General features: G+C 54.6%; 28 protein-coding genes and 5 long non-coding RNA genes across 76 annotated transcripts in view; 16 read left to right on the top strand and 17 right to left on the bottom strand.

Moving 5' to 3' along the window:
- The window catches only part of HGS (hepatocyte growth factor-regulated tyrosine kinase substrate), an 8755-nt gene extending 1747 nt beyond the window's left edge, over window positions 1–7008 (top strand). Inside the window, exons 5-21 of one of the 5 annotated variants that reach the window (XM_059731907.1) lie at window positions 1266–1383; window positions 1848–1900; window positions 2444–2512; window positions 2735–2859; window positions 3092–3170; window positions 3262–3360; window positions 3806–3901; window positions 4279–4317; window positions 4438–4581; window positions 4749–4962; window positions 5122–5294; window positions 5502–5642; window positions 5733–5901; window positions 5981–6114; window positions 6293–6382; window positions 6534–6629; window positions 6719–7008. In XM_059731907.1, the coding sequence (XP_059587890.1) occupies window positions 1266–1383; window positions 1848–1900; window positions 2444–2512; window positions 2735–2859; window positions 3092–3170; window positions 3262–3360; window positions 3806–3901; window positions 4279–4317; window positions 4438–4581; window positions 4749–4962; window positions 5122–5294; window positions 5502–5642; window positions 5733–5901; window positions 5981–6114; window positions 6293–6382; window positions 6534–6629; window positions 6719–6826 (1947 nt within the window). In that variant the 3' untranslated portion in view covers window positions 6827–7008. Of the gene's footprint in view, window positions 1–1259; window positions 1384–1847; window positions 1901–2443; window positions 2513–2734; window positions 2860–3091; window positions 3171–3261; window positions 3361–3805; window positions 3902–4278; window positions 4318–4437; window positions 4582–4748; window positions 4963–5121; window positions 5295–5501; window positions 5643–5732; window positions 5902–5980; window positions 6115–6292; window positions 6383–6533; window positions 6630–6718 lie in introns of all 5 variants that reach the window. The other 4 variants (XM_059731908.1, XM_059731906.1, XM_059731905.1 and 1 more) reach the window with 4 other exon arrangements.
- Window positions 7009–7208: 200 nt separating this feature from the next.
- MRPL12 (mitochondrial ribosomal protein L12) lies at window positions 7209–12668 on the top strand. Its single transcript, XM_006270699.4, has 5 exons — window positions 7209–7314; window positions 7414–7621; window positions 7713–7778; window positions 8615–8752; window positions 12309–12668. The coding sequence occupies exons 1-5, from the start codon at window positions 7289–7291 to the stop codon at window positions 12423–12425; spliced, it is 555 nt and encodes a 184-aa protein (XP_006270761.1). The 5' UTR covers window positions 7209–7288; the 3' UTR covers window positions 12426–12668.
- A 1488-nt stretch (window positions 12669–14156) lies between these two features.
- On the top strand, window positions 14157–18881 carry SLC25A10 (solute carrier family 25 member 10). The gene is made up of 11 exons (XM_006270650.4): window positions 14157–14289; window positions 15590–15709; window positions 15929–16043; window positions 16133–16181; window positions 16487–16528; window positions 16789–16832; window positions 17024–17094; window positions 17176–17268; window positions 17426–17503; window positions 17623–17679; window positions 17832–18881. Exons 1-11 carry the CDS (start codon window positions 14200–14202, stop codon window positions 17931–17933), a joined length of 861 nt encoding a protein of 286 aa, XP_006270712.1. The 5' UTR covers window positions 14157–14199; the 3' UTR covers window positions 17934–18881.
- A 1214-nt stretch (window positions 18882–20095) lies between these two features.
- GCGR (glucagon receptor) lies at window positions 20096–26184 on the top strand. Its single transcript, XM_059731904.1, has 14 exons — window positions 20096–20239; window positions 21231–21368; window positions 21471–21567; window positions 21798–21905; window positions 23030–23151; window positions 23333–23439; window positions 23545–23698; window positions 23768–23927; window positions 24048–24108; window positions 24476–24545; window positions 24641–24729; window positions 25010–25148; window positions 25261–25302; window positions 25390–26184. The coding sequence occupies exons 2-14, from the start codon at window positions 21315–21317 to the stop codon at window positions 25684–25686; spliced, it is 1500 nt and encodes a 499-aa protein (XP_059587887.1). The 5' UTR covers window positions 20096–20239; window positions 21231–21314; the 3' UTR covers window positions 25687–26184.
- Window positions 26185–31256: 5072 nt separating this feature from the next.
- MCRIP1 (MAPK regulated corepressor interacting protein 1) lies at window positions 31257–33720 on the bottom strand. Its single transcript, XM_059731903.1, has 4 exons — window positions 33625–33720; window positions 33432–33547; window positions 32918–33013; window positions 31257–32609 (listed from the first exon to the last, which is right to left on the bottom strand). The coding sequence occupies exons 1-4, from the start codon at window positions 33630–33632 to the stop codon at window positions 32545–32547; spliced, it is 285 nt and encodes a 94-aa protein (XP_059587886.1). The 5' UTR covers window positions 33633–33720; the 3' UTR covers window positions 31257–32544.
- Window positions 33721–33826: 106 nt separating this feature from the next.
- On the bottom strand, window positions 33827–35020 carry PPP1R27 (protein phosphatase 1 regulatory subunit 27). Its single transcript, XM_059731902.1, has 3 exons — window positions 34711–35020; window positions 34491–34641; window positions 33827–34390 (listed from the first exon to the last, which is right to left on the bottom strand). The coding sequence occupies exons 1-3, from the start codon at window positions 34880–34882 to the stop codon at window positions 34267–34269; spliced, it is 447 nt and encodes a 148-aa protein (XP_059587885.1). The 5' UTR covers window positions 34883–35020; the 3' UTR covers window positions 33827–34266.
- A 2840-nt stretch (window positions 35021–37860) lies between these two features.
- Window positions 37861–46561, bottom strand: P4HB (prolyl 4-hydroxylase subunit beta). Its single transcript, XM_059731901.1, has 11 exons — window positions 46339–46561; window positions 46043–46249; window positions 45290–45423; window positions 44938–45075; window positions 42104–42208; window positions 41760–41885; window positions 41163–41363; window positions 40342–40462; window positions 39964–40145; window positions 39507–39590; window positions 37861–38872 (listed from the first exon to the last, which is right to left on the bottom strand). Exons 1-11 carry the CDS (start codon window positions 46517–46519, stop codon window positions 38786–38788), a joined length of 1566 nt encoding a protein of 521 aa, XP_059587884.1. The 5' UTR covers window positions 46520–46561; the 3' UTR covers window positions 37861–38785.
- A 6548-nt stretch (window positions 46562–53109) lies between these two features.
- Window positions 53110–62156, bottom strand: ARHGDIA (Rho GDP dissociation inhibitor alpha). Its single transcript, XM_059731900.1, has 6 exons — window positions 62049–62156; window positions 56482–56695; window positions 55953–56036; window positions 55398–55474; window positions 55222–55285; window positions 53110–54780 (listed from the first exon to the last, which is right to left on the bottom strand). The coding sequence occupies exons 2-6, from the start codon at window positions 56672–56674 to the stop codon at window positions 54581–54583; spliced, it is 618 nt and encodes a 205-aa protein (XP_059587883.1). The 5' UTR covers window positions 56675–56695; window positions 62049–62156; the 3' UTR covers window positions 53110–54580.
- A 678-nt stretch (window positions 62157–62834) lies between these two features.
- On the bottom strand, window positions 62835–72345 carry ALYREF (Aly/REF export factor). The gene is made up of 7 exons (XM_059731899.1): window positions 72199–72345; window positions 69501–69922; window positions 69254–69385; window positions 66861–67008; window positions 66691–66754; window positions 66326–66500; window positions 62835–63123 (listed from the first exon to the last, which is right to left on the bottom strand). The coding sequence occupies exons 1-7, from the start codon at window positions 72308–72310 to the stop codon at window positions 63109–63111; spliced, it is 1068 nt and encodes a 355-aa protein (XP_059587882.1). The 5' UTR covers window positions 72311–72345; the 3' UTR covers window positions 62835–63108.
- Window positions 72346–74812: 2467 nt separating this feature from the next.
- Window positions 74813–75407, top strand: NPB (neuropeptide B). Its single transcript, XM_059733103.1, has 2 exons — window positions 74813–75126; window positions 75195–75407. The coding sequence occupies exons 1-2, from the start codon at window positions 74839–74841 to the stop codon at window positions 75315–75317; spliced, it is 411 nt and encodes a 136-aa protein (XP_059589086.1). The 5' UTR covers window positions 74813–74838; the 3' UTR covers window positions 75318–75407.
- Window positions 75408–79192: 3785 nt separating this feature from the next.
- Window positions 79193–87036, bottom strand: PCYT2 (phosphate cytidylyltransferase 2, ethanolamine). Its single transcript, XM_059731890.1, has 13 exons — window positions 86817–87036; window positions 86619–86707; window positions 86254–86415; window positions 85794–85860; window positions 85320–85404; window positions 84698–84742; window positions 83310–83448; window positions 82920–83002; window positions 82651–82728; window positions 81741–81806; window positions 81341–81406; window positions 80853–80941; window positions 79193–80373 (listed from the first exon to the last, which is right to left on the bottom strand). The coding sequence occupies exons 1-13, from the start codon at window positions 86867–86869 to the stop codon at window positions 80265–80267; spliced, it is 1131 nt and encodes a 376-aa protein (XP_059587873.1). The 5' UTR covers window positions 86870–87036; the 3' UTR covers window positions 79193–80264.
- Window positions 87037–87088: 52 nt separating this feature from the next.
- SIRT7 (sirtuin 7) lies at window positions 87089–94091 on the bottom strand. Of its 2 annotated transcripts, none has more exons than XM_019480744.2 (10): window positions 93927–94091; window positions 93705–93842; window positions 92696–92800; window positions 89728–89798; window positions 89501–89573; window positions 88963–89061; window positions 88351–88587; window positions 88014–88094; window positions 87672–87778; window positions 87089–87346 (listed from the first exon to the last, which is right to left on the bottom strand). In XM_019480744.2, the coding sequence occupies exons 1-10, from the start codon at window positions 94020–94022 to the stop codon at window positions 87139–87141; spliced, it is 1215 nt and encodes a 404-aa protein (XP_019336289.1). In that variant the 5' UTR covers window positions 94023–94091; the 3' UTR covers window positions 87089–87138. The 2 variants fall into 2 exon arrangements, with proteins under 2 accessions (XP_019336289.1, XP_006270765.1); XM_006270703.3 differs by having other exon boundaries at window positions 87089–87343; window positions 93927–94089.
- A 170-nt stretch (window positions 94092–94261) lies between these two features.
- Window positions 94262–100752, bottom strand: MAFG (MAF bZIP transcription factor G). 2 transcript variants are annotated; one of them, XM_059731896.1, is made up of 3 exons: window positions 100526–100752; window positions 99022–99083; window positions 94262–98930 (listed from the first exon to the last, which is right to left on the bottom strand). In XM_059731896.1, the coding sequence occupies exons 2-3, from the start codon at window positions 99055–99057 to the stop codon at window positions 98478–98480; spliced, it is 489 nt and encodes a 162-aa protein (XP_059587879.1). In that variant the 5' UTR covers window positions 99058–99083; window positions 100526–100752; the 3' UTR covers window positions 94262–98477. The 2 variants fall into 2 exon arrangements, with proteins under 2 accessions (XP_059587879.1, XP_006270717.1); XM_006270655.4 differs by lacking the exon at window positions 100526–100752 and adding an exon at window positions 99242–99408.
- A 74-nt stretch (window positions 100753–100826) lies between these two features.
- On the bottom strand, window positions 100827–105021 carry PYCR1 (pyrroline-5-carboxylate reductase 1). The gene is made up of 7 exons (XM_006270656.4): window positions 104876–105021; window positions 104722–104792; window positions 104309–104488; window positions 103271–103492; window positions 102594–102686; window positions 102075–102238; window positions 100827–101978 (listed from the first exon to the last, which is right to left on the bottom strand). The coding sequence occupies exons 1-7, from the start codon at window positions 104940–104942 to the stop codon at window positions 101819–101821; spliced, it is 957 nt and encodes a 318-aa protein (XP_006270718.3). The 5' UTR covers window positions 104943–105021; the 3' UTR covers window positions 100827–101818.
- Window positions 105022–111584: 6563 nt separating this feature from the next.
- Window positions 111585–113895, bottom strand: MYADML2 (myeloid associated differentiation marker like 2). The gene has a single exon (XM_019480746.2). The coding sequence runs from the start codon at window positions 113305–113307 to the stop codon at window positions 112396–112398; it is 912 nt and encodes a 303-aa protein (XP_019336291.1). The 5' UTR covers window positions 113308–113895; the 3' UTR covers window positions 111585–112395.
- A 6280-nt stretch (window positions 113896–120175) lies between these two features.
- NOTUM (notum, palmitoleoyl-protein carboxylesterase) lies at window positions 120176–131904 on the bottom strand. Its single transcript, XM_059731886.1, has 11 exons — window positions 131227–131904; window positions 130431–130483; window positions 129888–129983; window positions 126357–126417; window positions 125329–125387; window positions 123836–123938; window positions 123137–123328; window positions 122365–122465; window positions 122104–122251; window positions 121420–121467; window positions 120176–121302 (listed from the first exon to the last, which is right to left on the bottom strand). The coding sequence occupies exons 1-11, from the start codon at window positions 131577–131579 to the stop codon at window positions 120996–120998; spliced, it is 1521 nt and encodes a 506-aa protein (XP_059587869.1). The 5' UTR covers window positions 131580–131904; the 3' UTR covers window positions 120176–120995.
- Window positions 131905–132052: 148 nt separating this feature from the next.
- Window positions 132053–182236, top strand: ASPSCR1 (ASPSCR1 tether for SLC2A4, UBX domain containing). 3 transcript variants are annotated; one of them, XM_059731884.1, is made up of 17 exons: window positions 132053–133385; window positions 134932–135170; window positions 136233–136288; window positions 136556–136670; window positions 141500–141600; window positions 152409–152466; window positions 153147–153220; window positions 153939–154362; window positions 159704–159843; window positions 162141–162222; window positions 162902–162968; window positions 163863–163925; window positions 164254–164306; window positions 179759–179810; window positions 180524–180593; window positions 180861–181051; window positions 182069–182236. In XM_059731884.1, exons 4-17 carry the CDS (start codon window positions 136629–136631, stop codon window positions 182080–182082), a joined length of 1431 nt encoding a protein of 476 aa, XP_059587867.1. In that variant the 5' UTR covers window positions 132053–133385; window positions 134932–135170; window positions 136233–136288; window positions 136556–136628; the 3' UTR covers window positions 182083–182236. The 3 variants fall into 3 exon arrangements, 2 of the variants coding, with proteins under 2 accessions (XP_059587867.1, XP_014451087.3); XM_014595601.3 differs by lacking the exons at window positions 132053–133385; window positions 134932–135170 and adding an exon at window positions 136023–136146; XR_009463766.1 differs by lacking the exons at window positions 132053–133385; window positions 134932–135170; window positions 180524–180593; window positions 180861–181051; window positions 182069–182236 and adding exons at window positions 136019–136146; window positions 175083–175254 and having other exon boundaries at window positions 179759–179809.
- A 3065-nt stretch (window positions 182237–185301) lies between these two features.
- Window positions 185302–186695, bottom strand: CENPX (centromere protein X). 2 transcript variants are annotated; one of them, XM_059731898.1, is made up of 5 exons: window positions 186499–186595; window positions 186356–186407; window positions 186194–186247; window positions 185966–186054; window positions 185302–185879 (listed from the first exon to the last, which is right to left on the bottom strand). In XM_059731898.1, exons 1-5 carry the CDS (start codon window positions 186535–186537, stop codon window positions 185865–185867), a joined length of 249 nt encoding a protein of 82 aa, XP_059587881.1. In that variant the 5' UTR covers window positions 186538–186595; the 3' UTR covers window positions 185302–185864. The 2 variants fall into 2 exon arrangements, with proteins under 2 accessions (XP_059587881.1, XP_059587880.1); XM_059731897.1 differs by lacking the exon at window positions 186356–186407 and having other exon boundaries at window positions 186499–186695.
- Window positions 186696–186859: 164 nt separating this feature from the next.
- Window positions 186860–195388, top strand: LRRC45 (leucine rich repeat containing 45). 2 transcript variants are annotated; one of them, XM_059731882.1, is made up of 17 exons: window positions 186860–187198; window positions 187566–187627; window positions 188132–188202; window positions 188452–188630; window positions 188919–189047; window positions 189301–189413; window positions 189933–189991; window positions 190104–190181; window positions 190832–190967; window positions 191172–191249; window positions 191391–191502; window positions 191648–191718; window positions 192047–192139; window positions 192824–192920; window positions 193653–193826; window positions 193908–194055; window positions 194415–195388. In XM_059731882.1, the coding sequence occupies exons 1-17, from the start codon at window positions 186973–186975 to the stop codon at window positions 194656–194658; spliced, it is 2070 nt and encodes a 689-aa protein (XP_059587865.1). In that variant the 5' UTR covers window positions 186860–186972; the 3' UTR covers window positions 194659–195388. The 2 variants fall into 2 exon arrangements, with proteins under 2 accessions (XP_059587865.1, XP_059587866.1); XM_059731883.1 differs by having other exon boundaries at window positions 186865–187198; window positions 192828–192920.
- A 262-nt stretch (window positions 195389–195650) lies between these two features.
- Window positions 195651–198243, top strand: RAC3 (Rac family small GTPase 3). Of its 3 annotated transcripts, none has more exons than XM_059731895.1 (6): window positions 195651–195795; window positions 196119–196190; window positions 196283–196400; window positions 196698–196760; window positions 197110–197273; window positions 197362–198243. In XM_059731895.1, exons 1-6 carry the CDS (start codon window positions 195761–195763, stop codon window positions 197513–197515), a joined length of 606 nt encoding a protein of 201 aa, XP_059587878.1. In that variant the 5' UTR covers window positions 195651–195760; the 3' UTR covers window positions 197516–198243. The 3 variants fall into 3 exon arrangements, with proteins under 3 accessions (XP_059587878.1, XP_059587877.1, XP_059587875.1); XM_059731894.1 differs by having other exon boundaries at window positions 195656–195774; window positions 197110–197269; XM_059731892.1 differs by having other exon boundaries at window positions 195656–195795; window positions 197110–197269.
- DCXR (dicarbonyl and L-xylulose reductase) lies at window positions 197903–200794 on the bottom strand. Its single transcript, XM_059731891.1, has 7 exons — window positions 200618–200794; window positions 200378–200532; window positions 199693–199735; window positions 199388–199487; window positions 199207–199271; window positions 199001–199118; window positions 197903–198525 (listed from the first exon to the last, which is right to left on the bottom strand). Exons 1-7 carry the CDS (start codon window positions 200777–200779, stop codon window positions 198422–198424), a joined length of 747 nt encoding a protein of 248 aa, XP_059587874.1. The 5' UTR covers window positions 200780–200794; the 3' UTR covers window positions 197903–198421.
- Window positions 200795–200887: 93 nt separating this feature from the next.
- RFNG (RFNG O-fucosylpeptide 3-beta-N-acetylglucosaminyltransferase) lies at window positions 200888–205111 on the bottom strand. Its single transcript, XM_014598348.3, has 8 exons — window positions 204704–205111; window positions 204580–204628; window positions 204243–204345; window positions 203967–204120; window positions 203144–203229; window positions 202887–203052; window positions 202194–202279; window positions 200888–202028 (listed from the first exon to the last, which is right to left on the bottom strand). The coding sequence occupies exons 1-8, from the start codon at window positions 205034–205036 to the stop codon at window positions 201962–201964; spliced, it is 1044 nt and encodes a 347-aa protein (XP_014453834.2). The 5' UTR covers window positions 205037–205111; the 3' UTR covers window positions 200888–201961.
- Window positions 205112–205158: 47 nt separating this feature from the next.
- GPS1 (G protein pathway suppressor 1) lies at window positions 205159–217356 on the top strand. Of its 2 annotated transcripts, XM_059731888.1 has the most exons (15): window positions 205159–205266; window positions 206187–206279; window positions 208025–208206; window positions 210465–210503; window positions 210751–210915; window positions 211062–211197; window positions 211400–211477; window positions 211981–212041; window positions 212439–212524; window positions 212918–213012; window positions 213880–213985; window positions 214293–214373; window positions 214943–215080; window positions 215431–215565; window positions 216224–217356. In XM_059731888.1, exons 1-15 carry the CDS (start codon window positions 205234–205236, stop codon window positions 216296–216298), a joined length of 1503 nt encoding a protein of 500 aa, XP_059587871.1. In that variant the 5' UTR covers window positions 205159–205233; the 3' UTR covers window positions 216299–217356. The 2 variants fall into 2 exon arrangements, with proteins under 2 accessions (XP_059587871.1, XP_059587872.1); XM_059731889.1 differs by lacking the exon at window positions 210465–210503.
- Window positions 217357–223049: 5693 nt separating this feature from the next.
- DUS1L (dihydrouridine synthase 1 like) lies at window positions 223050–239226 on the bottom strand. Its single transcript, XM_059731885.1, has 13 exons — window positions 238804–239226; window positions 236978–237086; window positions 235988–236038; window positions 234190–234302; window positions 233110–233192; window positions 232776–232879; window positions 228175–228319; window positions 227612–227708; window positions 227185–227273; window positions 226309–226472; window positions 225731–225768; window positions 223981–224056; window positions 223050–223565 (listed from the first exon to the last, which is right to left on the bottom strand). Exons 1-13 carry the CDS (start codon window positions 239209–239211, stop codon window positions 223423–223425), a joined length of 1620 nt encoding a protein of 539 aa, XP_059587868.1. The 5' UTR covers window positions 239212–239226; the 3' UTR covers window positions 223050–223422.
- On the top strand, window positions 237768–240691 carry LOC132252073 (uncharacterized). Of its 2 annotated transcripts, none has more exons than XR_009463768.1 (2): window positions 237768–238217; window positions 239676–240691. It is a non-coding gene; the product is annotated as an uncharacterized LOC132252073 (long non-coding RNA). The 2 variants fall into 2 exon arrangements; XR_009463769.1 differs by lacking the exon at window positions 237768–238217 and adding an exon at window positions 239071–239456.
- Window positions 239640–356787, bottom strand: FASN (fatty acid synthase). 6 transcript variants are annotated; one of them, XM_019478273.2, is made up of 60 exons: window positions 356504–356761; window positions 355913–356057; window positions 352851–353259; window positions 351627–351735; window positions 347669–347770; window positions 345507–345664; window positions 345290–345364; window positions 343797–343997; window positions 337476–337634; window positions 333799–333961; window positions 331176–331310; window positions 328167–328392; window positions 326659–326841; window positions 325229–325314; window positions 322097–322322; window positions 321266–321402; window positions 302228–302365; window positions 301620–301845; window positions 279646–279786; window positions 278642–278794; window positions 275926–276099; window positions 274954–275154; window positions 274424–274546; window positions 273763–273878; window positions 273359–273493; window positions 271685–272147; window positions 271147–271334; window positions 270270–270459; window positions 267620–267714; window positions 266906–267040; window positions 266432–266635; window positions 263839–263954; window positions 262399–262574; window positions 261890–262081; window positions 261511–261591; window positions 261237–261422; window positions 260733–260912; window positions 260290–260493; window positions 258711–259021; window positions 258206–258595; window positions 257505–257669; window positions 257200–257318; window positions 256934–257088; window positions 256259–256450; window positions 255322–255472; window positions 254585–254763; window positions 253145–253264; window positions 252858–252980; window positions 251333–251556; window positions 250619–250820; window positions 248486–248637; window positions 247782–247873; window positions 247469–247620; window positions 246936–247178; window positions 244756–244944; window positions 243682–243906; window positions 243030–243253; window positions 242444–242542; window positions 242075–242326; window positions 239640–241159 (listed from the first exon to the last, which is right to left on the bottom strand). In XM_019478273.2, exons 3-60 carry the CDS (start codon window positions 353249–353251, stop codon window positions 241022–241024), a joined length of 10275 nt encoding a protein of 3424 aa, XP_019333818.2. In that variant the 5' UTR covers window positions 353252–353259; window positions 355913–356057; window positions 356504–356761; the 3' UTR covers window positions 239640–241021. The 6 variants fall into 6 exon arrangements, with proteins under 6 accessions (XP_019333818.2, XP_019333817.2, XP_019333819.2 ...); XM_019478272.2 differs by lacking the exon at window positions 355913–356057 and having other exon boundaries at window positions 356504–356787; XM_019478274.2 differs by lacking the exons at window positions 326659–326841; window positions 355913–356057.
- An 85-nt stretch (window positions 356788–356872) lies between these two features.
- SLC16A3 (solute carrier family 16 member 3) lies at window positions 356873–375780 on the top strand. 2 transcript variants are annotated; one of them, XM_006270663.4, is made up of 5 exons: window positions 356873–357775; window positions 368736–368978; window positions 369361–369504; window positions 369921–370688; window positions 373105–375780. In XM_006270663.4, the coding sequence occupies exons 2-5, from the start codon at window positions 368756–368758 to the stop codon at window positions 373389–373391; spliced, it is 1422 nt and encodes a 473-aa protein (XP_006270725.1). In that variant the 5' UTR covers window positions 356873–357775; window positions 368736–368755; the 3' UTR covers window positions 373392–375780. The 2 variants fall into 2 exon arrangements, with proteins under 2 accessions (XP_006270725.1, XP_059587870.1); XM_059731887.1 differs by lacking the exon at window positions 356873–357775 and adding an exon at window positions 363600–363725.
- A 10319-nt stretch (window positions 375781–386099) lies between these two features.
- Window positions 386100–430515, bottom strand: CSNK1D (casein kinase 1 delta). 3 transcript variants are annotated; one of them, XM_019478278.2, is made up of 10 exons: window positions 429949–430105; window positions 421219–421329; window positions 419435–419583; window positions 414497–414725; window positions 412824–412994; window positions 407545–407693; window positions 404322–404493; window positions 401106–401245; window positions 390187–390251; window positions 386100–388337 (listed from the first exon to the last, which is right to left on the bottom strand). In XM_019478278.2, exons 1-9 carry the CDS (start codon window positions 430088–430090, stop codon window positions 390219–390221), a joined length of 1296 nt encoding a protein of 431 aa, XP_019333823.1. In that variant the 5' UTR covers window positions 430091–430105; the 3' UTR covers window positions 386100–388337; window positions 390187–390218. The 3 variants fall into 3 exon arrangements, with proteins under 3 accessions (XP_019333823.1, XP_014453840.1, XP_019333822.1); XM_014598354.3 differs by lacking the exons at window positions 390187–390251; window positions 429949–430105 and adding an exon at window positions 430269–430515; XM_019478277.2 differs by lacking the exon at window positions 390187–390251.
- A 10775-nt stretch (window positions 430516–441290) lies between these two features.
- Window positions 441291–443256, top strand: LOC132252195 (uncharacterized). 2 transcript variants are annotated; one of them, XR_009464091.1, is made up of 3 exons: window positions 441291–441763; window positions 441842–441912; window positions 442235–443256. It is a non-coding gene; the product is annotated as an uncharacterized LOC132252195 (long non-coding RNA). The 2 variants fall into 2 exon arrangements; XR_009464090.1 differs by having other exon boundaries at window positions 441291–441912.
- A 6846-nt stretch (window positions 443257–450102) lies between these two features.
- Window positions 450103–451144, top strand: LOC132252071 (pre-rRNA-processing protein TSR1 homolog). 2 transcript variants are annotated; one of them, XM_059731880.1, is made up of 3 exons: window positions 450103–450256; window positions 450632–450706; window positions 450835–451144. In XM_059731880.1, the coding sequence occupies exons 1-3, from the start codon at window positions 450118–450120 to the stop codon at window positions 451011–451013; spliced, it is 393 nt and encodes a 130-aa protein (XP_059587863.1). In that variant the 5' UTR covers window positions 450103–450117; the 3' UTR covers window positions 451014–451144. The 2 variants fall into 2 exon arrangements, with proteins under 2 accessions (XP_059587863.1, XP_059587864.1); XM_059731881.1 differs by having other exon boundaries at window positions 450107–450236.
- Window positions 451145–454265: 3121 nt separating this feature from the next.
- Window positions 454266–466064, top strand: LOC132252070 (uncharacterized). Its single transcript, XR_009463765.1, has 7 exons — window positions 454266–455559; window positions 455878–458206; window positions 458292–458367; window positions 459224–461525; window positions 461611–461686; window positions 462543–464845; window positions 465210–466064. It is a non-coding gene; the product is annotated as an uncharacterized LOC132252070 (long non-coding RNA).
- A 29165-nt stretch (window positions 466065–495229) lies between these two features.
- On the top strand, window positions 495230–507127 carry LOC132252069 (uncharacterized). Of its 2 annotated transcripts, none has more exons than XR_009463764.1 (3): window positions 495230–498722; window positions 499141–499796; window positions 503907–507127. It is a non-coding gene; the product is annotated as an uncharacterized LOC132252069 (long non-coding RNA). The 2 variants fall into 2 exon arrangements; XR_009463763.1 differs by having other exon boundaries at window positions 495230–498746.
- A 4254-nt stretch (window positions 507128–511381) lies between these two features.
- Window positions 511382–535560, top strand: LOC132252068 (uncharacterized). 19 transcript variants are annotated; one of them, XR_009463755.1, is made up of 16 exons: window positions 511382–512965; window positions 513070–513159; window positions 513539–513701; window positions 513788–513881; window positions 514128–514209; window positions 514910–515067; window positions 515172–515332; window positions 515435–515566; window positions 526579–526667; window positions 526870–526938; window positions 527573–527679; window positions 527785–527873; window positions 528156–528219; window positions 528348–529120; window positions 530027–530106; window positions 530312–535560. It is a non-coding gene; the product is annotated as an uncharacterized LOC132252068 (long non-coding RNA). The 19 variants fall into 19 exon arrangements; XR_009463748.1 differs by having other exon boundaries at window positions 511383–511577; window positions 512077–512965; window positions 514128–515067; XR_009463750.1 differs by having other exon boundaries at window positions 511385–512180; window positions 512792–512965; window positions 514128–515067.
- Window positions 535561–546695: the final 11135 nt, after the last annotated feature.

Genomic DNA, 546695 nt, shown 5'->3' with positions numbered 1-546695 from the left:
AGATGTCCTGCATGGAAACATACAGGAAACAGAGCGGTCCAAGCTGCACGGCTGGTGTCTGCGTGAGTGGGGGCCTCTTAGACAGATCCAAGTGTCACTGGCAGCTCAGGTGCACGTCAGGAGGCAGAGCTGATGTCAGGCTGCACTGAGTGGGGGCAAAGGAGACTCCTGTAGTGGAGTGGGCCGGCTGAAGGCAGGTTGGTGTCCTGGATGCTGGTCAGGCTTGGCTAGAGTCAGCAGCAGAATGGAAATAACACTTCCTCATGCTGCAGGAGCAGGTAGCTCTGTGTAGGTAGCCAAGGCCATAAACCTGCTTCTGTTTGGCCAGAGCCCTAGTGGGATGGACCTGGGCCCCATGGGATGCTGATCCAGAGCCGTCGCTGCCTCTGGTGCCTGAATGCAGATGCAGACGTGCACAGGAGTGAGGGCACTGGGGGATTGAGCTCCCTGACTAGGAACCAGCTCCAGACTCCCTGGGTCTGTGCTCTGGGGGGTCTGCGGGTGGCTTTGACAGCTTTCCCCATACCCAAGGTTGTTCTTACTTGTATGCAGGGGCTCCCCTTCCTGAACCCCAGACTGCTTTCATGGGGCCCCAGGATGTGCCAGCCTCTTGGTGGGGCTGGCATTTGGATGCCCAAGTTGGGAGCCACAGGTCCAACCCTGCATTAAGTGCCTGGACTTTTGTTCTAATGCAGCTTGGACAGGCTTGGAGGTGGCTGCTCTGCTTCTTGGGAGTGGCCTGTCAGGTGCTTTGATGATGACAGGATCAGCTGATAGTCAGGCCTCTTGGAGACTGGCTCTGGCTGACATGGTCCCTGCCAAGCTGCCTGTAGCTCTTTGAACTGCAGCTCGGGCATTCCTGTCCCCTGAAGGTGAATTGCCAGGCACTGCCCCCCACTGCTGGGGCTGAGGCTGGGATATCCCTGGACAGAAAACACTGCGCTAGAATTGCTGTCCATCAGGCAGCAACTGGGGGTGGTTGGCTGTCAGCTCGTGCTCTGCCCTTGCAGCTGCAGGGTATGATCAAAAGTTCCTGTTCCCTGGCACCCTTCCCCTGCCTGAGAGATGGGGCCTGTGTAGGAGGGAGCTCCCTGTTTACAGCACAAGTGATGGACTGGCTGAGCACTGCTGTGCTGAGGACCCCCAGGTCTGAAGCATGCCATTCCCTTAATGGGAGGAGCTGCAGGCTAAAGGAACAAGCAGCCCCTGCTCCACAGATTCGGGGCTCTCCGCTCAGACACAGCTTCCCTTTTGTGCAGAGACAGGTGGAAGCAAGTGTCCGCAACAAGATCCTGTACCTGATTCAGGCCTGGGCTCACGCCTTCCGCAACGAGCCAAAGTACAAGGTGGTGCAGGACACCTACCAGATCATGAAGGTGGAAGGTAGGAAAGAGCTGGTGGGTCAAAGTGGGTGCTGAGTCTCCTGCACTGACAGCCAGGTCTGTGTAGGGGAGGAGAGATCATGGGGGGGCCCAGGACAGGCAGCAGGGCCAGGAGGTGCTGGGAGAAGGGCCCATATAGCTGGGCTTTTATTCAGTGTCCTCCACCATCTGATGGTCCTGGTGGGGCAGCAGAGGGACTGCCTCACTCGGGGCCTGCACCCCACCAGGCCCCATGGGGTTGAGCAGCTGGACATGGGGACATTGTCCTGGAAACTCCCTGCCAGTGGGTGCAAGGGCATCTCCCCAGCAGAGCAGTTCTACCCCTGGGGATCAGAAACCAAGTGATGGAAGTGAGCTGGAACCCACAAGCTCCAGCTTGCAGCCCCCCACCTTCAGCACCTGGCTCTGCCACTCCATTGGGGGACCCCCTCAGCTAGAACAGGGTCTCGTTCCAACTTTCTGCAGGTCACGTCTTTCCGGAATTCAAGGAGAGCGACGCCATGTTCGCAGCAGAGCGGGTGAGCCCTGTGGGAAGTCGGCAGCGCTGGCATCACATCCCTTGCTGCACAGCAGAGTTGCTGGGCTCTGCACTTCCTGCTGACATGCAGTCATCTGGAGGGGATGCGCCAGAAAGAAAGAAAGAAAGAAAAACATCCTTTGGAGAGGGCAGGGGCGCTTCCCTGGTGGACCCACGCCCTGAGTCTGGCAGGCAGGACTAGAGGCACTCGAATCCCACAAGCAACAGCGCCTGATACATGCTGTTCGGAAGGCTCTTCCAACACCATGGCAGCTGTGGGGGTCGGAGCCCAGTACCTTCCCCCAGCCAGTCAGTTGGAGGATCCCTGGTCAGCACCGAGCTGGTGTCTGGGCCGAGAGCAATTTACTTTGCAGGGAATTGCACTTCCCGCTGAGTGCTGGCCCCTTGTGCACGATCCCCTGCCACATGAAGGCCTGGCATGGGCCCTGGGCAGGAGCCCAGCAGACGATGAGAGGGGAAGTGTCTTGTCAGTGGCATCTTGGTGCTGGGCCCTTCCTCATGCAGGGCTCTGTTCTCTCTGCAGGCTCCTGACTGGGTGGATGCTGAGGAGTGTCACCGATGCCGAGTGCAGTTTGGGGTCATGACACGGAAGGTGGGTGCTGCTCCCTGTCCCTCCTAGGGTCCTCCCCTTGGTGCTGGCAAAGTGCCATAGCCATGTGCTTGGGCTGGGCACATGCAGGGAGTGGCTGAAGGGGTAGTGAACACCCCACACTGCTCAGATGCAGGCAAGGGGCTGGGGTGTTGGGTGGTGCCCCCCACTGGTTGGGGGGGGTCCAACCACCAAGCTGACCCTTCCTGCCATACCCATCTGCAGCATCACTGCCGGGCGTGCGGGCAGATTTTCTGTGGGAAGTGCTCCTCCAAGTACTCCACCATCCCCAAGTTTGGCATCGAGAAGGAGGTGCGGGTGTGCGAGCCCTGCTACGAGCACCTCAACAAGTCAGTGCTGGGGGTGGGCTGCAGGGTGGATCTTGGCACAGGGCTGTGGCTGCTTCCATGATCCTGGCCCCCCAGAGCTGGGCAAGCTGGCACAAGGCAGCTTGGGCACCCCCAGAGCCCAGGCTGCGCTGCCATCCTCCCTTAATGGGAAGGTAGAAGCGTGGTGGTGCCAGGCCAGGCCCAGGAGGCTGCCCGCCAGCTCCACTCTGCATTGTCACCTCTCTGATGGCAGGAAAGCCGAGGGCAAAGCTGCTGCCACCTCTGACCTGCCCCCTGAGTACCTGACCAGCCCCCTTTCGCAGCAGTCCCAGGTAGGTGGGCTGGCCCTCGCTGGCCGGTGGGCTGGCCCCAGCAGCTCCCCTTGTCCCAACTTCGTTAAGTGGGTCCTCTGTCCATCTGCAGCTGCCCCCAAAGCGTGATGAGACAGCCTTGCAGGAGGAGGAGGAGCTCCAGCTGGCCATTGCCCTCTCCCAGTCGGAGGCTGAGGAAAAGGAAAGGATGGTTCGTGCCTTATGTGGTGGTGAGGGAGGGTTCGCTGTCCTTAGACGTCGGCTCTGGGCATGGCTAGATATAAACATAGCCTTTGTTGTGGCCATGGCAGGCTTCATGCCAGGAGGTGCCCATGCCCCTGCCCCAGCCCCCGAGCAGGAATGACTCCATCCTGGGCAGGGTGGGAGTGGGGCAGGGGATGTGCCATGCCACAGGTCAGGCTGCCTGGGCTTGGGTAGCAGCCAAGTCTCCTTCACCAGGACAGCAATGGCCAGGCCCTGCCCCTTATGCTGGAGCTGGCTCTGATCCTGCTGGGAGCTTGCAGAGCCTACCTTGGACGCAGTGCAGGAGATGTCCCTGGCCCCTGTGCGGTGCCTCACCCCCGGGCTTCTCTCTGCCCCGAGCAGGCAGAGGAGCCAGACAGTCCCTTGGTCCTCATCTGCACCTTCCTCCACAGAGGCAGAAAACCACCTACTCCATGTACCCGAAGGCGGAGCCCACGCCGATCACCTCGTCAGCCCCCCCAGTCAGCACCCTCTACTCCTCCCCTGTGGTGAGTGCCTGCCTGCCTGCCCTGGCGTACAGTGCAGTGGGGATCTGTCAGATGAGTCCCCAGGCCCAGGCCTGTCCTGCCTGGTTTTGGTGACCAAGATTAATCACTGCTCTGAGATGAGTGGAGCCTGGCTCTGTTCAGCCCCTGGCTTGGGGAAGCTGTAGGTGGCACCTGGGAGACCAGCCCCAGAAAGCAGAGCCTGAGTGCTGCCCCTGCTGCTGCCGGGTGGGAGGGAAATCACTGCCGTGAGCCCTGGCTATGTTATCTGGCTGCACCGGGCTGGCCCTGGCCCAGCCCAGCTCTAGGGCTCAGCCATGCAGGGATTATGGATTGTCCAAGTGCCTCGGAGACCTGACCCCTTCCTCTCTCTATCCCAGAACTCCTCTGCTCCGTTGGCTGAGGACATTGACCCCGAGGTAAGCACACTGTCCTGTCCTGTCCCATTTCCACCCCTCACCTGTCCCCCCCAACTCGCAGCGGAGACCAGCTTGCACCAGGCCCGTGGTGCTGAGCTTTCCTCCCTCCTTCCTTGGCAGCTGGCTCGGTACCTAAACCGCAACTACTGGGAGAAAAAGCAGGAGGAGGCCCGCAAGAGCCCCACCCCATCTGCGCCGCTGTCCCTCACGGAGCTGAGCAGCCAGCCTGGAGAAGTCCACACTGCCCCACTCAGCCTGGTGGAGGTAGGAGAAGGGCCTGGCCCACAGCAGCCCTGCTAGGCCTGTGGATCCAGTGCTTCTCACAAGCCACAGCCGTCAGCCTGACCTGCTCCCTCCTGGGTCTGGGTGGTGGGTCCCAGCCCTGTGCAGCGGGCAGGGCCAGAGCTCATGGTGCCACCCTGTGTCTCCAGCAGCAGTACCAGAACGGGGAGTCAGAGGAGAACCATGAGCAGTTCCTGAAGGCGCTGCAGAACGCCGTCACTACCTTTGTCAACCGCATGAAAAGCAACCACATGCGAGGCCGCAGCATCACCAATGACTCGGCTGTGCTCTCCCTCTTCCAGTCCATCAACAACATGCACCCACAGCTTCTGGAGCTGCTCAACCAGCTGGATGAGCGCAGGCGTAGGTGCCAGGGCCCCAGGAAAGAGTGGGGAGCATAGGGACCACGGGCAGGCCTGCTCTGCCTGCGAGATGCATTGGGGCTCACGGCGCTCAGGTACCAGGCATGCCTGGCAGGGAGCTGGCCCTGGGAAGGGCCTGATGCCGTGTCTGCCTCCCCAGTGTACTACGAGGGCCTGCAGGACAAGCTGGCGCAGATCCGGGATGCCCGTGGGGCCCTGAACGCGCTGCGTGAGGAGCACCGCGAGAAGCTGCGCCGGGCGGCTGAGGAGGCAGAGCGCCAGCGCCAGATCCAGCTGGCCCAGAAGCTGGAGATCATGAGACAGAAGAAGCAGGTGAGGCAGGGAGGCTGCTCTGGAGCTCCCGGGACCCGCCTGTGGCTGAGGGCTGTCAGCTGTTCATGCTCTAGCAAACCTGGCTGCACTGTCCTTGGGGAGATGGGCTGGCAGGTGCCCATGGCTGGGTGGCTAGGAGCCATGGTGGCAGGGCAGACGGAGGGCCTGCTGCCCATGCCTGATGGCTGTGGTGGTGCTGCCCTGCAGGAGTACCTGGAGATGCAGCGGCAGCTGGCCATCCAGCGGCTGCAGGAGCAGGAGAAGGAGCGGCAGATGCGCCTGGAGCAGCAGAAGCAGACGATCCAGATGCGGGCCCAGATGCCAGCCTTCTCCCTGCCCTATGCCCAGGTACAGCCCTCGCGTCCAGAAGCCCCCTCCTGGCATCCCTCGGCCTGTCCCTTGGGCCCACCCTTGAAGCCTCTCCCTTTCTTCGTGCAGCTCCAGGCTATGCCGCCTGCGGGAGGGGTGATCTACCAGCCCTCTGGCCCCACCAGCTTCCCTGGCACCTTCAGCCCAGCAGGCTCCGTGGAGGGCTCCCCCATGCACAGTGTGTACATGAACCAGGGGGGCACCGGGCCCTACACTGCGATGCCTGTCGCAGGGACAGGTAACGAGCATGGGCTGAGTGGGGCAGGGTGGAGCTGAGCTGGGCCCTCCCCTCAATTGGTGCCGTCTGTCCGCTCTAGATCCTGGCATGGTGAGTGCCTACATGTACCAGGCCGGTGCTGGAGGCGGGCAGGCCACGCAGCAGGGACAGGCAGTGCCCACCACAACCCCCGCCTACTCCTCCTACCAGCCCACTCCCACGCAGGGCTACCAGGCAAGTGCGGCCGGGAAGGGGGCGGCAGTGTCTGGAGGGGGGGGGGACCTCTCACAGCACCTGGGCTGTGTGCTGTGGGGGCAGGGTGCGGGGAGGCCCCTGGCTAGGGGGGTGGCGTGGGGGGGGGCAGCTGTGAGGGGTTTCCAGCTGTGCCCGCTCACCTCCCCCCCCCCCGCAGAACGCGGTCTCGCAGGCCCCGCAGTCGGGCACCATGGGCTACATGGGCAGCCAGTCAGTGTCCATGGGCTACCAGCCCTACGGCATGCAGGTGAGCGAGTGCCTGTGCGGGGTGGGGGGCGGGCGAGGGGCTCGAGTCCCCCTCCCTGCTCGCCCACGGTCCCTCGCGGGACACGCAGTGGGAGGGCGCCGGCACGAGGGCTCATCTCATCTCATTGCTGCGTGTCCCCTCGCCCCGCCAGGGCCTCATGTCGACCCTTCCCGGCCAGGACGGGCAGCTGAGCAGCCTGCCCCCGCAGCAGCCCTACCTGCCCGGGCAGCAGCCCCTGTACCAGCAGGTGAGGGCGGGGCCTGGGGCGGGGGCGGGGCCGGCGGGGGGCGGGGCCGGGGCCGGGCTCCCGCGCTCACCCCCTCCCCTCTGTTGCAGATGGCCCCGGCCGGAGCGCCGCCCCCGCAGCCGCCCCCGCAGGCCCCGGCCCAGGTGCAGGCGGCGGCGCAGGGCGGGGGCGAGGCCCAGCTCATCTCCTTCGACTGAGGGCGGCGGGCGATGACACTACGGTCCCGGCACCCCTGCACCCCCCGCCCCCAAGGGCACGGGACTCCGCCCGCCCGCCGCTGCCCCCGGCCCGGGGCTCGGTCCTGCGGGGAGACCCGGCCCTGGAGCCGCCGCCCCGCCTCTCGCGTTGGCCGCCACAATAAACGTATTTAAAGACCCGCCGCCCCGGCCTCTTCCTGTCGCCGGGGGAAGGGGGGTGAAGGTCACTGTGCGGAACGGCTCCCCGCTTCCGGTCGCGGAGCACGCCGGGTAGTGTGGGGGCGGGGCGGGAGGACTGACGGCTGGGGGGGGACCGGCGCCACCATTGAAGCGAGCGGGGCGCGAGGGTAGAGCGTCGCCTTTCCACCAGCGAGACGTGGCTAGCGCGCCCGCGGCACCATCGAGACGACGTGGCTAGAGCGCCACCGCGCCCTCCTTGTCCCTGCCGCCGCGTGTGCCGCCATGCTGCCCGCCCGCCTGCTGCTCCGGTACCGGGGCGGGGTGGGTAGCTGGGCCGGACCTTGGGGGGGGGGGCGGAGGCTCGGGCCGGACCCTGACCCTGACCTTGGCCGCGCCCGTGCCCGCAGGCAGCGGCTGCCGGTCCGCCTGGTGCGGGCGCTGAGCCTGGAGCGGCCGCAGCCGTCCGAGGCGCTGGGCCCGGAGCCGGGGGAGGCGCTGCCCGCCGCCCCGCGGGACACAGCGCCCAAGCAGTACTCGGCCAAGGTGCGGCAGCTGGTGCAGGACATCGCGGGGCTCACGCTGCTCGAGGTGGCCGAGCTCAACGAGCTGCTCAAGGTGGGCCCGCCCCCGCCCCCTCCCCCCCCACCGCGGGGGCAGCCCCCCCCCCGCCCCGCCCCGCCCCGCACTGACCTCCCGCCCTTCGCAGCAAATACTGAAGATCCCGGACGTGGGGATGATGCCGATGGTGCCGGCCGCGGCGCCCAGCGGCCAGGTAACGGGCGGGGCTGGGGCGCGCGGGGGGGTGGGGGTGCAGAGCTGGCCCCTCGTGCGACCAGCACGCGCTTGTCTGCTGGCCCGTCCCACGGCCAGGCGGGCCTTGCCCACGGTGCATTAGCAGCTCCTGTTTGCGGGGCTGGCGGGCGAAGGGAACAGCTACGTTCTCGGGACAACTAATGAAAACGGCGGGACGGGAGCATCGCGTCGCGTGGGCCGAAGGGTCGGAGCGTGAAGGTGAGCACGCCTGAGGGGGACGCAGCAGAGCCCCCCACCCGGGCCGGCTGCACCTGCCGGTCCTCCAAGGCGCCGGCGGACGGCGCCCGGAAATGCACACGGACGAGCGAGAGGAAAGCGGCTCCACCGTCTTCGGCCACCTTCCCGGCCAGAGTCTCCTTCCTGGTCGAGTGCAGCGCCGGCTCGGCCGGGGCCCGGAGGAGGTTGACCGCGAGGGCCTGGGACTTGGTGGGGCCACGGATGGGGTGACCAGGCACAAAAAGGTGGGAGGTGAAATTCAACCAGAGCCTCAGGAGGAGGATCTGAGACGGACCAGCGGAGACCTGGCGCCTCGGACTGACGCAGCCCCGGCGGGCCCTGGCTGCAGCTGTGACCCCGCGTTTGAGCCGAGCGGACGCGGCCGGTCTCCCCTGGGGCTCCGACTCGACAAGGGGCCGGAGCAGCGGCAGACACTCGGCTTGCTGCCTGGCGCGCCCTGCCCTGGCACGGGATGAGGGGCTGCAGCAAGTCTGTGCGACCCCTGGCTGGGATGGGAGGGCAGGGGGTCCTGGGTCCTGGCTGCTGCATGTGGCCTCACCGGGTGCGTCTTGCTTCCAGGTGGCTGAGGACGAAGAGGTGGCCAGCAAACCGGAGAAGCTGAACTTCACAGTCAAGCTGGTGAGCTTAAAAGTGGAGAGCAAGGTGAAGCTGATCAAGGAGGTGAAGAACCTCAAGGAGGGGCTGAACCTCGTCCAGGTGAGGAGCAGGCTCTGCCCAACGCCCGCACGTCCTGCATCACTGCTCGAGCCCGTGGAAGCAGCGAGCTGGTCCGAGCAGGAATTGGAGCAGTGGGGCTGGGCGGGCGCCAGGTTGCATCCAGCCAGCCCTCCACCCCAGGCAGGATCAACCCTGTCCGAACCTCCCACTCAAGGGTTTTTTCACCTGCTTTTAAACACTTGGAGGTGTGGGGATCCCACAGCCTCCCTGGGCAGCCTGCCCCAGTGCTGAGCCACCCTCGGTGAGCGAGCTCGTCCTGCCTTGCCACCCACATGTCTTGGCTGCAGCTTCTTGTCCTGTCACCCGTGCCTACAGAGGGGTTTGTCCCTGTCTGCTCGCTAACCACTCCAGGAATTTGAGGACTGATCAAATCCCTGCTCAGTGTCCTGTTCTCTGGATTAAGTAACTAGTTCTTTCAGCTCATTCTCCTCAGTCCTGCATCCTAGGCCTTGAAGCGGTGTGTTGCTCTGCACTGGACTCTATCCAGTCTGCCCATGTCTCCTTGAATTGCGGGTCCTAAATCTGGGCCCAGGACACCAAGGGAGGCCTCGCCAGCACTAAATAGAGCGTAAGGAGAACTTCCCCTGCTGTGCGAGTTGATGCAGCCCAAGAGGCTGTTGCCTTTTTTGTAAAAAGAGCACGTTTTTGGCTTGTATTCGGCTAACAGTCCACTATAGCCCCCAGGTCCTTTCCTGTGGTCCTACAGACAAGGCAGTCGTTCTCCTGCCTGTGTTTGTGCACACAATTGTTCCATGTCAGGTGCAGGACTTTGTCATTGTCCTTATCGAATTTCATTCGATTGATTTTTGGGCAGTTTGTCCTGTTCATCAAGGTTGCTTTAAATCCTAACCCTGGTTTCCAGGGTGTCTGTATCTCCACCCAGCTTAGTGTCATGGGCGGGTGCACTGGGTGTGCCTTCAGTCCCATCCTGAATCCCCTAGGAAGCTGCTTCCATAAGCACGTCTTGCAGCAAAATTCTTAGTTCTGCTTCAGAATGGCAGCCTGGATTCCCTGGCATCCTTGAGGCCACAGTCTGTCCTCCACTCCCTTTTGCTGGGTGTACCTTTGTGCTGAGTGCCCGGTGCCTTGGAGCCAAGCAGTAGGCTTCTGCTGGGAGCATGCGGTTGCTTTGGCTGCTGCTTTCAGAACAGGCCGTGCGTTTCCCAGCTGGCTGTGGCTGCAGTCTCGCACCCCTGACTTTTGAGCCCCACTTGGAGCCTAGGGAAGAAAGAGGGGAGAGCAAGCTTGGCTATAACCTTTGAGCCCCCCGTGCCTGTGGCTGTAGTAAATCGGGCAATGGTGACCTCCCAGTATCACGCCTAGCCACAGGGGCCGGAGCCAGGGTCTGGCAATTGTCATCTTGGTCCCCAGTCTTGCCACCTGCACTGACTCTTAGCAAAGGAGCTCCATTCTCCGGGGCTAGGGCCTAACTGCACCCTAAGGTGCCTTGCATATCTCTGGATTGGCTGGGAGTTCTCCTTGCACTTGGATTCACTTCAGGAATAGTTCACCTGTCACCGAGAGCTTCATTCATTTAAAGTTAATATTTAAGCAGTGAAGTCAGGGCAGTGCCCCTCCAATTCCCCAGCCTTATGTAGGCTATGGTTCTTTCCAGCTCCTCCTCCCCCCACACCTGCAGTAAGGCAGGGGCGCTCTGCATGTCCTTAGCAGACTGTTTGAACTGAGGCTTCTCATGCTCTCAGGAGCCCCGGGGGTTGGGGGGGAGAGGGACGGGGCCTTCTGTCCCGGATACCACCCTCCAGCACCTTGAGTAGCAAAGGTCAGGATCTGACGTGAGACGGGGTGATTGGCTCATTCGCAGCAATGCAGAAGAGGCAGAGGCACGCCTGCATTTCTGTTCCGTGTGGGGAATGCAGCAGGCTGGTGTTTCTACAGCTCAGGGTGACTAAATACATTCTGTTTCAGCAGAAACCAGGGAGGGTTTTAAACATCCTAAATTCTTCTTCACCGGTTGTTATTTTAACACGTGCCTGGGCGTGTGGAAAGGGGGAAAAGGAAGTTCTCTGGGCTGGCCATAGGGATCTTGGCACGATGGGGACATTTAAGAGGGCTAGGCAATAAAAGCATCCTGTACCAGCATTTTGGAAGGATAAATCAGCAGCTAGCTACTGGCAGTCCTGGCCGGATGCCCAGGAAAGCTGATGCATAGCAGAGTTCGTTAACATCTTTAAAACTTGCATAATTAATAGTGGTGGGCTTGGCTTTATGGTACATGAATGTTGTCAGACTGGATGCTGCTGTGATGCAACTGCGGGTTTGGGTGGTAAAGGTGGCCGGTGGCAGGGTGAACTTCCCTGAGGCCTGGCTTAGTCCTACCTGGCCGGTAAAGAATAGCTAGCACTAAGCCAGTGGTTTTCAGCCTCCTTAGACTCGAGGCCCCCTCAGAAAATGTCAGCTCTTTGCTTTCACCCATTTCTTGACTGGGAAATATTATTATTCCATATTCTTCTGGTGCAAGAACCTCAGGCAGGTGGCGGCAGGGTAGTTTTGGGACAGTGGATTCCTCTGTGAAACCTCTGGGTTGGTCTTGTGAGTCACGTCTAGGTGCTTACATTTCCAGCCATGCTAATACTGTGCAGACCCCTAAAAGGATCTCATGGAGCCCTAGGACAGCTCCCCAATTGAGAATCATGGGCCTGCCTAGGCAAAGTCAGGCCAGGCTGTGCAAAAGGCACTTAAGCACTGGTCCCCGGGTATTGGCAGACAAGGAATCGTCTCTGGGGGGTTCTTGTGGGGTCCTACTTGCCTCTACTGGCCAGTGATCCAGAATTGCAGCCAGAGTTGTTGTGGGCAGTTGGCTGAGGACAGACATGTCGGAGACATGGGCAGGTCAGCTCTTCCAGCCTGGCCCGTTTCCTCTCCCCTTTAGCAGCTGCTCCCACTGTGTGCACTGAGCTGCTCACTTCAGACCGATGCTCCAGCCAAGTCAATGGCAGCGGTTACAGCAGCTTGAAGCATGCCCACCTTGCCACTGCGCCAGCTGGGCAGGGGGTGCACCGTTACCCCCTTTCTGAGTAGGAGAGCACAGGCCTCCCATGGCCCCATCCTGCCTGGGGATGGACTGTTCCAGCTCTCCTGTTTGCGCGCTGGGTCAGGCTACCACTCGCGTCTGCAGCCCTAGCCCTATGGCTCCATCTGGAATTCAGCCCCTCGGAGAGCCTCTAGCCAGTGCTGCGTGGGGAGCAGCAACATTTGGAAAGCAGAGGGTATTTTGTATATGTATATATGTGTCCAGTCTGCCACTACCTAATGTGGCCCTCCCAGAACAGCAGCTGGTGTCCACCTCGCTGCCCTTCCCTGGCTGCTGCAGGCTCCTGGGCTGGCCGAGCCCCTGGTGGGGCTGTGGCGGATGCCCACGGGGGGGACAATCCTCCACAGATGACACGCTGCCTCCTCTGGAGCAAGGCCCTGCACGCTCGCTGGGGCGCGCTGGCAGCACTCCCTGGGTCTGGGTCCCTGTGGGGCAGTAAGAAAGCGGCTCCTGGCTCTGACCCACCCTCTGTCTCTCTGGCAGGCCAAGAAGCTGGTTGAGTCCCTTCCGCAGGAAATCAAAGCCAACATCTCCAAGGACGAGGCAGAGAAGATCAAAGCAACACTGGAGGCAGTGGGAGGCAGCGTGGTTCTGGAGTAGATGGGCATCCTTGTTGCAAGGGACTAGCACCAGGGGATTTCTTCCTGCACTCGCCTGACGCCTGCCCCCTGACTGCACCAGGGCCTGTACATTTCCGGGGGCAAGGACTGCCCCGTGGCTCGACAAAGGGTTGCTCTCAGGCCGGGCCTTCCTGAGATGGATGCGTGCAGCCTGGGGAGGGAGCTGTCATCTGTATGAGCACCACCATAAACTCTGGTTTATAAAGTATAAATGGGGAAACTACCACTGGTGATCTGTTTCTGGCCAAGCTCCCTGCACCGTGGGCCAAGTGCTGCATATAGCAGCCCACAGCAGGAGCTGTGCAGTGCTCGGACCTGCCCCGGCCCCCTCAGCAGCCCAGGGAGGAGGGGGTTACGCCTGCATCCTGTGAGGCTGGTTGGGGGGGGTATGCGTGCACCAGCCCACGTGTTTCTTGCTGCTAAATGCCAGCGCTCTCCTGGGCTGCAGTCACGGTCCTTTTCCGCCTGCTTCCGCTCTGCTTTCCTGGCCCCAGCCCCAGGTTATCTTCGCTCGAGTGCAGCGTGTCTGTGCAGGCTGGCAAATGCAGGTGGGGTGCCCTGGGCTGTGCTGGGCTCAGGATCATGGCAGGCTGGGCCCTGGTTAATGATTGGTGTCTGAAAGGCGGCAGCAGGGGGGCGGTGCCTGGCCCTCCCCTTGCAGGGTGACCTTTGTGTGTAGCGGGTCAGTGACTTGCCCAGGGGAGGAGCTGGCAAAGCCTGGCGGGGGGTGAGGGTTGGACTCTGCACAGGTCCCTGGGCCTCAGTGCTGGGGGGAGGGACTGAGGCTTTCCCTGTTGGGCTGTATGGGCAGAGGCTTGGTGCCCTCACCCCATTGCGCTAGCGGCCTCTTGTCAGCTTGTGGCTGGCTGCTGCCACACCGCTGGCGCTGGTGCTGGGCACTTGCAGCCCCGTGGCAGGAGGGGTATTGGACAGTGCAGCACAGCCAGGCGCAACACTCCTGGCAGCGGGCGGTGCCACCCTGCGCGGTGTCCGTGCTGGCACCAGGCCACAGCTTTGTGTTGGCCGAGGGCTCGTTCTGAGCTGGGCTCTGGGCAGGCATGCGGGCGCCCACAGCAACAACAGTCGCTGGCAGCAGCCCACGGGGCAGGCGAGGCCCCAGCTTGAGCCACTGGCGCGGGGGTGCAGGATTCCTGCTGCTTCTCCGGCCCAGCCAAGGGGGCCGCAGGCAGAGCAGCGGGTGCTTGCAGCCACCTGCTCCTGGCACTGCCCTGCGTTGCACAGCAGGAACCAGAGCCCGTGGGAAAGTCTCACTAGGCCCCTGGCCAGCACCGGGTTTCCAGCACGATCGCTAATCCTGGCGGCTGGGCTGAGCCCGGCTCCTGCCCTGCTCCAGGGACTCGCAGCACCCAGCGTGCGGGGCCCTGGGCCCGGGCAAAGGGCCCGCCTGGAATTGCTTTATGGAGGGGGCAAGGGCCAGGAGCTGCGCGGAGCCTGGGCTGGGCTGGCCCTGCGGGCCTGACGGGAGCTGGGGCAGGCTGCCTCCCCGACCCTTCGCCGCTCCTGCCTGGACGCGACGGGCTCCGTCCCGGGCAGAAGCTGCTCCTCGTGTGGAGCCCTTGGTCCGGCCGCGCAGCCCCGGCCCCGGGGCCTCGACCCTGCGCGCGGCCGGGCCGCTGTCGCCGCTTTAAGGCCCCGGTGGCGTGGCCCGTTTAAGCGCGGGGGCGGGGGCCGGGAGCGCCGGGCGGGCCCGCGGCCCGGGAAGCCCCCCCGGCGGGGCGCGCGCAGACCGGGCCATGGCGGAGACGCGCGTGTCGCGCTGGTACTTCGGGGGGCTGGCGTCGTGCGGGGCCGCCTGCTGCACCCACCCGCTCGACCTGCTCAAGGTGGGCGCCGGCTCCGGCTCCGGCACGATCGCGGCCGTGCCCCCGGGCCGCCGGCAGGGACGGTGCCCGGGCGGGCGGGGGGACGGGAGCCGGCGCCGCTCCTCCCCGGGCAGCTCCCGGGCCGGCAGGCTGGGGGGAGGGCGGCGGGCACGTGGGGAGGAGCGGGACCGCGGGGCTCGCGTGGCCGCCGTGCGCGGGGCCGGGCTGGCGGGCGTGGGGCAGTGCCCCGCTGGCTCCCGCCGGCTGCCCCCGGGCAGCGCTGTGGGGCTCGGCCGCCGGAGCACGAGCCCGCCACGGCTCGCACCAGCCTTCCCGTTGGCCGGGGCCGCGAGCGGGGGGCGGCCGGCGGCTCCGCGGGGCCACGGCCGTGGGTGACGCCTGGCTGGCGGGGGGGCTCCCACGTGGAGCTGTGCGCCAGGCCCTGCAGGCTGCGGGCACCAGGCCGGCTGCACCTGCCCACTCCTGCCCTGCTGTGGCCCTGGCCCGGGTTGCAGGCTCGGTGCCTCTCGCCCTCCCCGTGCCAAGCTGGTCCGGTCCCAGCGCCGCGCCCCTGGGGCCCGCGTCCTGCAGGACGTCTCTGCCCAAGCCCCGCTGGCAGAGCTGCTGGCACCGCGCTGTGCCTGGCTGCCCGCTGGGCTGGTCTGCCCAGTGCTGCCTGGCTGGGTGCCCCCCTCCTCCCCAGCCTGCTGGCAGCAGCCGCCGCAGCCCTTTGCTCTGGGCAGGCGGCTGCCACGGGGCCCCTTCCTGCAGGTGGGGGCAGACCAGAGCACTTTGCTCTGGTCCCGCTGCTGGAGCCATTGCCCGCCCTCCCCTCTGTGCAGTGGTGCTTTGCTGAGCACTTCCCCGAGTCCTGCCCGGCCCCACGCCAGCCCATGCAGGGAGTGGAAGCCCCATCCCCACGGCCTGCCCCTTGCCCGGTCCCGCACCCCTGTGCTGCTGCTCCCCCGTCCTTGCTCTGTAACTCGAGCCCAGGCTGGGCTCCTGCCGGTGGCCCTTTGACTCACTTCCGGGCGGTGTGGAGTGACAAGGGCTGCAGCCCCTGTGCTACCTCCACCCCACGCCCCCCAGCTCCTGCTAGGACGAGCTAGCACCAGGGACCCCAGAGCAGGGGAGCGGGGGCCTGGGAGCTAGGTGCTGGGCCTGGGGGGCAGGAGCCACGTGCTGGCACTTTTCATGCACCTGCTCTTTGGAGAGGCTGTGACCCTGGGCAGGGTGGGGGAGTTTAGGCTCATCCATGCAGCCTGGGCCTCGTGGAAGGGGGATGGGGCTGGCTGCCACTGACCCCGGCTCCCGCACCCAGGTGCACCTGCAGACACAGCAGGAGGTGAAGATCCGCATGACAGGCATGGCGCTGCGCGTGGTACGCTCCGACGGTGTCCTGGCACTCTACAATGGGCTCAGTGCCTCGCTGTGCCGGCAGGTGAGTGCCAGGGCCACGTCCGCCCCAGTCCCACAGCAGCCCCTGCCCCGGGGGCACCTCCGCCCAGCACTGGGAGTATCTGCGTGCAGGCTGGCCCCTTCCTGCCTTGGCCTTGCCAGAGCACAAGAGCCACATGCAGGCTCGGGGCTCAGCAGATGCCTGGAGCAGGGATCTCGCTGGGTCCGTGCCCTGGCCTGGCCCTGACTTCCCTCCCCACAGATGACGTACTCCCTGACCCGCTTTGCCATCTATGAGACGGTGCGGGACCACCTGGGCCGTGGCAGCCAGGGCCCTCTGCCCTTCTACCAGAAGGTGCTGCTGGGCGCCGTGGGAGGTGAGCCAGGACGGGCGGGGGGTGGCCCAGCCTCGGTGCAGCTGCCCTGGCTGGTGCAGCCCCCTGACCCCGTTTCTGCTGGTTGGCAGGTTTCACGGGTGGGTTTGTGGGGACGCCGGCGGACATGGTGAATGTCAGGTGAGTCCATTGCAGGTGTGCGGGGGGGCAGGCTGGCTGGCGCTGGGTTGGAAATCCCTTGCTCTAGCTGCAGGAGGGGCTGGGACATGCCCTGTCTGCAGGGCTGGCCCAGGGCCCTGGCGCCAGTGTGCCCTGCGTGACCCCAGTGCCAGGGAGCAGCACCGGACAGGCCGGGATCAGGCCCTGGACCGGGGCTCTGCAGGAGGGGAGGGGAGGGGAGGCTCCGGCTGGCTGCCCGCCTGCCAGTGTGTGCCCGTCTCTTGTGGCCTTGGCTTCCCCCTGCCCTCCTGCTTCTCTGTTTGCAGGATGCAGAACGACATGAAGCAGCCGGCGCACCTGAGGCGCAAGTGAGTGCGGGTTGGGGCCTGGGGGGGCCGTGGGACTCCCACTGGGGTCACACCTGGCGTGGGGCCGGCCTTGACCCCCCCACGTGCGGGGCCCTGGCCGGAGCTGCAGTAAATGCTCACAGCCACCAGGGGGCAGGCTCCTGCCGAGCAGGGCGGGGGGGGCGGGTCCGCCCGGCTCCTCCTCGGCCCCACACCCGGGATCCCCGCAGCCGGGGCAGCTGGACCGGCTCTGACTTCATCCCGCTCCCCTTCTCCCCCAGCTACGCCCACGCGCTGGACGGGCTGCACCGGGTGCTCCGGGAGGGTAAGATCCACCCCGCAGGGCAGCGCCATGCAGGGAGCCTGTCCACATCCCGGGCGCAAGTGCCAGGCAGAGGGGCTGGGGATGGGCACGGCCACAGGTGCCCACTGCCCCGGGCAGGGTGCTGAGCCAGCCGGGCCGAGTGCCATGGCCGGCACTGCAGGTCCCAGCCGCCAACCCCATCCCCTCCACAGAGGGCCTGAGGAAGCTGTTTTCCGGGGCTTCGATGGCTTCGAGTCGAGGGGCCCTGGTGACCGTCGGACAGGTAGGGACCCCGGCGCCTTGCCCATGGGGAGGGGTGGTGGCAGCCCAGCAGGAGCACCGCGCTGACCCTCCCTCTCCGCAGCTCTCCTGCTACGACCAGGCCAAGCAGCTGGTCCTCACCACGGGGCTCCTGTCTGACAACATCTTCACCCACTTCCTGGCCAGCTTCATCGCTGTGAGTGGGGCGGGGGCCAACGCTCCTGATGTCCTGCCTGACACGAGGCGGTCGCGCGGGAGCTGGGGGGGCTGGCGCATGGGCCAGGACGCGAGGGGCCAGTGGTGCCAGCACTGAGCAGCACCCGGTGGTAACCTGTTCCCTCTCGCTGCCGCAGGGCGGATGCGCCACATTCCTGTGCCAGCCCTTGGACGTGCTCAAGACCCGCCTGATGAACTCCCAGGGCGAGTACCGGGTGAGCAGCCCCCTCCCCCTGTCTGCCACGGCTGCTTCTCCCCCCGGTGCCCAGATCTGGGCTCCTGTGCACAAGGCCAGGGCACCCAGCACCCACATCACCCCCCTCCTCCATTGCAGGGCGTCCTGCACTGCGCCGTGGAGACGGCCAAGCTGGGACCACTGGCTTTTTACAAGGTACTGGGCAGAGGAGGTCTGGGGGGCAGAGGCTGCAGAGCACTGGTGGGGGCACCGGGGGTGGCAAGGACCATTGGGGCAGGGGCCAGGGGGTGCTCAGGTGGGCTGGGGGCTGGGCCAGCACTGAGCCCCGCTTCCCATCCCTGCTCCAGGGCTTTGTGCCTGCTGCCATCCGGCTGGTCCCGCACACCGTCCTCACCTTTGTCTTCTTGGAGCAGCTGCGCAAGTACTTCGGGATCAAAGTGCTGGCCTGAGGCAGGCGAGCAGGAGCAGGGGCCCAGCTGCCATGCCCGGGGCAAGCCACCTCACCCCCTCCCAGTGCAGCTCACTCTGCCTCCGGCTTCACCCCTGCCCCTCGCTTACCTGCTGGGCCGGCGCCTACACCTCCAGCCGACCAGCAGCCTCAGCTGCCACCTGCACCAGTTGCCACAGGGACAGTGTGGCCCCCACCCCTCCCAGAAGCTCACAGCGCCCTGAGGGCCACGGTCCTGGTGGGGGCCTCAGTCTTACCTGTCGGCCACTCTCTTGCGCCCCGGCACCATGGCCCCTGGGCAGGGAGAAGGAGAGGAAGAGGGGCCCGTTGGCTCCCCAGCACCTGGCCCCCCAGGGGGGAGGGAAGCCAGGGAGTTCCCAGCTCCACAGTTGTCCCTTCCCTACTGCTCCCTCCAGCTTTAAGGACCCAGTCTGCTCGGCCAAAACCTCCCGGCACCCAGAAGCTGTCGGGCTCTTCAGGGACTTCTGCCTCATACCAATGATGATGTGGAACAGCCTCGCTCCTCGCCACCAGCCACGCCTGGCTGCCCCCCATGTCCCGGCTGCAGCTGGCCAGAGCCGGGGCAAGCCAGAGGTCTTTCTCCCAAGTGCACAGCTCTGCCTGGCCCCACCACCCGGCCCCTGCCATGCCCGGCGGTGCAGGGACCACCCCGGAGCAGGGGATGCGCCGTGGCACCGGTGGGGGTGGGGGCAGGGGCAGGCACGCAGGACTTAGCCCGGAGCAGCAGAGCAGGGTCCTTGAGCCAGCCCCGACCTCCTGCCCTTGGGCAAGGCCAGCCCTGCACTGCATCCCCGGCAGCTGGCCGTGCTGGGGGCCCCCCACTCCCGCCGCCCTTTGAGCTTCTGCTGCATCGTGTCTATTTAAGTGTGGACCCGTGGGATCAAGGAACTGGAGCGTGTGTAACTGTGACAATAAATCTATGACCGTGTGCCCCGTGTGGCTGTGCCTCCTTTTGGGGGGAGGTGGGTGGGAAGAGACATCCCTGCGGCCAGGGCTGGCCTGAGCCCCAGGCTCTCGCTCGCTTACCCCTGGGGTCATCTCCACACCGTGCCATTGCCCTGCCCCCCCAAAGGTGCCAGGAGCTGGAGCTCTGCCGTGGGGCCCTGTTGCCGCTTTGTGGAGCTCCCTGCTCCGCAGCAGGAGCCGGGCCTCTGGCCTGGCCTGGCCTGGCCGCCAGGGACATTCCGGGGCCGCGGCGGTGCCAAGGTGCCCGGAGCTGCCAGCGCCGCCTGCAGCGTGCTCGGCCTTTCCCAGCGCCGTAGCCGGGATGTGACGCTAATTGGATCCCAGTGCCGCAGCCTGGATGTGTCACCTTAACGAAGCCTAATGACGCTGCCTGGCACCAGCTGTCGTGGCGGGCTGCGGGGGCAGGAGAGGCCCGGGCAGCTGCAGGTGGGGCTCAGGGGGCCCTGCCGGCCCGACGGGGCTCCCGTCCCTCCGCTCCCAGCCCGCAAGGCCCTAGCCAGGCCGAGTGCCCGGTGCCGCCAGGCTCTGCCCCAGCCCCGGCCTCGGGCCAGGAGCCGGCGGGGTCGTGCTAGACTCAGCCCCATCCGGCCCGGCCCGCGGGGCTGGTGTCAGGGGCTGCTCCCAGGCTCTTACCTCCAGCACCGGGAGCCCGGGCCGCCTGCCTGGGGTCGCGGGGCCGGGAACGGGACCTGGCGGGCTCCTGCCGCGCCCGGCGCCCTGGGCTGCGAGGCCCGGGCTGGGACGTCCGGAGGGCCCGGGCCGACGGGTGCTGTTGCTCCGACCCCGGCGGCGTCCGCCCGGGACCCAGCGCCGCTGCCCGCTCCGGCCGGGCCGCGGGAGGATGTTGCCAGGAGCCCCGCGCCCGCACCCCGTGAACGCGCCGGGCCGCGCGGTAAACACCGACCTGCCGCCGCCGGCGGGGACCGGAGCGCGGGGCGGCACGGACCTGCCGGCCTCCAGCCCCAGCCGGAGCGCGGGGCAGCTCCGGGCACGGGCGGGGGCGGAGGTGGCGCCAGGGCCGCCCCGCCCCGCCCCGGGCATCCCCCGCGGGCGCGGGGCAGCGCAGGCAGCCTAGTCTGGGGGTCCTGCCCGCGCCCTGCCGCCGCCGTCGGTGCCCGCTCGGCCGGCGGGGGTCGCTGCGCCGGGGAGGGGCGGAGGCTGCGGGAGACCCCCCGCCCCCCGCGCCCGGTCCCTCCCCCCGAGCGGCACCGGCTGCGGTCGCGGCTCCGGCAAAGTTTGCAGGCGCGCGGCGGAGACGGCGGGATCGCGGCCCTGCCCGCACCATGCGCCCGGGAGCCGCCGGCCGCCGAGCTCCGCAAGGTACCGGGCGGCAGCGGGGCGCGGGGGACACTGCGCCGCCTCCGTCCCCGGCGGCTCCCGGCGCTTCCCGCGCCCCGCACCCGCGGCGGCGCCTCCCGGGCGGACCGACGGCGAGAGCTGCCCCGCGCAGCGGCTCCCGCCCGGGTGGGGCTCTGCCGGGGACCCGCGCCGTCGGGCCGGGCGGGGAGCACCCTCCGGTTCGGGCCCGCGGCCTCGTGTCGGGGCGCGGCGGGGCGGCGCGGGAGGCTGCGGGGCCGGGGCAGCGCGGGCGGTCGGGCCGGGAGGCCGGGGCTGCCGCCGCCCCCCGCGGGCGCCCTTTGCTTCGGCCGCGCTGTGTCAACACGGGCCCGGCCGCGCTGTTTGCTCAGGTCGCGCCGCGCTGCGGCCTTGGGAGCATCCCCCGCGGCCGCTCTGCCTTTGCCCCCGCGCCGGACACGTCACCCCCGGCCGGGCCGGGCCGGGCCGGGCCGGGCCGAGGCTCCGGGCGACCTCGCGCTCCGCGGCGGCCGGTTCGGCCGAGCCGCGGGTCGGCGCTGCCCCCCGCCACGCGCCGCCGCCGAGGGGCGAAGCCCGGGTCCGCCCGGTGCTCGGAGCAGCCCTGGCCCGTGTCGTCCCGGCTCCGGGCTGCCGTGCCTGGGGGGAGGCGGCGCCGCGGGACTCGCCATGACCTTGGCCCCGGGGGTGCGGGACGGCCGGGCTGGGGCGGCGGCGGGCGAGGCCCCGGGCGCCGCTCCCCGACGTGGGCACGTCGCCCTCTCCGCGCCGCCCCCGGAGCCGGTGTTGCGGCCCGCAAGAATGGCCCGTTTGTCCGCGGCCGCAATCCCGCTCAGCCGCCCCGTAACCAGCTTAGGGGATCGAGGGGATTAGGGCCCGCGTGAGCCCGGCCCCGGCCCCGTGCCCGCCTGCCCGGCGCGGGGCTCCCGGCTGGGAGCGGCTGTCCCGGGGCTGCCAGGCCGAGCCCAACCCCAGCCCCCGCTCCGTGTCGTGGCAGGGCGGCCCGTGAGCCCAGCCGCCGGCGCCCCGCACCTTCCCTAGGCGGCAGCGAGGCCCCGATGCGCGGGTGCCCGGCAGAGACATGTCCCGGCGGCGCCTGCTCGCCCTCCTGCTGGCCCTGCTTTCCCACTGCCAGGTAGGCCCGGGAGGGAGGGGCGGGCAGCACGGCTGGAGGGACCCCTCGGGGGGCGGCGCAGGCTCCGCCCGGCCGGGCGCTGACACCCCTGTGCCCCCCCAGGGACCCTCGGCCCAGGTCACGGACTTCCTCTTCGAGAGGTGGCAGGCCTACAGGGAGGAGTGTCACCACAACATGAGCCTGCAGCCGCCGCCCACGGGTCAGGCCCCCTGGCTCTGCGGGGTCCGGGAGGAGCCGGGGCGCCCTGGCGCTTGGCCCTCTGTGCCCCGGCAGGGCTTGCAGCGGGAGAGAGGGATTTCCCTGCAGAGGGAGGAGCTGGGCGGGGGGGCAGGGGCATTAGGCTTATGCCGGGGCCCAAAGGCATGAGCCCAGACGCTGCCCCAGGGCCCAGAGAGGCGCTGCAGCTTCTCAGGGTCGGTCTCGCTGCAGAGCTGGTCTGTAACCGCACCTTCGACAACTTCTCCTGCTGGCCTGACACACTGCCCAACGCCACCATCAACGCCTCCTGCCCCTGGTTCCTGCCCTGGCACCGGAAAGGTAAGAGCACAGGCAGGCCCTGCTCTGCCCTCCTGATGGCTGTGGGGCTGGTTGAGAAGCAGGGACCGGCCACATGGAGGCTGGGAAACTGGGGCAGCCCCTGGGCAACGCACAGCTCTGTGGGGACATGCTCCCAGGAGACACGGGCCCAGGCAGTGAGGGGCTCTGTGCCAGCCAGGCCAGAGGCAGGGGGCTCCACGGTGGCTGGTGCCTCCACGTCCTGTGCTTGCAGCGTGTAGATCTCTGTGTTAAGTTGGAATCCTTCCAGCTTGCGCGACGGTCGCTTGAGGCAGTCCATAGCTGCGCTAGCTTGAACTCCGGCCCTGTAAGCATGAGTGAGGCCAAGGGATGCGGAGTAAAAGGAACTGAGTTGCAGGCAGGAGACACTCGTGGATGAGGCGAGCCAGTCTGAGGGCAGCAGAGCAGGGTCAGGGTGGTGCGTTCAGGCTGAGCACCAGGAGACGCGGGAGTGTCTCTGTTCTGGCCGGACGTGTCCGAGTTTCTACCAAGTCGTGTCAGCCTGCATTCAAGGAGGGGCTGAGCGGGGGCTCTGCTCTGAGATGGGTCCCTCTGGCATCCTCTGCTGAGGTTCTCATCTGCTGATGTCAGGAGGATCTTAGAGCTTAGCACCCAAGCATGGGTAGGTTTCCCTGGCAGGGCGGGCGGCCATCCTGGGGTGGTAAGCTGCAGCGATTCTGAGCTTAAGCCGCTCACTGCTGCTGGGCCAACGGCCGTGGCTGTAGCTGTGCGTGGCCCCTGGCACTTGCAGCTGGAGAATCTAGTGTTTCCTTCTGCGGCCGCTCCCCCGAAGGCCTCGTTCTGCACAGGAGCAGGGGCAGCTGTGAGAAACCCTCCACCCCCAGTCTGCTCTAGGGCCCAACAGTGGCAGGGACCTTGTGGCCCTGCTTCACGTGGGGCCAGTCGGAGGTGACGGAGGATGTTCTGGGTCTTGCGGCCACCACTGCACGTGAGGGCTGTTCCCAGAGCAGTCAGGAGCAGGGAGGGCGCACACTGGGCTGGCTCAGATGGAGCGCATGGTGCCTGGAGCAGGGGCTGGGCTGGCCGTGAGCCCCACCAGGGCCCAGCCAGCCCAGCTGCCCTCTGACGATATGCCATCCCCACAGTGAAGCACAGATATGTCTTCAAGACGTGCGGGCCGGATGGGCAGTGGCTGAAGGGCCCCAAAGGGCAGTCCCTGCGCGACGCCACCCAGTGTGAGATGGACCCCGAGGACCTCAAAGCCCAGGTCAGACTGCACAGTTCGGGATGTATCCTCAGCTTCCAGAGGTGTAGCAAATTTGTTGGGGCTCAGCTACAGCGCAGTCTGTCTGGCTCCCTCTTTTCTGTTGGTTTTGCACCCCACAGAGGCACAAGCTGGCCTCCATGCCCCAGCCCCGCCCAGCGTCTCTCTCCCTCTTTCCCTCCAGGATAAATTCGCCAAGACCTATGGCAGCTTCAAGATCATGTACACGGTGGGCTACTCTGTGTCGCTGGGCACGCTGCTCCTCGCCCTCACCATCCTGTTGGGCTTCAGGTACCAGGCAGGGGGAGCTGGGGCCTGGAAGCAGGGTGCTGGGGCAGGACTAGCCCCTGCCCCTGCCCCTGCCCGAGGCTGACGGGTAGCTCCCACTCTTGGCAGCAAGCTGCACTGCATGCGAAACTACATCCACATGAACCTCTTCGCCTCCTTCGTCCTGAAGGGCATCTCAGTGCTGGTGATCGACGCCCTGCTCAAGACTCGCTACAGCGAGGAAATCGATGGCTACAATGTTGGCACCTGGTTCAGCGATGAGGTGACCCCCCCTGCCCCCCGCACCTCGGCTGTGCTCCGAGTGCCCCACTGATGTCTTCTCCTCCCCCAGGCTGCCGCTGGCTGCCGGGCAGCCACTGTCTTCATGCAATATGGCATCGTGGCTAACTACTGCTGGCTCCTTGTGGAGGGCATCTACCTGCACAACCTGCTGGTGCTGGCCGTCTTCTCCGAGCGGAGCTACTTCACCCTCTACCTGTGCATCGGCTGGGGTGAGTGGGCACCGGGCCACGGTGGGGTGGGGCCCAGGAACCTGCTTCCACCCTGGGCTGGGAGCTGCTGCCCCTGCCCTGGGGGTGTCTCACTGGCCGCTGCCTCTCCTGCCATTCCAGGGGCCCCCATCTTGTTCCTCGTGCCCTGGGTGGTCGTGAAGTTTCTGTACGAGAACATTCAGTAAGTGCGGGCGCTCGCATGCGGGGCACAGCGCGTGGCTGGGGAGCCTGGCACTGGGGTGGGGGCACCTCTGGCCTGGACACTGTCAGCTAATGGAGATCACGGGCTGCACGTCTGAGCCTTTCTGCGGTTGGGTCACTGGGGAATGAGGTCCGCAGTGCCCCTGCCTGGCACTGCGGTGTGTGCACGTGGGGCACACTGCATGCATGTACCCCAGGGCAGCATGTGGCATGGCAGGAGCCCATGGGAGGCGTGGCTGGGTGGGGGATGAGCTGTCCATGTCCACCGTGGCGCCCGGAGCTGCCTGGCACCACCGCAGGACAGGGCAGGGGCTCCCCGCCAAGCACAGCTCTGCCCCCACCCACAGGTGCTGGAGCACCAACAACAACATGGGCTTCTGGTGGATCCTCCGCTTCCCCGTGTTCCTGGCCATCCTGGTAAGTCACCTGCCCACCCCGTCTGCCCCCGACTGGGTCTGGCTGCCCCTGGCCTGCCCCACCCTTCACCCTGCTCACGGCTTTTCCCCTCACAGATCAACTTCTTCATCTTCATCCGGATCATCCAGATCCTGGTCTCCAAGCTCCGCGCACACCAGATGCGCTACACGGACTACAAGTTTCGGTGCGTTCCTGCCCCCCAGCCCTGTGCCCCCTCCCCAGGCCAGGGCCTGGGCACTGCAGAGACCTGGGCTCTGCCGCAGCTGGGAGGGGGGTGCTGGGGCCAGGGCAGTGAGGGGGAACTGGAGGTCTGGGAAATCTGCCCTGGACTCTGTGTCCTGAGTGCCCGCATACGTGTGCATGCATATACCCGGCAGCCTGCGCCCAGGGCCCTGCCCTCCTGCAGCAGAGGGGTCAGGGAGCAGGGCCCAGCTGGCGCTGAGGCTGGGCTCGGTCTCTGGCAGGCTGGCCAAGTCCACGCTGACGCTGATCCCATTGCTGGGCATCCATGAGGTGGTGTTTGCCTTCGTCACGGACGAGCACGCCCAGGGTACCCTGCGCTATGTCAAGCTCTTCTTCGACCTCTTCCTGAGCTCCTTCCAGGTGAGCCCCACGCCTGGTGCCCGGGCAGGGAGAGGGAGCTCCCTCCTTGCCAGTGCCGTGGCGGAGGCGTAGCCGGGCCTTGCCTTCAGGTGCTGTCTTCTCTGTGCTCCAGGGGATGCTGGTGGCCATCCTCTACTGCTTTGTGAACAAGGAGGTGAGAGCCGGGGCAGAGGCTGCAGGGTCATGGCCAGGCGGGGGTACCTGCCCCAGGGCCATGCTGAGGGTGCTGGGCCATTGGCAGGTGCAGGCGGAGCTGCTGAAGCGGTGGCAGCGCTGGAAGCTTGGGAAGGACCTGGCCGAGGAGTACAAGCACACGTACAGCCACACGCCGCAGCCCCGCGGGGGCGGCAGCACCTGCGAGAAGCACCGGCTGGTGAGCTACATCAACGGGGGCCGCGGGCTGCCCACCGCCCACACCAGCTCCCACTACCTCGAGCGCACGGGTGCCAGCCCCAGCCCCAGCCCCAGTGAAAGCCTCACCCCTGGCCAGCGCCAGCTGGCCTATGACTTCCCGGGGGTGGCTGAGAGCACCTTCTGAGCCCCCCCATGGCACGCCAGCACCGGGCCCCACATGAGCCCCCACCCTGCCCTGGGCAGGCAGCAGGGACATGGGCAGGCCCCAGGCTCGGACATCGCGCCTGGAGAGACTGAGCGGGGCTGGAGGCAGGCGTGAAGGCCCTGAGCCTGTGCCTGCAGCAAGGCCTGGAACTGATGCCCAAGCCACGTGGGCGGACTTGTGCAGGTGCTGCAGGAGACCCTGTTACCTGTGGGGAGAGGGAGCCTTGGCGAGCCCAGCCAGGTGGGGGGCAGCGGGCAGGGGGAGGTGCTCCTGCCCCAGAGGGCACTGCACCCGCAGGCACAGGGGTGGGGAGGAGGGGTGTCGGGGTGTCAGGTCCTTGCTTTGTCCCGGCCAGAGATCCTGTCTCTGGGCAGCAACTCTGGGCAAGCAGCCCCGGCTGCCCGTCTCCCCATGTCTGTGTCTGTCTGTGTTGGGGGGCGGGGGGGCACTGGCACCAATAAACTGTGGTACCTTTCACGACTTGGACACAGGCTGCTGCCTGCGGGGGCCAGGGTCTGAGCAAAGTTGGGGGGGGCACGGCAGGGGTCCGGGAGCCTGGACAGATGGGGTGGCCTGCGCAGCACGGCACAGCACTGCAGGGAGGCCATCACTTCCATGCACGCTCCCCATGGCTCCTGCCTGGGAGCCATTCACGTGCTGGGGGCGGAGGTGATGAACCGGGTCCCTTTTCCCCTCCCCGCCCCAGCCCTGCCTGCTGCCAGCCCTGCCCCCTCCCAGTCCCTGGCAGCCAGCTGGGCCTTGTCTGTGCCCCAGGCTCCCTTCCCTCCTTGTGCAGGTGTTAATCAGGCATCTCTCAGCACCAGGGTCCCTTAATTCAATCATCTGCAGCCTCGTGCACTCCTCCCTCCTGCAGCCGGACCCAGCCTGCGGGGCCCAGTCAGCACCGCTGCAGTGTGGGGATGGGCGGGGGGGCAGAGGGGCTGACACCCCCCCACCCCCATGCCCTGCACCCACCCCTCTCCCACAGCCCTGGCACCTGCCTAGCTGGGGTGCATGTGGCCCAGGCACAGCGGTGCCCCTCGCAGGCCCCCTACACCCCTGTCCCCAAATGGCCTTCCCTGCCTTCCCAGCTCCAGGCTGCAGCCCTGGTCTCCGGCCCCAGGCCCCCCTCCTCCTCTGCCCGCGTCATGCTGGGGTGCCCTGAGCCGCCAGCCCGGTGCGCGCCCCTCGTCACCCTGATGCTGAGCTGCCCTGACAGCCTGGCCGTGCCCCATGCTGGGCCCAGGGCTGCTGCCAGCACCAGGCCGGCAGTGCCCAGCCGCCAGGGACCGCATGCACGTGGGGCCCTGTGGCTAGCACCACTGCAGCCCACGTGAGCCATGCGGCACGGAGCAGGGGTCCCAGCCAGCGCTGCAGCAGCAGAGACCCCTGTGGCATGTGCCCACCAAGGGAGGGACTGCACCAGCTTCAGCCCCCGTCATGCACATGCCCAGCACCCCCCTACACCCAGAGTGCCCCATCCCCCACCCCAACACAGCCCCCACCTACACCCACCCCGCCGTCCCCAGACACCCGTAACCTCCACCACACAAAGCACTCCTATACACAACCCCCCCATTCACATCCAGAGCAGTGTCCCCCAACCCCCCATGCAAACAGTCCCCCAATACACCTGAAGCATCCCCCTCACACATAGAGCTGCACCATGCATACTGCCCCCCACCCCAAAGCCCCACATACATACCACCCTCCCAATATACACCAGGGCCCTCCCCCATACAGACAGCCCCCCCATGCATACCACGCCCCCTAAAACACCCAGGGCACCCCCCCAAGCTCCTTATATACCCAAAGCACCCCCTCCACACACAGTCCTCCACCCCCCATACACATAGCCTTGCATATATAGTAGGAGCAACCCCACACACACACACACAACCCCACAAACACCCAAAGCACCCCACACAGCCCCCCAATACACAGCCCCACATATACCCAAAGCACCCCCCAACATACACACACACACACACAAAACACCCCCAATACACATAGCCTCTCCATATGCCCAGAGGGCCCCCACCCCAACACGCATACAAGGGCCCATAGGTACCCCCCATACACCCAGGGCACCTCCACCCAAAGCTCCCTTTACACATATACACCCAGAGCTCCCTGAGACACACACACATACACACACCCCCAGCAGACCTCCCCACACACACACACACACACACACACACACACACACACACACAAAGCCCCCCATACACCCAACACCACATATACCCAAGGCACGCCCGACCCAACACAAAACCCTCCCAAACACACAGAGCAACACCTGCCCCCGCATACGCACGCAAAGCCCCCGTCGATGCAGAGAGCCCCCCCAACACACACACACACACGCCTGCACGACGCCTGGGGCACGTCCCAGCCTGCCTTGCACACTGCTGCTCCCACCCGCCCCACTCCTCCCACCCGCAGCACCACGGCTTGCTGCCCCCTGCCCCCCGCTCAGCCCTGCCAGGACGGCCCCGGGCCCCCAGCCCGCGCCGGGCACAGCCGGCTCCCGCGACTCCGCGGCGCGGCGCGGCGCGGGGCGCTGCAGGCTGGGGCCAGGCCTCGCCCTGGGACGGGCCAAGCGGCCACGTGCGCCCGGGGCACGGGCAGGCCGCGTTGGCGCGGGGATACGAGCCCCCTGCACGACTCGGGCCACGCGGCTGCCCAGGACAGCACCCAGGGCCCCGCATCGGGGCGCGGCGCGCGGGGCTGCAGTGCCGGGGTCACCTCCCGGCGGGGTGCCGCGCCCGAGCGCCGGGCCGGCCCAGCACAGGGATTTCCCGCTGTTGACTCGACAAGCGGAGACCCCGCGCCCGCGCCCACCCCGCAAGGGCCACGGGGCAGCCCCCACGGGGCGCGGCGCGGCGCTGGCGCTGGCGCGGGGCGCGGGGAACAGGAGCCGCCTGGAGCGGCCGGCCCTGGCGACCGGCTGCCGTCACTGGGGGCCTCTTGACGCGCTAACGAGGCTAATTGGAGCAAATTGCCGGAGCACGCGGCGCTTTCCGAGAAGGTAAATACGGTCACGGCGAGGCACCGGGCCCCGCGCGTGTGGCTGCCGGCGTCGCCATGGAGACCGCCCACCCCGTGCCCGGGCCCCCGCGCCACGTGCGGCCAGGGCCACGCACGCGGCCCCGCACCCGCCCTCGGGGCTGCCCGCGCCTGGGAGAGCCGGCCAGGCCAGGCCCGGCGCGGGAGGGCTCCCCCCCGCACCCCCGGGGCCGCTGGGGCAGGGCTGGCCCGCGCCGCCCCCGCGCGTGGGAGCGCTGAGCCCGGCAGCGGCCAGCGCCTCAGCAGCATCGTGCCCGGGGCCGGGGCCGGGGCCGGGGCCGGGGCCGGGACGGGCCACCGCAGCGCAGCCTTGTGCAAGAGCCTGCCCCATGGCCCAGCTGGCCGCGGCCCGGCCGGAGGCGCACGCCGCCGGCGCCTGGTCACGCGCGGGCAGGGGCGGGGGCGGGGGCCGCCCCGCCCGGGCACACAGCAGCCGGCCGGAGCGGGGCCGGGGCTCGTGCTCGGGGCCCCAGGACGCAGGGCAGCCCCGGGCCCGGCTGCAAGAGCCACGCACCTGCTCGGGCCCCGCGCGGGGACAGGCGCGTTCAGCCCAGAACAAAGGCGCCAGGATCCCCGTCCTGCGCCGCAGGTTCCCATGGCAACCGGCCCCGCGCGGCGACACGGGCCCAGCCCCCAGCCCCGGCGCCGCTCGGCCGTGGCGGAGTCGTGCCCCGCGAGGCCTGGTGCCTGCACGGCTGCGGCTCGCCATCCCCGCCCTGCGCTGCAGCGGCAATGCCGAGCCCGGCGGGAGCGGGAGCGGCCCGACTTAAAATGCTTTCCATGTACCGGCTGCGCAGCACATCAGCCAGGGCTCCCAGGCCGCCCCGAGCGTGAGCCGCCGGCGTAGGCCAGCCCGGCTGAGCACGGGGAGCCGCGCGTGAGCAGGGGCACAGACCCACAGAGGCTGGCACACGCACGCACACCTACAGCCCCGCAGGCCCCTGCCCTGCCACCCTGCGTTCACAGACCCGGACCAGACCCTGCCCGGCAGAGCCTCGCCACCCTGGCTGGGCACCAGGCACCTGGAGAAGGCCTGGACCCTGCTCCCACTCCCATGCCTGAGGCTTACACCCGAGGACCCCGGGGAGCAGAGGCCCCAAGCAGCAGGTAGAGGGGAGCTGCTGGGTGGTGCCAGCTCCTCCTGCCTGTCTCGCCGGAGGGGACAGGTGGGAACACGCAGGGCCAGGGCCTGCTGGACGCTAGAAGGAGGCCGAAGAAGCGCACAGAGGTAGCCGGCGCCCGTGCTGGGGCTGAGACCGCAGCAGGTCAAGGACCGTGGGACAGAACGGGCCCTGGGGCAGGGCAGCTGAGCAAAGGGACCTCTGAGGAGAGGGGACCGGGTTCAAGGTCTGTGCAAAGCAAGGCGCGAGGCCAGGAATCCCGCCCGCACTAAGTTTAGGCCACTGGCATTAGTGCAGAGGAGGGAAGAGGATCTGGGCGTATTAATAACCACAGCATTTAAACCCCAGGCTGAGTGGCCACATCAGGGACGCCTCTGCCCTGAGCCCCACAGGCTACCTCAGCACAGCCCCGGGGCTCCCAGCACCTGCTCCAGGGCCCAGGCGCCAGCCACTTCCCCTCCCTGCCACCCCAAGAGTTCATCATCTTGGGCCAGGGGCCTGGGCCCTTCTACACAGGAGCAGCCTCAGGGCCGGCAATCCAGCAGCCAGCTCATCTGAGGGGTTAATGAGCAACACTGCTCCCAAGCCTGCCAGCTGGGAATGCTCTCCCGAGCCGGGCCCTAAGCCTCCCAGGCTCTGGGGAAGCCGGGTCAGAGCAAAGTGGTAGCTACAACCAGAAGCCAGGGCGGGCGAGGGGAGCCCGGGGCAAAGGCCACATCCATCCCATGAGCATGAGCACGTCAGTGCTGCGGGGCCACGATCCCAGGAAGCCGTACGACCGGAGGGCTTTCAACCCAGAGCAACTCCCTGCAGGGGAGAAGCCAAGGGGACTGCCAGCACTGGGATAGGCTCTGGGACTGGAGCAAGGGTTGCAGCCCAGAGCCAGTGGGCACCCAGACAAGGGCAGACTGTCACGGGGAAGGGGCCGGCGAGGCGGATGCCCACAGCCCCCATGCAGGGGCTCTGCCCCCTGCAGCAGTGGCCACCCACAGCCCCGGAGCCCGGGCCTGGCCTCGCAGCACGGACATACAGAGCAAGGCGGGGAAGCGAGGGCCTCCCCCACGCAGCAGAGCAGCGCTGCTGGCGCCTGCACAGGCAGGGCTGAGGGAGCTGGGCACAGGCAGGGTCGGGGGAGGCAGGCAGAGCCCTTGGGGCTGGGGTAGAGCATCAGGCACAGCGCAGTGACGACAAGGGCATGAAGCTGCCCTTGCTCCTGGCACCGCACAGGGAAGGGAGTCGGGGGCCCTGCTACCCCAGCCCCACGCAGCGCACTCCCCAGCTCCTCGCCTCCCCCCACCCGCAGAGCGCCTAGCGCAAGCCAGGGAGAGGGAGCGGCCTGGGAGCCACGGAGAAACCAAGTTGGGCTCAAAAGGAGGAACCAGCTTTTATTTACAAGACTCCTCAAGTGACAGACAACAAAACGAAGGGATCGGCACGGCTCAGACCTGCGCAACCAGGGTAGGCGACAGCCACCGCCACTCCTGCCTGCACCCGTGCCCGGCAGAGCACTTGGCCCTGCCAGGCCCAGAGCTGCCAGCCCAGGCCGCAGCAGCCACAGCCCCCTTGCTTCACCATGGATGACAGCAGAGACCTTCCGCCTGGCTGCGAGCGGGGCCATGCTGAGAGCACCCAGCCTGGCACTTCCCAGACCCCGGGGAGAATGAGCCACAGGCTGCTGCCTCCCGAGCTGCCCGGTGCCTGACGCAGCGGTGTCTCGGCACTGAGCTGCCTCTGCGCCAGGGCAGGCAGAGACAGGGGAGTGGGGGCCGCTCTGGTACGAAGCCAGGAGATGGCACGCAGACAAGCAGGTGGAAGGAAGCAGCCTCCCGCAGCGGAGCCAGCCCCCCTGCCGCAGAGCTGCCAGGGCTGCTGGGCAGAGATGGGCCTGAAGCCGCTGCTGGAATGGCCCCTGGGGCTCGGCACAGGTGCCGACGCTGACATCCCATCTCACGTGGGGCCTGGCAGGGAGCAGCTCCACCTCAGTACTCCAGGTCGCACCTGGCCCAGCTCTAGCACTGGGGACAAACCCGATCCTTACTGCCGGCTCCTCTGCCTGGGCAGCGCCGAGCCAGGCAGCAGGGGCTGTGGGGAGGGCAAGGCGGCCCCTGCCAGCAGCCAGGCCGCAAGGAGGTCTCCAAGCCTCCTGGTGCCGAATCGGGGCAGCTTGCCCCTGCCTCTGCACCAGGCAGAGCTCAGCACCTTCCCCGCAGCTCTCCGGGCCTCCCTGCCCTCTCCCCAGCCAGACCTGGTCCGTGGAAGCTGGGGGAGCGAGGAGCTAGACCCAGCCCTGCTGCCACAGCAAGGCCACCTCACTCTGACCTCCCAAGCTGGAGAGGCCGGGGCACTCCACGACCAACAGAGCAGCGCCGGGGCCGGGAGAGAGAGGGGGCGACCTCACGGCCAACGCAAGGGGGAGAAAGGCAGCAGGAGGCTGGGGGGAGCTACAGGGAAGATGCCCAGATCCATCACGACAGGCTCCGGGCAGCCTCAGAGTAGTTCCTCCTCGGGCAGCGCCAGAGCCTGGCCGAAGCCGCCCGCCTCTCCCGGGGAAGCACAGACCAGGAGGAAACCAACACAAAGCAGCCAAGGTAAATCTGCTGGAGGACCTCAGGAGACCAGCACCCGCCGGCCGCGCCGCGCCTCTGCCTTAGGACTTCTTGGCATCCTGCGCGTTCCTCCTCTTCAGGTCGCTCAGGTCGAAGGGTTTGAACGCTGCGAGGAGGGAGGGAGCGCAGTCGGGGCGGCCGGGCTCAGCTCCGCCAGCGCCAGATCCTGCCCTCGCCCAGGACCGACCCCGGCACCGGCCGCCCTCGGGGCTCCGCACCGCAACGTGCTCCGGCCCTGCTCGCGCAAGGGCCCCGGCTCCACGGCACAGGTCTCTCCCCCATAGCGTGCCGCGAGTCCCGCCGGCCCCCCAGCCCTCGCCCGCCCCCAGGAGCGGGCTCCCCTGCCCCGCGGCCTGGCAGGGGAGCGGCAGGGCAGGCAGAGCGGGCGGGCGGGAGCCCTGGAGGGGAGCTCACCCTTCAGGCTGGGGTTCGGCATCTTCTCCACGTACTCCTCCACCAGGCCCCGCTCGCTGCCCGACATGCGGAGGTCTCGCTCCACGCACTGCCAGGCTGCAAGGCAAGCGCGGTGAGGGGAGGGGTGGCTGCCCGCCCGCCCGCCCCGGGGGCCCAGGACACGGGCACGCGCCCGGCCCAGATGGGGTGTCCAGCCCCGCCTCGCCCCCACGCCACTCGGCCGGCCTGGCGCAGCCCCGCCGCAGCGTCCTGGGGCCCTGGCCCGTCCCGCGCAGCGAGCGCAACGGTGGCACGGCACGGCACGGCCACCTGCGCCCTCCCGGCGTGGCGCGGCGTGGCTCCTCTGCCCGCGCGGCCCACGCCCTCAGGCAGGCGCGCGGGGCTGCGGGGTGCTGCGCCCGGCCGCAGGGCAGGGCAGCAGCAGCGCCCCGGAGGCGGGGGGCGGCCAGGGGCGGGGCCGGGGTGAAGGGGTGCCGCGGCCGGGGGGTGGGGGGCGTCGGGCGCGCGCACGTACCCTCGTGGATGAAGCGCACGTTCTCCTCGTGCGCGGGCGTGAAGAGGTCGCTGGAGCTGGGCGAGCGCGCGCCCCCGCTGCGCTTCCCGCCGTACACCACGCGCGGCACCGGCGAGCTGCGGGCACAGCGCGTGAGCGGGGAGCGGGGGGGCGGCGGGGGGGGCGGGGCGGCGGGGGCGCGCGCGGGGCTCACCTGGCCATGGCGGCGGCGGCGCGTGCTCGCGGGCGGGCTGCGACGGGGCCGCGCGCGGGGCCGGGCCGGGATCGGGGCCGCGCCCCCCTCACCTGAGCGCGCGTCCCCGAGCTGTCGCCGCCGCCGGGCCGGGCCGGAAGTGAGCGCGCGGCGCGCGCAGGCGCGGGGGCGGGGCCGGGCGGAAGCTCCACCCCCTCCGCCACTGAGCGAGTCGGGCCGGCCGGGGGCGGGGCCTGCCGGTAGCCCCGCCCCTAGTGAGTGAGTCGTGCCGGAGGGGCGGGCCTGCCGGTAGCCCCGCCCCCAGTGAGCGAGTCGAGCCGGAGTGGGCGGGGCCTCCTTGACTTTTATTGCCAACAAGGTACAACCCGGCCGGAGCGCGCGGCCCGGCCCCGCCGAGTCCCTCCGCGTCCCGCGTCCCGGGTGCAGCGCCGGCCGGGCACCGGCACCGCTCCTGTCCCGTCCCGTCCCGTCCCGTCCCGTCCTGTCCGCGGTGCGCAGCACCGGGCACCGGGCACGTCCCTCGTGCGCAGCGCCGGCCCGGCCCGGCCCGGCCCGCGCTGTCCGCTGCGCGCCTTGCCGGGCCCGGGCGCCGCTCCTGGCCCGCGTGCGCCGGGCCCCGCCGCCCTCCGTGCGGCCCGGCCGTCACTGCCCGCGGGCGGCGCCGAAGAGCTGCACCAGGTCGGCGCAGGCCGGGTCGATGAGGTCCGCCGGCTTCTCGCCCTCGTCGTTCGTGGCCTCGCGCTCCGCCCCGAGCGACAGCAGGTACCTGGGGGCAGAGGCGAGCTCAGCGCCGGCCCGACCCCTGCCCCGGCCCCGGCCCCGACCCCGACCCCGGCCCCGGCCCCGACCGGCGGAGGCCCGCAGACCTGGCGATGTGCGCGTGCCCGTCGCTGCAGGCCATGTGCAGGGCCGTCCAGCCGTTCTCGTCGCGCTGGTGCACGTCGGCGCCGTACTTCACCAGCAGCTTCACGCAGTCCAGGCTCCCGGTGAGCACGGCCTCGTGCAGCGCCGCCATGCCTGCGGGAGCCGCGAGTCACCGCCGCGCCGCTCCCTTGCCGCCCGCCCCCCGCCGCGCCCGGGACTCACCCGACGGGTAGATGGTGTCCAAGGAGACCTTCCCGGCGCGGATGAAGCGGCCCACCTGCTCCAGGTCTCCCTGCCGCACGTGGTCCTGGAAGACGATGTCGTTGGGGAAGTGCACGGTGCGCCGCGCGTAGCGGCTGTAGCGGGGCCGTGCCACCGCGCAGTAGTACTTCATGGCGGGGCGGGCGCGGGGGAGGGCCAGCAGGCCGGGCGCGGGCGGGCGGAGCGGCCCCGGCGGGGTCCTGTCCTGGGGAGCCGGGCGGTGGCGGCCGAGCGCGTCCACGGCCCCGGCGCGGTCCCGGGGGCGCGCGCTCGCTTGCAGGACGCGGCTGTGCACACTCCGCGGGGCGGCAGGCTCCCTGCTCCGGATGGGGGCTCTCCAAGGACAGGGCTGCTTATATACCCCGCCCCGGCTATTTTGGGCATTTACAGCTCATGCTGTTTGCCGTGAGGTTTTGTAACCGAGCTGCCCTGCCCTCCAGCCTCCTGCTTTTGGGCACAAGCTGGCGGCTCAGCTTTCATCCCACCTGTCGATGTGCCCGTCCAAGGGCCGGCTCTGCTGTGGCTGCGGCTGCTGCACCCCCGGCCGCTGGGCCACGGGGCCGGCCTCGCTCGCAGACAGTTCCCTGACCGCGAGAGAAGGCCGGAGGCGGTTGCCGTCGGGTCTGGGGACTCGGCCGCCGCGCGCAGAGCTGTCACCCTCTGCCTGCCCCAGCTCCCACCCGGAAGAGGCAGGAGGAGCTGCCCCGGGGCAGTCACGGCCCTGCCTTGGCCAGTGACCTGCAGCCGAGGCAGGAGGGCCTCAGCCCCCCAAGCCAGCGGCAGCACAGAGCGCCCGGGGCCTACAGCCCAGCTGCCACCGCAGGGCTCCTGGCACCTCGCGGAGCCCAGCCCGGCAGGGGGCTCCTACCAGCACCGTGTCCCACTGCAGGTTTGACACTGAAGCGACAACAGGTCGCTCAGGGCCCGTCTTCACATGCAGCCACTCACAGCCTTCACCCCAGGTGCACGGCGCCCAGCAGCGCCAGTCTGGTGCGACTGCAGCCAGCCCGGGATGACCCAAGGTAAGCACCTCCCCTCCCAGCCCCCCGGAGACAGCAGCACCTCCTACCCGCGGCGCAAAGCCGGGGAGGCCCAGCCAGTCCCTGTTCAGGAGGTCCGGCGGCCAGCAGGCCAAAGCAGCTGGGCAGCAACTCCGTCGCCGGTGCCGCGTGGGGTCACTGCTGCGCCCCGCTCCCCCACCCAGCCCCATCAGCTGGAGCAGCGACTCTCACTCCTCAGAGACTCAAGGCACCGCTCCCCAGAGCAAGGCGCATGCAGATGCCGCCTGCCCCTGGGTTGAACTCATTTCCTGAGCGCAGGGGAAATCACTGAGCAATTCTGCTGTGGTAAACAAGACAGCAAGACCAGGGCAGGGCCGAGCGTGCAGGACACTGTGGCCTCCCCAGTGAAAGCCGAGCTCATCTCGTGAGCCATGTGAAGGTGTTTGCCCAGCTTGCATCATGTGGCCGTCCACCAAGCCCCCTAAGAGGATCTCAGCACTAGGTTGAGAAATCACCGTGCTGGAGCACAAGCAGGACAGCGGGATCCTGGGGCGGCCTTGGCTGCCACCTAGGACCAGCTGCCTGCTCCCTGCGGAGCTGTAGCCGGCCAGGATTCCTTATGCCCAAGTGAGAAGCTGCTCATCCGACACCGACCTGCCTTGGCTACCTCCTGCTTTGCACCTTGCGCCACGGAGCCCCCGCTCCCACGCCCCAGCGGCCCCTTGGCACGGCCCTGCCACTCTCCAAGCCAGTCTCGGGCGGTCCTCGGAGGCAGCCACTCTGGGCCCAGCTGAGCCGTGTTTACGTGCGGTGTCAGATGAACCCAGCGGTGAGCGAGTGGCGTAGGCCGGTTGCTCCCTCCCCCGTGGGGCTGGCAGCCAGCCGCCTGGGCCCGGAGAAGGGCTGACTTGAAAACACCTCCCAGCAGGAATGTGCCAGGCAGCCGCTTGGAGGGAGGGGGCAGCAACCCGCTCTGCCCGGGAGCCAGGCAGGTGCTGCCTCGTAAACAGCGAGCCACAGACCCGGTGCCCTGCGCCTGGAGGTTTCTGCGCCAACTGCGGAACCAGGGTCAGTGGCGCCTACTCCAGCGCAGCAGAGAGCTTGGTCTCCATGGCTACCCAGCCAGCTGCCTGCCCGAGCTGCCCCCAAGGCCTGGGGGTATCAGCGCAGTCAGCCGCACCGCAGCCACCTGCCTCCAGCTGGAACAGCATCAGGGCAGCAGGGTTGCCAACACCGGTGGATGGCAGAAGGGTGCCTGTCCCATTGCCCAATGCACACACGCAGCCCTACGTAGAAACAGGGGCCTTGTGCTCAGCCTGTGACATTTGGAGCCTATTTGCTTACAAAACTATTTCCCATGGTAAGTGGCCAGCTTAGAAATAGCTGGAGCTGCAGTGGGGTCATGTGAGCCCCAGCAGCAGGGCTCCAAACAGCACAAGGTTCCCTGGAGGAGTTCCTGGAAATAAGGCCTAAGGGCGGGTGGCCCTTGCCTTCAAAGCAAGGCTGATACACACCTGTATAGACCAAGGAACTGAGGCATGGAGGGAGCACACAAATCCTGGCAGTTTCTCCAAGTCCTCCCCCCATCCACGTCATCAATGGATGTGCCCAAGGTGAGACCAGGGGACAAGGGGGCAGCTGCAACTTCCAGCTCTTCTGGCAGTGCCCGTTGCTCCCAGCCAGCTCATCCCAGAGCCCAGCCTGAGGCTAGCAGGAGCTTACCACCTTGCTCCGGTCTGGGGCAGTGCAGCCACAGTAGCCTTTCTGCTGTTTGTGCCATCACCTGCAGGAAGCCAGGGTCCTGCTGCTCCCTGGGAGGGAGGCAGCACCACCCCCAGCCCGCTCTGCAAGGAACAGGGCAGAGGTGCTGGTTGTTGTTAGGGAAGCACCAGCAGCAACTTAACAGCAGACCTAGAAGGCAGTTCATAGTCACTTGCCTCCAGGAGCCTGTACTAGGGGTAGGGCCAGCACCCAGCAGGGGTCAAGTGCCTTCAGGGTAGAGCAGAGGGAAGCAAGGCAAAGGGACTTGAACCCTGACCTCTCCCCCCAGTTGGGAGCGCACAGCCCATGGCCACATCCACAGTAGACTCAGACAAAGGCAGATACAGGCTAGTATTAAAATCTCAATTTTATTTGGCCAAGTTCAGCTCAATGCTCCTGTGGTGGAATGCTCAGAATGAGCCCAGCTCTGCAGGGGCCTTCGCAACACCCCCTAGCCCCTGGTCCCCGCCCTGCCCCCTACCCACCCCCTTGCCAAGTGTCCTGGTTGCATTCCATCAGGCCCCAAGCCCCCCGCCTGCCTCGTCACCCCACAAAATAATGCACAGAAAGTGATTGAGCAGCAAGGAGATGACTCTGCTGAGTCTCATCTAAGCAAGCGAGCCTGCAGTGGGGTCTTCCCTCCCCAGGGCTTGCCCCAGCCCATGCCTGCCCTTACCACGCTGGGACTAGTCCTTTGGGTCTTGGAAAGCAAGTGGGGCTGCCTCGCTAGCCCCAACAGTGAGGAAACTCCCCCCACATTAGGAGGCCTGCTAGCTTGGTGGTCCCACACACACACACACAAAACAAGTGACAAAGCCCAGCTGTGACAGTGGTCAGGGCCCTGCTGGGTTGACAACTATGAACTTCAGGTTTGAAGGAGAAAAGCTTAAGCTTCCCTGGGGGAGGTTACTGGCAAGGCTCCAAATGAGGGGATGAGACAGTACTGCCACTCCCACAACCCGCTTCTACCCAGAGCAACAACATATGTGGAACAAAACCCATGTACAGGAAGTACATTACAATGAGAGACGAAAGAGGCCCAGGCGCCTGGGCTGCTACCTAAGGACAAATCCCTTTCCAGAACCAGAGAGGGAGGGGGGGCGACAGTAAAGAGCGAGCAGACAAGGGAAGGGCAAAGGGTATGTTAAACCAATTCCTGTGTTTCCAGTCACTCGCCTTCCATTTTTAAATCTTGATGGGTTTCTGGACTGGCCTGGCCACTGGCAGAGCAGCCAGCATAGTGTCTGCTGGGGTTAGGCAGGTTACTCTCCTCGTTACAGCTCGTCCTTGTGGGGTTTCTGGTCCTCTTCCTCATCTTCTTCAATATCTGCCTCGTCATCAGCCTCTACATCCTCCAGATCCTGCATTTAAAGACAAGGGGTTATACCCAGTTGTGGGCTCTGGTCAGGCAATATAGACAGACTTCAGCTTGGCAGAGTCATCTGGAGCAGCCCCTCCAGCCAGCCTGCATGAGACAAGCGAAGCCCAGGGGCTTACTGCTACAGAGCTCAGCAAGCTCCCAGCTGCCAGTGGCTGCACTGATGACCACGCTGAAGGCAGGAGCTGCACCCAGCGACTGCAACTAACAGTGCCACTCATGTTCCCACGTATTGCAAACAGGATCTTAATGCAGCCACTAAACAGCCAAGGCCCCCACCCTGATTGCAGGAGACTCTGCACAGCTCATTTTTCCAGTACCAGTGTTCAATCTCAGCAGTTCCCACTTGCTTGTGTTTCCATCACCCACAGATGGGGGTTTACCCAGCCCCTGCCCAACAGCCTGCTGCAGCCCCAAAGCTCCGAGCAGCAGGGCACCCTGGCCATTCAAACACCCCCCGCCCCCCTACTCAGGCCGGCTGCCCCAGCAGGGGTGGTTTACACTACAGCCACAGCCCCACAGCATTTGCTATGCTATGATGACAGCCAGAGGCATCTTCAGCAGTCAGGACCTCCCCAAAGGAAGGGAATCCGACACAGGCCCAAGTGATCACTCACATCATCTGCAGCACCATCCTGGCCTCCGCTCTCCAGGAACTTCTGGAAGCCTTCCAACGTCCGTTCCCCGTTGTAGTCTATCACCTGCAGGCAAAGCCAGAGAGGTCCGTCACGCCCGGCTGGAGCGCTGGGGCCTGGGAGCAGGGAGTTCCCTTTCTGAGCAGCAGTTGGACATGCCAAGCAAGAGGGAGTTTAAACATTCACCTTCGCCCATAGGAGACCAAGAGAGAGCCCAGCTCAGCCACTAGACTCCTGTGATCGCTGCGAGAAGAGAACAGCCCACCAGTGAGTGCACCGTCCTGCTATGCGCCTGAGTCCCCCACTCCTTCCAGCCTTCACACCGACCCATCTTAGGTGCTCAGCGCCCTCCCACCAAGTCACCACGAGGCTCCCGAAGCGCCTTGCTCGCCTAGTTAGGAGCCACATGCTGTGCACTGTAGCTCAGTAGCTTGCTTACGTTTCTGCCAGAGCCTGCAGGGAAGAACTTGAGCGTGGGGAAGCTGTGGATTTTCACTGCTTCCACTTCGTTGGCTGTTGAGTCCATCTTGGCAATGACAACATTCTCATGGTCTTTGTAGGTCTCACCCAGCTTGTCCCAGATGGGAGCCAGCTGCTTGCAGTGACCACACCAGGGAGCATCTGCACATCAGAAACAGGCATGAGCCTGGAGAACACTGAGCAGACATGTCAGGGGTTAAGCCCTCCTGCACATGCTGGTCGGGCTGGTCTGAGCCAAGCCCTAGAGAAGGTTCTTCCTCCCTAGTCACCTGGCATCTGTGGTAAGGTGCCTCCTCCCTCTCCCACTTGTCCCTGTGGGGGCACTCAAGATACTCACAGAACTCCACAAACACATTCTTCTTCTCATCAAAAGCAACTTCTTCAAAGTTCTTCCCAACCAAGACCTTGACAGGCTGCTTGTCCCAGTCATCAGAGAGGTCCTGACTCATCAGGTGGGGCTGGAACCAGAGAGGCAAGTGAAAAGCTGGCACGTACAGTGGTGAGAAATCTGCTGGCTAAGTCACATCCCTAGGAAAACCCCATTTCTCCAAAGCTGCTGAACAGCTGAGCCACACACTATGAGCTGTCAGATGACGCCATCATTTCCTCCTCCTCTTAGGGGAAGTTCCCCGCCTACCACCCTGGACAAGTCTAGGCTGAAGGCTCCCTGCATGGGAAGCCTAGTGCTTGACTCTGTAGAAAAACATGCTACGTGCTGAGCAAGCCGTTCCCATGCAAGCGGAGCCTGCAGTTCACACAGCTGCAGTCAGTGCAGCTCAGCTACGCACGGCTGCCACCATCTTCAGATGGGCTGTGCGCAGCCCAAAAGAGCTGGCGGCCCTCCTCTGCCTGCCGAGACAGAAGCTGCAGTTGGACGCACCCCACCAAGCTCACATGACCTGCAGAAAGAGCAGCCACCAGCTTCATTGTGGAAATGCTCAGCATATTAAGGTGGCTATTTGCGTGCTGGCACCCTGCCCCCAGGTTTGCCCTTTGAGTCTCAGCTTGAGGCTCAGGCAAAGCTATACCGTTAGACAAGCTGCGCAGCTTGTCTGAATGATTCCTTCCTTCTCCGTGTGACTAGCATAACATTTCACCCACGTTCCACATCAGGAAATCAATTGCTCCCTGTCGCTGCCTGCAAAGTGGCCCCATTACCTTGATTTTGCCCTCCAGGAACTTGCTGCAAAACTCTTTGATCTTTTCAGCCGTCAACTCATCAGAGTCTGGCTTGTACTTGGTCATCTCTTCCTCCAGAGTGATGAGGCGCACAGCTGGGCACTCCTCTTTCTTCAGGCCAAAGAATTCCAAGATCCTCTGGTTGTCGCTGTGGTCGCTGTCTATGAAGATGAACAGGATCTTTGGAAGGAAGTCAAACGGAGATGGTGAAGACAAGGCATCCCTTTAGGGAAAGGGCACTGCTGCCAAGTCTCTCGTGCTGCCAATCAGCTGCCATCCCCGCCACCCTGGAGCCCCCTTCACCGCATGCCAGCGCTGATTCTGGGGCTGCAGGAACTGAGGTTGTGCACAAATGCCCTACACCTGGTTGAGTCTCTGAGACTAGCCAGCTGCTGCATGGCCAAGTGCACTGCAAGTGAGACAGCAGTGAAGGCGGGCAGATGGCACCTGCAACTGAAAGCCAGGCCCAGGAGCAACTGCTGGTTGAGGGAGGCTGGAAGCATGGCAGCTGCAGTCAGAGCTGCCTCAAAGACCAGGTGAGCAGCCAGGCCCACCACCAGCCCCTGCCCATCTCACCTTTCCCTTGAAGTTCCCAGCAGCTGCCTTAAAGTTGTCCAGCTTCTCCTGGTAGTCAGCAACGCTCTTGGGCAGGAACAGCAGGATGTGAGTCTTGATCTCTCCTCCAAAGATCTTTGGAGCGGTCTGGAAGGAACACAAGAGCTCTGTCAGAGGAGGTACCTACCACGCCAGCACCAAGGCTTCTCGGAGCTGCTGGCCACAGGAGACAGCCGGACTAGAGCTCTACTTAGGCTTCCCGCTCCACTGAGCTGCAACAGGGCAGGCTCCAAGTCAGAACACAGCCCCCAGCTTCAGTTCAGACTTCCACCCAGGCCTGCTACTTTCAAGGAGCAAGGCCATACCTGCTCAGTGAACTCGATCACTAGAGGCAGCTGGTTGGACTTGATGAAGTTCAGCAGATTCTCCTTTGTGATCTCGCCCTCAAAATTGTTGCGACCTTCATCAAACTGGGGAAACAAAGGAGATTGTCTTAAGAGTAGGGAGACACAAATGCCTGCCTTGAGGGAAGAGAGGCAATGAGAGTAGTTGCAGGAAGGGCACCAAACCCTGCTCCTGACACAGTTCTGCATGACCACACAAGGACTTGTGAAGAATGCCACTGACAGGCTCCAAATTTGACAGCTGGTTTCACAACATTCTGGGAGGCATTGGGCGAGCCAGCAAGAAGGCACCACAAATCCCAAAGACGTGGTCACTGGGCTGCGGGGACAGTTTCCCGCTGCAGCTGGTCAGTGCATGGGGCTGACCAGAAGCCTATCAGCATCAGCTGGCAAACTGGGCTGTTCATGAGTCCATGTCCCCACCAGCAGGGCCCACCATGCAGCCGCCGACACGGGGCCCTGAGGGAATGCATCACCCTCTATTGTTAGAGACAAGAGCAGATGTTGGAGCACAGGTGCCAAGTCCCCTTCATACCAGGACACTCATTTCCAGTTCTCAGAACCTTTCTGGGCAGCCGGCAGACGGGCACCAAGGGTGGAGAGCCGCACAGGGTCAGAGGGTCAGCCGCTGGCCCACTCTGATCTGCTGGGCCGACAAAAGCCTTGGGGCAGGGGGTGCTTGCACATTCCTGGCAGCAGCAAGGCGGTGGAATGCTATTCCCAGGGTGACCAAAATGTTCCCACAGCAGGAAGCCTCAACCTGGCCAGCTGAGCAGGACGGCCAGAGTAATTTTAGCAGCAGCCGTCAGCCCCTTTCCAGGAGTCATTTCTCCATCCCCTCATGCCTTCAAAAATGCCATCACCACTCAGTGCTCAGACCCACGTGGACGCCACAAACAATGGAGGAGAGCAGCTCGGCCCCGTTTCCAGCCTGGGTCTGACTCCAGATGGACAGTGGCTAGGGGGTCTCACTGGTAACCAAGCAAGGCTTGCTGCCGTTTGCTTTGCTGGGAAAGCAGGCATATTTATAGTGCGATTGTGGCATTGCCACTGCATAAGGGCAGACACGCGACAAGAATGTTCAGAGGCTGAAGGGCACCCGCTTGGTTTCACCCCCTCCGCCGGCCAGCTCGTGCCATGGACATTCTGGTGCAGCTTGACCAACTGGGTCTGTCATCCCCTCCCCCAAACACAGGGACAACCAAGCCCAGGTCCCCCAAACCCCTGCCCCCCTCAAGGTCACCCAGAGAAGTGGAGAAGCCTTGAGACCTAGCTGTCCCCAGCACCGCCCAGCTGGCCCCTCGCACCTCTGACAGCAGAGAGAGAACAAGCTGCAACTCTGGGAACGAGTATAATTAGGGGTTGGATCCCTCAACAGATCTAGCCAGTCAAGCTGGTCCACACCATGGTGGAAGGAGTCCCTGACAAGGGGATGGTGGGAAACCAGCATTGAGGAGAACACGTGGGGCAGGGATTAGTCAAACCCACTCGTATTTGTGAGCACTTGAGGCAGCAGAATGTCTTGCAGATACCTCTGGAAGCCCCAGACAGCCAGGGCAACTGTTCTTACCACGGCTATGAGTTGCCCCCCCTCTAATAGGAGGATCCAGTCCTCCCAGCATAGGCCTGTTCCATCCCATCAAATAACTGGGTGTGAAATCTGCTTGCAGGGGTTACATGCCAGCCTTACCCAATGCCAGGCTGGGGTGTGGAAGTGCCACAAGTAGCCACCCACACAAAACACAGCCAGTGCTGCAGGTCCCAAAAGCAAGATGCAACAGGGACCAGCCTCAGAGCAGGGCCAGAGGGAAGGCACAAGCATCTAAAAAGCAACAGCTGCAGCAAGTTACGTTCTGCAGATGCGCTACTCCCACAGTCTCTCACTAGATGGGCTCAAGCACATTACTCCAGTTTAGAAGGGGCAGCCCCCCACGCTGCTGCCCCTCGGCCTTCTCCAGGGATGGCTAGAGAAGGATGAAATAAGAATGCAAGAAGCAGCTGCCCTGGGACAGATTGGATGCTTGCAAAATAACACTTTCAGGTCTAATATGGGAGTTTAAAGCAGCTTTTGCCCAGTCTCACTGCCTGACGGGTACCAGCCCCAGCCGCTCCCCCAGGGAGCTTGTGTCCAGCCTCTCAGACTTCACCAGCACAGCCCAGAGAGGAGGCTGCTGTTCTAAACAGCACCAGCCAGCTCCTTCCTCCCAGCACACAGAACACGCCAGACTCACCCCCCACCAGGCAGTAGCTAGGCAGCTGATGCTGCATGCAGATCATGGCTGTTTCCAACTCACTGGCCAGCTGACCGCCAGGGCAGGCCAAGGCCATTAAAGGCAACCTCAGCTAAAGAGCAAGGCAGGGGAGTGATGCAGGGCTGTAGGAAGCTTGCTAGGCTACAGACTGCCAAGCCCAGCAGTTTATGGCAGAGCACCCAGACACGCTGCTGCGATCACCCAGGCCAACTGCTTTACAGAAGCCAGAGACCCAAGACAAGAAGCAGGCTGAAGCTAGAGCCAAGGGGGACCCACAACCGCAGAGGCCTGGGGACATGAGCACAACGCTAGGCCCGAAGGACCGACTGTGCTGCCCTCTGCTGAACAGACCTGCTCCAGACTGAAGCAGCAGGGCGCTCCAGTGCCTGCGCACAGCGGCCCGACAGCTAGTGCTTTCGCTTCCCCCCACTTGTTAAGGGTTCACGCTTCAGCTTGCCTTCTCATCCCTGCCCATGCAGTCTTTCCTCTGAACAGGGAGAGATTCAGAACTGAGTCCAGGGTGCAATTCTAGCCACCCCTCACCTTCTTGAACAGGACCACCCCATCCTTGCTGAGCTGGTACTTGGAGAAGACGTCCCCGTTTGAGGAGATCCCGAAAGGAATGTCATCAACGGTCTCAGCAGCCAGCAAGAACTGCTTGGCAGGTTCCGACTCCGCGTCCTGGGAACAGACGGAAGGGTTAGCCTTGCGCCCGGGGTCCTGCTCTCCCACCCCCCAGCGGGGAAGGCTAGACGCCCCGGTGCTCGTGTGGCAGGGGAACAACCTCCTCACGACCACGACCGGCCTCCTGCAAGGCTGCCAGCTCCCAGCAGCGTGGCCTGCAGGAGGGTGCTGCAGACACCCCCCGCCCCCGCGGCCCACGCCCGCACTCTACCTTGAAGAACCCAATCACAGCAACTTCGCTGGCCTCCACCAGCGCCTCCGCTGCAGCGACGTCGGCTAGGGTGCTGGCCGCTGGACCGGTGCGCTTCTTCAGCCAGTTCACAATGTCGTCGGCTTCTCTGCCAGCTACCGAAAGGGAGAAGAGAAGTTCGTTGCTGCCCCATATCCCAAGAGCCACCCTGGCAGGAGACTGAGGTGTCACCGGCCACCTCCTGCCACCTGCCACCGTCCCTGCTCCCCTTTCAGGTCCCCAAGCCCATCCCTGGCACGCTCTGCCCCAGCAGCACACCGGCGCTCAAGGATCTTTCCCCTAGGCGCTGCCTGGGGCGCCGGCCCGCCCCAGGGTTTAGACTTTGCTCCCTCCCTCCGCGCTATCAGCAGAGCAAAGCTCCCCTGGGATTCCGCGCGGAGACGCAGAGCCTCCTCCCGAGGGAGCCCAGGCGCGGCGGGTCACGCTCCCCCGCGCGCCTGCAGCAGCGAGGCTTCGCCTCCGCCAAGGCCCTCGCGCTCGCCCGGGCAGGCAGGCAGGGAGGCTGCTCCAGCAGCGCCGGCCCCAGGAGGACGTTTCCAGCCCCGGGCACGTCCGACCGGCCCCGCCACCACGGCCGGGGCAGGGCGCGCGGAGGAGCCGGGCCGGTGCAGCCGGACCGACCGCCTCCTGCTCCCGCTCCCACGGGCGGTTTCCCACCGCGCCCCCAGCGGGCTCCTCCCCGCGTGGGCCGACGCGCCTCGCTCGCTCGCTCACCCGTGTACTCGCGCGGCGCGGCGCGGTCGCCGTTGCGGAAGAACTTGATGGTGGGGTAGCCGCGCACGCCGAACTGCTGCGCCAGGTCCGCCTCCTCCGTGGCGTCCACCTTGGCCAGGCGGATGGCGGAGCCCGCGGCCTTCAGCTGCGCCGCGGCCTTGACGTACTCGGGCGCCAGCGCCTTGCAGTGCCCGCACCAGGGCGCGTCTGCGGGGGAGCGCGGTCAGTGCCCGGGCCCGCTGCCCCGCGCCCCCGGCCCGGCCCGGCCCGCCCCGCACCCCCGGCCCGGCACTCACAGAACTCGACGAGCAGATGCGGGTGCGCCGCGAGCGCGCGGTCGAAGGAGGCGGCGCGCAGCACGAGCACCCCGTCCTCCTCCTCCAACTCCTCCGCCGGGCCCTCGTCCGCGGCCACGCGCAGGCCCAGGCCGAGGAGCAGCAGCAGCGGCGGGAGCGGCAACAGGATCGGGGCCCTCATGGCGGCGGAGCGTAGCAGAACGGGACGGGGCTGGTCGCACCCGCCTCCCCCTTATACTGCCGCCTGCCAGCCACCGCCCATTGGCTACCCCCCGCCGCCGCCCATTGGCCCGTGCGCTCGGCCCGCCCCCCCCCCGCCTCGGATTGGACGCGCCCCTTCGGGGAGGTCGTGTGGGCTCTACTCATTGGCCGCTCGCCCCGGTGCCGCGCCTCGGATTGGCCGGCTCGGAGGGGCCCCGGCTCTCGAACGTGGCACTCCGCAGGGCGGGGCCGGCGCATGCGCGGGCGGAGCCGGCGAAGTCGTTCGTGGTGGATTCTGACTGGGCCGTGCGGCGACCTGCCCCGGAAGCGGAAGTCGTAGCGGCGCTGCCTCTTCCGGTGCGGCTGCAGCGAGCACGTGCGGGGCCGCCTCGCGACGCTCATGGCCCCCGCCCGGCCGGAGCCGAGCCCGGTCGCCCGCGGGGGAGGCGTTGAGGCGCTCCCGGGCCGGAGGGGACTCGGTCCCTTGGGCCAAGCCAGGTCTTTTATGAGCCCAGTAACACCCAGCGCCTCGCCTGTGGCACGGAGCCCCTGAGCCCTCGGCCGCGTCATAGACGTTCGGGCTGGAAGGGACCTCGGGAGATCATGGGGTCCACCCCCCCCACCCCCCTCAGGGGCAGGAAGTCAGCTGGGGTCGCAGAATCCCAGCAAGATAAACGTCCAAATGTCTCTTAAAAGAGGTCCAGAGTAGGTGCTTGCACCACGTCCAGCAGCAGTCTGTTCCAGGCCTTGGGGGCTCGCGCTGTAAAGAAGTTCTTCCTTATGTCCAGCCTGAAACGGTCTTGGAGGAGTTTGTGACCGTTTGACCTTGTCATCCCTTGGGGCGCTCTGGTGAACAGGCGTTCCCCCAGATCCTGATCCACACCCCTTATGTACTTATAGGCAGCCACCAGGTCCCCCCAAGCCGACAGTTTTCCAGGTTGACGAGTCCCAGGGCTCTCACCCTCCTTTCATAAGCCCTATTCTCTTGCCCTCTGATCATGCACGTGGCTCTCCTCTGGACTCTCTCAAGCTTCTCGACATCCTTCTAGAATTGTGGAGTCCAGAATGGGATGCAGTACTCCAGCTGCGGCCTCGCCAAGGCTGAGTAAAGCAGGAGGATGACATCCTGGGATTTGCTTGAGAAGCATCTATGGATGCAAGCCAGGGTTTTGCTCGCTTTACTAGCTGCGACATTGCATTGGTGGCTTATATTCATCTTGTGGTCAAACATGACCCACAAGTCCCTTTTGGCCGTGGTGCCAGCAAGCGTAGCATTGCCGAGCCTATAAGCGTGTTGCGGGTTTTTTTCACCAAGGTGGAGTACCTTGCATTTCTCAGTGTTGAATGCCATCAGGTTTTCATCTGCCCATTTCCTGAGCCTGTCCAGGTCAGCCTGGATCACCCTCCTGTCCTCAGGTGTGGACGCTTTACCCCAAAGTTTGGTGTCATCGGTGAACTTGGCCAGTCCGCTTCTGACTCCAATGTCCACATCGTTAATGAAGATGTTAAAAAGTATGGGCCCAAGGACGGAGCCTTGGGGGACCCCACTGGTCACGGTGCACCACAATGATTTACTTCCATTGACTACCACTCTCTGGGTCCAACCTTGGAGCCAATCCCCCAGCCATCGGACTGTGATGCAGCCGAGGCCGCAGCTGTCAATTTTTCCATGAGATGGTCATGGGACACCAGATCAAAGCCTTTTTTAAAGTCCAGGTATAGGACATCAATCTCTTCTTCCTTGTCCAGGTGATAGGTCACCTGGTCATAGAAGGAGATGAGATTGGTCAGGTAAGACCTACCTGCAACAAATGCATGCTAGCTATCCCTCAGGATGATGCCATCAGCCAGTTTGTCAAGAATGGTCTCTTTGATAATTTTTTCCAAGATCTTCCCCGGGATAGAGGTCAGGCTGATGGGCCTGTAGTTCCCTGGATCTACTTTCCTTCCTTTCTTGAAGATAGGCACCACATTGCCCTTCTTCCAATATTTGGGCACTTCACCTGAGCGCCAGGAGTTCTCGAAGATCTGCGCCAGTGGCCAAGCTACGATGCTTGCCAGCTCCTTAAGTACCCTGGGGTGTAAACTGTCTGGACAAGCTGACTTGAAGCTGTCCAGCCTCTCAAGGTGTTCCTTCACATGGTCTACGTTGATCTGGGGTAATAGTTCTCCCTCACCGTACCCGTCCTATACGGGCACGGGCCCAGACCTGGGCTTAGGGCCCTGCCCACGGCCTAATGAGGGTCCTCTAGCGCAGGCTTCGACGGGCACTTCCACATGTGCGCTCTGCCAGCAGCAGCGCTGGGCTCCCTGCCCCCAGGGAGTGTCCTGCCAGCAGCATCTCACGCTCGGACCCGTGGCCCTCATGCCCAGGGCCCGGCCCTCGGCTGCAGGCAGTGCCCGCGGGGCCAGAGGAGCCGGGGCCCATCGCCCGTGGCGCTTTGTGCTGCACCCGCCCAGGCGCAGCCAGAAACAAATGGCCCAGAGCCGAGGGGGGAGCATGCTCCAGCCTGCGCCCTTGTGCAGCATCCAGCGGAGCTACAAGCCAGTCGCTATCAGCAAATGCAGCCGTCGGCCGTTGCACTTCAGGTCTCAGGGGCACGTTCACTTTCTTCCTGCGGTATCTCAGTCTGAGCAGCCCCAGGCCGGGGATTCCCCCTCTGCCTTTCCTGAGCGTGGCGGGGCGAGCATGTCCTGTGCACGGGCGTCCTGGGGCAAGGAGCTCCCCAGCGCACCCGTGTCCTGCAAGGGGACTCGCTGCCTCTGCCCCAAGCTCACCTGCTCGACTGGCCTGGTGTCCCCCTGGGCTCCGGGCTCCTGTGATGGGACAGGAGAGCAGCAGCTCCTCAGCCCTCCTCCTTCACCTTCCTCGAACGCAGCAGGTGCAGCCCTGGCCACGTTTTCATCCCAGCTCCCCCCATTGCCCTCCCTGCCCTGCTCGGTAGCCCTTGCTCCTGCAGGTCCTTGCACCCTGGACCCCTGTGCGGGCAGGGACAGCCGCTCCCCTCGGGACACCACGCTGCAAGGCTCAGCCTTGCACCCAGGCTGTCGGGAACGGGCGAGTGCTAGGGCAAGGCAAGAGGTCACTGGCACCTCGGCAGCAGCCCCCAGCCCGAGGCCCAGGGTGGCCCTGGGCTTTCAGTGGGTTCCTGCAGGTCTGTGCCTCAGCTGCCTCCAGGAAGCCCACCTGGCCCCAAGCCTCCCCGCCCTGCTCTGCTTCGTGCCCGTGTTGGCCCCCCCGGCAGCCCTGGGGTGCAAGGGGCCCCACTCGACTCTGCTGTGCCCGGAGCCTGCCTGTGCCGGGCTGGCTGGCTCCTGCTGGCTGCTGCCTTCTGACTTGCGGGTTGCTCAAGCAGCGAGCGCCCAGACCACAGCTGGATTTCCCCACACGGTGCCGTTAGGTGCAATAACAGACGGGCCGTTGGAAGCTGCAGCAACCCAGGCAGCCCCCCTGGAGGGCGGTGGGTGGGGGAGCTGGCCAGCGGCAGGGCCAGGCTGCAGCCCCTCCAGCGCGGCAGCACAGAGCGGGCAGTGGCCAGTCCCTTCCAGGGCCCTGGGACGAGCGGCTCCGGGCAGGACAAGGATGCGCTGCAGAGGGGCTGACACAGACCCTACTGCCAGAGCCGTTGAACAGATGCCCGGGCCCGGAAGTGGCCTGAGCAGGAGCGTTGGCCGCAGGCTGGGCTGCTCCCTGCCAAGAACCGCAGCGGGGCCTGCGCTGCCTGGGGAGGGGCCCTGCCAGCCCACCCCTGCCAGGGGCCCAGCACTGCAGCATCTCTCCAGCCAGCCCCTTCCCTGCGCTGGGCTGTCCAGGCAGAAATGGCCCGTTTAAATGGCCATGCTCTGTGCAGGGGTCCCTGGGGCAGAGGCAGGAGCTGAGCCAGAGCCCGGGAGGCAGCGGGAGCAGGGTGCCTGCAGGGCAGGGGAGCTGGGCCTGGGCTGTGCCCGGCTCTGGAGCTTCCCCGCCACTGACTGCACCTCCCTTGCCCAGAAGCAGCTCCACGCTCCGGGCTGTGCAAACAGGGCCCTCTTTGTGCACAGGATGGAGGGCGCCTCAGACATGGCCCCAGGGACACGTCACCGCAGGCTCCAGTGCCACCTCAGCGCTGCGGGCAGGGGGCAAAGTCCTGCCCAGCTGTGCTGGCCACAAGCCAGCAGTGCCAGAGCCACCTGGCCCTGGCCCGTGCCCTGCAACCCAGGTGCTCACAGGCCGAGGGTCAGGTAGGGCTGGGACGTGCCCTTAGGAGCAACCCTGCGTGCCAGGCGGCCAGGGCCTCGCTCGGCTCGGTGGCAGGAGTGCAGCAGCAGAAGGCAGAGGGGCTGGGGCATGGTTCTCTGGGCCCGGCGCCCCTCACCTGCAGGGACAGCCTGAGGCTCTGGGCCGGGGGAAGGGCCGGGCACTCGCTCCCCGGCTGTGGGACCCGAGCCCCCACCACCCCGTTGTTCCCTGGCTGCCAGTGGCTTTATGGTGCACGTGGCTGGGGCTTGCGGCACAGCGGGGTTTGCCAGACGGAGCCCGGGGCAGGTCACGGTGCTACCTCTGCAGCACTGCCAGCCCCCGGGGGAAGCAGCATGAACCCTGTGGAGGCCCAGCAGCAGCCCTGGCCTCACTGCCCAATGCCCCAAGCGCCCTCCTCCGCTCCCCACGGAGACGCTGGGCCCCAGCAGCGCCTTGCGGCAAGGCCTGAGGCCCGTGGGGAGCATGAGCAGGGCAGGGTCCAGGAGCCGGGAGGGTCAAGAGACATCGCGCAGGCACCGGGATGGCAAACACAGCCACGCACCCCCAGAGCCCGCGGGCAGGGCCCAGGGGAGCCGGAGCAGCCGCCCTCAGCGCAGACCAGGCCGTCACGCAGCCCCTGCCTGGGGCTGGGAGCGCACAGCAAAGGGGCCCTGCCCGGCCGGCCAGAGCCCATGGGTCTGCCAGGACGCGGATTCGGGATTAACCCCGAGCCCCTGGGCCAGGCTCTGTGCAGCAGGCAGGTGGGTCACACACTCTCCCTCTGTGCAACAGGGCCCCAGGCAGGTGCCATGACCAGACAGTGCAAGCCTCTGCCAAAGGCACAGCAGAGGGGCCCTGCCCAGAGGAGCTCCTGCCACGGCCTCCCGTGCAGCCTCGCTGGAGCTGCCCAGGCAGGACAGCGGACGCGGGTCCCAGGCCTGGGCATCCTGTGCCTTCCCCTGTGCCCCACGGCTCTGCTGCTCCACCACATCCTGGGCCCATCCCAGGTGGATCCCTGCCCCACTCAGATCTTCACCCCATGCTGCCTCTGTTGGCTCCTACCCTTCCCAACGCCAGCCCCTGCAGGGGAAGGGCACAGACCTGCGTCCGGTCCAGGCCCCCCGGCCCGTGTTGAGGTCACAGCCCGCATGACCTGCCCTGCCTGTGCCCGACGCCCCCGCGGCCCCTGCTTACGCCTCTGCCCTACATCAGCCTCCCCCACCTACTCCCACCCAGACAATGGCCAAGCCTCAACAAACCCAGCTGCACACCAGCTCCTGCATTTCCTGGGCCAGTCGCTGCCATTGTCACTTCAAGGCCCTTTACAACCACCCCCCCCTCCCTCAACAGCAGCCCCAGACACTTCTCCAGGCACTGGAGCATCTCCCATTGCCCCATGCCCCCAGGCAGCCCCGCAGCAACCTGCACAAGCAGAGCAGAGCTGGCACCATGGGGTGACCATGACCCCGCACTCCTGCCTCCAGCCAGCTGCTGCTCTGGTCTCAGGTGTGCAGGGTGAGGGTGCTGGGGCAGAAGCACTCCTTGCCCGTGGGGGTGGGGAGAGCACAGCCCACAATTAGGCCTCCCGTGCACTGCTGCAAGAGCTGGCCCCAGCCCGTCCAGCCAGCTGTGCACAGGGCCCAGCTCCGCTACGCACCAGAGCCCACAGTTCTTTTTCAAGCCGGCAGCTGCTCTGGTGCAGGGGCTCATTGTGATGCAAAGCAGAGGGGTGCTGCGCACTGTTATGCAAATCCCAGTGCCGCGCTGCCCCAGGGGACAAGACCTTTGCACGCACACCAAGAGCAGTGGGAATGGTGCAGGGCTCTGAGCCCCTCGGGAAGCCCCAGGGCCACGGGTGGGACCTGCTCTCCAGCAGCCCCTGGCCCCCACGCAGGGAGCAGCAAGACAACCCACTCGGAGCACCCGCCGCCTCATGGAAGGCTGGGCCCAAGCCAAGGCAGGGAGTCCAGCTGGCCAGGCCCAAGGCGGACAGCTGCAGCCACAGGGAGAGCGCCCTAGCTCTGGTGCACAGCCTCCCTCAGGCCCCCATGCAGCCCGTGGCCTTGAGGCTTCATTCAGCTAGTGAGGCCCAGGGCAGCACAGAGCTCCCCAGAACCATCCAGGCAGAGGCAGGAACAAAGCCCCAGCCAGGATGCAGCCACCGCAGGCAACAGCAGCACCCACTCAGCACCGTAAAGGACGCGCCCGGGCAGAGCAGCACCAGCACCTGGGGGGGTAACGCCTCTGCACCAGGCAGAGCACCACCCAGCACTTACAGCAGGGCTCCCCCCAGCCAGGGGCAGGGTTGCTGCTCGCCCTCAGCAGGAAAGAGCAGAGGGACACAGGCGTGGTCAGTTTGAAGGCTTTATTTAACTGTCATAAAAGGGGAAGCCGATGACGATTCCAACCTGTTAATCCGGGTCAGGGATTTACAGACAAGATGCACCAGACCCAATGAACAAAACCTAGCTCTAGAGGGAGGGGGAGGAGCTAGAGGCAGGAGACTGTAGCTACGAGAAAACCACACGTACTTGGTCCCAGTTCTGGTACAACCTCTGTGTTAAAGCACCCGGCGAGAGATGCGAGCTGGAACGCGCCTGTCCAGTAGCCGGGGGGCACGAGCCCCCTGGCCCCAGGCCCTGGGGGTGGTCGGGATGGAGACAGTGCTGCAAGGGGCCGGGGGGAGCTGCTCTGGGACACAGAGGGGAGCGGGGAAAGGAGTCTACTTGTCAAGGCAATAAATACTGACAGGCCAGGCACGAGTCTCAAAGGCAGAACAGATACGTAAGGCATTCACCACTCTGGAACCTGTGTCCATTGCAAGCTGGGGGCTCTCATGAGTTATGGAAGCAGCTGCAGAAGGGGATGAGTCCGTCTTCCAGCCTGGAACTGAACCAAGAGGGGCAGAGGCTGCTGGAGCATCTGAGCTCTGCAGCCCTTCCTGGCTGGAGTGGAAGGAGGAGGTGACAGCAGCACCAGCGCCTGTCCAGCTGCCCCTTCAGGCCCACCGAGGGGCTGGGGCTGCACCAGGCAGGGCAGGGCTGAGCAGAGCGCTGTGCTAGCAGGCCTGGGAGCCTCTGCCGGGCAATGCTCTGGACAACGTGGGGCAGCTGGCTGGGAGCATCTGGGACCTCCAACAGCCTCCCCCTCTTGGAGGGGCTCTTAGGAGGAGAATGGGTCCAAGCCAGGAGCCACCTGAAGAGGGACTCGGGGCATGACGGGCAAGGGCATCATGCAGACAGACACTGGGGCAGGCGTTTAAAAAGTGTAACAAGAGCAGGACCCCCTCCCTTGAGGATGCACGTTACACATTAAGGCATCATGGTTGCAGGGGACAGCCACAGATGGAGCCACCAGCGTCCTCAGGACGCAGCAGCGCGGGACGGGCAGGCCACAGACATGATTTTAGCTCACAGAGGGGTCAACGGCTGCTTGGCATCATGATTTCCTTGGCCACTGGGGAGGCACCAACAACCCTGGCCCATGAGCAGAAGCACTTGGAAAAGCCTCTTGCCCATGGGACGCAGGGGCCCTCCCTCCCCATCCGCACCTGCCTGGGGTTTGTCAGGAGCAGCAGCAGGGCGACGGGAGGGTGGGGAGCTCCCACCTCCGGCCTGGGGCAGACAGACATGGGGACTGGTGGGTTCTGTTCAGCGGTTCTCTGGGGAGAGATCGGGACGGGGTAGGGCGGAGCAGAGTGCTCTGGGCAACTTAAAAGGAGGGAGGGAGGGAGGGAGGGAGGGGCTCCGATGTCAGCACTTTGGTACAGGGGGGTTCTACCGTAGCCACGGTCTGATTGGCTCTGGGGTTGGCACGGAAGGCCTAGTCCTTCCAGTCCTTCTTGATGGTCAGGTTCCACTCCCAGGACAGGTGGTCAGTCTTGTCGTCGTCTGTGAACTTGGACTTGATGTTGTAGTTGCCCCGGGCCAGCATGCCCTTAGGCGCCTCCTCCATGGGGGTGAGGAACTCGTACTCCTCCCCACGGGGACCGTAGCTGCCCACCATGTACTCAGTCTTGTCAACTGGAAGGAGAGTGAATGGGAGGGGAAGGGAGGGGAGGGGTAAGAGCCTTCCCAGAGCCGACAAGGCAGCACCAAGTGGGCTCGACACCCCCGCTCCATGCTCACAGCAGCCCCGGCCCTCCCCCAGGAGCTGGCGGGACTCAGCAGAGCAAGGACAGCCCCACCGCATGCAGATGCCACCTCGTTCACCGCCACTCCACCCCCCGCGGCTGCTGGCCCCCATCAAGAGCCCACCATCTCCCGCCAGGCCCAGGCCAGTGACAGGCTCCCTCACCACCTGGTTCCACACCACGGCTCCATCTGCTCCAGGACAAGAGGATGGAGCACAACTAGGGCTGGGAACACGCCCAAGACCCTTTCACAGCCCCTGGCTGTAGGCTGCCCTCAGCAGCTACCTCTCTTCACTATTTAAGGCTGGGGGAAGCTGGAGAGGACACTTACTTTTCACCCCTTTCCTGAACGTGTGCTGGATGTACTTCAGTCCCGACACAATCTCCTTGTTCACCTGGAGATAGAGACATGGACAGTGCAGCAGCAGCAGCAGCAGGGCCTGGCCCTCCCCACCCTATGGGCACAGCAAGCTGCCCAGGCACAGGCCCTGCCCAGCAGTTCCTTACCCGGAAGGAGATTTTTATCCGGTACTCCACACCCTCCTTCAGCACAAATGACTGCTTCTTGTAGCTCTCCAGGTCAGCTGTGGGGTGGACAAAGCAGCTCAGACCCTTTCACACTGCCTACAGGTCAGCTAGGAGCTGGGCTCCGTGCAGACTGAGCTACCGGCAGCCAGGAAGTAGTGGCAGAGCCTGGACTCCTGGCCCATAAGGACCCCATGAGGCTCTCATCAGGGTGAGGGTGCCTGGGCACAGCTGGGAGATCCTGCAGGGCTCTTCTTCCTCTAGACCTGCCTGCAGGGCTCAGGGGTGGAGTGGGCACTTGCAGAGTGGCTCAGCAGCTCCCCCGGCTGGTAACAAAGCCTCTGCAAGCCAGAGCCCTGCCCACCCCAGCAGGAGCCAGGCGGCTGGGAGTGCTCCAGAGCCCAGCCTTATGCTTCCCACCCACTACAGCAGCCCAGACGGGCAGGCAGGTAACAGCCAGGACTCCTGCAGACACATGCGTGGAGCCAGCCTGGCAACTCTCCCTGGGAGGAACCTGAAGCACCACCCTTCACTCACCTGTCAGGTCCAACTCAAGAGGGCCAGGGGCACTGGCACAGACCAGTGTCAGTTTGGTCACCACCACGTTGGGGACAGTGGGATCTAGGACAAAGGAGAAGCAATGAGCAGCTTCCTTGAGATGCCCGGGACACTGGGCCCCAGGAGCCGGTCCACCCATGCCCTCCCCACCAGGCCCTGGGAAAGCAGCTGCCACAAAATGGTCCATCTGCCGCAGAGTCCCCAGCACCCAGCCATCCTCTAACGCTGCCCCAGAGCCTCCCACCTCAGCAGCCTCAGGGTCTCCCACACAGCAGCAGTCCAAAAAAAGAGACCGATGTGGAAGTTTTGGTGACCGATTCCAGCCAGCCACCCAGCAGCACCCAATCCTGTGGCCCAGGACACACCCAGGCTGTAGCAACATGCTCAAGCGCAGGACAGGGGTGGGGTGGGGTGGTGCTGCGCTGCGCTGTGCAGCACTGCCTGCTTGGCAGCTCTGATGGGGCCAGGGTGGGGCGCATGCATCCCACGGACCCACCCCAAGTCTCACCCATAGTGATGGTGACAGCAGAGCCCAGCAGGGCCTCCTTGTACTTGCGCAGGCTCTCGTCATCCTTGTCCAGCTCCTGGATCTCCTGGATGCTCTTCTGAGCAGGTGGCTTGTAGTTAACAGAGTGCTCGTCCTCCTCGTTCTCCGCCGCGATCTGGGCTAGCTGCTCCGCTGTTGGCTCCTGCTCCGCCATCTTTGCGCACGTGAGATACACCTGGGGGAGGGCAGGAGCTCAGTGGTGCCACCTCCCAGCTGCTCCGGGCCATGGGAGGCTGGGGGGCTCTTCCCAGCACAGCCCATTTCCTCTTCCAGTGCCCAGCCTTTGGAGGGGGCTGTGGGATGGCTCCCTGGGACAACACCCTGGCCCCCAGCAGCTGCATGGGACCCTCCTTCAGCGCCGGGAACCAGTTGCAGGCAGCAGAGAGGACTGAGCTCTGCTGGCTCAGTTACCAGGACACTGGACCCAGGCAGGGTGAACACCCCTCCCCATCACTACCACCACCGCTCCCCAAAATGGCTCAGCCGAGCCCCCAGGTCACTGCCTAGAACAGATGCCTGCACACGGGGCCATCCTGGGGGTGGGCACGCATGCGAATAGGGGCGACCACCCAGGGCCTGCACTTTGGGGAGCCCCGCAGAACCAGGCAGAGCGGCCGCAGTGACTCCGCGCCACTGCCGGCTGTGTGTGCAGCCACTCACTACTCCCCGCCACCGCCGGCAGCTTCTTCAGGTGCGGGGCGTGTGGGATGGGAGCAGGGGCAGCGCCCCGCATGGGCTGATTTGCCTCAGGCCCCACACCCTGCTTGGGTTGGCTCTGCCTGCGCAGCACAGGCCCTGGGCTCACAGCCTCAGCCACCGCTGGTCCTTTGCCCCATCGGGCTGTCCCGAGCTGGGCACTGGCTGTCCCCCCAGCAGAGCGCGGCACATGGCTCATCTGAGCTCACGCTGGCCTGTTCCAAAGGTCAAGCCAGGCCACCAACTGGCTGCAGCTCCTAGATTAGCAGCCCTGGCGTTGGCCTGCTCTGCACCGGGATTGGGAGGCTTCGCACACGACTCTGGTCAAACCGGTTTGCTGCTATACGCCCAGCCATGAGCTGCTGCCTCCCCACACCCCTGACCTTTCAGAGGCCCTGGAGAGACAGCAAGGGCAGCTTGGGCCAAGCCTGGCGCTACAGAAAAATGTGAAGCCCTGGAACTGCCAAAGGCCTCCCCGCTACTGACATCAGCTTCCTGCGACCAACTCCCCAGCTCAGACCCAGCCACTCCCCTCAGCGCTCCGGCCTCGCACCCGGCGCCACCTTCCAAAGCTCTGCGTAAACAGAGTCCAAGACATGATGGGATCTTGCTCACAGCGCTCAGGCCCCTGTCTGGAGAGCAAGGAGCATCGCGGCACTGCAATGGGAATGCCAGCCAGGCACGTTCCCCCCGCAGCCGGACAGTGCAATGGATGTGGGCACAGACCCACTCCAATGCCAAGGTGCAGCCAGGGTGGGGGAGCAAGCAGGGAAACAGCCAGGGCACGCAGCAGCAAGGGGAGCCTGGTGCCAAGCCCGGCTGGGGTGCAGAGGCCTGCCTGGCACTGGTGGGACACTCTTCAAGCCCCGCCCCGCAAGCTCACACCTGGGCTCCACAGGCCACAGGATCCGCCCAGGCCCCAGAGCTGCTCGTGCCTTGTTCCTGGCTGGCCCGTCTGGCTCCCGCTCCCAGCTCCAGGCACTTGCACGCTAGTCACCAGCCTCGGCCTCTCGGCTAAATTGGACTGACTGGGCTCAGTCAAGCCTTTGCCAAGTCTCCACACCTCTCCCCATGCTCAACACCCCTGACACCAGGCCTGGGGGTGGCTGCTCCAGGTCTCTCCCCACCACTGTGCACAAGGACCAGTCACCCTTTCTCCCCCTTCCTACAGCCACATCAGCCCTTTCTGGCCCAACGCTGGGGGCTTGCATGGAGCTGCTTCTCTGTAGGACCCTTCCCCGGGTCCTCGCTGTCCAACATACCGTGCCCCTGCAGGCTCAGCTGCGCTCCCGGCCCCAGCACCAGATCTCGCATCTAGGCTCTGCCAGCGCTCGAAGGTGCCGGGCAGGCCGAGCCATCGTGATTGCTCTGCACAGCAGCTTGCTGTTCACCAGGCAGCCCTCCCGCCCACAGCTCCTGGCAGCAGAGATTACACGTGTGCTTCCAGAGAGCTGGTGCAGTTAATCACAGTGGGAACAGACCTCAGCTCTTATCCCTGCTAATGTGCATGGGAAACGTGCCCAGCTGCCAGGGCTTCCCCATGGACAAGCACTCCCAGCCCCCAGCCAAGCTCTGGCCAGGCCAGCTGGGCTGCTGGAGGCAGACGGTGCCTCCCTTACTGGGGTGACATCTGCTCTGCAACCTCCTCCACCTGACTGCAATTCCAGGCCCTAGGGTAGGCCAAGGACCCCTCCCAGCTGCCGCCCTGCTGCCCCTGCACAGACACGGCTGCCACTCGCCTCCAGGCGAAGCACTCTCCACACCAGAGATGAGCTCCAAGGGGCAGGAGGAGCCTTAACCAGGGCAGAAAGGGATGTATGGCTCCCAGCAGCCCCGGGCTCCAGCCAGTGCAGAGCGCCTGGCAAGCCATCAGCCCCGTGGGCCAAGCCAGCGCAGGCTGCAGCACTGGGCGCAGGGAGCTGGCGGGACACAGCCTGGGTGTGGCCACGTTTCGGACGTTACTGGGGAGCAGCTTCCTATGAAGGGCCAAGCCCTTACGTCCAGCATCAGGTAACCACCAGCCCAGCACTGCCCCCTCCAAAGCAAGCCTGGTGGCCCCCAGCACCACGCTCCACATGGCTGGGACTCCTGTGGGTACCACGGGCCCCAGCAGCCCCCTGCCAGCACTGACAGTGAGGACAACTCCAGGCCCAGCAAGTTGTAGCTCAGGGAAGGACACCTCAGTGCCGGGTCCTGGGGGCTGCCCACCCCCCGGCGAGGCACTGGAAGCAGAGTGCTACCACGCAGGCGGAGGGCAAGGAACTCACTCGGGCCTGGGCTGGCGGTGCCGGGAGGGGCCACGTGTGCCCAGCCGGATAGAGGGGCCCAAGGCTCGGCACAGCCCGCCCACCCACCCACCCACCCCAGAGGCTCCCGCTGCCACCTCCTGCCCTGCCCTGCCCACGCCCAGCAGCTCGTCCCAGCGCGCCGCCCCCCCCCGCCCCAGTCACAGCTCCTTGGCAGCTTCCCCAGGGAAGGCGCCAAACCAGGCAGGAAGGAGACTGTCACGAAGCCTCCCCGAGGCCGGGGCTCTTCCTCCAGCCGCTGAGGGGAAGCGCCTGTACAGCCCAGGTCAGTTGGACAGAGAGGGCTGGTGGCAACATGCTCTTGGCCTCTGCTTCCTGGTGCTCAGAGCTGGGCAGACCACACTGCCAGGCCACCCAGACTGACCGCGCCAGCTACCAGGGGCCCCGAGGCCCATGCTCAGGCGTCCCAGCTGCAGCGGGGCACCGGTGCAACCTCCAGCAAAGTGGCGCCTGCAGCAGCTGACGCACCAGGACCTGGGCATAGACAACCACAGCTCCTCCCTAGCTGCTGACCTCCGCACACAGGTCCTGCTAATGGCCGCCATGCGGGCAAGGGGCACCAATGCATGGAGACGCCCCCCTCAAAGAGCCTGGGCTCCTCACCGCTTTGCAGGCTCCCACCCCGATCAATAGCTCCCACACCGCACGGCCTTGCGGCCCCAAGTTGTGCTACTGCCTGCCAGCGCGGGTGACCGCAGGCTGCTCCGCTCCTGCAGCACCAGGCAGCACCCACCTCCGCCGCACAGGAGACCCTCCTCCAGGATCTCCCCAGACCAGTGGGTCACAGGCCGCAGGCACCTGCTGCTGCCCTGGGTTCTCCCTTCCCAGCCCGGGAAGGCAGAGCAGCGCAAGGGAAGCCCTGCCAACGCAAACAGCTGCAGGCGCCAGCACAAGAGACTCGGGGGCATCTCGCACCACGTGCAGCTGCAGGGATTCTCCCCGCTCCAGACCTCCCCCAGCCTGCACACGCCCTCCTTAACCTGTCACCATGACAACCCACAGCTAGCAGTGCTGCAAGGAAAAGCCCCCAGGAAACCCTACATGCACCCAGAGCGGCCTTTCGCAGGCAAACCCACGGAGCTGCTCAGCACCCTCCTTGCAATGCAAGCCTGGCGAGGGAGCCCAAGGGCAAGGGGGCAATGCCTTTCCCCGCAGCAAGCCTCGGCCCTCGCCATCGCAGCACCAACAAGGAAGCCAGCCCTCGAGCAGAGGGGAAAAATGACTCACCGGCACTTCCCCGCAGCCTCAGCAGGGGGCAGGACAGGACTCTCACCCTGCGCCCGAGGCAGAACGCAGCTCCTGAGCCTCCCAGCACGAAACCGCTCCCGCCCGTGGCTCTCAGGAGCACGAAGAGACTGCAGCAGCAGTGCCGTCGGACTCCCCTGGGGTCTCTGTGCCCACCCACGCTCGGGCACCCTGCAGCCGGGATCCCCAGGCTCCTGGCAGACAGCCCCTGGGGACTGCAGCCGGCGCACGCGTGCTCTCAGCGGGGAGGTGGGAAGCCGAGGCCCCTCCGGCCAAGCGCTCAGGGACAGACGACTCGAGCCAGCCCCAGGACACCTTGCTAAAGGGCCACGCTGTCCTGGGCCCGGCGCGGGGACGAGCCAGACCAGCCAAGCGGGCTGCAGGCCAGCTCCGACATCGAGCCCATCGGCCAGCCACGGGCACGAAAGGAAGTATCCGAGCGTCCCAACCCACGCCTGCCCTGGAAACAGCGCCCGGGCTCTGCTCAAGTCCTAGGCCCGGCGGCACGGGCAGCGAGGGGGTGGGGGCACCGGGGCAACCCCCAGGAGCCCACGGACGGACGGACGGACGACAGAGGCAGCCGGGCCCCGCGGTCTTGCTGGTCGGCCCCGGGGCGCCCGCGAGCCTGGCACCGGGGAGGGGCAGCAAGCAGGCGCCGGCGCCTGCATCGTGTGCGTCCGTGACCCGGTTGTGACGGAGGGAGCCTGCCGCCTCCAGAGCCTTTCTGCCGGGCTCCTTGCACCGAGCAGAGGCAGCCCCGCCGCCAGGGCCGCCCGACCCCGCTCGGGTCTGCCAGCCAGCCAGACAGCCAGCGAGGGAGGGAGGGAGGGAGGACAACGGCCTGCGAGCCCATCCCGTCTCCTCGGGCTCCGCTCTGGCGCAAGCGGCTGCGAGGCCGGCCCGGGGACGCCGCTGCCTCCGCGGGGGCAGGGGGAGCGGGAGCACGCGGCTGCGAGCGGGGCCCGAGGGGCGAGCGCGGCCGGGCCGGGGGCTCCCAGGCACCCGCGGGCCGACAGCGGCGCACGGACCCGCCGACGCCGGGCCCGGCTTTTGTGGGGGGCCGCGCCCGGGGGCAGGCCCGGCGAGACCTCGGCACAGACGCGCCCCCGCGGCGGAGCGGGACCGGGAGCCGCCGTGACCCCGGAGACGCCCCCAGGCCCCGCGCGCGGAGGCCGCAGCACTGGCGGGAGCAGGACCCGGGCGCCCCGCCCCGCCCGTGGCCCCGGGCCTGGGCCTGGGCCTGGGCACGAGAGGTCGCAGCCCCGCCCCGCCCCGCCCTACCCGGCCCGTTCGCTGCTCCGAGCTGCACTGACACCGCCGCCCGGATCCGCCCCACCGCCGCTGCGTGCCCTCGCACTTCCGGGACACGCCCGTCACTTCCTGTTATATGAGGCCGACCCCAAGTGCCTCACTTCCGGCCCGGCTCGCGACGCTGATTGGCCAGACGGGACTGGGCATGCGACCGCTGGGGGAGGGACCATAGAGTTCGGGCGCCGGAGGGAGCGCCCCTGCGAGAAGCATGGCGGGCTGTCCGCAACCGGAAGCGCCTGTGGCAATAAAGTGGAGGCGGCAGCCCGAGCCCCGCCCCTGCCGTGACGTCACCGGGCGGGAAATAGGCGGGGGGGGGGGGGGACGGATCGCGGCAGCACGTGGAGCAGCCCCACCCGGCAGGGCTCCGGGGGGCGGAAAGGGGCACACGAGGCCCCCCCGAGAAACGAGCAGGGGGCGGGGGGTCACTGAAAGACCAAGTCTTTCCTGGGCCCCTCGCAGCCAGGCTTGGTGCAGCAGCGGGGTCCGGGCCCTCCCGCCACACGCTGCACTCTCGTGTCCCTGCAGCTAGGGCAGGGCGGCTCCCCCCGCAGCTGCACGCACACAGCTCGCACTGACGCTGGGGAGGGGAAAAGAGCCAAGGCAGAACAGTAGCCTCCTCCGGAGGGCAAGGGACTCGGCCCTCAGCACGGGATGCGACAGAGGCCTGCCCACCACCTCCCACCCGCTCACGCTCCTGCCGCCCGCTGACTCCGCTCCTCGGCTCCAGCTGCAACAGGAAGCAAACATTTACAGATCTAGACACATTTCTATTTTATTACGGCAAAGGTGAAAAAGCCACCTCCGCCCAACAGGCAACCAGTAAAATTTTTCCCAAAAATAACTCGGTACAAAACAGGTCTGTTTCAGAATTAAAAAAAACCTTTACATGAGTTTAAAACCTATTCCAAAACATAAAAGTAAAACAAATTCCGTCCTTGATAGTAGTAGCCACAGTCGTACACCCCTCCCTCCGGAGAGCATGGAATGAGATGTCTGGAGTCCTTTCCATGCAGGGGACGTGCTCGCTGCTTTAGCTGGTGTCCATCTAGAACAAGAGTGAAGTGCAGTTACTCGGCTGTGCCATGGGCAAGGCAAAGAGGACCTATGGAGCGTGCTCGCACAAAGCTTTCCGGTTCAACCCGAGCTTAGCCAGAGCCTCAGTCCCGTTCATGATCAGTTTAGAGCCAGCTGCTTCCACTGGAACATACCAATATGGGAAGAAAGGGTCAAACTGGCTGAAATGCATTAGGTGTGAACCCGCCTAACTGGGCACACTTTAAAAATGAACTGACTGGTGCACTTCTCCAAGGTGGGCAAGACCCTGCTCTCCCTTCCCCTCTTTCCCAGCACCCCTGTCTAGTTTTAAGAGACCCCATTTCATTTCCACCACCTGAGAGGGAAGCCCAGCACATCTCAGAGGTTGTACTATTCCCCCTCCCCCCCGAAATCCAGCTCCAGCTCTCCTCCTCCGTCACCCTCTTATTTTCATCCTGTTCTTCCCAGTAATGTTTAAAAGGCAAGGCACACCCCACCCTTCTCAGATACAGGAAGTGCGTAGTGAGAGCAGCCCTCCTGAATTATGAAGCACGCAGGCAGTCCGGGGCATGCTGCATTACTTGTTTTTAGTATTAGCTTCACGTTAACAGGTGCCCATCTTAGTTTTCTGTGTCCTGCAGGTGTGTGTCCACAGTACAAACAACTGCAGAAACTGCCCTGGAGAATCTGGCTGCCGTGTTGCGCAGTTCAGCCCCTACCACGACCGGTACCTGCAGCTCTACTCGTGGCATGGCCCCCCAGAGCACATGGGGGGGGCAGCAGACAGAAGCCAGGCTCCAGCACTCCAGGTTGGGGCTGTCATAAGGCTGGTAAGCAGTTTTTCAGGGCAAGGTTGCCATGGCAATGGGAGAACAGGTCTCAGCAAGCAGTAGCAAGGGGTGAACAGCCTGAGCAATGTAGAGGAAACGGCTCAGGACAGGGGTCAAAGAAACAGGCCTGTGCCACATGCACCTGCTGGCGCAAGAGGCAGTTGAGCTGGGTAGTGCAGGTGGGATTCTTGGCTGCCAAGGATGCAGAAGGAGGCGTTAAGGATGAGGTGTTACAGGTGGGGGGGCACTTCTACCACCACGGACAGTAGCAACATACTGACATTAAACCAGTTAGGTTTCAGACATTCATAACACCGCCTGGGAGAGAGCACTCCGCAGCACTGCTGCTCAAGCCTGGCGGCAGCCACAAGCATTCAGCGCACGCACGATTTAGTAGTTTTCTTTGCTAGTGAAGCACTGGTAAAATAAGCCTTTGTCAGCCAGTCACGCTGCTGGTGTAGATTCAGCACGTGACCTGCAATAACACCAGGCCCTTGCTACTTCCTCCTTGCTTTGCAGATGCAAACCAACGTCACACTGACCATACAGTGACAGTCCTGTGTGCTGACTCCTGCATTTCTGGCAGCTGGTCTCCTCAGGCCTAGGGCCCCGTGTCACTCACCCCGCCAGCCCTTTTAAAACATCCCTAGGAACAACTCAAGTGCTCTGTTCACTCCTCTCGAACACTGGTCCCAACATAGATCAAGCCTAGGGGTCCTCACTGGAAGTGTTTTCACAGCAGCTAGCTCTGCTACAATATAGTTTAAGCCTGTTCCATGCTAAGCTTCCAGCTTGTGAATTAAGTCGCATGAGGTCTGGCCAACTCCATTTCCCCCCGCTATCACTGTAGTTCTGCAAGAGAGCCATCGAGCTGCCCATCAAGATGTCCTGTACAAACCCATCATGCTACTTGCTGCTCATGTCTTCGTTATCTGTTAAATGCCTAGAAGTGGTTTAATAAAAGTTTTTCCAGCATGTACTAGACAAAACCTGCCCAGGTCACTCTTATTCTGATAAATGGGCACATTTGCTCTGCTTCGTTCTTCACATACCTCCCAATGTGTCTCTTAGCAAGGACTAGAGTCTGAAATGGCAGTCAGTTTGCCGATCACTTCCCCTTATCTAGGAGACTTTCACATAGCACATGCCCACATGCTCGTTAACAGGAGCCTGAAAGCCTCACAGTCTAAGCCAGGGGTGGGCAAATAATTGGGCTAGGAAGTTTTGGCGAGCTCTTGCAAGCTAGGTCAGCACCCCCTAGCCCACAACAGCTCACCAAGAGTCCTCAAGTGATAGATTACTAAACTGGTCTGGGGGGGCACCAGACAGAGTGGGCAGGGTCTCCCCCACAGTCAGCTGAGTGAATAGGATGGGGCTGTGGGCAGGAAGAGAGCAGGAGGCCGGGGGTAAAGCCGCGATCCGCCCCCAGTAAGGCCCCATGATCCTGGGCCTGACCTCACCCATCCTGCTTCCAGACACTGCCCCCTGCACCCCCATCCCATTGTCCAGCAGAGTGCACCCTGCCTACAGGGTCCTGGGTCTGTCTCCCTGGAGACCCTTCCCACCTGCTCCGTCTTGCTCCTCGGGGGGCGGGGGGGCGCAGCACAGATCATGGTACCTAGATTTAGTGGCAGCAGCAGCTCCTCTGGCTGGCAAGCAGAGTCCAGCCACTGTACTGCCCCAGCCCTGCTGCATGCCCGGGGGTGGCAGGACTGACCACATGCACTGCAGTCCAGGCTGCCCACCACATCTGGGCTAGGTGGGGCCGAGGGACCCCCTGCAGACTGAATAAAATCCCTTGGCAGGCCAGATTCAGTCCACGGGCTGCATTTTGCCCACCCCTGATCTAAGCTGTTGTTAACAGACTAGCTGCAGGCACCCAATTCTTTAGATCCATTACCTACATTTCCCAGTCTAATCATAGGCCTGCTTTCTCCTTTAGGACAGCTCCACTGCATGCATTCATTCAGTCAGTGGAGGCTGCCCTGCTGAGTGCGGTTGCTGGCCCCTTTATTTGAAGGGGCAGGGGGACAACACCAGATGTGCCTCCAATGATGCAGCCCTTCTCTGCTAGCCTTCAGCATCAGGTCACACTAGGTCAAGCTCTTTGCCCCAGCTCTTCCCCTCACCCACAAAGAGTGGACCCAGATCTTCACAGACAGTAATGTGCAGCACTGACAGGAGAGTCTGGCCCAAACAGGCCTCTGCCTGTTGAAAAGCTGGTCCCCGAGGGCCACTTCTTACTTCTGAATAAGACAATTCAGGAACCAGGTACTGACCAGTCTCGAGGAGACACATTTGGCCCATCATTCTGGCAAACAGCTGTAGACTGTTGAGGACTGATGTACACATACAAACTCCACCCAGGGAACCTGTACTTACCCTGGCATTGTAAGCATCCAACTGTGCATCTAATTCTTCTGCAGAGAGTTGCTGCTTTGAACTTCTTCCTGTTCCTCTGCCTCTCCCTCTGTTCCCACCACGGCTACCTCGCCTGTTACTGCCTCCACCACCAAATCCTGACCCACGGGTTCTGGTCATGCCACCTCTGTTTACACTGTGAAGCAGAGAAAGCAGTTTTGTTAGTCATGGCACAGTCCCACCACAAGGAAACCCAACCACCAGGAAAGTGCTGCAAGGACAGACCTGAAGCCCAAAGCCATCTTCCTACAGAAGCAGGCTACACAAATTCACTGCCCACATGAAGAGAACGAGTCACCCAGGCCCCATGAGACAAAACATCTCACCTTTGTATTGGTCTCCTCTGTGTGTCTATCTGTGATGTGACCAGTTGGATGTTCATGGGGCGCCCTGGGAGAGGGGAAAACGGAATACAAATTTCTGCCAGTGGCACTGGCAACTAAAATCCTTCCCCTACTGAATCAAGTGTCCCCTGGAAAGAGCCAGGCACACTCACCATCCAAGGGGACACCATTGTACTGCTTCATCGCCTTCAGAGCATCTGCCTTTCTTTCAAAGTGTACATCTGCCGTCCCTAAACTGCGTCCAGACCGGTCATAATGTACTGCCGCCTTCTTCAAGGTCCCAAACTCTGCAAAGAGTTCCTGAAAAACAGAGAGAGGGGAGCTGTTGGCACTTGCTGAGATGCAGAGAAGCTATTCCACACCAGAGACAAGAACCCGGAGAAGGGGAGGGGAAGGCGGCATCTCTAGCTGTGGCACCAGTTTAGGGGTTCAGTTGCCTTTCAGAAAACATTAAGTGACAGCCCAGGAGATAGTGTGTGTGAAAGGACAGAACTCAAAGCCACAGGGGCAGCAGCTCCAGAAGATGGAGTGAAAAGCAGATCTACGTGCTCAGGTTCAATTAGACTTTGCTCGCTGGATCATTTACACATACCCACTGAAACCACTTCTGGGACACTGAGCCGATTCTTCCTCAAGGGGAACTTTGTACATCTGATACCAAGATCAAACCGATAATCCTGAGCTCAGTGACACAAGTCTGCCACTCGCCTCACCAAGGAGCCGGTCACTGCTATAGAGCTGCACTAATTCCTAAGCATGCCCAGGGGTTCTGTGCGGCAGTTTTCAGTGGAAACTTGTCTGGCAATCACGTGAGAAAAGATTTAGTCATTCTGAAACCTAAGGCGATGCTCTAGGCTCTCTTGCTTTCTGCCCCCAGCAGACAGAGGGGAGGACAAGCAGCCGCAAGCTTTGTACAGCAAGTTTTATATCTGAGTAAAGCAACTGGCAGTAGCTTGCTGCCTGCTCCAAAGTCTGTTTCTAATGCACCTAGCTCCCACTGAAGCCCGAGCACGCCAGCAAGCAGCTCACTCAGAGGGAGATTGTGTGCCCACGGACAGAACAGGAGCAAGATCTCAGACCTGCTTTGAGGCTGCCACCAGGAGTGACCCAGGCTGTCATTTGAATGCTGTGGCCTAAATTCCTGAGCAGCAAGATGGGGACACCTACCTTCTTTTCAAAAGGGCTGCGAGGCCCTTAGATGGGCAGCACTACACCCAGAGGGCCAATCGCTCCAAGGCCAGCAGCACTACCAGCAGGCTCCAAGGCCTGTTTCTAGCTTTCATCCGTCTCATACTACATCTGTGCTGAAGCCGTGCCTGCCCTTTACCCCAAGGGAGGCTGCGCAAACACCCACGACAAGCTGCTTGCATCAGTTACTTCCACAGGAAGTTCTCACTGCACTGCAGACTTCAGTAAGAGCCAAGGACAGAGCGCGCTAGCTCTCCGTGGGCAGCAACGAGAGCTCAGTTACTGCCCAAGTCACCTGTGTGACCAAGACGTAAGCAAGCATCCTCCTCACCACTGTCGGCATGGTGGAATCGCTCACGCAGACTGCAGCTCTGCACTGACGATGTGTGTAGGAGTGTCAAACCCAATCCCACCCGGCTGCTCAGCACCTGTCGGCCCAACACAGCCAAAACACTATAAAGTCAGCAGGACTACAAAATGCCACTCTCTGTCCATGCAAAGAGCCAGCACTGGCCAAACTCCGTTGCAAGGAGGATTCTCAGCTGAACAGCTGTTCGTTTCATTTTGGTGCCTCAAGCAAACTTTAGGATTTGCTGCAACAGGCAAAAATACAGTCGGTTGTTCTCATTCAAGTTAGCTGGAAGCGACTGAAAAGACGCTGGCTAGGGAAGTCTTTGACCTTACACTTTAAATCACAATAAATTCTCTCAAGTGACCTGGAAATTAAAAGATGCTTTCGTTTTCCCTGGAAAGACCCAGCCTAAGGGCTACTCGGTGCTAAAGCTTTTACCAAGATGGCTAACCCGGCAAAGCCCCTTCTGGGGAGGCAGCTTATACCAGCAAGACAAGGCACCCGCTGCAGAGCGACCCCTCGCTCCCAGAGGACGCCACGGCGCCGGCAGGGCCTTGCGCAGCGAGTCTCTGCACGGACCCTCGACCGCGACTAGGAACGCGCAAGACTGCTGCGTTTCGGCTAGGATTGCTTGGCTCCTCCCCACCAAAGAGGAGAGCGCTGCAGACACCGGAGGAGGACGGCGCCCCGTGCTTTTCTGAAGGCGGTTAAGTCCTTCCCACACAAAGCACGTCCCCAGCTGGGCGCGCCGAGGATGCCCCGTTCAAGTGCAAACGAGCTGTGGCCGAGGCAACGACTTCAGAGCAGGGAGGAGGACGGCGGGAAGGGGCCCGAGGGGACCCCGGAGAACAGCTGCAAACGTGGCGTCTGTAGGCACCTGCCAGCCGCCGCAGAGAGGGGAGCACCCGCCGCGGGGGCACAGACCGGGCGCGGCCCCCGCGAGCGCCAGGAGCCGGGAGGCGCGAGGAGGGGCCGGGCCGCGTCACGACGTGCCGTGCCGCCTACCTGGATGTCCGCGTCCGAGACGCCAAAGTCCAGGTTGGAGACGAGGAGCTTGCCCCCGGTCTCCACGCCCGCGCCCGCGCCGAAGCCGCTGTCGAACAGGTCGTGCTGCCACTTCTCGGGGAGCTGCTTGGGCTGCAAGGGGACAGGCGGGCTCAGCGCCCGCGGCCGCGGGGACCCGAGCACCGCCCGGCCCGGCCAGCCAGGCGGCCCCCGCGGCCCGGCCGCCCCCCGCCCCGCCCCCGCGTACCCGGCTGTAGGGCGCGGGCCGGTTCCTGCCGCCGCCGCGGGCCATGAGCGGCCGGTTCCGCAGGGGGCCGCCGCCGGCCCGCCCGGCCCCCAGGCCGCCCCGGCCGGGGCCCCCCCCGCGGGCCGCGCCGCCCCGGCCCCGGCCCCCGCGGCCGCCGGCGCGCCCGGCCCCGCGCTGGCTGCGGTTCAGCTTGATGATGTCGTCCAGGGACATGTCCATCTTGTCGGCCATGATGGCGGCTCCGCTCCGGGCCTGCACTTCCGGCCGCGCTGCGCCCACGCCGGAAGCGGAAGGGGCGGGGCGAGGGCGAAGGCCGCCCGCGCGGGGCTTTATGGGGCCGCCACTTCCGGGGACGGTGCGCGCGCGGGGGAGAGCACGTGAGCGGGGCGGGGCCGCCACCGCCCGTCTCCTCCGCCCCGCGGGTACTGGGGGCAGGTGTAGCCCCAGGGGGGGCTGTGGGGGGCAGATGTGACCACGGGGGGGGGCAGCACGTGGTCGCGGGGGGTGTTGAGGGGGCAGATGTGACCGGGGGGGGCAGCACATGGTCGCGGGGGGTGTTGAGGGGGCAGATGTGACGGGGGGGGCAGCATGTGGTCGCGGGGGTGTTGAGGGGGGCAGATAAAGTCCGGGGGGGGGGCAGCACGTGGTTGAGGGGGGCAGATGTGATGGGGGCAGCACGTGGTTGCGGGGGGGTGTTGAGGGGGCAGATAAAGTCCGGGGGGGGGGGGGGGCAGCATGTGGTTGAGGGGGGCAGATGTGACGGGGGGGGGCAGATAAAGTCCCGGAGGGGGGGCAGCACATGGTTGAGGGGGGCAGATGTGACGGGGGGGGGGGGCAGCACGTGGTCGCGGGGGGTGTTGGGGGCAGATGTGACGGGGGGGCAGCATGTGGTCACGGGGGGTGTTGGGGGGCAGATGTGACTGGGGGGGCAGCACATGGTCGCGGGGGGTGTTGAGGGGGCAGATGTGACCGGGGGGGGGGGGGGGCAGCACGTGGTCGCGGGGGGGTGTTGAGGGGGCAGATGTGACGGGGGGGGGCAGCACATGATCACGGGGGTGTTGAGGGGGCAGATGTGACGGGGGGGCAGCATGTGGTCGCGGGGGTGTTGAGGGGGGCAGATAAAGTCCGGGGGGGGGGGCAGCATGTGGTTGAGGGGGGCAGATGTGACGGGGGGGGGGGCAGATAAAGTCCCGGGGGGGGGCAGCACATGGTTGAGGGGGGCAGATGTGACGGGGGGGGCAGCACGTGGTCGCGGGGGGTGTTGGGGGCAGATGTGACGGGGGGGCAGCATGTGGTCACGGGGGGTGTTGAGGGGGGCAGATAAAGTCGGGGGGCAGCACGTGGTTGAGGGGGGCAGATGTGATGGGGGGGCAGCACGTGGTTGCAGGGGGTGTTGGGGCAGATAAAGTCGGGGGGGGCAGCATGTGGTGGGGGGGGGGCAGATAAAGTCCCGGGGGGGGCAGCACGTGGTTGAGGGGGGCAGATGTGATGGGGGGGCAGCACGTGGTTGCAGGGGGTGTTGGGGCAGATAAAGTCGGGGGGGGCAGCATGTGGTGGGGGGGCAGATAAAGTCCCGGGGGGGGGGGGCAGCACATGGTTGAGGGGGGCAGATGTGACGGGGGGGGGCAGCACGTGGTCGCGGGGGGTGTTGGGGGCAGATGTGACGGGGGGGGCAGCATGTGGTCACGGGGGGTGTTGGGGGGCAGATGTGACTGGGGGGGCAGCACATGGTCGCGGGGGGTGTTGAGGGGGCAGATGTGACCGGGGGGGGGGGGGGGCAGCACGTGGTCGCGGGGGGTGTTGGGGCAGATGTGACGGGGGGGGGCAGCACATGATCACGGGGGGTGTTGAGGGGGCAGATGTGACGGGGGGGGCAGCATGTGGTCACGGGGGTGTTGAGGGGGGCAGATAAAGTCCGGGGGGGGGGCAGCACGTGGTTGAGGGGGGCAGATGTGATGGGGGGGGCAGCACGTGGTTGCGGGGGGGTGTTGAGGGGGCAGATAAAGTCCGGGGGGGGGGCAGCATGTGGTTGAGGGGGGCAGATGTGACGGGGGGGGGGCAGATAAAGTCCCGGGGGGGGGGCAGCACATGGTTGAGGGGGGCAGATGTGACGGGGGGGGCAGCACGTGGTCGCGGGGGGTGTTGGGGGCAGATGTGACGGGGAGGCAGCATGTGGTCACGGGGGGTGTTGAGGGGGGCAGATAAAGTCGGGGGGCAGCACGTGGTTGAGGGGGGCAGATGTGATGGGGGGGCAGCACGTGGTTGCAGGGGGTGTTGGGGCAGATAAAGTCGGGGGGGGCAGCATGTGGTGGGGGGGGGCAGATAAAGTCCCGGGGGGGGCAGCACGTGGTTGAGGGGGGCAGATGTGATGGGGGGGCAGCACGTGGTTGCAGGGGGTGTTGGGGCAGATAAAGTCGGGGGGGGCAGCATGTGGTGGGGGGGCAGATAAAGTCCCGGGGGGGGGGGCAGCACATGGTTGAGGGGGGCAGATGTGACGGGGGGGGGCAGCACGTGGTCGCGGGGGGTGTTGAGGGGGCAGATATGACAGGGGGGGCAGCACATGGTCGCGGGGGGTGTTGGGGGCAGATAAAGTCCGGGGGGGGGGGCAGCACGTGGTTGAGGGGGGCAGATGTGACCGGGGGGCAGCACGTGGTGGCGGTGCCTGAGCTGGGCCCTGACCCCGTGCCGCCCCTGCCAGGCGCCCGGGAGCCGGCCGTGCACGGCGCCATGAAGGTGAAGATCAAGAGCTGGAACGGGGTGGCGTCCTGGCTGTGGGTGGCCAATGACGAGAACTGCGGCATCTGCCGCATGGCCTTCAACGGCTGCTGCCCGGACTGTGAGTCGCCGCTCCCCGGCCCCTGCCCCCAAGCGCTCGCTCCCTGCTGACCGCTGTCCTTGCCTCCTAGGTAAGGTGCCCGGCGATGACTGCCCCTTGGTGTGGGGCCAGTGCTCGCACTGCTTCCACATGCACTGCATCCTCAAGTGGCTGAACTCGCAGCAGGTGCAGCAGCACTGCCCCATGTGCCGGCAGGAGTGGAAGTTCAAGGAGTGACGGCGCCCTGGGCTGCAGTTCGGCCTCCGGGTTCCCTCTCCCTGCGGCCTGGAGCAGCAAAGCGTTGGTGTGGCATCGCGCGTGTGCCAGGCACTCGCAGGGACACCAAGCAGGCGCAGGCCAGGCCCCAACACACTCTGACTTCCCGCAGACGCAGAGCAGCTCCCGGCTGCCGTGAGCAGTGCGGATGTGGCTACATGTCTAACATGTTCCCAACGTTCGTGCGAGGACCCCAACCGTGGCAGTCGCATCCACACAGCACCTCTTCCCTCCGTGCAGCCCGAGCTGGTCGGCTTTTCCTCTGCCCTGTGCCTTGTGCCTACAGGGTCTGTGCAGCCCCCATTCACCTGGGTGAAAGGGCAGCAGGACAAGGTGGATCCCATATTGCCCTTCCCGTGGCAGCCATCAGTGTCTCCACGAATATGTGAGTCCTTGTTTGGGCACTGAACATGGACACCCCTGTGCCTGACGTTTTAGGCGCTGCTACTGCTGGCTCAGCTCTGCCCGGACCCAGACAGAAACATCTTGTTCAAACGTGCCAGGAGGCCGAGTGAGTTTAGCTGAACCTGTCCCCTGCCTGTGCCCTGAAAAGCCCTCTAAGGCCTGGCCTGACTCCACCTTTCTCTGGCCTCTGGGAGGGCTCTAGTAGCTGCCTCAGGCTGTTCCTCCTGTGCCTCCATGTGTGGGCATCCCATGTCCTGTTCCCTTGATCAAATGCTCTTGCGTCCTCTCAGCTGCTGAAGGTTTGCTGGTGCTGCTTGTCACTCTGCATCCAAGCAGGCTGCTCCCACATGTTAGCAGCCGTGGGAGGCTGTTGGCTCTGAGCGTTAGCAAGAGCGCCAATGCTGCCATGACCTGGAGGGTCAGGGGCTGCAGGCCGGGCACGCTCCTCAGCAGCAGCATCCTGCGCTCTCTGAGTCTCGGCCGCCGGCCTGATGAGACCTGCTCCTTTCAGGCAGCCTCCAAGCAGCAGCAGCATCGGCTAATTTCCAGCTGCGACGTGTTGGTACGTGGATTGGTTTCAATAAACCCTGGGCTGTGATTCATGGTTCTTGCTGCTCCTTACTGTTGTGGGCCCAGGGGAGCTCTTGTGAAGGCGGCTGCCCACCCACAGACACCGAGGGGGCGACTGAGTCCATGCTGTTGACAAGGACTCTTCCTGGATGTGCAGCCAGGTGGCAGGATGCGACCTGTGGCCCTGCCTTGGCAGTGATGCCCGTCCCCACGCTAGCTGAGCTGACTGCCCACGTCCCGCGAACCACCTGTGCTCCCTGCTTCATCCTTGGCAGTGCCCCAGCTATCCCTGCCAGGCAGACCACCTCCAGCTGCATGATGGAGCCTTGGGGGGGCAGGAGAATAGCGCAGCAGGGACCCCTGTCCTGGGCTGTGGGGCTGACGAGGGGTCCTGTCGCCCAGGGGAGCGATGCTCTTCCATGGGTCCAGCCCCTGGGAGCAGTGAGTACAGGACATTTCAGGGACGAAGGGAGGGGAGGTGAACCAAGGAGCAGGTCTGTGATGAGCCCTAGGGGTGGGGCTCTTCCTGGGTTTGCTGGGAGGGGGCGCTGGGGGCAGGCAGCAGGATGCAGCTACAGAGAATCCTAGAGCCTGGCGCCTAGTCCGGCCCCTGCCTGAGGCAGGATCAGCCCTGTCCAAACCAGGCCAGGCAAACGATCACCTAAACTGCCCTGACACCATCGCACCTGAGCCCCCTCAGAGGAAGCAGGGGGGTGCAGCAGCCATGGTCCTGCTGTCAAAGGGGCTTCATAGATGCTCCAGGGACCCGGGCAGAGACTGTGCCCCGACTGCAGAGGAAGGCAAACCACAGCTGGTAGGGCGGGGAGTCCCGTTGCAAGCCCCTCTAGCCAGGACCTTGCGGGGTTGGTCCCAGCAGGAGCAATGGCACGGGCCAGCCCCGGCTGCAGCAGGACCCAGCGCCTCGGGGAGGCTTGAAGGTGCCCTGACGCCCTATCAAAGCCCGCGAAGTCCGGCCCAGGCCCGTGCACCCCTCCGCGGGCCGGTAACCGGCGGGAGGTGCCCCGTCCCGTCCGGGCCCTGCTCCGCCCGTGCCGGGAGCGGGGCTGCCCGCGGGGGCGGGCGCCGCAGCCGGCAGCAGCCCCGGCACGGAGCCGGGCGGGGGGCGGCGGGAGCGGCTCGAGCTGCCCCGTCCCCTCGGGCGCCCCAGCTCCTCCCGAGCGGGCGGGGGGCGGAGGCTGCGGGCCCGCCCCCCGCGCCCGCTATAAGGAGCCGAGACGGGGCGGGAGCCGCCGCTGCTGCCGCCGCTGCACGATGCGCGGAGCCCGGGCGCTGGCGCTGAGCCTGGCGCTGGCCGCGCTGCTGGCCGGCCCGGCCGGCGCGTGGTACAAGCAGGCGGCCGGCCCAAACTACTACTCCGTGGGCCGCGCCTCGGGGCTGCTGTCCGGCATCCGCCGCTCGCCCTACAGCCGCCGCGCCGAGCCCGAGCCCGAGCCGGAGGCGGAGGCTGGGCCGGGGCCGGGGCCGGAGGGCGGCCCCGCGCTGCTGCTGCCCGACCTGCCGGGCGCCGCGCCCCGCCCGCCCGCCGCGCTGCGCGCCATGGTGAGTGCCCGGACGGGGCGGGCGGCGGCGGGCGGGCGGCTCCGCGCTCACGGCGGCTCTCCCCGCAGGCGCTGTGCGTGAAGGACGTGGCCCCCGAGCTGCGGAGCTGCCAGCTGCTGCCCGGCGCCCCCGGCACGCTGCACTGCAAGGCGGACGTCACCGTGGCGCTGGACCCCGCGGCCTGCGCCTGAGCCCCGCGCCGGACCGCCCGCCCCGCCCGCCGCCGCCGCCCGCCGCACCTCAATAAACGCGCTTGAACCTCCCGTGTGCTCGCGCCGTCGCTCGGGCGGGGAGCGGGCTGGGAGGGGGGCCGGGCCGGGCCGGGCCGGGCCAGGACGGGGAGCTGGGGAAGCCCCCCCAACCCCGCCGGCGGCCCCGGTGCGCTCCGCCGGGAGGCCCCAGCCCCGTGCCCGCTCCGGGTGCGGTGAGCGGCGGCAGAGCCCCGCCAGACCCGTCGTCCCGCAGAGCCCGGCCGCTGCGCGCTCCCCCGCCGGCCGCCCGGGCCCGGACAGCGCCCACCCGGGCGGAGGCGGCGCGCCGAGACCCGGGCCGAGCCCACCGGCTCGGGGTCGGTGCCCCCGGCTGCCGCACGGACGCGGAGCCCGGACGGGCCGCACCGGGCAGCGGCGGAAGAGCCCAGAGCGGCAACGGGCGGCCCCGAGCCGCGGGTCGCCGGCTGAGCCGGGAGCGGGGAGTCCCCCCCCGGGCCCCGGAGCGCCAGGCGGCCCAGCGCGGGAGGCAGGGACCAGCTCGCAGCCGCAGCCCCGCGTTAGTGCCGGGTGCCGGCGGCGCCGGGGATGGAGCCGAGCCCGGGCAGGCGGCCGCCGCCCCGCCCCGGCCAGCACCCGCGGGCCACTGCCCCTGCCCCCGCCCCGGGCCGCTGGGCGGGAGGGCGGGCGGCTCCGGGCGTCCTGGGCCCGCTCCGCGGGACGCCCCGTCGGGCCGCGCTGCCGGCTGGGCGGGGCCGCACCGGGGGAGCCCGGCGAAGCGGGGCGAGGGGCCCGGGCCGTGGCGGGAGAGGCAGCACCGGGAACTTACCCGCAGGCGCGGCTGCAACTCGGGGCCCGCGGCTCCCCCGCCGGCCGTCCTGCCCGCTGGCCCCGCTCCTGCTGCACCCGCCGGCGGGGCCCGGGCTGCTGGCGCGAGGTCCTCGGGGCCGGGCCTGGGGAGGGGCAGGACTCCCGAGCGCGCCGCCGGCCAGCCGCCCCGAGCCTGCGAGTCGTCCTCCCGCCTGCCCGGGCTGGCAGAGCGCCCAGCGCTCCCCCCACGGGCTCCGTGCCAGGCGGACCAGCACGCCGCCCGGCCCGGCCCGGCCCGGCCCGGCCCGGCCCCGCAGCAGCCTGGATCCCGGGGAAAGGGGCGTCAGGCCCAGCTCCTGGACCACTGCTCCCAGCGCTGAAAGGCTCCAGTGGGCAGGAGGGCAGCACTCACCTGCAGCCCGTGCCAGGCACAGGCAGCAATCTCTTCCACCCCCGCCTGGAGGGGACCCAGCACAGCTCCAGGGCTCCAGCTGCCCGAGTCCTGGGCCCCAGGGAGACGTGGCACGGACCCCCCTGGGGCCCTGGCCCTGGTGCCCAAGCCCTTGTTCGTACACAGCTCAGGGCACCCCCACAGCCCCCCTGACTGACCGCGTGCAGCCCTACAGATGAGCTGCAACTGCAGCTGGGACGTCCAGGCAGGGCTGGTGGCTGCTGCCTCAGGCTCTGCCACCCCTCCTACCCAGGGCATGATGGACCCTGCAAACATGGCCCTTCACCCCATCTCCAGTCCAGCTGCACAGCAAACTCCCCCTGACCCAGCCAGACCTGGCAAGACATGTGCGCTCCAACGTCCTCACAGCACAGCCCAGCTGCACCCCAGCCCCAGCTGCCTCTGCTGAAGGCACTGGGTGGAGTGGGTTGCAAGCAGGGCCTGCCCAGGTGGGTGAGGAGGGAGGGTGGGTCTGAGCTCTCAGCAGGCACTGGGGGAGAGCAAGGCTACTGTAGGCAGAGCTGTGCCCCCCCCTAGCAGTACACGGTCGCTCTCGTGGCCTGTGTAGGAGCTGCCGCATGCACAGTGGACAAGGCCTATGCTGGAGCCACAGGCTGCGCCATCTTCCCTGAAAGAGTAAACAAGAGAAGCCCCAACTTGGAATTCATGAGCCCCCGCCTGTCGCCCGCCCCAGGGACGTGCGGGCGGAGATGGGCCCAGAGGCCTTGCGAGTGCGGAGAACATCAGATGCAAAAGACTGCAGATCCAGCATGGCAATGAGGAGCCGCGAGGAACGGCGGCGCCGCCGGGCGTGGCTCCTCCCGGCTGCCGCAGCGCAGCAGAAGCTCCCAAACCACGGAGCGGCGGTGGCAGGCTGGTGCCGAGGCGCTGGGAGAGCAAGAATTAAAGAGCTCTGACGGTTTTAATAACCTCCGTGATTGCTGGGCCCGGGGGCGGCCACTCTGCATGGAAATGCTGTGCCTGGGGCAGCTCTGCCACGGCGCCTGGGCTGTTTGCATTTAATGGAGCAGGGACCCACCAGGTCTCACACTGCAGAGGAATTAATTGGGAAGCACGCACACTCTCAACAGCCAGCCAGAAGATTTACCAGCGCCCGGGCGACAGGTAGGAGGCGGCTGCTCTTGGGCTCAGGCCAGGGCTTGTGCCCTGCCCAGCATTGCCCACAGGCCGGCTCCACTCAGGCAAGGGCTGGACAAGCGGAACCCATGTGGGAATGGGGGAGTCATGGGCCACGCTGGGACCTGCAGGGACCTCCCGGGCTGGAGCCAAGCGCTCTGGGGAAGGGACCAGGGCACTGCTGCGGGAAGGGGGGGCTGGCGTCACAGAGCTTTCTCGAGGGCCTGACTGGCTGGGCATGCGGGGACAGCGTGGGGGGCACGAAGCTGCTGTTCTCTCCAGAGTGCCAGGTCTCCTGGCTCCAGATGAGGGCTGTGTCATCAATGACAGATTTGTTCCTGAAATGCCAACAAGTGACAAACACTGAGCCTGGAGACTGCCATCCTACGGCCTTGCCCAGGGGAGCCAGGGAACATGCAGCCTCCTCCACCCATGGCAGGAGACAGGTCCATGCGCAGCCCCTAGTAAAGGGAGAGGAGAGGTCCCAGCCCCGTGCAACGCAGACCTCTCCTGCTGGGGAAGAGGGATCCGCCAGGCCTGGACACCTGGGTCCTCCCCACACCGACAGGCCAGGGCCGCACTGTCCTGGGACACGGGGAACTCAGAACAGTGCATCTGGCCTCACATTGCACCACGGGCCCTGGGCACAGGGTGCTGGTGGATCTGACAAAAGCCCACGCGAGCGGAGGTCCCCCAGGCTGCACCGCATCCCCATGCACTGGCTGACCCCAGGATAGCCCCCAGCTCTGAGATGGGCATCCACCCACAGCCAGCCCCCATGCCTGGTCCCCAGGTGGGGGACAGAGCAGGGAAGACTCCAGCGCCCCCCGTAACAGACTGCCAGGCAGTGCCTCTGCCCACCTCTGGCACCCAGGGCTGGCGTGGGCACAAGGACTGCACCGAGGGTGGGGCTCACCTCAAAGGCGGCGGTTGGCTCCTGTGCCAGGCCCAGCTGCTCGGCTCAGCGCTGCGGCCAAGGAAGGGGCTGGTATGACCAAGCCAGCCCTGGGAGCGGCGCTGGAGTACCAGCAGCTGGAGATGGGCACCCTCACAGGACCAGACACCAGGAACGTCACCAAGGGGCAGGGAGAAGGGCACAGGGAGACCTGCAAAGGGGAGCCCGGGGCCCTGGCCACCTCCTGGAGCAGTCTGCATAGTGCCCGGCTCCGGCTCCGGCTCCCACAGCGCCACCCCTGCTCCAGCCCCTCTAGGAAACCACCAGCTTCTCCAAACTGCCCGGCCCAACCAGGACTCCACGGGCCAAGAACTAGAAGCTGCCTGCACAAAGCTTTGGGCGTGGACGGGCCAGGGCAGCAGCAGTCCTGGGAAGCTCTTCCCTCCTCCGGTCCCATAATCAAGCATCTTGCTGGCCCTGCCAGAGCCAAGAGGAAGGGGCCTAGCTCTGCAGTGACCTCTGAGCAGGGAGGCTGCCCCCGACAGGTCACCACCATGCAAACGATTCCTCCACGCCATTTTATTAATTTGCAGCAGCAAAAGTTTACAGGAGACTGATAGAAAACACCCACCTGCAAGGACCAAGCCACCAGCTTAGGGGCAGCCCCCCGCCCACCCGGCACCCCGGAAACGAGGCAGAAAGGGCCCCGGCCTGGAGTCCCCCGGCTCTGCAGAGCTCCCTCAGGAGCAGGAGAGGGGACAAGTGCATCAACCCTCCATGGCTCACTGCCAGTACCATGGCCAGACACCAGCGTCATAGAGGCCCACGAGCAACAGGCTTCTGTGGCAAGCAGAGTACACCCAGCATGTAGTGGAGTCCCTGCGGCTGGTGAGGGCACAGCCACGCCACCCACAGCTCAACCCTAGTTCAGTGGATGGTCTCCTGGGTTGGCTGCGAGAGCCCTTGGTGCTGACCCGCCCTGACAGCTGCTGCACGCACCCCACCAGAGCAGCGCCTTTGGGTGCAGGTGGGGACTGGGCTGCTCTCAGGGAAGCCAGTTTGCTAGCACAGGCTGGCTGGCTCCAGGCGAGCTCCCCCCAAACTGAGCAGCGCAGAAGCCCCCAGGATCAGGGCTTTCTAAGCCAGGGAAGCAGCTGGCAGATCAGGCCCAGGGCTTCATTCACAAAGGCCCTCAGAAACGGCAGGGACGGGACGAGAGCTCCCCTATCAATGAGGAAGGGGCTTTTGCTGCGTGTAAAGTTGTCTACACCAGGGGCCAATCCAAACCAGACTGCAGACAGGACAAGGGAAGGGAAGGGCAGGGCTGGGTGCTGAGAGCCCAAAACGAGATGCCGGATGTGCCAGCAGATCAAACACCACAGCACGTTAAAACATTCTTTAGGATTAGAACCGATTCCCCCGTCTCTCCAGGAAGTGTTAATGAGAGAAGTCAGAAGCAGCATCCCAGCGTCAGCCCTGTGCCTCAGGCAGCAGAGCAGAGCCAGAGGAGGCAGGACCAGCGCTGTGGGGCCAACAGCAGCCCCAGCTGGGTGCAGGGCCCTGGGCCAGCTCACTCCATTTCTCTGGGGAAGAGCCCTGCCTTGCTCGGTGGCCCACCCACAAAGTTATGGCCAGCCTAGCTCTGCGGGCTCCCTGGCTGCTTCTCCTCTTCCAGCTTCTTCATGGCCTCCAGCACTGCCAGCTCCTTGGCTTCCTTCTTCTGGTTCCTGGCTTCAAACTCCAACCTGCAACATGCACAAGGGCCCACGAGGTCACCACAGGCCTCTGCTCCAGCCAGGCTTCCCCATAGCCACGCTATGCTGACCCCAGCCCCTGGGGGGAACAGACACTTTGACCGCAGCTTTGCAGGGCCTCCACTGCCAAAGCCCTGGGAGGTGAAGTCCTCCAATTTCAAAGGGGAAATGGTGACTGTTGGGCAGGAACGGGAGCACAGGGGTGCACCTGGGCCAGAGCAGGGCTGGTTCAGGTGACCTCAGAGTAAGCGAGTAGAGGCAGGAGCAGCACTCAAGGCAGTGATGGGCATGAGGCGCACAATGGGATGTGCAGGGACCCTGCTGCCACCCGCTGCATGGCCATGCGTGCAAACCCATTCTGGAAGCCAGGGTTGAGGGACTCGCCCGGGGCTGCAAATTGACTCTAGCAGAGCTGGGCGTGCAGCCGGGCCCACCACCTCCCCCCGCCCAGCCAAGGGAGGAAAGCCCACCTGTTCTTAATGATCCTCTGCACAATGAGGTCTGTGGTGAGGTTGCTGCCGCTGTCGACCAGCTGGAAAATGCCGCGTCTCTTGGGCTCCTAAAACAAACACAGCAGCTGAGCCGGGGAGAGTGCACCAGCCTCCAGATTTATGACTTCGTGAGCGAGGCTGAGCAGGAGCTGGGGCAGGTCCCCAGGCACTGCGCTGGGCACGTGACACAGAGCCATCTCCTAGGAAGCGGAGCAAACCTGTCTGCCAAGCAAGCAAAGCAAAGGGGAGGGAGCAGCTCCTCCTGGCTGGCAGAGAGGATTGTTCGCACTGCCACAAGGGCATGGGAAGCCAAAGCAAAGCAGTGGCTAACAGGAGGAACGGTCTCGAGGGTGCTGTAGGTTCAGTTGCTGCTGCAGAGCCCGCTGCCACAACCCACCTGGGTGACAGCTCGGTACAAACACCCCCCGCGGGGGCTGAAAGACAGATGGGGATGGGACAGAACTCACCATGTATGGATCGGAGCCATCCTTGTCTGGCACCACCTCCGTCATCCCATGACACACGAGCTCCACCTGGTAAGAGGAGCCCAGTCACTGCCTTGGTCGCCCCCCTCTCCAGGCCCACCCTCCATCACAGCCAGCCACTGGAACCAAGTGCAGATGCCCCCGCGCTCACCACAGCAGCAGCAGCCAGGGAACCAAAGCTAACGGTTCCCCTTGCCACAGCCTGGAGGGGGCTGCCGCCCCACGGTCACGAAGCAGTCGCAACTGTGAGGCAATACACACGTGCTTCCCCGTGTCACGCCACCACGCACCGCCTCCTCCTGGCCTTTGCACAGGGACAGGCCCCCTTGGCACCCCGACTCGCTCGTGTGCACAGGGTCTGGATGGGGGACACCCGACTCACCCGGAAGTGATCCAGCAGGTCAGCCGTGACTGCGTACGGGGCACCAATCACCACCTCCGACACGTACTGGAAGCAAGCAGCCAGGGATGACTGGAGAAGCAGGGTCCCTCCCCACTGCTCCCTCACCTCCATGTCAGCTCAGCTGCTCAGTCCTGTGAATTCTGGCACTGACTAGGGAGCTGGGAAGTGGGTTCTAGCAGTCAGTGTCCATCACTAGTGCCCGCCTCCCCTCTAAGGAGTGCGGACCCCATCATGGCACCTCCAGGTAGCCACTGGCCAGCACGGGAATCTACCTGCCGTGCCAGAGCTGACGCCAGGGGCCTCTGCCTGCACAGGCTCCTGCTGCTGGAGAACTGCAGCAGTGTTTGCTCAAGAGGCAGAAGGTGCGAAAGGACCTGAGCTCCAAGTGCTGGTGGCACATGCACCGTCCACCCAGCCAGAATGGAAGACCTGGGGCAGGTGCTTGTGGAGTGCCAGCCATCAGCTGCCCAGCGCACTGCAGGAACCCTTACACCCGCTGCTCCATTAAAGCGCAGCAGCCTCTCACAGGCACAATACACCACACCGCTGCACTGCAGCACCTGCCTCTGGCTCCTTCTGTAGCTGGATCCTGGGGCAGGAGGCAACGCATTGCCCCCCAGAGCCTTGCCAGGAGCGCCCCAGCATCTCTAGTGACCCAGGCTGTCCCCTTCAGGCTGAGACACTGAGCCCTGGCGCCCTGCCAGGATGTGTCAGGTTCCACACTGCCAACGCCAGCATCCCCGCACCCAGGAGCTCCCGTGGTTCCCCAGGCAAGCCCAGACCAGGCTAACCCTGGTTCCCTGGCATCTGAGGACGTGACCCAGGGTTTCCAGGCCAGGGGCCAGAAGGCAGCAGCTGATTCACGCCAGAGCTCTGGCCAGACACTCACCCTGCAGGCCAGGACACTGAGCGTTCGCTCATGGATGTTCATGATGGGGTAGTTCTTCCCCTTGTAACGATTCACTTCCTGCAGACAAAGCACCAGTCATTGTCAGGGGAAGGACCAAACCCACTCCCTCCCGGCATGACCCTGCATTCAGGCTCCACAGGAGAGGACTCTGCCCTCTCCCCTGACTACCCCAAGGAGGAAGGGGGCCCTGAGCTCAGATGGGGCGTAGGGCAGCCCTCTGAGCCCGGGCCAGGCACTGCCCTGCTGACCTGGTCAAAGTGCAGCCCAGCAATGATGTAGGGTCTCTCTGCCAGCTGGTGCACTTTCTCCAGGAAGTCAACGTGGCCAATGTCTGAGCTCCTGTTAAGGACGTGAGGCTGTGGCGTGCCAGAGCCGCTGAGAACAGCAGGGACAGAGAGCCCGAGGCGTGTTCATCACTGGCTGCACATGTGCTGGGGTGGCTGCTCCTTGCCATGTCCCATCCCAGGGAACCAGGGCCCTCCAGCCATACATCCAGTGTGTGATGGACCTGGGGGTCTTTTCTCCAGGGTCAGACCTTGCCCCACCCCCTCCAGTGCACAGCACTAACCCTTGCTACAGGACATGAGACACCCATCCCACCCCTCCCTGCCCGTCTCAGCAGCTCAGTCAAAGGATACGGAACAGGTCAAAGGCTCCAGCCACGTAGATGATGGTGTCTCCCGGTTGTGGCTCCTTCCCAGATGCAAACTGGATGATCTTCTGGGACGTCTGCAAGAACTGAGACACTCCAGTCCAGGGGCTGTGACCCTTGGGGCCCTAAAGAAAGGAGCACAAGTTTGGTTCCGCCTGCAGCCTAGGGCAGGGTGGAGCGAGTGGGGGACACGCCCCTGGAGGAGTCTCTCCCAGCAGCGTGTCTCGCTGCTGACCTGCCCTCCTGGCACCAAGCAGGCAGGCGCACCCAAAGTCGCACACTCCCCACCCAGGCCCCTGTGCTGCATGGATGGAGGAGCGCCCCCAAGAGCTGTGGAAGCAGATGCTGGGGAGAGAGTGGTACGGGTCAGGCCTCGTACTGACAGACGGCTGGGCTGGGCTGGTGCGACTCCCCTCTCCAGACAAGCCCATGGGGCAGGGTCTGGCCAAAGTGCTGGAGACCGAGCTGGGAAAGCTCACCAGCCCCACCGTGTGGCAGGTCCGGGACACCGGTCCTCGCTCTGCAAACCCAAGCCCACAGCTCCGAGGCCTGGCCCAGTCAGGAATCGGAGCCAGACGCCGCAACCCCTCGCCCCGGACTGCAGCCCACAGAGGACGGGGCAGCAGGAGGCTCCAAGGCAGACCATGCAGGACCCGAATGCCTTAGCAAGCCTGCAGGGAGCCTGGAGCCAGTCAGCACCACAGTAACCTCCCCACGTGGAGCTGAACGGGGGGTGCTGGGCAGAGCACCAAGGAGCTCAGACCAGGGCACAACCAAACTGGCCACCGTCCCACCCGCCCAGCTGATGTGCACCATCCAGCAAGCAACCGAGGTCTGTGGGGCTGGAGACCTGGGAGCACAGAGCCAGGTGCCAGCCCCCATTCTCGCCGGCTCAGGGGTTATAGGGCAGCTTGATTCAGCTGGAGAAGCAGCAGAAGGGTCTATGGACTACAGCTGCAGGAACCCCCAGGCTCTGGCTGGCAGCACGGTACTGGTTAGTGTGGGTTCGAGCTCTTGGGAAAGCATACTCGCTTGCTGCGATTGTGCAGATAAGGCTTGGAATTTAACCCCTCTTACCCCCAGGGCTGGCTGCCCTGGCTCAGCCTAGCTGCTGAGGAAGCCTAAGTAGGACCCCACCCCCAAGGAAAGTGGACTCTATGGCCAAGACAGAGACACAGTGTGTCCTCAGGGGTTCCCCCGGCCCAGTGCTGTAGCTGGGCTGCCAGTCAACAGCAGCCTCCCAGCCCTCTCCACGTTCGCCTGTGCACATCAGGAGCTACGGCAATGGCTCAGAGCCCTGGAGGGCAAACTGCAAGGCAAGTCTGCAGCTCTGCTCAACAGGGCACGGATGTCCCGGCCACAACCCCCACGCACCTTCCCAAAGTTATCTGTGTGCTTCCGGTAGTCCAGGTCTTCGTCCTGCAAAGAGGCAGGGAGTCAGAGCGCAGGTGCATTCCCGAGGCTGCCAGCCCCTAACAAGCTGGCCAGCACAGGGCAGAACCCGGGCTCCCGTGGGGTCCCGCTGCCACCCTGTGGGAACAGGTTCCTCCACACCGATGCTCCGGGGCAGGGAGCACTGCAGGCCAAGCCAGTGGGCTGAAGGGGACAGCCTGTCTCAGCCCCACACCGGCACCCCACATGGCAGCCAAGGAGGATTTGGCTCTCTGGAGATTGCTCCATGTTCCTTCATGGAGGTCACTGGCAAAAGGCCGTGACTTCCCATGATGCCTCCTGGAGCCAGACTAGAAGCCTTGAGACCCTGCCAAGCAGGGCAAAGTATCAGGCACTAAACCCCTGGCTCCCCGCAGGTCCAAGCAGAGACTAGCAGTGGATTCTGCAAGCCCTGCCCACCTGTGGCTTGCAAAATCCTGTGTCCCTGGAGGCAAGAGATCAAGGAGCTCAGCTCCATCGCCCTGGCGCAAGGCGGCAGCAGCGCCCAGGAGGGAGCAGCAGAGTGGAGGAGCGTGGGAGGGGCCGCCCCAGCTGCCTGACTTACTATGTTGCTGTGGTGCGCCTTCGTCATGAGCAGCATGCGGCCCACGAGGTCGGTGGTGGACACGCCTTGGGTGCGTTTGCATTCCCTGCAGGAGAACAGGCAGACGCTGGAGGCGACGCAGCCCACCAAGCCCACACCTGGCCCCTCTCCCCTAGCACCGCGAAAGGGAAGGATGCTTGGATCCGTGTCTCAGCACCTTGCCGTTCCCCCTGCCCTCGTGGCACAGGAGCTGCGCCCCGGCAGCGCAGCCACCTCGTTTCTCACAGCTGCGGGAGCAAAGCTCAGCACCTCCCATAGATGCTGGCTGGTAGCCCACAGCACCTTCCAGAAGGCAAAGCAGCGAAGGCAGGGACCCGACCGGGACCCTCGCAGCGCGGCGAAGGCGTCACACTGACGCTTGCATCTGCCCCGTGCTCCTGCTAGAGCAGCAGGTCAGAGCGGAAGAGGGCCCAGACCTGGGCGGCAGCGAGTTACCTGTATCTCCCAGCTGCCTTCACCTCCTCATAGGTGTCCTTGCCATCTACAGTAAGAGTAATGTCATCTAGAGAGAGACAGAAGCGTCTGAGCGCTGTCCCCCCTGCTCCCTGCAAAGCCGAGCGAGCGGCCGGGCGGGGGGAGGCGAGGGCCGGGCAGGGGCAGGGGCGACGGCTGCCTGGCCCGCGTCCCAGACACCCGTGAGCTCGGGGCTGGAGGTTCAATGTCCGGCCCTTCCCCAGGGCGGGGCAGCCCCACCCCCGCACGCGGCGAGAACCGACCCTGTGCCAGGGCAGGGGGCACCGGAGCCGCTGCTTTCCTGTCGCCTCTCCAGCTCGTCACGCGCCCGGCCTGGGGAAGCTACGCGGGCGGCACAGGGCTCCAGAGCAGCCCCGAAGGGTCTGGCGGAGGCGGGAGGGAACAGGACGGGCCTGACCGCCCTCGGCCCCCGGGCACTCACTGCCGTGCACGCAGAAGTCGCAGTTGTACTTGTCCAGCGTCTGCAGCGTGGTGACGTAGGGGGCCCCCGGCACAATCTCGTCCACCCACTTGATGGCTTGCACCATCTTGTACCGCTCCGCCTGCGTGAAGACCGGGGGGCCCTTGTGCTTCGCAATCTCCTCTGGCGGGACAAGAAAGTGGCTACAGCCGGGTGCGGGGCTGCGCCGCGGCACGATGCCCCGCGTCTGCGTGACCGCCGGCCCCGAGGACGGCAGCCGGGGGGGGGGGCAGCTCCAAGCACGACCCCCAGCGCCCCCGGGTGTCAGCGTGTGACCGTGGGAGGCCGGCAGCCGGGGGGACACGACAGCTGCGGGCGGCCCTTACCGTCCGTGTGCACTCCGACGACGAGGCGGTCGCCCAGGGCGCGCGCCTGGCGCAGCTGGTTGGAGTGCCCGTAGTGCACCATGTCGTAGCTGCGGAGGGAGCGGCGGTGAGGCCGGCGGGCGGCGCGGGGCGCACGGACGGGCAGAGGCGGGTGCGGGTCGCGCGGCCTTTATTGCCCCCCCGCCCCCCCGCACTCACCACCCGTCGCACCAGACGCGCACGGGCCGCGGCCCCGCTCCGTCCCGCAGCATCGCGCCGACTGCGCGCCCCGCCCCGCCCCGCCCACCTGACCGCCGCCATCTTGCCGTCACGTGACCGCCGCCCCGCCCCGCCCCGCCCCGCCGCGCGGGGCAGAGTCCAGGCCCCGGGGCGGGGGAAGAAGGTCCGGGCCCCGCTGGGCGCGGGGGGGGGCAGAGTCCAGGCCCCACGGGGGCACGGGGGGGGGGGGGGGGGGGGGGGGGGGCAGAGTCCAGGCCCCACGGGGGGGGGGGGGGGGCAGAGTCCAGGGTGCTGGGGTGCCTCAGTTGGCCTTCCTCCTCTTGCAGCCCTTGGCGCAGCCGCGGCCAAACCAGCCGCCGGGCAGGGGTGCGGGAGGCAGCAGGGAGTCCGGGTCCACCTGGCGCCCTCCCTCCAGGCCCCACGGCGGGGCCACCGGCTTGCGGGAGTGGCTGCCCTCTTCCTCGGGCCGCAGCGCCACGGCCAGCGCGAAGATGGGGTCCTGGGTCCTGCTGGGCGGAGAGGAGATGGGTCAGGACACAGTGCCCAGCAGCCACGCTCCGCCCGCCCGGCCCCCGCTCACCGCCTCGGGTGCCGCTTCCCCGCTGCCCTGCCCTGCCCCGCCCCCGCGCGCGCTCCGCTGTGGGCAGGCCGTGCAGAGCGCACGTGGCTGCGCAGGGAGCCCGTGGCCACTGGCTTTCCCGCTGCCGCTCGCGCTCCTAACCCAGCCCGGGGCAGCAGGGATCTGCCGTTTGCAGGCAGGAAAGGGCTGGTTGCCCGGCCCCCCAGGGCGACACACCAGCATGAGGGGGCGCGCCCGCCAGGCCCTGCGCCAACCTGTCGTAGCAGGGGATTTCCAGACCGAGCTCCTCCATCAGCAGCCTCATCACGTCGTCACATTTCCCATGCAGTTTCAAGGCAGCCAGCTCATCCTTTGGAGTCCACTGCAGGGAACCAAGGAGGGACACGTGAGAACCCAGATGGGGGCCGCACCGGGCTCGCTCACATCCGTCCGTCTGGACCCAGCAGCCTCCGGCAGCCGCGGGGGAGCCCTCCCTGCAGTCTGTCCTGCTCAGATTCAGGCGGTCTTGCTCCCAGACTCCTCCCTGTGAGGGTGACTGCAGGCTCTCCCACAGGGTGCGATGGAGCGGAGCTGCCCCTCTGGAGCACGGCTCTCACCTGGAGGTTCACGATGTACAGCTTTGGACGGCGGCTGGGGGGCTTGCTCATGCACCAGAGACGTGGGTACTTTTTCAAAACCTGCCACAAGAGAGAGGCGGTCAGCATGGCCAGGGGCATCCAGCTGCACAGGCTGGACCAGACGAGCAAGGAGAGGAGGAACGTTACCGGAAGAGGAAGAGGGAGGGAGGTCTCTCTGGGACCAGGGTTTATCCCAGGGGTGGGCGAGTCCTGACATCAGGGGTTAGAGCTGTCTGCGTGGGAGGAGACTGCTCAGCACCAGGGCAGATCACCATGGGAGAAAGCTGCTAAGTCTTCACCAAGTCTCTAGTGTTACCTTTAAGCTGGAACCCAGACAGAGAATCACGTCCGCTTTGGTCGCAGCCTCTGTTGCTGCTTCCCAGTTCAGAGGCTGCCTCAGGGTGCCCTTCTCCCCAAAGTGGACGATGGTGTCTCTCAGCAATGTCCCACACTTGTGGCACGTCCTGCCTGTGTCGTGCCTGTGCAGAGCAGTGCGCTCCGTGACATCAAACACACGCACATACTCCCTGTTGGGTGTGCAGGACGTGCAGACCTAGCACGGGAAGGAACCGAAGAGACGCAGTTATGGAACAGGACGGCCTGCCCCCGGGAACCATGCTAGTGCCTGAAAGAGCAGGGGGCTGGGCCTAGGCCTAGCAGGACTCCGAACCAGCAGGGAAAGGGAGCAGGCACCTGCCTGATGTGCACCCAGTGCAGAGGGAGCTATAGAAAGCAGGCTGGCTCCTACAGGACAGGACCTCTGGGTCAAGAGAAGGGCTCAGCTGGGTGCATGTTGCATTGATTTAACTTGGGGTTTGCTAAGGCTTGAGTGCAATTGATATGTGGTGTCCTGACCAAGAGCCTCGCACCAACTGCTGTTAGCGCCCAGGCCCTGCAGCCACAGACCACCCCTGCTCTGGCTGCTCACCTCTATGTACATGTTTCCATGCAGCTCCGATATTGCTGCTCGGGGCAGCCCGCTCCGCAAGTGCAGCCCATCGCAGTTCTGAGACACCACATGCTGCACCTGTGGGCGAGGGACAGAGCTGACAACATGCGGGGGGACTGCAGACATGCTCCCAACACAGCCCAGAGCTCTGCAGAGCACAGCAGCTGAGGGAAGGACCCAGATGAGCCAAGACACAAATCAGCATGTGCTCAGAACTCGGGTTAAAAGGCTCCCACTGCTCAGCGCAGCTCTATGAAGGGCTCATTAATGAGCAAGTCCCCCCACCCCCAGTGGGAGCTTATAACTAAGGTACTGGAAGAAAGGCAGCCACAGAGGAGTGACAGGGAGTGGGGAAGCTACGCTGATAAGACACCGGGCTTCCAAAGAAGCTCCGATGCTGCTCCCTTGCGGACACCAGGCTGGCATCACTGAGTAGCCAACCGCTGGAGCGTTCCCAGTGGCAGGCCCCAGAAAGTTCTCCACCCCTCAGTAGAATGCCGAGGAGCCAGGGCCTTACCAGCTTGTGCTTGTGTAGGCAGGCAATGCTCATGTGCGTGAGTGTGGGCTCTGCCTCACTCAGGTCTGCAGCCCTGGCAAAGAGAACGAAAGAGGAAATGAGAAAGCCACTAATGCCACATTCAGCTTTAGCCCCTGTGCCCAGCTCTGGACTTCCCTTCTGGGAGGCTACAGACTGTCACTTCAGGAGAGGGAAAGGGAAAGAGCCTGGTAACGTCACCTGCTTACCTGATGCTCTGGCCTTTCTGCAATAACGTCCACACTCCATTAGGGCCCCTATAGTCTGGGATCGAAGCTGCCTGTTATCAGGGAAGAGACAGAGACCTGCTGGGAAGGCTCACGGCTCCATCCACCCTCCCTCACTCACCCTTCATTCAGCAAATTCAGCAGCTGCCTGCAAAGAAGTACACATCTCCATCTTCACCCACCAATTCACACAAGATCTTTTCCCTTCTTCGCTGGGCAACCTTCTGCCTACCTCCCCTGCTCAGTACCCCCATTTTTAAGCTACAGCTCTCCTGTTGTCACCATCCAGACCACATCTCATCTAAATGCCTTATTAGTATGAAGCACTCCCAGGTCCTCCCTTCTGTAACAGGGAACACAGTTTTGAACCTCTCTCTAGTTTCTCCAAACTGGGTGGCATTTTGGTTAGTCTCTGTGGGACACTGTTCATCACAAATATTTATAGTAGAGGAGCAGTATTTCATAATTCATAGATGTCATAGACATTAGGGATGGAAGGGATCTTGGAAGATCATCCAGTCCAGCCCCTGCCCCGGGGGCAGGAAGTCAGCTGGGGTCACAGGATACCAGCAAGATAAATGTCCAATTGACTCTTAAAGGAATCCAGAGTAGGTGCTTGCACCACATCCGACGGCAGTCTGTTCCAGGCCTTGGGGGCTCACACCGTAAATAAGTTCTTCCTTACGTCCAGCCTGAAACGGTCTTGCAGGAGTTTGTGATAGTTTGACCTTGTCATCCCTTGGGGTGCTCTGGTGAACAGATGTTCCCCCAGATCCTGATGCACACCCCTTATGTACTTACAGGCAGCCACTAGATCCCCCCGAGCCTGTGTTTTCCAGGCTGAAGAGTCCCATAGCTCTCAGCCTTTCATCATAAGGTCTGTTTTCCTAACCTCTGATCACACGCGTGGCTCTTCTCTGAACTCTCTCAAGCTTCTCCACATCTTTTTTAAATTGTGGAGCCCAGAACTGGATACAGTACTCCCGAATTTCATAGATTTTATAGACATTCAGGCTAGAACGGACCCTGGAGGATCACTGAGTCCAGCGCCCTGCCCCAGGGGCAGGAAGTCAGCAGGGATCATAGGATCCCAACAAGTTAAACATCCAAATGTGTCTTGAAGGCATTCAAAGTGAGTGCTTGAACCACCTCCGGCAGCAGTCTATTTGAAACCTTGGGGGCTTGGACAGTGAAGAAGTTCTTCCTTATGTCCAACCTGAATTGGTCGTGGAGGAGTTTGTGACCATTTGATCTGGTCATCCCTTGGTGAACAGACGTTCCCCCAGATCCTGGTGAACACCCCTGATAAACTTATAGGTTGCCACCAGATCACCCCTGAGCCTGCGCTTTTCCAGGCTGAAGAGTCCCATGGCTCTCAGCCTGTCATCATGGTTCACTTCCAACAAGAGCTGCAGCAACACGAAGGAAAAAAAGGCTTCCTGCCTCAGAGTTCACAATTAAGGGTGATGCTAGGGGAATAAGTACCACATTTTAGAGGTGTACCAGGGACATCAGTCCCATCTCGTACCAGCACCAATAAAAAGAAAATTGATGTTAATTGGCAATCACCTTGTTTTGGCTGATGTAGCCAATAATGCTGCCGATAAATGCCAGGTACATGCGCACAGCTGCAGCACAGCACGCAGGCAGCCAAGAACGCAGTGTGGAAGTGTGGAGAGCAGTGTCCAGCTGGTAGGTCTGTTCTGGGGGAAAGGAAGGGGCATGGAGGGGTGGGGGGAGCATGGCAGACTGAGGCCCCTGCAGCGAGGGAGGGAGTGGGGCTGGGGCAGGGCACAGGACAGAGTCACGAGAGGCTTGTCCAGGGGATGCTGGGGGCAGCACCTGCCGCTGCACGCACACTGGGAAGGCATGGGGAGCGTGTGCCCCCCCCAGTCTGTTTACAAGTTGCAGGTGGGCTGCTGCTGCAGGCTAGTGCAGGGGGCAGTGCCAGGTTCTTTCCAGCACAAGGTGGGGAGAAGGGGGACAATGGCGCTCGGCCAGGGTTGTACTCAAGGCAAACAACAGCAGTCCTGGAAGGAGTCTACAGAGTGGGCTACAGCCACCGCAAAGTTAGCCATATCACCTTCCTTCCCCCCAACACCACCGTTACTGCCACCTGCCCCGAGCGCCACCTGGCCCAGCCCCACCCCTCCTCCCCCTCTCCTAGGAAGAGCCTGGCCCCGGCCTACAGCAGCAGCCCGCCCTTGCCCCACAGCCAGCGGGGTGCACAGTGGCAGGAGCAGTCCTCCCTACCCCCAATACGAGCCACAATTCTGCCCCACATCCTGCCCCAGCCCCATTCCCTTGCTCACCACGGGAGCATCGATCTGTACAACAAACTTACCAGCCAGACATTGCTCTCCATGCTGCTGGGCCACATATCGGCAATTAGATCAGTATCGGCCGATATGGCTTGTTAAAAGTCGACTATCAGTATGCACCCAAAAAATCTCTATTGGTGCACCCCTACCAGATTTCAACCCTCACTTGTCCCAGCAAAGACCATGGAGGAACTGGTCACATGCATGTGCCAGCTGTTCCCACCTCTCCTTCAATGAAGCCATCACTAACTGGCTTTTTTTTTTTTGTTTGCTTTTTTAACAGGCTTGCCAGGAAAAGCGGGTCCTGAAGAGATCCAAAAGGGATGAGAAGGCCAGCCTCACACAGATCGGTTTGAGCAGCTCCTTCTTTGTACAGTGACCTCGGATGCTGCAGCTATGAACTCGCCTGAACCACATGCACCTTTTTGACAGAGACAAGTTTCCTGCCCAGTCTGCAGCAAGCAGCAGGCCAGTCTCTGACTACGGGATCTTAAGTCTCCCAATTCTGAGCTCATAACACACTGCTTGCAATCCTGTTGCTACTCAAGAGGCTCCCTGTAAGGCCTCTGGCAGAACCACGCAGCTGCAGGCACTGCAGAAGTCGTCCGTGCTGGCTCCAGGAACCCTACCGTGCTGATCCCAGCTCCTGTGTAGACAACCATGTGCCTGGCTCTTCGCACAGCTGCAGCCAACTCGCTGACTTTCCTCTTTAACTCCTGGGGCTCATCACAGACCTAGAGAAAATAGGTGAAAAACGCAGCATTGTTGCTCTGAGCTGTGGTGAGCCACTGCCTACACACCGCTTCTGCTCAGCCTCCCCCAAGGCAGGGGCAGGGCCCAGTTCAAGGAGGAGGCTACTGGACCGGACCAAGCTGAGACTCAAACACTCAGGGAGGACGAGGAGCCCCAATAGCAATGCCCCTCGGCGAGGGCCATCGCACGGCTGCTGCTTTCCTAATGGGCACACCCTGAAGCACCACCGCTAGAGATGCGGAGCCCAGGGCTGTGAAGGGTCCAGCCCGGTCACTGCACAGGGCTGCGGCCGTGCCCCTCAGGCCCCAGCCCCTTGAGTAGGGTTGCCATACATCGGGTTTTCCTGGACACACCCTCTTTTTGAGTCCTCCGATCTCTGTCCTGGCAGGTTTTTCAAATCTTACCGAATGTCTGTGTTTTTGCTGTACTTTGCCAGCGGGAGCAGGGAGAGGTGCAAGTCTATGCAGTGAGCAGCACTGTGTGCAGGGAGCTGCAAGCAGGTAAGTCTGGGTTGCGGGGCTGCAGCAGGACTGGGGGATGAGGGGGCTGTCTGCCCCTCCAGAGGCGGTGGGGGCACCTTTGGGGGCCAGCTGGGAGCCCCGGGGCCGGGCTGGCAGCACAAGGGCCGGTGCCATGCTTGCAGGGCGGAGCGGTCAGGAGACGCTGCGGAGGGGGGAGGGGGAAAGGGTCAGGAGCCATGGGCAGGAGGCCTGGGGGGAGGGGGCACAAGCTGGGGCCGGGCTCGCTCGGAGCCGCCGTGCTCTGGCAGGGCCGGGGCCTGGACCGGGGCAGCTGCAGCTCGGAGCCAGGGGCAGCAGCACGTCACTGCCCCGCCCAGGCATCCGTGCCGGAGCTGAAGGAGCGGCCTCGCCGCCCAGGACCCACCTCCTCCTGCCGCCTGCGCTGCCCCTCGCGCTTCTTCCGCCGCCGCTCCAGGTCGCGCACGACGTCCTCGCACTCGCCCAGCAGCAGCGTGTCCTCGGCGCTCCGCTCCGCCGCCGCCGTCTGCAGCACCCGCGACACCTGCGCGGGCACGGGGGCGCGGTCACGGGGGCACGGGCACTGGCACAGGGGCGGGGCGGGGCGGGGGGCCGGGGCGCGCGGTACCTGTCTGCGCCGCTCGCGCAGCTCCTCCTGCCTCAGCATCTCGGCGCGCGCCGCCGCCTTCCGCTCCGAGCGGCTCAGGCTCCCGCCGGCCGCCATCGTCCCCGGAAGCCGGGCACTTCCGGGTGCCGCAGCACCACCTCCGCTTCCGGAACGCGCCGGAGCCGGTCCAGCACAGCCGCTTCCGGGCAGCGAGCAGGGGTTCCGGGCCAGAGCGGCTGCTTCCGCCGAGCGCAGGGGAGGGAGGGAGGGAGGGAGGGGCGGGCCGGGCCGGTGCGCAGCAGCGCCGCCGCGCGGGGAGGAGCGCTGCGGGGCCCCCAAGGAAGCGCCAGGGCGGGTCTCTTTAAAAGAAGTTTATTGGTCATATACAAAATAAAGAAAGCCTCATATCAACAAACGTACACTATATACAGAAATAAATTAACAACACCTCCGCGGGGCAGCGCCCCTCACCCACAGATACCACCTACAGAGCGGGGAGGACAATAATTTATAATAAATACTGCTCGGCTGCACGGGGCCGCGGCACAGGGACGGCCGGCACCGCTGTATTACACCCTGGCACGAGTCCGGGCCCAGCCGTGGCCGCCCACCGGGCCGTGGCGCCGGCTCCGATTCCGTCTCCTAAAAGACTTGCCCGTCTCGGAGACTTCTTGGACCTGAAAAGAAGCGAGTTCGAGGCGGAGCAGAGCCCGCGGCCCCTCACCCCCGGGCAGCCCTGGGCCTGTGGCACGTGCTCCCGCTATTACATCTCTGGTCACGGTCCGGTTTGACAGCGGGTGTAATAAGCTCCAGGCAGACTGCAGCGAGGTCAGACAAGGGCGGGCGGGTGGGCGGCTGCCCTGGGAGCACCTTGCTGCGCCCCGCGGGGGCTGGAGGCCCCTTCCAGCCCTCAGCGCAAGGGCCGTGCGTGGCCAAAGCGCCCCAGACACCAGCCTGACCGCTGCCCGCCTCCCCTGGCAGAGGGGCCTGCTCTGCCCCTCTCCCTGTCTCGAGTCCCAGCTCCCTGCCTGCGGTAGGGAGCAGCTGCCTGCTCTGGCAGGAAGGGGACGGGGACCTTCCTCTGAGGGGAGAGCGTTAATCTTTGTTCCTGCCAGAAAGCCACAGCTGGGGCCGTGGGAGCACCGAGGGTCTCACCAGAGCGGGTCAGACCCCCGGGAAGAGCGCACGGCCCTGGCTCCTGCCTGCACGCTGCAGTCTGCTTCGCGCCCTCCCGAGAGCAGAACCATCAAGGCTGCACAACCCACAAGATCACTGAACACGATTCACCACAACACACACAAGTCCCCTGCACGCCTGGCAGGCCCAGGCTACAGCACGTGCTTGCTTGGCAGCTGGGCTGGGAGCAGACCCTGCCCGCCAGGCGCACAGGTACTGGGGAAGGAGAAAGAAAACACGACACCCTTCACAGCAGGAACCAAACGGACGAGCACCTCAAACAAGAACCGTCACACTGCGGACGCGTACACGAGAGCGAGCGTGAGGAGTCAGCGTGGTGGCAGGCTCCAGCAGGGACCAACCCGCGGGCACGGCTGGGGCGCAGGGGCTGCCCGGGACACAGAAGCCACCGAGCCCAGGCAGCGTGCAGCGCAGAGCCCCCAGCACAGAGACAGCACTGCCTGCGGGGGTGGCAGGCGCTCTGGGAGTCAGCAGCAGAGGGACAAGGGCGCCCCAGCTCCCTGCTCCCAGCACCACTACCCCAGGTGCCCCGCTCGGTGTCCCCTCCCCTAGGCAAGGCAGGGACATCCACCCGATCAGGGAGCAGTGCAGGAGCAGGCTCTGACCAGCACAGGGAAGAGCAACACTGGCCCTGTCCCCCAAGGCATGCCTCAGGCCCCCAGTTGCAGCCAGCAGGCTGGAGCGTGGCAAGCTGTGCATCAGGGCTGCAGCAGCATGGAAGTGGGTTTGCACTGGTGGCCTGGGGGCCGTGCCCTGTTAGAGTACAGTGCCAGTACCACCGAGGTCGCAGGTTCGATCCCTGGTTGGACTAGATGATCTCGAGGTCCCTTCCAGCCTTACTTCTCTACAGTAACAAAGGGCTACCTGCTCTGGGCACTATGCAATGACTGACAAGGCCTCCCCCAGCCAAACCCTCCTGGACCCAGAGCCCGGCATCCCACAGGCAACAGGAGCAAATGCCAGTGCCTGGGCTGCAGGGGTGCGGAGACCTGCTCTATCCTCTTTGCTTCCACAGGGGGGGTCGCCCCCCTGTACCCAGCCTGGCTCTGAAGGGAGTTGGGAGCACCCAAGAAAGTTTTGCTGGCACCTTCTGGGCAGCTGGAAGACAACACCTCAGAGGCAGATAAAAGCCTGCGGAGCAGCACTGAACACTGTATGACCAGCCAGGGCCAGGAGGCCCCACGTCCCTACACGGAGACCAGAGACGGAAGCACAAGACACCCAGATCCCCCCTGCACCATGCCCTCCAGACCCACAATCAAGGCAGAGCAGCACATGCTCACCCCAAGCTCTAGAGCAAGGAGGGTCCCCCTCTCTCTTCCCCCACCAGCCATCCCTCTGCCCTGGACCCTTCCCAGACTGCCCAGGACCAGGACATGTGTGCAACTGGTCGCACAGGGCTACCTGTGCAGCCTGCATTGCTTTGCACAGCGACCTCTGGGCTCACAACGTCCCTCGTCCAGCAGTTCTAACGCCCTAGTCCAGCCTCACGAGAACAACCCGCACCAGCAGGCAGAGGGGAAGTGTCCGTGGAAGCAGAACTAGGCCTGGGCATGGCCAGAAGCTGCAGCAGGAAGGGGAGACACCACCAGTGCCAGGACTTCCCTCCCTGCCACACAGACCCCTGGCAGCAAGGGAGTGGCTCTCCCCTGCCCTGCACAAGACTCAAGGAGCTTGTGTCATGGTCTGCTGAGTCCTGGGCATGGGACTGAAGTCCTGCCCATCAGATCTCAGGGAAATCAGAGCCCAGAGCTGGTCCCAGCTGCACATGCCTGGGAAAGCTCCCAGGGCTTCGCTTCCTGCGCAAGCCCTGGGGGAAGTGGCCCATCACGTTCAGCGACACCTGCTGGGAAGCTGGAGCCCTAGGCAGCAAGTGTCCCATGCCACCAGCTAGGGAGGAGCCCTTCTGCACACAGACCACGCAGGGAGACTCCAGCCACAGCAACACCCACCAAGCGGCTTTGTCTTTGCTTCAGAAAGGTCAGCAGCTGCCCACGGGCCCTGAAGGAAGGGGGAGGGTGGCCTGTCACTCCCCACGTCACCCAGGGAAAGCAATGGAAGCACAAAGACAGGACACCCACACAGCAGCAGCAGCTACTGGCACCATCACATCACAGCGCCACGTGCGAGCTCGGACAACGCGACACAGCGGGACACGGGGGAAGCCAGCGAGCAAGCGAGCACGGGAATAAGTCACTTTCGGTACAATTGCAAAAAGGTATCAAACAGGACTGGCCTCTTTTTTGTCTTTTCTAAGTTTTATAAATAAAGTCCGACAACTCCTTATAAAAACCAAACCGGAGCCACCATCGCCTTGCAGGAGGTTCGTGAGAAACTCCCAAGTCCTTGCATCCATGTACACTTTCACTAGCAAAGCCTCCAGGAACATTTCCCCACTGACGTGGTCAAATACTCCCATCCTCTCCAGTAAAAAAGCCAACTATAAATACATTCTCCTCTGCCCAGTTTCAACTTCCAATTTAGATAATTTAATAACTCTTAAAGTGAGGTTTCTCTTTAAATAAAGGGCTGTTTAACCACATGAACTGGCCGTGTAAAACATCACACTAGAGACACTTGATACCTCCGCACATAGGAACAACGAGTGAGTTTGGTCTTGTTCAGTGCAATGCGTTAGGCACAAAACCGGCCCTCAGTCACCGGGGAGCCTTCCCCCACCCCGGGTACTGCCCCCCCTCCCCTAGCCCCAAACATGCCCAGTCCTGGATTCCTCCCCAGCTTTACAGCAGAGGAACCGGGGAGCTGCAGCACCCCTGTCCACTGCCGTGGGGTCATGCGACTGACACAGTGGAAGCCAAGACAACCCCCTTCAGGGTGAGGAGGGGACGCACCTAGGAGGTGAGCACAGAATCAGCCCCCCGGACCAATCCCCACTGCAGCCACCGGCACCACACGAGATAGAAGCAGCAGATTTGGGCACATGGCAGACGGGTGCCGTGACGCACCCCTGGGAAGCGCAATGGAATAAAGCTGTCGGGAGCAACTGACTTCAGTGTTCCCAGCCCCCTGCGGCAGAGCCCCCCCTCCCCAAGACGGGTGGCGCCGCAGGCCTCCGCCATCACACCTTCCTCCTCGCTGCACGGACGGTCTGTGCCGAGGATGCCAAGGCCAAGCACCATCTCTGCCCTGCCGGCCCGGGCAGGAGGCTCTGCTCGCACAGCACAGGGGACACATCACCACTGGTCACATCTATCTGAACAAAACAACACACAACACCGGAGTGAGCCGCGGGCTGGTCCTGGGCCATGTGGATGGAGCCCTGGCCCGGCTAGGAAGGGGGTTGTGCTTCGGGGGTCCAGGCCGGCCGCGTGCCTAACGGCCCTGCACAGACCAGCGCCGGGAGCGCGCGCTTTACTACGACCGGGCGTCCGTTTTGGATTTCACTATCGTGATGACGCTGGTGGTGGCCACTTTTCCCGGAACGAGCGGCCCCATGCCAGAGGCCAGGGGCCCGCGGGCAGGGGTCACGGGGCTCCGCGCCACGGTCCGGGCGAAGTTCTGCAGGGCCTCGTACTTGGAGCGCAGGGCGTCAAGTTCCAGTTTCATGCTGGCGTTCTCCGAGGCCAGCTTCTCCACCTCCTGCTGCAGCTCTGCCTTCTGTTTCTCCAGTTCCTCCTTCTGCGTGACGCGCTTGACACGGCAGCTGGCCGCGTAGCCGCGGTTCTTGAGTGTGCGCCGGCGCTGCTTCAGCTGGATGATCTCCTCCTTGGACAGGCCCCGCAGATGCTGGTTCAGCTCCCGCACAGACATGGTCACCAGCTCCTCGTCCGTCAGGCTGGTCCCATTCTCGCCTGGCTCCCGCTTCACCTGGAAGAGGGGACACGAATGGTGCTGAGCCTGTTGCCCCCAGCCCCCTGGACCCAGCCCCAGCCCCCACCCCCGCCCCCAGCCTCTTTACCTTCAAGGCCTTGTTTCCTTTGTTGGGGGTCGTCATAACACGACAGCCTCGTCAGTCAGGATCTGAGGAGAGAGCAGAGGGGGTCAGAGGTCGCTCGCGCGCTCCAGGCCCCAGGGGCGTCTGACCCTCTCCGCACCCGGCGGAGCCCGGGGAGAGGGCAAGGGCACGGCCGAGGGAGCACCAAGCACCTGCCCCCACCCCACGCTGCAGCCAGACTCACGAGGAGCTGCTGCCGCTCATCTCCCTCCTGTCACCCTCCTGTGAGGACTGGAGGCAAATGCTGACGGGAAGGGGGAGACCGGGAGCGCTGGGAGGAGTCAGCGTACGAGGAAGCCACATCTTTAAAAATAGCCGAGCAGCCGCGGGCTGGGTCCAGAGCAGCCAGTCACGCTGACTCAGCACGCTGGCAATCTCCCGCCTCCCGCTCCCACCCCCTCCGTCCTCCTAATCCCCAGCACAACAAGCCAGCCAGGCGCAGCCAGTGTCCTCTGCCAGAGGGCTCCCGCCCCCAGGACCCTTTTAGGACGGGGTCAAAGGTCACAGCAAGTTCTAGATGCTGCAGGAGACGGGGCCGGCGGCCCTGCAGCTTCGCCCCCTCCCCCCGCCGTGACCGCGGTGCACGGGCTCCCCGCACCCTGGGAGCGACCTGCAGAGCAGCGCCCGCGCCCAACGCGCCGGACCGCGCAGCCCAGACCACCGCGGGCCCCGGCCAGGCTGCACAGCGCCCTGCCTCGCCGCTCCCCTGGCACGGCCCCCCCAGAGCCAGCATCCAGGTCTGCTTCCACAGCGCCCAGGCCCCAGCAGCGCTCTGCCCCGGGCAGCCTCGTCCCCTCGGGCTCCAGCCCTCGACGCGCCAGGCCCCGGGCCCCAGCCAGGCCAGCGACTCCCCCGGAGCCCTCCGCCCCGCGCAGCGCAGCGCAGCGCAGCGCCAGGGCGCGGTGCTGCCAGCCCCGCCGGCGCCGGCCACCCGCCCGGGACAGAAGCGCCTGCGGGAGCAGGCTCCGACGGGGGCGCTCCCCCCGGGCACCCCGCGAGGTCCAGCGCGCGGCACCGCGCAGCGCGGCACCGCACCACAGGCCCGCTGAGAGCCGTGGGGCCAAGCGGGGACCCGAGGGCCGCGCCCCGCCGGGACCGGGCCGCGCAGCCGCCTCCAGCCCCGCGCCGCTGGGAGGCAGGGCAGCGCGGGAAGGAGCGGGCAGGCACCGGCCCGCAGCCGCGGGGGGCGGGTGGGCCGGCCGGGGGCTCTGCGGCCCCGCGCGCGACGGAGAAGCCACCACCGCACACTCGGCCCGGCGGGGACGGGGACGGGCGCGGGCAGGTGCCTCGCCGGTGTCCCGGGCCGCGCCCACCGCCCACCCCGGCCCCGGCCGCCGCCCCCGGGACCCAGCTCGGCGGGGAGGCGCAAGCCCCACCCGGGCCGCGCTCGGGGCGGAGAGCGGGCAGCGCAGCCCCGCGTGCCTCGGCGGGGCGGGGCGGGGCGGGGTGGCGGGCCGGGGGCGCTCACCGTGCGGCGGGGGGGCGGGGGGCGCGGGCCGGGCCGGGCCGGGGCGCTGGGAGGTGCCGGGACTCCGGGGCCGCCGCCGCCGCTCACGGACGCGTCACGTGATGTTTGGGTCACGTGGCTCCATTCATGAGCCCCGGCGCAACCGCCCCGAGCCTTAAGGGGGAGGCCGCTCGCGTCGGCGGGCACAAACCGTGGGGCCACCGCCTTAAAGGGGAGGCGCGTGAACTGCCTCCCCCTCCCACGCGGGACACCCCCCCCCCGGCGCGGGGGCAGCGAGAGGCGAGACCGCAGCAGCCTGGGGCCGAGAAGCAAGAGGTTGTTTATTGCACGAAGGACAGCAGCCCGCGCGCCCGCCCCGCCCCGGCCCCTTCCTCCCCGAGCGGCGAAGGGGCAGCAGCTCGTGGCGCCCCTCGGGGCCGTGCCAGGACCCGCCCGAACCGCGGGGGTGCGCGGAGCAGGCCCCCCCCCCGACAACGCTCATGATGGCGCCCACGAGCGCGGCCGGACGGTGCGACGTGGCGGGAAAGCCTACCCTGCCACAGGCCAAGGGGGTGGCCCCAGCCCTGCTCCTCCTTCCCCAGGCAGCGGGTGGGGGGCAGCTCTTGGCCCTCGCCCCCCCAGACCTGGCCACGCAGCCCGCCACGGCATGCAAGCTGCTCAGCTGCTGCAGCCCGTGGGGCTGGCGTGGCCCCGCACCCGCTCCAGCAGCCGGCACGCAGCAGTGACCGGCGGTGCCTGCCCGGCTCCATGCCCCCGGCACAAGCAACCAGGAGCCGCTGGCAGCGGGGTGGAGGGAGCAGCCTGGGCTAGGGGCACCTGAGGCCCCTTCCACCCCCTGTTTTCCATGGTCCCTTGCTTCCTTTGGGCCTTATAAAACCATGAAGCAAAGTGAGCAGAGGCCTGGCGCCTGTCCCCACAGCTCGTGTTCCTCCTCACGCCCTCACAGCGCTTCCTCCACCCACGAAGCTGCAGGGACCTAGACAAGAGCCAGTGCCCAGAGAAAAGGCAGAAGACACAGGTGCAGAGCTGGGCCAGGGAAGGGGGACCAGAGGCCACTCTGCAACCGCCCAGCCACGCAGCCCAGGGGCTCCAGCAGCAGGGCTGGGGGGGGTGCTGCTGCCCAGAGGACACAAGGCTGGGCAAGGTCTGGTCCCTGACCGTAGGAGAGGAAGTGCCACTGCCGATGCCCTCAGCCCCGCTCCCAGCTGAGGAGCCACAAGCGCTTAGAGCTAGAGCTTTTCCTGAAAGAGAGAAGGGAGCGCCTGCAGGAGGGGCAGCAGCAGCCGGGGCCCCTCAGTTCTTCTTGCTGCCGGGGTGCCTGTTGCTGAACAGGCTGACTTTGCTGGCAGAGGCCGTGGAGACGGACGGAGACTCCAGCTTCACCTTATCCAGCAGGGTCTTCTTGATGGCTGCTGGGGAGATCTTCTCCTGATCTGCCAGGTACTGCAGCTCCCTGCGGGAGACAGCACCCATCACGTCACTCATGGGAGGAAAGGAGTGAGGAATGGCAGCGCTGAGCAGGGCCCAGGCTGGGGGCACCCATGCTCACCGTGTCCGGATGCAGGAGGCCTCCACAGCGTTGATGAGGAGCGAGCGGAAGCCCCCGCTTTCCAGGAAGTGCAGAGCATGGATGGTGGCCCCCCCCGGCGAGCACACGTTGTCCTTCAGCTGCCCAGGGTGCTGCTCCGACTCCAGCAGCATTTTGGCTGCGCCCTTTGGGGTCAGAGGGGAAACACAGTCAGCATCCGACTGAGGGACCTGCTGCCCACCCTGCACGAGCAATGCCTGGACAGCTGCTCTGAGCCAGCCTGGGCCCTCTCCTCATGGGCACTGGCCAGGCCATCACAAACCCAGTTCAGAGGTAAACCTCCCCTGCTCACCCAACCTGCCACAGAGCCAACAGCCCCAGCAGGAACCTCAGGGACCCTCCACACACCAGGTGTCCCCAAGCCAACTCTGACCAGGCAGCCTCCTGCAGTGAGACGTGCTGGGTGTGAGTTCAGTCAACCCCGGCTTTGCTCGGTGCAGGCGAGCATGAACTGAGCAATTTCGAGGGGCAGCTACTGACCAGCAGGGCCTGGGCTCCGAGCCGGACAGCCAGCCGGCGGGGAAGTCCCATCTTCACGCCTCCATCTGCCAGAGCGTCCAGAGCTGTGAATGCCTGGGACCGGGAACAGCAGGAAGACGAACTTCAGGTTGGAAGAATGGCCGGTCCCCCAAAGGCTCCGTCACCCCCAGGAGAAGGGATGGAGCCCAAGTCCCAGGGCCACTCTGGACTCCCTAACACCTATGGGGACTTGGGAACCTGCTCCCTGCTCAGTGCCCCTCAAGCAGATGATGCCCCCAGAATAGACAGCTCTGGGAGCTTCCTCCTCCCCCATGAGGTGGGCACCAAGCCACGCTTCCCTGCCACAAGGATGCTTCTATCCGGGGGCAGAGGAGTTGAGCCCCGTGGCCACTCCAGTCTCAGCACGAGACCCGACCACGAGGTTAACTGGGCTGCTTGTCAATGATCTTGAGCCACTTTGGCGATGCAGACGCTCCTGCACCAGGAACTGGGAAGAGACCTCAGCCTCTTCCTGAACCGGAACCCCGTCACAAGGGTGGACAGTCAGAAATTCAGGCCTTTGCTCCGTCAGCTTTGCAGCCTTGTTGGACACTTTCTTATTGCTGTAGGCATGTTCCCTGCATCGAACATTCGTTACTCCCCTCTTGACTTCTACAAACCACAGGAGTGGCACCTACGTAAGCAGGGCCACTGCCGCTGAGCCCCGTGACAGCATCGATCAGGTCCTCTTCCACCTCCGTGCAGAAGCCCACGCTGGCCATCAACTGTTCCAAGAGCTTCCCGTCCTCCACCTCAGCATGGGTCCCAGTGGCATAGACTGTGGCGCCCTCCCGCACGATCACAGGGGTATTGGTCATGCACCTGATCACTTTTGGGGTGGGACAGAAGGTAGAGAGTTTCTTGGGGTGGGAAGGGTTGGACACAGAGGGGAGGAGAGAGAGACATGGACAGATTGAACATACACTCTGCATGTGAAGTTTCCCCCAGAAACTCCCGGGGGGCAGAGGGAGTCCAAGGGGGCAGTGGAAGGGAATTCCCCACCCACCTCCCCCAACTGCCATGCGTGCAAACCCCTGCAGGAGGGCTGTCAGGGAACCCTTGCTGCAGAGGACGTGCCCCTCTGGCAGCGTCCCCGGGGAGGCAGCTGGGCAGAGCCTGCCTGATCCGCAATCCCGGCAGCATTCTGCAGTGCCCCCAATCCCCCGGGAGGCAGTTCCCGTGACCCTCACACCTAGGCTGCTTCCCAGAGGCAGCACAAGACTCCAGGAGACCAGAGGGTCTGACCACCCGCTGGCATAGGGGCGCACCCGACATGATGCTGGAGGGCTCTGATCTCGGGCTAGTCTAAGCTTCCAGGTGGTCCCGCATGGACCACAGGACCAGAGCCCGCAGCAGGGACAGCTTTAGCCCATCCAGGAGGTGCAAGTCTGGCTCTGAACACGCTTTGTCCTGTAGAAGTTGGCTGCAGCCGAGGCTTGGACTAACAGGGACGCGCGGCTGCTGCTAATGCTGGTAACGGAAATGGGTCCCAGCACCTGGAGGGCAAGCCCGGCCCAAGGCCAGCGCCCCCACAGTTCGAGCCCTCCAGGAAAAGCGTTCCAAGGCTGTGGCGCCCCAAGCTGGAGCAGTGCGAGGCAGCGGTAAGCACGGGTCAGGGGACAGGCTCTCCCTACCCCTCCTGCCGCGTGGCGGAGCTGGGAGCACGCCGCACCCACCTTCTCGATGGAGCTGATCGTGACTCCGGCCGCGCAGGAGACCACGATGTGGCGGTGCTCTATGTCCGGGCCGATCTCGTCCAGGATGAAGGGGATGATGGGGGGTTTCACTGCCAGGAAGAGAACGTCGCTGCTCCTAACCGTCTCCTTGTTACTCGGCGTGAAGTTCACCCCCATTTTCTGGAATATTTGGAAAGGAAACAGCACCTGCGTTTGCTTTACTCGCTGCGTGGGTGGGGCAAGTGACCCCCGGCCCCTGGCCCGCAGCGTCCGAGCGAGCGCTGACCCCGCGCGCCGCACTTCGCCCCGGGGACACGAGCCACTCGGCTCCGCTAGCTCCGGCCGTGCCTGCGCGGCTGCGGCAGCGATGCGAGCCACTGGCGAGGGCGGGCTGCAAGCGGCCCGGGACTTACCCTGAGGCCGGAGATCGTGGGCAGGTCCGTGTCCGGGGAGCTCGCCGTGATCTTGTGCGCGGCCAGGACCCCTGCGGACGGCACGGAGCGCGCTCAGCCCAGCCCCGCCCCGCCCCGCATCCCCAACCCTGCCCCCGCCGCGCCCCGCACCCACCTGCGGCGGTGAAGCCCCGCGCCAGGGCGAAGGCGAGCTGCCCCGCGCCGATGAAGCCGACGCTCATGGTTGCGCTGCCGAGCCCACCTGCGCCCACGTGGCCGCTGCGCTGGGGGACCGCGTCCGCGACGCGTGGCGGCCACAGCGCGCTGAGCGCGGCCAATCCCGGGCCCGGGGAGGCGGGGCCGCGCCGCCAGCGCAGCCACTTAGGGCCAGGGGGCGGGGCCTGCCTCCCGGGCCTCGCTCGCTATTGGGGCAACTCTTGTTGGCGATTGCATCATGCCGTGCCTACGCGAGCCGGCCGGGCCCCCCGGACTCTACTTCCCAGCAGGCGGCGCGGCGAGCGGGCGGGCGGACGCCGGCGGCGCGCTGCCTGCTGGGAGTTGTAGTCCCGCGGGGCGCCCGACGTAATGGCGGCGCCAGGTTCTGGAATCTTCCGCGGGGCCTGGCCCAGGCCGCAGGCGGAGGCCGGGCCCGCGCTCGACGCCGAGCCTCGCCCCGGGGTGCGGGATGGTCCCTGTGGCCTCTCAGGGGCCTCCTGCGCCGTGGTGCTCCCACAGACCTGCTCTCCTGGGAGCTGGGCGCCGCGCAGCGCCGGTCTGTGCCGCGCGTCTGCTCCCTGCTTGGCTGGATCCGGGGCGCGGGGTGGCGTCGCGCCCGGAGCCCGTCAGCTCGCCCTCGCCGCGCTGGGAAGCAGCCCGCAGCCGCGGTTGTGCTGAACCGTGACGACCGCGCGGAAGAAGCCGCCGAGGCTGCGCCCCGACACGGGACGGTCCTGAACGTGGGCGGACTGGGGCTCTTCTCCGCCCCGCTGCCCGCGGCGGTCAGCGCGGAGCGGCCCAGGCCTGATCCCGGGTTGCCGAGCGCCTCTGCGCCGCGCGCGCTTTGTGGCCTGGTGCTGCGGGCAGCTCCGCCCCGCTCCGCTCCGCTCGCCTGCGGGCCCGCAGCACCCACCCAGGAGGAGGGGGCTCGCCGCAGCTCCCGGGGCCGCCCGCGCCGGGCCGGGGGTGCCGCGCCGTGAAGGACGCCCTGCGCGGGCGATGCCGGGGCTCCGAGGAGAGGGGGCGGGCGCGGCTGCGGAGCACCGACCGGGCCTGCCGCGAGGGCTCGGGCTCGGGAGCTGAAGCCGACGCGCGCCACGGCCCTGGGGAGCAGGACTGCTGGCGCCAGGCCGGCGCTGGGAAGAGCGGCAGGATAGCGTCCCGTTCGGAGGAAAGGCTCTTCACGAGACGAGTCCCGCCACACGCGAGGCTTCAGCCCACGCTCCGGTGTCAGCGTACCGATCTCCAGGGCATCACGCGAGGGGGATCCTGTGCCCGGAGCCTGGCGCAGAGCGGCGGCGGCGCCTTGCGTGCTGCAGCAGTTGCGATCGAGACCATGTGGCTTTTAGCAGCAGCTGCCTTTTTTTGCTCCCCCTGCACAAGTCGGTACCCGCGGCAGTTGCCCCGTCCCTCCCTACTTATGCCACTGGGCCCAAGACTCGAGGCAGGAGGTGGAGAGACTTGGGGCAGGGCCGGGCTCTTCCTCTGCAGGAGCAGGAGATCTGCGTGGGTTTGCGGTACTTCCTGCTCGCATGGGAGGAGGTCGGCGCCCAGCTGTTGGCTCCTGGGCCTCGCTGCTTTTGCATCCATGGCTCTGCCGTAGCCCCTGTTGGGGTTTCGTGACTTGTGACCCCCCGCTGGAAAACTTGAGCTGCCTGATTGGGAGCAGGCGAGGATCAAGGTGACAAGGGCTGCTCCTTTTACTCAAACCATGTGGGGGGGCGACAGGTGTTCATGCAGTAAGTGACTGTCTGCGTTGATGTCGCCGTATATGCGGTGCGCACGGCATGAAGGTCTCCGAAGAACGACCGGGGGTGCTGCAGTTTGGATTGCTGCACTGGAATTTCTGGGTTTGGGGGGTGGGGGAGAGGTGGGTACGCCCAGGCCTCTCAGGAGATTGCACTGGAGAGAGAGAGAAAGCAACCACTGAAATAGCTTTGTTCCCCAAGACAGCCGGGTTCCGGGAAAGCAGGGCTGGAATTTATCAGAAATTGCGAGGGAACGAGCAGAGAGGTGGTGGGTATGACTTTTGTCCTTTCACAAAGCAGAGCTGGGGCCATTGTTGAGGCAGAACTGACTCCAAAGTGGCCTTTCCCATCTGTCGATTCCAAGCATTCCCCGGATGCTTCTGTGTCCTTTTGTGAGACGCTGCCGTGGAATCCTGCTGCTGCAGCATCTTCTGTGACAGGAATGTGTGCGGCATACTCGGGGAATCGCTGAGCTTGTCAAATGGGGAAGAGGATGTAAGAGCCTCAGCAGATGGGGGAAAGGGCTGTGCTAAATAATCCTCGTGTATTTCCTTACTCCTTTCCCCCCATCTAGGTCCTTTCTTTTTGTCCTTTGTGTTGAGTAACTTCTGCTCTTGCTCCTTCCATCTCTCTGCAGGAGGAAAAAGAGGTTGGATCAGGCTCTCTTAGGTGTTAGGGGGGTTCTTTTTTCCGCCCACTTAGGTTTTTGCCTGCAGCACAGTGACTCTCATGTCATCTACTGATGCTTTGAATTAAAGCTGTTTTCTCTTCTTTGGAAGAAGAAGCTCCCCTGAACCAAGAGAGTTCACCTACCTGTTGTTACCTAACTGGGAGATTTCACAGCCCAGGAAACAGGGGTTGGTTGCTGTCTACCAAGGTTATAGGTGCCTATGGGAAATCTTCCCAAGCCCCAGATTTATGAGGCTGAAACAAAGGTAAGGAAACCATGCAGGAGGAGCACAGGCATAGGAACAGGAACTTGTCAGACTTCTTTGAGTAAAAGGTCATCCTGTTGCATGTTCTTGCTGTGGCAGCAGCAGTGCTCACTCAGTGCCTAGGAGGCATGTACCTTCCCACTGCTTTGAACGTCCTCAAAGGACATGTCTGCAGAAATAGAGTATAACGTTTTTCTTCAGGAGCCCAAGAACTTTGGAAGTAACCTGTGAGGAGGCAGTGTTCCCATCCTGCTCCTAGTTGTAACACATGCACGCGCACGAACGCAAACAGAGCGCAGCCTGAAAGCTTGTGCCTTTCTGAATGAGTTAGTCTATAAGGTGTCATACTATACTGTCCTGTCTTCTGCCTAACTTCCAGGTAATGCAGCTAACTACCTGTCTTCACTGGAGCCAATAAGGTACCGCTCCATCTCTTCAAGACTTTAAAGGAAGGCTGGGTAGTTTTCTGGAGGTTGTGTAGTAGGCCAGTCGGGAGTTGCACGCTCCATGTAGGAATCACTGCAATTTTGGAGGTTCAGGCTGTCCTGGAAGTCAGACTAGGTTATCCAGGTTGTTACCTCTGGGTTTAAGGCTATATGATGACAGGCTGCAGCCTCTGAACCAGATTTGGCCCCTACTGTATTTTAGCTCGTGTGGGGTTGCAGCCCATTTGGTCCACTGGCCCATCTCGGTGAGTGGCCAGCAAAAGATGTCTCTCAGTAAGGTGAGGCACGTGGTCATAATTTGCCTCACATTAGGTATTCTCATAATCTCCAGTGTTTAGAGATGGTCTTAATCCCTGAAATATAAGGTTTAATATTGCTTCCAAAAAATTGTTGTCTGCAGCCATCCATCTTCTCTTCTGCCACCCTGATATCTCTCTCCGTTTTGTTCCCCTTCACAAGCTGGCATAGAAAACAGCTAAATATGAATGTATTTTCCTCAGTAAAGACTTGCCTTCATTAATCTAGAGTCATGGTTTCCACCTTAGTCTCTTTCTCTGTCACTGTTAAGGTGCTGCCTGTACCTCAGTCCCCTTTCTGGTCTCTGAGTGCGGCCTTCGGGAGCTAGGTCTCCTGCTCTTGCCCGGCTTGGGCCGGAATTCTGCAGTTCTCTCATTATTAAACTGAGGTCTTGGTAAAACACCCCTGTCTGTGCCGGCTCCCTACTACCCTATAGTATAGACAGAACTGCTCACCCGTGATGAGTGCCATACGGTGACAAACAGCCTTCTTAAACAAGCAGGTTTACTTAGCAAAGGAAACAGAGTATTTGAGAAAAGGATTGTAAACCAAACAACATTCACGCGTGTCTGAATTCATCTAATTCATCTACAAAGGAATTTACATGAGAGTCCCTCTGGATCATAAGTCCTGTAGCTGTTGGGATGCAGCCTGGTTTCTCCTGCCCTCCAAGAGAGTCTGTCCTCTTGTCTTTTCCTGCCCTGAAGGACACTCCTTTTTTGTAAAGTCCCATTGTGAGGGCAAGACCAGTGACCATGTTGTTTGATGTCTTGTGTTACAGGCAATCGGTGTGAGTCTATTTTTCCTGAGTCCAGCTTTTTCCAGTCAGTCACCTGTGCCAGGTAAGGAAACACTCCTCCTATGTTCCTCATATTTAATGACTCTCACACACCACATAACTTTGGAGCATATGCTGAAATGGGCTTATCTCCCTTCCAATCAACCCTATGCAGAAAGACCACTGTGGCATTCAGATCCATATTCATCACCCTTGCATCCACCAGACTGTTTTATTTTCTGTTTGGGTGGCTGGGCACAGCGCCCACACTCTTCCTGAGACATGACCTGATTCAGGCCCTAGCTCTTGTCCCAGGTGAAATGGTTTCTGTGTCCAGTTGGTACCAGCTGTCACCTGCCTTCATGCTTACCAGTACCACATGCTGTTCTGCTCTTCTCTGCTTCCATACGGTCCTCCCCAGCTCATGCAATCTGCATCACTTTATATCATGGTCAGATTTTCCCATTCTCACAGTGAAAAGGCTAACAGCAAAAACAGCCAAGCAGAGAGAATGGCCCTGGCTGGGAGCCTCAAGGCTCACTGCATGAAGTGCTGGGTAATGTCATCTCCAGCAACAAACAGTTCCTGCCTGCTGGACACCTGTCACTGATGACTGGTTCCCTGGGCTTCAGCCAGGCCTTTTATAGCCACTGCAGATTCTTCACAGACGCATTCTTAAAGAGAGAGTCCTAGGTGCATGTGCCCTTTTCTGCAAGGCAAACCAGTGATTCCTTCCTAGACAACTTCCCCCTTTTCATGGCTTCTGGGTCAAATGCATCCACAAACAATTAAAGCAAAGGAAAAAGCTTAATAAAAACTATAGTGAACCCCAGCCAGATGGGGCATAGGCAGTGGTTTTATGGGCAGAGGAGGGAACTGTATTTTTAAAAGTGCAAGTTAATGGCTGTTAATATTGCTTTAATAAATATTGTTTGTACCATGACTAATAGCCCTTTTATTGAAAGTGCAATAAGTAAGCTGCTCTTGCAGACACAGTGTTTGTTTATTAATGCAGTGCTTGGGAGGGTGCGGGTTGGGGGTGTGGAGGTAGGAGCTAGAGCCCGTTCAGCGTGTGCAGTAGGAAGCTTTTGGGAAGATTTTTTTATTTTTTTTAACTGGTTCATGTAATTCCCAACTCATTCGGTTACTTAGGATGTGAAGAGAAAGCAACAGAGCTCCTCATCATCGCCTCTTGCCCTCAAGTAGCTTTTCCTCTGCTACCCAGGCTCATCCTACACCGAGTCACCCTGAGTTTCTACCTCCCTCCCTTCCTTCTGTTTTCAGTATCTTGTGAGATCTTCCTCAAGCCGTAATGGTCAGGGTCTTCACTCCTGCCGTGCGCAATCCAACACAGCTCAGCTTACATATTAAAAAGAAAGCCAGTCACTGTTTTCTGGGAATGGGGAAGATGCGTGTGTGGTGGTCTTTTGATGGGGCAGGGAAAGTTGTAAAGAGAGGAAGGTGGGAGTGAATGGGAGGTGAGGGAGGTGTAAGGCCACTGTTTGGCTCTATTCAAACTAGATAAAAGCATGGTTATTTATGACAATTTGCCTTTTTTATTTCTGGATTCTGACCAAACATCCTATCCAACCTACACATGAATCTGAATAAATACACTGCTTTGTCTCTTACTGGATTGGGAAATCCCCTGACTGAGGAATAGTTTCAGCTGGAAATAAACCTGAATTCCTGATTCAGAGAGGCGTTTCCTCAGGGTTGTGTGGTTAGCAGGATAGAGAGTTAGGGGGTCCTGGGGTCTGATTTGGTTTGAGGCACTCCACTGGATCCTTTTAAATTTTGCTCACATTGGTTTAATGAGGCTGATGTTCTACATAGTCAATGCGCCTGCAGCCATCAAGGCCCCAAAGCAGCTGAGTAGGACTAGCCCATCTCTGTGTCCTCTCTTTTTTTTTAACAGAACACTGCTTTACTTTGCTGAAGTGCATAAGCTCTTAACATCAGTTTACACAGACAGTGACCTATAAAGCACCCATTTACATCCATGCATAACTGTCCTACGGCTCTGTGGGAGGAAATAATGAGTTCAAATTAGAAGTGCTATTTGGAGGCCTTGGATCACCACACCCCAGAATTACAGAGCTGTGACAGTGACTTTCACTTCAGTCCTGGCCCAGTCTGTTCTGAACTGAAATATATCCACCCTACCCAACCCTTGTCTACCAGGCACCTCCACAAAAGTGTTCGTATTCCATGCTCCAAACCAGTGACATTTAGCCCTGACCAGCTCCAGACTCACATGAGCAGTCAGCATTAACTGCACCCCCAGCTGAGCAGCAAACACATTTCTCCGGGATAGCTGAGTGTATTAGTTGAAAGTGCATATGAGAATCTAAGCTTAAACTTTTGTTTGTTGAATCTGCTAATTCATAGTTTTAATTCATGTTCAAAACATATTCAGCACTGGTCAGCATGGCAGCACTTGTACCCACATCGGTGGCTTGAGTCATTTTATTTCTTTCTGCACTTCAACAAATACAACCATTTCAGTTAAAGGAAAAAATGCAACATGTAACCTGTGAGTAGCTGCAGATTTTGCATTATTCATGATTGCAGGAAAAAACATATTCAGTGCATGCAGAAAAAAACCTAATATTTTCTGTGAAGAACCGCAGGTGATAAGTTGGAGAGCTGTGGTCACTCCACTGAACTCGGGAAATGACATCCTGGTCTTCCAATCCCGTGGCACGCTTCTTCCTTAAACATTCTGGCAAGGATCTCTCTCACTTACAAACAATAACAGAAATATTACAAGATGTCCAGGACACAGAACAACGGTCCATCTCTCCTGGAGCTGGTGCTGTCCAGGCTGCATCTTAGAACTCGCTGTTCCCTGGGCACAGTCACTTAAAGAGTTTTGTGTTGGTAGCATTCCCTCGATCCCACTAACTTTCCCGTAGCATTTGACCTGATAGTTCAGCAGCCTATGGGTCCACTTTTGTGGCAAGCTTTTCATGCCCAGTGGAGATGAAAGGCTGCTTTGCACAGTGGGAGCTGTATTATTGCTTGCTGTGGTGCCAAGTGGATGAGGCAGATGCTGAAGGATGGGGGAGATTGTCTTCTTTTCACAGTCATCTGCGGCCCACCCATTACATGTTGTTCACTTGTTGGTCCAGTCTTAGCCTTGAAGTTTGGTTCATGTTTTGCTTACTGGCACGCCTTGATCAGCAGGTCCCTCCTGCATCATGTCTCCATCTGGGGCTCAAGTCTGTGTAGCTGTTGGAGCTGTGATGATTTTACAGGAGCAGTGCTGGACTTTAAGGATGTGAAACAAAACGGATGCGCTGAGAGTACGCTAGGTCCACCGTGTAAAGTACCAGGTTCACATAAGTAAATATGGCAATCACCAGCTGGCTGTCCCAGGGACACTGGCCCTTGGAGCACTGGTCAGGCCTCCCAGGAGACCCGTACTTACTGTCAAAGCAGAACACTGGCCAGATGACGGCTGCACTGACGTACATCAGGATGGCCATGAACGTGTAGATGACCACAAAGCGCTCAAAGGGGCACCACAGTGTCGCTGTTTTCCCTGTGACATTGAAGGCCACTACTACCACTGTCACCACAAAGCAGAAGCTGTAGACAGCCACACACCACTGGGTTGCCACGTAGTTGCTGTACTGACTGTCATTTACCAGTGCCCCAAAAATGATGCAAGCCACAAAGGCCTGGACAATTTTCAGGAGGCCAGAGACTGTGGCCATGTAGCTGGTCACCTGTCCTGGTCTGGCCCTGGTTAGAAATACCTCTACAGCATAAGTCACAAACAGGAGCCCTGCAAAGACACTGGCTGCTACTCGGAAATCTCTCACCTTACAGCTGATAGGGTAACACCTGAGTTGGGCAAAATAAAGTGGGTAGATGACTGCGGCCGTGACAGACATGAGTGTGGCCAGCATGGCAAAAGCAGCGGTGAAATTCCCCCAGGAGATGTTCAGGCAGCTGTGGAGACGGGTGAACTCGCAGGTTATTATAAACATGGTGACAGCAAAACAGAAGCACCAGACAAACATGCAGAAGGTGCCATAGGCTGCACTGAATCCTCCCTGATGGATTACCAGACTGAAAGTTGTACATCCAAACACTACCTGCAGTACGCGGGCTATTCCCACCGGGGATGCCATTGCCGCTGTGTTCAGATACGTCCCTCCTGAGGTCTCCATCATCATCTTTCCAAATGTGGGAGCAACGTTCCCAGACGCCTCAGAGCTTCCTTTCGGGTTCCCTTTTGGCTTCCTCTCCTGAACCGTCACCTGGCACTGGATGACTAAGCGGTCTGAATCTGCTCTCTATGTCTTTGCCAGCATCTTCACTAGGTGCAGCACATGACGCTGAAAGTGCATGTTCGACAGCCTTTCAGAGTGGACTTGCCTTTTGCAGGAAGGTTACTGACTGGTTCTGTCTGCTGCCTGCAGCTCCAAGGGTGCTGCGGAGATCAGCTTGCTCTGTGCTGCCAGGCTCTGTGAACACTCTTATTCTGTCCTTTCCCTGTCCCTTCTCCCACGCCGTCTCCAGAGTGAGTACTTTCTCCTTGGTGGTTGATATTTATTCCACTTTAGCTCTGCAGCTGTAGCTCTTCTGCCTTGGCATTGCAGGAACCCAGGAATATAAATAGGAGGCTATATTAATAGTCCTGGAATGGAATGAATTCTGACCCCTGGAACTGTGGCGAGGTGGTGTTAGTTACAATATCTGGACTCCATCGGGGCTGCTGATTAACAGCCTGCATTTCTTCTGCAGTTCTTTATGTCCCTGAAAGCACAGTCCTTCTGTCAGTACTCACAGCACCCTGCAGAGGCCATCTGGGGGAAAGGGGCCAGGCCCAGATTCATGACAGGAACTCAGGCTGGTGTGTTGCAAACCCAGCGCCACTTAATGGGTTCTTGGATCCAGTGGCATCGCAGAAGCTGTGGGAAGCAGGGGTGTGCTCCGGTGGCAAACACGATTCGTCTTCCTGTGTTTGATCCTGGGTACGAATGCATTCACCAGCAGAGGCCGGCAGCAAACACATATGCGAAATCTTTCCCATGTCATTCTGATCTGTGCTGGTCCTGGTTTCCTCTGCCTGCCCACTGATCCCGGGGATACTGACTGCACTGGTGCCCATCACTACCGCTCTTGGCCCCTGGTTCTGTGATCTGTGGGACAGGATTTTCTCATCACTGAATATCACTGCCAATTCTTACTGTAGTCTAATATGCACATTGGACTCTTGTAACGCAAAGGGGTAAGGATAAATCTCTAATTTTCCTCTTTTTAGGGCAGCTGAGGCAGGGGTGGGGAAGAAGTTAATCCTACAGTGACATGGCAGAATTTGGCAGCACAGGGCACTGCTGTCACTCTGCCCTGGACACCAGTGAAATGCGCTGGCTGTTAAGATCTCACACAACAGCTTTGCTGTTCTCTTACTCCCTCCATATTCTTACTGTAGCAGCTTTGGATAGCAGCAAGCACAGCAGTTATCAAAACAGGGTAAACTTCTGTTCTCATCTCTCTACTTAATCCTCTTTGGAGGAAGGGTTTCAGCTGTTGGCCAGGATCCTGCAGGTAAATCTCAATAGAGTCTCTTCTAATCACCCATTTTCCCAGGCTCAGAACTCTCCCCTAATAATTTTTGGTACATTTGGCATGTAGAGATTTAAAAGTAGATTATTTGAATGTTAATTTTTGGAAGTCTGAGTATTAGTAAATCCCTGAAGCAACAGAGTGATGGAAGAGAGGGAGAGCGCACAGAAACCCTTATCTGATGTTTCAGATAGTGCCACAGCCAGGCAATGAATGGGCAGGGGGCGAGGCTTGGTGTGGATACCCTCGTCAGGAAGAGCTAGTGCAGTATGCTTTTGTGTACTGCACAAGCACGGGGTGTGCACGGAGCTAGGCCCTGACTCTGGATCTGTGCGAGTGGGACTGTGCAAAGAACCAAGCGTACGAAGAAGCTCTGCTTGGATGCCTGAGTCCATGTCACTGAAGATCTGAGCTACAGGATCAGGGCCCTCTTCAGTAAAAGCATATTGGTTGCATCAAAGCATTTACCACTTGTGCTGGTGAAGCCCGTGTGAGCTCCTGAGGCAGAACTCATGTAGAACAGGGGTTTCCAGACTTCATCACATGACAGCGTCTTAGGATCATCTCCCATGCCTCTGGCAAACAACTCCCTGAGGTGACAGGAGCAACTGCTTATACTGGTTACTTGTAATGTGTATTATTGTAGAATGCAGAAATGCCCGTAAGGAAGCAGGCTCCTTTTGGATCAGGAGCTGTACAAATATTAACTGGAAAGAAAGCCCTTGATCCAAAGAGCCAGATGGATGCAGACAGAGAGGGGAGCACATAAAAACAGTGATACAGTCCTGGTCTGCCAGACAAGCAGAGATCTCAGCATGCGAGCAACCTAGCCCTTGTCAAAGATTCTGTAGGCAAAGAACGGAAGGATTTGAAGCAGAGCAATGAAGTAGCTTTGGAGATTTTAAATGGGGGCTCTTCCTTTCTGCTTTTAAGTCCACCTTTGAACTTTCTCTTTCTAACTCCACCCTTCCCAATTTCAAAACCACTGCCTTAGGACATTAAGTGTAATCAGTGTCCGTTTAGCATTACATCCTAATAGTTACCATTACAACAACTCAGGGAATGCAGATGTTTAGGTTCTGACAGGTCCAGGTGAATATGCTGCTGGGACCCAGGCGTTTGCATCTCCTGACCTTTTGTGGTGCAGTCTCAACACCAAAGACACCAGGAGCCTTTCTGCCATAATGGGTATTGCTATCTGTATTGCAGCATATCCTGTAAAGTACAGGCTGTGCTACAAGGCAGAGCGAATTTCACTCGGAGCCGTAACCTTGGCTGGTGTTTCTTTGTGATTGCACCTGTACAGGTTTAGCGGCGCATCGATGTAACTGTTCTGTAGGTTAATTGCACTTGAAACCAGACTCACGGCAAAAACTCAACATAAACCCTTTTTAGGAGCCCCCTGCCCCAATATCCTTCTATTGCAGAGTGCTCAGCTACAATATTTACCACCTGCATCTGTAGTAACAGACAGGGAGCACTTTCTCACACGTTTAGGAAACAAATACCAAGTCTCAAGCATCCTATGAAAAAGGGTTGGACTGTTGTTATAGCTATGATGGTCCAGGAAAGACATGAAGAGCAAGCCTTTTCTGATGGTATCTTTTACAGGAGCAACTGTCTAGTTGGGAGAGGTGTTGTTAGGCTTTCAGGTACCTGCAGAAGAGCACTTTCATGTCTCCCATGAAAAAGGGCATATTTCATCGTTTTTAGTACACTGCATTATTCCTGAAGCAGTGAAGTGCTAGAACATGTCTTCCAATCTTATGCTGACACATCTCTGATTCATTTAGTCTACAAGGCATGTGTCTAGCCTGCCTTCTACCTAACTCCAGACTGACACAGCTAAGTACCTCTTTCCCTCTGTTTTGTACAAGTGCCTGGACTTGTCTCAGCCTTGAAATAGGCCAAGGCAGCACCATTTGGTTATCAGTCTCACCGAAGACCAGGCCAGTCATTAAGCTTGTACTGAAAAACTGTTTGAAGGGACTTAACAAACACTGCTAATAATCACGAATAGTCATCATTTCCATTGTGCTTTATTGACATGCATCTGCTTGTTCAGAACTGAACTCTAGATTACCCAGAGTTGGGTCTGGGTAAAAGCTGCACCTGTATTTACCCTATCAAATCTGGTAATCCTTCAGAAAAGGGAGTCAGTGAAGAGGTTTTGTCAGTAGAGGGCGATAGCATCACTGATCGGACAGTTGGGGAACAAGAGGTGAGGGAGCCTGGGAACAAATACAGTAAGTCCATCCTGCTTACCACCCGACAGCTTCCAGGTAAACAGACTAGTCCAACTTTCCTCTGAGTCTGATCTGCATAGAAGATGAACTGGTGCAAACAGGAGATTTTACCACACTTTCAGCTCTCCTATGAAATATGAACTTTCATTTCTACCCAAGAGAACTTTTACAATCTTTTCTCCTATGCCTGCAGAGGGTGGTTGTGCCTGAAAGCTTGCACTTAAATAAATTTGTTTTTGCAAAAATCTAGTTGGTCTAATAAAAGATATCACCTCTACCATGAGTTCTGATTCCTTTTGACCAACGCGGCTACAACTTAGATACAAGGGGAAGAGGCTCCTAGCCTGCAGCTCAGGAGGGGTGGAATTCACTGCTTTTTGGTGGGACTCACACCCCATTTGGATGTTGGTAAATGGTCTATTGCTGTGCCTCCCACAGGTAGATTAGAAGAGCAATTTATTTTTCTTTTGCATGTAGAATGTAGCAGATTGCACCACTTGGCAGGTCAAAATGTCCTGAGGTGGAAATCCCCAGCCTTCCCTGCAAGTCTGCCTCCTCAACAAAGTACTCATTTTAACTTCTCTACAGAGGACAAGACTATAGCCTGGCAGACCTGGTGCATATAGATCTTGAAGGGAAATGCAGAGCCACTGGCTTTTGTCTTTGGAGCAAACAGCAGTTTTGTAGCTCAAATACATATTATAGGTGGCAAGTACACCTATCTATGCATCTTCTCAGGCTCTGTGAAGTCTGATACTGGGGCATTTAGGGGCTGAGCTTCCCAGAAAGAGTTGGGCCATGGCATTGTGAAGCTCTTGTTATGCTCAGCAGCTTGGAACCAGATAGGGAGTGAAACAGATCTGTTACAAGGACCATTAGCAGCAAATGATCACCGAATACCACAGGGAACCAAGAATAAATAGGATGTGAGAAAGTGTGGAAGAATGGAACTGTTAAAAGCCCCTCCAGACCTGACACTTACTGGAAAGAAGAGGGGAAGATTTAAGCAGCAGTTTGTTCTCCATCTGTAAACAGCAGGTGCTAGCAAAAAGAAAGGGATCTGTTAACAAGCAGTGATAATCATCAGTACTCCTCATTTACATTCTGTTTTACAGAGATTAACTTGTAATGTTACTGGTAAGTGATAATGTTGGTCCGGTAAAAGTCCTTACCAAACAAACCTTGCTCCTTACATATTCCCTGGACTAGCAAGGCTACAACAGTACTCCAGTCCGGCTAGCAGAAGGACAGTCAGTCAGAAATGGCCCAGTTTCTGACAGGAGTTGGTACTCGATTTTTCTGAACATTTTTAGTCAAGAGGAGTGAGAGACATGAAGGGTTTGAGATACCTCTTACTTTACTCTTTCTTTTCCTGTGTCCCTTCTCTGACTTGTTCTGCACCATACAATTCAGACACTTTAGCTTTTATTACAGCAATTTCTCATTCCATGTGACTCTTCACATTCATTTTTTTATTCCTTTCAGTCTACTGGACTCTGCCTCGTTAGATCCGGGGCTGACTGCGTTCCAGGTTCCAGCCGTGTGTGAAGCCTAACTGTGGCTCTTCCTCTTTCCTGTGCTAATTACTCACTTTCCTCTTATGCTGGTGCCAAAGAGCTGTTTCACTCAAGGTTTCTGTATCTTGAGTCCAGAGAAGGTATTCTGTTCCATCTTTCCTTCTTTAAAAAAATGCTTTGCTTGGATAGAGCTGCGGCTTAGTCCAGATCAAGTTGAACTTGTTCTAACTGGTTGTAAACGTACATTGTCATTGAGCCTGTCTTTGCACAGGAGTCCAGGCTGGTAGGTGGCAAGTGCAGTCCCTAAAACTATTCTGATTTGTGGCAGCTCTGCATGGTCCGCACCACAGTCTCTCTCTAGCATCCAGCACTTTGGAGACTCCCCCTCCAGGCGCAGGTCTCCTGTGCTAGAGGGGCAGGGAGGGTGGCTGCGTTCTGTCCGAGAGGAATCTCCCTTTGGCCCATTTGTCTGCGTGCTGTCAGCGTGGGGGATGTGACCAGAATTGGCCTTTAGGGTCCTACACTAAACTTAAATGGATGTAGTCGTGAACTGTAACCATCTATTAATGAATAAGGTCCACTAAGAGGAAGAAAGGAATGGATAATATCATCTTTATGTTTGATGTTTTAATTTACTTTTCTTATTCTTAGCGTTTCCTCTAAATTGCAAGGCCTAATCACATGATATTTGGAGATGCGTTTCTAGCAGCCACTCTCTACACTGGTTCTAATTTGAATTCATTGATGCATCTTAAATGTGCGACCAGAACTGTTCACACTATTTCAGAGGTCTTACTAATTCTTGCACAATGGTATCAGTAATCTCTGCTGGAAATACTTTGCATATTCTGTCCTAGGATTGCAGTTTTCCTTTTTCATGGCCACGTCACATTAGTGTCTCACTCATTTTGTGGTCGTTTAATACATCTAGATTGTTCTCTTGTTGTTTCCAAGTGATCTTCTAAACTGCAGCAGCAAGTCTCATCATTAGCCCTTCAGCGCAGTGTTACAGTTTGTACCATGACACTGTATCAAGTCGATTACGTCCGTCCTCACTCATCCGTTTCTTCTTGCGCGATACTCCAGTCTTCTGTGGTAATGAAGCCTCCTAACTGTGTGTGATCAGCAGATCTCACTAGAACACTCTTGATTTTTTTCTACCACGTTCACTGTTGAAAATGAGTCCCACATTGGTCCTAGAGGAACTCCACTAGTGGCCTCCATTCAGCTGAGTTGTTCGAATTTCAGCACAACTTTGCCAGTGTTTTGCTTGCCTTTTGTGTGAATTTAAGAAGGAACTGGACTGGCCATCAATTGTTCTCCAGTTTCCATTACGTAGCTAACTTCTACTTACTGTACAGAGACACACGCTCCTTTCCGTTTTTATAGAAGGAACAGATATTCTATTTCCTGCTATGGATGCATCTCCAAAAGATGAGAAAGGAAGGTGGGGGGTTTCCCCCCTCATTTCCCCTCCCTTTATTCAGACTATCCACCCACATGGAACGTCTTCCCCTCTCTCCTGCTAGGACAGTGACCCGGGTGGAGAAGCAGTAACTGGAGTTCATTGCACACCGTGCCCCTCCAGGTGCGGGCGCTGTGTAGGGAGGCAGGGAAGGACTGAGTCCGAGCAGAAGGCCCTGTGCTTGGACCGTGCTACAGCCTTTCCGTTCCAAAAGCAACAATAACAACATACAGCAAGGAAAACATGGGAGTCTAGTAATTATAATAATGTCAATACTGCCCTCGGCCCTCTCCCAAACACAAGCAATCACAAGGAAAACCCATCCAACAGAGCAGCATTTACAACTTTACAAAGACATGTGAGCAGTTCTCCATTCAGCTCTTATAAATATCATTTACATACTAAAATAAATATGTCCACATTGCCAAAGTAGCAAGAGGTTTTTCATTATTTAAAAAAAATATGTTACAAAACAATATCATTAATTTTATATTTCTTGCTTATTTTTAAAAAAATTAAGTAATAAAAAAGTCATCTTATAAAATAATAAAGAAGTAAATTGAGTATAAGTGTCCATTCCTAGCACGTGTCCTTGGTTGTACATTGCATTACATTATGATTTGCAGACCTCCAGGAAGTCATGTGATCTTTCCTTCATTTCTAATTGGACAAAGAAATCCAGTGCTTTTTTTCACCACGCGTAGTAAGTCTGTGATGTGAAAAATTCATGGCAAGGGTAAAAGCCTCTTAGCTCTGAGGAAGGTTCTCACCACTGGGGTTTATGGCTTTGCTGCTATCTGCACCAGACCACCTTGTGTAACGTGGAAGGAGCTTCTGGCTGGCCAAGACGGGGCCACGGAGTGTAGAGGTAACGAGTTATTTAGTCCAATAGCGTAAGCAAGAATCCATTCATTTTTTCTTGACACATCCTAAGTGTGCAAGTGAGTGCGCATGTGTGTATGTAAGCATGTCTGTGTGAGATTGAGAGGGGGCTAGCGGGGCTGGGAGAGGGACTTAGAGGCTCCTCCTGATCTGGTCAGTCCACCTCTTCACGCTGGACCCTCCTAGCTACCACTGCTCAGCATCCCCAGGAGTTTACTGGGCTCCAGGCCCTGCTGCTGTGCCATCTTCTGGACATCAAAGCCCATGTGCATAAGGAACTGTATCACGTTCATCTCCTGCCCTGTGAACTGGTCCCGGATGGTAGGGCAGGAGGGGTTACAGTGGGGCCACGGGCAGCTGTCAATCAGATGGATTGGGCACCCTTTCAGAGGGGCTTTCCCATTTTTGTTGCTCTCATGGAGGCTGCGGTCCCAGCAGTGCAGGGCGCGAGGTAAGGAGGTCCCTTTCACCTGGATGTCTGTCCAGTGACTGCAAAAAAAAAAAATCAAACCATACAGATGGTATCAGTGGGGTCAGGACGTCAGGACTACCAGTTCCTTTGCATGTTAGCTCCTAGCCCTTTGGACTCCACAAAGCAATACTTACTTGCGTGTAATGATCTCGTGGGACAAACAGGCTGGAGCAAAGCTAGCACTGAAGAGAAAGAACAAGGATGAGGCCTGTTGTAAAGACAGCAGCACGATACTCTCACAGATCCACCCCTTACTAGCTAGCGACTGGCATGTGCTGTTCCTGGTAGACTGCTCAGATGCCGCTGTTGATGGGGATCAACAAGAACCTGAAGACTTGAGCAGGGTGAGGGTTTCAGACTGTCTGGAACACCACCACCCAATTACCTGAGTGCATCTCATAGCTGCTCTGGGGACTGAAAAATTACTGTTCTGGTATCTAAGGTAGGCTAGAGGGTTTGCTTTATGCTTTCACTTGTTGTCTGGATGTTGTGTGATCTGTGTTTCTTAAAACATCCCTAACAGGGTGATGGTGGGCAACAGTGATGAGAGATGAATCTCTGGCCTCACTTGGAAATGGGAAGTAGAAAAGTGGTATCCTTAAAATTAGCACAGGGAGTTTGGAGCCTGAAGTCTGCTGCTGAACTCCACTTACTCATTCTTTTCAGAAGTCATAAGAACAAGATTCCTGAAGTAAATTGGGCAGATACCAGATTTATCACACTGGGATCTGCAGAGCACCTGAGAGCCTTCCAGGAACCGTTAATGCAAGACGTGTCTTAGAAAAATAACATCCAGCTTTTTGCACTGCAGTACTCACACTACATCCTTCAGGGTATTCCTCAGCTCCCGACCCAGGTTCTGGATGTAGAGCCACTGGCCCTCCTGGACCGGCTGTCCAGTTAGATGCACGTTGTCTACAGTGAGCTGGGCTTCATCAAAGAGCCACTGTACCACAAAGACTGGACCTGGTAAGAAAACAACGGAGAGAGTGTTTGTCAAGTTAGCAGCACTGAAGGAAGACCCTTCCAAGGGGACATTTTAGATTCTTGGGCAGTGAGATCTTTCTTCACACACTTACATCGAAGAGTGGGATAAATTTTATAGCCAAAGAAGCAATTCCACTCCTCTCCTTCCTTAAATTGCACTCTGCAGCGTTCAGGAACAATGCCATTCCAGTACCTGAAAGAGCAACGTGGGGAGGGAGGATTTATCATGATGCCATCTCATCAGGCCTCCCCCCTGCACCCAGCAGTTCTGTTCTCTGATATTGCGTTCTGTACACGAGAACGTTGGGGCTCTTGCTGGCTGCAGCTGGAAGGTCCTCTGTGCAGAGTCAAACATTTAACTTGCAGAGCCCTTCAGAGAACAGAACAAGCCTTTCCTGATGCAGCCAAAAATGCAAGCAGGTGTGAACTGTGGTTCTGAACAAAAACATGACCACTGGCAGGCAAGGAGGAGAGATGCATCTCCGTTATGTTCTGGAGATGGACTGGTTGCCTTTTCCATAACGTGCTTATGATCCTTGGCTACAGCAGGCGCCCTTGTGTAACAACTACATGCTGTAGGGATGCAATACTAGAGAGAGAGCAGTTTCCATTTTTTAACAACCTGTGTCTGTCGGGTCCCATCAGTGTATTGTGTATGTCTGCAGTATCACACAATCTCTGGAATGCATCTTAAATGTGCTCGTGCCTTCCTTTAGAAATTCATCAGCAAAGGATGAGGCAGTAGACAGATACCTGATAACTATCAGAATTGGAGGAGTACTGGAAAGGTGTCTGAGGCCTGCCTCAGGAGCTCTCCTCACCCAAAGCTCTTGGGAAAGGGTAGTTTAGCATATTTTCTTGTACCTGATTCCTCTCCTGATGGCTTCTGTGGGGGCACAGGTTATGGTATCAATACAGTCAGTTCTACGATACTGTTTATTGTCCAGGAACCAGCCAGAGTCTGCCAACCCTCGAACCTGAATTCCTTGATAACCCATCTCCTCCAGCTGTTCTGCTACTCGATCCACATTCAGAAGCACTCCAGTCCCCCCAGCACTGCAAGGATAAGGTCCACAATTCAGTCATAGAGAAGACACAGCTGCAAGCCCGCTTGTTCCCATACCACATGCTTTCACTATTCTAATGCACTGAGCAATCAACCCCATCAGAAATGGAATAGACAAGTCACAGCCAGCAAGTTATTTCTTCACGTCATCAAAGACGTTGCATTAAAAATTATGCTAGATAATAGGCACTCAGCTGCTCAAAACTGAAAAAGCCTTGAAATCTGGGGACATTTTCCTTCTCTTCTCTTGCTGTGCAAGTTTCTTTCTCCTTAAATAAATTCCTCTGGGTTTCCTACACCATCCCCTTGTGTGCAGCTTATTAGAAAAAGAGATGGAGAGTGGATGCTTATGCGAGCTCCTGCATTGCTTGTGGCAGCACGACCTGCCCCCAGAGGCTTGGAGCCAAGCACTGTGAGCTCCCCTAACAATAGTGCTCTGCCCCTGTTCTTGCTCCTTGTTTGTTTGCTGTAGGATGGTCGCATATACAAGCACATACCTGCTTCCTGCCAGCAGCAGCACCTTTGCATTGCTAAGGCCTTTTCCCACCAGCTCCTTTATAACCTCTTGTATGATGAGAGCTCCCATGAAGGCATATTCACCTGGAAAAGAGAGCTCACCATCAACAGCACTGTCTGACATCCAACCCAAGAAGTCTGTCTGTATCCCATGTATGCTCATGAGCTTAAAGGCAGGTAGATTGCAATGAGAGTATTCTATCACAAGGAGCCTTCCTACAGTAATATTTACAAATTGGTAAATATGGAAGATTTTAGTTTCAATGGAAATAAAAGCAAGTCGGGCAAGTCCTGGGACCCTTCCTTAGCACAGGTTGACCAGTGCACCTGTGTCCCGATTTACTGCATCCCCTGCCATTCCAGTCCTGAATACCAGGCAGAAAGTTTCATCTTCCAAGGCTGCAAAGTACATTACAGATGTCTTCCACCCCATTACTGAAATACAGCCACCACTGGCATGAGAGACAGCAGCAGCTGCTTACCTGTTGCACAGCAAGGCCAAGTGAAAAAGAAAACATCCAGTTGAAACAACAGGAGCGATTTAGAAAGGCAAAATATCTCCTAATTTAAATCAGAATCTGATCCCTGTTCTTGCAAAAAGTATCATAGGCGTCCATAAGTGTTCGGGCTCTCAGATGTACGCCTCAGTTGAATGATGGTGCATCCACCAGCCCAGGCCCTGTCCCCAGGGCAGAGAGAGGTATTCAGCCTGCAGAAACTCCAGTACTGCTTGTAGCACAGGGGTCAGATTCTTCTGTTATACTGGTATGCCTCTGCAGTAACTCCAGTAAGGTCAGTGGAAATGCAGCAGAGGAAGCGAGTGGTTTTCTGCAGAGGACTCGCATCCAAGAATCAATCCTGTTTAGCTTATAAGGCTGAAGAACGCACTGTCCTGGGTTAGCATGGCTCACGTGCTGGCAGCTAAAAACCTTTACTTTAATCTGCATATGGAATCCCTCCTCAAGGTGTGCCAGGGCGATGTCACAATGTTGACATAGGGATACAGTAGTGTGGGGATGAAAAATAAGCATTATCTTATTACGATGCACCATTTTTTGTCTTGCAGGCCAAACTGCAAAAGCAGGTCTTGCCCAGTGTGTGCTGACTTTCTGAAAGGGCCACGTGTCCATTGGGTGCAGCCTCCCATGTCAGAGTGAGAAGATGTGTGTCATAAGTCATGGTGCTTTAGCCCCTCTTTCTAACTTGCAGTATGTACGAGGAGTGGGAAGTTAATCTAAAAGGAAAGGCCACTGCAGGAACTCTGGATACACCCAGTTGCCACAGCCTGTCTGTCTCTCTGTACAGTCACGACATGGAGTACTAAAGAGTCTGGGTCGTGTTGTCTGGAAGCTACTTTTTATTTTCCTTAGTAGGAAAAAACCCTTCCCTCATTCACGTAATTTCAGACAAATCTGGCTGTATCACTTCATACGTTATGTCTGTTTGGCAGCAACAGCCCATCAGCAGCACTTACTTTTTTCCGACTTGGAAGAGGCACCACTCCAAACGTCGCTTGAGCAATAGGGGATGAAACTGCAAGAGATGAAAAGTATGTGAGCCCTGATGTTCCCTGGGGAGGGAGGAGATGACACTGGGGTCAAGGAACTGGAAGGAACCTTAGTGCCAGAGGGAGGGGAAGGGACCATTTTATTGTCCAGTGAAATGGACACTTGGGTACTCACAGGAATGATCAACACAAGTAACAGTTAGAGCTGCATTTTACCCTTTTGGCTCTTAGTAAATTTACTGTCCTAAATCAGCAAAATGCAAATCAATCATATTGTCTCATGGTGACATGCCCTAGGCTGGGGGACCAAACACAAGCCTTTATTCTGATCCTGTTCTTCCACAGACTGCCTGTGGGGTCAAGGCAAGACACTTTCTTTCTCCCTCTGTGCTTCAATTTCCCCATCTGTAAAATTAAGAAAATCACCTGCCATGTGCATGCGCTAAACTTGTCGTGGTCTCTGCTTAGACTGCCCTTATTTGCCTTCTCAGACAGCAGTTATCATCCATCTCTACTACTTTCCCCCCTTGCAGTATAATTGCAGGGGGTCTTTGTACATGCACACATGACTAACCTTCCTCTCTATCCCATGTCCATTTAGAATTAGCTAGCAACAGGCTTTGAAATGTTATTTTCCAATTTCTTTCTTGGGGGATGGCTCCTAAGGCCTCCTAATATCCCCAGTTTTTCCTGAGCCTCATAATTAGGTGGGCCCATCCCTCCAGCTGGGCTGGACACAAGCACCTCTGGGCCCATTTGCAGGGAAGCCGGAGCAGGATACTGTAGAAGAATGCCCCTTGGCAATGGCGAGTCATGTTACCCGCCTCTATAGCACTCTGTGCCTTCACTGGCCTAGAAAGCAGGCAACTACATTTGCACAGTCTGTTTTTCATCTGTACATCCTGTCTGGGGTGTAATCCCCTCCCCTCCTCTCCTCTCCTCTCCCACAGCCTGCCAGACATCATTTCTAGAGTAAAGTTTGTTTCCCTCCTTACACCATGTTTGCATTCCACCAGTGCGGGTTTTCTTCTGGCTGTGATGACAGGATCCCAGTTCCTGTAGATGGAGGGAAAGAAAATGTACAGTTGATCCAATTTTAAAGCAATACAATCCGATTTTAAATACAGTCAGATTTTAAAGCAACAGGAACAAGCCTGATGTGGGGCTCTGGCCAGACAGAAAAGGAACATACACTGGGAAAGCCATTAGTGCAGTGGGAGGAAGAGAGAGGAGCTCTTTTAAGCCTGCATTTGGATGGATGCAATTTTCAGCCCTTGCTTCATGCCAGAGGTGAAGGCCAACACTTTGAGAAGCATTTTTATCTCAGGCCGGAGGAGAAAAGCTAAAGCTCTCATACAAAATGTCTGTTTTCCCTAAACCCAAAGTTCTGGCAAGTGAAGTCCAGCACTAATAACCACTGTGACAGAGAGACACCTAGATTTATAGCTAATCCTAACTCATAAATAATGCAAGAGAAGACAGAGGCTCCTAGTCCTATGCTGATTGAGTAATCTTGTGGTTCATGGAGGTGTGGGATTCATGATGTTGACTCCATCTCCTAAAGCACAATAAAAGATGCTGAAAGTACAATAAACTCTTCCCTCATGTTATGTTTTCAGACAGATAATTCCTGTGGTTTCCCAAGGGGTGTTATGCAGTGGTGGATGGGGGGACGAGGGGGAGGAAGGTGGAGCCTGTGTAATGCCAGATAGGAGGGCATGGGAGGCCCAGAAACTTGCAGCTTGGCCTCCTCTCCACAGCAGTTTCAAGTCCCCAGTGATAGAACCCATCCCTTCGTAGACAAATAAGCAGACCTGAACACACTGCATGAGGGAGTGCATGTGTCTTGCAAGTCATTCACTGACAGACCAGGAATACTGTACAAAAACCATTATGAGGCAAGCACCCTTTACACTGAGACTGGTTTTAAGAGGGGCTCTGACTCCAAAAGCTCCAGAAAGGCTGACACTGGACACAGAGGTACACTGGGGGAGAGCTAGGGGATAGCATACAGAGGGCTGAACACAAAGCGGCCCCAGCGCAACATCCGTCAGTGTGCAGAGAAGCCCATTCTCAGTTGTGCGGGCTGCCCAAACACTGTTCAGACATGCCAGGAGCTAAGTTGTCCCCCAAAGCAGCCCAGAATTAGAGAAGTACAACGCGATGTATAACCTCCCTCACTCCCCACACCTTGTGCTTTATCTTTTGTGCTGAACTTCCTGAAAAACACTGCCCGGAAGCTGGCTCACAGACAGAGCAAAGGGTTGGAAGCCTGGAGACACAGAAGGAAAGAGTCATGGGGAGATTTGAAAAGACAGTGATGTCCACACTCTGAGAAGATAGAATAAAATTAAAGAACCCAAAGAAGAAAACAAGTGCTAGGAGGAAAGAGGCACAGAGGAGAAAGACACGCACACACACATGCATAAAGGAGAGAGGAGAGTGCTAATCCTAACTCTGCACTTAGATGACATCTGTCTTTTGTTCAAGGACCTACAGGATGGGTAATCTGTTTTTCTAGAAATCTATCTAGAGCTCCAAACATCAAGGATCATTCACCCCATTTTGCAAAAGGGGAGCGATGAAATAAAGATGTGGATACATGAGACGTCAGACAACAAGAAAAGAAAACTGCAGGAATTGCTTCCAATGCTATGGGGAGCTGAGCGCAAGAGCCGACGGCCCCAGGAACGATCTACTCCGTGCCAGGCAGGCAGTGCAAAGCGGATACGTTCTGATTGAAAAGGGCCAACGGAAAGTTCTGTGTGGAGAGAGATTACTGCTGGCATGGAGCAGGCAGAAGCAAATCCACTTGCCTGATCCAGCGCAGCTATACTTCTCCTGGGCCAGTGGCACAATTTAGAACAGCACATCAGCTGGTGGTAAAGAATCAAAGCCACAGTGCCACCTGGGCTGCCTTTGCCTCTCCCCTGCACTCAACACAGCTCAGGCACAGGAGGCAATGAAGGCCAGATTCGCTAAGTGACAGTGGGTGTGTCTACACGAGACACTAAGTGAGCAGTAGCCTGCAGGGCAGAAACCATGCTAATACGCTACTGTGTAGTAGTATTAGGCTATTGCGCTGTTGGGGTCATTAAAATGCCGTGGGCTGGCACTGCCTTGCAGTAGTGCCGCAGTAGTGCCAGTTACTGCGCATTGATTCAGTACATGGTTATATAAGCACTAAACTTAATGCACAGTAACTATGGCACATTAATGAATGTGTAGACACTTCCGGTGCGTACCACTAAATACGCACTGTCTTAACAGATCCTGCTGTTTGCTTAGAAGTGCATGTTAGATGGAAATGCCAACAAAGGCTCAGCTCTTCCTGACCCTTTGAAGGGGTCTCTGGGAGGAAATCAGTGTGAGGATCCCACTCTGGAGACCCCCAGCATCCTACTGGGGACCAGGACGGAGGGCAATATGTCAATACACTGGGCAGACATCTGACAACTGTACTAATCCCAAGAAGTCAAGGCCAGTGGGGACAGCACTGTGCCTCTGCACCAGCTCTGGCTCCTTGGCATAATTGCCATGGTCTCCTCCAAGCCATAGCTGCTTCGGGTGGGGAGGAGCCCCCTTTCCTCAAGTTCTTCTCATTGAATATGTACCCTGGACCACATTTTGGAAGTTACTTGTACATTCAGAACTGATCAAGCCACTTATTCGTGTGTTCTCGTCACACATAATTACACCATGGAACTCATTGCCACAGGTGCTGTTGAGGGCATGAATTTAGCAAGTTTTAAACAAGGATTTGACATTTATCTAAACAGTAAGGACATCCAGAGTTATGAACTAATATTAAAGAAGTATGAAAGGGGACATAAAACCTTTGGTTTCAAGCCTTAGCCCAATCTTTAGCTATTAGGAATTAGAAGAAGACATTCAAAGGGGCAGATTTTCCACATCTGCCAACTACGGAGTTTCTGGCACCTTCTTATGCAGCAGCCGATGCCTGTCATTGCTGGGGAGAGGATATGGGGCGAGGAGACCACGGGTCTGGCAAAAGCTGTAATTAGGTGATATTCCTCCTCTATTTCAAGGATGCAAAGGTCTGCAGTGGCCTGAGTCGTTACCGTCCTGTAGTTAACGTATATTTCCCAGAAGCAAGAATCTCAATCCTGGGGGCAGCAAACGGAAGTGACAGCTGGCCGGGACAGAAGGCTTGTAAGCAAGGCCTGCCACTTTGGCCGGGGTAAGAGGTAAACTTTCTTAGAGAAAGGGGAACATTGGAGCTTGCACTGTACTGTGCTGGGGCAGGCGTGGAAACACGCTTTAGTAATTTGCCTGGTAAAGGTACAGTTAATTCATGTGCAAATAAGTGCCTATTACACATGTTAACTTCTGAGCAGGAGCAGTTATGAGCAAGTGCCTTGTACTTTGGGAGGGACCCACGTATGCTACACTACGAAGTCCAGTGAAACCCTCCTTCCCCTCCCGCTCAGTCTTTTTGTAGTTGTCTGCAGAGTTGGTGCAAGGGATAACAGTGTTCCCACCCCGATCAAAGAAAGAATACTTACCAGTTTTGGTGAGAGGCCACTCGTTGGAGCTCATCAGCCTCCTCATTGTATCATAGCGGGTATTGCAGTTCTCTCTGTTGAAGCAGTACCATCCACCTGTGCCACGAGAAAAAATAATTGTCACCAGTACTTGCTGTCGTTTTGCTTGAGGAAAGAGTGGCAAAGCAGGGCGCACAGACGTGAACCTGCGCAGTGGCACCGGGCACTCCCAGGCTGAGATGAATGGTGCAAGCAGCAGGCAGAATAAGTGGCCGAAAGCAGCCGCTGGGCCAAGTCGCTTTGACTAGTCAGGTGGGTAGTTAGGGCCCTAGCAGGTTCACCAAGTCCCTGGGCAGCAGAGGCACGAAAAGCGTGTGGTGGAAAGGATGGAGATGTTGGTTATACAGAGACAGCTGGGGCGCGGGCCCCTGCACACAGGCACACGCAGGCTCTGCTCAGCCTTTGAAGAAAGCAGCTGGGTAGCTTCCCCCACCCCACCTCTTCCTTCACAAGGGAGGCTAACATGCTGGCACTGTCCTGAAGCGAAAAAGAACCGCGGCTTACCTTCCAGGAACAGCAGCCACCGTCTACTGCCTTTTGATTCTTTGAGGTAGTAGCTAAAGCAAAAATAAACAGAAGGCAGCGGGAAATTAATTAGGGAGGCTGGCTTGCTTAACCACAAGCTCTTTGATACACCAACTCATTATAATATCAAGAGGGTTACATAAAATATTTGGTTAAAGAACAAGAGAAAGAGGATGGCTGTCAGAAGAGTTCCAAGCAGCCTGATCAAAGGGCTTTCCCGGGGACCCTGAGCCAGGCACAGTGACTTTTATCTCTCTCCAAAATAAATGCATTAAATAAATTCTTAGCATTCCTAAGACTTTCCAGGCAGGAAAGAGTTATTCCACCTGTTGCCGGCTGCGGTCTCGGCGGCGGCCGCGCGGTGGGAGCAGAGAGTGGGCGCGGGCCGGGCCGGGGCGGCAGGACTTTGTTTCGAGGCGGCCGAGCGGGAAGAGGAGCAGGAGCGCGGCGCGGCGCGGCGCGAACAGCCCGTGCTAGCTCCCCGGCATCTCGGCTCCCACGGGCGGATCTTAGGGCCCTTTGCGGACGTGGATAAGCATTCTCCTCCCCACCCCGCCCGCCCGCCCGCCCGCAGCCACGAGCCGAGGCCCGGCGCCCGGCGACAGGCGTCTCGTCCTCCCGACAGCGGGTCGCGGCCGCACGCACGCCTGCCTCCCCAGGGTGCTGGAGCGGGGGCCGGGCTGGGGCGGGCAGCGACGCCCTGGCCGCGGGGGGCCCGCTGCGCCGGGGCCGGGGCCGGGGCCGGGGCCGGGGTCGCGGAGGGCAGGGCACTCACCCGGCCGGGCTGCCGTCGTTGCAGGTGACCGAGCTGTTGTGCAGGAGGTGGAGCCGCAGCTCGTGCTGCAGGTTCTGTGCCGAGCAGGGGTAGAGCGACTGCGCCAGGCTCTTGATCTGAGCCATGAAGCTGTCCATGTTGCCCTCCACGGCGGTGAAGTCCAGCGGGAAGCTCTCCACGGGCTGCCCGGCCGCCTCGCTCCGTTCCCGCGCCGCCGCCCCGGGCTGCTGCTGCTGCTGCCCCTGCCCCTGCCCCTGCCCCTGCCCCCGCCGCCGCCAGCTCTTCCTGCCCGCGCCGCCCGGCAGCAGCCCCAGCAGCAGCAGCAGCAGCACCGGCACGGCGCCCGTGCCCATCGCGGCGGCGGACACCTGCGGGCGGAGCGCAGGGAGCGCGAGCGGAGCGGAGCGGAGCGGGGCGGCCGCCCCGCCGGGGCCGGGGCTGGGGGCTGGCCGGCGCCTGCTGCCGCCTGGCCGAGGGAGGCGAGGCAGGGCAGGGCAGGGCAGGGCAAGGCAGGGCAGGGCAGGGCAGGGCGGTGTGGCCGGTCCGCCCCGCTGCAGTGGGCGGCGAGCGGCGCGGGGCGTAGTTAGCGGCCGGCGGCGGGTCCCGGCTCGGCTCGGCGCGGACCCGCCAACCTGCCGCAGGGGCACGGAGTGCGCGGGCAGCCCGCCCCGCCGGGGGCGCCGCCAGCCCGGCCGCCGCGTGGGGCAGCCGCCGGCCGGCCCGGCCCGGCCCGGCCCGGCCCGGCCTCCTCCCCCTCCATGGCGGCGGGGGGGCGCGGAGCAGCCCCGGTTCCGGGCCCCGCACTGCTCCGACCGCCCCGGGACCCGCGGGGCGCCCGGCCCGGCCAGACAAAGCGCGGGGCGCCGTGGCCCACGTGGCGGACACCTGCCCCGGGGAGCCCCGACTCACCTGCCTGGCCTGGACGAAGCTGCCTGGTTCCCCGGTGCTGGCGCCGAGCAGCCCAGAGCGCCGGCCGGCCGGGCCTGGGGATCGACCGACGCCCGCAGCCGGGGCCTGAGCCGCTGGGCTGGAGCCGGAGGAGGAATGAGTGCTGTGCCTGCGACGGGACCCAGGACAGGTGCTCCCGGATTTAAGGGAGGACACAGCTCCCGCTGGTCAGCTGGGAGTCTGCCCCTCCCGTGTTCTCACTGAAGGCCTGTTACACTGCCAGGGTCGAGGTGTCCCTTCAGCAATGCAGCATCTGTGACAGCCCTTTCTTTGTCACCGCCATGGCGCAGGCGCCTCGCAACTTCCACATAGTTGGAGCGTGCTGAATATTGCGCATAGCCTACGTTCGATGACTTTGGTACATTGATTACGCTGGTTGTGTCTGTCAGGCCAGGGTTAGGTCAAAAGAGCAGGCATCTCTTACGTGGGGCCAGTGAGCTCCCCCAGGCCACTTGCCCGCTACACCCAGTTTGTGTTCGGCAGTTGTGCTGGTTGGAAGGAGTTGGCGACATGCGGGAGACTGGACTCAGGTCGCTGCCGGACGACTTGCTCCAGCTGTCGGGTTCTGTGGCTGCGTGCTAGCACTCAGGACTTCCTCTGGTGCTGGCGCCTGGGCTCAGCTGCATGGCTTGGGGGACCGAGACGTGAGCCAGGGGCAGACACAGTGGGACTTCCTGCTCAGCTCTGGCTGTTGCGTGGCACCAGCCTTGGCAAGAGCCTTCTGAGTCAAGAAATCAATCCCACGGCAGCACCCAATGGACTACTACATCCTTGGCCACCAGGAAAGCTAATGCCCTCCTGGGACGTATCCAGGGAGGTAGTCGGCACTGTGCAAGGCACAGCAATTCTTGTGTGGAGCGCTGCGTGCAGTTCTGGTCGCCTGCGTGCCCACGTTAAGAAAAAAAGAATCCCGTCTGGAACAGGTGCAGAGAAGGGCTGCGCGGAGGATGAGGGGACTCATGACCCTGTCTCACAAGAGGGGCCTGAATAAAGTCTGGCTTGTTAAACCTAGGAAAACAGAGCTTGTGTTTGCCCCCCAAAAAGAGAAGGGTGCAACACCAGGGAGGGAGAAGACAGGACAACCCTGCCCACAAGAATATAAACTGGCAGCAGGGCTGGAAATGAGGAGAAGGTTTCCAACCCTCAGGAGTGGGGGTCTAGAAGAGCTTTCCAGGAAGAGCAGCCAAGGGAAAACCCTAACTAGCTTCAAGGTGAAGCTTCATAAGTGTACAGAAGGAGTTATTTGACATGGTTTTCTGTGATTGCAAAGGGACTGGAGTCCATGACCCTGGAGGTCCCTCACTGCCTGTGTCCTGCCGTGGGGGTGCAAAGCAGCTGTGCCCCAGGCTAGATGGCCAGCGTGCACAGGGTGCTTTGGGCTGCTCTGGTATAGCCAGGGTTCGAATTACACTGACTCTTGGTGGGGGGCAAAAAACCCCAAACCGCTTCATTGATTAGCAAGTCCACCCAAGTGAAGGAGCATTGGGATCGGAGACCCCTCCCCCCGCTCCCAGTTATGATTTTCAAATCTTCTAGGGGGCCCCTTGTCTCCTATGGGGGGGCTCAGCACCTTGGGGCCCCTTGTCTCTTATGGGGGGCTCCCCCCCCCGTGTTTCCCCTTGATTCGCACCCTGACTACAGCACTCTTAAGGGAAATCCTTCCCAGCACTGGGGAGCGGGCACCCTCTCCCAGCCACCGAGACCTGGCGTTTGTCTGAGTAGGAGCGAGAGGCGTAGGAAGCCAGCAAGTCCTTCTGGTACCGGGGGGTGACGGGCTGTCTTGGAGAAGGAACCTGGGGGTGAGCGAGCCCTCGTCTGTCACCAACCGCTGCTCATTCCACTCTGGGTGGCTTGCGAGGGCTGGGGGTCTCCAGGGCCTGTCGATAACCTGGCTCTGGTGGGTAAGCGCTACAAGTGGCATTACTACAAGCTGCTTTCCAGGTCTCTGGACCCGAGGGGCTGGCACTGTAAGCGTAGGCAGGCACGCTGCATTTTCTCCACCAGTTTCCTGTCCGTTCTAACCAAACAGAACTTCCTCCTCCGGTCAAGCACCGGTTTACAGCCTTCTCTGTGCCCATGAGCACACCGGGGTGGACAGGGAGTGGGGTGTGATGAGAAGTGTTTCCAGGCACCTTCAGGGCGTTTCTAGGCCAAGGTCATAGTTTCATAGATGCTCGGGTCAGAAGGGACCTGAGCAGATCATCCAGTCCGACCCCCTGCCTGGGCAGGAAAGAGCACTGGGGTCAAACGACCCCGGCCAGGTGATTATCTAGCCTTCTTTTGAAAACCCCCAGGGCAGGGGCGAGCACCACTTCCCTTGCAAGTTGGCTCCAGATCCTAGCTGCCCTGACTGAAGTAAAACAGAGGGGCCCCCAGATTTGAACCTCTTGATCTGCAGTCAAATGCTGTAGCACTGAGCTATACCCCCAGGCACTGAAGTCTCTTGCCTGGAGTCTTCATGGGAATGTGACAAGGCTGAGCTGTTTGAAGAAGCAGTGTTTTGGGGGATAGGAGACCTGTGAGTATGCATGGGGTGGTTGGATTTGTCACATTGATCCTGTTGGGGACATGCATGTGAATTGCTAAGGGTATTTTCAGCTGTTGCTTGATGAATTCATCCTTTTCTGTAGCAGTTTAATGAGCTCCAGGTTGTAATGCCCTCCCCTTTGCATCTGCCCCTATGCTTTTAATTTCATAGAAGTATTTGAAATTAGAAGTGGCTCTGGATATGAAACATGACCTTTAACCTCCTTGCAGCTCTTCTGATTACAACATGCCTTTAGAAACTAGTGGCATCTCTCCGATCCTGCAACCTGGAAATGTTCAGCTTAAGTTACTTCAAAGAGTGTCCTTTGACCAGGAGTCACGCGTTGCTTTAGGGGATATGCTACTTGCAGATGCGACCTCGGAAACAGCTGCACGCTTCAGACGGAGGGAGAACGGGAGCCATCCAGCGCAGAGAGGAAGAGGAAACAAGCCCACCTTTCTGAGGCCTAGTGAGAAAGGAGACCGTCTTCTTGAATTGGGTCCCTGCCTGGTTTCCACAGCTGAATAATCACTAGCCTTAACATGGCCACCTCACTGGAAAAAGCAGCTGTTTGCTTGCTCAGGAGCTTCCAGTGCACTGTTAATTATGGGAAGACAGGTCCTCCCGGTGCTCCAGACATCTGCTGTCTTTCAGCCTTCAGCCTCCCGCCTGCCCCATCCCGGACTGCGGGGCGCCCGCGCCGCGCAGAGACTTGTCCTGCCTCGCGCCGAGGGAGGCTTAATCCCTCCTCGCACCCGCAAGGGCTTGCACGACCTGCGTGACACGGGCGCGGGCCCAGTCCTTGCGCGCACGGGCGGGCGAGCGCTCCCCGCTTTGCTGGCTGCACGGGGCAGCTGTCACCGCGCCGCGCCGCGCCGTGGCGTGTCACGCCGACCCCGAGCCGCCTGGCCACGCAGGCGGCAGCACCGGCCTGGCGCGGCCCTCGCTGCCCGGAGCTCGCGTGGCGCACCTGCGCCTCGTGCCGCCACGCCTCAGACGGTGCCGGCCCCGCGGCGTGGGGCAGCGGGCGATGCGAGCGGGCGCCACGACTGAGACGCCCCGGCTTGGCCGCGAGGCCGGGTGGTCGCGCGTGGCGCACCGGGACACGAGCGTCGCTGCCGCGGGCACCGCTTCCCACGGCCGCGGGGTGCGCTAGGCACACGCGTGATGGCGGCGTGCCCGCGGGGCGGGGTAGGGTAGGGGGGCCCGGCCCGCGTGTGGCCGCGGGAGCGCGAGGGGAGCGGGAGCGGGAGCGGGGGCCGAGGCGGCGGTGCGGCGCGGTGCGGTGCGGGCGCGGGGCGGGGCGGAGCCCGGCGGCCCGGCCCGGCCCATCCCGCGCGAAGATGGCGGCGAGCGGCGGGGGGGCGGCGGTGTCGGTGTCGGTGCTGGCCCCCAACGGGCGGCGCGTCCCGGTGCGGCTGGGGCCCAGCACCACGCTGCTGCAGGTGGGCCGGCCGGGCCGGGCCGGGAGAGGCGGGCGGGCGCGGGGCGCGGGGCTCGGGCCTCCCTCTCCCGGCTCTCTCTCCCGCAGGTGCTGGAGGAGGCGTGCGGCAAGCAGGGCTTCAGCGCCCGCGACTACGGCCTCAAGTGAGTGCGGGGGGCGGGCGCGCCCTCACCCTCACCCTCACCCTTCCCCTTCCCCCGCCGCGCTGGAGCAGGCCCCGGCCCTGTCCCCGCCGCGCTGTGGCCAGGGGGCCTGGCAGGCCCGCGTGGGCCGCGGCACTGGGAGCTGCGTGGGGGGGCCCGGCCCCAGGCCCGGGCTGCGCGTCGAGCGGGCCTGGCCGGCCAGGAGCCTGCCTCGCTGGGCAGCCCCGCGGGTGGCACGTGCTCTTACGCGGGGTCGCCTCTGTGCAGGTTTCAGAGGACGGTGCTGGACCTGTCCGTGCAGTGGAGGTTTGCCAAGCTGCCCAACAATGCCAAGCTGGAGATGGTGCCGGTGTCTTGTCAGCGAGCAGACACGGAAGACACGGTACGGCCGTTCCTGCCCGGGGCCCGGGCGCAGCAGCGAGCGGTGGCGCGGCGCGGCGCGGCGCTCGGCCCTTCCCGCGTGGCGGGATCCCGGCCTCGCGCCCGTCCGGGTGCGGTTGTTGCGGGGGCTCCTTTGCGGCGAGATGAAAAGCTAAGGTCCCGACCGCTTGTGGTCGTGCCGGCGCCTCGCCACCTCGCTCAGGAGCGGGTTCATCTGACAGGTGGACATGTTTCAGCAGCCGGTCAAGTGGCTCGTGTTGGTATAACGTAAGGTGCCAGGGATGCTTTGCTTTACCGAGTACCTGTCTTTGTCACTTGATCTCACAACGTCTGGTTTTCTTTAAAAGCTTTTAGAATATTTTTCCCGGTAGCGGGTAGGTGTGTATTTACAGAAAACATTAGACATGATACATAGCTGTTTATGGGAATAAACCCATAAGATATGTGAGATCTTGCTTAAGTAGAGTCTGGAAATGCTAATCTGTCTGTCACGGTGACGGGTGGCTGACGTTCTCATATCTACTTTTCTCAGACTTTGTGGGGGCAAGCAGATAACGCAGCACTAGCTCCCTGTTTCCGCTTGCTAACCGTTGCTGGAAGACGTTCTCCCATACGTCACACCGCCATACTGCCCTGACGTCCAGACCTCTGCCGCGTGGCTCTGTTGTGTTTTGTGCAGCTTTTAGTACTGCGATCTCATGCCGTACGGTGTCATAGAAGCTGTTCTGGCTCAGTATTGCCAGCTCTCATGACTGTTGGTGGTGTTCTTAAAGTCTGCGCTTTGGGAATGTGAAAAACTTAGCTCTTTCTTAGGCATATAAACATAAATATATATAAAGGAAAAACCTAAGTTTTTCACATTCCTGAAGCGTAGACTTTAAGAGCAATGCTAAAAATCATGAGCATTGGCAATACTGCCTGGCATCACCTGCAGTCATTTTTAACTCAACAAGGGACCCAGCTCGCTCTCATGGGGTAGTGGAGCTGCCAGGACTCTGCAGTGAGGACCCGACCTGGAGCAAGCATCTGGGTCAGGTTGTCCCATCTTAAAGAGTAAGATGAGGTTGGAAAAGACGAGGGCTGAGAAGCAGGAGGGTCTCCTGGGCAGCGTGTAGCCTGTGAGCGATGGGCGACGAGCGCTCCTTGGGCTGAGCAGTGCACAGAGGTGTGGTGCAAGAAAAGGGCTGGTGCTACTCTAAAGAGGTGTTAGGACACAGTGTAAACTGAACTCCGTAGCATAGCAAGAGGATGAGGGGAAGGCATCAGCCATTAAATTCTGCTGCACATAGAAACTAAAAGAACTCGCTGCCACCGGCAATCAGTGTCAAGTACAGTAAGCATTTTGTAAAACTGCTGGGTAACTTCATAAGCAAGCTCATCATTAATAGTTGTGTGCTAAGAGGAGCTGGTCAAGCTTGGTCCTTAAGAGCGGAGGCTCGTTGTGGCAGAGCTGGAATGAACTCTCAGAGTGCGGCATAGGACGGGGGCCAAGGTCCAGGATGGGGCTGTGTGATGGGAGGAGATGCAATTTCCTGAGGTGCATCCCAGCTCAGCAGACCTGTTGTCTCTGCAGGGGAATGGTAATTGCCCTTGGATTTGCCATCTGCAGTTTGTAAAGACCTTTGACCTCTCCAAAACATGTCTAGTGCAGTGCCCAAGAGATTCTCGTACGTGGGGTGTGGAGAAAGGGGTGGCACCATGACAAGGTATGAACCTAGGGATACAGTCATCAGCCTTTTACTCACATGTTTGTAAACTTAGCAGCTAATTGGCACTGCTCTCTCTAATACTTTATGTTCAGCCTGGGATTTTTAAGACTGTTTAATTGACTGAATATGACTTTCGTGACATGCTTGGCTTTGAACTGCTGCCCAAAATCTGATGCAATTGGCAGACTGACTGTCTGGGCAAGAGTCTTGTAGCATGGTGATGTCAGCTGTCATCACTCTTCTGTAGCTGAGGATAATCTAAGGCTGGTCGTGGGCAAGGAAGAAAACAGGAGGTCGTGTTAGTGATGGGATGAAACTACTTAGCTCCTCTGTTAGTGGCTGCGGATGCTCGCTGTTCTCCGCGCAGAAGTGTCCGTGGCGCCCAGCATTCTCTGCAGTAGTCTGAGGGTGGGACCTGAGGCAGATGGCACCAGCCCCACCAAGGAAGAAATCCCTGTAGATTGTTTGAAGTCTTGTCTGGTGTCTGCTTCTTTTTTAAGCATGTTTTCCTTTCAAGAAGAGGCTTAAGGTTTTCAGTTTGATTTTTGTCTGCCTTCCTCCAGTAGCTCAAGCACAGCAGAGGCAAGGCCTACAGAATGATCCCTGTAGGAAGAAAGCAGTTGTTCCTGCCAGAAGTGCTTGGCCTAATTGGGCTCTTTGGTCACAGTCAGTTCTGTCAGGCTAATGAAAGCTGTGGGTCTCTAGAAACTGTGAGATGCTGCTGTTACAGGAGATTCTGCCTACCTGGAGAGCTGTTTTGCTGCATATGCTACCAAACGGCATCATCAAAACGGTATCTCTGTTAAATTAGAAGGCTTCTTCCCTGCCAGGACCTGGTGATCTCAACCAGCGCGCTCACCCTCTCTTCACACCGCAGTCAATGACTGACTTACCCGTAAGGAGCAATCAGTTGAGAACGAAAGAGAAGCTTGGCAGCGGTGAATGTGAGCTGCTAGAATTCAGCAGTTAGGTCCCTAAAACGGGATGTTCTGAGGATGTCTGATCTTGAGAAGTCAACTAAGGAAAACCCAGCGGGAAGAAATGTTAAGAATGAAAATAGCTTTGCCTGGTCTATGATGGAAAAACTATTTTCTTTTGGAACTACCAGGAATCTCAAAGTCTTCCAAGCGGTCTCTACTTATTCGCACTTTGGGAAGTTCCCATGAAGTGTGAAAACTATCTGGAGGGCAGTGTCTGCTACAGCTGCATGAGCACCCCCTCATGGTACTGACATTTGAGAGCAGGGTTATAAAAAGTCCACGTGCTCCTTCTCTCCACAGCTCCCTGCAGGTGTTAAGGATGGTTCAGTTCTGAGCACAGAGCACTTGATGAGGTTTTGATCAAACAACTTTAATCTTTGGTGTGTTGAAATCTGGTAGTTGGAAGTATTACATAATTCCATGTTATGGGCAGTCTTAAGATTTAAGATCCTCTGTCCTGTTGATAATAGCTGATCAGGTCTCCACCTGGTTGATTGAGGGAGCTGGGTTGGAGCTGTCAATTGCTCCTCATGTCCCTTGGGGTACATTAAAGCCAAAAGGCTTTTCTTAGCGACTTCTGCAAGTCCCTTCCTGCCCCTGCCCACCCAGACCCACACTGCATAGACCCTGTGCTGCACAGAGAGCCCTCCACAGGGTCCAGGGAGAGGACAAGTTTCACAGAAGCACCCAAGTGTTTCTTGTCTGTTATGCAGCATGTGAGGGACGCACAAGATTAAGCTTGTCGCATGGCAAAGGTCAGGGGAAGCCATGGCTAGGAGTCATCCTTGCTAGCATGGAGCCATGCTGTCAAGAAACCAGGAATCTCTTGAGGGCCAGAACTTTGCTGGAGTGCAGAGCGCCTCTGCAAGTAGCACAGGATCAGCCAGGCTTGGGGGCACTGTTTCATGTGAAGGGGAGGACGGCTGGCTTCCTCTTCCTCTCCCTCTCCCATGGGAGGATACAGGGGATTCTCCATAAGGTTTCCCTAATGGAGTTTCTTTGCAGGCAGTCTCCTCCCAAGGCTTCGTTGCAGAGGGAAGGCTTTGGGCCCCTGTGCTCAGACGAGTCTTGCTGTATCTGACAGTGGAGAAACTCGACTCTTGTGCCCTGGGTGAAATCTGAGGGCTTGGGGATGCTGCACGGCTGGTGTGAGGGTGTGGATGGAAGGCATGGCTCCACCAGAGATGGTTCTAAGTGCAGCGTTTCACAGTGTTGGATGTATGCTGGGGGGCAGCCACTGAAGGAAGCGCTGTTGATTTGGCTTTGTGGGTCTCTAACTAGATGCAGCGGTAGACTGAAATCCTGACAACTCTCAGCAGAAGTTATTTACGTTGTATTACAAAGTAAACCCTTCAGTCCATGTTAGAGCTTCAAAAATCCAGCCTGAAAACTGCTCTCATCTTTGCATCTCCTCCAGCTGCTTTCCCCTCCTCTTTCAGAGGTGGGGGTGTTGCAGCCAGTGAGAGGAGAAGTGCATGCTTACAGTCACTGCTTTGTAAGGCTTGCCTCTTCATGGGAGAGTTGCCTGAGGGATATTTGTTCCCTGTATCATATCTGGGACCTGGAATTAGGAGTACCCTTACAGCCTTGTATCTGGTGAGACCATCTGGAACAGAGAACAAACTCGGAGAGTAGTGTCAGGAGACTACTTTGTGATCCCAGTCTGTGAGGTTTAGAATGACGCTGGCTGCTAGTCAGGAACTTAAAGCCTCAACTGGAGGCCAGGGGTGCAAGTGAGAGCCCTGCCGGTGAGGGTGTGTCTGTATGGGGTGAGGCTGTGCTCTGCCGAGACACTGCACCTGCTCTGCATGTGCTGGCTCCCGAGGTAGAAGCAGCGTAGCACCAGGGGCATGTCAGTGAGCCCTGCTCTTTGGAGAGCTGGGTACATGCACAGTGCCTGCTTGTACCGTGGCATAACTCAGTGTGGTGTGCTGCCTTTGCTTCCACCCACATGACTTGGGAATGATGGTACCCATGTGCACCTCACTGGGCTGGCCTGGTTTCTGTCCTTCAAGGATGAAAAATGCCAGGTTTGTTCAGGATTGGGAGGGTCTCGAGGTGGGTGCAATGTGGACACGTCTTACTGTGAAGATGCTGAGTCTGTTGCAGCTCTGGTCTAATTGGGTGGATCTTCCTTACAGGTGCGGATTGCACTGCAGCTGGATGACGGCTCCCGTTTGCAGGACACCTTTCACTCTAGTCAGACCCTGTGGGCCCTCCTCCAGCACTTTACACAAAGCAGGTAAACGACGAGTGTGCAGGGGAAAGTGCTTGTCCTCAGGCAGACTCCTGACTCGGCAAAGGGGCTAGAGTTACTGCTGTTCAACGGACACAGTCCGAGTTCTCAGACCTGCAGCACTAGCACTATTTAGTTGTATTCCTCACCACCTGCACTGCGTTCGTGTCTTTTTAGCTTAGTCAGTGTTCCCTTGTTGTTGGTCTTTCAGTCCCTGATGGCCTGAATGCTGGATGATGTTTCCCCTTGGACATGTTACTGTAGGCATCCCTTGTAGGGATTTTTGTTGAAATGCTGGCTGCCATCAGAGACAGGACTTCCGAGGGTCTGCTTGGCTGTCTCAGATGTCCTTACTTAAGGCTCTTTGTTGGACAAGCTGCTGGTTTTCTATAGGTGATTCAGGGAAGCCCGGAGCCCTTGTAGCCTGAAGTGGCATTTTCAAACCATTGATTAGGTCCTGTTTAAACTTCCTGCCTGTTCCTGCTCCTACTTTGTCTGTACCTAAATACACTGGCTAAATGTTTTTGTAAGGCTTACAAAGTTTGGTTTGTTTGCCTCCACTTTGCTACAATCGATATTTGGTGCTTCCTTCTGGCTTTCCTTGACTTAAAAATGCTGCTGTTGTTTGGAAATGTCAAACTAATAAACCGTGCTCCAAGGTCAGTTCTTCTCTTTGGTTTTCTTCTTTTGTGGCTTTGGAAAGCTTGAGGTTCTTGAGGCAACAGCAAAAAGGGGACGTCAGCTTCCTTGTTTTAGTAGGATTTTACCTACCCTGATGATGCAATGTCCATGTCTGTTTAGCTCATTCTCTCTCTTCTCCAGTCCTCACCTCCTGCTTTTTGCTGTTGGCTGTTTCTAAGACAAGTGGAGAACTTTTGTAGCTCTTACTCTGTGGTGCAGATGTTGTGGTGCAGTGTTTGTCACTAGCAGGTAATACTGGTGGGGTTGGGGGGTTGGTACCAAATCACTTAAATACCCATTCAGAAATCAGTACCCATTGTCATGCCAAAGGCTCCTGGAACTCTGGCACTAGGCGGAGGAGGTGTGGAGAGGAACAGGCAGAGAAGGCACTCAGTCTGGCTGCCTGTGGATGAGGAGGAAAGACTGAGGAGTCCAAGGATATGATGGAAGAAATTGAGACAGGCCCTGGCAGGGGCTGGATTTTCCTGATTCTTGTGTTGCTATGTTTGCTGTAGCTGCAGCTGGAGGAGGAAGTGGCCCCTGCTAGCTGCTGTGCTTGCAGACTTGCAGCAGCACATGCACTGGGCCTTAGAGTGGCAGAGAGCATCTGTTTACAGCATCATGGCCTTTGGAGTGGAAGGCTGTGTCCCACCTGGACAGTCAGAGTGCAGGATCGTTCCTTTGATCCAGTGGCCAGGAGCACTGAGAGTTTGCTTGTGTCTTTTCTGTCTGCTTTGTTAAGGCCTGAGAGATTGCATGACATGCACAGCTGTGGAGAGCTAGCCTTTAGTGTCAGCTCCCAGCTGCACTGGTTCCAAGGAGAAGCAGGCGTTGCTCCTCAGGCATCTCCTTGTGTATCTGGACTGGCTGGGACCTCCTCGCCTAAGTATTTCATGAAGGTATGGTCCCATTGTGCAGGGCCCGCAGTGATCCTGCCATCCCATGGTTGTCGGTGGCAGCAAAGCCCGTTCCTGTATCTTCTGTCACGTGGTCCCAGGGTCCTCTTTGGAACAGCCTGTTTGCCATTGACTTGTTTGGCAGTGCTGCCGCTGAAAGCTGTGTCTCTGTGGGGTGGCTGATTGCCCTTCATAGTGCTGTCATCTGAATGGCTTGCACCTGAACAGCCGTGGCAGGTCTCACCTTCCCGGCAGAGCAGCCACCCCTGCTCGTCCCCAGTGTGCATCTGACTCTTGTGCACGACTGGTGACCAGCCTCCTCCTCAGACTTACCAAGCTGTTGCTGCTCGCATCGTCTGCTGGCGGAGCTGTGTTCTGGCCCTGCTCCAATCTCTGCCAACCCCTCAAACTTGGGTGCCTTGTGTAAAAGGTGGCCAGCTGAATGTGCTTGTTTCCCCTCATTACTGATTGCTTTTTAGTCTTGAATGTTGAGTCTTATAATCAAGAGGTAGCCTTAGTGCTCTTGGACATAAAATCCTAAACTGCCTGAGCCCTCTCTATCTTTGCTCATGGCACTGGTCTTATCACTGTCACTCGTTGCAGCTTTGCGTGATTTTTCCCCGGATATATGGAAGGTGTCTTTAGACAAGAAAATGTCTTGTCTCAGAGAGAATCCCTTTGAAGAGCCTGTGCTCCTCTTCATGACTGCCCCAAAAGAGTTTGGAGCTGTTGCTGTGATAGGTGCTCATTTGGGTGGTGCCTATTATGAGGATGAGGATGATGATGAATTTTTCTTTTCCTCCTCTCTTGACTGACTCAGTGCCCTGAGATTTGTATCCCCTGTGCAGTCAGTTGAATAGGGTGCAGCTCCAGGACAGCCAGGCGGGGTCTGATCTGACCCATACCCTACTACTGTTGTCTTCCAGGTGTGTGACCCCCTCCCAGAGGGGGTTCAGTCTTGTGCTGAGGAGCTGAGACCCAGAGGTGAAATGCTGCTATCATTAATTTCCTCTTTCAGACGAGGAAATACTTGCTGGATGGTGGGGTGCCACCTGTGAGCAGTGACAAATAGTCTTTCTGTGGCTTGCTTACACACTGACTGGTATTTCCTCAGTGAAAAGGAGTGAGCTTTCTTGTGCAGTTGGTTCCTTTGAAGCAGTTTTATTTGCTGTAGGTTATTGTGATGCTACTAGTGACTGTACGTACAGCTCTTTGAAGACACAAAGTGCGACTGAAGTGCAAACTATGATTAACTTCGTAAGATGCAGCTGGCATTTCCTGCCCTCTGGGAGGTGAGCTCAGCCGTTTGGACTGCTCGTTAGATTTGAGCAGCAGCAAAGCAGCCATGTATGACTTGGTCACATAGCGGTCAGGGTTAGTGTTCCCCTGCTTGAAGTTGCAGGCCCAGCGGGTTTCCTTGGTTAGCATACAGCAACTTGCAGTGACTTCAGAATGGATGCCCTGGTAGTTGTGGGTTACTTCCCTGGTCACTGGCATTTGCAGAATCCTCCTTGGTCTTTCCATTTGGAGGCATTTTCCTGGAGAGCGGTGTTGCTGGAAGTGCGTGAGGCGAAGTCTTCTAAATCCACTGGAATTTCCCCTGGGTCTCCGGTGTCCATCTCGCCTAATTGGGTCTGAAGAAGGTCTGGAAGCTATTGCAGGCAGCTCCTCCTCCTCGGCGTGCTGCAGTCCTTGCACAAGATGTTTACAGGCCCTGTCAGATCACTACATGAGGGAATCTAATCTGTCTGCCGCTCCCCTTCTGAAGAACAGCACATCAAAGACATGACAGTGTGTTTGATGTGTCTGCTTGCCTCACTGAGTGCATGTAATGGATTAGCAGCAGCTGGAGGAGGAGTCTCCTGGCTCCCAACAGTTACACAAAAACAAGTCTCTTGGGGATCTTCCGTTTGCGTCTGCCACGCAGAAGACTGGGTTCGGGCACAGCAGAGCCTGAGCACCCCTCCTGTGACAGCGAGACGGGGCTCTGTCCTCTCTCTCTCACCGCTGCCCATCTGGCAGCTTCAGAGAGCACTCTGGTCCTGCCCCTCTTCATCCCCTGCTCAAAGGCCATAGAAGGCCGGGGTCACTTCTTAATCCTCAGTTCCTCCCTGTTGCTGCGTTTAGCAAAGGAGCACCCTTGTCAGGTTGAGCAGACAGGGAGCCTTCTCCTGCTTTTCTCTGTGAAGGGCTGCTTCTCATCTTCCGATAGCGGTGGTCATTCTTTCTCTCTCTCTGAGAACACTTCCTTGCTGGCAGTCGTCGTCTCTTGGTGGGGCTTATGTGCCTTTTGGGCCTTCCCTCCCACTCTGATTTCTCTGGCCATGCTGGCTCAGGGCTCCTCCCCGCCTTGCAGGCTCTCACACCTGCTTTCCTCCTTGGATAGGGAAGGTAGGAACCTCGTTGGAGCTTTGGAACGTCCCTATCATGGGTTCTGCCTGGGTTTCAGACGTGCTGGTCTTACCATGATGCTATCCCTGCAGCAGATGGGCTCACCAGGTCACTGCATTGCTTAGTAGGATCCTGTGTTCCTGCAAGAGGCCTCCTACACAGGTCTTACATGCAGGCTTGGAAACCCAGCTCTGGCTAGCTGTTGCAGAAGTTCATGCAGCCTGCCTCTAACCCAGGTTCTAGGGGCTCCAGCAGACACCATCCACGTGTCCTCAAGCACCAGCAATTCATGACGATCTTCTGAAGAGATTAGGTGGTAGCTCCAAGAGTGGCTTGTGAGGATTGCCCCTTGTCCAAAGCTCCTAAAGGAAACTTCTTACCACCATCGCATTCACAGAAGCTCCTTGCAACCTCTGCCTCTGTCAGTGTACACAGAGCATAGCTAAGAAGGCCAGAGACAGGACGCCCAGACACTTCTCTGAATGTCCTCAGCAGAGCAGCTTGGTGGTTCCAGCTTCCATCCCAGTGCTGAAGTCCCCAGCCCAGCTATGCCTGGGTGGGTTGTGAAAGGGCTACTTTGCTTACTTGGTCCTGCGCCCTGGCACTGTCCCCTCCTTGGCAGCCTGCCCCTTCTCCCACCGCACAGAGTTGTCTGCATGGCTCTCAGAAGTGATGAGAAGTTTCATAGTTTCTAGGGTCAGAAGGGATCTGAACAGATCATCAAGTCCGACCCCCTGACTTGGTGGGGGTGAAGTGGGAATGTATTGCTAGAGTTCCTGCACAACTCGTGGCTGATTGAGCTGTGGACTCTGTTATAGGTACTGTTTGTGACTGTCACGTGACTTCCTCCATTCCCACTGTGCAGGCTTTGCTTCTGGCTGGGACAGCATCTGATGAAGTGAGCTTCAGTGTGTTTGGTTTCTGTAAGGTGCAAATCTACCTTGCCTTCCACTGGGTGCTATGAGCAATCAAGGGAATTACAAGTCCTCAAATGCCTGTCAGGACTGTAACAGTGCCACAAATACAAGCTCCCTGTTAGATTTTGGTGCGCTTAAATGTGGACTGCCCAGAGGGACACGTGGATGAGCTTGGAAGTTGTGTGTGGAGGAGCCTAGGTGAGAATCTGGTGCACGGGTGGCAGCGGCCAAGAGTGGTAGGAGCTGCATGGAACTGGACAAGGGCGAACAGGAGAGCAGAGCAGATTTGGAGTTGTGAAGACAGACAAGGAGCCTGGGCTGGATGTAGTCTCAGGTGGGCAGTGTACCTATCTGCCCATGTAAGGATCTCTGACAGTTCCCCCCCACCTCCCCAGGGGCCTGGGCTGGGTGTTAGCGAGTCCCACCTACCATTCAAATGCAGATCTTGCTTTCTTGCTTCCTAGCTTCCTGATGGCCATTCCCTGAAAGGTCAGAGGAGAAGTAGTGCACACCAGCCTTCTGGAAGGGTCCTCAGGGCTTCCACATGCAGGGGCTGGGGAGCAGGCCAGCTGAAGGGCATTGCATCCTCCTGAGCTCAGCAGCAGAATGGAGGTTTATGAAGCGAGCTTATCTTTGCCCCTGGTCCTTTGATCATGCTCATTTGAGTGGATGAGCAGGTGGCAGGATTTACCGGCACAGCTGCGAGCGGTGCTTGGGGCTTTCCAACATGATGTGGGAGAACAGGTGGAATCCTGGGGCCTGGTTTGCACCTCTGCTTGGGGTGTGTGTGTGCCGCTCCAGGGTCCAGCTAGCCACACCCATAGTGATTGTGGTCACCTCGGGACTGCTGTCCTGGCTCAGAGCGACAGGCTGGCTAGTCCAGCATCTCTGGCAGTGGCCAGGACTAGACGCTGTGGACAGTGCAGAAGCCCTAGCCCTAGATAGCTGTATGATACCTTGTCTCTAATGGGCAGAGGTTGACTTAACCCCTGAAGCCCAAGGTTTGCCATCCTGGGCAGAACTGCTGGTTGATCATTATGATCTGAAGGGTCTCAACATCTCTACAAGTCAGATCATGCTTTGGTTCATAAGCTCTGGGCCTTGATGGCTCCTCTCACAGTTCAGTCATTTCCCCTGCTTTTCATCAGCCATTCTCACTTCTCCAGCAGAGTCCTTGTCTGCGCCATCTGTTCTTCCTTTCTTCTGTCATCTCACTTTCTGAAGTGTCCTTCCATCTGTGAGCATGTCTGTCAGTGCCTCCTGCTCACCTGGCCTCTTTGGGAGCTATGCTAGACAGCAGCAGTGCATTACCCTCTGTTCTGAGCAAGGGTCTGAACCCTGGGTTCGTCCCAATCTCCGTGTTGGGCTCCCAGGTCCCTGTGTCTGAGTTGGCCCCGTGGCAGAATTATGTGGGATTGTCTGTTGTTTCTTGGTGATGAATAAAGAAGATCCCTCATCTTTGGAGATGTGAGGTCTGAGCACAGGTATTTAAAGGCCTAGTTTCTGTGGGTATACATGTAATGCCAGAGGGTACACATGTAATTGCTGTGTCAGCAGGACCCTCGGGGGCCCTGTTCTGAGAACCTGACATGCTTTCTAGCAAGCCTCCGAGCTCTGAGATGAATGGGTACTTCCAGGACAGCTGAAGTATTTGACTGTGCTTTGCCCTATTGCTATTAATGTCTGATAAACACACAGTGGGGTTTTCTTCCCTGCTGGTCACTTGTGTGCAGAGGTGAAAATCTCAGTGCCCAGTCCACCTACCCCAGTGTTGTGCTCCAGGAGACTGGTGCACAACCCCAGCAATTGCTGGTCAGCCCATTGCTTCCTGGCACAGTTATCCACAAAGCAATGGGAGCCAAGTTCCAGCAGCCTCCATCTGCAGTGTCAGGCTTGGTTTCAGACCAGGCTGCAAATCAGGAAGTCTGGATGTTTGCAGTGGAGGCCTGCATCCCGCCCTGCAACCTCTGTGCATAGTGCTGCGTCATGCTGCAGCCTCAGTGCCAAGTGGAGTCTGCTACTAGAGAAGGAGAATTTGCACAACCCCAGTCGGGGAAAGACGCATGGCAGTGGCTGGAAAGGAGAAGCACAAGACATCTGTCGGCTTGTTAGCTTTCGCTTAGGATTGGGTTCAGTTCGCATGCTGAAAGTGGCAGTCTCCCGTGGCTCTGCTGCCCACTTCTACTATTAACGAGGTCGATGGCCACAGTGGTATGGGCTGGCTTGTTTCACGTCTGCATGGGCAGAAACCAGTGCCCCCTTCTCTTTCCCTCACGGCTCATGCTGCTTTCCCAGCACAAATTAATGATGGGAGCTGGACAAAGGAGGCAGCAGGACCCTTCCTCCTAGATGCAGACAAGTTGCACCTGCCCTGCACACAGGAGAGGGAACACCTGCTCCTCCTTACTCCTGCATTTCTGTTTAGTACTTAGACGCCACACTGGTAAGTGCTTTGGAGGCTGTGGTTGCATGGACCCTCCTGCAGGTACAGTGCAGGTAACTGTTACTGTGGAAGGTGTCTTTTTATTATAAAGTTTTTCCAAAACATTTAATTCACAAACACACAGACTGAAACTATTTCAGGCTGACGGTGTCCTGAGGGATTTGTTATCGTCTCGTTTGGGGTCAGTAAGTGAAGACACAGATATGCATGAATGTTTGTACAACCCTTTAATTAAGTCAACTGCAAAGCCCTGCTGGAGTTAATAGCTAGCACTGGGGTATCGGCTGGAGTCAGCAGCATGCGGAGCACAGAGTGACAAGTTGGCTTCAGAGGCTGGCTGCTACCTCCCTTCTCAGAGGCCTCCGGAGCCGCGCTGTGAAGGATCCCTTTACTCGGCTGTCAGGTGGATTTCATTAGTGGACTTGCAGAAAGGCATTTTTTGTAAAAGTAGCAGGTGACGCATGATTGTTTCCTGCTGGGGTGAGGCTGCAGAGAGCCAGCCCTCATGGAGACCAGAGCTTGGAGGGTACTGGGATCAATGCAGTCTACATGATGAGGAATTTCAGCTGTTTCGCTTTTGCCAGTGGAGCAGCTGTTGGAGTGCAGATGGCATGTCTCCACTGGAGGGGCAGGCTGCTGGGTTTTACCCAGTGTCCTCTGTTAAATAACGAGATAAACTGCAGTGGCACGTAGGGCTCCAAAGGTGAAAGTTGTTAGCAATAAATGGTGAAAGCTTCAGTATCAGTGGCCATTTACAAATTCACCGGGGGGCGGGGGGCAGCAAGAACTTGGAGATGCTGTGTTTACCAGGGCACCCCTAGGAATAACCAGGAGCAGTGGCCACAAACTGACAGAGAGCAGATTTAGGTTGGACAGGAAGAACTTCTTCACAGTAAGGCTTGCCAGAATCTGGAACGGGCTCCCTAGGGAGGTGGTAGTGCTCTCCCCTACCCTGGGGGTCTTTAAGAGGAGACTGGACAAGCACCTGGCTGGGGTCTCATCTGACCCCAGCACTCTTTCCTGCCCAGAGCAGAGGATCAGACTCGATGATCTGTTGAGGTCCCTTCTAACCCTAACAACTGTGAAACGAAGTGGTATTGGCCTGATCCCTACCCAGTGTGTTGAAACCCGAGGAGCAGCTTTCTGACCTCTGCTCCCAGTGTCACAACTTGTTACCTGCTGGGTTGTACTGAACGTTCAGAATCTTCCAAAAACTCTAAACTGAGCAAAAGCTTCTGGCCATCTAGTTGTCGCTGTTTCTAGCCAGCGCCTTCTCCAGGCCTGGGCTTGAGGGGAGTCAGCTTTGTCTGTGGACGTTGGGACATGGGCACTGAAGTCGGGTACCACTTCAGAGCAGGTGGAAGCACTGTATCGAGGTGACATATAGCACCCAGCCACCTCCTCGGACTAGAGGAAAGAATTGTGAACTAATTCTGTGTCCCAAACCTGGATCACTTAGCCCAGGTCAGTGTGGCACAGACTCCCTCAGTGAGGACTGAGGCTGAGTCACCTCCGTTACCAGTAGTCAACACCAGCAATACTTCTCTCTTGGCATGACACTGAGACTCATGGGACTGGACCCAGTATTGGTACCGGAGCCTAATGGTGCTTGCAGATCTGTTGCTGTCTTCCTGACACCAGCATGCACCCTTCTTACCAGGGGCAGCACAGCACTGCCTACAGCTCCCCTGCTTTTTCCCCCTCTGCGGGCGTGCACCACTGCCCCCTGATTCCCACCCAGGGATTCTCTAGGTAAGGAAATGCCACGTCCTGTAGTGTTCACTGGTCCCCAGGGATCCCCAAAGTTCTTACTACCGGTGATTTTCCTCTTGAAGGACCAGACCTTCTCAGGTCTTGTATGGATGAGTCTTTACACAGCTGATTGGGCTCTAGGGCCATATTCAGGCCTCTGAACATCTGTACACCTGTCATCAGGAGGAAGAACGTTTAGGTTTTCGGCCAGTTCAAGTGGGAAATGTTCACCTGTCAGCAGCAGAGACTGTTGACTACAGTACAAACTTAGTGTTGCTGTTCACATGCGTTTTCCTTCCTCCTCCGTGTCTATTGTCAACCCAGCATCATGTCCCAAGCAGCAGGCACGACAGCCAGGCTGATCCCACCAGGGCTTTCCTCTCTTCCCCAGTTGTGATTGGTGCCCGTACTGTTTTTCTCAAGCCTGAACTGAGATTACTTCACCATTCAAAATGGAATTCTCTCAGGCTCCTGTGGTTGTTATCCTTATATATCATGACCATGGGAGCTTGATATAAATCCAGTCCTTGCCCCTCTTCCACCCCTTTCCCTATCCGTCTTTGGAGACTGATCTCATGAGAAGCATCTGACCAGCCAGGAGTCCCAGGCATCCCTCGGCTGTATCTGTTCCACTGCTTCCTTCTTCCCGTGGGGAGAGTAGGGAACGTTCTCTGCGGGGTCTAGGATGACTAAGCAAATTAATCAGCTCAAATTCAGAAGTGTGACACTATCTTCCACCACCCCTCTTCTCAGCTCCAGCCTGGTTTGTGACCCAGGGCCTCCAGACACTTATTTTTGCACTGACCTCTGGAGCCCTCAGACAACATTTACTGTTCGGGAGTGCCTAGGCATTCCTGCTGACAAGGATCACGCTTCAGCCTACCTGCAGCCCTGCAGCATTTATGAGATGCTTGGCAACAGTGGCTGTTGTGCCTGGGCCAGGGAGACTTGAAGTTAAATTTCCATTTCTGAGATATTTAGACTGAAAGTTTTTGTTTCTTGAGAGGGAGAGAGCAGCATCTTCACTCGACTTCCTCCTCCACCACCAAACACCTGTTCCGTCCTTGAGTCTGCACTCTCCTTTTCTGCATCTCCTCTGCTGGCAGCTCTCCCTGTGTGTGCCCTGTCTCACTGGACTTCTAGCCCTGCTTGTCTTCATCTCATGCCTTGCAGCTGCCTTTTATGTGGCCTGGTTTGGTCTTTGCTCTCTCAAATGCAAAAGCTGCTGCCACATCCATTCTGCATGACTCTGCATCATCACCATTGTGCTCAGATTAGTAGTGTAGCTGAATCAGAGTAACATCTAGCACGGGACTCTGTTCCACCAGATGCTAGAAGAAACAGCCCCTGCCCCAGACACAATCCAGTCTACATTGTAACAGAGAAGTGAAGCTAGATGGTGGGTGGAATAAAGAAAGTATTACCCCATCTTTAAAGGTGGGGCGTTGAGGCACAGGGCATGAGTTGTCCGAGTGATCTAGGAAACTCATGTCAGAATCCAGCTGAACCATTAGCTCTCGTCCGCCTCTGAAGGGATAATTGGCATGTTTAGCCAAGGGTTTACCTCTGCACAGTGCTGTCACTTGGGCTTGTGAAGCTGCTCTGGATTTACACTGGTGCGCCTGAGAATGGAGAGTGGCCTGCTCAGCTTACTTGGCGCTGTCCTTCTCCACGGGATGGGCTGTGGGGCGGTGGCTGGAGTGATGGCTGCACTTTCTTTCCCTTTCCTTGCAGGGAGTTTGTGGAACAGCCCCGTGACTCTTCCCCAGTCTGTATTTACATGCGAGATGAGGTAAGTCACCAGCTCCCTCCCTCTGTCCTTGAAAATAAGGAAAGCCCAGCGCTACTTTCCAACCTGGAAAATGTTTTCTCCCAGACCTTTCTTGAAAGGGGAAGTCGAAGAGCTTTGGTCTTTTCAAAGCCTGACGTGTTTGTATGGAAAAAAAGCTCTGTTGGAACATAACCCAGGGCTGCTCAGACCTCTGAGCCCATAAAATGCTCTCAATGACCTGCTTGTGTTTTTCTCGGCTTCTTCTGAAACCCAAGAGTCAAAACAGTGGTTTCATTTTAATAAATATTTGCTTTCCGCCAAGTTTTGATCTCCTTGCATTAGCGTTTCTGTTTAATATGTTGTGTGTGAGCAGAGTGGGGCCTGCTCTCCTGAGATGGCCCCAGTGTCTCCTGCTGACCTCTGGGAGCGGGTCAAGGACGGGGTAGAGGCTGGGGACCTGCAGTCTCTGTGTGGGATTGCTGCCTCTGGTGTTCCCTCTGGGGTGGAAGCGTCCCCGGCTGGGCAGTTCTGAGACGCTCCTGTCCCATGTGCAGCTGTCTCGGAAGTGGCAGCACCCTGAGCTCTGCCGTCGGCATGGGCGCCACGTGCTGACCTGAGGCTGCCGGCTTGGGCCCTGCTGGTTGACTTTTTGGCTGGCAGGCAGGTGCCTTAAACCTGTGCCCCTCTCTCTCCCTTTGCAGATAGCAGGGAGGGATGCCCTGGAGAAGACAACACTGAAACTGCTTGGCCTGACTGGAGGCAGCGCCATTATCAGGTTGGGAGGAGTGAGATGCATTTCCAGCTTGAGCACTTCCCTTTTCTTCCCTCTATTTTTCACTCCAGTGGTAAATTTGTTTTGTTTCAAGGATGAAAAAAATGCATTAAAAGTTCAAAGAGAAAAACATCGCGGCACTCAGTAATTATTGTATTTCCCTGTTTATCTGAAACTGCTTCCCAGATGTGCTTCCCGCAGCTGCAGATGCTGGCACTGACCAGTTGTGTTGTGCAGATTAAAGGGGCTTGCATAGATTGGCTTTTTTTTCCCTTGAGTGAATCGGATAATTCCAAGCTAAAGTCCCTCTGAGGATAGGACAAATCCTGCCATTGTACCTTTCCTGCTTTGTATGGCACGCATGTTCAACTCCCAGGCCCTGCAGTGCCTCCTCCTGGCTGGGGTGAGGGGTGTCCGTCTGTCTGGTTTACTAGCCCTGCTCAGTCTGTGGGAGGTTGGGTGCCTTCCAGGGCTGACTGCTGTCCTTTTCCCCAAAAGGGAGACTTCTTCCGTGGAGTGGGGGCTGTTCACAGGCCTTTCAGACTTCAGAGTAACTAGGACTGGTTTTCTTTGACTGTCCTTAAGAAGCAGCTTGTGAGTGCCGGGGTTCTTTGTGCTCTGCAGTCCCTCTGTGTGGGGCACGGTGGGAACAGGGCTGGCTGGCCAGGCTCTCAGCGTCAGTGATAGTGCTTTCATTCCTTCCTTTGGCATCTCCTTACAGGGTTGTCATGAAGAAGCACAGTTCATCTGGCCAGGAGGAGGCTGTGGACGCTGCAGCCCAAGCAAATGAGCCTCCACGGAGGTCAGTCTGCACTGAAGGAGCTGTGGATCTGCCTCTACTTCAAACAAACACGTTCCCAAAGGACTTGGACCACAGAGATGTGTCTGCCTCCTTAAAGAGCTGTACAGATGAGCAGCCCAATGCCTTGGCCAGCTCAGGGGGGCTGCAGGCTGCCGCAGCACCTGTCCCCTTCGTCCCTTTCTCTGGAGGTGGGCAGTGTCTTGGAGAGTCTCCTGCAGCTGCAGCAGTTCCAGTGTCAGACATGCCATCTTCAAAGCTGCCAACATCTCTCTGTAGTCCTGGAGGCCCTTCTAAGCCAAAAAAGACCAAGACTAGCCAGGGACAGCCAAAGGAACATGAGCAGGTAAGGGGAGCTTTGTTTGTGTGTGGTGTCAGGTCTTGGTTAGGGAGTGCATTTCTCTCATTGTGCTTTGCAGAAAACAGGTCGTCTGCAAAGAGAGACTTGCCAGTGCCTAGTGTTGTCTGTCCTATAACATGAGCATTGAGCTGTGGCCTTTGAAGAGGAGGAAATTGTGTTAGCTAGGAGTGCTGCCCTCTGGGATGAGTGACTGATACTGCAGAAGGAGGTGAGCAGTGGGGATTTAGACTTTGCTTCCAGCCCTGAGCTGGTCTGGGCTTTGACAGGTGTGGTGTCTGTTGAGCTGCGTGCTTGGAGGGAAGGACACGGCCTGGTGGGGAGTGCAGCCTACGAGAACCGGATGTTGTGGCAGGTTCCATATAAGCCACAGCCCAAATGCCTGACAGGGCCAGGTGCCGTCATCAAATGCCTCTTATCCCTATGGACAAAGAGCTGAGACTTCGTTTGCTGCTTGCTTTGTGGTTCTACAAGGGTGAGGCAGGATTTCAGGGTCCAGGTTTGCATGTTCTAATCTGCTGTGGGTGCGCATGTGGCTCAGTTACCTTTGGTATAGTCAGGTTTGTTCCACTGTCGCAAGGTTTGAGAAGAAGTTCTTGGGCTCTGTTCAGCCTGACAGGAGCCCCGTCCATGGGAGGTGTTTTGCTTGCAGTCTGTGCTGGGATAGTGTCCTGTCCTGAAGCATTGCAGCCTGACCCACGGGCACCTGTCTGTGTGGGAACCCAGATGCCTTTGCACCACCCAGATCTTGGTGGAGTCCGGTGGCTGTTTCTAGCCCTAAGACTCTCAGATGTGCTCCTCTGGCCGCAGTCTTTCCCAAGCCTTGCTTTGGGACCTGGAGCTCTGCAATCCAGCTTCCTGTCCCCAGACCAGCACCTGCCCCCTTCCCTTCCTCACCCCCCCCCACTTCTCCCCCAGCTCCGTACTTGCACATACACCATCCCTCAGAGCTCCCTTTGGCTCTGGATCTGGCTTCTGGGTGCCCAGTGGGCAGTAGGGCAGAATGCAGGAATGGTAGCGTTTGCCTTGCAGAGGAGTTCCTGACCCACCAGCCTGTGTTATGAAGAATAAAAGCAGAGTCCTCAGACATAGGTCAAGCCAGGGCGCACCTGTGTCTGTGTGTTCAGGCCAGGCAGGGCCCCTCTGGGTTCTCCCTCTGCCCAATCTACTACCAGGAAAGACAGCTGTCTCTTCTGTGCCCCTCTTTAGCCATCTGCCTGGGCTGATGAACTGCAGGTCCCTCCCTTGTCCATTGTTTTTTGGGTTGGGCCAGCAGTTGGGACCATTGCAGCCTGGTGGGGCCCATCTGAATGCAACAGTGGCACGCCTGGGGCAGGGGCAGATCTGCTCTGTACATAGGGGGACTTGGAGGTTCCTATGCCAACAAGGAGCAGACAAAAGGTTTAGACATGTCCCCACCCTGCCCATTGTCACAGAGACCCTGTCTGCACTAGCCTGGCTCTGTGGCATGCAGCAGCTGCCAAAGCACAAGCACACCTGCGTGTCTTGAAGCAGCTTTCATGCAGCCAGTGAGCTGCCAGAGCAGAAGGCAGCATCAGCTGCAGGAGGAACCATTACAACTGGCTGCAGGCAAGGGGTGTCTGCATGTAGGTTTACATCTGGGCTGTCCCCGTTTCTGCTGATTCCTACAGCTCGGAAGCAGAGGCTAGACCTGGAGGTCCCGAGAAGCAGCAGATCAGTGCTTTTCCAGCTCAGTCATGAATATTCATGTACATTCCAGAGTGGCTGCTCCCTTCTGAACTTTGGCATCAGACCCCTTGGAGAAGGGGCTCAGCCGCAGGGCTGACAGCACGCTTTCTGCTTACCCAGGAACAATCGCTTGCTCTGGCTGCTGCCCGATCTGCAAGGAGGTGGGTGTGAAGGGGACTCTGCTCTTATGCTGTAGGCCTGCACCAGCTCATCTCCATAGGCATGGCCTGTTCTCTTGCCTGTGGTGGGGTTGCCGTTCTCCTGCCCAGCAGAGCTGGGGGGGGCACCCTCGGACTCTGTGCATGGGAGCTGTGGCCTACCCTGAGGTTCCTTACCACTCCAACAGGACTTCAGTGTGGTGCAGCCCTGTGCCTCTGGAATTAGTATCCCCTCCCAGCTCTTGAGAGCTGCCTCGGCTTCTGCGGGCTCCATCCTGTCCGAGGGTCTCTGCCCTTGTGTGAAACGTGGGTGATCCTGACTGCCACTTTGATCTCTGCTTTTGCTGCTGATTGATGGCATGGCACTCCCTCCTGTTCCTGCCACTCCCTGCTCCCCTACTCCCGCAGCAGCGCCAGAGCCAGGCTGGCCACATGGCATCTGCTTTTTGTCCCTCTTCAGTCCTGAGGAAAAAACCCAAAACAAAACAAAGTATTTTTAAACATCAAAGGTCCATTTTCAAGTGAAGGAATCTTCCCATTAACATTGTGCCTGTGTGTGGTTTTTGGATTTGAAGAAAGGCTGGATAAAATCTGTGCTGCGTCCCTTCATTTCTGTGCTGAGCGTGGCTCGCAGACCCGCTGCATGCTGATTTGGATGTCAGAACATTTGTTACTGGAAGGTGCCTTTGCTCTGAATTGCCCTAGAGAGTGGTGCTAGCTGCCTCGGAGAGGAGCAGGGTTTGGCCACCCTGCTTTGAAGTCAGCGGCAGCTTTTCAAGCCTCCCATCTCCTCCAGTTTTCAGGACTGGAGCAGTGATTTCCAGTAGAACTGGGCTGCTGCTGATGTTGGGTTGTCTTGTATGGGTGAGAGTGGCCAGATGCACTGCAGGCCTGAGAAGGGGCTCTGGCATCCTGACCTACGGGGTACCTGAGCAGCAAAAATAGAGAACTTGAAAGAGCCGGTGTTCTTGGGGCATGAAGATCCCTAGTTAGCAGGGCTGTGCCTTTTGCCCTCAGCTGCCCAGCGGTTGTTGGCAGGGGCAGGTGATTGGGAAAGGTACAATTCCTCCCCCCTTAAATTATCTGACTGGAGGTAGGAACCGCCTGGCAATGACCACCGGATGTTGATGGAGACTGTCCCTCGCCCTGACTTCCTGTGCAGAGCGCCCTGGACCGGAAGTGGAGGGATAGCATGGCTGGGCATAGCCGACTGCCACCTCTTTCTGAGCAGGCCTGGGGAGTCCCTTGCAGCCTGTGAGGATGGAGCCGGCCTGCTTCTGGGTATGAGGTGCCTGGCGAGGAGGTTCTGTCCAGAGCACAAGCTTTTAGAGGATGGGCCTTCAGGCCTCCTAATGAGAGACTCATTTATGCTATTTAAGACACCCCCTGGGTAAGTGGGTGATGTGCGTATGGGAAGAGGAGCCTGGCTGAGGCACTCAGGCCATGCAGTAGGGGAATTAGTCTCCCCCTGAGATGATCCCAGATGTAGACCAGGGTGCTGGGTATGAGGGTGGCAGGCAGCTGCTCTGCTCTGCTCTGCTCTGCTCTGCTCTGCTCTGCTCTGCTGTGGGTCAAGGGACACAAGTAAAAATCCAGGGGGGCAGTGCAGCTGCTGGAATGGGAGGCACTGTCATGCCATGGCCTCAGTGCCCCCTCGGTGATGTGCTGCGTGGTGCCTGCAGGTGCGAGCGCATCCCCCGTAGGCAGCCAGGATCCAGCTGCTGTACGCCCTTCCAGGCACTAGCTCAGCAGTGCAGGTCTAGCTACATGTGTCTGCAATTCAGGGCAGACTCACTGCTATCAAGATGCGGTAATGCTCTCAGCTGTACTCATGCCTGACCAGCGCAGAGGCACAGGCTGTGCTGGGGCTGCTGCCATCATGGGTGCCCGGAAGGTGTCAGGGCAGGTGTGTGGTGGGACGAGGGATATAACAGTGTGAGGATTTGCCCCATGGAGAATGAGGGGTTTGCTATTCTGACTGGCTGGTGGAGGCCTTTGGGGTGAGAAGGGCATTGGCCTTGTGAACAGGGGGACGGGGGGCTGGGGCTGCCTTCTGGAAGGTGCAGCTCCCTGTGGGGGCATGGAAGAGCAGTGCTGCCGAGCTGTGCTGACTGCTGGCTTGTGGCTACAGGCTCCTAGCTGGTTCTGGGGGGATCCACCTGCCTCTGCTGCTAGCCTGGGTGCTTGATCTGGCAGCCTCAGTGGCATGTGAGGAGCTGCCAGCAAGAGGGCCTGGAGTTCTTGTTCATATCCAGAGCTGTCAGCTGCAGGGCCTGTCTGTCCCCTCAGCTTTCTTCTGAGGGGTGACTGTCCTTGCATGGTTGGGTCTGCAGGGTGTGCTTGGAGAGGGTTGTTCAGGGCAGCGAAGTGTAACTCTGAGACATCCCACTGCATGGGGGAGCATGTCTAAGTGCAAGGGAGCCCTGAATGTGGAGGAGAGGCCTGACTCGGAGGAGGTCCAAGCCAGACCCTCTCTGACCCTGCGGCATCACCTGCCTCTGTGTGGCTGGCCCAGGGGGCCAATGTGCAAAAGACTCATGGCCGAGGGCTGTTGGCAGCTCGGGGGCACTCCTTATGCTCCCAGCCCAGGGACACTGCTGCTCTGGGCACTCCTCCTCCCCCTGCCCAGGGAAAGCTGCAATCAGGCGCCTTCACCCTCTAGTTAGAGCCGACTCCACTCAACTTTCTAAAAGTAGCCGAGGGTCCCACCCACACAACCTCGCTCTTTTAATTTCTCAAATTACCCTTTGGTGCCCACAAATAGAGCCAACCTTGCCTTGTAATTTGTGTTGTCTTTGCTGACAATTGAGAGCGACTCGCTCTGTTCCCAGGGGGCCTGTGCATGGGGGGAGGGCAGAGCGGAGGGGGCCAGAAGCAGGGGAGCCCTTGTAGGGATGTGCAGGAGTATGTCTGGCTGGGAGGCAGATGGGAGGCTGGGAAGGTGAGAGGGAGACGCTGGGGGACATTCATCACTAGGATGCTTGGTCCATGGGGCCTTGGGTTAGGCCAGGCAGGCAGCTGGCTGTGAAGGGCTCCAGGCTGCAGAGCTGCATGTTAACAGGGAAGTTCATGTTCTGCCAATCCCTGCCCATTGTATGCTGGGGCTCATTGCACCTTCTTTGGCCTAGTCTCAAATTCACATGTCCTCCAGGGCTTCTAGGTCTTAGCAGGCTGCACGTGTGGGTGAGGAGAAGTCTGCTCTGCACTCTGGGCAGCTGAAAGCAGGGCAAAGTCTGCACATGGGCCTAGGAAGAGGGTGTAGCATGAATTCCTGGGCAGGAGGAGAGTTCTTGCTGATTGGATGGATGGGCAAGGCTGGGACTTAAATGTGCAGTGCAGGAAAAGGCAGGTGAATAGGCAGTCAGCACCAGAAGCTCTGACCAGACCGTGCTACATGGGCTTCAGGGTCCCACTGTGTTTGCTTCACGTTCGAGACTAACCTGTGCTTGTCTGCTCTGCAGCTGCTGGAGCGGGAGCCGGTCGTGTGCCACCTAGACCTGCAGCCAGCACTGCCTCCTGGCCCAAAGGACTTTCCTGACGAGTTCTTCGAAGTCACGGTGGACGACGTGCGGAAGCGCTTGTCCCAGCTGCAGAGCGAGAGGCAAGTGCCTTTCCCACGAGCAGTCCCAGTGCTCGTGTCTCATCTCACACTCACAGAGGAGAGCACGTGGCTGTGCCGTTGAGTGCTGGCATCCGGAAGCCAGTCGGGCTGGTTGGGTCCGTGGTTTGGGCTTGGTGTGTTCTGGAGTCCTGGCTCCCACTGCCCACTTTAAGGCTTTTTAGATCACTTGGCCCAGAACGGGAGCTGTGGGGTGCAGGCCTGGAAGGAGTGAAATCCAGAGAACTGGGCAGCAGCCAGAACATGGAGCACTCTGGGGCGACCTTAGGAGATGCTGGTCTTGCTGCAGATTTGACCTGTGTCCTTGGAAGAAAACCCTAACTGTTCCCAGCTGTAGGCTGGCCCTGGCATGCTTTTGAAGTAGCATCAGGCTGCTCCACAGCCTTCTAGCTGCACATAGCCCCTCTTCCTTCCCTGGGCTGCAGGTGGCCTGTGGAGTGGGGTGGGAGCACTGCCAGGGGAGGTCTGGCTGCCTTAGGGCCTTTGTGCTGCCAGAGCAGTCCATAAAGCTGGTTGTGTCTCGGGCCTGTCACTGAGGTGAAGTGTCTCCTTCACAGAGGTGTGGAGGACTTAACCCCATAATGCTTGTGAAGCGTTTAGCATGCTCCTCTCTGCCACGTCTGGGGGAAATGATGTGAAGGCCTTGGTGTTCGTGTGGTGAAGGTGCAAAACTCTGCGTTCGGGTGGGCTGCCCAAGACACGGTGCCCTCTTCCCCCACCCCTGCCCCACACGCGTTCATGTGCACGCAGAGCTGCTGCTCCTGAAGCCGGGTGCTTCGCAACCCAGAGCCAGCCTGAGCGCTGGAAGGCCGAGGCATCTCGTGCTGCTCCTGCCACGTGTGCCTTGGCCTGACCTGACGTCAGGGTGATGGCTGATAACTCGGCGGGCGTGGCTGCTCCCCCTGTGACTAATGAGTGACATGCTGTGACACATGGCTTGATCCTGCTACCAGCAGAATGACTCCCATCAACTTCAAAGGGAGCTAGCTCTGGCCCGCAGCCAGCCAGCAAATCCCCATCGCTTTGATGGCAGAACGGCTGCGTTCCACTGCCGCTCGCTGGAATAAGCCAGCGCTGAGACATTGTCCCAAGGTGACCAGTAAGCCAAAAAACGTGGGGATGCATAGTTGCCCCAGGGCTGCGTCTGTCAGGAACTGGGCGCTCGTGTCGGGAAGGTTCTGGATTCTCGGCTGAGTTTGGGACGAGGTGGGCCAGGTAAGGGGAGCTGCCTCCCTGGGGCGAGTGCTGTACGCGTTCAGTCCGAATCTTCTATAAATCCTTCCTGCACGCCGCCCATGGCGCTGTCTGCTTGAGACCATTCTTCCAAGTGCTCCAAAATCCACACGAACCCACATTGGCCTGGAAACTGCTGTGCTCCTTGTGGGCATAGTTAGTGGTGCGGATTTGGGATCATTTGGGCAAGGGGTTCCTGGAACGCAGCCCCTCAGAAGGACTTCGTTTTGAAATCTGCTGATTCTTACAACTCTTTTTGCCCGCAGACAGGGATAAAAATAAAGGCAAGATGCACATGCCATTGACTCAGTGCGATGGCTGCATGATGCAGCATTTCAGAGGCTGTCAGACTATTATTCTGGTAACATGAGTCGGTGCGTGAGGCTGAAGTAAGCCAGCAGCCTGGCCTACAAAGCACAGTACCTGTGGTGAAAGTGCCTCTACTTGGTAGCTGAGGGGCTGTGAATAGTGCTGGGCTGGGAGAGACTCCCCAAGTACCTTTTCTCTCCACAGTTGTCCTGTGCCTGGGCCCGGGCCCTGCCCCTGCCCCTCTTTTCCAAAGGCTAAAGGGATTGCATGTGGAAAGGGTTCATGTGGAGTGAAGGCTGCTGTAGCTCAGCACTGCCCTGAGTGCCTTGTGCCCTTCCAGAATGGGAGAGCCGGTGTGCAGGGCCTGCTTGGGACAGAAGCTGTAGGGAATAAACAGTGGTGTTTTCGTGTCTCCGAGACAGGAAAACCTACGGAGGAGAAGGAAGTCCAAGGCCTGTGTTGGCTGGTATTGGTCACACAAAGAGGCTGGGTGCTGTGGGTGAAGAGAGCACCTTGAGGGACTTGGGCCTGGGCTCTGAGGTGGCTACGGTGGCGGTGGGATGGGATGGGGCTGGGGGCTGGCGTCATGGGGGGAGGGCAGAAGGACTTGGGGCAGGGGGCAGTGGTGGGAGTGGGGGCTGCCCAGAGCTGCACTTGACCTGCTTGGGCTGTTTATCTTGTAAACGGGCCATAAAGTGGCAGATCTGACAGGTAATCTGTCTTGTCCCCTTCTGTAGGAAACGCCTGGAAGAGACTCCCTTAATGACAAAGTCCATGAGGGAAGCTCAGATGAAGGAGAAGCTGGAGCGTTACCCAAAGGTAGCCTGTTCTTCATCTCCACTCCTGTGCTCATTGGTCACTGTGAATTCAAGGGGTCGGATCTCTGTAGGGACCAACAGGGCCATGGCGGGCGGGTGCTCCGGCTTGCCTCTCTGGTGATGTCTCTGGGAAATCAGGAGGTGCATGCTGCTGGAGCGAGCCACGGACAGGATGGTGCTCAGAACCAGCAAGCATGCCCACAGCAGCTGGCCTGTTGCCAGGCCCCCTGCACCCTCCTGCTGCTGGCTGCTTGCCTCTTGGGGGGAAAGATAGTGCCGTTGGGAGGCTCCCCTATGTGCTGCGGGGGCGGGGGGGTGCTCAGAAGTGGTGATTCACTGAGACCACGAGCTTGTCAGAGCACAGACTGTGCGTCCTATTTATGCAGCCTCTGGCACAGCGGTTCTGTCTCAATGCTGCTGTAGTACAAACAGCATCATTACCCTCCCTGGAGACCAGATCTGATGGTCACAGATTCTTGGAGACCCAACCAGCTCAGGGGCCCTGAATGGCCGCCTGGCAGTGGAAAGGTGCAGCCCCTGAGGGAAGAATGTGTCCATCTGGTGTGACCTCCATGCAGAGCAAAGACTGCCTGGCTTCAGCTCTGCTCCAGGTTTATCTCATGTGAGCAGGGCAGTGACTTTGAGGGCAACTGCTGGAGCTGATGCAGCTGTCTGTCTAGGTGGTGCTGCGGGTTCACTTCCCAGACCGCTATGTTCTGCAAGGTTTCTTCCGCCCCAGTGAAACAGGTAAGTGCATATCTGCTCCCGTCTTACAGGCAGCACCCAGCCTGCAAAGCCGTGTGGCATGGGGATATGGCAATGCACAGGACGGTTCTGGATGGGTCTGCATCATGGGTGAGGGAGGGCTACACTGCCCTGAAGAAGTTGCATGGTTACACCTGCAGTCACCTGAGCTGCATGCTCTTTCACATGGAACTAGTGCAGCTTGTTCCTGTTGCTCCAGGGAGTGGGGGAAGCAAGGCTCCGAGGTGTTGGCCTCATCCAGATTCAGTATGAGGAAGGGCTTTTTCTCCAGACTGTTGGGAGGGATGGTGCCAGGCACCCTGGAGTTGCAGTATTCCTGCTCAGAAGAGTCACAGTGATGTCCTGGCTGATGGCACACTCATTCCCAAACAATGCAGTGTTGTCCCTGTACAGGACAAAGCCTTCTTCCAGCCAGAGTCCTGAAGAGAAGGGCTGGGAGTACATGAAAACAGGCTGAATTCAGCTAGTGTTTTTAAAACCACCAAAGGCCAAGCTGAAAATCAGGCCCTCTCCAATGGAGCTGAAGCAGCAGAGGGATTACAGGTTTCTGCATCTCCCGGGCCACACAAGGGAGCATGTCAGGGCACACACCTGGCTGCTCTTCCGGCCATTCACTGACATCCTCTGCCCTCTGGGGAGTCAGGTACCCCGTGCCCATTAGATTTCTGGACTTGCCCTCAGAAACAGGTGCTGTCCGTTAGGTCTGAGACCTGGGGACCAGAGCCTCAGTGGGTTGGGGCCCCCTGCATGTGCTGCAGCTGCTTCTGGACATCTGACTACCAAGGGTAGCATTTGAAAGCTGCTGCTGGCAGGTGTGCTGTGGATCTTGTGCTTGGGCCCAGCAGACCCCTTTCCTCTGCTTTCTTTCCTCCACAGTTGGTGACCTGAGAGGCTTTGTGAGAAGCCACCTTGCAGATGCAGAGCTGCCATTCTACCTGTGTGAGTGTAGTGGGTGTTTGTGCCTACCCCTGCCCTTGAGCCCTTCCCTGGAGTGACACCTGGCATGAGGCCTGTGCAAGAGCTTCCCCCTTCTCCTCCCCTGGGGCAGCACCCTGAAACGGGACCTTTTCCACTGTGCCTTGCCCAGAGCATGAGGAGTGTCACTGCTGTCTTCACCCTGCCAGGGTCCTGCCTGCAGCAGAGCAGGCAGCACTGCCTGGGTGCACAGCAAGGACACACCTTGCAAAAGGGTGCTGTAAACCTCCCCCAGAGCAGTGGCACGGTCGTGAAGCTGCTGTCCTAATGTGCAACTTGTTCTTCTCTGCAGTTATTACACCTCCTAGGACCATCCTGAGTGATGAGAGCTTGACCCTGTTTGAGGTAAGGGCTGGTTCTCTTCCTTGGCTTGCTGTCCTCCTCTCCCAGCTGCCTGTCCTTGCTCTGGAATGGGAGCAGATAATGTGAGGGTCCCTGGCACTCCAGGCTAAGTTGCAGCTAATGGGATTGGGTGTTTTGGAGCAAAAGCACGTCAGTGGGGAGGTCTTCCGTGTGGAGCAAGATGTGTTGCCTACACGAGGGGGGGGCCTGGCACCGACTCAGCTGCTGTGCGGGTGGGTGGCAGCTGCTGTTCCACGCAGCTTTCCTCTGAGGAACTATGTGCAGGTGAGTGCAGGAAGCAGGTCAGTGGGGCTCTGTGGACCTGTGCTCTGGCCCAGTGATATGGGGCTAGCAGACCATTGCTCCTGTCTGCTATGGTGGGCAGTGGTCTGTGGAACGAGAGGGTACAATGGTCTAGTGCTGCAGGATACCTCTGGGCTCAGTGTAGCCTCCAGCCCTGGGCATGATTGGGCTTAGGGGGCTGGAGGGCTGTGGAGGACGCATCTGCCGTGCAGCACAATCTCCCACGGGCTTTGGTGGAAGAGACCCCAGTGCAACAGCTCATGGCCAATTGAATCTGCAGGGGCCCAGATCTCATGGGTGTCATGTTCCCACCCAGAGGCCTGGCCCCTGCCTCATGCCCAGGCTCTGGTGAAACTACTGTGCCAAAAGCTGGAGTTAGCCCTGGACACAGCTTATCTGCATGACTTCAGTGAGCTGAGCTGCTGTCCTTGCTGCCCAGCACCCGGGCCTGGGGAGTGTGTGGCAGTGCCAGTCTTCCCATCTCTGCTGGTGCTGAGCGCAGCTCGGTTTGCGTTGTGCTCCAGGAATCACAGTGTGGGAGCCCATGGGCTGCACCTGGCCAAGCAGCCTACGTGGGGCTCTGTCCATCTAGGCCTTCCCGCACGCCACCTGTGCCTGATCCCTCCCTGAGCATGCCAGAATGTCTGGCAGCCCTCCCCCGGGCGGGAGCCGGACGCCGTGTGTGTCTGCAAGACACAATGTCTTCTTGGTGGAGAAGAGCCAACTGAGTGTTGTTTCTCTTCAAAGCCACTTCAGATATTTTAATTAATAACAGAGATGCCAGTGGAAAGCTCCTCGTGCCTTTGAATGGGAGATTTTCCCACTCCCTGTGAGGGCAACTCCTCCTAGCTCCCCGCGTTTGTGCTGCCTCACCCGCAGCCGCCACCCAGACTGGTCCCTGGTTCCCACACGGCTCCGTGGGGGCGGTGGGGAAAGCAGGTTTTGTCTGCATAGTCCGGGGAAGTTCCAGGGAAAGGAAACGTGATGCTCTAATGGCACGTGTGGAGGAGCCGCCATGCAGGGAAGGTAGCGGGAAGTGTGCTGCCCTCCTGGAGTGCAGGGCACCAGGGTACTGTTCTGCCCCCATCCCTGGCAAGCCGCTCCCAGCCCTGCCTGTCCCTAACTCCCACTCTGTGCTCTCTGCTTTGCTCCTAAGCTGCTTCTGTGAGCAGGTCACACCCGTCAGCTGCAGTTTCCTTTCTTCCAGTTCCGTTTTCCCCACTTTACTGCTCCAACAGCTGTCAGTGATAGGCACTCCCTGGGGAGGACTCAGATGACTTCTGCTGCTGTCTTTCCCTATACTGGACTGGCAGGAGTGTTTGCTGCCACCTTCCCATCTGGGCTTCCTTACCTTCTCTTCTTTGTCCCTGCTAACCCTGTTGACTCCCCTGCGTGCCTCTGATTCTGCTCCCCTCTCACTCCTGTCTGCCAGAGTGCCGTGGACTTCCCCTCTCCACTGTCTCTTCTCCCTCTAGAATGGTCTCCCGGATTAGGTTTGGGTGTTAACTGACGCTGCACACCTCAAACCTACCTGTTCCCATGCTTGCCACACTGGCGTCGTCCCTGACTGTGCCCCACCTCGCTCTGCTTCTAGATCCTCTCCCTTGTTGCCCTCCTCTTTCCTCCACACCACGTTCTGCCTTTTTGCAGTCCTGAAAGCTGTGGTTTTCTGGCTCTGGCTAGTCCTTCCTCCAGACCGTCCAGAACCTTCCTTGTCCCCAGCTGCCAGTGCTAGCGACCCTTCCTCTTCTGCAGGGAGTTCCAGCTGCTCCGCCTCAGCGCTCCCTTCCTCTGGGTCGTTCTCAGACTCTACCAGATCTGCTCCTCTTGTGTGTCCCATCCCTGTTCCTGAAACACTGCCTGCTGTGGGAAGCTCTGGGCAGCACTCACCATTTCTGCTTGGGGCAGAGACTTTGTTCCCTTCTCTTCGTATATCTGTTGCCCAGGGCGCTGCGTGTTACCGGTTCCCATGGATGGGCAGTTCACCAGCTGTGGCATATATCATGGAATTCACCCCTTGATGCATAGGCTGAGCCTGTTGGAAAGCACTTAGAGGTATTGCAGTTGGGTATATTTGGACCCCACCAAAGTCTCCCTTAGGCTGCTCTGAGATCCCAGGATAGTTAATTGAGCCTGATCTCTTATTGTGCTAGGCACATTCCCTTTTTAATGGCTTCACTGGGAAGCAAATACTTGTTTCCGCTCAGAATCTGACGTTAAATGCAGAGCCCTAAGGCCAGGACATTTGGCTTGTGAAAGGTTTCAGTAGGGTAACTTGCCTAGAGAAGGGGCCTATGTTTTTCCCGTCTTAGAAGACGAGACCGGGAGGCCATTTGCTGAAACCAAGGGGTGGCAAATCTAGAAACGATAAAAGGAAATGCTTTATTCACCCACCGCATAACTAAACCTCAGGACTCACTGCCATGGGCTGTTACTGAAGCCAAGAATTTAGCAAGATCATGGAGGGATTGGATGGGTAACATGACTACCCAGAATTGTCAACCAAATGTGGGAGGGGTCTAGGATGTCATGCTTCAGCATTTGTGACAGTCTCTATCTGTTAAAGATTGCACTTGAAACCCTTGGAAAACAGGATTTTGTGCACTTTCCTATGAAGTTGCTAGCACTAGCTACTATTGGAGATGCAATACTGGACTGGATGGACCACTGGCATGATCCAGTAAAGTGATTTCCATGCTCATCCAGTCACTCTGTAAATTGTATGGTAATGTGCTAATAATAAAAGCAATAATATGTGGAATTTCATGTGTAACAAGGAAAGTGGGAATATAAATTGTCTGGTATGTGTGACTCGAGTAAGTGAACATTTTGTTGAGAATTGAACCGTTGGAATTTCCTGGCTTCTCAGTGCCCAATTTTCTGTGGCTTTAAGGTTTCATTTAATGCCATTATTTTTTTTAATCTAATTTCCCTGGTTTGGGGGGGCAGCAGGAAGAAGAAATCCAGCATGCTTGGCCTTCTCGGCTTTGAAGCAAGCTGCAGATAGTAGTGGAATTTATTAGCTAATGGGCCTGACTCTCCCCGGCTGGGACCCTGTGCAGCACGTCAGACCTGTGCGGAGTGGGTGTACAGTGCTAGCAGCCACAGCACTCCACCCATGGGGAGTGTCCTCTGCCCACTCGGTAGAGGTGTGGTGCAGAGTTTGTGATAAGCCTGGTGAGTATGTGGAGTGGCAAGGGAGCTGTGAGCCTTTGGCGTGGCATGAGGGCCCAATCTGCAGTCATGTTACTTGGGGGATGACGAGTGTTACCGTGTCTTGGGATGTTTCAGTCGTGGCGAAAGCCTCGATGCTGACATGGTTCACCTGGCGTAGGAATGCTTCTGCCCGTGTAGCTTGTGTTGCTGGCAGAGGCTCCATAAGGTACATTGCTGAAGTGCTTTTTGGAGCAGTTGGCACCTACACACGGGAAGGGGTTGCAGCTGTAGTGGTGATAGTTGACCTCCCTGTGCTGTCCGCTGTATTTGCAAGCTGCCAGGCCTGCAAAGTAGTTGCTTCCCAGATTACTACTGCAGTCCTGAGCTGGGTGCCTGGGATGGAGCTGGGTGCCCGTGCACAGTTCCCTCCTGCGCCTGGCCCGCTGTCGTTATTTTTATCCACCTTGGCAATGACTAGCGCAGAAACCTCAGACGGTGGGGAAGTGGGTCCGAGACGAGCTGACAGCTTCCCGGTCTCTGCCACAGCACCCGCTTGGCGTGACGGTTCAAAGGGCCCCAGACTGTTGTTTTCCACCCTGTTTACCCCCAGACTTGGCAGAGCCTGCCTGGCTCCACACAGCCTGTTTGCAGCATTAGTTTGGGGCGGAGAGGAGGGGACTACAGTTCTCTTAGATCAGTGGCTGTCAACCCTTTTAGATCAAGGTCCCCTAGGAAAATGCCAGCTCTGAGTTTTCACTGGTTACTTGACTACAGAAAAATAATAGAGCAGTTCTTCTGTTACAGAGAGCTCAGAAAGTCCAAGCAGAGCAGTGTGTTGTTTGCATGCCTTGCAGCACTGACACTGCTTGGCATCCTGCAGCACCCTTGAAAGGATCTCAGAGCACCCCAGGGTGCCACCACCGTGGTTGACAATCACAGTCGCATAGATTCATAGATGTTAGGGTCGGAAGGGAACTCAATAGATCGTCGAGTCCGACCCAATCCCTCCCTCAGAGCAAGGGATTTTTCCACGGGCTTTTAACTTCCCCACACGTGAAGGGGCTTTGCACAGCTTTGCCCACATCCTTCCCAGGGAAGCCCCTGCATCCTCCACAGAGCAGGGAGAGGTTTGGAAAAGACCCCATGAGTCGAGCTGCTGGGGCTGGGCCTAGTGACAGTGCTGCAGTGATGGGGCAGAGGCTTGGGGCCAAGGCAAGCAGCAGCAGGATTTGTTTGTTTGAAGGGGAATAAGTTGGTAGGTACAGTCTGGGGATGGGAAGCGGAGGGGGCGAGGGCCAGGGAGCCTGTGGCTGTGATGGGGTGGAGTGAGTCAAGTAAGGTGCAGGGAGAGGGCAGAGGAAGGTGTGGGCCCAGGCAGGGATGGGGTCCCTCCCTCTTAGTGCTGGAAAGTGCTTTGGTGGCGGCAGAGCCTCCGCGCCGGGAATGCGAGCAGGGGGAGGGGTTCCTCAGCTGCAGGCGCCAGCCATGAAGCTGTTTCGAGGCGGCTGGGTGTAAAATGGCCCCGGTGCTGGGTGGGGCGGAGGGGCTGCGTGCGATGCCAGCGGCCGTGTCGCCGGTGTCCCGGCCTGGGCCCCTCGGCCCTGCCGGGTCATGGTCTGGTTGGGGCAGGAATGAATCCGTGTGTTTATAAACATTTGATTTGGAAGGAGCATCAAACGGGAGGGAGCGATCCCTGCCCAGAACGCCTCATACCATTCCAATTACCCGCGCTGCCTGCCGGAGACCGCGGCGCTCCAACCTGCGAGCCTGGTGCCTTGTCCCAATTTAGGTTGGCTGATTCTGGGTGACACTTTGCTCCCCGCTACCAGCATAAATCTTCTTTCATCTGTGATTTTCGCCTTGAGTCAGCGGAGGCTCCATGCTGAAAGTCTTCTGCTTGGATAGACTTTCCCTGCCGCCGCAGATCTGAGCGCTTGGCAGGGGCTGAAGGGGGCTTTCTTCTCCGGAGAGAAATGGGCGCGGAAGCTGCTCTGCCTTTCATGTCCCTGGCAGCTCTGTTATTGTTGGACGCCCCTTTTATGGGCTGCTGTTACTAATCGGGCTGCTCCGCGGAGCCACAGTGCTCTCAGCAGAAGTGACACGGGCACAAAGCAAGCGGAGAAGTCGTGTCTGTGGTGCCGGCTCCGGCGGGGCGCTGGCGCGGGGCCAGCCCTGGCCCCGGGGCTGTGCTTGCACCTCTGTGAAGGTTCCTCTTCGTCAGCATTGTTTACCAAGTGGTTCAGTCCTGAGTCTAGGGGCAAGTTTGCGGAGTTGGGGCTTCCAGAGGATTCTGCTGCCCCGGGCTCGTTACTGGGCAGGGCTTAGCTCTGTATGGAGGCTTCCCCAAGGCCTCTCCCTCTGCGAGAGAGGGCCTGGGGATGAGCCTTTCTGCTCTGCCTCCCCTGTGCACATGGGGGCTGGGAGAGAGACCTCTGTGCTGGAGTTAGCATTGGATGGGGGGGTCAGTAGGTGGGACTGGGTGAGCTGCCGTGTGTCTCTTGCTTTAGCACTGGAGAAGATGCACCCTTGGCTTGGGTGCTCTACCATGAGATGCTGCACCAAGAGCATCACTGTCTTTTTTCCATGTGCCCCACTCCTTCCTCCGGGGTCCAGTGGCCATGCAGCTAGTAGCAGGCATGAACAGTCCTCTGCACGCAGTACACTCACCGGCAGAGACTGGGTGACACTCGCTGCCCCAGGTGCAAACAACCTCTGCACTGGAATGGATCCTGGGTCTGTCTAAAGACCCTAATGCGTGTGGCCTTGCCCTAGCTGAGTGCTGCCAGCAGACTGTAGGAGCAGCAGTGCTGCTGGGAAGGAGGGGCAGCCAGTCCTCAGCTTCCACTGGGCCCCCGATTTCCTTTTGATTTGGCTCCTCCGGGATGCACTGGTGCAGAGGGGAGGCAGACGCAGGGCCCTGGGCAAGGACGTGGGACCCTGCCCCTTGGCCCTGGGCTCCTTGCGATCAGTTGTGAGAGCGGTGTCTAGAGTCTTGGGGGAGCTGCAGTGGCTCTGCCTGTCGCCCGTGGGATTGCGTGAATGTGCCTGTGTGCATTGGCCAGACGCTGCTGCCGGCCTGCCTGCCTGCCCACCATGTCTGAGCCCCTCGCAGCTGGTACCATGCTAATGCTCGCAGCCTCTGTGCTGCAGAGCAGTCCTGTTCTTCCCAGAGGGACCTTGTCTGAGGTCACGTGGGGAGTTGGGAGTGTGCTGCAATTAGGCCTTGGCCCCAGCCTTCCCAGCTCTTGGCTGCCTGCCTCTTGCCAGGCTGCCCTGGGGTCCCTCAGAGGAGGGTGCTCTGAGGCCTGCCCCACCGAGGGCTCCATAAATCTGAGCCCGCGCTCTGCTGTGGATCCAGCATCAAGCAGGGGGCCGCTGGGCAGTGAAGTAAAGTCTTGCTGAAGCTCCTTGCCTGTGTGCTCCCTGCTTGATGGAACCATGGCTCCAGCAGCCTGTAGGTTTGACGGCTTCAGTGAGAGGGGACCTTTAAACTGAGGAGTCAAAAACCAGCAAAGTAAATGTTGCCAGCTTGTTTGCCAAGAAGCCCAGGCTGAAAGAACCGCCTCTGAAGCGAGTGTCCCAAAATGTGTGTGTATTTACAGTATGGTGAGCACACAGATTGGCAGCAGCATGGAGTTTTTGGAGCCCATTAAGACTTCAAGGCATTGCTTTGATATTTGTTATTGCTGTTTTTGCTGGCCGCATTATCCCCGTGTCCCTCGAATGATTTTATAGCGTTCTGGAGAGCAGAACTGATCAACTGCAGGCTTCCCTGCTGCAGCGCTGGGCCAAGGGGTCCCTGCAGCTCCAGCTGCTTGTTTATGCTTCTCTGGGTCCACTGAACTTCACAGAGATGCTGTTTCCCATCTCCCCCTCCCTCCTTCTCCCAGGAACATGTGCTGGAATGACTCCAGTTGGGGCCTTAGCACTGACCAGAGCGCTGATCTCTGAACTCAGAGCTGGGAAACGGCGAGCAGAGGGTGAGAACTCCGGATGCTGGGGAAGCCAAGGGGGCAGAAGGCCGTCGTCCCATCTTCAGAGCAGCTGGTGGAGCCAACGTGCTTCCACGTACCTGCTTAGTTGTTTTTTTCTAATCCAGTCTTAGACTCTTTGGCTCATCGGGAAAGGCTCTGGGACTCTGCACAGGGGTGGGTGTCCAGAGGAGGTGTTCGTTTCTCCTGGGTCTTCTGGTCGGGTCCGTTGTTGGAACTCTTTGGGGCTCCCTGCTTGGCCACGCTGTTCTTCAGCAACACTCCTCGTGTCCTCAGGCAGTGCCAGTGGAAAGAGTCTGAGCAAAGTGCAGAAAAAACCCTGCCCCTCCAGGGTCAGCCCATCGGGGACCTCTCCAGTGGCGGGTCAGGGGAGGTGGAACAACTGTGAGTGAAAGAGGAATAGCAGGGGACGCTGGAATCCATCCGTCTTCACACAGCCTGGGGCCAAGCATGCACCTACACTGTGTGAGGTCTCGGTCTGTGCCTTGTCTGTTCCGGATAGTCTCAGTTCAGGTGTTTGGGGAGGCATCTTGCCTACTGTTTGTCCTGCCGAATGTGGTTTATCACCACCATGTGCAGGAAGCTTCGCACCTGCCTGTGCCATCCATAGATTGTGGGCAATTGCTGGGAGAGAGCAGAGAAGTGGGCACGGTGGGCAGTGCTGCAGGCTTTCTCCAACTTGAAACCCTGCCACAGACTTGCTCTCCTGGCCTGTTAATTTTCAGGGGCTGCGCCTTCCCAGTCCCAGCCAAGGGGCCACTGCGTGCTCTTTCCACTGGGTCTCAAGAGGGCCCTTGCAAAGCTTATCTTAAAGTTAGACAGTCCTTGGGGCATTCTGTAACCTGGACCAGGATCTCCCAGTATGCATCTCAGAGGCTGTCTCTCCTTCTGCGGCTGGGGGCTCTGGGTTGGGGTGCTTTGTTCTCGGGTATTAAACAAGAGCCGTGGGGGCAGTGTCCCTTTGACCATGGCACTAGTGTTTATTTCTGCTCCAGAGATGCTCTTCGCAATCTTGTCAGAAAAGCTTTTGATCCGTTGGCTTCCTGAGCGATTTTCCGAGTGCGGTTCTGTGTGTCTGGGGGGGAGGGCGTGCTGGGCAGCACTGTGTGCTGGTAGCTTGGGTTTCTGCATCCTCGTGCGTGTCCCTTTGAAGTGCTCATTTTTTCACTAATCTTTTAACATCAAACTAACAGCAGACCTGTGGCACTCTAATCATTTCAGATCATGTAACGGAAAGAATGCTTCCCGCGCTGGCAGCTGCACGTTCCCTTTAGCCGGCAATCCCCGCCTGATCCCAGAGCTCCGTGCAGTCAGTAAACAGAACGACGACACGGCGAGAATGTGCATGTTTCTGTGGCGTTCTGTTTCAGGGCGCTGTGGACGTGGATGTCTGAGGCCTGGGATGGGGAAGGGCTGCACTGGGCAGAGGGCACTTGTGCAAGCCACTGAAACGTGCCGTAAAGAGCAGGGCAGAACTACGTCCCTTGGGGATCCTTGCTGCCGGCCTTGCTGGGACGCGTCACTTTCTGGTCTGGTTATGCTGCGGTGGGCGAGACCCTGCAGACCCAGTCTGCCCCGTGGCCCCCGGTGTCCTGCTGCTCTAAACCACGCTCACCACTGTGGTGTCTGAAGGCTTCACTTTAAGCCTGTACAGCAGAACTGCAGATCACAGTTATGCAGTCGCAAGCCCCGTGGTGGTGGCCTGTGGGGTAAGTCTTTGGACAGGCGGCCAAAGGAGAGCTGTCCAGGGGGAAAGCTTGGTGAGCGTCTCCAAGGAATCCACAAAGCCTTGTCTCTTGAGGCCTTTCGAAAGCTTGGAGAATGGGCTTCTAGGGCTAGCCTGGCTGAAGGGGGCAGTGATGGGCATGGCCATGAAGTCTTGCGTGAGTCATTGAGACACCCATGTACCGAATTTCTGTTGATAGGAAGGAATTTGCTGAGTCTTCTCAAAAAACAGATGAACTGCAGAGTTTAGGGAAAATGGCATGTGCTGTTGTGCACGAGGAGAGCGCGCACACCTGATCTACTGAGCTGCCAGTCAAAGCCAGTCCTTGTCAGTGCCAGCCACAGAGCTTCCTCTGGCTGGGCTCCTGTCAGCCGTTGCCTGTTCTCACAGTAGTGACAGGCTTAAGGATCCAGAGAGTTGCCTATATTTGCCTGTCCTTTGTCTGGCTGTGAAGCTGCAGCTGCCCCAGTGGCCTGGTTGAGAGCAGAGGCTTGTGGATATGAGCTAGGGACTTGTAGGTTTGTCTGGACTGGACGGGAAGGGGAAGGCTGGGGCTCTGGCTCTGCCACAGTTGTTCGGTGCATCCTCGGGAGAATCACTTCATCCCTCTCCATCTCAGTCCCTCCTCAACGAGCTTGGCTCATGCTCTTTCTTACAGTGGTCTGTCACTTCCGATTGTGTTGTAAGTCAGCTCTTACTGTGTGTGTGCAGTGCTTCACAAAGTGGCGGCCCCTTGTGTTCCTGCGTGCAGGACCTAATGCAGCGTGGCCCATAGCTCTGTACGCGTGTGATGCGTAACACTTCATGGAGCGGGTCCCATTCAGGCTGGGCCCTTATGTGTTTTTGCAACGCAAAGGAGGCTGCATCTCCATCCCGGAGATCTGGCCTATCTGAGGAATTTGTGACAGGACTGGTCTGTGGGCTGAGAGCATCCATTCCTTGGTCTGAATGGCTCCGCGCTGCTGGATGGAAATCAAAGCAGGGCGATGTGGCTGCTGGAGAGCAATGCGTGAGCATGGCAAGCAGCACATGACTCATCCCGTAGTAAGGCCTTGCTGCTGACTGACTGACTGATGGTTTCCAAAATCCTGTTTCAAATGGCTCCCGGTTCTATGACGGAGAGTGCTCCTTCCTTGTGATCCTTTGGGGGATGAGTATGATGCAGAAATTACAGGAGAGTGTGGTCCCCTCAGGTCTGGAGAATACCTGGTCTTTTAATGCCTTGTCCCAGGAAAGGAAGCGGAGCCAGGCATGTGAGTGCTGTGGAATCTGCTTCTGAGGCAGTGACTCAGGCCCTGGAGACGACCGCTGTGGCTTTTCAACCAGAGTATGGCAGTGGCCCCAGGAATACAAGTATTCAAAGAACGCTGTGCCCATAGCTGTGGGACTCCAGCGCGCCACCGCCTCTCCCTAAGTGTTGTGAGGGCCGTGCGGAGAAGCTCCGCGCCTCCACGGCTATAAGCTCGAGACCAGTGGTTTGCGACCTGTGGTCTGCAGACCCCTGGGGGTCTGCAGGTTGTGTCTGGGGGGTCTGTAAAAGATGACTATGATCAATCAAAAGTATGTGGATACCCACATGTACCTGCATTCGAAACTTTTTAGGGGTCTGCAGATGAGAAAAGGTTGCAAACCACTGCTCAAGTAGATACTGCATCACAGAGAAGTCGGGCTGGAAAGCATCTCGAGACGTCACCTAGTCCCACCTCCAACTGAAAGACCCCCCGTGTTTTTGCTGAGCCGTGCTGTGGCTTGGGATCCTGCTGCTGCCCACAGGGTACGGTGGGTACCACTGTCTCCCTTGAGACTTCTTTGTGTTGTTGATTTCGATGCTTGTACATGAATGAGGAGCCCTGCCAGCTGGCTGTGCCCTGGCTGTGGAGATGGGCCAGTGCCTGAGAACCGGGCCAGTGCCGTCGGCATAGGATCATGTGAAGAGCTAATGCTGTGTGTGGACTGAAGGGGAAGGGGGTGCATTGGACACCAGTTTGAGAGAGAGGAATCTGCCAGGGCTGAGTGCTAGGGAGGAGTGGGGTGGAGGGAAATAAGCCACGGGGAGGAGGCTACACTTTATACCCTTGTGAACTGCCGTCTACTTCCTTTGAGTCTCTTCCAATTAAGAGGGTTTGGGACTGATGTTTTGCCAGTGGTGGGAAGTGGTTGGGGAGGTGGAGCCTGAGATCTAGAGCTGGGGTTATTTGTCAACTTGTGAGTAAATTGGGTAGAGGTTTGTATAGGGGCGCGCTGTGTCTGTGTGTGTGGTTGAGTGCGTCTGTCTCGCTCTGGCTCTCTGCGTTTCTCCCTCTCTCTCTTTGTGCCTCACTCGCAGGCCCTGCCATGAATTTTCTCTGACCCCTTGGGGCCATTCCCACATGAAGCTTTGATGTGTGTGCCCAGAGCTTGATTGACAAGGAAGTTTTAGTGGCGGCAACAGGGGAAACGAAGAGAAAAGGGCAGGGCTTTGAACTAAAAGGGCTTTGAGCTCTGAGATGCTGTGCTTAGTTATCTCCTTCAGAATGTTAATTATTCACCACGATAATTGGGCGGGAGGGGAAAAAGAGAGAGGGGAGGTTATTAAAAAATTCCAACACTAACACGCTACAAAAACCTCATTTTCCAACTCGCAGCTGGCATGAAAAGGATGTTATGTGTAAAGGGGCTTGTAGGGGGGGAGGCGAGGGGCTCTTTTCTAAGCTACCCATTTCCTAAATAGTGGGATCCCTTCAGACGAATGCAGCGGAGACATCAAAGCTCTCACAAGAGTTTTCTCTGGGGTTTCTTAACCGTGTCTGGTACTTTTTAATTAAAAAGTTTACGGAGAGCCGCCTTTGTGACGGGAGCAGGCAACCTTAGGCCTTGCTGATTGGGGAAGGAAATGCTAAAAGGCCTAATAAATAATGGGTCCTGCTGCTAGGATGTCAGCTCCAGGGTGTGCGAGTTCCTGGCCGTGAGGCAGGAAGGGAGGCTTGGCACTGCCAAGGGATGGGAGTCCCTCCGTCCGTCCCGGGTGCCACCTGCTCCCTGGATGGGTGCGGGCAGCTGTGACCTCTCGTTCTCTTGATGTTGTGGATGGGTGGTGGTGACTCGTTCCCTCGAGTTAATATTGTTGGGTTTAACGTGGGCGCTGGGTACTACTCGCGGGCCTCATCAGGATAGGCCCCCTGTGCTGAGGGCTGCATGTGCACGGGACCCATGCGGTCCGGCATCCCGTCTGCAGGGATGGCGGCAGAGGCTCTGGGGAAGGCTCAGGAAACCCCACAGCAGGCAGCTACAAGAGCCTGAGCTGCTCAGCCCCCGTCCCCATTATGAGTAAAATCTTGGGGTCTCTAGTCCCAGACGAGAACCCCAGGGCCCTGCTGGTAACCCCCGAGTGCTGAGCGTTGAGTGCGGCTCCTTGCGTCCCGTCTGCAGCCAGCTTTCATCTGGAACAGTGTTTTGCCTCTCACACCATGATAACGTCCTGCGCCCCAGCAGTATTTCTGTCAGCCCTCGTAATGGACTTTGTTCGAGGGCAGACGGCCCTCCAGTCCAGCGCCTGCTCGAGGCAGCATTGTCCCTGTCTGTAGCCCCCTGTGTGGTGTCTGTCTAACCTCTCCTTAAAAACCATGCAGACCAGCCTCTTGCACGGCTGCCAGGCGTGTTGCCCACAGACATGAAGAATGCCCTGGCTTGCTCCAGGTAAAGCAGGGGGCCAAAGGCACTGCTGCTGCCAGGACAGGCAGTAGTATGTGGGAAGCTGATGTGAATTGTGTCAGCGAGTTCTCCTTTGGGTCCCGGTGCATCAATGTGTTCAGCGAATTCCCGTCGCTAGTGAGACGTTACTTCCTTTGCAGAATCCTTTCTGTTTGGACAAGATCATGTGGTCTTCCAGCTGTTTTCTGTTTGTTCTTTTAATGGTGCTTCTGACCAGTTTGCCAGATACGGAGGGGTCTGTAATTGTGCAGATCACCTTCAGAGTCTGTTGAAAATAGAAGCACAACCTGGCAGCAGGAGCTGGGTTTAATGATACAGTCAGTGTTTCTGATAGCTGTTCAAGAGCTCAGGGAGGTCCCCTCGGGGCTGGCAACAACTGCTTTTCCATTTGGCACTGGATTCTCGCACCACTTCTCCAGGGACTGCCAGAAGAGATCAGGTACAGGGTAGATGCTGCTTCCATGTGCTTGGTAGTGAAGACTGATGTGAAGGAAGCATTTAGCTCCTTGCCCAATGTCCCCATCTTCCTTCTGTGCTCCCTCTCACAGCTGGGGATCTGGGGGCCACCAGCTCTCGGGGCAGTTTTGACATCTGATGTTTATCACAGAGCTTTCTGCTCCTGTTTTTGTGCCTTGAGCTGCTTGCCCTTCAGAATCCATCGCCATTCCCTGGATTTCCGCCTTGCGCCCCACCGTTGTAGTGTGTGCCCTGTGCTAAGAGCTTCCATAGGATCAAGTTTCCAAATACTGCTGGATCTGTTTGGCTTGAATAACTCTTCAAGCCCTTCCTTCTTCCCTTTATCTCCTGTGGTGCATGTGACTTAAGGCTTCAGGACAGAGGTGGACAGGATAGCAGCCAGGCCCTGCCCCTGGCCAGCTGTGGGGTGGCAGTGCCTGCCTTTCTACAGTAATGATGCTCTGTGGGGGCTGATAAAGACAACTGTTGATGAGTTGCAGATCTCATTTGACTTGTGCCGCGTCACATGCTCATTACACAATATCCACAAATCGTGTACCATGTGGGTAAGACCTGGCTGGCAGACTGCACCAGGTAGCCACTGTGGGGAGTCCTCATCGAGTCAGGGTGCTGCATGGATTGGTTCTGGGTCAAGCATTAGTCATTATCCTTTTACCAGGGTTTTGGACGCTAATATAAAATAGCTGCTGAGACAAAGGCTGGAGAGAGGCAAATGCAGCTGGGTGCTGAGCAGTCCTGCGGTGACTGGGGCCCATTCAACCAAGATACGTTCCAGTACAGCCCAGTGCAAGGTCAGGCATCTAGGAGCAAGGCAACCAGGCCAGACCTACAGGACAAGGGCTCTGACAAGGGGTAGTGGTCATGGCAGACGGACGAGTCAGTGCGAGCTGCAGATGTGATCTCTGAACGTGTGACCAGGGCAGCGGTGAGAGCAAGAGCAAGGGGTGGTTTCACCTCTTTATCCAGTGCTGGCCAGACTGATGCTGGACTTCGGCAGCCATGCCTGGGCCCACATTTCTGAAAGGCTGTTGATCAATGCAAGAAGATGTAGGGAGGAGCTACGAGGATGATTCAAGGGCTGGAGAAGGTGCCTGACAGGGAGAGACTGGAAGAGCTTGTTCTGTTCAGCAGCACTAAGAAAACAGAGGTGACTTGATGTCTGTGCATAAAAACCTTCATGGGGGAAGACTCCAGGTCCTAACGGACCTAGAACCTACCAGCCAAAGGCAGAGCAAGAACCAGCGACTGGAGTTAAAGCCAGATCGTTCAAATGAGAAACAAGGCGCAGATTTTTCACCATGCAGGTGACTGAGTGGAACAAGCTGCCGAGGAGGGGGGCAGCTTCACTGTCCCCTGGCTTCTCTAAAGCAGGACTGGAAGATGTTTTAGCCCCAGCCACAGTATTGGGGTAACCAGGTGGAACGTCAGAGCCTGGGAGATGACGCCACATGGTCCCGTGGCCCCTTCTGGTTTCCAGCTCTGCCAGAACTCTGCTGCCTGGCTGTGGGCTCTGCTGCACCAGCGTTACTGGCTCCCTGCAGCTTGGTGTGGATGGACATCTTGTTCCCACATCCCTTCCAGCCCCTGGTAAAAACACCCAGGTCTTCCCTGCTTGTGGCAGGTGGAAAACATGAAGAGGAGGCTGACCCTGGCATGACTGGCAGCCTCCGTTACTGAGGTGTGAAATGAATATCGAAGGAGGGGTAGGCGAGGTTGGAGGTCAGGCTGGGTTGCAGGGTGGTGGATGGCAGCACTCTGCCCCTCGCTGCGTAGCTCGCTGGGCTCCTGAGGCATGTCTGAGTAGGTGCTGTCCTCCAGTGCTGGAAGCAGCCTCCCCACCCTGGGCACTTGTGTGCATTGGCTTTGAACCTCTCTGGGAGGAAGAGTTGAGCAGCCCCCCAGCTTGATTTCATCTCATCTGCTCCTCGTGCTGCTGCCTGTGCTGTAGGGGCTCAGCTGCCCACAGCAGCAAACCTCTGTGTGTGTTCATGGTGGTAGAGCCTGTGCCCTGGGCTATGGTGGGGACTGGGCTGCCCTTTGCAAGGCGCCAGGGATGAAGCACTCGAGGCTGGCTCTGGTGGCACTTCTAATCTCCTTTCCCTTTCCTGCAGGCAAACCTCTTCCCAGCTGCTCTCGTTCACTTTGGATCTGAGGAGCGCAAAGGTGAGTGATCCCTTCTCCCCTTAGGCTGTTGTGCATCCAGGTAAATCATGTCACTCCAACGAGAGCCTGAGCTGAGCCAAGGTTTTGTCGTTGCCCACCCCAAACTCCCCCTTGTCCTCTGGTCTCCTCCTGTCACTCAGGTTGCTTATCAGTTAATAGAAGTGCACTAACGCACGTGTGTGAACATAAACCATGAGTCTTTCCTACAAGCTGTTCAGGCTCTGACATTGGCACTGAGTGCTATGGAGGTAGGAACGCTGGAAGAACCTAGCGTGATAGTCTCCAAAAAGAAGTTTGTGAATCTCGTCGCTTTAAAAGAAAGCTGGACAGATGATGGTGATATGCACTGCAAGAACCAAGCCTGGCTGGCTTCCTGTGGGAATGAGTGAGGCAGGAGGAGCAGGTCTGGTGCACAGCAATGCTTTCAGTGTGCCAGAGGTGCTGGGCCTCATTGAACAAAGTGCTGCCAGGTTCAGGGGGCTGGGGCTGGGGTAGAGGTGGCAAAGAAATAGCCATGCTTTGGTTTGAAGACAGTCACCAGGTGGCCAGCAGCATTGGTTATAATCCTGGGAGAGGGTAGGGACTCCCTGAAGTGCGCTGGGGACGTTAGCTGGTCTGGAGCCGCTCTGAGGACAAGTGTCTGCATGTTGGCGACTGTTGCCGTCCTCCGGCAGGGGGTGTATGTATGGATTGTGTGGGGTTTTGTTTTACAGACTGTTTCTTGAGACCAGACCTGCTGGAATCTGCTGTATCCCCTTCTGCAGCTGACTTGTTAGTAGCCAGGTAGGTGGGGACTGTGAGGGAGGTTGGGGGGGGAGTGGTGCTTGGGGGAAGAAGGATGCAATTAACCCTGTGTTGGAGAGGGATGAATGCCCAGGCACTAGGACAAAGCTGTCACCTGCACTCAGGCTCATGCAGCCTGGCAGGATGGCTACATGCCTTTTTCTGTCGGGGGGGCCCTGGGCTTGAGGAGCTGTAGGCTGGGAGCACACGAGAAGGGACCGGTTTGAAAGCCCTGTCTAAGCACTGCTCACTCCATTCTCCTCTCAGATGTCTGTCCAAATCTCTCGTTCCTTCTGCGCCATCAGCTTCAGTAGCAGCTGCTCCCCTGCCAGCCGGGCCGGAGGAGACCACGGATGAGAGAGGGGCTGCAGAGCATCCAGAGCCAGCAGGAGCCTCTGTAGCCCCACAGCCAGTGAGAAGGGCCCCTGGGAAAGTGCCAAAGTGGTTGAAACTGCCAGGTATTTATTGTCTGAGGTTAGGGGAAGCTTTCCTTCTGCAGAGCCGCCCCAGGGGCCGGCCCTGATGGGCCCAGCTCGGCACGTCCTGAGACTGGTTCACCAGTGACAGGGCACACGAGGCAGCTGGAATTGCTCCTGCACCCTTGAAATGCATCCCATGCTGGGGAAAGCACCTGGACACTTGCAGCTCTGCTCTCCTGACCTGTGCTCCAAGGCATCCTGCCAGAGTCTAGCTTCCATGTTGCATGAGCTCAGCCTGGCTTGGCATGCTTTGGGGCTGTTCAGCTATGATGAGAGGGCCTCTGTCTCATGAGCTCCTCTAGGTTCCTTTTCTCTGCTGGCACTGGCTGGTGGAAAACATCGCCTTTTCCTGGGAGTGCAGGTACTCTGGTTAAGATACTTGCCATTCATATCTTGTAAGGCTGTTTCCGTGGTAGCTGCTCTGTGGTTAAGATTACAGGTGACTTCTGTTCAAAAAATCCCTATCCTTGTTCTTGGTCTTGGAGCAGTAGCTCACACCTGGGGCTCAGGCGGGATTTCTCTCCAGAAGCAGCTCCGGACTTAGGGTGTGCTCATGAGGTCATCAGCATTCACAGTCATGAGGCTTTGCCATTACATGGCAAGAAACAGAACCACAACTTCTGCGTGGTCCTGTGCACATGGGATTCTGCAGAAGCTACATGCTGGAAGCACCCTAGTGCCAGGGGAGTGTCCTCCCCCAGAGGGGTGGGGGGTTCATGTGTGCAATGTTGGTGGCTGAGAGGTTCCCCATGTATGGCCATGAGAGGCCAAGTGGGAGTGGCTGCCCTGCGTCTGCCCAAAGGCCAGTGGTCATCTCTGCCAGGGTGCAGCTTGGACCTGGGACCCAGCGGGTGCAGAGTCCAGCTCAGAGGTCACCTCGCTGGGGAGTGTCTGCACCTGGCAAGGCCTGGAGAAGTAGCTTCCTGCCGGCCCCCCCAACACAGATGTAACAAAGACCCTGACGGCACCATAATGTGCTCCTTGTTTGTGCTGCAGGTGGGAAGAGATGAAGGACTTGGGCCCCTTGACTGGACTGAAGCAGCAGAAGGTGTTGTGCTTCTTTCTACGGGAGCTGCTTCAGTCTCGGTGAGAAGTGGTTGTTGGATCTGGAGAGACTGGACCTACCCATGTTGTTTCTGAATAAAGCAGTGCTATTTCCTGTGACCAGTTCTGCATTGCTGGGATTGGAGGAAGGCCCATGTGAGACTGTCAGCCTGACAGTGGAACTGGGGTCAGGTAATCCAAATGGAGCAGGCAGAGAAAGCACCCCCTTCTCCCCTGCCCTGTCCCTCTCTGTCTCTTGCCTTTGCTTTTCTGGGTGTTTTTGAAATTCAAGCCTTTTCTCAGCTGTCTTCTGAGACAGTCTTGCGGCCTGGAACAAGGTCTGGGTGCTGGAATCGAGTGCCCAGTTCCATCCACCGTTGTAAAATGCTACCCAGAGCCAGGCTGGTCTCTGCTCTGTGTGGTCTGGCAGTAGATACCTCTGCTGGGGCAGAGGGAGTGGAGGGAGCAGTCTAGATTGCTCATGGCAACTCAGGAGGCTTTTGCAGGGAAACTCCTGGTTCATTGCACTTGTGTGTTTTCAGTCACTGGAGTCTTGCTAATGAAAGGCACAGGTATCTGTTAACAGCAAGCACTCGGAGCTGGCCTCTGCTCCAAGCTCTGGGGTTGATTTTTATACATGTAATTAACAGCATTAATTACTGTTTTAATGAGAGCAGGTCCCTTCACTTGGCTTCTGTTGCCTGCGCGGTCTTGCAGTGGAGCTGCAGTTTGCAATGAGCGCAGGAAGGAGGGGCGCCGTGCTCGGAGCCCGGGCCTCCGGCATGCGCCGTGCAGAGAGGCAGGCTATTGTTAGAATGTGCCAGCCTTGGGGATGAGCGTTCGGGGCCACAATAGCTGCGCGGCTGTGTTGTATTTGAAGCCTCTTTCATGGCTCAGTGACTCCAGCCGGGCCGTCGGGGTTGTTCCACGTATGGTAATAAGCCTTGCCATTTGTTTTCTGTTTTCTCCGTACAGAGCTTGTTCCCTGAACTACGTGGGCGTCTGCACAATTTGTAGATGTAATAAAGCAGAGTGGCCATAGGAGGCCTTTCTGTCGGCCCCTTTGATACTGTGCATTTCTTCCCCACTGCTCTCTTTCTCTATCGGTTCACAGGAACCTGCTCCCTATTCATTGGGCCTGACATGCCCCATTCTCCCCCCATTTTTTTCTACAAAGCAAAACGGAGCTTTGTACCATCTGAATGAACTTCAAAGTGGCTGGAAGGGGCACCCAGGGTTCCTGGCACTTGTCATTGTCTCCCAGCCTGGCCAGCATTTCCCTTCAGGTCTAATTACTTCCAAATGCTCCGAAATGCTTTGAAGAAAATCGGAGGGGAGGGGGAGGCATGAGGGCAAGGTAGAGGAGGGAAAAGGAAACTGAGGGGAGGGAGCAAAACGCAGGCTCTGAGGGAGAGGTTCCTTGAGGCACCCAAACACGACTGGCCTGGGAACGTGGATGCCAGTGGCGGTGGAACCTCAAATGCCCTGCGGGCTGCTCTCAGCAATGCCTTTCTGTCGAAAGCAGCCTCTGGCCCTAGGGCTGGACCAAACCAGAAGGGGAAATGCTGCAGCAAGGGTCTGCAGGGGCAGGAGAGATGCAGGTGAATAGCGTAGCTCAAGGTCAGAGCTGCAGTTCTTGCTGCCGCTCCTCTGAACTCTGCTGCTGCTGGGGGAGTCTCTGTTCTGTGCAAGTCGGTATCAGTACGGCAGCTTAGCGCTGCAATGCCCCACCTGCTCTACCAGGTGCTGCCGTGCTGTGCGTAGCAGGCTGTTGAGGGGGTACCATGAAGTCAGGCAGACGCAGGGTAGCTTATGTATCTACCTGCCTTCTGACATGCAGTTGAGCCAGTAAGGGCAGCGACTGCTAACCTGACTGCTCTGGCCCCGCAGCTCACGTGCAGCGCCTGAGGCACAGGGCTGACACTGGCTACTCCACTGACTCTTTCCTTTATCTCCGCTAGAGGGCACGGGCAGTGTCTTCTGCTGCTGTTCAGCTTGCAGATGGTAGTTCTCTAGCCTGTGCTTGAAAGCTAATTGCATGCTGCTGGGCCAGGCCATGGCCAGGGCATGAGCACTGCAAGCACCTGGCACAGCCCACGAGAAGCAGACAAAAGCCTCAGCACCAGTAAGGAGCAGTGCCCAGCTGCTGGGCTCACGGCACGTGGGCAAGGGCTGCTGCCAATTCTTTGTCCTGCACCAGGGAAGTATGGCTGTGACTTCACACCATGCAGGGATCCCTGGCAAGGGTGCTGCATACCTGCAGTGGGGACAGGCAGCAGGCATGGGCTGGGAGTTTGGTTTGGCTGGATTCCCCGAGCAGACTTTCTTAGCAGGTTCAGTGACTTGCTGCCCGTTGCATAGTGGCTCATGAAGTGATCACTGGTAGGCATGCACCGTTCTGCCTCAGGCTCCCAGCAGCAAGTTGCGTGCATAACCCTGGCTGATCGTCCCAGCACCGTGCTCCTGCTGCAGGGTGGATGCAAGGCTGCAGTTTTCAGAGAGGAAGCAGCCAGCCACAGCCTGCAGTTGCTACAAGGTGGTCTTACTGCTGGCACTGGCACCCATGCTCCTCTGCCACAGCCTCATCTTACTCACACAAGTGGCCTTAGGGAGGCCACATCACTCGAGTTGGAGGTGGCAGTGTTGGTTTCCTTGAAACATGGTTGTGGCAGTAGGGAAAGGAGAAACCAAGGAGACAAGGGTAGGATGCAGGAAAATGCCCTGTGGGAGGAGACGGCAAGACCCAACACCCGTTCCTGGGTCTTCCACACAAGGATGAGCTCCTTATGTGCCTGGGTACCAGGCCTGCCCTTCCTGCTGCCAGGGCAGAAGCAGCCGTGCCTGTGGGAAGGCCCTAGGGGGGCCAGGAGCACCAGCAGTACTCCACGTGGGGAGGGAGCTCGGTGGCCCCTCTGTCTTCCCGAAGACCCCCGAGGGCAGAGCACAGCTGGAGAGCTGCTCCCAGGCCAGCCGCCCGGTTCTGCCCATGTGTCAGGTTTCTTGTTTCAGCTTCCCCCTCCCCTGCCGGCAGAGGGGCCGGGCTGTCCCGTGATGTGGGATTCTCACACATGCTGTTTGTTATTCTGTCCCTTTTTAAGAGTTTTCCTTTCGTCCTACAAAGATTTAAAGGAGAGGGTGGGAGAAGCAGAGCGAGGCTTTGAAGCAACTTGACTTTCGATGATTAATTGCAGCAAGGAGCCTGCGCCAGGGCAGGAGACTTATTTTTGATTTATTGATGTTTCTTTGTGAGAACAAATTTATAGCAGAGGGGAAGCAGCTTCTGAGAGGAATATCAAATGGTTAAAAGGTTCCAAGCGCTCTTTGATGTCGGGCGGAGGAATGCTGGAAGGGCTCAGGGAGGCACTGTTTATTTATAAAACAAAGATCGGGTACCTGCTCTTGGCAGCCTGCGGCCCAGCTCAGGCAGCAGGAAGGCCTGGACCAGGCTTTCAACCTCGACCGCAGCAGCCCGCGGAGGTGACGAGCCCGCAGCCCGGGGAAGGTTTCCAGCTGCTCACTCTTTCCACGCGCCCGCCGAGGCGGCAGCACCTGTTTCTCACATTGGACGACGGCGGGAAGGCCTTGGCTGAGCCACGAGGGAAGCTGCCAGGACAGGCGGGACCGCTGCCGGCGGCAAGATGCCCCGCTCCAGGTCCTGGTCAAGCGGCATCTCCTCCTTCGTAGCTGCCGCCCTGCTCGAGGCGGGGAAGAGGCAGCGCTGACGCCGCCCGGACGCCCCGCGCCCCCTCTAGAAGTCCAGGAGCTGGGGGAGCAGCGATGCCTCAGCGCCTCGCTCGGCGGCCGAGCGTCCCGGGGAGGGGGGTCCGCGCCCCGGCCCAGCCCACCTACCAGCTGCGGCAGCACTTTCTCCAGGTGCTCGACCTCCACCCGGGCCAGGTCCTCGGCCCGAGCCTGGCGGGCAGCTCGCACGGCAGCCTCTGCAACGGGGAAGGTGGTGGGCGGCCAGGCGGGCGGGGGCCGCGCGAGGGCTCCCGCGGGCCCGGCCCGAGCACCCGCTCCCCCCGGGCCGGGCCGGGCCGGGCCGCGCAAGGCAGGGCGCCCCCCACCCCATCTCACCTCGCACGAAGACCTTCAGCATCTCGGCCAGCAGCGCCAGCGCCTCCCCGCCCGCTGCGGGAGAGCGGCGTGAGCGGCGCGGCCGGGCCGGGGGGCTCCCGCCACGGCCCGGCCCGGCCCCGCACCCCCGCCCGCCCCTCACTGCCCCCCCCGCCCCGGTACCGCGCGTCCTGTCGTCCCGGAAGTGCCGGCGCAACAACTTGTTCACCGTCTCCTGCGGGGGGGAGGGGCCGTCAGCGGCGTCGGGTGGGGGAGGAGGGGACGGGGCCCGAGAGGAGACAAGACAAGACCCCCCCCCCGCGCACCTTCTTGAATCCGGCCCCATGCTCTTCCCGCTCCTCCATCCCGCGCTGGACTGGCCCCGCCCCCCACCCTTCCTATAGGCGGGACGTCCCCCAAAGGGGCGGGACTTCCGGCGCCGCGCTGTTCCCTGGGAGCCGTAGTTGCCGGCGCCGCCCGGACCGAGAAGAGCGCTTCCGGGGTCATGAGGGGCTTCCGCTGGCGGGGCATGCCGGGAGGCGTAGGCTGCGTAGGAGCGGGGTGGCCGCGGGTCTTGTTACCCCGCTGCCGCGAGGCGTCTCCTGACCCCCTTTCCTCCCCCCGCAGTGAGTCCCGGGGCCTCTGCAGAGGTGGGGCCGCGCTAGGCCTCCGCGCCACACTTCCCGGCACGCCCCGCGGCGCCGGGCGCACTACAGCTCCCGGCATGCCCCGCTCTTCCTGGTTACCGGCGCGTGCCGCCGCCCGGGAGCCGCGTCCCTGGGAGCGGGGCCGGGGCGGCGATGGAGGCGGGCGGCTGGGCCGCGGCCTACGCGCGGCTGTGTCGGGAGGGCGGCGCGGAGCCGCAGCAGAGCGTGGTGCAGCAGCTGCGCGCGCGGGCGGGCGCCGGCCTGGACCTGGCGGCGCGGAGCCTGTCGCGGGACACGTGCGGCGCCCTGGGCCGGCTGCTGCGCGACGCCGCGCCCTTCCCCGCGCTGGCGCTGGCCGACTGCATGCTGGGCGACGACGGTGCGCGCTGCCGCCGGCCGGCCGGGCCCGGTGCCGCCCGGGCGAGGGGGCAGCGCGGGGGGCGAGGTCCCGGGGCCGGGCCGCAGCGAGCGGTCGTAGCCGGGGTGTGCCCCAGCCCGTCGCAAGCTTGCCCCGGGAGCGCGAGCCGGGGCGGGTCCCTGGGGGCAGCACAGCCGGGGGCGACGCCGGAGCCTCGGGGGTCTCTAGCCGTCGTCGCCCCCCGGGCTGCGGCAGCCCAGCAGCTCGGTGCGAAGCGAGGCCGGTCGTCGCCGACGCCTCGCGGACTCGCCGGGCGAGCGGGCTGCGTCTGTGCTGCTCGCGGCGCGGGGGCGCTCGCTGGCGGGATACAACATCTTCTCTATCGCAGGTGCCAAGCTTTTGCTGCACGGACTTTGCTCTAACACCACCGTAAAATCCTTGGACTTGAAGGCGAGTTTGCTGGACTTGGCTTGAGCCGCCGTGAGCACAAGCCCTGGCTGCCGCGCCGCGGGGTGGGTGGGGGCAGAGGCTGGGGGAGCAGCCGGTGGGACTTTGGAGGAAGAGCCCCGACGGCCCCGGCCCCCCGCGGGGAGCCCGTGCTGGGTCTGTCCCTGGGGCTCCGGCTGCGCGGAGCTTAGTGCTCAGCACGCTTCCTAGCAGAAATCGTGGATTTGGTCGTGTTGGCTCACGCTTTGCGGTGTGAGCAGCTTGGGGTGTTAAGAGGAAGGCTGTGGCTCGGCGGGAGGGGGCTCCAGCCCCGTGTGGACAGTGCTCCGGGCACAGGGAGGCCGGGCAGGTGGGGCAGTCTCTGCACGGCTGCCGGCGGGAGCGGGTGCCCAGGGGTGGGACAGGCGTTGCCCAGGGGCCCCAGCCAGCCTGGTGTCACGTGGGATGTCCGTGTGGGGGGAGGGCACGTGGGCTTGTCAGGCCACTCACTGGGGGCGCCTGTTCCAGGGGAACAACCTGCAAGCCGTGGGTGCCGAGGCCTTGGGGAAACTCCTCCAGCAGAACAAATCCATCCAGAGGTGAGAGGCATAGTGCCCCCTCCCCATGCTCCAGTGGAAAGATGGGGGGTGTGCTGGGGAGAGCGTGGGCAGGGCTGCTCCTCTTCGGGGCGTGCTCTCTCGGCTGGGCTGGGCCGGGCCGGGCCTGTGAGTGTGGATGGTGGATCCTGCACGGGGCTGGACTGCCCCTTCCCTGTGGCAGCAGGAGGCCAAGGGGGCTGCCCCTTGGGGCACAGACTGAGCCCAGCCTGGGGTGTCCTTTCCCCTTAGCCTGGTCCTGGAGTGGAACAGCCTGGGCGTGTGGGAGGAAGGCTTCTCACTCTTCTGCCAGGGGCTGAGCGCCAACCGCTCCCTGCAGCGCCTGGACCTGCGCAACAACCAGATCAACCACGAGGGAGCAGGGGAGCTGGCTGCTGCGCTGAAGGGCAACTCCAGCCTGCAGGAGCTGGGTAAGAGCCATTCTCGTCCCTGCTGCGTGGGGCGCAGCACGCATCTTGGCCTGGCTGAGCGCGCTGGGTGTGTTTGGCTGGCTCTTGGGAGAGAGAAGGGCTTCCTATAGGCTCTGCCTCTGCTTCTCTCCCTGCTGGGGTAGGCCATGGGCTGGGGTTTTGGACTGCAGCCCCTGGGTGGGTCTGGCCCTGCAGGCCGGAGTGGCACAGCACGGTGCCTGGGTCCAGCTGTAGGTGCCTGGGGCCAGCAGTGACTCTGTAGTGATGCTTTGCTCTGCTCCACCCTAGATCTGCGCTGGAACAACGTGGGACTCCTGGGGGGCCGAGCGCTGCTGAACTGCCTGCACAGCAACAGGACCCTGCGGCGCCTCGAGCTGGCAGGAAACAACGTCCCCAGCGACATCCTGAAGGCCGTGGGTAAGCAGCGCTGGGCTTGCAGCAGGGTGGGATGGCTGCTGGGCTCTGTGCATAGTCTGCCCTACTCCCCATAAGCAGCACCCTGGCAATGAGGGAGGATGTTTCCCAAACTTGGGTGCTGCGAGGTTTCACCCTCAGCCACACAAGGGTCCCTGCAACCGCTTCGTGCCCTAGTCATTGCCCCCCTGCAGATGCTCTGGCTGCTCTTTTGGCACGGAAACGTTCACGCTCACTCCTGCCCTGTCTGCCTCAGAGCAAGCCATGGACCACAACCAGGACCGCCAGAGCATCCTCGCTGAGAACCAGAGCCGGACCCATGTGCTCAGCAAGGAGGTCCTGAGCCTGAAGGAGGAGAAGGCCAAGCAGGTAAACATCTTCCTGTACCTGGGCTGGGGCACTAGGGAGCCCGGATGTCCTACCAGCATCTCCATGCAGTTGTCTGGTGACATGAACTGTCACGTGAGGCCTGAGCTCTGGTTATGTGGGTGTGCTGCATTCACCTTTGCAGCAAGCACACAGCATGGGGGGAGGGATCAGCACCCCTGGGCAGGTCTGCGACAGTGCAGTTAGACACCTGGCCCTAGCTCCTCCCGGGGGCTGTCTGCATCCCTCTGGGTCTCCCTCCCACTGGGAGGTCATGAAGCAGTTAACCCAACTTTCACTCCCTCTCCCCAACTGCACTCCTGAGCACCTGAGGCACTGCTGTGGCTGGGTGCCCTGGCTGGAGCTGGTGGTGCGGCCCTTGCCTATCTGGATCCCAGCTTGGCTTCTTGTGAGAGGCCATCTGGGACCCCTCCCTGCCCCTGGGGTAGGGAAAAGAGGCAGGTTTAAGTGCCCTGAGCCCACACTTGCCTCAGTGTCAGCAGTGCATGTCTCCGGTTACAGTTTCTGAATTTGATGGACACCATAGACAGACAGAGAGAAGAAATAACCAGGAGCAGCAGGTCAGTGAGCCCCTGACTTCTCTCTTCCCTAGGGGCTGGACCAGCCCTCAGTGGAGGCTGGGATGCCTGGCTGCCTCCCAAACACCAGCTCTCTCCTCTCGCCCCAACTCAGGCAGTCATCAGCGCGGGTTGGGCAGCTCCAGGAGGCCCTGGCAGAGCGGCACTCCATCGTAAATTCACTGAAGGCCAAGTATGAGGAGAGCGTCTGTGCAGCCTTTCCATTGGCGGAGCTGTTGGCAGCTCAGGCAGGACTGCCAGGAGCGGGAGACCGCGTGTGACCCCTTGGGTTTCTGAAGCAGCATGGCTGCATGGTGGAGGGGACAAGCAGCTCAGCAGCTCCCTCAGGCTTTCTAGAAACCTTGTGTGAGACCTAGCACGGGCTAGAGACTGCTGTGGAAACCGTGTCACAGTGCCATCTCCTCTGTCGGAGGCTGGGCAAAAATTCTTGGGTGCGGCTGGGGGTGTCAGCTGCAGGAGTGCCGGCCCTGTGCACACCTTCCGGCTTGACCGTGGGAGTAGCTTATTGGTTGGTCTCACCGCTGGTCTAATGGAAGTCTGTCAGCAAGAGGGTGGATCTGTGGGGATGCTCTTTCATTCGCTGAGGCCTCAGCCTGGATGCCAGCGCATGGGGGCCTTGTGCAAGTGTTGAGCCCCACAGCATAAGGGTGTTCACGATTGTCCTGGGAGTATCATGAGATAAGGCTGGCCTGGGGAGGCTCTGGACAGCCCTGCCTGGGCTGTTCCTGTGTTGCTGTTGTGTTATCCTGGCTCATGTTGAGCTCTGACTGTATCTGGGAGATGGGTTGAGGTCAGACCTCAGCCTTGCTCTCCACTGTGCAGGTTGCAGATGGCAGAAGCTGCCTTGGCACTGTCCGAGCAGAAGGTGCATGACCTGGGGGAGCTGCTGAGCACTGCCAAGCAGGAACAGGCCACCATGGCCGAGCGCCAGGCAAAGGATCTCCAGCAGCAGAAGCAGGTGGGCAGGAGGGGCTGGGTGTCTGGACAGGTGGGCCATGCCTGGGCTTTGCAGGACAGAGGTGTGGGCAGAGCATGAGGGCAGCAGTGGCCAGAGCAGGCCTGTGGGGGCTGTGAGATCTGATGTGACCAGAGGAGGGTACAGGATTTGGACTGGGCATCCTGGGCATCAGGAAGCAGGGACTGGCACATCTTGCACTGGTAGGAAGCTGCTGATCGGGAAATGAAGCTTCTCCGGGACCTGTCTGCTGCCAATGAGAAGAACCTGCTTCTGAGGAACCAGGTAGGCGAGTGTGCCTGGGCCAGTGTCGGCAGCGGGGTTGTCCCCGGGGCTCCAGCTTGGGCTCCAGACCCCCTCCCGCATCTCCAGCTACTAGGCCTGCATGGCCATGTTCAGGAGCTCTTGTGGGTGTCCTCCTTGCAGGTGGATGAGCTGGAGCGGCGGGGCAAGGCCCAGCAGGACCAGCTCTTCCAGCTGAAGCAGGACTTGACCACTACAGTAGCAGATCTGAGGCTGCGGGCTGTGCAGGCCGAGGGTGTGTGTGGGGCCATGTAGCCTGGCCCAGGGGCCTCAGAGTCTAGGACCAGTGCTCCAGGGCTTGTGAGGAGATGTGCAGGCTTGGGTCAGGGGGAACTAGGGAGCCTGTACTGTGGTTGGTGATGGGCACCTTGAACCCGCAGAACGCCTGGACATGGAGAAGAGGAGGTTCAAGCAGGGCCTTGATGATGTGGAGTCCCTTCGGCAGAAGGAGGTGAGATCGTAGCGCTGGCCATGTTGGGGAAGCTTGCCCCATCCCAGCTGTGCAATAGGCCCTTGCTTGTGCCTGATTTCACTGAGACTCACTCCCCATAGGGGCAGGCTGAGCTCCCCAACAGCATGTGCCCCCTGCTCCTCCCCTGCCTCATCTCGTGTGTGCATAGGTAGTTGGCTCTCAGCCATGCTGTGGTGCCCTGTCTTGGGGAATGAAGGGGCCTGTTTGCTCCTGTCAGTAGTTGGTGGGGAGGCATGTGCCCCTCCCTGTGCATGTGTGGGCAAGGCTGCGGTCTCACTGGAGGCCTGGGGCGGCCCCTGCTTTACAGGTGGACCACATGACGCAGCACATGGAGGCGAGCGAGCGCTCCATGCAGGAGCGCATGCAGCGGCTGGAGGCTGTCCGCATTGGGCTGGAAGAGGTGAGCCGGCACTCTGGGCACAGGTCTTGGGAAGCAGTGGCAGCGCCATGGCCAGTATAGTCGCAAGGGGCCCCAGCAGCTTCCCAGCACTGTCCCTGGGGGAAGCTGGAGGCAGGGGGGGAGGGGAGGGGTAGTGGCAGCCTTGGTCAACCTTCCTGTTGGCATCGCAGCACATTCCCACGCACTGGCTAAGGAAAGGGGCATTACGAAAACATCTGTGCTGGGTCCGTGTGTCCAGAGAGTGCAGCAGAGGGCTGCGGTGTGTGGTTGACCCCAGGAAGGTGTGTGCGCACAGCTGCTGGAGATCTGCTCCAAGGCTGCCAGCTCCTCTGAGCCCTGGTTCTTTGGCCTTGGAGCTGTTGGGGAGTGTCTAGGTGGCAGGGCCCTGATCTGCAAGGGGTCAATTGCCCAGCCTATCCTCATGGGTGAGGGGAAGGTGGGTGATGCAGAGTGGCCAGCCTGGCAGCCCCTGCTCTCTGCCTCCTTTCCCCCCACCCCCCGCACACACCTTGGAACTGCTCTGTGAAATAGATGCCAGTGACCCAGGCAGGGGAAGCCTTTTGTTCCCTGCCCCAGTATCACTCGCCCCATGCACCTGTAGCTGAGACTGCTCAGGCCAGTGCTGCCCGGCGTGGCAGAGCTGTGGCTCCTGCTGGCTGGAACGATGCGTCTTCTGCACTTGAGACAGGAGCTGAGTCGGGTCAAAGCTGCAGCGCTTGTGGAACGAGGCCAGGCGGAGGAGGAGTTAATCAGAGCCCGGAGCCAGGCCAGGCTGGAGGAGGTGAGGCCGTGACCTCTTGCCGTCAGGGAGCTGGTGGGAGCCCTGCCCAGCTCAGGCTGTTGAGCTTGCAGTGGGAAAAGGGGAAGGGGAAGCCCTGGGGCATTTGCACAAAGCTGTCTCGTGACCCTGTCCCCACTGGCCCAGCACCTTCTGGCCTGTTCTGCGCAGAGGTGGCTCCGGTTGGTCTTGCAGGTGCTCTTCAGCCAGGCGTGTCCAGCCTGGATGCGCTGCTGCATGTAGCATGCATGTCCTGCTGTCCGGCTTGGGCCTTCATGAGGTGGCAGCAAGACCAGTTCCCAGTACAGGCTGTGAGGAGACTTGCTCATGGCCCAAGCTTCTTCCAGCACCTCTCCTTCCATGATGGGAAAGCTTAACAGGTTTGCCCATGCTGGCACACATGCTTATCCCGTGAGGCATGGCTGCATCTGGGGGAGTGCAGTGCTGGTTGTTCGTGCCCAGCACTGCTGTACAGCCCTGCGGGCCAGGAAGGGAAGGAGAATGCGTCCCACAGAAGCAGACCCTGAGGCAGAGTGTAAATGCTGGGGCAGGCATTAGTGCCCTCGCCCATGGGTGTTCCCACGTGCCCCCAGGGCCCTGCTTTCACATCTCCGGTGGAAGGCTACCCCTCTACCAGAGCACAGTCCCCTGGCGAGGCCGGGGGCAGGCAGGGGAGGGCCATCTCATGGGGCCCAAGGAAGACTCGCTCATCTTCTCTGACCTGGTGCTCCACAGCAACAGCGGCTGGAGCACCTGGAGGAGAAGCTACGGCTGATGATGCAGTCACGCGAGGAGGCCCAGGGCCGCTGCTTGCAGCAGAAGCAGGCAGTCGGGGAGGCGCAGGCCAGGGCCAGCCAGCTGAGCCTGCAGGTGGAGAGTCTTCAGCGGCGGGTGGAGGAGCTGCAGCAGGTACTGGGGCGGGGGTGCTGGCCTGGGCGTAGAGCGGAGGCCAGCATGTGCTGCCATCTCACTGTCTGTCCCATGCACCAGGACCTGAGCAGCAAGGAGCAGGAGAAGGTGGCAGAGGTGAACAGGGTACGCGTGGAGCTGCAGGAGCAGGTTGGGCGCCTGCAGGCCGAGCAGACAGCTCAGGAAGGGCTGCGGGAGAAAATTGCAGCCCTGGAGCGGCAGATGAAAGGTGATGGGGGTGCGGGGCAGTGTGATGAGTGTACCCTCTCCCAGGGCTGATGGCTTCCCTTGTCCTTGCTTGCTTGCTTGCTTGCTTGCTTGCTCCCTCCTGCTCTGCAAACCTCAGGGACCTGGACCCCACTGGAGCTCCCAGAGGTGCCTGGGCCCCTGCTCCAGAGGCTGAGGCTCAGATCAGCCTCGTGTCAGCCATTCTGGCCCTGGTCCTGGCCTGCAGGGCTCAGACTCCTTCCAGCAGCAGCCTGGGTCTGCTGGCAGCCCGTCCAGCAGGGATGTGCGCTGTGCTCTGCCTCCACCGCCCTGCAGCGGGCAGCCCCCTCCCCGAACTGATGGGTCCTTCTCCCTGCACAGTGCTGTCCAGCAACCACCGCGAGGCCCTGCTGGACAAGGAGGGGGAGATGGCCGCTCTCCTGGAGAGGCTACGGACCAAGGAAGCAGAGATCTCCCGGATGAGGGAGGAGGAGGCACAGCGCGCCAGCTTCCTTCAGAACGCCATTCTGGCCTACGTGCAGGGGTCCCCGCTGGGCACCCTCAGCCCCAGGAAGTGACCAGGCCAAGGCACCTGAGCCTGCGGCGCTGCTATCGGACGGGGTGATGAGCACCCCCCATCCCGAGGGGGCTGACTCCTCTAGGGCACAAGAGGTGACCCTGGCTCCCCTCAGCCATGCCCAAATTCTGCTGCTGGCCTGAGTGCTGCCCCCTTTGCCCCCCACTGGAGCTGGCTGGACCTTCAGCACGATGAATGGTGCCACTTCCCCTGGATGTGCTGCACTGCCCCAGGCCAGGGCGTTGCACAGAAAGGCTTGGCCCTGTGCTCCCTGGGCTGCCCCCCCACGGGTGCAGGGCTGGGCGCAGGCCCCAAGGGCAGGGGCGGCAGGTGCCAGTCACGGGGAACCGGGACCCCTGGCCCCTGCTCCGGGCGACATGGAGGGTTGTGCTGCCCCTTCCCAATGACAAGCTGTAGGGAACGAAGTGCCAACGTGGACATGTCTTGTGCCTTGAGCTGGGTGCCCAGCCCCGTGCCATGGAGCCGGAGGATGCTGGCTTCTTGCAGGCCGGTGCCAGGGCGGAAGGGAGAGTCTTGCCTCCCTCTGGCAGTGGGACTTGGGGGAGGGCTGGGCAGCGCTCCGAGCACCCCGCACGCTGGCTCCCAGCCCAGGCTGCAGGTGCGGGGTGGAGGTGAGCGGGTTTGTGCAAATGCACGGTGTGAGGCAGTTGTGAACAAAGCATCTGTCCCTACACCCGGGTCGGGTCGGGTCGGGTGGCGTGGGGCTGGAGGCTTGTGCTACAGGCTGGGCTTTGAAATAAAGAGCTTTTGCAGCGTGCCCGTCTCTCACCATGCCTTTGGCTGGGGCCGGGCTGCGGGTAGCCGAGCCCCGCTGGGGCCGTGGAGGCTCTGAGCGCGGCGGCGGCGGCACCCCGCGTGGGCCGGCTCCCTGCTGCGGCGGGGGTGGGGGGAGTGCCGGGCGGTGCGGCCCCGCGGGCCCTGCCAGCGGCGGGGAGGCTGCGGGCGGTGGAGCCGCGCGGGGCGGGGCGGGTGCCGGCCGGGGGCGCGGGGCGGGGCGGGGCGGGGGCTGCCGCGGCCGCCGCCGGTGTCTGGCTCCCCCCGCAGGCGCTCGGCTGCGCGCGGCTCGGCCCCGCCCGGCGCCCGGGCTGTCACTGCGGCGGATTCGCGGCGGCGCCGCCACCCGGGGCAGATGCAGGCGATCAAGTGTGTGGTGGTGGGCGACGGGTGCGTGACTGCGGACGGGCTGCGGGGCGGTGCGGGGCCGGGCGGGCGGGCGGGGATGAGCCGGGGCCGCGGGAACAGCCCGGGGGGCGTCCGGCTCGTGCGGCTGCGAGCGCCGGCGGCGCGGGGGCGGGGGCGGGCGGCGCGGGGCTCCCGCCGGGGCCGGGGCCGGGGCCGGGCCCTGCCCGCGGCGGCCTCCCTCCCCGCACGTGCGTCCGGCCGGTCCCCGCCACAAAGGCCGTCGGGCAGCGCCCCCTGCCGCCGCCCCGGCGGGCCCCGGGGCCGAGCCCCGCTCCGGCCGCCTCCACCGCCTCCTCCGTCCGCAGGGCCGTGGGCAAGACCTGCCTGCTCATCAGCTACACGACCAACGCCTTCCCCGGGGAGTACATCCCCACCGTGTGAGTGCGGGGCGGGGCGGGGCGGGGTGCGCGGTGCGGGGCGGCCCCCCCCGGCCCCCGCCCGGCCCGACCGCACCGCTCTGTGCCCGCAGGTTCGATAATTACTCCGCCAACGTGATGGTGGACGGGAAGCCGGTGAACCTGGGGCTCTGGGACACGGCCGGGCAGGAGGACTACGACCGGCTGCGGCCCCTCTCCTACCCCCAGACCGTGAGTGCGCGGCTTGCTCCCGATTCCTGCGCAGGGGCCGTGGCCGTGGCCGTGGCCGTGGCCAGGCTGCGCTGGGTGCTCCCTGGCTCCGGCCTGGGCTGCGGGGCGGGGAGCTGCCCGGCACCTGGTGCTCGGGGCAGGCGGCGCAGCGCGGTGCCCTCGGATCCACGCCCGGGCAGTGGCACCCGCCCACGGCTGCTCCCTCTGAGTTATTCTGAGCCCTTTACTGGGCGAGGGGTGTCTCGCCACCTGCACTCCTGGCGGCGGCTGCCTGACTCCTGCCTGCCCCCTCCGCAGGACGTGTTCTTGATCTGCTTCTCCCTGGTGAGCCCGGCCTCCTTCGAGAACGTCCGCGCCAAGGTAACGCGCTGCCCGCCGGGGACGGGGACGAGTCCCACGGACCCCTGGCCCGGGAGGCAGGGGTGGACCCAGGGCTCGCGGGCGTACGTGGGCCATGATCGGCGCCGCCAGTACAAGCTTGTCCCTCCTCACCTTCGCAAAAGCCAGCAGCTGGGGAGGTGCCTGGCCTGGCCTGCCCCCCGAGCTCTGCCTGCCGGGGGGCTTTGCATGCAGGCAGGTGCCCCAGTTGTCGCCAGTGCCCTGTGCGGGCTCCCCCTGCATGCCTGCGTCTCCCGTGCCCTGGCCAGCTGTGCCTCGCAGCGTCCTCGTGGCTGCTTCTGCCGTATCTCACTGGGCCCTTCTGTTTCAGTGGTACCCAGAGGTCCGGCACCACTGCCCCAACACGCCCATCATCCTGGTGGGCACCAAGCTGGACTTGCGGGATGACAAGGACACCATCGAGCGGCTGCGGGATAAGAAGCTGGCCCCCATCACCTACCCTCAGGGCTTGGCCATGGCGCGGGAGATCGGTATGTCAGGGGCACCTGGTGCAGAGGTGGGGGCAGCGGTGGCACGGGGCCCTGGCTGGGTGTGCGGTTTTGCTGGAGCTCTCTGTTCGCAGGGTCCGTGAAGTACCTGGAGTGCTCGGCCCTGACGCAGCGGGGCCTGAAGACGGTGTTCGACGAGGCCATTCGTGCCGTGCTCTGCCCGCCGCCCGTCAAGAAGCCCGGCAAGAAGTGCACGGTGTTCTGAGGGCGCGGCGCGGCGTGGCCTAGCCTGGCCCAGCCGCGGGGGCTGCGATGTGCGGGGCCCTTCATCATGTACGAAGTCAGTGTTTTTTAATGTCTCTTGAGTTAACGTCAGTGTTGATGTGAAGGGGCAGTGGGGGCGGGAAGTGAACAGGGGGGCGGCGCAGCCCCTGGCAGGCGGGCAGGGCAGGGCAGCTCCCTGGGCTGCGGGGCTCTCTGACTCCATGCCTGGGAGGGGCTGAGACACCCGCTCCCCAGGAGAAGCACCACCTGGGGAGCGGGGCTTCTCCCCCAGCCCCCCGCGGCTGGTCCTTGCCAGGCTGGTGCAAGAGCTGAGATGTGCCAACCGTGGTGGTGGGAACCCAGCGACGGCCCTGGGCAGGGCGAGGACAGATGGGAGCCCAGAGGCTGGAGAACGAGCTATGAGGTGCTTTATTGGGTGCTACACGCTAGCGGGACTAAGCGAAACAGCCCCGCACCATCCACCGGGCACGGGCGCCACAGGGTGCTCCACAAGGCCTGCCTCCCGCGCCCACCCAGTCTCTGCAGGGCAGGGCTGAGGTTGGAGCCTCTGTCTTTCCTATCCAAAGCCCAGCGGGAGGCAGCGAGTCTGGGAGCATCTCCCCGTCCCCGCGGCGGAGGGTGTGGGGCGCAGTGGGGTGGGGTGGGGGGGCGAGCGGACGGGTCCCATTTCTGATTATCATGTAGAGTGACAAGACGACGCCTTATTTGGTACAATAAACATTCTCCATGAAGGAGTGCGGCTGCTTCGTTCCCGCGTGCGGGGAGAAGCCAGATGTGGCATCAGCCTGCAGGTCCCTGCCCTGCTGGTGCCCACCCCATCTCTCCTGAGGCTCGCGTGCTCGTGCTCCTACGCTGTGAAAGCTGGGGGTGGGGCAGGGGCCTGGCCCAGGGGCGCCAGCAGCACCTGGCCTAGGAGGCGAGGAACCCCCCGTCCACGGGCAGGAGGGCGCCTGTAGTCATGGCGCTCTGGTCGCTCAGCAGGAAGAGGATGCTGTTCACCACCTCGTCGACCTCTGGCGGGAGGAGGCACCGGCTGGAGCAGGGGAGGGCCTGGAGACCCTGGGCTGCTCCAGGGACCGGCCTGGGGTGGGGAACGCTGCACCCTGCTCCTCGGGGACAGTGAACCGGCTGGGCCTGGGGCTCCAGCCCCCTGGCACTGGGTGGCCCCTGGGCAGACACAGGCCAAGGACGTGGCTTGCCGTTGCCTCCTAGCGCTGGCTCACGCGGGCGAAGAGACGGAGAGTGCTGCCCAGTCTCGCACCGCCCTTGGGGAGAGCTTCAGAGGAGGGGACTCCGTCCGGCCTTGCTCTCCCAGGTGAGCTGCTCCCAGGGCTCTGGGACCTCTGGGGTAGACCAGCACTTGGCTCTCCCCCGCGTGGTGCTGGGGCTGCGAGCCCGGGGCCGGAGGCGGGCAACAGGGGCTGAGAAGCTAACCAGGAGGAAGCGGGGGGTGCAGCTGAGCGGGACAGGAGCCCCCTCCCCACCCACCTGCAAACCTCCCCAGTGGGATGCGGCTGAGCATGGCACCAGCCTTCTGGGGCTCCGACCAGTTGACGCGGCCCATGTCGGTCATCACCACGGTGGGGTTCACGGCGTTGACGCGGATCTGGGGCCGAGCACAGGGCGCAGCGTGACGGTGCGGCCCCAGGGGCTGCCCTTGCTCCCTCCCCACCCCCTGCCTCAGGAGCCTCTACCTTGTGCGGCCCCAGCTCCAGCGCCATCATCTTGGTCAGCATGTCCAGGGCACTCTTCGTACAGCCTGCAACCGGTCGCAGCAGCCGGGGCTGAGGGTGACCCGGCCCCCGCGCCTGGCCGGGGGACCCACGTGCTCCCCTCCCCCAGCCTCTGGAGGGGCCCCGGCGGCGCGATGCTCACAGTAGACGGTGTGGCCCTGCAGAGCCCGCTGCGAGGCCTGGCTGGAGACGTTCACAATGGCTCCAGGCGCCCCCCGTGCGATCAGCTGCCGGGCCACGATCTGCGGCGCGGAGCACGAGAACGTGAGGCACCTGGGCCTGGCTGGCATCAAGCGCGGCGGTAGCCCCAGCCCGCGACCTGAGCCCAAGGGGCAGCCGGATGAGCAGCACCGTCCCGCGGATGCCCGCGGGGACGCAGCAGCCCCTGGCGTAGCGCCTATCGCCCGTGCCCAACACAACGCGCTCCCTGGCGCGGCCCGTCCTCACCTGGGACACTTGGAGCGCGGCGCGCAGGTTCACGTCAAATGACCTAAAGAGCACCGGGGCAGACCGGAGGAGAGTTGCAGGCGAGGGGAGCAGCAGCCCGGGCAGTGCCGGCGCCAGGATGCGCGTGCGAAGCTCCGGCCGGCCGGCTGCCGAGCTCTGCCCGGGCACGAGCCCCGCGGGCCGGCTGCGACTGGGGGCCCGGCCCGGCCCGGCCCAGGGGAGCTGCCGCTGCTCCGGGTGCCGCCATCCGAGCGGCCGCTCCGCTCCGCGACGGACCGGGCCCGGCCAGGCCGCACGTGCCGCGTAACGGGCCTTCCCGCCGCCTGGCTGAGCTGCCCCGCCCGCCGCCCCCCCGCGAGAGGACGGCCGGGCCCGCGGGCCCTTCCCGCTTCCCCAGCAGGACTCGGCCGCCCCCGCCCGCCCGCCCGGCCCCACGCAGCGAGAGGCGGCGTTCCGCTGGCGGGTGTCCGGGGCAAGAGCCCGGCCCGGCCCCGGGGCCTCTGCCCGCGGAGCAGCGGGAGCTCCGCGTGCTGGGCCAGCGCGGAGCCCGCCGCCCGGCCCGGGCCCCCACTCCCCCGCGGGCGGGCACCGGGACGCGGCCCGGCTACAGCGCGCGCCGCCCGGGCCGGAGCGAGAGCCCCGCGGGGGCAGGGCCGGGCGGGCCCCTGGCTGCGGCGCGGCCCACCTGTCGAAGGCGTCGCGGGTGACGTCCAGGAAGGGCTGGAGGAGCGCCACGGCCGCGTTGTTCACCAGCAGGTCCACGGGCCCCGCGCGGGCCAGCGCCGCCGCCGTCGCGTCCCAGTCGGCCAGGTCCACGCACAGCGGCTCCAGGCCGGGGCACTGCGGGCAGGGAGGAGGGAGGCGGCGGGCAGCGGGCGGCGGGGCCGGGCGGGGCGGGGCGGCTCGGGGCCGGGGCGGCGCTCACCTCCCGCGCCAGGCTCTCCAGGTCCGCCGCGCTCCGGCTCAGCGCCACCACCTCGGCCCCGGCCCGCCGCAGCGCCGCCGCCGCCGCCCGCCCGATGCCCCGGCCCGCCCCGGTCACCAGCGCGCGGCGCCCGCGGAACCTGCGCTCCGGCTCCGGCTCCATGTCGGCGCGGCCGCCTCCCCGGGGCGGGGGCGGAGCCCGAGCCCGAGCCCGAGCCCGGCCCCGCCTCGTCCCGCCCCCCGGCCCGCGGGCCCAGGCAGCGCACGCACCGGCTCTTAAATACGTTTATTGAGGGGCAGGGAGGGGGCCACACCGCTTCCCGACAAGGGCACCAGGCCTGTGCCTGGCCCTGCTCCCCTCCGCCCCCACTGCAGCCAGGCCCCCGCTTGCCCGTGCCGCACGTCCAGCCCCAAACAAGGCGGAGCCCATGCCCAGGGCTGAGTCCAGCCACGGGGCGACGCAGAGCTGGGCCGCTTCGCTGCAGGAAGCCAAGGCTCAGCCCTCGAACCCGGTGGGAAGCCAAGGGCCGTGGGGCAGCTGGGCCCGCCGCGTTCCTGCCCCACGCCCACAGGGGGGCAAGCGCGGACGGCAGGGGGAGGCAGCTCTGGGCACCTACCCGCCCCTCTGCTGCTCCCAGGGCTGGAAGCCAGGGGAGGTCTGTCAGGCCCCAGAAGCCTCTTACAAGTGTATGGGCAACATGGAGAAAATGAACCGCGGGCAGGCCCTGGGCCTGGGGAGCGCAGCAGCCGGCGTTTCCCCGCCACCCAGGCACAACTGAGCAGAGACCAAACAGCTCAGGCCCGGCAGCTTGCCACAGGACCCACCAATACAGCAGGCAGCCTCCACGGGCCAGGCTCAAACTTCAGAGCCGAGGGGCCGAGCGGAGAGCTCGCGCCAAGTACTTCCGATGCCGAGCCGTGCCTGCACCAGGGCTGGCGTTGGGCTTTGAGAGGTCTCTGGCTCTTCCTGCTAGGGCGCAGACCCTGGGCCTAAATGAAAACCCCGCCCTTCCCTCCTGCATGGGAGCCCTCCCACGCTGGCAGTGCCACTGCTGCGCTTCCTGGTACTGCGTTCCCCTCCACTGCCTTTCTGGAGGGTGGACGGGACTGGTGCCCCCCAGCCTGGCACAACATGAAGAGCTGAGACCACGGGGCCAGGAGCGGGAGAGCTTTGCGTCCGAATGGCTCCAGGTGACATCTCCCCCCACGTGGCTTGAGGGGAAGGCGGCGCTGCTGCAGACTGCTTTGTGCACCTGCCCAGGAAGCGATGTACTGATCTCAGCCTGGGCCTGCCCGGTTTCGTGCAGGGCAGGTAAGGCACCAGCTGTCAGAGACAAGCCAGAAGTCACAGAGTCTTCTTAGACGGGCACCAGGTAGTGTCAGGGTAGAGGAGACAGTGAACAGATCTGAATCTGTGAAGAGGGAGATGGAAGGACGTGAGCCGGGAGCAGGCATCCCAGCACAAGCGTGGTGGCAACACCCGAGCCGGTGGGAGACCCTGGTTTAGCACACGCCTGACCTCAGCGTGTCCAGGCAGCCCGGACGAGGCAGGAGAGCTTGTTCAGAGGCAGACTCACCGCGTTGGATCCTGCTGCAGGCCGAACGCTCCTCCCACGCTCACAACATTGTGCTTGTTCTCGGGGCCTCCGTAACTCAGGGTGACCTGGAAGCGCAGGCAAGTTGGCTCAGGACATGCAGGACAGCAGTGACGGGGGGGCCGGCGGCAAAGGGGCCTGATGGGGGAGCAGGGCAAAGGCTACAGCGAGCATCTTCTCGCTTCACAGCCGGAGAGTTCAGGTCTGCAACCATCTTTAGAGCAGCAAGATGAAGGGATTGGCTCTTGCAGCTAGACTCGGGGGCAAGGCCGGATGTATCGCTGGCATCCCAGCAATGCCGGAGAGATTCTGCCAGGCATGGACGCGGCCCTGGCAGCGCACTGGCACTGCCCACCCAGGCTGTAGGGATGATCTCAGCTAGCACTGCGCTGGGGAGCCAGGAGCTTGGCCCCACCTCAGCTCCACCTGTCGCCTGCACACCACGGGACCGCAACAGCGGTTTTAAGCCAGCACGGGCGTTTGGATTCCCCCGACAGAGGCTGCTCTGCGTCGACCTGCGACAACCAGCAGGTGCTGGGACCCAGGAGCAGACCGCAGAAAGGATAACGAAGGGCCTGGGGGCACGAAGCCTGAAGAGCAGCGTTTCCCTGCTCAGGCGGGAAGCAGTGCTCTGGCCGGGGACGGCACTGAGCAAAGCCCGAGGCTTGTCCCTACCTGCTGCAGCACTGCCTCGCCTTGCAGCCTCTGCAGATTCTCCAGGTGGGAGTGGAACAGGGGGCTGTGCAGCAGCCTCACGTCCAGCAGCCCCTCAATGATGTAGCCGATGGTGCAGTCGTCGGGCAGACGGACCCTCTCCGCAGTGCTGATGAAGTTGCCCAAGCTATCGAACAGAGCAGGGAGACTGAGACCTAACGCACCCTGCACCCTCCCAAGCCCACAGGGGCAAGGGCCCGCTGCTGAACCACATTTACCTGGCCCAGGGGCTCATCTTCAGGGCCAGGCCCCGGCTGATGCAGAACCCTGCCCCGCCGGTGGCAAACCAGAACTTCACGGTGGTCTGGCAAGCAGCAAGAGCAACAAGAGACACTTGTAAGCGATGCCCGACATCTCCCACCTGCCTGGGCCGGGAGGGGGATCTGCTGCTCTGCAGCACGAGGGGGCTCGGGCCGGCTCTGATCCTTCCAGCTTTCTGTGGACACTCTCCCTTGGACAAACACCACTTCCCCGGACCAGGACCTGCAAAGTCCAAGTGAAACTGGGAGCAGTGGGGAGAGAGCGGGAGCCCTGGTGCAGGGCAGGGCAGGCCCTGCTCCGCCTGCCCACGTCTCTGTTCGGGATGCGGCTCTGGGGAGCCTGGCAGAGCCGAGCAGGCAGGAGCCTTGGTTTGCGCAGGGCAGCCTGGGCCCTGGCGTGCAGGATGCTCCTTCGGCATGGCAGCGTGCAAGCAGGGCAGCTGTCCTCTACGAGGGGAAGTCTCCAGGGAGGGGAGTGCACTAGGACAGGCAACCCCTGCACGGGTGCCAGAACACGGCGCGCACGGCTCGGGGCTGGCAGAGCGGAAGGGGCTGGGGCTCCGCTGCCACGAGGACCGGTGCCCTCGCAGCTCCCCTGCCACCTGCTCTGCCACGCGAACATCTTGCCCGTCGCGGCTGCGGGTGTTTTTGGCGCTTGGCGCAGACACGCTGCTGACCCCTGCGCTAGGAGGCAGCCGACCCATTTGGAGGGCTTGTGCACGGGAGCGCACGAGCTGCCCCGGGTCTCGGCCAGGGCGCAGGGGCGCAGCCACGCGCTTACTGATCCGTCGCTCCGCGCGTGGTCCGCCGCCTCCATGGGGTGGTCCAGGCTTGGCCTTCCCACGTAGACGTCCTGGCTGTGCGAGAAGGCAGACAGGAGGCGCAGGAGCGCCCGGGGGTTCACGTAGTTGTCGTCGTCGACGTGGCAAAACCACCTGGCAAGCGGCAGGGGAAGCGGCAGTCAGCCCGGGCGGCGAGGAGGGCGCGCGGGGCTCCAGGGCCCCGAGGCGGTCCCGCGGCGGGACGGGGGGACGCCGCCGCGGCCGCCCGCACGTACTTCTGCCCGGACTCCAGGAACTTGTCGTACTCCACGGACATCTTGCAGCACAGGGCCTGGCGCGTGTGCACGGCGGAGCAGTTGGTGTTGATCACGCGGTCGCCTGGCGCAGAGGGAGGAAGGCTCGCGATCGGGGCCGCTGCGCTGGCGCGCGCTCGCCCCACAGCTCGAGCGCGGGGACGGCGCCCCCCGGACCCCGCAGAGCGCCCCGGGCACGCGGCCGCACAGCGCAGCGCAGCGGGGAGCCGCCAGAGCCGGAGCGGGCAGGACAGGACAGGACAGGACAGGGCAGCGCGGCCCCGAGGGGCTGCCCGGCGGGCCCTGCCCAGCCGCTCACCTGCTCGCAGGCGCAGCTCGCGGTCCTCCCAGTCCGTGAAGATGAAGGTCTGCGGGAGACAAAGACAGCGGGCTCGAGCTGCTGCCCTGCCCGGGGGGGGCCGGCGGGGGGGGGGGGGGCGGACCTGGGCGCGCGCGCGGGAGATCCAGGTGCGCAGCAGCAGGTCGAGGCGGGAGCGGTGGAACTGGCGCGTGGTCTTGACGGCGATGAAGATGTCGGCGAGCGCCAGGCGCTCCCCGCGGCCCGCGCCCGCGCCGCTCTCGGCCGCCGCCTGGCCTGGGCGCGCCGTGGGGCCGGGGCCGGGGCCGGGGCCGGGGTGGCGGCGGGCGGGGGCGGGCCCGGGGCGGGGGCCGGGCGGCGGCGGCGGGGCGGCGCGGGGCAGCAGCAGCAGGAGGCAGGCGCACGACGTGACGCCGAGCGCGAGGCCCGCGCGGCCCAGCCCCGCGCAGCGGCTCATGCTGCGGCCACCGGCCGGGCCCGCACCCGGCGGCGCGGCCGCATCGCCCCGGGGGGCGCGGGCCCTTTAAGGCGTCACCTGCGGCCGGGCCGGCGTCACCGCCGCGCGGCCCCGGAAGTGCGCGCTGCTGCCCCGGAAGTGCGCGCTGCTGCCCCGGAAGTACACGCGCGGGTCACCGGAAGCGGCGCGTCGGGAGGATGCCGCTGCCCGTCCAGGTCTTCAACCTGCAGGTAGCGGCCTCGCCCCCCCTCGGGCCCTGCTCCTCGACCGGCTGGTGTCGCCGCCGCAACGGGAGCCCGCCGGGGCGGGGCCGGGTCACGGGAGCGGCCCCGCTCTGCGCGTCGTGCCGCGCCCGCGGACTAGGAGCGCGTTGCAGGAGGCCGTGACGCGGGTCGCGGTCGCCGCGTCCTGGTGCCCCGCGGGCCGGACGGCGCGTCTGCCTGCGCCGCTTGTGGCGAGGGCGTGGGAGGCGCGGAGCGCACGGGCGGGACAGCACAAACAGCCCGAGCTAGCGCGGCCCGGGCGGGGCGGGGCGGGGCCGGACCTGGCGGCTGAGCGCTGCCCGAGCCGAGGGCCCGGCCCGGTCGCGGCACGCGGGGGGGAGGGCTCCGGCGCTGAGCGGCGAGTGGCCCCGGCGCGGGTCCCGAGAGGACGTGGCTGCCGGCAGGGCGGGCGTGCCGGCCCGAGCCAGGGGTCGGGGCAGGGGGCCGTAGCGGAGCGTCGATGCCGCGTGGCGGGGGGCTGGCCCTGGCTGTCTCTTGAGGCTGCCTCCGGCCTCGCGATCCGCGCTCCCTTCCCTGGCGTGCTCGCGGCCACCCCGCCGCACACGGGGTCACGTCTGTCCCCGGCCCCCGTCGCACCTGTTGCTTTGCCGGCGCGTCGTGTGCTGCGCTGGACGGGGCGGGCAGGGCCGTGGAGGGCGCTGCTGGGGTGAACGGGCTGGCGGTCCAGCCTGGCTCGCGTGTCCCTGGGCCGGCGTCCCGGTGCTGCTCGGGGAAGGCAGCGGGGCTGGCACGGGACAGTCCTCCGAGCAGCGTCTCCTCTGCTGCAGCGACGCGGCGTCTCTGCGGGTCGAGCCCCGGGGGTGCAGGGCACGTTCCCTGCAGGGCTGCGAGCGAGCTGCAGCTGACGCCGCGCTTTGTTGCCGCAGGGTGCAGTGGAGCCCATGCAGATTGATGTGGATCCCCAGGAGGACCAGCAGAATGCGCCCGACATCAACTACGTGGTGGAGAACCCCACTCTGGTAGGCGTGGGGGGCAGAGGGATGGCACCGCTTGTCCAGGGCCACCTCCTCGGCAGTGTCTTTAAAGGACTCTTTCCTCGTTCGCTGCTTGTAAATCTCGAAGCCGCAGATCGGCAGCACGCGTCCTGTGGAAGGTGGTGGGTGGGAGCGACCAGCGAGCTGGCCCAGAGCCTCTTCTCCTGCACCAGCCTTGGCCGAGGGTGGGCAGCATGTTGTGAGCACCTTCTCCGGTGGGTCAGTGGACCCTCTGATACCCAGACGTGGGTTTTTTTGGGGGAGGGTGCTCTCTCTTAATATGGATTGTTACATTGAATTTCACTAAGGATCCCATTCACTGGGATCCTTAATTGTGGGTCTGAAGCTTCCGGGATGAGATTGGCTAGAACTTCCAAAGAGCAGAGCTTTGGAGGGCAGCCGTCCCCACCCGTTAGTAGGCAGGATGCTGCGATCTGGCCGTATGAATGGTACCGGTGCCTTTAGCAACCGTTTCCTTTGTGAGCCCCTGACCACTGACCAGCTTCACGAGAATGAAGAATGGTCGCCCGAGCCCCGTCTTTGGAGAAATTAACAATGAGTGACAACAAGCACAGCTGCTTTCTTAACAGAGCACCACTGTAAACCACTCAAAGGGGAGGAAAAGCTAGAAGTAAGCTTGTATGTGCAACCTTAATTTGCACTCCCCATTCATGTGCAATTGCACGATCATGGACTGTTGTTTTCACAGAGCCCCTGCCTCTGACTGCACAGCATGGGAGTTGCTCACGTTGTGAGTTTCCGTACAGTATTCTGTCTCTGGTCCTGTACCTTATTTGTTTTGTAACGTTCAAACGCTGTTCTGAAGACAACAGTGTTAATTTCTCCACGGGCTTTACCTGTGGGCTCATCACTTTAGAATCTGCTTCACACAACACCCCTGTAAGATGAGGGGTGTTGTCTCCCTTTAATGGACAGGGAGCGAGGCACGGCTGGGCAAGTAAGTTCAAAAGTGCCTGCTAATTTTGAGTGCCCGTTTTGAGATACTTAGCACCTGATTTGTCAGAGCTCTTCACGTTCAAAACAGCTCTCGGGTTTCAGTTGCAACTGTGAGCTTGTGGCTTTTCTGCAGATCAGATCCCTGGGTCTCAAGTCAGGCATCCGGAAAATGATCTCACTAGCCAAAAAATTATACTTTTAAGTGATTTGCCTAGCACCACCCAGGAACTTGGCACAAAAACCTCCTTTTCCTTTCTGCAGTACCCCTGCCTACTTTCCTACATCCCTTGTAGCCTCTGCAGGACGTGAAGCAGGAATTCTTCAGACAGATTGCCACTAAACACAATCCCATTCGTCCCCAGAGTGAGTCCATCCGGTGTGCTGGATCAGGCAAGGCCCCTGCTGGAATAGTAGCATGTGTTCGTGGATTTTTGCTTCCTCTTATTCTTGGAAAAGGCTGACATTTGCCAAAAATCTGAGCCTGAGACAGTCCTCCCTGGACTGTTTGAGTCTGAATGGTTACAGTCAGGTAAAGTTACTAACAACTGGCAGCAGACTCTTAACATGAGAAGCATCAGGCACCCTTAGCAATAGGTGGGGCCAGTAGCTGGGCCTGTGGTAAACCCTGAGTTATGGTGAGGCACGTGGCACCCTAGCGACTGGACTCGAATGGTGAGGGAGGCAGGAATGAGAGTTCCTGTCCTCAGTTCTTGACAAGGTGTGGCTGTGGGGTACCGACACCATTCCTTCCCATGGGCTGGGTTTGTTCACAGGATCTGGAGCAGTACGCCTCCAGTTACAGTGGCCTGATGCGGATTGAGCGCCTGCAGTTCATCGCTGACCACTGCCCCCAGCTCCGGGTGGAAGCCCTCAAGATGGCACTGTCCTTCGTCCAAAGAACTTTCAATGTTGATGTTTATGAAGAAATCCATCGAAAACTGTCGGAGGCCACCAGGTAGGCGGCAGGGGCAGGTGCTTTGACCAGACAAGCATGTGTGGACAGGGAAACCTCTGTGCAGGCTGTCAGCATGCTCCTGTGTCAGTCAGACAGGAGTCTGTCCTGGGGCTCTGCTAAACTGACTTGCCCCTAGCAGGGATTCAGACATGCAGAAGGGTCTGTTTTCTTAGCCTGTGACCATTACTTGGGGCTAGTGGTGGTTATGCGTGGGTGCTGCTCTCAAGTTCCTGTTGTGCACAGAGTGGTCTCCGTCCTAGGGAACCCAATCCAGTTTCTTCCAGGGGCTCACACTTCCTGTTGGCCTAAAAACCTGCTAAATGTTTGCTTCTCTGCTTAGCCAAGGCCCCATAGCAAGACTCCATTTGCATGTGGCTGTCGTCTGTCTCATATTTGATCCACAGTTTCTGTCTCAGTCTCTAGTTAAAATGCATGTTTGCTGGGTTCTTGACTAATCTTCACTGAGAGCCTTTTGTCCTGGGCTGGGATGGTTGTGCCCTGCATGGCAATGTGTTGAGGCTTACTGGTTTTGCATGTGCTTGGAAGGAAATGGCTGGATCAGGTGTGGTTTCTTGGCACTGGTTAAACCACAGTAGACATAGTTCATCTGAAATGAAATGTCAGCAGAAGGCATTACCAAAAACTTGGGACTGTTCAGCCTTTAGAGAAACAGGATTGCAGCCCATCTGTGATTAGAGCCTCTTTTGGAAGCTTAGTTACACAACTAAGGTACAGCTCCATTTTCCTTGAGGGCCCTTTAGGCACAAATTAAGGTACAGTTACAGTTCCTTTAATTATCACCACTCAGTTACAAAAGAGGCAAAAGACAAGGTGCTACAGCCTGACCTTTTACTGTTACACCCCAAAAGCACAAGAACAAACATTTATTCCAATGCCCGTCTAGTGACCCAAAACAGCACAAGAGAGACTCTCACCCATACCAGCTGGGAAGACCTCAGGACAGAAGAGATGCACAAACTGTCTAGTGTGTCTTGAATTTTCAGAGTTCTTTTTCTTTTTTTTTTCTTTTGGTCTATATCCTACATGACATAGGTGGCTTGTTCTGACATTTTAATGAACAATCTCTAATGGGTTTTATTCAGAATCTGTGAATTTTAGTGAAACTGTGGAACTAGCCTAGCCCGGTTCTCACGGACTTTGAAAGTGTTGGGCAGTTGGAATTCATATTCTACGGCCAGCTCCTTTTCTGGAGAGGGAGAACCGTGCTTCCTTCGTGGAACGTTGCCACCGTTCTGTTTCCTTCTTATCCTGGTTTATGGTCTTCTGACAAGGCTGCTTTGTTCTGTCTGTTACAGAAAAACTGTGTCTGGTACATTGGTTTACATCAGTCACTATTACCAGTATATATGGATTTTCTAATGTAGGGCTTTCTTTTATAACGTCTTCTTTCAGCCTTTTTTTTCATTTAATTGGATCTGGTTGAGCTGGACATGTGAATTGCTTTCGGTACTTTAATGACTGGGCCAGGTGTCAGGTCTGTGAAGAGTCACTCTGCAGTTTCTCAGAAATGGGCTTGGGAGCCTCCTGCTTGAGTGTAGCTTGGCAGAGGCCTCTTGCAAATGGTTAAGGCTGGCAGTAAGTGCTCCCACATCTCTGCCCTGCCACATTCAGCTGACAGACGCATTCTTGCAGCAGGTTTCTGGCTGACTCCATACAATTCAGCCTTTCTTATCAGAAGCCAAAGTATCAGGTGTTACTTTTAACTGTACCAAGCACTGTAAAACCAAGTATTCACACTTGGCCTAGCCTAATATTAGTGGTCTGGATTAACAAATGCTTCCTCTGTTTTCCCAGGCTCTTACTTACAGCTAAATGCAAGCTTAAATACGTGCTGTCATAATTCAGGTTTATGTGAGGTCCAGAGTCTACCCTTGCCATTGTGTTCCAGTTACTGACCATGCCTGTGGCCTAGACAAGGGATTCAGCTCAAGCACGAAATTCTGAGCTGAATCGTGTGTTGTCCCTTTCATGGCTGTGCTGTGTGCCCTTTGTTAGAGCTTAGGGTACTGTGGATTCCCTTCTTCAGCCTTGGCATCAAGTCCTGGCAGTGTAGCTGGTCAGAATGACTTGGGAAGGGAGCAGGGCACTGGACCGTGTGCCTGCTGTGAGCCACATGGAGAAGCTTGCAAGGGGGTTTATTGACTGCTCCATGGTTGATGCAATGGGATAGTTGCTCCCAGCACTATTAGTGACCCTCTGTCCCTTGAGCCCCACGGAGTGAGCTGCTTGTTTTCCAGCCCACCAGGAGCCTGGTCATTCATCGGAGTCCTGCGAAGGTGAGGAAGAGGGTTTGTAGCCAGTTGCAACAGCAAACCAGGCAGTGTTCGAGCTGCTCAGGAGGCAGAACTTGCACAGCTGATCATACCCCTTTCTTTTCCCCTTGCGTGGGGGGGGGGGCGGGGGCGTGGGCATGGGCGTGGGCGTGGGGCTGTGTGCCTGGGCAGCTGTGTCACGCAAGCAGCAGCCCTGTCTGGAGGAGCTTGCAGCTGACCTGCTTGGCTCAGGCTGTCCCCTCCCCTTCAGAGAACTGCAGAACACCCCTGACGCGGTCCCGGATGGTGGGATTGAGCCCCCTCCGCTTGATACTGCCTGGGTTGAGGCCACGCGCAAGAAAGCTCTTCTCAAACTGGAAAAGCTGGACACTGACCTGAAGAACTACAAGGGAAACTCGATCAAGGAGAGCATCAGGTGAGGAAAAGAGCGGGTTCCTCTGACCCAGGCTCATGGGTGGCTGAGATGGGTCAGGTGGTATGAGCTCTTGTCTCAGGGAGCCCTGCCCTTATCAGAGTTTCCCTGCCCAAGCATACGGTTCTGCTCTTAATCCTCTTCTCCAGGAGAGGCCACGATGACCTGGGTGATCACTACCTCGACTGTGGAGACCTCAGCAATGCCCTTAAGTGCTATTCGAGAGCCCGTGACTATTGCACCAGTGCAAAGCATGTGATTAACATGTGCCTCAATGTTATCAAGGTAGGGAGTCCTGCAGTCCCTGACCTGAGGGAGGGAGAGGCCCATGGGGAGCGTGCCCTGCGGTCACTGACCTGGGGGAGGGAGCGTGTCCAGCGCGGAGCTGTGCAGGCTGCAGTCCCGTGTGCCCTGCCTGCCACGGCCCAGTGTGGCCAGCAGGTGGCATCACTGGCTCGCAACCCTACTGCTCCGTGTGCTCGGGCAGGTCAGCGTTTACCTCCAGAACTGGTCGCACGTCCTGAGCTATGTGAGCAAGGCGGAGTCCACGCCGGAGATCGCGGAGGTAAGAGCATCTGTCTCGGCCTGTCCTTGGCACGTTCCCTCTGCTCCCCACCCTGGGCAGGGCCCTCCTGCCTTGACCACCCCTTTCTCTGTACTGCATCTGCTCGCTCCCCCTACCCTTTCCTTCCCAGAGCAGGGCCCATCTGACTAGGAGCTTGGTGCTGCCCCGCAGCCTGGTGCCTGCTCCCTCTGGCCCTCCTGCCTCTGTAGCAACACAGGTCTGGGACCTTTTGGCCCTCACTGAGTGGTGCAGGAGCCCACTGTACTACTTGCTAAGGGTGGACACCAGGTGGAAGCCATAAAGGACATTCAGTGAGCATGGTCCTACCAGGGGGTCAGCAAAGCTGGTTCCCTTGTGAGACTGTCCCCTGCCTTCCTGCACTCATGACTGCACTTGAACATCACCATGGCAGCCCTCAGAGCTGTTTGTTGTCCTCCCCCCAAAGGAAGGTGCTGGGTTGGGGCCTGAGCTGGGCACTTACTGATGCTCTTTTCACCCAACAGCAACGAGGAGAAAGAGACAGCCAGACGCAGGCAATCCTGACCAAACTGAAGTGTGCGGCAGGTGAGGGAGTGCCACAGCCCCTGGGATGCCCTGGGCTGCTGCCTGTCCCACTAGACAGGTCCAGGGTAGGGACGTCGGGGAGTACTCGGTGTCCCCACTGACTCCTTGCACTGCACACTCTCCTAGCAGTAACTGGGAGCCAGGGCAGTGATGGAACTCCCTTGTGCTGGCTCCAGCCCTTTCTTCTCCCACCCAGAGGCCCCCCCTCCCCCATAAGGGGCCATGCTGTGATTCTTCCATCTCTGGTTGCTGCATGCTGACCTGGCACAGGCTGTGCTTCCTTGAAGCTATGCGGGCCCTAGCGGCCCCATGCCCCCTCTGTTTCCCTACACTTGTTGCTTGTGCCACAGCTAGCATGTGTTCTTGGGAACAGAGACCTGACTCTGTCTGTTCTTAGGCTTGGCTGAACTAGCAGCTCGGAAATACAAACAGGCAGCGAAGTGCTTCTTGTTGGCCTCGTTTGACCACTGTGACTTTCCAGAGGTAAGGACTTTGGAGAGGTGGGTGCAAGGTTCCCAGGGCTGCTGTGTCTTTTCAGAGAGATGTATGGGCCTCTCAGTCCTCAGTGTGTGTCTCTTTGTGGTGCTGCCCCGCTGTCTGGGGTGATGGTAGTTATCCCTGTGCACAGAGGAAGCTGAGGCCCAGGAAGGCTAATGCTAATGACTTGTCCAAAGCTGCATGGGACATCTTCCGGGGCAGGGAACTGACCTAGGGCATGTCCATATTGGTACTTGGTCTCTCTGCATTTGGCAAGCCAGCCCTGTAGACAAGGAGTTTGGGAGGCAGACCCCAGCGTGCCCACACCTTCCTCCCCAGCCCCTGCCTGGAGCCAGGTAGCAGTGCCCTGATGACTTATTAGTTTGGCTCTCTCTTCAGCTGTTGTCTCCTAGCAATGTAGCTGTGTATGGTGGCCTCTGCGCACTGGCCACCTTTGACCGTCAGGAGCTTCAGCGCAACGTCATCTCCAGCAGGTGGGCAGTGTCCTCGGTAGAGTTTGGGGGGTGGGCAGATCTGAACACTGGGGCTTGGCTCTGCAGGACAGGAGCAAGCTGAGGTGCCCATTACTTGACCCATTAGGCACCCAAACCTTTGATGTTAGCTGGGTTCTCTGTTAAAAGGGCAAGAGTTTAGGTGGGAACAGCCAGAGCAGATCAGAGCCTTGGTCTGTGTGGACTGGTCTCCTCTCTGCAGCAGTAGCAGGTAGGCTCTTTGCTATCAGGTGTGAGGATTTTGAGATTGAGCCGCAGGATAGAGCCAAACTCTTAATGCCTCTCCAAAGCTTATCTTAATTGTAGATACTCTCCCCGGTTGCAGAAGCACCTGCTGTCCTACTCCTGACTCTCTTTGCCCCCTCTGTGCTATGGGTGCATTCATCTGGCTCAGGGATGGGGGAACTGCGTCACTCTTGCCCCTCCTGTCTTCGTTGTCAGCGGTGCAGGGAGAGGCTTGGCATGTGCAGAGATTAGTGATAGGGATTCCTGAGGCTAGACTTCCAGTGAGGTCAGGCACCATCAGCAGTTTCCCCTGCGGGTCCTGGGATCTGTCCTCCTGGACAGCTGTATGCTGAGCCTGCCTGCTCAGCCAAGGGTGCTCCTGAAAAGGAGGTTGAATGTAGCTAGCAGGCAGTGCAGACGGAGGCATCTCAACCATAACTGGCCCCATGCTGCTTTCTGGGAGCTATGCCCCCCAGCCCAGGTGCCTAGTGCTAACGCTTGCTGCATCGCAGTATGGTGAGAACATTCGCAGCCCAGGCCTTGCGGGGGAGGAAGGGGTGTGGCAGTGGGGCAGGACATCTCAGTGAGGCCTCCAGGTCTGAGTACTGCCGTGTGTATCTGCAGCTCCTTTAAACTATTCCTGGAGCTGGAGCCTCAAGTGCGTGACATCATCTTCAAGTTTTACGAATCCAAGTATGCCTCTTGCCTGAAGATGCTGGACGAGATGAAGGTGCGTCTGAAGGAGCGGGGAGCAGGGGCTGGCAGCCCCACGCCAGCTGGGAGGGAATCGCTGGGTGTTCAGAGTGGTGGGTGTGTCCCAGTTGGCTCTTCCACTCTGTCTCTTGCTTGCAGGCAGGAGTGAAAATCACAGTCAGAAAAGGCCATAACCAGCTGATCCTTCCAGCCACGTTCCTGGTCCCACTGGCATGTTGCTAGTCCTCCGGTTCCCATTTCATAGTCTTCACGTGGCTTGGTAGTCAGTTTTTTTCCCTTCTACTGGCTTCCCCCATTCATAAGGCTCTGCTCCTTCTGCACAGGATAACCTTCTGCTGGACATGTACCTGGCACCTCACGTCCGGACGCTGTACACACAGATCCGAAATCGTGCCCTTATCCAGGTAACTGCTCCCTGCCTCTGAGCTGGACAAAGGTCAGAAGTGAAATCCAGGGAGACCCTCCAGAGTCAGCTGGTCCAGACCCTGGCAGGAGATTTGCTGTTCTTCAGCTGTCCCAGACAAATACCTGCCGAGCCTTAGCCTCAGCATCTCCAAGAAAGGAGGTTCCACCACTTCCTTGGGCACTGGCCTGCCGAGAGGACTTGCTCCCACAGATTTGTATCTAAATTTGCCGTGTGCAGCAGGTGCCTGTGGCGTGCTGTCCTGCCCTCTGCAGCAAAGTGGACCAGCCTGCTCCCTTTTCTCTATTAGAAAACTGCTGTCATGTCTCTTCTCTCCAAGCTGCACATCCTACTCCCTTCATCCTTGCCGCTGTGACTTCTGTATTCCCACCCTCATCTCATCTTTGTTGCTCCTGTTTCTCTACATCCATTTTAAGATGTGGTGCCCCAAGCTGACAGTCCTTAGTGTCCCTCTGGTCCAGGACTGGTTCCTTCCTCCCCAGTGTTAGAGGGCTGGGGGTGGAGGCAAGGGCATGTCCACTTGGAAACTGAGTGTTTTCTTGCCCCTAGTATTTCAGCCCCTACGTGTCTGCAGACATGCGCAAGATGGCCACTGCATTCAACACCACTGTGGCTGCTTTGGAGGATGAGCTGACCCAGCTGATCCTGGAGGGGCTGATCAATGCCAGAATAGACTCACACAGCAAGGTGAGTGTCCCGTAGGCTACGTTTGTCTGCAGCAGGGCTGGAGTGCCAGTTATGGTCTCAGGCGAGCAGCTGGCTTGGGACACAGGGTTACAAGTCTTTGGTCGCCTCTGCTGAAATGCCATCCTGGTTTTAAAAAAAGGGGGCTTTGCTCTTCACTGAAGAGGCCCTGGGGCAACAGTCTGCATCCCCCTGTCCATTTCTGTTCCTGGGAGACTGGAGCTGCATTTGTTGTAGAGAGCGGCAATTAGCCTGGCTGCTTTCGAGTGGGCCTGATCCTGAGAGGTGGTTCAGCCTTAGATCTGCAGCGTAGAAGAGGCTCCCGCTGAGTCGAGCCTCCTTGTGGGTTCCAGATACTCTACGCTCGGGATGTCGACCAGCGCAGCACCACCTTTGAGAAGTCCTTGCTAATGGGCAAGGAGTTCCAGCGCCGTGCCAAAGCCATGATCCTGCGGGCAGCTGTTCTGCGCAACCAGATCCATGTCAAGGTGAGCAGAGGGCTCTGACTGGCACAGAACAGTAACTGCTGCTGAACTGCACCCTTGGGGGAATAGGGGCCACTGGGTTCACATGAGTGCAGGCTCATATTGGCATCTTGTGCAGAGAGCAGGGACATCCACTGAGCCTACTAGGCTGACCAGAGGCTGTGGCGCATAACTGGGGTGGGTGCTGATTGCTCATTCCAGGCAGCTGGGCCAGGTCTGGTTCAGTTTTTGTGCTGAATTCCCTCTGCATTGGGATGTCCCCACCAGCGTGGCCCTGGGGAGTTTACAGGTTCTCTCTGCATGTGGGTAGCATGTGTCACCCGGATGTCCAGGGCTAGCCACCATTCACGGCTGGGTTGGGCGTCTGAGGCTCTCTAGCTGTAGTTTGCCGTAGCCCCTTAAGCTACATACGAGATGCTGCAAGTGATCAGTGGCCAGAAAATTGGCTCAGGTTTCCTGTATGTTTGCAGGTGACAAAAGGAGCTGTGTTCTGAGATCTTGGGCAGCATGAGCTGCCTTCCTCTTAGGGAGGGATGAGCCCTGGGCATCCTCACCCCATTGCACTCTGCCTCCTTGCTGGGAGCGCTCTGTGCTGGGTGCCGTGCTGCAGGGCTGTTGGGATTCCACCCTGACCAGGGTGTTCTGTTTGTTCTGATTGCAGTCTCCTCCAAGGGAAGGCAGCCAAGGGGAGCTCACGCCAGCTAACAGCCAGTCGCGAATGAGCACCAACATGTGAAGCCTTTGTGGGCTGTCCCAGGAGCCGATCCCCACCCAGGACTGCATGTCCTACAGCCTGACCACAGACTGCTGAGGTTCACAGACTATCCCTGACTCACTCCCTCCCCCGGGTGGGGTGGGGCCAGGGCTGGTGGTGGCTAACATTGATACCCCGATTAACTTAATTCCTTTAGAAGAGAAGCTCCCACTAAATGCAGCACCCCTGGAACTGGTTCTCATGTCAGTGCTGGTAGCACATCTGCCCCATTCCCCTACACCCACAACCCCAGAAAGTGCAGGTTATTCAGACAAGTGCTGATTTTTTTTCGGTCCCTTCAGTTGCTGTGGGAGCTTTCCTGAATCAGGGTGCACAGGCAGGCTACAGAGGGGTTTCTCTACCCTGGAGCTTTGCCTTGTTTCCTGAGCTGTGCAGTGCTTCCCCTTTACTTCAGAGAAGCCCTCAGAGTGCTGCGTTTTCACTGGGTGACCCAGAGGGCAGCTGGATGGGAGCTTTCTGCAGGAGGTACACGCTAGGGCTTCGCACCGCCCTTGAAAGATGGTCACCGTGCCCAGACCCTCAGAGGCACTGGGTGCAGGCTGTCTCCCTTACCCCTGGGCCCAGCCTCTTTCAGTTTAGCCTGTCTTTTTTCAAAGATCTGCTTCCTTTGTCCCCCCTCCTTGCTACCTGCCACTGCTGGTGAAGATTCTGCTGCATGGCAGTGTCTGCATCTTGGGCAATTGCTGTTGCTTGGCCAGTTTTACTGCCCCCTGTACAGTGGTTTCCTGCTCCTGTGTGCCAGGGAAAGCTGGCAGCGTGGCTAAATGGCATAGAAATGGCACAGCCTCCCTGGGCAGAAGCTGAAAGGAGTCAGCCATATGTCTGCACTTCAGATGCATCGTGTCCCCTTGTGCGTGGATGTTCTGCAGTTAGTTCTGCCTTGCGTTGGTGCAGCCCCATAGAACGAAGCTGATAACGTGGTTCCAGACTCTGCACGTCCCTCAGCTTCCTGCAGATGTCCCTGTTCATGCTGGTTTGGGTTTAAACAAGTTCTCTAGTGCATTAAACAGCAGAACCGAGCTGCTCGCAGCCCTGTGTGATGTGTTGTGGTGCAGTTGTTCTTTAGATATCGGTCTGAATTGTCTGTCATTCCACTGGCCTTGGTGCTGCTGAGGCTGCAGCTGGCACCTCTCATCTGCCTGGAGATGCTTGGGGCCGTGGGGAGTATCGCCCTCTCCAAGGGAAGTGGTCTTTGTCCCTACCTTGGGAAAATTCAAGAGGAGGTTGGAGGATCACCTGGCTGGGGTCTTGTGAACCCAACATTCATTCCTGCCTGTGGCAGGGGGTCAGGCTAGATGATCTGATCAGGTCCCTCCTGACCCTGGCTACTGTGAAACTACTATGATGCTGCATTGGCCTGGGTGAGGGCTCTGGGAGGCTGCTGAGCTGAGGGGCTCCCTCTGCTTCAGATGCCTGCAGGCAAAGCAGTGGTTGTGTAAAGAGCAGGCTGGGACAAGAGCACCTGCCAGGCCTTTTGTGATGTACTTCCCATTTCCCTCTGGGAGGATTCTTCCTTTCAGCTGTCTCTCGCTCAAGGGCCGCTCCTTCCTTCTTGAGACCGCATGTAGCAAGTGTAACGTCTGCTGGACAGGCCAGGACAGGATGCTGCCCCCCCCCTCCCGGTGCTGTGTGGGAGTTGGCACTAGTATGAGGGTCTTCTGGGCATTAGTCGAGACTTCCCCAGTGTTGCTGCTTGATTTGTCCAGCTAGTGGTGGGCGGCAGTGTCTTGCTGCATAGCTTGCTCCCTTTGGCCGTGGTCTTTGGAGCAGAGGCTTCAGTGAGTGAGGGAGAGGGTGGCTTGATCCTCTCTTGCCCTAGCCTGTGCCCATGGGCTGTGCTGGTCCTGAGGCTTCCTGCACCCTCTGTAGCACCTCAACGCTGCTGTCGCCATCCAAGCTTCTCTATCCTCTGGGCAGCTGCAGCCAACTAGCGGTGCCTTGTACGTTCCGTGTCAAGGTGAGCAGAGGCCCCTGCAGCTGGTGTCTGACGTCAGACAAGTAGTGTGGGAAGTCCCTTGAAGAACAGTGTAGCTGCTCCTAGGGATGGCAGGAGCCAGCTCTGCCCAGGGAGCTCTAGGACCTTGACCCCTTCTGGGGAAGGTTCCTACTGGTCCATGCCCCCTGCAAAGCAGAGGGTGAGACTATAGGAGTGATGTGGGGTCATGCTGCTGTCTCATTCCCTGTAGTTTGTCCCTGCACCTGGCTGTGGCTGGCTTAGTGGGACACGGGGTGCACCATCCTTTGACAGTGACTGGGGAAGGAGAAGTGGGCACTCATTATGGATGCGCCATTTATTTCTGTTCTCAGACCTGGTCCAGGTACTCTCTGGTCTGGGAGTTAAGGGGCCACCAGCTGCCTGCTGTGACTTCAGTTCAGTGTTCTGCAGCTTCTGGTTAGATCAGCCTTGAATGAGGAGAAAACTGCAGTACTCGGGGTTCAGTGGCTGTAGGGAAGAGAGTGGTTGACCTCAGTCAGGGCTGTGCCAAAGGTAAGATGGGGCCAAGGCTTGCTGTGTCCTCATGCAGTGTTGTGACCAAAGGCAAAAGTGATAATTAAGGTGTTACCCTGGAGTGAAAGCTAGCCTCAGTGAAAGCAGGTACAGGTGTGCCCAGGACAAGTGGCAAATGGCTTGGCGTGTACCTATGGCATAACAGCTTGTTGTGTCACAGCTGGTGGTTGTGAAGAAATGGAGGTAATGGCCCCTTCATGTAATTACCTGGCAGGACATAATGATTTGGATGCTGGCACAGAAAGCTTCTTGAGCAAGCTTGTAGATAATGTGAAACTGGAAAGGATTGTGAACACGTTGGAGGATGTGAGTGCATTTCAGAAGGATCATGACAGATTGGAAAGCTGGCCTGGAACTAACAGGATGCAGTCCACTATGGACAAGTGCAAGGTGGTGTGCTGCAAGAGGAATAATCCAAAACCCAACTATAAAGTGGGTGCACCTGGCTGCATGGCAGCTCTATGGAAAAGATCTTGGGTGTCTTGGTAGATCAGACTGGCTAGGAGTCTGCAGTGTGGTGCAGCTGCACAGAAGGTGAATGTGATTCTGGGCTGCATCAACAAGAAGCATGAGGGGCCAGACTGGGAGGGGATCGTGGTCAGGGCTCATCTGGATACTGGGCTCCGCATCTGGATGCAGTTCTGGGCTCCACATTTTGAAAAGAACGTGAAGAAGTTAGAGAGGGTCCAGAGGCAGTAACAAAGATGCTCGAGGGTTGGAAGGCAAGTCATATAAGGAGAGACTGCTGCTTCTCATGTCCTTGCGCATGGTTCTGGAAAAACATCTCGTTTATGACCAGCACTGGCTCGTTCCGTTGCTGTAACGAGGACGCCCTTTGTACAGATCTCACCAAGGAGCTGGCAAAAGAGCAGCGTCTTTGTAGTCTGCACTTCACCGTACTCACACATTTGTATCATGAGAGCAGCCCCATTTGATCATACTTGTTTGTTATCTTCCCATTTGCATGTGCAGTGTTTTGGGCATTGCCATGTTTGCCCATCTAGATCAGCCCCTTGGGGAAGGCTCTCCTGGGGCTCCAGGTCCATTTCAGAGCATCTGACTGGACAGTCTTTCCTTCCATAACCTCAGTCACTCTGTCAGTCCCCGTGTCCAGCAGCGCAGCCCTGGTCTTCTGTGTGTTAAGCCATTTAGTTACTTCAGTGTGATCAGAGAGTGGATGCCTGGGGTCTTCCATCTGCCGTGATCTTTCTTTCTGACTTCCTGCCTTTCTGATATCAGGTGGTGCAATGCCAGCCAGCAAGTACAGGCGATCATTGGTGTTGGCTTTAGACATGCTTCCTGACAGCTGTCGTTTAGAACTGGGTCTAGTTTCTGATCGTTTCCATACTGGCTGTGCATAGGAGAGGCTGGCGGAGCTGGGCATATTCAGCTTGCAGAAAAGATGCTTAAGATGGGACATACCAGCAGTCTTCAAATGCTTGCAGGGCTGCCATAGAGAAGAGGGAAAGCACCTTTTTCTCTTGCTGCAGAGAGAAGGACATGGACCAATGACTTGAAGTTACAGCAACATAAATTTGGAGTGGATAGCTGGAAAAAATTCTTTGCTGTTAGCGCGGTGAGGTAGTGGAACAGATGCCAGGGAAGGTGCGGACTCTCTGTTACTGGAGGTCTTCAGGAAGTGGTTAAACAACCAGTGTTCAGGGAGGGGTTAGGCATAGCAGTGCTTGTTCTATTACGGGTATTTCCCATGCTTGTGGGCTTGCTGGTTGCCCTTACCCCGGCCCCTACCCTGGCTTTCTACTACATGCATCAGGGTGTTTTTAAGACTCCCTCAGAGGCACTGGGTGCTGGCTGCAGCTCAGGCTGGGCATGGGGCTGTGCCAGTGCTCCTGCTGGGACCAAAGCCGGATGTTCCTGGCGAGAGGGCCTTGCCCCTCCGCTCAGTCATTCATCTTTGGGGCCAGGAAGGAATGTTACCCCGTGGTCAGATTGGTATGGACGGGGGGGGGGTTGTGCCTTCCTCAGTAGCACATGACATGGCCCTGTGCCGTGGGTTTCCTGCATGTATATTGACAGCGTTTCACAGAAGCAGGACACTGGCTGCCGTGGTCCTCTGCTTTACCTGCAGCAGGTCAGGGTTTTCAGTGTGTGTTGTGTCAGGGTTGACAGTGTCAGGGGGTGCTGAGACGATGGATTGTCTGGGATGGTTTGGACAAGGCTGATCCCGCCTGAGGCAGGGGTTGGACTAGGTGTGACCTCTGCAGGTCCCTGCCAGCCCCTCTTCTCTGTGATTCTGGTTCCTCGGCTCCCTGCCCTGCTACTGGCACCCCAGCTTTGGGTTTCATCACAGGGCTCGGGTGTTGTCACCTGATCCCTTTATGCAGCCACCAGGCCCTGAAGCCACAGCCCACCCCTCCCACCCCACAGCAGCTGACATGCTCAGGCCAGTGTAGGAGCTGCCTCAGTGCCGGTGCACTGTTTGCATCTGTGACGCAAACTGAAGCCTTCACCTTTCCTCAAGCCCTGCCAGCTGCGTCATGCCCTTACCACTGCTCGGCCAGAGGGTGGCACTGAGAGAAAGTAGGGCTGAAGACCCAGCAGCAAGTGCCAGGTGTTTACTCCACTGAGACAGTCATACTGCATGTGGCTGGACTCTGTACTGAGCCCTCCCCCCTCCAGCTGCTTGCAGACCGCGCTGTTGAATTGCTGAGCAGCTTGGGTAGGGCACAACTGCCATACACTACCCAGGTGGTGGGGGGCACACCAGAGATTGCAGAAGGATGAGGGGTGCAGGGCATGTGGGCCACACCAGAGCGAGAGCCAGGCACCCTTCCACTGCCCTGCACGTGTGATGCAGGCACCCCACCCCACCCCCTTCCCCAACCTTCCCAAAGTGCTCCAGTTGCTGGCTCCTCCCCATATAGCTGCCCCAATCCCATTCTCAGGCCCTGCTACACCTGACTGCTGCCGCAGGCTGAAGGTGTGGAAGGAGAGCCTAGAGCATGCCCCACCCCATGCTGCAGCAGCATGGGTGATGCAGGGGAAGGGGGGTGCGCGTGTCCATCCCTCCCCCTGCCCACCAGCTGGCAGGCTAGACACTGTATGCATGCGGGTACTTGGTGGCACTGTCTGCGCAGTCTGCTTGGCCAGGCCAGGGGGGCAGGAACCCTAAACCAGTGCATTGAACCGGTGGCACGATGGCTCCGTGCCGTGGCGGGGGGAGGGCTAGTACTGGCCATTTTGCAACCACTGCATGAAGCCTCCAGGCATCGGGAAAGGGATTTGGTGTCAGAGCTGTGCTAGCTGGTTCTGTGGGTGACTGCAGCCTGCTCGTGAGCCCAGCACCACCTGCTTCACCCACAGCCCAGGTCCTGGCATGTCTCCCACCCATCACAGCATCTTTCCTGCAACAGCCCAGTAGGTCTAGGAGGCTTTGGGACACAGCGTTGTCACTGTAAAAGGATGTGGTGATGGCGCCTCGCTCTTTCTGCCACATACATTGCAATAATGCTGAAGCCCTAATGCCACCACTCCCTGTGCCCGTGGGCAGGCTGGCATGGCAACTGGGCAGCAGCCCCAGCTTTGAGGAAACATCTTAATCTGGTTTAAGTCTAGTCAGGAGGCAACTGAGTGGTGCAAGTCCCTGTGCATGTAACTCCTGGGCCAGCCATGCTGTGCAGTACACCAGAGGCAGCCGGGGCACCTTTCCCTCCCTGGAGTATTGGTGCTGCAGGATGCACACATGGGGAGGGGGGTTCCTACTGTGTGCAGCAAGCCCTGAGCACCTACCTCTGCCAGTGCAGAAGAGCCTCCCCCTGTGAATGCCCCCACCCGTCCTTCCACAGCGTTCCCTGGGACAGACAGTGGGAGGGTGGTCGTGCAGGCAAGTACTGGACTTGGAGTGAGGAAATAAGGGGGTCGGGTTTTGGCTCTGCCCCAGGGTCAGTATGTGACCACGGACCTGCCACTGGCTCTGCTTCTTCCGAGTAAGACTAGGTCTTACTGCCTACTGCACGTCCTCTGCCTCTTCGGCCTTTGAGGCCCAGGGTCGTGTACAGACCCGCACACAGGGACCCTGATCAATACGGTGCACTCCTGCCCAAGGCAGGCAGCCATGTGCAGGCCGCAGCACCACGGGGCCCAAAACTGACGTTTAGATGTAGCTGCTTTCTTGCCCCCTCCCCCAGACGCTGCCACCTGCGTCTGTCCAGCGCCTCGCATTTCCATCAGCACAGGAGGCTGTTCTAATTGAAAAAGATTTATTTCCTCATTTTAAAATGTCACAAGAGGGCTAATAAAGGTATGACAGGCAGGTCATGACCTTGGCACGCATTCCCTCCTCCCCCAACCGCAACCCCAACTGCAGCATTTTCAGGCCATCACATTTGGCTCAGTCTCTTGAAGTCTCAAACACATCATGAGAACTTTACGTGCATCCTTTTATTTCAAAGGCAGGACATTTCCCTGAGTAAGCATCTCCATTAACTACAGCGCATCCAGAATGAAGAACAAAGCCGTGGAGCTCGTCCAGCAGCTGGTCGTGCTCTGGACGGTGGGTTCTTTGGCCCAGGGAGGCAGGTCTGCAAACAGATCGAGTAGACTCGTTTCCAAGGTCTCACACTGCCCTGTCGATCACCTCCTTGAGTGCGGCAGACTCCACCACATCGGCAGTTGTCCTTTCGAGCCTCTGTGGCTGTGTTTGGCCACTTTTCCACACAAGGGACTTTTCATATTTGGTTCTAAAAAGTAATCCATGACCTGAAGCAAGTAGGGGGACAAAAGTCAAGTGACACTGAAGAGCCTGGGGGTGGGGGAGAGCAGAGCAGGTTGGGGAGGCTACAGCCTGCTGGGAACATGGACACTGCCGCGCTAGGCTGGCACTGGTGCACCCTGAGGCTGAACTACTGCTGCTGCTCTTCCCGCAGCATCCCCGCAGCCGCCAGTGCCAAGCACAGGCCTGCTCTGAAAGGCAGAACACACGGCTGCTTATATTAATGAAACAGCTTGAAGGCTGTTTAATTTGTGTGGCTTAAAAGGGAAAAACCATAGGCATGAGGAAGCAGAGCTGTCCCCTCCCTCCCCGCTGTGTTCATTGTTCTCGTTCAGCCGGTTGGTTTTTATACAGTAGCTCAGTGCCCTTTGGCTGAGGGTCGAATGGGAGAGCAGCACTTGCCTGGACAATCTGCTGTCTCCTTAAAGGCTCTCTTCTTGCAGCACCCTCGGCACAGGTTAAACACACATTTGTTCCCCTGGAACAAACACACAGACGCATTAGCTCAGTGAAGAAAAAAGTTCTTCAAGAAAGAGTTTCCAGGCAGCACAAGTCCAGCCCTGCACGCCTGCAATGGCTGAAGCAAGCTCTCTCTCACGGGTTCTTGCACCCAACAATGGGGCAGTCAGGCTTTAGTGTGCTGCAGTGAATGGCGGTGGCGAGCGTGTAAAAATGAAATGCAAGCCTGTGTGGTAAGGACTGCTTTGTGCTGTTGGGAAACCATTCCAGGGTTAGCACCTCAATGCCCATTGCCAGGGAAACCACCCCGCCTGACAGAAAATCCCACCACCCTTCACCAGAAAGGCAGACAGGCTGGAGAGGGCCTCGGAAGGCCGTGTTCAGTCCAGCCCTCTGCTCAGGGAAGGATCAGCTAAAAATCCTTGAACTCATTTTGGAGACGTGTTTAACTGTGTTAGTTTTTGCTATTTCTCCTCAGAAGCGTTATCTGAAAAAGTGCCACCCAGCATAAGCATGTAATCTGACCACGGAAACCACCCCCATATTGTCAGCCTAACGTGTGTCCATGTGTTTGAGAACAATGAGCTAGGCTGTGAGGCAGCATCCAGGAATACGAGCTGAAAGGACTCCGGGCTGTTTGGCAGCTGAAGAAGAAGGGCATAAAACCTCATCTATTTTATTCAACTGATTTGCCGCACTTTTCTGCCTTTCATTTCTGGCAAAAACCTGTGCAACATGATCCCTGCACATGGAGCGTGTTGGGAGCGCTGTGCAACACACACAGAGTGCTAGCAGCAAAAAGCTTCAAAGCCCTAAAGATGCCTCTTACTTTCTGTGCTACATCTGTTAAAGAGTCACGGTTGTGGCTTTCTGTTCCAATAGGAATGGAAAGCTCTGTAATAAAAGCACGGCCCACCTCTATTTGCTATGAGGGGCTGTACGCCTTTTACAGGGAACAGCTGGACTCTTCAAATACTTGCATTTGTTTGCACCCTGGAGTCCAAATGTTCCTGCTATCCATGGGCTGGGATGAGCTTGATTAGCAAACCTTTCCAGTGGCGAAGGCTGGATGAGCCCTGATAACCCAGGTGAATGCCTCCTTACTAATGGAAGCCCCAGGGCTGACAGGGTCATTCTCCTCCCCGTCCGCCTGGCCGTGCAGCGCCAAACGTGTGTGCGCACGAGATGCAGACTGGACTGTGCCTCGGCTTCATTTCTTGGTCTGCCTTTCGATTTCCTGCTGTCATAGCTGCCCAGCTGCTACCCAGGACCTGGGCCTGGCACTTCTCAGCAACAGGCTCACTCACATTGTTAATCCTTTCAGAAAGCTGGAGAGACAAATGCAGCACAAGCCTTGTCTACCCAGCAGCCAGCTGACTCCCCATGCTATGATTACTGGGAGTTCTTCTGTTTAGGGATTTGCATCTAAGCATGCGGGCGAGGCTAATATTTAATAATGCGACTCTCTCCAAGTCCTAACCAGCAGCAGCTCAGCGCACAAGCCAGACTGCTCGTTCCACGAATGGGCGAGGCAGACGGGCTCCAGCGAGCTGTTCGGATCAGCAGCTTCACCTCAGCCTCTGCTGAAGTCCTTTGTCAAATTAGAAAAAGACCTTTGCCAGAGCAGCAGCTGTGCTAGGCATGGTTCGCTGGGCTCCACAAGGCACTGGCAAGGGGGGAGGGGTCAACCTACCTTGGGGTTTCCACACTGGTCGCATTTTGCATATTTGGCTGGAAAAGATGGAGAGAGGAGGTTATGCACGATCCCAGACCGCCAAGGGTGTCCAAGACCACACGGCTGAAGCTCTGGGGTTACACAGCCTTGCAGCTTGCAAGGGGACTTTTTGGGGAAACAGTTTCCACATGGGAAGACTGAAAAGGCCTTGATAACTTTCTTTTAAAGAGAGAAAACCCTGTGGGTAAACCCAGCCTGGAGAAATCCCAGTCCCAAGGAATTTGAACAAGTGGAGGAAGCTGCTTAAAATGGACGTGCATTTTGGCTTTCAACAACAGCGGCCGCTGCTGCTTCCAACAGGGTACTCAATGCGCCTTGAAATTAAACCGCGCAGTCTGAGGGGTCGACTGCCTGCCCGCCCCGGGATCAAGGGTCCGGTACCCAAAGGGTTCGACCCCACCTTTTGCTTCGCTTGCAGAAAACCTTTCCGCAGCTAAGGAGAGCGAGGGGAGAAACAAGGCGGTGGTGGCTGCTGCTGGGAGATGATGCAAGCCGCTTTCCCACACCCCACGTAGGAAGAGGACAGGTTGCCTTACGTTTCAGAGATGGATCAAAGCTCTTGTTTGGATTTCTCAACTTTTTCTTTTGCTTGTTCTTTGACAGATCAGAGTGTCCATCCTCCTCGTCCTCCAAGGACCGCTTCCCTCGCACGCTCTTTTCAGTCCCACTGCTTCCGTTTTCCTTGCACATCTCCTTTGGCCTGAAAGGGCTGGAATCATTGTAGGGTCACACAAGGGGACAATTAGGTGTTTTAGCTAAACTTTCACAGGAGCTTAGGTACAATGCACCAGCTGGCACAGCCATGCCAGCAGGAGCATAACTGAAGTTTGAATGTGGCTTTGTAACACAGCATGGAGTTCAAGGGCTGCTACCTGTGAACGGCAGATCTGCTCTCCCAAGCGGGTGGCTAGGGAGGGGCACTAGCAAACTTAGTTAATGACATATAATGTTTTGTTCCCAGAGAGAGAATTAACTCTGATCCTTGCAGGGCATGACAACTCCTAGTTGGCCATTGTTTTCTGCAACCCCAGTCTTCGCTCTAGAGCCTGCCAGTACTCTAAGGCAGTCACTCGCGCACAAAACCATTCCTCATGTAAAAGGCACTTGGACAAATGCCGCTTGCATCTGCCAAAGGAGCAGAGAGGGGTCTGTCACCTGTGCTGACAGCACGTGGTCAAGGAACTGCAGCTGTAGCATATGCAGGCCTTCTTTTAAGCTCCAGTGGATCTGCTTTTTTTGTTTTTCATTTTCTTCCCGGACATGCCATTTTAGAGGCACCCAGGTGTTTGCTTGTTTGTTTTAATTGACTCTTTTTTGGGAGGAGAATTGGAAGCTCATGCGTGGAGACAGGGTCACACCTGCCTCCTGTCCCATAAGTTCTCTTGGGACCAATGCCAACGTGGACAACTTACCCTGGCCTGATGTAAGGCTGGCAGATCCAGTGGAAGAAAGGCAATCCCCCCCTTGGCTTTTCTCCTTCTTTCTGATTGGTGATCTCTTCCTGCAGGATACAATTAAATCCATGACACCTTTGGTCTCATGGTCCATAGTCTGCAGCCTCACATGCCAGGACGGGCATAACATGAATTTTAAACAACTGGCTACTGACAGATACATGTGGGGACACCCCCCCCCCCAACTGAACACATCTTAACCCTGAAGGCAGTATTACACCCTGTACAGGAACCAGTGTGTGCAGTCAGGATGGTATTTAGGGAGCTGGGCTGTTCTGCCAGGTCCCAGGGCAGCGGATGAGCGGGGCAGATCAGGTGCATGGGGCAGCCCGCAGGCTGTCTCGGTCAGGCCAGTGTTCTGGGAGTTCGGGGCCCACAGTGGCACCTGGCAACGTAGCTTCAGCTCCCTGCTCACATCCGTGATGCCCTCCAGAGTCTTCGCTTTTGCCAATTCATCACGCAGCTGCTGGTAAACTTGCAGCCTGAGACAAATGCCAAACACCCAATTACTTTCATTCCTTGTCTCCAGGCCGGGAAGACAACAGTACCCTCTTTACAGGAGCTGCAGATTTCTCTCGGCACGTCTGCCAATTTCCAGGAGTCTGGCCCCTCCTCGCTGCCATTCTCCCTAGTTCAGCATGCAGTGCAGTACCAGAGCGAATATGCTGAACAAGCTCACTTACCCCCCAAATGACTGAGCTGTTTAATGCGAAGCTAACCATAAGTGGAGGTTTTATATGGCTAATTATCTGACACCATTCAAAGCAAAGGAGTAGACAGCCATTGCTTCGGCTTCAGACAAAAAGCGCTGCTTCTCAGAGATGCCTGTGAAAGTTAAAGGCTTTATCCAAAAGTCTCCTCCCCCGGCAAACACGAGACCCTGGCCAGAATTCTCCGGAAGATCCCCAAACTTGCTCGGCAGGGTGAGCACGCTCCGCAGATACTCACGGGTGATGCCACAGCTTGAAGAGGTGGGCTCTGACGTAGGACAGTGGGCAGGGGTACTGCTGCACTATCTCCAGGTACTCCTCAGCCATCTCCCACACCAGAGGGTTTTGTCCTTCGAACAGAGCTGGGTTATGAAGGTTACCCTCTGGGGAACAAAACAGAAATTCTCAAGTGTGGGTGGGTGGGTGGGTGGCGGGGGCGGCAGGGGAGGCCGGGCATGGAAAGCTGGTGCTTCCTGGAGCTAGACCAGGTATTCCCTGGCCTTTTCTGCCAGCCACAAATAAGCTAGGTGTTTAGTAACAGAGATTAAGGACAGAAGGGATCATGTAGTTGGACCTCCTCTGTGTCACAGCCCATTACATTTCACCCATTACCACAGTAGTGAGCCCTGTGGCAAAAGAACATGTACGAAGGTGTGGAGTCTGGCCTGGGCGATATCAAGAGCCACGGACTCTACTGCCTCCATAGGCAGGTTGTTCTGGTTGTTAGGCTGCACACTGCCATAACCAGAGGTCTGAATCTGCTTCTGAACCTGTCTGGCTGCAGCTTCCAGCCACTGGCCCTTGTCTTGCCTTTCCTCATAAACAGCATCCTTCACAGCATCTGATGACGTGAGCTTCAGCTCACAAAAGCTTGCATATACATGCGCACATATGTATACATATATGTATTGACATTTTCAGCAGTCAGCTTTTTTTGGCCGGTGTAGCCAAAAATGTCACTGATAAATGCCACGTGCAGTAACAGCATGCAAGCAGAAAGGAATGCAGTTGGGCAGCTTGGAGAGCAGTGTCTGACCTGCAAGTCTGTGGGGGGAAGGGACATGGGGGGCAGATTGAGGCCCCCATGGTGAGGAGGGGAGTGCGGCTGGGGCAGGTGTTGCCCACGGGGTGTGGGATGGAGCTGTGAGCAGCTCGTCTGGGGGGCATGCGGGGGTGTGCAGTGAGGGGCAGCTCCCCATTGCTGTGCGCATCCCTGGGGGAGGCATGGGGGGCATGTGCCTCCTGGATTTGGATGTGTGTGTGGTGGGAAGGGCAGGGCAGGGCGGGCCGTGCCCTGCAGGCTTGGGGCCAGGGGTTGTGCTAACCTCCTTCTGGCAGGGGAGGACGGGGGGAAGGGGTGGCTGTGCCACCGCCGCCCACCCCAAGCGCAGCCCCAGCCTAGCCCCCCAGCTCATCTAGTTGGGAAGAAGCCAGCACAGCCCCTGGCCCCAAGCCCACAGCCTGCCCTTGCCCCAGACACAAATCCGGGGGGCACATGCCCCCCCCCTTCTCCCCCAAGTGTGCAGTGGCAGAAGCCGCTCCCCCCTCCCTGCCCCTCTGTGGCTCCCCAGATGAGCTGCCTGCAGCTCCATCCCACACCCCACCCCGGCTGGGCAGTGCCCACCCCTGCCCCTGCCTCAACCCCACTCCCTCCCTCACTGTGGGGCTCTCGATCTGGCCCCCCATGTCTCTTCCCTTCCCCCAACAGACTTACTGGCTGGACGCTGCTCTCCAAGCTGCTGGGCTGCATAGAGGCTATCGGATCGGTTTCGGTCGATATGGCTGGTTAATAATCAGCCATTGGTATCAGCCCAAAAAATCTTTATCAGTGCACCCCTAATGTATATACTTTGGTTAGCCTATAAAGCTCAAATCTACCCTGCTTCCATTGTCTTTGTAATACAAGAGCCCGCTAGTCCCCAGCACCTTCTCCTCCTGATGGGTTCTGTCCCCGGAGATGAAACCACTTCAGTCTCCTTTGCAATTAGCTGAACAAACTGAGCTCTTTATACCCTGCAGTGCTGGAAGGCATCGGTAATCTCTGTCCCTCTTCCTTGCACGTCCTTCCCATTTCATGACCTGTATAAAGCATCTTCATCTCCAACCCAGGAACAGATCCCTAGAGCAGTCTAATTGCAACTCCATGTAACAGCATGCTCCAAAAGCTAACCAAATAGCTGTGGCTCTCCCAGGGGACGAGGATATTATACTACTTTCAAAACCTTTGGTGGTAACCTCTGTTTTTGTTCTGGCTTGCCATCTAGCTTGACATACAGGCTTCAAAAAGTGCCCAAGAATATCCCACAGACCAAGACTGTAGCTTTGAGGCCCCTCTCCTGTTCCTTCCTCCTCACAGACACTTCCTATAGGCCGAGAAACATGCGGCAAGAGACCCCAGATCAAAACGTTCCCTTTCCACCTGTCTCAACAAGCTGAGAAACAATCATTTGTATTCAAGTGGAGAAAAACCCACCTCTTACACACAACTGCGTGAGCGTGTGATGTCAGCTACCACCCCGCCCCTCCTCCCTCGCCTTGTGATCCGACTGCAATCTCCCACAGGTAGGAACAGACACAGCACATGCAAAGGACCCTTACAAAGCCATCTCAGTCCATCTGCCTGCCCCAAAGCAGGAGAAGTACACCTAGGCCACTCCTGATGGGTTTATTCTTGAGAACTGTCTGTGGAGATGCATGTCCTGTCGCCTGGCTGCACCCATAATTACAAGCGTTTTCCTGCTATCGACTCTAAACCTTTTTGTAGCAAATCAAATTATCCTGCACCCAGTTACTTTCTGTCCTATATAATTGCTTACAATCCTTTTATACCCATCTCTGACATGGTGGAAGGCTTCCTGGTTATCAGGCCACTCTCCAGTCTCCGCTCAGCACTACGATGCCTACATCTGCTCATGGATTTAATCTGCTGTTCTGAACACCTGCCTGTCATGTCCTAGGGGACCTTATGGAAGCACTCCCCCAGGAAGACCCTTGCACTGGGTAACAACCCTTCAGTGTGCTGTTCAGAAACACTCAGAGAAGCATGGCTGGAAGGGACCCCCAGTAGGGGTGCACCGGTAGAAATTTTTGGGGTCGATACCAAGAGTCAATTTTTAAGGAAGCAAATTGGCCGATACCAATCTGATTTCCAATAAACAGCTCAACAGCTTGACGAGCGGTGTCTGGCGGGTAAGTCTGTCGTGGTGGAAGGGGAGGGGAAGACAGAAGCCCCTGCGGCGCAGAAGCAGGTGGGGCTGGGGCAGGTGCTGCCCAGCTGGGGCGGGGCGGGGTGGGGCGTGGGACAGAGCTGCAGCTTGTCCGGGGGGCACAGGGAGGGGGGTGTGGCTCCCGCCGCTGCGCGCACCCCGGGAGTGTACCGGGGCAGGGCAGGTACCCGCAGATCTGTGCAGGGCAGGGCGGGCTGGGCCAAGGTTGCGGAGGGCTCTTTCCAGTGGGGGTGGGGCTGGGCTGGGCTTGGGGTGGAGGGGGGCAGCAGTGGCTCTGGGAGTGGGCTATGGGGGGCTGCAGCCACCCCAAAATTCACCGTAGCCCCCCATCCCCATTCCCAGTGCTGCCCCTGCCCGCTCCGAGCACAGCATGGCCTAGCTCCCACGGGAAGAACCCTGCGCAGCCCTGGCCTCCACCCACCCCGATCCGGGGGCTTATGCCCTCCTCTCCCCCGTGCCCTCCTGGGGTGTGCGCGGCGGGGAGAGCTGCAGGCCCCACCAGGTGAGCTGCAGCTCTGTCCTGTGCCCTGCCCCACCCCACCCCACCCCACCTGGGCAGCACCTGCCCCAGCCCCACTCCCTCCCTCACCACGGGGGCCTTGGTCTGCCCTCCCCACACCCTTCCCCTTCCCCTTCCCTCCTCCCCTTCCACCACAACAGCCTTACCCACTGCATGCAGCTCTCCAAGCCGCCGGGCTGTGCTTCTCGCCGCCTATGTGCTGCGCTGCAGCTGCGTGCATGCGCGAGGCATTCATCGGCCCCATCAGGCCAATTTCTGATGCACTCAATTTGCTTGATATCAATGCCAATCCAATATCAGACCAATGTATTGGTGCACCTCTAACCCGCAGAGGTTGTCTAGTCCAACCCCCTGCCTGAGACAGGATCATCCCTATTCAAACCATCCCATACAACCGTAATCTAAGCTCTACATAAGACTACCCTCAGCCCTGATGCAATGTAGATCTAATACACTCATCTGCCACAGGTGAAGCAGAGGAACCACAGCAGCCAATGTCAAAATATGCTCAAGAGGTTCTGGGTAGAGGGTTACGCTCCCCCCACAGAGGAAGACAACCCCTCCGCCATGGTCCATACCAGTCTGAGCACGGGGTAACGTTCCTTCCTGACCCCAACTACAGCGACCAGTGTGACCTGGGGCAACACACTCTAGCCAGGAGCCTCTGGCTTTGCTCCTAGCAGGAGACTCAGCACATCCCTATCACTATCCCCAGCCTTAGCTGTAGCCAACACCCAACGGCTCTGGAGAGGCTTAAAATAGCTGGACACGTATTCGTTTGCTTATAGCTGTTCTTAAATATGCTAAGGCAACAAAGACCCAAAAGCGTGTGTCAACTAACTAGACTGTGTAACTTTTGAGTCAGCCAATCAATGCCATTTGAAACTCGCTACACCAATATAAATAGCAAAGGATTCCTGTTCTGGCTAAAGAAGGGGGCAGGGGCAGGAAGAGGAGAGAAGGGAGCAGTCAGCTGTAGATGAAAGCCATTTCTTGAGTCCGGCTGGAGGGGCTGTCTGACAGAGCAATGACATGGGGCCGCCAGCAACAATCGGTAGCCACAGCCGAGCTGGAAGAGCTCCCCGTCCTTACCGGCACTCATGACGCCCTGCACTCCTGTCTTCTGCAGACACTCCTCCACATCCCGGAGGGACTGGATGTTTCCATTTGCAAACACAGGGATGCTCACAGCCTTCCTGCCCCACGGAAGAGAACAGGAATCAGGGAACAGAATGCAACCTGTCCACTGTCTGCTTGATCCAGCTACAGCTTCTTATGCTACCACACGCGCCTGCTTCCCCTGCAATGCTACCGCACGGAAACAAAGCTCGACTCAGCTCTTGGCATGGGGTAGAGGGCACGGGGCACACCCGCGTGCACACTTCCCTGGGCACTCTCCCTCTCCGCACTGGAACAAGTCACTCACCTCACAGCCTTGATGTGTTCCCAGGAAGCCACGCCAGCAAGGGGCCCCTTCTGTTCCTTGGTGCGGCCATGGACGGTGAGCAGCTAAAAACCAAGGTTTCGCTTAGATTTTCAGCTCACGAGGCGGAAGAACCGCCCGGCGAGAACTCCCTGAACCAGCCGCACGTCGGGAGTCTGCTCCCCAGAAGGGCACATACGGCAGCTGTTTAGGGCTCCTCTCAGAAGCCCACCTCCACGCAGGACGGGCATTTCCTGGGGAAGCCGACAACCCCTCCGACACCGACTGCGATCTGACATGCTCTTTAGGACACGTACGCTACTGAGGACAAGGCCAGACTGACAGAAGTAAAGTTGTTCTCCTCCACCAGTGATGGACCCTTCCAATTCCGTGAACGTAAACCCTAGCGACCCTTCCACTGCGTGGCCGTCTCCGTGCACGGGGCCTTTCACAGCCGGGGACGCCATGGCTTCAGGTCGCCTCCTGTAGCGTCCTGCCTCAGCTACGCTCTGCCATTTTGCTGCCATTACCCAACCCCTTCTGCGGCCTCGCCCCAAGTCCCCCTCCCGCCGCAGAACCCCTTTCTTCCGCTGGCAGAGCAACACCAGCTCTGCAAGCGACAGGGGGTTTCTGCTGCCACTAGGAAGCCAACGCAGAGTGCAGGGCACCCTTTCTGCCACCACCGTGAGCCCTGCCGCAGCTGGCAACACCCGGGGTGCACCGGGAGCCCTGCCAGCACAGCTGCCATAAAGAAGCCGGGCACAGCTGGCCAGGTGGGCATGTACACGCTCTGGCAACTTCCCTGCGGCAGCCGCGTGCCAGCAGAAGGCACGTCATTCAGGCAAGCCCCTGGACTCTTGCTCCCAGTGAAGGAGGCAGCATGGTGCAATGGTTAGAGCAGTGGCCTGAACTTGACAAAGCTCATGACTGTGTACAACTGTGACTAACTCACAACGGCTCTGTGTCTTACTTTTTCCACCTGTAGAATAGTATCACCTAGCCACCTCCCCGAAGCAGGCAGAATTTGGGCTAGAAGGTGGGGACGCCCTGGTGACACAGGAGCAGGCAGAGCTGCCCCCTTACCTGGCAGCCAGCCTTCTCCAGCATCTGTGCGTACTTCACCGTCTTGTCAATGTCTGGGAAAACACGGATTTTGCATGTGATGGGAACAGAGAGCTTCTCGTTAGCCAGCCAAACTGGGAAAGGATTGAAAAGACAGGTGAGTGGCTTGCACAATGCTATAAAAAGACTCCAGCCTCCACAAAGCCAGCCATCAGCTGTGGAAAAGCATGGCCAAAGCCAGTTGCCTGCCCCCCTGCAGCGTTTCTCCTGGCCTGCCCACTCCATGGGTTAAGGCAGGGGTAGCACAGCATAAGGCCAACTGCCCTCTGGTGAGGACGGCGTCCAATAGCCCAGGGGCAGGCAGTTATTTTGGGCAGCGGGCCGCTTACTGAGTTTTGGCAAGCCATCGAGGGCCGCATGCCAGGCAGCCCGGGGCAGATTAATATCCATTTTCTAAACGTTTCAGGGGCCCCGCAGGCCGGCTAGAATGGGCTGGCGGGCCGCATCCAGCCCCCGGGCCGCATTTTGCCCACCCCTGTAATAGCCCCATGCACTGGCCGCACCGTTTCCAGTACCAAGACTTCACCTTTAAGGACCTTCCCGGCTCCCTTCGTCCTTATCCAGTCTCAGCTCTGACCACAGCACCCCTGCTCCTCCTGCTCTGCAGCCACGACAGCCTTGACTTCCCACTCACTGTCTGCCAACCATCTTCCAGGCTAACGGCTACCTCGCTGTGGCTAGGCAGAGGCCCTGTGCTGGACAGCTGATGGAGACTGGGCCGAGACCCTCGTGCCCCTGCCGTGTGACCCAGGACCCGTGTCAGGCACCTGGGGTCCCTCAGCAGTGCTCTGCCAGGACAGGTGCCTCGCAGCCAGCATGTCTGGACCCCTAGAGCCAGCCAGCCAGAAAGCATGGGCTGTGCCTGCAGTCCTGCCCCGCCTGACTGCAGGCCCTCTTCCCTCGGGACGCAGAGCCCAGACCTCTCCTGAGGAGTCCTCTCCATTCTTTCAAAGGAGGGCGTCTTGCTTATGCCTGCATTTCAGGGTACGGCTGAAGGTGTCTGCCTGCTAGAGAACATCCTGGTAGCTGGCATAGTTGGTGAAGCCTGGGTTCAATTGCTTCCTCCTGCATCTCCCACCTCCCAGGAAACTGCTCCAGCCCCAAGTGCATCCATTCTTCCGGGTGGCACCCTGCTTGCCTCTCCTCGGAAAGCTGAGCCGTGGGGTAGCAAAGAGGCCAGGTCAGCTGGGTCCGAGAGGAGCCTAAGAATAAACACCTCGACAGCGCCCTGGCCAGGGGAGGCACAGGATACGGGCCCTGCTCCACTCTGCTGTCCCGTGGACAACCCAAAAGCAGGGAAATGGGAAGCCATGTTCTACAGGAAAGTGTCACAACAGCTTTTTGTGGGGAGCCCAGGCCTGGTGGTGCCTTTGGGCGATGCTCCAGGAACACCTCCCAGCCCCGGCCCCAGGGTGCACTGCCGAGTGCTGGGTCCTGACTCAACTTTGGCAGGAGACGGAGCGTGCCTGGGGCAGCTCTGGGCATGCAGCCGGGTGCGACTAGCAGCATTTGGGGACCTTTAAAACCCAAAGCAAGTGCCTATTTGTTCAGCAACTCAGAGTGGATTGTAAATCCGGACTTAGGCACTGTAAGCAGGACTTCAGACACTGAAGTCTGTTTGTGCTTCCAGTCACATGTCTTCTAAATGTGGACCTGCCAGTGTGCTCTGGTGCCAAGAGCACGCACATACCGCAGGAGCGGGACAAGCCCCTTCCCTGCATGCCCTCCCAAAGTCAGAGAGACCCTTTTGGAGACTTACTCATTCTCTGGAGAAGATCCCACTCCTCCTGCAGGAACGCGCCGTAGTGCCCTACAACAAAACAGCATCGTACGGGCTGGCACAGACAGACAAGCGGTGACCCTGACGCTTTGTGCTTTCTACACACGCAGGTTCCAGCTGTGTTCAGTTTCCTCACTGATGAACCCTCGCCCCTGCCCAAACCCGAGCAGCTAAACCATGCTGCCTCCCAGTCCACAGCAGTTTTACAGAATAAGCAAAGCCCCGACCCTGCTTGCATTGCTGCTCCCTGGGGCTGGCTCACCAAAGAGGATTCTGACACGGCCAGCTCATGTCCTATTGCCAGGACTCGCGGAAATAGCCAGGGTCTACCAGCCCGTAAGGCACTGTGAGGCTCAGAAATTAGAATTTTTCGTTTCCCCATCCTTCCTCCAGCTCAAGTGACCTGACCCCACCCAGAACGGCCCTCCCGCAGGCATCCACGCAACCTCCTGCAGCCTTGATTTCCTAAGAGTTATGACAAAGGAGCTCTGTGCAAGCACCGCGGTAGGGCACTCTGGAGAACCCCGAAGAGCAGGCATAGTAACATCTATTCTAAGTGCAAATTTAGGAAATATTTTGACCATTTGAACAATCAGAAAAACATGTTCTAGTTCTGTGGTACTTAATCATTCTGGGAAGAAAATTCTGGGTACACGAGTTGATCCAGGAGTGCTTTACAAAGCTCTAGTTCAAGCAGCTATGCTACAGCACGTGCTAAAGCATCTGGTTTTGCCTTCAGTTAGTTACAGGACACGAGCCCAGTACTGGCGAAAGTGGTATAAACACGCCTGATTTCAAAGAGCTGCAGCCACTCATACAAAGGCTGAACATAAGTTAATTGATTGTAATAGGGTAGAGATTAGCCCCTGGTTTGTTCATTAGGAGCTTAGGTTTGTACATCAAGTGCTTTTCTTTATTTGCAACAGTTCTGCTTGGTTCATTAAGCATTCAGGTTTGTACATACAGTACCTCTCTTTGCAATCATCTGAGGACAGCCCAAATTCAGGTCTATGGCATCACAATAATCCTGAGCCAGCACTGCAGCCTGGACAAACACTTCAGGGTCATTGGCACAGAACTGAAAAAGACATTCATGTGTAAGAAGGCAGGCCACGGTCAGCTCCGTGCACTGGCACAATACTACGGTTACATGCCGTCATGGAGGAGCCCATGACAAGAGTATGTGGACACCCGCTGTGCAGGGGTCAGATTGAAGGCAAACAGCACTTCTCAAGCGAAGGGAGCATGTAACCTGTGCCACCTGCCCAGCTGCAGAGCCACAGTTCGAAATGACGGCACCCCAAAAGCTCAGCAGTCCAGATTCCCAACTCCAAGGGCGTGGAAACATGGAGAAATACACAGATTAACAGCCCAGTTCACACGTGCCAAGGCCAGATGGGGGCAAACACCGGGCGGGAAGACGCACGGTTCAGACCCACTTGGGCAGAGCGGCGGCAGTCTGAATGTGCACAGGTGTGGGGAGAGAAGGGACCGGAGAGACAACTGGCTCTTCAGTCAGCTCTTGACTCCTAGATCCCAATTAACCCCATTAGTTGTCAGAAGTGGATACTGAGCCCACACACAGCTAGCGTATGCCACTAGCAGCTGCGCAGCGTCTCAGGCCAAACGAACACTTCAGCTAACGTACTGGACACAACAATCTGTTAAGAGCAAATGAGGCCTGTTGCGCGCCGTCTTGGCCAGGAGGGCGCGGTCAGGCCAGGCTCCAAAGTCAGGCTTTTTTACAGGTTCTGCAAAACCCACCAGGAACCAAACTTGCTCCGTACTGACACTGAAACAAAAGCCTGCTTGGATTCGGACTTCCCCCAACGGGGCGAGGAACGAGCACTGAGCGCTGCCTGTTCACAGCCAGTTTCTCCACCAAAAGTGACCACCACATAAGCAACCACACCAGCTAGGATCTCTGCAGGGAAAACGAGCCCCATAACGAGCTTGGGCTCAGTCTCAGCTGCGCCCAATTTGCTCCCTCCACCTGGCCAGCACCTGACTGGCCCCAGGCCTGCTGGGGGATATAGGGCAGTTTGCCGGCAGCGTGCCTCATGGCTGCGGGGCTCGCAGGCGTCAGGCCCCAGCTCCCTGCAGGGAGGATAGCACCTTGCTGTGGAGGCTCCCACGTAACCGGCGCTGGTTCCCTGAACTACAGAGGCTAAAGAACGGGCCCGTGCCGGGCTCGGACACCGAGGAGGAGGTGAGTGCAAGCTTGAGAGAGCAACTAAAGCCGACCCACGCAGCGGCGAGCGAGCACAAGTGATGGGAAGGCCTCAGCAGCTCGCTGCGGCGCGTGGAGAGCTGGGGCCTGGGAAAACAGAGGCCGGCGCTTGCTACAGCTCAGGGCCGCTCTGCGGCGGTGGGCCAGACCCCCGCGCGGGAGGAAGCTGGGCCCTGTCAGGTCTGATAAACCCCTGCCAAAACCACGAGGGGAAGCTGCCCCCGCGGGGTGCTGGCCGGCCCGGGCCGGACGTGCGGGAGCCAGCGGCGCTCCGCTCCGCGGGGCCAGGCGCAGTCCTGCCGCTACGCGCGAGCTCTGGGCTGAAAACCCCAAAGGTGCGGTTGGCACGGCCCCGGGCGCGGCTGGACGGGCGGGCGGCGGCGCGAGCGCCTCAGCTCGACGCGGCGTCGCGGCCGGCGCAGCTTGTGCCGCCTGCACGCGCCTCGCGCCCTGTCCGGCAGCACGCGCGGCTTCCGGCCTGCGCGGCCGGGGCGATGGCTGCTGAGCGCGCCGCGCCGCGCCGCGCCGGGGTGCCGCGAGCGCGGGCCGGCCGCGCGGGGCCCACCTGCACGATGAGCGGCCGGTCCTCGGGGCAGACGTCGCAGTACAGGTTCTCCTTGCGGTAGTTGGCGTCCCGCACGAAGACCTGGGCGTGCAGCATGGGCGTGTAGCAGAGCTGGGCCCCGTGGCGCCGGCTCAGCAGCCGCCAGGCCAGCTCGCTCTGGTCCACCATGGGCGCCACCACGTAGCGCGCGCCGCGCAGCGCCGTGCGCCAGAACTCCTCGCCCCGCGCCTTCGCCTTCGCCATGGCCGCCGCGCTGCGCGGGCCACACGGCCGCAGCGACAGCGCCCGCGGGGCCGCGCCGCGCCGGGCCCAGGGGCCGGGGGCGGGCCGGTACCTGCGGGCCCGGGGCGCGGCCGGGCCGGGCCGGGCCTGGCTGGGCGCTGCGGCAGCCGGACGTGCCCCCGCCATCCCGCTCCGGCGGCGCGCGCGGCCCCGGCCCGGCCCCCGGAAACAGCGCCCGGCTCCGGCGTTCCGCCCGGCACGGCCCGGCCCGCCTCCCTCCCGCCCGCCGTCGGGGCTGTGCGGCCCGGCCGGCTGTTCCGGTGCCGCCCCGCCCGCCCGCCCGCCCGCCCGGCGCTGGGGGTGTCCGGGCCCGTTCCCGTTCCCGTGCCCCTGCCGCGGCGCTGCCGGGACCGCCCCCCGCCCCCCCGACGGTGGGTGTTGGCCGGGCTGGATCCGGGCTGGATCCGGGCGGGGCGTCGGGCCCCTTGTGCCGGGCGGGCGGGCGCGGGCCGCGATGGGCGGCGGGAGCGACCCCGGGGGCCCGTGTTTAACCTGCACCCCCCCCCCCCGGCGAGCGCGCGCGCACCCGTGCAAGAGAGGACGCAGGACAGGGGTTAATCGTTTCAGCTGACACTGTATTTGCATTTCAGGTTTCACACACGTTTCGTTCGACTAAGACCAGTTCCCGAGCCGTGATCCACAGAGGCTGGGGCCCCGGCTCGGCCCCGCGGGGCCAGAGCCGTCCCGTCACGTCGCGTCGCGTCCAGGTCCCAGCGGGAGCCGGGCGCAGCCTCTCCGGGCTGGTGCGGCGGCGCCCGGGTGCCTGTCCTCTGCATCATAGGTGCGGCCAGGGCTCGCCCGCTTCCTGACAGACAGAGCCAGCGTAGCAGAGACCAGAGAGAGAGTTTCCTGGGCACTAAGGTTTTTGCCACTTTGAAGAAGGTATCGAATCTTTTGCCAAACGGGTGACGCCACGTGGGACTCGCTGCCTCGCGGAGCCGTGCGCGGGGCTGGCTCCGCGCGGGCACCTGCAGCCAGGCCCGAGCTCTGGTTTGGGAGGAGCAGGAGGCCGGGGCTGGGGCAGAGCCGCGATCACCGAGGACCAGGCCAGGCTGACGGTCCCTGGGGCGCTTTAAACGAAGGGACCGGTGGCGGCTGGGCAAGGACGGGGAGAAGGGGTGGCGGGCACTGGGCGGGAGCCCGAGCGCGGGGCCTGCGCAGCCACGTGCGTGGGACGGCTGCGGGGGCACGCCTGCTTGCGCCTCATCAGCCCACGTTCAAGGCGCCGCGCGCAGGAGGAAGGGAAACTATTCCAAAGATGCACTTTGGTTTAACAAAGGCAGCTTCGCCTGGGAGATGGAATATAAGACCCCCCCGGGTGGGTTGTTTTTGTTCCCTTGAAACCCCTGGTAACTTAAAACTGAGATGGTTCTAGGTTGATGCAATAAATAGGTAGACCGATTTGAAATTGAGAGAGAGAGAGAGAGAAATAGTAAAAGAAAAAAAAGCCTCAGTGAAATTCTCTTTCCAGCTTGACTACAGCCTGATTCTTCACAGATCAACAGGAGTCTCCAAAATCAGCTGCAGCAGCCCTCTGCTCACTGGGCTTGGTTAATAAAGCACTAAATCACTTAGCCTTTGGCATACGGTTAAGACAACAAAACAATACAGAGCACAAAGAGACGTCTACTCCTAACATTGTTTTTCATACTGCCAAAAAAAGTGTAGAAAGTAGCCATCAGTGTGGGTCCACAGAGCAGTGCAGTGAGACGTTGTCACAGCACTGGAGAGACGGAGAGAGAGAGACAGAGACAGGGAGGGAGACGGGGAGACAGAGACAGACAGCGAGCGACCTCCCACAATCCAACATCGTCTCATCTGCTCTGCAGACGGGTCTGGGAAGTCCTGCTGACGGATGAGTTTCTTGGGATCTGTCGTAACTGGGGATGACGGTGGATCTCTCTCTCGGCCAGTGACACCGGGTGAACAGGAGGGTCTAACCCTCTCGGACGCTGACCCGGGGCTCTGCCAGTGAGCTGTGGATGATCCCGACAACAGTCTCAATGCTGTCTGCCTCCAGGAAGGTGCGGTGATCTCCTTCGATGACATGGACTGAGATTTTCCCATCACAGACCTACACGTGGCAAAGGTAAAAGAAAGAGCACGGTCCACCCAGAACTGCAGTGTATTTTAGTTCCCTGCTTGTTGCCTCTTAGCCAGAAAACACAAGAGTCTCCCAGCTGGAAAAGGAACAAGCGCGAAGCTTTCTTGCTCCTATAAACATCTGTTTCCGCTCTAGGTCCCTTTAGTTCCGAGCGAAAATCAGCAGCAGGCTCGAGGGCGTGCAGGAGCCGGGCCGTAAGGCTTCCTGCCTTCAGCTCTGGTGCTGACAGCCGCTTTCCTCACCACTGCCCCAAGGAATGAGCTGATGCCGTTAGGCACTGGGGTCCTCAACACTCACGAAGCTGTGGCTGCCCCCTCCCCGCCCACACGCCCCTCTACTTCCTTACGTGCCTAGCACCATTCCAGTGTGTGCAAGTCAGGCTGCGGGGGCGGCAGTGAAAAAGTCCTAAAGGGGCAGGACACCTGCATCGTGGTATCAGGGAAGAAAGGAGGTTACTTCTAAAAAAAAACCAGTTTTCTCCTATATGCTATAGAGCAAGTAAGTGGGCAAAAGGCAGAAAGCCATTTTGCTTGTTTCAACTGACCCCTTCTCATCTCCAGGCTGTGCGCTGATCTCTCCTCTTACCTGCCTGTAAACAAGCGCATTTTGGGGAGCTATTAGCAGTCACAGTGGAAATGGCTGCAGGCTGTTAGGAATCACCTAGACCTGGGGCAGACCGCCTAAGCCTCTGTGTCCTGTGGGACCAAGAGCAGCCTCCTGTTCGTGGTTTGGAGGTGCTTTTCAGCTCTCGGCAAGACAGAGCTGCACAAGCATTTCCGTCTCTGAAAGATTTGTTCCCTTGTACAAGGAATGCAGCTTCTGGCTTCTTCTACCTGTTCTCCCTCCCCGTCCTCCGCAGCAGCCAGAGCTGCTCGTTAGACTGACCTCCGAGAGTTTGTAATCTCCACCCAGGCTGTCTCCGTAGTCATCGTTCATCTTGGTTCTCAGCAGCGTCACGTTGCCATGGTACTTGAACTCTGGTACATACTTGTCGGCAGCCTTCAGTTTGTGGTAGAAGGAGGCAGCAGCAAAGCTGAGGGCCTCACGATTGAGGTCTCTGTGAATCTGAGTTATTAGGTCCACAGAAGCACTGACACGAGCATCGAAGTCTTGCAGGGGCAGCAGAGTCTCCAGCACCTGCAGAGAGCAAAGCAGCGTTTGGTGGTAAAACAGTGAGCGGCATACAGCTGCTGAACAGAACTCGGATTTAAGAAGCATCTCCCTGAAGCAACAGGAAGTCTGGAGGAACGTTACCTTATTGTGTTCGGTGCCTGTGAACTGCTGAACAAAGGCACGCATTGCTGCAGCCTCTGCCTCAGCCTCACTTCCCGGGGTCATCTTGGCTTTGTAGATCTGGAACAGAAAAAAGGGCCACAAGTGCCAGAGGGGAGCTCTGCCCTGCTCCCGAATCCATGACTCGGTATTAAAAGCAACTGGCTGAGGAGCCAGAGACACATCGGAGAGGACAGTCCAGAAGGGTGGAGAAAGAGGAGGTGGGGAGGGGAGCTGCTCTCCATGGAGACTTGGGATACATGTGGCCATCAGCTAGAAAGCACTGTCAGCAAAAGGGAGATCCTGGGGGAGCTGGGAGGCTCAGCCTGCTCCCACACTATAGTACAAGGCATCCACATTAGTGCTTTTGCCCCAACCCACATCAGCTAAATGTGAAACGAAGTCACATAGCAACCTCCAGCTCTCATCAGCTGTTCCCTCAACCCAAGGGGTGGGGGTCTACTGTGGTTTTTAAATGTGGCACGAGCATCTTGAGCAATGGGCTCCTTAAATGAAAGGCTGCCTAGACAGCTTGGTCGCCAGGTGGAAGCCCCCCAGAATGGCTCACCTGAGTGTGCGCAGCCACGTAGGAGTGGGAGCCGTCGAACAGGAGGAGGCTGTTGGACCCCAGGGAGGGGTTCTGCTGCTGGGCTTGCAGCTGGGAGCACATCTCGAAGGCGACGCAGGCTCCAAAGGAGTATCCAGCAACGCGGTAGGGTCCCTCCGGCTGCACCTGCTTCATGCAGTCAATGTAGTAGGCTGCCAGGCTCTTTATGCTGTCCAAGGGAGCAGCTGAGAGAAAGGAGGAAGAAAAGCCGTGGGTCAGGAACAGGCTGGACACTGGATGCCAGGGGGATAAAGCTTCAGCAGAAGCGCACAGCTTCTCCTGGGCAGAGGAAGAAAGCTGCGGGGCAGCCTGCACTTCTGGCCCCAAGCGACTAGCCACGAGGCAACGAGAACAGCAGACCTGCCCTCTCACAGGCCTGTCCCTCTGGACCAGGGCCTCTCTGCCCATGGACCCACCTCCACTCCCCTTGCATTCCCACTGGTGCAAGAACCTGCTCTTCACTCCCTAAGCATCTTGTCCCCCACTCAGGGAAGAATGGTTTCTGAAGCTCTCTGGTGGCCTTGGCTGGGGCACCGATGAGGCAGAGCTCAGAAACAAAGTCCCACGGCTATGAAAGCCAGCCACACAGGGCCAAGGATTGAACCGCAGATACCTCGTGTGCACTGGAGCCCGTAGCTGGGGATTCTGAGCCTGGAGGCCAGGGCCTGGAACACGGCAGCGGATCCCTCGATGGGGTGGATGAGGAATAGCGGGCGCTCCGTGCTTTGCACCTCGTTGAGTCGGGTGATGGTCGGCCCCTCGGGATTCAGCACCAGGTTGTTCAGGTTCAGTTCTGGGTGCTTGGCCTGGCCAGCTGTAGTCTTAAATGGCATCAGCTCTTCAGAGGGAAAGCATAAGGGAAGCAACTGCTTAGTCAGGCTCCAATTAGGGAGGCAGGCAGGAGGCCAGCTCCTGTAGGCAGCTACGTTTGGTGCCCCAGAAAGGACATGCCTACCAGTTCCTAGAGGAAAGTGGGCACTTCCCAACAAGCCTGGCTTTGGATTCTGCCATGCCCCCTGCTTCCACTTTTCCCCCCCTTCTCTTAACCAGGCTGATGCTACTAACGGTGAGCTCGTGGATCACTGCACTTGTGTGGTTCAGAGAACTGGGGATCTGCCAAGGCTGCTGTGGTGAACAGGCAGCAGAAACATTAGGCTACTTCCACATAGCTTCCCTCCTCAACCCTTCCTGTGGCTGGCTGGGCCATTGCTGAGGGGGCAGCATGCCTTCCTCGGGCACAGTGCTCGATGCCACTTCCCACCCAGAGGCCCTGCTTCACACCAGGCCGTGCTGCATCCCCTGGCTGTCAGGCTACTATAGTTGCATGGTCTGTTGCAGCCTGGGAGCCTGCTCATGATGCCCTGTACAGCAGTGGTTCTTGGCCTCATTAGACTCAAGGTCCCCTTCAGAAAATGCCAGCTCCCCTTCACTCTGTCTCAGAGAGCAGAAAGACAGAGCAATTCTTCTGTTGCAAAGAACCCATAGAGATTACAGTAGGGCAGAACCTTATTAACAATATGAATTCTTATCTTGCAAGTCACATGCGGGTGTTTTCTACACCCGGTGTGTTGCACTCTTAGAAAGGTCTCGCAGGCCCCCAGCTGTGAATCCTTGGTGCACAGGGTCAGGAGGAGGCAGTCCGCAGTCTGCCTCATGCCCAAAGTGCGGCTGGAAGCGGCTCGCCTACCCTCTGCTGTTCCAGATTTGGTGGAAAGCTCCCGCAGTTTGTTAATGGTAAGCCCTCGAATCTCTCGCATCGGCATGATGATGTCATAGTCCCTCTCCAGGGTCTGGCGGATCTCCACGCCCATGAGGGAGTCCAAGCCCAGATCGGCCAGGGTGCTCTCAGCGTTCAGACTGTTCAAGTCACGGACACCTGAGGAAAGAAGCAGGAGTTTAGCACACCAGACAGAGGTCCTTCTACCTTCGGGGCTTTCCCGGCAACATCCTCCCCCAGTAGCTTCTCTTCCATTCCTCCTCTTCCCTTCCCTGCTTCGCATCCCCTGGGGTCCCATGTCTGCGCCTCCACTTTCTGCCTCAACCATTCTTTTTCCAGCCAGCCTGACCTGCTTCCTTAAGTGAAGCCCCCTCTGCCTTTGGGCAGGCTTCTGGCTTGCCTCGGTGGATCTGGTGACCAATCCAAATGTGGTACTCTTAGCAATTCATTGATAGCAGCACTCGATGTGCTGGATGTCTCCACTGGGACATCTTTGTTGGAATTCATGAAAATTCAGTGACAGGAAACAGATTTTACACCCAATTGCTGCCAGAAACATGAAGAATTTATCAGGGATCTCACCAATACCTTACCAGCAATGGCAGTGCAATATCCCAGGTCATGCTGGAGTATTCAGTTTGCACAATCAGGCAGTCAAGGCTACCAGTGCTAACTTCCCTGATCTTGTTGGGGCTTTGCACAACCTGCCTCTAACCCAGGCCACATATCTGGTCCTACCCTGGACCAGATAGTCAGATGAGATATCAATAGGAAGTGTGTCAGACAGCAAAGAGGCCCTCCAGTTCTAGCTAAACCTGTATCCCATATCACCCAACTGTTCCCGAGACCGCCTTTGGGTAGCTTCCCTGCCCTGTGAGCCGTTCCGAGACTTGGAAGAATCGGGATGCAGGCTCAGACGTGGGACAGGCTGCTGCAGAGCACCGAGATGGTAGTCCAGTCCAGATGGCAGCAGGTGGAGGCATTAAGCCACCAGTGTAACAGGACAAGCAGTCATGTTCACTACTATCTTCACTTTTCCCTTGTACACTCCTCCCCACACCACCCTCAGTGTCTGCGTTTATCAGTGGTTCCTTATACTTGATTGTGAGCATTCTGGGGAGAGACTGTGTTCTGTGTTTGTACAACGATGTGTTTGACCAAGCTGAACACCAAAGTATAAACAGGTGGCTGGAAGATGGGACAGAAGAGGATGATACAGGAACAAGGAAGCCCCCCAAAAGGTAGCTGTGTTGGCATGTAGCTAGAAGGCACAGCCAAGCAAGTACAGGATCCATCAGCTCAGCCCATGTACAGAGCACAGGGAAATACTGAACTCAAACCCCATCTTCCACGGCCAAAACAGCCACCTCCTCCTCAGATCCTGTGTAATTGCAGCCTTGGTGCTACCGTTTCCCTTTGCATCAAGCCCCAAGTCCTCTTGTCCCCCTCCATGGTTGGATGAAAAGCCTTCCCCTTCAGTAACCTTTGATAAGACTCTCCTATGACCTCTTCTCTCTCTGACCAAGCCCCAGTGGTTTCCCTTTTGGCTTCCCCAAGTTCTTCCTCTTGGACCTTGTTTCCAATCTGGGATCTACATTCAGTCCAGGCCTTTCGCATCCTGGCCTCCAAGACTTTTCATAAGGACTCTTCCACCTACATCTGACCCAATTTCTTCCTACACCCAATCCCAATCCCCACGTTCCGCCCAAGCTTCTCTTCTAGCCATTCTTGGCATTGCCTTGGCTCACTTCGTTCTTCCATGCCAACCCCCACACATCTGGGAGGCTGAGCTGTATTCCCTCCTCCACCTCCGTATCCCTAACCACCCCCTGCTCTGCCGGATCAGCGCAATTGCACTGGCCCGTTGTGCTGGGGTGTCTCAGTGCAGACCAATATAGCAATGCGTCTACTGGCCAGGGTGTCTCAATGCAGAGCCCTGGGGGAGGGCAACCCCCCTCCCCCGAGCTATGCCACTTGTGGTGCCAGCAGCACTCCCACTGCTGCGTGGGCAGGAGGTGCTTCTGGAGAATCAACAGCTGGCTCTTGGGCCAGGGCCTGCCTTCGGTGACCCACTGGCAGCTGCTGGCACCACTGTTTCCTGCAGCACATTCGGATGCTGATTCTAGAACGCAGAGCACAGGTTTACGTACCCAGGATGCGGGCCACGGCCTCCACGAGGTCACAAGGGCCACTTCCTTCACTCCTTGTAGAAATCTTTTCTGCCAGGACAAAGCTGGACAGAACGGGATGTGGCCGATTCAGGAACTGGTCCAGAACCTCCAGGCACGAGGCAATTCGCTGTGGGATGGTCCCGCCAATCACAGTGTCGTCATTGCCCCGTGTCTTCACAATGGCACCTACATCGCCAATGGCACCCCACTGCACACACAATGCTGGAAGAGAAGGCAGAGACAAGGACCCATGAAATGGCAAATGGGACGATAACTGTAGGGAGAGGGAAACCAAAAGCAGAGAGCTAGTGTATTCACCCCCATGCTGCCATGCTCTGGCAACTAGTGAAAGAGGACGTGCATATGTCCACTCATCGGCATATGCAGGGAGACAAAAGACAAGGAAGGAAAAGTGCTCCAAGCAGACACAGGCACGAGCTATTTGGAAGCCCTCTCTGCCTGTGGCAAGGCTTGGGGAGGGGGGGAAGCTGAGGAACAACCCAGCCCCTTACCTGGAAGCCCATCATGCTTCCGCTGCTCACAGACGCGCTCCATGGTGGAGTTGGCAAAGCCATAGTTAGTCTGTCCGGCATTCCCTCTTCCAGAGCTTACAGATGAGAAAGCAACAAAGTAGTCCAGGTCCGGACACTTCTTACGACTCACTCTGAGAAGGGGACAGGATAACAGGAGTCTTTCAATACTTTTTTTTTTTAGGAGGGTCCTGTCCTACTCCGCAACACAACCTCAAGGAGTAGAAACATCTGTACGACAAGCAGCCCCCAGGCCTAGGCCAGTACCACTGAGTTCCTCCCCCTGACCACCTACCGGTCCAGATGAATGATGCCTGCAGACTTGGGTTTGCAGACCTCTTGGAAGGATTCTGGTGTCTGGTTCTCCATCATGGCATCTCTAAGAACCTGCGGGAGACAGGAAAGGCCACCTGAACATCTCTCCAGTTTATCTTCAAATTGGCATCTAACCTACTCCCGGTAGTTTTGGAGGTTGCAACTGCAGTAACAGGTTCTCCGTTAGGCCTAGAACTAGAAAGCCAGCTACGAGATTCACGTGCTGATCCATGCCAAGATGCTGAAAATGCACAGAAAGAGCACACCCATTCTTTCCTCATGTTTTCCACATAGAAATTATAAGCAATATCACAGAGACCAAAAATCTCTCAGCTGATGATGACTGATAAAAAAAAAAAAAAAAGTCATCTCTTTATTGGATTTTTCTAATCCACTCTTTCCCTCATCATCCAGTGGCCTTCCTCATCCCAGAAGTGCTGAAAGGGGCTTTCCGTGGCCAAGGGTCGCTATAAGGCCTGGCTTATGCCAGGGGTGGGCTGCTCAGTTCTAAAGGATGCAAGCTGGGAGAAGAGGTCTGCCCCAGAAATGGCAGAAGGTCACAGTACCAGGTATTCCCAAGCTAAGTATTTCCAAATTAGGGAAGACAAAAAACAAAGTTGATTCGACTCCATGAGCTCAGTGCTGAAAACACTTGCACAGCTACTGACAATTTCTGTCACTCACCATAGCCAAGTTAAAGATTCCCCCAACTGGTCCAAGCTGTATCGCTTCATCTAGTAACTTCTGTGTTCCCTCTAAAGTGCCAACATCGCTGGTTGACACCAAGACCTGGACTCCCATCTCCTTCCACAGACGGACTTGTTTAGCTTGGTAGCCTACAAAACAGAAGTCTAGTTTGAGCATCGTTGTTCTGGGCAGTCAGTGTCCCAGCGAAACTACTTCCTGCCCGTTTTCTGGTCACTAAGGGCTCCTGGAAAGATTTTTCCTGCTTTTATTAAGATTAACAGGAAATATAGACCTCTTGGGGATGGAGACAACACTTGCTGTTGTAAGTGGTGAAGCCCTGAATGGAAGTTCCTACTTGAGACGCAGTGTGCCCTGTGGGACAGTGCAGCCATTGCATGCAGCTTTGAGGTGAAACGGAGCGATTTTCATTGCAGTTCTTCACGTGTCATATCCCCCACAGTCTTTTGCTTCTCCTCTGGACAAAAGCAGAGATGGTACTTATTTATCTAGAGCTGAAAATATGGCTGGAGCTTTGCCAACATACGACAATCCCCCATAAATGCAGGGGGCGGAGGAGGGCGAGGTAGGTTTACAGCAGCAATTCTCAGCCAGGGGGCCACAGAACCTTGGGGGCCTTGAGATTTTCAAGGGTGCCACAGAGTGCCATGCAAACAGCTCACAAGGATAAGCCCAGAGACTTCAAATAGGAATCCACAGTGCCAAAAACATTTCTGACCTGTTGTGGTCTTTCCAGGCAATTTGCAACAGAAGAATTGCACTATTACTTTTCTGTAGTCAAAAAGAACAAGAAACTAAATCCAGCATTTTCCAAGGACTGCCTTGAGCCTAATGAGGGATGCCTCAAGTCTAAAAAAGGTTGAGAATCACCGGTCTAGTGCAAGCTGGAAAAAGGAATCGGGAAGGAAGTTCTGTTGGGTAGATGGATGGGGCTGCATTTAAAAAGAAAGGAGAGAAGGATTGCTCATTTGTTTTTAAATATATACAGAGTTGCACAGGACTGACAGCAAACCCAGAATTCAAAGTAGCTGCAGAAGGTAAGAGGGAAACCAGGACTAGGTTAGAAGATGGACCTTGTCCAATCAGGCAAGGTAGCCAACACTTATCTGCCAGAGCAAGATCTTGGCCAGATTGAAGAGGAAAAGGCATAAGTCATGGAGATGGAAGAGACAGAATGCAGCAACTGGGGTGGAAGAGGAAGAATAGGACAAGGGCCTGGAGACTGGGATGGGGAGGGGGGGAAGAGACACAAAAAAGGACTTGAAAAGCAGAAGTGGAAGTTAGTGCCAAAGAAAAGAAAAGTCAGGGTTGGAAGAGAGGAAGTCAAAATGCTACCAAGACCTGCATGCTGGCAAGGCAGGCATAACACTGGAATTTCCTACTGGAGATGGAAAAAAGTATGAATAAGGATTGGCTTAATTTTTACCAGGCAAAGCTTGAGTTGTGTCAAGACCACTATCGGCAGGGTCACAGAGACAGCAAGGTAGTTCCAAGTCATCTGTTTAATTATGGGTAATCTCACTTAGGGATGGGAGCAGGAGGAAGGCTGGGGTCTGATCTTGGGGGAGGAAGTAACCAGAGTAGGAGTGGCTGTGCCCAAAAGAGAGAGAGAGAGAGAAGAAGAACAAGCATGGCATCTGTGGTGCCAACAGGACAAGGGTCTGTAGGAAGCTGGAGGGGAGTTTGGTCAACAGGCAGAGCGAGGGCTGATGCAAGGTGGCTTTGTAAAGGAAGGCACTTACCAGGGACCTGGGTAAAGGCAGGTTCACTCATATGGGAGAGCAGGTGTCAGTTTAGAGGAAAGAGGGAGAATAGAATAAAAAAAAAAGTAGACAGAAGGGAGTTAGAAGGTGACAAGAGTGAGCAGGGAAAAGATGGAAGTGGTCCAGGAAAAGGAGCTCAGATTGAGAGGTCTATTTTGGGATAAGCAAAACTGTGGCTTGACGGAGGAGTGAAAGGACCAAGGGAGAAAATAAAAGTGTTCAGAGGAGATAGTGAGGGGATCTGCAGGCAGCTCAGCTCCGTGCCTCTGCTCCCACCTGCAGACTCCAATCAGCGGTCAACCACAGGCACAACCGTGCCCATGGCACCTGCTCTCACTTGTCCACTCACCAGTTCTTACGCCGGAACGAGATGTCAGCACGAGTTTCTGAGCTCCTCTCTCAGTAAGCCACTGTGCCAATTCGAGCCCAAATCCGCCAAGGCCCCCTGTGATGATGTAGGATTTGGTAGGTGGGCAAAGAGTGCGGGAGATGACAGGGAGTTGGGTTAGCACAGAATCACTTGCAGGCAAGTCCTTCTCTTCTTCCCGGACCTTCCAACAAAATCACAGGTAACAAAATCAGGCAGGTGTACATACCCTACTTCTCCTCCCACAGAAGTTGTGCTCCCATTGCACATCAAACCTCTTTGGACCCGGAGTCACAGAGCTATAGCACCTTACGTGTCACCTGGCCGAGGTGGCAATAGCGGTGGCTATGTGGTTAATTAACCCCGCTAATTACAAAGATCCCTCCTCTCCTACACCACAGATACAGAATTCTCATTAGGGAACCTCACCCTCTGTGCGTGGCTGGTAGGTGCAGAACAGTGGGGCCTGTCTCCTTTGGCAGACATGCCACAGATTATCCATGCACCCTCCACAGCTACCACTCAGCCCTTTCCCTTGGTCTGCTGCTCTGCTGTCTGCTCCTTTCATCATCTGCCATCATGCGCCTTTCCCCTCCCCAGTCTGCTGTGCGCTCCACACACAAATTGCCTATACCGTTAGTGGCAGTTTGGCCACTCCTGTAGTAGAAAACCCAAAGCCTACAGTTTTCTTGTTACCTTAACCATAATTTTGCCAATGTGTTTTCCTTGTGCCATGAACCTAAAGGCAGCTTCTAACTCCTCTTTGCCAAAGACAGTGTGCTTCAAGGGTTTCACTATGCCATCTCTTATCCCCTTCTTCACCAACTCTTCCACTTCCGCCCATGCAGGCGTTCCCTTTATCAAAACAGCATCTAGCAGGATCCCATGGAACGTCACATTCTTCAGGAAGAGAGCCATTCCTGTAAGAGGCACATGATTAGCCAGACCATATTGCTGTTCTCTCAGATTAAATCTTTTGGGCCTCCAAAAGCATGCAGACATTTCCATTCAAGTCAATGGTTTAAGAGTGAGAGGAGCAATTGCTAGGCTTCAGGATTAAAAACTGGGAGGGCGGCGGCAGGGGGGACACGGGACGGACAGACCAACCAAAAAAAAAAATAATTAGCCAACCTTAATTAAAAGTGAGAAACATGAGCAAGGTTGTTCCCCGAGGAACAAACTAGTGCAACAAACTTCACCCATGCAAAAAATCAGCTACTCCGATATTAGTTATTAACATTAAATATAGTCAGGATGAATTCATAAATGGCCAGTGATCTGAGGAGCAGGATATTTAGCAAGTAATGAGATACGACTCAGAAGCAAAACTTGAATTAACTCATTCTATCGCCACAAGATAAACGCCCCCGTAGGACACACACGTGCTTTATCCCAACTGGTTTAAACGCACAAACACAACAAGCAGTCAAGTCCCAGGGCTGGCACCACCTCCCACAAGCAGCAATTCCATAGCTGGATTAAACCCGCTGACATTTCACTGCCATGTCTTATTGCAAAGTCGTATGGAGTTAGTCAACATTATTGTTTCATAGGAATCATCCCTCCCATGGAAGGATCTGTACGAGTCCCCTGCCCTTGACAGATTAGCTTCCCTCTTCCTCTTGGAACTGCATTGTTTGCTTCTGCCAAGTTTCCAGTATCTACTGGTCCCTTTAAGCCCTCCATCTTCCTACGCATTTGCAGCACTTCGTAACATCTGTACGTTTCACAAACGCATTATTTACAGCTTACCAGGATCTTCAGATTGTTACACACAAGGTCTGTCCCAAGACATCTGCACAACTATTTGCTCTTACAATTGCGCGCTGTATCAACATATTACAAAGGCCCTGCCCTAGACAATCTTAGCAATTTTGTATGTGGTTACCAGGAGCTCCCTCCTCCACTGCTCCTTTTTCTGGGAGTTTGCAGAAAGGTGCTTGCTGAGAAAAGCTTGATAAGCAATCATTGATTAAATGTCTTGTTGCAAACTTCATTTTGCTTGATAATCATATAATGTTCACAATGGTAAATGTTCAGATTTTGGAACGTGATATTCTAGCTAAGGACTTGTCTCCACTTGCAAACTAATGTAGGTTAAGGCAAGGCATAAATCTACATCCAAGGGACTATTCCTAAATAGTCGCCAGGGGTAGATAACCTTCAAGGAGAACAGGGACTGGGCCATGTCTTCCACACATTCCCCAATACCACATCTTACCTAGATGGCTGTTTTTGGACAGATCAAATTTGCCGATTTCCAAAAAGCGTCCATGTTGAGCAAGGCAACGTAGACTGGCTTGCAGCTTCTCTTCTGCCAAGGAGTTTAGCACGAGGTCAACACCTGCAAGGGAGGAGGAGTAAGATTATCCAGGCATGCACACCCCTGGCCTAGTCTAACCCCATCTCCTGGTAACCTGGTCTAAGCTATAAACAGTACATCCTTGTTGTGTTCCTTCTAGTCCCTAGAGACATTTTCTTCTGCCATCAGATATGCCTTGGACCCACCTTTCCCTTTGGTAGCCCGCAGAATATGTTGCTCAAAGGTGGTACTTCTGGAGTTGGCAAAGCTGCTTGCATCCAGCTGGGGGAACCGTGCTTGGAGATACTTGCGTTTCTCAGTAGAACCTGACAACAGGAGAAGGAATGCTTTTTATTTTTCCCCTGAGACACCAGCAGCACTCCTCAACTCACAAGCAAGATTCCCCTTCCCTCTCGAGGCCTCTGCCGAAGGGATAAAGCTAGAACGCGGGCTTGAGGAGCTGCTGGACACCTGCTGCGGAAGCACTGGGGTTTGACACCTAGAAAGCTTCAGGATGAGGCTAGTGTGTAGCTGCTGCCCCCCTCAAGCTGACAGGGCAATCGTGACTATTTCTACCTGGAACAAACCCAGTTATGCACTGGAGGGAAGCTGCCTTTGATCAACAATCAATTGCTCTGCTTTATTCTTTGTAGTTCCCTGAAACCATTGTCTTGATCCCGAGATGGGGAAAAGCATGATGTCAGCAAAACTAGGATGCTAGATTTCAAAAAAGGTGGATTTCAACCATGTCGAGGAGAAGGTTAACATGGTGCCATGGGAAGACAGGCTAAAGGTTAAAAGTGCATTAGGAGGGCTGAAAGCTAAAAGGGCTGGAAGTCCAACAAGAAAAAAAAAAACTGTTCCGACATGAGAGACCCACAAGAATGGTACGTGGCTGTACAAGGAGCTTCTAGGATGCCTCAAATGAAAAACAAAAGCATACAGGCAACGAAGATGGGCAGGTCACTAAGGAAGCATAATTAAAACAAAACAAAACAAAAAAATAGTACAAACCTGCAGGGACAAAAATGGGGAAGGCAAAGAAAGAACGAGCTGCACCTGGCAGCAATGTTAAGGGCAATGAGAATAGGTCCTATAAGTTCTTTGGGCAGATGTGATATCGTTTATTAGACCAATTATGTGCAAGCTTTTGGGCACAAACACCCTTCTTTAAGCATTGAGAAAAGAAAGACTAAGGAAGCTGTGGGTCCACTGTTTAGCAGCCAGGACCAACTCTTAACAGAAGATGCAAAGACGGCAGAGCTACTCAACAGGTACTTACCTGGGGCATGTTAGGGTGTTACATCTTGTGGCTGTGCTAGGGTTTACTGTGTCGTTTTACTAATAGGTTAGATAATAGATTTCTGTAGGATTTGGATAGGGTAGGTCCTGTCTTTAGTGAGGGAGGGGTTGAACTCGATGACCTCTGGAAGTTACTTCCTGCCCTACTTTTGTTTTTTTATGATTCTAAGTTACTCGGAGTCACTCGTGGCATGCCCTAGGAGCACGGCAGAGATTTCCTAAGGTGGCCAGCAGCTGGGTGTACCCCATTTCCAGGTGCTCTCTTACTGGAAGCCTGGGGTCAAGAGCTGAATGGGAGAATGTGCAAGTCAGGAAAAAGACAGAATGGGGACCTTGGCACTCACCCACAGTTGTGAAGACACGGCAGCCCATGCTCAGGGCTATGGTGATAGATGCCTGGCCCACACCCCCAGAGCCTGAGTGAATGAGCACACTCTCCCCCTGCTTCAGGCCACCACGAGTGATCAAAGCATAATAAGCTGTGGCATAGACCACGGGCACGGTGGCTGCCTCCTCCAGGGTCCTGGAAAGGTGACACACACCAAAACCAGCATGAGACAGGATAAAGCACTCATGGTCACATACCTTCAACTGCAAGGCAGTCTGTCAGAGCAGCCCAGACCAAGCCCAGATCAGCTGTTTTCAGAGCTTACTGCAAGTCTCACCATTATGGAAGCTTCTCCCTCCAGTAACCAACTGATCAATGCTATTCCACCCCCAGCATACACAGACATAGCAACCAAACCCAAGAGGGGTGAAGTGCAAACTCCACTGAGGACTGCTATGCACACAGTGGTGCTCAACTCCTGCAGTGACAGCAACTCCAGTATTTGCAAGCTACAGAGCAGGTTTATCACAACCTGGGAGACCAGTTCTGGATCAATGCAGGATGGAGTCAGACCCTCAAAACGCCAGCTGCGATATTAAACAGTAGTTCTGCTCACTTTGAGCAGTATCAGACGTTTTCTCTCACATTAGAGTTCCTTGCACTGACCCATTAATTGTCCCCTACTGAGACTTTGCTCCATGCAGACAGCTGAGGGGTACACCCTGTAGTAAGAGAGAAGGGAAATGGACCCACCAGTTCTCTGGCACATCCCACAGGAAACACTCGTCAATGTCCACCACTGTAGCCAGTCCGTTTGCCTGCAGCAATCCCATAACCCGTTTTCCAGTAGGGTCCCGCCCCGAGAACTCCATTCCCAGCAAGTTGTCCTTTGTACTCCAGTTACCTAAGACGACAAAAATCACCACTGTGAAACTCTTCCTGAAAAACCCTCCCGCTCAAAAGGTCATCACCATGAACACTCTTCTGCAAGCAGAGGAGTCCCCTCACTTCAGGGCAGCATCTCCAAAGCCTGCTGCTTTCTAGCTCAGTAACCAGCAGAGCAGGAAATAAAATAAAAATAAATCAGGGAGTCCAAGAACCAGAAGTCAGAGGTTAGAAGATACTAAAAAGTCTATGGGAGGGGGAAAAAGGAGCACTTCACCCCAAGACTCCATATTAAAAAGGAGTAAGGAACAGTCATACCTGAGCTGGGTTGAAAAAAGAAGGGGAAGATCCCTTTTGGTGAAATCACTGAACACAGCAGATCTCCACCAGCACACCTGTGAGTTTTTGGCAGCAGCAAAGCACCTTTGACAGACTTGTAATCCCCCAAATTCCCGGTGAAGCAAGGTGTTACCACCACCCTCCTGTACACAGGGAAGCCACAGCAGTGTGCCATGTCACTTCGCTGCCAGCTCTGCTGCTGTGACAGTGAATACTCACCTGACAGGCATATTGCAGACATGTTAAAACTGCACTGGTGATAAATGGTGCTGGCAATGAGAGCAGAACCTGGGAGATCCTGACAATATACTGGGCTTAGGTAATGCCTTTGCTTGCCCTGGATCAGCTTGGTGCAAGAAAGCTAATTTATGGCTGGATCAGTGCAGGGCTGAGCTGATCTCACTACAGAACTTGTTCATATGCCACAGGGTGGGTGGAAGTGTTTTAAATGCCACCAGCAACTCACCTGGTATAGCATCTGCGGGGAGCTTCCCCGAGGCCAACATGATGTCACGGAAATTGAGAGAGGCATAATAAACCTTGCAGAGCTTAGTGCTGGGATAGTGGCAGAGCGGAGAGGCAATCCAGCGAAGGGAAGACAGGTCTCCACGTATCAGTGTGTTTGCACAGGCATGTTCCGTCAAAGTCTGGGGCTGGGCTGCAGGAAAACATGGCAGAGCCTTAGACACTTCAGCTTGATGGCAACGCTTCACCTGACGGAGCAGATTATTTGTGCAGGAGTACCAAAAAACCCCCCCAAAAACAACAACAACAACAACACACACACACACACACACACACACACACCAACTCGCCCCCCCCTCACCCCCCCAAAAAACCCAAACCACATGTGACAAAGCCTGGGATCCAGTCATGGGAGCAGGGATGTTTGCCATTCACCATTAGCCAGCTCTTCTATTTACCCCCAGCAAAGGCCTTCTTCATGCTGCAAGCCTGCCTGGGCACTGAGCTAGCTCGTACTGCCTGCAGACATTAAGACATGCCATTGTCCTGCTGAATCTGATCCAAATGCACCCATGCATAATTCTTGGCACCAGGAGGAAAAGCATCTCCTCACACCAGTTTTCCAGACCCTGCGAGAGGAGACAGTGGCCACCAGACCCCCAACTAAAAGAGTCACCTTGCTCCAACAGGAGGTGCCGGAAGGAGCCCCACTTCCCATCACGATACACATTCATCACCAGGTCTCTCTGCAGGATCTTTTGCATCTCCGAGTCTGATGGGCTGGTTGGAGGCACAGGGGAGGAGGACTCCAGATTGGAAACAAACAGGGACCTGGGGAGCAGATGGAACACGTGATCCACATTGGTCACTTTGCCTGCCAGGAAGCAGGAGGAGGAAGAAGATGGCCTCTGCTCCCAAAGAGCCTCTAGTGTGGCTTTGTACCTGATCCTGTGGCCTCCAGGCTCCTGGCGCAGGCAGGTCATCAGTCCCACAATGCCGGAGGTTGGATACTTGGTTGCAGTCAGCCACAAAGGCTGCTCAGATGAATCAGCCATGAGGTTCTGCAAAAAAGTCCAGCCAGGTGGATGGATTAAGCTGTGCTGAAAGGGAGCTGCTGCCCCTACTTCATGGCCTCTTTGGGCCTAGGGAAAGGGCTCTGGAAAACCTGAAATGCTGTTGAAGACAAGCTGCCTCTTCCCAAGCCATTCCCAAGGCAGGAAAACATCCAGCTCCACCCAGAGACTCACCTTTAGGAAATCCACCCACTTGCAATGGGTCTCATCCACAGGCAGGAAAATAGGTGGCTTGACAGGAGCCTGCCGGCGGCACAAGAAGATGACAGAGCCAAAAAAGGATCTTTTCACAGCCACGAGATTCAGCGAGGTCTTGCTGAACAAATCCTCCCAGGCTGCCTGTGAAATAGAGCAAGATGGGAATGACTGGCAGAGCCAGGAGGTGCTGGAATCCCATTCAACACCTCCCTGGGGAAGCCAGGAACCAGCACTGCCCCCTTCTCCCTACACAGGGTCTTTGGCAGAAGCTTGCCCCATGCATCCACCTTCCCCTCCCCGGCCCCTGGCCTTTTGCTAAGCCATTGCATGCAGGACTCCCAGCATTCAAAGAATCAGCACCAAGGATCCCAACAGCTCCTCGAAGAGCCAGAGATGCTGTTACGTGCACTGTAGGGGCCCCTACAGCGAGTGTGGGTTGCATTCACAGCTTTGTGCCACAGTCACAGTCCTCCTGTTTCTGGTTGTCTTGGGGTGTCATCTCCACGTTTGCTATCGGGCACCAGACACCAGGGCAGGAAGATGCCTTTGTTTTTCCCCGAATGGGACAGATCAGCTGTTCAGGAGTATGAACCACCAGAGAGTCTACGAGCAGCATCCTAGACTCTAGGACCAACCGGAGAGATAATAGCCAAGGGCCTAGGAGAGCAGACACTTACCTGAGTCAGGAAGCCTGGTCTCTGCTGCACATCTAGTGCTGTAAGGAAATGGACCGTTTCTCCAAGAGTTTCTCCTCCCAGAAGAGTATGCAGTAGCACAAACCCTCCTTCCTTCACGGAGGCCACCAGGTTGGAGAGTATCTCTGCTGGCTTCTCCAAGACTTTCATGGAGCAGTTGAGCACCAGCAGGTCAGCATTGGTCAGGTTTCCAGGCGGAGGACAGACAGGGTCCCACTGGCCAGGGGAAACATCTGTTTCCTGAAACTGCTTCTCATGGGCAGAAAGGACCTCCTGGGCTCTATCAGTAGCAGTGTAGTTAACTTCTAGCAAGGGATGAGTTCCTAGAAGAGGAGTGATACGAGGGAACAGGCATCCATCTCCTGCCAGTGCCTATACAGGAAGAGAAGATAAATAGCTCAGCTGTTGGCAGCACATGAAAGCAAGAGGTAAGTCTTGGGATTTCAAGACCTCTCCCACCCAGTCTCATCCCCAGGTCCCAACTAACCTCCACAATCTTCATCTTGATATTGGACATGTTCTCCACGGTTAAGTCCAGACAAACCTTCAGCTCTGGGGAATCCAGCAAGCCATTGAGAAGGGGATCCTCCTGGAGATGCATCTTCTCTTGGGTCACAATCTCATCCAGCTCAGAATACAGGTTTCCATTTAGCTCCAGGTGGCAGATTTTATCAAGGATGTACAGGAGGCCCTTCTGTGCAGGCACGGTCTCTGCCCTGGTGCCTGTAGTCTCTAGCCCAGGGATGGCCAGTCTAACCCCATGCAGCGCTACCTTGTTCTGCAGGTTCTGGATCAGACCTAGAGCACAGCAGGAGAGAGAGTCACACATCCTTCCCTGCTGCTGCCTCATTACACAAGCCCTGTAAAAACAACAGCTTGGCATACCTTGTGACTTCCTGATGATATTAGTGGTGGGTCTTGGGTTGTTGTGTACCCAGAGCAACCAACTCACACACAGAACAACACACTAGTCTCCATTATTGCTGGCAGCATCCCGAGGCCTCATCCTAGACAGGTCCTCTTTGCTGGTTCTCCACAAACACATGGCAAGAAAAGTGCAAAGGACAACCCTCCCCACAAAGGGAAGGCTTTGACTGGGGCAGGAAGGGGTCCTGGGTGACTGCAAGTGGCCACTCACGGTGGATAGGGAAAAAGAATTAAGTTGCTGAAGGAAAAACAAGTAAAAAAGGAAAGAGGTGGGGAAAAAAGGTCCGCTAGGGCAGCCCCTTGGAGAGGACTTTAAACAGACACTGCTGTTAAGTTTCACCAGGGAGTGGAAGGAAAAGAGCATCAGGCCAGTTTCGCTGCCTAGAAGACCGAACCGGTATCTTGATACAGCTGATTCAGTCATGCCAGAAGCACCTCACCCAAGGCTCAAAATTCCCAAAGAGCCACTTCTGTTCTGCCTTCAGTCGAGTTGCTCCTAAAGAACAGCAGGAGACCTGCCAAGGACTGCAGTTTGCCTCTGCTCCCGCACAGCTTTGGCACCCAGGGCTGGGGTCAGTGCCTCCAGCCCCGTTCTACAGGCACACAAGGGACCGGACTCAAAAGGGCCTGGGGGAGGGGCAGGGATTTAAATTTTCCTGCCAGTATTAACAGAGGTAGATTCCTGCAGATCTAGGACACCAATAAATAAATAAATAAATAAATAAATCTGTGCATCAGCACAGATGCTGCACCAGCAGCACATCTGCCGAGGAGGGCATCTGTCAAAAGCCAGCCGAGTGCCACAGAAGTCCTGCCCGGGGAGGATGTCTCAGTGGAGTGCCTACAGAGCCCTTCAGCCCGGCCTGCCCAGGGCTGGGTCAGCCAGCTCTACGTCCTCTAGCAGCTGGCTCCACTGTGCTGCCTTGGGCCATAGTATGTTTTGTGACAGTACGACTAAAATCAGAGCCACAGCATGGCCTTCTGGGCTACAGCAGCCTGGGCTAGCGCCTGCTCAAGGAGACTGCTGGAAGAAGAGCATGCACCAATGATTTCAGAAGATGGCACAGGCATGACATTCACCCCAAAGAACCTGCTTCCTGGTGCCATGGACAGTTATAGTGGCACTGAACTCCCTTTACCTTTGCAATGCTCCAGAACGGTGTGAAGCTGTGCATTGGAAGACAGACAATCCATCTCAACATAAGGCACAAAGCAGAACTTCTCTAGGAGTGGAGAACCCTGTTCCTGCTGCCTGCGGGGCGCTGTAGAGCTGTGGAGCCCAGCAACCTGCACACCTCCTGACCTGATGCTGCCAAGGTAGTGGTCATAGAACACATCAAAAGCTGCAAGACACAAAGAGAACGTGCAGATGATGCTGGAAGCTTCACAAGAAGAGGCTCTGCTGTGCTGCAGGTGGCCAGACAGCCAGTGCGGTGTCAGTGGGCAAAGCAGGAGCACAATGACCTGCCAGCCCGGAGGCCCCTGGGTCTGCCTTACGTCAGGAAGATGTAGCCGCTTTTCAGCATCTGGAACTTCACAAAAAAGAAGCCAGGAGAATCCTGACCGTGGGAGAGACTGTTACCTTGTTTGTCATCCTTGTACGTCTGCACTTGCTTCAGGTGCAGCACAGGGTCAACGCACACTGAGCGGATGCGCGTGGGTAGGCGCAGGTTGCGCCCAGGATAGCCCAGGACAGTCACGTGCAGCATGGTGTCGAGGAACGTCACCCAGTTCCCATTCCACAGGAGCTTGCCATGGCTCCCTAGGAAAGAAGCAGCCCCGTCAGTGTGTGCACCCCACAGAGGGAGGGAGGGAGGGGAAAAGGCTGGCTCCACTGCCAGAGGGCCGACAGCACAAGTAGCATTGTCCAGTTGTGCTCTACCCAATGCCACCACAGGGATCTTCTGCATCCGTCCTGTGCACAGGACCTCTGTAGCTTCCTGCTGCCACGCCTCAAGGCAGGTAGGCCTCAGCCATGCAGCCTGGGTGGATGCTTCACAGTGGCTATGTGCACCTGACTAGCATATCATGCACAAGTCAGCAGGCATAATGACCAACCCCTTCATCATCTTCAGAAGAGACGCACCTGAACTGCTGCATTCGAGGAGCCCCTGGAACGTTGGCCCATAGTTGTACCCACGGAGATGCAGCTCGGTGTAAATGTCTGTCTTGGAGAGGGGGTGGCTGGAGCTTGCTTCTGGCTGGGCATCAAAATCAGCTTGCTCGTTATGAAAGTTATTCAGAGCAGTGTCTTCCAGAAGGTAAATTTTCCCTAGCAGGCACAAGAGAGAACATGAGCCATCAGCACTCAGAGGCATGGCACTGGATTCCCAGGAGGCCAGGCAGAGTCATCTACTTACCACTTACACTCAGGTTTCCATTTCCTGACACTTCAAAGCTGTGGGAAGCAGGCATGAGTCTCACCTCCAGCTGCACAGAACCTGCAACACAGGCAGAGATCGCTGCATGGAGGACAGGTGGGGCAGGATCTTCCTGGGACCAGGGGGCATCCACTCCCTTTCACTCCAAATCCCCGGCACCTCCCATCTTTCACACCCTCTCCTGCCCAACTCTGCCCACCATAGGACAAAGCAGGACATGTCATGCTCCTTGTCTCATAACTCATCTACAAGTAGGATGGGACATCTTCACCCCCTTTCCTGCTGCCTTGCGCTCTCTCCTTCCACCAGTCTTTCCCAACTTCACTATGTGGACCAAGGCTCCCTACCACCCTCTCACCTTTCTTGGGTAGGATGGTTGCCTGGTGGATCTCCACATCCTCAAACTTGACAGGCATTTGTTCCATGACAGCTCCCAGAGACCGTGCCAGGGTTCGCCAGGCTAGCACCAGGTACCCAGTGGCTGGGTAGAGGACTCTGCCATCAACGCAGTGACCAATCAAGTAATGGTCAGGAGACTCGGGGTTCACATCTACCCATTACACAGGAAAGAACAAAAAGCTTTTGTAACTTCTTAGGCAAAATGCTCTGGAATAAGATGTTTCTCCTATCACCACCATTCCCCCTCCCAAGGCAGGGATGGGAGGGGAAAAAGAGAGGAAAAAATTCTCAATGCTGCTACCACTTTCTCTTTCATGCAAAGCCTTTCAGCCCAGCCCCCAGAGCTGCTCCAACCACATGAAGCTTCATAGCTGCTCCTCAGAACAGGATTTGCAGGTTCTACTTAGGAGACTTTGGGCTCCTGCTTTATGTATGAGAGGAAGCAAACCAGAAGCAGCAGGTACACACCAATATTGTAGACCGAAGCAGATGAAGAGCCTGCAGCGCCAGATGGAAATTCTTCGGCTTTTGGGTAGTACCAGGTCTCACTGTGATCCCACAGGATGTGGGGAGAGATGAGTGGGGTTCCTACTGGCACAGGATATTCAACAGGTGGGAACAGCTTATTTGACTGAACATTTATTCTGGAAAAAAAAAAAAGTTAGGATAGTTGAGATTTTGGTCCTGATCCTCAGTGCCAAAAGCCACAATAGTCCAGGCACTCATGGGTTGCCAGGCTGGTCTCCTGTTCCAGGATTCATAGATGTTAGGGTCGGAGGGGACCTCAATAGATCATCGAGTCCGACCCCCTGCATAAGCAGGAAAGAGTGCTGGGTCTAGATGACCCCAGCTAGATACTCATCTAACCTCCTCTTGAAGACCCCCAGGGTAGGGGAGAGCACCACCTCCCTTGGGAGCCCGTTCCACACCTTGGCCACTCGAACGGTGAAGAAGTTCTTCCTAATGTCCAGTCTAAATCTGCTCTCTGCTAGCTTGTGGCCATTGTTTCTTGTAACCCCCGGGGGCGCCTTGGTGAATAAATCCTCACCAATTCCCTTCTGTGCCCCCGTGATGAACTTATAGGCAGCCACAAGGTCGCCTCTCAACCTTCTCTTGCGGAGGCTGAAAAGGTCCAGTTTCTCTAGTCTCTCCTCATAGGGCTTGGTCTGCAGGCCCTTGACCATACGAGTTGCCCTTCGCTGTACCCTCTCCAGGTTATCCGCATCCCTCTTGAACTGCGGCGCCCAGAATTGCACTCAGTACTCCAACTGCGGTCTGACCAACGTCCTATAGAGGGGAAGTATCACCTCCCTGGACCTATTCGTCATGCATCTGCTGATGCACGATAAAGTGCCATTGGCTTTTCTGATGGCTTCGTCACACTGCCGGCTCATGTTCATCTTGGAGTCCACTAGGACTCCAAGGTCCCTTTCCACCTCTGTGCCACCCAGCAGGTCATTCCCTAGGCTGTAGGTGTGCTGGACATTTTTCCTCCCTAGGTGCAGCACTTTGCATTTCTCCTTGTTGAACTGCATCCTGTTGTTTTCTGCCCACTTGTCCAACCTGTCCAGGTCTGCTTGCAGCTGTTCCCTGCCCTCCGGCGTGTCCACTTCTCCCCACAGGTTTGTCATCCGCAAACTTGGACAGAGTACACTTCACTCCCTCGTCCAAGTCGCTGATGAGTTTGTGACACAACTTTGTCACAAGGAGTTTGTGACAAACCCCGCTCTCTCCCACCCAAGGGATTCCACTAGCTTTGGGTCAGACACAGAGCCTCCTGTCTGTGGCAAAAACTTGTTGCTGTGCAGAAGAGAAGCCAAGAGGCAGACTCAGTCAAGAGCATCACTTGAGATGGATCTCGTTGTTCTCCACACTAACCACCCTCTTTCCTGTCCCCAGACACCATACCCAGTCAAGTAGATCTTTCCAATGTGCGTCAGGAAGAACTCCAAGTTGTTTTTGTGCTCTCTCTTCATCAAAGGCAGGATGGTGCAGGTTGGTTTCAAGCTTCTCTTCAGGATAGCCTAGCCAAGCAAATACAAAAAGGTCACAGTCAAAGAAACCTGATTTCTCGTTCGAGATTTGGCCTGGTTTTGGGGAAGACAACTTGTGCTGCCATGACGCTGAGCCTTGTGCCCACAGAGCACGCGTGAGCACTGAGGGTGCAAGCAAGCAGGAGGAAGGAGGGATCCACTTAATAGCTGCAGGGCTCTACCAATCAGGACCCCTTGCTGCTCAGAGGATTAAATGAGATTCAGATTACACTGCAAGAATGGCAAGATCATCCTCTTGAGCCTCCCACACAGGCGCACACCCGTCAGCCTCTCCCCCAGCAGCAGTGACTCCACATCATGAGCCTCTGTCAGCCAGAAACATCCCCGAGACCTTTGTGAGCCTCAGGTATTAAAACCAACACCAAGCCCCACTTTCCTCTCAGCTCATCTTGAATTAAACACAATTATTTAAAAGGCTGCAGAGTTTGAAACAAGCAGCAAGGACTCCCTGGAAAGTCTGGCTGGCTAGTTTCAAGTATCTGCATGACCTACATCTAGTGGAATTAAAGAGAAATATCATAGCACACAAATATTTCTTTCTGCAATTAAAAAAAAGAGCACATCCATATTAACTACAGCAGCCTCACCATCCTGCCATCCTCACATTCCTACCTCCCCTTTGTTATAAATACTTTTAATGACTTCAGACTACAGGGTCCTTGGAACAGCATTCATTCAAAAATGACCATGCACAAGTACGAAATGAAAAATTCTAGCACTGGTTTTTAACTACAACTTTTTGGCTTGTGGCTATACAGATTTTACTTGAAACAAATGTTACCAACTTTGGGCAGAAAACAGGCAGTCGTAGAGCTGCAGTTTTAAGAATGCGGGGCGGGGGGAGGCTTCTTGCAGAACGCGTGCAGTTACTGGAAAGCAGGTGACGGACGAGTCAACTTTCCTAGCACCTGCTCTCTGCATGCACCGGCTCGCTCCACAGCTGGACAGTGGCAGCTGGAAGCAGTACTGCCCACCCTCCAAGAGGGGCAGGGGGGGAGGCAGTGTAGGAAAAAAAAAAAAAATGTCACACGTCCTGCCCCATCAGAAAATAGCGATGGACTTACGAAGGCCACCACCATTAACACACACTGTCTGGAAGGAAGGAGGAGAGCGTAAAACCACCTGTTGTCTTGGGGGCTCTGTCATTTGACTTTTGAGCTTTTAGGCTGCCTTTCACTCGGGTTTTCTAGCTGCTTGCTGAACCAGGCTGGCCAGAAGCACCACTTTTTAAACAAAGACCTAAACCTGCATGTAAAGACCAGTCACAAAACTCAATTTAAAAAAAAAAAAAACCCAACCAAACAAAGCACACAAGCAGGCAACACTGCAGAAGCATGGACATAGGCATGTCTTCACGCAGCACACCATGGCAGACAGCAGAGGTAGATTCCCCCCCACCAAAAGGGTCTCAATTATTCTTTGCACAAGAGAGTCACCCTTGCAAAGACAGCCCTCGTAGCCCTGCGAAGCAGTGACCGAGATGAAGGTTTCCCTTAGGCTGAGTGTTCAAATACCCTTTGGAGCGCATCATTCATTTTGAGAGCTGGCTTCAGCCTCTGCACTTCATCTTCCCCACCAATAAAATAACAATACTGATCTTCCTCCCTCTCAAGCATGTTGCAAGGCTTAATTAGCCATCGTTTGTACATAGCTTGGGAAGATGCAACATTGCATAAGCACACAGAGGATTATTCCGAGTTACATTCATGCAGCATTGCATCGTCACTGAACACCCACAGTTGCCTACTTGGATCACTCTGAAGCTTTGGAAGTGAAAAGTGAAGAAAACAGTCGGCATTGATTTTTTTTTTTTTAAACCTTCTTTTTAAAACACAAAAGACTACAAGGGAAATCAGTGGCAAGGACAGTGGCATCAGACAGGCAGCAACAGTAGCTCTAAAAAGACTTCTCCTGCCTACATTTTCACATGGCCCCATTACCAGAAAAAGAGTGCTGCCAGCAGCACCCTGGCAAGTACCACGCAGCAGGAGCCGATTTTAGCCTACGGCAGCCTGACAAGATCACTGCCCAGAGGCAGCAAGGCTTTGCACTCTCCTCCCTCCTGCTGCCTTCCCACACACACACACACCAAGAGATCATCTACACGCCTCCAGGTTCGACTGCCTCATCCCGCAGTGGAGCTGACTATGCGTTAACTGTCTTCATGTACTGCCGGCCATTTCAGAGAGCAATGGGGATGAGAGACTGCGTAGGTGGGGAAGTTGTCAGCGGCATGTCAGGGCAGGTTTGTTTTATGAGCTAAATGAGGCAGACTAGAGAGGATGGGGGGAGGGGGGAAGGACAGGGGATGCAAAATCAAGCGGTCTCAAACTTGCTGGAACAAGTAAGTTGATCCCTTTTCTTAGGAACACCATGTCCTCCTCCCCGCCCCCACCTCAGCATCTTCCTGCAGTGGCACCGTAATACCAAATCACCAAGCAAAGTACCTGCAGCAGGGCATGGGGCGCGATCTCCACCACCACCGCGTTGTCTGGAACGTGCTGCAGACCCTCCTGGAACAGCACCGGGCTCCTCAGGTTGTTGACGTGATACTCCGCCGAGGAGTAGCGTGCCAGCTCACTGCCCCACTGGGCCTCGGGGATGGATGTACTGATCCAACGAGCCGAGCGAGGCTTCGGGTTTGGAATGATCTGTGAATAGGCCAAGAAGCAGATGTCAAGGAAGACAAGGATCCTCCGGAAACAGGCCTCAAAACATTAGTTTGCAGGACAGCAAACAGCACTGTAGCACGTTCTGCCTGTGAAATCGGGCCCACCTCCCAGTCTGCTAGCAGGCACAGCTTGTCCAGCTGCCCTTTCCACAGACATCTACAGGACCCTCCTTCTCCATGGATGTTGGACAAAGCACCGCCACTCCCCGCAACTGCCAGCCTTGGTGGCACAAGACACCCAGGACATTACCTTCCGCAGGACACTAAGCAACATTGGGGCAAGCGCCTCCATGAAATACGAATGAAATGCGACCCCGACACTGCGCACTTCCTTAGCAAACACACCTTCCTTCTTCAGGGTGGCTAGGAACTCATTCATGGTGGCCTAGGGAGAGAGACAGAGCAAGCCCTGTTCACTTGATGGCTGCTCCACAGCCCTGCAACTGCAATGCAGTTTGATCAGCCACCCTGAAAGGCCTCTCAAGTGTTCATATTCAGATGAATGCCAAAGTCCATCCCACCATGCTGGCTTAGCCTGGTCTCCCTTCTTACGCACCTAGGGGTCAACCCAGTGCAGTGCCAGCAACAAGGGTACCCCCCATAACAGCACCTATACATGTGTCAGAGCAGCCTTGCTGCACGTCATAATTACAGCATGTCGGAGCAGACTCGATTTAACACGCTCCAGTGTCACGTGCATCAGCATCCCCACGCTGAAAAATGGTGGCAGGGGTGCCTTAACTAAAGCTCATTCAACAAGCTTTAAATTACAGCGCCCCCACTGCCATTTTGCAGTGCAGAAGCACTGATACGTGCAAAACTCCAGGCGCTTTAATCAGAGCAGCTCTCAGAGCCACTCTAATTAAAGCGTGCCCCCACCCCCCAGAGCACACGTAGAAATGCCCACAGAGTCCCAGCTGATCACCATAGGAAAATAAGGACTGTACATCAGATCTTTGCTCACCTCTGGCCCCGAGATAGTGACAGTGTCCTCAGCGTTGTGACAGGCAGGCACCACGCCTGGAGGGCAGCGGATCTTACATTCCTCCCACGACAGACCTGCAGAGGAAAGATGCTCAGAGTGGTGTGCAAATGCTCCATGTACAAGTGAAGCAGCAGCCCTTGACAGAAGGACAGCTGGTTCTCCAGAGACGTGGTGCGAGGGGGAGGCCCAAGCTCCTCACTGCAGGGATTCTTGCTGCCAGTCACCTGCTGGGTCTGAGATTCTAGGACAGGGTCCGCCAAGGAATTGTGTAGACTCTTTACCCAAGGGTATTATGATGTGCTCCGATACTACGGTGGTCAGCGGCATGACAGGGACTACCAGGAAGAAGAGACCGCATTCCAAACTTCTGGGGTTGACAAGTCCACAACAGCCCTCTCCACTAATACCCAAGTCAAAGTGAGCTGTGTAAGGTGCCTAAAGCCCAATGGATCCCACCAGAGGTGAGATTCTGAGATATTAAAGGGAGGGAGAGCATGAAGTTCAAATTCAAACCCTTACTGCAAAAGCCAGCTGATGGCAGTGAGAGTCTCTGTGCCTCAAGCCATTTAAAAACAAACTTGTTGAAAGAAAATGTCATAGACATTAGGGCCGGAAGGGACCTCAGAAGATCAAGTCCAGCCCCCTGCCCCAGGGGCAGGAACTCAGCTGGGGTCATGGGATCCCAGCAAGATAAGCATCCAAATATATCTCTTGAAGGCATTCAATGCGGGTGCTTGAACCACCTCCGATGGCAGGCTATTCTAGACCTTGGGGGCTCGGACAGTAAAGAAATTCTTCCTTATAAACTCCAGCAAGACCGTTGGACATATCTGTTCAATCTCGTCATCCTTGGGGGCGCTCTGGTGAACAAGCGTTCCCCCAGATACTGGTGGTCCCCCCTGATAGACTTGTAGGTGGCCATCAGATCACCCCTGAGCCTGCGCTTTTCCAGGCTAAAGAGCCCCAGGGCTCTCAGCCTGTCGTCGTAGGGTCTGCTTCCCTGACCTCTGATCATGCGCGTGGCTCTTCTCTGGACTCTCTCAAGCTTCTCCACATCCTTTTTTGAATTGTGGAGCCCAAAACTGGACGCAGTACTCCAGCTGCGGCCTCACTAAGGCCGAGTACAGGGGGAGAATGACGTCCCGGGATTTGCTTGAGAAGCATCTATGGATGCAAGCCAGCGTTTTGGTCGCTTTACTAGCCGCAGCATCGCACTGCAGGCTCCTGTTCATCTTGTGGTCAATGATGACCCCCAAGTCTCTTTCTTCCGTAGTGCTAGCCAACATAGCACTGCCGAGCCTATAAGGATGCTGCGGGTTTTTCTTCCCAAGGTGGAGAACCTTGCATGTTTTGGTGTTAAAGTCTTGCCCTGAGCTAGAAGAGTCCTTCTTAACTGGGAAGAGGGACAAGTCCTGTTCTCATTTATAATCCCTGTAGCAATGCAGCAACTTCATTAAAGCTGCCAGGGATCTGAACTTGCCTGGTGAGAGGAACACTTGGCCAGTTGATCTTTCAGTGGCAAAAGCCAGTAGAAAAACCATGAAACCAACATCAGGTCATGAAAGATGCACTATAAATAATACAGCTACTACTCACAGACAGGATCCGTGCTAAATGGACGATCGTCATGTCCTTCCTAACAAGCTTGAGATGGGGCTAACTTAGGTGGTACACTTCCTCGTGTTCCCTCTGGACATATCTGGCACATGCGAAGTGCAACTGCTCTAACCCCCAGCCCACCTGCGCTGATCCATAACAGGAACCTAGCCAAGTGACAGACCGCCTGCAGGGTCACTCTCCAATAACACCTTCGTGAAACAGCAGGCACTAAGAGTAGAAAATACATCAGAGGATGCAACGTGCAGACTGCACCAGCCCAGCATTCAGACCGGGCTGGGGCCAGGCCTGCACCTTCTTCTGGGAAAGGGGTGGCGAGGTCTCAGCCTATACAGGCAGGCAATCATCGTCCCAGTCCCCCGTCTGTCAGGGCTGGGTCACGCCCATTAGCAAGCAGGATTTGTACTACTTAAAATAGAATTCATCTGCTATCAGTATAGACAGTTAATTTTGTTAATTTTTTTTTGGCTCCCAGCCTCAGATTAATGCACAGATCTGTTGTGTAAAGTACTTCCCCTTCTTGGTTTTAAAATTTGTTACATTTTGATTTCCTGGCTCGTTTTGTTTGCTCTCTATGTACTCATATTTGAATAAAGTCTGTCCTTTTTCCAAGAGCTGCCCCAATCTTTTCTGCTTCTTTCTTCATCTCCGAGACATCTCCCCCCCACCCCAGGTATCCAGCTCTGAGCCCCCAACCTCCTTTCAAAGGAGCCAGAGAGCATTCTGGCTGACAGGTTACATTTGCATTATAACATTTAAGGCTTCCTAACCCTTTTCTGACAAGGAACAGGGAACTGCAGCATCAGAAGTTGCAACTGAGAAGAGTTATTCGAGTCATGACCACTATGAACATGAAGGCCTATCTCCATCTGCCTCCTCCCCCTCTACTGCTAGGTCAAGCAGCCCAAGTTTGTTACCTCTCCAACTCAGCACAAATTAGGCCAGTTGCAGCAAAGAGCAGAAGTGCCCACCCCAACCTCACGAGAGGAAGAGCCTGCCTTAGGTCACTCACCAACAGCAGCCATCTTTCCTCGGGGTAGATTTGCCTCTTTGACGCACCGTCCCCTCCAATAGGCAGAGAGAATGGCTTCTTCGTGACTGAAAGAGTCGTCGGCATAGCCACAGGCCACCTCTCCCACCGAGTGCCCGACGATCCCATCGGGCTGGAGGCCCATAGACTTCAACATGTCGATCTGTGCCACCTACGAGACAGAGCAGGGGTCTCCAGTCCAGGCCACCCCAGCCAGAGCTGTACCTATGGGGGGCACCGTCACACTGCTATCTGGGCCTCCCTGCACCATTTCTTCCTCCTTCTTGCTGCTGCTTCCCTCCCGCAAAGCTCTGGCCTTCAAATCTTGGCGAAGTGCAAGCATAACCTTCTGCCACACTCCCAGTTTTCTTCAATCCTTTCTATTGTTCCCTCATTTCTACTGCAGCAGGTGATCACTAAACACTTATCCACATTGTGACATGCAAAGAAGTTCATCCAAATTAATTAAAAGTATGAATCACTACTCCACATTAAAAAAAAAAGTGTGGACACTCATTTAGCACTTAAGCGGCATTTAGGAGACATAGTTCAGTATGAAAATTGGAGTAAGGCCAATTTAACACTTGTACTACCAACACCTACACAAAGCTCTGACCCAGCTTCACTAACCCACAATAAAAATAATTAATGTACATTAAATTTTTCAGTGTAGACAAGCCCCAAAAACATGCAAATGCAGCATGCATGTGTGCAGCATGCCCCTGAACGACGCAATGCAGAGGGAAGGATGCAAGCTGGCTGCCTACTCCTGGAGGAACGACGCAATAAGGCTATGCAGACGCTGGCACTCTGCTCCCACAGAGCAACGCTAGTAAAGATCCCCAGCTCCCCGTCTTACCTGAACTGCAGAGACTCCAACAAATGAGCAGACAGCATCATCAAACATGCTCTCATCACCATTCAGAATGATGTCAGAGACCTTCAGCCCAGTGCCCTTCAGGATCTCATCCGAGCGCAAGATGGACTGGCGGAACAGCTCCAGCTGCATCAGGCTCCTGCCCATCCCTGCCCACTGCGTGCCCATGCCTGCAGGAAGAGCAACAAGAGCCTGATTCTTGCTCCACGTCAGAGTGGACCAGGAAAGCATGGGAGCCCTGTCTCAGATGTTTGGTTTCCAGTCCCCATGGAACACAAGGCGCTGCTCTTCCTTGGTCTTGCTACCACAGGAAAGGAAACAGCACTGAAGAGGGGACTTCCAGCAGAGCTGGTCACAAACAGTGGATCTGGAAAAGCCTCCCTTGCCACATGGCAACCCCTAGACTGTACATGCAAGTGGAACGAGGAACAAAGTGTGGCACCAATAACTACCCTGAGAGCCTGGCTGCACAGAAGCCAACAAACCCTGACACCCTTCCCCTCCAACCCCAAAAAGTTACCTGTGCAGATGTACCAGAGGGGCCTCCCCGATGCCTGGATTTGCTGCACCTCTTTCACGTCACTCTCACTGCCAACGAGCCTGTAGCCCCGGTACGGCATAGAGGAAGTGGGGATCGCGGACAAATCATTGAGTAGGCTCACAAATGAGTCATCTTCCCCCAGTCTCTTGCTCTGGTCCAGTAGCTTCTCCGCAGCTTCTTGCGTCCTGCCAAAGACTTGGACCAGTCGTGGCAAACGACGTGCCTCCAGAGGCTGGGATTTCTTCTTGTCATGTGGCCTCAGGATGACATGGACATTGGAACCACCAAAGCCAAAAGAATTGATACCGACTAGGCCCCCTTTCACTGGGGTTGGTTTACAGACCACCTGTAAGCTGCCATCTTGTAAGGCAGGAATGTCTGGGTTCGGGGTGTTGTAATGGAGGTTTGGAGCCCACACCCCATTTTCCAGAGAGAGAATCACCTGAAAGACAACAGCATAGTCCAGGCTTTAGATCCCTGGTTTTGCCAGATGCTTGTTGGTTTTGTTCTGCACAGGACCCAAGACACAGGGTGCTTCTTAGCAGTTGAATTTCAACAGCTTCCTCTGTCACTAGATCAGATACCAAAGCGCTTAGCAGCTCCGTATCATTCCCCAGGACAGTAAAGCTAAGGCACAGGGAGGAAAAAGCAACTCCATGCCACAGAGCAGAGCTGGTAGGAGGATGCTCGTCATGGTTCCCCAGCTGTTTCTAGACAACAAACTGCAGAAGGCCAGGCCAGCAAGTCAAACAACAAGACAAGACAGCGGCAACGTGGAAGGACTGTGTGACAGCTGTCACGCACAAGGTGGTGGGAGCAGGCCAGACTGTCCACAATCCCAGACACTTCCTGTACTGCAGTGTCTGTCACTTCATCTAGCACGCCCGTTTTCATCTAGAGGGAACACGGCAGTTTCCAGGGATCATATCTGCAAAGGAAGCTGTCCCTTTGCGACCTGAGCGCAAACACTTGGGGGGGAGGGAGGAACCTCCCTTGGCCAGAAGCACTGGCTTGGAGACTTCCTGCTGCTTCCGCATACATGGTAACAGAGTCGTCACGAGCCGGCTTCATGGTGAAAGCTGGTCCTCTGCTACGCAGTAACATTTAACGGATTGGTGTTGGACACCACAGTAGATACTAAGGCTGGCTGTAGGGCGGCAAGTTCAAGTCTGCACCCACGTCTCAAGAGTAAGTTACCTAACCCCTTCCTCTGTTAAAAGGGAAGGAAAGATGCATCCCTTATCCACTGCCAAGTGGATCCCTTATCCACTTGGACACCAAGAGCTCAGGCTGCATCCCACCCTTCCTAGTGACCTGGTGTCCCAAACTTCAGGAGCCTTCAGTGCTCCAGGTGCTGCCCCCAAAAGCAGCTTTGTACCAATGGGAAGACTTATGGCAGCAGATGGCATTTTGATATCAGTCACTATTAAGAAATGCAGTGGGGTCACAGGTCCATTCCAGGAGCCCTGCTTTTGAGCACAATTCAAGTTTCCTCAGAATCCAGACCAAGGAAGACAGAACTGGGGGCCTGGGAGCTGTGCCTCCCCTTCGACACAGCATTCAGAGCCCGGGCGGATGCTGACAGCCGAGGCCAGAGGCAGCACCAGCCGCCCCGGGCCTACCTTGTAGGTTGGTTCTATGCCAGTGTGTTACCTTGAGTAATCCAACAAGCCCAGAAGCAGGTTCGGGGTGACCCATGTTGGATTTAGTGGATCCAATCAACAGTGGCTCTCGTCTGCCTGGACACAAGACTTTTGCGATGGCATTCACCTCTTGCGGATCCCCAACCTGGCAGGGGAAGAAATCACACAGCGGTTTTACGCTGACCGTGCAAGAACACCCCAATAGCAGAACCACCCCAGTCTCACATTCCTGGCAAAGTCTTTTAGATAAAATTGCAGGTGGTAAAGGAGATGAAGGGGCAGGTGCTCCAGCAACAGGCAGAAGTGGGCAATTATCTGAAAGAAAGGACTGATGGGTATGAAACAGAGGCAGAGAGAGAGAGAGAGACAGGACAGGAAAGAAAAGGAGAGAAGGCTTGTGGAGGTTATGCCCACCTTGGTGCCTGTGCCATGAGCTTCTACATACTCCAGCTCTTCAGGCAGAATCCCAGATGCTGTATACAGGGAGCTGAACAACCGCTGATGCATCTCTCCACAAGGAAATGTTAGACCTGGGACAAAACAAACAAAAACCCCACCACAGGTCACCCACTCCCATCTGAGGCAGAACATCAGCAGCCTCATCACTACTGAGGACACCTCGGTCTCCTCAGGAAACACTCGTGTCTTCCGCCTTCAGAGCAAGGGCTTGTCAAGCTGCTGTGCTAAAGGGGACGTGGAAAAAAGATGAATCCCTGGTTTGAAATGCGCATCTAGGAAACAGAGTTCCCCCTCTTTCCCCAGCTGATCAGCAGGACCCATGCAACTTCCCAGGCATCTCCTCCCCCACTGTGACAAGGCCGGGATGGCTTGACTTCTCAGGCTGACATGGGGAGAGCAGGGCTGCTCAGGGGGATGCTCCCCTGTGCTTCAATTCTGAGAGCAGGACAACAATCACACGCCACTCCTTGCTTCTTCACCGAGTCACTTAAGGAGATCCTGAAGTCTCTGCTCTGTCATAGGGGTGACAGGATCCTGCATTCCCTGCCCTGAAGAAAAGAACCTCTTAAAGAGAGCTGAAGGCACCAATCATTGCTCCCTGAGGTTCAAAACTCACCTTGTTCCTTAAAACCGTCAGTGTTAGTCCCAGCATTGACTATTGTGGAATAAACCCGTTTGGCCATGGATTTCTTGGTTAACAAAACCACAGCGATACCTTCAGAGCGGCAATATCCATTTCCTAGGGACGAGGGAAGAATGAAATAAACGCAGTGAGAATCGAAAGGCTCCAAATGGCACCAGACAGCAACGTACACGTGCCACTGCCACGTGCCCAGAGAGCTGTAAGGAATGCTAGACACTTCCAATGGAGTGAGAGGAGTTCAGTTACAATATTCTTCAGAGAAGGAACGAGAGGCCTGTGGGGTCGAACACTGCTTTAGGAACAATTTCTCTTCTCTGGAGCACTCGGTCTTTCCCCGTGTTTTCAGCTTTGGGTTCTGCTGGGCGAGCAGCCTGTGGAAGCTCCGGCACTTGGACAAAGTAAAGCCCCAGCCTTCATACCCTTGCTCTCGTTCTCACTGTACGAAGAGGAAGCAGCACTGGGTGCCTCCCACAGAATGAGACAACTTGGTACTAAACTCTCACCTGAAGCATCAAAGGCCTTGCAGGCACCATCAGGGGACAGCATCCCCAGCTTCATAAACTGCAAAGACGTGTTGGGTTTCAGCATGACGCTGCATCCTCCTACAAGAGCTGCATCACACTCTCCATGACAGATTGCTTTGTAAGCAAGTCCCAGGGCCAGAAGGCTTGAGGAACATGCTGTGTCAACAGCCATGCTGGGTCCTGAAGGCACAGGGAGAAAAATTAATAGGCAAACAAACAACAGCCAAGTTGCCAATCATTTTGCCCTGTTGCCTGCCTAAAGCTGCCATAAGGCCTCTCCTTTTTCTGCTGCCGCTGGCGGTTGTTGTGGGAGACCACGTAGTGGAAGAGGAGGTAAGAACAGTTCAAGACTGAGACACAGAAAGGGGGGACATTACTCCCTCTCCCTGCTAGGTCTAGGAACATGCACCTTGGCCAAGCCTGCCTCTTCCACCTTGGCTCCTGCTAGATTGCCTTTCACTAAACACAGGGTGCTCAGCCCCTCAAGGACTCTCATCCCTTACGCTGCAGTCCCCTGGCTCCCAACCTTCATCCTTGCCACTGCCACAGCCTCCTCTCCCAGGATTTGCCCAGGACCTTCCTGCTCAGCTGCTCTTCACTGGGTCCCCTCCTCCTCCACCTTCCAGCCCACACCAGCTCCTCCCGTCAGCTTCACCCCGTTTCTATCTCCTCTTTATCCCCTTCCCAACCATGCCAGGCCAGGAAGCCTCTCAGAAGTGCCAGCAATCCCCTAACCCAAAACCTGCCTGCGGGCCGAGCCTGGCAACCCAGTCGCGCCACATTCTCCACTTCCCACCTGCCTCCTCCCCTGCGGTTATGCAGTGCCCCCCCTATGGAGGATGGAGAAAGATCGTCCCTCTCTGTCCAACACCCATCACCTCCTGGATGTATGGCTATCCCCGACCCCCCCAGTGCTGCTGACGAATGACACTCCAGGGCGACAATGCTCACCTTTGAGGTCGTAGAAGAAGGACAATCTGTTGGCAAACATGGCACGCTGGCTGCCAATCATGCTGTACCCCACTAGTGTCTCAGGGTCTTGGGTAAGCACTTCACTTGCTTCGGCCCCACTTATACCAATCCACACACCCGTGTTTGAGCCACGAAGGGAGGCTGGGTTGATACCTGAGAACAGATTTCACACCAGGGTCAGTGAGGATCTAGTCAGGGAACTTCTGGAGGGACTGGACATGTTCAAAATCGGCAGGTCCTGATGATCTCCACCCCCGAGCACTGAGGGAATTGGCAGAGGTCATTGCGGGACCCCTGGCACGGCTTTACAAGCACTCATGGTGCTCTGGCGAGGTGCCAGAGGACTGGAAAAGGGCCAGTGTGGTTCCCATTTTCAAAAAAGGGAGGAAGCAGGACCCAGGAAACTATAGGCCAGTTAGTCTTACCTCAATCCTGGGTAAGCTTTTTGAGAGAGTTATCCTGGCACATGTCCGCGAGGGGCCGGCAGGGAGAATATGCTTAGGGGCAACCAACACAGGTTCATTAGAGGCAGGTCCTGTCAGACCAACCTGGTGGCCTTCTACGACCAGGTCACAAAGTCCTTGGATGCAGGGGTAGCAGTGGACGTAGTCCTTCTGGACTTCAGGAAGGCCGTCGACACTGTCTCTCACCCCATTCTCAGCAAAAAAAATAAATAAATAAATAAAAAAATAGGGGACTGTGGTGTTGATGCCGACACAGTCAGATGGGTCGCTAACTGGCTGGAGGGCCGCACCCAGAGAGGGGTGGTGGACGGGTCATTTTTGATCTGGAGGGCTGCGGGCAGTGGGGTCCCCCAGGGCTCAGTCCTCGGACAGCTGTTCAACATCTTCATCAGCGACTTGGACGAGGGGGTGAAAAGCACACTGTTCAAATTCACAGACGACACTAAGATGTGGGGGGATGTGGGCACGCTAGAAGGGAGGAATAGACTGCAATCGGACCTAGACAGGTCACAGAGGTGGGCGGATGAGAACAGGATGGGTTCAACACTGACAAGTGCAAGGTGCTGCACCTGGGGGGAAGAACCAGCAGCAGACCTACAGGCTGGGAACTCCCTTCTCGTCAGTGCAGAGACAGAAAAGGATCTTGGGGTCATAATTGATGACAAAATGGACATGGGCCGGCAGTGTGGGGACGCGGTCAGGAAGGCCAACCGCACCTTGTCGTGCATCCACAGATGCATCTCGAGCAGGGCCAAGGAGGCGATCCTCCCCCTCTACGCGACACTGGTCAGGCCGCAGCTGGAGTACTGCGTCCAGCTCTGGGCACCGCACTTCAGGAGGGATGTGGACAGCATGGAGAGGGGCCAGAGGAGGTCACCCGCATGATCGGGGGCAGCAGGGCAGGCCCTACGAAGAGAGGCTACGGGACCTGAACCTGTTCAGCCTCCGCAAGAGAAGGCCGAGGGGGGATCTGGTGACCGTTTACAAACTAGTCAGAGGGACCAGCAGGCATTGGGGGAGTCCCTGTTCCCCCAAGCACTCCCAGGAGTGACTAGAAATAACGCTCACAAGCTGGCAGAGGGTAGATTTAGGCTAGACATCAGGAGGTGCTACTTCACTGTCAGGATGGCTAGGACCTGGAACCAACTTCCAAAAGAAGTGGTGCTGGCTCCTACCCTGGGGGTCTTTAAAAAAAGGCTGGATGAACATCTGGCCGGGGTCATTTCACCCCAGTACTCTTTCCTGCCACATCAGGGGGTCGGACTAGATGATCTCCTCAGGTCCCTTCTGACCCGACCAGCTATGAACCTAGGTGAAGGATGAATGATTCAGCTCATTTGGCACCAGAGATCTTGTAGCTGCTCCATAATTATGGAACCCATGTTTCTCTCCCTGCTCTTATTTACCAACAATTAATCCCCTGGCCTCTCCCCATCCTGGAGAAGTATCATCAATTATCTCCTCAACAAAGAATATTTCTTCCAAGTCCTGAGCCTTACCGATTTCACACTGGAGCTTTTGCATAAGTTTCTGGCCAGACAGTAGCATGCTTCTCCATTCAGTCCAGCACTTTGAGCACTGGTTAGAAGCAGCGCAAGTTGCAATGGGCAAATACCAACCCAGTGACCCAGTAGGTGAACTTGAGTGCAGAAAAGGGTGGGGGTGGAATAGAGGACAGAAAAATGCAGTCCCCATGTCCCTCACTCTCAAGATGTGCAAGGAAGCATTGGAGGACTGAGACCCCAAATGCCAGCAACTAAGTTTCAGCTGTATCCACACCGTAGAGTAGGCTGTTTAGAGCCCAAGTTAATAAAAAGGGACCCCCAACTCTAGAGCATGCAGAAACTGGTGTGAAAGGGGTGCAGCTCTCACGTGGTTGCAGACAGGTAGAGAAAACTAGAAGTGTGTGTGTGGCAGGGGGAATAGGCTGCAAGTAATAAATCAGTGGCAAGGGAAATGGTCTTTAAGGTCTGAAGATGGCTTCCAGCATTTCAAAAGACATCTACACAAGTTCCTCAGACCAAGGGTACCTCCAACAGATTCTTCTTCTGGAATCAGGGATGCAGAATCCACTTCCAAGCCATTTCTCTGGCCTTAACAGGCAGCCAGAGCCAACTCATTAGATGGGATTCTGGAAGTCTATGGCAGACTTCTCATTTTACAAGTGCAAGACTCAGCTGAAGAACTTCACACAAGCATTCATGTCCAGTGCTACCTATTGAGGGGCTTACCTCCATCCAGTATGGCTTCATAAGAGACCTCCAGAAGCAGGCGGAGTTGAGGGTCCATTACAGCAGCTTGTTTGGGCAGAGTCCCAAAAAAGGAGGCATCAAATTTGCTGATGTCATTCAGTTTCCCAGTTCTACGGGGTAGCCCATGAAGTCCTGAAGGGGCGAAAAAATTCATCACAGAAAGCTTTAAGCACAAAACAATTATTAGGCAAAGGATTGTCATATAAGAAGATGTAAATCGGGAATCCTGTGCCAAGTCTGGTTACTCTGCCTGACAAGTCTTATTTTATTGTACCTTCCCACCCACCTGGCACTCTGCTGCTACAATCTGCAATAAAAAGATCCTTGGTGAAACTAAGAACTCTCCAACATGGAATCCGCCTGCTGACATACTTCGCTTAAAGGAAACTTCTGGCCTGGCAACTTTCACCACGTTAATAAATGGCCTCTGAATCACCACAGCTTGCGGGTCACAGCAGGGCCAGCTGGGCGCCAGTTAGAAAAACTGAAGCGATTCTGCGCATCTGCAAATGAGCTTTGTATTGTGGCTGGCACATGCTGACCCATTCAGCGAGAAAAAGTGGTTTTCAATGGATAACCCACACAGCCAGGAATGCTATGACAAGTCAAGGGACTGCTGTCATTCTGTTTCTCTCCAAACCCATGGAGAGCCCATTTCACACCCACCCTCAAAAAGAGTGTTTTGTCACTCTTATCGCTACACTGAAAATCGCCACTGGACAGCCAGGACACAGATGCACAGTTAAACTAGCCTCTCTGTGGTCAAGCGGCACCACAGAGTCAGCTGGGGCATCCCTGTATAGTATGGGCCACACCGAAGTGGGCCTGGGTTGGACTTGTATAAAAGCAAAAAACACTGGAGCATCAGAAGCAAATGCGAGTGCTCAGGCTGGGCCTTCCCTGCCAGTAAGGGCCCTTTTTCCCCCCTGTAGGCACTGGAGTTCAGACCGCAAGCCCTGTGGGCCAGGATTCTCATGGCTCACCTGCCTTCCACCTCCGCTCGTCATCTGTGACCATGTCAACACCACCAACCAAGTTCTCCCAGAACTCCTCCAAGTTCTCCGACTCGGGCAGCCGCCCTGCAATGCCTGCAATCACCACGTCCTCCATCTCAAACGATCCTGCTGAGGAGCAAACCAGAGCAACAGCCAGGGTTTACACAAACACGAAGACTGGTTGCACTGCAGCAGCAGGCCTTGAAAACAGGAGACGGCATCAAGTGTAATGCTGCAGAAAGCTGAACTCTCACCCACACAGGAGCCCTCTCCACGCAAACAGATGGGGGGAAGCAGAGGAGGTACAAATAGCAAACAGTTCCCAAGGAGCCCTGAGGCCCTCCATTTCTGATGCTGCCAGAGATGGAGGCTGTGGGGGTGGAGGGGACAGGACACGTTTTAAAAGAGCTGCCCGCACATCTGAAGTTTCAGAAGAGAGGAAGTCTCCATCCTGCCCCAAGGCCCCGCTCCTGACCCAAGATCTGAGCAGACAGATGTCTGTGTCTTCATCAGCATCACCTCCACATATCAGAGCTCAACTCAGGATGCCAAGCCCCCACTAGTCAGGCAGGGGTAGGCTGGACACTTGCCTCCGAAGACAGAAGACGCCCGGCTGAGCTAGCCATTCATTTCACTGAACATGGACTGCAGAAGAGCCCCAGCAGGCAGAAAGGAAGGTCTGTCGTGTGGTTAAGGACCAGACCTAGGAGGCTAGAGCTCGTAGCCCTTACACATCTTCTTTAGGAACCCACTGAACAGCTACACACTGATGATAACCGATGAGACCAGGGGTGAGATTTTCCACAGCACTTGCGGTCATCAGTCCTGGATGCGCTCTCTTTGTGGATACTTAGAAATATGGACTTATCACAGACAAATGTACCTGCTCTCTATGGACACCTCGTACTGCAGAGGTGTGAACAACTCTCTTCTTTTTGTTTGGCCTTATCTTAATTATCCTTGATAATTAGGTTTACCCATTTCAACTGTTCTTTATTTGGTCTGTAGCTCCTTCAGAGTCTCTCTTAGATCCTCTCCCTGTTTTTTAAAGGGCCCATTAAAATAACTGCTTCTACCTGGTAGTTAGCTTAGGTGGCATCTGCTTCGCTCCCAGCCCTGAGGAAGGGCATTCCAACACCTCTCCCATCTCTACAACTAGCCCGGTAAAAGATATTACCAACAAAATCTTCTTTCTTCCACATTTCCTGGGTTATCATGGCTGTAACATGACAGCTTAAGTTTAAGAGCCACAAGACAGAATTCAACTCTGTTTGTCAGCAAAGTTTTTATCCTCATTACTCTCAGTGTCATTTCTGGACAAATTCTGCAAATCTGAGAAAGTCTGCAGTTCTTGACATTTCTGAGCAGAGTCAATGAAGAGCCAAGTTCTCTCTTTCTACCACACATTTCATTTTTTTTGGTCCAAAATGTTTCCAGTTGGCAGAACCAATCCAGTAGACATGCATTTTGCAGCACACCCTGGCATTGATCAGCGCCTTCAGAGGCCAGCCACTTGGTTGCAGGTCTTTTGCCAAAACGCAGGCTGCCCAACACATGGCATCATACGAGCGCACGTGCCCGGTATAGGGTGCCGCACACATCACACACGCAGGCGTTCTTTGCGTTGCCAGTTTGCAGCACAGGGGAGCGGGGAGGAGAGTTGACACCGGGAGATCCTAGTGTCAAAAAAGAACCCCCCAACCTGTGCCGACAAGAAAAGCAAACACTGCCTGGAACCAGAGCCTGGCTGGCCGGAGCCAGGTGCTGGCCAGGCTCCCCGCTGCTGGATCCTCACGGCTGCAGCCCTCAGAGGCCTCCAGGACCCCAGGTAAGGCTGCTGGGGCCAGCCTAGATGCTGGCCCCAGCCTCCCCTACCCCACCTGGGGCAATGTGCTGTGTGCCAGAGTGCATATGCGTGGGCACTCCCCAGGGACAACAGCAGCAGCACATTGTACCGCTGTTGTTTGTCCCTGGGGAAAACACAGGGTCCCACTCATGGGGATGCACACATAGGGACAGAGCCTCACTTACGTGGGTGAAAGTCAGCAGTAATGCCCTTGGGGGCAGTGAGGTTATTCCAGATTTACACCTACATAACGGAGATCAGACCCTGATTCACAAAAAATGGAAGAGCCCTATCGCTCACCCAGGCCATCTGCACGAGGAGCTCAAGGAGAATTGCATCCAATTTCCCAGCCAACAATTAAATACTGCAGAAAAATAAGAAGCTTCTGCTCCTTCCTTTGGGAGATTCCAGTGAGCTCCAAAGAAACATTCAGAAGGAAGACGGGATGTCCGCTGGCTTCAGCGGGCTGCCTGTCAGGGCGCTGGCAAGAAAAGCGCATCTGCAGAACAAGGCGTGCTGCTCTCAGGGGGGCGACCCTGCCTCCGAGCACTTCCGTTCCAAGACAAACGGGAGAACCCAGGTCATTCTAGTCAAATCTCAGGCTTCACCGAGTTGCCTGTAGAGGGTCAGGGAGGAATTTTCAACGTGCACGTGTGAGGACCAGATGTCTTCCTCCTTACTTTTCTCTGAAGCAGAAGCTTGTGATGGCTGGAGATGACAAAGCAGGGCAGACCCCAGTCCTGAGGTGGCACAGAAGAGTCTCTTACTCGGGTGCCTGGCTTGTGTGCCTTGCCCACGTGCTCAAGATCATACTGACTGGAGAGGGAGAAGACAACCTCCCTCCACCCAGATCCAGGAAACAAGTGGGCTGCTGGCTACATCACCTGGACATCTCACCACTGAAGCCACCAGCCCTCGCAACACCTCACTCTCCCATGCTCTGCTCGTGTAGCACAATATATTTTAGTTCTGTGGACTGAAATATTTGGTCCGAAGTCTTGGATCTTGATACAGACACTTGGGATAAAAGTGAAGGGCCTGTGACACACAGGAGGTTGGACTAAATTATCTGATGTGCCCTTCTGGCCTCAAGCTATGTGAAGCTACCACACTAGTCATCATGATCAGCAAGTCACAGCACAGAGCAGGACTTTCGTAGGCAAAACCAAGTCTGATGGAGTGGTCCGGAGGGTGAGAAGGTAACTTTACAGAGGTTTGAGAGAGGCACTTCCCAAGCATGAGGAATGGCTTGGGGGGAAAAAAAAAAAAGCCAAAAGGTGCTGGTTTGAAAACTCAGCAAATGAGATTGGCCATGACACCAGCTTCTATCTGAGGACGGCCCTGGTAATTCTCTGCCTTGCCCATCATCTGTCATTTGCTACTGAAAGATGGTCAAGGATCTTGAAGAAGCTTTTCCGGCATGATGGAGAGTGGGAAGCCAATGGAGGAATATACACAGAGGGGTGACATGGATAGAGTAAAGGGCTGGAAAGATGATCTTTGCAGCTGTATTCTGAACGGTTCAGTGAGACAAGTTTGCACTGGTCCAGACCAATGTAAAGGACACTAGCAAGAGGATGGACGCCTGGGTAGGACAGTCTCATGCATCCTTGAGAAAGACCCCATTTTAGAACAGTTTCCTAGAGGAAAAAAGAAAGTCTGCAATACACATCTGCACGCAAAGACTCAGAGAGAGAGGCTCAAAGACGATGTCCAGGTTACAGACCTCATGACAGGCAGAACAGTGACACTATCCACAAAGATCAAAAAAGCAGGACAGCATCCCTACAGCATCCCTAGTAAATGGGCTCAAGTAGCCAGGGTTACCTACAATGATAGCTCCTACACACCCTTCCTTGGCAGATGAGATGGGATTCATAAAGTTTTCCAACATTAAGGCCGACCTACAGTTCTACTGAGTGCTTTACAGAGGAGTCCTTACCCTAAAGTGCGCCCAGACTGGTGTAGACACAGCAACATATCTACATTGGACAGGTGATGCGAGATCACATCTACATCTACAGCTACATTACAGAAGGGAGCAAGGAAAGCCACGTGGGGGCAGGGTGGAGGGGGAGAGACACAGGCCTCGCTCCTGACTGCATCTATATTATTAAACATGGTAAAGGAAGACAACAGATTAAAAACCACACACACCAGACTCTGTGGTTTCCCAGTTGTGTTGGTATTGTCTGGATGCAACCAACTGGGGTTTTGATGCTTTCATTTTCCCTTGATACAGCTTGACTTTTGGCTGACCTCTTATTTCAAGAAGAAGAAGAAGAAAAAAAAAACAAAACGGCCCATCATCATCTACAGCAGGGGTGGGCAATTATTTTGGGCAGCGGGCCGCTTACTGAGTTTTGGCAAGCCATCGAGGGCCACATGACAGGCAGCCAGGGGCAGATTAATATTAATTTTCTACATTTTTTTAGGGGCCCCGTGGGCAGGATAGAACGGCCTGGTGGGTCACATCCAGCCCCCGGGCCACATTTTGCCCACCCCTGATCTATAGACACCACTTAATAGATCTGCTCAAGTGCGTAGCCCCCTTTTTCACTTTACCTAGCTTTCCCCTAACCCTGTATTCCTCAGAGCTCAACCCTAACAGACCATTAGACATGGGAAAGCTCCTGGCTGGCACAGACAGTCTAGGAGTGAAGCCCTGATAGATGGACAAAAGGATGATCTCCTTTGCTCTAGCAGCTCCTGAAGCCAAGCTGGTTCCAAACCTACTCGCGCCTGCTTCTCTTTTGGATTAAGCCAGCAAGGCCAAGAGGGGGACGCTGCTGCGTGGGCAGCTCAGGGTCCCACCTAAGCCAGTAGTCTCCAACCTTTCCAAGAAGATCATCTTTGGCATTTAAGAGCACCCCAAGATCTACCATGCATTGCTGCCACACGCCCCCACCCCGGGCCAGTAAGTCTGTGGGGAGGGAAGGGGGGGCAGATTGAGGCAGCGAGAGAAAAAATTATTTGGGGGGTGCGCCTCCCCAGCAGGTAAGTCCCACCCAGGCAGGGGCCCGCACAACTTACCCCTGCTCCTGCCTCTGCAGCACTGTCCCTCACTGCAGGGGCCTCCGTCTAGCCCCCTCCTCTTCCGTCCCCTATCCCCTATGGACTGGCCCGCTGGGCTCGGGTGCGTGCGGGCATGCACGCGGGCACTCAGCCCCCCACCCCAGCCTTGAATCGAGCCCAAGAGGCTCCAAAATCTACTGCAAGAGGCTCCGAGACACAAGAGCAGACTGAGAGGGGATCTGGTGGCCATCTATGAACTCACCAGGGGGACCAACGGAAAAATAGGCGAGGCTCTGTTCCCCCGCGCACCACCTGGGGTAACAGGGAATAATGGACACAAATTGATTGAGAGCAGGTTCAGGCTTGATATCAGGAGGCATTACTTTACGGGTAGGGCTGCCAGGCTCTGGAATGAGCTCCCAAAGGAGGTGGTGCTCTCCCCTACCTTGGGGGTCTTCAAGAGGCGGTTGGATAGATATCTGGCTGGGGTATTATGACCCCAGAATTTGTTCCTGCCCAGGGCAGGGGGTCGGACTTGATGATCTGTTCAGGTCCCTTCCGACCCTAGAAACTATGAGATCTACCGATGGATCGAGATCCACTGGTTGGTGACCACTGACCTATGCTGTCCAGGTTTTTAAGGCCTGGAGAGGTCACTCCAGTTTCACTTTATTTTCAAGCAAGGACTACGTTGAGCGAGCTGATGTCTCGCTCGCAATAATTCTGTTGTCTTGCAAGACAGACAGACGTCTACTGTAATCTGAATGCAGTTGTCCAATGACTGCTTGACACTGCTGAGTACAAATTACTACCTCACAGGATTTACATAATATTTCTTCTTTTAAAAAAAGTGTTGTACTGCTGAGTCACTTCATTTGTCATCGTTAATAATATGTGCAAGAATGATTGCTTGAGTAGTTGTAGCCACTTGTTAGGCTTTTTGTTCTCTGGTTACTCGCGCTGCATGTTGATCTCAGTCCATTTCTCTAGTGCACCAAGTTCAGACCATGTTAATCCTGTTCTCTACTGTTCAATCCTACTCATCTTATGTTGTTCATGAGCTCTTCCCAGGCTCATCCATAAACTAAGCTTTAGAGGTCTAGCAGATCTAGAGGAGCCCTTTGTAGCAACTTCACTAATTCAGCACCTCTTCCCAACACGGTACCAAAGGGTCAATCGTTACTTGCTGGGCAGCTGAGCCCCTCCGAGGACCGTTCTACCAAGTCCCTGTACACCTGAAGCAAGGGGCAGCTGCACCTTTTCCCTGCTTTAAAGAAGGAGAGGGGCAGCTGTTGCAGGCATGCACACCAGCGATTACAATCTAACCACGAATGTCTGTTTGACAAGCGAGTCAAACCACAGTAACCTTAACCTGAACGGCACAGGGTTAAAGTTGCAAGGGGTCTGCTATAGCAACCCACTGTAACAGCTGGTGTGGGTATCATTCACTGCCATTACAATTATTACATTCAGCTACACCCAGATGAGGGAGCGAGTCATGCTATTGGCACACCAAGCCTCTCATGGGACACGCCTGCACCCCCATGTCCCACAACCCCTCCACTCCCCTCCCCTCCCTCACCCCGACGGGAAGCAAGTAAGGACTTCCTTCTCCTGAGGCTCCCCGCAGGTATCTCTGTGGCCAGGATGCAGAAGAGCCCTTGACTGCAAGGATCGAACATGTCAAAACAAGTCCCGATCCTGCCACTGGCTTGGTCCAGACAGAACCCCGAGCTTCCCTGGAGCACCCCCCAAACTTCAGCAGGAGCCCTCCTGCCTCAAGCAGCTGTAAAAACAGGGCCAGGAGGAACACGGCCTTGCTGCCAAACACGCGCGGCTCCGGAGACAAGGAGCAGACGTAGACCGGCAGTCCCGCCTCAGCCCCCGTGTTGGCAGTCGCGGCTGGGAATGACCTGCATGAATCCGGGGAAACTGGTACCGGTGCATGGCTAACATCTGGGCTGCGCCCTTCCCACAGCTTCCTTCAGTAGAGAGATCAGCAACACATTTGCTTTGTTTCTAACAGTCACTGCATCTAAACCCAGCTCCCATCCCCTGGCAACTCAAGTGTCATCAAGGATAATATCTAACCCCATTTCTAAAATCCATGAAACAAAAATGAAAGAAAGCACTTCCCCCAGACACCAACAGATTATACCTACTTTCTAGAGAGGCCTTCCTCAAACAGAAAGAGCAGCAAGGGTTTACTCCAAGTAGGCGATTTTAGACACTGCTCAGTTTCTCAGGCACCAAACATCTGGATGCGCTATTGTTCCAATATGGCACAGACCTATTAACTGCCCGTTTATTGCAAGGCAGGACTGGTCTCTTTTCTAGAGAAATCTGCCTTCAGTTGCTTAAATCTCTTTATTCTGAAGATGCGCACTGGTGTTTGAGGAACACCCAGTGGTGTCTGAGGAAGAAGACACGGTTAGTGTTACCAGTAGAGCGCTGGACGGTCAGGAAATGCCACTGACCCCCAAAAGTCTGTCTACACATTTGCTTCCCTGATACTACTGACCTGTACACGCTTTATTTTAAAATGTGCGCAAATATTTCCCCTTCCGGTGAGGGCACCGTCCCCTACCGCTCTCCAGCTAAATGGAGCTGGAAGTCTTTGCTGGGACCCTTAGCTCTTGGAGCCCTTGCAGACCACGACAAGCTTCAGTAGGTTTTAAAGCTCCTTCGAACATGCAAAGAGAAGGTGAAGACCTGACTGCGCCTACACAACTTACGGGGTTGCTTAACACGCTTTCTTTTCTCAAAGGAGCATGCAATAGTAAAGCATTAGGAAACAATGCTTCCCACAGCTACAGCTCAATGAACAGATGGGCTGGGTTTCAATAGACCTCGCCTTTGGGCGCTCCAATGTTAATTAGTCCCTAGCTAACTGCCCTAACTGGGGACTGTCGATGCTCAGATTTGCCAGATCCAAGCTGGTGTGGGCACATGGATGGCAAACGGCAGAGAGCTGTACTGGGAGAGGACTCCCACTGGTTTTGCTTGTTCAGCAACGCCAGGAAGACGGGGCTCCTTCACCAGCGTTCGCTCCACCTGCACTAAGGAGATCTGCCAACACTGCTGCACTGGCAAACCCCTTCGGGGTAGGCCAGTGCTACAGGAGGCCCCAGCTCCTTGGCCTGCTCTTTGTAAGACACAGGAAGAAAATACATCTCTACGACTTGCTCTCCTAACATCCCACTGCTGTTTTAGCAATCTGTCAGGTCCCAAAGCACGAAAGCTTGCTCTACAGGAAGCAAAAAGATGGGGCTTCTTGAGCAGCAAGACCAAGTCTCCCTGGGCAGGTTGCAGGGCAGGGAAGCGGGCACAGGACGGAGGGAGGGGGGAGGCGAGCGAGGCTCCATGGGGGCCCCCGCTACCACCGCGTCAGGCCACATGAACCTTTCCCACAGACGGCAAGAGCTCAGCCGGCCTGCCGCACGGAGACCCATGCCGTCTGAAAAAGAAATTCAAGCCGTCAGTGGCACCAACAGGGGACAAAAGCCTGCAGTGTTCTTGCTCCCTGACATCACAGAAGCGGGTCCCCGAGTGCTCTAGCCAGCCAGCGCTATTGATCTCTTTGTCCCTTCCCAACCACTGGTGAACATCAGTGCTGCAAGCGGGGAAATGCCCCATTTTCTGTCCCTCCCTGCAGCGTAATGGGCTTAACTGTAACCATCTTCCCTGGCCGATATCAAAATGGCTGGATGCAGAACATCCACAATGCAGCAGAACCGCAGCCTCCACCGCCCCCTTCCTCAGCTGCTGCCTCACCTCCAGCCAGCCAGAAATCACCGCGCCGGCGCTGGAAACCCGCAAAGCCAGCCAGGAAAACAGGGGCGGGGGACGGGCCCCCGGCCCGGGTCAGGTGAGGGGCCCCGCAGCCCCGTGAAGCCGGGAGGGGAGAGGAGCAGGCGGCGGCCAGGTGATGGCAGGCGGCGGAGGCGCGGGCCGCGCTCCCGCATTACCCCGCGGCGGATGCGGGCGGATCGCGGCGACGCGCGGGGCTCTCGCCATCGCCCACCCCAGAGCAGGTGCCGGCCTCAGGCCCGGCGCCGCATCCAGTCGCCTCCCCGCGAGCCGGCCGGCCCGAGCCCCCCGACCCCTCACCTGTGCCGGCTGCCGGGGTCGGACGGGCAGGCGAGCGAGCAGTGCTGCGGGCCGGAGGCGGGACGCGGGTCCGTGCGGGCCGGGCCGGGCCGGGTCTGTGCGGGCGGGATGGGATGCGCTGCGCTGCGCTGCACCAGCCGCTCCGCCGGGTCCTCTCTGTCTCCCTCTAGCTCCGCGCTATTTAAGCAGCCGCCGGCTCGAGCGGCCACGCCACATGGGCTGACGGTTTCCTCCTCCGCGCAGGCCAATGGGAGCCGGGGCTGGGCTCCGCCGCCGGCCCTGGGGTGATACCCGCCCCTGCCCGCGGCCGCCGTCGGGGAGGACGCGCCGGCCCGCCGCCCCCTTCGGACCAGCCCCCCCGGGGCACCCCGGCGCCCGCAGCCCCCCCGCACCAGCCCCGCGCCGCCCGCCGGCACCCCCTCCGCAGCGCACCCCGGCCCGGACCCGGCCCGGCCCGGCCCCGCCCCGCCCCGCTCGCAGGCGGCCCACACGCGCTCGCGGGGCTCGGTGGCGCGCACACAAGTGTTCGCGGGACGCTGGGGGGGGCGGGGGCGCGCACACACGTGTTCGCGGGACTCTGGGGGGTCGGTGGCGCGCACACACGTGTTCGCGGGACGCTGGGGGGGCGGGGGCGCGCACACACGTGTTCGCGGGACGCTGGGGGGGCGGGGGCGCGCACACACGTGTTCGCGGGACGCTGGGGGGGCGCGCACACACGTGTTCGCGGGACGCGGGGGGGGTCGGTGGCGCGCACACGTGTTCGCGGGACGCGGGGGGGGTCGGTGGCGCGCGCGCACACGTGTTCGCGGGACGCTGGGGGGGGTCGGTGGCGCGCACACACGTTCGCGGGACGCGGGGGGGGTCGGTGGCGCGCACACACGTGTTCGCGGGACGCGGGGGGGGTCGGTGGCGCGCACACACGTGTTCGCGGGACGCGGGGGGTTGGTGGCGCGCACACACGTCCTCGCGGGACGCGGGGGGTCGGTGTCGCGCGCGCACATGCTCGCGGGACGCGGGGGGGTCGGTGGCGCGCACACACGTGTTCGCGGGACGCTGGGGGGGGCGGTGGCGCGCACACACGTGTCCGCGGCCCAGGCCGTGGAGGCAAGCGGCGGCCTGGGCCCCCACGCGCGGCGCACGCAGGCGGTGGCCAATGGCGGCGGGCGGGGGCGCGGCGCGGCCGCCAATGGCGCGGCCCGAGTGGGCGTTGCTAGGCGATAGCGCGATGGGCCGCGCGGGGCCGCCCCTGCGCCTATTCGCGGTCGTTGACCCCGGCGCCGCGCGCTCGCGGGGTTACTGCCGGTCACGGCGCCGCGCCGCCCGGGAAGGGCGAGGGCGAGGCGAGTCCCGGCAGCGGCGCTCCGCGCTCGGAGATGCCCGCGGCCCCGGCTCACCCGGGCCCAGGAGCGGGCCGAGAGGGGCGCGGCCGGGTGTGGTGGGGCCCAGCAGCCGCCTCGTGGCGCTGTCCGGGCCCCGCGTCCCGCCCGCGGGCTCCTGGGCCGCGTCTTCCGCGGCGGTGGTAGAAGGAGGGGGCCGCGGCCTCGGCGAGAGCCGCCCTTGCCCAGCCGGGTCTCTCTCGCTCCCGGGGCTCCGCTCGGGGCTGGGAGGAGGGACGCTGGCCTGGCCGGCCGGCCGCCACCTGCGCGGGCGGGGGGACGGAGGCAGAGATCAGGAACAGGAAAACCCAGCCCACAGCCCCGTGACGGACCCGGCTTCAGCCACCCCCAGAGAGCAGAAGTCCCGCGTGGGTGTCACTCACACACAGCCGCCGCCGCCCGCCACGAGCGCCGGGGGCTCGGGCAGCTGCCCGCACCAGGCCGCGCTCCGCGGTGCGGCGCGGCGCTGCGGGGAGAGCGCTGGCGAGCGGGCCCGGCTGGGAGCAAGGGCCCAGGCTGCCCCGGCCCGGAGCGAGCAGCGCAGGGTTCAACCTCTCATTGAGGACTGGACCAGCACAAGCGCTTGGTACCGACCCGGTAAAAGCCCGCGGCAATGACGCTGCCGCGCTAGAAGTAACGGTCCTGACATGCATTACCCCCACACCTTCACGTTAAAAGAAAATGTTTTTGAGCAAAAGCATAAACAACTGTTTTTCCTAAGCTGTGCAGGCGCTTGCGGGGAGTCTGCGCTGTCTAGGTGCCAGCCAGCTCTCGGAGCAGGACCAGGACCAGCACAAGGTACCTCCTCAGGACCCGGCAGCTCCTCTGCCCTGAAAGCCCTGATTCCGCCACCAGTTAGGCACGTATTTAACTGTGCAGTGCAAGCAGCGGCTCCATTTCAGTGCTCATATAGCAGAACCCAGATACTTCCCCGGCTTGGTTTCTAGCCCCTGTGCAAAGATGAGTCTGAAGCACGGGCGGGTACGCAGAGCTGTGGCCTGGGACCGCCGAGGAGTGCCAGCCGCTTGCTGCAGCTTTTATTTCCCAGGGCTCCACTTCTCCCACCAGCAGCATGGGACAGCAGTGAGCTCCCAGTAGTTGGAGAGCAAGTACCTTTGAAGGGAAAGCAGTGAGAAACAGCCAAGGGGCTGGTCTGTAACTCTGGTAATCCACTTCAAATGAAGGCTTTTAGCATAAACGGCTGGTGGGTTCGGGCCTTGAAGGTGCTGTTGGCTGTCCCCCAGACTCGCTAGAGGCAGCCCACTCAGTCCCAAGCCAATACCTCAGCTTGGTACAAAACTGCTGGGGCTGCCGTTTTCTAAAGGAGACTATTTCATGATCATTTCACAGGCATAATGGGGTCCAGGTGAAACAACTCACACACTGACTTTTCCATCAAATTGGAAATGCACAACTGCAAGACCAGGACAATTAATATTTTCTTCTGCAAGCAAATCTAGCATTTTTTAAAGTATTATTCATGAACCAGATTCTCTGCTTTTCTGAGCCATTTGCAGCCACTTGTGCCTGGGTAAAGTAATAGCAGTGATGTGAAAGAAGAATTCTTACATTGTAGTATTTTACGCCCTCTTTGCAAGGTACAGAAGGTTGAGCCTGTTATTTTTATGCCCCTCTGTTTTCAACTGAGTTTCAGGCTGCTGGACAGGGCTGACAGCTGTAGTGGTGCAAGTGCAGCACCCCGAGGTGCCCACCTCTTCCCTTGCCTAAACACCTCTCAGAGTTTCTCAAAAACATTTGCTGAAACTGCAAGCTCTGCTTAGAGGCACCAGGGTTTAAATATCTGACCACCAGTTATATAGTTTAACTTCCAGGAAGTAGGCATATTAATGGATTCTTACTGTCATTAAAATAAAAATGCATGTTTATTTGTATTGATTGATCTGAATGAGTATTATCAGTCTCAATAATAAGCAGTCACTCCTGCAGCACAAGTCATACGACTGGCTCTTCTTCCCATGGTGTCAAACATCCCAACTTTACTTTGCATGCATGAGGAGGACAGTCAACATGCATAAGCCATAATTAAATGTGGATCTCTGAGATTAAAAATGAAACACTAAAGAATATGGGTACAAAACTTGCTGTCAACAAAGAAATTAATCTTTAACATTGTAGTTTCGGATTTTAGTCATTTTGGGCAAGACTTTTGACTTCTTAGGAAGTGAGAGAGAGACTTTGCTGGATTTCAAGTTTGGCAGAGTTTCAAGCTTTGTTCCTTTCACTCTCAAAGCAGCACATGGTGCTCTCTCTTGATCCTCAGTTTTGACACTTTGCTGAGATTCTTCAAACTTCTTGGGCATGCATGCAGCTTCAAGGTCCACTGCAGGAGGAGAAAATATATTTGTATTTCCACCCTCACTTAAAAGCATAAGACTGAGGAGTTGAGGAAAATGGGGTTGATTACTTGTTTTCTCCACATATACTGCCTTTATAAAAACACATAGCAGGAATCACGTGTCTGGCATCATTCGAGTAGTTGTCATGGGACAGAAGAATAGAGCTGTCTATTGTACTCTCTGGTAGACTACCAATTGTACTACCAATGGTAGAAATGCTATGCCCCCACTAGATTTATAGATTCATAGATGTTAGGGTCAGAAGGGACCTCAATAGATCATCAAGTCCGACCCCCTGCATAGGCAGGAAAGAGTGCTGGGTCTAGATGACCCCAGCTAGATGCATATCCAACCTCCACTTGAAGACCCCCAGGGTAGGGGAGAGCACCACCTCCCTTGGGAGCCCGTTCCAGACCTTGGCCACTCGAACTGTGAAGTTCTTCCTAATGTCCAGTCTAAATCTGCTCTCTGCTAGCTTGTGGCCATTGTTTCTTGTAACCCCCGGGGGCGCCTTGGTGAATAAATCCTCACCAATTCCCTTCTGTGCCCCCGTGATGAACTTATAGGCAGCCACAAGGTCGCCTCTCAACCTTCTCTTGCGGAGGCTGAAAAGGTCCAGTTTCTCTAGTCTCTCCTCGTAGGGCTTGGTCTGCAGGCCCTTAACCATACGAGTTGCCCTTCTCTGGACCCTCTCCAGGTTATCCGCATCCCTCTTGAACTGCGGCGCCCAGAATTGCACTCAGTACTCCAACTGCGGTCTGACCAGCGCCCAATAGAGGGGAAGTATCACCTCCCTGGACCTATTCGTCATGCATCTGCTGATGCACGATAAAGTGCCATTGGCTTTTCTGATGGCTTCGTCACACTGCCGACTCATGTTCATCTCGGAGTCCACTAGGACTCCGAGATCCCTTTCCACCTCTGTGCCACCCAGCAGGTCATTCCCTAGGCTGTAGGTGTGCTGGACATTTTTCCTCCCTAGGTGCAGCACTTTGCATTTCTCCTTGTTGAACTGCATCCTGTTGTTTTCTGCCCACTTGTCCAACCTGTCCAGGTCTGCCTGCAGCTGTTCCCTGCCCTCCGGCGTGTCCACTTCTCCCCATAGCTTTGTGTCATCTGCAAACTTGGACAGAGTACACTTCACTCCCTCGTCCAAGTCGCTGATGAAGACATTAAAGAGTATCGGACCAAGGACCGAGCCCTGCGGGACCCCACTGCCCACACCCTTCCAGGTCGAAACCGACCCATCCACCACGACTCTTTGGGTGCGACCCTCTAGCCAATTCGCCACCCACCGGACTGTGCAGTCATCCACATCACAGCCTCTTAACTTGTTCACCAGTATGGGGTGGGATACCGTATCGAAGGCCTTCCTGAAGTCTAAGTATACGACACCCACCCCTACTCCTGTGTCCAGGCGTTTCGTAACCTGGTCATAAAAAGAGACTAGATTGGTCAGGCACGATCTGCCTGCCGCGAACCCGTGCTGGTTTCCCCTCAGCATAATTTGTCCTGCCAGGCTCTCGCATATGTGAGCCTTGATAATTTTTTCAAAGACTTTGCCAATGATGGAGGTGAGACTGACTGGCCTATAGTTGCCTGGGTCCTCCTTCCTCCCCTTCTTGAAAATGGGGACCACATTGGCCCTTTTCAACATTGGCACTACTCAATCCACACTGCCTCTTTACATCTTAAAGCAGGGCCATCCACCTTCTGAGTGGCCAGGGGGCACATGCCATGCAAACTATATACTGCATGGGCCCCAGCCACCCTCCCACTCCCCCTGCCCCTCCATGCTCTGTGGCTCCTCAATAGCACAGGCTGTGCTGCTACACCCCCAGGGATGGGGGGCAGGAAGCAGAAGCCAGAGGAAGTAGGGGAAGCTCAGAGATATCTTGCAGCAGCACAAGATACAGTGAGGAAGGGTTTGTATGGCTCTTCAGACAATTCAGTTGGCATGCTGGAGTCGTATTCTGTCCAAATGCCCTTCTAATATCCACAGTGGGCAACCTCAATCTCCAGGGTGGCTGAGGTTTTGAGAAAACCCCATTGCATCAGCCAGTATCTATGCAAGTCAAGCCATGGCTATGTTTAGGTAGCAGATATGCCCTAAATGCCACCTTGTTATTCCAGAATAAGGCAGAAAGGTTAGCCACTGTGACACACAACTCTGAGATCTTCCTGGCTCACTAACCCACTGCTAGGAACAGCAGAAGGTAGGGCAGGGTAGGTACCTTAGGAAGTAAGTGGTTCAGAAAGGCACAGGCTTTCATAGGCAGCACTCTACTTCATCAGATACTGATGACATCCTTTCTAATGACTCTCCGAACCAGTTAGTCCCTAAGATGCCACCCTGCCCTGCCTGCTGCATGACTTCAGACTAACAGACCATGTACAGTTGGAGCTGGCAGCATAATATGGAAGATTTGAGTCTGAGGATCCAACAAGACTGCTGCCTTCTCCTTGGAAAGGCAGAAAGATATCCTGGCCACTCTGTGAGATAAAAAAAACCCCAACAATGTCCAGATGCCTATCCTGCCTTTCTACTTGGATGAGAGATCCTAACTCAGGTGAAGACAAAGACTTAAATCTATGGCCATTAGACAAAGGCAGAACTGCCAAGACTGTTGTGCACAGACTCCAGCCTGCTGAGTCCTCCTCCGAACTCTGGGGACAGGAAGAAATGGAGTCGAGGAGAGTGGCGCTTTCCTTTGCCATGACAGAACGGCATCAGATATGCACCACGTGCACCTTCTCACCATGCAGTGGAACCTCAGCCTCTCCTCACTCTAATTTGGAGCAAACAACCCTGTGTGGATTTCATAAATTTCATAGACATTTGGGCTGGAAGGGACGCCGGAGGATCATCGAGTCCAGCCCCCTGCCCCAGGGGCAGGAAGTCAGCAGGGATCATAGGATCCCAGCAAGATCAGCATCCAAATGTGTCTTGAAGGCATTCAAAGTGGGTGCTTGAACCACCTCCGGGGGCAGTCTATTCCAAACCTTGGGGCTCGGACAGTAAAGAAATTCTTCCTTATGTCTAACCTGAATCGGTCGCAGCGGAGTTTGTGACCGTTCGATCTTGTCATCCTTTGGGGCGCTCTGGTGAACAGATGTTCCCCAGATCCTGATGCACACCCCTGATAAACTTATAGGTGTCCACCAGATCACCCCTGAGCCTGAGCTTTTCCAAGCTGAAGACTCCCATGGCTCTCAGCCTCTCATCATAAGGTCTGTTTTCCTGACCTCTGATCATGCGCGTGGCTCTTCTCTGCACCCTTTCAAGCTTCTCCACATCCTTTTTGAATTGTGGAGCCCAAAACTGGACGCAGTACTCCAGCTGCGGCCTCACCAAGGCCGAGTACAAGGGGAGAATGACATCCTGGGATTTGCTTGAGAAGCACCTATGGGTGCAAGCCAGCGTTTTGCTTGCTTTACTAGCCGCAGCATCACACTGAAGGCTCATGTTCATCTTGTGATCAATCATGACCCTCAAGTTCCTTTCATCTGTAGTGCTAGCCAGCGTAGCGCTGCCAAGCCTATCGGCATGCTGCAGGTTTTTCCTCCCAAGGTGGAGAACCTTACATTTTTCAGTGTTGAACACCATCAGGTTCTTGTCCGCCCATTTCGTGAGCCTGTCAAGATCTGCCTGGATCGCCCTCCTGTCCTCAGGTGTGGATGATTTATCCAAGTTTGGTGTCATCAGCAAACTTGGCCAGTCCGCTTCTGACTCCAATGTCCACATCATTGATGAAAATGTTAAATAGTATAGGCCCTAGGACAGAGTCTTGAGGGACCCCACTGGTCACAGTGCACCACGACGATTGGCTCCCATCAACCACCACCCTTTGGGGTCCTACTGTAGAGCCAGTTCCCCAGCCAGCAGCGGATCGTGGTGAGGTCGAGACCACAGTTGGCCAGCTTAGCCAAGAGGTGATCAGATCGAAAGTTTTTCAAGTCAAGATATACAACATTGATCTCTTCCCCCTTGTCCAAGTGATAAGTCACCTGGTCATAAAAGGAAATGAGATAAAAGGCCACTGAGGACCTGAGTGACCATTCAGGTGAACCATGCACTTTCAGGCTGTTTCTACACTTGTCAGGGCAAAGGGAAGAGTCATTTGTTGCCCTGGGTCTTTAGGACATCAAATTGCTTGGGGTTGGGGCAATACTGTGGCAGGTGAAGATCTCCTAACCCTTGATTTTGAATGACTGATGCACTCAGAGGGCAGCTGTTAGGACCCCTTTTTCAGCGCGTGAGTTGGGGGGGGGAAACATTCCAACAGTCTCATTGTCTCCTCCTATTTCCAGCTCTATAGTGGTTCCTATACTGCAATCATTCCTGTGGTATCTGAGCACCTTCAGAGTTGTGCATTAAAGGAACATGACTCACACTTGTCACATGTTCTCTCATCTTCTCCAACTCTGTTTTGGTAATTTTTTTTAATAACTATGTGTTGCTGTGTGTGGAAGAGAAGGTGAACTCAGACATGCATACCTTGCACTAGGAGTGGCAGGTGGTAAAATATGTGATGGTCTGTTTTCAGATCAAGTGCTTGAGAAACAATACTAAAAGCAATCATCTCCAGCATTCCATCCAGGAAGAGCACACACCAACTGCTGCAGCTTCCTTAGCCTGATGAAGGGTTTTTGAACCCGAAAGCTTGCTTAATAACTATTCTCCAACCATTTAGGTTGGTCTAATAAAAGATATCAAATTCACCCAAGGAACCTTGTCTGCCTATCATCTCCAGCAGTACCTTAATGAGAAACAATCATCTCCAGGCTGTCTGATGATCTTGACAGCGCTGATCACTGAGAGAACCAAGAAAAGCATCCATAAGGCATGTGAACAATTTTCTAGGCTTCTCCACAAAGAAACACCAGGACTGGGTTTGGTAAGAATGATAAGGAAATTGAAGCTCTCACTGACAGAAAAAAAGAGCCTTCAGACCTTAGCAGAATGACATCAGCTCCAAACAGAAGCCAGACACCTATTGCCACATTAAAGCCAAGACCCTGAGGAAAATTTGAGAGCAAAAGAACAAGGGAGGACAAAGCAAAAGAGAGTCAAAAGTTTGCCGACAGCCAAGATGCGTGTAGTTTTTTCAGCGGAAAAAAAATTACTATCATCCTTGTATCAAGGGACTGCCACTGCTGACAACTGCTGCAGCTGCTGCCCAGCATAAGGTGCAGAACAGACCATGTTGCCACCACCGCTCCTCCACGTCAGGATGCTTCTTGCAGTTTGCAGGGTCCCAGAGCTTAGCAGCCACTTAAAAAAAGCCCAGGGGCCTGTATGTGGCCCATGGGTCACATGCTGCCAACCCTTGCTGTGTATGTATGCTGGTTCTCTAAAAAGGCTGCTTTTCTTCTGAAATTGTCCTCATGCATCTAAAACATTCACAACTACCTCACAAAAAGAGTCACTTTTGCCCTCAGGAATAACTCAGTCAGGCTGGACGAACATTTAAATGTAGAAAATATAACCAGTGAGTTACAGATTTAATATTTGTGAGGCACTCTAAAAAGCAAAAAGATGGAACAGAAATCATGTGTCCTTCGCTGTGTAGTCAGAAAGAAGTAGCTCTCTCTGTTGGTTAATAATTTACCAGCATCCCTGCCTTGGGCTGACTTTTCCCCCCTATGGATCACTCTTAAAACTTTATCAGTGATGTCAAGGTTGCTCAAATTGTGTCTACTACTGATGATAACATTTGACCCATAAAATACAGAACTTGGAGCCAGAAAGCTGAGCCAGTAACATAAGGAGAGGTTAGTAGAAGTGGCTTTTTAGTTTTCTATATCTAAGTTCAAATATTGCACCATTAGCTATTTCATTTCAAAATATCTTCATTTCTTTGCTGTTCTGCACAAGATGCATACTCAAACACAACGCCCCAGGGAACAGAGTTTTGAAAAGGAAACGAAATCACAACTCATGAAATCTTAAACTGATGCATCTGAGTTATTCATAGCAATGTAAACCATTTTCTGGCAGGGAAAGTTCTCACACCTCAGAGGAGATATCGCATGCTTTGAGGCTGCACTTCAAAAGGACTGACTAGTCAGGAGCAAGTTCCAATGGCAGGCAGAGCTTGCCCAATGCTCCTCTTTTTCTCTCATGACCCTGGTCCCAAGAAGAGTGGGACAAGGGCTTTTCACATGGTAACACACAGCACCAATTGCAGGGTATAGCTCTTGGTCCAAACCAGTGTAATTATGATCAGACTTTAATAAAATGTTGGGTTTTTTTCACCTTTTTTCCAATTAAGGTAAGTGATTGGCAAAAGAATTAACATCTCAGCTTGAAACCAAGTAAGTGCAAATTTTCGTAGTATTCATATAAATATAACTCAATGAAATGATGGCAACTGTTGACTGAGATATTTCTAAGGACCCCACAATTGAAGCAGTCTAGAACATTTCTGTGCAGTACCATACACTACAGATCATTCTCTTGCGAAATCTGTTCTACATGACTGCATCTTATTAAAGTTATATCTTTTGTGGGACCTGAGGAAGGGCACTTTGTGCCCAAAACTGCACACCCCAGCTATAAAGCTGGTCCAGTAAAAGATATAAACCCGCTTCCTTGCTTCTTGTAAAGTTTTAAGAGCATGACTTTAGACAGTATAAAAAGGATTCATTATTGCAATCATCTTATTTTGCATATCATTATTTATGACATAGGATATGATATATTCCTGCATTTATATCAACTGCCTCTGATAAATGGTTTTTAAACCAAATATATATAATTTTAGAATATTCACATTACTCTTTTCCAATTCGTCACATTCCAGAACTATCCTTAGTAAATGAACAAGAAGCTGATAACCTAACTGGCATATTCTGTTCTTGACAAATATTACCTACTTTTGAAAGCCTTTCTCTTCTCCAGGAAACAGTATCTATATCAACTGGTCTCTAAAAAGCCCCTTTAAGTATCCACAAATTTCATGACCTTTGTTAAAAATATTTTTGGATTTTTTTTATCCTAATTTAACCCCACAAGCTGGTAATTCACCTCCCAATATACATCTCTATCTAACTTATAGATTCATAGATGCTAGGGTCGGAAGGGACCTCAATAGATCATCGAGTCCGACCCCCTGCATAGGCAGGAAAGAGTGCTGGGTTCAGATGACCCCAGCTAGATACTCATCTAACCTCCTCTTGAAGACCCCCAGGGTAGGGGAGAGCACCACCTCCCTTGGGAGCCCGTTCCAGAAACTTCTGAAATTCTATTAGAAATAGTGATGCACATATATTTCATTAGTCTTTGGGTCTCTGGAGATTGTGCAGCAAGTTATGCAATTCTAGTTGGAAATGGTTAGAGGTTAGGTTAGATCACTGGTGTCTTTACAGAACTGCCAGCTCTGTTGCACCACACAGGAGCATGAAGCACAGTATTAATCAGAAAAAGTTTAATGACAAACACAACCGAACACAGAGTTTCTCTCATCAATACAGGCCCATCCTGCCATGAACTTGCCATTCCAGTGCTGGGTCCACAACAAGGTATGTACATGATGATCATCAGCACTGTTCCCATCCCATTCAAGTTCTGTCCACGGAGACCAGCCCAGGCCCCCTGCAGGCAGGACACCCTTAGCCAGGTGAATGGGATGAAGCCACAGGTCCATGGAGAGTGATGTCCAGGAGCGAGATGGGTGGGGGCCAGAATTGCGGGGCAGTGACAGTGCGGGACTAGGGCCCGAGACCACCACAATCCACTCCCTGCACAACCAGTGCCTGTCACAGGGATGTTTGGGGAGTGGATTGTGGCTCTTCCCCAGGCCCCAGCCCTGCATTGTCGCTACCCTGAGATCCCAGCTCTAGCCCTGGCCCTGCCTGCCCATTCCACTCCCAGACGCCACTCCCTGCCTGACAGCAGCCACACTCCATCTGCCCAGTTAAGCACACCCTGCCCAAGGGTCCCAGCCAGTCTCCATGAAGACCCCATTCACCCACTCTGTCCGGCACCCCTGGTAGTAGGTGCAGGGCAGGCGGGCCGGGGTGCCTGGGCAGCAGGACTGCGTCTAGTGGCAGCGCCAACACTGGCAGCAGCAGCCAGAAGGAACGTGAATCTGGCTGGCACAGCACCCCAACCCTGCTGTGCACCCGGGGGTGGAGGGACTGGCCAGACGTGCTACAACCTGGGCTGCCCCCCACGTCTAGGCCAGGTGGGGCTGAGGGACCCACCATGGGCTGGATAAAATGTTTTGGTGGCCCAAATGCAGCCCATGGGCTGTATTTTGTCCACCCCCGAGTTACAATATCAAAGCAGAGGCATCACAAGCTTTTTCAAGCACCTGGGGCAGCGGGAGGAATTATACTGACCAGCGGAAAGCAGTGGTGGGGGAAGAGAGAGAAGTCTTACCTTCCTGGGCTCTCCTCACTTGACCTTATTTGGACTTTTGGATCTGCTATAACAAGAGTCTGAAAACCTATCCCAGAGAATAGCGAAATAAGGCACAGAGCTGTTCTAGCAGCAGCATGGCAACACATGAACCATATAACAATATACTATGCTATACTATACAATTTGTATAGTTAAGGGCTTGCAGACCAAGCCCTACAAGGAGAGAGTAGAGAACCTGGACCTTTTCAGCCTCCACAAGAGAAGGTTGAGAGGCGACCTTGTGGCTGCCTATAAGTTCATCACGGGGGCACAGAAGGGAATTGGTGAGTATTTATTCACCAAGGCGCCCCCGGGGGTTACAAGAAACAATGGCCACAAGCTAGCAGAGAGCAGATTTAGACTGGACATTAGGAAGAACTTCTTCACAGTTCGAGTGGCCAGGGTCTGGAACGGGCTCCCAAGGGAGGTGGTGCTCTCCCCTACCCTGGGGGTCTTCAAGAGGAGGTTGGATATGCATCTAGCTGGGGTCATCTAGACCCAGCACTCTTTCCTGCTTATGCAGGGCGTCGGACTCAATGATCTATTGAGGTCCCTTCTGACCCTAACATCTATGAATCTATGCGCAAACATCCTTCCTGCTCTCAAGTGAGGGGGGTATTTTAATTTCCCAGTTAATGGTGTTACTGTGAGGGGAGCAGCATCAGTATTCCTCTTAGGATCCTGTTCTTGCCAGCAGTGATATTCAAGTATCTCTGTAACTCCTTGAGCATGCGTAACAGCAGGCTTTGTGGCTAATTATGGCTAGTCCGATATCAATGCAAGTAGAGGGAACCCACACCTGTAGGTTCACTCCTTCAGCAGAGTGATGTGCCAGGAATTCTCATGCTTACCTTGATCTGTGCTGCTTTGATGACTGAGCATAGAAAGGCTTGAGCCCATGTCTAGGATTTGCCAAACATCCTGGAGGGAATTGTGTACTCCAGATGATGACCATAAAGTCTGCTGGGACTGGCCTGGAACCTCCCCACTGCAGAGTTGAGTCTGGCTCATGGTTGAGACTGTACACTCTGTGTATTGCTCTGGCCCCTCATCTGGAAGAGCAGATTCCAGCTGAACCTGTGGAAATTAAAAGTCACTTTTAGGAGAATATCTGCTCTTTTCTTAGATGACTGGAGTTGGTCAGCAAGTGCCCACAGGATATGTCAGAGAGCGTCATCAACTGGAAAGCAAGCTGAGCTAGGGAACTGTATCACTATTTCTAATTTACATCCAGTATAAAAATGGTGATGGGGTGGGGTTGGAAGACAGGCGGTGTAGTTGGAACATAACATGTTTAAAATTGTATTTTATAATATAGTCTTATTTTGTATGATATTTGTACCTAATCCAGAAATGACTCAAGTAATTAGTTTTAGTGCCTTATAGAAACTGAGTGTTAAAATTGCATAGAGTGTGATTAAAGATAAATTAGGCTTTTATGGTAACTCCTCTCCCATACCTGAACCTGTGGCAATTCTGTTCCCTCACCACCGCTGCTTGGGGCATTGCCACCACTGAAGGTCTCTACTGAGCTAGGGAAGGCAATCATGGAGGCCAACCTTAGGAAATCTTGTTGTTGTGCATACTGTAGCGCCTCCTGTCATGAAAAGGAACCAGCATTAATGCACAATTCATTTAAGAAGCGCATTCACAGATAAGTTGCAATGGGCTTTTCTGGCCTCTGGAAAGATTATGTTCATACATCCATTTGCTTCATAACACCACTAGAACTGGTCTGAAAAAGTAGAGCTATTCTTAATGGGTCATTACATTATGCTGTTGATGCCCACAATCAATGTAGTCAGAAGTTTAGTCCTAATAACTCCTTGCAAATTCTCTCCACAACCCCCTGATCTTTATTCACATCAACAACTCCTGCAGAGGGCTGTTAGCCATGTTAGGCTAAAGTTAAGCAGAACATAGGGCAGGGTGACATCTTATTAACTTGTCTGTTAACCAGGCTTGTTCAACAGGATCATTCTTCATCAGGTATGTCCATATGGTGGCAAGGACAGGCTGACTCTGCATGTACTAGCTCCCAATCTGGACCTAGTGCAGCTACGTTAGTGTAGTGCAATGCCCACGCCAGGACGCTGTGCTGAGCTGAGCTGCAAAGCTTGATGCCTCACCAACACGGCAACACTGCTTCATGTTCAGGAGACCATGCTGGCAGAGTTAGCATGACATGTGACACCATGAGTGCTGCCCCACACTAGAGGGACATAGCCTTGAACTGACTGTTCCTTTAACCTTCCACACTCATGCCAGTGTGTAATCAAACCACATCTGCGTGATCAAGCCACATAAAAGTAACTTCATTGAAAGAGTAAGTAATAGAACATATAGGCTACGGAAAGGGATTGATAAGCAAAAATAGCTCCATTTTAGTGGTGAGAAAGTTTAGCGATAAAGACAGAACTTTCAAAAGTCAAGCTGAGTTAGATGTTGCAAAGTTAAAAACCAGAGTAAAAAGTTCTTGCTATGGAAATGAGAGTTACTTCAGCTGAGGTAGAAACACAAAACTGGATCAACCCCAAAGGATAACAGATGCTATTATGATGTAAGAAAGGTTGGCAAACTGATCAATGGACTGGACAAATACCGTAAACTAACCAGTCATTTAGAATCACAGAATCATAGAAAATGAGGGCTGAAAGGGACCTTAGGAAGTCGCATCTAGTCCAACCCCTTGCTCAAAGCAGGACCAGCGCCAACTAGATCATCCCCACTAAAGTTCGTCTAGCTGTGTCTTAAAAACCTCCAAGGATAAAGAGTCTGCAGCTTCTCAAAGTAACCCATTCCAGTGCTTCACCACCCTCCTAGTGAGAAAGTTTTTCCTAATCTCCAACCTCAACTTCCCTTGCTGCAACTTGAGCCCATTGCTCCTTGTCCTGTCATCTGCCCCCACTGAGAACAGTTGTGCTCCATCCTCTTTGCAACCCTCTGCAGGGAGGTGAAGGCTGCTTTTAAATCCCCCTCAGACTTCTCTTCTCCAGACTAAATAAACCCAGTTCCCTCCACCTCTCCTGACAAGTTATGTCCCAGCCCCGGAACCATTTTTGTTGCCCACTGCAGGATTGACTCTAACTTGTCCACATCCTTTCTGTAGTGGGGGGCCCAAAACTGGACACAGTACTCCAGATGTGGCTTCCCCAGCGCCCAGAGCTTACCCGAGCAGGGTGCGGGGCCCGGGGCAAATCAGCCCATGTGGGGCCGCGCCTCCACTCTGATCCAGGCCCCAGACCTGAAGCTGCTGCTGCCGTCATCCGTAGTGGCGGGGAGGGGTAGTGAGTGGCTGGATGTGGAGCTGCCGTCGCCACGCCTCCCTGCTCCATGGGGCCCCCCAAAGCGCGGGGCCTGGGGCGGTTGCCCCAATTCACACCCCCTGGACAGCCCTGCCAGTGCCGAAGAGGGGAAGAATCACTTCCCTCGATCTGCTGGCAATGCTCCTACTATACTCTTATAATCCTCCCTAGTCGTTTGTCCAAGTTTCCACTTCCTGTAAGCTTCCTTTTTGTGTTTAAGCTCACTGAAGAGCTCTCTGCTAAGCCAAGCTGGTCTTCTGCTATACTTGCTAGTCTTCCTTTGCATTGGGATGGTTTGTTCCTGCTCCCTCAGTAAGGTTTCTTTAAAGTACTGCCAGCTCTCCTGAACTCCTTTCCCCCTCAAACTGGCCTCCAGTGGATCGTGCCCATCAGTTTCCTAAGTGAGTCAGTCTGCTTTTCTGAAGTCCAGGGTCCATACTCTGTTGCTCTCCTTTCCTTCTTGCCTTAGGATCCTGAACTCAATCATTTCATGGTTGCTGCTGCCCAAGTTGCCATCCACTACTACATAACCCACCAATTCATCCCTGTTTATGAGCGTCAGGTCAAGAAGAGCATGGCCCCAGTTGGCCGCTCCAGCACTTGCACCAGGAAGTTGTCCCCGACACCTTCCTGGATTCCCCGCACACTGCTGTATTGCCCTCTAGGCAGATGTCAGGGTGACTGAAGTTCCCTATGAAAACGAGGGCTTGCAATGGGGAAACTTCTGCTAGCTGTCTGAAGAAAGCCTCGTCCACCCTAACTGGTGGTCTATAGCATACAATTGACTGCATATTTTTGACCACTCAAAGATTATAGCAATTTTTCAAAAAACACCCCAACTATGTTTTTGTAAATTTTCTTGACAAAACTATGATTTTTTATTTTTTTTTTGCAGTATTTCTTAATGGAACATTTGTGTTTGTGTGTGTATTATTTGGACCTATTTTTTTACAAACTCTGACCTGTATTTGAAGAGTCAATTGACCAAACTTTATTTGATGGGTCAGATGCACAACCCTAGATAAAAGTGTATCAAAACTGTTCCAACTTTAACCCTGCTGTTCAGGATTTAACTAATTTGTGTTGGAAAGGGGCAAGGCAGATGCAGCAGTGGGAGTGTAAGAGCTGATGTGTGCTCCTAAGCAGCAGCTTCCTCTCCCCTTTTAAAGTGGCCAAAATATACATTTGTCCATAACCTAAGAGAGTTTGGTTAATTTAGTCAAAGAAATTAAAAGGCAGAGATGAGATATGAACTGCAGACATGGCAAACAGTTCCAGGAGGAAGACGTAGGTCCTGGCGATGTCAAAGCAGTTCTTTCCCTTTGTCCCTCTCCTCTATCCACGTCCACTGTGAAGCGAGTTTGCTCAAAATGATCAATGCCTTGTCGTACACCATGATGCCACTGGGGACTAGTCAGTGCTCAAATCTCCTAGGTATTGATCTTAATATTGCACTTCTTCAGATTGGCCTTCAACATGCCCTTGAATCTCTTTTTTTGCCACTTCTGGATTGGTAACCATCAGTGAGTTGGGAGCATGAGACCAGTTTTGGTAACTGGTTTTTAGGCATCCTTATGACTTGTCCTGTCCGAAGAAGCTGAAGCTGTATAAACGTGCTTCAATGTTGGTAAGTGCTTGCTTGAGCCAGAACTGGCATTTGGTTTTCTGTCCTTCCAACTGCTATGAAAGATTGCTATGAAGGATCTTCCAAAGGCATCTCTGATGGTAATATACCATAGCTTTCAGGTGTTTCTGATGTTGTCTAAATTTCACACCCATAGCACAGGGTAGGGATGACAACAGCCTGGTAGACAAGAAGTTTGGCTTGGGTCCTGATGTCATGATCACCAAAGACATGATTTTGGAGATGTCCAAAGGCAGCACTAGCAGATTTTATCCAGTGTTGAATATCGTCTATGTGTACTTTTTGGGAAGGATGGCTGCCCAAATAAGGAAAATGCTACACATTCTCCAAGGACTGCCCTCTAATTGTGATGTGTGGAGGAGCAGCTGGTTGGGTTGCAGTGGGTTGTTAAAAACAATACCACAACAAGGGAGGTACCAAAATCAGACAAAAGGCTCCTAGCAATCAGAGTTGTGAGGGTCTGAAATAGCCTGCCAACAACAAAATGAGGTCAAAAATCATAGCTAATGTTCTGATGGAGCTTGATCAATTTACGAATCAAATCATCCGATTGTGGTGGTTTATGACATCAGGACTGCACTTGTTAACTTAACTGGTCCCTTTCCAGAGCTTCACCCAATCTTCCTAAGTACTAACCACTGCGGAAATATTTTGGTAGTGGATATAGCTACCCACATGATCTTAGGATTTTCTATTTGAGAAGTGGCCCTTGAAATATTACATGCAGAATTATGTCTGACAGTGAAATTAAGAAAGCAAGTAAATTCTATCAGTACATCTCTGTGCAGAACGCAGACTGGTTAGAGGTACCTTTGAACAAATTTCCAGAAACAAAAAACGTCAATTTTTTCATGAAAAATCTTAATAGGGAGACATCACTGCAACAAGGCCAGAGCATGGTCCTGTCAGTTCAGGGCCACAGTCAAGAGTGGTGGAACGAAGTCTAGGGTCAGAAACCGGAGTGCACCAATGATCTGAAGCCAAGAGTCAGATGTCAGGAGTAAGGAGGTGAGGTAAAAGCCACACTCAGGAGTCAGAGTTGAGCAGCTTGTGGTCATGTGCTTCAACAGGGAATATGCTGTCCTTCCAGACTGATCTGATATCATGTAAGTGTACCTGGCTGGCAAACCCCAGCTGGCCAAACAGGTCAGGCAGGGCTTTCTGCCAGGGTTCCTGATGGAAGTCGTATGATATCACACAGTAACAGCCACTTTTGTTCTTGATTTTAGAATCTAGTGAAGGAAAGGTGGGAAAACAGTAGTAACCGTGGAGGCAATCACCGCAGGTGCAACAGGAAGAATGAAAGCAGGTGGGAAGGAGGATCTGAAAATTAGCCGACAAATTGATACAACTTTTAGCCATAGAGAGGGGAAGAAGGGTGATTTGTATCAACTGCATGTGGCAGGTGAAAGATGTATGCTACTGGTTTGTAAGAAAGTAAAGAACTGTACATACCTTAGAGGTATTGTCAGGTGTTTGTGACAAGGGCTACATAAGCAGATAGAGAGGGAAGGCTAAAAGTTGTCTTGGTAGGTCAATGACTGTTACATGGTCACAAATGTAGAATGATCCTCATCTACTTGTGGTCTACACCAGGACCAAAGCCCTGGATTGCAATCAGTTGTGCAGAAGCAGACTTGAGGGGATGGATTTAAACTCTGGGGTGATATGCTGCTCTGGCATGAATGTGTCCAGAGCACCACATTATAAGAAAGATGTAGAGAAACTGGAGAAGGTTCAGAGGCAAGCAGCCAATATGATAAAAGGGACTGGAATGCAAGCCATACAAGGAAGGCCAAAGGAACTAGGTACATTTTGCTCTGAGGAAAGGAGATTAAAGTGTGGGGGGAGTTTTCCCATATTTATAAGGCTGCCCCAAAGAAAATGAAGCAACAGTCCTCTCCCTTATTATGAGGGCAGGGCACATGACAATGGCTTATACTATTGCAAAGCAGCTTTGGAACACATCTTAGGAAAAACTTCCCAACTATCAGAACGGTAAGACAATGGAACAAGAGGTCTAGGGAACCTTCAGAATCTTCTTCGCAGATGGTTTTACGAAGAGGCTGGACAGGCATTATCTCAGGGAATGAGAGCACAGAGGATCCTGCCTCTGCTCAGGGGCTAGACTAAATGACCCTCAAGGTCTATTCTAGCCCTAGGATCCTCTGCTCCACATCCTGCAAAGACCAATGTCTCCATGCAGTCCTCATACATAATGCCAGCAAGATTCAGTCCCAGTCATCCAGTCTGCAGCTGACCAGTAGATGGATCACTCTGGCTAAATCCTTGTCAGAAAGGAAAGCAACCAAGCTCCTGAGCAAGCCAAAGTAGTAGGAAGTTGTTTGTACTCCTGACGCTACATCCAATAAGACTTCAAAGCATACATCATGTTAACCAACAGAGGATTGAGGCGGTCACTTCTGGCAAAGGGCATTATGGCACTCCTCATTTTTTTCCTTTGAAACAGCATTATTTCAGTTTTAAAAACTTGAGTGTGAAGCACCTGTCCTTCATCAGCAGTCTGTTCAGGTTCTCCTACCATGTTCAGCATTATAGTACCTGGGAACCTTCCAGGGGTGCACAAGTAATGTGGCTACCATCTGTCTTTGGTTGTTTGTTCTCTCATTCCTTCTCCAGGGAGAGAAGCCAGTGTAGTGGAAAGTCTTGGTCTTCTAGGGGTCATTTTCTGGGAGCCAGGTTTAAAAATGAAATGTCAAATGAATAAGGGACAATACAAGAGTGGGCATATGCAAACCTTGTGCCTTTGATTCAATTTAATTTAATTTAATTAACAAAGCTGACAAAATTAAGTAACAGACAACGTATGAATCATGACTTGCATATATTGACTGGACCTCTAAGGGAGAGGAAAGTCATAAATACCACCCATCAGTCCTGACTTTAGAAAAGAAAGCTGGGGTGAGGGGACAGGGAGGACGCTAAATCAGAAACAAGAGTTTCTTTTTCTGAGCCAAAGAACGAGGGAGGACAGATGACAGGAGGGGTCAAGGTCACTGCGATGCTGTTCTATAGCGCAAATGTGCCAGTCAGTGTCTGGGCTGGATTCCTACATCTTCATTGTAAGTGGTTCTGCTCTAAGAAGCAACTGCAAATGTGCAACTGCGGGATCCCTAACTTTAGATATTTATTGCTAAACTGTTATTTTGGTCATGAATTCCCTTTCAGGAACCTCTCTCTTATTCAAATGATAAAACATTGAGAAAAAATCTGAATTCTCCTATTAAAACCGAATGCAATTTCAGACAATAACTGTAACATATAGTCTAAATCAGCGTTTCCCGACCGGAGTGCAGCACACTGGTGTGCCGTCAGGCATGTCTAGGTGTGCTGTGGCATTTTGGGCTGGAGCCACACCCCCTGCTGCTGCTGCAGACACAGACAGACAGGGAGTGTGGCTCCAGCCCAAAATGCCGTCTGGCTGGCCGTGCGTCGCCACCTCCCCCCCGGTCAGTGTCCAGCTGGCTGCATGCCCCCCCGCATCTGGTGTGCTTTGGTGCTTTTTTATTTAGGTAAATATGCCATGGGGCAAAAAAGGTTGGGGAGCGCTGGTCTAAATGGTACTGTTTTGTGTATAAAATGTTTGTAAACTAATTTATTTTAGACAAATAGTATGTGAAGAATACTGAATTTTAATTTTTTTGTAGTACATATAATTTCCCTGGAAAATGTTCTGAAAATGTTTCTGTGTTAAAAAATGTCCCAAACCAAACTTAAGCTTTTTCTCCCACAGTTGCATGTGTAAAGCTAATGTTGTTAACTAGAATACTGATCCCACAACAGGTACGGCCCAAAGATAACACAGCACCCTGTCTAGCCCCCATGACTTCACTGAAATTCTGCAAAGATGCCAGCAATGCTCTCAAGCAAAATTGCCATAAGAAACTTAGGTTTTCTGTTGTTGTAACAGACTTTTTTCATTCCTTAGTTTTCTTTACATGTGCTCACTTGCCATTACTAAGGTACTACCTCTGTATACGTTCCTTTAAATGCATCACTGCACACATTCAGTTCAACTAGTGCGTTCTTATCATCACTTAAGCTGTATTTATAAGAACCACCAATTTTATGAACTCCACTTCATCAACCTCCTGGATAATATAAATCATGGACTAAATATAGACATTGGATTTATGACACATTATAACCTGCCTGACATCTGACTCCCCAAGTATCTCCACTATTCATCCCCCTTCTCTCTCCCCCGCAACCCCCCCAACCCCACAGCCTGTCTCTCACCCATTGACTCCTCAATCTACATTTTCACTGACTACCTGTCTTGTATGAATACCAGACCAGCCTCTGGCTTCTTCACTTTTCATTCCATCCAGGAAGAGCACACACCAACTGCAGAAACTTCCTTAGCCTGACAAAGGGTTTTTGAACCCAAAAGCTTGCTTAATAATTGTTTTCCAACTATTTCAGTTGGTTTAATAAAAGATATCAGATTCACCCAAAGAACCTTGTCTGCCCAAGAACCACCAAGGCACTTTCAAGAAATCATCCAGGGAACAGCTTGAGAAACCATCATAACTGGAAGAAGAGAGCCAGGTGCTCCATGAAAATATAAAACACTCCAGAAATGCCTAATGACTCGCATCTTAGCCCAGGGAGCTAAGGAACAATTTGTGAAACAGCTCCCTAGTCAACTATTTCAAATGTCTTGGGCTTTAGAGGTCTTGCTTTATCCTGCGAGACAAGGGTCCAGAACAGCTCAGAAAATTCATATGGTATGTGAGATCCAACAATACGTTATTAGGGCAGGAATAAAAAGGCTGCAGGCCTGGCCAGGGCAGACAGCTCCAGACAAATTGGAGCTATTGAGCTTTACCTTTTCTTTGGTCTCTTCCAAGATGGCAAGTGTTAACAAAAGCAAGTAGATTCCATCCCATTGCAGCCAACATAATTACGATGATGCTGGATTAGACCCATGCAAGGAATGTATCTGTTTGATTGAGAGGGCCAAGCCAGGGAAGAATCAGAACTAAAAGTGCAATTCTAATCTAGAAAAGTGATTAGGCAATCATGTCTGAGAAGTTACACACTTCTTTTCTTTCAAGGACTCACCATCATGTTGGTGTACTTTACCAGTCAAATCATTTTTTTTTCCCTCCCAGTTGCCGAAATGACAAATGTAAGCTTGAATCAGAAAGTCCTACTAAGTTTTTGATTTTGCAGAAGATAACTTGGCATTTCAAAGTGAAATCTAACTTTTTATTAAATTGTTTATTAATTTGTGATATACATTTAAAAAAATAAAGATAGTTATATAGAGATTCATCATATATTAATCATTTACACCCTGAGTAGCTAAACAAGACATCATCAAAGCACCAATAATAGTGGTTTATAAAATCCAATTGGTTCTAGGTCATATTCTGTTTTATCCCTACCTTGATTGTAGATAGAGTTGAAAGACATCAGAAGAGGCTAGGGAAAAATGAGGAAACAAGCAACAGGACAAATAAGAGAAGGAATTAAAAAAAAAGAATGAGGACGAAAGGAACAGAGATACAGGGAGCTGGGCAGAGCAGAGGAGACTGGGGCTCAGATAATTAATATACTATTTCAGAAGCTTCTTCCAGAAAGACATCTCACCTCTCTGAGGAGGGCAAGTCTGTGCTGCCCCAGTATGAGGCTGGACAGCACTGGATTAGGACAAGCCATACCCACAGTCTGTGCTACCTCCTGAACCAAAAGTCACATAGTCCACTGATGTGGCACTGCTTATATGCCACTTAAACCTGCTGAGAGGCAGAGCCTATGCCATGTCCACAGCGCTACATGCAGGCAGCTATACCGATAGCGAGTTCTGGTTCGGGAGGCAGCAGGCGCAGAGCACGTGCAGTGCGTCGCAATACAGCACTGCCCAGCACCATATTGCTGTGGCACAGACATACCTGGTGGATTTATCTGGGCGTGTTTATTGCTGTACACAGTTCTCTGCATGGCAGCCAGTCCTGCCATGACAGCACTCCAAATGCCAGCTGTCAAGTCCACTTCACACCTCTATTTCTATAACATTAGCCTGTTAGCAGTTAACAGTGCTCTATGGAGCCAAAGTTTTCATATTTGTTCAATTTCTATTTAGTATCCATCAGGTTTGAAATTATATGGGGAGGCTGTAATGTAATTTTATATGATAGGAAAAAATTAATTTTGCAATTAAGTTCTGCCCAGAATAAATGGATTTAGGATTGCTCCCAAGACATGTTGGTTAAATTAGTGCCTGCTGGCTCAAACTGACAGCATTTGTCTGATGGAACAGTGCTTTCTTAAGTAGCCAGGGTGGTTCAACATAACCTTCACATGATTTTTTTCTGGATTAATCTTAAATAGAAGCTGAAGGAACAAATGAAAATACCAGTTAGAATTTGCTTTCCTTGATTACCACTAAATAAGTGGCAGGTGCTTCTTCCATTTCTTTTTTAGGAAATCCTTTCTTACCTCAAATTTGCCAGCCAGGGTATGTATAGCATTGCTACCACTGGAAGCCGTGCCTGGCATTGGGTGCCTAGGAGCAGGATCCCAGGACAGAGATCCACAGCATTAAAAGGCAAAGGGAAAAGAGGAAACCCCCCCACAAGACACAGACTGAGGTTATGGTGCTTGAGGACATCTAACTGAGTCCAGGAACATTGAGGTTCCAAGGACTTTATGTTTTTTATTATTGTTTCACCATTGAGCTAACTGAATTGTTTGAAGATCGGACTGATCTTGTATAAAGTACTGTCCCAAGGTCCTTTGGCAAGCCTGACCATTTGTCAGGTAATAGAGGACTTGCTTTGATTGTCGTGTGTTTCCATCTTTGTTTATGCTTGGGAACATCTGGTTGGCGAGTGGACAGGGCAAGGGGGAGGCAGGAGCCACGAAAAGGTGACTTACAGTCCTGCAGGTGTAGCTCCAGAACCATCGGGAGCCTTCTGCTCAACTAATAACAACAAGATGTGGAGGGTGAGAACAGAAGGGCGATGCAGAAGTGTGGATACCAGTGAAGTGCTACTGCTCGTCAAAGAAGGCCCCGTAGCTAGAGAGCTTTGACTCTTGGACCTATAGCTACTGGATGCACTTGAGGCGTCGGATACACTGATTTTCATAAGATTAGGATCATGGGTAGTGAGGGAACCCAAAATGAACAGGATCTTCGAGCAGTCATTCACTTTAGTTAGGTTAATTTTTCACCAAAGGAAGAGAAGCAGTACTTGTCATCTATTTAAGCCATTTACTAATTACTTAATTAATGTAGCTAACTTAATCTTTCCATGTGCCAAAATGACTTGAAATTATGATCCAGAACCTTATATAGAATCCTTGGAATGAACGGCCCTACAAACTAGAACTAGAATGATCATTATGGGCAAGTTGTCTTGACACACTAGTTACTGGGAAGGCACACGCAGCTTATCGAGCTTTGCCAAGAGAAGCAGCAGTTGCCTACGCAAAGGTAAAAGTGGCCATACTGTACTATCTTGAGATAACTCCAGAGCACTACTGCCATTTGTTCAGTGGAAAAGAAAAACACAAAGAGAATAAAAGTCCTAGGAGTCTATTGCAATTGCTCCGAGCCTTGCTGAATAAATGGCCCAAACTGGCTGTTTACGATCAGGACAGACTAGCTGATCAAATTCTCCTAGAGCAGTTTCTCAAAGACTTAAAAGAAAACACCCAGAAATGGGTGAGGAGACATCTTCTGCAGAATTACAAGGAAGCCTTAAGATTAGCAGAAGTCTTTGCTCTATCAGAAAGTGAGTATCCTAGAGAAAGATCCACTAAGAGTTATTTGAGTCCCATAGGCCGAGGAGAAGAAAAGCAGCGTGATCCCAGTAGATGGGTCCCCGAGGATGTCACCTGTAGCCTAGGTGGACATATTTCCTGGGACCGCGGGTATGAGGATAATACTAGAGGCAAAACAGCCAGCTTACCTGAAGACCTCAGGAACCAAAACAAAGCATATGAGGAAAGAGAGGCAATGGATTGCAGCTACGAGGCTTGTGAAGAACCGGCAACCTGGGAGCAACCAGTGGTAACAGTCTTAGTGGGCGGAAAACCCTTGAAGGCCACATTGGACCCTGGGTGTGCACAAACCCTAATGTGGGCTGATCTGCTTCCTCAGCATCTGCCTCGGATGGTGCAGCCCATGAAGATGACATGCATGCATGGGGAACTGCAAACATATCGGTGAGATATCATCCCCATAAATATACTGGGGTTCCAGAGCAAAATGCATCTGGGAGTAGCCCCACAGCTGGCCTGTGTCATGATTACTGGATCAGATTGGGACCCGATATATGAGACACTGGAACGGGTCAAACAGAAAACAAGGCAGCGAGGTGGAATTCCTTCAGAGGAAGGTTGGTTAAGGGTCTTCTGGAGAATCGGAAGAGGATATGAACTTTGCAGGGACTGCGAGTAGGGCTCAGTTTTGAGAGGCCCAGTCTGATGAAGATGAATTCCAGAGAATCATTAGAGAAAAAGTTGCAAAAATAGAGGGAGAAGAAATAAGACTAGAGCTGGGCCACAGGGAATGTTACTATGAGGTGAGAAATGGTCTCCTTTATCAGGGGAAGAAAGGGCGGGGTCAAGAAGCAGAATTACCCCAGTTAATGGTTCCTATGATACTCCAGGAAGCTTTATGGCAGGTGACTCGTGCAACCCCCATGGGGTGGGGGGACATATGGGCAAAGATAAGACTGTAGCACATATAACTAGATGGGGTTTTTTTGGCCAGGATGATATGAAGAGATAACGAGGCGCTGTGCTGCCTGTAGAGAATGTCAACTAGTCAGCGAAGCCAGGCCACCAAGGGCACCTTTACACCCCATGCTGATCACAGAAAACCCCTTTGACAGGATAGCAATGGATATCATGGGGCCACTGTGTTGGAGTAGTACAGGGTGGCAAATTGGCTAGAGGGTCGTACCCAGAGAGTAGTGGTGGATGGATCGGTGTTGACCTGGAAGAGCATGGGCAGCGGGGTCCCGCAGGGCTCGGTCCTTGGACCGATACTCTTCAATGTCTTCATCAGTGACTTGGACGAGGGAGTGAAGTGTACTCTGTCCAAGTTTGCGGTTGACACAAAACTGGGGAGAAGTGGACACACCGAAGGACAGGAAACAACTACAGGCAGACCTGGACAGGTTGGACAAATGGGCAAAAAACAATAGAATGCAATTTAACAAGGAGAAATGCAAAGTGCTGCACCTGGAGAGGAAAAATGTCCAGCACACCTACTGCCTAGGAAACGACCTGCTCGGCAGCACAGAAGCAGAAAGGGATCTCGGAGTCCTAGTGGACTCCAAGATGAACATGAGTCGGCAGTGTGACGAAGTCATCAGAAAAGCCAATGGCACTTTATCGTGCATCAGCAGATGCATGACAAAACAGAACCAAGGAGGTGATACTTCCCCTCTATCAGGCGCTGGTCAGACCGCAGTTGGAGTACTGCGTGCAGTTTTGGGCGCCGCACTTCAAGAGGGATGTGGATAACCTGGAGAGGGTACAGCGAAGGGCCACTTGTATGGTTAAGGGCTTGCAGGCCAAGCCCTATGAGGAGAGACTAGAGAAACTGGACCTCTTCAGCCTCCGCAAGAGAAGGTTGAGAGGCGACCTTGTGGCTGCCTATAAGTTCATCATGGGGGCGCAGAAGGGAATTGGTGACGCTCTGCTCACCAAGGCGCCCCCGGGGGTCACAAGAAATAATGGCCACAAGCTAGCAGAAAGCAGATTTAGACTGGACATTAGGAAGAACTTCTTCACAGTTCGAGTGGCCGAGGTCTGGAACGGGCTCCCAAGGGAGGTGGTACTGTCCTCTACCCAGGGGGTCTTCAAGAGGAGGTTGGATATGCATCCAGCTGGGGTCATCTAGACCCAGCACTCTTTCCTGCCTATGCAGGGGGTCGGACTCGATGATCTATTGAGGTCCCTTCCGGCCCTAACATCTATGAATCTATGTATGAATCTATAGGGTATCAATATATTTTAGTTATAATTGATTATGCCACCAGGTATCCCAAAATGGTACTGTTTCATACTGCAACAGGAACCTGTATTAAGGAAGAGTTACTCAAGTGGATATCTAGAGTAGGAATCCCCAAGAAGGTGGTGACAGACCAAGGTACCAACTTTATGGCCAGAGTGCTGCAAGACATCTATAAGGTCCTAGGGATCAAATGAGTGAGCACCTCCATTTATCATTCACAAACAAATGGATTAATGGAGAGATTAAATGGTACCTTAAATAATATGCTTTGTAAATGTGTACAGAAATACCCTCGTAGGTGGGACTTGTGGATTACTCCTTTTTTTATTTGTTTTAAGGGATGTACCACAAGCATCCACAACATTTTCACCATTCAAATTGGTTCTGAAGGAAGGGTGGGAACAACCCCCTTCACAAGCAGTGGGGGTCAGGGCTCATTGCAAGGACTTAAGGACTCGTTTGTTGAGGGCAAGGAGATTGGCCCTTGAGAATTTACAAGAAGTGAAGCAAAAGCAAAAAAGTAACTATGACAAGACAGCTAGGGAACGAGAATTTCAAGTGGGGGATAGAGTACTAGTTCTGTTACCTACTTCGGCTAGTAAATTGTTGACAAAACGGCAAGGCCCTTTTGAGATAATCAGGTGTGCAAAGCCTGTAGATTATGAGGTACTACAGCCCAGACACCAAAGAGAGAGGGAAATCTTCTGTGTAAACTTACTGAAAGCCTGAAAAGAAACAGAAGGGTGGTTGGCCGAGGCAGAGTTAGAAAACACAGCTCAGCCTGGTAAGAAGCAAAAATGACAAGGAAGGGCCTATAGAAGAAAAAGTACAGACTGAAGAAGGCTTAGATGCTGAACGAAAAAGGGACATGACTTGGGTGTTACATACCTTTCATGACGTGTTTCGAGAAGAACCAGGGCTAGCAAGGGGAATAGAACATCATAGTCATACCCCACCAGAAGCCATAATACGTGGGCAGTGGAGGCCAGTTCCGTACCATTTGTACAAACCTATACAACAAGCGTTAAGAAAAATGCACAAACAGGAAATAATAGTTCCATCGAGAAGCCCCTGGAGAAGTCCCTTAGTAACGGTTCCTAAACCAGACGGGGCACTTTGCCTCTGTATAGATTTTAAAGGTGTAAATACCATCACCACATTCGATGCTTTCCCTATACCCCATGTAGACGAATGCCTAGAGAAGATAGGACAGGCCTGATCTATATTAACACTCGACCTCTCCCGCGGATATCTGCAGATCCCAATGGCAGCAAAAGATCAAGCCAAAATCGCTTCTGGGACACCATGGGGCCTCTACAAATTCCACTGAATGCCTTTTGGGTTGCCTGGGGCAGCTGCTACCTTTCAGAGATTAATTAATGAAGTCTTAGCCCCACAGATGCAGTATGCGTCAGCGTACATTGCTGACATTGTCATATATACCAAAGCATGGGGACAACATTTAAGAGCCCTGAAGGCCATGCTAAGGGAATTAAGAGCTGCAGGGCTGATGGCCAACCTGCACAAATGCACAACCGCAAAAAGAGAAACTAAGTATTTAGGGTTCTTGGTGGGACACGGGACTATTAGACCCCTCGCCGACAAGTTTCAAGTCATATGGGACTTTGTATCCCCAAAACAAAACAAAAAACCATATGAGGTCTTTTTTAGGACTCGCTAATTATTATCGACAATTTGCGCTCCTCTTCACAGAGTTGGCAGCTCCTTTACCCGATGCCATCGAGGGGGCATAAAGGGCACTATAAAAAGGAATCCCACCATGAGCGAGGCTTTCATGAAAAAAAAAAAAAGGCCCTTTGTCTTAATGTGTTAGTGCATACTCCTAACTTTGCACAGCCGTTCACACTGCAGACAGATGCTTCAGACACCGCTACAGGAGCCATCCTGACGCAAGACCACGTGGGTATAGAATGTCCTGTGGCTAATGCTAGCCAAAAACCAAGCAAGGCTGAAAAAAGGTATGCTACAATTGAACGGGAATGCCTGGTGATAAAATGGGGCATCAAACATTTACAGTACCACTTAATGGAGCGGGAGTTCCGCCTTCTAACAGATCACACTCCTCTGAGATGGCTGAGCCGAAGCAAAACGTATAATGCCCGCATAGCATGGTGGGCACTGGTACTACAGCCCTTTAAATTCATCACTGACTATAGGCTGGGAGTTGATAATAAGGTAGCTGATTTTTTAGTCAAGGTATGGAAACGACACGAGTGACACCAATGCAGTAAGTTCAGATGATGACGAACAAACTAAGATGACAAAACAGGAAAATAAGGATGCAGGTATGCCAAATGGCAACTTGGATGTGGGGGGGCGGGGGAGGAAAGAATGTGTGGGAGCCTGCTTCTCCATGTCCTGAAGAACGCATAATGGCCTGAGTCCCGCTTTAGGAGCACGTGCTTAGTGTGCATAGGTGGGTACCCGGCAGCTTCTGGTATAACTGGGAGTCACCCACCGGCCACTGGAGACAGCCGGCAGCACCAGGAAAGTCAGCACACTGGGGAGAACTGGCAGCAAGCAGGGGAAGTTGGCCCGGCAGCAAGAGCTGGCTTGCTGGAGCGAGCTGGCCACACAGAGCGAGCCGGCCACACAGAGCGAGCCAGAGGAGACCACTGGAAGCCCGGACACTTGGAGGGGAGGGCCTTTGCACTGGGTGCCTAGGAGCAGGATCCCAGGACAGAGACCCACAGCGTTAAAAGGCAAAGGGAAAAGAGGAAACCCCCCCACAAGACACAGACTGAGGTTATGGTGCTTGAGGACATCTAACTGAGTCCAGGAACATTGAGGTTCCAAGGACTTTATGTTTTTTATTATTGTTTCAACATTGAGCTAACTGAATTGTTTGAAGATCAGACTGATCTTGTATAAAGTACTGTCCCAAGGTCCTTTGGCAAGCCTGACCATTTGTCAGGTAATAGAGGACTTGCTTTGATTGTCATGTGTTTCCATCTTTGTTTATGCTTGGGAACATCTGGTTGGCGAGTGGACAGGGCAAGGGGGAGGCAGGAGCCACGAAAAGGTGACTTACAGTCCTGCAGGTGTAGCTCCAGAACCATCGGGAGCCTTCTGCTCAACTAATAACAACAAGATGTGGAGGGTGAGAACAGAAGGGCGATGCAGAAGTGTGGATACCAGTGAAGTGCTACTGCTCGTCAAAGAAGGCCCCATAGCTAGAGAGCTTTGACTCTTGGACCTATAGCTACTGGATGCACTTGAGGCGTCGGATACACTGATTTTCATAAGATTAGGATCATGGGTAGTGAGGGAACCCAAAATGAACAGGATCTTCGAGCAGTCATTCACTTTAGTTAGGTTAATTTTTCGCCAAAGGAAGAGAAGCAGTACTTGTCATCTATTTAAGCCATTTACTAATTACTTAATTAATGTAGCTAACTTAATCTTAACTAAGTTTTTAATTTCCTTAGGGAACTGGATGCCAAGGTTTTTGAATGTCCCCCTAAAGGGATTACTCAGAACTACTTCTAATGAGACCTTCATGGCTTCTGATTTATCTGAATTTATCTTGGAGCCCAAGAGTTTGTTGTTACTTTTAGGATATTTGGAAGATAATGTTTTGGGCTGGTCAAATCAAAGTCCCATTATCTTACATAAAATGATTTCTGTCTCCTAAATCCCTGTAGTGAATGGTGTGGCATCCATAATTAACATGAGAGTATTTCTAATGCTAAACTGAACAGGAGGAGAATCGTACCAAAACATGTTTAAAGTTTGGGAGGGGGGCGGGGTGTTAAAATACTACTATTTTCTTGGACCATGGCTTGGAATTGGAATAAAGCAGCTTATGAAGCCTTGAACTAAGGGAACTGTACAGTTGAACTGGGTTAATGATTTTACTGGAAATGCACAAGTCCAACAGAATCTACATTTTTCAGCCAAAAGTGTTTCATAGATTTCATAGACATTAGGGCTGGAAGGGACCTTGGAAGGTCATCGAGTCCAGCCCCCTGCCCAAAGGAAGGGCAGGAAGTCAGCTGGGGTCATAGGATCCCAGCAAGATAAGCATCCAGTTTGCTCTTGAAGGTGTTCACTGTAGGCGCTTGAACCACCTCCGGTGGCAGGCTGTTCCAGACCTTGGGGGCTCGGACAGTAAAGAAATTCTTCCTTATGTCCAGACTGAAACGGTCTTGAAGTAGTTTGTGACCATTCGACCTCGTCATCCCTTGGGGCGCTCTGGTGAACAAACGTTCCCCCAGATACTGGTGGTCACCCCTGATAAACTTGTAGGTGGCCATCAGATCACCCCGAGCCTGCGCTTTTCCAGGCTAAAGAGCCCCAGGGCTCTCAGCCTGTCGTCGTAGGGTCTGCTTCCCTGACCTCTGATCATGCGCGTGGCTCTTCTCTGCACTCTCTCAAGCTTCTCCACATCCTTTTTGAATTGTGGAGCCCAAAACTGGACACAGTACTCCAGCTGCGGCCTCACTAAGGCCGAGTACAGGGGGAGAATGACGTCCCGGGATTTGCTTGAGAAGCATCTATGGATGCAAGCCAGCGTTTTGGTCGCTTTACTAGCCGCAGCATCACACTGCAGGCTCATGTTCATCTTGTGGTCAATGATGACCCCCAAGTCTCTTTCTTCCATAGTGCTAGCCAACATAGCACTGCCGAGCCTATAAGGATGCTGCAGGTTTTTCTTCCCAAGGTGGAGAACCTTGCATTTATCGGCGTTGAACACCATCAGATTCTCGTCCGCCCACTTGCTGAGCCTGTCCAGGTCAGCCTGGATCACCCGCCTGTCTTCTGGTGTGGATGCTTTGCCCCAAAGTTCTGTTAGTGTTCTGTTAGTTCTGAATACAAGAGCAGTAGAAAGTCAGCAACTCTAATTTAGTATCTAAGGGAACAGGTCTGCTGATTACGCAAAAGATGTAGGTTGAAACACTTGGGCTACTGAGATCTGTGGGAATTCTGTCACTGACTTCAGTGGAGCCAGGTTTTCATTCAGTCTGTTTTTCTGGCCATAACTTCAGTTGAATATTAGAAGTGTAATATTAGAAGTCTGACTTCACCTATCCCTTCTCCATGGTGTCTCTTCTTACGCTCCCTGTTTGTATGTTTAAATGTACATGCTATTATAAGTATTTTGATGACAGCACTTGAGAAATCTACAGGTCTGAGTGCTCGGAGGTATGCTTATTGAGACATCATTCTAGGACTAATATAAACATACTAAATACATTTTCAAATTGACATACCTCTGGCAATTTAAAACTAAAAGTCTTCAACTAAACATATTCCTCACTTAGGACCACGAGGTTAATATACAAACATGGAAATGCATCAGTAACATTTCTTAGATGAAATGCATTTCCCACCATGTTTAGTTAACTCTAAAACAGCCCAAAGTTCTCACAATATTCCAAAAGATGCCTCTGGACTGAGATTTAATAGGAAAAGTAGCAGTCCAAAAAGCTTCTGGGGAAAGCAATACACAACAGAAAATATGGACAACCACAACGGCTAGTTATTCTGGATAAAAGCCTAGATCTTTGGAGGATATATTATTACCTGTGTGGTAAGCTGGTACTGCAGATGCTCTAAGGCTGATAGTCGGCACTGTGCTGCTTTTGCTAGCTCTTTGGGATGCAGACCACTGGAGACTGTGTGAAATGAGCCCTGCTCAGAGCTAATGCAATGCCAAAATCCTAAAAAGATGAGAAAACAAACAAGAAAGGAATTTTCTACACTGTAATTCTAATGGATTTTCTAAACTATAAGTAGTTCCTTTTCTGGAGGTGCTTCTAGCAGCCATAAATGAACTACAGAACATGACAGCCTCTTACTGCACATAATATACACAGCTGTGTAGGAGCTAGCTTGGAAAGGTCTCTTCCTATTAGTGACCTGTTCCTCTGGACCTCTGCCAGAGCAATTGTTTCATGGAATTCAAATCTCTTCAATAAAATGTTCTCACATGACTTCTATATTTGATCTCAAGCTTATTCCACAGTAAGTTTATTCTGCTTTCTTTTCCTCTTCCATGAGAAATAAGGGTTTGTTCCCAGAGATGAATTACCCCATTTATACATTTAAATAAAAAGACTTTTTGCATTTTCCACACTGACACAAGGGTGCTCTTTGCTGAAGACTTCCATATGCAAGAATTACTGCCCAACAAACTTTTACATCAAGTCTGATCCCAGCACCCTCCACATTGGGGATAAACTTGCTTTTGACCATTAGCACCTTACATTAATCATGAACTCTCTGCCTCAGGGATAAACCATTTATTAATATTTAATTTCCAGAGTAGAACTTGGCTCTCTCCAACTGAGGGTGAATTCATTTCCAGGCTTTACCCTTATGTCAGAGCCAGAATACTTTGTAGAACCAATTTACCTTCATGTGATACTGCTCCAAGTTCTGCTCGGAGCCTATTTCCCATTTCAATAAGCTGATGCTTCTCTTGGCTCAAACTAGAGATCTTTCTCACTGCTTCCTTCAGTTTACTCTGTATTACCTGTACAGAGCAACCAGCACCATGTTGGGGCCCATCACCTGACCCCTTCCCAGAAAAATGTCTGAAATCTTCGATGTCTTCTTGAAGTCCCTTGATCACTGACCCCTACAAGAGAGAGAGAAACAAACACCATAAGGCATTCTTTCCACATAAGGATTGTGACAGAAATCTAGTAGCACAGATTAGACTTCAGTGAGAGCCAATCTTTTTGGTAGGCATGCCACAAATTAGCCCTAAACTCTCTCCAAGTGCCACTCCAATCCACTTCCTCTGACTGATCTGCTGCTTTTCTTTCTGCTCCCTAGTCTGGGCTCCCTGTGCAATCTCAGGCAGCCTCTGTGTTCGGCATGTGGCAGAGACAGATCAAAGAAGGGATGGGCAGTCCAGCAGCAGATAAGCCATGAAGCAGAAGTCAGAGCAGGAGATCAGACAGGGAGCATAGTACAGAGAGCAGAAAACAAAGCAGCAGATCAGGCAGAGGAAAGGGACTGGAGTGTAACCTGGGGACAGTGTGGGTCCAATTTGTGGTGGGCCTGCCAAAAAGGTTGGCCCTCAGTCCTCTATCTGACATTGATGTCAAGACTTCCAGTATTCTTAAACTACATTTCAACTGTAAAATACATCACTGTGCATCTGTAGCCGCAGAAACGCTGCTATTGTTAAAGCCGAATACAGACATTACACTTCTAAGAGTATAAGTGATCAGAAACCAGTCTATACCCTTAAGAGAAAAGCGGTTTGGTGCGCACACACTGGCTAAAGAATGGCAGAACCCAGTCTAAGATTCCCCCCCCAAAACCAAAGGGTAAATATGTGTTCTGTTCGCTACCGATCTAAACTATGCCACTAACAGAAAACCATGTCACTTCGATCAGTTCTGCCTCAGGCTTCTGAATGTCTGTGCCTAGCCTAAATGTGAAAAGAAAGCAATTGATGTGGGTCTGTGCAGAAATCACATTTGCACCTTGTTCCTGTGCTTTGTAGACGCTGAATATTGATACTAGGAAGACAATGCTCTTAGACCAACACAGCTACAAGCTACACCCCCCCCAGAGTATTGATACTGTTCTTTGACAGACTGAACTCCTTGAGTCAGAAACATCATTACACAGTTTTCCTATGTTACCAAACATATTGTTAATGCTTCATAAATTATAAAAACGAGAAAGAGAAAGCAGCCTTCTTGTTTTGTGGTGGGAACTTTGGAATTACGTGCATTGCTCAGAAGACATTTCTTGGATAGCTTCCATCTACCAGGCTAGTCCTGGTCAGGTCTGCAATATACCAGGGGAGAGGAACACACCAGAAGTGGGCGTATGAGTTTTATAGAATAAAACTTAACAAGTGATCCAATTTATAAACATCAAGCTGAGGGAAACTGCTGTTACTGCAGAGCCATATTCTTTGGATGGGGAGCTCTAAACAGGAACGAACACAGAAACATTCCTCGTGATCAGGCTGAACAGGCTCTGTTAATTCCAAATTACACAAAACAACCTTTTTTGACTATAGATCATGAAATGTAATAATTAATCATATCCGATGGCATAATTGAGTTAACGATCTGTGCAATATACAGCCCATTACATTTGATAGAGTCACAGTGCCCTCTAGCGAAGGTTCACTAGAAGGATACTGATGTCTTCCAAATGTTCTACATCACACCAGTCATTGCGAGTGCAATGGGTAAAGTCCAGTAATCCAAACAACAATTATCCAAACCATTCAGTTATCTAAATGTAGGATCTGCCACCAATCTGTGGTGTGTAGTACAAATGAGAGCAATAGTGACCAGAAGTTTGTTTGTGTTGTATATATTATATAATATAAATGTTCATTTAATATATGCTTCAGTAGCTGAACAATTTGATTTTTACAAATGGGTTGTATCAGTTCACATAACTGTCTATAAGAATTTTTTTGCACTAAAATTTTAAATATGATCCAACTTTTTTGTGGTAGTTCAGTTGCATTGCAAATATTTCATACACAGTAAGATGCCCTTTTGTGTTTCTAATATACTCTACATCAGCAGTCATTTAAAAAAACTGTTCTTCTTTAGGAAAGAAAAAATTGGGGATTTTTTTTTCTTAATACCTTTTAAACACACAACAACTGAGAGTCCAAAAAGCCCATTCAACCCCTGAAGAGTTAAAAGAGGACAAGTGTGCATATTTAGGACTCGAGAGATTTTTTAGTCTTCTGAAGATGAAATTATTAACTCATCATATGTTGAAAACATGTTGATATATAAAATTTACCCTATGCACCCATTTCAAAAAAAGAAACTTATATTATCTTCATTTATAGCTGTATTTGGTAAGCTAAAATTTGAGGAATTTAATGGAAGAAAACTTAAGCAAGTTTTAATGGAAGAAAACTCAATCTCGACACCTATGCAAATCAGAGATGAATTAAAGCAATATGGCTGGGGAAAAGAAAAAAGATGAATGCAGTTTTGAGTCGCGTATAAAAAAGCATTATATCGGATGGAACTTCCAGACAATAATCCCTCTCTCTACAGAATGTGCTAATAGCCTACATGCATCTGAAAAACAGGAAGAACCTGTGTGAGGGACAGAGCGAGAGGCCAGCTAGGTTCAGGATGGGGCGGGGGGGCATACAGGGCATGCCTAAACTACAAATGTACTGTGCAAGGGAGCAGCATGCTGAAACACACCATGATACTCTGCATTAACTCCTGAACTACTGACAGCAATGATAATTAATCCTCCTGCAATATGATGTGGACACAGCTATGCTGCTTGCAGTTCTGAAAGACATGCAAGTCTTTCTGAAGGTGGTATGTGCTTACATGACACATTTGAGCATGCTGCTGCTTGCCCTGGTAAGCCTACAGTGCAGACAGGCCCAAAAGTTGGCACAAAGCTGCTTCTGGCTCCCTTTCCATCCTGTACTGAGTACTGATTAGCCAGATGGAGAAAAATAACATGAAAACTGTATGACATACCAATCATTACAGTTCTGGGTAGCACAAACATTTTTCATACCTTTTTTGTGTGTGGTGTTGCCACGGAGCCCAGATGAGCTACTCTGGCTTCCAGCCTCTTCAAAGCAGCTCCAGTGAAAACATCATCTGTACACAATGCATGTGGAAGTAAGAGCAAATGAAGCAAAACCAACTGTAATTTTGTACACGTTCTACAACACTGATCAAGAAATATTTATTTTGAGTATTCAAAGGCAATAATCTCAGAATCTGGTATCATTGAGAGAGAGATACTTTTCGAATAAAAACAAGGGATAGCACTTGGAATACAGAATTAATATGTACGTGCAGGAGAACAACCTCCAGCTCTTATGGACAGAAGTACTGACAGTTAATAAAACACAGCATATGCTTCATAATTCATAACCATCCAACAAGCAATGACTTTGTGTAAATGTTATTAAGAGGAAATATTCTTGGGCCACTGGTATATACATGCCAAAAGTAATTGTGATTGTAAATCGAAGTGATTAGGAGATGGAAATTTTACAGTCAGTATGTCTCTGGAGAGAAAGGTAGTTAGACATGTTGGTCTGAAGTCAGGCAGACATCAGAATAGATATACACCTTACAGACTAACTATATCACAGATGCAGAAGCAGATCCAGGATTCTGCAAACAGAAATGCGGGAGAAGTGACCGGGGCTGCAGGGGTGACTGCAATCCCCACTCCCAGCCTCCTGCCCCTCCCCATACCAGGGCAAGCAGATTGTGCCGCAGAAGCAGCAGATGGGGACTTTCAAGTCCCTGAAGCAGGTACAAATTCATTCCCCTTCCCCTCCCTGCTCAGAGGCATGTCTCCTCCCCTTCCCATCCTCCCCTACCTACCACTGTTGCCATCTTTCCTGTCCTGGGGGAAGAGGTGCTCCAGAGCTGTGCAGGGGGTAGACTTATCCTAGGACAGTGGTGGCAGGTAGACAGGTTCCTCACTCCCTGTGCTTACTCCCAGAACAGTAGGAAATAGCTGGGAGGACCAAGCAGGGAAGGGGAACCCATCCATCTGCCTCTGCCACCGGCCCAAGCTGAGCCTATCCCCCATGCAGGGTACCAGGTAGCACAACATAGACAGAATAGCATAGAAAGACAGCAGGCAGGGGAGGGGGGAATGGGAGGGCAGGGAACATGCCTCTAAGTACAGGGAGGAAGGGAGAGGGGCAATTTGTACCCTCTTCAGGCAAGTCCCCAACTGCTGCTTCTGCTGCATGGTCAGAAAGGGGATGCAGCTGTGCTACTGCACTACCTCTGGACCTACCCCTGGATCCACCCCATAAGCTTTTGTAAGCAGTGGCTTATTTAAGAGATGTGAAGCTTACCAAACTTTATGCATCTGCAACTTAGGTGGTCTACAAGGTGCAGATCTACCCTGTCTACTGCCTGCAGGGAAAATCTTTAATAAATAAATGACGATTAATGGCGAAACATTGTTCTTACCATTAGCTTCCCTGAAACTGTAGCTCTGTGTCTGAGTATGAACATTTCTGGTGTAACTGTATGGATCAGAGGAAGGTGCAAATGATTTTCTGGGAAACTTGGATACCTTTTCTAATTTCTCCTCCATTGCCCAGCATTTCTGCTTTAACTTTCTTATTTCCTCTTCTAGTGATTGAGTGTAATCTACAAACATAAAAAATTATCCTAGAAAAATTCCTTGGAAAACCTGAAAAATGTATGTAAGGCATGGTAAAGCATGGCTGACCACTTCATAGGGAGCTTCCTTTTATCTGGTTAACTGACATGAGTACTGGATGCTCCCCTGTCTGAGACGGCAACAACTAAACTCTGGTAGCTCAAGCCTTATGTGCAGGAGTAGGGTATCATCAAAAAGCTAGTGAAATGAGTAATGGGTAGGAATCTTTGCTTGAGCTGGTTCATCATTTTGCTTCACTATCCATGTATAAAACTACTAGGTAAAATAAGAGCCTGTGTCTAGTAAATATACATACACACATTTATTGACCATTTGCTTGGAAACAGCATGGTTTAAACTAACTGTTAGTAAGGCCTCAATCAACTCCAAATGTTAGGATCAGGAGGGAGAACCATTTTGGACAGGAAGCAGGGGCGTGGAGGTCCCTTTGGTCAGTCTGGTTTTTGACAGATCCAAAAAAATGGTCCCAGATGAATAGGGAGCAATTCGGGAGAAACAAAAGTTTAACATTTTAATATTAAAAATCAACAATAAAAACAACATGGCAGAGGGAAATGCACAATGCAGAAACCTGGGTTTAGAAAACTGGCAAAAAGTATTTAAAAACATGCAGTTTGCAGTGAGCATTTGTGACAGGTAGCTTTAAAAGGCTTGGAACTGGTCTCATGTTCACTAAAACCCTCAAAGGCTTTTTCATTTGGGTTGGCAATTCCTTATCAAATTACAGTTGCTTTCCCTTCCCACATTTGCCAGTTCACAAGAGTCACAAGAATATCTCAGTAAAGAGAGAATCATATTTTTACTTTTGAGTATACAGAAAAAGAAAGAATGTTGGTGCAAACCTAAAAAAGAGATACACTTTTTGGTAGAGAACAGGGCTGCAAAACTGCCATTCAAAAGGTAAAATTTTCAGAAATGGAAATAACTGGAAAATATTAACTATAGGGGCTGCTATCATCTCCCTCTGTCACATGTAGATACACTCTTAGCCCACATGCTCTTCTCTGGACCTTCTTCTAGTGACAGGTATCTTAAACACGACTATAAAAGATAATTTGAAAAGAAGAAAGACAAAACTATTTATTACATTATGGTTAAAATGTTTCAGTAGAAAGAGTAATTTTTAAAGGATTATTTAAATGTTATTTAAATAATTTTCTTATAACCCATGTCATTTAGGGAAGCTGAAGGTAGGGAGATCTAAGGTAAGAGATGTCACTTCAGAGGAATGTGTGAAAAGCCACATGCAATGGTTACAAAGCAGCACTTTCAACCCACTTCTCTGTATTACCAGGAGTGAATGTTACTGAAGCAGCCTCAACATCGGTTTCAGTTTGCTGTGTGCACTGCGTCTTTTCTTTCATAGAGGATGATGGTATCTGATCACTAAGGATCTCCATTTCTTTCCTCATTTCTGCTACAGCAGTCCGCAAGTTGGTGTTCTGCTGCTGTAACTTTTGTATCACAGTGGAAGGAAAATCCTTTTCAAGAACTCCCTTATCATCATAAAGAAATAACTGAAAAGCAAAAATAACACAATAGCACCGTGCTATTTTCGGTAAACATGACAAAGTGCTGACATTGTCTACTTCACGTACAGCACATCAACCACCACCACCACCACCTGCTCAAAGATGGACAACATTATAATCATGTAGGACGAGACCAGAAAAAAGAGGAAAACACCAGTAATCAGGTAACTCCAGGAACTGACTGGGTGAAAAGTGCAATGGAAAACCTGTGATCAGCTCTATTACCAAAACTACAAGTTCCCTGGGTTGGGAATAGGGGAAGGCAGGAACTGAATGGAATAAACTGGATAGAGGTCCCTACACCACATTATTCTGGAGATATACTTTCAGGCGTCTCAAAAAATCCTAAGACAACTCCCAAGCATGGAGACAGCAGGGAAAAAAATCCACTAGGATCAAATGCATTGCTGCTCACTAGAACTAAATAGTTGAGACAGCAGAAGCAGGAGAAAAATAACATTTAAGTAAGCACTTAAATCAATGAAGCTATGACAATTTATACCACCAATTTATACCACCAACCTTAAATGTTGGTATTAATTTAGATTTCTAAGCCTTCAAACATTTGATGGCTCTTCTTTAATGACTGAGATATTGTATTGTGTTTTGTTCCTATTTTATATGCATTTACAATTTTAACCATCTTCATGTAATATCAAAGGATCATAGGAAAGTAGGGCTGGAAGGGACCTCACAAGGCCATCTAGACCAATGCTCAAGACTGAAATCTCCCTGACTAAACCCAAGTGTTTGTCGAGCCTGCTTTTGAAAAGTTTCCAAGCATGGAGATTCAACAACTTCTCTAGACAGACTCTTCCAATGCTTGACCACCCCTGGAGTCAAAAGTTCCTTCCAACGTCCAGCCTAGAAAAAGGGTCTAGAAACATTTTTACCCGGCTAGGACTGTTTTTTAATAAAACAAAGATCTGTCCGGGAATGTATTCAGGGAGGGCACCATTTTCCCGGGTAAGTTGTAATGACTGTCCACTAGGGTGCACCACAATACTTCTCTTACCTTTGTCCTTCAGAAATACCCTTGCTGAATACATTATTACTACCAAAATCTTACACAGATAATAAGCCACTAGTCCTCCTATTATACAGTATATAGGAGAAATCTTCTGTCCAGTCCATTTCTCATATTTTTTAAACCACTGAAAAGTACTTAAATCTGAAGCCGGGATCATAATTACAGATCTGAGGTACTGAAAGCTATATAGAGTCAGAGAGTACTGTTTGGATATTCAACTAGGCTTGAGTTACACTTTCTTGCCCTACTGCTCTGTCATATTTTACACACAAAAATGTGTGTATACAAAAATAAAGAAATTAACAAAACCCTAAGATTACTTCACAAGTTAGGTGTGTTTTGGTTGTTTTCTTAGAGAGATTTCTATTAGACATATGCGTCTGACTTCAGCAAAGTCACATAAGGAAGAAATGCTAGGATGTTAATCCCCGTGTTTCTCCATATTCCAACCTAACAGCCTACTTTTCTTGGCCCTCAAAATTCTACCCATATGACAGAATCATCACCTAGTGATCTTTGGTGTCAGATTAACTTTAATATGTATACTATGATTTTAACAGACTGCCGCCTCCACCACTTATAGCAGCCCGAAGGACATTTTCCTCCAAAAAATTGTTAAGATTTTCTACTGCCCTCAGTCTAGGATTCTAGACTGCTTCCCAAATTCTTATTTATTCATTCATAGGTGACATAATTATGCCCAGTAGCACCGAGTTCAATATTTAGTTCTGTTGTACTGAGTATGTGAATACTGTAATATTCAAACAAGGAGCCAAGTCTGTCTGCAGACAGTTTGTGCCTGCTTTCTATTTCTGGACATAGAGTCAAGAGCTAGAGCCAAGTACTTATAGACTACAATCTTCAAGGACATAAAGCAGCAAGTACAAGGCCAGCCATGCTGCAATATTAATATGGCATTACAAATACAGGATATAGAAAGGGCCAGGAAAGAGGCAACCAACTCATCTGTACTCACACACTGCAAAACCACATTATTGCCTAAAAATGTACCAACTGTAATCTGCTTATCTAGCTAACTGCAGAAGTCTGCACACTCCCCCCCGCCCTTCCAAGGAAATGATTCAGGGAAAACTCAGAGGAACCTCCTTCCATGTAACAAAGTGACAAACTCTTGCCTAAAACCCACTGTACTTTGGCATATTTGCAACTGAATTTTAGGTTCCTATCTTAGTGTTCCCCAACTGAGAAGTAGCATTAAAATGGCAACTGTTTATGGGAGAAAGTAAATGTAAGCTATTAAAAGAAAGGACTGTATTCTGTGGTAGCACACGGCTGTGCCCTCAGCACACTGATGTGCTGACCTATGGCCAGGCCAACTACAGTTCTCTCTCTGCTCCAGGGAAGGAGCCTGTTACAGCACATCCTTTCTTGCAGGAGATAAATTACCGCTCCATACCAGCATGCTGTTTTGGTCTGTGGGTGGGTGGCTGTGGCAAGCCTCTGCTCATAGCAGGAAGTAGTGGGAAAGTCACCGCTACTTTCTCCCAGGGGGCCAAAGGCACAATCTGAGCAGCAGCATGCAGGGGAAGGAGGACAGGCCCACAGCATGAGACCTGTAACACCCATCGCAGTTGATCCAGACTGACAATGCTGTACCTTGAAGTATTAGGCAACTGATTAACTTGAAGTACAACAACAGTTTGCTGAAGACAAGCCCAACAAGGTTGCGTGCCTCAGCATGGATCCATCTAAGGCAAGACATTCAGCACTGTCTAACCTGTTTCTGTTCTTCAGGCGTCACATCATGTTTCCTAAGTGCCTGGACTGCTTGGTCTCTTTCCAATGTCACAGCAGACAGGACCGTCTCCATTTCATGCAGCCTGTGTTCTGTCTTTTGTAGCTTAGCTGTAACCTATAAAAGCAAAACAAAACAAAACAAAGTAAAATCAGTCTCTCATGTACAGACAGCTCACATGGTGGTTCTGAGACTCTGAAACCTGCTCTCACTCCAGGCCCCAAAAATCCAAATTTGAAGACTTTTGGGGCATAACTAGCAACAGATTTGGGGAAGCACTGAGGGTGTGCTTCCCACAGTGAGAGGGGGCAGGGAGGAGTCTCTGTAGGTGGCTGGTTTGCTGAGTTCCTGTTGGAATGATCACTTTAATGCTACTGGGATTTAAGTTACTGCATTATTAATGATATGAAAGTACCAAGAACCCTGGATAGGCACCTCTGCGTTGACTAACCTTGACACTCAGCTGGATGTCATTTCTCCCTTTGTGTGCCTGCCTGAAACATGATATTTTTTGAACATCTTGTTCAATCAGTATCAAAATATCAGGGATTTTTTTCAGGGGACAAATTCCTATTGATTGTGAGGAAAACCCAACAGAAAAAAAAAGGGTAACACAAGGAGCCCCTGCTATCTGTTTAACAGACCCATAGCCTCAAGCCTCCTGTCAGTGTTTAGAGAGCAAGGAATGGCTTGACAGTACCCTCTAAGACAGCACTGGGCAATTATTTTGGGTGGCGGGCCACTTTGTGAGTTTTGATGAGCTGTCACAAGGGTTGACCCACCCCTTAACTGGTGCCCTGCCCCCTAGTCTCCACCTTGGGACCAGAAATCCTGCCCTCCAACCCCTGACCTTTGCTACCAGAAGCCCCTCCCCTTGCCCCCAGAAGTACTCCTTTTTGGGATGGGAGTTTGCCATCTTGGAACTGGAAAAAAACATAATTATATACTAAAATTCAAGCACTGACGATAACATATTTTAATTGTATTTTAAAAACTATTTTTGTCTTGATTTGTGTGCATTTGTGTGGTGTCTATAGAAGCAATTGAGTAATACCTCAAAATGAGTTATACTGCAGGGAGGAAAGGGGGAGCTGTGGGTGTGTGCGCGGATGTGGGGGTGTTTGTGGGGATGTGTGTGGGTGGGTATGGGGTTTGTGGGGGTCTGTGGGTGTGCATGCGTAGCAGTGAGTGGAACTCCCCCCAGAGACATGTGGGTGTCTGGGGGGGAGAGTGTGGGGGGATGTGGTGCTTGTGGGGTGCGTGATTGTGTGTGGGGGAGGGTGTAGCTGTGGGAGTGTACATGGGAGCCCCCATGTGTGCCCCCCTGAGCCAGTCAGTACCTGCCCCGCGACAGCCTGGAGCCCGTGCGCCCTGCAGTGCCCCACCACCGGCAGCAGCGCACAGCCCCAGCCTGCCCCGCACCTGCTCCAGACTCAGCCCCGCAGAAGCGGCTCAGCAGGAACCCCAGGCACAGCCCTGACCCAGCCTCCCCTGCCCCTCACCTGCTCCACACCATCTGCTCGTGGCGTCCCCTGGGCATGCAGCGGGGCTGGGGCAGCTCTGCAGCTGGACTGCCTTTCTTGGCAGCCCAGGTGGCAGCAGCTCCTTCTGGCTGCCACTGCTGCTGGCCCCGGACTCTCAGCAGCAGTGGCAGCATGAGGCAGAAGCTGTTGCTCAGTGTAGGAGGAAAAGCAGCCCCCCTCTCCCTCGCCAGCATCAGGCTGTTCCTGCTGCAGCTGCCCAGAGCCTGAGCCACACCAGGTTGCCCTGTGTCTGCTCTGCAGTGCCACCTCTTCCCTGGCAGGCAGCTAGGGACAGGGCAGCCTAGCACGGTGCGGGCTCTGGGCGGCTGCACCAGAAACAGCCCGGTGGTGGCGATGGGGTGGGGCCGCTTTCCCCCCCTGCACTAAGCAACAGGTTCTGTCCTGTGCCACCACCGCAGCTGAGCCTGGATGGGAGAGTCCGGAGCAGGTGCAGGGTATGCTGGGTTAGGGCTGTGCAACGTGGGTCCTCACCAGTACCATGGGGCTGAAGCCAGTGGCAGCGGCAGCCAGAAGGAGCTGTCACCACCTGGACTGTGCCTGGGCCAGGCGGGACTGAGGGAGTTGTTGTGGGCTAGACAAAGACCCACTGCAGGCAACTTCCAGTGCATGGGCCGTATTTTGCCCACCCCTGCACTAAGATCTTACAGTATAAAACCTCTATCATCCTCCTGACAGAGTCTGAATTTTGACACCCTGAAAAAAAACAACTTACCTCCAGCCAGTCAGGAGAAAAACAATATGGAGCAGAGAAAGGGGATGTACTGGGGCGGAAAGGGGAAAATGAGAAGCACCAAGAGCCCCACATGTCAGGGGAGAAAAGAATGGGGGAACAGTGCCCGGGCATGGATGGGCAAGAACCAGGAGGGGTGCACAGACATCCTGCATAAGGGTGAGGGTGAAGGGTCAAATTAGAGGGGTACTGAAGGCAAAGAGCCCCTGGTTGGTGCCCTGAACTTGATCTCCGGAGGAAGCATTAGCTTTCCCCTGGTTATTTTATATCTAAACAAACAGTCTACACCACCGTGTAATATAGATGAAATTCAGTTCAGCCCAGTAATGACCTGGTCCCTAGCTGTTGACAGTTTCTGTATTAGATCCTCTGATTTCTGATAATGATTCCTTTCAGCGTTCTCACAGCGCCGCTGCCAGTCCAGTTCTGCTTGTACTCTAGCTTGCTCCAGAATCTGTTCTCGTTCTGCTGCCAGGGACAACTGCTGTTTGTACCTATGATACAGAGGTGCAAGGGGAATTTTTGGTTCAGTTTCCTGAACTTCTATTTCACATGCTAAGACACCATGAAGTAGAGAAAGAAACATGGCATGTCCAATGCTTCAAGCTCTGGGGGGTCTGACTATGTGGAAACATGGATCAAACCAAGGTGAGTTTACAAGGGTAGGACTTACTGCAGAAGAGCCAAAAGCTCTTCACATGCCCATGTGACCATTCCCCACAGTAAGTGAAAGCTAAACTGGAGCATTTTGGCCCTGTTTTATACAGTCCTGGTTTTGTCCAGGAATAAGCTGCCCCAGTTTCACTTTCATGGATTGTAGGCACACAGCTACCACGCACCAGCTGCTTTGTGGCAAGTCTCTACTCCCATTAATTTGGCTTCATGTGATTGCTTAGCCATGCCCTAAATCACTGAAGTATACAGTTCAACAGATTACCAGCCAACTTCTGAATGCCAGAGAGACTGAAGACAACTTGAGGAGTAGCAACTTTTGTATTATATACTGATTTAGCTAATTATGGACCTGGAAGTAAAGGACAAATCTAGAAGTACATGTAAATTAAATCCCTTTATGAATTGAGGAAGTAATATGCAAGTAGTGTAGCAGAAAGCCCCCTTTTCCTCTTGCCTGCATTTGCTCTCCCCTCTTTGGATAAGTTTCTCTTTTTCTACCTTTTCTTCCTCCCTCTCTCTTTCACTTTAAGATAAGGAATTGTGTTTTAAAAATTGTATGTGTGCATTTTGTATCTCCCCTTGTAGTTTGGTATTTTTATCTATTTGTGTGCCATGGCATTTGCAGCTTATATTTTATACTACTCCTCACCTTTCAACTAAATGTGTTTTAGTAAGTTATACATTGTAACAATGTTAACAAAGGCAGGAATCAAACTGTCCTTCTCTGTATCAGGCTGGCCCCTGAAAGAGCAAGTGAATCAGTGATTGAACCTGTAACCTGATTGAATGTGTAACAAGGTAGCACACAGCAATTAACACCTGGGAAACTGGAGATCAGCCAACTGAAGAACTCAACAGAAGACAATGTAGCAACCGGGAAATCTCTAAACATCACTGATCAAGGGCTAGAAGCCCTGGTCTGAGTTAATCAACGCCAGAGACCAACTTTTGTGCTGAATATCTCCAGATCGATCACTCCCAGAGCCCTATTCTAAATTCATCAACGGACTCCCAAACCTGCACGTTCACGCGGACAACCCCTGGGCTGACAGATGCCGTCCAGTAGCCACCGTGGGGGGAGAAGTCCCACGAGGGTCAATGACCCCTGGATTGGGCAAACCTGAAAACTGGGGAGTCACCAAAGTCTGCCAGGGACAGATAAAAGGCAGTGAAAAGTGACCCTCAGGGGCACCCTCTTGATCTCCAACTCGACCAGACCTGTCCAGCCAGAAGGACCAGCCGGCGACCCCCTTCTGGAAGATAACACCATGCTGAAAGAAGCCTCAACGACAGACTTCAGCACTTGTAGGATAGGTATACCTGACTCTGTAGCCTGCTACTGTGTGTGTGTATGTGTGTGCATATGTGTGTGTGTGTGTGGACCAGCTCCAAGGTTTATGATTACAGTGTTTCAATCTGCCTAATAAACTAGAATTTTAAGGATCCCGAGTTGGACATTTGTAGCCAACAGCAGTAGTTGGACAAAAAACCCCAATTCATTCCATAAAGAAAATTGCAGAAAAACCCATATTAGCTGAATAAACAAAATGAAGCAAAAAAAAAAAAGAAATTACCTACAAGGAAAAAGAAAGGTATTGGAAGGGACAAGAAAAGGGTGGAAAAAAGGAAGGAACTACAGGATAGCCAAAACACAATGAACAGTGACGTTTCTTGAAAGGGGAGTATTAAGAGAAAAGGAACACAAGACACTCTTTGAATTGAATATCACCGGTGCTTGGGTAAATGGGAGACAGAAAAAGAATCAAACTAAGTTTGAGATTTTCAAAAGCACTTATCCATGGTTTGGAACCTCCTATTGACTTAACTGGGATCAAAGACAAAAGATATCACTGGGCACATCTACATGTGCATTAATGTGGTTTAGTTAATGCACATTAAATCCAGTACCTCAGAGCACTTTTACACATGCTCTAGGGATAGTGGTAGTGGGGACGGGACGGCATTTTAATTAGAGCAGCTCTCAGAGCCACTCTAATTAAAAGTGCTGCCACATCTCATGTATGGGCATCCCTGTGCTTAAAAATGGTGGTGAGGGCATTTGAACTAAAACTTGTTCAATGAGCTTTAGTTCAATCACCCCCACCATCATTTTTAAGCACAGAGACACTGATACACGAGACGCACGAGGCTACCGGAGTACGGTAGTTGCCATGTTCCAGCAGACTCAATTAATCAAATCTGCTCTGACGTGCTGGAATTCCAGTGTGTTGGAGCAGCTTCCACACTTGCCTATTGGCAATCTCTATTGTGAGGTACTAGGAAATGTGCATTACCCTGTTTTAACGTGTATAAACTGAAGAGCAAAGTTTTTAAGTGACACAATGCGCATTAGCCTATTTTAATGCACATTAGCGGAAGCACACTTTTTCTAGTGACGCTTTAATGAGTGTTAATGTGCGTGTGTAGATGCTAGGGCTGTGCGAAGATTTGGTCCCCAATTCAATTCAGCGGAGATTTGGCCCAATTTGGTGGATGAATCTCTGAATCCAAATAAAATCAGAGGATCCTTTAATCTCTCTGAATTGAATCGGAACCCTCTGAATCGATTCAGAGAGATTTGGAAAGATTCGTCAATTTGGACATAGAGACAGCTTTAAATGTTTTCTTCTATATACCTCTAGGTACCAGGTGGCTTGTGAATGCTGAGGATGGGGTGCATGAAGTGTCCCACAGGAGCGCAGGGGGCTCCCCAGCGAGCTTGGCAGCAGACCTGGAAGTGGACCAGAAGCACTTCTGGTCCATTTCCGGATCTGCTGGGGAGCGCGCTGGGGGGGCCCCCCATGCCTCCCCAGCTTGGCACCTGGTGCCTCCTGGGTCTGGGGGGGCACCCAGGGTCCCAGTGCAGCCAATTGCTGAGCTGGTAGGGCATTGGGGGGGGCCGCGTGCTCCCCGGCAGACCAGGAAGTGGACTGGAAGTACTTCCGGTCTGCTTCTGGAGGGCCCCCCCCATACTCCTGTGGGACACTCCATGCACTCCAGCATCGCAGCATTCACGAGCCGCACTGGTACCTCGAGGTATGTAGAAAAAAAAAACTTTTAAACTCGTATCTGTGTCCAAATTGCTGATTCTCTGAATCAGCATCAAATCTTCAGATTCAGATTCAGCCGAATCGAATCAGGGACAGTGATCCAAATCAACGAATCAAATCACTGTCCCTGATTCGGGTCGAATCCAAATCTGAATCAAATAGGGCCCGCTTTGCACACCCCTAGTGGATGCACCCACTGAGAACTTTCAAAAATCTTCATTCTAAATGTTAACCAAGAACTATAAGTGGCTCAATGGTTTAGCAGGTTCTTAAAACCCTTTACCTGTCTATATCCTGCTGGAATCTGGCCAACTGTGCTCTCAGTTTCACATCTTCTTCACACAATGACTGTACCTGGAGGTCTTTAGAAACAGTTTCCTTGGAGACCTGAGATAAATGAGAATCCCACCTTGTTTTCACTGTTACTAGCTCTTCTTGAAGCCTGTGCAAAAAAATACAAAATATTCATTGGTTTAAAAATCTTACTTTTAAGAGGGCAGGCAAACAAATCATGTGGTATTGTCCTATAGAGAGCTCTGTTCAGTGACAAATCTTTATTTAAATAAATAAATAAATAAAATCACAAAATGTTCCACTTCTCAGAGTCAGAAATGCACGTTTTCTAACTGTGTACTACTGTAGAAAATGCAGATACTTCAGACAAACAGGCTTTCTTCTACTCTAGTCAGGCTCTAGCAGGTTCCTTAGTTTCATAGATTTCATAGACATTAGGGCTGGAAGGGACCTCGGAAGATCATCGAGTCCAGCCCCCCGCCCAAAGGAAGGGCAGGAAGTCAGCTGGGGTCATAGGATCCCAGCAAGATAAGCATCCAGTTTCATCTTGAAGGTGTTCAATGAAGGCGCTTGAACAACCTCCGGCGGCAGGCTGTTCCAGACCTTGGGGGCTCGGACAGTAATGAAATTCTTCCTTATGTCCAGCCTGAAACGATCTTGTAGTAGTTTGTGACCATTCGTCCTCGTCATCCCTTGGGGCGCTCTGGTGAACAAACGTTCCCCTAGATACTGGTGATCACCCCTGATAAACTTGTAGGTGGCCATCAGATCACCCCTGAGCCTGCGCTTTTCCAGGCTAAAGAGCCCCAGGGCTCTCAGCCTGTCGTCGTAGGGTCTGCTTCCCTGACCTCTGATCATGCGCGTGGCTCTTCTCTGCACTCTCTCAAGCTTCTCCACATCCTTTTTGAATTGTGGAGCCCAAAACTGGACGCAGTACTCCAGCTGCGGCCTCACTAAGGCCGAGTACAGGGGGAGAATGACGTCCCGGGATTTGCTTGAGAAGCATCTATGGATGCAAGCCAGCGTTTTGGTCGCTTTACTAGCCGCAGCATCGCACTGCAGGCTCATGTTCATCTTGTGGTCAATGATGACCCCCAAGTCTCTTTCTTCCATAGTGCTAGCCAACATAGCACTGCCAAGCCTATAAGGATGCTGCGGGTTTTTCTTCCCAAGGTGGAGAACCTTGCATTTATCGGCGTTGAACACCATCAGATTCTCATCCGCCCACTTGCTGAGCCTGTCCAGGTCAGCCTGGATCACCCGCCTGTCTTCTGGCGTGGATGCTTTGCCCCAAAGTTTGGTGTCATCGGCGAACTTGGCCAGTCCGCTTCTGACTCCAGTGTCCACATCATTAATGAAGATGTTGAACAGTATGGGTCCAAGGACAGAGCCCTGGGGGACCCCACTGGTCACAGGACACCACGATGAGTGACTTCCATCAATTACTACCCTCTGGGTCCAACCCCGGAGCCAATTTTCCAGCCAGTGGATCGTGGGGGACCCAAGGCGACAATTGGCCAGTTTCTCCAAGAGACGATCATGGGACACCAGATCGAAGGCTTTTTTGAAGTCAAGATATATGACATCAATCTCTTCTCCCTTGTCCAGGTGATAGGTCACCTGGTCGTAGAAGGAAATGAGATTGGTCAAGCAAGACCTACCAGCAACAAACCCGTGCTGGCTATCCCTTAAGATGTTGGCGTCGGCCAGTCCATTAAGGATGGCCTCCTTAATAAACTTTTCTAAGATCTTCCCCGGGATAGAAGTCAGGCTGATGGGCCTATAGTTAGCCAGATCCACTTTCCTCCCTTTCTTGAAGATAGGCACCACGTTGGCCTTCTTCCAGTCTTCGGGCACTACACCAGAGCGCCAAGAGTTTTCAAAGATCCGCGCTAGAGGCTGGGCTACGATGCTCGCCAGCTCCTTGAGTACCCTGGGGTGAAGATTGTCAGGGCCGGCTGACTTGAAGTTAAGTTACTGTCTCCCTGAGCTATCTTGACTACTGTTTTCATACTGTCAGTTTTCACACCCAGTAAAAATGAAGCCAGTGTCCATATAGGATCATAGGAAAGTAGGGCCACAAGGTCATCTAGTCCAGCCGCCTGCTCAGGGCAGGGTCAGTCCCAACTAAACCATCCCAGCCAAGTCTGTCTAATCTGCTCTTGAAAACTTCCAAGCATGGAGATTCCACAACTGCTCTAGGTAGCCTGTTCCAATATTTGACCACCCAGAGTCAGAGTTCCTTGTAATCTCCAGCCTAAACTTTCCCCTGCTGCACATTGAGGCTGGTGCTCCTAGTCCTGTCCCCTATGATTACAGAGAAAATCCCATCTCCATCCTCTCGATAATTGACCTTCAGGTATTTAAAGGCTGTAATCAAATCCACCCTCAGTCTTCTCTTTTCTGCTGTACAATATGTTTATTAATTATTTGGATGCTGGAATTGAGAGTTCTTGAGCAAGTTTTGGAGAGGAGATAAGGTTGGGAGGCACTGCAAATATGTGGACAGAAGCACATTACAGAAGGATCTTGACAGATTAGAAGGGCGGGCTGAAGCTAACAGGATGAAGTTCAATGCTGACATATGCAAGGTGCTGCACCTCAGGAAGAAGAATCAAAAATACAAATATGAAATGGGCAACACCTGGCTGGATGGCAGCACTACAGAGAAGGATCTGGGAGTCTTGGTAGATCGCAGACTCAATACGAGTCTGCATGGTGATGTAGCTGCACAGCGGGTGAATGCGGTTTTGGAACGATCAAAAGAAGCATTAGGTGCAAGGTCCAAGACGTGCTAGCGCCTCTTTAGTCAGCATTTGGTAGGCCTCGTTCAGGCCCTGCGTGCAGTTTTGGATTCCACATTTTAAAGAACACGGAGAAGTTAGAGAGGGCCCAGAAGTGGGCAACAGAAATGATAGCAGGCTTGGAAGGCAAGTCATACAAGGAGAGGTTGAAGGAAATAGGTAGGTTCAAGCTTGCAGAAAAGGCATGTAAGAGGGGACATGATAGCAATCTTCAAACATCAGAAGGGCTGCCAAAAAGAAGGAGGAAAACACCTTGTCTCTCTTGCTGCAGAGAGTAGGACATGAACCAAAAGCATGAAGTTGCAGCAAAGTAGGTTTATATTAAATATCAGGAAAAACTTCTTCACTATTAGAACAGTGAAGCAGTGGCATAGACGGCCTAGGGAAGTTGTGGAATCTCTATCAGTGGAAGCATTCAAGAAGCCATGTTTAGGTTCTACGATGGGCACTTCCCAGACTTCTGGGCTTTGCCACATGGGGCTAGAAGGGAACTTTTTTCTCCTCTGGTTGCTACGTGTCTGGGTTTTTTTAAAAGCCTTCCTCAGAAGTACTGGGTGTTGGATGCAGCCACAGCAGAGGATTTTGACTGCAGTGTGCTAATGCTCCTGCTAGGACTTAAACCCAAAAGTTCCTGGCCAGTGGGTCTTACTCCTCCACTCAAGGTCAGACTGATTGCTATATTTGGGGTCAGGAAGGAATTCTACCCCATGGTCAGATTGGTACGGACTTTTGCACTCCTCTGTAGCATGGGACACGGGCCTCTTCCTTGGATCACTCAAGCATATTTTAACAACCTTGGCAGCAGCACAATGGTTTACCTGCTTTATCTGTGGCAGATTAGTGTGTTATGTCTTGTGATTGTATAAGGATTAACTGTATAGTTTTGCTAATAGGTTGTTAGACAATAGATTTCTAGAGGATGGCTTGGATAGGGATGATTCTGCCTCAGGCTAAGGGCTGAACTAGATGACCCCTGGAGGTCCTTTCCAGCTCTCCTTCTCTAGGACTCTATAATCAAAAGCCTAAAAGGAAAAGGAGTCCAATTCCTTTCATCCAAGCAATTAGGTATTCCGTCAAAAGAGGAAATCAAGTTGGTCTGGCATGTTTTCTTCTTACCAAATCCATATTGCCTGTTACTGATCACCAAGGATCCAGGTTTTCCATTTCCCATAGAAAAACATTGGGTTTTCCCCCTTAAAGGAGAAAAATGTGGGTTTTCCCTTTTAACGAAGAAAAACACAGGTATCCCCTTGCAGGCTGGCAGAGTTCCAGCCTGCAACTAGCTGCTTGGGGCAGGGGGAGTGGGGAAAGGTGATCCGAGGCCGAGAGTGCACAAATGTGGTTGGGGTGGGTATGGGACAGCACGTGCAGTGTGGAGCTTTCCCTCTTGGCAGCCAGGAGCTATGGACTGAGCTGCCCTGTGCCATGCATCCTGCCCACAACCTCAGCACCCTCTGCATTGGCAGCAGCAGAAGGCATGGAGGGAGGTGGACGTGGGACAAGAGTCCCTGGGGGGAGAATGGGGAGTACATGCCCCCCAGATTTCTGCATGTACAGTGGGGTGTGGGGCTACAGCATGGCCAGACTGGCATTGGGCATGAGCCACCTCTGCAGCCCAGTGAGCGGGACCTGACACGGGAGGGTGGAGTGGGGTGGGGAGGCTCAGTACTGCTGCTGCTGCCACCACTGGAAGCCTCATATCAGGTGCACCACCAAGGTGAGGCACCCCCTGCCCACCCAGCAGCAGCGGGGGAGCAGAACACCACACTGCCACTGCCTCTCCCACTGCTGCCGGACAGGCAGGGAATGCCTCACCGTAGCAGTTCAGCTGGCATGGAGCTCCTGGTGGTAGTGGGGGTGGTAGTACTGAGCTTCCCCATACCTGTTTTGCCTTCCTGCACTGGATCCCACCCACTGGGCCTTGGAGGCCCCTGAGTGGGGGGCAGCAGGATGGGGAGCCCCAAGCCATGCAGTGGTCTGCTCACATCCTACCCCACCCTTGCCCCCAACCCCACAGGCTCAATGGGGAAACGGGGGGGGGGGGGGTCCCCACACACCTCCTTCTACTCTGGCCGTGGCAGCTGGGGCTTGGGCACTGCTGGTCAGCTGTGGCTGGTGCCCATGGGCAGCGAACAGGGAGTGGGCAGGATGCAGCCACTGGGTCCTGGAATCTGGGGGCTGCCTCCAGGAGGACTAGGGGAGACAAGGGGGTTGTGGGTCAGGACTGAGGGGCCCTGATGGGGACAGAGGGCTGCAGATTGGTAGTGAGGGGCACCAGCAGGGAGGTGGGAGGCTGCAAGTCTGCAGGTCAGGAGTAAGGGGGAGGAGAACATGACTGTGGGTCGGGAGCGACTGGCAGGGCTGGGGGGACTGTGGCTTGGGAGCGAGGAGCAATGGCATGGGCAAGAGCAGGGCACCAGAATATCAGGGCTGATCAGTACCACAAAGCAGGGGAGGGGGGTGCAGGTAAAGGTAAAGTAAAGGAGGCAGGGGGAGCTCTGATTTTCCACGATAAAAAATGCAAAGTCAAATGTCAAAATATATAGATATTTCAAATTTATTCTGTTATAATGACTGGAAATCAGGATCCTTGCTGATTTCCTTGCACGTCTTCCTCCTCTACGTGCTTATATATTTTTACAAGTTGATCTAGTAGCTTCCCCAAGTATTGAAACCAGGCTGATGGGCTTCAATGCCCCAGGTCTTCTTTTTTCTCCTTGTTAAAGACAGACATCGTTAGCCCTTCTTTAGTCTTCTGGGACCTTGCAGAGAGTCCACAACTTTGCAAATATTGTTGCTAATGGTGCCAAAATTTCTTTAATCACTTCCTTCAATAGCCTGGTACAAATTTTGTGAGGCTCTGACAACTTGTAGATGTAAAGAAGAATTTAATTTATCTTTCCCCTATCTCTCCCCTATTTCACACTGCATTATCCAGTATGCATCCAGAACAAGGCAGGGACACCACAAAAATAAGAGCATATGATGGTACTGTAACAAAGATGTGAAACAGCAAAAGAAAAAAAAATTGTGTATGTAACCTACTTTTGGTATCCCTCTAGAATGCTTTGCTTTTTATCTTTAATGGTCTTTTAACATAGGAAGGTCAAATAAAAACCCTGCTTCCTAGGGCTAGAATACTGTGTCCTGAATACAATGCCCCCTCTGTGCATGGACACAATTGAGCAAAGCACTCTGTTAAAAAAAAAAAACAAAACAGCCCTGCCTCTCTGACTAGATAGTTTTAGGCAATTAGGCGTGTTCTCCAGAGTCCTGCTTTATTTCATATAACATTATATTGAACAAAGCTCTCTACAGAGCAACATTTCATGATATTGATACCTCCCCCCAGGAAAGAATACAACACTGTATCTATTTGAAAAATTGTAAACCTGGGCATGAGTCTAACTTGGACAACTATACACTTTTTTATTCAAATTCATAGTGATGCACAACACTGCCCTTGATGTTCTGAATTCCTCCAAGACAAATCAAGTCATACTCACTTTTCAATAAAAGCATCTTTCTCTCTCAAGCAATCTGCTTGACTCCATTGACTTCTACGCAATTCTGTTTCCAGATTTTCATGGCTTATTTGCAGTTCTCTTATATGATTCTCCCACTTCTGTACTTGCTCAGCATGAGCTTCTTTCACTGAAGCTAGTACTGCTTCCTTTTCCTTGGCAAAGCGATCCAGAACTTCATGTCTAAAAACCATAAATATGCAAAATAAGATTACTGTTTGTTTAGGTTTTTCCCATGATGCCAAGATTTAAAATAAACAGGCACAATTACCCAAATGATCTGCACCACAGAGCAGCTGAAGAGAATGAACAAATATTCCTGTCAACTGTGGGTGCATTTACACGTTGCCACACAGCAACGCTGTTACTGTGTCATGCTTTAGTACTTTCTTTTGGAAGTACTAAAACACAGCACAGTATAGGCTGTTACTGCAGCATGCATGCAGCACATGCTTAGATTTTGCAGCTACATCGCCGTAGCAGCATCCTATAGAAGGGGAGCGTGCTGCTATGGCGACATAGCTGGTGATGATGTACAGATACATGTGATCACTACATAGCTGTAGCGTATCGTATGGTGATGTAGTGTGTCATTCCGCTGCTGTAGGGCAACGTGTAGACATGCCCAGTTTGTTGTTAGTCTAGAGAACTAAACGTAGAAGCTGCCAGATCAAGAATTAAAAGCATTAGACTGAACCTCATCTATCAGCAAAAACAAGTTAACTTTTTTCCCGCCGGAAATACTGCTGTTCAAAGGAATAAATCAGTACAGACTAAAATGACAAAAGAAGAGAGATCTATGATATACAACTGTAAAGAGACTGGCTCCAATTCAGCACAGCATTTAAACTGTTGCTTAACTTCCTCCATGCAAAGCAGCCCTATTGACAACAGGCTCAGGTGGGCCTCAAGGGAGAGGGAGTTCCAAAGCTGCGGGGTGACAGGGGAGAATGACCTCCCACGTGTTTCTGCCAGGTAAACTTGGGTCACAGATGGTACTTGCAGGAGGTACCTCGACTAACATTAAGGATCAAGACGGGGCATAAAGAAAGCGGTGGTAGGGCCCAGACCACTTAGGCCAGTGGTTCTCAACTTCCATAGACTCAAGACACTCTTTGGAAAATGCCAGATCTTAGTTTTCACTCATTGTTTTATTACAGAAAAATAATAAAACAACTTTTCTGTTGCATAGAACTCAGAAAGATCACATCAGCTCATAATGTTTTTGACAATATGGATTCCTATTTGAAATCCTGGGGTTTATCTTATGAATGCTCATTGCACACCTAAAATTGCTAATATTGTGTGGCACCCCATGGAACCCTTAAGAGGATCTCAAGTCACCCTGGTTGAGAATCACTGATTTAGGGCCTTATAGGTCAAAACCAGCACCTTGTCCCAGAGTGAAAAATTCTACTTTAAAAGAACATAAAAAACCACTGTTATTCTCAGTGTTATACATAAACAATACTTACTTTCTTCTAAACGTTTCCTCCTCTTTTTTCCACATCAGGTTCATTGAATGAAGTTTACCTTCTAATTCTTTTATTCTAAAACAGCAATCATTTGAAAAGAAATAAAGTAAAAAGTAGCAGTTCTGCCCCTAAAAGATGAAAGAAGTATGGAAAGGAAAAGAGTAAATAGCAAGCTGCAAAGCAATTTCCCTCATTTATAACTGGAGCCGTACAATACCGAGCATCTTTTACAGCTGCAAGATCCTTAAATTCCCAGTCCTTGCATTTGAGCTCTTTTTCCAATCTCAGATTAGTCCTTTCTGCCATTTGCAATGATTCTGCAGCTTTCATCCCAGCATCTTTCAAAGCCTCCAGTTCTCTGCTCAATAAGTTAACCTTTCAAAGAAAGAGAACAAACCTTAAAGCTAGAAAAAAGCCTCTAGAAATAGACCGCTGGAGTGCCAATTGGCACACCTCAGAGCAGACTTGATTAATTAGCGCACTCCAGCAGTCTCCATATTGCATGTATTCATTGGCCCCGCATTTCAAAATGGCAGTGGGGGCACTTTAACCAAAGCTCATTGAATGAGCTTTAGTTAAAATGCCCCCAATGTCATTTTGAAGTATGGGACGCTGAATATATGTAGCACTGTGGGTGCTTTAATTAAATCAGCTCTCAGATCCACTCTACTTAAAGTGCTCCCCTCCCCCCCAGGGTATGTGTATAGATGCCCTTAGGGACTAACTCACTTGGAGAAAAGTTTGCAATCCCTGCCCCAGGGTGGTCACAACAACACACACACCAATAAAGTCTTTGTCACTATGTGCAAGGGCTTGAGCAGGCAGCAGAGCAGCCTGCAGGCAATAACATAGCCAATCGGGGGGGGGGGGGGGGGGAAGACACGACGGACGACACACGACATGACATGGCAACTAGAAGGCTGCCTGATTGGCTGCTTGAGTATAAAACCAGGCCTAGGAAGCAGGGCCAGGAGTTGCAACTGAGGAGCTGAAGAGTGAACATCTTCCGGCTGGAGTAGTGTACTGCTGCTCCCAGAACACCTGGAGTTTCAGGATAGGAACTATGGGGATGGAGGACATTCCTGGTCCTGGGGCATGACCTAAAACTACACCCTGCTGGGATAGGATGGTGTGGTGGGGCAGTCTCCAGGAAATGCCACACCTGTGCCTCCCCAGTGAAAGGTGAGGATGGGACACTGTAAAGCCTCAGCCCCCGTTGCCTTGCGGTATCCCAGGGAGGGGAAAGGCGAGAGGAGCATACCTTGACAGAAAAGCACAGAGGCCCAGGTCCACCGAATGGGGTCTAACATGGGTTCCAGGCCCATTGAGTGGGTCCTGAGACAGGGCGCAGGTCCACTTAGAGGGACCGGAGGCCCATGGGGCGTAAGGCCCAGAAGCCCCAGTGAGGGGACGAGGGGGCTGCTGGAGGCCACGTAGAGTAAGGTTCAAGGGAGCCTGAAGGGCTATGTGTAGGTCAGCAGAAACAGAGGCCCTAGTGAGGTGGCAGAGTTGAGGCCCTAGTAAGGGGGCAGAGTTGAGGGCTGCCGGAGGCCGTGTAGAGTAGGGTCTGAGGGGGCCTGCAGGACTATGCGTAGGCCAGCCAGAGCAGAGGCCCCAGTGAGGGGGCATGTGGTCCAGGCATGTCTAACGACACCTGAGGCCAAGCTTGGGCCAGAGGCTGAGTGCAACCCAGCAATGGGGCCAGGACAGTTGAAAGTCATTTTTGGATGCCATCTGCAAGGCATGGGACACAGTAAAGGGAAGGTTGGAGCTGTGTATTATGCCCTTGGCATTAGGGAATTAAATGGGCAGTCTCCCACCTACAAACAACTATTTAAATACAACAAAGGTGTGGCAGGACAGTCAGGTGGTTGGCCTGCCTAGACAGGTGGGTGGACCGAAGTAGTGACTGGCCTCTAGGCGACCTTCTGTCACACTATTTATTACAAAAGGGTCAACATATACTTTAACTGGCTTTAAGTGGTATAAACTTCATAAGCCCTTTTAAAAAACTAAAACAACTTATTAAAATAAACTGATATTAGTAACAGAAAGATCTTATTCAAATTACATTGAACTGACCTTTCTGTGCAGAATCTATGCTTTATGTACATTTCTTGACTAATTTTGTGAGAATGTGACAAGGCCTCCAGAGACCCATATATACATTTTCTCACTGGTGATAACCGTGAGCAAAATTTAAAATTCACCCTCCAAATATTTCTATCTTCTACTGTCCTGGAACAACACCCTCAATCTACTGGTGAAGCAAGGAAGTATATAACTTTTATATGTATTTACAGAATAAATAACATTTGGGATTAAAGTAATAAAATGTGCCCTTTTTAGGTTAAAAAAAAGAAGCTTAATGAGAATTACCTTGAGTTTATGAGACAAAACTAAGTTACTCATCTCATCTTCCTGCTGTTGAAACTCAAGTTCTCTCTTTTTCATTTCTGCATCAAACTCTGCCAGCAGTTCCTGTAGTGGAATACAGTATATAAGTAATTCTATGAATGCACACGAACACGTGCATACGCATACACTCACTGCAAACAATTTCCCACTGTTGCTACTGCTAGTACAGCCTCACTAATACATATAATAATAGGTACTCCAGTACATGCCATGTCCCAAACATCACTGGTGTTCTAACCACTGCGTTACTTCAATATGCTCCGAAAACAGTTTAACAACACATTGACTAAAACCAGCTATCTGATATATGTTAGATTTTCTAACACTGCTTGCATGAATAGAACACTACCAGTGCCACAATAATTTTGGGGAATTTAAAAAAAACAGGTAAGTGAAAACAAAGTTCCAGCATTACATAAAACAATGTCTTACATATAGGGACCTACCTGATCTGCAATTTTCACAGAAACCATGAAATCAGTAGGTCCCCTGCAAAAAAGCGCAGGGACTGCAAAAATGAAGAGACTGCAAAAAAGTGCGAAAACAGTCAGCTAGCGGGATGGGGAGGGGGATGGGAGCTGCAAACAGAAAAGGGCAGGAAGCCCTGGCATCCTGAGGCATGGTGTGGAGGAAGACGAGGGAGAAGGAGCAAATTGGAGGCTGAGCCCCTGATGTAGGCTCAGTCCAGAAGCTAGTCAGGGGCAGCCTGAGAAGAAGGGATGGTTTTGGCACCAGCTTTTAAAGCGCCTGCAGGCACGCTCCTGTAGCATGCCTGGTCACTCTGCACGAGAAAGAGAAGATATGAATAAAAAAAAATCTTCTAAGACTGCCAAATATGTTTTAGCGGTAGACCATACAAGACAGTATTCGGCAGGGACCTTGCACACAGATGGTGGCAGACTCTTCTGTACCATCTACAGTCTAACTCTGGGTGTGTCCAGGAAATCCAGCATCAATTGTCACCTGAAGTCCAAGGCACACATGAAGAGGAAGGCTGCTGCAAAGGCTGAAGGTCAGAGCAAGAAGCAAGTGACCATGTCCTCCCTGTTTAAATAGACCATGGAAAGTGGCTTGGCAAGGCGAGAGATGGCTTTTTCCCCTCACGGAGGCTTTTACAGCAGCCAGCATCATACTAGAGCAGTGGTCTCCAACCTTTTAAAGTAGAAGATCACCTTTGGCATTTAAAAGCAACCCAAGACCCACCCTGCGTTGGTGCCACCCCAGCCCCTCCCCCACCCCACCCAGCAGGTAAGTCCCACCCGGCCAGGGCCCCACTCAATTTAACCCTGCTCCTGCCTCTGAGGCACTGTCCCTCACCACGGGGGCCTCAATCTAGCCCCCGCCCCTTGCCTCCACCACGGACTGACCTGGGGCATTCACACGCATGCACGTGGGCACTCAGCCCCCCACCCAAGCCTCAGATCAACTCCAAGTGGCTCTGAGATCTACCGCAAGAGGCTCCGGGATCTACCGGTGGATCAAGATCCACTGGTTGGTGACCACTGCACTAGAGAAACTTGATCACCCCAAGTTAAGGAACTACCCGAAACAAAATGTGCCCAACGCCAGCAGTTGTGTGTGCCAACAAGCTTCACCAGGACTATCTCCCTCAGTGATTGCTTCACATGTAGAGTCCACGAAGGCTGCCTTGGGCAGAGTATGATTCCTTTTCTATTGTGGCTAGCAAAGTCACCGACCCTCAGAACAACTACATACTGCACATTTGTACTGGGGAGCTGGACTAACCAAACTCAGCCAGTCCACCTCACCTCTGTCAATTTTCCCACTGTATCCCACACTATCGTGAAGGTAACTGTCAGCTATGGCATAGACTTTATCAAGATCTCAGCATTCCTGTCTGACAATGCCATGTATACGTGCAAGGCTTTCTCCGATGTACTCCAAGGAATGCTGCCCAACACTGTTCATGTCACCTGCAATGCACACATTCTGTCCCCAGTAAGTTGCATCTGGCCCATGCAGTTCCCCAAGATAGCCTGGTGCTTTCTTTCAAGAAAGCCTTCAAGCACTGTCCAGGTCATAAGGTTCAGTACAAGGTGTCCATTGCCAGTCAAAGTGGGCACTCACATGCCACTGTGCCACTGCCACCGGAACCTGTGGTCATACAGTGGAATTCCTGGTTCAACACAGTCCGTTACCACACCAAGTACACACAGCACTACCACCAGTTTGTGAGTGAGGTGCTGGAAATCGCACCCAGCACACAGTGCATGCTAAAGCTTTGCAAACTCTTTGAGCAAGGCAACATTCAAGATCAAGTGATGCTTGTGGCCAACATTGCCACCCGGTTCACGGAACTCCTGACCTGGTTTGAAGGCCGGCAGGTTGCAATCCACCATAGATTCATGATGTTAGGGTCGGAAGGGACCTCAATAGATCATCGAGTCCGACCCCCTGCATAAGCAGGAAAGAGTGCTGGGTCTAGATGACCCCAGCTAGATACTCATCTAACCTCCTCTTGGGGTTAGATGGTTTCCACTCATTTAGACCCAGCTCCTCCACCATGCACAAAATAAGGTGACAGATTTGATAAGCTGGGACAAAGACAAGGCATTGCAAGAACTGTCAAGCTGCCCTTCTGAAAACCAGAGCAGAAGGGAGCTAGTCCAGACAATAGCTGTAAAGCTGAAACATTACTACAGGTACGACCTGTCACTTCCACCACAGTTCAGCTAGCCAGATGCCCCCTTCCTTAGGGCTTTTTATATTTTGGACCTCAACCAGATCTCTTCGCTGAGTTTTGACCCTCAGCTACTAAAAGCAATCCCAGGATAGGGGAAAGAGCATGACGATGAACATGCTGCGTACGTGAGCTTTGTCAAAGAGTGCCAGATGCCTCTGTCTGTGCCTGTGTTCTGGGAGTCTGTCTGTAACTGGTTTCGACATCTTTATGCCCTGGTAAGACACTGTCTCACAAGTCCAACAACCTCGGTAGATGCTGAATGTGCCATCCCAGTGTATAGACAAGTGATCAGCCCACAGAGATATAGAATATCTCCAATGACTGTGGCTGGGTGCAGCATGCTCACATTTAATACATAGCATGAACTGCCTGTCTCAAGGTTAACATTCAGTTTCAGTAAACTCTCTCTCATAATATCCTTTAATAAAGTGTATATAGTTGGTATTAGTTACAATTCATGTTGTGCATAGTACAGCTTTATTTTCATAAGATATTTCAGTTTAAGAGTCTGATTAAGTACTTAAAAGGTATTATTTAGAAACATGTATATAGTCAGTATTACTTGCTGTCCATTTCTTTATTTCATTAAGATATTTAATTTTACATATTAATTAGGTGCTTAAACCGCTTAATAATACTGCGGCAATTTATGGCTTCCTTGGGATAGCCATGTTAACAAGCAGTCTACGACAGTTAATGGCTTACCCAGGTTTGATCCCCTCAACTGTGGGGAAAGAAGGAACCCTGAAATTATAAATACAGGATGCTGGCATGTCATTGTGATTATATAGCCTATATGTTTGCTTAAACCCGTTTCTGATTTAGAGGAGCTGACCTTCCTTGAAATTTCAAGGTTGGCAAATTTAGCACAGTGCACTGGATGTATCCTTATAAGAATCTTACACTCTCTCAGATTACTAAACACAATCTTACTGATTCCTCAGAAGGAGAGGTTGCCAAACAAGTAAGTAAAGCAAGAGCCACAAGCACTGCTGACACACAGAACAGTAAAGCAAGGCTACTGCACATCTCATATGAATGTGACATTACAGCTATGAAGGAATGTCTAAATGATTACTTGTTAAGTGCCTATCCAGGATATTGAGATATACTGCATCCTTTCAGCCTCCTATAAAAAAACGGAAGGATTATAATGTAGAAAAATCTAGCTAGCATGGCTCCCAAAACACAAAACTCTTTTGTAAACCCCTGTACCTGTTTCTGTAAAACAAGCTCTCCTTCAACCTCTTGGAGTTTATTCTCCAGCTGCTGTTTCAGCTTCACATACTCCTCACGGTGCTGGTGGATGTCATTGTTCTTGGAACTATAAAAAACAAATTTACGTGAAAATGTGACCTAATGTATCCTGCTGACGGAATCCCATGGAAGGTCCTTCCAGCAACAGAGTATACACAAAAATTTAACATGCAAGAATTTAATTTTTCAAAAAGTACATAATAAAAACTTTCGTCCTACAAATAAACACAAGGTCAATATTTGAAGTCTAAATAATACATAAACAATTAACAATTCATAGCTTTTCCATACCAGAAGGGACCCTTGTGACCATCTAGTTTGATTTCCTGCATAACAAAGGAAGCAACCTCTGGCTGGGCTTCCAGAAAGATGTCCACACAGGACTGAAGGACATTACTGACAGAATATACATCACACTTTGGTGAGTTGTTTCAACAGCGAATGTAAAAAAGGTGTGCCTTGCTTTTATAACAGTATAACAACATAGCATGAGATCCAGTAAAAAGAAGTCTGACAAGGCTAGGGACTTTCAAAGTGGTGAAGTAAGTTCTATTACACATTTGTGTTGAAACAAAATTGATGTTGCTTGTATTTTAACTACTTTTAAAATCACTATGATAAAAAAATCAAGCAGTAACAATTCTATTTACAATTCTGAAAGCCTGCTGTAGCTTCTCTCACACTCCTTTAAGTCAGTTCTATACTCCACAAATTATGCCAGTCTTGGACATCTATTCACATACTTTGGGTACTGCTGACAACCTAATCCAGAAGGCCACCACAGAATCATAGAAAATTAGGGTTGGAAGGGACCTCAGGAGGTCACATCTAGTTCAACCCCTTGCTCAAGTAAGGATTAACCTATTTGGGGTGCCACTAGACCTCTCATGTTCAGATCTCCTCCAAGCTGAAAAAATTCTCACAGAGACACAACCTTCAATATGCAGCTAGCTAGTTAGTGTGGTGATGTGAAGCAGGAATGACTGTATGACTGTTTATATAGGCAATGAGTTTTCTGAATAGTTTCTCTGTATATGTCAAAACTGAAAACTATCATGTACTAGAGAGACACCTGTGGTAACTTTCAATGAACCAGTTTGGGTACTGGAAGCAGTCTAGCCACACGGAATCCCCATGACAGCATCTGTCCAAGTAGCAGGGAATCAATCTCTCTTCTCTTACCTCTGCAGCTGTTCTAGTTCTAACCGATGTTCTTTAAGTTTCTGTTGATACTGATATTGCAAATTCTCTTGTTTATGGGTTTCCTTGTCAAGTTTTTCCTGCAGTTTGTCCAGCTGTATCCTAAGTTCGCTAACCTCTGCTTCTTTAGTATGTTCACGTGTTTTCAGATGGGCGAACATAGCATCATAGTGCTCCAGCTCTCGATCTCTCTCATCCAGAACTTTCAGATTATAGGTGAAATCTTCTTTTAACCTGTTAAATTTTTTTTGTATTTCTTGGAGCTGTTTTCTGGAGTCTTGAAGCATTGTCTTTTGAAAATGAAGTTGGCGAGCTTGCAGCTCTTTCCATTCCTGTTCTTTCCACACAAGAAGCTCATTTAAGTCTTTTTCCATGTGTAGCATTGTTGAGCCTAAAATACCAGAAAGTTACTCATTGTGGCTTCATGAGTGACAAACCACCCATCTGTCTTCCCCACTTCCCACCTCTGCTATTGCTAAACTAGCTAGGAGTAGATTATTAAATTTTCCTGAAACAGCAGGTACTGTATTGATACATTTTTTATCCTCACCATATCCGCTAGAGCAAGGGAAGCACAGTTGTAACCCAGTTATACGGACGGAAAACTGAGGCAGAGAGAGAATTAACAGCTTCCCAGTGTTACACAGAAAGTTTGTGGTGAAGCAGGGAAGCATATTCAGGTGTTCTAAATCCCAAGATACCTGCTTATCTTTCCTCCTCATATTGTGTCCCTAATACTTTTGCTCCCTGTGGAAGGTTTCACTGGCTGACATGACTGTCCGTCTGCACTTGCAAAGTAATGACAATTTTAAGGAAGGTACTGGCAATGTATGTAGAAAATGGATGAATGGAACAAAATAATTTAATATTTATAGAAGCTCCACAACAAAATCCTAAACGTTGCCTTTCCCAGTGCCCCTTGGAAAAGACAGCCATAGTTTCCCATTGTCCAGGGTTGCCACCACCCACTTCAGACTTGCAGAGATATGGATCGTACATGCCTTTTTTCTTCTTAAAGACATCTGTGGTAATTTTACTCAAATTGTAATCCAACTAACTGGCTCTCTTACTGCACAGCCTACCTGAACCTTTCATTCTGCTTATGAGGCCAACCCCAATGGGCCATTTATCATCTTCTCCCACAAACACCTTGGTACCCCTTTTTTCCCCCATATCATTTCCTTCTAATTTGAGTCTGTCAAACCATTTATCTTCCTTCATTCAAATACATCCACAGTGCATTCTCACAATGTCCATGTGATATGAATCAATAACACATATATTTTAATTTTTTTTTTTTACTGGAACTATCAAGAGGTGCAAAAACTTAAAGTGAGAATTCACATGTAACTCTTCTTCCTCACTTCAATCTCTTCCTACTGTTTATTAAACTTGCTCATTCGCATCACTATATACTATTGTACCCAAATCTTCAGAGGACAGACCATGACTTCATTTGTGCTTTAAGGTGCCATTCATACTTCCTGGTCCTATAAAAATAATAAATGATAACATCCACTTAGCCTGTTTCCCTAAATCTCTGAAATCAGTACAGTTTCTCTCACAGTGCAATGCTATTCTGTGTTGGTCATGTCAGATAATCCTGTCCGCATACACATGGGGATGCACAGAACAATAACTCAGACAAGCGTGTCTTTCCAGTGGTGGCTTTTTAATCTCTTAAAATCCAAGAGAGATTTTGAGATCAGTCAACCTTATAAAAATATCCCTGCTCCAAAAGGATGCCACAATTTAAACATCATTTCTTTCAACAAAGACCAGACAAATCTCATTTTTAGGGTGCGGGGCTGTGGGAATCAGGGTGGAAGTGACAAGCACAGTAGTCAGACAGAGCTTTGCCTTTTTATGATGCGTCAAGTAATAGCTATTACTAAAGGGAAGAAGCTAGACTACAGGACTCAGTGGTCCGATCGTTTTTTTAATTCCTTTGACTCAGTTTTCCCATCAGTTTTCTTAGTCTTCGCTAAGAAAAGAAAAATTAAGTGAATGCTCTCTTTAGATTAAAATTGGTAGTTGGATATATCTGGAGAAGGCATTTATTTACATTTTTATAAATGTTATCTTTTCCAGTGGAGTAGGCAAAGATTGAGATTTTCTACTAGCAGCAACATTACTGGAAGTGCTTATTGGACAACATAACAGAAAGGTCTATCCTTTTTATATCTCCCTTTTACTCTTCTCAGCTGTAGCTGGTCCAAATGCATTTGGCTTTTACCACAGCTAAAAATATGAAGTAACGTAATTCTAATGCAGGAATGAACAAGCACCAAGCTTATTATGTAAAAAAAGGAACAGTACTGTCATTAGTTCAGAATCCATTTATCTCAAAATATGTCTAATGCACTGAACAGTTTCTGCACTGCTATATAAGAGTCTATGGTGCCAGCCCATGTACAGGGCGATATCAAAACACTGTCATAAGTGCCCTTTAAAAACCCTGACATGTGCTTCATTGGCTAAACTTAGCAATACAATCTTTACACAAGACCTTTGTAACAGTCCAAAGGGACCAAAAATAAGACCTTCCAGCTCACTGCCTCGCTACTGCCTCCTCTTAAATGTCAGTTATCTGAAGTCATAATATATTAAAAGGGGGCTAAGGAGCAACAAGTTTAGAATATTTAAATCTTTTATTTTACTGAAAATGTCATTCAAGTCTACAATTCCAAAATTACTATATAGCAGGCGAATTGTTTTCTCAAACATTTGGCTATTTTAACAATACTAGCAAGTTAAGAGCATTTGTAGCCTCTAAACTATAATTAAGTTACCTTATCCACAAAACGTGAACAAGTCAGTCAGTGGAGGGTCGACGGGAAAGTGTTGCTCTTGCCCAAGGACCCAACACTGGGATCCGCTCACGTTGTGAGATACCTTGGGGTCATACATGTGTACACGGAAGAGAAAACACACCTTCCAGAAGCTGCTAGAAACTATTTTTCCCCCAGTGAGCAACTGCATGTCCCGGAAAGGCACCCTAAACGAGTACAAAAGTATTTGCCACCCACAGCATCGATACTCACACGGTCTGCAGGTATCAAAACCTCAGGAGGCGTTTCTAAAGAGGGTCGAGGAAACTGCTATGGACTTTTGCAGAGCACCTGCGCCAATGTCCTGGGTCTCTAACACTCGTGCTGCGAACTGTAGCACGGTAACCAGTAAAAACGTCTGTGTGGACAGAGCGAGGCGTCGGGTCCGGTACTGCTGCACCGCCCTGCAGCTCCGACCCAGGAGCTCCCGAGCCCCTGCTCGCTCGGCAGCGCAACGCAGCAGCAGAGCGAGGCGCGCAGGGGCAGGCCCGTCGCCTCTCCCGTGACGGGCAAACTCTCGTCCTCCCCAAAGGCTCAGTCGCCACCCGCACCAGCCCCACATCCTTCACATCGCGAGACGCCACGCCGCGACACTCGCGCAGACACACGCCTCGTCGGGCAGCGACTGCGGAGCCCCTGCTACCAGGCCAGGCCAGGCCAGGCCAGGCGTGTCCGAGGCAGCTGCCTGGCATCCAGGCACGGCGCCAGGGCAGGCTGGCTGTGCCCTCCAGCGCCCTGCGGAGCTGGCCCCTGCTGCGGGCCGCGGGCGGGCGGGCGGGCCGTGCTCCCGCGCCTGCTACTCACCGCCTCCTGACGGGCAGGCCCGGCACGGCCGGCCCCCTAGCGCGGGGCAGCAGGGCTCGGCCCGCACGAGCACGGGGCCCTCGGAGCGCCCCTGGGCCTCGGCGCGGAGGGGCCTCCTCCTCCCCGGGACGTGCGCGCAGACACGGTGCAGCGCAGAAGCGCCTCGGGCGTGAGCGCCGCCTCGGCCGCACCGGGACGCGGCCCTTCCCGCGGCTGCGGCGGGGCGGCCTCCTGCTCCAGGCCGCGGCGGCGCGTCCCGCCCCGTCCCGCCGACCAGGCCGCGTCGTCATGGCAACGCCCGGGCCCCTGCGCGCGCAGCCGGCCGGCACCACGTGACCTGCGGCGGAGGAAGCGCCCGGGCCCGGGCGGGAGTGAGGCGCCGCCCGAGCTGCCCGGCAACGCTGCCGGCCCCGCCCCGCCCCGCCCGCCCGCCCGCCGTTTTCTCTGCCGATGTGGAGCGGAAAGCCCGGCTCCATTTCTGCCGGGCCGCGAGGAAATCAGCGCCAGGGCGACGGGCAGCCAGCCAGCCCGGGAGAAGGGCGAGGGGCCGGCGGGAAGGCCACGAGGCACTTGCTCTACTTGGGACTACACCGGTTTCCTCGGTGGCTCCACTGGCTTCAGGAAACGATGCTGTGAATAACAATAAACCCTCGAGCGCAAGGAGCTGCGGTCCAGGCCGCTTACCCTCGTTACCGCCATAGTGGTCTAGGCCATCGTTAATGCTGGTTTAAACTCGCACGTGGCAGTTGTGTTCAAGTCTATACAGATACGAACTGATGCTCGGGCTTCCTGTGAGGGTAGACGAGGAGCCCGTTCCCGCAGGCGCTGGCGGACGCGCGGCGCGGCGCGGCACGGCTCGCCGGCTGCTGCGGGACTCAGGTCGATTTTACATCGGCGTGAGTCAGCAAAACTCTCCGGGCCTCCCAGGGTGCTGCGTCCCTGCGGGCAGACGTACGCGTCTGGGAGAAGCAGAGGACGTCCGGCCGCATGAACGCGTGCACGTTTTCTTTTTCCTGTGAGAAAAGGGGTCAGGAATGAAGAGCAGAGAAGCGCTATCCAGTCAGGCGGTGCTTAGTGCGGGAAGCACGGCTGAGGCAACAGTGGCTGCGGGCCGTCCCTCGGCTTCTGCGTGCTGGCCCCAGCCCTGCGATGCACGCGCCTGAGAGAGCAAAACATGCAAATGGTTTCACAATGGAGAAGGGTTGGGCCACGGATCGTAGATACTCCAGCATCCAAATGCAAACATGATGTTAGTGCAACATTCAAATTCAGGTAAGTCTGAAGCATCTGCTACTAATGTTTGTCTCCTAAATTGGACCATATACTATGGGCTTGTATTTAACATGTGTTACCGTTAAATGGATTTACATTGTGCATTTTTACATTGCTCCATGTATTTTCTGTGTCTCAGAAGACAAGACCCCATTATCACACTTGGTTAGAAGCAAGGCTAAGGTGTTTGAAACCTCAGTTCTGAATTTATTTGCCCTTTCTGCAATAAAGATCTGACGGGGGCCCTTTGTACTGCCTGGCACGTGAGACTGAAGCTAAAAATCAAAGACTGGCACTGTATCAGTGAATGACAACTATGAAATAACGTAATATTTTTTTCAGTTTTAGCATTACAGATTTAATGTTACCCAAAGCATAACACTCACTATACATATCATTCTAGTGTGAGAGGGGGAACATTTTTCCTTTAAAAGATGACTGTTAAAAGCTTAATGAAGCCAAATATGTACAAGCATATCAAGCACCACCATAAATCTTAGAAATAAGAACTGGAAATCACCTAAACTCCAAGGAGTGGTGGGATTCCACTGGAGCAGCTGCCCCTTAAGACTCCTAAGATACACTCTGCTTCTGCAAGGCCTGGAAGAAGGTAGTAGGTACTCCTAAGGTAGAAGGTACTCTTAAGATACTCTGCTTCTGCCCGCCAAGACTCCTAAGATACACTCTGCTTCTGCAAGACTTGGAGGAAGGTCGTAGGAAGGACCCCAGCCACATGGAACTCCTCAGCTCCACAGGAGCAAAGCTGCAGCCACGTCCTCCTGCCAGCCTCCACCAGCCCCCTCTGAAACAGTGCTTCAGCCACTGCTATTCAGGGCAGCAGGGACAGCAGCATGCCTAAGAGTTAGCTGCCCAACCACACTTTGAGAGGAAAGGGACAATCTCAGCTCTGTACCTCCCACTGTGTTTTTAAGGAAAGCAATATAGGATCAAACCTAGGAAATTCACAGAACTCCTTGGAGGAATTAAAAATATGCATGTGAACATGGAAAAAGAGTACCAGCTGAAGCATGACTGTGGTGTAAGGACTCAGTCAGAAGGAGAAAAATGATAAGTGCAGTTTTTCTCATAAAGGTAAGTGTTGTCAACCGGCATTGATGTTTCGCCTCAGCCAAAAAGATGCATGATCTGGGCTTGAGTGTGGCTCTAGGATTGTGTAGTTTTTATGGAACTGACATGCTTTAAAATATATATATATATATAAAACAGCAAGGAATATGTCAATGATCAATCAATCAACAAAAGTATGAATACCAGGGCTTCAAACATAAAAACAATACCTGAAGACCATGCTGAATACAGAATATAAGGGCCAAATCTTGGCACCCACCCATACACATATCATATTTGTGAGGAATCTAGCAAAAAACAAAACATTTGCAACCATGGGTAGCAAAACTACTTTTGAGCTGCAGAAGAGGCTACTTTCAAGTGGTATCAAATGCAACACAGTACCTGGTTTAGAGTTATGATTCTAGTGTGGCTGTTTTAGCGTGCTTGCCATGTGCTTGCAGCGATGACATTAAGGGCAGAAAATGGTGTTGCTATTTAGCTAACCCTGGAAAGCAGTTTCCAAAGGCCTCTCTGGACACCTTTTGTCAGTTCTGAACATTCCCTCTGTACAAATCAGTGACAAAACCTTTAATATTTAAAAACATACAATATCTTTCTGCGTATCGTGAGTCACTATCGATTCCAAGCGTTTCCGAGTTACCTAGATTCAATCCAGGTTTCTGTAAGCATAACACCACAGGACTTTGCTCACAACACTAGCTTCTCGTTAACTGCTGAATGTTAAATGCTGAATCAAATCCAAGAATTTGGTCCTGGTCTTCAAAGCATCCTTTGAAGGCTCCACTTAGCCTTGCTTTTACCCACCAGGATGATGTTTGCTCTCAGCATAGGGCATTCATCCTGGAATAATAGAATCATCAACTACAAGGGTGAGACTAGGGCTTGTGATGATGAACTCACTTCTGAACAGCAAGATGGCAATGAATCTTACCACCATCAGAATGAAATGGAGCCCAGATCCCTAAGCTTTCCCACAGCTGTAAACTCTAGCTCCCAAACACCTGCAGCAGGGTTGGAGCCTATGTATGAGCTTTGGTGAGGATGGATTCTACCAGACCTGATAGGATGTGGTGTTCTCTTTCTTCTGACTCTTACACGGAAGTCCTGGACTTCAGCAAAGCCGACTTTGACAAGCTCAGGAGGCTTGTCAGTGAGGCCCTAAGGGACCATGACCACGGAGAGGGGAGTTCAAGAAGAGTGGTTGCTCCTCAAGGGAGCAATCCTCAATGCACAAACTAAGTCTATTCCATCTTGGAGGAAAGGCAGCAAGAGGGCGCAGCAGCCCCCCTGGCTCTCCAGGGACCTAGCAGACCTCCTGAGGCTAAAAAGAAAGTCCTACAAAGGATGGAGGATGGGAGTCATCTCCAAGGAGGATTATTTTGCACTGGTCCGGTCCTGCAGGGAGCAGACCAGGAAAGCCAAGGCTGCAACTGAACTCCAAGTAGCTTTGAGCATCAAGGACAATAAAAAGTCCTTTTTCAGATATGTGGGGAGCCGGAGGAAAAGCAGGGGCAACATTGGACCCTGCTGAACCAGATGGGGCAACTGACAACTGACGCCCGGGAAAAAGCCAACCTATTAAATAGGTACTTTGTGTCGGTCTTTAATCAGTCCCATGGGACGCCCGTGCCCACTACAGGGCCGGGAAGTCCGTGTGAGGGTGATCCCCTGCCCTCCACTAATGCTGACTTCGTGAAGGAACATCTTGAGAAGCTGGATACCTTCAAGTCAGCCAGCCCTGACAATCTTCACCCCAGGGTACTCGAGGAGCTGGCAAGCATCATAGCCCAGCCTCTAGCACGGATCTTTGAAAACTCTTGGCACTCTGGTGTCGTGCCCGAAGACCGGAAGAAGGCCAACGTGGTGCCTATCTTCAAGAAAGGGAGGAAAGTGGATCCGGCTAACTATAGGCCCATCAGCCTGACTTCTATCCCGGGGAAGGTCTTAGAAAAGTTTATTAAAGAGGCCATCCTTAATGGACTGGCCGACGCCAACATCTTAAGGGATAGCCAGCACGGGTTTGTTGTGGGTAGGTCTTGCTTGACCAATCTCATTTCCTTCTATGACCAGGTGACCTATCACCTGGACAAGGGAGAAGAGATTGATGTCATATATCTTGACTTCAAAAAAAGCCTTCGATCTGGTATTCCATGATTGCCTCTTGGTGAAACTGGCCAATTGTCGCCTTGGGTCCTCCACGATCCACTGGCTGGAAAATTGGCTCCGGGGTCGGACCCAGAGGGTACTAATTGATGGACGTCACTCATCGTGGTGTCCTGTGACCAGTGGGGTCCCCCAAGGCTCTGTCCTTGGACCCATACTGTTCAACATCTTCATTAACGATGTGGACACTGGAGTCAGAAGCGGACTGGCCAAGTTCGCCGATGACACCAAACTTTGGGGCAAAGCATCCACACCAGAAGACAGGCGGGTGATCCAGGCTGACCTGGACAGGCTCAGCAAGTGGGCGGATGAGAACCTGATGGTGTTCAACGCCGATAAATGCAAGGTTCTCCACCTTGGGAAGAAAAACCCGCAGCATCCTTATAGGCTCGGCAGTGCTATGTTGGCTAGCACTATGGAAGAAAGAGACTTGGGGGTCATCATTGACCACAAGATGAACATGAGCCTGCAGTGCAATGCTGAGGCTAGTAAAGTGACCAAAATGCTGGCTTGCATCCATAGATGCTTCTCAAGCAAATCCTGGGACGTCATTCTCCCCTTGTACTCGGCCTTGGTGAGGCCGCAGCTGGAGTACTGCGTCCAGTTTTGGGCTCCACAATTCAAAAAGGATGTGGAGAAGCTTGAGAGAGTCCAGAGAAGAGCCACGCGCATGATCAGAGGTCAGGGAAGCAGACCCTATGACGACAGGCTGAGAGCCCTGGGGCTCTTTAGCCTGGAAAAGCGCAGGCTCAGGGGTGATCTGGTGGCCACCTACAAGTTTATCAGGGGTGACCACCAGTATCTGGGGGGACGTTTGTTCACCAGAGCGCCCCAAGGGATGACGAGGTCGAACGGTCATAAACTACTACAAGACCGTTTCAGGCTGGACATAAGGAAGAATTTCTTTACTGTCTGAACCCCCAAGGTCTGGAACAGCCTGCCACCGGAGGTGGTTCAAGCGCCTACACTGAACACCTTCAAGAGCAAACTGGATGCTTATCTTGCTGGGATCCTATGACCCCAGCTGACTTCCTGCCCTTTGGGCGGGGGGCTGGACTCGATGATCTTCCGAGGTCCCTTCCAGCCCTAATGTCTATGACATCTATGAAATTATGAGCATCTTTCTTTTGTTTAGGTTCTTTTAGCAACCCCATAGTCTTGGTTTCTGAAGTGTCCTCTAGTGATGGTGATCAGAGTTTTCCAGTTACTGCCACAACTGCAGACAGTTATGTGAAGACTTCCCTCCTGCTGACTGCAAAAGCACCTCTCCCTGTTATGGAAAAATTGTTGTTTACAGATGGCTCAAGAACACCCATGAGTTTGGACTCAGAAATTCTCCTTTATAGTAATAACTTGCCATGACAAAGCAGTGATTCAAATAGGATGGAGATAATTAAACTTAGGGACTTTGCGGAAGGAAGAGGGAGGATCATGCTCTTAGAGGTGTTGGCCTGGGATACCCAACCTCAATGCTTTGCCCCACTGACATTGTGTGTAGCCTCAGGCAAGTCACCATCTCTGTCTGTGGGGCCCATGAGGGAAGCGTGCTTGCTGTGGGTTCAACCAGTTGGCGTTTTACCTACAAGCTCGAACACCATCAGCACTGCCTGTATAAAGGAGACACACCCCTGCCTTGGTGGTAGGCCTCAGGCAAGATCAGTTCATCCCTCCTACAAACCTGTAGCACCATTTAGGTGATCAAAATACAATTATTCCCTGCTCTGCAAGTGTTGGGCTGACCCTGCTGTGTTCCTTTTGTACCCCATAGGGGTGTCCAGGCCTCCTTGGCTGCCATGGCTACTGGGCCCATGGTGCTTGCAGGAAAACATGGTATGGCTGCTTGTGAGGGAGCACCAAGCGACACGTTCAGCATCTCTGCATAGGGCACACTCCTGGTTACAGCACCAGGTGCCTTCGCACTGCTCACCTGGTGACCCCACCAGAGGCATATGGGGTGCGACCTCGACTCTGGCCCTCCTTTTCCAGCATCCCTGGCCTCCAAGTCTTGCTGCCTAGCATGGGCTGCCTTGGAGCCGCTAACACCAGCACTGCCAACCTACTGCGCTGACCCCTTCCAGGCGGTTGATTCCTGCGCCAGAGGGCTCAGCCCCCGTTCCCCAACTCGGCCTCCACCCTCCAGGAAGGTTGCTTCCCCCAGCAGAGCCACCTCCCGGTCTGTCCCCCCCCAGCTAGGCCCAGAGGAGGGATCTCCCGGAGCTGCCCCTGCTCCTGGCGGCATGCAGCAGGTCCCCCGTGGGGCCCCTGCCCCCCGCACCCCAGTGGGCAGCTCTGCTGGGAGCTGCACCCCAGGGGCAGGGGCTGCTGGAGGAGGACAGGCCTGGCTGCGCCACACGCCCGGAGCCAGGGGACCTGGGCTGGCCTCACCCCGTGCGGTGGGGTAATGGCTGTGGCCCGGGTCAGCCCTGCCCCAGAGCCGCCCGCGCCCAGCATTGAGCGCCGCGGGCGGAGCCGGAGCGGGCGCCGCGGGCAGGTGCAAGGGCGGCGGCTGGAGCAGCGGGGCGGGCGGGCAGGCGGGCGCGGGGGGGCGGACGTGCCGGCGCGGGGGGGCGGCGGGCCGGCGCGGATGCGGATGCGGATGACTCAGGCACCGGCCGTGACAGGAGCGCGAAGAGGGAGCGGCGCGGAGACGCGGCGGGTTGGCCGGGCCGGGTCCGCGAGCATCTCCGGCGCCCAGGTACGGCGGGGTCGGCCGCGCGCGGGGCAGCGCCGGCGCCAGCGTCAGCCCGGCCCCGGCCCCGGCCCCGGCCGCACCTGTGGCGGCGCTTGGCGCGCTACGAATGGCGGCCCCGGCGGCCGGGCCGGGCGGGCGAGGGAGCGAGCGAGCGAGGCTTGCGGCTCCCGCGGGGTCGTGGCTGCCGGTAGCGAGCGAGCGGGCGGGAGGAGCCCTGGGAGCGGCCGGGACCCGCCGGCGCGGGGGCGGCCCAAGCGCAGCCGCGATCCCGCGTGGCTGCCGGGCGCCGCTACCGCCGGGCTGAGCCGCGGGAGGCGCAGGGCCCCGGAGCTCGGCCCCCGCCCCGCGCGGCTCCTGGCCCGGGCCGGGGGCCGGGGGCCGGGCGGGTCGAGGGCCGAGCGGAGCAGCAAGGGCCGCCCCCCCCACCCCCGGGCAGGAGTCGCCTCGGAGCCCGCGCAGCCCCCCGCTGCCCGGGGAGCGCCCCTGGGGCCGCCGTCGGCCCGGCCCGGCCCGGCCCGGCCCCGCTCCGCTCCCCGGCGGCTCCGCGCCGGTTGCCCCCGGGACCAGCCCCGACCCCTGGGCGGCTCCGGCCGGGACCCCCTGCGGCCGGCCCGGCCCGGGGGCGGCGCCTCTGCGAGGAAATACGGCAGGCGGCGGCGGCGGCGGCGGCTCGCCAGTCACGTCCCCCACGTCTCGGTGCGGCGGCGGCGGGCAGACGGGGCGGGGCGGGGCGGCCGCACACCCCGCAGCCCCGGGGGCCGAGCCGGCAGGTGACGGCGTTGCCCCGCGATGCCCGTCCCTTCCCCGCCAGGTGCTGCTGAGCCGCGGGTGCCTCCCGGCCCGCAGCCCCCGGCGACGGGCGAGCCAGTGCCCGCGGCTGCCGCGGCCCCCTGGGAAGCGCGCTCGGCCGCCGGGGCCCTGCTCGGAAGCCACGGTCTCCTGGGGGAGAGTTGTAGGGCCTTTTTCTCCCCCACTTGCCTTTCAGCTGCCTTGTGTCAGGCTCTTGCGGACAACCGGGAGATTTCGGACATGCTTCCTCCTTCCCCTCAGGGGGTCCAAGGGAGGGAGCGCGTGGCAGGGCTCTGGGTCAGACCAGGGACTGGCAGCACCTGCCCCCCGAAGCCAGGCTCCCCCCTCACAGCTGCCAAGGAGCCCCCCACCTCAGCCTGCCAGGCTCCCCAGAGCCCTGGCACCGCTGCCTGGCCCCTGCTGGGGCCCTGCCGGACTGCCCTTGCCCTGGTGCAGGTCCAGCCCTCCCCAGCACACTCATGCCCCCTCCACCTGCAGACCCGTGTGGCTGCCCTTAGCAGGCCAGGTCTAGTTGGAAGGGCAGGCAGCATCCAAGTGTCCCTCTGTGATGTAGATACAAAACAAAATGGTGTGGAAAAGCCAGGGCTGGAGCATTATCTGCATCAGGCGTAAGCACGTGGTCGACTCCAAGTGCTCTTACATTTGGGGCTGGGCCCTGCCTTCCCTGCAAACTGATTCCCAGCTGGGAGTGACCCCGGTACTGAACCTGCTACAGCTGCAACAGCCACAAATGAAAGCGTGCCAAGGCAGCAACTGTGCCCTCCCTTGACCCAAGTCTAGTGTACGAACAGGATGCAGCTGCATGGGTTGCCTGAGCCAGATCCATCTACTGCCTTCACGGGGCTTCCCATAGATAAATGAAGGGATCCCCCTCCCCACACTTCTTCCTGCCTTTTCCAGGGGAGTCCATTTTGTAGGGGTGAGGAGGTATGTGCAGGCCAGCACCAGGGAGAGCAAGTCCACCTCCACAAACCTGTCTGTGATTCTGGGCTCCATGTAAAACCATTGCGACACACGTTAAGTAATACCCCTTGCTGCTGAGGTCACTTGCTCCATGGCATACATGTGCTAATGGCAGCCTAAGGCGCATCTAGGTTTAGTGGCACTTCCCCTGGGCCTTGGGTGCTGTGGCAGCTACAGGGAACAGAAAAGTGCGCAGAGCCAACCTTTGCAGCTGGCGTGTTACAAATTAGCCCTACACTGCCGCTCTGATCCTTTTCCCATGCCTGCTGCTGCTCTGCTTTCTGCCCTATCTGCTGCTGTGCCACCTGCCCCCTCCCTGATTTGCAATGTACCCCACACCTGTGCCACTTGTGATGAGCATGCTGCAGCTTGGCCACCCCTGGCTCGGTGTCACCAAAGCAAGAGCACTGGTGAACAAGAGATCCCTGATTTATGGTAGCTAAGGGCTCACAGAACAGTTCTCCCCAGACCCACTGATCAGCCCCAGTGCAGGGGAGGGCACGGTCCTACAGAAGCATGGGCAGGACCCACTGGTTTCTGCATTTAAACAGCATGTCAGCACTGAGGAAAGTCTGGGAAACTGAAGAGGCTGTAGTAGCAGCCACTTCACAATGGCTGGTTGCGCTGTGCAGAAGCTTGTTACAAAACATGTTTGTCATGCAAAGCAGACCTCTAGCAAACTCTTATCTCCGAATCAGTTTTGGACTATGCAAAGAGGCAGGCAGTGCCACAAGACAGACGTCTCCTGGTTCCCCTTCCAACCCGTTTTCTTTAGTTCCTGAAGAACTGTAGATTCTGATGGTGTTGCAGTCTGTTTTGTTTCTCCTGCTAGAGGGAGGACGGGTCAGGATGTATTTCTAGAAGGCAGCTCTCTCCTTACGGGAAATTACTGTAAACATACCTGCAATGAACTGTAATCTATTGTATGTTATATACCAACTCTTTGCTCTCTTGAATTGGATGGGCTGCAGGAACAAGTAATTTTTGCCAGAGACATTTAAGCAGGGAGGGTGGTTCTTTCAAAGGCAGATAAAACACCCCACATTTCCCTCCACTTTAGAGAGGGGGCTCTGTGGGGCGTCTCCCAGCATAGCACTGACTCTAAAAGCTACTCCTGCTCTATAACGGCAACTAGCATTCTCCAGAAACAGAGAGCAGCATTCCGATCTCAGTGCAAATCCAGACAAAATCCATTTAAACCAACGGTATTACTACTGTGGATTTACACTAGTGCAACTGAGGGCAACACAGGGCAAGGGAGCTCTGACATGCAAAAGAGCTGTGAGTTCTTCTGTATGCATGCAGTATCTGGTGAAAGTTTAAAACAGGTGACAGGAGTCTATTCTGTTTGTCCTGGAATAATACTGTAGCGTGCTATTATTCTGTTAATAGTTCTTCTGTGAGTCTGTAAAGACAAGGCAGGTGTGGCCATGCACGCTGGTGTTGAACAGCAGAATAGGACCCACGTACATTAAGAGGTCATGCTGATATATGAAGAGTGACAGGCCAGGTGTATTGCACAACCCAGCTGGCAGAGGCCTGAAGAAAAAGCTGCTCACTAACATATCATTCATGACAGGAAAGCTGGGTAAGCCCATAGGAAACAAAACACAAACAGAAACGGCCTCCCCTGCACACAAAGGAATACAGGTTAGGCTGGCAGCAGAGAACCCTGCAGGCCACCCTGCATGGGAAGTACGCAGGAAAACTTCTCCGCAGGATGGACACATTGAATAGTAAATGTCACTGCAGCATATAAATACAAATAAAGTAGCAACAATATATAAACCCATATAGTAACATGTGAATGCTAACCTTGTGCACTAAATATGTACTAGGTACTTACAATGCACTATCACTAATGAGAGAAAAATCATGTAAGAGGATAATCGCATGAAGACAGGGGTCGGCAAACCACAGCCTGTAAAGCCACTTGGTCCAGCCCACGGACATGGGGCTGTGACAGTAGTTGCCCTCCTCATGCTGCTGTGGGGAGAAGCAGCAGCAGCAGCAGCCACGAAGTCTTAGCACATGCCCTTCTCTGCCCCAAGCTGGATCATTGTGGCCTGTCACCTGAAAAGGTTGCTGACTGCTGCACTAAGACATCAGGGCTGAAGATAATGCAGTACATTAGCAAACTCCATGCACAGAGCAGGATGGACAAGTGAGTTTCCTTCTAAACTGTTAGTGCTCTTTTTGTAATCTGCACAGATGCTAACTTTTAGATACCCTGCAAAACCCATCTGCTCTCTCAGGGATTCAGAGATGAGACGGACTTGGGGGCTATAAATGGACAGGCCCCAGGTGATTGTGATCAATCTTTTTGGCAATTGATTTTGGACAAGTTTAGTTTGCAAAAGCAAACTTCTGAAAAGTAGGCCATGCCAGAATGTGAATGATCTATTCCATTTTAATGTGGCCCCTTAGCATATAGAAAAACATATTCAATTACATCACAATATGCTAGTCTGACTTCAGGTGAACTGTGCTATATTATCTACTGGTGCTGCCTCACCTGGAGCACTGTGTTGAGTTTTGGGTCCCACACTTCAAGTAGGATGTGGACAGATTGGAGAGAGTCCAGCACAGAGGCACAGAAATGATTAGAGGTCTGGGAGGCAAGACTTATGAGGAAAGGCCGAAAGAACTAGGGTTCCTCAGTGCGGAGAAGAGAAGACTGGGTGGGGAGGGGGGATTTATTAACAGTCTACAACTACCTGAAGGGCAATGACAGCGAGGATGGAGATGGGCTTTTCTCTGTGGCTGTAAGGGACAGGAGTAGGACCAGTGGTCTCAAGCTGCAGCAGGGGAAACTGGGCTGAGAGGTGAGGAGGAGCTGTCTAAATCTGAGTGTGGTCAAGCAGTGGAATCTCCATCCCTGTAAGTTTTCAGGAGCATGTTAGACAGACACTTGGCTGGGATGGTTTAAGTCTGGGCAGCGGGCTGGATTAAATGACCTCATGGGGTCCCATCCTGCCCTACTTCCCTATAATTTTGTGATTGGCTTAAAATCCTACCAAATACTCACATTTCTATAAAATGATGACAAGCATTTTCAAGCAAACCCCCCACACAGCCAAGCAGCTGTACCCAGGTCTCCATTTGTTGTAGTTAGGATGTTCTCCTTTTTCACCAATTTCTGCACACGCCCATGACCTCTTCCCGGGGGAACTGTTTTGAGTGAATTCCTATCCTGATGCCTGTAGAATCTAATTATTTCTATTTTTCTTATCTCTTAAGGGAACACATAGAGTTTCGCTATGGGAGCTGTCGTAGTCGACGATGGTCCATCTGGCATCAAAGCCCCTGATGGGGGCTGGGGCTGGGCTGTTCTCTTTGGCTGTTTTGTCATCACAGGATTCTCCTATGCCTTTCCTAAGGCAGTTAGTGTCTTCTTTAAAGAGCTAATCCGGGAGTTTGGTGTTGGATACAGTGATACAGCATGGATCTCCTCCATTCTACTGGCTATGCTTTATGGAACAGGTAGGCAGTATCTATTTTTAAACAATGCCGCATGTGAAGCAAATAACTCAGGTCTTTTCTTCTGATCTTAATTAGAAATGCTGTTTGCATGCCAACTAGGTATTTGAAGGAAAAAATACTTGGCTGTAACAATATTTAAGATAACAGGTTTTCTTTGAGTGTAGCCATCCTATATAAAGAGTCTTTGAGACTTGTCAGCTAAAGATGATGAAATGGCAAAGTTTTACAGAGCTCTGACATGCCAAGTATGTGGATTTGTGGAAAGGAGACGGTGTTTTGGGAGTAGCTTGAGGATGTGGGCAAAGCATGGGAAGAAATTCAAACCGACATTACAAAGGAGCACCTGCATTGTCCCAGTTGCTCATATCTCCTTTTTCCTCAGGGCCCCTGTGCAGCGTGTGTGTCAATCGGTTTGGCTGTCGTCCCGTCATGCTCGTTGGGGGCCTCTTTGCTTCGCTAGGGATGATAATGGCTTCTTTCTGCACCAACATTATCCAGCTCTATCTCACTGCAGGCGTTATCACTGGTAAGTGGGGGTGCAGCCCTGAAGAGGAAAAGCCTGGGATATAGTTAGATTCAGATATCGAAATTGGTATGAATGGGCAGTGTCTAAACCATTAGGATCCTTAGAAATAGCCTCTCTCGAGAACCTCATTCACAGTGGAAGGGCCTGGCCGGATTTAGCTCTTACAAGTGTTAATTCTTCTGTGAAGTTTAGTTGATGCTTTTGTTCCCAAGGTGTGGCTATTAGGTAGGGGAATACTATTATGAAGGGCTCTCTCTCAGTTTTGGGGGTTATCTAGAACCTTTCTTCCAGATGGAGGAAGCAGGAAAGTCTCCCCACATCTTTGTCCTCAGTTGTGAATCATACTGCAGTAACAGTGGCTATTTTTATGCAGACACTGCAGCTCAGCTTTCACTTTTGTCTCTCCTCTGTTTCAGGTTTGGGTCTGGCACTCAACTTCCAGCCATCGCTTATCATGTTAAATCGATACTTTGACAAGCGCCGGCCTTTAGCAAATGGGCTGTCTGCTGCTGGGAGCCCTGTGTTTCTCTGTGCCCTTTCTCCTCTGGGGCAGATACTACAACATGAATATGGTTGGCGAGGGGGGTTTCTTATACTGGGTGGGATGCTGCTCAACTGCTGTGTTTGTGGAGCGTTAATGAGACCTTTGGAGCCTCCCAAGAAATCTGAAGTTACCAAAGAAATTGTTGAGAAAAAAACAAAGAAAAAGCTCCTGGATTTCAGTGTGTTTAAGGATACTGGCTTTGTCATCTACACTGTGGCTGCCTCCATCATGGTGCTGGGCCTCTTTGTGCCACCAGTGTTTGTGGTGAGCTATGCCAAGGACCTGAAATATGAAGACACAAAAGCAGCTTTTCTTTTATCCATTCTTGGATTCATCGATATCTTTGCCCGGCCCACCTGTGGAGTGATTGCTGGTCTCAAGCAGGTCAGACCACGCTGCGTCTACCTCTTTAGCTTTGCTATGTTTTTTAATGGTTTTACAGATCTCATGGGATCCATGGCTGATGACTATGCTGGCTTGGTAGTCTTCTGTATTTTCTTTGGCATTTCCTATGGAATGGTAGGTGCCCTTCAGTTTGAAGTTCTCATGGCTATCGTCGGCACTCAGAAATTTTCCAGCGCCATTGGCTTGGTGCTTCTGGCTGAAGCAATGGCTGTCCTAGTCGGCCCACCATCAGCAGGTAAATAATCTATTCAGTTAAGGGTTTAACAGCATTTGCATTGTTCCATTACTTTTTGTGTGCCAAAGACTGAGATCCAAGTGAAAACAGCCACCAAAAGAGTGTATATGGATCTAGTAATGAGCACATTTACCTGACACATGCTCGCCTCTCAGAGATGCGCCCAGCACACAGCTAACCACTTCCCTGAAACCCAGTTGGGCCTTTGGTTCAAGACTATCCTGGAATCTGGCAGGTGATTTTAAGGCTCAACCAAATGGATTGTACATTGTCCCTGGTGACTTGAAGGAGGAAAAAACCTTTATAGGTGAACAACCTATAAAGGTGGGCAGTGGGGTTCCCCAAGGCTCAGTCCTCCGGCCTGCCCTATTCAACATCTTCATCAGTGACGGGCGAGGGGGTAGAAAGCACCCTGTTCAAGTTCGCAGATGACACTAAGATGTGGGGTGAAGTGAGTACGCTAGTAGGAAGGAACAGGCTGCAAGCGGATCTAGACAGGTTACAGGGGTGGGCCGATGAGAACAGGATGGGGTTCAACACTGACAAGTGCAGGGTAATGCACCTGGGGAGGAAGAACCAGCAGCAGACCTACAGGCTGGGGAACTCCCTTCTTGCCAGTATTGAGACAGAAAAGGATCTTGGAGTCATCATTGATGCCAAAATGAACATGGGCCAGCAATGTCGGGACACGGTCAGGAAGGCCAACCGCACCTTGTCGTGCATCCACAACAGATGCATCTCAAGCAGGGCCAAGGAGGTGATCCTCCCCCTCTACGCGACACTGGTCAGGCTGCAGTCGGAGTACTGCATCCAGCTCTGGGCACCGTGCTTCAGGAGGGATGTGGACAGCATGGAGAGGGTCCAGAGGAGGCCACCCGCATGGTCAGGGGGCAGCAGGGCAGGCCCCACGAGGAGAGGCGACGGGACCTGAACCTGTTCAGCCTCCACAAGAGAAGGCTGAGAGGGGGTCTAGTGGCCTGTTACAAACTAGTCAGAGGGGACCAGCAGGCATTGGGGGAGTCCCTGTTCCCCCGAGCGCTACCAGGAGTTACAAGAAACAACGGACACAAGCTAGCAGAGGGTAGATTCAGACTAGACATCAGGAGGCGCTACTTCACTGTCAGGATGGCTAGGACCTGGAACCAACTTCCAAAAGAAGTGGTGCTGGCTCCTGCCCTGGGGGGCTTTAAAAAAAGGCTCGGCAAACATCTGGCCGGGGTCATTTGACCCCAGTGCTCTTTCCTGCCACGTCAGGGGGTCGGACTAGATGATCTCCTCAGGTCCCTTCCGACCCGACCAGCTATGAAACCATGAAACCAGAACCATGGAAAAATTATTGGAGAAAGAGGGAGTGAAAAGGCAGGGACTGTTATCTTAGAAAGGAGATGAGATTAAAAGGGGTTATGAGTATTATGAAGTAATGAATAGTATAGACCAGAGGTTTCTATTTACCCTGTCTCATAACACAGGAATGAGCAAGATTACAAACCAGCCAGATATACAATTCAAACCAAAGCTGAGGAAACACCATGCTACGCAACACAGACTTTATTTTCCCCACATACCAGTGCTCCCACGTAAAACACAAGCATCGTTTTTGGAAGGCAGAATGTAGGAAAAACCCCAACTTATTCCAGAATCATGGCTGACTGTGTGACATAGAGTATGTGCTCCTGGGAACACAGCGCATCAAGGAAGCACGGCATCCCAAGAGAGTCTGATGAGGCAGCAAGAACATCCTAGGAAACTGAATTGATCTGTTAAAGCAAAGTGGAAAAATCAGGCCCTTTATATGCCACTTTCAAAGACCCAATCGACTTAGTAATCTTCATAACAAAAGATGAGGAAGAAGTGTGATCTTTTAAAGAGGCACGGAAAAAAACATTTTGTAAGTTTTCCCCCAAGTAGTTTATCTCAAGCATTTGACGGGGCTTTAGGCACAGCCAGCTTCACTGTCCTGCCATGTCGTTTCCACCCCCGCCAGCCTCTCTGGCAATTAGCCACTTTGACGGTGTGTTTTTCTCATACAGAAACAGGAAATGAAAAACATTTTAAACAAACAGAAAAATGCATCTATAAAACAAAATGTAGTGGAAACCTCCAGGGCACAAGTCATATATTCAAATATCTTCACTCTTTTTAAAGATGAATTAGATTACAAGGCGGGATTCGGGAGGATTCGGAAATGTACATAAGTTACTTAGGAGTCCTGCTGTCCGTCAGTGGGACTTCTGCTTAGAAATGTTCTAGGTACTTCTGGAAATCTCTTCCAAGGCTGACTGTGGTTTCGTATTTTCACATCAACAGTGATTTAGAGCATGATTTCTCTTAAACAAAACAGCATTATCCTCACTGCAGGAGATGTTTGGGGTTTTCTCTTTCTTTTTTACTAACCTGTGAATTTAATGTCTTTTAGGCAAAATCTTGGATGCCACGAACAGGTACATGTTTGTTTTTATTACTGCTGGAGTTGAAGTTACGGTCTCAGCCCTCGTGCTGGCTTTAGGAAATTTCTGCTGTATTAAGAAAAAATCAGAAGAGCCTCAAACAAAAGAGGAAGCAGCAGAAAGAGAGGAGCTGAACAAAATGGAAGACAAACCCCCTGAAGATGCCAAGGTGGACTCTATCGAAGTGGAACACTTCCTGAAAGATGAGCCTGAAAGAAATGGGGAAGTTGTGACCAACCCAGAAACTTGCGTGTGAGTGTGACAAGATGAGTGACAAAGCATTTAGGAAAGAAGCAAAGAATTTCAACACTATTTATTTTAGAAGTAGAACTAGCCTAGGGCTGGGCCATTTGCTTAGCTGAACGGAAGCAAACCAGCTCATAGCACATTCTGTAGAAACAGGTTTGTTGGGAAGCCTTTTCTCAGAAAACTGTTTCTTTCAGTGAGAAGTGAAGCTTTGTGGTTATAACTTTTAACAAAACTTAAACAGTCATTGTAAACACATGTAGAGGTCCTGCTATGCATCACCAGAAATTTCTCACTTGAAAGAAAAAAATATTGTCATTGAAGAGGAATGATGTGTATGTTTTCTGTCAATACGGGTGAAAGCGTGTGTTTGTTTGCTACGTGGTGTTCACCTAAATGCAACTTCCCTTTCTTTGTTCTTTGTCAAATGTGGAGAGCTTGAGATGGGGGAAAAATCTCAGGAACTTAAGGTCTTGGAAACCTCTTACTTTTTTCAGATATTTTTAGATTAATTGACTCAGCCCTAACTTAATTTTGATAATATGAATAACTGTTACTTGCGTTTATGTAAATGTATTTATGTGAGTTTTGTCTCAACTCGTCATTTTTGTAACTGTAATTTTTATTGGAAATACTGTACACTGAGGGGCATCCAGAGAGACACTGCCCTCAGTGGGACACAGCTACTACTCCCAAATAGCAACAAATGAAAATGAAAAGAAAAGCAGTATTAATCATAACAGACGAGAAGAGAACAAGTTTAGTTTGATGTCGGTTTTCCGAAGCCTTGCCAGAGACGTTCTGCCATCGCGGCGTACAGATAGATTTTTAAAAGGAACCTAGAGAATATAGGTTTGGATACTGAGGTCACTAAGACTTTTCTAACTGAAAACTGCCAGCATGTTTAAATGTAAGAACTAAAAATGTGTTCTAGGTTAAATATAACAGAGATATGGGTCTTGGCTAACTTAGGAAGAAGAAATGGGTGACTTTTAAGCAAGATATGTTTTAACACTTTTCCTTGAGCCAGCTATTCCTCCTTGTTGGAAAGAATGGCCCCATATTTGCCTCATCTAGATAGGCTCTTGGAGGCACATTAGGGTCAGTGAAGGAAAGATAATAGTATTATTGATCCCGAGGCCCACTGTGCTCGACAGTGCCCAAACACAGCAGTCAACAACAATTCCTACTGAACCAAAAGAAAAGTAAAGGCAGAGAAAGGGGCCTCTGTAGTCCACGGTTCATACACTGAACCCCCGTCCGGTCACCTAATTGTGCTCCAGAACCTCCGTCTGCTTTCTGGGCAAGTTCCAGGAGTCCTAACTGGTCCCTGTGCAGCTGCCTAACCCCTAAACCTCCACCCCACCCCGTACGTCCGTGTAAAGCGCAACTAATGTGGTTTCCGTTTCCTGAATCTACACCCAGCACTGAAACAGTCTCTGAGGAATGCGCTATTCTATTAATTCTTAAATCATTTTAAGATGATGAAACCTAATGATAACTGCCTAAGTGGCAGCATTATTCACTACTTAACTGCTCATCGTTATAGCAAAAGCATCCACGTTCCAAATGCATCTGTCCCAAACAGCTTTCTGGCCTGCTTACATCTGCCCTCCTAACCATGCCCTACGAAGCTGTCGAAACCTCCACCTCTTGCCTGCTGTCCTCCACAACAGTTATTGTAGAACACAGGCGTGCAGAAACTGAAAACATGAAGAATACCGCACCAACCATATGATTTTCATACTCCATTCAGTTTTTAAAAAGCAATTACTTGAGCAGCAGTTGTTCACTGGCACATCAGTCTTGTTACAAAATTCATATCCAGTTTTTTCCATAGAGTGCATAGGTTCATGCAGGGAAGTAACGTGAGAATTAGTGGCTGACAACATGAAAGCAAAGGAAGGAAAGGGGATCCACTGATTATCCTAGTGGCAAGCCTAGAGGCCATCAAACTGTCTGGTGGGAGCCAAACATGGCTCACTAGTTGGTGTTCCCATTTCTATTAAACCAAAGCAATACCAACAAGATCTCTGGATGATAATTTGCCCTCTTAAGCAGGGGCAGGCAATTATTTTGTCTGGAGGGTCACTTAACGAGTTTTGGCGAGATGTCGCGGGCCACATGGTAGACCTGCCCCCGTGGGCACCATCTTGGGACTGGAAGTCCTGCCCTCTAATCCCTGACCTTTGCCACCAGAAGTCCCTCCCCTTGCCCCCAGGAGTACTCCTTTCAGCAGGGGGACTGCTACCTTGGAACCAGGAAAACCCCAAATTATATTCTAAAAATCAAACCTCTATTACAACATACAATAATTTGATTTAAAAAAAATATTTTGTCCTTATTTACATGCATTTGTGTAGTGTGCAGAGAGGCAATTATATAATAGCTTAAAAGGATGTCTTACTTTTGTATATTGTGTGGGGGGTTTGGCAGTATGGGTGGGTGGGTACAGGGTTTGTGGGGGGCTGTGGGGGTGTGTGTGGGGGCGGTGTGGGGTTTATGGGGGTAGATAGGTATGGGGTTTGGATGTATGTAGGGGTGGGGGGGGAGTATGTGGGAATGCGTATGGGTATGGGTGGGGGGCTGTGAGTGTGTGGAGGGATTGGGGCGGCTGGGGCGATTGTGGTGTGCGTGGAGGGCGGGGTGGCTGGGGTGTGCAGTATGCATGGGGGGTGTGGGTGGCGTGTATGGTGGTGCGAAGAGGATGTGGGTACATGCATATGGGGGTCATGTGTGTGGGATCCCCCCTCCGAACACCCTCCCCCCTTGCGCACAGGCCCCACCACCAGAGGCAGCAGCAAGCAGTGAGGCCTTATTGGAGGCCTTCACTGCATAACGCCCAAGGAAAATATCCATAAATCTCACTCCTGTACACATTCCCATTTACTTCAATGGGACTGACCGGCAGTCAGATGAGCTGGAATTGGCCCTACATAGGTATTTTTGTTCTAACTACAACCGATCATTCAAATATGCTGTGGAAATTGGGGGCAAGCGAGGTGGGAGGGGGGGGGGGACAGATTTCTATGTTCTATAATCATTCTTCCCCCTCTGCAGTGTTACAGACAAGTTTACACATGGTCAAAAAAGGGTTACTGAGGGAGGGAGAAGAACTACAGATATTCTTAGCTTTTTCTGCTTTTCACAATTATGGCATGAAGGACACCGATGGAAGCTCTCCCCTCGTTCTGCCCAGGTCTCTTACCTTCCAGCTTCTGGGCATACACAAACTCCAGAACGCAGAATGAGGGACTGCATTTCCTCAGCTATGCAGATGGGCAACGAAAGTACTCAGAGCCTCCATGGATGTATCATACCTCTTGCTAGAAGGGTCCATCAAAGAAATCATGGTATGCAGTCTTTAGCTGGTTGAATTCACTGTCAGAATGGATCTCTGTACAAAGTATCTGTGCAACATGCCACATCCTGTAGAGAACTGTGCAATGATAGGTGACAGGGTCTGAGAGACCAGCAGAGCATCCTCCTGCTTCAAAAATGGAGAGAGAAAGTTTATCATACTTGTGTGTTTGAACCACCACAAATTCTAGAGAAAACACTGCTTTTCTACACCCCAACCTCTTTAGCTCTACAGTTTACCTGACCTGTGGATGAAACTGCCTATTCATACAAATGCAAGATCCAAGTGTAATATTGTTTAAAGGACTTTTCATGGATAATTATCTCTGAAAATAATGAAGAACAGAGTAGCCTCCCCTCTTGCAGATGCCACCAAGCTGGTGGGGGGTGGGGAGTAGTAGATATGCTGGAGGGTAGGGCTAGGATTCAGAGTGACCTAGACAAGTTGGATGATTGGGTCGAAAGAAATCTCATAAGGATCAATAAGGGCAAGTGAAAAGTCCTGCACTTGGGACAGAACAATCCCACACACCGGTGCAGGCTGGGGGCCGATGGGCTGGGCAGCAGCTCTGCAGAAAAGGACCTGGGGGTGACAGTGGACAAGAAGCTGAATATGAGCCAACAGTGTGCCCTTGTTGCCAAGAAGACTAACGGCATCCTGGGCTGCATTGGTAGAATTGCTGCCAGCAAATCAAGGGAAGTGATTTTCCTCTCTATTCAGCACTGGGGAGGCCACATCTGGAGTCCTGTGTCCAGGTTTTAGTCCCCCACTACAGAAAGGATGTGGATGCACTGGAGAAAGTCCAGCAGAGGGCAACAAAAATGGTTGTGGGGCTGGGGGACAGGACTGGTGAGGAGAGGCTGAGGGAACTGGGCTGATTTACTCTGGAGAAGAGAAGACTGTGGGAGATTGAATAGCAGTCTTCACTTCCCAGCAGGGAGGCTGCCAAGAGGATGGAGCCGGACTGTTCTTTGTGGGGGCAGATGACAGAACAAGCTGCAGCAAGGGGAGTTAAGGCTACATATTAGGAAGAATTTTCTCACTAGAAGGGCAATAAAACACTGGAGCAGGTTACCCAGAGTGGTGGCAGAATCTCCATCCTTGGGAGTTTTTAAGACCCAGCTAGACAAAGCCTTGGCTGGGACGATGTAGTTGAGGCTGGTCCTGCTTTGAACAGGGGGCTGGACTAGATGTGACCTCCTGAGGTCCCTTCCAGCTCTTATTTTCTATGATTTTATGATTCTCTCTGTGTACAGTATGTTGTCATTTTTAAGTGTTTTTTTTTAATCTTTGTACAGTCTATAAATTGCGTACTATAGTGCTCACAGTTAAATATTCTGTGCTTGATTATGTACGGATCTCGAGCCCTTAAATAGCCTCCACATACAGGAAAGCACGTGTGCATATACAGACAGCATACACACTACTCATACATGTATGTATGCACCAGACTGGAGGAGAGGTAGCAGTTTGCTTTTTGTACAGCCAGTGAGGTAATGACGATTCTCTGCACAATGGCAAACGTTCTGTTGTTTTTATTCTCTTTCTAAATATAGATATTTTATAACTATTTGGAACCTTCAAGGAAGCAGTTGAACCAAAAAACCTTGAACTAAGGCACGGGCCCTTTAAAATAGTGAGAATGAGCCTTGGGCCATTCCTCCCTCTCCTCCCCCTTTTAAAGTAGTTGCTACAGTGTGATAAGGGGCTGCTGGTAAAGCAGCCAGCTCCCCACAGTTGAGAATGAGGGATTTTTGGTATAGTTAGGACTGGAGAGGCCTCTCTTTCATGAACAATACATATTAAGACCTACCTAAATAACACACTCTTCAGAGTCTATGCAAATCTTTCTTTAAACATACAGTGTGTACCTTTTTATTTCCCAAAGAACAGCTATAGTTTAAGGGCAGGCAGGCATGATAGAGGACTTCCAGGAGAACAAAACAGTTGTACGCTGCAAAAATTACATAGGAAGATTTCATTTGTGTTAGGGGGTGTGCAGATGTGTGCGCCAGGTTCATGCAGGTGAGGTAGCTTTTTGTCCCTGCTTTCCTGTAAATGCACTTTAATGTCATGTGCATATTTATACTTCGATTTATTTAATGCTTTTATAATTATCTGTTGCAAAATAGCGAATAAATATTTATTGTGTTGTGAAAGCTGTGGTGTCCTAAAATAAGTTACAGAAAAATAACTCCCTTGGCTACTCAGCGTTACAATGTTTGGAGGAAGTTCCCATAGTAGCATGGAGACAGTGCTTTTCCTTATCTGCAGGAACTAGTAGGTGGCAACTTTCTATTTTGGATATGAAAACCTGCTCAGAGTGATCCAAACCTTCATCACTTCCAAACTGAACACACACCATGGGCTTTTAAGCAGAGCGTACCTGTAAATTATTGAGAGGCTGCAGCTAGTGTAGAAGAGAGCTGGTGATTTCACAGCACTCTCTGCAGGGACCATGGTACACCTGTATTCTGACTTGGTGATGTTTCAAGAGCTATTTTTGATCTTTTAATGAAAAAAATCTCCAGTGTTTTAAGTGCTGGCTGCCATTTGAGACCCGTCGCCACCCTCATATGACAGTCTCACAGCTGCAGTCAGCAGTCTGTTGAAGCTACCAGCTCCTAGATTTAAATGGGAGATGCACTGGAACGTAACATTCTCAGTCAGGACCCCTCAGCTCAGCAAATGCCATATTCTACTTGCTCCAAAAGAATCCAGATTTGTTGTGCTTTCCTGTGGGGGAATTTCTAATTTTTGGTCAGGTAGGGCCTGATTTCTTTGGCTGAGACTGGCCTGTATTTCCAGGAGCTGTAGGCCCAGGAGGAGAGGTGTTGGGAGGTTAAACCCACTTGGGACACATCCAAACCTGGTCTACACTGCAGGAGTCAAAGCAGCTGCTGTGTTAGCCGTTTTGAATTACAGTTGCATAAAATGCATAACTTGCAGCAAAAGAACTGCAAACACCAACAGCATGTGCCAATACAACACTGGTCAGGCTGCAGGTGGAGTACTGCGTCCAGCTCTGGGCGCTGCACTTCAGGAGGGATGTGGACAGCATGGAGAGGGTCCAGAGGAGGGCCACCCGCATGATCAGGGACAGCAGGGCAGGGCCTACGAGGAGAGGCGACAGGACCTGAACCTGGCTCAGCCTTCACAAGAGAGGGCCGAAGGGGGACCTGGTGGCTGCCTATAAACTGGCTAAGGGGGACCACCAGGCAGTGGGAGAGTCCCTATTCCCCCGAGCACTACCAGGGGTAACAAGGAACAACGGCCATAATTTGACTGACAGTAGATTCGGACTAGATATCAGGAGCCACTACTTCACTATCAGGACGGCTAGGACCTGGAACCAACTTCCAAGGGAAGTGGTGCTGGCACCTACCCTGAGGGTCTTCAAAAGGAGGCTGGATAATCACCTAGCCGGCATCTGACCCCAGCATCCTTTCCTGCCATGGCAGGGGGTCCGACTAGATGATCTGCACAGGTCACTTCCGACCTGACCAACTAGGAAACAGTACTATGCAGCACCCATCTACCTGTTCTGATTCAGCATCGCATGCAGGGGCAGGCAGAGGGAAATGGTGCACAGGCATGGGGGCAGAAGGCAGGGAATCTAGTCTCTCTGCAGATTAGGTCCATGGTGAAATTAGGATGAATTAATTTTAAGAATATTTCCGTTTCTACATTAGTTGCTGCTCAGCTTCCTTGGACACATTCAGCCACCCCATTCAGCAGTGGCTGCTGAATACAATAAAGATGCAACTTGAGCCCTATGATTCTAGTTGTTCACTGACACACAGAAGAACCTGTTCCAGATCAAGCTGTTTGGATGCTTTGCCACACTTTCAGTTGCAAGCTGGAAGCAAGGCAGGAATTGTAAATGTTACCCAGGAAACAGGTCAAGAAGCCCAAGGGCCAAGTCAAGGTTTCTAAGTGATGTTATCTTCATCTGCGTCTCATGGGAGAGATCAGAACCCGCAGAAGATAGTTTTGTGAGGACTGCTGTCATTTTCCTCTCAGGTGGGTGCATGCAGAAGCTCACCCCTGAAAAGGAAAAGCCTCACAGGAGACAGCTCATGTCAAATTAGTTTGGTATTTTTTGTTGCCATTTTTAAATCAAGGTGGTTTTCAAAAGGAGCCCAGCCTGTCCCCCTCTGTCCACAGCTGCATTGATCCCCTTGTCCCTGTGCACAGCAGTGGGGAGGACCCTTTCCGGTGCAAGTCTGAGGGCTCTATTCCACACGTGGGAAGGAAACCTGAAACGTAGGCCCTGCTTCCCAAGTGGTGAATTGTGAATGAGGAAGCAGCCAGAAAGCTAGAGTCAGATAACCCACTACTGGGAGAGGGGTGGCAGGTTTTGCAGTGACTGAGACATTGTTAGCAACTGGGCTGGCTTTAGGGTGTGTATTTCTGCAGCTATCATGTCTCACAACTGGCCTTGCCTTTGGGCGTGTAGGGAATAAAGATTTTCTTCCTCCTGTGCCTCACCGTGGGAAGGGGAGCCTGTGCCTGAAAGGCTTTGAGAAGCTTAAGATAAAAAAAAAAAAAAATGTTACTTACTTCTGGTCCCAGTCCTGGCACCTGAGTGGGTCTTCCTGCTGCCTGTGCCACACAGTTTAATCTTGCCCACATGCCAGCTGGGCACATCACCTTTGTGCCAAGATGCCTGCCTGACAGAAGGTGAGAAACAGGGATTTCTTGCTTTTCTGCTTCCTGTTTCTCCTGTCCTCTCTCAAAGAAGGTAAGGAAGTGCTGGTATTCAAACCCTCCTCAGGGGTTTACTGTAGAAGACCTTGAAACCAATGGAAACAAAAACCTCCTTTACAAAAGATGTCCAGAAGCAGACTGTTTGTCCATCTTTCTGACAGGGGCATGAGAAGACCCAATAACTGGAAGCCAAAAGTAGAAAAACTCAATTTTAAAATAAGATATCATTTCCCAGCAGCGAGAGTAAACGAACGCTAGAAAGCCTTACCAGTCAAGGTGACAAGCTTCTTAAAAGACAAGCTTTAAATCTAGTTTCTGAGGGAGAAAAAAAAATCCTTGAATGCTGTTGGAATATAAGACTGCAGTGAGGATATGGAAAAAGGGCTCACTGGTTACTGTTGTCCAGTTTCTGCACATGTAAGTTCTATAATTGACAAGTTTTTTTAAATAATAAATATCTTAAGTTGTTACGGTCCATCCAATCACTAGAGTACCATGTTCTCTAACAGCAAAACTATCTGGATCAGGGGGTTGCCAACACTTTTGGCCAGAGTGCCAAAATCAGCCCAACCTCCGCCCAGGCCTTCACTTGGCGTGCCAGAGATGGGGGAGCTGCAAGGGGACCAATCCTCATTGCTAGCAGCGGCTGCATGCATGCTTGCACGCCTCCAGGTGGATGGGGGGGAGGGCCAGGGTTGCAGTCCCAGCCCCTTCCCTGCCGTGCGCTGCGAGCCATGCGCGCACCTACCGCCATCACAGCTGTTTGCAGCCTCCTGGTTGTCTGCTGCAGCCGGCCTGGGCTCTGGGCAGCTGTAGCGGGTGGCTGGAAGGCTGCAAACAGCTGTGCGGGGCTCCGCAGCCCCAGCACCAGCTCTGTGGCAGTGGCAGCGGCAGCTGCACACGTGCCTCTGTGCAGACGGTGGGGGAGGAGCCAGGCTTGCACTGCGCCAGGTCCCTGCCCGGACATGTGCCCAGAGGCTGCAGCCATAGAACTGGTCCTGGGGCTACGAAGCCCCATGCAGCTGTTTGCAGCCTCCTGGATGCAGCTGGCCTGGGCTCCGAGAAGCTGCCGGCATGCCAAGGAAAAATGACCTTGCGTGCCACGCTCTGGCATGCATGCTGTGGGTTGCTGATCCCTAATCTGGATCCTTACCTTCAGTTTTTACTTAAACCAGTGAATTCCAAAAATTACTTTTGGTTGTAGGCTTAAACTCTTGTTGGATTACATTTTCCAAGTAGGTTAAATCTAGATTTTTTTTGTGTTGTTTAAATAGGAGCAGCTGACCATACGGCCGAATACTATTTAAAAGAAATAGCGGCCAAAGTAATGTATTTCTTCTGAACAGTGCAGCGATGAGTGAGACTGAAGCAGGCAGTATTAGAGATGGCAAAGGAGGGATCTTCAGTAAATCCAACGAACAGCTATTAAAAAAAAAGTCAAAATATCATTAACCTTTTCTCCAGTTTCAAATTCCTTCTGCCTCATCAAGACATTAATACATAATTCAAAATATTGAAAAAAATTAGCCTTACCTTATTTTACAAGAAAAACCATACTGGACAAGCAGAACAAAGAAAAAACCTACTTAAAACATTTAGCAATATACATACCACAGGAGTGGTGGTAATTAGAGACAAATGCAACCACCTATTTTGACACTTATTCAGCTAGTCAGACACAGAGAGGCAATGCTCAGCATTTTGACATTTAAAAAAATATTTGTAGCAATCGGTATTGGACAGCTATTTATCTGATAAAGTTTCAGGCCGGACTTCTACCCCAGAGAGATGCTGAATGTCAAAAGTATCATTTGGGGAGAGGCAGACAGCGGATGAAATCAAACAATAGAATGGTATGCACCTGCAACAACGTATCACCATCTTTATTGAAAACAGATGCAATGTTTTGCTTCTCCCTCCACCCCTTGTTTGAATATCAGTGTCCTATACCGAGCCCCGCTATACACACATAAACGGATGAAGCTGTTGAAATGAAATGTTTGTAGAGATTTGGTATGCTCATTTCCCCTGCTGTATATATACCATATACACAGATGCAAAGGGGCCAAGTGTTATCAGTTTCCTTGTTTTTCAACAGGATGCATTTCTTAAACAAGGTTCCCAAACTACTGTTCCCATAAAGATGGACTTAAGAAAAGGAGAAACTCATACTAAGCTATCCACGGGAGCAGACGTGCATTGTATTAGTGTCCCCCAAGTTAGAATGTATCTCATGAAGTGACGCTGCCAGTGTCCCACCTCTTTTACCTTTACGTACGACGTTCACAACATTTACAGGCTCCCAATAGCATACATGCCATGTCACATGCAATTATTCCCCCCAACCCTGCTGAGTGTTAGAGGCACTGTGCTCCTCACTGGAGGCATTCAACGTCCAACAGCACCAGGCTCTTCAATTCCAGGCGTCCGGACATTCACCTCGTGCCATTTGAGAGGAAGTGTCTTCAGCCATGAGCCTTTACTGCCCACAGATGTTGTTAAAGCACCTGCATAAAGAGCAACACATATGAAGCACAGAATTCGTATATGTTGAATATATTCCATATTTGTGCGATAGCCTGTTTTTAAAAGATTCTTTTGCTTTCAGAGCAAAACGGATCCAATTACAGTCGGATGCATTTCTGATTTTAGTGCAGAGGTTGCCCAAACCCATTTTCTTTAGAAAATGTGAATGAAACCCATTCTGGCTGAGTACTAAGTCCGGTGAAAGGCTGGATTTATTTTTAAACACACAGTTCAATTTCAACCAAAGTGCAAAGTGGCACCAAAAAACTCCCCAAATTCCCATGCTTCTAAAGCAATGTTTTTTTTTAAAAAGATCTTTCAAAAACAGGACACAATTGACCTGAAGATTTAATCTAAAATTGAAGATTAACTATCAGAGAACAGTGTTGTTATAGTTAGGGCCAATACACTTGCTGTATCACCCAAGAACCAACGCCAAGTACCCATGCTTTTAATCTACAGCTCCTACCTGGCGGTTGCACCATCATACAGTTCAGCAACTGTCCTCCCAATTTTCACTCAATGCAAGGTAATCCTGATAAACAAGATACAACATAAAAGAACAAGCAACATTTGCACAAGGCTTCTCTTTATAAGGCTAGACAGAAGCAAGCTGTACTTAGATTAAAGCATGAAAGAATATTTTCAACAAGCAAAAACCATGCCATTATTTCTTTAGGACAGTGGTTCCCAACCTTTTCAGGATCAGGACACCCCCAGCACCATTTTTTTGAAAGCAGCAGCACCCCTGGCTGAGAGCCACTGTTGGTGCTCCCTCAGTGGCACTCACCCGAGTTCTGCTGCCAGAAGGTGCCGCGCAACTGGGAGGAAACGTCCCTGTGCTGCCAAGTGAGCCAGAGAGGGGCTGTGCCACAGCTTGCACTCCTCCTGCATTAGGCCTCTGTTCAGCTCAAAGCAAGCAGGAGCTACCTTGGGCTGTGTGGCTCTTTCTGGTCAAGGCTCCCCAGTGCTCCTGCCAGAAACAGAAGGGAATGGGAGAGTTCTACCTGCACCTGTTCGTGGGAGGGGTACCGGAGGGGAAGGGACCGGAAAAAGCTGCACAGTGGAAGGCAGATTTGCTGCCTGCTTTAAGCTGATCGGAGCCCTAATGCAGGGGTAATATGCCGGGCAGCTTTATCTGGCTATTGCCACTGCAGCATCCCCAAGGGGCCTCACAGCGCACCACTTGAGAACCACTGCTCTAAGACAGGAACCAGGAAGCCCCGTTTCCTTACAGATTGCCTGCCTGTGCTCTTTGCCTTCCATTATCTTTTCCTGACAACTGACGCAGAGGTTGAATCACTCTACTGTGGAGCCGACTAATTAGTTCCACACTAAAGCATCACTGTTTACATGTGCACTGTTAGGGAGCAGTAAATTAACTCCACCATGATATAGTACTGTTGAGGGCAGTACTACCTTACGGTGGAGTCATTTACTGTGTAGAAGCGCATGTGTGGGCAGTGACTGGGACCACAACAGTTTGAGCCTGGCAGCAGGCTGGGGGGTCAGCTACATGGCTCCATAGTTTCAGCACTCTTGTGCCTTAGCCAGTCCCTCTGCCCTGGCTCAAGTTACTGTGGTCCTGGATGCACGTGCAGACACTGTGCCCAGGAGCAGTTGACCCTGGCATGAACTGCACTGGAGTTTATTGCATCGGATTAACTGAACACGTAGAAGCACCCACCGAGGCTAAACTGTGCTTTTTCTATCAATGCCTACAGTGGAGGGAGAGATGTGAAGTAGGGCAGTGGTGCCCTGACCCAGAATTGGCAGAGGCAGCACCACCCACTTCTCAAGCTGAGATGCCTCTTTAAAGAGGTACAATTTGTGCTCTTCCCCACGCAAGCCAAAAAGGACTAAATGGCAGTGCAAAAAGGACAGCCGTGACCGTCCTAGATTCTCCCCCGCACAGTTTGTAGTGATCATAGTATGGATGCCTTCCTCAACCCCCGCCTTCTGTTTGTTCTAAATTAGGTCTCATGATCCAGTGGGAATTAATGATCAGGATATCTTGGGGGAGAGTTCAGTACTACCTTAAAGTCTGCAAACTGTCAGAAAGGCCTGTGCTTGTGCAGAGATCCATTAGCGAGACAAATAAGTTGCACCAAGGAAAAGAACAGAAGTCATTATGAATTTATTTACACAACTGTTTAAGTACACAAATACAGTGGTAGTACAAATGAGGTGTTCTGAGATATTGGTAACCAATACACAGGTTTAGAGAGACAGTTTAACTATAATCTGCAGGTGATGGGATTTAACGATCATGAAAGGGCAAGACTGCCCACAACCAGGTACATTTCTAGAAATTTGCAGTCACCTTTTAAGTATAGTACAGCAATTTAAGTGTTCCAGATACAGAGGGAAGGAAGAGGCTGCCTTTGTAAGTGTCTCTAACATTACATCATTAACCACAGATATTTACAAAGAAAGCACAGTGAAGTGTAGAACTGTACAAATGGTAGTGCACATGCCTACAGTACTCAAGTTACAGTAAAATGAGGAATGGATTGTTATGCAAAAATATCCACGGACCAGACCAATTTTTCCATTGCACTCCCCCAGTCACAAGATTCCCCCAGTATAGATCTAGAGTACACAAGCAGTTAAATAATGGTCTGAAATACCCAAAGAAAAAGGTGACTGACATTTAGCAGATGAATTTCTGGACAGGAAAAGGAGTTTGCAAAATTCTGGATCAATACAAAGATATTCCTAACAAAAACTGAGGGTCTTGGAAGCCATAAATTGATTAGTTTGCAACTGGCTTCCAAGTAGGATGCAATTTGATTTGTTGGTTTAAGCCAAAAAAGCCAAATCCCCTCCACACACAAATGTATTTTACCTTTGTTACAAAGATGGTAACTGACATTATTTTGCTCGAATGATGTGACTAATACTTCTACTACCATTCCGATTACTGTAAGGGAGAAACATATATTACTTTATGAAAATGTTCTACATTAAAAAACACAAGGATTTTTCCATATTCCTTAAAAGACATTTGCCAAAAGCACTTTATGTGCTTAGATTCACACAAAAACGGTCATAAAATAAATTGTTTCCAGCTAAAGACTAGTGATTCCAGATATACCCAAATTACTCTAGTATTAAAGAATTAAATACACACCCTAGTGTACTCAATCAGAATTTCACAGAAGGAGCATGCATTTATTTTTGTGTCTTGGCATTAAACAGGAGACTAGAATCACTTAAAAAAAAAATAAGGGAAAAAAAAGGTATATGGATGCGCTGAAGCAAATGTTGTGCAAATTCATTCTAACTGCGATGACAACATTCATTTTCTTTTACAACTCTCTCCAACTCAACCTCTCTCTCCCAAAAAACAAAACAAACCACCCCCCCAAAACCCCCCCACCCTAGATATTACCAAGAAGAAAGATGCACAACCCTCCCTCTCAAATAGAAGAGAGATGTGTGCCATGCTTTCAATGTTAAAGCTCCAAATTCTCCTTAAATATCAGAGCTCTTCACTCTCTTTATTCTTCATATTCTTCAGGGAAAAGTTACTACCACCACCTGTGCTGGAACTAGACACATATAATGTATGCTGCTCTCACTAATTATAGGATAGAAGAATAAAAATCAAAATTGCTTCTGTGCTTCATGGAAAATAAATTTGAAAAGGTGGAAGACAGAAAAAGCAAAATAATGTGTATTAAAAAAAATCAAACAAACAAAAAACAGGAGAAAACCCACAGCATGGGCCCATAAAAAATAAGTAAACAGTTTAAATAAAATCAGATGGCTTTAATTCATTTACATGTTCCCTGCCAGACTAAATTTTACAAGAAACTTCAAGTCATCATCTTGAATTCAGGATGGTTTATATTCTACATTTTTAAATCAGACAAAAGCAAGACAGAATTCTTTACAGAGAATTAAGCCAATAATTTTAGCAAAATGATACAAAAAATTCTCTTAAACTAAGTAAAAGTTTTATAGTTACAGTAGAATAATAAAAAGGGGTAAAGTCTGCCGCCTGTGGAGGGAGAACTGAAATGGCTATTCAATAACAGGCGGTTAACTCTGTAAACCATCTCTTCCTTTTCCAGCCCTGTTGCTACAGAGTTCACTTAAGGTCACTGGGTTTCTGGCAAAAGCGTCCTGTAATGGCAGCTGCTGGAGTCTCTGTCCATGTTCTTGTGAGTATCTTTTTGTAAGTGGCATGGAGAACTCCAACTGTAATGTTTCTGCTCTAGTTTGGGGTATTTTTGCTAGTAAAGCCATTGGTAATACAGGAGATCAGCCATGCATTATCTGCCCTCCATGGCAAAGTAATTTTCATCGGTGCACAGCAGACTGGAGAACACTGGGAGTCACCCGAGCAGGAATCTATCAGAACCAAAAAAAACCAGGATAATGTCAGCACAAGTCTTTTGATTTGCATGTAGACGGCTCTCTGGACAGCGTCTACCACTTGTAATGGCATTAGGGCATAAGACCATTTTAGAAGATTATTATTCCATTTCAGAATCTGTAGACCAACGGATATGTTGTTTTTCACACCCACCTGTATCTATAGGAAGTTATCTGCACTTTACCTGTGTATTAAAGGTTTTAAACAGGAAATGCACCATTTCAGTAAGGAAAGAGTTTGAAGAACAAGTCCATCAGAGCAAAAACATGCACACACAGGAAGGGATAAATCAGATTAAACCTCAGCCAAGCTCAAAAGAAAGAAAAAAAAAGAAAAAGAAAGAAGTGATAGGAATTCAAAGTTAAAAAAATCCCAAGTTGAATGATAAGTTTAACAATTCCTTCAAAAACAAAACAACAATCAATCCAAAACGAACAAACAATATCCCCTCAGAGCTGGCCGGTAATGGTGAGGGCATATTAATGACACTTCATATGATCATTTCCATAGCTGAAGCTTGCCTCAGTAACATGCTGCCCAAGGAAAGTGAGACACCCAGCAGAAGTTTCAGTTTGAGTGGCAGCAAAGGTCAAAGCAGCCAAGTCACTGTTTATCTGAGTCTTGAAGTCTTTAAGCAGCTACATGGTTTTTTGGCATGTCACAAAGGTCAATTACAACAGACAAGATCTTGATCACGCTTGATTCTTCAGGCCTTACTCATGCAAGCCTTCCACTGATTTCAATGGGAGTTTTGTTTGCGTGAGGCCTGATAATTGACTGTAGGGTCTCATTTACAGATAGCTTTGGATCTTACAAGCATCACGCAAGAAAGAAGCAGCTTGTGGAGTCAGCCAAGCACGCAAAACAGGAGGAGGAAATTAATTTAAATAAGAGGAGTTAGAGCAGGATTCTACACCCACTGAAGATGTAGGGTTAGTGCAAGCTGGAGTTTTACAGAGAAAGTGAAGCAGCAGTGTTACTTTGCATTTTCACAAGGAACAGAAAAGTCCACAGTCTTACTAATATAAAGCAAAGCAAAGAAGCTCCAAAAATAGTAAGAATCAGTGTTCTTCAATGCAGCAAGGTTCAAATAATGACCTGAACTTATTGCTGCCCAGATGTTTGAGCCAAAACAGAAATGGCTCAAAAGCTTGAAAACTGCACACAAAGGCCGAAATGACTTCTTCATGAATCACAGCCAAAGAATTTGAGTATCCAAGTCCCATTCTGCCCACCTCCAAGATGCTCACGTGCCACCTACACCAAAGCAAAGCTTATCTGAAAATGTTTTTTTATTCTCTGGCAGGTCATGAGTGTTGGGAAGAGAATTTAAAAACACTGAGAAATGACAACTGCTTTAAGTTTTTTCAACTCATGCAAAAAGAGAGCATCACTTCAGTAAAGCAGTTAATTTGCTCATCATAAATCATTAAGCTGCAAATTATAAAAATGAGTAATGTAATATTGAATAGATATCAGACTAGGAGCATTTCTGTGGAATGAGAAGTGGTTCTAGGAGAGATCTGATTCAGGGTTGCTTATATGGTTATTTTTATTCATAAAGTCCAACTAAATCATCCCCAAATCATACTTTGCAGGTAACTCCACTAAAGAACCTAAGCAGAACAGTAGTCACTAATTCATCCCTCAGAAAGATGGATACTTTTACATTCAGAAGAAAGCATAATGCCACATCAAGTACCTGGCATCTGTAGGACGCAGATAAAGTCTAGGATTCTACAGAAGCAGCAGTCAATCTAATGTTTCCACAGGTTTTAATCCCACCCCTCCAAAGACTCGGTGTTCTAATGAGAAGGGACTCACCCAGTGCTGCCTTCCAAGGAGGAGACGAGCAGCTACTTGCCATGGTGTTCGAAGGGAATGCTATTCTGAGATGGGGGGAAAAGACAGCCATTTGTAACAGTTCCACTGTCCAAATAGATAAAGATGACTAAAATGCCAACCTAAATTTGCAGTTGCAGCTACATACTTTTGAAGGTCCTTTGTTTCAGATCTATATAAGAAGTTTCTGTAGTAACGGATATTTTAAAAGGAACAAAAAAAAGCTCTTTAGAGAAAGCTGGTAAATTTCTGGGGTTGAAGAGCTACATAGAATATGATCTCTATGAAGATTAATGCATGAATAAAGGTTTGTTTCATAGTAGCTAGGGTCAGGAGGGACCTGAACAGATCATCTAGCCTGACCTTCTGCCACAGGCAGGAACGAATGCCGGGTTCACAAGACCCCAGCCAGGTGATCATCCAACCTCCTCTTGAATTTGCCCAAGGTAGGGGCGAGGACCACTTCCCTGGGAAGTTGGTTCCAGATTTTGGCCACCCTAACTGTAAAATATTGCCTTCTGATCTCTAGTTTATCAGGAGATGAAGAAAAAACTATTTCGAAAGTACTTTTGTTCCAGCTTCTGTCTTATCCTGGGAAAGTGGTACATTGCTTAGACCCTTTGCCACCGGTACTGGCCATTTTCCTTTGACAGAAAGACTTAGTCCCCTACTCCCATGTACAGTATAACAGTGCATCTGAATGCTTTTCCTTCCAACCAAGGAGAGAAATTTCAATCTACATTTGTATTAACAGGAGTCGTATATATGCTAGACCCTACAAGGTGCTGAGTACGTTGCATCTAAGGTGCTTTAAAAAAAAATTGCTAACTTGAAAGCATGAGTTGTTCCATTTAAGTAGTTTCTGTGAAAGCCCTAAATGAAGGTTACTCACCTGCAACCAGAGTTCAAGATAATCTCTGCACTCTCATATTCATGTGTTGATTGTGCAAGCTGAACAGGGTAAACCTTTCAGAAATAGTGCCCACTAGGGTGTTTATATCTCCCCTGTTGCTCCTCCACACACTGGAGGGCCTGGTCATAGGAGGAGCCATAGCACACTGACTGCTTAAGATCCACTGGCACTTCAGGTCCAACATTCATAAATGTATTCTCAGATTTTAAAGCAGAAGTGGCCATTATCTTATGTAGTCTAACCTCCTGCCCAACACAGGCCATGAAAATGTCACCCCATTGCCACTGAGTCCACTAATCTGCATTTGACTAAAGCAGAAGGTCTAGAGAGGCATCTAGCCCTGAGCTGAGGACATCAAGAAATGGAAAATCCCTTTGTAGTTGCTTCCAGTGGCTATTCACTTTCACTTAAATTGTGCCTCTGTCTATATTGAAGTTGTTTGGCTTTAACCTTTTAGCCACTAGTTCTTGTTCTGCTGTTATCTGCTGGATTTAAGAGCCCGTTACGCGCCCTGTATTTTCTCCCTGACAAGACACTGACACACTCATGCATCAAAAATCTAGAGATGATTTATTAGACTGAGCTCCAGGTTCTGGCAGTGTATGGTGTATTTGCCAACCTACAATCTCTGCCCCACCATCTAGTTTTCAACATCATGAAGAGCTGCCACCACAACTGGATGCAGTATTTCCTCAGTGCCCCAATACCATATACAGAGAGGAAAACTGCCTCCCTTCTATGTACTGTACACAACCTAGGATAGAATTAGTCTTTTTGCGCCATGGCATCCCATGGAATGTCATGTGAATATCAGCTGCACCCTTTGTCCCTGGATGTCGGACTTTGCATTTGGTTGGTTTTATTCACACACACGTGCACAAATGGACTGAGCTTAACAAGAAATCAAACCTGCTCTGCTGTGTATGGATGCCTGGTCCTCAACAATATTTACTAATGTGAAGATTTTTACATTTACTCTTTTATCATAAACATACATACCAGACAGCTTCTGGCTCAAACCCAATCTCTGCCTACCTCCACTAAACACCCCCCATTTGATGACTTCCCATTGACGAGTACGTAGAGAGCTGAAATTAGCCAGCTCTGAAGTAATACAACATGAGCTCAACTGACACACAGTGTTAGGCGACGTTTACTCACGAGAATGCCATGCAGGACTATGCCAAATGTCTTAAAATGCCAGGTATCTTTATCAACTAAATTTGTTTCCTCAAGGAATAAAACAAAATTTATTTGAGAAAACTTCTCTCTCTGTAAAGCTACGTTAACTTGTAGTGCTTGTATTCCCATTGTTTATTCACGGAAATCTGCACACTTTCCACAGACATCGGATGAGGTTAGAGGAAGAAGGTGGGCAGTAAGTGTGACTGTGCAGAGGTCATCTTTAGGAATTCTGGTTACAGATGGCCTTTGCACATGGGAGTTCAAAAACCAGCACCCCTCCCTCTGGAAGGTGCACAGAGGAGGACTGCACTACTGCTTTCCCAAACTGAACAAGTGGTCAGACCTAAAGAACAGTGTTCTGTGAAAGTATGAACTGAGCTCCAAGTGACAGATCTAGAGATCTCACAAGTGTGCTCCAAGCCCTTCTGAAGAAGGGACCAGAAGGGTATACAAAGCATTCAGAAAGCATTCTTTAGTTCTTCCACTGATAAGGGACAAATCCAATAGTTTCCTACATCCCTTAAGCCTACTGAAAACAGGCTTGGGTAACATTCTTAGCATCAAAATGAACGCACAGATTACTGTGCGCCCCCCCCCGCTCCAAAGTGAAATCAAAACTCAAAATTAAAATCCTGGCAATGTTATGGATTGTCAGTATGGAAGCCTGTAAGCCTCTTGCCAAAAAACATTATGTGAAAGGATGAAGAACCACTTTATCCTTACGAGAGACAATTACAAAACAGCTGTCTGAACAGAAGGGAAAAACACCGAAACATTCTCTCATGGGTTCAAACAGGTGCTCCGCGAGCTGAGGCTCCAGACAGGAAAAGATTCTCAGACTGGAGAGAAGTTCTTTATTCCCTCCAGGAATCTTTTATACAATTGTTGGATACAGACCAACTAGCACATAGGCAGAATTCACACAAACAGTGCCATGAGTGACACCTGCAAGTTATCCCAGGTACTACTGCTTTAGTTGATCCATCTGAAGAACTAAAAGATGCTCTTATGGAAAGGTTAGCAGCCAAGCGACCTTCAGCAATTCATATTTTTGGCTAGTTGTTTGATCTTCCAGCAGTGACTGTAAAGAAATGATTGCTGAAAACTGGAAACTCATATTTACATTTGGAGGGAAATTCCTGATACACTGCTGTATTTAAACTAAATATTTCTCACTGGCTACAATTTAGGACTGGCAGGATAACCATCTGTAATAGCTTGTGCCTGAGGGTATCTTGTGATTTGAAAGATAAGCATTCTAGAGTTTTCAAAACATTAAGCAGGGTCCCCAGTTGGATGTCATAATAAGATGGTGGATAAAAGTATGAAATCAAGGTTCAGTACAACAAGGACTTAGATCAAATCAGTATTTTCTCAACTCATCTTTCTTGTTTTGTTTTGGGTTTTTTTTTGTTATTTCCCTGAAGTATTAATACGTGCCCTGGAGGAAGTTCATGCATTTCCAAGGAGGTCCGCCTGGCTATACAAGTAGTTAAGTCCCAAGCTGCTGGAGAGAAGCTACAGAAAAGATCTCGCCAAACTAAGGAGCAGGCAAAAAAGAAAAGGCAGAGAAACTTAAATGTCAACAAGTGCAAGGTAATGCACCTGCGGAAAAATAACCTTAACTACATGTACACAATGCTGGGTTTTGAACTAGTTGTTACAATTCAGGAAAGAGACCTGTCATCCTCCTTTTTTACTCAGCCTTGATGAGGCTGCAGCTGGAGTACTGCATCCAATTCTGGGCTCCACAATTTAGGAAGGATGTGGAGAAGCTTGAAAGAATCCAGAAGAGAGCAACACACATAATCAAAGGGCAAGAGAACAGGCCTTATGAAGACAGGCTGCAAACCATGGGACTCTTCAGCCTGGAGAAGCGAAGGCTCGGGGTGACTTGATGGCAACCTGTAAGTACATAAGGGGTGCGCATCAGGATCCGGGGGAACATCTGTTCACCAGAGCACCCCAGGGGATCCAATGGTCACAACCTCCTGCGAGACGAATTTAGCCTGGACATAAGGAAAAACTCCTTTACTGTTTGAGCCACCAAGGTCTGGAACAGACCTCTCCCCCAGAGGTGGTGCAAGCACCTACTCTGGACACTTTGAAGAAACATTTGAATGCCTACCTTGCTGGGATCCTTTCAACCCAGCTGACTTCCTACCCTTTGGGCAGAGGGCTGGACTCAATGATCTTCTGAGGTCCCTTCCAACCCTAATGTCTATGAAATTTGTGAATACCGCGTGCAGTTCTGATCCCCACATCTCAAAAACGACACTGTAGAATTAGAAAAGGTAAAGAGAAGGGCAACCAAAATTATCAGAAGCCTGGAGCAGTTGCCACAGCAGGAGAGACTACAAAAAGACTAGGTCTCTTCTGTAAAGAAAGGAGAAGGCTGAAGGGGGATATGACAAAGGTCTATAAAATCACAAAGGGTATGGAGCAAGCAAACAGGGGACTGCTGTTCACAGAGTCACAGAATATTAGAATGGGGGGAGGGAGGGATCTGGTGAAATCAGTAGGTGATAGGTTTAAAAGTAATGAGAGAAAAGTTTTTTATGCAACACACAGTTACCTTGTGGAATTCCTTGCCACAAGACAGGACAGGATGGGATACAGGGCTAAATGGGCCACTGGACTACCTAATATGGCACTTCTTATGTTCTTATGAGACAATGGTTTAAGCACTGTACAATTTCTTTCCCACAGCAGTAAGAGGAACCAGCTCTGTTGTCTTTTTTTTTTTAAGCTTCCCTTCCATTTCTTGTACAAACTAAGGGATCTGGTGTTCTCCTTGCTGCAACAAAGACTGATCTGAATGTGGGAGTTTCATGGGCTTAACATGAAGCTGAGCTACCATTATATTTATAAAGACTGCAGCTACCAATGGTTTTAGGAAAACAACAGACATTGTACTAGCTAAGTCAAAGTTGATGCCTCTTACCGCTGACCCTGCATGCAGAGTACAGATTCGTATTACATCCTCCACCCTTCAAGGTATGCTCTTTTCATGGATCAGCTTGTTCAGAAGAAACAAATACCTGTGAGGCCATGGATGTTTTGTTGACTGGAATCTTTGGATTTCAGCCAAGAATACTTGCATTGGAGCCTCGCTATGCTTTTTAAATCCATTAAGGGTCAGAACAGAAGCCGGCTGTCCAGTACTTATGAATCCTTTGACTCTGAGCCAAAATGTTTATTAGCAAGAGCTCCCTGCAAAAACAATGCTTTGAGTTGAGGGTGATTCTCCTATCTCTGGCAGCTACTGTCCTCCACATGGAGCCTCAAGATGAAGAAACAACTTTCCTCCAGGCAAGCCAAAGGTGCTCCTGTGATTATGACACTGACATGATAGAATAGCAAGAGGCACATCGCTTTAAAGCCAATTTCTAAGTCATTGCTGACTAAGGTTTGTGCCAGGAAGCTAAAATCCCTAGTGAAAGAAAAAGTAAATACAGCAAAATAATGTGTTAAAGAGTAGTCTAATGAAAAAGCATTGGAAATGATCCCTTCCATTGAATCCAGGCTGGAAAACCCAGTGAGGTTCCTGACCCATCTGTAATCACGATTGAAAGGAACTCCGGCGAGTGCTTTCCCACGCACTCTAAATGCCTGGAGCAGAGAGGGTAAAATGGAGTGGAGAGGTATGCCCAGCTGGCATATGATACATTGTTAATGCACTCCATCCCACAGGGCAACTCCCTACCTATGCCCAGAAACCCTGACCTCCTACCCCTGAAACAGAACTAATATTAAGCTGGCAATACCCATTAAGAAACTCTTGATCAGTAAAATATGCCTTTCAAAAGCTCACCAGTCAAGTTTATTTCATCTGCGTAAAAGGATTGCTTCTGATGTACAATGAAACGTGAAAAAAAATCTCCTTCAGTTTGCTGGATTTAAAACTGTTAAGAAACAAAATGCTTTGAGCTAAGATACAAACCAATAATAACATTCAGAAACCTATCTATATAATGCCAGTGTGAATAAAATACCATATGTTTTATTAGTGATGCTGAAAAGGTAATTTTGGTTGGCAATGCCAGCTCAAGTAGGGAGCGTGGCATTTTCATTTATGAGCAGCAGCCTCAGAACACAGATTAAACATTAAGTAAATGCTTTGAAAATCATCTTGTGCCTGACATTACCAAAGAGGAAAATGAAGCAAATGTGGATGGTCTAAGACATTCACCTTCTTTGCTAATATGTTAGTATTTATTTTATCTAAAAGTATTCTTTACTCCACTTGTTCTTGCAATCTGCCCTGTTTTACATTAAAGAAGTACGAGTCAAATCTGAAATATGAGACGGTGCTTAGAAAGCCCTGACAACAATGACATTCAATATAAATTAAAGATTTAAAATAAGGGGAAATGTTTTAAAGTATACAATAAACTAAGAAACAATTTACAGGCTGAGAAGCATCAAGACTTCAAAGCGGAATTTGAGATCGCTGCTCAGCTACAACAGTATAAAAATGTATCCCTCCTTTCAGTACTCCCCTTGGTCCCAAGCCACTTAAGGCACCAAGCCTAGCCAGACCTGCAAGGTGTCCCAACTGCTCAAAGGGATTACCGTATTTGCCTGAATCCAAGCTAACTTTGAATTTAAGATGACCCCGCCCCCGAATAAGACTCTTGACATGGGAAGTTGTAATAAATTCGTAAGATTTCCATGCCTAGAATTTGATGATTGAAGGGTTGTCTTAAATTCATATGTGCTCCTCTCCGTTACTGCAGGGGAGAAAGCAGCAGCAAGGGGGCAGGTGGTGGATGGGGGAGTCAAGCAGCTTAATGCCCATCCTTTGTTCCCCTTACCAACTGCCTCTCCCTATGCCCTGCAGCACCTACCTTCCTGCTGCCAGTTACCTTCAGTCATGGTTATCTGATCTCTGCTGGCCACACAGCAGTAGCTGCAGTGGTAGCAGCTGGAGCTGGGACCAGAGCTGCTGCCACCATAACCAATGAGGCTGAAGCTAAACCCATGACAGGTGGTCAATAGTGGCAAGGGACCAAAGCTGCAGCTTTAACTCTGATCCTGAGCCTGCCCCAAACCTTATACTTGGGGGAGATTCCCCCCTCCCCACCCCATGCTGAATGGCTGGGAGGAAACACTACTTGTCTCAGATTCAACTAAGGAAGATACTTGGCTAAGAATCCTTATTTCTTATAACTGAATGCAATATACTGAAGTCCTACAAGATATAGCAGTTGTCTGTGCAATAGTCCTTATACATCAGTAAAGAAAATGTTCAAAAAAATGCCTGCAGTCATGAGCGAAACAGCCAGCAGTTATAACCAACACTCTTCATATCTGGAACGAAGTACTGAATCATACCAGACAATGGCAAAAACCTCTCTTACCACAAGTTTATTACTTCATCAGAAGCAAGATATACCCACTTGGAAGGAGATAAAAATAGAGCACTACTTACAGCAATTATTCTCCAACAATGGCTTGCTCTTATTCAGGTTACTACAAAAACAATTCTAACAAATTGCTTGAGTTGAGCCTGGAGTGTATGTGCTGAAATGCTGCTTTCAGCACAAAAATCAGACCATTTCCCTTTATCATCAGAGGTCCCCAAATTAACTCTCAATCATTAAATTTTGATTGACCATTTCTATGACCAGCTATAATAAAATACATTGCATGTGTGCTATTTGTAGTTAAAGATATGACCATGTACTTTACCTGCCATTCATTACCTCAGTCCCATCTTATCCAAAACTGACTTTCCAGAAAGTGTTCTTTCCATAAGTCACTATTTACTAAAGAAACATTCCCACACTTCTCCCCTTTAAAATTAAAAAATGCACGGAGGCCTATGACATCCATAAAATAATCCCAAATTACTCATAGGTTTAAACATCAAGTGGAGTGCCCCAAGGGTTGGTCCTAGGGCTGTTTTTGTTCAAAATCTTCATAAATGATTTGGAAGATGGGATGGATTGCACCCTCAGCAAACTTGCAGGTGACACCAAGCTGGAGGGTGTAGCAGATACACTGGAAGGTAGGGCTAAGATTCAGAGAGACCTAGACAAATTGGAGGACTGGGCCAAAAGAAATCTCATGAGGTTCAACAAGGACAAGTGCAAAGTTCTGCACTTGGGACAGAAGAATACCTACAGGCTGGGGACTGACTTGGTTAAGCAGCAGCTCTGCAGAAAAGGGATCTGGGGTTTACAGTGGACATAAGCCAGATATGAGTCAGCCGCATGCCCTTGTTGCCAGAAAGGCTAATGGCACCCTGGGCTACATTAGTAGGACACCTACCAACAGATCAAGGGAAGTAATTATTTCGCTCTATTCGGCACTAAGGAGGCCACATCTGGAGTCCTGTGTCCAGTTGTGGGCCCCCCACTACAGAAAGCATGTGGACAAGTTGGAGAGTCCAGCAGAGGGCAACAAAAATGGTTCGAGGGCTGGAGGACAGAACTTGTGAGGAGAGGCTGAGGGAACTGGGCTTATTTAGTTTGGAGAAGACAGAGGGGATTTGATAGCAGCCTTTACCTACCTGAAGTGTGGATCCACAGAGAATGGAGCTGGGCTGTTCTCAGTGGTGAGAGATGACAGAACAAGAAGCAATGGGCTCAAGTTGCAGTAAGGGAGATTTATGTTGGATATTAGGAAAAACTTGCTCACTAGGAGGGTGGTGAAGCACTGGAACAAGTTACCTAGAGAGGTGGCAGAATCTCCATCCTTGGAGGTTTTTAAGGCCTGGCTTGACAAAACCTTGGCTGGGATGATGTAGTTGAGGCTGGTGCTGCTTTGAGCAGGGAGGGGGCTGGACTAGATGCGACTTTCTGAGGTCCCTTCCAGCCCTCGTCTGCGATTCTACCTGTATTTTGCACCTTAAAGCTGAGCAAGGGGAGCATTCGGAGCTTTCCACAATACATGCTTCTAGAGATGGACAGTTTTGAGGTAGGAATTAAGTTATAATGTGTGTGTCTGAAGTTCTTTTTGTCATTTGAAAGGTTTAAAAAAATCTGTCCCACATCAAGCTGTGGGAGCGATGGCACCGAAGGACTTCAGGGAGATGGATGAAGAAGGCTGGGTTCTGTAGCTAGCCAAGAGGAATGCCCTCTCACTCAGTACAGAAAATGGACAGTGTGGATTGAATGAAGCTGGATGCACAGCATCTTGCCTCATTCAGCAGCAGTAGTATGCCTTCCGAGATCTCTAATGCATCAGCAGCCTTGATTTCCTGTCTGTAATGAGTCACCATGCCCTGCACTGACTAAATGATTCCCTTAATTCTACACACCCTCCCTCAGCTTCTTTGGAAAACTTCCCCACTGCACCAGCATCATTTTGATCTGAAAACATGGCCTAGACCTAATGCAGAAGAGGAAAACAAGTGAGTGGAAAGTTATGTAAGAAACTGAAAGACCAAATAAGCTAAAATGTTTTGGATTCTGTTAGCTCTGAAATTTTCTATTTTCTTCTACAAATAGAGAATGCTCTATTAATTTATAAGCTTTTCACTAGCAATCACTACTACAGTATGAGTATTTATAGTACAACCCACTGCCATGTCACATGTTTCAATTTAGTTGCTCAAGGTAGGTTAGACAAATTTCAACTATGTTTAAAAACAACTTCTATATACACCGCACAGGAAAAAAATGGCAATAACTGCTTTACAAAAGCAAATATTGTCACTAAATAACAAGCTGTACACTCTGGCAAAAAAAGGCTACTGCAAAATTAATTTTACAAAATGAGAAACAATCCTGTCAGTATGTCGTACATCATTAATACCAGTGTAGCTTCTCTCGTCAAAAAAGGATTAAAAAATATCAGTTTGCTTCCGAGAAATACATGCATAGAAAGAAGCAAGAATTTATACCAAATGTTTAAAGCTCATGGGGAAGAACATTTAGCTTTTTACACTTATAAAAAAGGATCTACAAGAACCAGAGGGTAAAGGGAAAAAAAAAAAAGTCACAAGCTGATAAGTATTTGATAACATGTTAAAAAGCTTCTACCTACTCACAGATCAAAGCAGGAAGAAAGTAATGAAAGAACAAAGAAAAAACAGATGTGGAATAGGAAATTAGGAGCACATAAAAGGAAGAGTGTAACATAGTCTAAGGGTAGCTTTACTAACTGTATTTTGTCACTATATTTTCACCTCACAGTTGCAGAAATTGCAATTTCTTCAATATTACACCCTCTCAAAAGTTAAAAAAAGAACTAGCAAGAATTGCCAAAAACTTAATTTATACAAGACTTCTGAAATCTGCAGTTAAAATGATCAAGATAGGGATCTCTAAGATTTTGAATACTACAGTGCCCTGTAACATCTGCTCTACAATGCAAGTCCAGTACATTCTTTTCTGAATGATTTAGGGAGGCAAAATATTTAGCTTATGATCCTGCAATTAGCATGCATAACTGCTTGGATTCACTGAAATATGTGGTAAGATGCGTATAGTACAAACTGCCCTGGAAGCAAAAATCCTCAACCTGGAGGAACAGAAAGGAGTGAAAGAAAGAAAAAAAAAAAGCTGGCCCTTGCTTGGTTTTCTGGGGATCTGTATGACGCCTTGTTACCTGTTCAAGTGAAACTGTTACGCAGGCCACCTAACTGGAGCCTTCACTGAGGCCAGTGTTAACGTTTCCTAAGATGCTTCCAAAAAGCTGAAAGAGACAGGAATTACGTATCTAGAAACGTTTCTAAAAGGAAGAGAACACTCTTCAACATGAAAGCCCATTAATTAGTTAGTAAGCCAATGCAGCTTCACAGCCTGATCAAATCGCCCACCCTTTTCCAAAAAAAACAACATCTGTTCTATACCTGTGAAGTCGACATGCGAGAGGTATCTTGTCGGCCTGTTAAGTCGGATGAAGAGATATTGACAGGGGCACCACGATGCAATCTCATACTCACTTTCCTTTCTCGCTCCATTCCAGACACTGGACGAGGAGAGGTGTTAGCTGTGAAAAAAAGTGTCAGAATTCTTGAAATGCACAAATAGACAGCATTAAAAAAGTGGTCACTTACCCAAAATAATGCAGATTCCTCTACAGAAGAATTATATTGCCTCTAGAAAGACAGACTGTGGAGGTCATGCGCCTAATAAGACAGCCACAGGACCTTTTTAAATAGTAACTATCAATTAATGGACTAGAATTTCTTCCAGACCTCTGCTGAGCATGTAAAGGATATGGAAACCCTTTTAACTCCAGCTGAGGATCTGGACCCTCAAATGCAAAAGGTCAGGAAGTTTCCAGCCTGGAAAACACAGCTATGTAAAGACTTTGTTTTAATAAAAGGTGTCATGGGGAAAAGACAAACTTGTAGGTCCCTTTTGTAGAGAGACAGTAAATAGAAACAGCAGCTAATTCAACTGTGTACTCAGCGATCACACTGAAGGGAGAAGGAAAATGTTTAAGACAGGTTGAACACACAAAAACCACACTGAAAACTTTTACTTTAGGTAAATCTTTTAAAACTTATTCTATTTAGCAAATGAGTCTAACAGGATCTCCTTGATCCCTTCAGATACATAAACATGTCCAGCCTGGAAATCCATTGGCTATCCTGTCAAGTAAGGAGACTAGGGGTCTAGATGCTGGTTTCCTGAGGCAACAAGCCTGTCTTTCACAATGGGGTAGGAAGTAAACAAATGATCTTTAAAGAGATCCAGAAACTCGGATTTAACCAGATGTGCCATGTTCAGGCTGACATGACTAAGATCATTCTGGGTTTCTTCTGCCAAACCTCCAATACTCCAAGGAAAAGTAGAAAGGGAAGTGAGATGTAGAAGTAGCAATCTCCTTTCAGTCTAAATAAAAAGATGTCTGTGTACACATAATGGATCTCTGCCTGCTGAGGATACCAACTTAGGTTGTCCATTTTTTAAATGCATCTATCACAATTAGATCAGATATGTTTTGAATCGACTATTCCCACAGACTGACCACCACTTCACAAAGTAGCATAATTACACCACAGATCAATGGAAGATAGATTTATGAGGCACAGCCAACCAAATGGTCCTTGACTCCAGCAAATGTGTGAAGATACTATTTCTAAGGCTCTCAGAGGGCACATATAAATCCAATGCCACCAGCCAGATCTGCCATTTTGCCCACCCCTGTTCTAAGGCCATCCTAGTTAAACCGTTGGTAAGTATTTATCATACATTCTTCACTTAATTGGGAAGAGGGTCTTTACAATCAACCCCTTTCATTAACATATAGCCGCCCATCAGGTTGTGGATTGATAAGTGTCATTAATCATTGTATATCTATGATTGTAAACCTGGAGGAAGTGCGGAATAATGGGCCTAAGATGCTGGAAAGCCTGAGCAAGAGCTCAGGGTCACTGGGTCTGGTCTACACCTATCCTCCCACGCTTAAGTATTTTTTTTAATTATTATTATTTCTATTGCCTGATCTGGATGCTAGTAAAGTTATGTTTAGCTTTTTAATAAAAAGATTCTCTCAAAAGAAGACAGGTGTGCTCCCTCTTTATTCCAGGGCCCCACCCAACAGAGCAGGTTCCCTTTATCCCAATATGGGAATAGAGACATTCCATACAATAATAGTACACAAAACAAACGCTGACCTAGAGGAAGCAGATTACATCCGTAACTTATAATTATGAATGTCAGTGACCTATTACTCATTTGTAGAGCTTCTTGCTACAGGATGCTGATAGGGCCAAATACTTCACATTATTCAAGAAGGGACTGAGCATTTATAGGGATAAGAATGATATCTAGAGTCATGGGCAATACAGTTAGGAAGAGATATAGGTGCAAAGAAAAATAATTCACGTTTCAGGGTCTGACCCAAGTTCCAATGAATGAGGAATTAGAATGAGACCTTTTTTTGCCTTTTTTTTTTTTTTTTTTTAGGGGCGGGAAAATGGGGCAATTATCTCATATCTGTCACATCCGCTGAATCCCCTTGATCCTTTCTATGAAGCATTTGGTACTGGATCATAGTTTGGGACAAGATAATGGACCAGGCGGACCACAATTCTTATCCAGTATTTCACTTCCTACATCCTTAATTCCAAGCAAGGCCCAATGTGACCTAGAAGCTTCCAAAATATAACGAATAACATTATTATACACACATAGAGACACACACACTTTTTATTTTTTATAGATATATTTCAGCTTAAAGTTGACAATTACACTTGTAAGCCTGACACACAGAAAACAAGCAGCTGGTTCTAGCAGCACCTAGAACCCGAGAGAGTTCTGCACTGGCCTCAAACTGATGGTAAAGAAGGCTCAATGGGGCTAATGCCACAAAAGAAACTGATTCCTGATCAGAATAACCAAAAGCTGGTATGAAACTAAGTTAGTCACACATGAGAAGGTCACACGTGTCTTTGGTGGCTATTTCAGCACGACACAGTGCTTTGCAATTTTATTTGCTTGTGACTATGGTGAGGTGCAATAAAAGATTAAAATCTCCAATATCAATAACCAGACAGTCATTTAAGCCTTTAAGAGGGCTAAAAACAGATCAGTCCTATCAGTCCTTATGTTATCTCTCACATAAAATAATAAAAAATAATCATTCTATTAAAAAGGCAAAAATTACACTAAAACCACTATTAGGGAAATGCTCTATTTTTTTTACAAGTTTGAAATTGGGACTCAACAAAACACTTATACAACTGATTTTAACGCCCTAAGAATATGTAAGTTACCCTGGGGAAAAAAAAAAGATGGGGGAGAGGAGTAGGCAGAAATGTTGAAAAATATGCAGTTAAACACAGTAAGAAATTCTGACTCAAGATCAAATCAGATTGGCCTGTAGCATGACTAGCACAGTGCACAGAAGAAAAGAAAAACCTGGTTTGGTTATTTAGAAAAAAGCATTTACAAAAAACGTGTAAAATCTCTCTGGTTCTGTTTATTCACTCAAGCTGATTTAAAAAAAATGGCCAAGTGCTGCATTTCAATTTCCAATAACCAGGAAGCAGCAGAGCAACAGAACAGAGGAATCTCCCAAACCTGCTTTTTTTGCCATGAAGTTTATTACTTACCAGTATGTGAGGTTGGAGTAAGAGGAGTGGGAGGAGCCACATCTTGCGTTCCTCTCAGCCTACCAGAAGCTGTGGAAGGTAAGCCACGAACTGCTGGATTTCGTGCATGTCTCATTCTTTCCTCTCGTTCCCTTCGCTCCCGTTCAGCATCCTCAGCAGCTCTGCTTGCACCCTAGGGCATGAGACGAGTAAGCCACAAGAGAAACTACTAAGCTTATTACTCCTGTCTCACATACTAGTGCAAGAGCAGTAATTCTCAACCATAGTGTTGAGGCACACCTTGGGAGCCTTTCAAGGGTGATGCAGGGTACCCTTAATGTTAACACTTAAATGTGCAAATACAATACACAAGATAAACCTCCCCAGAGACTTCAGATATAAATTCATAGTTCTAAAAACACCCTGCGCCCTTCTGTGATATGAGCAATGTGCAACAGAAGAACTGTTATATTACATTTTTCTATAGTAAAAAAAAAAAGTGCAAAACTAAGAGCTGGCATCTTCTGAGGGGTGCGTTAAATCGAATGAGGTTAAGCAGCACTGTGCTAGAGCCTAAGAGTGCCTATAAATGAGTGTGGAGGCTGCTCTGATGTGCTACAATTCTAGTGTGTCAGAGCATGGCAATTGCTGTGCTCCAGCAGTCTCCTGAGTCTCATGCATCAGTGTCCCTCCCTGTGTTTAAAAATGGCAGGAGGGGCACTTGAACAAAAGCTTGTTCAATGAGCTTTAGTAAGAATGGCGGCAGGGGCACTTGAAAACACAGGGACAGCGATACAGGAGATGCGGCAGCACTTTAATAGAGCGGCTCTTGGAGCCTCTGTAAATAAAGTGCTGCCCCCTCCCCCTCAGAGCACATGTAAAAGTGCCCTAAGAGCTCTTCTGAGTGTAAAATAACATCAATTATTTTGTTATAGGTTTTCTAAAGTTTCATTAAAACAAAAAAAAGTGTTTAAAATGAATCTGATGTTGTGTTAATAAAGACTTGGAAATGTTAATAACATGCAAATCTCGGTTATCTACCATCATCATGGCACATGGGTAACGCAATTCTAAAAATGACTATCACTCTCTTCCAAGAGACTCATACACTGACTACATAGCCTTGGGACTGGCTTTGAATAAAAATGATCATTTAAATAATTAAGCTAGATGTTTTTTGTATAGCAGATTCTGAATGATGTGTATATCTGGGTGGTTCACAACCATCCTGGTTTGCAGACGATTGCCAAATTAAAGATGAGCTGCTTAGCTGGTGCAACAGCTTTTGTTTCAAAGGGCACTGCTCTGATCAGCTGGAGCTCACCAGTTGCCCCACACAGCTGTTTGTTGTGGCCAGGTAAGGTCCCAGATAGTTTGCAAACACGCATCCTTGTAGGGGGTTCAATATTTGGATTCACTCTAGCAGATCACAAGAGGTGGAAGTTTCATAGGAGAAGGCATTTTAAAGAATTTCCTTCCCTCTGAAGAATATTACAAGAATATTACAATCTAGCTGACCTTAGCCACTGCAGACTGGACAGTGTGGGAGAGCAAGTTCTAGATCACCAGTTCCCTAGCGATTCAAGGCTCATAGGAATCAGCACCTGAAGTTGCACTGGAAAGCTATCCCATACTGTGGATCTCTGGTATAATATGCTTTTAGCAAATAACTGCTCAAGTACTTTGTTCTGCATGCCCTGGATCTGCTGGATGCTTATGTATAAAACTGGAAAGTAAAAAGCATTGCAATAATCTAGTTTTGAACCAAAAAGCACAGAATACACATAGGGTGGTATCTGACAAACAGTTAGTTCAAGCTATTGCCAACTGCACAAATATCCAGGAGTTCACTGACTGAGCAACTGAGATTCTCTCTGATAGCTGAGCTAGCCACAACTTTGGATCCCCTTGAACCTATAGCAATTCTTTCTTCTCTACTGCATCAACTTTTGTTACTTTGTATAAAACTTTATTCCACACCTTTTGTTCTTGTAGCTACTACCAAGGGCATGTGAGGCTTTGGATACATATTAGCGGCAATTCCCTGGTTCTCTGCTTTGCTCAAGAGCGTATTTATAAATCATTTTATTTTGAACATTGTCTCCTATGCGTACAATCTCATTTTTGAGCTGATCTACAAGGCCACTATTCTCTCTGCAGTTAAATTCTTTCTACAAGTTCTGCTTGTTAAAGGGTACCTAAATAAACTAGCATGCCAAAAATCTTCAGCTTATTTACTACACTTGCACATTAACACTTTTTGTGTTGAAGGATGAGAGGAAGGAACAGAAGAATCCAGAACTCGGAACCACAAGAATTACTCTGAGCAAAACCCCCGACAGTTGAATAGTGAAGGATAAATTATTTAGTGCATCACGCTTAAAGCATAATTGCATGACAAGACAAATGCCAATCACTGCCCTCCCCTAAACTCCTCGATCACTTGACTTGTTTTACCCTTCCTTGTTTTTTTTTTAAACTATCAGCTTTTTCAGTACAAGATCTGTGGCTTTCTATACATGGGAAGGCACCCAGGACAGGGGCCAATGCAATAGGAAGATTAATAGTTAATTGCTTTTGTTAATGTTCTATAAATTGAGTTAGTTTGCATTCTCTGAAGCGAAGCAAGTTTTTCCATAAACTACTGTTGATCTCAGATCCTTCATATCATTAAAATTAAAGAACTTGGGATGGGCAGCAACAAGGTCAGAAATTTTAAAATTTCAGTCAGAAGTAGTTTCCATGCTTTGAGAAATTACTACTATTTTGAAATGTCTTCTTTTCCTGGGCCACCTAGTCCAATTATGAGATCTCACTTTATTTTAGCACAATGTTTGCTAGTAATCAGTAATCTCAGGGAATAGTGACAAAAATGGTTTTCTATTAAAAAAAAATTTCACTCATCAATTGAAAAATGTTTACAAAAGCATTCATAAATGGGGAATTTTGGCTTGTATGAGATGTGCTGGTGGATTTGGACATTTTACTTTTCTTCAAATGCCATCCCTGCTGTACTACAAAACAGAAGAGGCAACATAACATCTGCTTTTGTAGAGTTTCAGCCTGTGCTCAGATACCAAAAGAAGGCTGGACACTAAAAAAAATGTAATTTCACATGCTAGGACTTCTAGGAACTGTCTCTAAAATAAACAACACAAAGAAACCCCAAACTAAGTTTGAAAAATAGAATGGCTGAACATTTCTAACAACTTTCTTGATTAATTGAGCAATGAGATCTACTTACAAATTTGAGCATATTCCAGTCAAATACATAGTCATAGGAGAAGCCTTGCCGGTGGAACAGGTTTCTGAATAATTGTCTTAGATAGGAATAATCTGGCTTGTCATCAAAACGCAAAGAACGGCAGAAATTCAGGTATGTAGCAAACTCAGCTGTAATAAGAGAAATCTCACTTACCAGTGTCACACGTACTATTATAAAGGGCTGTTTCAAAATTAGCATGCTGTTTTCTACCATACTTACAGCATTTTGTTTGAAATATAATCAGCATCTTCCCCAACAATTCCTTCAGGCTCATCAAACTACCAAAACGCAACAGTGCAATTTCAGTACACCAAACATTCACCCTCTCTGCCTTGAGGCAACTACAGTATTTAAATGGTCATGTCTACAGAAATCGAGGCACTTAAAAAGCAGACATATTTTTGTTCCGAATCATAAATATCTCAGAATCTTCTGCATGCAAGGAACAACGGCCAAAGCCAAAACATGGGTATTCAGTGGAGACAAGCCCCACCTATCAACACATAGGCAAAAAAGGACTTTTATGAGACCTGGTATCTCATTACCCTCTCAAAATAGATAAAAAACCGACGTGGGAGTAGCAGAGAAGACCTGATATTAGAATCTCTACTGAAATAGTTAGGGATTGGAGAGAAAAACCCTATAGTAAGCAGTAAGGAAAGAAGAAAAGAAAAAAAGGAATATATATATTATTGTTCATAGCTTCAGAATGTATTTCAATAGCTTTTCTCAGAGAAGGTGCAATGCCCTTTTCCTGTAATTATTCATTTTAGTATTGGACATATATATGTGCCAGTTTAATAACAAAATACAGTACAGCTAGGGGTCTACCAAACTCGAGGAGGCTGCTAGCAGATTTTGCAGGATAGACAGCCATTTTTGTGCCCCCCATTTACTTCCGCACCAAAGCCCCTGATTGGCCAAGAGGCCCCTATAGTCCTGCCCCTCCCCGCAGATTGCCAGATGGCCCCAGACAGCCGCTTGCTTAATAACGTGTCAATTAATGGCTTCCACAGGGTTAATCTCCTGATTAAGGCCGCGGAAACCATTTTTTGATGCATTAAGCTATCTGAGCATTTAATTAAGGTCTAAAATGAAATATCTTGTTAAAGTAAAGCAATGCACAACATGAATTGCAAGTAATGCAACAACAGACACTTTAATAACTAATGACAACTATATATAATTTATTAAAGGACATTATGAAACGGAGTTTACTAAAACTGACTGCTAAAACTTGAGACAGGCAGTTCATGCTATGTATTAGAAGTGAGCATGCTACACCCAGCCACAGTCTCTGGAGACCTTCTCTGTCTCTGTGAAGCGAACAATTGTCCATACACTGAGATGGCACGCTCAGCATCCACTGAGTTCACTGGAATGAGGCAGTGTCTTGCCAGAGCATAAAGATGTGGAAACCGGTTGCAGACAGAGTCCTGGTACACAGGCACAGAGGACAGAGTCCTGAACACAGGCACGGACACAGGCATCTGGCACTCTTTGACTAAGTTCATGTAGGCAGCACGTTCATGGACATGGTCATGCTCTTTCCCCCATCCCAGGACTGCTATCAGTAGCTGAGGGTCAAAACTCAACAAAGGCACCTGGCTGAGGTCCAAATTGCAAAAAGCCCCAAGGAAGGAAGGAAGCAGCTGGCTATCTGAACTGCAGTGGCAGTGACAGATTGTACCTACAGTACTAGGTCAGCTTCAAAACTATTGCCTGGAACAGCTACCTTCTGCACTTGTCTCCACAAGGTCAGCTTGATGGTTCCTGCAATGCCTTGTCTTGAACCCAAATTATCAAGTCCATCGGCTTGTTGTGTCCATGGTGGATCCCAGCTGGCCAGCCTTCAAACCACGTCAGGAGCTCCATGAACCGGGTGGAATTGTCACCACAAGCATCGCTTGATCTTGAATGTTGCCTCACCCCAAGAGATTGCAAAGCTTGAGTATGCACTGTGTGTTGGGTGTGATTTCCAGCTCCTCACTCTCAAACTGCTGGTAATGCTGCTTATGCTTGGTGTGGTAACAGACTGTGTTGAACCAGGAATTCTACCGTGTGAGCACAGGCTCTGGTGGCAGTGGCACGCGAGTCCCCACTTTAACTGGAGATGGACTCCCTGGACCGAACCTTACAACCTGGACAGTGCTTGGTTTTCTTGAAAGAAAACACCAGGCTCCCCATTCTCAGGGAACTGCATGTGCCAGGTGTCACTTACTGGGGGCAGAATGTGTGCATTGCAGGTGATATGAACAGTGTTGAGCAGCATTCTTTGGAGTATGCCATTTTGTCAGACAGGAATGCAGTGATCTTATTAAAGTCTACGCCATAGCTGACAGTTACCTTTATGATGGCTTGGGATACGGTGGAAAAATTGACAAGAGGTGAGATGGACTGGTCAAGTCTGAAATGCAGGTAGATCCTGGTCAGTCCAGCTCCCCAGTATAAATAAAAGTGTGCAGCACATAGTTAGGATGAGGGTTGGTGGATTCATCAGCCACAATGGGGAAGGAATGATACTCTGCCAAGGCAGCATTCATAGACCGTACATGAAAAGCAACTGCTGCAGAATCTTGGCAAAGCTTGTTTGCACACAGAAAACTGCCAGCATTTGGCACTTTTTGGTTCAGGTAGTTCCTTAACTTGGGGTGATCAAGTTTCTCCAGCAGGATGCTAGCCACGGCAAAGGCCTCCACAAGGGAAAATATTGCCCCTTGCCTTGCCAAACTGCTTTCCATGGTCCTTTTAAAATAGGGAGAGCATGGTTGCTTGCCTCTGGTTCTGACCTTCAGCCTCTGCAGCAGCCTTCTTCTTCATGTGTGCCTTGGACTCCAAGTGCTGATCAATGTTGGTTTCCCAGGACACATCCAGAGTTACACTGCAGGAGGTACAGAAGTCTTCCACCATCTGTGCGCAAGGTCCCTGAAGGATACTGTCTTGCACTGTCTACCACCACAACGTATTTGGCCGTCTTAGAGCAGAGGTTCCCAAATTTCTTACTGTGCTCAGTGATTTTGTCCTTTTTCACAGAGCCTGCTTGAAATCAAAGTTTTCCGCAAAAATTACAAAATAGCAATTTCAGTAGGTCTCTAAGTATAATCTGCAGGTGCCTGAAAATGAACTGGGGGGCATTTGAATTACTGAAGAAACCACATTGCAATTATGCAGTATTTTGATAGATGTCCAGTACTTTGAATGTCTAATAAATGCTCAATTGCCATGCACACGCAAATGTCTATACAACAACCATCATATACAGCAGGCATCAGAGCCAGTGTTGCAGTGGAAAATTTGGTTTTCAAATTTTTCACTGCATATTTGCAATCACAATACTGCACTAACCATTTTACATTTTAAAAGCCAAGTAAGGGACATTTTAATGAAATGTATACAGGATGTGGATCAGGAACTTCTAGTCTGTTTCAGAACACAGAATAAGAAAATGGGCAGTGAAACTGAAAAGTGGCAAATTCAAATTAGACAGGAGAAAGTACTCTCTCACACAACTCAAAATTCAAGAACAAAGGTATGCAGGAGGCCAGGATTTCTGTGGGCAAAATATCTTTTATTGAACCAACTGTATGGTCTGGGAAATTGACAAGCTTTCAAATGCAATGCATTCTTTTTCAGGGCCCTGACCAACAAGACCTGAAGAAGAATGCATTTTATTCAAAACCTTTTCAAAGTCTATCCCAACCCCAGCAGTCTGATAAAGGATACACCCACCTAAAATTTGCCTTGTACATTTCCACTGCAGTGCCACTAGAGGACAAAACTGGTTCCATTAAGAACTATAAAAGCTAGCTATGGAAAACAAGGATACCCATCGTCAACAAAATTGCAAACAATCTTTGAAAGAGATTATTCTCATTTTTCAGGGCTTAAATTTATTTCTAATTTCTAAGAATTAAGAGGGTACCTAAAATGGGGGGCAGACTAGATATGGGGGACCACATTAATTTCATGCAAGGCTATGGTGCTTTCTTCTGGCACTTGCTATTGTCAGGCACAGGATACAATACCAGATGGCACACAACTCTGGTCCACTATACCACTTTCTATATTCACAAATAAAAGAGTTACTAGTAGTACAAGAGTGTTTCAGAAAGTAATAGCAATTTTGAAATAAAAACATTTTGTGTAAATTTATCATTTACTGGATTTTCCCACTTTTTCTCAGACATACAGTGCAGACAGCCATTTTGCTGTTAGTTTCTGAACCACCCTCATGTATTCACCTATGCAATCCTGACCATTCAAAAATTATAACAGTGCCTGGAGAAAATGCACAGTTCCTTGTTTCTGTTTATAAGTATGATGTACGGTATGCACCCAGGGACCTTACTAAGCTAGTTATCAAATACTGATCACCAGAAAATCTCAGTAATTGCAAAAAATCAAGAAGTTTTATATTATAGATTTCATAGACATTAGGGCTGGAAGGGACCTCGTGGGATCACTGGGTCCAGCCCCCTGCCCAAAGGGCAGGAAGTCAGCTGGGGTCTGATCACCAAGCATCTAAGCATTTCTTAAAGGTATCCAGAGTAGGTGCTTGCACCACTTCTTGGGGGAGTCTATTCCAGACTCTAGAGACTTGGACAGTAAAGATGTTTTTCCTTATGTCCAGTCTAAAACAGTCTTCCAGCAGTTTGTGACCATTAGACCTTGTCTTCCCCTACTGAAGAGACATTCTCCCAGTTCCTGATGCACATCCCTTATATACTTATAGGCTGCCACCAAGTCACCCCTGAGCCTTTGCTTCTCTCCTCGTAAGACCTGTTCCCCTGACCCCTAATTATGCACGTGGCTCTTCTTTGGACTCTCTCAAGTTTCTCCATAAATATTCTAAAGTGTGGAGCTCAGAATTGGATGCAGTGCTCCAGCAGCAGCCTCACCAAGGCCGAGTAAAGCAGGAGGATGATTTCTTGGGTCTTGCTTGAGTGGATGCAAGCCAGAGTTTTACCTGCTTTGCCAGTTGTGGCATCACATTAGTGGCTCACGTTCATCTTGTGGTCAGATGAAGGAGCAATGAACCAGGGACACAAACAGCTCGCACAAAGCAAGTGCGATGTCCGTGAGCATGAATATTGAACACATCATAAAGTCTGACATGTCTTTTCACCCAAAAAATGACAGAATAACAGCTGAGTTAATCTAGTTTAAACATGCAGCGTGAAGCAATAGACGCTACCAATTCAAGGCCGAGAAAGTGTAAAAAGTTTAAAGTTTATAATGATTCTAAGAAAATAACTTACACGGGTATCCTTTACATAAAACCTCAATGGGTGTAGACATTTTCTTTTCGCTGATACGTTCATACTTCTGTCTTTTTGTTGCTGCCTTTAGCCCCTGCCAGGGAAGGGAGCCCAGGTTAAAATACATCAAAACGTAGCCCAAAGACTCCAAATCATCTCTGCGAGATTGCTCTGCAATAGTATAAGAGAATGGACTTGTTAGACTTATTTTTTGATGAAAGGTCAAACATGCTTATGCAACAAACATCACTGAAAACTCTCTCACACACTCTCTGTAGTTTAAGATGAGTAAATTCATGTTAAATTTCTCAGTCAGATACTAGAAAAAAACCTTATAAACTCTTGCAGTTATTCATCACTCAATTCCTTGAAACTAGAGACGTACCGATACATCGGTAGCCTATCAGATCGGCACCATTAAAAATGACATCAGCTATCAGCTTTGTTTGGCTGTTGCGGCCGATAACGCTTACTGATGATTATGCCTTCTGGCCAGGTCCCCGACACCTGGATTCCCTCTCCCCCGTGGGGCTGGGGCCCCCAGATGCCTGGGTTCCCTTGGGAAAAGGCGTGTTTCCCCTTGAGGTGGGCAGCATTCTAGCATGCAAGGGACTGGGGGGTAGCGGGACACAGGAGGTCCATGTCCACATGCGCAGCCGCATGCATGCGTGTAGCCAGGAATACAGCCAGGCAGCGTGGAGAGTAGCTCCTTGCAGGAAGGGAAGGGGGCGTGGTGGTGGCAGCGGCAGATTGAGGCTCCCACAGCGAGGAAGGGAAGAGGGCAGGGGCCCTGGGGCAGGAAGTGGGATGGAGCAACTGGCAGCAAATCGGGCGGGGGGGAGGGGGCGTGGCAGCAAGGGAGGGCGGAATCTCCCTCCCACTGCACATACCCCTGGTGGATGCATGTGCCCTGCCCCCCAGATGTGTGCATGAGGTGGATGCGGGCTACGCACTGATGGCTCAGGGCTCTCCACTCTGCTGCCTTTCCCTTGGGAGCTCTGTGCTGGCCATGGGCCCTCTGCTTGTCTGGCAGCAGCAGGGACTGCAAGTTGTGCCTCCTGCTGCTGGGCAGGCAGGGGACACGGCTGGTGTGGGACTCTCAGGGCAGAGGCAGCAGGGCAGAGGATCCCCAAGCCCAAAGCAGGCAGCCTACATCCACCCTTGTCCTGCTCAGCTCTGCTCAAAAATGTCCCCATGCTTAAACATGGTGGCAGCAGTGCTTGAACTAAAGCTCATTTGACGAGCTTTAGTTCAAGTGATCCTATCACCATTTTTAAGCGCCTGACACAGGAGGCTGCTGAAGCACATGAATAAAAAGGTTTATGTCAGTACTTCAAAATGCCTTGCATTATTACTAAATATCAGTTATTGGACTGGCATCAGCTGATAAAGTTGGTTAATAATCGGCTATCAGTATCGGCCAAGAAAGTCTTTATCGGTGCACTCCCACTTGAACTATTGGTTCACTGTACCCATCTCCACCAAGAAATGATCTTAAATAAATCACATACCTAGCACCAGATTAACAACAACATGCATTTTCTTTCTAAATCTCTACAAATGAAGATCTGTTAGCTAAAAGGATTTCATATTTATCCAGATTGTATATGTTGTTAGCTGCACCTCCAAAATGACATACATTTTGCTAGAGAGGGCTATCTTTTCCAGCTCACCAATTCCAAGATGAGTATTGATGGATGCATAACGGGCAGTTCCTGTTAAGTTTTTGTTTTCACGATATGGGATGTGCTGGTGAGTTCGAGCATCTCTATATTTCTTGGCTAACCCAAAGTCTATGATGTAGACAAGGTTGCCCTTCTTTCCAAGCCCCATCAGGAAATTATCAGGTTTCACATCTCGGTGGATGAAGTTCTTAGAGTGAATGTATTCAATACGACTTATCTAGATTCAGAGAAAAAAAAAATCATTCAAGAGGCGCTGAACATGCACTTTTCTTACTGGAAACACTGTCATAAACGAAGATGTCCTTACCTGTTTTATCACTAGTTTTAAAGGCCTGTACTTTAAAAAAACAAAACACCCTATAAGTATAAAAGCTGCATTGCAGAAAAAAGGCTTTGTGTATCATTAACTAGAGTTCTTTGAAATGCATTTGTATTCACATTCTCACGGTAGGGTATATCAAGCCCTGAATTATTATAATTATTTTTTAATCAGAGACTTCAACTGTAGTGGTACTCATAGGCACACTCTAGCTCTGTCTCCCCTCCTGCCTAGCACCAGGGCATGAAGAGTAGCACACACTTTCTGCTCTTCAGTTTCCTCTGAACCACAGTGTCTCAAACTGCATTTGATTCAGAGGAAGAGGGAAAGGAAGGAGGTGTATTGTACACATGCATGTCCAGACGTCTCAAAGAACCCAAGTTTCTGTAAGTAGCTTTGTTATCCCTTTCAACTGATTGTCCAAATCTTTACATGTTCTCAAGTTCAGCAATATCAAAGCAGTGGCCAGACAACAAGAGATGGGATTCAGGAGCCCTATAAGCAAACTGCAGCTGCAGAACCGAACTACTAAGTGTGGTATCTGCCCTGGAGGCTTTGGTCTCTGACTTAACAAATTCTGAGAATTCTCAGTTCTAAGATGGTTATGCAAGAGAAGGCACTGAGACAGTGCTTTAGGAAGAGGCCAGTTTTGCTTTAGTCAGGGAAGAGGAAACAGAGTGCTCCCAACTCTCTGAGGAAAGAAAATGTAGCAGGTGGTTGTGAGAAAGAGGTGAAAGCATTCTAGGAGGGCGCTGAGCATGATACTGCTGAAAACTCAATCTCCTCTGGGGAACCAGAAGACACTGCTGGGCCCAGTCCCATGGCAATTCTGTAATCTGCTGGCACACAGATGATGCATTTATTAATAGCTGTTGAACAGATTAGCTGGAGTGGTTTCCCCTGGCATCTCTAAAGCAACAATGGGAGATCCTAAGGAAGGTAATGAATAGTGGACAGATCACTCCTGTGTCCGCTTCAATGCTTTCCCTCTAAAGCATCCACCCTTGCCACTGTTGGAGATGGGATATCTGGCTAGACGGGCCACTGGTGTTGACCTCATATGCACTTCTTATGTTAAGAAAGGAGCATGAGAGCCAAGACGGAGAAGGGAACATTTTCACTGAGCACAAGGCTGCTTAATAAGCTTCTCCCCAAAGGCTGCCAGCTTTGGAGAAAGTGTGAAAGCTAGTTCTACAAGAGGAAAGGGGGATAAAATCCTTTTCTTATTCACAGAAGAGCAGGACTTCCCATCTCAGCATTCCTTCTGCAGTTAGCATGCAATGCCAGAACGTTCAATTCTGAGGGTGCCGTTAGAGGTTACCTTTAAAGCATTTCAAATCTATAGTGTGGTATGCTGTCAAAGACGTAGAACAGTTTCAGAGCAACTACAGTTCAAGGCTTAATGTACGGGTCGGCAACCCCTGGCACGCTACGGCCAGCCCCGGCTCCAGGTAGCTGCTCCCAGCGACGGAGCCCAGGCTGCTCCCAGCAGGGCTTGCAGCGTCCCAGCTGCCTGATGGGAGCAGCCCGGGACCCCAGCAGGCAACATATCCCCAGAGCCGGGAGGCTCCAAACAGCTGTGCCGGGCTCTGGCATCAGCCTGTGCAGGCGCGCCTTGGAGTGGGCGGTGGGGGAGAGGCCTGAGGCAGCACAGCCCTCGTCTCTCCCCTGCTCCCCGCAGGGGAGGCGATGAGCCCAGAGCAGCTGTTTGTAGCCAGCCCGGGCTCTAGGCAGCTGCAGCAAGCAGCAGGCAGGCTGCAAACACAGCAGCTCCGTGCTGGCAGTGACTGCATGGACACCCTGGGGCGGGCTGCACTGCCCCACTGTCTGCCCCAAAGCGCACACGCAGTCACTGCCAGCATGGAGCTGATGCCAGGCTTTGGGTGGGGGGGCAATGGGCAGTAGGGTACTAGGGCTGGGGGGCAGGGGCACAAGCAGGGCATTCTGCCATGTACCCCTTGCCCTCGTTTTGTTTTTCTGCCATGCCGGCACTCCGGCACCTTCTGAGGTAGGCATCGTGATGTTTTTTGGCACTCCGGCCAAAAAACGTTTCCTACCCTGGCTTAATGTTATCTCAGACCTGTACAACCATGACTTGCTGCCAGAGGGCCTGGTGAGCAGGGGTGTGGACAGGAGCCAGGACTCTCTCTTCTCTGGAGTGGGAGAGGAGGGAGAAGGGTGGCATGTAGCTTGGAGGGGGAGAAATCATGTGGCTTCCCTCATAGCACCCACCAGGAGTCCTGGGTGGGAAGGGAAAAGTTGGGGGTGGGGAGTGGATATGTTTGAAATGAGGAAGAGAGAAAGGAGCGAAACAAACAAGCAAGCAAAATATTGCACATATTTCCCTGAATTGGCATTGGGTGGGGGCACGGGCAGTTGGGTAAGCACTTACAGCAGGGCAGAGTTAAGACCCAGCAGGCTCACTGCATGCATACTACATTAGGGCAGAGCGGAGACCCAGTGGGCTTGCTGAATGGGTTGGGTAAAGGGGGTGCTGACAGAGCAAATTCAAATGACTAGGACAGTGGTCATCAACCAGGGGTCTATGTACCCCTGGGGGTACTTGAGAAGGCCCCAGGGGGTATGCGGCAGAGGTGGGGAACAGCAGAAGCACTTCCAGTTTCACTGCTGCACACGGGGACCCCTCCCTCCCCCCCAGCCTGTTTTCTGGCCTCCAGGGGATCCCCTCCCACCACTCTGCTTGTCGACCAGCCAGGGGACTCCCTGCTTCTCGACCAACTGCCAGGGGTACACCAACCAAAAGAGGTTGAAAACCCCTGGAATAAGGGTTCTGTTTAAGTGAATGCCATGGCAGTGAGGAATCTGAGCTATGGTGCAGTGGCTGGCAGCAGTGGAGAGGTAGATGGCTGCCCAACACTACCTGCCAATTGCCTATACTCATTAGTGGCTAATTGGCTTTAACTGTTCACCTTGTACCAACAGCCAGCCAGCTGAGTGCCCAAATGAACAAGCAGCAAACTGGTGACCTGCACCTAGGTGCTCAGAGTGGTCAGGGTGTGCTGCAGCTTCATTCCCTGGAGGTGGGAGGGGATGTTGGCTTGGGGCCAGCACCACACCCCTGGGCAGTAGGGTTTAGGAGGATTGAAAGTTGGCCCATGGAGAAAGAGTGGTAAGGGCTGGGGAACGGTGCATCCTGGGATGCTGGAGGAACAGAAAAAGTGTTTTGTTTCCCCAGAGCAAACTAACAATACCCTGGAATGAGATCAAAGATAACCCTAACCTGAAGTGGTATAACTTCACACAGGGGTTGTCAACTGGGGGTACGCATACCCCCGGGGGTACACGAGAAGGCCTTAAGGGGTAAGTGCGGGCAGACGGGGACTGAGTGCTGCCACGCACCATCCTGCACAATGTTTATAGGGTACTTATGACACACTTTAACACGTATGCTCCCACTGCAAGTGCCTGTGATGGTTTAAAGGTAACCTGTAACACTACCTTCAGTCCCTCAGAGGTTCTCTAATAAACCCCTAGTGCTGTAACTTTTGATGGCCTCGGGTCACCCTCACAGGTTGCAAGGTTGCCCATGGAGTCACTGGGACAAGGGAAACTGGCCTTATGTTGGTGGGCTACGGACAAAGAGATAGACAACTTGCTCTCAGCTGGCAACCTATCTCTGGAATGCAAGCAGAATCTGAAGACAACATTAAAGCTGACACAAATCAGTATGAGGACTGGCACCAGGCATATGACACTGTTCAGGGGATCTTGACCTTGGGTTTGTGGTCAAATTTAAGGCATCCCTCCAGGAGTCTTCGGATGAGCAGATACTGAGAGATGAAACCATGTATAAACGACTGACATGCTGAACATGAGTTCAGGATGCTGGCCCTTCCCAGACAAGAATGATGCTGTAAGCTGGGATATGGTTAAACAGGAAAGATATGTTTAAAGCCAGAGAACATCAGGAACCTCAAAAAAGATATACTAGCAAGAGTCTTGACACCTTCATTGCATGAACTCTGACTTCACAGAACAAGAGTCAGGTAATGACTGAAAATGGAACAAACCCAAAACAGTGGCACTGTTATAAACAGAGGGAGAGAAAGGTATCAAGTCACAGCTATTACTCTGGAGACTCAAAGAAGTCTAGGTGTTTTTTCACCTTGATGCAGTGGCAAAGCTGGATAGTAAGGAGAAGAAAGCTATAGCACAAGTGGAGAAATTGTTTTGGTAATTGCTGGGAATTCTTAGGCCTTAAGCGACTTTGATTTGCAAACAAACCCCATCTCAGACAAGCAGTTGAGAGGAACAGAGTATCTGTCCTTTATCCCCACACCATGGGGTTTGTGGGAAACTGGAGCCAGAGTGTGTGTTACAAGTACAGCAAAGGCAAAAAGTACTTGATGGAAGGCCCAAGAAATAAGACATCCCACGGTGAAAATGCACACACAGAAAAATTACTTGATTTTAGGTATCATATTTAAAAAGAAATCATAAAACCTAAATTTGAGTCTTCTCTCTAAGAGATAGCAAATACCATTTGCCACTGAATTACTGGAAATAACACAGGTAAGCATACTCTCTCACTGAACACCTCTGTATGCCAAACAGATGCCATCCAAAGTTTCAAAACTGTTTCTTACCATTTGGTCAGCAAGTAACAGGACTGTCTTGAGACTGAATTTTCGTGAACAAAAATTGAAGAGATCTTCAAGACTTGGTCCTAACAACTCCATTACCATCACATTATAATCTCCTTCAGCTCCACACCATTTAATTGTTGGAATACCAACTGGAAGAAAGAAAAATATTTTATAGGTTGTGTATGCGGACCTTCCAGATTTAAAACAGATGTAGGAAATAAATCGTCTTGAAAATTGGAAACTTTTACACTGAAACCAATTCTCATTTCTAGCAAGTTGTATCTTTTTACATCATATACGAGCTGCTTGAAGAACATAAAACTGAGATTGTGCAGAAGGACTGCTAAAAAGTTCTACTGCAGGACTTCTAACTTACTAAACTCTCTCCCCCTCCCCACAGTTTCCACATCCACGATCATACAACTGTAAAAATGCTTCTCAAATGCATTTCTTGCCCTCCTTTCATGTATTCCTTCCTGCTCCCGCTCCAATATATTCCTTGCCACTCTGCAATCTTTTTTCACTTTCTGAAGTCTCTTTTGAAAGACATTATGCTGTCCATTGATCCTGAAAATTTAAATCTGGGCTTATCCACAAGGAGACACTTAAGGAAATAAATCCACATTAAAGCAGATTATGGAAATTGTATCAAACACTTTTGAGAAAACTCACTTAGATTTTTAGTGACTTGATTCTGATTTAGCTTAATTCACTTTGCAAGCGATGGAGCTTAAATTGCTTGCTTTGGGTTAACACCTTAGGTTAATTTAGATTACTTTTCCTGAGCTTCCTTGTGAAAACAAGTCCTTATTTGGGAGGTTACTTTACCTTCAGTATTCTGTCCTTATATATTCCCTTCCAGAAGATCTTAAAACAGCGTTTTATAAAAAGAAGTGATCAAAGCCTGTGGCAGCACTGAGGCAAGCATTTTATTCCATTACAAGTATATTAAGATAATCAACGTTGTTTAAAGATAAGCACTTAAGTAAGGAAAGGCAAAAATTAAGGATGAATGAATAAACTACTTATTTCCAAGACTGCATTACCACATGATTTTTAGTTACATGATCACATGCTGCTTCTCACAAACATATAGGTTATATAAACAGTAGTCATATGCAAAGCATTACCTTCCTTGGAAGCAATTCTAGGGACAATTCAGCTAACAAAGCTAAATTAACTGTAAATTTATGTCCAAGACCAGTATTGAGACTTGCTGGTACATAAACAGAGTGCCACAAGACACAAAAAAGGGCATATTTTTACCATTATAGGAGATCAGGCAGCTAGTAAATTGACTGACTCGTGCTACTCTGCTACCAATGCCCTTCAATATCAGCGTTATTTATTACAGTAAGGGAATTTTCCAAATTCAGTTTTAAATATCTGATTTCCAAATCCCAGCAGATGATATCCTCATAGATTTTTTCCTATTTGCACACATGGTCTGTAATGTCTGGAAGCTGCCTTTTAACTTGAAAAATCCTAGCTTTATAAGTATTCAGAACACTTCACAAACAGCATGAAACACTGAAATCCAACAACCACCTGCTTTAAACTCTAATACAAGATAGAAAGAGAAATATATTGTTCTATTTTACATATTTTTCTGAACATGGTGCTGTCTGGTTTACCCAGTGATATCAGAAGGGTGCAAATCCTCTATCCCAAAGAAAAATCTGAAGCACTGGTCCCCTTTCTCTAAAAGGAAACTTGAACATTAGTACTTCTTGTACCCATAATTAAAGCCACAAAATACTCCCTTATTAGACGAAAGTGCTTACCTCCTCCCTGCATCATCTTGTAGATTTTACTCTCTATGTGGAGCTGAGGATGTTTGGTTTTTACACATTCCAGTTTGATGGCAACCTCCTCTCCAGCAGCAATGTCAGTTCCTAAAAACAGAAAAGAATTTCAATGACAGTGGAACCCAAGAAGGTCCAAAGTAGTTTCCCTAGCTGTCCTTCCCATGTCTGTTTTTTTTTTTTTTTTTAAATAAAAATTAACGTTTCTGCTATTACCCACTTGCATTTTCCAGGGTACAAAATACTGACAGACAATTTCAATCCATTGTTCCCTTAAAATTAAAGTATCTGGAGTTTAGTATTAGAGTTACATAGTTGAAAGATATTAGTAACTATCAAATCCCAGTGGTTTAAGACAAAAATGCTTTAGATCTGGAAGGTTGTGAAGTCTCTGTCGTTTATATGGTGTCAGTCTTGAATGCAAGTCCATGTTTCCCCAAGCAAAGAGCCATGCCAGACCTATTATGCATTGTCTACGTCAGTGATTCTCAACCAGGGTCTCACTAGGTACTCTGAAGAGTGCTACGGTACCCAGCCCCTGTGAGGGGAGGTAAGGGCTCACCCCTTCACATGCTGGGCACCCTGTCCCTGCCCCGACATCTTGGCACCGTTCCCCATGCTCCCTCCCACCAGCTCCAAGAGCATGAGAGGAACAGGGGGACTAACAGACATGAAAAGCACAGCCCCCATGCCAACTGACCCCATATTCTGAGCAGCACATTGCTGTGGGCAGGTGGGAAGATGAGATGCCATGTCTTTTCAACTCAGCTCATGCTCCCCACTCAGTTCATTCTATGCTCCCAAAACTTGTAGAAGTGGTACAGGGAAGGATGGCTCTGGTAACTGGCATTCAAAGTCCCTGGAAGGACAACTGCATTGGCAAGGCTTGGGAACTGACTGACCGTGGAAAGAGTGAGGCACAGCTGGGTCCTGTCACCATTATGCTCAATTAAGACCAGCCTCTGAGCCTGTCACCCCCTTTGGCCTCCTGCAGGAGGCTAATGACCCACCACCCAACTGCCCAATCTGCCCCACCAAGCAGCCCCTGACAGCACCAAGCTCTTGTGTACCACCCCCTGCCATGCTTATAGGCATGCCCTGACTGCTACCGCCCATCCTGCCATCCCATAAGAATCTTTTAAGGGCACCAAACAGTGTGAGAAGGCAAGCACTGTACAAAAGAGATTAGTCTTGAAGTGTGGTGCCACTAAATTCTGAAAAGTTCTGGAGGGGTGCTTTGAGTTTACAAGGATTGAGACTCACTGGTCTGTACACTGCTTATGCGTTTTACAGCACGTCCAAGATAGCATATGCTGCACCATGCTAAGGTCCGTACAAACTATACCAGTATTGGTAGCAAAAGTTCCTACAGGTAAAGAGGAAGAACTTTCTTCTTCGGCAGTCCCTCACCGTTGAGGATGACTGTTTTATCTAGGGGCCTGAAGATGGCTGATGATCCCGATCTGGGATCAGGAGACTGTGTTCCGACTCAGGCATGTGTTTGTGTGGGGTGGCTGGCTCCAGATTCTTGATTTGGTCCATGGCATGCTGTTTCTACTGCTCCCGCTTTTCTGTCTTCTGTTATCATTATAAGGTTTCAAAGTACTGAGATCCTTGCAGCAGACAGACTCTTTTTCCATTTGGGGCAGCCCTGGACAATAGTCTCCCATGATGTTTACATGGCTTTTTTTTCAAGCTGGCCTTGAGAATGAATGTCCTTGAGCCATTGCCTTTGCCCTCCTCTTGAGCATATGCCTTGACTGAGCTGGGAGAATAAAATTTGCTTCAGGACCCACAAAGCTGATGTTGGATGAACATCACCTCATGCTTGTGGCATCTGTTTGCGAACTAGGGTTGGCAAGTCTATCTTCCCACTGGATTCGAAGGGAGGCAGCACTGACAGTACTGCTGGACAGGCAGCATTGATAGTACTTCTCCAGAAACTTGAGGTGTCTCCTGTACATTTTCCATGTCTCAATTCCATACAGTAAGGTGGGGATCACAGCTGCTTGATAAACCATGGCCTCGTTTCAAATCTGATGTTGCGACCTGCGACCACTTGTTTCGTCAGGTGTCCAAAGACTGCACTTGCACGTTTGAGGTGACATTGGATTTCTTTGTCAGTTTCAGCCTTCTGTAAGAGATGACTTCCAAGGTACAGGAATAATGTTCTCCAAAGTCTCATCATGAATCTGAATTACCAGAGCTGGGGATTGCTTATTAAGAGCTTGTTGATGGAGGACCTTATTGCCTTCTGAATGTTAAGCTTCAGTCCCATTTTCTTGTATACCTCAGTAAAGGTGTTGATGATTGCCTGAAGGTCTGCTTCCAAGCGAGCACAGACCACAGCATTGTCAGCATACTGGAGTTTGATGACTGAGATCGGGATGGGCTTGATTTTGTCTTGGAGTTGGCTGAGATTAAACAGCTTACCATCAATCTGATGTAGCACTGCGGTAAGAAATATTAAGAGCAGCGCTGGAGTGATGGCACAGCCTTGCTTAACTCCTGTCTTAACCTCAAAGCGATCTGTGATAGATCAGTTACTGAGAACCACAGCTTGCATACCACTATTGAGCAGGCAAAGAATAGTGACAAATATTGGTGAACATCCACACTTCACTGCCCTTCACCCATCCCTTCCTCTCCTGGCAGGGTTGAGGGTTTCCCAGCCCCTTCTGCAAACAGTTCTTGTAAGTTGGAACTCTGCCAGCCTGCACAGCTCTTTGCAAAAGGGGGAAATCCGTGGGTTTCTCTTCTAAAAGGGAAAATCCGTGTTTTCTCTGATAAAAGTGGGGAATCTGTGGTTTTCTGCGGGAAACGGAAAACCAGGATCCCTGCTGATAACATACCTAGTCCTGACCAAGGAGATGCAGAGCCCTGGGGCCAGTGCCACCCTGCCCTGCCGTGGGGCAACAGCTGGCTGCCCACAGCATCATAGTGGTGCACACAGGAGCAGGGGCAAGCTGTGGGGCTGTGTGCAGCAGCAGGCAAGGGGCCAGGATGCTGAGAGGGAGGGATGAGGCAAGGGGAGTTGGGGATGGGTTTAAACTTTAAGTAGCCTGTTATCTGGTTTTCTGGTCTGCGAAGGGGCAGTAAAGCAATTGCTTGCTTGAGTAGTCATCAGCACCCCCTCCTTTTTGTTTTACTCTTTAACCTCATAAACCATAGGTGTGCTCCTGAGTTCTGCTGCCTTACCACTGTAAGTAGGGAATAACAACTAAGGGGTGTTATTGTAAGGGTTTTAACTAACCTTAATTTTTTTTAATACTGGTTCACTGCCTAACTACAAATGGCTTTTGATATCCTTCAGCAGCTTTTAAAATTTTATCCACATTGCTGACCTGGCCTGCACGTTTATATATACCTTCCATTACCTCTCTGCCTCCACACACCCCACACTTAATCCTCCTCTCACCCTCTCCTGCCTGCCCTGCTGCCTTCCTAGTCCTGAGCTGCCGTTTTCCTTCCCTGCTAGACTGCGACCCATGCTAAATGTTAACCAGTACTACATTACTGGTATAAATATGCTTGTTTAAATGGTTAACCTTTCATATCCCTAGTGGAAACACTTTAGTCATAGGAACTTGTATAAAGAATTGTTTATAGTAAAGAAGTAAGTCTTGCTACTGCTCTTGCAACAGTTGGGGGCCCTACCTTGTGGGACAGAACGGCTACTTTTGCAGACTGGGTTTTCCTGGAAACAGCAGCACCGAATCTATACACCCATTGTGGAGCCAGCCTCTTCTCGGCATGCAAAGTCTGAAGTAAAGCACCGGGTTTTGGGGTTTGTTTTTTTTAATGTCTGCTAGCAGCCAGTATACCCAGGAAGTATAGTGCGTCATGTATCCAGGAGGACTTATTGTCACACAGCTGACCGTGGCTTTTTTTGGGGGGGTGGGGGGGATGTCTAAGTTCTGCCTTCAAAAACCAAGATATGCACGATGAATGCAAGAAAATACAGCACTTCCTTAAGAAACTAGTAGCTGGATGAAGCTCATTCTAAATAAGATTGGAATGATCCTGGGAAACTAAGGAAAACAAGTGAAAATTATGAAGACAGATGTATATCCAGCTGTAATGAAGAGTGCGTAGCTGCTATTTATACTATTTAGAATCTGGTTGCACTGCTGGATCCCAGCTCCTGTTAGGCAACCATGTACAGTAAAAGCTGTGTTAACCAGCATTTTAGTAACCGGCACACACTAACTGGAATTTCTGCCCGGCCAGACCAGGCGGGAGAAGGAAGCTTGCACAAGGTGGCCACCACTGCCACCCTGTGCTGTTGCTGCTCCACATGCAACTGCCGCTGCCAGCCCCCCACCCTGCATCCGGCCAAAAAGTCCTGTCTCATGGTAACCAGCATTTTTAGATTACCGGCACGCCCCATTCCCCACGCATACCAGGTAACAGAGCTTCACTACGTCCAAGTGGCCAAGATACTATGACAGTTATTTTGAGTTGGACTTCATTAAGTGGACCCCTGCTTTTAAAGCCACAGTACTTGACTACTGCTGTACACTTTAGATGGCCCTATACTTGAAATCAAGCCAGAAACTTAAGAAGCCTACTTATCAAGTATTTTTCCTCAATGCCAATACAGGATAACCATTTCACAATACACACTAGCCACTTACTGGTTTCCAGATTAAATGCAAGGAGAAATTTGATTTACTCTGCTCCAAATGGCTTGGATCCTCCTTATAAGACAGACCACCCCTCCTCCTCTATTAAAGCAGTTATTAAAGCCTGAAAACTGAGGCACCTTCAGTTGTGGAGAAGACTGTGAAGGATGTCAGCTCAATAAAGAGTTTGCCTTCCTCCCCTACTCCAAAGCAGCCATGGACTGCTGACCATCAGGGCATAGAATCATAGAAAATGAAGGTTGGAAGGGACCTCAGGAGGTCACATCTATTCCAACCCCCAGCTTCAAAGCAGGACCATCCCCAGCTAGATCATTCCAGCCAGGTCTTTGTCAAGCCAGGCCTTAAAAGCCTCCAAGGATGGAGGGAGATGCCATCACCTCTTGAGGTAACCTGGTCCAATGCTTCATCACACCCTTCTAGTGAGCATGTTTTTTTCTAATATCCAACATAAACCTCCCTTGCTGCAACTTGAAACCACTACTCCTTGTTCTATCATCTGTCACCAGTGAGAATGCCACAAGGCACAGCCTATCTACATGAGCAGCTGCAGAGGATCAAGTCTGATGAGAGTAAGTTCTGCTTTGTAAGGGATCAAGTTCTGCTGGATACAGTGGTAAGTGGCAATTCATTTTAAATCTGTACTTTTAACTCTTGTAAAGGTCACCCATGAGCTTTGGAAAGGCATGCCATTCTTGTACAAACAGCAAACTAAAAAATATCTAGCATGAAGATGTTATTTTTAAAAAGAATGCTCCAAGTCCTCTTTCTTCCTTGATTTAAAAAGTAGGTTTTATGCCATACAATTTTCTACCCCTCCCCCCACCATTCTTATTTGGGGTTTGAATGTTTTCTCCATGCTCATGCATTTATTAAAAGTGTTTGATCTTATCTGCTTCTATGTAGATAAGATTAAAACCAGGAGGAGTTACAGTCTAAAGCAGGTGTGACCAAAATCCAGGTTCAGAAAACTGGATATAAGACAAGCACCAACAGCATTTATTGCTGTGGCTCCTAAATGGGTTGGGCACCACTGCTCTAGCAAACAGTTTTTCAATTAGCAGGCTGCAGTTTCCTGATAGTCAGGAAAGATAAATTAGGAGGTATAAAATCTCACTAAATAAAGAAAATATTATTTCCAAAATTACTTTGACATGGTCAAAAATTTCTATAATTTGTCATGAAGTGTGACAGCATGAATATTTCTTCACTTCGAAAAAGGGCTGAAATATGTTGAGATGCTCTCCTTCTGATTTTAGCTGTTTACAGTTAGGAGTCTTCGCTAGCAAAGCAAACAGTATGCAGAAGCCACAAAGTAGCTATGTGCTTGTAGCATTTATACCAGTTTTGGCCTAACCTATCAAATATTAGAACAGCTTACTATTCCTACTGTTCTCTTTTTCTATATTGGACATTCTTTGTACAATTTAAAAAACATTTGAGAACCCCTGCAGTTTTGTTTTCTTATCAGGATGCTAATTTCAAAGGCCTAGGCATATTAAACCCCAAATTTGTTCTCAATAAAGTCACTTAAAAAATTTAAGTACGGCTGAAATTCTACTTCTTGAATCCATTGCTGTAAGTAGTCACCAGGATACTCTTCTAAATCCTTACAGCTGGGGGGGGAGCAGAAATACAATAGCACAGGGGGCTGGGGCAGAATTGCTTACCTTCCCTAAAGGCACATTTGGGCAAGTCTCCTTCCTCCACTCGCATCAGAGTCCCTCCCCAACTCTTTTTACTCTTCCAGCATATCCTGTACTGTGTACTAGGAAAGGACTGGGGGGAGGAAAGAGGCAGAGGGGTAATGGAAGGCGCACACGCACACACAGCCAACTCAGTAACGTAGATGAAACGTTAACATCTGCTGAAGGATATCAAAAGCTATCTATGGTTAGGCAGTGAACCAGTATAAGAAAATAGATTAGTTAAAACCTTTAATATAACAACTCTTAATTGTTATTCCCTACTTAAAATGGTTGGAAGAAATTAGCACATGCCAGTTAAAAAAAAAAAGTTTGCCAACATGAAAGGCTCAGATTTTTTGTTGTTTTTGTCAACATATTTGAACATCATCTAGGTGAGCTTTTAAGCACCCTATCAGAACAAGAAGTAGTCAAACAAATTAAGATTTAAACTAGGAATTCAGGATAGTCACCAAAGGGCTGTTCCTGAAAACAAACAAGCAAGCAAGCAAACAAACAGACAAAAACCCCACTAGATTTTGCTGGAAAAAAAAAAATCCACATCATTAGCTGGATACAGTAACTTCCTTTAACCATCATGTTTTCAGATTGGCTGTTTTAAGTCATTTGGGACCCAAAGGGAGCACAATCTGAAGGTGAAGGACCCTCGAGCAGAAAGCACTGCAAGCAATGCCCTCTAAGGATTGTCTAAGACAGAAAATATGGGACTAATGCTGTAGTGCTGCAGCTAGCTTCATACCTTAGAGCTCTAGTACAGTACTGCGATACAAATACTTGCCCATCCCCACACTCTGCTTCCATCTTTGTTCCCATAGTTAAGAACCACAAAAATGGAAAGATACAAGTCAGTTTCCTTTTATATATCAACTCAAAAGCCTCCGTTGATCTGAAACTATTGCAGAATGCTGTGGGAAGAGGAACAATCTCTTTGTTTGTGTGGTGTAGACAATATCCAGAGGAAGGTCATTAGGAGCAGCTATTACTTTACATTCACACATGACTTAGCCTGATTTGACTTCCCTCTGCAGACCATTTTTTAGACCGGTAGGCACCAAGCCACCAGGTTTAAGGTGCTCTCTCTCTCGTTTGTAAAGTGCAGCCTGAAATCCAAAGACAGCCAATGGAAGTTCTGAAATACAGGCATAACATGTACATAGCAACACACCACTTTCCTCAGCCTTATACACGAGGCGTTGAAACAGCCCCCAAATTTCTCCCCACCCCCCCAAGTTCATAGGCCATCAGCTAGAACAGGGAGTTTTCATTGAGTACACATTTTACTCAAGGATAAGCAACCTTGAGAGCCTGCAAAGAGAGTTTCATTTAGCTGTTATTTCTGATTACATACAGCCTCTTGAATTAAAAATGTGGCTTAGGAGAAAAAAATTAATAGTTTGTAGGCAAATCTATTACACTGACCACATGCACAAAAGAGCTCAAAAAGAAAATAACTAGACCTATGGCTACTTTGTCACTGTCAAGACAAGAAAAAGCGTTGTTCTGACTTACCTTTTGAAAACTACCCCAGTTTTCAAGAACTCCCCTCCCTCCAAGACAACGTGCTACATATAAACATTTATTTTACATAAAATAAATTCAGACAGACCCAAGTCATTCTGACTTCCTCTTAAGCACATTCAAAATCTTTGCTTAACATTTAAATTAGCAACGGGGTACAGTGGCCTCAATCAAAATTGAGGGATCACTGCCTCAGGGTGGGGGGTTTATACCAAAAAAAGCAGTTTACAGAAATCACAGAAAGTTAGGGCTAGAAGGGAGGTCATCACAAAGTAGGACGAGCCCCAACTCCATCATCCCAGCCAGGGCTTTGTCTAGCTGGGTCTTGAAAATCTCCAAGGATGGAGACTCCACCACCTCTCTGGGGAGCCTGTTCCAGTGTTTTACTACCCTCTGACTAAGGAAGTTTTTCCTTACATCTAACCTAAACCTCCCTTGCTGCACCTAGAGCCCATTGCTCCTTGTTCTGTCATTTGCCCCCACTGAGACCAGCCCAGCTCCATCCTCCTTGCAGCCCCCCTGCAGGGAGGTGAAGCTGCTATTCAATCCCCTCGGTCTTCTCTTCTCCAGACTCAATCAGCCCAGTTCCCTCAGCCTCTCCTCACCGGTCCTGTCCCGCAGCTCCTGAACCATTTTCACTGCCCTCCGCTAGACTCTCCAACTTGTGGGCCCCCCACAACAGAAAGGATGTGGACAGCTAGACACAGGACTCCAGATGTGGCCTCTCCAGTGCCGAATAGCAGGGGAGAATGGTGCCCTCGATCTGCTGGCAGCGCTCCTAGCAATGCAGCCCAGGATGCCGTGAGCAGCCTTGGCAACAAGGGCACCCTGCTGGCTCCTACCGAGTTTCGTGTCGCCCCCAGGCCCTTGCCTGCAGCTCCGGCGTGGAGCCGCTCCCGGAGGCCGCGCACCCCGGGGTAAGGCGCGGCCAAGCAGGAAGACGGGCCGGTTGCAGGACGCCCGTTCGGAGCGGTCCCGAGTCATCCTCCGCCGGGGACTCGGGTAGGCCCGGCAAGGCCCCGCGACCGGCGGCCGGGCCAGGCGGGCGCCGCCGCGCCCAAGGTCGCAGGGGAGGAACGGCGCGGGCGATCGGTGCCCCGGGCCGCGCCGAGTCAGAGGCTTCCCTCGGCCCCGCAACGCCGCCGCGCCCGGCCCAGCCTACCCAGGTAGATGTCCCCGAAAGAGCCACTGCCGATCTTCCGGCCCAGCCGGTAGCGATTCCCGACGCGCAGCTCCATGGCGGCGGCGGCGCGGCCCGCGGCTCAGAGACTGGCGGCGCCCGGCACCATCGCGGCCCCGGGACCGCGCGCGGCACCAGGGAGGTGGAGGATGGACGCGGATTCCCGGGGGCCCGGCGCCTCCTCAGCGGCCCCCGGCCTGAGCCGCCATGCTGTGTGACCTCACTTCCGTAGCAACGGGGCGGGGCTTCCGGCCGCTTCCGGCGCGCGGGTCCCACCTTCCGACCCGCTGCGCTTGGGCCCGGGCACAAAAGCGCGTCCGGGATGACCTAGTCTCCCAGCCCTGGAGCCCGGGATCGAGCCCAGCCCAGGAACCGGAGGGACCGAGCCCTCCCCCCACCTGCTGCTTGCACCACACTCTCAGACCTCGTTTTCTGGCGGCGGCGGCGGAACGCCGGGCCGGGCTCAGCTTGGCTCCCTCAGCCCCTTCCAAAGCACGGCCAGTCCCGGCTGTTCTCAGGCGCGACGTCCTTGGGGCCTTCGCCTCCTTGCAGGGGCAGGCCCTGCAGTGCGGGCAGCGGCCCCTCCAAACAGCCCCTGCCTGGCAGACGGCACATGGGGCAGGGCACAGGCAGCGACCAGGACAACGCCTGTCGGGTGTGGGGGGTGGGCAGCAGTCAAGGGAGACCCAGGCGGTGGTGAGCAGGGACAGGACTTGAGGGAAGTCTAGGTGGGGGGTCAGAGAGCAGGGGGTGCAGGCCAGGATTATGGCTGCAGGTGCTGACCAACAGAGGAGGGTGCTAGGAAGGCTCAGAACAAGGTGAGGAGTAGTAGGGTACAGGATGGGTCTCAGGCTGGGAGTGGGGATGGTGGGGAGGGCCCCCCAGACCAGACTGGGGCTCCAGCATTCATGGCTGCCCTCACCCTGCCCCACCCCCACCTTCCCGGGTTAGTTGCACCCCACTGCAGGAAGCCTTGCCCCTCACTGACCTTTGGGGACCCTAAGTTTTGGGGGGCCCTGGGATTCCCACTCATCCTCTTAACATGTCATCAGAGCCCCCTCCCCATACTAGCTCAGTTCCTTGGGACCCTAAGGGCAGCAGTGCCTACCCCCAGGAGGCCCTCACCCCACCCCCAAGACTCCCTACACCCCATGGGTCTGCCCCCCAAAAAACCTTCCTTGGCCCCACCCCAACCTTGTGGCCTTCTGCTGTCTCTGGGGGACCTTTGTGTCCTTGACTACCTTTTTCCACAGTCTCAGTGCAAGAGCCATGCCATCCAGGGTCCCATCTGAGGTGGGGACCCACCTTCTCAAGCCCTGCATGCTGCCTCTACACCTTTGCTACCAGTCTTCCTCTCAAGCCCCCCTTAACACTATTTACCCTCCTGTCCCTCTCCTCTCCCCAGCTATCTGCTCATGGGGGCATCAGGACACAAGGGGGAGCAAGAAAGCCCACCTCCATGAAAGGCCCCTGCCCCAAAGTTTGTTCTGTGCAACACCAGCCTTTTAAAGGCAAGTGCATCAACTTGGACCTTCCATTCCCTCTTAACAAGTAAGGTACTACCACCCAAGCCAGAAGGAGAAGCAAGAGACAGGTCTATAACTCAACCTTTTCATTACACCTCAAAGCACAAGAATAAATACTTCTATCTATGCCTGCCTAGTTACCTGCAACACCACAATACAGATTCTCACCTCTACCAGCTGGGGAGATGCAGGAGGGAGGAGGCTAACAGCAGGTTGTTTCCACTTTGCAAAAGTCTTTGTAAAGTTTCCCTGCATTTACACCTAAAATTTATATGTGGGTTTTTAAAATCACTGTTCTGATAGCAATAGGTGTAATGCAAATGTGTTTCACTGAAACTTTGGGAATGTGAGTGAACTTGTTTTTCTGTGGGCTTGGGAGATGCCAATGTGCTGGGGCCTGTGTCCCTGGAGTCCGATACAACTCTGGAATAGAGGAGCACTGCTCATCTCTTTCCTTGTGTGCCTGGGAATGCTCTTTGCCCTGTTGTGTTTTACTCTGCTGTTCAGACCTAGTTTAATTTCCAGCAGGTTCACAAAACCAAACATCAGGTGCTGCTTTGAGCTGCTCTTTCCCACCTGTCCAGAAAGCAGTTACTGGTTTTCAGTCTTGTCTATATTATTAAAGGCTGGAGAAACAGATTCTTATTGCACTTTCTCAGGCTCTTCCATGTGATGTAAATGCAGCCCTGGCCCCTTCTGCACGGGGTCGCTCCTTGCTCTTGGGCCTGTAGGGGTCACCTGGGTCTCGGCCACAGCACCTGCCCCGTTTTACCCTGCCCATTTGATCTCACCCATAGATACTTTCAGTGCTTGGCCTCATCATCACTCTCCGTTCCCCATGTGCATTTTGCGGCACAAATCCATGGTGCCGGCGTTCGGTTGCCGCAGCCTGCTCCCAATGCACGTGCGCCTGGAGGTGACAACTCGATAGTTTCGGCACTGGTCCTGTCATCACTGCCTGTGTAACCATGGAAACTCATCCATGCCTCCTGCTTTGGCAGAGCTCCCGTATTCCAATGATGCATGCACCAATCCATAGTCTCGGTGCTTGATGTATTTCGTTTGGGATCACTACGCATGTGGGTTTACTAGCAACATCACTCAATTCAGTGTTCCATTCACGCAACCTTGCACCGCGCATGCCCAACTGCTTTGCCCATAGATGGGCAAATGCAATATGCCACTTCTTCCTAAGTACGCATGCGTGTTCATGGCCCCTCATCGATGTTTTTGTCGAGCTTCCGCGCTGGTCCTCTAATCAGCGCCTCTGTAACCATGGAAACAAAACCATGACTCGAAGACGAATGCGCAAATCCATAATATTGGCGTTCGGCGCACTTCGACTGCGACCACTACGCATGCACACTGACAAGCACGAGTCAGCCACTCGTTGCCGTGCGCATGCGTACTTGGTTTGCCCACTAGTGGGCAAACGAGATAGCCCCCCTCTTCCTTAGGGCGCACGCGTGCTTATGGATGCTCGTCGATGTTTTCCTCGCGCGACTGGCAGTTGGCTCTGTACAGCGCATGTGCACTGGGTCCCACCCCCCCCCCAAGTGATGGCTTAATGCCGCCTCACTTTCCCCGACGCTGGTGCCGCGGCCCCGGGTGGCTTCCGCTGTGGGCCCGGAGCCACCAGTATTGTCCGTAGCGCTCATTCCCAGTGCGCATGCGCTCCGAGACCCGCGCCTTGATAGTTTTGGCTCTCGTCCTGTCGTCATTCCTTCTGTAACCATGGAAATCTATTTCTGATGCTTGGTCTTATAGCGTCCGCAAATTCCCCGGAGGCATGCGCCGCGATCGCGGTTTTTTTTGATAGCGCCCAGTACGCATGCGCAGGATCCAGAACCCTCGATAAATTCGGAGCCCAGCTGATCAACCCTTCAGCAGCCCGCGCGTGGCCAGTCGATTTGCCCATTGATGGGCAAACGCGATGCATCGTCTCTTCCTGAGTGCGCATGTGTTTTCGTGGTCTGATATAGACGCTTTCGGCACTTTATGGGGAGCCCACTCTGTACCATGAATGCGCAGTGGGTGTCCCCCACTGATAGCTTAACGTGGCGGCTGCTTTCCCACACGCCAGTTCCGTACTTGGCGTGGCTGAAGCTCCGGGTCGGGAGAAACGTTGCGGGGGGGTTCATCCCTGCCCCGAATATTGACTCCGGAGAAGCCTAGCGGTCATTCCCAGTGCGCATGCGCATTGAGCCTCTGTAACCATGGAAACCCATCCATGGCTCCTGTTCTGCCAGTGTCTGGTATTTGACAGGATGTACGCACAATCCATAATATCGGCGGTCGATGTGTTACGTCTGAGACTACTGCGCATGCGGACTTGTCAGTACCATCGAGCTATTCACTATTGAAGTGATAAGCGCCTCACGCATGCGTACTTGCTTTGCCCATTGATGGGCAAACGTGACGCACCGCCTCTTCCCAAGTACGCATGCGTGTTTATGGCCGTTCTCGAGAGTTCCGTCGCGTGACTGGGAGGCCCGGGCTCTAGAGCGCATGCGCAGTGCGTGTCCCTCCTGGAGTCCGTGCCTGGGCTGTGCGCAGCTGGGCGGTCTGGCCGTGGGCTGCAGGAAGAAGGGCCTGGCAGCGGAGAAGTCTGCGGGGCCGCTGCTCCTTTGTGCCGAGCAGCACCTCCTGCTTGGCCGCCGCCGGTCCGGATGGCTGGTCTGGGGGCGCTCCTGCCGCCGAGTGCGGAGCGGGGCGGCCCTGCCGCGGGGTGCCGGGTCAGGCGGGACGGGCGGCCCTCCACGGGCCAGACTCGCCTCCGAGCCCTGCGGTGCCCACCCCGGGGTCATCTGATGCACACACGCTACGCCCAGGAGATCTCTGGACAAGTACAAGAAAAGCCAAAGCAAGTTCTTCAAAAAAAAAGTTCACCATTTTATTGGGACCTACCTCGGTAATTGAGCACCTCTGCCAAGAGCAGCTACATACAGCAGAGCATACCCGGACGCACGCAGTGCCCCGTGGGGGCCAGCGCCCCTCGCCGTGCATCCTCCAGGCTTGAGGCCGGTTCCTGACTCCCACGTCTTTGCCTTTGTGTGGGGATTTTATAGAGTTCGGGTTGAAATGTACGTATTCCAGCCCACTTCTCTGAGACGAGAATCTCTCAGCCCGTGAACGTGGCAGGGAAACCGAGTCGAGGCCTGGAGCCTTGTTCCTTCCTGAGGTCGCCTCATTAGCATTGGGTGTCATCACTGGACTGTACATCGCAACTCCCTTGAAACTTTTCTGACATGCTACTCATGGTGTTTTAGGTTTAAAAAAAGGCCTTTGACACAGTGTCACACCCAATTCTTATAAATAACCTACATTGCAACTGTTTAGTTTATTACACAGGCCGGTGGGTAGAAAATTGGCTTATGGGGCACAGCCAGAAAGCGGTGGGGGATGGGTCGGCTTCCACCTGGAGAAATGTAGGCAGCCGAGTCCCCCAGGGCTCAGTCCCGGGACCGGTGCTATTCAATATCTTCGTTAGTGACTTGGACGAGGGAGTAGGAGGCACCCTGTCCAAGTTTGCTGACAACACCAAACTATGGGGGGAGGTACACAAACTAGACGGCAGGGAGGAAATCCAGCCCGATTTGGACAGGCTGGGGAAATGGGCTGAGCAGAATAGGATGCAGTTTAACAAGGATAAGTGTCATGTGTTGCACCTGGGGAGAAGAATCATCAACACTGCTACAGCCTGGGAGGGACCATACTGTCGTGCTACTCAGTGGGTTGGACTCGATCCATTGAGGTCCCTTCCGACCCTAACATTTATGAATCTATGAATCTATGACTGCTGCAAGGGATCTCGGAGTCATAGTTGACTCCAGAATGAATACGAGTCACCAGTGTGATGAGGTAATAAGTAAAGCTAACCGCACCCATACTTGCATGAGTAGGTGCATCACGGACATGTCTAGGGCAGTGATACTTCCCCTCTATGCAGCATTGGTCAGGCCACAGCTGGAGTACTGTGTCCAGTTTTGGGCACCGCACTTCAACAGGGATATGGATGGCCTGGAGAGGGTTCAGAGGAGGGGCATTCATCTGGTTAAAGGCCTACAGCAAAAACCCGATGTGTACTGTTTGGGAGACCTGAACAGATCTCCGCAAGAGGAGGCTGAGGGGTGATCTCGTGGCTGCCTACACACTCAGGGGCCCATAGGGGATACGATGTTTACCAGGGCAGCTGTTGGTGTAACTAGAAATAACGGCCACAAACTGGAAGAGGGCAGGCAAATTCAGACTGGATATCAGGAGAAAATTCTTTACAGTGAGGGTTGCCAAAAGATGGACTACGCTTCCAAGGGAGGTGGTGCTGTCCCCTTCCTTGGAGGTATTTAGAAGGAGATTGGACAGACCTGGCTGGGGTCTCATATGACCCCAGCAGTCATTCCTGCCTGGGGCAGGGGGTCGGACTCGATGATTTAATAGGTCCCTTCCGAGCCTAACATCTATGAAACCTTTTATTTGTTTGCACCTTACAAACATGAGAACAAATATTTATCCCAAATCTAGCTGGCTGCCTACAACCGTAAAACATAGGTTCTCACCTGTATTGGCCAGGGAGACCCAGGAGGTGGGAGGAGGGTGGCATACAGATTAGCAGCAGGTCTTGATTTTGCTGAGTTCTCTGCATTTCTCTTCAGCCTATGCCATTATTTATAAATGTATATTTAGTTACATCAGTTGCTACCACTACTACTTCAGGATAAAGCTATGATATAGTATATGTGGATTATTCAATGTATAGACTTCTCTTAGCTCTTTTTAGGCTTCATGCTTTGGTTAATGATTTGATGGTTTCCTTTGCTTGCTGACCAAGTTAGTTGTCACATCTGGAAAGGTTTATGCTCCGGTCATTCAGAACAAGTTTTTGGGCCTTCCGCTTAGCAGCACTTCTGTAACTTAGCCTAGGCACCTTGAAAATGGCCGAGGCTGGCAGCAGGGTCATTTAACCCTCATCCGTGTTGCGGTTAACAGCACAAGTGTTTTACCTCACGTGAAGGGCCCTCACCAGCTAGCACGTCTGCAACAGGTCACTGTGCGGACTGCTCAGAAATGGGCATTTGGGGCCTGCACTAGTCTCTTGGAAAGATCCAAGCCAGCCCTGGCAGTGGGTGAGTGCGTGTTCCTGCCTTGGACATGCTGAGGGAACAGAGTGTTCCAGCAGTTGCTTCGGCTTCTGACTGGATGCACATTGTTCACTTGCACATGTCCAAAGGTACCGGCTCTAGTGGCTGCAGCTCTCACCCCCAAACTACTAAAGCACCTTCCCAAAGCATGGGCTAGGCTGATACCAGTGGCACAGACCCACAGACTTGTTGTTGTACCTCCCTGTGCCCGGACTGGTGTTGAGCATGTGGACCTCAGCAAGCTTCAACATGTATTAGCCTCTCATCTTTCTGTGGCCACCACCACAGGGCCTGTGACAGTAATGTCTCTGTCAGCCTCTGACTCCCTCTTCCCCTGAAGGCCTCCCATGAAACCCCTTGTCCCATCACAGTCGGCAGCATGGCTCAACCAGCATTTCCCACCTGCACCTGGAGAGTTGCGAGGTGGGTGGGGAAGAGCCTTCCTTGCCCCCACAGTCTTTACTTCTCTCAGCTTGAAGCTATTTGTCTGTTCCAGTGCCCCTTTTCTCTCCTCCTTCCACCTGGGTAGTCGCTGGGAGGTGGTCTAAGAGGGTGCACATGGACCTCCCAAGAAGGACTGTTTGCTTCTGGCCTGATGCTGAAACGTCTTTAGGGAGCACCTTGCAATATACCAAATTTTCATTTTTTAAAGAGAAAAGGTATGAAAAACCCATTGTTGTTCAGGAAGCACAGCAAGACATGAGTTCAATTCCAGGGCAGAGTTTGGGATTTTTGGTGCAACACAGTATAATACTGAGCACGGGGTTGAAGTGTTGGTGTTATTCATTGTGTACTTTGAAAAACCTGAACCTGTGCAGAGATGTATCCAGTATGGGTGTGTATGTATACTGCTATGCAAATAATGTGTGTGTGTATAACATACACCATAATTAACACAGTGATCCTATTACTAGCTCTCTGTCTAGCTCTATGCATGGGGATAGCGATATAGATATTAATGTATCCTCTGTGCTATGCCTATATACTAGTGGCTGTAGTTCATGCAGATATACTAGGTATTGTGTGTCCATCCATACGTGGTCTGATTAAACCCGGCTCAGTGCTGCCCGCCTGTGGTGCGCTCCGAGCACTGCAGCCCCGAGGAACGGCGCCGAAGAGGGGAGACGAACTCACTGCTCGGTGTAAAATAGTAGAAAAAGGAGAACAGGGAGCTGAAGTGACGGTGTTATTGATTTCGTACTTACTTTGGAAAACTTACATTGTGCAGAGCTGTATCCAGTACGGCTGTGTGTGTATACCGATATTCAGATAGTGTGTGTGTATGTACTACACACCCTCATTAATATAGTTATTAGCTCTCTGTCTCTACCCGTGGCGACAGTGATGTAGCTGTTCAGCTATCATCTTTGCATATAACCGCATACGAACGTGTGTCGTTAGTATATACGCACTAATAGGGGTCATGTGCATTGTGCTGCTACACTTACCGTGAAGACAAACCCGGCTCAGTGCTGCCCTCCGGTGGTGCGCTCCGAGCACTGCAGTCACGAGGAGCGGCGCCGCGGAGGGGAGACTAACCCGCTGCTCGGTGCTGCCCTCCGGTGGTCCCGTCGGGGTATTGGCGCAGCCCGTGAAGGCGTCGAAAAAACCCTGCTCAGAGCCGCCCTCCTGTGGCCGTGCTGGAGCGGGGCTTGGAGCCCGGAGAGAAGGACCCGGAACAAAGCCGGCTCCGTGCCGCCCTTCCGCGCGTCACCCTGCGCGGAGCAGCCGGTTTTAAAAAGGCAGAGAAAAGAAACCCCTGCCCTGTGCTACTGCCCTACGACTCAAGCCGGGCTTTACAGCCGAGAGACGAGGGCAGAGAGAGAGAAAGCGGCTTCGGGCCCCGCGCCTGCAGCTCGGGCAGGCGGGAGATCAAGGCAGGGAGACAAGACCAAAGACCTGGCTCGCTCGGGAGTCACTCGGGCAGGGCCCGCGGCCGCAGCCGGGGCCGGGGCCGGGGCAGGCGGGGTGGCGCTGCTCGGGGCAGACACACGAGTCACGGACATGGAGTCCGGGCTGTAGAGAGCTCCAGGGCCCGGATGGGAGACTCGTGTTCCTATTGGGCGCCATGAGCCGTGAGGGGATTGGGTGGTGGTGCCGCTTGGGCGGGGTCACAGCCACTCCGCCTTTCTTCCCTCTGATTGGCCTCTGCCGGATGAGGCAGGACCAGGAGCCCGGCTTCCTTGTTCACATTCTGATTGGCTGCCGGGAATGGTGGGTGCGTGCAGGCTTCTGTGGCCATTGGTCCGACTCCGATCCGCACGGGCCCCGCTCAGCGGTTTGTCTGTTGGCGCGGCGCGGCGCTGAGCGGAGCGGCGCCCACGTCCCTGCTGGGCCGGACCGGCGGGCGGTCCCGGACAGCCGAGGCAAGCTGGTCTGGCGACCACGGCGGGTCGTGCGAGACACTGCGTCCCCAGGGCGCGGGGCTTGCGGGGCTCTCTTCTTAGCTGGGTGTTGCAGCGTGAAGCTCTTGTCTGTCCCGGGGCCCCTCTCCTCTTCCCCGCCTGCCGCCCGGGGACCCACCCTGTGTCCTGGAGGTGATGGGAGATGATCTACGGGAGTGCACGTGGGCCTCAAGAAGCACCGTTTGCTTGTCGGGTGACGCTGAAACCTCTGTAGAGAGCACCTTGCAAAGCACGAACCTTCCCTTCTTTAAAGAGGCAGAGAGAAAAAAAGAAGAAAACCAGTTCTTGTTCAGAAAGCACCGCTGGACACCAATTGTAGGGGAGAGTTTGGGATCTTTGGTGTATAATAGTATAAAATTGAGAACAGAGAGCTGAAGTGACGGTGCTGTTCATTGCGTACTGACTTCGGGAAACTTAAATTGTACAGCGATGTATCCAGTAAGGCTGTGTTTGTATACCGACATGCAGAGAGCGTGCGTGTGTCTCTTTATCCATGGCGATAGTAATATAGCTGTTCAACTCTCATCCTTGCGTATGACCGCATATCAGTGTCTGTAGTTACTACACAGACAGGTATCGTGTGCATCCATGGCCCGGCTCCGTGCTGCCCTCCTGTGGTGCTCTCCGAGCAGTGCAGGTACGACGAGCCGCGCCGCGGAGGGGAGGCGAACCCGCCGCTCGGTGCTGCCCTCCTGTTGTCCCGTGTATGAAAGGAATGCCTCAGTGCTGCCCTCCTGTGGTGCGCTCCGCGCACTGCAGCCACGAGGTGCGGCGCTGCTCGGTGCTGCCCTCCTGTGGGGCCGTGTATTAAAGGAATGCCTCAGTGCTGCCCTCCTGTGGTGCGCTCCGCCTTGCAGCCAGGAGAGAAGGGCGGAGAAGGAAAACGGTCGGGACCGCCGGCGAGTTTCTACCGGGGCTTCGCGGCCCTGTAATCGGGGTCCAGGCCGGCTGCCAGACGCGACTGACAATAGCGCAGCCTCCTGTAAGCAAGGTGTATGCTGCCCCCTAACATGCGAGGACAGCCGATTATAAATGTGCCTTTAGTGACAGCTCTGTTGTCTGTCTGTCTGGCTGTGGACCTCCCTGTAAGCAGGGTGTGCAGGTCTCAATGTGCCTTTGGGGACAGCTGTGTCCTTTGGCTGGCTGTGGGCCCTCCCTGTAAGCAGGGCTCTGGGCCTATCCCTTTTGCCCCCTGTGGGCAGTCTGGCTGGTCAGGCGGGCTGTACCCTGTAAGGAGGGTGCCAGTCTCAGCCGTCTTGCCCCCTGGGAGCAGAGGAGGATTTTTCTAGTGTCAGGCTGGAGGTGAAGCGGTTTGCAGCACAGAGCTCCTTTCTGGCCTGGGAACAGTTTTTCCCCTTGTCAGAGTGTGGCGAGAGAGAGAGAGGAGTGCCTGGGAACGAAAGCGTTTGTTATTTTCTTTTTGTTGTTAAAACTGCTGCAGCGTACTTTCTTTTCTTCCCAGTGCTGGAACAGGAGCAAGATGCATCCTCCTAGCCTTTGCCTCCCACCTCCGTACCTAGGGGGATAAGCACCGGTATAGATTTCCGGGCCTTTTGGCCTTGGGGAGTGTTAGGGCCCCCTGCTATAATACTTTTGGGCACATGGCTTCCCTGTATCTCAGGGCATAGGTCTTAGGCCCCCTGATTTTGGGTTCTTTTGGCCACCTTGTAGATCACGTGCGTGATTACTGCTCTCCTTTAGGGCAGGCTCTGTATTCCTCACCCAAGTCCCTGGAGACGAGTGCCCTGGCACTTGGCCAGCTGTTCTTCTGCGTCCCCGCCCCCGGCCTGCAGCCTGTAAGCAGGGTCCAGGTCTCCTTGATTCTCTGGGGCGGGTCTCGTTCCACTTGGTGAGGCTGGCCAGAGACGATGCCCGTAGGCAACAGGAGAGGCTGCAGGCTTCTGGAGGATGCTGAGTGCGCTGGGATCCCGAGGCTTGGCGACCTTCCTGTAACTCAGGGCCAGGTCTCTGCTCCTCTGTTCTGCTGCTCCTGGCATTATGAGATGTGCCCCCTGCACCCTGTAAACAGGGCTGCACCCCCACCCCCTCTGACCTTGGGGGAGGAGGCCTCCTTTAGCCCTTTGGGCTCTGTGGCTTCCATGGTGGGAGGCTGATGTCGTGGCCCATATGTCCCCAGACATGGGGCAGCTTTGACCCCTGATCAAGACCGCCTGAGGCACCTGTCAGCTGGCATTCAGGTCTCTGCAGGTTTTCTCTGGGCTTCATGCCCCAGCCGCTGCCAGCTGTGTGCAGGGAGCACCGCCCTGTAAGCAGGGTTTCCGGTGTTGGCGGTCACTGTTCACGGTGCCGCCCTAGCAGTTCTGTCCAGAGTCCTGGCCCATCGTGCTCGGCTTCTGGCTGCCCGGGATGTCAGCAGCCCAGGCTGGAGACATCTGCCACGGTTCCAGGTAAGGCTAAGGAGAGACAGAGGTTGGGTCCTATACTCTGGTTTCTGACGTGCTGACAGTGTCTCTTTGGTTTTTAAGGTCGTGCAGAAGACAGCAGATGAGCAATCCAAGGAAGGAAGAAACCCTCGCCTGCCCAGCAGGAGGGAAAGGTAAGGGAGTTTGGACACGGTGTCTGTCCTCTGCAAGTTACATCTCCAGGTTGTCGACCTTGTGATTAGCGCTTGTGGAAGGTGGGAGCACCGGGGCAGCTGCATACACAGGATTCATGTCTTAGGTCCTGCTGTTGTCATATGCGGGTAACTGCTAGGGCGGTAGTCACCCTCATTTAGTAAACTAGAGGCATGTTGCATCCCCCTTGTTCTTAAAGGACACCAAGGTCGAGCATATCATGGGCAATGGAGCTGCAATCTTGTAGCGGGGTGTGCAGTTCGTTGCCAGCCATCTCCAGGTCTGTTTTGTGTACTCTTGCAGGTCCCTGAAGGGCAGCTGGAGAGGAAGGAATGGAAGCTGGAGAAGACAGCCCGGGAACAAGAAGTGTGGGTCGGGGTGGGCAGGAGGAAGGGGAATGTTGAATGTCTGCTTAGATAAGTACAGATGGAGGCTGTTGAGTGCATCTCTACACTTTCACACACCCTTTAGGAGCAAGCGGCCGCAGGCTTCAAGTTGCACCGTGCACTCGGTCTTGGGTTGGCCCCGATTGTGTGCAGGGCGGTTGAGTCTTTGTACTAGTTGCGTGTCTTGATATGGAGCAGTCAAGGGTTTTGCAGGTTGTTTGGCTTCGCTAGTTATGCAGTGGATCGGAATAGATGTGCGATCAAAAGGCGAAGGGTTTTCTCGGTTGGGTTGTTGAGCGGTTCTCGGTGTTAGCGTAGGAACACAGGTTTGTGCTCGGTTCTGTTTGTGGCTTGGCTGTAGCTTGCTTAGGCTGTAGGTTGCGGGGCCAGCTCGGGCTGTTTGTGGTGAACTTTGTTTGCGTCTGTAAATTAAGACTCCACGAGTGTTTGAAAGTGTTTAATCTCCAGCTCCACGGCCAGTGAGGATGAAGAAGTTGTCTTGTGTCCAAAGGATCCTAAAGGTAGTTGGCGTGGTCAACATCAAACCGGAAGAAGTCAGCTGACCTAAGAAGTGCACAATTGAACAATAAATGGACTAAGAAATCTTACCTCGTATCTCGTGCTTTTCTATGCTGTGAAGATTTGGCCACGGGCCTTTCCTGGTAAGAGCTGGCTGAAGGATGAACATTTTCAGAGTGTCTGCTGATCCGACCTGTGTTCTGACTTGTGCAATGCAAATATTTCCCCTTCAGTTTGACCAGTGGTGAAAGAATGTGTAACACATGGTTCCTAATCTTCAGTTGACAATTGTTAATGCACTTTTTTTTTTTTTGAAGAAATAAAATATCAGGTCCATTGAAGTTGTGATGCTTTGTATAATTTGGTGGAGTTCAGCAGTTCCTTGTCTAAAAAGTAAAAATGGTCCCAATAGAAATAAAATGCATGTTTCAGACCTTCTTCTCTGAACGCCTTTAGTACAAATCTTGCTATTCCTAATGGCAGGGTGGGGGCTTTTTCTCTAAGGGCTGGGTCCCGGCGGTGGGAAGCTGCATTGTCATTGTTGCAACAAGAAGAACGACTGTGTGCATCCCCAGTTGCCTCCAGGTTTTCCTGAGTCCCTTGAGTCCAGCTGTGGTTCTGCCCCCCTTGCCTGTTTCATGTCCTGTCTGCAGGCTTTTAGCCAGCTCTGGCCATGTTATCCCTGAGGGGCTGCTCAGTTTGGGGGCAGCCAAACCCATTTTGTCAGTGCCATTATATAATTGGTTGTAATATATTTTTATGTAATGTATGATTATTCTTATTTTTAAGTAATGTATTACTTATTTTAAATATTGGGGGACATGTAGCACGTTTCCAGGGTATTTGGCGGGAAGGAGGGAATGACTATTTTTTAACCATAGAAACAAAAATGCATTTGATTCAGTAGAGGCTTCTGATTAATGTAGCATATGTGATGGACATCTCTTGGTTTCCGCTGGTTCATATCCGGTTAGCTATTGAGCCATCTTGAGCCCGAGCCCAATCACAGACACCTCTCGTCCTCGTGCTCACAAGCGCAGCTGCGAGGGGCACAGCCCCCGTGCAAGCTGCAGACCTGGCAGGGACGGGTGCTCTTGCTGCGTCCCCGTTCGCTGCGGCCCTGAGGAGCCGTGGGTCACACGCCGCTCTGCTCCCTGCGCTCCCCTGCCTGTCGCTTGTGCTCTCAGCAGGAAGTTCATGTCTTTCTTTCTCTTCATCTTCGCCCCGGGGCCAGGGGCAGAGCTTTCCCCACTGGCCTGTGGGTTTGGGTGCCTGCCATTAAGCACCCTGAAGAGCTGTGACAGTCGTCTCACGGGTGCAGGGTTTTCCGATTTGCCAAAATATGGGGCTCTTCCAAAGCCTGTGCTTAGGCACCCAACATCACTAGTCAACTCTTACTATCCTGGCCAGTGCCTCGGGCAGGCTCTCAGCACAGTGTCACCTTGCTGAGGTGCTGCCATAAGCCCATGTCTACCCAGAAGAGGCCCGAGCTGTCGGTGGCCCCAGCACTGGCCCGCCCGCCCGCTCCCCGCCAGCACCGCTCCCGCAGCCAGCACCTTGCCCCGCGCTCCCGACCCTAGGCGGACCAATCAGGGCAGAGAGCGCACGGTGCTGCCGTCGCGTGCTGCAGAGCGGCATTGCAGCCGGGCGACAAGGGTCGAGAGAGAGAGGCAAGCAGCTGTGGGTCTTGCAGCACGTTACAGCCGGACGGGAAAGGCGGAGAGAGAGGAGGAAACAAGGCCGCGCTCGCTCGCTCGGGGCGTCACTAGAGCAGTGAGCGCGGCCGGGACGGACACGCGAGTCACGGACGTTCGTTCCTGGCCGGGATCGCAGGCCCGCCTTTTCATTGGCCACCTTGAGACGTGAGGCGATTGGGTGGAGTGGCCGCATTGACGGGGTCAGGGCCGCTCCGCCCTTCTTCGCTCTCATTGGCTTTGGCACGAGGAGGCGGGCCCAACAGAATGACCCCACCCCCGGTCTCATTCTGATTGGCTAGCAGGGAATGGTGGACGCTGTGCGCGTGTCTGTGTTCCGATTGGTCCGACTCGGATCCTCAGCGGCCCCGCTCCGCCGGCTGTTCTCCCGCGGCCGGGTCGGCTGTGCCCGGAGCCCACGTCCCGCTGCCGCCCCGCACACCCGGGCGGGGCCGGAGAGCTGCGGCGGGATGTTGTGGCGAGCTCGGCGGGTGGTGCGGGACGCTGCGTTCCCGGGGCGCGGGGCCTGTCGGGCTCTGTTCTGCGCAGGGTTTGGAAGCGTGAAGCTGTTTGGTTGTCCCGGGGCCCCTTTTCTCTCCGCCCGCCGCCTGGGCAGCTTCCCTGTCTCCTCCATGTGATTTTCTCGGCCTTGAAACCCCACCCGGTCCGTGGAGAGAGGGCGGCACGGAGCCGGCTTCGTTCCGGGTCGCTATCTCCGGGCTCCAAGCCCCGCTCCAGCCCCAGGCGGGCAGCGCGGAGCCGAGCCGGCTGGGGTGCCCGCCCGGGTCTCCCCGCCGCAATGCCCGGCGCGGCCACAGGAGGGCGGCTCTGAGCAGGGAGTGGTCTCCTCCTGCGTATGAAGGCAAACCCGGCTCGGTGCTGCCCTCCGGTGGTCGCGTCGGGGCATTGCAGCAGCAGGTGAAAGTGAAGGCCAAACCCTGCTCAGAGCCGCCCTCCTGTGGCCGCGCCGGGCATTGCGGAGGGGAGACCCCCCCCCTCTTGTGGGGGGGGCTGGGCTGGGCTGGGCTGTTCTTTCCGTCACGTGGGACCAGGCACGCGGGGTTACTGCCCTCCTTCTTGGGGGCAGGCACTGTGTTCCCTGCCCGAGTCCCTGGCACAGGCCTGCGCAGGGCGCGGGGACCGGCGGGGAGCAGCGGGGAGGGCGCGGGGAGACTCCCGTGCTGGCGTGGAGAGAGCTGGAAGAATGCAAACACACACATTTCAATAAACACGGTCTCGAACCAAAAAAGAATCCCCAGAACCAATCTCTTCTCACTTGGAAAACAGTGTGATGCTGTGTGGGACTGTGGTGAGTGTTTTGGGAGGACAATTGTGCTGATTATCGGAGGCCAGTTGGGAACTTTTTGGGGGAAAAGAGATTTCTGTGGGCAACTTGATTGTTGCTTTTGTCCCCCAACTTCTCCTGCAAGTGCCTGTGGCGACATGGTGATACTTGTGTGGAAAGCGGTGCGGCGAGCCGCGGAACGAGGCCGGCTCCGTGCCGCCCTCCCTGCGCGGCAGCCACCCTGCGCGGAGCAGCCGGGCTTTAAAGGGAGAGAAAAGAAAACCCTGCCCTGTGCTAGTGCCCTACGATTCAACACGAGGTTTCCAGAGGAGAGAGGAGGGCAGAGAGAGGGACAGCGGCTCGGGGCGCCGCGCCTCCAGCTCGGGCAGGCGGGAGGTCAAGGCAGACAGAGAAGAAGAACACAAGTTTCGCTCGCTGGCTCGGGGGTCACTCGGGCAGGGCCGGCGGGCGGGGCAGGCGGCGTCGCGCCGCGCCGCTCGGGCCGGACACGCGAGTCACGGACATGGCTTCAGGGCCGGGGAGCGCAGCGGGGCCGGGATCGGAGGCTCGTGTTCCCATTGGTTCCTGTCAGGAGAGCGGCGATTGGCTGCTTTTGGGGGTAGGGTCCGTGCCGTTCCGCCCCGCTTCGCTCTGATTGGCCTCTGTCTGAGGAGGCGGGTCCAGGAGCTCGCCCTTCTTGCTCGGATTGGGATTGGCTCACGGGGATGGGGGTGTCGGCACTCCTTTGTGTGCCGATTGGTCCAGCTCCGATTCCCGGCGGTGACGTTCGCCCGCTTGTCTCTGCGGCCGGCGCGTGCCCCGAGCAGGGTGGGAGCCGGGGGCCGCAGCGTGAGCGTGAGCGCGGCGAGGGGCAAACACGCCTCCCGCCCGGGGCTGTGACAGGGATGTGTGCGTGTGCATGTGCGTGTGCGTGCAGAATACACCCCATAACGAACGTAGCCATCCTACTAGTGTCTGTCTGTGGCCGTCCATCTCCCCAACAGGGAAATGGATGGAGGTGTTCACACAGCAGTACGTCTGCATATTGCTAGATATTAATGGCTGGATTTCAACACACCCCCTAGGTACGGTGTGCGGCCCTGGACAGTACTGGGGCGGGGAGGCGGGGGCGTGAACAAGGACACGCTGCTGTCGGGGCCGCCGTGCTGCGCTTCCCCCGGCGCCGCAGCCGGGGCTGGAAGGCGGAGAACGAGAGCGCGCTCGGTGCTGCCCCGCGGTGGCTGAGGCCGCGCACTGCAGCGGGGAGGGGCGGGCGGCTCCTGAGCACGGCTCAGTGCTGCTCTCCTGTGGGCACGGCGCGCATTGCAGCTGTTGCCGGCCCGGACACAGCGCAGGGAGGCAGCAGTGCCGCGAGCGGCTTTGTGCGCGGTGCCGCCGCCCGGCCGCTCCCTCCGCCGCTTGCCCCGCGCCTGCGCCGTGTCGCCGCTCCCGCCCGCCCGCCCGCCCGCCGAGGCGCCAGGCCCAGCCCGGTCTCGTGCCACGGCGGGGGGCGCGGGGGGGCCCCCTCCGGGGTGCCGGGGGCGGGGGGAGGGGTGATGGGGAGGGAGGGGCGTCGTCTGCACCGGGGCCGGCGAGCGGGGCTGTGCGGGCACGTGGGCGGGCTCGTGGCGGTTGTGGGGGGTGAGTGTCATAGATTTCATAGACATTCGGGCTGGAAGGGACCTCGGAAGATCATCGAGTCCAGCCCCCTGCCCAAAGGAAGGGCAGGAAGTCAGCTGGGGTCATAGGATCCCAGCAAGATGAGCATCCAGTTTCATCTTGAAGGTGTTCAGTGAAGGCGCTTGAACCACCTCCGGTGGCAGGCTGTTCCAGACCTTGGGGGCTCGGACAGTAAAGAAATTCTTCCTTCTTACAGCCTGAAACGGTCTTGTAGTAGTTTATGACCGTTCGACCTAGTCGTCATCCCTTGGGGCACTCTGGTGAACAAGCGTTCCCCCAGATACTGGTGGTCCCCCCTGATAGACTTGTAGGTGGCCACCAGATCACCCCTGAGCCTGCGCTTTTCCAGGCTAAAGAGCCCCAGGGCTCTCAGCCTGTCACGGTAGGGTCTGCTTCCCTGAGCTCTGATCATGCGCGTGGCTCTCCTCTGGATTCTCTCAAGCTTCTCCACATCCTTTTTGATTTGTGGAGCCCAAAACTGGACGCAGTACTCCAGCTGCGGCCTCACTAAGGCCGAGTACAGGGGGAGAATGACGTCGCAGGATTTGCTTGAGAAGCATCTATGGATGCAAGGCAGCGTTTTGGTCGCTTTACTAGCCGCAGCATTGCACTGCAGGCTCATGTTCATCTTGTGGTCAATGATGACCCCCAAGTCTCTTTCTTCCATAGTGCTAGCCAACATAGCACTGCCGAGCCTATAAGGATGCTGCAGGTTTTTCTTCCCAAGGTGGAGAACCTTGCATTTATCGGCGTTGAACACCATCAGATTCTCGTCCGCCCACTTGCTGAGCCTGTCCAGGTCAGCCTGGATCGCCCGCCTGTCTTCTGGTGTGGATGCTTTGCCCCAAAGTTTGGTGTCATCGGCGAACTTGGCCAGTCCGCTTCTGACTCCAGTGTCCACATCGTTAATGAAGATGTTGAACAGTATGGGTCCAAGGACAGAGCCCTGGGGGACCCCACTGGTCACAGGACACCACGATGAGTGACTTCCATCAATGACTACCCTCTGGGTCTGACCCCGGAGCCAATTTTCCAGCCGGTGGATCGTGGAGGACCCAAGGCGACAATTGGCCAGCTTCTCTAAGAGGTGAGCGTGGGAAACCAGATCAAAGGCTTTTCTGAAGTCAAGATATATGGTCTGCATACCTCCAGCTCTGTATAACACCAGCTCTAAACATCTCTAGCTCAATATATTTCTAGATCTCTATATTTCCAGCTGTGTATGTCTCCAGCTTCATCTATGTCAATCTCTGTATGTCTACCGCTCTGTGTATCTCCAGCACTGAATATCTCCAGCTGTGACTATCTCCAGTTTCATATATCTACCTCTCTATATATTGACATCTGTGAATATCTCCAGCTTCATATATCCACCTGTAGATATATATCCAGCTCTGTATATTTACAGTTCTGCATATCTCCAGCTTGAAATATCAACATCTCTATAGCTCTCCTCTCTGAATATGTCCAGCTCTGAATATCTCCTGTTCTAAATCCTTCCAGCTCTCAAGATCTCCAGCTCTCAATATCTTGAGCTCTGCATCTCTCCAGATATCAATATCTCCAGCTTCATCTATCCGCATCTCTATATGTCCACCCCTGTGAATATCTCCATGTCTACCTATCTCCAGCTCTCCATATATCCAGCTCTGAAGATCTCCAGCTGTGACTATCTCCAGTTTCATATAGCTGCATCTCTATATATCTCCAGCTCTGAATCTCTGTGTCTCTTAATATCTCCAGGTCTAAATATCTGAAGTTCTGTATAACTGCAGGTTCCTATATCTACATTCCTATATATCTACCTCTCTCAATATCTCGAGCTCTGAATCTCTCCAGCTGTCAGTATGTCCAGCTCTGAATATCTCCAGCTACATAAATCTATCTGTGTGTCTGTATAATCTGTATAAATATATATAGTGTGTGTGTGTGTGTATAGTGTGTGTGTGTACATATATATATATAGAGAGAGAGTGTTTGTGTGTGTGTGTATGTATAGAGAGAGAGTGTGTCTTTATATAGATAGATAGATATATTGTGTGTGTGTATATAGTGTGTGTGTGTGTATGTATTGTGTTTGTATATATATATATATATATATATATATATTGTATATCTATATCCAGCTCGGTATATCTTCAGCTGTATTTATCTACAGCTTCACATATCTACATCTCTATGTATCTACCTCTCTGCATATCTCCATCTTTCAAGAGCTCCAGCTTCATATATCTACCTGTATATATGTGTCCAGGTCAGTTTATCTTCAGCTCTGTATAGCTCTATCTTCATATATCTACATCTGTATGTATCTACCTCTGTGAATATCTCCAGCTCTGAATATCTCCAGGTCTAAATATTTCCGTCTATCTATATTTCCAGCTCCGAATATCTCCAGCTATTAATATCTTCACCTCGGAATATCTTCAACTCCTGTATAGAGGAGTCCTGTATCCAGGACTCTGTATAGCTCCAGCTTTGAATAACTGCAGCGCTCAATATCTCCAGCTTTATATGTCTACCTGTCTATATATTTCCACCCCAGCTCTAAATATATGTAACTCTCTATATTTCCAGCTCCATGTATGTGCAGATTGTCTAACACCTCTGCCTGGGGCAGGGATGCATGACCTCCTGGCCACAGGCTCTTTGCTGGCGGTGGACCCAGACAGGCTCATCATCAAGAGGCTGGTGCTTAGTGGTCACCCCTTCAAAATTTTCAGCAAGACGGCAGTCGTGCGGTACGTGTTCTTTAACAGAGGTACGGTACTCACAGGTGGGGCAGGGCAGTCCGTGCGTCCGGGAGCCCTGCAGCTTCCACAGGGAAGTCCAGTTCATGATTGCAGACAGCTGGGCCTCTGAAACCCTGTGCTGCAGGGCTAGAGGTCGGGGTGGTCTGTCCCGCTCATGTTGGCATGTCCCAGGCAGTCCCGTAGTCTCCCCCCACTGCCTGCTGGCAGGCTTTTGCACTTCAAACATGCCCATCCCTGCTGCAGCCATGGTCAGTGTGCAGCGGGAAGCCTGGTGTGCACTCTGTACCCATAGCTGCTGTAGGGTGACAGCTCGAGCTAGCCAGATGGGCAGCATATGCCCGCGGCCTGGCCTGTCTCGCATGCATCTTGTCTTCGATCTACAGAGGATGTGCTGTGGTTTAAGCCCGTTGAGCTGAGAACAAAATGGGGCCGCAGGGGACACATCGAGGAGCCACTAGGTAAGGGAAGCTTGGAGGTGGGTTGCTCTGCTTTCCTTCCATGGTGTGGGCTGGACCCGCTCACGCCCAGCAAACCCCTCCCTGACCTGGGAGAGCTGCCCATAGCCCTGCTTGCTCCCTTTGCCTAGGGACCCATGGCCACATGAAGTGCCACTTTGATGGACAGCTGAAGTCCCAGGACACGGTGCTGATGAACCTGTACAAACGCGTCTTTCCCAAGTGGACGTATGACCCGTATGTGCCAGAGCCGGTGGCGTGGGTGAGAAACGAGGAGCCTGCCCCCGTGCCAGAGGTGGACACGGAGTAGCTCTTCGGAACCCGCGTCCAGGATTCCCGAGGAGTCTCCTGGGTGCAGGCGTGTGTTAGCGTAGTGCCTTCCCACGCTGCTGCAGCCTCCGTTGTATCTATTTCAGTGGCAAATATACGGTGCAGCCTACAGAGGTCCTAGTGCTTGGCTTATTTTTGGGAGGTGGCTGTTGTGTTCTCAGGTGTGGCAGCTTCTGGACTTTGCAGGCTGTGCTTGCTCTCTCCTTGGGAAGTTTGAAACCCCACAGATTGCACCAGGACACCTGTGCGTCCTCCTGTTTTCTTGATACGTTAGGAAGGAGCCCCAGCTGGCTCTATCCTGCCGGAGCCCAGGCTCTCATTGTAGGGGAGCTGGCTGGTCTCCAAGCTCTGTGGGCATGGGCTGTGCACGGGCCTGGCTGCCAGAGCTCTCTGGCTCCGTCCCCGGCTTTGGCCTACTTTGGACGGACAGGGCAGAGCAGGGCTGCGGCATTACAGGTTGTGCACGCCCTGCAGGGAAGAGCTCCCCCTGCTTCCTCAAAAGCCAGGCCCTTTTGTGCTGAGTGGCCTCTGGTTTACGAGTAGCTGGAGCTTCCCTGGTACAAAGAGCAACAGCGCAGAGATGCCCGGGCCCTGTGTCCCCTTCCTGGGGTAGGTGGCTCCACAGGCCACTCGTTTCCTGCAGCTTCTTTGCCCCAAGCTCTGATGAGCCAGGCCAGGGAGCCCAGGTCCACATTCCCTCCACGCAGCATGATGCAGATGTCCCTCATCTCCGGTGCATCTGCTGGGATGCCGGGGAGAGCACAGCTGCCACCCCTACCCCGGCCAGCCCTGGGCTCAGTCAGCAGCTTCATCCCCTCCCGCACCAGCTGTGGGGCCTCCTGCAGGGCAGACAGACAAATGACTGATTGCCCCGACAGCCGGTGCCCACTCCCCACTTTGAGTTAGGGGTTCGGTGTCGGGGTTGGCTCTCGCTCTCCTCTGAATTGCCCCGGGCAGGCGCAAACCACCTCTGCTAACGTGAGGCTGGGGGCACCAGGCAAGATCCTTCCACGCTGCTCGCAGGGCACCGAGATGGTCAGCATGTCATCCGCGAGCTCCCTGCTGGCGTGGGCTCCAATGCGGGTTTGGATGCCGCCTGCGACGGTGGTTGGGGGTTTGTTCCCTGCTCAGCTTTGACCGGCAGCAGACGTCTGCGTTGCAGTGCTCGGCAGCAAACGCTCGCACGCCTGGTCTCAAAGCCTGCGCTCTGGAGAAGCCAGGAGTGCCCGTCTGTGCTTCAGCCCCCGTGTTTTCCAGTGGCGCCCCTCACTCGCGGCCCACAGCCCCCCCCGTCTCACCGGTGTCCCTCGCTCCCAACCCTCGGGACCTCATTTGTTCAGTGGTGCCCCTCACTCCTGCCTCAGCCCGCACTGCTCCAGTCCTGCCCTCCTCGCACAAACCCCCCACTTCTGTCGATGCCCCCCGTCCCGTCCCGTCCCAACCCTCAGCTCCTTGTGCCCCGCGGCCTGCCTGCTCTCCCCCAAAAGAGCCCTCAGGCCTCTTTCAGCTCGGCTCCCCTCACAACGGCCCTGGCTCCGCAGCCCTCGGCTCCATCGCGGGCCGCGCGGCTCCGGGACAGGCGTGCCCCTCGCACGAGTCTCGGGGACGGCAGCCCCTCAGCGACGCGCGGCTGGAGGCTGGAGATGTTCCCTGCCCCCTTGCTGGCAGAGGGGAGACAAAAGCCCGGGGCCTGGCAACTTGCCCCATTTCTAACCAACAAAAATCCCCACAAAAAAGTCTGTCCTCAGTGGGAAGATGGTGTGACGCTTCGGGGACTGGGACTGCGGCGAGGGTTTTGTGAGGACCGCTGTGGTGATTTGTTTGTGGTGATTTGTCAACTTTTGGGGGGACGTATGATATTTCTGTGAGAAACTGGATTATGGCTCCCCCCCCCCCCTGTGCAAGTCTGTGGAGATATGGCGACACTTCTGTGGAAAATGGTGTGGTGAGACACAAAGCGTGTGGCGAGGTGGCGACTTCTTTCCACGCGCAGCACCGCGCGCTGGTCGGCAGTGTTTTCGCGGCCGGGTGTGCGAGGCGGGGACTCAGTCATGTTGAGCGGATTTTTTTCTGTGGAAAGTGGAGCCGTTGTGGGCTCCTGAAGGAAGTGGGTGTGGAAATGTGTGAGGGTCGGGTGCTGGGTGTGGTGTGCCCGGCCCTGGCCGGAGCGGGGGGAGGCGGTGTGGAGGAAGGAGTGTGGCGGTGCGGGGGGAGCGGGCGCTGGTAACATGGCGCCGCGGGGGGGGGGGCTCAGGCTGCGTTTCCCGCCCGCGCACCCTCGGCGCTGAGGAGAAGGGGCGGGGCCAGGCCGGGCGGTTGGCGGGAACGTGACTAGATCCCAGCGCCTCGGGGACAGCCCGGTCCTTTCCTCAGCCCGCTCCCGCGTCATTCCCGGGGTGGGCTGAAGGGCAGGGGTCTCGCGCGCGGTCATCTAGTCCACGCCCTGCTGTCTCCACACGACCCATCCCGCCCGCACGAGGGCTCGTCTCGCCTGCTCCTCCCGCCCGCCCTGTTGCAGGGACAAGGCCCCGCGCGGGTGTCGCCCTGCCCCCACGCCCGAGGGGCCCGGCACGAGGCCTGTCCCCGCCGAACGGCGCACGTGGCGGCGCGCTGGGAGGCTTGAGCCGGATGGCGCCCGCCGATTGGCGGAGGCGTTTCCCTCCCCGCCAATCAGGAGACGGCAGGAGGAAGGCTTGCGCGCCCTGCCTTAGAGACAAGGTGGCAAAGTGGCGCTGAGGGGGGAAGTGACCCCCCCGAGCTTTCCTATTGGTCCGCCATCGGGGGCGGGGCCTCCAGCAGCGATAAAAGGCCGCGTGCCGCGCGCGCGGACGACGGCGGCGGGCAGAGAAGAGCTGGTAGAGCTGGCCAGCGGGGGGGAGCAGTAACCCCAGAAGCGCCCTGAAGAGGCGGGAGCGGCGGGTCCCTGCCGCGGCAGGGGAGCGGGGCTGAGAAGAGCTGGTAGAGCTGGCCAGCGGGGGGGAGCGGTAACCCCGGAAGCGCCCTGAAGAGGCAGCGGCGCCTGCCCTGTCGCGGCAGGAGGAGAAGGGCGGAGAAGAGCTGGTAGAGCTGGCCAGCGGGGGGGAGCGGTAACCCCAGAAGAGCCCTGAAGAGGCGGCGCCCCGGGGAGGTGAGGCCCAGCCCTAGAGCTCCTTGCACCCTCTGTGCCGGAGCGTTGGGGGGACGTGGGGGGGGGCTGCAGTTGGGGACCTACGGCCCCTCTGCAGGCCCGGGGGTGTGTCAGGCTGTGGGGAGCGACGTCCCGAGCCACGTGGGTGCTGCGTGGCTCGTAGTTCTTGTCAAGCACCGGTGACCCGCGGGGTGGGCAGCGGCTGGGCTTGCAGGTTTCCGTTCCTTCCCTTAAGACGCCATTTGGGGGGCAGTGGGCGAGGTCCCCGGCCTCGGCCGCAGCTTTCCCTTAAGGCTGTCATTCGGGGGGCGGAGGCTCAGGTCCGTAGCCAGCTCCGCTGCCCCCTTGAGGCATCATTTGGGGGAGCGGTGGGCAGGGGCGGTTTGTCTCTGCCCGCGGTCCTCCCTTAAGACGTCACTGGGGTCCGCAGCGGGGAGGGCCGGAGGGCCCCCGCAGTCCTCCCTGATGGTGTCATTTGCAGGGGGCAGCGGCCAGGTCCGTAGGCCCCCGCTGTCCTCCCTTAAGTTACCGTTCGGGTTGGCAGCGGGTCTGGTCTGAACCCCTGTAGTTCTCACTTAAGGCCTTTCGGGGGGGGCCGCGGGCCAGGTCCCTAGGGCTTGGCCCGCGGCCCCTCCTTAAGGCGTCACTTGGGGCTGCAGTGGGCAAAGGCCTGGAGGTCGCCGCTGTCTGCTCTCGGGGTCATCTTGCCGAGCTGCGGTGTGGTGCTGCCCTGCTTGCAAACGGGTCAAGCACTGACAGCCTTTTCACACCCCCAAGCCCGAGCTACGGTGTGGTGCTGCCTAGCTCTGTGGGCGGTCAAGCACTGGTGGTCACTTGAGGTTCTTGTGCCCTCTCAAGGCCATCCCATGGGGAAGCACGAGCACATGGGGTGCCGCCAAAGACAACCAGCAGAGAAGACAACACAAAAGCAGGTGTGAGCTGGCCTGCTATTTAATGGACAAATAAAATTGATCTGCCAGGCACCTTCTTGGTGCCTGGTGCCTTTCACCTCCAAGTTCCTGCTCCCCCTCTGCGCTGTTTCTCTTCTCTCCTGTCCTGTTCTTTCACATCCAAGTTTCCCCGCCCGCTGCCCCCTTTCATTTCTGCAGTGGTTCCCTTGCAACCACTGCGTGCTGAGGGCCTCCGGGCTGGCCACCCAGGATGCTGAATCCCTTGCTGAAAGGGATTGGTGGCAGATGTCGCTTGACTTGGCTCTCCGGGAGTCGAGTGTTGGAGACTGGCCTGGCCACCTGAGGCTGCAGCCCTGAATCCTGCAAAGCAGGTCCCCTTTGGGGGTCTGCACGTCATCCCCAGAAGGACAAGCAGACAAGATGGCAGATAGGTCGGAGCGAGCTGACCGGGAAGGCGGAAAACGAGGCCAGCCTAACAGGAGGCACAGGTAAGAGAATTTTGACACAGAAAGTGTCTGCTCCTTGGGCTCCACCACTAAGTGGTACACCCCGGGGATTCATGAGCCTCGGGGGCTTGGGATGGTGGGATTTCCTGTGTCCCTGGTCTGGGAGGGGGGGTCCAGGTTTCCTGGCTTTATTACTGCTCATCTGAGGCTACGCTGTGAGGTTGGCCAGAGGCATTGCCCATGGGTTACGGGGAAAGTTGCAGGTTTCCGGAGGATGGTAAGTGTATTAGAAGTTCAAGCTGCTGGATGTGTACTCTGGCTCTGTTCGCTTACAGCCGGTGTCGGTCTCTGTTCTTGCAGGCCTCGGGAGAACCAGAAGGAGAAGCAGCGGGGAAGAGGCGAGGTAGGAGAAAAGCCAGGCATAGAAACAGGGTGAGAAGGAAAGGGACTCTGGACAGAGTGACCTCCCTGCCTTTAGGTCTCAGTCATGTCTTAGCCAAATTTTGGCTGCGTGAGCCTTTGGGCGAGCTCTCTGTAACTCAGAGATGGATCTCTGCCCTTGAAGCTGTTACACTTCTGTAGCAGTCAGGTGGAAGGTGGACAACCCTGTAAGCAAGGTGTGTGTCACCGCTACCTCGTTTGTAAATCCATGGATCTGGCTGGTGGTCTTGTGCGGAGCAGCCGCCCTGTAATCGGGGTGCAGGCCAGCTGCCAAACATGACTGCCAATGCTGCAGCCTCCTATAAGCAGGGTGAGTGCTGCCTCCTAACATGCGAGGACAGGCGATATGAACGTGTGTAGCGCTGGACATCCCGTAATTGGGAGTCCAAGTCCATTGCTATTGCTAGCCAGTTGGGAGAGGTGCCCCTGTAAGCAGGGTGGGCGTAGCCACCTACCGCTGGCTGGAGAGAGACGGAGCAGCCTGCCGCATTGTGCAGCAGGACAGCCTTGCAGACAGGAGCCGGGTCTCGTTGGTGACAGCAAACTTTTTAGACCCCGGAGCCTGATGACCTTCCCGTGGCTGGGTTGAAGCCTGTGGCCTCCTCCACCTTTCCCTGTGTCCAGGCATCTGTCCCTTGTCCTGCATCAGTGCCTGGTACTCCATGTCCGGACCCCTGGACTGCCCTGTAACGAGGGTGTGAGTCCCGCGTCTCTTGGTGGAGGACTAGGTCATGCAAAGCAGTGGACCACCATGTAAGCAGGGTCTGGGCATCCATGTGCCTTTGGTGAGAGATCTTTCCTTTGGCTAGCCTGAGGGCCCGCCCTGTAAGCAGGGCTCTGGGCATGTCCCTTTTGAACCTTGTGGGCAGTCTGGCTGGCCAGACGGGCCGGGCCCTGTAAGGAGGGTGCGAGTCCCGTGTCTCTTGGTGGAGGGCTAAGTTCTGCAGAGCCGTGGACCACCCTGTAAGCAGGGTCCAGGTCTCCATGTGCCTTTTGGGGACAGCTCTGTCCTTCGGCAGGCTGAGGGCCCTCCCTGTAAGGAAGGCCTCGCCTATGGGCGATCTGGCTGGCCAGGCGGGCCGTACCCTGTAAGGAGGGTGCCGGTCTTAGCCGTCTTGCCTCCTGGGAGCGGAGGAGGATTTTGCAGGGTAAGGCTCGAGGACAAGCAGTTTGCAGCACGGAGCTGCTTTCCGGCCTGGGAACACTCTTCCTTGTCAGAGTGTGGCGAGCGAGAGAGAGGAGCGCCTGGGAATGAAAACGTTTGTTATTTTCTTTTTGTTGTTAAAATCGCTGCAGCGTACTTTATTTTCTTCCCAGTGCTGGAAAGGGGCGAGATGTGTCCACATAGCCTTATTCTTCCACCTCTGTACCTAGGGGGTTAAGCACCGGCATAGATTTCTGTGACTTCTGGCTTCGGGGAGCATTAGGCCACCCCCCCCCAGTGACCTCCCTGTCTCTCAGGGTACGGGTCTTGGGCCCCTCTTGGGTGGCCAGCACGGTCCTTTGCCCACTTGGTAGCTCACACGAAGACTTCCTGCCATCCGTCCTGGGGGCAGGCTCTGTATCCCGTACCCGAGTCCCTGGAGACAAGTGCCCTGGCACTTGGCCAGCCGTTCTCTTGCGCCCCTGGCCCCGGCCTGCAGCCTGTAAGCAGGGTCCAGGTCCCCTTGATTTTCTGGGTCTTGTTCCAGTGGGTGAGGTTGGCCAGAGACGATACCCACGGGCTACAGGGAAGGTTGCAGTGCGCTGGCACCCCGAGGCATCGTGACCTCCCTGTAACTCAGATCCAGGTCTCTGCTCCTCTGTTCTGCTGCTCCTGGCACTGTTGAGAGGGCCTCTCCCCGCGCCCTGTAAACAGGGCTGCGCCCCCCACCCGCTCTGACCCTGGGGGAGGAGGAGGCTTTGTTTAGTCCTTTGGGCTCTGTGGCTTCAGTGACACGAGGCTGAAGTTGTGGCCCTTACGTCCTCCAGGAATGGGGCAATTTTGACCCCTGGTCAAGACCGCCTGAGGTACCTGTCAGCTGGCATTCAGGTCTTTGCAGGTTTTCTCTGGGCTTCATGCCCCAGCAGCCAGCTGTGTGCCGGGAGCGCCGCCCTGTAAGCAGGGTTTCTGGTGTTGGCGGTCACCGCTCATGGTGCCGCCCTAGCAGTTCTGTCCAGAGTCCTGGCCTTCGCACGCAGTTTCTGGCTGGCCCGGATGTCTGCCTCCCCCATCTCCGCAGACAGAGGACAGCGGCCGCAGGTCCAGGTAAGAGAGGGAGACAAGTTGCGGCCCACAGACCCATTCTCCGAGGTGGCGAGTTAAATGCGGTCTCCGTCTCTGTTTATTACAGGCCCAAGCAGAGAAAATGGCAGACCAGCAGCAATCCACCTACAAGGAGGGAAGAAAACCATGCCAGCCCAGCAAAGGTAAGGGAGTTTTGATGTGGTGACTTTTCAAAATGTTTTTTGGTTCCATCACCAAGCTGTAGACCTTGGGATCAGTGGGCCTCAGACGGCTGGATCGCTGGCACTTCCTTCTAAGCAGGATTTGTGTCCTAGCTCCTGATGTGGTCATGTGTGGATAAGTTTTCGGTGGAGTAGCGAGGATCCCGTAAACCAGAGGCATGTCCTCTCCCCCTTCCCTTTCCAAGACGGGGAGCTCTTTAGGACAGTGGACGTTGTGAGCGTGCTGTCACTCGGGTTCAAGTCTGTTCCAGCTGCAGGTGAGCAGATGCTTCCTCGCCCGCTCGCTGCTGTTATCTGGGCTTGCGTTACATCCCCCAGCTGAGCACGGAGCTTTGGAACCTTTATTGGGTCCTTTGAGGGCTCTGACTTCTCTGTCAGGAAAGCTGTAGTTTGTGCCCGTTGTCCTCCAGGTGTGCGGCTGCTTGCTTTCTTGAACTGCACCACCTGAGCAACCGTTGTTCGGTTGACTTTCTGCCACAGAAGCCAGCGATTGGGGTGGTGGGGCGCTGTCCTGTCAGTAGGATTCCAGGTGCCTTGTGCTGCTGTCTTGTGCCATGGCACAAGTTGGGTCTGTAGGCTCGTGGCCCATGGCTTTCCATTTCCTACTGACCCAGTGTTTGGAAGCTGAACAAAGAGATTTCTGCTTCTCTCTCTGTCAAACAGAAGATGGATCAACGGGGCTTACAGGGAAGGACCAAACAGGGAGACGTTACATCTTCCTGTCCCAGTCTCTCGCTCCATGCCTTACGCCCGGGCTGTGTCTCCCTGAATTTTTGTGGGAGCTGGGTGCTTAGATTTTTCTTCTTTGTTTTTGCAGGTGTCGGAAGGAGAAGCCGCAGGCAAGCCGTGACGGGCAAAAAGCCAGCAAAACGGGGTGCGAAGGGAAGGGACTCTGGACAGAATGATCTCCCTGTTTTCAGGTCTCAGTCATGTATTAGCCACTTTTTGCATGTGTGAGCCTTTGGGCGAGCTCTCTGTAACTCAGAAATGGGTCTCAGCCCTTGAAGCCGTTGCACTTCTGCAGCAGTCGGGTGGAAGGTGGACAACCCTGTAAGCAAGGCGTGTGTCGCCGCCGCCTCTTCTCAAGGCCGTGGATCTGGTTGGTGGTCTTGCGCGTCGCAGCCGCCCTGTAATCGGGGTCCGGGCCGGCTGGCTGCCAATGGTGCAGCCTCCTGTAAGCGGGGTGCGTGCTGCCTCCTAACACGTGAGAACAACAGGCAATTTGACCATGTGTAGCGCTGGACTTCCTGTAATTGGGAGTCCAAGTCCCCTGCCATAGCCAGCCAGCCGGAGAGGTGCCCCTGTAAGCAGGGTGGGCATAGCCGCCTTCCGCTGGGCTGAGAGACACGGCGCAGTCTGCCGCGTTGTGCAGCAGGAGGGCCTTGCAGACAGGAGCCGGGTCTCGTGGAGTGACAGCAAACTCTTCGCATCCCAGAGCCTGATGACCTTCCCGTGGCTGGGTTGAAATCTGTGGTCTCCTCACCGTTCTCTGAGTCCAGGCATCTGTCCTTCATCCTGCATCTGTGCCTGGTACTCCACATCCAGACCCCTGGGCCACCCTGTAACGAGGGGGCGAGTCCCAGGCATCCTGTAGGACGGCCAGGGTCTGCAGAGCTGTGGACCACCCTGTAAGCAAGGTCCAGGTCTCAGTGTGCTTTTGGGGACAGCTCTGTCCTTTGGCTGGCTGTTGGCCCGCCCTGTAAGCAGGGCTCTGGGCATGTCCCTTTTGAACCTTGTGGGCAGTCTGGCTGGCCAGACGGGCCGGGCCCTGTAAGGAGGGTGCGAGTCCCGTGTCTCTTGGTGGAGGCCTAGGTTCTGCAGAGCTGTGGACCACCCTGTAAGCAGGGTCCAGGTCTCCACGTGCCTTTTGGGGACAGCTCTGTCCTTCGGCAGGCTGAGGGCCCTCCCTGTAAGGAAGGCCTCGCCTATGGGCGATCTGGCTGGCCAGGCGGGCCGTACCCTGTAAGGAGGGTGCCGGTCTTAGCCGTCTTGCCTCCTGGGAGCGGAGGAGGATTTTGCAGGGTAAGGCTCGAGGACAAGCAGTTTGCAGCACGGAGCTGCTTTCCGGCCTGGGAACACTCTTCCTTGTCAGAGTGTGGCGAGCGAGAGAGAGGAGCGCCTGGGAATGAAAGCGTTTGTTATTTTCTTTTTGTTGTTAAAATCGCTGCAGCGTACTTTATTTTCTTCCCAGTGCTGGAAAGGGGCGAGATGTGTCCACATAGCCTTATTCTTCCACCTCTGTACCTAGGGGGTTAAGCACCGGCATAGATTTCTGTGACTTCTGGCTTCGGGGAGCATTAGGCCACCCCCCCCCAGTGACCTCCCTGTCTCTCAGGGTACGGGTCTTGGGCCCCTCTTGGGTGGCCAGCACGGTCCTTTGCCCACTTGGTAGCTCACACGAAGACTTCCTGCCATCCGTCCTGGGGGCAGGCTCTGTATCCCATACCCGAGTCCCTGGAGACAAGTGCCCTGGCACTTGGCCAGCCGTCCTCCTGCGCCCCTGGCCCCGGCCTGCAGCCTGTAAGCAGGGTCCAGGTCCCCTTGATTTTCTGGGTCTTGTTCCAGTGGGTGAGGTTGGCCAGAGACGATACCCACGGGCTACAGGGAAGGTTGCAGTGCACTGGCACCCCGAGGCATCGTGACCTCCCTGTAACTCGGGTCCAGGTCTCTGCTTCTCTGTTCTGCTGCTCCTGGCACTGTTGAGAGGGCCTCTCCCCGCGCCCTGTAAACAGGGCTGCGCCCCCCACCCGCTCTGACCCTGGGGGAGGAGGCTTTGTTTAGTCCTTTGGGCTCTGTGGCTTTAGTGACACGAGGCTGAAGTTGTGGCCCTTATGTCCTCCAGGAATGGGGCAATTTTGACCCCTGGTCAAGACCGCCTGAGGTACCTGTCAGCTGGCATTTAGGTTTTTTCAGGTTTTCTCTGGGCTTCATGCCCCAGCAGCCAGCTGTGTGCCGGGAGCGCCGCCCTGTAAGCAGGGTTTCTGGTGTTGGCGGTCACCGTTCCTGGTGCCGCCCTAGCAGTTCTGTCCAGAGCCCTGGCCTTCGCACGCAGCTTCTGGCTGGCCCGGATGTCTGCCTCCCCCATCTCCGCGGACAGAGGACAGCGGCCGCAGGTCCAGGTAAGAGAGGGAGACAAGTTGCGGCCCACAGACCCATTCTCCGAGGTGGTGAGTTAAATGCGGTCTCCGTCTCTGTTTATTACAGGCCCAAGCAGAGAAAGTGGCAGACCAGCAGGAATCCACCTACAAGGAGGGAAGAAAACCATGCCAGCCCAGCAAAGGTAAGGGAGTTTTGATGTGGTGACTTTTTAAAATGTTTTTTGGTTCCATCACCAAGCTGTAGACCTTGGGATCAGTGGGCCTCAGATGGCTGGATCGCTGGCACTTCCTTCTAAGCAGGATTTGTGTCCTAGCTCCTGATGTGGTCATGTGTGGATAAGTTTTCGGTGGAGTAGCGAGGATCCCGTAAACCAGAGGTATGTCCTCTCCCCCTTCCCTTTCCAAGACGGGGAGCTCTTTAGGACAGTGGACGTAGTGAGCGTGCTGTCACTCGGGTTCAAGTCTGTTCCAGCTGCAGGTGAGCAGATGCTTCCTCGCCCGCTCGCTGCTGTTATCTGGGCTTGCGTTACATCCCCCAGCTGAGCACGGAGCTTTGGAACCTTTATTGGGTCCTTTGAGGGCTCTGACTTCTCTGTCAGGAAAGCTGTAGTTTGTGCCTGTTGTCCTCCAGGTGTGCGGCTGCTTGCTTTCTTGAACTGCACCACCTGAGCAACCGTTGTTCGGTTGACTTTGTGCCACAGAAGCCAGTGATTGGGGTGGGGGGGCGCCGTCCTGTCAGTAGGATTCCAGGTGCCTTGTGCTGCTGTCTTGTGCCATGGCACAAGTTGGGTCTGTAGGCTCGTGGCCCATGGCTTTCCATTTCCTACTGACCCAGTCTTTGGAAGCTGAACAAAGAGATTTCTGCTTCTCTCTCTGTCAAACAGAAGATGGATCAACGGGGGTTACAGGGAAGGACCAAACAGGGAGACGATACATCTTCCTGTCCCAGTCTCTCGCTCCATGCCTTACGCCCGGGCTGTGTCTCCCTGAATTGTTGTGGGAGCTGGGTTCTTAGATTTTTCTTCTTTGTTTTTGCAGGTGTCGGAAGGACAAGCTGCAGGCAAGCCGTGACGGGCAAAAAGCCAGCAAAACTGGGTGCGAAGGGAAGGGACTCTGGACAGAATGATCTCCCTGTTTTCAGGTCTCAGTCATGTATTAGCCACTTTTTGCATGTGTGAGCCTTTGGGCGAGCTCTCTGTAACTCAGAAATGGGTCTCAGCCCTTGAAGCCGTTGCACTTCTGCAGCAGTCGGGTGGAAGGTGGACAACCCTGTAAGCAAGGCGTGTGTCACCGCCGCCTCTTCTAAAGGCCGTGGATCTGGTTGGTGGTCTTGCGCATCGCAGCCGCCCTGTAATCAGGGTCCAGGCCAGCTGGCTGCCAATGGTGCAGCCTCCTGTACGTGGGGTGCGTGCTGCCTCCTAACACGTGAGAACAACAGGCAATTTGACTATGTGTAGCGCTGGACATCCCGTAATTGGGAGTCCAAGTCCCCTGCCATAGCCAGCCAGCCGGAGAGGTGCCCCTGTAAGCAGGGTGGGCATAGCCGCCTTCCGCTGGGCTGAGAGACACGGCGCAGTCTGCCGCGTTGTGCAGCAGGAGGGCCTTGCAGACAGGAGCCGGGTCTCGTGGAGTGACAGCAAACTCTTCGCATCCCAGAGCCTGATGACCTTCCCGTGGCTGGGTTGAAATCTGTGGTCTCCTCACCGTTCTCTGAGTCCAGGCATCTGTCCTTCATCCTGCATCTGTGCCTGGTACTCCACATCCAGACCCCTGGGCCACCCTGTAACGAGGGGGCGAGTCCCAGGCATCCTGTAGGATGGCTAGGGTCTGCAGAGCTGTGGACCACCCTGTAAGGAGGGTCCAGGTCTCAGTGTGCTTTTGGGGACAGCTCTGTCCTTTTGCTGGCTGTTGGCCCGCCCTGTAAGCAGGGCTCTGGGCATGTCCCTTTTGAACCTTGTGGGCAGTCTGGCTGGTCAGACGGGCCGGGCCCTGTAACGAGGGTGCAAGTCCCGTGTCTCTTGGTGGAGGGCTAGATTCTGCAGAGCTGTGGACCACCCTGTAAGCAGGGTCCAGGTCTCCATGTGCCTTTTGGGGACAGCTCTGTCCTTCGGCTGGCTGAGGGCCCTCCCTGTAAGGAAGGCCTCGCTTATGGGCGATCTGGCTGGCCAGGCGGGCCGTACCCTGTAAGGAGGGTGCCGGTCTTAGCCGTCTTGCCTCCTGGGAGTGGAGGAGGATTTTGCAGGGTAAGGCTCGAGGACAAGCAGTTTGCAGCACGGAGCTGCTTTCCGGCCTGGGAACACTCTTCCTTGTCAGAGTGTGGCGAGCGAGAGAGAGGAGCGCCTGGGAATGAAAGCGTTTGTTATTTTCTTTTTGTTGTTAAAATCGCTGCAGCGTACTTTATTTTCTTCCCAGTGCTGGAAAGGGGCGAGATGTGTCCACATAGCCTTATTCTTCCACCTCTGTACCTAGGGGGTTAAGCACCGGCATAGATTTCTGTGACTTCTGGCTTCGGGGAGCATTAGGCCACCCCCCCAGTGACCTCCCTGTCTCTCCGGGTACGGGTCTTGGGCCCTTCTTGGGTGGCCAGCACGGTCCTTTGCCCACTTGGTAGCTCACACGAAGACTTCCTGCCATCCGTCCTGGGGGCAGGCTCTGTATCCCATACCCGAGGCCCTGGAGACAAGTGCCCTGGCACTTGGCCAGCCGTTCTCCTGCGCCCCTGGCCCCGGCCTGCAGCCTGTAAGCAGGGTCCAGGTCCCCTTGATTTTCTGGGTTTTGTTCCAGTGGGTGAGGTTGGCCAGAGATGATACCCACGGGCTACAGGGAAGGTTGCAGTGCGCTGGCACCCCGAGGCATCGTGACCTCCCTGTAACTCGGGTCCAGGTCTCTGCTCCTCTGTTCTGCTGCTCCTGGCACTGTTGAGAGGGCCTCTCCCCGCACCCTGTCAACAGGGCTGCACCCCCCACCCGCTCTGACCCTGGGGGAGGAGGAGGCTTTGTTTAGTCCTTTGGGCTCTGTGGCTTTAGTGACACGAGGCTGAAGTTGTGGCCCTTATGTCCTCCAGGAATGGGGCAATTTTGACCCCTGGTCAAGACTGCCTGAGGTACCTGTCAGCTGGCATTTAGGTCTTTTCAGGTTTTCTCTGGGCTTCATGCCCCAGCAGCCAGCTGTGTGCCGGGAGCACCGCCCTGTAAGCAGGGTTTCTGGTGTTGGCGGTCACCGTTCCTGGTGCCGCCCTAGCAGTTCTGTCCAGAGCCCTGGCCTTCGCACGCAGCTTCTGGCTGGCCCGGATGTCTGCCTCCCCCATCTCCGCGGACAGAGGACAGCGGCCGCAGGTCCAGGTAAGGGTAAAAGAGGGGGAGAAGTTGGGTTCTGCAGACGCATCTTCCACCGTGCTGACTTACATCCCATTTCGCTCCTTCTTTCTGCCCCCATGAGGGGAAGCAGAGAAGACGGCAAACTAATAGCAGTTAACTGATAACCGGGGCAGAAAACCATGCCAGGCAACCCGGAGGCAAAAGTAAGAGAGTTTCTGTAAAGACTGGGGGTATTTGTCATTTACTTAACAGGAGGTATGTCACATCCCCCTTGGTTTTAAACGACATCAAGCTTGAGTGTACAATGGGCACTGAGAGCTACAGTCTTCTACAGGGGTGTGCAATTCATTGCTAGCTGACCCCACTTCTGTTTTGTGTACTCTTGCAGGTCCCCGAAGGGCAGCTGGAGAAGAAGGAACGGAACCAGCAGAAGCAAGCTCGGGAACAAGAAGTGTGGGTCGGGGTGGGCAGGAGGAAGGGGAATGTTTAATGTCTGCTCAGAGAAGGAGAGATGGAGGCTGTTGAGTGCATCTACACTTTCACACCCCCAGGAGGAGCAAGCAGCCACACGCTTCAAGTTGCACCGTGCATTCAGTCTTGGGTTGGCCCCGATTGTGTGCAGGGAGGTTGAGGCTTTGTGCTAGTCGGGCATATCGATATGCAGCAGTCAAGGGTTTTGCAGGTTGTGTGCAAGGAGGCTGAGGCGTTGTGCTAGTTGTATGTATTGATATGCAGCTGTCACGGGTTTTGCAGGCGGTTTGGCTTTGCCAGTGAAGCGGTGGATCAGAATAGGTGTGACTGAAGGCAGCGTGTAGGGCGTTCTTGGTTGGGTTGTTGAGCGGTTCTCGGTGTTAGTGTAGGAACACAGGTTTGTGCTCGGTTCTGTTTGTGGCTTGGCTGTAGCTTGCTTAGGCTGTAGCTTGCAGGGCCAATTTGAGGCTGTTTATGGTGCAATTTGTTTGCGTCTGTAAATTAAGGCTCTGTGGGTGTTTGAAAGTGTTAATCTCCAGCTCCACGGGGACGAAGATTTTGTCCTCTGTCCAAATGATCCTCAAGGTAGTTGGCATGGTCCATGTCAAACCAGTAGGAAGCAGGTGGGCCTAAGATGTGCACAGTCAACAATAAATGGTCTAAAAACTGTCTACCTTGTGGCTGGTGCTCTTCTACACGGAGAAGATTTGGTCCTTTTCCTTTCCTACTGAGATCTGGCTGAAGGAATAAACTTTTTCATTCTGTCTGCCGATCTGATGTGTGTTCTTACTTGCTCAATGCAAATATTTCCTGTTGGATTTACAAATGGTAAAAGACTCTAAGGTGGTTCCCAGTCATTGCTTTACAATTGTCAATGCGCTGTAGGAAAATCAGTCTCGATTTATTTGAAGGACTAAAAAATGAGGCACAGTAACTGTGCGGTGCTTGGGTATAATCTGTTGAAGTTCAACTGCCCCTTTTCTCAAAAGAAAAACGTCCCAATAAAAATAAAATGCTCAGGAAACTTGTGAGCTTGTTCGTGTGTTTCCAGCTGAGGTATTTCAGACCACCTTCTCTGTGCCTTTAGTACAAGTCTTGCTATTTCTGATGGCGTGGTGTGGGTGCTGTTTCTCTAGCGGGCTGGGTCACGGCAGCGGGACGATGCACTTGTTGCCTTGCAAGAAGGAGACCGAGTGTGTGGATCCCCTGGCGTCTCTGGGTTTTCGTGAGTTAAGTCCAGCTACCGTCCCCTGTGGCTGCTTAACGTGATGGCCGTAAGCTTTCAGCCATCTCTACCTAAGTCATCCCTGAGGGGCTGCTGAGTTCGGGGGGAGCCAAACCTATTTCATATAAGTTTTAAAATCCCTTTTTAGTTGAAAAAATAAATTACATTTTTAAATGTATTACTTTAAGTATTAGGGAAATGTTAAGTCAGTGACAGTCAGCACATGTCCCAGGCCCTTGGGCTGGAGGGAGGGCATGGATATCTTTTAACCATTAAACCAACCCCGCCACCTACTTGACTAAGTAGGGGCTTTTGATCAACGTAGCGTATAAGGTACAACTCTCCCCCTGTCGGCTGAGATACACCCACCTAGCATTTGAGCATCTTAAGCCGAAGCCCAAAGAGAAGATGCCTCTCCTCCGCGCCGGGGGGCCTGGACCGTCACAGGGGCAGGCTGTGGCGTGGCGGGGGAGCACTACAGCGGGAAGAGGCCCCGGCCTGGCTGCGGTGGCGCGGGATGTGGGCGGTTGCAAGGGGAGCGTGCAGGCTTCTGTGCCCTGACTGGTCCGGCTCCGGTCCTCAGCGGCCCCCTTCACCGGCTTGGCTGCGGGGGCGGGGCAGCGGCGGCCGCGGCCCCTCTGCGCTGCGGGCACGGGGCGGGTCGGAGGCAGTGGCACGGGCCCTGGCTCAGGGACGCAGGTCCAGGGCGGCCGCAGCGGAGCGGGGCGGAGCGGGGCTCGGCGGGCTGCGCCTGCAGCGGGACAGGCACGGCTCCCCTCGCCCTGTGCCGGGCTCGGGCCGCCGCGCCCCGGAGCGCTCTGCCCGCGGCCCTGGGCTCCGCGCCGTGCGACAGGAAACGTCCGCGAGCGGGCGGGCGGCAGCGGCAGCGGCAGTGTCCTTCGTGGTGCGGGCGGTGCGTGGAGAGGGGTCCGGTAGCGCGGTGCGTGTCCATGTGCGTGCGCCGTGCGGGGAGAGCACAGGCCATAAGAAACCCTGCTACTGTCTGTCTCTCTCTGAAATAAGGGCCGTCGCTTTCGGTGCCCGGCATCGCTGCGGCCGGGGCTCCCTCTGCGCGGGAAGAGGTGCAGGTAACGGAGACGGGAGCGGCCTGCCGCGCACCCCGAGAGCGCGGGGAATCGCCTTCGCGCCGCCCCCATACATCTCTCCGTATCTCTCCAGCTCTGAATCTCTGTATCTCTTAATATCTCCAGGTCTAAATATCTGAAGTTCTGTAGAAGTGCAGGTTCCTATATCTACATTCCTATATATCTACCTCTCTCAATATCTCGAGCTCTGAATCTCTCCAGCTACATAAGTCTATCTGTGTGTATGTGTGTCTGTGTGTATGTATAGTGTGTGTCTATATATATATATATAGTGTGTAGATATGTATATATATATATATAGTGTGTGTGTGTATATATAGAGAGAGAGAGTGTGTCTTTAGATAGATAGTGTATAGAGTGTGTGTATATATATATATATTGTGTGTGTGTATATAGTGTGTGTGTATAGTGTGTGTACATATATATAGAGTTTGTGTGTGTGTGTATATATATAGAGAGAGTGTCTTTATATAGAGAGATATATAGATAGATAGTGTATAGAGAGTGTGTGTATATATATATATTGTGTGTGTATATAGTGTGTGTGTGTGTGTGTGTGCGTGTGTATTGTGTTTGTATCTACATATAGATTGTATATATATATCCAGCGCGGTATCTCTTCAGCTGTGTTTATCTACAGCTTCATATATCTACATCTCTATGTATCTACCTCTCTGCATATCTCCATCTTTGAAGAGCTCCAGCTTCATATATCTACCTGTATATCTGTGTCCAGGTCAGTATATCTTCAGCTCTGTAGATATCTAGCTTCATATATCTACATCTCTATGTATCTACCTCTCTGAATATCTCCAGCTCTGAATATCTACAGGTCTAAATATTTCCCTCTGTCAATATTTCCACCTCTGAATATCTCCAGCTATTAATATCTTCACCTCGGAATATCTCCAACTCTGTATAGCTCCAGCTCTGAATAACTGCAGCGCTCAATATCTCCAGCTTTCTATGTCTACCTGTCTATATATTTCCACCTCTTCATATCTCCAGCTTCATAGATCTCCATCTCTATATCTGTACCTCGCTGAATATCTCCAGCTTTGAATCACTCCAGCTTCGTATGTCGACATCTCTATAGATGTCCAGATCTAGGTATCTCCTGATTCGTAGGCCTACATCTCTATATATCTCCAGCTCTGAATATCTCCAGCTTCATATATCTACATCTCTCTATTTCTACAGCTCTACATATCTCCAGATTCATACCTCTACATATTTATATATCTACCTCTCTGAATATCTCCAGCTCTGCATATCTCCGGGTCTAAATGTCTCCAGCTCTGAATAGCTCCAGCTTTCTGTATCTACCTGTCTATCTCCAGCTCTGCACATCTCCAGCTTCCTAGATCTACATCTCTATATATCTCCCTTCCTGAATATCTCCAGGTCTCAATATGTGGAGCTCTGAAGATCTCCAGCTCTGAACAGATCCAGCTTCATATATCTAGACCTGTATATCTATATGCAGCTCAGTATCTCTTCAGCTCTGTATACCTCCAGCGTCATATATCTACAGCTCTACATATGTCGAGCTCTATATACCTCCAGATATCTATCTCTATATATATCTACCGCTCCGTATATCTGTATCTATAATGTAGGGGGATTTAGGAACTTTTGTATGCGACTGGCGTGTTGTGGGACCTGTGGAAAAGTGTGTGGGGATTGGGGAAATGTCGGCCTATGCAGTTCTGGTGTGCGAGGGAAATGGCGTGGGCATTTGGAAACCTTTCTTGACGGCACGTGATGGCTTTTGTGTGGGAAACTGGTCATTTTGCGCGGGGATTTCTTTCAACACTCTTCATGGGAATGTGCTGGGCCGGCCCACGGGCGTCATTTCCTCCAGTGCGGCGCGGTAAGCGGTGCGTGCGTTTTCACTCGCGTGAAAGTGTCTAAGGAGGGTGTGCCCTTTCTGGCAGGCTCCTCCTCGTGCCCCCGTCCTTGGAGCCAGCGTCTCAGCGTTGGGCCGCAGCATGACAGGAGCGGGACTTGGGGCAGAAGGGCCCCCGGGACGTGTCGTGTGGTGTGGTGTGGTGTCTGCCAGGGTGACTGTGGGCAGCCAGACGGGTGTGCGGGGCCTGCACCCGTCCCTTGGAAGCAGCTAAGGTCCCAGGGGCGACAGGTGAGTAGGTCTTTCTGCTTTGACACGCTCAGCAGACAAAATGCACCAGCAATCGCGTAGGCTTCTACCTGGGGGCACATCATCTGTGTGCCCTGCTCCAACGGTAATGCCTGCAGCTCTTGCCTCTGACTGCAGGTAGCAGGGGTGACTGGCGCCTTGTGAGTGTGGGACCGGCACAATTTACTGGCGGGCCATGGTGCAGGACAAAGGTTTCATATCTGCTCCTATACTTGTGTGCTGTGGCTTCGTGCCCCCTCCACCCCCCATCACGCTGCCAGCATGAACAGTGAGAAAACGGCCTCGCCCTGAGCGGTGCCGAGTCGGGGAACGGGCCCCTCTCTGCCCCCCCTACCAGTCGCCTGTGGCTGGTAGCACCCTCCAAAAGCGATCACCTGCCTGTTGGCTCACAGAATAATGGGGCCTGGACGCCCAGACTCTGTATTCTCCCTCCCTGTGCCCTGATCAGCTTTTGAACACTTTGTTGTCTGCAAACTTAGGCCCTTGTTGGCCGCTCACCATTATGTGCCCAACACCCAGGGTAGGCCTAGGGTTTGGGTTGGAGTTAGCGGTTACAGAATATGACTTGGCATTTTGGCTTGCTGTTTGACCCCTACGTATCATCATTAAGGAGACAACTTCCCGGATATTGCTTCCGAGAGTATGAATGGGGGAGGAGTATGTCCATTTTTTAAAATCTTTTAGCTACTAGCAGTAAGTTTAAACCAAGATTTCCTTGGCTAATGTCAGCATATCCAGTGCCGCATTTCTCGCCCTTGCTGCTTGGCACTGGAATCGCTTGCAGTTTACAAGGTGATTGTCCTTTAGACAGTTTCAGCTGTGTGCGATGGAAACGTTCCCATAGAGGGGTTTTTACTAAGCGATGCATGTTATCAAGAGCTAGGTACTGTTGGGTCTTTTGAGAGACAAGACTACAGCCCTTTTATGGTTGGGAGTTTTTTACAACGTTAGAGATTTTTGGTGAAGTTGGAATTCCTTTACTGATTGCGAGGGATCCTGGTTTTCTCAGGTAAGAAAAATAAAACACAAAAGCTCTGGTGAAAAGCCCCAGCATCTATGTTTTTCCATGATTTAAAAATGCTTGTGTGTTTGTGTGTGTGTGTATGTATATAGGTATGAGTTGAACACTATGTCTTATTGATGTCTTCATAATTTTAAAGCATTTTGAATCCTACTAGTGCCATAATCAGTAGAATAAACGAAATTGTGAATACCTATTCATTTTGGTGTTTGATTTCGTGTTGGAATATGGTGGAATATGATATGGAATATCAGAGCGCCTCCTGCTCCCTTGTTTCACCAGATTGTGGGTCCAGGAGCTGGTGTCCCCCCTCACACGGCTTTGTGGCACTGAGCAGTCCTGATATGCGCTTGCCTTGGCCATACTGTTGCCCCTCCCTTGCCAGCCACAGCCCCCTTGGCGCTGCTGGGGCGCTTCATAGATTCATGTAAGTTAGGGGCTGGAAGAGACCTCAGATGTCACTGGCTCCAGCCCTGCTGCTGTAAGGCAGGAAAGACTGCTGAGGTGTGTGTGCAGTGAGGTGCACGACCAGTCTGAGTGGAGTCTGTTCCAGACTCTGGACACGAACCATAAAGTTTGTCCTTGTGTCTAAGCTGAAGCAATCCTCTATCAGTTTAGCACCATTATTTCTAGTCTTCCCTTGGGGTGCCTTGGTGAACATATGTTTCGTAGTAGTTGGGGGTCAGAAGGGACCTGACTAGATCATCTAGTCTAACTTCACTGGTTGGAGCGTACGTTGGGATCACATGACCCCAGACAGCCATTCATCCAACCTTTTTTAATTTACCCAAGGTAGGAGCAAGGACCACTTCCCTAGGAAGTTGGTTCCAGATCATAGCTACCCTGTCAGTGAAATAGTGCCTCCTAATCTCTAACCTGAGCCTGTTCTCTAGCAGCTTCTGGCCATTGTTCCTCATCACCCCAGGTGCTGCTGGGGAGAAGAGAGCTCTTCCTATTTCCCGCTGATCTCCCCTAACGAGTTTGTAGGCAGCCACCAAATCCCCCGTCAGCCTTCGCTTGCTGAGGCTGAACAGGTTCAGGTCCCTCAGCCTCTCCTCATAGGGCATGCCCTTTTGCCCTCCACCCAAGCGGGTGGCCCTCCTCTGAACCTTCTCAAGGCAGGCTGCATTCTTCTTGAAGTGCGGTGCCCAGAACTGGACCCAGTACTCCAGTTGAGGCTGGACCGACATTGCGTAGAGGGGGAGTATTGCCTCTTTGGACCGGCTTGAGATGCATCTCTGTATGCACGACAAGGTGCGGTTGGCTTTGCTGACTGCAGTCTGGCATTGGTGGCTCATATTTATCTTGGAGTCACTAATGAAAAATAATGGATGTTCTCTTAGGCCCTGAAGTTTACGCCTTTATGTACTTAAAAGCTGCCACCAAGTCCCCCCCACCTAAGTTTTCTCCTCCAGGCTGAACAGTCTCACGTTCTTCAGCCTTTCTTTGTATTGTCTGTTTTCCAGACCTCTGATCATTTGTGTGGGCCCACCTTTGGACTCTTTGCAGCTTCTCGACATCTCTCTTGGAAGTGTGGCGCCCAGAACTGAACGCTGTCCTCTAGGTGCGGCCTCACCAATGCTGAGTAGAGCGGCAGGGAGACATCCTCGGTCTTGCTCGTGATGCCATCGGGTGATGCATGCCAGAGTGTTTTGCACTTTCCCAGCCACAAGATTGCATTGGTGGCTCATGTTCATTTTGTGGTTGATCATAACCCATAGGTCTTTTTCAGTTCTGGTGAATGGAAAACCTGGATCCCCGCTGATTACCCCTTTTGTACATGAAATGACATCACGTTGACATTTCCTAGTGATGCTCCAGTCCCTCTTAGCAGGTAACAGATTACAACAGCTCAAATGGGGTAAAGAGGCAAGAGGCGGGGTGGTAACCTGCCCTTACGGTGATTACACCTCAAGGCATGAGAACAGGCACTTTTTTGTATACCTGCCTAGCAACCTGTCAAAGCACAGATACAGATTCTCACCTCTGCCATCTGGGGGAGATGCAGGAGGGAGGAGGAGGCTAACAGCAGGTCATCTCCACTTTGCCAAGGTCCTTCTACAGTTTCCCTTTATTTACACGTAATATTTATATGTGGGTTTGTATAATCAGTACTAGCCACTTGCCCATCAAGTAAGGCGGGGTGGGGGAGAGGGGGCTCGGATGGAGTGCCGTCACCTAACGCCCCGTGCTGACGCTGTTCTGCCTCTTGCACGGAGCTGGGCGGGGGCCTCGGCTCCGCCACCCTCTGTACAGTCCTCCGCGCAGCTTCGGAATCGTGATGGCGCTCCCCCACGCTTGGAGACCTCTCTCTGTCAGCCAATTGGAGCGTGACTAAAGCGTTATGGACAGACAGACGTGGGCTGTTATAATATTACAATTCTGATAGGTGTCGTGCAGATGTGTCTCAGCAAAAGCTTGGGAATGGGAGTGAACCAGTTTCCCTGTGGACTTGGGAGATGTCATTTAGCTGGGGCCTCTGTCCCTAGGGAAAAATACAACTCTGAGATGGAGGAGCACTGCTCATTAGGGGAGTGCAAAGTGGGCCTGATCCGATTTGGATTCGGCCCAAATCGGGGACAGCGATTCGATTCATTGACTGGGATCACCGTCTCCGATTCAATTTGGCCGAATCTGAAGATTTGATGCTTATTCGGAAATAGAAAAAACTTTTAAAGCTCTGTCTATATACCTCAAGGTACCAGTGCGGCTTGTGGATGCTGGGGTGCATGGAGCTTCCCACAGGAGTGGGGGGTGGCCCTCCATGTGCTCGGTGCCGAACCTGGAAGTAGACAGGGACTACTTCTGGGTTGTCTGGAGGATGTGCAGACCGCCCCCGTGCTCCCCTGGCTTGGCAATCGGCCACGGGAGGGCCAGGGTGCCCCCCAGACCCATGACTTGTACATGTCATGCATAAGTCAGGCTTCTGCTAGGTGCATAGTTTGCCAGACTCCATGTGGCCTGTCAGCCACTGACTCTATCTACAGCCTATGGGAGGAATCACCCTGCAAACCCCTCCCTCTTGCCACCCCTGCCTCCTGTTATCTACATTACAGGTAACCTTGTGGGTAGGCTGCTGATAAGAGAGGCAGAAGTAAGTCTATAGCCCCACCTTTTCTTTGTTTAAACCTTGAAACAGGTGAACAAACCTTTACTCCAAAGTCTAGCTGCCTATCCACAACCACACAACATAGGTGCTCACTTACATTGGCTGGGGAAACTCAGGAGGGGGGGGCACAGATTGGCAGCAAGTTTTCTTGAATTGGTTGAGTTCTCCAAATTTCCCTTCAGCCTATGCCAATATTTATAGATGCATGCTGAGTTACATCAGTTGCTACCACTACTACTTGTGCGGGCCGGGGGCGAGCCGGACCCGTCATTGCGCACGCGGACTGTGGCCAGCAGCCCGGGCACGCGGGGCCGGGGAAAACCACGGGGCAATGGGGTACACGCACGCTAGAATTAGTCACGGAAGCGTAATGGTTGATGAAAAGATTATTTACTTACACCAAAAGATGTTAGTGGTGTAGGCTGGACAGCTTTCCAGGCACAGCTCCTGCTCGAATACCCGTTGGAGGATTACGAGAAACTTGGTTGCTCCCTCGGAGTTACTGAAGCTCCGTGGGTTCTGTTATTCGGTTCCCAGGTCCCCAGAGCTGTTAAGACTCCGTGGGTTCGAAAATTGGGTATATAGGATAGGGATACGTCTAGGATTGCGCTCGGCAATGGGGAGAGGCCAGAGGCTGTTTAGACCTCTGTTGCCTGGTTAAGAAAGGCGCGTTGGGTCCGTAAGGGTCCACATCGCTTAGAGAGCTTCACACAGCGCGAAGTCTCCTCCTCTCTCCCTCCGGGTGCGTTTTTTCTTTCCTTGCTCTCCGACTTGGGCGGAAACTACCCAAGGCTTTTGTACGGCTAGCAGGCCAATAGCTAGCCGCCGCGTGTGCCTACATTTAGAGCCGGCCAATAACGTGGCGCAGATCTAAATACAAATGGCGGGAACTCTTTGCACCGAGCATTTCTCAAATGCAAAAAGGAATGCACCGTGCAAAGAAAGCTACAAATCGGCGGGAAACATCTCGTTGCACCGGGGTTCTCTCCCGCAGCAAAGAACTCCACCGTGCAAGGAAGCTGCAATTTAGCGGGAAAAATAATTTAGCGGTGCCGAAGCACACACAAACAACAAATCACAACTTTGGGTTGTGACACTACTACTTAAGGATAAAGCTACAATGTTGCATATGTGGATCATTTTAATGTATAGACTTTCCTTAGCTCCTTTTAGGCCTGGTGCTTTGTTTAATTATTTGATCGTTTCCTTTACTTGCTGACCAACTTAGTTGTCACATCTGCAAAGGTTCATGCTGCAGTCAGTCAGAACAAGGCTTTGGACCTTCTGTTTGCAGCACTTCTCCAGCTTAGCGTAGATGCCTTGAAAACGGGTCAGGCTCGGGCCGGCAGCTGGGTCATCTTATCCTCATCCATGGTTAACGGATTGATGGTTAACAGTATGAACATTTTCCCTTGTGCGAAAGTGTCTGATGTGGATCCTCCCTTTCTCACAGGCCAGTTCTTCTGCGTTTGTCCTTGGAACAAGCTTGTAGGAGAGGAGGTTCAGCATGACCATTGGCTCCTACAGGCCTGGGGTTTAAGGGCCCCCGACAGCTGTCACGTTTGCAACAGGTCCCTGTGTGGGCTGCTGCAAAACAGGTGTGGAAGACATTAAACTTTGCGTTGTAGTTGTATCAGAACTGGCAGAGCCGTCTTGGTTTACTTAGAGCTATACAAGTGACTACAAGGAGGGTTCTCAAAGGAACTCTGACCTCTACAAGTTTATAAGCGTATTTATACTTCAGACAGCGAGAAAAGATGCAGGGTTTAGACAAAGCAACCTTGAAAGAAACAGAAAGAAGTTGATCATTCATTTGTCACACACAAGCAGTTTACTTATTCAGAAAAAAAACACTGTTTTGGGAACAGTTATCAGCTTCTGGTTCAAGGGAAAGAAGGAGGTTAACAGCTGCACACAGAGCTTAATATCTTAAGACAAAACAAGGCACAAAGGTTTTTTTCTTACTGGAGAACATTTTGAAACACATAGCATCAGCATCTTTTTCTCTTCTCTTTCTCTCTTCGTCTCTCCTCTTAGTCAAGTAAGAGACCTGGTTAAACTTAATTTCACACAGGCCTCATTTTCCTGTGCCTAACACCACAGGGCCTGTGAGCCTAATATTTCTGTCTGCCTCTGACTCCCACTTGTCCTGGAAGCCTCCCATGAAACCCCTTGTCCCATCCCAGTTTGTAGCATGGCTCCACCACTATTTCCCAGCTGCCAGGGGAGAGTTGCAAAGCCAGTGGGGAAGAGCTTTCCTTGCTCCCACGCTCCTTATTTCTCTTATCTTGAAGCTGTTTGTCTGTCCCGGTGCTCCTTTTCCGTCCTCCCGCTCACGTAGCCACCCTGTCTCCTCGGTATGCTGGGAGGTGGTGCACATGGACCCCTAAGAAGGACCGTTTGGTTCTGGACTGATACTGCAGCCTCTCTAGAGACCACCTTACAAAACGCCAAATATTCATTTTTTAAAGAGAAAAAGAAATGAAAAACCTGTTGTTGAGAGAGCACCACAGGACAGCAGTTCAGTGCCAGCGGGGAGTTTGGGATTTCTTGTGTAAAATAGTATAATAGTGAAAATGGGGTTGAATTGATGGTATTATTCATTGTGTACTTATTCTGAAAAACTTGAATCTGTACCGTGATGTATCCATTAAGGGTGTATATGTATAATACACACCATACTTAACACAGTGGTCCTCTTACTATCCGTCTGTCTCTGTACACGGGGATAGTGATATAGATATTCACCCGTCATACTTGTGTATAACCGTCTCCTAGTGGCTGTAGTTAATACAGACAGAATAGGTATCCTGTGCCGCCGAACTGTGTGAAGAAAGTCCCGGCTCAGTGCTGCCCTCCTGTGGTTGCGTCCGAGCACGGCGGAGCTCTGTCGGGGGCTCGGTGCTGCCCTCCTGTGGTCCGGTCGGGACATGCACCCAGCACGTGCAGGTGGAGAATAAGCTCTCCTGTGGCCGCGATGAGCAGTGCGGCGGGCCCCCAACCCGGCTCCGCGCTCCCCGTCTGGGGACGGAGCGGGGCTTGGAGCCCGGAGATGAGGGCCGGGAACAAACCCGGGTTCGCGCTGCTCGGGGCGGACACACGATCCCGGGACAGGGATCCCGGCGCGACGGAGCCCGGTTCGGCGTCTCGCGTTTCCTTTGGTCGCTATCAGGAGTGCGGCGATTGGCTGACAGGGCTGTGTGGGCGGGGTCAGACCTAAGCGGACCTTGTCTTTGTTCCCTCTGATTAGCCGCTGCCGCAGGAGGCGGGTCCAGGACTCGCCCGCCTTATCCGCAGTCTGATTGGCTGTATTGGATTAGTGAGAGGAGTGGCGATTGGTCCGACTCCTGTCCCCAACGGAGCCGTTCAGCCGGCCGGGCGCAGGCGTGTGCCGCGGGGAAGTGGGGGGCGCCCCCTTTGCCCCAAGCCGCGCGCCCCGCTTCCGGACCGGTGCTGCCTGGCGGGCTCCGTTCCGACCTGTGTCGTTGCCAGCAAGATTTCCACGGAGTTTCCCCTTTTTGAAGGAGAAAAGAAAAGCCCGTTGTTCAGTGAGAAGCGGAAGGGATCACTTCAAGTCTAGGGGAGAGTGGGGAACATCGCTGTAAATGAAGTAAAATATTGAGCCGAGGGGATTGAAGTGACAGTGTTAATCGTTGTGTGCTTACTTTGGGAAATTGAATTTGTACAGCGATGTGTGTAATAAGGGTGTGCGTGTGCGTGGGGGATAGGTGCCATAATTGGCAGTGAACCCACTACTGTTTACAGAAGGGGAAATCGAGATAGTTGTCGTCCAGACCTACAGTGATAAGTGCAGCTCATACATCTATAACAGGGGCATTGTGCACCCATAGCGCGCGTCAGAAATACACTTGTGGGCGCAGCACCCGCCAGATGAAGGCACGGAGGGGAAATCCCTGCTGAGTGCTGCCCTCCTGTGGCCACGCCGGGCATCGCAGCGCGGAGGTATCGCCGGGAACAAGCCAGCTCCGTGCTGCCGTGCTGTGGCCCACCCGCGGCCCTGCAGCCCGGCTGTAGGGCAGAGGAAATAAAGGCGGCTCCGTGCTGCCCTCCTGGGGCTGGAGCGGCGCTTGGAGCCCGGAGATGAGGGCCCGGAACAAAGCCGGCGCCGTGCCGCCCTCCCTGCGCTTCAACCTGCGCGCTGCAGCTGGGTTTTCAAGCCAAAGAAAAGAAAATATTCCCCTGCGCTACTTCCCTGTGCTTTAATCTGGGTTGCGCGGCAGCGAGAGCACGAAAAGCGGCTCCGGCCGCGCACCTGTAGCTCAGGCAGGCGGGAGATAAAGGCAGGGAGAAAAGAAAAAAGACGTGGCTCGCTCGGCCGGGGCCAGGCGGGCTCGCGCTGCCCGGGGCGCGCACACGATTCCCGGGACATTGATCCCAGCCCGGGGAGCGCGGCAGGCCGGGGATCGGAGTCTCGCGTTTCCATTGGCCATATTAAGACATGAGGCGATTGGGTGGAGTTGCCACTTGGGCGGGATCAGGGCCGCTCCGCCCTTCTTTGCTCTGATTGGCCTCTGCTGACGGAGGCGGGTTCAGGCGAACGCCCTCCGCTGGCCCGGGCACCCGAGCGGTCCCGGAGCGCTGCGGCAGGCTGCTCTGACTGCCAGGGCGGGGCGGGAGGGAGATTGCGTTCCCCACCCTGCGGGGCCTGTCAGGCTCTCTTCTGAGGCTGGTGTTGAAGCGTGAAGCTGTGTCTGTCCCAGTGCCCTTTTCTCTCCTACTCCCGCCTGCGTAGCCTCCCTGTCTCCTCGTCATGCTGGGTGGTGGTCTAAGGGGGTGCACGTGGGCCCCCAAGAAGGACTGTTTGAAGCACCACGAGACGTCAATTCAATTGTACGGGAGAGTTTGGGATCTTTGGTGTAAAATAAGGTAATACTGAAAGCAGGATTCACCTGACCGTGTCATTTATTGCATACTTACTTTGAAAAACCTGAAACTGTAAAGACATGTATCCAATAAGGATATGTTTGTATGTGATCCTGTTACTCTCTCTCACTCTGTCTCTATAGGTGGGGATCGGGATATAGATATTAATGTATTCTCCCGGAGCAGCCGGGATTTCAAGCCAGAAAAAATAAAAACGTGTGGTATGCTGCTCCCTTTCTTTTGAACCTGGGCTTTGCAGCCAAATCATGAAGACAGAGAGAAAAAAAACCCAGCTCCGGCCGTGGACCTGTTGCTTAGGCAGGGAGGAGATAAAGGCAGAGAGAGAAGACGACCACAGGCCCCCTCGTTCGGGGCGTAAGTCGGGCAGTGCCCGCGGCGGACACGTGATTCACGGATGTGGATTCAGGGCCGGGGAGCGCAGCAAGGCCGAGCCAGGATTGGAGGCTCGTGTTCCTATTGGCCAACATGAGGCGTGCAGCGATTGGGTGGAGTGGCCTCTTGGGCGGAGTCATGACCACTCCTCCCTTCGCTTTGATTGGAGTGCCGGGGGAGGCGGGACCAGGATACTGAGTTCATTGTTCCCATTCTGATTGGTTACCGGGGACTGGAGGGTGGTGTGCGGGCTTCTGTGCGCCGATTGGTCCGGCTCCGATCCCCAGCGGCCCCGCTCAGCTGTCCGCGTGCGCCTGACGGCTCTGCGACCGGATGTAGCGGCGACCACGTGCGGGAGATCGCACTTCCCACGGCGGGAGCGCCCGGCGCGGCGGTGCTAGCGCCCACGTGTGAGGGAGGCGCGCGGGTGGGGCCCGGGGCGGAGCAGGCCGAGCCGCCGGGCGTGACCCTCGTGTCTGCCCGGCCGGCGCTTGCCCCGCGGAGGCAGCAGCGCTGCGGGAGGGTTTGTGCGGGGAGCCGCCGCCCGGCCGCTCCCTCCAACAATCGCCCCGCGCCTGCGCCGTCTCACCGCTCCCGCCGCGGGGGCGCCCGACGCAACGCGGCCTCCTGCCACGGCGCGGGGTACCGCGGGCGGGGCGAGTGTGTTGCGGGGCGTCGTCTGCACCGGGGCGGGCTCGTGGGAAACCCGCCATTTTGTGTGATGTTTTGGAGGCGTTTGTACGGAAACGTTTGTGGAAATGTGGCGACAGCAGGACAATTCCGTGGGGATTGGGAACTTTATTGTGGAAATGTGTGCAATTAGGGGGGTGTTCCTTTGTTTGTTTGAAAACTGATTATTCTGTGCGGTGATGAAGGACTCTTTGAAAAATATTGTGACTGTGTGTGGAAAACTCATGATTTGAGAACTGTTTGTGAAAATGTGTATGGAAATGTGATGTTGTGTGAAGAAAATTGGGTGGATATTTTAGGGTCACGGGAATATTTTTGTGTGCCTGGTGTGTTGTGGGGCCGATGGAAAACTGTGTGGTGGTTATGTTGTGTGAGGGAAACGGGGTGGAGATTTGGAAACCTGTTTTCAGGGCATGTGGTGGTTTTGTGTGGAAAACCAGCACTTTTGTGTTGTGACGTGAGAACTCGTAATGGACATGTGCTGCGCCGGGTCCGTGAGGGTCATCTTATCCCTGCGGTGCGGTAAACGGTGCGTGCGTTTTCACTCGCATGAAAGTGTCTAACGCGAGTCTGGCCTTTCTCCCAGGCTGCTCCTCGTGCCCCCGTCCTTGGAGCCAGCGTGTCAGCGAGGAGCCGCAGCCACAAAACTGGGGCTTGGGGCCGAAGGACCCCCAGGAGCTGTCGTGTCTGCAAGGGTCGCTCCGGGCACTTAGACGGGTGTGCGGGGCCTGCAGCGCTGCCTCGCCAACAGCCGAGGCGCCACGGGCGACAGGTGAGAACGTGTTTCTGCTTTGACACGCTCACTGGACACTCGGTTTCTGCCTGGACACACATTGTCCACGTGTCCTGCTCCAGCGGTAACACCTCCAGTGACGGCAGCTCTTGCCTCTAACTGCCGGTAGCACCCCCCACAAACAGTGACCTGCACGTTGGTTCGCAGGATGCTGGGGGCCCAGACCCCACAGATTTTGTATTCTCCCTGCCTGTGCCTGGACCAGGTGCTGAGCACTTTGGTCTGTGCAAGCTTCAGCACTTGTTAGCCACACAGCCCCTGGGACCGTGTCCTACGTGAGAGCTTCTGTCAGCCTCTCCTAGTCTCGTGCTTCCTCAGAAGGCTTTTGTGAGATCCCCTGTCCTGTCCCAGTCTGCAGCAGGCCTGCACCCCTGTTCCCCAGGTCCCTTTAGAATTGTAGGGGAGGGGGGGGAATGCTTCTTTGTCCCCTGCTCTTTGCTTCTGTCAGCTATAAGCTGTTCATCTGTTTTTGTTTTGCTTTTCCCTCCTCTGTCTGTGCTGCCACTGCCTGGCCCCTCTGCTTCCGCATGGCCGCACTATTCTTGCTGCAGCTGCCCCAAGTCCGCACCTGGGTTGCCCTAGAGCTCCTCTCTGCTGCCATTGCTTTTTTCCCGGGCCAGGAGACGAGGGCAGGTACCAAAATTGGCCCTGCGTCCTCCCCGCTTCAGGTCCTTCAAGCCAGGCATGGAGCATGGGCAGGGGGCGGGGGGGGGGAGGCCTCTCAGTGCTGCCGCCCTGTGACTAACGCTGGGCATTGCAGCCAGGAGACAAAGGGGCAAAAAACTCTGCTCTGCGCCAGCAGGGATCTGTGTTTTCCTCTTCCCACCGAATAGTGAGACACCTGTACGTGGCCCCGGCATTCCCTGCAGACATGGGTCACCTGCTGGGCTGCAGAGGCCCTGGGGAACGGCAACATGTTGGGAGCCCACAGCTGGCAGCCTGCTGCCCATTATGTACGGATGTGGGGGCATGGGTCCCTCTGTCCCTCGGAAGTACGTGCAGCAGCAGGGAGCTGGCGCCCCCGACCTGAGCCCGCAGCAGGCAGACAGTGGGTGGGGGGTGCTGGACTTGGCTCCACTGAAGGAGCAGCGGCAATGGGGGACTCCCTCTGGAAGGGCTGGGGAGGTGAGGAGGGTGTGCAGGGGAGTGAGGGGCCTTTCACTTAAATCATGGATTTTGGGGGTTTTATGGGAGAATTAGTAAAGAGGTTTACCTATCAGAAAATAAGCTATTTTTTATCAGGGAAAACCAGGATTCCAGGTCAGTAGAGCAGCGTGTGTGAGGTGGGTGCCCACAGTGTAATACGGTGTGGGCTGTACGCACACTCCCTGGGCACTGCTCTGAGACAGGATCCCAGTGTCGGCCCCGTGCCCGCGGCAGGCAGCAGGAGCGCTCCAACAGCAGCGCGGCTCCAGCGCCATTGTGCACTCCGGGCAGGAGCGGTAGCTCCGCGTCCCTACGTTCAGGTAGTCCCTGAGGGGGCCGGGGGGGAGCAGACCGAAAGTACTGTGCATGGCCCTTGTGGGTGCCAGGCCGACACTAGCCCAGCGAAGGCAGCGGTGCTGCAGGTGGGATCTCCCGTGGGCAGGTGCGGGGCAGAGCATGGAGCGGCGTGCAGGGTGCGTGGGCTTTTTGTGCGCGCTGCCGTAGCCTGGCCGCTTCCTCCTCGAGCCTTGGAGCTGGTGCTGCCAGGACGCTCCTCCGCGCCACCTGCCCTTGGTCCTTGTACTCGCCCCGCTCGTGAACAGTCACCGCTCTCGTGGGGTGGCCGGTGCAGCAGGGCCGTGCGTTGCGGTGGCGGTGCGGGTGGGAAGGACCCAGCGCCAGATGGACCCAGGGGGGAGCCAGTGTTTTAGCAAATAGAAACCTAGGATTCTGGACTAACCTAGGGATTGGCACCACACCTTGTTGAATGAGTGATGGAATACTTGTAGTAAATGAAGCCTTTCTAAGTCAAGTGAGCCCGAACCAAAGCAAAGTCCAGTTATTAGTTATAAGGTGATGATTTCTCACCAAACGGGTGTCGAAGAGGCGGTCTGTTTCTCTTCAGCTTCTCCAGTAAGCTGGGCACGGCGGCCGTTGGTGTCACAGATTTCTCACTGTTGAAGTGCGCGCTGTTAGCTGTTTCACCGGCTGTGTTATACCCTTTGTCCAGCATCTTCAAAGTCTTCTTTTAGTTGTAGAAATCAAGAGAGTCCCCAGCAGTGATTGCCAAGAACAGCCTGTTAATCAACCTGCTCATTATTGGTATCAGACAGTTCCAAGTGGAACAGTTTCGTAGTAGGTAGGGTGGGAAGGAACCTGAGCAGATCATCAAGTCCGACCCGCTGCCATAGCAGGAGAAAGTACTGGGGCCAAATGACCCCGGCAAGGTGTTCATTTAACTTCCTCTTATAGACCGCCAGGGTAAGAGCCAGCACCGCTTCTCTTGGAAGTTGGTTCCAGGTCCTAGCCGACTTGACTGAAGTCGCGCCTCCTGATGTCTAGTCAACCTACTCTCTGCCAGCTTGTGACCTTTGTTTCTAGTCACTCCTGGTAGTGCTCGGGGGAACGGGGACTCCCCCGGTGCCTGCTGGTGCCCTCTGACTAGTTTGTAAATGGCCGCTAGATCCGCCCTCAGCCTTCTCTTGTGGAGGCTGAACAGGTTCAGGTCCCGTAGCCTCTCCTCGTAGGGCCTGCCCTGCTGCCCGCTGATCATGCAGGTGGCCCTCCTCTGAACCCTCTCAATGCTGTCCACATCCCTCCTGAAGTGCGGCTCCCAGAACTGGTCGCGGTACTCCACCTGCGGCCCGACCAGTGTCGCATAGAGGGGGAGGATCACCTCCTTGGACCTGCGTGAAATGCAGCTGCGGATGCGTGACAAGGTGCGTTTTCCTGACCACATCCCCGCACTGTCGGCCCATGTTCACTTAGGCATCAGTAATGATTCCAAGATCGTCTTCTGCCTCTGCTCTGACGGGAAGGGAGTTCTCCAGCCTGTAGGTATCCTGCTGGCTCTTCCTCCCCAAGTGCAGCACCTTGCACTTGTCAGTGTTGAAACCCGTCCTGTTCTCATCTGCTGACCCCCGTAACCTGTCTGGGTCCCATTGCAGCCTATTCCTCCCTTCTAGCGTGCCCACATCCCCCCACATCTTAGTGTCATCAGCAAATTTGAATAAGGTGCTTTTTACCCCCTCGTCCAAGTCACTGAATGACCTTCCTCAGGGACGAGAGGTTATCCATTTCTATGCAGTTTGGAACATATCTAGAAACTGATTAACCACCCGGAAAAACCCAGGTGTCCTTGGAAACCGAGGTAAATCACGAGAAAACAACAGAGACCAAACTAGATCGGGAGAAGGCACCTGTCCCAAACGGAGAGTGTCTGTTCCTGCACATAAACACGAGTTGATTGCAGAAGAAATATTTGCCATCCTTATTAATCAAAGATAGACATTTCACAGGGTTACATACCAGACAGGTAGGAGCCTACTTGAAATGATCGTGAATCTAGTAAGATAAGGTGGAAGGGAGACCTTGTTATTTCTTCCCAGATGGCCTAGCCCTGGACTCGCAGCCTTGTGCACTGCACAGTCGGCATCAGTATTTTGCGTTCCAGGTTTTGTGAGGAGGCCCCAGCTTGGCACGAGTTTTAGAGTCATGGGGGGCCGTGTGGAAAGGTGCCCGCGTGCGGTGACGTGGAGCCGCGTCGGCTCGAGGAGGTTTGTGTGTGGAAAACCGGCCGTTGTGTGGTGAGCTGGGAAGCGTTTTTCTGTCAGTGTGGTGATTGTTGTGGTGGGAATGTGGTCTTTTTGTGTGGTGATTTCCACAAAAATGCCTCCAAAACACTTTCCACTGTTAATTGTGTGTGGTGGTACATGGCCTTTACTTGAAAATACAGGGTTTTCTGTGCAAAACTGGTTACTTAGAAACCGTTTGTGGAAATATGGTGGTTTTGTGTAAGGAAAACGGGGTAGTAATGTTAGGCTGATTTAGGAACTTTTTTGGTGCGACTGGTGTGTTGTGGGACCTGTGGAAAACCGCGTGGGGATCGGTTAAGCGTATGGAAAGATGGTTATGTTGTATGAAGGGAAGCGTCTGAGGATTTGGAAACCTTTTTTGTGGCACGTGTGCGGGCTCGTGGCGGTTTGTGTGTGGAAAACCGGCCGCTTTGTGTGGTGAGTTTTGGTAGTGCCGTGATGTTTTTGGTGGGAACTTGGTCATTTTGTGTGGTGGTTTGGAGGAGTTTTTGTGGAAATGTTTGGGGATGTATTGGGACATTGGGAGAGTCCTGTGGGGATTTGGGACCTTTATCTGGAAATGTGATTATTTTTTATAGATCGCATGTGGACCTTGTTTCTTGGAAATACTGTGATTTTTGTGAGAAAAAACCTGATAATTTGGGAACTGTTTGTGGAAATATGGTGAATTTGTGTGTGGAAAATGGTGTAGTATTAGGGTGTTTAATGAACTTGTTTGTGCAGCTGGTGTGGTCTGGGACGTGTGGAGTATTTAGCGGTGATTGGGTAAGTGTGTGGAAATACTGCTGTGTGATGGAAATTGTGGGGATTTGGAACTCCTTTTGGAGGGCACGTGGCAGTTTTTCTGTAGAAAACAGGCCATTTTGTGTGGCGATCTCAGAAGCTGCTTTTTTTTTTTTTGAAATGTGACTATTTGGGTGGGAAGTTGGTTGTTTTGTTTTATAATAATTTGGAGATGTGTTTGTGGCAAGGTTTGAGATAATATGGTACTGGGAGAGTTTTGTGGGGCTTTGGAAGCTTGTTTGTGGAAATATTTGGGGGGGGGGGTTGTGAAAGCCCTGTATGTGCATGGTGATGAAGGAATTTTTGTGAAAGTATGGTGATTTGGGTGATTTGGGAGTTGTTTGTGGAAACAATATATGCTGATTTTGTATGTGGAAAACGGTGTGGTAATATTAGGGTGAATTGTGAACTTCTGTGTGCAATGGGTGTGTTGGAGGACATGTGGAATATCTTGTGGTGATTGGGTAAGTGTGGAAATATGCTTGTGCTGAGTGAGGGAAATGGTGTGGGAATGTGGAAGCCTTTTTGAGGGCACGTGGTGGTTTCCGTGTGCAAAACGGTTCGTTCTGTGTGGTGATTTGAGTATCCTCCCTTTTTTTTCCCTGGAAGTGTGGTGTGTTTTTTTTTTTTTTTGGTGTGTAGATGGTAATTTTGTGGTAATTTGGAGATGTGTTTGTGGAAAGGTTGGGGATAATACTGTACTGGGAGAATTTTGTGGGAATTTGGGAGCTTTTTTGTGGAAATGTTTGGAGTTTTTTTGTGAAAGACCTGATTGTGCGTGGCGATGATGGAAGTTTTGTGGAAGTATGGTGATTTTGTGTGGAAAACTGATGATTTGGGAGCTGTTTGTGCAAATGTGAGTTAGTAGGAAATGGTGTGGTGATTTTAGACTGATTTAGGAACTTATTTGTGCAAAATGTGTAGAAATGTGATTTTTGTTCTGGCATGTAGGACCTTTCTTTGGAAATATAGGGGTTTTGTCTGGAAAACTGGTTATTTCAGAAATGTTTGTGGAAATGTCTCCGGAAATACGGTGATTTTGTTCGTAGAAAAATGTCTCTGTAATTTTAGCGTGATTTGGGAACTGTTCTCTGCGATTGCTGTTTTGTGAGACCTGTGCGAAAATCTGTGGTGAATGGGTAAGCATATGGAAATATGCTTGTGTCATATGAGGGAAAGTGCATGGTGATTTGGAAACTTTTTTTGTAGGACTGTGTGTTAAACCAAAAATGACGTGATTTGTGTGGTGACTTGGGAACCCTTCCTGGAACTGGGCTGGGTTGGCCCGTGGCAGTCATCTGATCCACTGTGGTGCGGTTAACGGTGCGTGTGTTTTCACCCATGTGAAACTGTCTAACGTGGGTCTGCCCTTGCTTGCAGTTACTTCTCGTGCACCCGTCCTCAGAGCCAGCAACTTCCAACAGCCAGCGAGGGGCTGCAGCGTGACAGAAGCGGGACTCGGGGCAGAAGGGCCCCCAGCAGCTGTCGTGTCTGCAAGGGTCACTCGGGGCACTCGGGCGGGTGTGCGGGGCCTGCGGGGATCCCTTGGAAACAGCCAAGGCACCAGGGGTGACAGGCGAGTACACGATTCTAGTTTGACACACTCAGCGGACAGAACATACCAGCAGCTGCCTAAGCTTCTGCCTGCATGCATATCGTTCATGTGCCCTGCTCCAGTGGTAACTCCTGTAGTGACTGCAGCTCTTGCTTCAAGCTGCTGTTAGCACCCTCCAAAAGCACTGACCTGCCCCTTGGCTCGCAGGATCCTGGGGGCCCAGACCTCACAGGCTTTGTATTCTTCCTCCTTGTTCCTGGGTGAGGTGTTGAGCACTTTGATCTCTGCAGGCTTCACCTTTTGTTAGCCACCCAGCGCCTGTGACCCTGTGCTACCTGCCAGCCTGTGTCAGCCTCTCCTAGTCTCATCCTTCCTCTGAAGGCCTCCCAAGAAATCCCCAGTTCTGTCCCAGTCTGCCGTAGGCCTGCACCCCTGTTTCCTGGCTTCCTTCAGACAGTTGCAGGAGAGTGGGGAGAAAGCTTCCTTGCTCACCAGCTCCTTGCTTCTCTCAGCTGTTTATCCGTCTCAGTTCCCCTTTCTTCCTCCACCTTTCCTTGTTCTACTACTGTTTTGTGTATATGCTGGAGAGTGCTGTAAGCCAAGCACGGCCCGGTATTTGGGCCTGCAGGCCAGATAGGCAGCTCTGGGGAGCTGCAGCGGGCTGATCAGCACTGCCCACTCTGAATAGCTTGTAGCCCACGCGCCCAGTGCCTTCTCCCCGCCACTGTCAATAGTGCACAGTCCCAGCCCTTGCTCTGGCCTGCCCCGAGCCCACTCCAAACTCGCCCTGCCCAGGGTGGACCAGCTGAAACTTGCACGCACGCTCCTGATCCTGGCCCTTCATGCACTTTCTCTGGGGTGCCTGCCCATGCTGAGGAGTGGCAGCAGCAGTGCACGAACTGCTACTGCAGGTGGGAGAAATGTGGCCCCTCTTGTTCACCCTGGCCAAGCCCTTCTTGCTGCAGCTATTAGGAGTCCCCGCCTGGGCTGCCCTGCGGCTTCTCACTGCCGTGTCTGGGCTGCCCACCAGGGCAGCGGTGGCAGCTTAGCAGAGCTGCAGGGCAGTTTGGACATTGGCTTTGAGCAGCTGCAGCAAGAAGGTTCTGGCAGCTGAGAAGTGTGTGGGGCCACGGTTCCCTCGTGCTGAGTAGCAGCTTCTGCTTGGCCGCCGCTGCTATTGCTCGTGCTGCTCACGGTGGGTAGACGACTCTGGAGCATGTGTAGGGCAGGCCAGGTTTGGGGCTGTGCTCGTGGGTTCTGGGTAGTCTGGAGATAGTCCTGTCCGCCAAGTTGAAAGCAGGGCGGATGGGGGCAGAGCTAGACAGGCTGTCCAGCTGCAGCCCTGCTGTGTGGGCAGGGGACGGCAGGTTGCATCATGGGCTGGACAACGCCTGTGTCGGGTAGGACCGAGGGCCCGCCCCGGCCCAAACAAAGTCCCTCCGTGGGCCAAATCCAGACACTGATCTATATGTTGCCCACCCCGGCATAATCAGATGCACATGTCACACCCAGGATGTCTCTGGAGAAGTAGAAGACAAGGCAAAGCAAGTTCCTCCATAAAATGTACACCAGATTATTGGGACGTTATTAATCGGGGACCTTTGGCCAGAGCGGCTACATACATCAAAGAATACGTAGACTTACTTAGTACTAGGGGGCCAGTGCCAGGGCCCCTCGCAATCTGACCTTCAGGTTCGAGGCCAGTTCCAGAATCCCACATATTTGCCTTTGGGGATTTTGTAGGTTGAAATTTCTGTACTCCAGCCCACTTCTCTGAGATAAGGATTTCCTGGCCCATTTTGTAGAGAGCAGGGAAACACAGGGCCTGGGACCTTTGTTCTTACCTGAAGTCACCTCATTAGCACTGGATGTCATCATTGGACTATACATCTCAGCTCCCCTGAATCTTTTCTGACATGCTACTCTTGATGTGATAGACTGAACTGTTTCTGGGTTCAGAGAATGTGGAAGGAGGGGTAATGATGTGTAATGTAGTGTAGCAAAAAAGAGGTGAGGGTGGTTCAGGACTCCCTAAGACTCTTCCCCTGGACTAATACAGACTCTTGGTACTTTAGTAGTTGCAGAATACAGCTTTGCATTGAGGGGCCTCATTTCACCCCCAAGTACAGTAAAAGCTGTGTTAACCAGCATTCTCTATCCGGAATACACTATTAACGGGAGTTCCTGGCTGGCCGCAGGAGGCGGGAGGGAAAGGTTGCATGTGGCGGCTGCCACCGCCACCTGCCACCCTGTACTGCTGCTGTCACCATCTCCCCTCCCCTCCCCTCCGCTCTTCAGGGATTTTCCAAAAAGATGAAAACCCGACTGAGATAACCAGAAATTTTAGACGCTCGCTCCCCCCACCCCCCACTCATGGCAGTTAACAAAGCTTTTGCTGTATAATCATTCCAGATAAAAATTCCCAGATATTGCTTCTGAGAGTATGAATGGGGGAGAAATATGAACATTTTTTTTAACTTTTTGATACTAGCAGTGAGTTTAACCCAGGATTTCCATGACCGATCTCAGCATATTCAGTGCCACATTTGTGGCCGTTGCTGCTTAGCACTGAAAAGATTTGCAGGCTAGAAGCTGGCTTTCCTTTATACAGTTACACCTGCGTACGATGGAACCCTTTTACGTAGAGGGTTTTTTACTCGGTGATGCAGGCTATTAAAAACCGGGTGTACCATTCAGTCTTTTGAGAGACAAGACTACAGCACTTTTATGATTGGGACAATTTGGCAAGCTTATAGCCAGAATTTTTGGAAAGTATCGTTTTTTTGTAACTTATTACTAGGCATGCTGGTTTTCTTTTAGAAAAAAAAATCACAAGTTCTCTGATTAAACCCCCACCCAAACCCTCCTTGTTCTGTTATTGCAATGAAGTGTGTGTGTGTGTGTGTGTGTATGTATATATATATAGAGAAATTGGAAATCCTAGCAGTGACTCAATCACTATCATAAAATAAATTCTAAATAGCTATAAATCTTGGCATGTGAATGGGTTTCTTATCATGGAACATCAGAGCTCCCCCTGCCCCCGTTGTTCACTGGGACGCGGGTCCAGGAGGAGCTGTCCCCCTGCCTGGCTTTGCGGTGATGAGCATCAGTGATATGCTCCAGTCGGTCCGTCCCCCCACTCCTCCTGGAGCCCCTCAATCTCCACCCACAGCCCTTTTGGTTGTGCCGACGCTCCCAGACTAGTTGACTGGGGGCCCAGATCTGCAGGCTCCTGCCCCCACAGCAGCACCTGAGTCTGTCTGCCAGATGTGGAAGGCGGTGGTTGCTGCGGCCTGAATGGAGTGCAGAGCCTGGAGCCCGGCTTCCCCTTTTTCACAGGTTACACAGCTGGATTGGTCCCTGTGGGAGGTGGGGGGGCTGAATGGGGGTTGCCTGCTGTGGTCTTGGGCACCTTGCCCTCGTGCCCCGGTGGCCATCATGGCAGGGCAGAGCAAAGCTTGTTACCACTGTTGTGAACCCTCTGCTGCTGTGGGGAGGCGCCCCCTGCCTGCTCATTGGAACCAAGGAGCGCAACTCCACGCTGCCACCCTTGCTGGCTGGTGGGCAGGGAGGGGTCACCTTGCCACTGCGGTGCGGGGCTCGCAGCAGTGCCAATGATGCTCCCGACCCTGGAGTGCCCTGCCATGCTGGGTGTGCCCTGCTGGGCCAGAGAGGACCCCAGGAGAGGCCAGCAGTCTGGGAAGATACAGCATGCTGCGGGCGGCCTGCCACCACCCTACGTGCAAATCTGGGGGGCATGTGCCCCCATGTCTCCCTGGTAGCGTGTGCAGTGGCGAGGAGTCAGGCCCCCGCCCACTCCCCTCTCGGGCCCTTCCTTTATTTGCTGGCCAAGTTAGTTGTCATATCTGCAGGGGTTCATGCTGCGTTCAGTGAGAAGAAGGCTTTGAGCTTTCTGCTTAGCAGCACTTCTGCAGCTTAGTCTAGGTGCCTTGAAAATGGCCGAGGCTGGGAGCAGGATCCTGTTACTGTCATCCATGTTATGGTTAACAGTGTGAGCGTTTTACATCGTGTGAAAGTGTCTGATGTGGATCCGCCCTTTCTCACAGGCTAGTCCTTGTGCAACTGTCCTTGGCACCAGGTTATTGGTGAAGAGGTTCAGTGTGACAGTGGGCTCCAAAATGCCTGGGGTAGAAGGGCCCCCGACAGTTGACACGTCTGCAAAGGGTCCCTGTGCTGGCTGTAGAGAAACAGGGTTATGGGGCCTGCGCTAATCTCTTGAAAAGATCCGAGCCAACCCCGGCAGCAAGTGAGCGCGTGTTCCTGCCTTGGACACCCGCACGGAACACAACGTGCCACTAGTTGCCTTGGTTTCTCACTGGATGCACGTTGTTTGCTTGCACATGTCCAAATGTACCACCTGCAGTGACTGCAGCTCTGGCCTCTGAACTACTAGGGCGCCTTGCAAAACAATGGCCTGCCTTGGGCTAGGCTGATATTAGTGGCCCAGACCCAGACACTTCCTGTTGTTTCCTGCTGTGCCTGGATTAGGTGTTGAGCACTTGGACCTCTTCCAGCATCAGCACGTATTAGCTTCTTATTCTCCTGTGGCCAACACCGGAGGGCATATGACCATGCTGTCTCTGTCAGCCTCTGTCTCAGCCTTCCCATGCTGGCTCCCATGAAAACCCTTGTCCCATCACAATGTGCAGTGGGGCTGCAACAGTATTTCCTAGCTGCAACTGGAGAATTGTGAGGTGGGTGGGAAAGAGCCTTCGTTGCCTGCACGCTCCTTCTTTTTTTCAGCTTGGAGCTGCTTGTCTGTCCCAGTGCTCCTTTTCTGTTCTCCTCTGTATATGCTGCCCCTGCGTAGCCCTCCTGTCTCCTGTGTATGCTGGGAGGTGGTGTGTGAGGGTGTACAGAGGCCTCCAGTCAGAACTGTTTACTTACGGAGTTAAGCTGAAACCCCTCTACAGAGCATCATGCGAAGTGCCTACACATCTGCAGCAGTGGAAGGCGAATGGGGTAAGGGTTAGAGGTGAGGGGATGGCTCTGTGTTGCCCTCTGTGAGATCCCAGGGAACCACGTTGTTACGGGCGGTCGAGTGGGTCACAGTACAACCATTCTTCCATGCCTGAGCTTCAGCCCATGAGGTTTGGGTGCAGGTTTCCCCCTGGGTGACATGACACTGCCTGTACAGGCGCAGTCACCTGAGCACAGAGCCAGGGGGAACTGTATGGTATGGTTGGGTTTGAAATGCAAAGGAGCAGGGACCAGGATGCACTGGTCCGAGTTGGGTTACAAACCAGTGAGGGGTTTCATACATGTCTGGGGCAGGGCACTGGGGGTCCCTGTGCTTCTGGCTTGTGGGGGAGGAGCCTGGTGCTGGGGATGCCCCTTGCTTCCGCCCCCGCAGCCCATGCTAGTGAGATGCTTTAACGCCCTTGACTCCCAGCGCTTCGTCTCCGCTTGTGTTGTGATGCCGTCACTGCTGACCCGCAGCCCCCGCTCCCCGTTCTTGTCCCCACGGAAAAGGTCGGTCCCGCGTGCGGCTCCCGCCAGCGATCACTAGAGGAGCCGGGGCTGGGGGCGTGTCCTGGAGCGCGCGGCAGGTCTGGCATCAGAGGCGCGTGTTCCCGTTGGCCGCCTTGAGGCGAGCCGCGATTGGGTGGAAGAGCTGTATGGGCGGGGTCTCGGAGACTCCGCCCTTCCTCGCTTTGATTGGCCTTTGCCGGTGGAGGCGGGTCCAGGAGGAAGTCTCGTTCTCCGCAGTCTGATTGGCTGTTGGGTTTGGTAGGAGGAGTAGACCCAACTGCGTGCTGATTGGTCCGACTCTGATCTTCAGCGGCTCCGTTTGCGCTGGCAGGGCGGGTGGCGGTTTTTTGGCCGCAGGCCGCGTGCCCTGCATGTGATCTAGCGCTGCCTGTGGGCTCCTTTCTGAGGTGTGTCGTTCCTAGCAAGGTTTGCATGGTGTTTCCCTGTTTTAAAGTTAATTAAAAATGAAAAAAGGTTGTTCAGTAAGAACTGCATGACGTCTGTTCTAGTGGAGAGTGGGGATCCTTGTTTTAACATAAGTACCGTGTTGAGCCCGGTGCGGGGGGACGAAGAATTGCCGGTATTATTCGTATTCTACGTCCTTGTCACGACAGAAATGCGTGGAGGTGGGATGCGTGTGCAGATGTGTATACAGTGCGTGTGCTCTGTGTAGAATATATACGGGAGCCCCGCGGCAGTACTGAGCGGTTGCCCCCTCCCCGCCGTTGTGTCCCGGCTTCGCGCCCGGCTGCAGGGACAGGAGGGCACGTGGAGCCACTTTCGTCCCTGTCCTTGTCCGCTGGCTGCAATGCCCGGCGTGACCACAGGAGAGCAGCACTGAGTCGTCCTCAGGAGCCGTTCCCCCCCCTCCCGCAGTGCCCGGCGTGAGCCACCGGGGGCAGCACCGACCGCGCTCTCCTTCGAACCCTGGTGCGGCGGGGGGGCGGGGACCTTGGTTTTGTAACCCACGTGGGAGCGGGGCACGTGCGGGGTGCGCGGTGCCGCAGCCCGGGAGCCGCGGAGCCGGTGCTGGCGGGACGCTGCCCCGCGCCGCCTGCGTCTGGCCCCGCTGCTCGTCGCCGCTGTCCTGGGGCGCCCGGCCCGGCCTCGTTCCGCAGCGGCAGGGGCAGGACCCGGGGGTGTCTGTGGGGGCTGTGTCCTGTGTGGAAACGTGAGTTGGGAACCTTTTTCTGGCAGTGCGGTGATTTTGTGGGTGGGAAGTTGGTCATTTAGTGTGGTGATTTGGGGCGTTTCTGTGGAAATGTTTGGGGAAATATGGAGACTTTGGGGGAAATCTGGGGATTTGGGACCTTTTTTCTGGATGTATGTGGAAATGTGTTTTTTGCTGTGGGAAACTGGGAATTGTGTGTGATGATAGCTCCTTTCCTTGAAAACACAGTGGCTCTGTATTTAAAGCTGGTTACTCTAGTAGTTGGTAGAAATGTGTTTAGAGAGATGGTGTGGTAATTTTAGGGTGAGTTGGGAGGGTTTTTAGGGGACTGGTTTGTTGTGGGATGTGTGGGAAAATTGCGTGGCAATTGGGCAAGCATATGGAAATACGGTCAGGTTGTGTCAGGGAAATTTTCTGGGGATTTGGAAACCCTTTTTGTAGGAATGTGTATAGATAAGTGAAGATATTTGTGTAGTGATTTGGGTACCCTTAATGGAAACGTGCTGGGTCGGCCCACGGCGGTCGTCTTATCCACTGCGGCGCGGTTAACGGCGTGTGCGTTTTCACTCGTGTGAAACGGTCTAACGTGGGTGTGCCCTTTCTCTGAGGCTCTCCTCATGCACCTGTCCTTGGCACCAGCATATCAGTGGTGAGCTGCAGTGTGACAGAAGTGTTACTTGGGGCAGAAGGGCCCCCAGGAGCTGTCATGTCTGCAAGGGTCATTCTGGGAACTGAGACGGGTGTGGCGGTCCCTTGGAAACAGCCAAAGCACCACAGGCGAGTACGTGTTTCTGCTTCGACACGCCAAGCGGACAGAACGCACCAGCAGTTGCCTGGGCTTCTGCCTGGAGGCACGTCATTCACGTGCCCTGCTCCAACAGGAACACCTCCACTGACTGCAGCTCTTGCCTCCAACTGCTGGTAGCACCCTCAAAAAGCAATGGCTTGCCCCTTGACTTGCAGAATACTGGGGGCCCAGACCCCACAGACTTTGTATTCTCTTCCCCTGTGCCTGGGGGAGGTGTTGAGCCCTTTGATCTCTGCAGTCTTCAGCACTTGTTAGCCACTCCTCCTTACGTGCGCAACACCCAGCCCCTGTGACCTTGTCCTACCTGACAGCCTCTGTCCGCCTCTCCTAGTCTCATCCTTCCTCGGAAGGCTTCCCATGAAATCCCGTCTTCTGTCCCAGCGTGCAGCAGGCCTGCACCAATGTTTTCCAGCTTGCTTTAGAGAGTTGTAGGGTAGGGGTGGTGCTTCCTTGCCCCCTGCTGTTTGCTTCTGACCGCTTTAAGGTGTTCATGTATTTCAGTTTTCCTTTTCTCCCCTCCTCTGTGGTGCCTGTGTCTTGCGCATATGCAGGATGTTGGCGTAAGGCAGGGGCCGGCAGCTCTTTGGTCCTGTGGGCCACGGAGGCGGTACTGGGGAAGGCGAAGCGGGCCGGTCAGCGGTGCCGATCCCGAATAGCCCAGGTCCCGCGTGCCCTACGGCTCCTCCCCGTACTGCCAACAGTGTCCAGCCTAAGCCCCGACCCCCAGCCCGCCCTGCACCTTCTCTGGACTCCCTGGACAAAGTTGACCAGATGGAACCTGTGTGCATAACCCTGGCCCGTTGTGCCCCTGCTCCAGACAACCCGTGCACGCTGAGCAGTGGCAGTAGCTGTTGCTCGACATGGCGGAAACATGACTCCTCCTCGTCACGGTGGCCGGTCCCTTCTTCCTGCGGCTGTGCAGAGTTTACACGTGGGCTGCCCTGGGGCTTGTCTCCACTGCCATCGCTGCTGCTTCCGGGCCGTGCGGCAGGGCCGTGGCGGCTGTGCAAAGGAACCGTAGGGCAGCCCAGCCTCAGGCTCGTAGCGGTTGCAGCCAGAAGAGCCTGGTAGCTGTGAAAGGTGTGGGGCCACTTGTCCCTTGTGCCGAGCACGAGCTTGCGTTCACCTCTGGCAGCTACGGCCGCTGCTCAGCGTGGGTGGGCACACGTAGAGGAGGCGCCGTGCAGTTTGGGGTTTGGGCCGTGTGCACGGGTTCTGGCTGGGCTGGTGCTCGTCCACTCTGCCGGGCCTAGTCCTGAGCGGGCACTGGCTGGATGGAGTTGGAGCTGTGCGTGTGGGTCCCTGCCAGTAGCTTGGGTTTGGGGCAGTGGCGGCAGAAACTGAAAGCAGCTTTCTTTGCCTGCGCAGCCTGGGGAGGCAGTTCAGGCGCACCCCGCTGCATGCCCAGAGGCAGCGGGATGCACCAGAGGCTAGACAGTGATTGGGCAAGACAGGATTGAGGTACCTGCCAAGGGGCAGACTGAGTCCCTCCATGGGCCACATCTGCCCATGCTACTCATGGTGTTTCATATGGAACAGGTTTTAGGAGCAGAGTATCTGGAAGGAGGACTACTGTTGTAAAACTGTCCGTCTCCCTGCAGCTGTCTCCCCACACGGATTTGTGGCGCTGAGCAGCCGTAATATGCTGGTGCCCTGCCCATGGCGTTTTCCCTCCCCCCTCAAGGCCAGTGCCCCTCGCTCCCCTTTTCTATGCTGATGCTGAAACCTGTCTAGAGAGCAGGTTGCAAAGCACCACACTTTCATTTTTTAAGCAGAAAAAGAAATGAAAAAACCTGTTGTTGTTCAGGAAGCACCGCAGGACATCAGTTCAACTTCAGGGGAGTTTGAGATGTGTGGTATACAGATTCTCACCTGTGCAGGAGGGAGGAGGAGGCTAACAGCAGATTGTCTCCACTTTGCAAATGTCTTTTAAAGCTTTCCTCTGTTCACATCGAATGTTTACGTGTGGTTTTTGCTTTGTTTTTTAAATGGATATTCCGATACGTGTCAAGCAGATTGGCGTCGCTGGAAGTTTGGGAATGGGAGCGAATCCGTTTTCCAGCGGACTTGGGAGATGTCAATGAGCGGGGGCCCGTGTCCCTGGAAAAAATACAACTCTGGAAGGGAAGAGCACTGCTCATCTCTTTCCCTGCCCACCTGGGAATGCTCCTTGTCCTGTTTTGTTTCTTTTACTCTGCTGTCTAGACCGATTTTTAATTTACAAAGGTTCACAAAACCAAAAATCAGTTGGTATTTTAAGCTGCTTTTTTCCCACCTTTTCAGGAAGCAGTTACTCATCTTTGGTCTTGCCTGGTATTGAAGGCTGGAGAAACAGATTCTTATTGTACTTTCTCAGGCCATTGCTTGTGATGTAAATGCAGGCTTATTACTTGTTAACAGTTGCAAAGAGCATGTTCATCTAACACAGGAGGTACATGGTCCCACTAGGGACCTCTTACTGGACTTGGTGCTGGCGACAGGGGATGACCTGGTAGGGAATTGACTGACTCGAGGTAACCTAGGGGACAGTGACCATCCATTGATTGGATTCACTATCTGGCACAGGGTGGGAAAAATAACCAGTAGGGTAGGAGTGCTAGACTTCAGTGTGGTCAGGAGATTAGTTAGCGAGGCGCTGAAGGACAAGAGCACTGGTAAGATGGGAGTCCAGGAATGGGAGTTGTTCCTAAAGGGAGCAATCCTACAGGTGTAGGAGAAGATGATCCCGTTGCACAGGAGAGGGGAAAGAGGGGCCAAGAAACCCTCTTGGCTGAACAGCAAAATGCAGGAAAACCTAGGGGCAAAAAAGAGGCATATAGACAGTGGAAGCATGTGAGATTTACCAAGGTGGAGTATACCTACTTGGCCTGCACTTGCAGGGAGGCAGTTAGAAAGGGTGAAGCAGAAATGGAGCTTGGGCTGGCAACAAAAATTAAAAACAAGTAAAGTCTTTCTTTAGGTGTATAAGGAGTAAAAAGAAGGTGCCATGGTAGCATAGGAACCCTACAGGACAAACTAGGGTAAATAGTGATAGGTGGGGTGAGCGGGGCAAGGTTGAGCTCTTCAGTGAGTTTTTTGCTTCTGTATTCCTGAACATGGAACAGGACAAGTCTCCCAGTTGGATGCTAGACAGGCATAAAAGGGACATCAGCCCACCAAGTGTTTGTGCCAACTTGGTGAAGAGGCACTTGGAAAGACTGGGTGTGTTTAAGTCAGCAGACCCACGTGATCTTCATCCAAGGGTGCCAAAGGATTTGGCAGCATTATAGGAGAGCCCCGACACAGCTGTTTGAGCACTCGTGGCACTCGGGTCAGGTCCCAGAGGGCTGGAAAAGGGCCAGTGCGGTCCCTACCTTTAAGAAAGGAAAGGAGGATCCGGGTAACTAGACACCAGTTAGTCTCACTTCTATTCTGAGGAAAACCTTTGAAAACATTAAGGATCACATTTGTGGGAGTCCTGGAAGGTGGGGGGATGCTGAAGGGCAGTGAGCACATATTCATAGCAGGTAGATCCTGCCTGACTAACCTTGTTTCTTTTTATGACCAGGTCACAAAATGCTTACACAGAGGAATTGAGGTAGATGTCATCTACTTGCATTTTAAGAAGGCCTTCAATATGGTATCTCATTCTAATGTCATTAATAAACTGAGCCGCTGTCACGTAGATGATTACACGATCAGGTGGGTGGCAAAATGGCTCAGCGTCATACCCAGAGAATAGCGGTGGATGGGTCGGTATCGACCTGGAAAGATGTGGGCAGTGGAGTCTGACAAGGCTCGGTCCTTCGACCTGTGCTGTTTAATGTCTTCGTGAGTCACTTGGATGAGGGCATGGAAAGCACTCTGTCCAAATATGCAGATGATACCAAATTTATGGGTAACGTTAACATGCTAAAGCAGAGGTCCTCAAACTGTGGTCTCTGGACCAGCGCTGGTCCACAAGCTCCATGTAGGTGGTCCTCAGAAAGGTTGCAGAACAATTGAGAATCTCTGCATTTGGCCCTGCAGTTGATTACTTTTTTTTCCGGTGACGGAGATTAAGCGGTCCGCTGAGACCCTCGGCAATTTTCAAGCGGTCCGTGCAAAACAAAGTTTGAGAGCCGGTGCGCTAGAGGGTTGGGACCAAATCTGTGGGCACCTGGGCAGGTTGGAAAAATGGGCAGACCAGAATAGGATGCAGTTGAACAAAGACAAGTGCAAAGTGCTGCACCTAGGGAGAAGGAATCACCGGCACGCTTACAGGCTGCGGGAGGGCTTTCTCAGCATCAGAGCAGCGGAAAGGGATCTCGGAGTCAGCGTTGATACCGAGATGAGTGTGAGTTGTCAACGTGACAAAGCGATTGGTAAAGCTAACTGCACTTTATCATGTGTTCGCAGGTGCAGGACAAACAGGTCCAGGGAGGTGATGCTTACCCTCTACGCGACATTGGTCGAGCTGCAGTTGGAGTACTCTGTCCGGTTTTGGACGCCACACTTCAAGAGGGATGTGGACAACCTTGTGAGGGTTCAGAGGAGGGCAAAAGTATATCTATTATAGAAAATAACATGCAGTATATTTAGTTACATCAATTGCCACACTGCTAGCTAAAGATAAACCTATGATATACCATATAGGGATCATTTATGTACGGTCTGTTAGCTCCTTTTAGGACTTGTGCTTTGTTTAATTGTGTTTGACGGTTTCCTTTACTTGCTGACCAAGTTAGTTGTCGCAGCTGCGAAGGTTCACGCTGCGGTTACTCGGAACAAAGCCTTGGCCCTTGTGCTTAACAGCGTAAGCGCGGCTCAGCCTAGGCACCTTGAAAATGGCCGAGGCTGGCAGCAGGGTCATCTTATCGCTATCTGTGCTGGGGTTAACAGCGTGAGCATTTTACCTTGCGTGAAAGTGTCTGATGTGCGTCTGCCCTTTCTCACAGGCTAGTCCTTGCGCTCCTGTCGTTGGAACCAGCTTATCGGCGAGGAAGCGCAGCGTGACATTCGGAACCAAAAGGCCCGGAGTAGAAGGGCCCCCGACATCCGTCGCATCTGCAACGGGTCCCTGCGTGAGCTACTGAGAAACGAGCGTTTGGGGCCCGCACCGGTCTCTCGGAAACATCCGAGCCAGCCCTGGCAGCAGGTGCCTGCGCGTTCCTGCCTCGTACGCGGTCAGGGAACGCTACGCACCAGCAGTTGCCTCGGCTTCTGACCGGACGCACGCCGTTTGCTTGCAAGCATCCAAAGCTAGCACCTCCAGCGGCTGCAGCTGTTGCTTCCCAACTACTAGGAGAGCCTTGCAAAAGCAATGGCCTGCCCCTGGGCCAGGCTGATACCAGTGGCTCAGACCCAGAGACTTGCTGTTGTACCTCCCGGTGTCTGGATTAGGTGTCGAGCGCTTGGAACTCTGGCAGCTTCAGCACATATTAACCTCTCGTCCTCCTGTGGCCAACACCACGGAGCCCGTGACCCTAATGTTTCTGTCAGCCTCTGTCCCACCCTTCCCCTGAAGGCCTCCCGTGAAATCCCGTGTCCCATCACAGTCTGCAGGTTGGCTCCAGCGGTATTTCCCAGCTGCACGTGGAGAGTTGCAAGGGAGGTGGGGAAGAGTTTTATGCCTCCATACTCTTTACTTGTTTCAGCCTGAAGCTGTTTGTTTATCTGAGGGCCTTTTTTTCCTCTCTCTCCTCCTCTGTCTGTCCTTCTGCTGTGTAGCCACTGCCTCCTGTGTATGTGGGAAGGTGATGTAAGGGGGTGCACAGTTACCCTTAAGAAGGAGCAATTTTTCTATGGAGTTAAGCTGAAACTGCTGTACAGAGCGTCTTGCAAAGTGCCTTCGGGTCTGCAGCGGTAGAAGGTATATGGGGTAAGGCACAGAGCTGAGGGAATTGCACCGTGTTGCCCTCTGTGAGCTTCCTGGGAAACACTTGGGGCGGGGGGGTGGGGGTGCGGTTCCTGTAGGTGCCTGGGCAGTGCAACCATTTTTCTTCCATGCCCATGGGGTGTGGGTGCAGGTTTCCCCCTGGGTGACATGACACTGCCAGTGCAGGCCCAGTCACCTGAGCGTAGAGCCAGGGGGGACTTTATGGTATGGTTGGGTTTGAACTACAAAGGAGCAGGGACCAGGATGCACGGGTGTCAGAGATGTGTTCCAGACCAGGTGAGGGGTGCATGCAGGTCCGTGGCAGCGTCCTAGGGCAGGCCAGGGCACTGGGGGGTCCCTGTGCTTCTGGCTAGTGCGGGAGGAGCCTGGTGCTGGGGGTGCTCTGTGCTGCTGCCCACCAGCCCGTGCTTGTGGGATGCTTTGGTGCCCCTGACTCCCAGCCCGCAGCCTCTGCTTGTCTTGTGTTGCCCTCACTCCTGACCCGCAGCCTTGTCCTCACGGAAAAGATCAGTCCCAAATGCGACTCAGGTGGGTGAACAGGTGATCCAGGGCTGCGTTTGGTGGGGGAGTGGGGGCAATGTGTCCCCTAAGTCCACGGTGGCATGCGGTTGTGTCCCTCACTGGTGCTGTGTGGGCTGGGGCTGTGGTCCCACTGTTCCTGAAAGCAACGGGTTGCACCTGCTGGGCTGCAGAGGCCCCGGGGCGAGGGCAGCAGGGAGGGAGCCCGAGGGTCTGCAGTGGGCAGCCTGCCCCTGCCCTGCACACAGGATTGTGGGCACGGGTTCCCGCTGCCCCTTGGGAATGCGCACAGCTGTGAGGAGCCCCCCACCCAGTCTGAGCCCGCAGCAGGCAGGCAGTGGGTGGGGGGAGCTGGGCTTTGGTCTGCTGCAGCAGCCGCTGTCTCCTGCCGGGCAGGGCGCCGTGGACACGGGTCCCTGGCCCCATAGTGCTGGCAGCTGGGGGCCCTCTCTGGTAGAGCTGGGGGCCAGGAGGTTAGGCGGAGTGGGGAGTTGAGGGGCTTTTCATTTTAATCAGACATTTTGGTGTTTTTATTTGAGAATTAGTGGGGTTATCTATCAGAGATTTTGCCTTTTTTTTTTATCAGGGAAAAGCAGGATGCCTCGTCATTAGAGCAGCACGTGGGAGCCAGGGCCTGCAGCGTTATCAGGCGTGGGGTGGACACGCGGTTCCCGGTGTCAGTCAGAGCCCGGTGGGTGGCGGGCACGCTCCGCAGCAGCACCCGGGCTCCGGCGCTGCCGTGCGCTCTGGACACGAGGGGCAGCTCTGAGCCGGCACGTGTGGGGCCGTCTGCAAGGCTGGCTCGGGGCAGAGCAGACCGGGGTGCTGTGCGTGACCCTCGGGGCTGTCAGGCAGCCGCTTGCCCAGCGGAGGCATCAGCGCTGCAGGCGGGATCCCCCATGGCCACGTGCGGGGCACGGCGGGGCGGGCGGGTGTTTTGTGCACGGTGCCGCAGCTCGGCCCCTTCCTCCTCGAGCTGATGCTGGCGGGACGCTGCTCCGCCCCGCTCCGCTTGGCCCTGGGCGCGTTGCTCGCCCCCCGCACGGGGTCGGGGCCGCCGCTCTCCTGGGGCGCCTGGTGCAGCCTCGTTGCGCGGCGGGGCAGCGCGGTGCGGGCGGGCAGGCCCCGGCGCCGGACGGACCCGGGGGAGGGGGTGGAAATGTGCCTGTGAGCAGGGGCGTGGAGCTGTGTGAGCACCGGGGGGTTTTCGTGTTGCCTGTTTTGTGTGGGGGGCTTGGGAGACATTTTTTGTGGCAGTGTGATGATCTTTTTGGTGGGAAGTTGGTCATTTAGTGTGGCGATTTGGAGGTGGTTTGTGGAAATGTGTGAAATATGGTGGTATTGGGAGAATTGTGTGAGGAGTTGGGATCTGTATTTGGAAATTGTGGAAATGTGATTGTTTGGGGGGAATTTGGTCATTGTGTGTGGTGATATAGTGCCTTGTTTGGAAATACTGCTATTTTGTGTGGAAACGTCATGGTTTGGGAACCTTGTGGAAATGTGTGTGGAAATCTGGTGATTTTGTGTGGAAGTGGTGTGGTAATTTTAGGGTGATTTGGGAACTGTTTGTGCGACTGGCGTGTTGTGGGACCTGTGGACAATTGTACGGGGATTGGTTCACTGTATGGAAATACGGCTGTGTTGTGGGGGGAAAATGGTCTGGGGATTTGGAAACCCTTTTTGTGGGCTCGTGTGTGGGCTTGTGGTGGTTTGCGTGTGGAAAACCAGACATCCTTTGTGATGACTTGGGGGCGTTTTTGTGGCAATGTTTGGAGATGTTTTGTGACGTTGGGAGAGGTCTGTGGGGATTTGGGACGTTTATTTGGGGAGTGTGTGGAAATGTTAAAATGTTGTGAAAACCTGGTGATGGTGTGTGGTACTAAAGGACGTTGTTTCTTGGAAAATGTGATTTTTGTGTGGAAAACTAGTGATTTAGGAACTCTGTGGAGATGTCTGTGGAAATGTGGTGATTATGCCAGTGAGAAGTGGTGTGGTAGTTTTAGGGTAATTTGGGAACTGTTTGTGTAACTGATGTTCGTGGGAGCTGTGGAAATGTGTGTGCATGGGAATATGGTTGTGTTGTGTGGGGGAAACGGTGTGGGGATTTGGAAACCTTTTTTAAGGGCATGTGGCGACTTTTGTGTGGAAAACAGTTTGTTCTGTGTGGTGATTTGAGAACCCCCTTTTTATCTGGAAGTGCTGATTTGTTTGGTGGGAGGTGAGTCATTTTGTGGTAATTTGGTGATGGGTTGGTGGAAAGGTGTGGGGAAACGTGGTATTGGGAGAATTCTGTGGGGACTGGGGAGCGTGTCTGTGGAAATGTGCTTTTTTGTGGAAGATGTGATGGTGTGTGGTGAAAAAGGATCTGTTTTGGAAATGTGATTTTTTTTGCGTGGAAAACTGGTGATCTGGCACAGGTGTACATGGAAATGTGAGTGGAAATATCTGGTGATTTTTTTGTGTGTGTGGAAAATGGTCTGGTAATATTAGGGTGATTTAGGAACCGTTTTTGTGGAACTTGTGTGTTGTGGGACGTGTGGAATAGTTTGTGGTGACTGGGTAAGTGTGGAAATATGCTTGTGTTGTGTGAGGGAAATGGTGGGCAGGGGTTGGAAAAATTTCTGTGGGCATGTGTGCGCCTGTGTTTGGACACGTGGTGGTTTCCATGTCGAAAACTGGCCCTGATTTGAAAACCCTTTTTCTGGCAGTGTGGTAGGGTGTTGGGTTTTTTTGAGTGGGAGGTTGGTCATTTTGTGTGGCGATATGGAAGTTTTTTTGTAGAAACGTTTGGGGAACTATGGTGGTTTTGGGAGAGTTCTGTGGTGCTTTGGGAACTTTTTCCTGGAAATGTTTGGAAATGTGATTTTTGTTGTGGAATTTAGGACCTAGAGGTATACAGGACATTTGTTTGGGACTATAGGGGTTTTGCGTGGAAATATGATGATTTAATTTTTAGAAAATGGTGTGGTAACTTTAGGGTGATTTGGGAACTGTTTTGTGCGACCTGTGGAAAATCGTGTGGCGATGGGGTAAGCATATGGAAATATGGGTATGTTGTATGAGGGAAAATGCATGGTGATTTGGAAACCTTTTTTGTAGTAGTGCGTGTAGAAAAGTGTGATTGTGTGTGTGTGTGTGTGGTCATTTGATAAGTCTGAACGGGAATGTGCTGGGCTGGCCCACGGGGGTCATTTCATCCGCTGCGGTGCGGTTAACAGTGCGTGTCTTCTCACTCCAATGAAACGGTCTAACGTGGGTCTTCCCTTTCTTTCCAACTGCTCCTTGTGTACCTGTTCATGGGAGCAGTGTCAGCGAGGAGCTGCAGCGTGAAAGAAGTGGGACTTGGAAATATCCAAGGGACCACGGGTAACAGGTGAGTGTGAGTTTCTGCCTTAAACACTCTGATGGGGTAAAATGCACCCGCAGCTGCTTACGCTTCTGCCTGGAGGTGCATCATCTGCGTGTCACTCCCCATTTATGGGGGCCTCAATTCACCTCCTTCCGCCGCACCTGATTTACATGTGGGGACCCACTCTTCAGCCTGTGGGCAGGCATGTACCTGTGTACATGGTCACATGCACATAGCACCCCTTTGTGACCCCTCCTCCTGTTTCCCTGAGCACCTTGCAGGATGGAAGTCTGGCAGCCTGCAAGGAGAAACCCACCATTGGTCATGCTGTTCCCCTTTAGAGGTGAAAATCTGGATTTTTCTCATTTAAAGGAGAAAATCTGGGGGCGCTGGGTATCAGCAAATAAAAACCTAGGTTTCCGGACTAGCCCAGGGATTGACACGACACTCGGTTCTAGGAGTGACGGAAAGGCTTTATTTACTACAAGTATTTAAGATCAAGTCAGGCAAATCCAAACCAAATCAAAGTCCAGTAATTAGCTGTAAGGTGAAGATTTCTCGCCAAACAGGCGACAAAGAGGCGGTCTGTTTCCCTTCACCTTGTAGAGTAAGTTGGGTGCGTCGGCAAGCCGTGTCAGAGAGATTTTTCACTCCTGAAGCGTGCGTGTGCTGTGTGCTGTTTTACTTTTTATCCCCTTACTTTAGCATCTTCAAAGCATTCTTTTAGTTGTGTAAATTAAGATGGAGTCCCAAACAGTAACCGACAGGAAAAACCTGCCAAGTACCGGTTATCAGAAATTTCTAATGCGAACGAGTTAGCTTCTTCGGTAACGAGAGGTTATTCAGTTTGGAACGTATCGAGAAACCGATTAACTGCTAGGAAAAACATACTAAATCAGGAGGAGACATCTATTACATACGGAGAATGTGTTTCAGCATATAAACGCGACTTAGTCGGAAAAGAGATATTTATCGTGCTAATTAATTGAGGATAGACGCTTCATACCGTTACACACCAGACAACTAAGAGTCTGTGCGAAATCATCCTGAATATAGCCCGATAAGATGGAAGAGACTTCATAATTCTTTCTTAGGTGGCCTGGCCATGAAATTGCATTGTCTTGCATTATGCAGTTAGCGTTATTATTCAGTATTTTAACTTTTGTGAGTAGGGCCAAGCTTTACATGATTTTCAGAGTCGTTACTGGGTCGGGGTTCTTAAGGTGACATACTGGGTTTTACTGCATTTTTCCCTGGTGAATGCAAAACCCGGGTCCCTGCCAATTACCCTTTTTGTACGTGAAGTGAAGACGCTATGACATTTGCCGGTGATGCTCTTAGCGTATAAAGGATTACAACCCTCCAAATTGGATAAAGCAGCTAGAGACAGGGCTAGAATATGCACTTTTATTGATCACACCTCGAGGCATAAGAATAAACCCTTTGTGCTATGCCTACCTAGTGACTTGTCACACCACAATACAGATTGTCCAGTCTACCGGCTGGGGGAGATGCAGGAGGAAGGAGGAGGCTAACACGAGGTTGTCTCCACTTTGCAAAGGTCTTTGTAGTTTCCCTTTTGTAAAAACCTAATTTTTACGTGGGCTTTTTAAATCGATAGTTTGTCGGGCGTCACGTAGACTCGTTTTGCTGAAACTTTGGGAACGGGACCGAACCCATTTTCCTGTGCGCTTGGACCTGCAGATGGCTGGGGCCCGTGTCCCTGGGGAAACTCCGAGTCTGGAAGGGAGGAACACTGCTCATCTCTCTCCCTGCCTGCCTGGGAACGCTCCTTGCCTTGTGTTTGTTAGACTCTGCCATTCAGACCTATTTTAACTTGTAACAGGGTCACAAAACCAAATGCCAGTTGCTGCTCGTAGCTGCCGTTTCCCATCGTTCCAGAAAGCAGCTACTCGCTCTTGGTCTTGTCTGGTATTAAAGTCTTGAGAAACAGAATTTTATTCCACTTTTTTTGGCCGTTCCTTGGGATGTAAGTGTAGGCTCACAGCCTATTCCTTGTATGCCAGCTTAAGCACGTGTCGTTCTTAAGTTAGGCTTCTGGTAGGTGTGTAGTCTGCAATACTGAGCGTGGTCTGTCAGGCCCTGACCATATTTTCAGTTTACACCGAGGGGAATCTGCCCATAGCCTTCCTTCCCCTTTCTCATCACCATCTTCGTAACATCCCTGCCTCTTTACTTGTCGCTCATTTCAGGAGCTGTTGTGTGCCAGTGCTTCTGTTCCCTGGTGCTTTCCCCGGGTACCCACCCTGTCTCCTGTACGTGGTGGAGGACCGGTTTAAGGAGTTGCACGGAGGGCCTCACAGAAGTCCTGTGTGGTCACGGGTTTACAATGAAGACTTGCAGCTGTGTGTTACTATTTCTGGGGTGTGCCGTGTGTGAGGTGCAGCTGTCAGAGGAACGCTTTGGAGATGTCGCTCACGCAGGGAAGCAAAATTGTTCTGCTCCCCACTACTGAGCTTTAAAGGGTGATACCTGTGAGACATCACATCCCCTGTCCAAACCTGAGCCATCTGAGCAGGGGAAGTGGCATGGGAGCGGGGGCCAAGATACCTGGTTGACAGCCCAGACTGCAAGTTGAAGGCTGCAATGGAAGCGCTCAGAGTGTGGCCTGTCAGATTCCAACAAAATCTGTCAAGTCTTACATGTAGCTTATCACAAGGAAAAGAAAAAGAAAAGGACATGAGCAGGGGCCCATGTTAGAGTCTTAGTGCATTGGTCAGCGATTGGGGGTGAGGGGGTGCATGTCCCTCCTTCACTGCTTGTGTGTTGACTGTCATTGTTAAAGGACCAGGGTTGGGGGCGGGGGCATTCTTGGCTGCTTGGCCAAGTGCCTGGGGGAAGAGCTAGGAGGGAGGGGGAGGTTCAGCAACCCCGGACTGGCCAGGTCTCCCCCTGCCTCCCACAGGGCTGCGCTACCTGCTACTGGCAGTGACTCTGCCTGGAGCAGTTGGCAGGCCCTTGTAAGCAGCCTGCACTGCTTGGGAGATGTGGGCTGTGACACCTTGGTTTTCTGGACTGTGGTAAGAAAGCAAACAGCCTTGTAGTACAGGCTTCAGTTGTGGGACTGCACCCTGTTGTTGAGACCCCCCCCAGGGGCTTATTTCTTGTATGTCCATGCAGGATAGTTGGAGGGGTGGGGAATGGAAGGAAGAGGCATGGATGAGACCTGCATCTTCTGTTCAGCAAATTTCTGTAAGTAATGTTAGTACTACTAATATTATCCCTGTTCTGATTCTTACTATTACTATTATTTGTTTTCCCATATACTTTGCCAACAAAGCACCTGGCAGGTCCAGTAAGAAAAGGAAGTTTCCAAACAGGTGACAGAAGGAAACCAAATGATTTAAGTATGCAAGTGGTGGTGGTGGTGTTGGGAAGGTTCAGGAACCATGGGGGAGGCAAGATTTTTTGTTATGTCTTTTGTGGCAACAACAGCACGGTTTGGACGGACAGAAGCAAGGTTTTAGGCATCCCAGTCCCCTTTTTCAGTCCTGGTTCCTTCCCAGCATCCTGAGGAAAGGTACTGTCATACCCCAAAGGTTGCCTGTATCTTACAGTTGGTCTGGTAAAACAGGGGTCAAAAAACCTATGGCCTGTGGTTTGGATCCAGCCTGTGAAGAAACTGGTTCTAGCCTGTAGCAGTTCAACCAAGGAGCAGCACACTCCCACGGTGACAGCAGCAGGGACATCCCCAGCGGCCTGTTGCCACTGCGTTCAGTTTGTTCTTTGTGCTGCAGCAGAAGCAGCCTCCCCAGGGTCCCGGCCCCTACCTCTTTCTTTTGAGTCCCTTCACAGCCTGTGGAGATTGCCGGGGAGCAAGCTGTCACGTTGGCAACGGTGCACAACGGCAAAAGAACGGCCCTTCCCTGCAAGGAAAGATTGCACCTAACTCCGAGCGAGCAGAGCAGAGCATGGACACAGAGCGAGATGCTCATCAGTAGGGTAGTCTGGCCTTGCCGTTGCTAGGAGTGCCCAAGTAGGGAGGTGTTGGAATAATTTCTCAGCTTTTTCCCTAGATCGCTCTAAGAGGAGAGGGGAGCGCTAAGCACACTTGGGTTCGTGCACGCTCCCCATCGTTTTCACAAGCGGACGGCAGGAGAAAGTTTGCGGTCAGCGATAGCAGCACAAGGCCACGCAACCAGGCTGGGGAACGTGGGGCTCTTTCCTAAACCAGGAGTGGCAGGACTTGCACAGCTTTGCCAGGTGAATGCTGTGCCTGAGTCCTATATATTGCTTACCTTGGCTCTTGCTGCCCTCTCCCTCCCTGCCTCCACGAGCACAGGTACAGCCTTTCTTAAGCCCCTCTCACTGCTACCTGGCCAACTTTTAAAGCAGTGGTTCTTGCCCTTTTTCACTGTAGGACCCCCCACCATCCTGGTCCGTGATTCAGAGAGTCTCTCCCTCCCTCCCTCCCTCCCGTTCCTTGACCCTGCCCCCAGGCAGCCTTGCAGCATTTCTCTCTACCTTGCTGTGACCCTTTCAAATCTTGCAGAGGAACCTCTCTGCTCCCTTTGGCTGGTGGTGTAGATAACAGGGAGGAAGGTAGGGAGCCTCTTCCTGTCCTGGAGGGCACAGTGAGCAGAGCTAGGGTATAAAGATGGACGTGGGCCCCGTGCAGCGAGCGGAGGCTGCTTCGGCACCGGACCTGAGGACGAGGACCGAGCTGAGCACGGTTGCATTCTTGTTGCCCGGGCAAATGGGGAAGGTCATGCCGGCTGGGAAGGGTCCGGTGAACACCTCGGCCTGTTCTCCACGCTTTTTCTGTGGGCGGAGCGGGTGGGTCGTCCTGCCGGCAGTCGGGTCGAGGACAGGCTCTGGCATGGCACTGCCGAAAGCATTTTGGCTAAGTTGAGGCTCAGCAAGGCCTGCCCATACTGCTGCTTGGTTCCTTAGTATCGCAATCCTGTTTTGGTTTCTGAGTTCCCCCATTTCGTGTTCTTACTAACAGCTCGTTACCGCCGGGCCTCGGCCGAGGAGGCTGTGGCCAGTCTGCGCTCAGAACCTCGCAGGCCGACGCAGGCACAGAAATGACGCAGCTACGGCTCCCTCGATGGTTACCCTTGAAATGCAAAAGGCGGGTCCCACTACAGTGGCCACCCAGGCAGCTAAGAGGCAGGAGACCAAGCTGCAGCCTGAGCTTGCCTGTCATACCCCAAAGGTCCTCCACGCAGTAGTGCAGCACCACGCACGTTCTCCCCCGCGGGGTGGGAGGTGGTGGGTCTGACTGGCAGCAGGTCCCTCGCTGGTGCAGATTCCCTCACCTTTGCCTTCCAGCTCGCCCCGTCCTGCAGACACCCGAAGCAAAGGTCTGGGGTGGGAGCCAGGTGCCAACAGCTGGGGGTTGGGTTTAACGCCGTGTGCCGGGTAGTGTGGCGTGGGCCAGGTGCTCTTTCTTGGCTGAGTGGGTCAGGTGCCTCACCTGCAGAGGTTTTGGGGGCTATGGCATTAGCGCCAAGCCGGGGTCAGGACGGGTGCTGGAAACAAGTGCTTGTCGCACACGGCCACGGAACAAGATGCGCAGCTCCGCATGTCAAGGCGGCACCTGCGGCGGTGATGCCTGACGCGCGCTAGCGCTTCCTCACAGGTAGGACCTGCCTCGGGCCGGCGCAGTCCGGCAGCCGCTGGACCGCGTACCTGCCCGAGGCTGGGGTGCGCCGAGAGCCGCAGCGGCCCCTGCCTGGCGGTGAGGACGGCGCTGGCGGACGGGGAGGGCAGAGTTTCCAGTCCCGGTCCCTCCTCCCGTCCCAGGGGCAGAGCCAGACCCAGCGCGCACTGCCCTGCGGCCGGGCCGGAGTGCGCGGGGCGGGCGGCAGGAGCGGGGGGAGGTTGGGGTCCGAGCGCTCTTCCTGGGGGCCTGGGCGGGATCCGCCGGGCCGCCCTCGGGTCCCGGCGCGGCAGCGGGAAGCCGAGGTGCGGCTGGTGCCGCCGGGGCGGTGGCGGCCACGGGCCCCGGTTCGTGCGGCGGGGCCCGGCGGCCCGTGCGGAGCTGCCTCCCTGCGCGCCCGGGGCGCTCATCCCGTGAAAAGCCGAGCACTGGCGGGCGCGGCACGTGACCGGAAGGGGCGGGGCTCGGCGGGCCGGCCTCGGGGCGCTGGAGGCGGGAGCTGTGGGCTGCGCTGCGCCGGGGCCGGGGAAGGCGCCGCGCCCTCTGTGCGGGCTGGGCGTGCCCGGTCCCCCGTGTCGGGGCGGCGCTGCCCCGTGTTCCCGCGCTCCTGCGTTTTGTCCGTCCTCGTTTTCGTGTTGTTAACCCGCCGCTTTCTCTGCGCTGCTCCCAGCCGGCGGGCGCGCTGCTCCGCGGGGTGCTGTCCCTCGGGCGCCTGGGGCCCTGCTTTGCTGGGGCCGGGGGTGTTTTGGGAGCCGTTGGCTGAGACCTGCCCTCAGTCCGAGTCCTGGCCTGGGAGTGCTGTTAATTGCCTCGAGTCGGGGCGGGTCTTTCCGCCGCGGTGCCTGGTCTCCGAGGAGAAGGGGGCCGCGGGGCCTGGGTGCGAGGAGCGTCCCCTGTGCCGGCTGGGCCTTCCCCTGGGCTCCGGCCCCTGCGTGCTCTGGGCCTTGGCCCGAGGTGCCCCAGCCGCACCTGGCCTGCCCTGCCCTGCCGGGAGGCGGGGACGGAAGGCTTGACCCTGCGGGTGCCGGGAGCCAGCTGCGGCCGGCTGGTCTCGGGGCCCGGCAGAAATGCGTCTCGCGTGGGGCTGGGGGTGAGCGGTCCCGTTGTGGGGCGGCGTCCTGAGCTCTGCTGTTTTTAATGCTAGTTTACTAGCTGCAGCCCCCAAAACGCTAGGAATTACATTTTTATTCCAAAAGTATTTATTGAAGTCCAGGATTTTTAGGTACCCTTTGAGTGCGTACTTTAACACAGTGTCAGCAATTATTTCCGGTGCAGGGCCACTCACCAAGTGGTGGCACGGGTTGCAGCCCTGCCCCTGGCGCGGTGCCCTGCCCCTTGGGCAGCAAGTCCTATCCCGTAACCCTGGCCTTTGCCACTAGAAGTCCCTCTCCTTTCCCCCTGGAAACACTCCTTTCAGGAAGGGGTTTTGTCATCTCAGAAGCAGAAAAATACCAAGTTAGGTTCTAAAAAGAGAACATCTACAACAATGACTAATTTTATTAAAAAAAAAAAAAAGCGGTAATTTGATTTCAAGAGTCACTCTTGTGCTCCCCGGGCACTGGAAACACATCCAGCCTGAGCTTCTCTGAGCACAGCCAGGCTTCCAGAAACCGGTGCACCATTGGATCCAGCAGGTGCAGCCTGTGAGCTGGGGTTGCAGCCGTGCAGCTAGCACCCTGCCTGGGCAGCCTTGAGGGAAACAGCTGCTGCGGAGGGAAGCACCCGCCCCCTGCAACTCGGGGGCTGTGCAATGCCCAGCAGCTCGTGTTGGCAGGCTCTGCTGAGGGCTGTGGGGGGGGGAAGCAGTGAGGGGCCTGATCTCTCTTCTTCCCCCTCCCCCAGCCTGCGTGCATCTGTGGGCAGGCTCCAGAGCACTGTGGTTGTTTCATTAAGCATGGTGACGAGCTGCTGAGATTAGACCATCGGAGCGCTCTGGAGAGACGGAATAAGCCTCTGGAAGGGGGAAAACTTATAGAGCGGATGACTGGTTCCTATGGAGGGGGTGAGGGGTGGAATAGAGCTGCTTCTGTAACTCTTTGGGTGGGAGTTGTTCTGCCCTCGGTGCTGTGAGGACTGGAAGTGGAGTTGCTTGTAAGGTTTTTTTTGGTTGTGGTGGGGTCGGTTGGCCTTTCTGCCAAAGTTTCTAGGGTCTGAGAAGCAAGTGTAATGAAGAGACCTAGAGCTGATGACTCGTGGAGGGAGCAAGAGGCTGGGTGTGTGCTTCTGGATTCCCTGTGGTGAGGCCTCTGCCCCTGTGCCCTTAGCTGCCTTGGAGCGGGACATGGTCACAGCCTGGGGGAGGTGCAAGCTTCCTTGGATGGGTGTGGGGTTGTCTTTGATTTGTCAGTTTGTTGCAAGGCACAGGGATGGCTTCTGGGAGCTTGGAGACACTGGGTGGTGGGGCCTGGATGTGTGTGTATGCTGTTTGGGAGGGATTTCCCCTGCCTTTCAGTCTGCTCTTGATTGACCCTGTGGGCTCCGTGGCTTGTTTTGTCTTTCAGGATCCTGGCTGTTGTGGAGAGACTTTGAGTTGGAGATGGATGCAAAGAAGTGGAGGCGTGCCATGGTGATGGAGGATAGAGCAGGAGGAGTAGTGTGATGGAAGGTGGACTTACCTCAAGCGGGGGTGGTGTTTTGAGTGGGGGTGTCTGGGTGGGCTGGGAAGTCCCTGCTCTGGGTTGGTGTCCTGAGCTGCACGCTCCCAGGGCAGGGCTACTCAAGCGGAGGGCCATGGCACCCAGGAGTGCCTCTGAGATGAGTGGTGTACGGCTGGGCTGGCTTGGCCCAGAGTTGCTCTGAGTCTGTGCAAAGATCTCCAGGTTGCGGTGGGACAGAGGATTGGGTCTCTGCCTGGCTGTACCTGTTGCCACATGCCTCCTTTCAGTGCTGGGAATTGCATTTATGTCTCATCTCTCTGGGTGTGTCACTGGTGTCTGTCTTTGTACTTCTGTTCTTAAAAATCACTGCAGCACTTGTTACTTTGTTCTTCCCAGGACTGAAAGGAGGGTTGTGTTTGCATGTAAATTGATCCCCTCACTTGGGAGGGGTGTAGCTGCAGCCCCCTGCGGTTTGTTAGTGGGGCCAGTCCAAGCTGCTGTTGTACCCCTGGTTGGGAGGGAGGGGATGCTGTCCCGTTGGTGGTGTGAGACCTGCGCATAGCGCTGCAAGTGTTAATTTCTGTTGTTCATTTTTGGCGGTGTGGACATGTTTGGCAAGATGACCAAAGTCTGGTCCTGAGTGGAGAAGAGCTAAGGAAGAGGTGAAGAGCCCTGGAGCTGGTATGGCGTGGAAGGAGTTGGAGACGGCCTGAAGCCATGCTCACGTGATCACCTGGAGCGAGGTATTTGCTTCTTGTGGGTTGCAGCTCTGGATGGAGAGATCCTGCAGTTGGTAAGGGGTTGCTTGGAGCAGTGTGGGGCTAACTGCTAGACTCAGACATTCGTGCTTTGCCCTTTGATGTTTTTCATGCTGAGGCTTTTCTTTTGCGTCCTCAGCAGGTGCCTGCATTGTATCTGGGAAAGGGATAGCAAGCATGAGGACTGATGGCGCACAAGGACTGAAGGCGCAGCGTGATGCCAGGTGTGGTGAGTGCTGGCTCTCGGGGCTGAGGCTTTCCCCTGCTGTCTGCCTACCCTGTGCGTGCCCATAGCAGTGTGTTGAGGTGCTCCCTTGGCTGGATGTGTGGGGTGGCAATTCTCCCGGTGGTTCCCTTTGACTGTGTTTTGTTCTTCCACTTGGGGTGAATACCTGTGCTTGCTGTGCTTGCTGTGGGAAAGCCCTAGGAGGACTCTGCCTGCACCCTTGCAGCTATGGGGGGGGGGGGGGGGGTTAAAAAAAAAAAAAGGAAAAGAAAGGGTGCCCGTGGGGTCTTGGCAGGGTGGGGCCACTGTCCCCAGCCCGGTGAGGCCTCTGAGTTGCTGATAGTGGCAATTTCCTTTTCTTTGTCTCTGTATGTGTGTGGAGGAGCCATCTTCTGAAGGCTTGAGGGCTGTGGAGCAGACTCTGTGAAGATGAAGTGAAGAGTCCCAGAGATGGTGCAGGAGGAAACGGGCAGCCCTGTTGTGACTTCCTGATTTGCGTGGTGTGAGGCCTCTTCCCCTGTGGCATCACCTGGCTGGAGTCTGGGGTGGGTCTGAGCTGTCTTGCAACAGTGTGATGCGTTTGTCTTCCTGCCTGACCACTTCTTCCACACTTGTTCTTTCATGTTTCTAGGAGGTTTTGTGTGTAGCTTTGCAGGCGGTGCGTCTCCGCTCCCACTTCTTGCTGTGAGGATGCCTGGATAAGCAGCAGCATGATTGTGGCTGGGGTGAGTAGTGCCTGTTGGAGGTGAGGGCTCTCCTGCGGTGGCTGTCCCCTGTGTAGGTTAGCTGAGTCCTTGATTGCTTGTAAATATGCACCTCAGGCTGGCCACAGGCATGCCTTTGTGAGCAGAGTTAGTGGATAGGGGGGCTGGGTGTATGCTGGGGGTTTGGAGAGGGGAACGTCCCTTATCTCCGAGTCGGTGCCCTTGCATTCCCTCGGTGGGCTGATGAGGTTTTTGTTTTTTTTCCAGTGGCCTCAATGTTGTGGGGGAGAGGAACAGAAGCGAGGCTTCTGCGGTGGTGGTAGAAGATGGAGGAACTGGATCCCGAAAGGTGGGCTGGGTTAAAGTGGGAGGCTGGGTTGCGTTTTCCCTGGTCGTGTTTGGGTGGGGAAGGAAACGCCTTGTGCGTAATGGGGTCTGGAGCTGCGTGCTGTCTGGGAAGTGATGCTGAAGCAGGGACTTGTGGCCCTTAGGGATGCTGCAGAGCAGGGGGTGTAAGCCTGAATTGGGTTTAGTTTGGTGGTGAGACCTGACTCCTTGTAAAGGCTGGAAATTGTCCTTGAGTATATTAGGGGTTTCAGTGTTTGCCCCTGGCTTCTGGGTGCAGGTGACAGCATTGGATGTGCTGGGACAGAGGAGCGGGTGCGTGCGTGTCCGCCTCTGCCTGGCTGTTGCTGCTGCCACTGGTCTTCCTTCAGTTCTGGGAATTGCACTCTGTCCTATGTCTCTGGGTGTGTCACTGGTGTTTCTTTCTACTTTGATATCTAAAATCACAGCAGCACTTCTTCTTTCTTTCTTTGCTCTTCCCAGAGCTGGAAGGATAGGTGTGTTTGCAACTGAATTGATCCCCTCATTTGGGTGGGCTTTGACTGCACCCTGTGTGCCTCGCGTGCGAGTGGGGGTGTTATGCTTTCGGTGTCCTAGGCTGCTGGGGGTGGGGGGCGTTGTCTCTGCTGTCAGTACTATGAGACGTGAATACTGTTGCGTGTAGTAATTGCTTGTTGTTTTGGGTGTGATGTTAATATGTCGAGCGTGAGTGGAGAAGAGCTGAGGCGAAGAGACCTAGAGCCAGCGCTAGGTAGAAGCGGGTGGAGGAAGCAGGTGGTTGTGCAGCCATGCTCGCTTCTGGGTCACCTGGAGGGAGGCCTCTGCCTGTTCGGTGGACCTGTGTGCATGAGCAGAGCCTGCAGTGAGTAAGATGTTACTTGGAGCGGTGTGGCGTGGTCTTCCCACTGGGCGGTTGCTTGTGCTTGGCCATTTTGTTTTGCAGTGACATTTCTTGTGTGCCCTCAGGAGGTCCCTGCTTCCCCTGTGTGGAGAGGATGGCAAGGAGGGAGGAGAGTGCGCTGGAGGAAGAGGAGCGTGATGCCAGGTCCCATGAGTGCTGTCTCTTGGGGTGAGGCCCTTCTCACAGATGGATGGGTGCACCCTGGGCAGGCACGTCTTGGAGAGCTGTGAGCTGGGGCCTGGGTGTGTGTGGTGTGGATTGTACCTGTGGGTTTCTTCTTCTGTTCATTTGTCCCCTTTGGGGTGACTGCGTGTTCTGTCCCTTGCAGGGTCCTGACCTGTGCAGAGGGAAATGACTGCCGGTTGAAGGAGTGAAGCTGAGCAGCGCCCACGGAGGGTGAAGCAGGAGGAACTCGATGCCGCACGGCGTGTCGGTGCCGGATGGGCAGTTCTGGCAATTGGTACGAAACGGCGTGGGGCGGTCTAGGGTTTTTGGAGTCTGGCAGTTAGTTTTTGTTTTGCTCTTTGTTGCTAGTTGTGCTGAGGTTTTTCCTTGGCTGCCTCAGCAGGTGCCTGTCTCCCGTATGGGGAGAGGATGGCAAGCAAGGATGCTTGAGGGCTGGAGGAGAAGAGTGATGCCAGGTGTGGCAAGTGCTGGCGGTCAGGGGTGAGGCCTTTCCCCTTGTGCCTGTGTACCCTGTGTGTGCCCTTAGTGGTGGGGAGAGGTGCTCCCTTGGCTGGACGTGTAGGGTGGGAATGCCTCCGCAAAGATCAGGACCCTGGACTGGAGTTCAGCCCAAGGAGCAGAACTAAACACAGGAGAAGGAAGCCACTGAGGAGAAGGGAGAGGGCGAGGGACTGGAGTAGAGCAGTGGTAAGGGAGCAAGACGAGCAGGATGCTAGAAGGTGCTGTGGAATGGTGGGGGTGTCTGTGTGTGGTGGGAAGGCCCTGGTGTGGGACGTTGTCATGAGTTCAATTAGTGCAAGCAGTTACGGTCAGCCGGGGTGTCGCGGAACCTGAGGTTTCCCTTGTTCCTTGCGGTGGCTTGCTGTGGCCAGGGGTCCCTCATCTGGCTCTGCGTGAGGCTTGAGCATCCCCGCCTGCCCCTGCCACTAGCTTTTTTGGCTCCCTGGGCTGGGTTTGGTCCAACATCTGGGTGCCGGTGTCTGGCTTTCCCAGGTTTTGTTGGGGCAGGAGTTGGGCGTGCGTCTCTGTCTAGCTGTTTGTCTTCCCACAGGCTCTCCTACCAGTGCCAGGAATGGCTTGTCCTGTGTCCGTGTGCTTTCTTGTTTGTCTTGTTGCTTTGAGAGTCGCTGCAGCATTTCTCTCCTCTTGCCAGAACTGGCAGGAGACCTGCGTTTGCACATTAAAATTGCTTCCTTTGCTTGCTGAGGGAAACTCCTGAGCGGGCTCTGGCTGGATAGTCACAGTTATGGGGGGCGGTGGTAAAATAAATTTGCTTGGGAGTGTTGGCAGGGAGGGTCCACTGTCCCCAGTGCTGTGAGGCCTCTGAGTTGTTGATAGTGGCCATTGCCTCTTTGTGAATGTGCGTGTGGAGGAGCCATCTTGCCAGGGCTTCAGGCTTGTGAAGCGGACACTTGGCAGAATAGGTGAAGAGACCCACAGGTGGCAGCGGAGGAAATGGGGAGCCCTTTCACGCCTTCCCATTTTGTCTCGTGTGAGGCCTCTGCCTCTGTGGCGTCACCCGTCTGGAGCCCGCGGCGGGTTGGAGCTTCCTCGGACCACCGCGACGTATTTGTCTTCTTGTCGGACCGCTTCTTCGCACTCGCTCTTTCATGTTTCCAGGTGGTTTTGTGCGTGTACCTTTTGCAGGTGGCGTACCCCCTCCCCTTTCCAGCTGTGAGGTTGAGTGGAGAATGAGCCGCACGGTTGTGGCTGTGGCGAGTAGTGCCTGTAGGAGATGAGGGGTCTCCTGTGGTGGTTGCGCCGTATGTGTGGCGGTTGCTGTGATTGGTGACTCCTTGATTGCTGTGAATATGTGGCTCCGGGTGACCACAGGCAAGCCTTTGAGAGCTCAGTTGGTGGGTAGTGGGGCTGAATGTGTGTGGTGGGGGTTTGGAGAGGAGCTTTCTTCCTCCGAGTTTGTGCCCTTGTGTCCCCTCTTAGAGCTGATGAGGTTTTTGTTGTTTTTTCAGCTGCGTTGATCTCGGGGGAGGAGGATACAAGGGCATGTTGTGGCGTGATGATGGAAGGTGGAGGAACAGGATGGTGAAAGGTGGGCTGGGTTAGAGTTGCAGGGGTGGGATTTGCCCTGGTGATTTTCAGGTGGGGGAGGTAATACCTAGTGTGGGACAGTGTCTGGAGCTCCATGCTTCCTGGGCAGTGATGGTGACGGAGGGGAATGTGGGCACCAAGTGTGCTCTAGAGCTGGGTGGTATAACCCTGGATTAGATTTTACCCTGGTTGTGAGTTGTTGTGTTTGTGTGAAGTCTCAGAATTGCCCTTGGCTATATAGGGTTTATCCCTGGCATCTGGGTGCAGATCTTGCCCTTGGATGTGCGGGGGTAGAGGAGCGCATGTGTGCGTCTCTGCCTCTGCCTGCCTGTTGCCGCTGCCACTGGCCTCCCTTCCGTTCTGGGAACTGCGCTTTGTTCTGTCTCTCTGGGTTTGTCACTGGTGTTCCTTCCTTGTTTGTTTGTGGCTTTTCTTCGTTTTGGTTTTTTGTTTTAACCACTCTAGCACTTCCTTTGTTCTTCCTTTGCTCTTCCTAGACCTGGAAAGAAGGCCATGTTGGCACCTAAATTGGTTCCCCCTTTGGGGAGTGGCTTGACTGCACCCTGCCTACTTTGTTTTGGGAGTGGTTTGGAGGGGAAGGTGTCTCCCCTCAGTACTATGAGATATGAATACTGTCCCATGTAGTAATTGCTTGTTGTTTTGGGGTAATGCCAATGTTTGGACCGCGAGCAAAAGAGAGCTTGAGATAGAGGAGAAGCGACGTAGAGCCGCGACCATTTAGGAAGTGGAGGAAGCGGGCGGCTGCGCACACGTGGTGACTTGCGGGTGGACTTGGGGGCAGAGCCTGTAGCGAGTAAGATGTTACTTTGAGCGCCGTGGGATTGTGTTCCAGTAGGGCAGTTGCTTGTGCTTTGCACTTGCGTGTGGCTTCAGGAGGTGCCTGTGTACCCCTGTGTGGAGAGGAAGGCAAGCAGGGATGAGACTGGGCTGGAGAAGGAGCAGCATTATGCCAGGTTGGGCGAGTGCTGCGTCTGGGGGTGAGCCTTTTGTCCTGGCTGGATGGGTGCACCCTGGCCAGGCATGCCTTGGGGAGCTTTGAGCTCAGGGCTGGGTGCGTGGGGTGGGAATTGTACCTGTTGGTCCCTCTGTCTGTTCACTTGTGCCCCTAGGGGTGACTGCCTGTTCTGTCCCTTTGTAGGATCTTGTCTAGTGTGGAGGGAAGTGAATGCTGGTTCAGGGAGTGGAGCTGAGCAGTTGGGGAGGAACTGGGTGTTGTGAGGTGTGTTGGCATTAGATGGGTAGATCCAGTAGTAGGTAAGGAGCTTGCTTGGAGTAGTCTGGGGTTGTGAAGTCTGGCAGGTATTTCTGCTTTGCCCTTTATGGGTCTTTGTGGTGAGGTTTTTCCTTTGTGCCCACAGCAGGCGCGTGCCTCTGGGATGGGGAGAGTTAGGGTTAGGATGCACGATGGCTGGTGTGGCAGTGTGATGCCGGCTGTGGTGGCTGCTGGCTCTCAGGGCTGAGGCCTTCCCCCTGCTGTCTGCCTACCCTGTGCAGTGTGTTGAGGTGTTCCCTTGGCTGCATGTGTGGGGTGTGAATTCCCCCGGTGGTTCCCTTCACCCGTGTTTTGTTCCTCCACTTGGGGTGAATACCTGTTCTCTCTATTCTCTAGGTTCCTGGTGTACATGGAGGGAATGGTGAGGGGAAAGGGTAAGGGCCCCTGAGGATCAGGATGCTAAAAGATGTTTTGCGTTTGGGATAGCGGGGCTGTCTGGGTGTGGTGGGAAGGTTCAGGCAGAGTGTTGTCGGGTTTGAGGTTTGCCTCATCTCTAGTAGTGGCTTGCTCTGGCCAGGAGTCCCTCATCTGGCTGTACATGAGGCTTGAGTATCCCTGCCTGCCTCTGGCACTAAGTGTTGTGGGTCCCTGAGCTGGGTTTGGTCCAACATTTGGGTGCTGGTGTCTGACCCTCTCTAGATTTTGCGGGGGCAGAAGTTTGGTGTGTGTCTCTGCCTAGCTGGTTGTCTTGCCACAGGCTGTCCCAGCAGTGCCAGGCATGGCTTGTCCTGTGTCCGTGTGCCTTTCTGTTTGTCGTGTTGTCTTCCAAGTCAGTGCAGTCTTTCTCTGCTCTTCCCAGAACTGGCAGGAGACCTGTGTTTGGACGTCTCAAGTGCTTCCCTTGCTTGCTATGGGAAAGCCCTGAGAGGGCTCTGCCTGCACCCTCGCAGCTACGGGATCAGGTGGTTTAAAAAAACAAAAAAATAACAAAAGTTGCCCATGGAGTCCTGGCAGGAGGGGCTGCTACCTCCAGTGCCATGGGGCCTCTGAGTTGTTAACAGTGGCAAGCGTGTCTCTTTTGTCTGTCTGTGGAGGAGTCCTCTTGCCAAGGCTTCAGGACTGTGAAGCAGAGACTGGAAGAAGAGGTGAAGAGCCCCAGAGATGGCGGAGGAGAAAACGCACAGCTGTCTCCTGACGTCCCAATTTGTGTGGCGTCAGGCCCCTGGCCCTGCGGCATCACGCGGTTGGAACCTGCGGTGCGTCTGAGCTTCCTCGGAGCGGTGCGATGTCTTCGTTTCCCTGTCTGACCGTTTCTTTCACAGTTGTTCTATCATGTTTGCAGGATGTACTGTGTGTATGGTGGTTGCTGTGGTGCATTGCTTTTTGATGCGCTGTGACTATCTGGCTCTGGGCGGCCACAGGCAAGCCTTTAAGAGCTCAGCTAGCGAGTAGTGGGTCTGGATGTGTCTGCCGGGTGTTTGCAGAGGAGCTTTCCCTGTCTCTAGCTTTGTGCCGTTTCTTCTGCTCTCTGGGCTGGCTAGGTTTCTGTTCTTTTTCCAGCATAGTCTATCTTGATGGGGTGAAGGATACAGGGAGTACTGTGCCACAGTGTTGGAAGATGAAGGAACAGAATACTTAAAAGTGGGCTTGGTTAGGGAGGGGTGGTGGGGTGGTGGTGAGTGGTTTCTTCCCTGTGGTTTTTTGGGTGAGGGAGCAAACGCCTAGTGTCTGATAGTGTCTGGCGCTTCTTGTTTCCAGCAGGGTTCTGGCCTCCTGGGGTGCCTCAGAGCTGGGTGGTGTAAGCCTGGGTTGGGTTTAGCCTGTGTGTGTGTCCTGGCTCTCTTTGTACAGGCTGACAATAACCTTTGAGTATATAAGTGGTTTCAGTGTTTGCCCCTGGCATCTGGATGCAGATCTTGTCCCTGGGCGTGGTGGGGCAGAGGAGCGGGTGCCTGTCTCTCTGCCTCTGCCTGCCTGCTGCTGCTGCTGCTGCTGGCCTCCCTTCCGTTCTGGGAAGGGCACTTTGTTCTGTCTGTCTGGGTTTGTCACTGGTGTTTCTGTCTACTTGGATTTTGAACATCAGTGCAGCACTTGTTGTTCTTGCTTTCCTATTCCCAGAGCTGGAAGGAGGGGTGTGTTGGCAATTAAATTGGTCCCCTCCTTTGGGAGGGGTCTGAATGCACCCTATGTTGCTTGTTTGGGGCAGTTGCTTGTGCTTTGTCCTTTTGTTTGGTAGTGAACTTTCCCCATGTGCTGTCAGGAGGTTCCTGCATCCTGTGAGAGGAGACGAAGCGAAGCAGGGACAAGTGAGGGCTGCAGAAGGAGCGGCATAATGCCAGGCACGGTGAGGGCTGTCCCGAGGCTAAAGCCTTTTCTGCGGCTGAATGGGAGGCGTAGTAGCCGGGCGCCCCTCGGAGACCTTTGAGCCGGGGAGCGGGTGTGTGGTGTGGGAGTTGTACTGTGGGTTCCTTCTCCTTGGTTGTGGTCCTGGAGTGACTACCTGTTCTCTTCCTTCTAGGGTCCTGGCCCGTGTGCAGGGAAATGTATGCTGGTTCAGGGGGTGGAGTGGACTAGTGCCCATGGAGGATGAAGCAGTAGGAGTTGGCTGTTGCATGGTGTGTTGGCATTGAATGGGCACATCCTGCAGTTGGTAAATGATTGCTTGAAGCAGTGTGGGGTTGCCCAGGTCTGGCAGGTTTTTGTGCTTTGCCCTTTGTTGTTTGCTGTGCTCGTTGCGCCGAGGTTTTCCTTTGCGTCCTCGGCAGGCGCTTGCCTCCCGTGGGGAAGGGATGGCAAGCGAGGCTGCGCAAGGGGTGACGGAGCACTGCGATGCCACGTGTGGCGCGTGCCGGTTCTCTGGGCTGAGGCCTTCGCCCTGGTGTCTGCGTGCCCTCTGTGTGCCCTTTGCAGTGTGATGAGGTGCTCTGTTGGCTTGCTGTGTGTTGTGGGACTTGCTCAGTGGTTTGCTCATCCTGTGTTTAGTTCTGCTTGTTGGGCTGATCACTTGTTGTCTGTTCTCTGTACGGTCCTGGTATGTGTGGAGGAAAAGGAAGAGGGCTAAGGAGCGGAGCAGAACAGTGGTAATGGAGGAAGAGAAGCAGGATGCTGGGAGGTGGGGTGGGTTGGGGCGGGCGGTGTCTGGGTGTGGTGGGAAGGCCCTGGTCTGGCATGGTGTCTATGTTAGGTGATCCCAGTCAGAGATGCTGGAGCAGGGTGTTGCGGCATTTGAGCTTTCTCTCATCTCTTGCGGTGGCCTGCTGTGTCCAGGGGCCCCTCGTGCGGCTCTTCACGAGGCTTGAGAATGCGTGCCTGTCCCTGCCAGCAGGTTTTTTGGCTCCTTGAGCTGTGTTTGCTACAACACTTGGGTGCCGGTGTCTGGCCCTCTCCAGGTTTTGGCGGGGCAGAAGTTTGGTGCGTCTTTGCCTACCTGGCTGTCTTGGTACAGGCTCTCCCACCGGTGCTGGGACTGGCTTGTCCTCTGTCCATGTGCCTTTGTTTGTCTTGTTGTCTTGAAAGTTGTTGCAGCCTTTTTCTGTTGTTCCCAGATCTGGCAGGAGACCTGTGTTTGCACACCTAAATTGCTTCCCTTGCTATCGAAGGGAAAGTCCTGAGGGGTCTGGCTGTCCTGTGACAGCTGTTGGCCGGGGGTTGGGGCGTAGGGGATAAGTCGCGTGCGGCGTCTCGGCAGGGAGCGGCCGTTGTCCCCGGTGCCGCGAAGCCTCGGAGTTGTCGATAGTGCCAATTGCCTTTTCCTTACGTGTGTGGAGGAGCCATCTTGTGAAGGTTGCAGGCCTATGAAGCAGCCACTGGGAAGATTTCATAGACATTCGGGCTGGAAGGGACCTCGGAAGATCATCGAGTCCAGCCCCCCGCCCAAAGGGCAGGAAGTCAGCTGGGGTCATAGGATCCCAGCAAGATGAGCATCCAGTTTGCTCTTAAAGGTGTTCAGTGTAGGCACTTGAACCGCCTCCGGCGGCAGGCTGTTCCAGACCTTGGGGGCTCGGACAGTAGAGAAATTCTTCCTTATGTCCAGCCCGAAACGGTCTTGTCGTAGTTTATGACCGTTCGACCTAGTCGTCATCCCTTGGGGCGCGCTCTGGTGAACAAAGGTTCCCCCAGATACTGGTGGTCACCCCCGATAAACTTATAGGTGGCCACCAGATCACCCCTGAGCCTGCGCTTTTCCAGGCTAAAGAGCCCCAGGGCTCTCAGCCTGTCGTCGTAGGGTCTGCTTCCCTGAGCTCTGATCATGCGCGTGGCTCTTCTCTGGACTCTCTCAAGCTTCTCCACATCCTTTTTGAATTGTGGAGCCCAAAACTGGACGCAGTGCTCCAGCTGCGGCCTCGCCAGGGCCAAGTATAAGGGGAGAATGATGTCCCAGGATTTGCTTGAGAAGCATCTGTGGATGGAAGCCAGCGTTTTGGTTGCTTTAATAGCCGCAGCATCGCACTGCAGGCTCATGTTCATCTTGTGGTCAATGATGACCCCCAAGTCTCTTTCTTCCGTAGTGCTAGCCAACGTAGCACTGTTGAGCCTATAAGGATGCTGCAGGTTTTTCTTCTCAAGGTGGAGAACCTTGCATTTATCGGCGTTGAACACCATCAGATTCTCGTCCGCCCACTTGCTGAGCCTGTCCAGGTCAGCCTGGATCGCCCGCCTGTCTTCTGGCGTGGATGCTTTGCCCCAAAGTTTGGTGTCGTCGGCGAACTTGGCCGGCCCGCTTCTGACTCCAGTGTCCGCATCGTTAATGAAGATGTTGAACAGTATGGATCCAAGGACAGAGCCTTGGGGGACCCCGCTGGTCACAGGACACCACGATGAGTGACTTCCATCAATTACTACCCTCTGGGTCCGACCACGGAGCCAATTTTCCATCGAGTGGATCCTGGAGGACCCAAGGTGACAATTGGCCAGAGGCGATCATGGGAAACCAGATCAAAGGCTTTTTTGAAGTCAAGATATGACATCAACCTCTTCTCCCTTGTCCAGGTGATAGGTCACCCGGTCGTAGAAGGAAATGAGATTGGTCAAGCGAGACCTACCCGTAACAAACCCGTGCTGGCTATCCCTTAAGACGTTGGCGTCGGCCAGTCCGTTAAGGATGGCCTCTTTAATTAACTTTTCTAAGATCTTCCCCGGGATAGAAGTCAGGCTGATGGGCCTATAGTTAGCCGGATCCACTTTCCTCCCTTTCTTGAAGATAGGCACCACATTGGCCTTCTTCCAGTCTTCGGGCACGACACCAGAGCGCCAAGAGTTGTCAAAGATCCACGCTAGAGGCTGGGCTATGATGCTCGCCAGCTCCTCGAGTACCCTGGGGTGAAGATTGTCAGGGCCGGCTGAGTCGAAGGTATCCAGCTTTTCAAGATGTTCCTTCATGAAGTCAGCATCAATGGAGGGCAGGGGATCACGCTCACCCGGTGAAGAGACCCACAGTGGGCAGCCCTGTTATGATTTCCCGATTTGGCACGGTGCGAGGCCTCTACCTCTACTGTGTCACCTGGCTGGAGTGTGTGGTGGGTCTGAGCTCCCTTGGAGCAGCGCGATGTATTTGTCTTCCTGCTTGGTCACTTTTTCCACGCTTGTTGTTTCAGGTTTCCAGGAGGTTTTGTGCGTGTACCTGTGCAGGTGGTGTGTCCCCACTCTGTCTTCTGGCTGTGAGGATGCCTGGATAAGGAGCAGCGTGGTTGTGGCTGTGGTGAGCAGTGCCTGTTGGAGATGAGGGCTCTCCTGTGGTGGCTGTGCCCTGTGTAAGCTAGGTGGGTTTTTGATTGCCTGTGAATATCCAGTTCAGGCTGGCCAGAAGCAAGCGTTTGAGAGCTCAGGTAGTGGGTTGTGGTGCTGGAGGTTTGGAGAGGAGCTTACCTTGGCTCTGACTAGGTTGCCTTGTGTCCCCTGTTTGGGGTGATGAGGGTTTTGTTTGATTTCTAGTGGCTTTGATCTTGTGGGGGAGAAGGATGTGAGGGCATGTTGTGCTGTAGTGATGGAAGATGGGGGAACAGGGTGCTGAAAATTGGTTTGGTTTAGAGTAGCGGGGTGGAGTGGCTGGTTTGCTCTGGTGATGTTTGGCTCGGGGGTGGGGGGGGTGCCAGTCTCTGCCTGTGTGTTGCTGCTGCCACTGGCCTCCCTTCAGTTCTGGGAGCTGTACTCTGTGTTGTCTCTCTGGGGGTGTCACTGGTGTTTCTTTCTGCTTTGATGTTGAAAATCACAGCAGCACTTTTTGTTCTTCCTTTGCTCTTCCCAGAGCTGGAAGGATGGGAGTGTTTGCATGTAAATTGGTCCCCTCCTTTGGGAGGGGTTTGCTTGTACGCTCTGTGCCTTGTGTGGGGGTGGCGGCTGTGTGCTGCTTTTGGAGACTGGGGCGGGTGCATCTCTCTCCTTAGTACTGAGATGTGAATACTGTTTCGTGTAGTACTTGCTTGTTGTTTGGGGGGTGATGCAAATATCTGGACCCTGAGCAGGGAAGAGATCAGGTAGAGGTGAAGTGACCTAGTGCCACCACCATGCAGAAGGAGGTGGAAGAAGTTGGTGGCTGTGTCCCTGTCGTCATTTCTGGTTCTCCTTGAGCGAGGCCTTTGCCTGTCAGGTGGAGCTGTGCGCGTGGACAGAGCCTGCAGCAGGTAAGACGTTACTCGTAGCGGCGTGGGATTGTCTTCCGGTCAGGCAGTCGTTTGCGGTCTGCCCTTCTGTTTGGTAGTGAAATTTCCTGTGTGCCCTCAGGCGGTGCCTGTGTCCCCTGTGTGGGGAGGATGGTGAGCAGGATGAGGGAGGGGTGGAGAAGGAACAGCGTGATGCCCGGTGTGGCTGTTGGGGCTGAGCCCTTTCCTAGGGCTGGATGGGGCGCACCCTGGCCAGGCCTGCCTTGGAGAGCTTTGAGGTGAGGGCTGGGTGTGTGGAGTGGGAGTTCTCCCAATGGGTCCTGTCTTGTGTTTGGTTGTGTCTCCTGGGGTTACGGTCTGTTCTGTGCCTTGTAGGGTTGTGGCTTGTGTGGATGCAAGCGAATGCTGGTTCAGGGAGTGGAGCCAAGCTATGCCCGTGGAGGTTGAAGCAGGCAGAGGTGTGTTGGCAGTTTGTGTGGGAGGCCTTTGCTTGTGAGTTGTGTGTGAGGCCCCTGTGTGGGATGGTGTCTGAAGCTTCGTGCTTGCCGGTCAGTTTGTCTAGTATGCGGGGCAGGCACCTTGGGGGTCTGAGCTGTGATTTTGGTGCTGGTGGGTCCAGCCGGGGTGTTGTGTCTTGCTGTGCTTGAGGAAAGCCTCTGTCTTTGTGTAGGGAGTTTTTGGACTTGTAGCGGATTAACTTTTGACACGTGGGTGTCGATTTTTGCCCCTACATAGATTTTGCTAAGGTAGAGGATAGGGTCCGTCTCTGCCTGGATGTTGCTATTGCCACAGGCTCCCCTTCGGTGCTGGGAACAATGTTTGCTGCTTGCGTGTCTGCATGCGTGTGTCTGTCCTGTTACGTTTGTTACTGAAATCACCGGGGTGTTTTGTTTAGTCCTTCCCAGAAGTGAAGGTGGGAGGGCTGCGTTGGCAGGTGCAAACAGAATCCCCTGCTAGGAAGGGGGAATCCCAGAGAAGGGTCTGTCTGCGCCCTGTCTGCGCTGCGGGGCAAAGCAGGCTGGTGTCGGAGCCCTGGGCGGGAGGGCCGCGGGTGCTAGTAGTGAGGTGCGTGCGTTGCGTCGATGGCAGTAACGGCTTCTCTGTTGCGGGCGGAGGGTTTGTTTGGTGTTTGTCCTGAGGTTTCTGAGGATGATGATGTGCACCAGACTGTGGGAAGAGGGTGAAGCGTCCCAGAGGTGCTGGAGGAGGTGCGGTCAGTCCCTGGTTGCCTGGTTTGAGGCCTCTGGCTTTGTGGTGTCTCTTGGCTGGATCCCTATGCATCTGTGGTCCCTGTGGTAGGTGGGCGAGTGCTTACTTGGAGCAGCGTGGGACTTCTCTCCAATCTGCCAGTTGCCTCCATGTTTTTGTTCTTGTGTTTTGGTGAAGATTTTCTGTATCTTGCAGGTTTCTTTTTTTCTCCAGCCCAGTCCTGGGTGTTGGGCATTGACTAGGTAGGGTAGACGACTGGAGATCGATCTGGATGTTTCTGACTGGTGAGTACTGGGTGTCAGAGAAAAGGTCCTTCTTGTGGTGGTGTCTCCAGCATATGCTGTGGCTGCTGTGCTGTGGTCCCAGCAGAGGCAAGCCTTGGAGAGCTCAGAGGTGTGGACCAGGGGATGGGATTGCATTGTGTAGCTTTGTGCCTTTGCTTCCGTTGTTGGACTCCCTGGCTGTTGAATGTATTTCTGTTTGCAGGGTCCTGGTCCTTGGAGAGAAGTTTGAGCAGAGAAGGGTGGAAGATGGAGGCAGAGAGGATGGTGCAAGGTGTGTTTGTTCTGGAAGGGGGGTGGGGTGGGGTGACAAGTCCCTGGTGTACTGAGCTTCACGCTCCTGGGCCAGCGATGCTCCGGCAGGAGGTTGTGGCACCATGGGTGGCCCCTCTCTGTACCGGTGCAAGGCTGTGCTGGTGTACCTGGGAGTCCCGCAATTGCCTCGGTGTAAAGAATGGGAATCGTTCCCCTCCATTGTGGGCGATTTCTGGTCCTTTGAGCAGGGTTTGCTTCTGGCATGGGTGCAGATCTTGACTCTGTCTAGGCTCTAGCAGGGCAGAGGATTGGGTGTTTGCCTTGCTGATGCCATTACCACAGCTTCCTGCTTCAGTTCTGGGAATTGTCTGGGGGTATCACGGATGGCTTGGAGTCAACATCACTGCACTATTTCTGTCTGTCTCTTTTGTCCTTTTCTTTGCTCTTCCCAGAAGTGAAGGGGGAGGCCTGTGTGCACACATGTAAATGGCCTCCCTTAGTTGGGAGGGGAGAGCTGTGAGACAGGTCTTGCTGCATCCTGTCAGCTTTGTGGGAGCTAAGTAGGGTGGTTTTGGGTGGAAGGGGCCCCTGCCGCCAGTGCTGTGAGGCCTGTGAGTTGTGCTGTTTTGTGGTAATTGCTGCTTTATCTGCAGCAGGGGGTCTTTTTACCAAGACTTTTGGGGCAGGGAGGAGAAGTGGAGATTGGGCAGAAGAAGAGAAGACATCTTGAAGTCATGAACCATGGAGCTGCCTGTCATTGGTGCGTGGAGCATGTGATGGGTGAGAGCTTGCTTTGGGGGAAGCTGTTGCTGCCTGGTTTTGCCTTGGCACATTTTGGTGAGGTTTTACTTGTGCATGTTCACAGGTGCTTGTGCTGTAGCTCTGTCGTGAGGAGCAGGGCAGGGGCAGTGACATGCTGAGGGCTGGAGAAGGAGCACCACAAAGATGGCTGTGGTGAGCAGTAGATGTTGGTGATGAGGATGTGTTCTCTGTGGTGGCCGTGTCCTGCAAACGGTCTGGTTGCTGTGAAGTAGATGTTTCCTCGGGTTGGATGTTGAACACCCTGCCCAGGCAGGCCGGAGGGAAGCCTTTGTGAGGTCTGAGTCTGTGGGTGAGGTGGGTTGGCTGCATCTGCCTGGGGCTTGGGGAGGACCTTCCGCCTACGTTTTGCTTTGCACCTATTTGTCGTCCGTGTTTTGGGCTGACAAGGCACGTGTGGTTTTTCCCCTGTCCCAGAGGCCTTGGTCAGGCGTGAAGTATGTGAGCCAGGAGAGTCGTACAGCACACACGCAGGATGGAGGTAGAAAAGGGATGGGGGAGTGGTTTGTGGGGAGGGGGTCGGGTGGTGGCTGTATGTTGTTTGGGGGCGGTGTGGGTGGGGTAGGACGGCCCTGGTTTGCGATAGCCTCCTGAGCTTTTTGCTTCCAGGGCAACAAGTCGAGCGGGGGGCTTTTTTGGCCAGGGCTGCTGTGAAATCTGGTGTAGGGCTGGGCCAGCCGGTCCGAGTCTGTCGGAGTCCACGTATAGGAGAAACGACGGATGTCTAAGGAGCTTGTGGGGCGTTTGATCCGGGCTCATCCCTGGCACTTGGGGTGCAGGCCTGGCCCCTCTCTGGGGTGTGTTGAGGGTGAGCTCTGGGTTTGCGTTCATGCCCCTGACTTGCTGTTGCTACAGGCCTCCCTTCAGTCTTGGGAACAGCGCTATGTCCTGTGTGCCTGGGGGTGTCACTGGTGTCTCTCTCTTTCTACCTCTTTGCAAAATGTCTGCAGCACTTGTTCTTTTTCTGCTCTTGTCAGGACTGGAGGGAAGGCTGTGGTGGGTTTTTTCCTGCCACCTAAAATGGTTTCTACCTCGGGGAGGGGTCTGACTGCACCCTGTGTGCCCTGTTTAGGCTGGGTGGGGGTATCGCCTTTGAATTCTCGGGGGTTGCTTTTGCCCTCAGGGCTGTGAGTCCCGTGTGCCGCGTGACTTTTCCTAATTTATTTTTGTTTTGGTGACATGTACGGGAGTCATCTGGCTGAGGCTCGAGGCTCCTAAGTGGGCATCGGGAAGAAGAGGTGGAGATATAGCGCCTGTGACCTGAGGAAGCTGGTGAAAGAAACGGATGTCGGCGCATTCGCTTTGCTGTTGCCCGGTGTGAGACTTCTGCCCATGTGGTGGCCCTGGGCTGGAAGCCTTGCTGCGTGTGAAGCCTGCGATAGGTGAGATCTGAATCGGAGCGGTGTGAGACATTTGGTCCGTGGAAGTTAGGAGGTGGATTTGAGCGGGCTTGGGGGGAGCATCTCTTGGCCTCCCTCGGTGGTGCTGGTGACGGTCCTGTAGAGGGAAGGGTTGTGGGCTCGTGCCGTTGGTCACAGGGTGTATTTAGGGTTGTCAGACTGTGCTTGCCTGTGGCACTTGGGTGTTGGTCTTGCACTTCTAGGTTGTTTTGGGCCAGACGATTGGGTTTGTGTTGGCGTGCCTGTTGCTGTTGCGAGAGGGCCTTCGCAGTGCTGGGAATGGTTTGTCTGGTTTCTGCCTGTCTCATCTTTGTTCACTGTGCCTGAATTCACTGTTGCCTGTCTTTGCTCTTTGCCGGACTGAAAGGAGGGGACTTTTCTGTAGTGCTGAAGTTCTGCCCTCTTAATTGGGGGGGAAGTTCAGAGGGGTCTTAATGCTTCGTGTCTCCTTGGTGGGCATGTGGGGTGCTGTGTGCGCCCTACGTAGGGGGTGGGGGGGTGCTGTAGTCTCAGTGCTCTGCAAGTGTTAATAGATGTATTATTGTTTTGGGGATGGGAGGGTGCAGCTGTGTGTTGCTTTGCTGGCTCCTGTGGTGTGGGGTGAGGTGTTGGGTTCACGGTGAGGAGCCCCAGACCTGGTGCCATGGCCATGTTGGAGGAATCGGGAGGTTACTTGGAGTCGCCTTGCATGGAGTCCTGTGGCTGTGCCAGTCAGAGCTGGGAGACTTGTGGTGTGAGCTGTGTGGGGCATTGTTCCTGTTTTGCGGGGAGCTTTTTCCATGGGCATTTTTGTGGGTGTGGGGGGGCGGGGTTTTCTTCTGTTTTGATGTGTCTAGCTTTGCATTTGTATTTGAGGGGTTTTCTTTTTTTTCCCCTCTGTGTCTGTAGATGTTGGATTGCTGCTCCCTGTGTGTTGAGGAGGATGGGCTGCAATGACTGGAGGCCTGGAAAAGGAGCCGTGTGGCCAGGTACGGCGTGCATTTGACTCTCGGGGCTGGAGCCTCTCGGTAGCGGCTGCGTGGCGGAGCCTGCAGTTGCCTTGTCGAGGCGGCTTCCTGGCTGCAAGTGGAACAAATTGCCAGAGCCCAGCGGCTGGTGGTGTTGGGATGCGCGGTGTGTGTAGTGCTTGCCTTGCTTCCCTTGTGCTGAAAGTGTGTTCTGTGTTCTTGCCAGGGTCCTGGCCTGCATGGAGGGAAGTAGGTGAGAGGACTGCATCGTGGAAGAGCCGTGGGACAGTGTTGGATGACAGACACGGACCGGCCGGATGTTGCCCGCTACGTTGGAATGTCCCTTCTGTATTGGGATTCTGCGTGGGGGTGTGGGGTGGGTTTGGGAGTGTCCTCAGCTTTATGATCCTGGAGCCAGGGGTTTGCAAGTAGTATGTTTGGGTCAGTTTGTCTGTGCTGTGGGTGGACCTAGGGTGACCAGAGGTGAAATCCATTCCTGTGACCCTGTAGTTGGACGAGCACCCAGACACTTGCAGGAACCGCTGGGCAAGCAGGCCCAGAGCTTTCAACTGTTGAGCACGGCAATGCTGGAGCCAGCTAGCATGGAAGCAGAAGGGCTGGCCGGGCGCGGGGCCCGGGCTGCCTCTGTGGCTTCTGTGCTAGTGAGGTTGAGAATTGCAGTGCTGGGGGGTTGGAGGTTTTGGACCTGCTTGTGCAGGGTTCTTGTTGGTGTTGGGGTGCTGGTTCTGCTGGGTCAGAGCAATGGGTTTTATTCTGCCTGACTGCCATGTTTACCGTGTCCTGCAGGGCTGGGAGCCTGTCGTAGCAGTGTGTGTTTGGCTGGGGCGGGGTGGTTGTCTGGTTTGGTCCCTGAGCAGTGTGGTGAGCATGTTTGTTATTACCCTGAAATAAAATAGTTTTCTGATAGCCTACTGTTAGGCTAACAATAATTTAGATTATTAAGAAGTATTAGCTTTGCAGTTGAATACAAGGCATGACCTGTGGCCTAGCAATGCCGCTGACCACAAGGCAGAATGATAGCTAAGCCTTTGCTTATGTTAAGTAATCATTTTAACTGTGTTGACTATTTTCTGAGTAAAATGCAGCAAGTGAATCTGTCTGTGTGCTGTAAACCAGATACAGCAAGGAACAAGGTAAGAGGAAGAAGCCATTGTTCTAAGTACAGTGATCGTGTCCTTAAGAAGTATCTAGTACTGTGCAAGTTTTTGCTAAGATATCATAATGTTACTGTTACTTACGTTAGAAAATATTGTTGGAAAATCAATGTGACCTTTGTATGACCTTTGGTCAATGCTGGCTGATGCAACCTTGCAGTAAGATTGCCATGATCTGTCAATATAGGCGGGCAGACAAGGTGATTGGGCCCAACCGTGCGGGGTGAGCAAAGCCAAGCCATCTTGGTGATTTTCTCTGAGTTTTGGGCATGCGTTATGAAGGAGCTTATGGAACCAGAGTTTATAAATCTATGTGTTGAGTTGCAGTCGGGGGGTCTCTCTGCCCTTACGAGGACAGGGGACCTTTGGTCGAATAAACTGAAAAGACCACACCCTCATCTCTTGCTTGTTGGAGTCTCAGCTGGGAAACGAGCTCTGTTCGGGTTAAGAGAGTCTGCAGGTGTTCCCTTACCAGATTGGGAGCCTGGTCAGACAATTTCTCTCACAATTTGGCGAGCCAGCCAGGAGCACCCAGCTCGTCGCGTTGCCGCTGCCGCCTAAACCCAACCTCCGGCCGGCCGTAACACAGGTGAGTTCACCACGGGAGTCTTGGGTTAAGGCTGCAGACACGGCGGGACGATAAGGTGACTCCTTCAATTTTACTGGCATGGTGTGGTCTTTTATATGTTGTGTATGTCTTGTCTAACGTGTTATAGGCCAGTCTGTTCTCCGGATTCTCAAACCTGGGCACACAGGCAATTTTAGTTAATTGCCCGTTCGACTCTTTTGAGCCGATAAATCTGTGTGGCGCGTTTTATGTCTCCATTCGCGCACTGAGGAACCGTCTCTGTTTCTGACCTTTTAACTGGATAAGTCCTCCAACCTGTTTGAGGCATCTTAGAGGCCTGCCTTTCCAGGTTGGTTAGGTCTAGGGCAGCCAAGAAAGCAGGGTTTTTGGGGAGCTTAATAGTATATCAGGTTATCTGGGAAAGGGATGTCCGCCAAGAATGACGATGGGACAGAAACAGTCAATTCTGGCTAGTAGTCCTCTTGGAGAATTGTTAAGCAACTGGAATAAGTTATCTGGACATGGCCAATTGAGTAAGAAGCGCGCTATAGCCTTATGTACTAGTGTCTGGCCCGGCTACACTTATAAAAACCCTGAACTTCAGTGGCCAGTGTTGGGATCCCTCAGTGTAGATAAATGAAGGTACCTCAGGGGGTTCCTAGAGGAACCCCATCCCCGACTAATGGATTATTGGTATCTCTGGTGTGATTTGATGGATTTAATTCTGCAGAGGAAAAAAAAAACTGATTACTTCTGGCCGCTCAACAACGTCTGTGGTGTCTTCTCCCCCTTATTCTCCCACTATGCCACCATTGGTGACTAGGGGACCAGCCATAATAAACCCGGCCGCTTAGGCCGTGGCCCTTCCGGCACCTTTTACCCCTCCATCAGGCTCCTCTCCTCCCGTAACAGGAGTGTCAGGGTCTGTACGTGCCTCCTCGGAGCCTACTTTCAGTCCCATAGCAGGACATACTAGGTAGCGTTTGAATCAGGTCATACACCTGCTGTTGTACACATGTAATGACATCTGCACACCCCCATCACACATGCAGTCACGCCTGTTCAGAGTCCCTTACAGACACGCGCCTGCACAGAACCCCAAAACACACTGCGACATACACATGTGCCCCAACAGGTGTCCGTGACACACTTGCACACAAATGTGCATCCTCGCACACATGCATGTGCACAGTCTCACACACGCACCCAGAGCCCAGGTGCTTGTGACACGTGCATGCTCACACACATGGAACTCAGGTGTCTGACACACATGCATATGTGCTCTCGCGGACACAGTCTAGCACACATGTACAGAACCCAAGTGTCTGTGGCACACAGGCAAGTACCCTGACATATTCACATTCACACACACACAAGCCCACATGGGTAGATATGAATCAACCTGCCCCCAATGATGTGTGCAATTATTGTAAACAATTGGGGCATTGGAGACGAGAACGCCCAAACTGCCCTAAGGGACTTCCCCCTTATGGAGGAAGAAAGGGGGGAACCCAGGGAAACAACCGGGCTGCCAGCACCGATCCTACAGATCCCTGGGTCCAGAGTTTGCAAGAAGATATAGATGACTCCCAGTGAAATAAGGGGGCGGCTCTTCCACACGATGTATTTAGGGGAATCTTCCTCTTTTGAGTATACCTGCGCCCCTTCATCCCCTTATGTACCACTTCAAATAGCAGGAAAATTTATAAATGTCTTATAGATAGAGGAGCAGATCTGTCCTCACTGGGAGAATCTCCAGAAAGGGCGGGAATTGCAGTCTCAGGATCTGAAAAGATTATGAGAGTAATTGGAAAATCTATGCAAGTGCCCCGTGGCACTGAAACACAAGTGCAGATAGGACCCTTGACCACTATTCATGCTTTCCTATTAGCTGAAGGAACTGTAGTGCACCTCCTTGGAAGAAATCTACTCTATAAACTACAGACCAGAAACCCTTCACCCTACTTACTCATGAGAATCAAGGCGTTGCTTCAGGTGTCTTAACTCAGCCATGGGGAGTTTCTAATCGTCCCATAGCATACTATTCTGCTCAGTTAGATCCTGTAGCAAGGGCAGCAATTCTCTGTCTTAGAGCAGTCGCTGCTGCCGCTGTGCTAGTTCAAAAGGCTCAAGATTTAGTGTTAGGACACTCTCTTGTGGTTGAAATATCTCATTCAGTGGAAGCTCTCCTACTACAGCACAACCTCTGCCAGCAGGGACCAACGCCCAGGCCGCTGAGCTAGCGGCACTCTGACGAGCATGCAAATTGGCCACAGCCTCCAGGGTCACTATCTATACTGACTCTAAATATGCTTTTAGTATCTGTCATGCGCTAGGACAGTCCTGGTGACAAAGAGGTTTTATCACGTCCTCTGATGCTGTAATCAGCAATGCCACGGAAGTCCAAGAACTGCTAGAGGCTGTCGTGTTACCAGGTGATATAGCGGTAATGCACGGTCCCAGACATTCCAGAGAAGATACTGACATCGCTAAAGGAAAGCATCTTGCAGATGCTGTAGCTAGAGCCGCTGCACTACAAACTAAAGGAAGTCTCCTTGCATCTCAAGTTGTTCTTCCACCCTTGTCTGTGATTTATGACAAAGTCCCAGCGGATGAAGTATCTATATGGGTCCAAAAGTGGGAAGCTGCGCAAGGAAAGGATGGAGTGTGACGTGTGCCAGACGGTAGACCAATTGCTCCTCGCACCTTGCTCCGAAGTCTGGCTCAGGATGCCCACAGATGCTGTCAGTCGGGAAAAGGAGAAATAGCAGAACAGGTCCTCTCCACCTGGTTTGCTCCAGGTATACATCTAGAAGCTGCCCGAATAACTCTGCAATGTTCAGAGTGCAGAGCCTTCAACAAATACAGAGGACACACAAAATTACAAGGGGCCCGACCGTGGGCCTATTTACCCTTTGAAAAACGACATGGATTTGCTCAAAGCTGTAAATTTCAAGCACTGCCTAGTAGTGGTAGATCAAGTAACAGGATGGCCAGAAGCTTTCTCCACTCGAGAAGCGGATTCAGTAGCGGTAGCCAAACCCGTATTAAAAGAAATCATCCCACATTTCGGCATTCCAGGAGGAATAAACTCTGACTGGGGAACTCACTTTACAGAAACTGTTTTAAAAGAAGTTTACAGAGTTTTTGGAATAATAACATACTTGCACGCACCCTATCGCCCTCTGTCCTCGGGTCAGGTAGAGAGTATGAATCAGAGTATAAAATCCCTTTTAGGAAAGATCTGCTCCTAAACCAAATTGAAATGGTCAGATGCTTTACCAAGGGTGCTGTTCGCTATAAGAACAAAACCCAAATGGCCTCTCAACCTTGTCCCCCTACGAGTTGTTGTTTGGTCACGCTCCTGTTATATAAGAGATGGGAAAATCTGCATGTTAGCTTACTCGGCGGAGATGAAGCTTTAATTAGTTATGTTTTATCCTTACAGGAGTCTCTCTAGTGTTTACACAGGTCAGCTGCTTTGGTTCAGCTGGTACCCCTGGACTGTAACCTTCACTCCTATCAATCAGGACGCTGAGTTTGGGTAAAACAGCATCGGTGAAAAACCGCCTCGGCCCAAGTCTGGGCAGGTCCGTACCAAGTTCTTCTTACTATACACGCTGCTGTGAAAATCGCCGAGAAAGAGGGCCGGATTCATCGCGGTCGCCTCAAACCTGGTATCGGCAAGTAATGACCGGTCAGCTGCTGTTCCGCCTTTATGGCTAGAAAGAATCGGAGAATCGTGGACCGTTCAGACTCCTTAATAGAAATGATACGTGTATTAAGCTTGCTTTGTATTATCTTTCTTGTTATACTTTGTGTTTGTATTTCACTGTGGATGCAGGGAAGGTTATAAGTTAATAATGGCATTTCACCGGGCTATCCTAACAGGATTATTGCTCTTGATGCATAAAACACCATGGCTATTTATGGGAAAGCGATACAGAACAGGAAGACCAGTGGAAAGATAATACTTACCTGATTTCCACTATAGCTATAGCACAGGCCCTAAAATTTGTCTAATGGTTGGATATGTGGTACACAGCCTCCTTCTACTAACTTTCCACCCTATCCTTTAATCTCTTGGGAAGGGTTTTTTTCTAATCCAGAGTGGGTTGATACGGATAGAGCTGGAATAAGTACCTGGCAGGACAATCCTTATTTTAAAGAGAGAGTACTTTCAGACATCATGTTATCTGCCCAGGTGTGTTGGGAAAAAAGTTAGTGTTATCTTACACATTGCAATCTGTTATCCTGTACTCCGCTGTACCATCTTCTTCCCTCTGGCCCCCCCCCCCCCCCCCCCTCCCTCCCCCCCCCGCCTTATCTTATCTGACTTCTAGCTGCAGCTGGTACCCAGTACACAGACTTAATTTCTGCTTTTTTCTAACAAAATGGTTAGGGCACTTGACATAAGAAAATAGTTGGCTTAGAGATCATTCTGTCTTGTGGTCAGGAAAACTGCTAGGCCACAGGTCATGCCTAGTGTTTAGCTACGAAGCTAATACTATGTAATAATCTAAATTACCCTGAAATTAAATAGTTTTCTATAGTATACTGTTCACAAGAAAGACAAACTTGCCCATCACTCTGACTGTGAGGTGGAAGAGGTGCCAGGAGGATGTGTGGGGTCTGAGTTGTGCCTTGGTGTGTGCTTAGTTGGGTGAGAGGGGTGCGAAGCTGCCTGGGTGTGGTGGGATCGTGCTCTGCTCCCTTGCTTGTTTGCTTTGTTTGGTGATGTTTGTGTGTGTCCTTGTGTTGTTTGTTGTGAGGCTGGCAATGTTTTCTTCCTGGTGGTTTGTTTTGTACATGGCTGTTTGCTCACCTCCTGTCTACTGAGCTTTTTGTATGTAACATGTAGAGGAACTTGTGGGCCAGCCTGGAAAAATAAAATAAAGGAGAAATGGTTTTGGCACCTGCTGCATTGAGTTTATTTACTTTTTGTATTTATTACTTTTCTCGTGGGGGGCAGGGGCAGGGCTGGGTGCTCGTGTCCTGTGCGCGGCCAGGGGGGTCGCACGGGTCCGGGCAGGGGCGCTCCCCGTGGCTGGGCCCTGGGTCCTCGAGGGGGGGGAGGGGTCGTGGGCCGAAGCGGGCCCTGTGGCCGAGGGCGGAGGCTGTGTTGCCGGTGCTCGCCCCGGTCCATCCCGGCTGCTCCCTCCCCGCCGTCCGGGTTTTCCGGGCGCTGCGAGAAGAGCGCGGATTCCTGCGCATGGCTGCATGGGGCTGGGGGGGGGTGTCACGTGACTCGGCCACATGCAAGCGGGCGGCGGTGGGGAGCGGCTCCGTGCGGTAAGTTTGGGTGGGGGGGAAGTGAGGCCCCCCCCCCCCGGTGGGTGCGGCGGCGGGGCCGGAAGCTGCGCGGGGCGCGTGGGGAGAGCCCCGGGGCCGGGGCGGGAGCAGATCGCGGCTCCGCGCGTGTCCCGCCCCGGCTCGTGGCCACTCGCTGTGCAGTGGGGGGAGACCCGGGGTCGCCGGTGGCCCCGCGCGTCTCCCGTGCTGCGCAGGTGACGGTCGTGCAGGCTGCTGGGGGCGCTCCCGGCGGCCGGAGCATCCGGCTCCACTTGCTTCGCTCTCCCGGCGGGTCCCGGCCGTGGGGGGGGGGCGTGCAGCGGGTCGCGGAGCCCCGAGCTGACTGGCGCCCCCGGGCTCTGTTTCGGATCTCCTGTCCCGGGTGTGGTGCAGGGTGGGGAGCAGTGCACTTGCAGCTGCCAGCCTGCATCTGTGCCTGCCTGGCTTATACATGCGGGGGTCTTGTGCCCCGTGCTGTGCTTGGGAGTCCCCCCTTGCCCATCGAGCTGCCTGGGGCTCTGTTCTGCTCCCTGTCCCCGCCCTTTGGCTGCACATTTTTGCCTCGGATCCCATGCATGCCTGCCTGCAGCCTTGTCTGATACTTTCCCTCTGGTGGGGCCTGAATGCTGGTGTGTGTGTGTGTGTGCACGCGTGCTTGTGTGTGTGTGCGCGTGCTTGTGTGCGTGCATGCACATGCATGGGCTGTTGTCCCCAAAGGACAGTGAGTTCATGCCTGGTGCGCTTGTGGCAGTAAAGACAGAGGGGTGAAGGATCCAACTTAATCTTTATTTCTGCACAGAAAGCAGAGCTTGGCAATCGTTTGCAAAGGAAGCACACCCACCCAAGTGGGTATCAGCCTTATATACTAGCCTTACACACTGTACAGTCACTAGAGGTTGCCTCTTTTGGTCCATGCGCACTTCGCCCCCTAGGTACAGACTACCCCTAGCCAGCTGAACTGGGCTTCCTAATAGGTAATTTGCTCATGTAGCACCTGGTATTCAGGCAGCCTAGCAAGCAACCCCCCTTTCCAACTCCCAGCAAGTAACCCCCCTTCCAACTTTCCCCGGACTTTGTTGATACAGCTTTTCCTACTAGGAGGCCAGCAATTAGCAACTAAGCAACAAGCGATCTCCCCCTGCCTAAACAACCTACTCTATGCCCTTGGTTAGATAGATACTTTTTCAAAAGATACAAAGCTGTTCCCGAAGTAGAAAATGGATAGTGAAAGTTCAGGGGTGCTTCTCAGGGCTGCCCGAAGGAACGTGCAGGGAGCTGAAAACCTGGGTCCTGGCATATTGCAGTTTAATAAAACACAGCTCTGGTTTGTTTGGCTTGTTTGACACTGGACCGAGCACCGGACACCACAGAGACCGACGGCGAAGGTCATATATTTGCACTTGCTTGCCCCGCTTCTGTTCTGTTACCCAACCTGTCCCTGCTGCCCCCCACCAGTTGCCCCCTTTGTCCTGCTGCTTGCCTTGACCTGTGAACTTGGCCGGTTTTGGCTGCTTTATTTTTCGCACTAAGCAGCTAGCCTGTGGCCTGTCCATAACGTGTGCCTTTTTAAGGCCCGTTTATTTTATCCCTGTAACCCTCTGCAATGCCCTTTAACACCCTGCCCCTTGTCCCTTTCACTCCTTGTTCCTTAGTGGCAGTGTCCCTTGGCTCTGTAAAGTGGAAGAGCTGTTTAACCACCAAGGCCTTTACCTTCCCTGCTGTTTAACTGCAAGGTCCCTGCAGCCCGCACTTGTTCTGCCTCAAGCTACCTGTATCTGCTGTCAAGCCCCCTGCTGCCTTAACCTGCCTCTTGCCCCTGCAAGCCCCCATCTTTGCCCCTCAAGCCCGCTGCAGGCCCCTGCATCTCCTCTCAAGCCCCTGCTGCCTTAAGCTGTGTCTGGGCCCCCTGAACGTCCCTGCATCCCTCACTTTTTTTGCCTCAAGGTTGCTGCATCCCCCCTTGTGTACCCTCTAGCCCCCTGCACCCCCCCTCTTTGCTCTTCCAGCCTCCTGAAGTCCCCTCAAGTTTGCTGCTGCCTTAACTCCGCTCTGGCTCCCTCAAGCTCCCTGCATTCCTCCTGTTTGCCTGTCATGTCCCCTGCATCCCCTGTCTTTCCTCTTGAAGCCTTGTGCATGCCCTGTCAAGCCCCCTGCTCTCTTAAATTGTGCTCTGGGTCCCTCAAGGTTCCTACATTTCTCTGCCTTTGCCCCTCAAGCCCGCTGCATCCCCTCTTTTTGCCTCTCAAGTGCCCTACATGTCCTGTCAAGACCCCTGCTGCTGCTACCCTCCTCTTGTGCCCTCAAGGTCCTTGTGTCCCCCCTGTTTCCTTGTCAAGCTCTATGCATCCCCTGTATTTACCCCTTGAGCTCCCTACATCCCTTGTCTTTGCTCTTCCAGCCCCCTGCATCTCCCAGTGTTTGTGGCTCACGCTCCATGTATCCTGTCTCTTTGCCCCTGAAGCTTCCTGCTGCCTTAAGGTCTGTCTGGCCCCCTCAAGCCACGTGTATCCGCCCTTCTGTGTTCCTCAAGCCTCCTGCAGGCCCCTGTATCCCCTGTCAAGGCCCTGGTGCTTTAATGTGTGTGTGGTCCCTCTCAAGGTCCCTGCATCTCCCACTTTTTCTGCCTCAAGCTCGTTGCATTCCCCTTTGTGGCCCCTCAAGCTGCCTGCAGCGTTGTCTTTGCTTCTCCAGCCTCCTGTATGTGCCCTCAAGCCCCCCCGGGTCTTAAGTGCCCTCTGGCCCCCTGAAGCTCCCTGGATTGCCTGTGTTTTCCCGTCAAGCCTCGTGCATGCCGTGTCAAGCACTGTGCTGCCTTAAGCCCTGTCTGGCCCCCTCAGGGTCCCTGGATTGCCCCCCCCCCCGGTTTCTGCCTGAAGCTTCCTGCATCGCTCCTTGTGTTGTTAACCTTGCTTCACCTGTCCTCTTTGCTCCTCCATCCTCCTGCATGTCCCCTCAAGCTCGCTGCTGCCTTGATCCCCCTGTAGGCCTGTCAAACTCCCTGCACACCCCCTGTTTCTGCATTATACTCTGTGCATCGCCCCTTGCGTCCCCTGAAGCTCCCTGCACCCCCCCTGTTTGCTTGTCAAGTGTGCTGTTTGTCCCCTCACGCGTCCTTCTGCCTTAATCCCCCTCTGGCTCTGGCAAGTGCCCTGGATTCCCCCTCTGGGTTTGTGAAGCACCATGCATCCACATTTGTGTTCCCTCAAGGTTTCTGCATTCCCTTTTTGCTCCCCCAGCCCCCTGCATGTCCCCTCAAGCGTCGTGCTGCCTTAACTGCCCTGTGCATCCCCGCTGCTTTCCCTCCAAGCCCTGTGCGTTGTTCCTCTTTGCTCCTCCAGCCCTGTGCATGTCTCGCCAAGCCCCGTGCTGCCTTAACAAGCTTCCGGCCCTCTTAGGGTTCCTGCATCCTCCCGTTTTCCCCTCAAGCCCTGTGCATCCCTGCTCTTTGCCCTTCAAGCTGCTTGCATGTCCCCTGAAGCCCCCTGCTGGTTTAACACCCTCTGGCCCTCTCAAGGTTCCTAAATCCTGCTGTTTGCCCCTCAAGCCCCCTGCATCTGTCCCTCTTTCCTGTTTAGGCCCGTGCATGTTCACTCAACCCCCTGCTGCCTTAATGTCCTCCTCTCTGGGGCTCTCAAGGTCTCGTCAACCATTCGCCTGTGTTTCTGCCTGAAGTTGCCTGCATCCCGCCCCCCCCCCCCCCTTTACCTTTCCCTTTCCCTTTCCCTCTCAACCTGCTTGTATTCCTCCTTCATCACCCCTCAAGTGTCCTGGTGTGTTAACCCCTCTCTGGTCTCCTGAAGCTCCGTGTATCTCATTGTCTTTGGTGCTGAAGCCCTCTGCATCCCCCATCCTTGCCCTTGAAGGCTGCTGTATGTTTCCTGTTCCCCCCTGAAGGTCCCTGCATCCCCCCTCTTCCCCCCTGAAGGTGCCGGCATCTCCTCCCATGTCCTGTCAAGTGCCCTGCGCACTTCCCCACTTTGCTCCCTCAGCCTCCTGCATGTCCCCTCAAGCAGTGTGGTGCCTTAACGTGCCTCTGGCTCCCTCAAGGTCCCTGCATCCTCTTCTGTTTCTCTCTCCAAGCTCGCTGCATTTCTTTTTCTTTTGTTTTCTTTCTATTCTCTTTTCTCTTTTGTTTCTTTTCTTTTTTCTTTTATTTTTCTTTTTTCTTTTCTTTGATTTATTTTTGTTTTCTTTTCTTTCCTTTATTTCTTTTCTTTTCTTTTCTTTTCTTTTCTTTTCTTTTCTTTTCTTTTCTTTTCTTTGTCTTTGGTGCTGAAGCCCCCTGCATCCCCCATCCTTGCCCTTGAAGGCTCCTGGATGTTCCCTGTGACCCCTGGAAGGTTCCTGCACCTGCCGTATTCCCCCTGAAGGTCCCTGCATCCCCCCTCTTCCCCCCTGAAGGTGCCGGCATCTCCTCTCATGTCCTGTGAAGCCCACTGTGCACTTCCCCCCTTGGCTCGCTCAGCCTCCTGGATGTCCCCTCAAGCAGTGTGGTGCTTTAACGTGCCTCTGGCCCCCTTAAGGTCCCTGCATCCTCTTGTGTTTCTCCAAGCTCCCTGCATTTCTTTTTCTTTTCTTTCTTTTCTTTCTGTTATTTTTTCTTTTGTTTCTTTTCTTTTTTGTTTTTTCTTTTCTTTTCTTTCCTTTTCTTTCCTTTATTTCTTTTTCTTTTCTTTGTTCTCTTTTTTCTTTTCTTTTTCTTTTCTTTCTTTACTTTTCTATTCTTTTTTCTTTTCTTTTCTTTCTTCTTTTCTTTTTCTTTCCTTTTTTTTCTTTTCTTTTCCTTTTCTTTGTTTTCTTTTCTTTCTTGTACTTTTCTTTTATTTCTTTTTCTTTCTTTCCTTTTCTTTTTGCTTTCTTTTTTCTTTTCTTTTCTTTTCATTGTCTTTGGTGCTGAAGCCCCCTGCATCCCCCGTCCTTGCCGTTGAAGGCTCCTGCATGTTCCCTGTGACCCCTGAAGGTCCCTGCATCTCCCCTCTTCCCCCTTGAAGGTGCCAGCATCTGCTCTCATGTCCTGTCAAGCCCCCTGTGCACTTTCCCCCTTGGCTCCTTGAGCCTCTTGGATGTCCCCTCAAGCAGTGTGGTGCCTTAACGTGCCTCTGGCCCCCTCAAGGTCCCTGCATCCTCTTTTGTTTCTCTCTTCAAGCTCCCTGCATTTCTTTTTCTTTTTTTTTCTTTTCTTTCTTTTTTTTATTTCTTTTTCTTTTCTTTTGTTTCTATTCTCTTGTTTTTTCTTTTCTTTTTTCTCTTTTCTTTTCTTTGTTTTCTTTTACTTTTCTTTTATTCTTTTCTGCTTTTTGTTTTTTTCTTTTCTTTTCTTTTTTTGTTTTATTTCTTTTTTTGTTTTCTTTTGCTTTCTCTTCTTTTACTTTATCTTTTCTTTTGTTTTCTTTTTTCTTTTGTCTTTTTTCTTTTCTTTTATTTTCTTTTTCTTTTCTTTTTTCTTTTCTTTTTTTCTTCTTTTTTCCTTTTTCTTTTATTTTATTTTTTGTCTTTTCTTTTCTTTTTCCTCTTTTCTTTTTTACTCATTTCTTTTTATTTCCTTTTCTTTATTTTCTGTTCTTTTTCTCTTTTTCTTTACTTTTCTTTGTTTTTCTTTACTTTTCTTTTTTCTTTACTTTTTTCTTTTTCTTTTTGTTTCTTTCTTTTTTCTTTTTTTCTCTTTTGTTTCTTTCCTTTTTTCTTTTTTTTTCTTTTCTTTCCTTGATTTCTTTTTCTTTCTTTTCTTTTGTTTTCTTTCTGATCTGTTATTTTCTGTTTTCTTTCTTTTTTTCTTTTCTTTGTTTTTGTTTTCTTTCCTTTACTTTTTTCTTTTCTTTCTTTCTTTCTTTTTTTCTTTTCTTTTCTTTTTTCTTTTGTTTTATTTCTTTTTCTTTCTTTTCTTCTTTTTTCTTCTTTCTTTTCCTCTTTTTTCTTTTCTTTTCTTTTTCTTTTCTTTCTTTTTTTATTTCTTTTCTTTTTCTTTTCTTTTGTTTATCTTTCATTTCTTTTTCTTTTCTTTCTTTTGTTTTTTTTTTTTTCAGAATATAATAGAATAGGGATAGTGGCGAATGTCTCTCTTCCCGTGGCCTGGCCCCGGGGGTGGCGGGAGAGCCTGCTGCCCCTTTGGTCACGCCCTAGCCTAGCAGATCAGATGGGGAAGTTAGCGAGATGGAGATCCAGCTCTCTGAGTTTCGCAAGAGACGTCGTGAGCGGGATGGCCGCTCTCCCCCCCCCAAGAAGACAGGGAATGTGCTCATGGACATGGTCCTTGCCTCGGACGACGAGAGGCGGGTGATGTGCGTGGACGTTGAGGGTGTTGACACTGTAGTTGTGGGCAAACTCACACACTGGGGTGCAACCACGCTGCTCTTCTGTAGGCAACATCCACCCCAAGCTGGCGGAGCCCCTCTGGGTCCCTCTTGACTATGGGGGACTGCTGACCTTGCTGAAGCTAACTATGGGGCAGAAGAACGTAGCTGGGCGCATTACCGAGTGGTGTGTGGACCCCAAAGTGTTTGTCAAGGTTGGCAGGGGAACAGTCAAGCTCATGCAGTAGGATCGCGGCAGACGACAGATGGCCTACCGTTTGGACAAGCTTGGCTAGAGGGTGAGAGTGGAGTGGGGCCTGGGCATGTTGCTTGACTAGAGTAGGGCACGGTAGTCCTTCCCTGACCTGTCTGTATTGCCTTGCTCTGCTCTTGGGTGTTTGCTCTTCCACCCGCACTTTGCTTTGGTCTTCCTCTCGCACACCCACACCCACGGTAGCCACAACCATTTGCACCATCAACATCAACGGCTGTCGAGACTCGGTGAAGCGCGAGGCCGTCCTGGAGCTCCTGCGACAGAAGAGGCTGGCTGTCGGCTTCGTAGAAGCGACGTACTCTGACAGCTTCAACCAGGCGGCCTGGTGGGCTCCCTGGCGAGGAGAGGTGTTCCTGAGCCATAGCACCAACCTGAGCACTGGGGTCGCGACACTCTTATCACCGCAGATGGAGCTTGACACAGCGGTTCCGCAGGAGGTTGTCCCCGGCCGCCTGCTGAGTGTCCGCGTCACCCTCGCACAGCACCGCCTGCTGCTCGTCAACATCTACACGGGCTCCGATGGCTAGCAGAGAGTTGCTTTCTGCGAGACCTTGGCTGCCCTCCTGCGCGATACTAGCGAGGATGATGACCTGCTCCTCCTCGGTGGGGATTTCAACTGCACCCCTGCTCTGTGCCTTGACCTTACAGGGCCTGAGCCGCACCTGCCTTCCGCTCGCAAGCTGCAAGCTGTCCTGGAGGGGGCAGACCTCATGGACGTCTGGCGAGCCTTGCATCCTGATGAGTGCCAGTACACCTAGGTCAAGATGGGTACGGGTGGTCTCACCATAGCTTGCCTTTATCGACTTTATATCACCAGACACCACCTACCACTTCTGCGTAGCAGCCGCATCGCTCCCTCTGGTCTATCAGAGCATGGCCTGGGCTTCAGCGAACTGAGCCTGCCGGGGAGAGCCTGTGCACGGGTACCGTATTGGTGTTTGAAAGTCAGCCTGCTTCAGGACTCTTATTTCCGGGACTGCTTTGCCCACGTTTGGCGGAGGTGGGAGGCTGCGAGACTGAGCCACTTCTCCTGGAAGCTGTGGTGGGATGTGGGCAAGGTACAGATCCGAGCCTTCTGCCAGCAATACACCCAGCTGGTTGCAAATGAGACGCGCCGCCGTGTCCGGGAGTTGGAGGAGGACATGGCGGAGCTCGAGGCTGCTCTGCTGGCCGCTGGCAGTGAGGCAGCACTGAGCGAGAGCCTCCAGCTCTGCAGGAAATGCCTGCACGACTTGGCGGACAGCGTGGCCCGTGATGCAAGGGTTTGTGCCAACTGCCAGGAGCTGGTGGGAAGTGATGTCCCGAGTCGCTGCTTTTTCAATTTGGAGCGGCGGAGAGCAGCAAGCAAAGTCTGGGATCATCTCAAGACTCCTGAGGGCCGGGTCATTACAGAGCCGGGCGAAATACGCGAACGTGATGTTGCGTTTTGTTGTGACCTGTTCACGGCCGAGCCGTCGTGCCCCGAGGCCACGCAGGAACTGCACGAGGGCCTACTGTGTGTCGATGGCCTGGAGGCTGGTGAGCTTGAGCGGGAATTGTCGCTGGAAGAGCTGCCGGCTGGCACGGGCGGCCTCGCCTCCGGGAAAGCGCCGGGCCTTGACGGGATGCCTGCCGAGTTTTACAAGACCTTCTGGCCTCTTCTCGGTCCCAGCATGCTGCGCGTTTTCCAGGAGAGCCTCGCCGAGAAGGTCTTCCTGATGACTTGCCGCCGTGCGGTGCTGACCTTGCTGCCTAAGAAGGGAGATCTGGTCTACATGAAGAACTGGTGGTCGGTATCCCTGCTGTGTGCGGACTATAAGATTGTGGCCAAAGTGCTGGCCACCCGCCTCCGTGCGGTCATGGCCTCTCTCACCGGGCCCGAGCAGAGGTATTGTGTGCTGGGTAGGATCATTCAGGAGAACCTGTTCCTGCTGCGGGATCTACTCATGGCTAGCGAGTTGTTTGGCCTTGACGTCAGCCTCCTCTCTGTAAACCAGGAGAAGGCCTTTGACCGTGTGGGCAACGTTTATCTTTTCCGGACAGTGGAGGCCTTTGGTTTTGGGCCCCTCTTCACCGGGACCCTCTGGGTCTTGCACTGAGACATTTCCAGCCTGCTCAAGGTGAACGGGGTGCTTTGCGCTCCGTTCCCCACGCGCAGGGGCATTTGCCAGGGCTGTCCACTGTTGGGCATGGTGTATGCCGTGGCCATCGAGCTGGTGCTAGACATGCTGCGCCGCCGCTTGAGTGATATGGCCCTGCCATTGGCCACGGGCCCATCCGCTGGCCGTCGTCTCTGGCTGTCGGCCTATGTGGATGACGTGACCGTCTTCCTCAACACCCAGGAAGACGTGCAGGCTCTGGCAGATTGCCAGCGGGCCTATGAGCGTGTTTCCTCCGCCCGCATCAACTGGGGCAAAAGCGATACTCTGCTGCTTGGCGCATGAAGTGGCATGCCTCTCTGAGACTTGCCTGGGGGCCTTGTCTGGTGCTGAGAGGGCATCAAGGTCTTGGGCGTGTTCTTGGGGCTGATGCTCTTCATGGCGCGCAGCTGGGACGGCCTTGAGGAGGGAGTGGAGGCCCGCCTGCAGCGGTGGCGCTGGCGTCTGCCCATCCTTTCCTACCGGGAGCGCGTCCTTGTTATCAACAAGCTGGAGGTGGTGGCCCTGTGGCACCGCTGCGCGGTGGTGGACCCTCCGCTGGAGTTACTGGATAGACTGCAGGGACTCCTGGTGGATTTCCTGTGGGACGGATGCCACTGGCTGGCACGAGCTGCCCTGTACCTGCCGAGCGGCGAGGGGGGCCAGGGCCTGATCGATCTGGCCAGCAGGGTGGCCGCCTATCGGCTGCAGGCCCTTCAGTGGCTCGTGTACACCGAAGGCCACCTCTCGTGGGTACAGCTGGTGTGTCGATTCCTGTGGTGAGTGGGGGGCGTCGGCTTTGAGTGGGAGCTGTTTGAACTGGACCTCACCTTTCTGAACAGGGTGGTTCTTCTCCCGTTCTACCGCAGTATGGTGCGGGCCTGGCGGGCGGCC

This window comes from Alligator mississippiensis, chromosome 8, assembly GCF_030867095.1.
Source record: "Alligator mississippiensis isolate rAllMis1 chromosome 8, rAllMis1, whole genome shotgun sequence".
Taxonomy (NCBI): Eukaryota; Metazoa; Chordata; order Crocodylia; family Alligatoridae; genus Alligator; species Alligator mississippiensis.
This window is presented reverse-complemented; position numbering and strand designations above follow the sequence as displayed.

Coding starts and splice junctions, on each gene's coding strand:
- MRPL12 (XM_006270699.4), top strand. CDS start 7,289: ATGCTGCCCGCCCGCCTGCTGCTCCG. Junction 7,315..7,413: donor CCCGCCCGCCTGCTGCTCCG/GTACCGGGGCGG, acceptor CCGTGCCCGCAG/GCAGCGGCTGCCGGTCCGCC. Junction 7,622..7,712: donor AGCTCAACGAGCTGCTCAAG/GTGGGCCCGCCC, acceptor CGCCCTTCGCAG/CAAATACTGAAGATCCCGGA.
- SLC25A10 (XM_006270650.4), top strand. CDS start 14,200: ATGGCGGAGACGCGCGTGTCGCGCTGGTACTTCGGGGGGCTGGCGTCG. Junction 16,182..16,486: donor GCGGACATGGTGAATGTCAG/GTGAGTCCATTG, acceptor CTCTGTTTGCAG/GATGCAGAACGACATGAAGC. Junction 17,095..17,175: donor CCCTGGTGACCGTCGGACAG/GTAGGGACCCCG, acceptor CCCTCTCCGCAG/CTCTCCTGCTACGACCAGGC.
- GCGR (XM_059731904.1), top strand. CDS start 21,315: ATGTCCCGGCGGCGCCTGCTCGCCCTCCTGCTGGCCCTGCTTTCCCAC. Junction 21,369..21,470: donor CCCTGCTTTCCCACTGCCAG/GTAGGCCCGGGA, acceptor GTGCCCCCCCAG/GGACCCTCGGCCCAGGTCAC. Junction 25,303..25,389: donor ACTGCTTTGTGAACAAGGAG/GTGAGAGCCGGG, acceptor GGCCATTGGCAG/GTGCAGGCGGAGCTGCTGAA.
- MCRIP1 (XM_059731903.1), bottom strand. Junction 33,014..33,431: donor CGTGCGCTTCATCCACGAGG/GTACGTGCGCGC, acceptor CTTGCCTTGCAG/CCTGGCAGTGCGTGGAGCGA. Junction 32,610..32,917: donor GCCGAACCCCAGCCTGAAGG/GTGAGCTCCCCT, acceptor CCCTCCTCGCAG/CGTTCAAACCCTTCGACCTG.
- PPP1R27 (XM_059731902.1), bottom strand. CDS start 34,882: ATGAAGTACTACTGCGCGGTGGCACGGCCCCGCTACAGCCGCTACGCG. Junction 34,642..34,710: donor GGACACCATCTACCCGTCGG/GTGAGTCCCGGG, acceptor CGGCTCCCGCAG/GCATGGCGGCGCTGCACGAG. Junction 34,391..34,490: donor GGGCACGCGCACATCGCCAG/GTCTGCGGGCCT, acceptor CTCTGCCCCCAG/GTACCTGCTGTCGCTCGGGG.
- P4HB (XM_059731901.1), bottom strand. CDS start 46,519: ATGAGGGCCCCGATCCTGTTGCCGCTCCCGCCGCTGCTGCTGCTCCTC. Junction 46,250..46,338: donor GCATCTGCTCGTCGAGTTCT/GTGAGTGCCGGG, acceptor GCTCCCCCGCAG/ACGCGCCCTGGTGCGGGCAC. Junction 40,146..40,341: donor GAATGTGTTTGTGGAGTTCT/GTGAGTATCTTG, acceptor TCTGATGTGCAG/ATGCTCCCTGGTGTGGTCAC.
- ARHGDIA (XM_059731900.1), bottom strand. CDS start 56,674: ATGGCGGAGCAGGAGCCAACAGCGGAGCAGCTAGCCCAGATCGCGGCG. Junction 56,037..56,481: donor TGCTGTCACCATCACTATGG/GTGAGACTTGGG, acceptor CCTTTGTCCTAG/ATCCCACTGTCCCCAACGTG. Junction 55,475..55,952: donor TCTTGAGTTGGACCTGACAG/GTGAGTGAAGGG, acceptor TCCACCCCACAG/CTGACCTGGAGAGCTACAAG.
- ALYREF (XM_059731899.1), bottom strand. CDS start 72,310: ATGCGGCAGATGCCGCAGTTCTCGTCATTGGCCACCCACAGCCAGGAC. Junction 69,923..72,198: donor CACGGCCGGCTCCCGGGCGC/CTGGCAGGGGCG, acceptor TGCCCCCAGTAC/CCGCGGGGCGGAGGAGACGG. Junction 69,386..69,500: donor GGCCCGCGCCCTACAGCCGG/GTACGCGGGGGC, acceptor GTCCCCTTGCAG/CCCAAGCAGCTCCCCGAGAA.
- NPB (XM_059733103.1), top strand. CDS start 74,839: ATGCGCGGAGCCCGGGCGCTGGCGCTGAGCCTGGCGCTGGCCGCGCTG. Junction 75,127..75,194: donor CCGCCGCGCTGCGCGCCATG/GTGAGTGCCCGG, acceptor CTCTCCCCGCAG/GCGCTGTGCGTGAAGGACGT.
- PCYT2 (XM_059731890.1), bottom strand. CDS start 86,869: ATGCTGCGGGACGGAGCGGGGCCGCGGCCCGTGCGCGTCTGGTGCGAC. Junction 86,416..86,618: donor CGTCGGAGTGCACACGGACG/GTAAGGGCCGCC, acceptor TTGTCCCGCCAG/AGGAGATTGCGAAGCACAAG. Junction 83,003..83,309: donor TGGAGCCTTTGACCTGTTCC/GTATCCTTTGAC, acceptor ACAGGAGCTCAG/ACATTGGCCACGTTGACTTC.
- SIRT7 (XM_019480744.2), bottom strand. CDS start 94,022: ATGGCGGCCGGCGGGAGCCTGAGCCGCTCGGAGCGGAAGGCGGCGGCG. Junction 89,799..92,695: donor CAGGAGCTGGGATCAGCACG/GTAGGGTTCCTG, acceptor CCCTGATAACAG/GCAGCTTCGATCCCAGACTA. Junction 88,095..88,350: donor GTCTGGGTTCCAGCTTAAAG/GTAACACTAGAG, acceptor CTCTTGTGGCAG/GTTTTGAAAAAGTACCCACG.
- MAFG (XM_059731896.1), bottom strand. CDS start 99,057: ATGACGACCCCCAACAAAGGAAACAAGGCCTTGAAG. Junction 98,931..99,021: donor AAGGAAACAAGGCCTTGAAG/GTAAAGAGGCTG, acceptor CCCCTCTTCCAG/GTGAAGCGGGAGCCAGGCGA.
- PYCR1 (XM_006270656.4), bottom strand. CDS start 104,942: ATGAGCGTCGGCTTCATCGGCGCGGGGCAGCTCGCCTTCGCCCTGGCG. Junction 102,687..103,270: donor GCGGCAGTGGCCCTGCTTAC/GTAGGTGCCACT, acceptor TCCCGGTCCCAG/GCATTCACAGCTCTGGACGC. Junction 102,239..102,593: donor TCGGAGCCCAGGCCCTGCTG/GTCAGTAGCTGC, acceptor CTGACCCCAAAG/GGCGCAGCCAAAATGCTGCT.
- MYADML2 (XM_019480746.2), bottom strand. CDS start 113,307: ATGATGATGGAGACCTCAGGAGGGACGTATCTGAACACAGCGGCAATG.
- NOTUM (XM_059731886.1), bottom strand. CDS start 131,579: ATGGGCACGGGCGCCGTGCCGGTGCTGCTGCTGCTGCTGCTGGGGCTG. Junction 123,939..125,328: donor CTCTTCCAAGTCGGAAAAAA/GTAAGTGCTGCT, acceptor TCTCTTTTCCAG/GTGAATATGCCTTCATGGGA. Junction 122,252..122,364: donor AATTTATCCCACTCTTCGAT/GTAAGTGTGTGA, acceptor TTTTCTTACCAG/GTCCAGTCTTTGTGGTACAG.
- ASPSCR1 (XM_014595601.3), top strand. CDS start 136,045: ATGGCGGCGAGCGGCGGGGGGGCGGCGGTGTCGGTGTCGGTGCTGGCC. Junction 154,363..159,703: donor AGCCAAAGGAACATGAGCAG/GTAAGGGGAGCT, acceptor TCTGCTCTGCAG/CTGCTGGAGCGGGAGCCGGT. Junction 163,926..164,253: donor AGAGCTGCCATTCTACCTGT/GTGAGTGTAGTG, acceptor TCTTCTCTGCAG/TTATTACACCTCCTAGGACC.
- CENPX (XM_059731897.1), bottom strand. CDS start 186,679: ATGACCCCGGAAGCGCTCTTCTCGGTCCGGGCGGCGCCGGCAACTACG. Junction 186,248..186,498: donor ATGGGGCCGGATTCAAGAAG/GTGCGCGGGGGG, acceptor GCTCTCCCGCAG/CGGGCGGGGAGGCGCTGGCG. Junction 186,055..186,193: donor GCTGAAGGTCTTCGTGCGAG/GTGAGATGGGGT, acceptor TCCCCGTTGCAG/AGGCTGCCGTGCGAGCTGCC.
- LRRC45 (XM_059731882.1), top strand. CDS start 186,973: ATGGAGGCGGGCGGCTGGGCCGCGGCCTACGCGCGGCTGTGTCGGGAG. Junction 189,992..190,103: donor GAAATAACCAGGAGCAGCAG/GTCAGTGAGCCC, acceptor GCCCCAACTCAG/GCAGTCATCAGCGCGGGTTG. Junction 190,182..190,831: donor GTAAATTCACTGAAGGCCAA/GTATGAGGAGAG, acceptor TCCACTGTGCAG/GTTGCAGATGGCAGAAGCTG.
- RAC3 (XM_059731895.1), top strand. CDS start 195,761: ATGCAGGCGATCAAGTGTGTGGTGGTGGGCGACGG. Junction 196,761..197,109: donor TCGAGAACGTCCGCGCCAAG/GTAACGCGCTGC, acceptor CTTCTGTTTCAG/TGGTACCCAGAGGTCCGGCA. Junction 197,274..197,361: donor ATGGCGCGGGAGATCGGTAT/GTCAGGGGCACC, acceptor CTCTGTTCGCAG/GGTCCGTGAAGTACCTGGAG.
- DCXR (XM_059731891.1), bottom strand. CDS start 200,779: ATGGAGCCGGAGCCGGAGCGCAGGTTCCGCGGGCGCCGCGCGCTGGTG. Junction 200,533..200,617: donor TGGAGAGCCTGGCGCGGGAG/GTGAGCGCCGCC, acceptor CCCTGCCCGCAG/TGCCCCGGCCTGGAGCCGCT. Junction 199,272..199,387: donor GCAGGGCCACACCGTCTACT/GTGAGCATCGCG, acceptor GACCGGTTGCAG/GCTGTACGAAGAGTGCCCTG.
- RFNG (XM_014598348.3), bottom strand. CDS start 205,036: ATGAGCCGCTGCGCGGGGCTGGGCCGCGCGGGCCTCGCGCTCGGCGTC. Junction 204,346..204,579: donor CGAGCTGCGCCTGCGAGCAG/GTGAGCGGCTGG, acceptor CCTCTGCGCCAG/GCGACCGCGTGATCAACACC. Junction 203,053..203,143: donor AAGATGAGCCCCTGGGCCAG/GTAAATGTGGTT, acceptor TCTGTTCGATAG/CTTGGGCAACTTCATCAGCA.
- GPS1 (XM_059731888.1), top strand. CDS start 205,234: ATGCCGCTGCCCGTCCAGGTCTTCAACCTGCAG. Junction 210,916..211,061: donor TCGATCAAGGAGAGCATCAG/GTGAGGAAAAGA, acceptor CCTCTTCTCCAG/GAGAGGCCACGATGACCTGG. Junction 212,525..212,917: donor ACCACTGTGACTTTCCAGAG/GTAAGGACTTTG, acceptor CTCTCTCTTCAG/CTGTTGTCTCCTAGCAATGT.
- DUS1L (XM_059731885.1), bottom strand. CDS start 239,211: ATGGCGGGGGCACGTCCGGCTGCCGCAGCGCCCAGCCAGGCCCGGCCC. Junction 225,769..226,308: donor CTTTGATCCATCTCTGAAAC/GTAAGGCAACCT, acceptor CATCTTTTCCAG/CCAAATATGCAAAATGCGAC. Junction 223,566..223,980: donor GGAGACAGCAGATTGTCCAG/GCAAGTGCTGCT, acceptor TACTTGCTTCAG/GTCATGGATTACTTTTTAGA.
- FASN (XM_019478272.2), bottom strand. CDS start 353,251: ATGCTACACATGGAAAAAGACTTAAATGAGCTTCTTGTGTGGAAAGAA. Junction 321,403..322,096: donor TGGAGCAGTATCACATGAAG/GTAAATTGGTTC, acceptor TCATCTTTTTAG/GATTTTGGCATTGCATTAGC. Junction 256,451..256,933: donor GCACCTCCTGTTGGAGCAAG/GTGACTCTTTTA, acceptor GTTTTCCTGCAG/CCCAGCCCCAGACTTTGACG.
- SLC16A3 (XM_006270663.4), top strand. CDS start 368,756: ATGGGAGCTGTCGTAGTCGACGATGGTCCATCTGGCATCAAAGCCCCT. Junction 368,979..369,360: donor GGCTATGCTTTATGGAACAG/GTAGGCAGTATC, acceptor CTTTTTCCTCAG/GGCCCCTGTGCAGCGTGTGT. Junction 369,505..369,920: donor CACTGCAGGCGTTATCACTG/GTAAGTGGGGGT, acceptor CCTCTGTTTCAG/GTTTGGGTCTGGCACTCAAC.
- CSNK1D (XM_019478277.2), bottom strand. CDS start 430,090: ATGACTCGGGACCGCTCCGAACGGGCGTCCTGCAACCGGCCCGTCTTC. Junction 421,330..429,948: donor TGGGGGCGACACGAAACTCG/GTAGGAGCCAGC, acceptor TTCTGTTTTTAG/GAACTGACATTGCTGCTGGA. Junction 412,995..414,496: donor CAATACTCATCTTGGAATTG/GTGAGCTGGAAA, acceptor ATACTATTGCAG/AGCAATCTCGCAGAGATGAT.
- LOC132252071 (XM_059731880.1), top strand. CDS start 450,118: ATGCATGACCTCCTGGCCACAGGCTCTTTGCTGGCGGTGGACCCAGAC. Junction 450,257..450,631: donor GTACGTGTTCTTTAACAGAG/GTACGGTACTCA, acceptor TTCGATCTACAG/AGGATGTGCTGTGGTTTAAG. Junction 450,707..450,834: donor ACACATCGAGGAGCCACTAG/GTAAGGGAAGCT, acceptor CCCTTTGCCTAG/GGACCCATGGCCACATGAAG.